The sequence below is a fragment of the Talpa occidentalis genome, unplaced genomic scaffold (assembly GCF_014898055.3).
Source record: "Talpa occidentalis isolate TD23 unplaced genomic scaffold, MPIMG_talOcc4v2.1 talOcc4.16, whole genome shotgun sequence".
NCBI classification, from domain to species: domain Eukaryota; kingdom Metazoa; phylum Chordata; class Mammalia; order Eulipotyphla; family Talpidae; genus Talpa; species Talpa occidentalis.
The window spans coordinates 9184616-9761331 of NW_023601653.1; the positions used below are offsets into that span (position 1 = coordinate 9184616).

The 576716-nt window shown below is 44.8% G+C and overlaps 7 protein-coding genes and 2 long non-coding RNA genes across 43 annotated transcripts in view; 5 read left to right on the forward strand and 4 right to left on the reverse strand.

The window, feature by feature from the left end:
• The first annotated feature begins 2122 nt into the window (after positions 1-2122).
• PRDM4 (PR/SET domain 4) lies at positions 2123-27166 on the forward strand. Of its 3 annotated transcripts, none has more exons than XM_037513681.2 (11): positions 2123-2145; positions 6298-6431; positions 7359-7544; positions 9099-9893; positions 13791-13940; positions 14871-15010; positions 16502-16587; positions 17485-17612; positions 18059-18373; positions 20117-20285; positions 22193-27166. In XM_037513681.2, exons 2-11 carry the CDS (start codon positions 6299-6301, stop codon positions 22497-22499), a joined length of 2409 nt encoding a protein of 802 aa, XP_037369578.1. In that variant the 5' UTR covers positions 2123-2145; position 6298; the 3' UTR covers positions 22500-27166. The 3 variants fall into 3 exon arrangements, with proteins under 3 accessions (XP_037369578.1, XP_037369579.1, XP_037369577.1); XM_037513682.2 differs by lacking the exon at positions 2123-2145 and adding an exon at positions 2479-2744 and having other exon boundaries at positions 14892-15010; XM_037513680.2 differs by lacking the exon at positions 2123-2145 and adding an exon at positions 2601-2744.
• Positions 27167-28638: 1472 nt separating this feature from the next.
• On the reverse strand, positions 28639-47424 carry PWP1 (PWP1 homolog, endonuclein). Its single transcript, XM_037513683.2, has 15 exons — positions 47289-47424; positions 42650-42708; positions 42341-42525; positions 40991-41076; positions 40794-40890; positions 38519-38629; positions 37344-37474; positions 36711-36772; positions 33753-33849; positions 32950-33011; positions 31695-31806; positions 30990-31080; positions 30781-30902; positions 29718-29823; positions 28639-28939 (listed from the first exon to the last, which is right to left on the reverse strand). Exons 1-15 carry the CDS (start codon positions 47358-47360, stop codon positions 28830-28832), a joined length of 1503 nt encoding a protein of 500 aa, XP_037369580.1. The 5' UTR covers positions 47361-47424; the 3' UTR covers positions 28639-28829.
• Positions 47425-64628: 17204 nt separating this feature from the next.
• ABTB3 (ankyrin repeat and BTB domain containing 3) lies at positions 64629-304599 on the reverse strand. Of its 2 annotated transcripts, XM_054696080.1 has the most exons (17): positions 303058-304599; positions 158581-158730; positions 149568-149772; positions 120541-120693; positions 97814-97979; positions 95555-95644; positions 93584-93685; positions 91642-91735; positions 91392-91527; positions 90530-90750; positions 88958-89136; positions 81522-81627; positions 79347-79449; positions 78657-78738; positions 72551-72619; positions 70545-70658; positions 64629-66742 (listed from the first exon to the last, which is right to left on the reverse strand). In XM_054696080.1, the coding sequence occupies exons 1-17, from the start codon at positions 304217-304219 to the stop codon at positions 66533-66535; spliced, it is 3342 nt and encodes a 1113-aa protein (XP_054552055.1). In that variant the 5' UTR covers positions 304220-304599; the 3' UTR covers positions 64629-66532. The 2 variants fall into 2 exon arrangements, with proteins under 2 accessions (XP_054552055.1, XP_037369581.1); XM_037513684.2 differs by lacking the exons at positions 149568-149772; positions 158581-158730; positions 303058-304599 and adding an exon at positions 120819-120968.
• LOC119247330 (uncharacterized) lies at positions 140158-147014 on the forward strand. Of its 2 annotated transcripts, none has more exons than XR_008552140.1 (3): positions 140158-140262; positions 142553-142623; positions 146766-147014. It is a non-coding gene; the product is annotated as an uncharacterized LOC119247330 (long non-coding RNA). The 2 variants fall into 2 exon arrangements; XR_005125712.1 differs by lacking the exon at positions 140158-140262 and adding an exon at positions 142227-142288.
• Positions 304600-446663: 142064 nt separating the features above from the next.
• On the forward strand, positions 446664-490042 carry CRY1 (cryptochrome circadian regulator 1). 7 transcript variants are annotated; one of them, XM_054696083.1, is made up of 13 exons: positions 446664-446883; positions 468642-468750; positions 469876-470018; positions 473229-473413; positions 473813-473901; positions 475098-475238; positions 475320-475631; positions 476949-477100; positions 477325-477527; positions 477643-477738; positions 478753-478824; positions 480275-480368; positions 481220-481858. In XM_054696083.1, exons 1-13 carry the CDS (start codon positions 446726-446728, stop codon positions 481344-481346), a joined length of 1881 nt encoding a protein of 626 aa, XP_054552058.1. In that variant the 5' UTR covers positions 446664-446725; the 3' UTR covers positions 481347-481858. The 7 variants fall into 7 exon arrangements, with proteins under 7 accessions (XP_054552058.1, XP_037369585.1, XP_037369584.1 ...); XM_037513688.2 differs by lacking the exon at positions 481220-481858 and adding an exon at positions 490005-490042 and having other exon boundaries at positions 446668-446883; positions 480271-480368; XM_037513687.2 differs by having other exon boundaries at positions 446668-446883; positions 480271-480368; positions 480469-481262.
• On the reverse strand, positions 486818-510478 carry TMEM263 (transmembrane protein 263). 10 transcript variants are annotated; one of them, XM_037513697.2, is made up of 5 exons: positions 507690-507965; positions 500534-500600; positions 496963-496995; positions 487803-487882; positions 486818-486969 (listed from the first exon to the last, which is right to left on the reverse strand). In XM_037513697.2, exons 1-5 carry the CDS (start codon positions 507870-507872, stop codon positions 486868-486870), a joined length of 465 nt encoding a protein of 154 aa, XP_037369594.1. In that variant the 5' UTR covers positions 507873-507965; the 3' UTR covers positions 486818-486867. The 10 variants fall into 10 exon arrangements, with proteins under 10 accessions (XP_037369594.1, XP_054552064.1, XP_037369595.1 ...); XM_054696089.1 differs by lacking the exons at positions 486818-486969; positions 487803-487882; positions 507690-507965 and adding exons at positions 504449-504581; positions 506769-506818; positions 508630-508670 and having other exon boundaries at positions 493881-496995; XM_037513698.2 differs by lacking the exons at positions 486818-486969; positions 487803-487882; positions 507690-507965 and adding exons at positions 504449-504581; positions 506769-506818; positions 507209-507652 and having other exon boundaries at positions 493881-496995.
• On the forward strand, positions 490046-491368 carry MTERF2 (mitochondrial transcription termination factor 2). The gene has a single exon (XM_037513695.2). It carries the CDS (start codon positions 490065-490067, stop codon positions 491220-491222), a length of 1158 nt encoding a protein of 385 aa, XP_037369592.1. The 5' UTR covers positions 490046-490064; the 3' UTR covers positions 491223-491368.
• Positions 509103-576716, forward strand: part of LOC119247335 (uncharacterized) — a 76085-nt gene continuing 8471 nt past the window's right edge. The window contains exons 1-7 of one of the 8 annotated variants that reach the window (XR_008552144.1): positions 509103-509176; positions 515013-515144; positions 522460-522553; positions 524213-524335; positions 571445-571523; positions 574455-574610; positions 575824-576716. The exon at positions 575824-576716 is cut by the window's right edge and continues 2863 nt beyond it. This is a non-coding gene — a long non-coding RNA (uncharacterized LOC119247335). The other 7 variants (XR_008552146.1, XR_008552149.1, XR_008552143.1 and 4 more) reach the window with 7 other exon arrangements.
• RIC8B (RIC8 guanine nucleotide exchange factor B) overlaps positions 555925-576716 on the reverse strand; it is a 91644-nt gene continuing 70852 nt past the window's right edge. For 2 of the 9 annotated variants that reach the window (XM_037513691.2, XM_037513693.2), the window contains exons 9-10: positions 572592-572711; positions 555925-559346 (exon numbers count right to left, since the gene is read on the reverse strand). In XM_037513691.2, coding sequence (XP_037369588.1) covers positions 559235-559346; positions 572592-572711 — 232 coding nt within the window. In that variant the 3' untranslated portion in view covers positions 555925-559234. Of the gene's footprint in view, positions 559347-564755; positions 564933-565582; positions 565722-567331; positions 569660-572591; positions 572712-576549 lie in introns of those variants that run through there. The other 7 variants (XR_005125714.2, XR_008552141.1, XR_005125716.2 and 4 more) reach the window with 7 other exon arrangements.

Below are 576716 nucleotides of genomic sequence, written 5' to 3' on the forward strand. Positions count from 1 at the left end.
TCAGACACATCATCATTCTGTAGGTCCTAGTACTGAAGTGGTATTTTCCTGGCTTTCACTTAATTGTGATATGATGACTTCTTGGATATAGATTTCTATTTGTTGTCAACAAGAAAACAAAACCAATGTGACCTGACAATCAATATCCAGTGATTAGTGCCCTCATTTTGAATGTGCTTTCTCTTTCTGAGAAATAAAGGAAGGCAAACGTGAATTGATATCATTCCTGGCTCTCCTCCAAAATGTGATTTTGTATCTGTCTTATGCTTGAAATGTAATTCAGTTGTTGACTGAAACAGAGGTCCCAGTGATAATTAGACAGAGTTTACTAGATAATGGAGAGGAGAATTGGGACCCTCTCCATTTTCCTGTGCAAGCTTCTCTAACAAGGTAAGTTTGAATTCAGTTTATATACGTGGTTCCAGAGTAGCACTGGTGTAGAAGAAGAAAAGGAACAATGATTTCTTAATGTTAAAGATGTAATTTTTATAAAAAGATGTATTTATTTATGCATACAAGAACTTAGGTGTGGAGGGGTGTGGGTGTGTGTGGGTGGGGGGGGGGCGTGAAAGGAGTCACCAGAGAGGGAGTGGGGAGAAAAAAAGGCAGACTGACTGAAACACACTGCTGAGGGGAGCAGTCGGCCATACAGGTGAGGTCTCTGCTGCGCCATGTGGGTTAGCTCCCTGGCCAGGGATGAAACTGATGTTGCAGTGGCTTGCAGTGGCTGACTATAGCTTGATAGCTCTGCCTTTAACCCCTGCACCACCAGGGAGGCCCAAGATTTTTCTTTTTTTCTTTTTTAAAGATTTATTTATGCATACAAGAGCTGGGGTACAGGCCAGAAGTGTGGGTGGGTGAGAGAATTCACCAGAGACAGAGTGGGGAGCAGAACAGGTAGACTAACTGAAATACACTGCTGAGGGGAGCAGCAGGTGAGACAGGAGAGGCCTGCTGTGTCATGTGGGTCTGCTGTTCAATCCCTGGCAGGCAGGGGATTGAACTAGTGCCGCAGAGGCTGCGGACAGCTTCATAGTGCTGTGCTTAACCCCTTGCGCCACCAGAGAGGCCCAAGATGTAATTATTCTTGACAGAGGTTTCTGTTTTTCTGTCTGTAAATTTAGATGTTTCTATTTTCTGTTATTTTGACCTAAAGACATGTAGATGCTATCTATTCGCAGAAGAGGGCAAAGGTTGGAGGGGAGGGGGCTTAGTAATTTTCCTGGCTTCTAAAGAATGTACTGTGGAGACCGAAAGCACAAGTACCTGTTGTTAAAACCGTCCTCAGCTGGCTCCTTGGTCATTAGTGGAGACTGAAAGGCTGTGTTACCTCCTGGCAACTCAATCTGCATCGTTTACGTCACAAAACCTGTTCTGACTTTAAGCCTAGGCCGATCCTTTGCTCCCTTGTCTACCAGGCCAAGGAGGGGGTTCCCAGAAAAGTCACTATGTGTTTCACACTCAATGTTTCCTAAATAAAAGAAGGAATTCTTGGGACTCTCGCTGCCCTAGGAAGCTTTCAGCCAGTGTGTTGCAGTGTCTGTTCAGTCTTCGAGCGCTTTGGAGCATTTTCCTTTAAAACTATCACGGTATCTCTAGGGTTTAGCACAGTGCCTGGCTTCAGGAAGGAAAGAAGGGCAAAGAGAGAAGGAGCAGGGAATTTTTTCCAGCTTGAAGCAGGGAAACTGGGCAAACTTCAGGTGCAAATGGGGAAAAAGCGTTCGAGATACACTCCCCAGTCCCGCTGGGTAACCTCATCAACATCTCGGGCTCCGTCCCTTGGTTCGAATCCCGTGGGCTTCCGCGGACCCCCGCTGTCCTCGTCGCAGAACGCCAACAACACGCGAACGCTGCGTCCGGGGCCCTTAAGGGCCTCAGAACTCCTCGCGTGCTCCGCAGCCCTGGTTGCCTAGCAACGGCGGGTCGATTGCGCGGCGCTCGACTCCCTGCGGACGCCGCGGACGCCGCGCGTCGGGCCGAGCGCGTGCCGGGCCCGCGGTGCGCACGCGCGGGAGGGTCGCGGCGGGGGCGGGGCGCGCCGGGGCGCGGGTGCCGCGGGCCGAGCGCGCCGGGGAGGGGCGCACGCACGCGGGGTGGAGCGGCGGCGCCCCGAGAGGCTCCGCAGCCGGAAGCGCGCCTCGGAGGGTGCGGCCCTGAGGGGGCGGCGGGCCGGGCGGGGAACCTGGGGCGAGCGGCCCCGGGGCGCGGGGTCGAGCCGGCGGGGCGGGCCCGAGGCGAGCGCTGCCCGGATGAGGAACAAAGCGGGGGGACGGGCGGGGGCACAGGCTCGCGCTCCCGGCGCCCCGGCAGGTGGGCTGCGCGCGGGCCCGGCCCGGCCGGGGCGGGGCGGGAGCGGCGCGGCCTGCGGGCCCCGGGCGGGCGGCGGGTGCGCGGGCGCCCCGGGGAGGCGGCGGGGCTCGGGGCGCACCCTCGGCGGTGCTGGTGCTGACCGGCCCTGTCCCCCTCCTGCCCCCGCAGCTTGGGCGTCCCCCTCCCGAAGCCCCTGGAGGAGCGGCCCCGGGTGCCCCCCAGCATGCCCCGTCCCGCGGCGGGGTGCTCGGCCGCGGGCCTTCGGGTGAGGCGGTGCGGCCCCGGGAGGCCCCAGCGACGAGCGGCCGCGTCCGTGCCGCGGTTGTGAGCAAGATGCGCGGCGCGTGACCCCGGAACGCCACCCCTGATGCCGGTCCCCCGCCCCCCGGGTGCCCTTTTCTCTGACACTTTGGCCCCAAGCAGATGCATCGCAGGTGAGGAGCTGGGAGGCCGGCGTCTTTGGGAAACAGCTGGCAAAGAGAGTTCGGGGTGCCTTTGTTTTTGTTGCGTTTGGGGAGGCTGCAAGTGTGGTTTGCAGGTTGGTGCCCCAAAGGGAAGGAGGAATCCAGAAACTGCTGCTGGGTTGAGGCTGCTCTTACTCAACCTAATTTACTCCAAATGTGAATAGTTGTTCCAAATAGCTGCACGAGGGTTGTTGGCTGGTGGACACCACTAACTCTGCTTTTGAGTTATTTAAGCGTCTAGTAGTATCTTTATCTGGGTTCCAGAGTGTATTTTTAGCTCCTGAGCGTGTTTCACTGTGAATTTTGCTGGTGACCTTCTGGCTGGCTTGGTGATGTAGAGAAAATTTTGCCGACCTTAGTTCTGCAGGCTTCGTGCTAACGTTTCAGGTTCTTTACGGTGCCATGTCAGGACAGCACAGCCATATGCCAAGTAGTTATGTTTGGCCACCCTTGTAGGGTTCTTTCATCGGCCATATGTTTACAATAAGGAAAGTAAAAAGAATTCTTTGGAACTATTGAACTCCCCCTTGCATTTGAGTTAGTTGCTTCTGTGTCATTCTAAGAGTTGTAACAGCAGCAGCTGCACATGTCCCTACTTAGTTCAGTTAGATCCACTCTGCAGAAGTGTGAAGAAATGATGTACGACCAGGAAGTAGGGGACAGAGCATAGTGGCACTGGTGGGCCTGAACCCAGAACATCACCCCTGCCTTAGAAGCCACTGCAGCCCTCAGGACTACAGTCACGGGTTGCCTAATGCTTAATAAGCTATTTTTTTTTTAAAGATTTAGTTTATGCATATAAGAACTAGGGTGTAAGCCAGAGGTTTGTGGGGGGGGGGTGAATGAGAGGATTCACCAGAGACAGAGTGGGGAGCAAAACAGGCAGATCTGCTGAAATACACTGCTGAGGTGAGCAGCAGGCATGTCAGGAGAGGTCTGCTGTGCCATGTGAGTCAGCTCCCTGCCTGGGAATAGAACTGGTGCTGCAGTGGCTGGCGGTAGCTTGATAGTGCTGTCTTTAACCCCTGTGCCATGAGGGAGGCCCTCATAAGCTATTTCTGTTCCTTCAGAGGTGCTGATAATATTAGTTCCTGAAGAACACCCGAGGGGAAGAAATTCCCCACGCCTGCTTATTCCCATGGCCTTTTCTTTCCCATATAATCTTCCTTCACTTGCCACTGGGGAGGCAACCTTTTCTGAGAACAGACACTGCTGTCCTCCCAAAGTGGTGCCCCTTGCTATAAAAATGCTTTCTTTGGAGAAACAACCTGTGGTTTGGAGTCTGGCTTTCTGAACACCACACAGGTGATATGACCAGTAACAACAGTGCCTTGATTCTGACCTTCCTCTCTCCCAAGACCCTTCCTGGAATCCCACCTGACAGTACTACAGAATTGCACTTTAGAATGAGAAAATCTAATGAGGCTCACAGGGCAAATTCCTTTTATCTGTCTTTGTGGGATACTGGTTACCTTTTTTTGGTTTGTGGCTGCTGAGGTCACCACTTATCAGGGACTGACAACAAAGCAGAAATCTGCTGAGTCTATTGCATTAAACTCTGGTTTGAACTGGTTTGAAAAGGCCTGTGAGTCAACCCAGAAACTGTTTTGATTTTTATCTCTAGATTAGCAAACAGATTGATACTCAGGAGTCTTCAGAATGGGATTTGATGCTGTAGACTTTTCATTGTACTTTGAGAGAAATATTGGAGCCAATTTGTTGTAGGTCATTACTGCAGTCAGTGATTGTAGAGTTTTAGTTATGTTTGTAGATATAGAAAGTTACAGGGCAAGTATGCTTTAAACCAACCCAAACTCAGAAACTTTTTTTTTTTTAAAGATTTAATTTATTTATGCATAAAAGAGCTGGGGTGCAGGACAGAGGTGTGGAGGCGGGTAGTGAGAGGATTCACCAGAGACAGAGTGGGGAACAGAACAGGCAGATATACTGAAAAAACTGCTGAGGGGAGCAGTAGGCGAGACAAGAGAGGTCTGCTGCACCATGTGGGTTGCTCCCTGGCAGGCCTGGGATCAAACTCGTGCTGCAGAGACTGCGGATAGCTTCATAGTGCTGTATTTAACCCCTTGCGCCACCCGGGAGGCTCAAACCCAGAAACTTTCAAAATTAATGTAGGATTCTCTCTTTAGACTCCTAAGAGTTTTTTCATTCTTTTACAGTACAATTAACTACTGTTAATAATATGCTGTGCTTTATAAGGTATATACTGCATTGCCATGTGCGCCTAGTTGTCTTTCTGGTGAGGATGAGTTTGTATTGCCCCACCCAAATCAGATATTTCAGAGAGCCTACTCCATGGGCGATGACGTGCTCAGCTGGCCTCCCACCATTTATGAATACTTGGGAGTTTAGTTTTATGAGATACCTAGCCAGGGAGAATGTTGAAGACTGTTGATATAGAAAAATGCAATATGGGGCTCTGTGAACATACTCCAGGATACACTGGAGCTGTATAAAAGGCACCATGGTTTTTTTGGTTTGTTTTTACATTGTAATCAGCTTTTTCTAATTGTAATTAAAAGCTTGGATTTCTTTTTTTTTTTTTTTAAGATTGATTGATTGATTTATACAAGCACTGGGTACAGTCAGAAGCGCGGGAGGGTGAGAGAATTCGCCAGAGCAGGGAGCAGAGCAGGCAGAAGGACCAAAGTACACTGCTGAGGGGAGCAGCGGGTGCGGCAGGAGAGGTCTGTGCGCTGTGTGGGACCGTCGCCGGCATCGAACCAGCACTGCAGAGGCTGTGGGTAGCTTTGCAGCCTAGCACTCAACCACTGTGCCACCAGGGGAGGCCCTTTGTTCTTCCTTTAAATTGTGTGATTCGGGGCTTATAACATGCCTTTGTTGAGCCTCAGTCTCCTCATCGATCTTATTTTGAGGAATTGGTAAAAATATGAAGTAATTTTTCGTGAAGTATCTAGCAAAGCTTCATGACCTGGATATGTGGAGGATATTGTGATTATTGGTTAGTTATTAAGATATTGGAGCAGAATTTTAATAATACCTTGATCCATGGAGAAGAAAATAAGGTGCTGCTTCAACCCATAATCACTTTAACTCCTGGTAAAAAGAATCTTAAAAATTCTTTGAGTAGGTTAAAACAAGTTGTCTGTGAAAGCTCTGGTTGGAAATTATAGGCCAGTTGGAGAAAATGAATACTGTGAAAGAAAAAACTTGGGCGAGTTTAAAAAACAAAGCCTCATTGCCAGTGCGCTCCAAGGAGTGCAGGCTTCGTCTCAGTGTGCAGGGGGCTCGGAACAAGGAGCACCCGTGTTAAATCCAGCTTCTGCTCTCTGAAGTTGACTGAGCTGGTTACCATCCCTGATTCCAGTTTCCTTATTAGTAGAAAGAAAATGGTACCAGCTGCCTTAGAGCTGTGCATGTGAAAGTGAAGTAAATAGTTGGTCAAGTCCCATTTCCCTGCCACCGCTGCTTCGGGTTCCCCAGTGCCTTCCGTGGGGTCGTGGAATAACTCTCTGCTTGACTAGTTGTGTTTGCTCTTTCTTAGGATGAATGAAATGAACCTGAGCCCAGTGGGGATGGAGCAGCTGACGTCATCCTCCGTGAGCAATGCCTTGCCTGTCTCCGGGAGTCACCTGGGGCTGGCTGCTTCACCCACTCACAGTGCCATCCCTGCCCCCGGTGAGTGGTGAGGGAGGGTGAATGAATTCTAGAACTTACCTACTTTCATTTTTCGAAGGAGCATAGAGGGGGTGAGAACCCCTTTAAGAGTAAAAAGGAGAAAGCAAGCGGGTCTGAATGGTGGTTCCATATGGTATCCTAATAGGAGAAAACGTTGTTTGTGGCGTGCTGGCACGGTAGTGGATAGGAGTGGCAGTTTTTCCTGATTGTTTTCTTGGGTTTGTGGTCTTTGCCTAGTGCCATCACTGACTCATCTAGGATTACCTGTTCAATTCGTCGCCCCCTTTGGCACACTGTCCCCAAGTTAGCAGAAGAGAACCTGCACTACAGCAGATGTTCCCAGAAAGCATGAGGCATTGAGCTTTGTGTTCTACTATGTGGGGAAAGAGTGTATGAAAAAAGATAAGCACAGCTTTACATCTAACTTTAGATTATTTTCCAAGTAGCATGCCATCTATGAATTATTTAAAAGTGAAACATTCTTACCATATAACATTGAAAATATAATGAAGTCTGTAATACCACAACTCATAGGCCGATTGTTTTCTTAAGTCATCTTTAATTAAGTGAGGTTATTAGTTGTTTTAAAATGTTTAGCTACGTATGGACAGTGTAGCCCACTGGAGGATCAACTTGGCATTTTATTATTTTATTATTAAATTGGTTGGTGTTTCCATGTCTGTGTAACTTGGAGGTTACACTTTTACTCTCCACTTGGCCTTTTACAGCTAACTTGAGAACTAGCTCCAGGACCAGGGCTGCTTTAGTTCTGGGTGTCTGCAGAGCAGTGTCTGGGGGCGTGTAAAGGGCTACTAGGTGAGATTTTTGCCCCTATGCAAAACCTTTCTAAGAGTCTCGCCAGTGTATGGAGAGAGTTTTAAGTACTTAATTTCCTTTTATTGAAAAAAATGTGTTTTTTTTCCATAGGCCTGCCAGTGGCAATTCCAAATCTGGGTCCCTCCCTGAGCTCTCTGCCTTCTGCTTTGTCGCTGATGCTCCCGATGGGCATTGGGGATCGAGGGGTGATGTGTGGGCTGCCTGAAAGAAACTACACCCTACCTCCACCACCTTACCCCCACCTGGAGAGCAGTTACTTTAGAACCATTCTACCTGGTAAGTATTGCGGTTATTCGAAGAAAGAATGGAGCTGACACTTGACCTCAATTCTTAAAGACTTGAGTAATGCTTTCTCTCTCTCTTCAGGTAGGAAATAAATCTTTGTATTTATGCACTTTTCCACTTAGAATGTGTAGGTAACATGTTAAATAGCTTGACTGAGCTCCATTTCTTAGTGGTGCATAACAGATTTTCTCCTCCTCCATCTCCTTGGTTCAGTTTTTATAATTCTGCAGTTATTATTCCTGTCAACCATATGTCCTGTTACAATGTCATTATTTGCTATAAATTAATTGAATTTTTATTCAGTTATAAACATATTGTGTATTCATTTCAGAAAACTTAAATAAGGAGGGAGGGGAACCACTTAAAATCCCATCATCCATCTTTTAGGTGTTCTTTTATTTTGATGTATGTTTAGTATGACTATACTTTTATACAATTCTGTATCCTTTTTCACTTAATATTTTTCTCTGTTTTTACACTTATTTTCCCTTGCAGCTGTATGTTTTTTATTCTTTTTTAATGATGCATTATACAAAATGGATATTCCATTGCTTATTACATCAATCATTATTGATTTTGTCTTTCATTGTTTCCTCCAGCTTTCGTTACCATTACAGTTAATGCCCTTATGAATGTCTTTGTGTTTATATTTGCAATATGTACTTAGGAAAGATTATTATATGTGAAATTTCTTATGCAATAGAGTATGAATGTTTTTGAGTGTTTAATATATAGAGAGAGCTTCTAAGCTTCCAAAGAGGTTTTACTAATTTATATTCCCACTGGCAGTGCAGCAAGTACATTTCACCACATCCTTAATAAGCAACAGTGTTCAAATATTTTTTAATAAAGCTGGTGTAGGCCCTCCCTGGTGGTGCAAGGGGTTAAGACTCAACCTATGAGGCTAACTGCAACCTCTGCAGCACGAGTTTGAGCAACCACATGGCACAGCAGACCTCTCCTGTCTCACCTGCTGTTCCCCTCAGCAGTGAATTTCAGTAGATCTGCCTGTTCTGCTCCCCACTCTGTCTCTGGTGAATCCTCTCACCCCCTGCATCTCTGGATTGTACCCCCATTCTTGTATGGATAAATAAATAAATCTTAAAAAATAAAATAAAGCAGGTATAATTATGACTTTTCATAAAAATAGACCCTAATATGTTAACACTAATTTAATAATTTGAAACATTTAATTTTGTTTTTCATATGGATGGTCTGTTTTTAAATCATTTTACTTTTTAGCTCTTACTAGAGTAAATTTCAGCATTTAGGACTTGGGAATTCCAGCCATGTCTATTTCAGTAGCAGTGTGAAATGATTAATTTTCAGTCCACTTCAAAGGAATATAGTTAATTTTTTACAATTTGAGTTTCACATGAATAACTCAATTACAGTTATTTATATAGTGTACATATTCCTTAAACCTAAGAAATAGGTGAGCGATTTAGTTATAAGGAAAATATTTTAAAAATTTCTGGCATTCGGAATTTTTTTCTATTTAACAATGTACTAAAAAGTCCTTGATATCTCTTTTCCTTTCCGCAGGCATTTTATCTTACTTAGCTGACAGGCCACCTCCTCAGTACATCCACCCCAACTCCATAAACGTGGATGGTAATACAGCACTGTCTATCGCCAATAACCCTTCAGCACTAGATCCCTACCAGTCCAGTGGAAATGTTGGCTTAGAACCGGGCATTGTTTCAATAGACTCTCGCTCTGTGAACACACATGGCGCCCAAGCTCTTCACGCGAGTGATGGCCACGAGGTGGCTCTGGACACAACAATCACGATGGAGAATGTCTCTAGGGTCGCCAGCCCAATCTCTACAGATGGAATGACAGAAGAGCTTACGATGGAGGGCGTGGCAGGCGAGCATGCCCAAATCCCAAATGGCTCCAGAAGTCACGAACCTCTGTCTGTGGACTCTGTGAGCAGCAGCCTTGCAGCAGACACAGTGGGACACGGGGGTGTGATACCCATTCATGGGAATGGCCTGGAGCTCCCTGTGGTTATGGAGACGGACCCCATTGCAAGTCGCGTCAGCGGGATGTCTGACAGTGCCCTCAGTGACTCCATCCACACCGTGGCCATGAGCACCAACTCTGTAAGCGTGGCACTCTCTACCTCACACAACCTCGCCTCCCTAGAGTCCGTTTCCCTCCATGAAGTTGGCCTAAGCCTAGAACCTGTGGCTGTCTCCTCCATCACCCAGGAGGTTGCTATGGGGACAGGTCATGTAGATGTGTCTGCAGACAGTCTTTCCTTTGTACCACCTGCACTGCAAATGGAAGACTCCAATTCAAACAAGGAAAATATGGCAACCTTGTTTACAATTTGTGAGTGTGTTTAGCCTTTTTCATTTTGGAAATACTGGTAGAAATGGCCTCATCCCTGACAGGCTTATCACAAAGTCAGGTGTGGATTAAGCGCGTGTAGAAAGTAGCTACACTTTGGAATTGTTCTGTGCCTTTGTGTTGTCCTTTATCTTAACGTGATACATTTAAGTTAACCAAATGCTATATAACATTTCACTGGTTCTTACTGCCTCTTCTGAAGTAAAGAAATGTCATTTCTATATTTTACAGATAAGCTTAGCGCAATACTGTTTAAGGTCTTTCCCAAGTTTTGCAAATAGTTAATGATAGGGGTAAACTTTCCTAAGGTATTCTGTGTGATATGCCTTGTGCTTTTTCAGCCTAAGATAAAATTGATTTGATCATGGATATCGAATGGAGACATGCAGGTGAATGCAAGCGTGATTTTTGTTTTTGTTTTTTTGGCTCAGAATGTACGTAAGTTACCATAGTGGGCATGGTGGAGTTCTTTTTAATGGGGCAGTTTAGCAGTTGGTTATAAATAGTTGATTTGTTGGTGTCCCTATAGGCTCCATTCATGCAGGCGATGTGTTGAGTGCTAACTGTATGCCAGCCTCTGCTAGATGTTGGGGGATAAGTGGCTGCGAGGTCCAGCACAGGCTTTTTAGAAACTTACAGTCTAATGGGAAGCCTAGGTCCTGAACAGGCCATTTCTGCACCCCATGATAAGGGATTAAGTGCAGGGAGCTTAAGGGAATCTGGGGGAGCTGCTAACCAGGCTGTGGAAAGGGAAGGAAAGACACAGTGGAAGCAACATACACGTTAGCACAGACTAGAAGGACATAGGTGTCGGCAGTTGAGAATCGGGAAGAGTGGTGTCTAGGCACACAGTAAGTACTTACAACAAAGAATCGCGTGGTTCAGAATTTTTGAACCAAAATGGGGTGAGCAGAGGGGTATGGATGTGAGAGAAGTAGGAGCCAGAACTTAAAGGTCTTCTAAGACCAGTCAAGGATCTTAAGGAATGAGGGTGGGGGTAGGGGTCATGCTGCATTGCAAGGATAACTGGCTTGTTGCAGTCAAGTAAACCGGCAAGATGGTGCTAAATCTAAGTGAAAGGTGATGATCCTCTCAACAAGAGTAGAGGTGATAAAGATAAAGAAAAGTGGAGGATGTTTACAAATTCAGTGGAACTTGTTGATCAGATGCATTTGGAAGAGGCAGGTTTACGGAGAAAATCCTGGTTTCTGGCACACGGAAACTAGGTAAATAATGGATCCTTAGAATAGTGAGTGGTGGAGGAACAGACTAGTGTTTGAGGTCTGATAGGTTTAGACATGATTTCAGTGTCTAAGGTGCCAGTAGAGCTACTTAATGACAAGCTGAATCCTAAGTCCAGAGCACTATCTGGAAATATTTAGGGATCCTCAGCATTAGGAGTGCATGTTAATCTTGACCATAAAAGTGGGGTGAAATCATCTTCTAGTAAGAGTTTGGAATGACAAGCGGGAATATTAAGATCAGCAGAGGGAAAGCTTCCAAAGCAGGAATATGCAAAAAGTAGGAGGAAGCTTCTGTGTATGCTCAGCAGTGGGGAGACCTTTGCTAGTCTCAGGTCTTAACCTTTAAAGTCTCAGGTCTCCCTGGCGGCGCAAGTGGTTAAGATGCAAACTATGAAATTATCCACAGCCACTGCAGCACAAGTTTGATCCCTGGCCAGGGAGCAACCCACATGGCGCAGCAGACCTCTCCTGACGCTCCCGCTGCTCCCCTCGGCAGTGTATTTCAGTAGATCTGCCTGTTCTGCTCCCCACTCTGTCTCTGGTGACTCCTCTCACCCCCTACACCTCTGGCCTGTACCCAGTTCTTGTATGCATAAATAAATAAATCTTTAAACAAAATAGTCTCTCTATAATTTTTAAATATTTTAATTTAGAAATATAATCAATGTAGGCCATTAATTTAGCAGAAGATAACAGGTGGCCTGAATAAGCTTATTGATCCTTTGCTTAAGTGGGCAAAGTGCAGTCTGTTGCCCCTACCTCCCCCTCTTATTGCTCCCCCGTTCTTAGGCAACAGCTAGTCTACTTTGGAGTGCTATGGATTCACCTATTCTCTTCATTTTAGATAGATAAGTGGAGTCACATGCTATGTCGTTTCTATACCCGGTATCTTTCCTTTAGCTTCATGTCGTCATGTGCATCCATGTTGTGCCAGTGCAGTCAGGGGTCACGGTGGATGCATGTGTGACGGGTGTACCTGCAGGCTCTGCTCTGTCTCTTCATGCCGAGGAGCAGGCTTGGCCTACCACACTCGTTAATCACACCCTGGCATTTGCACAGCTAGAAACTGCTTCACGATGCCTTTCTCAGCACACCCCAGTCACGAAGTGGTGATTGACTATACTTCCCTCCTGTACGGCTGCGTCACAGCGCATTGTGTTGAAGTACTGCGCTCGGATGTGGACGCACCACGTTGTGTTTATCCATTTAGAGTTGATGAGCATTTGGTGGTTTCTCCTTTTTGGCTATCAATAATGTTGCTGTGAACGTTCACTTACATGTTTCTATGTGAACAGTTTTTAATATCCTCGGAAATCTGGGCTTGGAATTGCTCTATGTTTAACTTGTTGAGGAACTGCCAGGCTGTTTTTCTACAATGACCATGCCATTTTACATTCCCAGCATCAGTGTTGGCGGGGTCCAGTCTCCCCACCTCTTTGCCACCACTTCTTATAGCTGCCCTGGTGGATGTGAACTGGCATCTCATTGTGCTTTTGATGAATGACTATCCATGTTGAACATGTTTACATGTACTTATTGGCCATTTGTGTTTCTTTGCAGAAAACTATAAACAGTTTTTATAGTATGTGTGAATCTCCTTTGTCTGGAAGTGATTCTCCTTGTTAAATGCAATGGAGAATAAATTTTAGGGAATCACTAATCTGATATTCCAAAAATTCTCAAGTAACAGTTGGAGAAGTAATATGTTCCTGTTTTACCTAAGTATCAAAATATGCTGATACTTTATGCCATTTAAGTAGAAATTTCTAACATTGATTAGGGAATAAAGACACTTAGATGCATGTGGTTCTAAGGTTTAAGTATTTCAACCACTTTGTGAATAAATTTGGAGAGTTTGAACTCAATTATTGACAATTAGGGCTATGAATATACTTCTAAATAGAAAGGAAAGTAAAAGAATAAAGCTTTATGGGAGGACACTTTGGAGCTTATGAAAGTGATATTTTAGTAAGTACAGAGTATATGAAGTTAGCACCCTTTCTGATGGTGCAAAAAAAAAAAGACCAAAATGAACAGAAAGAAATTAAGAATTTTAAAGCAAATATGTCTGCAATGATAAGGTTCCACCTGCCTCCCAAAAGGCTGCAAGTTTTTATTTGTTGAATCTGTCACCAAAAGCTGGTTGACCAGTGGTTTGTAGTGAAACAGAACAGCAGTGTACCTAGCTCTGACTACATGTCCTCAATGTCCTCTCTGTTCTGGCTTCGCCTGACTAGCAGCATTTTCAACTCAGTTTCCCCTAACTGTTTGGTAGACTTGGAATTGCTGGTGTGTTCCACACCATATCTGAAGGTATTACTTACCTGCTTCATGTAAGGAATCACGTGCTTGATCTTCAAAGTAATGTGTTTTTTGGATCAGTCTTTCTCTTAGGCACTATATAGGAAGCGTGTCCCTTTGGATCAAAAGACAAAAATCAGATCTTGCTAAGGAGAGAGATAGGAGGGGACATATGTCTTAGTGTAAGAAAGTCATTCTTTGACCAGAGTATTTCTGCTAGAACCTTCCTTCCTACTGGTTACATTTTACAATTAGCATTTACATGTAAGAGCAGGAGATAATTTAGCTTGCTTGAACTAAACCCACTTGTGTCTCTCCTATTTCTCATCCATAGGGTGTACACTCTGTGACCGAGCCTATCCCTCAGACTGCCCCGATCATGGACCAGTAACGTTTGTTCCTGACACTCCAGTAGAGAGCAGAGCGAGACTTTCTCTCCCAAAGCAGCTTGTTCTCCGCCAGTCAATTGTGGGAGCAGAAGTTGGTAAGAACCAGCAGCCATGAAACCCCATCCAGTCTCCTCTTTGTGGGGTAGAGTTGTAAAAGTGGATGTGTATAATTTAGTGATTATTTGGCTGACTCAGAGTCACCTTATGGCTTACCATTTGTCTTGTCCAGAGAGAGCAATAAGTGAAGTTGAAAAGTTTATTGATCAGGTTCCCCTTTCTTGAATCAGAATTGAATAGAGGTAAGAATCCTAGTCCAACTTTTTGAAGACTTTTATTCTCAGCTATATCATTCACTAACAATTACCATGACAAAGTACTGCTTTCAACTTCGTTTTTTTCACAAAGGCGTGGAAAATTCACCATTGATAACCTTTTATCACAAAAGTTATTTAGATAGAATGTAAATTGTCCTGTATTCCTTAGAAAAAGGGATAAAAATGTAGACTTACTGAGTATGCTTACGCATATTTGAACTGAACATGCTTTCTGAATTACTGTGGCATTTCTTTGAATACGAAACTGGATTCATTATTCTTTCAGCTGTAGCTTGGACTTCAGTCAGTTGAGAACATTCAACAATTTTGATAACATAGTGCAGTGCTTTCAGCACTAAATAGAGTGCAGTGCTTTTAATGATTTTAGAAATTTACTTTGTTGTAATTGCTTATATTTTTATAGTAATGTGCTCTGTCCTTTTTTTATGTATTAACTCCAAAATCACATTTGGAGGGAGATGGTCTGGTTCCTTGTATATAAAACAAAGTTCAGGAACTTCTGATACTGTTTTTCATTCTGTATTTCTTCTGAGCCCCGTATTATTTGTTTCATTGTCCATATTTATAGGGTAGAACCACTAAGACTAGTCACTGCTTAGGAGTGCTGGAGTATCAGCAGTTCTTGGGTTTTTTGCATGGTGTAAGCTCCTGTCTCTTCTATATCTCTTAGATGTTTAAATCATTGTGTAGTTGGTGTCCTTCCACCGATAGGTGTATGGACTGGAGAAACCATTCCTGTGCGGACTTGCTTTGGGCCTCTCGTTGGCCAGCAGAGTCACTCCATGGAGGTCGCAGAATGGACGGATAAGGCAGTTAACCATATCTGGAAGGTCAGTGTCAAACTTAGAGTGACCTTTGGATGTTTTTATTTTGTGGAGGTAGTTAAAAGTGGTGTAATAGTCAAAATTAGCCAGGACTCATACAGTGCCATTCACCTGTCAGTCCTTTACTTAATATTATATCCTTTTGTTCTTGGTAACCAAGTTATAATACACATCAAACACCCCATCAGCATTAAATAGAGAAGACAAACTTTCTGTGCTTGTTAGATAACCAATGGTTCTGCATTTTAATTACTTGTGGCAGCTGAGGCTAGGGACTTTGTTTATATGGTGAAGGTCTTATTTTGTAATCAACTGAAACGTTCCTCACATAATTAGCTTGGGAAATAATTTTATAATTGGACACTAAGACTACAAACTTTCTGATGAGAGGGGTTGGAAATGCAGGGTGTTAACAAAAACAGCTATTCCTATAACATGTTACATGGGATCCTAGTAGAATGGGGATGATGCCTGCAACGTTGAGGTGACAGAAATGTGGATTTTGTGGCAACTTGTAAACATGCCACTGGCATCAGGGACTTTAATTTTGGTGTTCAAAAGAGAGCATATTGGGCCTCCCTGGTGGCAACCTATGAAGCTAGCCTCAGTCACTGCAGCACAAGTTCGATCCCCAGCCAGCCAGGGAGCAACGCACAGCAGACCTCTCCTGACTTGCCTGCTGCTCCCCTCAGCAATCTATTATTTCAGTAGATCTGCCTGTTCTGCTCCCCACTCTGTCTCTGGTGAATCCTCTCATCCCCCACACCTTTGGCTTATACCCCAGTTCTTGTATGCATAAATAAATAAAATCTTTTTTTTTAAGAGTTATGTTTTTATTTACTTATTTTATTTATTTATACAAGCACTGGGTACAGTGAGAAGCACGGGAGGGTGAGAGAATTCACCAGAGCCAGAGCGAAGAGCAGAGCAGGCAGAAGGACCAAAGTACACTGCTGAGGGGAGCAGTGGGCGGCAGGAGAGGTCTGCGCGCCATGTGGGACCCTCCTCCAGTGGCCGGGAAGCAGCCGGGGATTGAACTGGCGCTGCAGAGGCTGCGGGCAGCTTCGCAATCCAGCGCTCAACCGCTGTGCCACCAGGAAGGCCCTAAATAAAATCTTTAAAACAAAAAAGAGAGCATAGAAGAATGCTGGCTCACTGGAACAATAATGAGAGCAGGTTCTCTGCTTGCTACCCACTCAGTCCCTCACTGCTGCCGTTTGGTCAGTGATGAAGACAAGTCAAGCCCACATGTGACTGTTGAAGAATAACTCCATCCTCTATCCTGAGCACTGATGTGGGTCTCTGAAGGTCTTTATTGTAATGCTGGAAGTAGAGGAACTAGTAAAATGTCAAGCATGTGACAGCCCTGTATTTTCTTCCCAACTGGGAAAGCTGGGCCCTCCTGCTAAGGCTGTGAGCTCACTGCCAGTCTAAATTTAGTAGAACTTTGTGTGGCTTGTCAGTTCATTTGAAGGTGTGTTTGCCCTTTGTTGGCAGATGTACCACAATGGTGTCCTAGAGTTCTGCATCATTACAACTGACGAGAATGAATGCAATTGGATGATGTTTGTGCGCAAAGCCAGGTAAGAGTAGTCTCGGATGAAAGAAATAGTTTTGCTTCAGATCTTTTTCAGTAGGAAGCTTTTCATAAAATAGGGAAGAGCCGGGCCTTCCTGGTGATGCAGGGGTTAAGTCATAGCGCTATCCAGCTATAGCCAGTGACTACAGCATGAGTTCTATCTCCGGCCAGGGAGCTGACCCTCATGGCATAGCAGACCTCTCCTGTCTCGCCTGCTGCTCTCCTCAGCAGTGTGTTTCAGTCAGTCTGCCTGTTCTGTTCCCCACTCTGTCTCGGGTAAATCCTCTTACACACATACCCCTCTTCCCACACCTCTGGCCTGTACCCCAGTTCTTATATGCATAAATAAATAAATCTTTAAAGAAAAAAATAAGGAAAAGCCAGAGAATTCTAGACTTAAAGGCCTAAGGCTTTTCAGTGTCTTTCACTCCAGTAGATACTGACTAGTGGTGGTTATAAATTAAAACACAAGAAATTGTCCTTTTCTTATGAACAATTTACTTATTGCCAACGCAGTAAGGAGTGGTAACAGCCATGAGTGAATTTGCAAGTTGCTGCCTTCTCTTTATATTGGCTGTTAGTCGGCCCCTCAGACTGTTACAGTTAATTCTTGTTCAACTTTCTATCTCTTTTTTTTATGTTATTTAGTTAAGACTATTTTCTTGTTTCCAGTCACAGAACACATCCTAGCATTTTTAATTGTAAAGGGCAACCAGCTTATGTACTGAAGTAAGAATTCTGTTTCTATATTAGTCTCTCCTAGTAGGTAGGATAGGGAATTACAAAAATGACTCAGAGAAAATAGTTGAAGTGTTCATACAGAATTTTGTTAGAGGAGGTAGGACTTATTTCGTATTTATTTCAAAATTAATTCTCTTGATCTGAAAATATAATAACCTAGGAACCGGGAAGAGCAGAACTTGGTGGCTTATCCTCATGATGGGAAAATCTATTTTTGTACCTCACAAGATATCCCTCCCGAAAACGAACTGCTTTTTTATTACAGCCGGGATTATGCTCAGCAGATTGGTAAGTTAATATATGACTTATCTGTTGTGAATCTAGCGTAGTAAAAACACCATGAACCAGAAGTAAAGTTTTGGTAATGATTTACATGTCAATGGAAGCAATTATTTTATTCTTGTGTACATGAAAGCAGAGCAGTTATTTCCCTGGGTTAGAAGTGCCATGGTCTGTGAGTGTCTTTGCAAGATGAATTTATGACCAGGCAGTATTCATGTAAAAAGTGTTTTTTGTTTAGGAAAGATGCCTTACAATCCAATTTACCCAAGGGCTTCCTGTGTGCCTGAAACTATTTTAACATGATGGGAACGGAGCATTGAACAAGACATTTTAGTTTTACAGGTAGAGGGCAAGCTGCAAAATCTTGGTAGAGGGGAGAGTTATAACAACTATTAGCAAGAACAAATTTTTTAATTTAAATAGCAAGATGAGTATTATTTTTTCTTTTTAAGGTGTTCCCGAACACCCAGATGTGCACCTCTGTAACTGTGGCAAGGAGTGCAGTTCCTATACAGAATTCAAAGCCCACCTGACCAGCCACATCCACAACCACCTCCCCAGCCAGAGCCACAGCGGCAGCCACAGGCCGAGCCACAGCAAGGAAAGGAAGTGGAAGTGCTCAGTGTGCCCCCAGGCGTTCATCTCTCCTTCCAAGCTTCACGTCCACTTTATGGGACACATGGGTATGAAGCCCCACAAGTGTGATTTCTGTAGCAAGGCCTTCAGTGATCCTAGCAACCTGCGCACCCACCTGAAAATACATACGGGTAAGTTACTTGGCACCATCAGAGAGCCATTTTGCAGCCGTTAGAATCTGGTGGTAGTGAAGGCTCTTCGCTAGATAATCTGGAAGGTAGCGCTGTGATAAGATGTTAGAGAATGAATCCAGGTGGCTGTCAGCGGGACTTTGCTGGGTAAATCTTCCTGAGAGGGTTTTACTTCCGTCTGTTAAGACCTTCCACCCGCCAGATGCACCCACCACAGTTTGATGGTGGCTGGGAAAATGCATTAATAATCAGGAGGTTGATTCATGTCATGGCTTCCAGCAAAGGGTGTTTTATAACAGCGTAGCCTGAGTTGCCATCGGTGCTCACCCTGGTCTCCAGAGCCCATTTCTCTTCTTTGGACCTTGCTCAATACCAAAATTTGTTTTTTGTTTTTTTTTAATCTTCTTTTTCTTTTTTTTTTTTTAAGATTTATTTATTTATTTATACAAGCACTGGGTACAGTCAGAAGCGCGGGAGGGTGAGAGAATTCACCAGAGCCAGAGCGGGGAGCAGAGCAGGCAGAAGGACCAAAGTACACTGCTGAGGGGAGCAGTGGGCGGCAGGAGAGGTCTGCGCGCCATGTGGGACCCTCCTCTGGTGGCCGGGGAGCAGCCGGGGATCGAACTGGCGCTGCAGAGGCTGTGGGCAGCTTCGCAACCCAGCGCTCAACCGTTGCGCCACCAGGGAGGCCCCCAAAATTTGTTTTTTGAGCTATTCTCTGCAAACCAGTTCCTCTCTTTTCTAGTAGATTTTTACTACCTGCTACAAAATAGCTCATGAAGATTTAGCTTTCTTGCCTGGCTCATTTGTTCTCCAAATCTTTGAAAGTAAAATTCTTGCTCGTCTTGTTGCATTAAGATGGAGAAATCACAGTTGTGTTAAAAGTGTGTGGCCCACAATTGAAATACTGCCTAATCTTTAAGAAAAGGTGTGCCAGCCCAACTCGAGTAATCTTATTTCTGCATTCTTAAAAGAAATTAATGTTATCCCTGGTTTATGAGGTCACATTAAATATTTAAGAAAGAAAACTAAAATGTAGGTTGTGAAAATGTGTTTGCCTATAGACAAGCACTAGAATTCATGGGGCATTGAAACTTGGGTGCTAAAATTACAATTTTTTTTTAAATTATGTGTTAGCTATAAATTTTAAAAATTAAGAATAACAGTCCTGATTATGCTCAGTGATATAAGCCAGAAGGAAAAAGAAAAATATTGGATGGTTTCACTTATAGCAGGAATATAGGGAACCCAATAAGACATCAGTGTAAAAAATATAATAACAGTACAAAACACCACAAAGCAAAAATGGACAATTATAAATCAGAGACATCCTGCAGGGGAGGGGGAGGGAGAGGGATCAGAGGGAGGGAGGGAGGAGCACAGGGGCCTGGGGTGATGGTGCACGGGGGCATTGGGGAAGGAAACTATGGGGACTGCACCTGAGGGGGCGGGGGGAAGCAAATATTGTTTAAAAATGAACAGTGATGTTAAAAAAAAAAAAGTTAAAAAAAAGAATAGCAGTCCTGGAAGGAGGTCGCATTTACTAGCATCACTTGCTCTGGTGGTGGAGGTGACGTTTGCTGGCTCGCAGTGGGCTCTGGGTGGCGCCCCGAGAGTGGAGGTCCAGCAGCCTGGCAGTTGTGTCTCCCTCCTGCCTCTCCACACACCCGTGGGCTTGCTCTCTGGTCTTGACGACACATTGGTGCTTCCGTTCACAGTGTGGTCACTTGGGTTAACTTGCAGGTCAGAAGAACTACAGGTGCACGTTGTGTGACAAGTCTTTCACCCAGAAGGCTCACCTGGAGTCCCACATGTTCATCCACACGGGCGAGAAGAACCTCAAGTGTGATTACTGTGACAAGCTGTTCATGCGGAGGCAGGACCTCAAGCAGCACGTGCTCATCCACACACAGTAAGTCGCCCCGTCCGCCCACAGCAGCAGCCGCCTGCTGACTGCAGGGCTTGCGGGGCTTGCGGGACGGCGCGCTGCTGTCCTGCTGCGGCGCCCAGCCCTGCCGCCTGCGTCTCGTGTGGCCAAGCAGTGGTTGGGGACCTAAGCTTTCAGTTTTACCTTGGAAGATTTCCATCGTTTTTCACTTCTACTTTCTGAATTTATTTTTATATTTTTGAAACAATTTCATTAATTTAACAAATATTATTAAGTGCCTTCTGCATGCCCAGCATAGTGCTAAGTGGTAGAAATAGAGATGAAAGGCGCCGTCCCTGTCTTTAAAGAGTCCAGAGCCCAGTAAGAGAAATGGACCAGTAAATATGTATCACAGTCCGTCGCGGTTTTTAGAGTAAGCGTTGGATTCCCAAAGACCAAGACGGTCGCTTCGCCCGGCACAGGTGCGCGCAGCACTGTGGTCCATGCACAGTGGCCAGAGCGATGCATTTAAAAACAAACCCCACCGTGCCTTTCTCCACTCAGGACCCCCGGGGGCTCCCCGGGATTCCAGGGCTCTCCCGGAGCCCTGCAGGCCCTTCGAGGCGGGTCCTGGCGCTCGGACACCTTTCCCACTTCATCGATTTTTACTTTTCTCCTCATAATCCGCTGGGTCTACACAGGTGCTCTCCTGTTAACAAACACTGCAGCACACTAACACACTTCAGGCTCAGGGATTGTGCGCTGCGCTCCTCGTGCCTAGAAACTTGTACCCCTGGAAACTCCCTGATTCCTCTTTCAGGTTTCTGCTCAAATGTCATCGCCTCAGAGTAGCCTTTCCTAACTGTCTCACTGAAATAGGGCGCCCGTCTCTCGTCACTGGCTTCCTCTGTATTAACTGGTACTTAACCGCCACCTGATCTTTTTCATATGTTCTTGGTATAACTCCTCCTGCAGCTTGAGCGCGCCAGGAAGGCAAGGACTTGGTTTCCACATCCTGTAGCATCACAGGCGGCTGCAGTGCCACCTCCTGCTGGGGACGGTGGTGGAAATGCTCCAGAGTCCCTAACACTCCTTTAAGAATTTTCACCCTTCTCATTGATTTGCATATGAGGCTTTCATTAAGACATCGGGCTCAGCTGCTCGAAACAGATGTAAAGAATTCTGGGCCACATCCTCTGTACAGCTCTTTTCAGGTCTAAACGTCTAGGTAGGCTTACTCAAGGCTTAAGGCTCTTGACATTGTGAACTGAGTGATGTCTGTTTGTAGGGCTGGCAGCTCACCAGAGTGAGGCAGTGGATGGGCACAGGTTTCCAAATTTGAATTGATGAAGTGTGGGACAAGAGGAACTCGCAGATGGTGTTGATGGACGTGCGTGTTGATACAGCCGCACTGGAATACAGTGTTACTCGGTCGGGTTGCAGCTGTGCACATCCTGGGATGCAGTCGTACTGGCGTGGGAGTGGGGCCTAGAGCAGGCTGGGCGTCTGCAGCCGACAGGCCGTAGCGGTTCTGCCTGTGATAACTCAGTGCTGGAAACCACCAGAATATGTTAGCAATAGATAAATGCAGTACCACAGATGAATCAAGACCTATTTGTAAGTTGCACAGAGCAATGGAAGGGAACAACCTAAGTAATAGTCATAGCAGCGTGGATGAATTTCACAACCATTGCTTTGAGTGAAAGAAGCCAAACGTAAGGGATAACGTGCAGCATGATTCCTTTTACGTAGAATGCCAGGACAGGCCCAGTCTGTGCCCTTTAAACTGGCAAATTTTCACGACTCTTCTTTATGCCACACACCACTTAAAAAGGTCCGATTCTAGATGGTAGCACTTCTCTTGACAAAGGCCGAGGTTGTGAAGGGTGTGTGCCTACCTCGGGTGTCATCTGCAATCCCAAACCAAATGCTCTTTCTTGTGTTCCTCTTAGAGAACGCCAGATCAAGTGTCCCAAGTGTGACAAGCTGTTCCTGAGAACAAATCACTTAAAGAAACATCTCAATTCACACGAAGGAAAGCGGGATTATGTCTGTGAGAAATGCACTAAGGCTTATCTCACCAAGTACCATCTCACGCGGCACCTGAAAACCTGCAAGGGGCCCACCTGCGGCTCCTCTGCCCAGGAGGACGACGACGACTCGGAGGAGGAGGAGGAGCTGGCAGAGCCTCTGGGGACAGAGGACTGTCGGATTAACAGCGCTGTGTATTCCGACGAGTCTCTCTCTGCGCATAAATAAAAGTAAAAGCCGTGAACTATTTTGGATGGAAAAGACAGAAGGGGAAACACACATAACCGCTTAGCCACAATGGTTTTTATTTTATTTTATTTATTTTTTTTAAAGATTTATTTATTTATGCATACAAGAGCTGGGGTACAGGCCAGAGGTGCCAGGGTGAGAGGATTCACCAGAGACAGTGGGGAGCAGAACAGGCGGATCCACTGAAATTCACTGCTGAGGGGAGCAGCGGGCAGGTCAGGAGAGGTCTGCGGCGCCATGTGCATAGCTCCCTGGCTGGGGATCGAACTCGTGCTGCAGAGGCTGCGGACAGCTTCATAGGCTGCATCTTAACCCCTTGCGCCACCAGGGAGGCCCTACAGTGGTTTTTATATCACATAGTTTCTGGTTTTCTTCCCGCCAACATTCAAAACAGACTGGGAATGGATAAGCACTTACTGGAGAGTGTGCTAGTGAAACACTTTAGAAACAGATGGGGAAGAGAGAGCATGTGTCCTATTTTTAAGTGATACTACGGGGAGGAAAGTCTCACATTTTGAGGCCTGCTCTGTATTTCCATGACGATTTGGGCCATTGTGTGTATGCTGGAGTCAGAGCTGCCCTCTGCCCGAACAAATCAGGTTTATTTTAAATTCCTCCACTTCCCTCCCAGCCCTTCGGCTTGGTAGCTCTCTAAACTCGGTGCCTGCTCATAGTTGTCCTGGTTGCTGTTTGTGATTCTGGTGTTTTACTTTTTGCAGACTAGTGTGATTTATACCCATCCCAGGACGGATCGGAACACAGCAGTGTAAGCTCGTTACTTTGCAGCTAACACGTTTAAAGCATCACCTGCCTTAATCTCCCCAGGGTACTAGGGAGCTTAGGGTAGATCTTCCTTCCCAAGATTTCAGCAGGTGCCTAGGGGCAGATAAAAAAGGAGCAGCCAGGCAATAGTGATGCAGAAGAGAAAAGGAGACAGGATGCTCAAGAAACTAGCTTGGGTGGAAGCCAGGGTGAGTTACTGAGTTACCTGGTTACTGGTCCTTAGCGACCTCTGTAGGGTTAGACGCGTCTCTCCCGTATCGCCTCCAGCCCTGGACAAAAGGTCCTGGAGGTGCAGCGCACCAGCCAGCGCCTGCAGGCTCCTCTCCTGGCAGATGTGCGTATGGGCTCAGCGGGCCGTGCGGTGCTTCCGCCTACGGAGAGGAGGGAATGGCCCTATCTGGCTTTCCTTTTGAAAGTATCGAGACACCATTAAAATGCTGCCGACTCAATGACAGGTGGCTCCAAACTCAACGGTGCACGTGCAGGGCTCAACATCCGGGCTGTGCTTGATGCAGATGCAGGACTCCTGAGCATGTGAGTGCTAAGGGTCAGAAGGTTCGGAAGCGTGATGGTCACCACGTGGACGTGTGTGCAGTGTCCCAGCTTAGCTGACTCATCCATTCTTCGGTCTTTCGCCTGGTCTCACATGCACAGCCTGCTTTCAGCGAGAGGGTAACATCCTTGTGTCGGCGCCTGATGGAACGTGCTCCCTCCTGCTCCCCCTCTGGGCTGGAGTAGAGGACTCTGCTGGGAAGGTTTTGCTGCTAATGTATTTATGGAATGAATGTATTTCATTCAAATCTGTATTCCTCTAGGAAGGATAAAATAAAACTTTTTTTTAAAATATAGGATTCTTCTTGCCATTTCTTTTTGTGGAGAATGGAGCTGAATGAGTTTTTTGGGGAAAATCAGGTACAACGTCAGCTTTTCTGAAGTTGGAGGTGAAGTGTTTCCTGAGCTCCGTGCTTTGAGGTCGTAGTCTGATGCTGTTTGCGTGGCAGCGCTGCCTGTTTGCAGGTGGCGTCTCCTGCCCTCTTCCTGCGGTCGTGCCTTTACTCTGCTGCCTCTCCGGGGACTGTGGCAGTCTGCCGTGGAAGGGGGAGGCGCTGACACAGGGCCATGGAGCTCCTTCAGGGTTGCTACGAGCTCAGCCTCTTGCTAAAGGCCTGCTGGTTGCAGCCACCCCTGTTCTCAGGAAACTGCTGCTGCTGGAGCTGGAGCTGCCTTTGTGCTTTCAGCTCAGCTCATGCTGAGTCAAATTTCTTCATTTCCTAACTCTGGTTGACAGGCTGTCCAAGGTAGGGAGGACTGACGTCCACAGAAACCCAGGCCAAAGCCACAGGGGACGCCTGGAGCACACTTTAAGTGAGGATGTAGCTCTTACTGCTTATTTACAACTGTCTTTCATTTTTTACCTCTTAGATGTCAATGGAACATTTGAAGTCATTCTCACCAACTGCATGAGTTAGCAGCTGCCTGTGACCGAGCCTGCTGGGTGGTTGCAGGTGGCCTCGTCTGCTGCTGTGTTGTGCTGGGCCAAGGCTCAGGTCAGGACGCGGGTGTTAGGAGTGTAGACTCTGGAGCTGGGCCGAGTGGTTGCTAATCTGAGCTTTGCTGCGTGATGGTTTGTAACCTTAGCCGTTACGTGACCGCTATGCCTGTTTACGTAACGGCGATTGGAGAGGAATAGGCGCTCCCGCTTCATAGTCCTGTGTGGGGTCGCGTCGGCTCACACGGTGGACGGCCACGGTGCTGTGTACAGCAAGCCTCACAGCTGATGTCTTCAGTTGCAGGTCAGCCCACCGCTGGTTTCTGTCCTAAAGAAATGTCTGTAGATAACCCAAGAAGCCCTGGCTTTTAGACAAAACTGGCATGATACAAGTTTTCTAGGCCAAAGCCCAGAAACTATGGCTAGTTTGGTGGTGGTCTGGCAGCCCGGCGTGTCAGCTTGGTGGCTCCTTCCCCACGGGGCTAGGGGCTGGTAACCTTGCTGAGCTGGGCTGTGCCTGCCCCAGCACGTCAGAGGGCAGAGCCCATCGGGACTAGGCTCCTCCCCTCTCCTCAGCAGCCGGCCCAGCTCTCCATCCCTGCAGACACTCCAGCTGTGACTCGAGGAGCAGAACCTGCCACGTGATCACCAGGCTGCATCTTGGAGACCAGCACTCGGAAGCAAGGTATCTTGGGGTGTTAAGGGCTGAATTGTGAACACCTTGGGGTGTTAAGGGCGTGCACCTCTCCCCCGCCAGGTTGAAGTCCTGACGCCCCAGGATTTCAGAATGTGACAGTTTGGAGGCGAGGGTCTCTAAAGAAGTGATTACAAATCAGTCCCGGGGGAGGCGCAGCCTTCCTGAGGACAGTGGGCCTGGTGTGTTCAGGAGACGAGGCCATTCGGACATTCGGGTCTGTGTGGTTCTGCGGTGGCTCCTTCCCTTCGCTACCCCGGCTTTTATGCAGCTACGTACTTGCTGGGGCCCGGGCTGGGGAGGGCTTTGGGGTCACACAAACATCAAGGTCAGTTTATATCCAGAATGCACTTAGAGACAAGGTACTGACTTTGGGAAGGTTCACTTCCGTGATCACCGGTCAACAGACAGCTTCCAGCCGTCGGGGCGGACGCCGCCTGTAACGCCAGCAGCGCGCTGCAGTTGAACCTTTATAGAGGACATTATAAACGTAGGTTTTACCCCCATTTTGTAGACGCGAGAATATTTTCTACATTGCATGTTCAGTGATTGGCTGCCTAGAAGCAGCTTCAAATGGGCATGTTCCTCCGTGGGGCTCCTCCGGGCTGCAGGTGCTGCCGCCGGGCAGCCAGTAGGTGCGCTGGGTGTGGAGTGAGGTCAGAAGCAGAGGACACCTCTGCGGGCCGTTGCTCTTCATTGTTCGGAGATGACGCACTCCACTCGGCTACGACAAATGATTCGCAAGTGTGGGAGAAGACTGTTCTCTTAGGGGCTTTTCCAGGTGCCTCAGGGGAGCTGTAGTGAGAGCAAGCGAACGCTGTTTTTACACCTGAGGTTTCCCAAATGCGAAGTGTTCCGTGCACGAGAAGAGCAGGGTTGTCCGCGCATCCAGCAAATTCCTGTTCTCTTTGGGAGAGGAACATGCCGGACTTTAAAAGGGCCAGGGAAAGGAAACCTACATACGAGGAAAACTAGGCTCGTGGCCGGGAGTCTGATTTCAGGCCCAGCAGCGCACACAAGCCAAGTGTCAGCTGTGAGATCGTCTCCTTGCAGGTGCGGCGGGGATGGCACATCGGTGTGGCAACAGTGACGACGCGCGAACTTCAGTGTCCTCCAGAAAGGAAGTATGGTGGTGCTCCTATCAGTTATTCAGTGCTCCTATCAGTAAGAACACGGCTCGTAGAAACATCTCCGGGGCATCCTGGTAAGTGAAAAAGCATGTCGTCTGCTGACGCTGCTGTCCTCTTACAGACTAGCACCGCCCTACGGGAAGAGGATGGACTCTCAATCCTTTCTAGTGCTGTAGCGTCTGGCGAGCTAAAAACCTTTCTGGACTTTTGAACTAAGCTCTCCAACAAAACCAAAGCGCCTCTAACCAGATGCACTGGTGTGAGGCTGCCTCAGAGCTGAGTTGTGTGGGGAGAGCCATCTGTCGCGCAGGCCCAGCTCTTACAGGTGTGTGTGGGCTTGGAGCAGGTGGCTGTCGTGGACGAAGACTTTCTCACGGGGCAGGTAACTTCCTGACCACGGAAGCCTGTGCTTCCTCTGCAGCCCTTCTGTGGCTCAGGTCTCATTCTGCTATCAGCCTAGACTCCCTTTTCCCAGCCTTTTAAAGAGTCTGAGTTATCTATACTGCTTAGTAAATTCTTGTGCTTGTAACAGCTTGAGGGGATTTGTTGTCTGAAAAGAGGAAATACCTCAGGGAGCAAATTCTTACGGAAATGGCATCTTGGATTAGTTCTCTGACCTGGCTGGGCTTCAAGGCAGCTCGGAGACGGGCTGCTAGCCCCGCACCCGCGCCGGCACGAGGGCGAGGCCACTGCTCGTCTCCCGCGCTGGAGTGTACCCGGGCAGCAAGCGGTGGCGCAGCGATGTTTCCCTTCCCCTCGGGTGCCATCCTCAGGACGGCGACACAGGAAGAGGCCGCTCTTGCATCCTATTAATAGATGAGCCTTTTCCAGTTTGACTTTAGAATTCGCTCAGGAGAATCTGATGGGTTGGCTTAGTCAGAGGCCAGAGGCAGTAGAAATGGTGAGACGAGGAATTATTTCGGCGGGGTCGTCACAGGGTAGCCAAGAAAGTCACGGCTGTTCGCACCCGCTGGGGGAGCTGCTCTGCTGACAAGGGACATCTCCGGGCTCTCAGGTGCTTGGAGTTACTAGAATCCTCTAAAATATCAACTTTCCACTTACGGGTTTGCACTCTTGCCCTCGGTGTTAGGATTTTCATGCAAGAGCCCAGCTGAAGCAGGAACTCAACCTGTGTTGTAAACCAGTAACTGCAGGCTCCGCCTTACAAGAGGGGCGTTATTTTGGGGCGGGCGGGGTCCCGCGCTGGCTCCCTGGCCTTGTTCACGCCCGTCAGCGGCTGCACAGGTGTGTGGGGCTGGCTTCAGTGCCTGGATTTGCTGCTTTTCTTGTGTAAGTGTCAGTGAGCTGTTTTTTTCCTAGGAAATTTTCCATTTTGCTCATTTTTAAATTTAATCAGTAAATACTAGTTATTTCTAGTAAGTCGTATCTTAATGTCTAAGATCTTTAGCATCACCTTTTGCTCAGAATGTTTTATGATCAGTTATTGCTGAGAGTTTATTAGTGTTCTAGAGTCAGTATTTTGCTTTGTGTGTTTCCTACTGTGGTGTTTAATTTGGGGTTTAGTGTTTTCTCAAAATGGCTAATTTGGTTGCCTTTTTTCTAAACATGCATTTAAGACTATGAATCTTAGATCAGCTCTTGCAATGTCCCACAGTATTTTAGGTTATCATTCAGTTAAAATATTTTCTGATTTCTGTTGTGCGCTCTCACCTGACCCTCCCCAAGGCATCCCCTTACTATATTGCTAGTTTTCTCTTGAGCTTGGTCAGTATTTGCTGTAGCTGCTACTTCAGGTGCACAGCTGTTTACAAACGTTATGTCCTCTTCTGGGCACCAGTGACTACCATGCTGGGGGACAGGCACGCCAGCTTTAGTTACCACATTCTACGAGTGGCGCTGAGAATTCTTCTAAGTGCATGCAGGTCTTGGGACACTGGCCTCTCTACGGCCTACTGTGCAATGTTGGCCAAATCACCACCTTTCCCAGCCTGGACTTACCCAACTTTTATGAGGAAAAGTAATTATTTTATAAGCCCGTCTTGTCTGTGACAGATGACATATTTAAAGGAATTGTTTTTTTAAAAATCTTTATTTTTTCCAAGAAGCGCCACAACAGGCGCACTTTCAGGTAGCAAGCAGAAGGCTGCCACCACCACAGCTGTTGAGGAATGTCAGGCAGTAGGAAGTGAATTTTGTTCCAGTCGCTCCACGGCTGTAGCTACACATGAAACATCTCTCAGGTAGGATCTTTGTTAAGACTCCATTGGTGTGTCTGAGCTCCTGGTCCCAAAAGGGCCACTAATAGATGAATTTCTTGCGTTGCCGAGAACAAACCTCTCTCGTCTTCCAAATGCTTCGTTTACTAAAACACAGATAAACAGCTGAATTACCACATGAGAAAATTAAGGGCCTCTCTATTCTGGGGCACAATTTATGAAAGTAACACTTGTATGTGGACACATGAGTAACCAACTTAGAAGATTAAGTTAATGGACTGAATGAGGTTAAATATGTTTTAAATTGGTCAGTTTCTCTTTAAGCTTTAACTTTCTTTAGCTCATCCTCGTTTTATCTAATCTACAGGATGGCTCATCCTTTAGGACAGTGACTCTCTCTTCCCTTTTGTTCTTCTACTGACTTCACCTTTCTCTGTATCATGACCAGCATGTGGATTCTGGAACTTTTATACACACACCCCCCGAGTAACCCAGAGAGAAATCTCAGGATCTGTTTTTCTGCCAGGAAAGGGAAGTTTCAGGAATCAGGCAATGTGGTTACGTCCGCTGCGTTTACAGGATAAACCAGGCTACCTTCAAGGAGCAAACAGGCAGCCAGGCTCCTCTGAAGGGAGGGGAGTGGTCCCTCCAGAAAAGCTGGATTCTGTAGAAGATAACTGGAAAAGGCAATTTGTTCATATTGGCAACTCTCAACAGGAGCCATTCTGAGACGCTGCTCCTTTCTGCTGTCCCTAAGATGACTCACTTTTAAAACTCTAAGTGGGAAGGCAGATCTGTGAAGTTTCACACTGCACGTGGTCTTGTCCACTCCAGGGTGGAGCCTGGGTCTATCCAGCATGGCAGGCTAGCCTGTGTGAGCTCCTAGAGAACTCATGTGGGAAAAGCAGGAGATAAGAGTCTTACCTGAAGAGACTGTGCTTATATCCCAAACCCGAAGCCCTTCTCTCTGCCCGCCAAAGGCATAAATAAATGGCAAATCCGGGCAACATGAAGAACAGAAGAGAACTCCCTGGGGAGAAGAGCACGGACAGTGATTTAAGTATTTCCAGAGAGCACTAATGTCCACGTTCCTACTCCCGTCCACAAGAACCTAGGGCTTGAATGGTCACGTGCAGCCAGCTCATTAGTCTCTCTTGCAAGCCTCTGGCAAAGAGCATTCACAGTGAGGCTAGACAACCCCCCCCCCCCAGAGCCGGACGAGTCCAGCAGGACGTTCTGAGAGGACATGTGACGCTCTGCCACTCAGGGTGCTGATCTCCACTACCCTGTTAGCAGATTATGATTATTAGGAAATCCTCCTGAGTATTTTCATAAATATCTATTGTCCTTTTAAGGAAATAACAGGTTATTTTGAAGTCATTTTAAAAACTTCTGTTTTTAACAGGCTTTCTTATTAACAGGTAACACACAAGCATTATAAAAAATATAACCAAATATAAAAATCACTCAGCAAGTAATCACTGCTCATATTTTGAGGAAGGATCGTCTAGATGTAAATATAAGCATCACACAGACTATAAAAATTGCTGCTGTAAACATCTGTAATTTATGTAACTCAGTGCCTGGCATATGGTAGGTGTTCGAATAGTTTCTGAATGAATTCTGGTTATTTCTAATTTCTCTGCAGACAGAACTAGTTTGATGACAAACTGCAGTAGCTATCGTGTCAAAGTCTCAAGATTTCCTTGGAGGGTCCTGATTTTAGGGTAAAAATAAATGTGGTCACATTCTACTTCTCTAGAAAATCCTTTTAACATCCTTAAATAAGGTCATTTCACTTGTGTTCTGGAAAACCCTCTCCCCAACCTCCTAGCCAATCCACCGTTAATCTTATGAATTGAAAATGGAACCAGAGTAATTATTCTCCCAAACTGTTCTAAGTCCCAACAAACTGATATTCTTTAATGCAGATTCCTAGAGAAAGACAACCAGTACAGGTGAGAAAGAGAAGAAAAAGATGCGTCACCATTTTCATGTCTCTGGAGTGAACGAGACTGGGCCTGTCTCCTAGTATGTCCCAGATCTTCACATATTTGTCTGCCGACGCAGTCACAAGACAGCCCTTGATTTGACTGCTTAGATCAAGGCCTAAAGGAAGGTAAGATTAGACTGTCACTTTGAAAAACAGATTACTTCTTCATAAGTTAATAGAAATGAAACGCTATTCTTGCTCACCAGAGATTTCATCATTGTGCGCATTAAGTGTAAAAACTGGCTTATCAGAACGTGCATCCAAATTATATACAAAGCCATCATCTGTACTGGCCTGGAAAAAGTAAAAGGTAAGATCAGGTGACATGGGTAAGCAGTGCAAACTATAGTGAAAACCAGCTGCTACAGACCTGAATTACCTGAGGAGTTTATTAAAAATGAACACAGACATAAAAGTATTACTTGCAATAATGCTGAGCCTGCTTTCACATGGAGGCAGGTGGGTGTGAGGCTGGAGCTGTGCTTGTGTTTGGACTAGGGTGAGAGACATGGAAGCAGCAAGGTAGCTAGTGACAGCTACGAGACAGCATATGCGCTGGGAGCGCAGAACTGAGAGTGTGAGGACAGAGGTCTAGCCAGCTTGGCTACTTCAGGTACAGGCTGAGGAGCAGCTCACAGAAGGAAGAGGGAATAATGACAAATGTCAGGGCAACCAAGGAAATAGACCTTCTGAAGAAAGGCATGAGGAATGCTGTCAGTGTTCCGGCCGACAGAGTCACCCAGGGATGGACTGCAAGGGAGACTACAGAAAGCGTAACTGTCTTGGCAGCTGGGCCATGAACGGAGACAGACACAGAAGAGGGAGGTCTCACCCTTTAAGACTGGAGGGAGGAACGGAAGAAAAGTCATTAGCGACTTACAGGAAAACAGTACCATGCATACTCTTACCAAAAAATGACAAGGTGAAAAGTGATTCCAAGTCACCCTCTCAATCTGCCCACTGAACCGCCACATCCGATGGCTTTCTTCCGGGCTCCGGCAGTCATACAGAGCCACTGACCTGGGCGCAGACAATGTTAGGGCTGTAAGTTTACTCTTACTTTAAGTTTATAAAGAAATGGCAGTAAAACCACGCTGAGAAGTCGGGAGCTAATCGCTGAAAGCCTGTTTAAAGACGCTACAATACAGGAGAAAGAATAGTTGATTTTCACTTCTGGATGAAGCAAGAAGCCTGTGCCTGTTACTTGATGGCACTGGGGGCTGTGACGGCACAGGATCCGCGACCGTCTCCAGGCCGACACCGCCACTTGCAAGAGGAACCCTCTACTTCCAAGAGAACAATGTGATTTCCAAGTCCCTCTTCCCTGGTGGTGCTCAGAACCAGGTAAACTCACTCACGGTCGAAAAGCAGGTGACTGAGTGGGGAACCAATGTACAAACTTTGGTAATTCTGCATTAATCCCAACTAAAAAATGTAAACAAATCACTTCAAAGGGATAAGGAATCAAGACTACAAGTTGGCTTGTTTCTACCAGCTTGTGCGCGCTCAGCTTCCCACCCGGCCTGTAAGAGGGAGCACACGTGACAGGAAACCCCTCACCTGAGTGGCCCCAATCCTTCACCTCTCCCTACAGCCACTCTCTGCGCCAGCGGCATGGGAGTCTTACCATAAAATCAGAGGTTACTGTTTCGGCCAACAGAGCAACCCAAAAGTATACTAGCTCTGAGCCCGGGTCTCGAGAGGCTCTGGTATCTCTGCTTGTTTCTGATCTTGCCAAGGAAATATTTGCGAGTGAGTCAGCTAATCCCAGAAGGATATGAAACAGGAAGAGAAGAGCCAAGTGCCCGCGGCCCCTAACACGCACGCCAAAGCCAGCAGAGCTGTCAGCTGAACCTGCGTCAGAGTCGCTCAGCCTTGCCTGCGTAAGAAATGCTTCTAGTTTGAAGTTACTGAATTTTGGGATGGCGTGTTCACAGCATGGCTAACTCTGAGGCCCCCTCGTCAAAGTAGCTGTGGCTTAGGAAATACATCATGAGGATTCCCTTACAGAAGGAAATGACCCGAGAGGAAAAGGACCAATGAGTATTACTAAACATTTTGACACAGGCTCGTCCGTAGTATGTGCTAGCTGAGCAGAATGAGACTTTCTGAACTGGCTCAAGGATAGGAACAGTAGCAATCATTCTTGAAATGCTTTCTTACTTATCGTATGATCCAGAAATCAGAGTCTGTGCTTCAAATGGATGAAACTGCAGAGTCTGGACCTAAAAGGAGGAAAACAAATGAGCAGATTTGTGCTGCTTTGGTTTTGATGAAACTATCTAATACTTGAGAATCAGCGTGGTAGTGCTTCCACAAATACTTCCCTTTGAAATTTAGTACTGTGTAACAACACACACATGTACTACATGCTCAGAACAATAAAACATCTCCAAATAAAGGCTGATACTTTTTCTTGTTCATTTCCCTCCAGCTTTTAAAAATTTATCTACTGAGGTAACAATATTGGTTTATAACACTATGCTTTAGGAGTACAAGTTCACACCTCTTCAAGTGTATGTTACCACACCACACCCACCACCAAAATAACCTAACGGTAACCTCCACCACAGTCCTCTGAACCCCTCCACCCTTTGCTTCCACCCTGCCCTCAGTTTTGAGTAGAATCCAAGGGTTTGTTTTTGTCTGTTTCCAATAAAGGCTGACACTTTAAAGACATAATGCATCATCCGCTTTGTCTAATTTGTGTTCACCATCTTCACAAGCCCCTCAAATGTTAACATATATTCACAAGAGAAAGGAGAGTGGCCAGATCTCTCCGGGCAACTCCACGTGCTCTGGAGCCCAGTGTGCGGAAGCACCCCATCTGGTGACTGACGTGACATCCTCTTGTCCCTCTTTAGGGCCCTCTATAAACATGTCACTAAGCTAAGATAGGTAATTGTAACTATCACACAGGGCTCTGTGACACTTTTTAAAAATACTTTTTATGTGTTAAATCGTACCTTGTCTGAATGAACAGCAAGGCTAGCTGCAGGTTTCCCCAAGGCCATATCCCACAGAACTACAGTGTTGTCAGCCGATGCACTTGCTAGCACGTTTCTGAGAAAGGGAGGAAACAAATCAGGTAATCTCTTAAAAATCAAGAGCATTTAACATAAGAGATTTCCATTTATAGCATAAGAAAGAATATTTAGGAATATAACAGAAGAGAGACATATATTGAAGACTACAAGAAATTGTCAAAAGATATTAAAGAGTATGTATGGAAAGCTATCCCATGTTCACTGACGGGAAGACTCACTGTTGAGATGAAAGTCCTGCCTTCTAGAGACACTGGTCTCTGCTCACATCACTTAAAGTTTCCGTGCTGTAGATTTAGCTATAGCTTTAACCACTTCTTTTTAAAACTCTAGGGGATGTGTTTCCTGACAACAAGTAAGTTGATCTATAAAGGTTACGTGGAAATGCAAGAGACTCAAAATAGCCAAATAATCTTGAAAACAGCAAAGCTGGAGAGTTCACAGTTCCTGATTTCAAAACTGACTGAAAAGTTACAATTACCACAACGGTGTGGTACCGGCATTAGGGACAGACATACCCGATTATTAACAGACTTGAATGAAAAGTGCAGCAATAAATCCTTAAGTTTATAGCCATTAGTTTTTGAGAAGGGTGCCAAAATTATTCATGGTTCAATATGAAACAGAACAGTATTTTTCATCAACAGGTTAGGGAGAGTTAGATATCCTCATGTAAGAGAATGCAGTCAGACCTCCACAGCACACTGCACACGGAAGTAATTTACAACAGATCACAGACTACACGTAACAGCTAAAACTACAAAGCTCTAGGAAGACAACATAGGCACGAATCTTTGTATTTGGGTTAGGCAACAGTTTCTCGGATGTGACACCAAATGCATAAACTACAAAAATTAGGCATATCAACATGAAAAACTTTTGCCTTCAAATGACACTATCAAGGAAAGGAAGGACAAGCCACAGAATGGGAGAAAATATTTCCAAATTCTGTATGTAGCACGGGACTTAGATCTAGACTACCTAAAGACCCCTTGACTAAATAATGGAAAGACAACCCAATTAGAAGATGAACAAAGGCTCTGAATAGACACGCCTCCAAAGAAGTCACACAAATGACCACTGAGGTTTATAAATAACATCCACAACAAAATCTTCTAGACACTACACTCCCCACAAAGAATACTGCCAAACAGGCGCTTGAATTAGCAAAGAACACTGAATTTTGCTAAGAGAGTATTTTACTAGTGGTTAGGAATGACACTGATACTGGTACCACAGTTACTAGTAACCACGACCCCAACCTCTATGAACCAGACTTGGGAGTTATTTTAAAGCATTCTATACCCTGTCTGTGAAGGAAGGGGAAGGAGAATCAAGGTCTAAACTAAAAAGGAGAAGGAAAGAGTGAGGGGTCAAAGGTGTGCAGGCGCTGGAGTCAGAGATGGGATGGCGGGGGCAGGGCAGGAGCACTAGCCACAGCGAACTGTGGCTGAGGGTTGGGGTTGATCCACCAGGTGGAATGCTGTTAAGAATGAGCCTGCAGGGCCTCCCTGGTTGCGCAAGGGGTTAAGCACAACAGTATGAAGCTGTCCGCAGCCTCTGCACGAGTTCCATCCCCGGCCAGGGAGCTACCCACATGGCGGAGCAGACCTCTTCTATCTCAACCACTCTCCCCTCAGCAGTGTATTTCAGTCAATCCACCTGTTCTGTTCCCTGCTCTATCTCTGGTAAATCCTCTCACCCCCACCCCCAGCACCTCTGGCCTATACCCCAGTTCTTATATGCATAAATAAATAAATCTTAAAAAAAAAAACAAGCCTGCAGCTATGTGAAAGAACAATTGCTATATAAGAACTCAGCAATCAATTATTGTGATAGATCAGATCCATAAATAAGAGAGAGTGGGCTCCTACACGATAGTATACTCATTACTAAATCTCTTATTCATCTCTCCCTTAGCACCAGGGCCAATTAAAAAATAAAACAAAAAACAAATAATTGCCTGTAGCCTGGCAGCATCGGATTCATCTGGAGCAGCTTAAAAACAAACCAAAAAAACCCCCCAAAATATTCTTGGGCCCCTCATCCAGATCTATAACTCTACCAGGAAATCAGAACCCAAGAACTTCTACCCGAAAGATTCTGGTTTGCAGCTAAGTTTGGGAACTACATCTTAGGGTTTTTTCTCCAAATGACTAACTGACCAGGACTGAGCACCTTTGGTCAGCTAGCATTCTGAATCCTCCTTAGGCTGCTCAGTTACAAAGTATCCAGTGTAACAGAAATGTTACCAAGTGTACCCTGGGTAAACCAGTTTGTTCTCACCCCCAAATAAGTTGTTCTCAACCTAATGCTCACCTTCCCTTGCCTAAGTAGTCCCTCAAATCAGCTATGCTACTAGAAAAATGGGGTTTTGAAGAACTGTTGTTTAAGGACAAGTGTAAAGAATGCGTAGGTGACACGTGCAAAAGAATGAGGCCGAACCCTTACCTTACACCGTTAACAAATACTAACTCAAATGCATAAGATGCTTGGGGGAAACACTTCATGACCATTTCTTGGACCTAACACTCAAAGTACAAAAAGAAAAGTAAAAATGAACTGGACCACATCAAAATTTAAAAGCGTGCATCAACTATCAATAAATAGTGAGGTAACCAGCTGTATGGGGTCGCTGACAAGGGACATTACAATAGCCAGAATGAAGAAGTCCTACACCTCAACAAAATACCCAACAACACATTCAAACAACACCATTCAAAAATGGGCACTGGATCTGAATATATTTCTCTAAATGCTGGAAGGGAAAATAAGACATGGACACAAAGACCTGTAATGTGCGAGAGCCAGGGACACACAGGTATAGAGTAAAATCGATGTTTACAGTCTAACAGTGACTGAAATCTTTTTTTTTTTTACCTTATCAACTTATTCCAGGAAAGGTCGAGAACAGCATCGCTATGCCCTTCTGCTGAAGAACTCTGTAATAATTATTCAATTACTTTTTGTAGTAAAAGCCCCCTCATTTCAGAAAATAGGTTTATTAGAAAGATTCTTTGAATCTTAGATTACTCTTTTCATGTTAAATTTGAAGAGAAAGAAAGAACACCCCGTCTAGATCCACTATAAAAATTCTTTACAGGGAAGAAACTGTAGTAGATCTTAATCTAAGTGCTACATGTCTATAAATTATCAATACCTCCCCCCAATCCTAACAATTTTAAAAGCTACAGGAATACATGGATGTTTAGAATTCAATATACTAAAGGTTAAATAAAATTTTAAACTAGCACATTAATATGAATAGCTACTAAATACAAAGACCTGAGAGTAATTTGTTTTGTGTAAGAACAAATAATGTGCTCAAAGGTTTTATGCAACCAGAAATTAATTTTTCCTTGGATGGGCTTTTTGGCACTACAAACTACAGTAACTTCATGACTGACTGCCCCGTTCCACCAAAGCGGCTGACTAAAACTACGTTCTCATACTCCTCCCCCAAAATAAAACTTAGGTTTGTCATTAGAATTTAAATATCATTAACTTGTTTACCTTCTTTCCTTTCTTTTTCTTCTTTTTTGATAGCTTGCTTCCAAGTGTGAAGACTGGCTCTAAAGAATCCACTATGTCAAGGTCCCACACTTCAATAACGGGGGTCATGTTCCCCACAGCAATGTAATTTCCTATAGGGAATTTATAATAAAGAAAATGACTGCTAATGAACTATATTACATGGTAGATTAATGGCTTAGAGCAGCTTCTCTCAAATTCATGCACGTTGAGTGTCAAGATGGAGATTCTTTGTCCAGAGGTCTTGGGTGGGGCCCCAACTCCCGATTTCCAGTCAGCTCCCAGGTGCTGCTGGTTCTCAGCCCACAGTTTGAGGAGCCCAGACTCAGTCTCTTGGCCCCAGGTTCCTCACATTCAGGTACTGAGAACAAAAGTCCCTTCCACCTTCACTTGCCGTGAGGGTGAGGATCTGATCAAATCATAAATGTGAACAAGCCAAGCAAACAAAATGGCAGGGCTGGGTATTATCAGTATTTTTCCTTATTAAGAAGCAGGGCAGGGCCTCCCTGGTGGCACAGGCGGTTGAGCGCAGCTGTGAAGCAGTCCTCAGCCTCTGCAGTGGGGGTTCAATTCCCAGCCGGCCAGGGAGATTCCCACATGGCGCAGCAGACCTCTCTCTCCCGCTGCTCCCCTCAGCAGTGTATTTCAGTCAGTCTGCCTGTTCTGTTCCCCGCTCTGTCTCTGGTGAATCCTGTCGCCCTCCCGCACATCTGCCCTGGACCCCAGTTCTTGTATACATAAATAAATCTTTAAAAAAAAAAAAAGGGCAGGGCAGGCTGACTAGTAGCATGTAGCTGTGGCTAAAAGGACTAACAATGGAATCTCATTCTCCCTTCATTTTTGTTGTTTTCCAAAAAGGGTCATGACTCTAAACAAACATGTTATGCCATTTCATACTGGGTTTTTATGAGACCTCCCTTCACAGTTCTGTAACCCCAAATGCTTTCCAGCCCTGTCCTGCCTACAGTGGAGCAGCTGCCTGTTTAAGCTCTAAAGTCTGGGGACATCCAGGTCAAAACCAATTAAGTAATTGTGTTTTTAAGACTATGTAACTGCCCCAAACATTAAAATTTTGAGAACATTCACACATAACTTATGTGGTTAGGAAAAACACACAAAACTAGGAATTGTGGAGCAAACTTAAGTTTTCTAATTACCAGTAGAATCATCTGGGCTAGGATCAAAATTCAGCCATTCCACAGTCAGAGGGTATGCAGACAACAGTATGTCATGGTGTACATAAAAGGAATCTTCTTCTTGATTATAAACTGAAAAGATTGAGAAGAGGGTCACTGCAGCAGACTAATCATATCCCGATCAAAAAACCAGACTATTAAACCTATAGTAGCTACATGTTTAAAGTGAGACAAATCTGATGACATTAAAGAGATTCCAAAGTTGTTACTGCCAGACAACAGTTCGGCATGCTTCGTGTGGTGCTACCGCCTGGCGCGCTCAGGGAGAGGAGGCCGGAGAATGGACGTCTGTCTGCATGCAACCAGCAAACAGGGTCCGACCTCCTGGCTCACCACTCATTACAGAAAACCAGTGCTCACAAGGTCTCCCCTAGGAGCACTTCAAGCTAAACATCTGTCTGGTTGCAAAAGTCAAGAACAAAAGAACAGCACTAGAGAGAACAGCTCATATTCAGGAGTCTAAATGCTTGTCAAAAATCACATCTGTAATAGCTGAAAAATTAGCTCTTTATCATGCAGTTATGTTAAGGAGCATAACTATTGTTAAAATCAATGACTAAGAAGTCTTTTAAAAACTATACAGTGAAAAACTGGCAAAACAGAGCCCAGCATGTTATGTATAGGAAAGAAGCAAAGATAAGCTAAAGATTAAAAAAAAAAAAAAAATTCCTGAGACATGTTTCTGGGACAGACCCTGAGATGAGCAGCTTCCTTGTAATGTGCTATCATTGCATTTTACGATGAGAATGCATGTTCAAAATGACTAGCTTGTGGTTTTGCAAGAACCTCAAATATCGTAGATTTACTCAACTTACATTTAAAATGATGCTTTTAATTATATCAGATCAACATTCAGATTAGCTTTAGAATGCAATTCTCAAATTCTTGAGAAGAGATAAGCTGGATAATTTGGAGAGTCACAAATCCAAATGTAATGTAGCTTTAGTAGGCCTAAAGCCTACTTTACCTTTACCTTCTCAACTCCCTTAATACCCTATCTCTAAATTCTAACACCCCTAACTTCTAAGGAATGATTACATTAAGTGCTCACACGAGAATGCATAAACATCGATGATGATACATTACATCACGGGTTCAATTATTTGACATTATAATGTCTTTTGAATTTACACCATTTTTTTCTGAAGTATCAGCTCTTTAAAGTACTTTGGATTTTACAGATAGATGACACTGGGCTGGCATGTGATAAAAATGACCTAATCTATAGGCTTCCTGCAGACAACCTTAAAGACTGTGAAGAGTTACAGGAACCCAAACTAACAAATGGGAAGGAATGACAAAGCAACCTAGAAGATGCCAATAAACATTAAACCTACAGGTCTTAATTTTTTTCAACTGTGCAACTGTGTTTCATCTAAAAGGCAGTTAACATAAATGTGTTAACATTTCAAAATTTTAAGGCAGATAAATACAAGATTGAGCGTGGGTGGACTGGGTGTGGCTATACTTGTCTGAGGATGTGTGCACAAGAGCAAGGGACAAGAAAAACAAAAGGAAAACTCCGCAGGCAGAATTTTCCAGACATCTTGAAGATCTATTTGAATGGAAAGTCATTCAATTAATGTTGAATATCAACATTAAAATATATCTGATTAAAAAACTCAGATCAATTCCTACTTCAGAGTCAAAACATTAACTTCTGGCTGCAAACAATTCCCTGGATGGGAAAAAGGACGAAGAGACTGCTTCCAGGGAGAGACGTGGGCACTCGGGATTGAATTTTTCTGAATAAAATAGAATATCTTGCAAAAGGGGAAATGATTTAGATGCCTCTGAATAAAACAGGGTAAAAAACCTGTCAACTAAGTATAATCTTCACCATTAAAAGAAGTCAGACTGAGTAAAAAGCAACAGTGGGCAGGAAATGAGATTATAATTTTTTTCTTGCATTTTTATGTACCATTACTTCTAGGTTTTTTCCCAGTGGGCCAAAAATGAAAAACTGGTAAAATTATTTAAATAAAAGGTTACCAAATCCCTATTAGAAGTTTCCAGTGAATCTACTGCCATAAATCGGGTAGCAAAGTGACATTTCACACTACACAGGCACAATAACTAGGACAGATGTAGGCTGTGCAGGATTGAACCATGTAACCAACTTAAAGGATGCATAGCAGGACTGCCTACCTATAAGGTCATAATAGTAATTATGATGGTAACTATTTTAATAGCACTTAAATAGAAAGCTTTTTAGTAAGGGCTAAATTTCATTTACCATGCACCTCTAAATTGCAGTGGTCCTGTTCAGCTCGGCCACAAACTATGAGATTGTCAGTGGGCTTAATCAAGAAATCGTCCCGTTCATATTGTTCCTAAGAGGAGAGGGAAAAAGTTATTGACTAGCAGCAGCTATGTGGTAAGATTTTTCAAACACTTAAGGAGCATAATTAGAAAAGCCATGTAAATATTTACTGTATCTTTCAGAGTGACGTAAGGATCTTGATCATTACTTCCATAGACTGTGAGACCCAAGAGGGATTCACCAAGCGTTTCAGTATCTGCAAGAATTCAAACATTGAAATGAATAAGCAAGCACTGTTTCCTAAGGTACCCCTTTTCTTACAATTTAGGTCTAACCATCTACTTCATAACTCTCAGTCACCCATAGTTGAAAAAGGAAAAAATGAGAAAGTTAAAGCCGTATTTGACTTTGGATTGTCTCTCTCATAGTCTTGAGCAACAATCTTCCAATAAGAAGAATTAAATCAAATTGAGAAATTCCCTTTCCGAATTTTGCTCAGACTCTCTAGTGTGCTGCTCATCACCTCTACTCAAAAGTGCTACCGAGAGATGCGCTTGAGGGCCTGGAAATAAAATTACCCCAAACACTGGTATCAACACAGAATAAATAAGGGTTTTCTGGCCCAAAGCTTTTGATAAAATGACGGGTTTCACAAAGTTAAATGGCTTTTTAATTGCAAGATTTCTCAGAACTACGGATATGCTAACTTGCCTTAAGAATCTGAAAAGGGGCGTATTCAATGTTTTTTCACTAAATTTACTCGAGAATGGAGCTTTTTACAGCACATATGCAGTGAAGAGAGAGCACACACTGAGTAACAAAACTCAGGAAAAGGAAGATACTCTTACTAAATGTTAAGGGAAGCTACTTTAAGGAGGTGGGACTAATGGGTTTCAAACATTTCACAGGCAACAGAGATGGGAATTTCCAGTGGATGAGAAAGACCAAGACAGTGACCTGCAGGGTGTGGAGAATACCCAGGAGCCGCCTCTGAGTGCCATCTCTCCAGGGCGGGCACTTCTCTGTATCCCCTGGCACTGTCCTAGTAGCCATGATTAGGGCCCACAATCCAGAATCCAATGGAAAAAACTATTCTCTACATCTAATAAAGTACACTGCAAGGAATGAAGGCTTTAGGGTCAGAGAGCATTCAAGTTTCAACTCCATTATTCACCAGCTACGTGACACTGGCAAAGTTACTTCATCTTTTTAAGCCTGTTTAGAAAGTCTTCCGTAAAATGAAGGTAGTAAGTCCTCTCTCATCATTGCAGATAAAGAAAAGCGAGTTACAGATTATTATACCTGCAATAAAATAATACATCCTTTTAGAGCTTCTATTAGTGGGTGAGAGCTTACTTCCTAAACTAGCACAGGAAGCATGCTGTCTGCCCAAGCCTTCCTTCAGCCAGATCATCTGACTGATGTCAAGGACAATAAAGTCTTGGAGTAAAGCTTTGGAAAATTAGAAGATCTAATGCATTGCGTCCGCGATGAAAAAGCAGAAGTGAATGAATTCTGACCTGGATCACCTTCCTCGTCATATTTATCTAAGTCATACTCTGCCAGCTCATCATCATCTAGGGTCCTGTCGTCCTCTGGGTCTCCATCCTCCAGGGGCTCCCTGGGTCGCGCCTGGGTCCGCGCACTCTGCATTCCATCTTCGGAAGGATCCCCTGTCTCTTCTTCATCACTGCCACCTTCTTCTCTATGCCGACGAGCAAAGAAAAACACCCAATTGGCACCATTCAATGATAAGACCACCGTGTCATCATCACTTAAGATTTATACTTTGTCTGGACTTTACTTCAAATTGACACTCCTAAACTTACTGTAATTTTTCCTTTGCTTCGGTAATGAGACGTTTTACTTCTTCTTTACTAAGTTCTACCTACAAGAGAGCAACATTTCATTACAATATATCACGAGATCATTAGACGTCTTTAAAGAGGTTTGCAAACTAATGTAAAATAAAACTTCAAGAATCATTAAGAATCACACCTCAACCCAGACTCTCTAAATTTAATATAAATTGAGTTTTCACAGGTCCTGACCATTAGGATTGTTTCCCACTTGAAACTATTAAAAAATCATGTTCATCTTCTTTACTCTCTCCAGCTTTTCACTTGATCTTAGTCAAAAGGCCGAGAAGTGATAACCTCTCCAGTCTTTTCAAACAAAAATTTGTGTAAACTGGCTTCTATGCTAGCTGATCTCATTTTCTTCCACGAAACATTTCTTTAACGAAAGGAAGAAGTAGTTGGCATGATTTTATTGAAATGCTGTAGTACAATGTTGGAGAATCTTAATATCCTATCTACTAAATCAATATAAGCACTACAAATGATCTATTCCAGAATCTAGCTGGCATCCCAGTCTAACAGAGGAAAGTTATGCAAATATCGACGAGTTGAGTAATATAAGTTGGCGGCTGAGCCACTTTGGTCTGATCGTATTTTTCTGGGTTTCCTTTTTGATCAGATGAGTTATCCCCATTCAACAGAGTTACACAGGTCCAACAGACTTGGTGGTTTCAATGAAATGTTTCTACAACCAAGCAGCAAGGAACATGATGTTCTGGGATTAAGCTGCTCTCAAGGCTGTCTCCTTCACCTCAGTTGTATGATACCATCAAACAGCTAAAGCTTGTATTTCTACTGCATGGAGCTAAGTCTAGTCTAAACAGTTTGTAAATATGTTCAGAAGTGCTATTCGGAGAATGATGAAGATTTTTGTCTTTTTTTAAACATAAAGATCATTATTTCAAAAGTAGCTCTACATTCTCAGACATTAAGTCCCTTACCTTAAATGATTACCTTCATTTAACTCAACTGATTTTAATCGTGTCAACATGTCCACACTTGTTAATCAGGCAGTTAACACAGGCATAGTTATTCATTTGCCTATCTCTAGCATAGTGATCCCAACATATGTATCACAGATTTACCAACAGTAAAAACTGCACAGCATTTCAACAGGCACTCTACACCTCCCCAACAGTGAGGAGCTTACTCATGTTGCACTTCCTTTCTGAAGGCTTAGCTCTCTCTCTTCTCCCATGCTCCCTGTGGGTAGTCCTAGGCAAATCTCCCCAGCCTAGGTCCTCTGCTCTTTGTCCTGTGACTACTGCTAAGTACACATCAGGCAACATTATTCATTCTTTGTCCAGATTAAAACTCCCATCTCGGGACCTCCCTGATGGCGCAAGGGTTAAAGACAGCGATATCAAGCTGCAGCTAACCACTGCAGTGAGTTCGATTCCCGATTCCCTGCCAGCCAGCGAGGTGACCCACATGGCGAAGCAGACCTCTCCTGTCTCGCCCACTGCTCCCTTCCGCAGTTTATTTCAGTCAGTCTGCCTGTTCTGTTCCCCACTCTGTCTGGTGAATCCTCTCACCCTCCACATCTCTGGCCTGTATTCCAGTTCTTGTATGTATAAGTAAATAAATCTTTTTAAAAAATCCTAAAAACTCCCATCTCTAAACTGGTAACTCCAAACTTCTCCCTCTGTGTCTGTATGAAGGGTTAGACCTTGATAGGGAGATAGGGACTGGGACCCTGGGAGACATGAGACCTAACTGGAGGGAAAATTCAGTAACAAAAGAAAAACACTGTGTTGAAAAGTTGCCAGTTTACCTATACCACGACCTAAGTCCCAAACGATCAATCAAGAAACTGCACCACCAGCAGCAGCAGAAACTGCTGCTCCCCTAAACCCCAAAACATGAGCACCTCTGTAAAACACCCGACACTGCATTCATCCAGCAGTGACCCTTTCTGGGAAGCCTCCCATGGGGGAGCTGTTCTGCCTCTCTGTCTTTGCATAGACCCCCTAGGGATGCTCCCCGCTGGTGGGAGCTGGCCTTTTTCTTGCTGTTGTGTGCAAGCCAGACACCATGTTTCATTCTCCATACACCTGATGGTTCCCAGCTTGACACATCACATCATGTCACACCTACACTCCAGTTCCATTTTTTCAATAGTCTTTAAGACTGGGACATTCTGTTCAAAACTGAAGTCACTTTCTGTTTCAAAATTGGCATTCCATCACCTAGTCTATGCTCCATTACCTTTTAAAACACACTTATGGCTACTAAACTGTACACTCTTGTAGATGGAGACCAATCTGTTTGTGTGCTTGAGTGCATCGCTTAGCACTGATTCCCATGACTGAAGCAGTCACCCAGTGCTGAAAAAGTCTCTAACAACAAGGATATCCTCTTGAGGGATGCCAATCAGTTGTTGGACATCGCCAGAAAGTAAAGGTTCTTAAGTTTAATTTAAAGACTTATTTTCTAGTTTCCTTATTGGTCTCAGTTTTGCTTTCTAGAATTTTAGAATATAGTCAACCACTTCCCATAAACTCTTCAAGCAATAGTTCTCAAACGTGTTTGCACATTAGAATCACCTGGAGTATCTTTAAAGTTTCAGGCTCCATTCCAGGGCAATTAAATCACAATACTTGGGAGTGGGGCACGGGCATCAAAATTTTTTGGAAGATCCCCAGCTGGCTCCAAAATGCAGAAACATTCAGAAACCACTGCCTTCCAACGGCCATATATTTAAAGTATTAGAAATATAATTCAAATATATTCTGGAATTTTACATTTCAAATAGTTGAAAGTCTTAACAACTTCTACCTCCTTCAGTAATTTTAATACAAGATAATTTTCTGTTCCTCTTCCATGAAACGCACTGAGTGCCTACTGTAAGCCAAACACCAGAAAAAAGAGTTAATGAAACAGGGGGGTGGGGGAGGAGAATTTGCATTATCGGGGCTATTCCAACCCCTCATTCCTGAGTTCCTTCAAGAGGAAGCTGAAAGGGAACTGCTAAGAAAAAGAAATCTTTCCCTGTTAGAGTCATAGACCTGGAAATGTAAAGTAAGTAAGATTGCTTCCTTAATAAGCAGATCTAAACAAGGTCTGGCAGCCTGCTGGGCTGATTGCTCTCCCAGGCCATCCTCCAAGATCTGTATCCTTCCCCTTTTCCTGTGTCAAGAATTTGTGTGCTAACTACCCAGCTTTATCAATGTAAAGTGGTTGTGTACAAAAGAAATTCTTTGTCTCTAGATCAGGGCTCAGACCTTATGGGACTACCCAGGTCTGGGACCTCATGCATGAGGAGGAATAAAGCTTTCCTGACCTCACCATTCCTGAAGCACCGCTTGTTCTTCCCCTGCCTGGGTAAAAGGCTAGAATTTATTTCTGTAACAAAGCCACTCACAATCCTATTGTTATAGGACAGGGAGAGGGGCAGCCCAAACCCAGCAAACCTGCCTATTCTAAATGGGTTCTGCCATCCGCCGCATCAACACAAAACATAGGAGACTTTAATGGGAAGGAACTTTAACAAAACTAGAAAACAATACAGGTAAGGCAAAGAGTCTAGTTTCTAAATGAAGCATCCAGAGTTACCTGTCCCCTCGTGGGTAAAACTCCATCCAAATGGGATCGGCCCAGAACAAGGCCCCAAGGCCTTCCACAAGTCTAAAGCATCTTCCAGTGGGGACCCACAGAAAAGGGCCAGAAACAACCAGACAAGCCCGGAAGGAAAAGAGCAAAATCAACATCAAGATAAAAGCTGCCATGGTCACCTCCCCACGGGTCTCACCCACATCTGTGTCACCCAGTCCACGACCAAAAGACAAGCGCAGTTTCTTCACGTGTCTCTAGGCTCCATGCGCCTCCTCCAGGTCTCCTGGCTCCATCCTGCTTCCTTCCTCAGTCTCTTCTTCTGCTTCTCTCCCTGCTCAGCTCCACCCTCCCTTGGGTGGGGCAGGGAACCTCCCCCTTTCCTGGGGACCATCCTGTTACACTATCACATCTCTCTCATCACCGGCACAACTGCATTCAAATACCCACCCCCCCCACGCCCCCCTCCTTCCCTTCTTCCCCAGCATTTCTTTCCACCGACATGTTATCATCCAAACGCAAGTTACCTCCACGCACAAGCTGCACACCGCCTGGCAGGGCCTTGCCCTCCTGGGACTCTGAGCAAAGCCTGGGGTGCAGCGAGCACACTCACCTCTCACCCCACCCCCCTCAGAGGCGACTGCCGAGACCTCCTCATCCAGCTCCAGCCTCACGCCTTGTCGTCCCCACAGCAGCTTCCCACACGTTTTCAACCCGTTCGCTCCTCCAACGCGGCGCGGGAGGCGGGTTCTCCCGCACGTGCTCCCTCCCCCTCGGGCTGCAGCAGCTCCGGGAGGGGAGCAGCCGCGGGTCGTCGCAGGCTTGGGGGGGCTGCGCGCCCCAAGCAACACCCCGCCCCCCGCAGGCCGCGAGGACCCGCGAGGACGCGTCTGGGGTGGGGCTGGGCCTCGGGAAAGGGGCCGTTTGGAGGCGCAGCCCCCGGCTCCCCCGCCCGGGAAGCCCCGGCGCTCCGAGCCCCACGACGCGCAGCCGCGGCCCGCCGGGGTCCCCGCGCCCGGCCCCCCCAGGACGCGGCACGCGCGCCCCCCGGCCTCACCTTGTCCGGCGTCTCTTTGGCCACGCCGCAGCGGACCCAGGCGACGCACGTCACTTGGCGGCTGCGGTTCATGGTCCACGGCGCGAGGACGCCTCAGACCCGGACTCGGCCCCGCGGCGCTGCAGCCCCGACGCCCCGAAGCGCGCACGCTCCGGGCGGCCGACTGGGCAGCGCGCAGGCGCGGACCGGGCTCCGGCGCGCCTCTCCTGACGTCACTCAAAGGCGCCGAAAGGGGAAGGGGCGGGGAAAGGACGCGGAAGTGTCGAAGCGAGCGAGCCCTGTGGGGTCGTGTCGGCTGTGTAGGGGGACCCTCGGTCGGCTTTTGGGGGACAGCCCCGCCTGTGGACCTCGCAGAGGCAATAAATAAATTAAATTGGAACTGCAGGCGTCAGTGAGCCAAATTTCCACCAAATTTTTTTTTTTTTTTTGGCTCCAGTGACATAGATCTTCAAACTGACGCGGTAGACATCTGTGAATTGAAAAAGATAAAGATCTTAAAAAAGACTTTCCAAAATGAACTTGTCATTTTGGGGATACTTCCGCTTTTACATTTCATTGTGTTCTCGGGTGTTGCTTTCTCAGTGTAAAACCGTTAGCATCTAAAGATGGAGCTTCCATAGGATCCAGCAATTCCACTCCTAGGTGTTTACCCAAAGGACACAGAAACATCCATTCCAAAGAGCACCTGCACCCCTATGTTTATAGCAGCACTGTTTACAATAGCTAAGCTTTGGAAACAGCCCAAATGCCCAAAAATAGATGACTGGATCAAGAAGATGTGGTCCATATACACCATGGAATATTACTCAGCATTCAAAAAAGATAAACACATGCAATTTGCAGCAACATGGATGGAGCTGGAAGGGATCATGCTCAGCGAAATAAGCCAGAAAGAAAAAGAAAAATCCCGGATGGTCTCACTCATAGCAGGAATCTAGAAAACCTAAGTAAGGGACCAGGAAAAAGACTAATTGTAATAAAGTAAAAATCAAAATCAACAAGCAACTATAGACCAGAGACACACGGGGGGGGGGGTGGAGAGGGAAGGAGGGATTAGGGTTAAAATAAGGGGGATGGGAATTGTGTGGGGAATATAACCAAGATGAAAATGCATACATTGTGCAAAAGTGGAAAATGATGAAAAATATATAATAAAATAAATAAAACCTTTAGCATCTATTATATGCTAAGTAAACCGTAGTGATGGTAGCAGCAGCAAACACAAAGTGCTTGTTATTTGTGAGGCACTGTTTTAAGTGCCTGATGTCAAGTTGGTTGTTTCTTAATTCTGTGTGTGAGATCTCATTCCCATTTTTACACATGGAGAACTTAGTTATCGTTCCCCAAATCACACAGCTAGTAAATGATGACCCCAGGCAGTGTGACTTCAGATCCTGGGTATAATCTATGTCATGCTTCTTAGCTAAAGTCAGTCACCTATTAGGAAATATCAGCGAGCAAGGAGTTTAAAATAGAAATTCTTGATGTCCCAGAAAGATAATGGCCTTTCATATCTTTCCTCGATTGAATGACCCTGCCCAGGTTGTTTGCCCTCTCAGAGCTTCCAAATATCTCTCCTACTTTTGAGACAGGCAAGCAGAAGATTGGACAGTGACTACTATTGCAACAGGGTGCCCCACCCAAGGGAGGGTGGAGCTGAGCAGGAAGAGAAGAAGCTGCAAGAAGAGACTGAGGAAGGAAGCAGGATGGAGCCAGGAGACCTGGAGGAGGCGCATGGAGCCTAGAGACAAGTAAAGAAACTGCGCTTGTCTTTTGGTCGTGGACTGGGTGACACAGATGTGGGTGAGACCTGTGGGGAGGTGACAATGGCAGCTTTTATCTGGATGTTGATTTTGCTCTTTTCCTTCCGGGCTTGTCTGGTTGTTTGTGACCCTTTTCTGTGGGTCCCCACTGGAAGATGCTTTAGACTTGTAGCAGGCTTTGGGGCCTTGTTCTGGGCCGATCCCATATGGATGGACTTTTACCCACGAGGGGACGGGTAACTTTGGGTGCTTCATTTAGAAACTAGACTCTTTGCCTTACCTGTATTGTTTCCTAGTTTTATTAAAGATCCTTCTCATTACTCTCATGTGTTTTGTGTTGATGCGGCGGATGGCCGAACCCATTTAGAATAGGCAGGTTTGCGGGGTTTGGGCTGCCCCTCTCCCTGTCCTATAACACTATGAGGAAAGTGTGGTAGCAAGGATAAACCTGCAATACATTGTCTTCCTCAGTTGCATTGTCAAAGTGGTCCACTTGTGGGATTGATTTATGAACATTTTTGCAACAAATTTGTCCTCACATAAAATATTTTACTTAGTTCTCACAATAATAATTTTGAAATATGATCAAGGGTTATCTGTATTTTGAAGATAGGAAGCTAGAGGTTCTATTTGAAAAGCCTTACTACTTTGAGCTCACAAACACAGGACTACAGCTAGACACCATCAATTCTCTGTAGTCAGCCTAATGATCTTGGCATTCTACCATTCTGAGGAGCAGTCATAACGTGTTCATTAGGGCCTCTTCCAGTGTTCTGTTTCTCTAAACAGATTCCTCTAGTTTCTTTGCTTTTGGTCAACTTAGAAAGGAGGTATAATAGATTGTATTTTTCAAAGGTGACTGGGACAATATCTCATACATGTTTTCCTACAATGTGATCTTGATACTCTCCTATCAAAACATGGAGTCCAATTTTACCTGCCATCCTTGAATCTGGGTAGGTTTATGACTGCTTTGATGAGTAAAATGTGAAAAAGTGAGACCCCACCGAGGTTAGGTCATAGATGGAATGCAAGCTTTGCCTTCCCCGCCGCCCTCCCACCCCTAATACTCATGTTTGGAGCCCTGAAACACCATGTAAAAAGTTTGACAGCTCTGAAGGCACTGCGCTGTTAAGAAGCCAAGTGAGGAGGCCCCATGTGGGAGCTCCAGGAGATAGTTCTAGTTTCTGAGTCAACCACGACATGTAAATGAAGGAGCCTTCAGATAGTTCTAGGATCTTTCCTGGATTCCCCAACCCTCAGCTTGTGAGTTTTCCCAGGCAAGACCCAGACACCACGGTACAAGTGAACTGTCCCCATTATGTCCTGCCCAACGATCTTAGCCCCCAGAGTCTAGCTTAGTAGAATGGTTCCTTTTAACCATTAAATTTTTCTTTAGTACTTCCATATATGTGTATTCCATAAAATAAACCTAACATAAAGTTTACCCTTTTGACCATTTTTTTCTTTTAAGATTTATTTATTTATGCATACTAGAACTGGGGTACAGGCCAGAGATGTGGGGGATGAGAGGATTCACCAGAGACAGAGTGGGGAACAGAATAGGCAGATTGACTGAAATACACTGCTGAGGGGAGCAGCGGGCGAATTAGGAGAGGTCTGCTGCACCATGTGGGTTGCTCCCTGGCTGGCCAGGAATAGAACTCGTGCTGCAGTGACTGCAGATTGCATCATAGGTTGCGTCTTAACCCTTGTGCCGCCAGGGAGGCCCCCTTTTGAACATTTTAAGTGCACATTTCAGCAGCATTAAAAGCATTGTTTTGAGGTCACATTTTTATGCAGCATATTAACTGGAACAGACAAGAACCTATACTATATTTAGAATAAAACAGGCCTACTGGCAGAGGCCTGTTTATTAACACCTGCCTGGGCTAAGATGTGTGTGCCTGCTGTGGGGAGTGGGCTTGTGTTTGAACAGTTGCCTCTGTGTCTGCCTCTGCTGGGGATTGCCTGTTTATGAGCCAGCTGCTGCTCCATTATGATGCCTGGTGCACAGTGGGCACTTGATAAATGCTTGTTAAATGAATGAATAAATTAAAAATAGAAGGTGTGTTATAGGACAGGGAGAGGGGCAGCCCAAACCCCGCAAACCTGCCTATTCTACATGGGTTCTGCCATCCGCCGCATCAACATAAAACATAGGAGACTTTAATGGGAAGGAACTTTAATAAAACTAGGAAACAATACAGGTAAGGCAAAGAGTCTAGTTTCTAAATGAAGCACCCAAAGTTACCCGTCCCCTCGAGGGTAAAAGTCCATCCATATGGGATCGGCCCAGAACAAGGCCCCAAAGCCTGCTACAAGTCTAAAGCATCTTCCAGTGGGGACCCACAGAAAAGGGTCAGAAACAACCAGACAAGCCCGGAAGGAAAAGAGCAAAATCAACATCCAGATAAAAGCTGCCATTGTCACCTCCCCACGGGTCTCACCCACATCTGTGTCACCCAGTCCACGACCAAAAGACAAGCGCAGTTTCTTCACGTGTCTCTAGGCTCCATGCGCCTCCTCCAGGTCTCCTGGCTCCATCCTGCTTCCTTCCTCAGTCTCTTCTTGCAGCTTCTCCTCTTCCTGCTCAGCTCCACCCTCCCTTGGGTGGGGCAGGGAACCTGGAACCTCCCCCTTTCCTGGGGACCACCCTGTTACAGGTGGACTAGGACTGTGGTTATTTTGGACCTGATAAACTTACTCTCTTTTTTACGGGGTTTTTATCTGAAATTCTGTTACTTGAACCCAAAGTGAGTTCCCTTTAAAAATGAAAACCAGGCCTCCCCGGTGGCACAGCGGTTGAGCGCTGGGTTGCGAAGCTGCCCCGTGGCCTCTGCAGCGCCGGTTCGATCCCCGGCTGCTCCCCGGCCACCGGAGGAGGGTCCCACATGGCGCGCAGACCTCTCCTGCCGCCCGCTGCTCCCCTCAGCAGTGTACTTCGGTCCTTCTGCCTGCTCTGCTCCCCGCTCTGGCTCTGGTGTATTCTCTCACCCTCCTGCGCTTCTGACTGTACCCAGTGCTTGTATAAACAAAACAAACAAACAAATAAAATAAAATAAAATGAAAATGAAAACCCAATTGTGGTTGACATTGTTTGTTCCTTATCACAAGAATTGGAAGAGATTAAGCTTTAGAAGCTCCATTGCTGAGCCAGTGTTTCTTGGGAACACTGAGGATCATATTTAACTCAGAAAAGTCTCTTTGCCAGAGGCCAGAAAATGTACTTGGAGCACGCTGACTATTCTTAGAGCTAAGGGTCCCAGAGGATTGGCCCCAGGCCCATGCCAGGCTCTTATCACATCCTTTTGCTCAATGCCAAGTGTCATTAGACTCCACAGACTTTACTTCCGATTGACCCTGAGTGCTGGGAAGGAAGTGAAGTCTGTGGTACCCTTTTCCCTTATTATTATTAGGTTCTGTTTCTTTGCTCTCCTTTAGCTAACCTTATACTATTTTAGCTGATAAGAGTTGAAGGAATAAGAATAATTATCACCTAGTGCTAGAGAGTTCTGAAACAGATTTTATCTGAGAAAACCAGGTGTACTGAAATGAAACTCTTTCTGGAACTGAACTTCATTTCCATTTTCATGAGAATAGGAACCAGAAGGTTTTGTTATCACAGTGGAGCCAACACCCAGCAAGGCGCCTGACACCATAGATGTCAATAATTATTGGTTGAATGAGTGAACGGTCTCAGAGTTCTAAATGGAAGCCCAGTGATGTTAAGCAGCTTGCCCAGAGTTATGCAGATAGCAAATTGCAAGATGCTGTCATTGCTTCTAGCACAGAATCCTTTCCTCTAGGCCATAAGTTTCCTGGTAGATTCATTGAGTCACTGCTTTTATCTATCAGGGATCTTTGGGATGCAAATGACAACCCAGCTGTAATTATAACCCCCCCTCCCCTGGCCCCGCCCGGCACCTCTGGCCTACACTGCAGTTCTTTTATGCATAAATAAAATACAACTTAAAAAGAAAAAGAAAAAGAACACGACTCAACTCAGTCCTTCCCCATATGGAGTTTATACCGCAGTGGATCAGAGGGGTATGGTCAGGGACACAAAAGATGTGCCAGGAAATGTAGCTGCAGCCCCAACTGGAGACTCACCCAGTGTGTGTGGGTGATGGCTAAGGTTTCTGACGATTTAGTTTCTGCCAGAAACTGTGTGTCCCCAGGCCCCTCCCACTTGGTGCTACCACCATCACCCCTCTTAGAAAACTCCTGGCCCCAGGCCTCAGGTCCAAGGAGATGTTCTGGGTGACACTTCAGCATTTATATGAAAGTGAAACCTCAGTCCCGTTAGCTTTTGATTCAAGTTCAACTTTGGTTTTCGGCTCCAATGTCTCTCCACAGGACTGGTTTGAGGGACTTGGGTAACATCCCAGACACAAGGCAGGAGCAGTGTCAACACTGTTAAGTCACTGATGTGACTTAACTTACGATCTCATGTCATCCCCTCTCCAGGGTGCAGAATGCATGGCGGGGCCAGAGTGAATGTGGGGACAATCAATAGGAGGCAATTGTATGACTGACCTGGGGGTGGAGGTGGCGATAGCTTGGACTAGAGTGTGGCTGACTGAGGTGCCCGGGGAGGTGGGGTAGGGTGCCAGCTCCAGTGGGAGGGTCTGGAAAGAATCTGTGGCCATATTTAATTGAGCACAGATGAGAAAACTGAGGCTCAGAAACAAGAGTGGGCCAATTAAGACCACACATTATTTAAGGGTCAAGGTGGGGTTCAGAGGCATGTCTCCTGGCTCCAGTCTTATGTGGTCTCCTCTCCTGGGAAGGTAGACACGAGTGCCAGGGAAGGGGAAGGCAATCTCCAAAAACACACTGAAGTCAGTTCCACCCCGACACCTTAAGTTCCATCCAGGCGACATTCACAGCCACCAGACAATGGAACCAATTGTTCACAAGAAGTAGAGAAAGGAAGGTTGGGGTACAGGTTTAATCTCCCCCCCTGAAGTTGAGTTCTAGGCCCCTCTGGCCAGTCTCTGACATCGGTCATCCCAGAGGTCAGGCTGAGAGACCCTGGTCCCTTGTTCGTCTTCTCCAGTAACTGTCAGAGCTGGTGGAGGACACACGCCAAATAAACAATGGAGGAAGAAATGCAGGAATGACATCCCCGGATTTGTCACTGCTAGGGGAATGGGGCCAGGCAGCTCTGCCTGGCGATGCCATTCACTACAGATGTCCGAATTCGATCAGTGCCTCCTGTGTGTCCGCCCTGCCGAGCACAGAGTGTGTGCTCAGGAAATAGTTACTGAATGAATGAAAGTGAGTGAGGTGGGCCTGCCCATCCCTGACTTATGAGCCAAATTCATGTTCTTTAGAAAAGATTTGGCAGCCCCAGAATGCAGGAGCGTGGCTCCACCTAGTGGTCACTTCAAGGTTATGCCTGGACCTTGGACTTAATTCTTCCCACTTGTTTTGAATCAAAGCCTCTCAAATTGCTTGTTCCATTTCACCCAGTTTGGTATGATGTGTGTATATATACATATATAGTATACATATATACACATAGTATACATGTATAGTATATATACATATTATATATGTATAGTATATGTGTGTATATAATGTGTGTATATAGTATATAATTTAATATATATGAAATTATAAACTAGATATTTATACATAAATATATATTTTAAAGTATGTGTATAAAATTATGCATATATTTATGTTTATGCATGTATGTATGTGCACATAAATACACACACAGAGTGTTACCCAGCAACCCAGTATTTATGTTTAACTATAAACATGTAGTTGTACACATAACCATATATAAATGTTTATTTTTTAACTATTAATTTCTGTCTTTAAATGTATGCTGCTCCTTCTGACATAGATTCAAAAAGTTGTGCATTTAGGCACTTAATATTTTCAAAGTAAGATGTAAATACAGCTACAGACACACTGAAAGGATGGAGGAAAAATTTCATCTAGCATCTTTCAGTTTGCACCCCATTACAGGACAACCCTACCTGCAGGGCACTACGAATTAAAAAATGAATTTCAGAAATAATTGCAATTACATTCTGAGTGGTCCATGCCCCCGCCATGCATTCTGTTCTTTGTGGTAAAATAATTTCTTATATGTCAATACTAAAATAAATTGAAATTGTGTGACCATCTGTCCCATCTAATGCACAAGCTGTTTTTGGCAAACCTCACACACATGTGCGTGCTTTTACGTGGAGTCCTTAACTCTCTACACCTCCTTTCCCCAGAATGGAATGATTTTCATGTAACGTTTGATAAAGTAGCTAATTTCTAAAGTTGTCAGCAGAAACAGGTGGCTGGAGAGGGTGACTGATGTGCAGTCTTCCAGAGTTACAGCCACGAGTCCCCTGGTGAGACCAGCAGGAAAGCAGCCATGTGGGTAAGGGAATTGAACAGACATTCACAAGGCTTGAAAAGCATCTCACACCCCTGATCAGGGAAAAAGTGATCGTCAGTTCGAGGATGTAGAAGTGACTATGGGAAGATGTCTCAGAGGGGCGGAGATCTTCAAACGACTAGTGACCGCCAAACACACAAAACGTTTTACAGCTCTCCTCTTACATCCCACCCTGGCCTGGTCCCCACACAGTGATAAATGCTCAATAAAAGCTAGGTGTCACCAGAACCTCCGATCAGAGCCCTGTTGGATTTCACTCATTTTCATCTGTACAGACACAGTGGGTGTCTTTTCACAGGCTGTGTGTACAGTGAATCCTCACAGAGGTTCTTGGAAATTATGACTCGAAGCAAAAGACCTGTAAATGAGGGCCTCCCTAGTGGCACAGGTGTTAAGTCTCAGCACCATCTAGATATCTTGCTAGCCACTGCAGCATAAGTTCAATCCCCGGCCAGGGAGCAACCCACATGGCACAGCAGACCTCTCCTGACTCGCCCACTGCTCCCCTCAGCAGTGTATTTCAGTCAATCTGCCTGTTCTGCTCCCCACTCTTTCTCTGGTGACTCCTCCTACCCCCCACACCTCTGGCCTATACCTCAATTCTTATATGCAGAAAAAGAAAATTAAAAAAAATAAAAGAGCTGTGATGAGACCAGATCCTGGAATAGCACCATGCCCTTCACCATTAGCCCAGATGCAAAAAGCAAGATGGTATCGCTCGAGGACCTGGCAGGTAGGCCCCAGCAATTGTGGCTCCTCTTCATCAGGAAATCATTCTGTAAAACCGACCCTATCCTTTCAAGCCAATTCCTGCACTCAAAAAAAACAAAAGCAGAACACAAGCTAGCAAAGAGTGGAAAGCACAGCACTCTTCTGTGCCCTGGGGATGATATTTCAGCCCCACAGACGCATGTCTGATGCAGAACCCAGAAGCCCGATGCTCAGGCCCCATTCCCAGCGCCTCTGGGAAGAAATGTGACAAGTGGTCGACAGCCACAGAGTAAAATTTGCTGCCTAAGAGCTCAGAGCCGTAGCTGAACAAAATGCTGGGATCCCCAGGGGTTTCAGGCAGCGAGGCTGAAAGAGAGTGTCAGGAATCACTCAACTGGAGCCTGATGATGCTCCCCACGCCGGAGCTGGCTGCTTCCTCTCCCTGCATTGCTGCAGGAGTGGGGCGAGCTTCCTATTGTGCTGGTGGGAAGCCCGAGGAGGACGGGAACTCTCTCAGCAGCTCTGTGGCCAACCCGATGCACCTGTGGTTTTTCCCATTGAGGATGTTTTCAAAAATGCAAAACAGATGCCGCATGGCCACATGCAATTCCACATGCCTGGGTTGTGTTCTGCTCTCCAAAGCGGCCCTTCCCTAACCTGACGGCTTTACCGAAACCCTCTCCCCGCTCTGTAAAAAGAAGTCCCATTTTTCAGCAACTGGATTGCTTCTAGCTCCTTTTTCTCTTCCCAGCTGGTGAGGGTTTGTAGTACCATTTCTCTTCCTTCTGTATTAGATAAGTAAGAATAATGAATTGATCTGCTGCCTCGCTAACTTGATGAGGATAAATAGGGTGGCAGGCTTTAATAAAATACAGCATTGGCAAAAAATGAGAGCCTGGAGGTCATTACAAATTCTACATAAGGTATATCAAGATTGATCTGTTTTTTGAGGCCAGAGAAATGATTGATATCAGGAGAGAACAAATAATGACTGTATCCTTGAGATGTAAGGGACCTTTACTTTCTAAACCCTCTCCCCTCTATTGCTTGAATCTCTGTAAAGTAGTTGACCAACACTGTCTTGCATGTGTCCTGTGATGGGGAGGTCATGAACCCCCGAGACAGCTCGTTCTATCTTTGGAAGGCTTTGTTCTAACTTTTAAATGTCCTGGACTATACTTAGGTGAGATCTGAATCCTCCCATAGTCCATCACGGGTATAGCTCTCACCTATGAAAGTCAACCGTGAGGGTCACACAAGGCTCCTGTCTATGGGTCAAACACCCGGGGCCCTTTGTCATTCATTTACCTTCTGATTATTTCCTTCTGATGAGGCTGCAGTATCTCTGTGCTTCTGCCTTTGTAGTATTTAGTGGCAGTGGCAGCAACATGACCTCAACAGGCCTTTTCTCTGTTATGGTTTATAAGTTATTCCAAAAGTTCCACATTTAAAATGGTTTCTCAGGCCTCCCTGGTGGTGCAAGGGGTTAAGCAAAGTACAGTGAAGATATCTGCAGCCTCTGTAGCGTGAGTTCGATCCCCAGCTGGCCAGGGAGCTACCCACATGGTACAGCAGACCTCTCCTGTCTCTCCAGCTGCTCTCTCAGCAGAGTATTTCAGTCAATCTGCCTGTTCTGTTCCCCACTCTGTCTCTGGTGAATCCTTTCACCCTCTACACCTCTGGCATGTATCCCAGCTCTTGTGTGCATAAATAAATCTTAAAAAAATAAAATGGTTTCTCTCTCAACAAATATATGTCATCTACATATTTGAAAAAAATCCCCTTTCTTAAATTAGCCAAGTTACTTGCTGCTAGGAAGCCTGATTCATATAGGCCCTGAACTGAATGCATAGCTCCAGCAGGGAGCTCTCTAGTATAGAGGAGCACTGTCACTTCCTCATTGTAGTGCTCTTGCCTCTATTAATGCAGCCTATAGCCAAATTAACTACAAAGCAACCATATTATATAGCCAACTTACATTAAACTGACTGATCAACTGAAACCCTCACATCTCAGGGCCAGGGATTTATATCCTGGCCTATGGAATTTCTAGGAAAACAGACTTTATGTTCTTCATTATGACTTGTTCAATAGAAAGCAACTAAAAGCTTTCCATCCACCCCAACCACATTTAATGTGTGAAAGCGATCCTTTGAAGTGCTGAAAATGCAGTCATTCCATTTACAAGGAAAGAAAATCGTAAGTAATTATAAAATCCTGCCACTTTTTCGTCTCCCCTACCCACTCATTCCCTGCGGCACACAACTGACGAATCCCCAGGTCACCCAGCAGCCATTTTGAACCAGATGCCTCACTCAGTCCTCGCCACTATCAAACTAGTTTCAAGTGAACATGAAGGGACAGCTGTCTTTGATTCCCCCTTCCATCCTGCTGGGCATCCCTACCACTCCCACAGGGCTTCTGTGAGTACAAAAAGAAGCTTCATAAAAGCCTTAAAATAAACAAGAAATTTCTCCTTTCTTTCTGCCAACCCTGAAGGAAAAGAAGAAAAATAAATGATGAGCGGGGGGTGGGGGTGTTGGATGCTTAATGCCAGAGCCTCTGTGGGTCCCTTATGCGTTTCAGGCCTTCATTAACACCTGTGAAATGAATACATTTGATTCAGGCCAAAGCAGGCCAGGAAAAATAGAATTTCAAATGATTTTCTCTGACGGACTGCTACAATGTCTGCATGGTGTGGATTAAAAAGCAAGGCTCATGAGAACCCCCAGGTGAGGTTCCGGAAAGGCCAGGCCGTGGATCGGTCAGGCAGCAGGAAGAGTTTAAGAGGAGTCTCTGCCTTCCACCCCAGTGCTAATCAGAGTGGTCCCCGAACCAGAGCATCGCCTGGAGGCTTGTTAGAAACCCAGTCCCACCTGGATTTCAGCGACTCCCCAGTGACCTACGGAGGGAGTGAGTGTGAGAAGTGGTAGGGCTGGGAGGAAGGGAAGGTACCAGAACTGGCACGTGGATCTGCACACACGGAGCGCGGGCTGCATATGCACACTGTATGACTGATGATGTTCCCCCCCCTTTTTTTTTTTTAAGATTTATTTATGCATCCAAAAGCCGGGGCGTAGGCCAGAGGTGTGGGGGTTGGCGGTGAGAAGATTCACCAGAGACAGAGTGGGGAGCAGAACAGGCAGGTCTACTGAAATACACTGCTGAGGGGAGAAGCAGGCAAGACAGGAGAGGTCTGCTGTGCCATGTGGGTAGCTCCCTGGCTGGGGATGGAACCTGTGCTGCAGAGGCTGCCAATAGCTTCATAGTACTGAGACTTAATCCCTTGCGCCACCAGGGAGGCCCTGATGATGTTTTCTTTAAAACTCTTTAACTGAGACTCCTGATGATGCTCATATGATTGCTGGACATTGACACCATCAGAAATTACCCAAGCAGGCAAAACATGCCAAGGTCAAAATAATGGGGAAGCTGATAAGAAACTGGGGGCTGAAGGTGATGAAAAGTCAGGAACTTCAAATCTGACAGCCTATTCAGATAAAATGATTCAACTATGAGGAACTGTTCTGATGGGCTGTTTACTTATGACTGTCTTTGTTTAGCAATTATTATTATTTTTTAAATATTTATTTATTTATTCATACAAGCACTGGGTACAGTCAGAAGCGCGGGAGGGTGAGAGAATTCACCAGAGCCAGAGCAGGGAGCAGAACAGGCAGAAGGACCGAAGTACACTGCTGAGGGGAGCAGCGGGCGGCAGGAGAGGTCTGCGTGCCATGTGGGACCATCACCCGGTGGCCGGGGATCGAACCTGGGCTGGAACTGGGGCTGAAGAGGCTGCGGGCAGCTTCGCAACCCAGCGCTCAACCGTTGCACCACCGGGGAGGCCCTTTGTTTAACAATTATTAAGAGCCATCTCGAAAGGAGATGGCAGAACAGTCTCATCAGGCTGCTCTACCCATTGTTCTCTCAGATCAACGGCCAACGATCTAAAAAACAAAAGCATATATAGATTCAATTCCTGTCTCTGCTTATTGGCTTTTTGGTGGTGACAGGTAGCAGAGACCAGGCCTATTCCACTAACACAACCACTTCTTTCCACCAAGAAGTCAATCAGTCACAGAAAGACCTAACGACAGAGCTGAAAGATCATTTAGCCCAGGTGGGAGCAGCGGATCTCAGAGATCCATCGCTGACACCTAATTGTTGGACTAATGTTGTAGGGTGGCCTTATCTCCACGTGGCAAGACCAGCAAGTCATGACCAGCTCTCAGGGGACATACTTGTGTTCTGGAGTCAGCTGTGAGAACCAAGCTGTCTTACTGCTCTACTTCTGACATGTCTGTGTAAAAGGAGTGGGGATGCTGGGGAGTATTACTCAGCCATAAAAAGGGACAGGCTCTTGATACATGCAACATCCTTGGGTGGATCTGAAGGGCATTGTGCTGAGTGCAAAAAGCTACTTACTCTAAGTTTCCATTTCCTTAACATTCTCAAAGCGACAAAACTACAGGGGTGGAAAATAAATTGGTGACGTTCCAGGGTTAAGGATGGTGTGTGGAGGAGTTGGGAGTGACTACAAAGAGGAGATCTTTGTGGAAGTGGGATAGTGACAGTGGGAGTGGTGAAGCCAATCTACACATGTATCCAATGGCACTGAGCTAGAGGCGGGCATGTGCAACGTCTGTGTCCTGGCTTTGATCATGCACTAGAGGCACTTAGGGTGTAACCTTTGGGGGGACCTGAGGGAAGGGGATGCAGGGCCTCTCTGCACTATCTTTGCAGCTTTCTGTAAAGCTATATTTAACAACAAAAATTGAAAAAAATAAGCACGAGGTGGCAATTATGAGGCCCAGTGACATGCAGCCTCCTAATAAAAATAGTGGAGCCTCATCGTAAAGGATTTTTTTTGTTTTCTTGCCTGTTTTACTGAAGACATCATTATCCCCTGATTCCCCTTGGATGTAAGCTGGAATGTTCCATCTTGCTAAATGGAGTTAGCACTAAGTTCTACTGTACTACATGAATGTCCCCGGCTAGGTGCTTGGAGCATCAGCTCACAAAGACTGTCATTTAGAGTTGAGGAAACAGGTCAAAAATGGAGAAGAGGCCAGGCCAAGGTCATCCGAATATAATCGACGGCAGCAACGGGCCCAGGGTGAGATCTGGTGCCTGCCCAGTTCCCTCTATTACACCACCTGCTTCCTTTCTGCAGGCCGTGGTCCCAGAGACTGGAGATGGCATTGACATTCAGAACTCATCAGGAGGTTAGCTCTGCAGAGCAACATCCGACAAACGTATCTGTGGCACCGGGGCGTCTCTTTTAATTGCCTATTCATGCAGACAGATCGTCTTTTCACATTCAGAGCTAAACTTGGAGCTGTGTCCTTTCACGGGGCCCTGCTATCTGACTGCCTCATCAGGAACGGGATCTAAAGTGCAACGTGATTGCTGAGTGCAAGTTCTAATTTTTCCCACCAAGCAGGAAGTTAAAAATCTGCTGGGTTATTTTTAAATGGGGTGAAAAAATAGGCATATACCGGCTTCCGCCATGGCCTGGTCCGAAGGCACGTGCTGCTCACTGGCCAGGAGGCCAGGGACAGAGGGGTTGTGAAGTCATGTCGGGGTGATTCCTGGGGGAGGGGTCAGTGTTCACACTCTCAAGGGGCAGCAAAGGGCAGGGGCTCAGCTGCTGACTTGATGAGGACAGCGGACCTGGGTTTCTCTGGAGTTGCCATTTAGCTGTTTGTTTTAGTTGGAGACTTATCAAGACCCTCCTACTCTCCAAGGAGCCTTTGTCCCCAGCCCAGGACTGAGAGCCGGCCCCAGGGGTCGGGTCCCTGCTCTCTCATTTGTGGGGCCTTAGGCCTCACTCATTTCATTAGAGTCACAGAAGTGAGTCTCGTGTTCCTCATGCAGAGCTTGAGTAGTGAGGAGTTTGGGAGAACTCATGCCTGCAACTCCAGCATTGAGGGACAGGGCTTAGATGAAAGGCAATCTAGTTGAACTAGGCAGATATTGCAGGTTTTCTTGGTCACCGACTGTGTGAGACGCTGTACTAGGAACTATGATTGCAATAGAGCTGCTTTTGGGGAACTGCCCCCATCCCCAAAATAAACGGCAAAGCCCTAGAGAATCATAAACCACACTGCGAATCACTGCAATAGAAAGTTCTAGTAATAAAGGGCAAAACCACTAACCTTCCTTTCTTGGCATGAGTTGTTTTCTCCTTCCCTTCATCCATTCTCCGAGGAAAAGCTCTCTGCTCCTAACTATAGCAGGTGTGCCAATGACCTTCTTCAGCCCCTTGACAAGCCTATTAATTAGTTATATTCCAACCAACTTCTCAAAGAGGGAAATGAAAATCAGGCAGACTACACATCTTGTGCAGTGTCTCAAAGCTCGTCGGGGCTGAGCTGGCTTGAATGGGGGGACTTCAGAGCTTGAAGCCTGGCTGTGGGCACCCAAAACCGTACCTGGTGTGACTCTCCCCGACTGGAATCCTCAAGTCAAGAAGCCAAGTCTGCTGGCGTGGAGGGTGTCGGTGCAGGGGCCAACTGGAAAGGCCCCTGGAAGCAGAGCGATGTGAATGCTTCCACAACCTGTTCAAAATAGAAAAAACTGACCCAAAATGGAGTCCTTGATCCGGGCCCCTCCCAGACTTACATGCACTGCAGTTTCAACCTCTCTTTAAAGGGTCATCCTGAACCTGCCAATCTGGAGTTTCCTCATCAGCACCAGTGAAGTCATCTGCGTGAGAATCTCCCTTTTCCTTTCTCTGAGACAAGGTGGATTTACCTGAAATCATCTTTTATGTTTAATAACCTTGTCCCCGACTCTTTCTCTCTATTAATACCCTCCATCTGAGTCGGCCCTTGCAGGATCTAGATGGGACACTGCCCGATTCACGAATCCTTTCATAAAACCAACTAGCTCTCTAAATTTGTGAACTTTGTTTTCTAACAAACCATGTGTCTGTGACCCAAGTTAGCAAACTCAAGGTGGAGGGAGGTGCTGAGTTTTGAAGAAGGCGGAGAACCGAGGACTGGTGAAATGCCTTCTCAAATAGTTGTCTGGGAGCCTGATCTGCTCCCCAGGGCTGGAGTGCATGCCTGAGGTCTGTGAAACACTAGGATAAAAGAGTCTTGATAAGATGATGTGGGATAAAACAACATCCCGTGGGAGAAGCGCTTTTTTGCCTGGGGCGTCACGGGAAAAACAACATAAGCTACAAAAACAAAATCACAGCCGCACAGAATCTCAGAGGTGCAAAGAATCTTCATGGCCGTCTTCCAACTCTATCCCAGGTGTGACTGCCACGGTCTTCCAGCTCCCACCTGCAGCCTGTGATGGAAGCTAATCCCTGGGGCTCTATGTTGGGTGGGGGATTCCCCTTCTTTTGGGGTGGGGGGAATGATGCCACTCACACAAGGCTTATATTTAAGGCCAGATCCAATGTGGGCTGGGGCCACAGAAGCCAAGTCCAGTCCTTTGGGATTCCCCTGGGGCTTGCATGCTCACACTCCTGGCTGTTTTTTCATTGCAAATGAAGGGGTGGAAGGGAGCTTTGTGGAAGGTAGTTAGGGATACCCCTCCCCCCCAGATGCTAAGGGCCCTTTTATACACTGGACAAAGACAGACTGACAGTCCGTCAGACAGCTAAAAGGCAAATGCTGGAACATATACTTTATTTCTAAAATGAATAATTCAAATGGCTTACTCACCCTGAGGTGACACAGACATGATGCACAGTCAAAAATAAACTGACCTTCTGTTCTCTTGGCCTGACCAGAGTTCTGGGTCCTGGCTCTTGGTTGCTTCTTGAAGAAGCAGCTGACCTGGACTGCTAAGCAGGGCAGGCTGTCACTCTCGGGGGGTGCTGGTGATGTCCGTTTACTGGGGTCATGGCCCAGATCTCCAGGGGCTGCCTGGGCCTCTCTCTGGCTTCTTGTAGGCCTCATGGATGATCCAGGGGGACTAATGTCCACCGAGACCAGGGTTGGGCCCATGGGTTTGGAATGCCGCCGCCATTCACCAGCAGGCTTCCTGCTGACCCCTGGTGGGTGCAGAAACACCTTGCTGGAAAAACTTGCCTTTTTCCTACCCCCCAGCAAAAAAAAAAAAAAAAAAAAAAAAGACTCATTAAGTCACACAAATGAGTCCGGAGGCTGCCCTTGGCAGGTGAGTGAGCTGAGCAGCAAGAGGCACTAAGATGGCGGCCCAGGAGGGCAGCTGGGAGTCCTCTGCCGATGGGAAGGAAATCTAAGGGGCATGAAGGCCCAGCGGACCAAAGCACGGTTGGCTGAGCTCCAGCCAACCAGAGCACCGGTGGTGCCCACGGTCAGCGCCATGAACGCCTGTCTTTTATCTAGTGTCTTCCTTTCCCTAGGCTTTCCCTGCGGGCTCACATTTCCCAATCTCTTAACTGAGGCGAGTTCTCCATCGGTTGGGTAAAGAGCTCACACGGACCACACAGACGCTGCATGACTTGGGAAAATCATTTCTTTTAATGACAGAGAAAGCACACCAAACTATAACAGAAGCCCGCCAGGAGTCGCCACCGTACAGTCAATGCCCAGAGGCCCAGGACTAGCATTCGACCTTCCCAGGAGTTAAGGAAGCCTCCAGGCGGCATCTCCGAGGACACAGGACAGGAGACAGCGCCGACTTACACATGTGCTGCCTTGTCTGTAATGTGGACTCTGCAGCCAGTTTCTTCCCCTTCCTCACTTGATGGCGGGGCCTGGAGAGGGTTGCCAGCGACGAGTGGAAGGGAGGCCTGGCGGATCGGCCTCTGAAGAACCGACAGTGTAGACAGACGTGGCCCCAGCACTCCGTGGTTTCTACCCACAACACAGGACTGGACATCGGGCCTCTGGACAAAAATGGCTCAGGGAGCTGGTGTGATGGAGAAACAGCAGCTCCTTTAGAATCTAGGTCTGCGTACAACTTCCCAAAGGCATGCTAGGAAATAGGTTTACCAACGAAACTTTGCCATCCCAAAGGGTAAAAGTCATTCTCCTAGTTTTTACTGCATGTATTAGGTCTGAAATGAAAGGACAAGAACCGAGGCAGCAACTCAAGAATTATTTGGAATATCGTGGCACTTCACCCATCTCTTTTGTTTATAATATATGGCAGAGCAAACGGAACCCTGTCGATAGAAACTCTCCTTATAGATAATCCTATACTGTACACTCTTAGGATACAGAAAGAATCCATCCTATCATACATGTTTCATCTTTAAAAATAATCTAACATAGTCATGTTCTCTGGCTAGTAACAAACTATTAACATCTGAGAATACCGAGAAAACTCTGGGATTAATAGTAAATTCTCGGACGTGCCCCCACCCCCACCCCCCATCCAGCATCCTCTATGACAAATTTCTGCAAAAGCATCCCAGCATCATTCACAATTAAGAAAAGAAATGGATATGACAGTTTCACCAGATGGACTTTTTGTTTAGCAAGAAGGGATGGAATGTTTTTTACCTTGGCAAAAATGAAGCACAAAAGTAACATTTCACAGGTTTGAGCCCATGCAAATGCATGTGTTTGTTAGGTGGGGGTGTTTTATTCTTACCCCAAAACCACAATTAGCATGCAGGCTGTTTTCAGCTATTGAATTAGAGATAATTATTGGCAGTGCACCTCTTTTGTGTAACCATGATCACTAAGGCAAGATTACTCATCTTGTGTAGAATATCAGCACTATCTTGTCAGATGCATGTCTATACAGAATGGACCTGCGACCTACTGTTTAAAAAAAAAAAAAAAAAAAAACCTCAAAACACAGATCCCTAAACATAATTCAGTTGAAAATGAACCATTAAGCTTTTAGAAATATATTTTAAACTACAAGGCTGTCCTGTTTGTTTTTATGAACATTTTATAAAGTTCCCACCCCTAAAAATTTGCCAAATTATTTCTTCCTTATAGGTAGCAGTTACCATGCCACCGTGGCTGGCTCTGCTGAACTGCAGCTCCGAAGGTCCTTGATGTGTAAGTACTACGCTCTTCAGGGTGAGTACAGTCAAGTTCTCCAAAGGTCAACCTGGAACCTGAATGACCTTCAGTTCTCAATCCATCCACCTGTCAGCAGTTCCCAGCAGTGGGTGTTCAAATGCCCTGGGGGTGCTTTCAGATGGGGTTAGCTTGGCAGCCCCATGTCGACCGGCAGGCTCTGGACCCAGCTGTAAGGACCTTGGAATGTCCTTGGTTTTTCAACAGGAATACACGGGAGCTGAATTTGCTTATTCAGGAGAAGCCGAGGCAATCGAGGCAGCTCCTTGGCCCAGCCAGAAAGAGACGCCAGTGAAGGTTGTACGTATCGGTGTGAAGCCAGCGCAGCAGAACAGGCAAGGTCCCCACGGAGCATTCCCTGCAGCCGACCCCTCATACAACCGAACCTTTGGAAGATGACAAGTGGATTGATTGAATCCTGATGGCCAACGTCCTCTGTAAGTCCTGCAGCACATCCTGGCCCGTCCCTTCGCCGCTTTTGTCATAGAGGAGCTGCTTGAATGCTTCGTTTTCGATGAGGACCATCATGTTTTTGAGAAAGTAGCCTTCGCAGTAGGCTGAGAGCTCTGTGACTCCTAGAAACTGTGGAGTGGAGGGGAAGCAGGAGATGGTTAGGTATCTGATATGCACGTAACTGCTCTCACATGCAAGGGCAGTGACCACCTATTAGGTAGAGGGTCTGCAAGAGAGGCCTGACCCTCCACACTTTGCTGCAGTCACATCCGCGGGATGTGGCTTTACAGCTGCTCCCATCAAAGGGCTGGGGTCCATTTCTCCACTGCTTGGCCTGGTGCTTTCTCAAGCCAATAGAAGGTGACAGAAGTGAGAGTTGCCAGTTGGAGGTTAGTTCAAGTGACCGTGTGTGCTTGCACGCTCTCAGAGCCCTGCCTGTATCACAAGAACAGGCTGGGCCAGCCTGCTGGCAGGGTGGGGGACCACGTGAACTGCCAGCCCAGTAGACAGACAGTGTAGACAGTATAGACAGATGTGGCCCCAGCACTCCGCACAACAGAAATATCCGACAGCCAGAGAGTTCAGGCAGGGTCAGCAAAGCCAACCCCAGCTGACAGGCCAGCTGACCTCAGAAGGAATGGTGTGGAGACCAGAAGAAACTTCCAGCCATCCTGTTGATGACAATTATCACAAAATAAGTGTTTTAACTGCTGGGAATTGTGCTTTTCAGTTACATACTGACCACTAGCATGTTAGTGGAGCTGCAGAGAGAGGTCTAAGTCCTTTAACAAGCATTCACTCATGTTATTCTCCCAACTGGGAGCCGGTGGTGTGTATGCCACTGGCACCTAATGGGTAGAAGCCAGGGATGCTTCTAAAATCTCATGATGCACAAGACAGTCCTGCAGTGAAGATTTATGTAGCACAAGCTGTCAGTAGGATTGAGGTGAGGAGCAGATCTAGAGCTATGGGTGCTGGCAGACTAAACCAACAGAAGGGACCATGTGGCCTGCCTTGCTATATTCTGATGAATGCAGCTCCTGGCAAATTGTGGATTCTCATAAACGCCACGAAGGAATCCCCTGGTGTCCAGATCTGGGTGCTTTCCATCATGATGCACAGCTGAGTTTTCTGTATTTTCTTAGATTTAATCAGATGAACCAGCCTGTTCTTGTTCTCAAGTTGAAAAACCGTGGAAGGCTCATCAGAAGCTCCAGGGCCTCCTTTTTCATGCCTGAATAGTTGGGGATAGCTTTGCTTGGAAAGAAAACAGAGGCTAAACCATGTATTTATGGGGTGGGCTTCTCATCTGTATGAAACTCCACGGCTATCTCAAGTGTGTCGCTGCAGCACAGAGGCTGTGTTGCAAAGACCTTGCTGACATTTGAAATACGGTCATGAGCATCTAACTGCCTGCATTTCCTGGGGTTCCAAGGCAAGTAGTGGTGTCTTTTTTTGGTGGCTCTTTTACTAAACTAGCCTCAATCTGCAGCACAAGCTGTCACTAATAGAATCCACATGGCACGCGGTCATTAGCTGCTGCACAGGGGAAGCGGCGCATAGAGAGGGCAGGGGGTGGCGGGTACTGCTCTGTGCTCTGTGCAAATATCAGGATGGGCAGACATTTGCTTTGGAAGCACTCCAGGAGGTGGCCTGAAAGGCTGGTGTTTGGAAAAGGCAAATTGCTGGCTGCAAAGGTGCACATGGGAGACAGTTCTCAGTCTCGGGAGCTCTGAGCCTGCAGCACAAGCTCGTCCTCGGGAGGGTGAGGGATGGGGGGCTGATACCTGCTTTGTGCTGCGTCATTAAATAATGAGATCCACTAGAGAAGCTGCCACGGAGTCCAGAGTGAATAAAGTGGGTTGTGGAATTCAGGTTTTGGGCCAAGGCGACAGGCAGCCCAGAGTCCACTTATGACGGTGGATTTCCCAGGGCAATTTCAGCATCCATGCTGGGAAGGAGCAGAGGCCTTAAGACTATCAGACTCTCTTCCTGGGTAGAGAGTCCCTTGGGTGCGTTTCTGCACAGTAATCAGCTTAAGATTGAAAACAAAAATTCTTTTTGCTGTGTCTTGAGAAGCCAGATTTTGGTAAAAGTCTCCTAACTCAAAAACTGTGTGTGCGTGGTGGGCGGGGGGGCGGGTGGGGAGGATTTAGTTGACTGTACTTTTTGATTTATTAACCACCAATCACAAAAATTTTGAACCTCAAGGATGATTGCAAATATTTCAAACATTAGGTCAGGCCAATGAGCGCAGGTAAAACACAGGGTTAACACCTTGCTCTTTGGAGTGAGAGAAAGCTAGAGTTTAATGGGGACAGAGTTTCAGTTGGGGAAGATGAACAGTTCTGGAAATGGCTGGTGGTGATGGCTACACAGCGCACTTAGAACCACTGAGCTCTGGACTTAGAAATGGTGAACGTGGTAAATTTCATGTTATGATATTTTACCATATACACTGATCCAAGTAACAGCTGCGTGACCTTAAGCAAGTTACTTTACCTCTCTGTGCCTCAGTTCCTTATTACGACCAGGGACTAATGATAGCATTTACCTAAAAGGGTGGTGGTGAGGATTGCAAGGGGTGATGCAACAAGGTTTTCAGCACAGGTGCTTGTACATTAAAAGGACTCCTGGATATTGGCATACGACATAACATCGCCAGTGCAATCTGATTTCTCATAATGAGCAAAGAGCATTATTCACATCGGTTGTCACTCTACAGAGCTGTGGACGTACAAGGCGTGTGTACTGAATTTTTTTTTTCAATCTTAAGCTGATTACTGTGCAGAAAAGCACCCAAGGGACTCTCTACCCAGGAAGAGAGTCTGATAGTCTTAAGGCCTCTGCCCCTTCAGCCATGGATGCTGAAATTGCCCTGGGAAGTCCACCGTCACAAGTGGACACCAAAGTTTTGTTTGTTGTAAATTAATTCCAGATCTCAGCTCATTTCATCGTTCCTTCTTAGCAAATGTTAATCCCCTGTCCTGAGCACACGAAACAAAATGAAATGGCATCTGGCCAGATGATTTTAATTCTCTGGGTCTTGCTATACCCACTTGTGAAACGAATTGGATAAAATCAGTGGCTCCTGAGAATGCAGTGATGACTGGCCTTTGGGCTGAACTCACCACCTTCACTGGGGAGCAGGTCAAGCAGAGTCCTGGGTCCCCTGCTGTGGTCTTTGGGGGGGAGGTGGCAAAGGAAACATTCAGAAATCTCCCATCTCCTAATCTTTGGATTAGGACTCAGGGTTAGGCCCATATGACTAGTGGACTAATTCCTTCCAGGGCCGACAACCTGCCTCCAACCCTGGCCACATCCCAGAGCCCCTGGCAAGCACTGAGTGAGGCCTTTTAGCAGAGGCTGATTTGCTTTGTCAGTGAGAGGTCCGGGACCTGAGGATTCCGAGTGCTCAGGTGACTCTAATCTGCAGGCAGCACTGGGACCCCAGTTCTAGAATAGTGATTCTCACCCTCGAAACTGGACCAGAATCATCTCACCATAGATGGTTGCCTCCCTCTCCAGTTTCTGACACAGTAGGTCTTCTGAGGTGGGACCCTAGGAACGTACACTTCCAACAAGTTCCCTGAAGACGTGACTGCTGCTGGGCTGGAAACCACACTTGGAGAACCAGACTCTCTTGCTCCTGAGGTGACCGAGGCCAGCGGCAAAGGCCTCACCCAGAGCCTGTTAGGCTGCAGACCCGAGGTCCCCCCTCCACCCTGGGCCTGCTGAGTCGAGTGCAGAGAAGCACGATTTGGGAACGACCCTGGTCTGGCAATGTCTGGGCTCCTGCTTTCGCCGTACTGTGGAGGGAAGGGCTGAAGGGACAGGCATCTTGTCTAGGGCAGGAAGCAGAGAGCGGCAGGCTCTGCCACGACTCGGGTGTGTGGGCAGGAAAGGAGCAGGTGCAGGTGGGGTCGGCTACCTTGGCGTGGTTGTAAATATCCACGCAGTTGTCGGTGTTGATGCTCTTTGCACAGATGATCTCACAGTGTCGCTGCAACGCCTCCAGCTGGAAAAACTTAGCAGCAGACAGAAGCTAAAAAGCAGAAAGACAGCTGTTAGAGGTTGGGAGGTAAAAAGGACTGAGGGTGGTGAGAAAAAGCCTCATCTCTGGCAGTGGCGTCCCCAGCTGAAGGCGCAAAGGTAACAACATTCACGGACCGAGACAGGGATCGAACTGTCCTGTGGGGGAGGATAGTGAGGGGTGAGGTCAAGGTGAACCAGATCCACATCCATCACAGCAGGTCAAGACAAAAAGCCTACAATGGCTGCTTCCAGAAACCAGGACGTAGCCATTGAACGAGATAGATGTGGGTGTGGCCTGCGTCCTCCGCTCGCCCAGAGGTGAGGCCTCTCTCCACACGTCACCTCTCAGAGAAGTCCCCGGACCACCCTACCTCAGGTCGCCTCCCTCCATCTCCACCTGACCCCTTGTCCTGTCTTCTCACACCAGACATGACGTCATGCCTGTCACCCTCACCGGGGTGTGGTGGGGACAGGGTAGGGCTCTCAGTCCACTTGCTTCACTGCTGTGTCCTGGCCCTGAGACTGGTCCCACACCAGCCAGCCACTGGCATCTGTAAAATGAGGATCTTGGCTGGGCTGCCCTCCCCGGTCCCTTCTCTGAGCATGATGCCTGGCTGTGGAGATGCTGAACATACATGCAGGGAGAGCTACAGGCTTTGGGGAGCAGAAGGAAGAGTTCAAGGGGACTGACTGCCTTTGGGGAAAGAGAGAGGGAGTGGGTGGGGCTAGGTAAGCTGCTTTCTATGGTAAGCCTTCTGTATTGTATGATTTAAATGCACATTATTTTGGCTTAAAATAATAAAAAAAAATGTTTATAGAGGAGCCCACATCTTCAGACTGCATCTTGGTCCTGAGGTCAAGGAGGTCAAGGAGCAGAGTCAGAGTAGTGGTCCACAGAGACGAAAGCAATTTGGGGTGGTGGTGGGAGGCACCCAGGAAGGTGTCAGTAAGGAGTAAGGATAAAGGGGCCATGTACTGAATGCATAACCCTTCTGGCACTCCATGCCAGGCACTGTTCTAAGCACCTTAGAAGGCTTGCAAAATCTTCAGAACCCAATGAAGTAGATATTATTATCCCTCTTTTACTGACGAGATGACTAAGGCTCAGAGAGGTCATGTAACTTGTCTAAGATCACACAGCTCGGCATAGGCAGAGTTTGGATGTAAACCAGATCTCGTCCCTGTTACAACTACCATAGAGGGCTGCCTCTTGAATGATGGTGCCATGACATCTCCATCAGCCAGGCACCTGGGCCTCTGCCACCTGAAAGGGCTGCCAGCTCAGGTTATGAGAATGATTTCGGCTTTAGGTCCAAAGCCAAACCCAAGTAAGAAACTAACAAGAGCTCTACTTCTAGGAAGGAGCAGGGGAAAGCTTGGCTTTGCATAGACAGGAGTAGAAACAAGGTCCTGAGACGAGGGGTGGGGTGTTCGGGGGTTGTGGGGGGAGGAGAGGCTGAATCATGGGGGATGGTCACCCCGATGAAGCCAGGAGAGCTCTGTAGAGAAGCTTGCTGCTTCTCCATCAAAGGACACATGGTGGTATAAGGACTGCTTGCAGGACGTAATTCCTTTACAAATGACAGAGATGAAATGGCCAGGAAAGTGCCTCCGTAGCTGTGCCTAGAGCTAATGCTAGTCTCTTCTGTAAATTGACTTTACTCCCCCAAACCAGCAGGAATTGGGTTTTACCAAGTTGTTGGGTTTGGGTTAGCCCACCCAGCACACCAGACTTCCTTCCTTCCTCCACAGGCCTCCTGCTTGGAATGTTTAAGGAGGCAGGCAGGACCCCAAACCTGCATTCAAATAAAAACCCAATCCAGGACCCCCAGGTGCTGCCCATGCGTGTCAGTGACCTGGGCTTCCAGGTGCTTGCTTGCAACGATGCACCAGCTTCCTTACCTCCATGATCTCGTTGTTTTTGATGAGAAGTGACTCGGGGCCACCGTAGTAGAGATACTGCATGACCAGCTGCAAGAAAGGACACAGTGAGCGAGTGTCCACACACCTGGGCACAGTCACCTGCGTACCTCCTGAGCCCCTCACACCCGCTCGTAGTGGTCTTGCTCCTGCATGACCCGGCCATATCCGAGACCGCCCTGCCTCACAAGAGAAGCCCATTGAGAACAGTTTTCTTGGTTGGATATTTTCCTTCTAGTTCTCTGGAATCTGTTTTCCTGTGGTCTCCTGGCTCCCAAGTTCACCCCTAGGTCCAATGTAACAGTCCTAAGCTCTGCTTCCCAGGGTGGTGGCCCGCACTTGAGGATGACAACTATTTCCCCACCTCCACCCCATCCAGAGCTGCCCACGCGGTGCGGCTTAAAGAGTCTACACCAAAGGCCATTTCTCCTGGAAATGTGGCCTAGTGTGAGCCGAAGTTTCTTGCTTCAGTCCTGGGGGCAGCACTGGGTTCCCAGGGAACACCTGCTTCTCCTCACAACATGACAAGGTCCAAGATGAAGCCATTAGACACCCAGGGCTTCAACCTCTCGTGATGGTATGGAAGGTACAAGCCTGGCTGTTCTTTGTTCACATCACTCAGGAGGCCTGAACGATGTGCAGAGACCCAGAGCTTTGCAAACCAGTGTCCATTAAATAGAATGAGGCCTATGGATGCGTTAGAATTAGCAGCCCCACCCCTAAATGAAATATGTAGATGGGCTGGGTGACCTGAATTAGGTTAGGCTCTCTGTGCCTCAGTTTCATCTTCTGTGAGATGGGGACTCCAATAACTACTACTTAATGGAGTTGGGATGAGGATTAAATGGACAGATGTAACAGGCCTCCAGGGGCCAGGCACACAGCCAGACTCAATACACTTCAGCTCTTTAACTTTCACTGAGGTTGGAAAATCTTTTCCAGCAGTGATTCTGCTGAGCTCCTGCTTTCTTACTCGGGTCACTCAAGACACTTAGTGATTGATTGACTTCGTGTGTGTGTGTGTGTGTATTTAATCTTTTTAAAAAATATTGTTTCCAGCTTTGAGATTTCATGTAACAAAATGCATCTGTTTAAAGTGTATGGTTCAGTGGTTCTTAGCATATTCATGAGGTTACCCCAACCTAATTTCCTAATATTTCCCCCAATTCCTCTTACAGCAGTCCCTGACCCTACTGTGGATTGGCCTGTTCTATTTATTTCATATAAATGGAGTCATGTGTGTCTTTTTGTGCCTGGTCTCTTTCACCTAGTGTGATATTGTCGGGCTTTCATCCCTGTTGTCACATTTATCACCACATCATTCTGGACAATATCCCTTTGTATTCCTGAACCAGATTTTGTGTATCAAGTCATCAGCTGATGGACATTTGGGTTGTTTCCACTTTTGGGCTATTTATGATTCCTGTGGCTATAAATGGTTCACTTTAATTTTTCAGCTCTCATCTGCCACTCAGCCCTTCTCTCCTCCTCAACTTGATAATATCTGCCTTTTATACTCTGACCACTCCCAAACACTTGCTGTATCAGAACCCACCACCGTTTTAGTCCCATGCTTTCACCCATGCTGTTCTTTCTGCTTGGCTGCTCTCTCCTTCTCCCCCACTTGTTGAACTTTGCCCCCTCTTATAGGATGTAGCCCAGTGGTCACCACCTCTGTGAAGCCACTGCAGATCTGCTCAATTCTGCCAGTGCCAGGCAGTCCACGATCCAGGGCTGTAGCATTATCCCCATCAGGGCTGGGCCCTTGTGTTCCCGGCACTGAGCACAGCATCTGCATGCAGCAAGGGCATTTTCAACAGAAATATGACCCCTTGGAGGGTAAGGAAAAATGTCAGGCTTTTCTGCTCTCCTGCCATCAGGATAGATGATGGATCCTTGCGGTCCTGAATGCATGCCTGATGGCAGGCACCTGGAGTAGGGTGTGGGCATAGGTAGACGGGATTCACCTGGGCTGAGACTGGGCTTTTAAGGGTGGCATCACAGGGACGCCAGCAGCAGCAGTAGAAGCCGAGAGAAGGCCGGAGAGCCCAGATAGTGAGGTTTTGCTGGGGGTTGGGAGGACTGCCAGCCTCCCAGCCCCCCAGCACCCCTGCCTGCCATATGCCTGGTGAACCCCAATAAAAGACCTGCAAAAACCCACTGAAGACTCTGACTCCTTTACCCGGTCTGCACGGGATCAAAGAAAACCTGCTCAGTGGCCATTCCTCCCTCTACACCCCTCTTCCCCCTCATTCGTGTTTGAGCCTCACACGGAGGGACTGGGCTCTGGTGACCACCTCCCTGTCTCAGAGATGGTGGTGCGTGCATGGTGGGGCGGAGGTGGTGTGAAATGATAAGAGCGCTGTTCACCCTCCCTTCCCTCACCCTGCAGGGCCATCAGTGTCTAAAATATCGCATCAGCGAATGTGGGGATATTAGCCTTATTAAAATCTATTTATTCCCTGGCACCGTTCTTTGATAAAGGCTAAACTGATGATAATAACAATAAGAGTCATAATAACAACTGCCCGAAACCCGGGGCCTCTGCATTTACAAAGCACTTCTCTAACCCGTTATCTCATTTATTCAGGATCGGGTGCTCCACTCTACACACTGCTCTCCTTAATGGATGGAGATCCCGGGGCTAATGGAATTTAAATTGGGCTGTCCCGTGCCACCTTCCGACACTGCCAAAGCATGCCTTTTCTGCAAGAGGGCGAAACAGACCTTTATTAGGCCGCAGGGCCTGTTTATGGAGTTGTTTTCCTTGGCAGCTGCCAGCCTGCATGAAGCAGGGATTTAAATGGCGTCCACAGCCTCGTGGAGGCCCCGCTGCCAGGTGCAGCCTCAGCTGCGTCCGGCTCTCGCCCGCGTGTGATGTTAAACAGTCGTGGGGGGAGGAAACTCGAGGCAGCCTCATTTACGAAAATTCTTCTGTCAGCATGGAAGTGAAGTGAACAGGCCCCTGGGAGCCTCCTTCTGGGTCAAATTCAGCCCTACTTGGCCTATTTCAAGCCGCAAATGAGGCTTTGCTTCGTTTATGGGGAAGGGGCGGGCACAAGGGAAAGTCCCGAGGGCCTGCTAAATCCTCCCTTCCCATTACAGTAACTTGAGGCTAATGTGGCCAGAAACCTTCCCCAGTCAGAAGCAATTACAGGCCTGGGATTCCTGCGAGGCGCCCTTTGCTGTGCTGGGCCCTTGTTCAGCGGGTCCGCCCAGCAAACATTTATTGAGTGCCTTCGATAAGTCGGTTCTTATTACAGGAACCTCCAGGATTCGTCCCAGGCTCAGGCGGTAAGTGCCCCTTCACGAGCCCTCTGAGCTGGGTGGGAATGTGCCTTTTGCAGCTTCTAGCTCAGGCTCCCAGCTGGCCCTTTGGCCTAAGGCTCTTTCATCAGGGCTGGGTGATTCTTAGGGAAGATCTAGTCCCCACAGCAGGGAAGGTGATTAGGTCTGGGGGTCAGTCAGGCCTGGGTCTGCACCTCAGCAGAGGCCTGGACCACTTTTTCACCTGAGTCCCTGCCCTGTTGGTAAGGTGAGAGACAGTTTGTGGGGCGCTGGAAGGATGGCATGAGCTCCCCTGGGTTCTTGCCAGAAATAGAAATTCTCAGGCCCTACCCTAGGCCTGCAGAATGAGGAACTCTGGGATGGGAGCCCTGGAATCGGAATTTAACAAGTTTTCTGTGTCTTAACAAGCACATTTTCATCCTCCCGCCCCTGTCCCAGGGGATTCTGAGGTCCGCTGATGTTTGAGAACCTCTGTAAGGAGTCTCCTCAGCTGCTGGCTGGATAATGGGGCGAGGGAGGTGACCTCACATCCTGCGGCCTCAGCCACACTCCAACTCTGATTTATGTCCTGGACCCTGGGAATCTTCAAATCTCCCAACTTGCAGCTGAGACTGAGACCTATTTCAAGGTTTCAAGCCTTTTACCCAGCTTGCACTCAAGAACTAGGGCTTGTTATTACCATTATTCCCATTTAGAAAGGGTGTTCTCCAAGCCCTGGCTTCTTCAAGGATAAAAGTGTGAAGAACGATCCAGGTAACCACCTGCAAGCCAAGGTCAGTGCCTCATTCACAGCTGCAGCTCCACAAAGGCTCTTCACCCTTCTCCCCACCCCAAGTCTGAAGCGAGACAGCAGTTCTATGGAGACTTCCAAACCCAACAGTGGCTGAGGCCACTTTGCTGAGTAGAAAATGTGCTGAGGGGCTGGAAAGTGGGGGCAAAGGCACTGAGGGTGTGCAACTCTCTAGGCCCACCTTGGGGTCCAGCCTCCTCTCTGCTACCCCCACCCCAGTGGGAGAGCTCACCCAGGCTGGCTTTGTCTTTGAAAACTTTTGTCACCCTTTCCCCAACCCTTAGTCCAAAGGAACTGATTTTACTGGGTCTGTGCTGAGCAGGGAGGTCTTGTGGCGGCGTCTCAGTTACCGCTTAGGAAAACAACAACCCACTTGAAAATGGCCATGAAGCACCAGGTGCCGAGTTGGATGGTTTCTCATGTTCTATTTGTTGATCAGCACGAGAACCCACATAGGTGTTAATGAGTCACTTGTTAAAAAATGGGGATAATGATGCTTAGGGAAGAGTGTCTTGCTCACAGTTGTTCGGGAAAGATTTTTTACTTTGAAGTTTAAATCATAACCAAAGGAACACATCTCTAGTGGTGGAAATTCAGGTGCCATAAATTCAGGGGCCAGTGTGAGCACATCTTGCTCTTCTGGCAACCTCTGACCAGCAAGATCTGGGAGCCCAGGGTTAATGGTGGAACAAACCACTCTTGGCTTGCCTTCCCCCCACATGGCCCATGCTATGAGAGCTGAAGGCATTTTCTTGGTCACCAACATACCCAAGACCCAGCCAGATGGTCCAATAATCACTTTCCCTCAAGCACACCCTGTGATTGTCCATTCTGTGCCTTTGTTTATGCTGGTCCTCCGCCTGGAATGCCCTCTCTCCCTGAGCCACTTGTCCAAGGTCACCTGAGGGACAGTGATGCTGAAGGGGAGGGGGGTGCCGAGGGGTGGGGTGGGGTATATCTGTTTAGATAGGACACAGCTCTGGCCTCAGAGTTCAGATTGGGAGCCTGCCCCCAACCCCGGTCTCTGCCAGCCCGGCCTCCTGCTTTTCTGAACGGTCTCAGCCGCGTGAAGGATGAGTCCCAAGGACAGGACAGAGTCTTCCTCACCTGCGTACCCTTCCCAGGGCTTTCTTCTGGGATTGACACAGGAGAAACAAGATTCCTTTCTGAATCCTCTATCCTCTACCCCCTGGACTCCCACAGCAGCTGACTGACCCTGGCCAACGGGAGGGCAGCACTGCGTGACCCCGGCTCCTTGCAGGCCTGCCCCGTATGGAGACTGGCACACTAGCAGGGGTTGGCTCCAGGTGGGAGCAGAAGAAAAGCCAGCCCAAAGCTGGCGAGGGGTGCGAGCTTCTAGTGACTGTCACTGCGGGGTCTGTGAGCCAGGCATGAAGGAAGAAGGACAGGGGAGAGAGCCACTGTGCCCCGCTGTGCTGTGCCACACCTGTCGTTGACGGGGTCAACTCCCCCCAAATGGAAGGTGTCGTGGCGGCATCATCTGGCCTCGGACAAAGCGAACTTCCTTTCCTAGTTGCATTTGGTTTATTAGGTTCAGGCCAAAGTGAAACTGACACCAGCTCCCTAATGCCCACCTATTCCTGATCACACTCAACTGCAGTTCTGGGACTTCTTCCCTGCTCTTCTCCCCCGGAAAATTTCCAACCCCTTTTTGTTAAGCCCCAACCCTCCCTCTGGCTCACCAACTTCTCAGTCTTCAGTATTTCAGTTCAAAATGCTTCATCCAGGGGGGTCTTCCCCAGTCCCCTCTGTTATGTACACCCCCCCCCATATTAGAATTGATTGTTCAGTGACCCCCACTCTGGACCATGAGTTCCCAGGAGAGGACTGTCCTTTATCCAGGTTCCCCACATCCAGCACTGTCGCAGGCACACAGCAGGTGCTCATTCAATGCTGCAGGATGACTGGGTGGTCAGTGGGAGGGCAAAGTGAGGCGGGGAGAGGTGGGCGCAGGGACTAACCCACAGGGTCCGGCGGCAGCGGGCTCACCTGGAAGATGGGGTACTTCACATAGCCGATCTCGATGCAGGTGCTGTCGTTTGTCGGTTTGCTGGAGAGGAGCGCTTTGAACCTGAGCAAGAACACAGAGACTCACAAATGCATCCGCCGCTGGCAAGAGACTCAGTGCTCTGATGAGGGAAACAGGCTATGCATTGTATCTCGTCCATTCTGAAGGCCGCCAGCGACAGGCCCAGAGGTTCTGCATCTAACCCCCCTCCCCACATGAAATCTTAATCCAACCTGAAGTTAAAACCTGTCTGAACCTTACAATAGCGTCACCTGACACTTCTGAATCAATGAGGTGGCCATTCTAGGCATCTCAGGCAAGGGGCATCCAATGGCATTTGTGCATTTGTCTTTCTGTGACTGGCTTATTTCATGCCACATAATGTATCTAAGCTTCATGTGCCCTGTAGTCTGCCTTGTCTTAAGGGGGATGATCTATGTACAGGCCGCACCGAGTCCATCCATCCCTCCACGGCGGACACCTGGCTGTGCCCACCTTTGTCTTTGTGAATAATGCGGCTCTGAACACGGGTGTACTAATGCCCTGTATTCTCGAATCCCTGATTTTGAGAAGATAATCTGCCAGTCCAGGGAAGACACTGAGATTCAAAGGAGAGTAATAGCCACAGCCGCAACTGTAACTCAGCTGCTCTCAACGCTGACGGTACGTACCTTGGAGAGGCTGTAAATAACAGCACTTTGTGAGCATAAAACGGTCTTCCTTCCACCAGAAAGGTAACATCAGACATTTCTTTATTGTTAAGGAAATGAGGATCTAGAAGAGGGGAGGGAGAAAGGGCCACTTTAATGGAGAGAAGGGGTAAGTCTGGATTTTTCTTTTGAAAAGTGCCAACAGGAGCTGACAGGGAAGCCAGGTAATAAACTCTCTGGTGAGACAGTGACCAAACAAGACAGAATCCGTGCAGGGACTCAAGTCACTGTTACAGCTTCACAGGATTTTATAGGAAATCTTCATCACTGATTTGTGATTAAAAGTGGCATTTCTCGGGCCTCCCGCAGCCTCTGCAGTGCCAGTTCGATCCCCGGCCACCGGCGAGGGTCCCACACACACACAAAAAAAGTGGCATTTCTCATGGACAACTCATCCAGTACCTTAGTTCAGATGACTTGCAGGTGTGAGGTAAATTTGCCTCCCAAGTGCAGCCACTCCGCCCTGGCTCCTCCTGGGGCTCAGGGCCCTGGCCGCTAAAGGCAGTGGTGCAGGCAGGCTGCCCCTGGCTGCTGAGCTCCAGGTGATTCAAAATCCAAGCTCTGCTCTCGTGGGGCCAGTGGCAAATATGCCAGTCTCCTGCCCGCGTCTCCGGTAACCTCAGAGAAGACAAGGCTAGTGCTTAGGGAGGACTGAGGATGTGCCCGGCACTGGGCCAGCTGGCACTGACAGTGTAGACTCACTCAGTCCTGGGAGACAGGGACCACTTCCATAGCACCAGAAGGCAGATTTTATACTGCGCCACTGAAACTCCCTCAGATGTTTGCTCTGACAAGGTGTCTGGTGAAACTCCTGGCTGTCGGGTTACTGCTCAGTCCTGGGACTGTAAAGCCTGCTAACTTGGTTGGTCTTTAGAATACACTGCACCAACGACTTATTAATTAGCACGAGTTTTCTACCAAGTGGAAACACTTGTGGTTTGGGCAGACCCTGGCCTGGCTATGGGAATGGGTGTACAGAAAGATCACCTTGGACTCAATGGCTAAAGTTTTCATTTTAGCAAAAAGTTGCCTTTTAAATGACCAAGCTTTGTGACAGGAACAAAAATACCTTAAAATGGTCACATGAATCAGCCTTTTCAGTAATTTAAACTATTCACCTGTTTCTGAAGGAGTGGTTTTGCTAGAGTATTTTCAGATGCTTCCATTTTTCAAATGTTTCCCAGATTTTATAGGAAAAGGAAACAGGAAACTTTCCCAAACTAAGGAAAATGAATCCTTATCTTTAATATTTTATAACTCCCCAGGAGCGAGGAAGGCCCTGGAGACAGGTCAGGTTTCAATCTTCAAGGCAGTCGAATATTTCTCTGCCTTTTTTCTAGGCCCATCAACCAGACTGCAGCAGCCCCAGGATCCTCCAAAGAGAGCCAATGCCTGAAGGAAAGGCTAGAAAATTCCAGAAGCTGGGACTGCAGAAGGATGGAATAACAGTTTTGGGAAACCCCAGTGCATGTTCCAGCCTAGACACGGCAGGCTGTGCATGGCCTGGGGGTCCTCAGCTATGACAAGGGATGAGTCTTGCTGCCCCCACCCTTTTGGGGGGCCCGAGAGTGACCTGAGCCAGCAAGGTAGGTCAAGGGCTTGGCAGCTCAATTCAAGTATTCAAGAAGAGCAAGAAGTGAGCATTTCTATACTTGTGGGATGGCAGAGTGTCCGATTTCTTCAGCTCAGGTATGTCTTCAGTGCATGCCCGCACGTGTGTGTGTGTGTGTCCACTAACTCGACTCTCCTAGTTCCTTGCAGGGGGACACAGCTGGCCTGTCACTGCCCCCTGCAGTGGGGGGCAATCTGGGCTAGAGCTCTTTCGGGGGGCAATCAGAGCTAGAGCTGCCAAACACAGCTTAGCTTTCTTTCAGGGTCTGCCTGAGGGAGGCACAGTTTAGGTGCTCCGATGCTCCATATCTGTCTGCAGGAGACAGTCCTGGGGTGTAGTCTGCAGATTTTTATCACACATCAGAGAACCCGACTTTCACCTGTCCGACTCCTGTTTCTATCTAGCCTGTTGGTTGCCCTCCAACTCCATCCCTTCTCCCCGCTTCCCAGAGGGCTTTTGGTTCCTCTGGTCCTGGACTCACAAAGCAACAGCCAAGACAGGCCAGAGCCTGCAGCAGCACTCACCCAGGCGAGAGGTCTGTTTCCGCTTGATCTCCGTGAGCTTGGGGATGGGGTAGGGCCCGTAGCAGTGAGTGAAGATGACACATAGCTGCTGGCTGATCACTTCATTCTGCAAGGAAGAAAGCAGCTCACCTTGCAGGGGGCTGTGATGGTCCTGTCTCCCCAGGTCCGAGGAGCACACAGACTCATTCCAGGTCCCAGTGGAAATTCCCCGGATGTCACAGTGCAGTTGGGCCTAGCAGGCCCTGGGCCCGCTTACAATGCTCATCCTCTATTTCTAGCACGTTTGTGGATCCATGCTTAATATGTAATTAAAGTGCTTCTCTCCTGCCCTAATCATTTACTAATGACTGTAGCTCATAGAATGGAAACTAAATTTTTGTCCTACTTATACGTTTATCAATACTCCAAAATTCTGGAAGCAACTAATTATCTTGCAAATAGCAACAGGAAGTCCTTTTGATCCTGTGACCAGGCTCTCCATTACTAAGACACAAGTGCTCCTGATTTAGCTTTCTTAGGAATTTGATTCTGGTGCTGAGGCATTTCCGGATCCAGGAGTGCTCAGCGGAATCACTTTCTCAAAAAAAAAAGAAAAAAAAAGGGAAGGGGGACTGGTTCTGTGATGCAAAACTATAGACTCCCCAGGAATAAAGGAACCCCTTTCTGAGGGACCCCCCCAACCTTCACATTTTTCCTTTCTGGGCCACTGGGGCTAGTCAATCTCCCTTCCACTGCTGCTCTGCAGAAGGGAAACCCACAAAAAAATCGCAGCATTTTGATGCTTTTTATTGGAAGAAGGGGGTTGAAAATGGGGGTTAAAAAGGGGGCCAGATAGAAAGATGTTTATAATATATTTTTTTTTAAAGTAGGTTACAACACAGTTTGTAACCATGTATTTTTGGAAATAAAGCCTATATATATTTGGAATGACATACATATATATAGGAAAAGATCTGGAAGAATACAGTAACTACCTTTAAGTGGAATTTAAAGTTTTCTCATTTCTTTTTATCTATATTTTCTACAATAAACAACTATTGCTTTTGTAATAGACATAATACATTTTTTTTGATTTAAAAAATATAGGGTTAGGCTAAATAATGATGTCAGGTCTTCTGACTATTCTTGAATCTTCTTCACTGTACCCCTGAAGCAGAAGGATACAGACAGCTTAACATATAAAAAGGAAATCTAAGGTGGAGGAGCTCTCTGGGTGCTCAAAGGACAATGCCATCACGTGTCTTATAGAAGATGCTGGGTGTGCACATGGGGTGAACTCAGGTCCTTGAGACTCAGAACTATGTGGCCTCTGAAGACAGAAGAACAACGGGGGGAGGAAGCATAATTCTCAATATCAAGGTTGCCGGAGACTCTCCTGAGATGGACTCCTGTGCATTTTGGGGCTGACACTTTTTTCTCTTCTTCTCTGACCCCTTACTCTTCCCCTAAATTTTATTAATGATTCAATCACATAAAATGCTTTAAAAAGCCAGTAGACATCAGTAAATACAGTGAGGGATCCGAGGTCTAGCGGAGGGAGAGGTTAAGAGTCGAGGGGCTGTAACAAGCCACTGAAACATGTTCTATTCTTGGAGAGGGTTGCTGGGATCAACCTCAAGGTCATGTGCAGGTGGCTCAGGTGGGACTTCTGTAGGGTGGGCAGGTGGCACTGGGTCCCAGTCCTGGCTCCTCACTGAGTAGCTGTGACTTTAAGAAAGTTACTCAGCTTCTCTGGGCCTCTTCCAAAGTGGATTAAAAATACCTCCCTGGTGAGGATTCTATGAGAGCTAAAAAAGATAATGCACAATATACTATTAGGTTGAGTTAAAAGAAATTGCTGATATGTGATGATGTTTTAACTCCCAAACCAGCAATTTCTTGTAGTTCAACCGTAACCTTATATTTTTTAGATTCTAAAGTGTCAGGCAATTAATGGCAGTTTTTACGAAGAGAAAAAACCTCACTGCATTAATCAGACATGTCCATTTAAAAATTGATTTCAAACTGAGAAATGTTAAAAGGGAAAAATATTGCATCTCAGAATCAAGAAGGTGCTGGAGCAGTACTGGAAGGGTTTCTATGCCCGCCCCTGGGATGAGAAACGAGGCCAGTGTAAAGTCTGATCCTGTCATGCACACCCCTGGAGTTGTGACCAAGATTAAACTGAACACACAATGAACTTGAAAATGCTGTAGTCACCCGTGTATTTTGATATGAAGACTTCCATTCTATCTATGGTGGTAATAGAATGTTTCCTTTCTAAATACATTAAGGGAAGGTAAGTTGATTTTAAAAAAGAACATAGTTCTTTCTTTTAAAAAATGATGGGTAAACATAATAAGCTTTCTTATTTCTCTTGAGTTTCTAATTATGTTTGATACAAAAAACTGTAAGGCTGTCTGATGTGGTTCTAAATGTATATACGTAAAATACTGGAAGATACTTATGTTGTAAGTGGGGGCAAGGATAGGGTCGTAAAGTGAGGTAAACTTTCTAACTTCACTTGAGCTGGTAAAATGATGACACTGGCAGACTGAAGTTGGGCATCCACTAAAACAGCTATACACAGAGATATGTTCAAAAATACTAAAGAGGGGACCTCTCTGGTGGTGCAAGGGGTTAAAACGCAACCTATGAAGCTCACTGCAGCCACTGCAGCATGAGTTCAATCCCCAGGGAGCTACCCACATGGTGCAGCAGACCTCTCCTGTCTTGCCCACTGTACCCCTAAGCAGTGTATTTCAGTAGATCTGCCTGTTTTGTTCCCCACTCTGTCTCTGGTGAATCCTCTCACCCTCACACCTCTGGCCTGTACCCCAGTTCTTGTATGTATAAATAAATAAATCTTTTAAAAAAACACTAAAGAGAAAGAAAGATGCAATGAAAAATGTTCAAATAGTCCACAGGAAAAAATAAATAGAACAGGCAGAGAGACCAAACAGGAAACAAAAAATAATACGACAGATGCAAGTCCTCAAGTATCATTAAACAAAATAGAAAAGGTCTAAATATACTAATTAAAAGACAGAATTTGGCAGAATGGATGAAAAGCTGTTTATAAGAAACTCACTTCTCTCTTTCTCTCTCTCTATATAGTGAATAGGTAAATTAAAAGTGAAAGGATGGGGAAATATGCAAATATTAATCAAAGGAAAGCAGTAGTGGCTATATAAATATTTGATAAAGCAGACTTCAAAGGAAAGAAAATTAGCAGAAACAGAGGGGCATTATACAATGATAAAAGGGTTAATTCATTAAGAAGACACTGCACCTAAATGTGTTTCCATCAAACAAAAGAGCTGAAAATATGGGAATCAAAAACTGGCAGAACTGAAAGGAGAAACAGACTAATCCACAATTTTATATGGAGACTTCGACACCCCTCTCTCAGTTGATAGAATAACCAGACAATCTGTAGGATACAGAGCTCAACACCACCATCAACCAACAGGGTTTGTCAACAATTATAAAGCACTCCAACTTTCCAAACACCTTGTCTAAATTAGACCTTGTCTGTGCCTCTTCCCAGAGATAAAATCACTGTCCAGTTTCATTTTTTAAAATAGCCTTTATCACACTTCTCACTTGCTGATTTATTTCCTTGCTTACTGCCTGTCTGCCCCTCCCCTGGACACAGCCAGCTCCAGGAGGGCAGAGAATGCGTCTCCCTGTCACTACTGTAGCACGGTGGGGACACTTGTGCCCAGCGAATGAGTAAATGCCCCGAAAAATGTGTGGGAGAAATGGGTCAGGAGCTCTCTTTTTTTTTTTTTCTTTAAGATTTATTTTGTTTATTTATACAAGCACTGGGTACAGTCAGAAACGCAGGAAGGTGAGAGAATTCACCAGAGCCAGAGGGGAGAGCAGAGCAGGCAGACTGACGAAGTGCACTGCTGAGGGGAGCAGCGGGTGACAGGAGAGGTCTGCGGCCATGTGGGACCCTCACTTGGCGGCCAGGGATTGAACCGGTGCTGCAGAGGCTGTGGGCAGCTTCCCAGCCCAGCGCTCAACCGCTGCGCCACCAGGGGAAGCCCCAGGAGCTCTCTTTAAACAGGTGTATTTAAGAAATGACTACAGGACCTCCCTGGTGGTGCAGGGGTTAAAGAAAGCTATCAAGCTATTGCCAGTCACTACAGCACGACTTGGATCCCCCGTTGGCCAGGGAGCAACCCACATGGCGCAGCAGATCTCTCCTGCCTTGGCCTCTGCTCCCCTCAGCAGTGTATTTCAGTAGATCTGCCTGTTCTACTCCCCACTCTGTCTCTTTAGCTCCTCCTACCCACCTCCCACCTCTGGCCTGTACCCCAGTTCTTGTATGCATACATAAATCTTTAAAAAAATAAAAATAAAAAATGACTACACACACATACACAAGACATTTATACTGCTCTGCTCCTGGGAATTACTAGAGATACTTAATTACTTTGAAGTTAAAACTTAGAAGTGGAAGCAAAAAGGCACACCTGCGGCCCGATTTCAAGTAAGGCATGAAGGAGCAAAGTCAAGGCTGGGAAATCACATACTCCACTTTATAGGACAGTCAAGAGTTAATAGTCAAGTGAATCTGTTTATGGCAATCCTATATTCTCACCCACTACGCTGATAAAACCAGATATTGGTTCATACAGATCAACAGACAGGATTGAACAGGAAATTTTTCCAGGAGGGAGAATGTGTGACGGCTACTCCCCTCCAGGAGGATGCTTTATGAGGGCAGAGCTTTGCATACTTTCTCAACTGTCTTAATTTCTCTGCTATTTTCTCTGTCCTGTCTTAACCACAGAAAGGTCCCACGCTTGGGGAAGGTTTGTCCCCATGGGCAATTCAGTGCCTTTCTCCCTCTGTGCAATACCACACTTCACCAGTAGGGACTGCCACTGAGCTCCTGTGAGAGCAAACCCCACTATGGAATGCGCGATCCTCTCCAGGCTGCCCTTTCTCCAGGAGGAGCTGCCTCTGCCCTGCTCCTACTCCCCTGAGTCCGGCTTTCAGGGAGCAGAATCTAGTCCACATCTTCTGGCAAAAGGTCCCTTTCCTCTTCCCAGCCTCCTGCTGCTGCTGCAGAGCTGTTGGCTGTCCTTTGGGGACAGTGATGGAGGGGGCATAAGATCTGGTGGGTGCTGGTGATGATCAGCTTCTGGGTGCTGATCACACAGGTGGGTTCACCTGTGGAAAATTCACTGGGCTCTAGAGGTGTGACCTGGGCTCTTTTCTGTATGTCATAATAAAATTCACTTTAAAAATGTATAGATTAGGTTAACTTAATACACAGATGCCTCAGTAATATCTGAATTCACACTATAGCTTGAAGAAAGAAGAAAAACCCAAATCAGGAAGCACTTAGACCACCAGATCCTGGGAACAGATTTGGAATTTTTTCATTAAGTGTTTCCTTAAGTAATCCTAGGCAAAAGCCTTTTCTTTCCACTATTGTTCATCTATCCACCCATTATCTCTCTCTCTATCTCTCTCTCTCTCTACACGTTATCTATGTACCTACCTACCTGTCTATCTTCAAGCTGGAGGGAGGAATAGGGGTGAAAGGCAGGAGAGTCTGATTTCCAGACACTCCCAGCAGATTTCCTTCTAAATGGAATCGCTCAAGTTCATTACCTGAGGGCTGGCACACCTGCTCCCATTTGGGGTTTCAGTGGCGTGAACATGAAGCACAAATCCAGCCCACAGGGTCCCTGAGGCTCTCCCTAAGGACGGGGTGCTAATAAGACTACCTAATGGGACTCGCTAGACCCCTGCTCTCCCTTCTCTCTCCATGGGGAACCCCCATTGCCCTTCTGATTCTGGGGCCTATTCTCCCTGAGACGTCACAGGCTCCACTGTCTTAGAGGGGAGAGAGTTCCACAAAGCCTATTTTCGGGTACAGGGGTGGAAGGCTGGTGCTGGAGCCAGTCTGTGTGGGTTCAATCCAACTCTGCCACTTACCAGCTGTGTGACCTTGAGCAAGTTATTCACCCTCTCTGCCTCAACTTCCCCATTGGTTAAGTAGGGATAAGGACAGTACTTCCTTCAAAAGTTGCTTGCGAGGCCTGACTGAGTTAATTCTTGTAATGTGCTTAGAATTGTACCAGGCTTGCGATAAATGTAAAATACATGCTTTAGCTTAAAGAATCTTCATTTGTATCTTCAGGCAGTTCATTATAAAAGGGTTCTGAGGTTAAATGAATTTGGGAAACACTGATTGCCTCTGTGATTAGGGTATTTTATTTAACACTCTGAGTTGACAAATTGGGGTAACCCATGTTACCCCAAGGAGAGGAGCTGACATTCAGCCTGTTACAGGTTTGTTGGTGCCCAGGCTGCAGGGGGATGTTAAGAATTTGCTTTCATCCTGACTGAGGGGTACTTTTACGGGACACCCTTTCGGGTAGGCTTGGGGTGCCACGCCCCTTGGCCGGGTCATCTTTATGCTAGAGATCACCTAGAAGCACGAACTAGTGACAGGGTCAATTTGAAGGGCATTGACTAATTTTATCTTTATTTATTTATTATTTTATTTTATTTAATTCTTACCTCATTTTTCATTTTTGTACAATGTATGCATTTTCATTTTGGTTATATTCCCCGTACAATATAATTTTATCTTTATAACCAGTCCAAGAGATTAATACAATCATTGGCCCCATTTTCAGATTGGGAAACTGAGGCAGGGGAAGTGAGCTAACCTGACTGGGGTCATAGGCTGGTAAGTGGCAGAGCCAGGTTTGAGCCCTCACGTTTGTCTCTCATGTCCATGCTCTCAACCTGTGTCCTACTCTGTCTGGGGGCGCCTGGGGGCCCTTGAGAAGCCCTCGGGTTACGTCCCCTGGTGTCTCTGCCTCCCCAGCCCTGGGCTTTCCACCCCATGGTGACTGGGGGATGGGCACGCCAAGGCTGATCATTCCCAAAACCCAATAAATGCCCCCGAGGAAATTTTGATGACTCGATCTCACAATGGCCCAAAGGCTGGTGTGATGTCTGAAGGGGTGCTGGAAATGAAGGCGTCAGCAGGAATTAGGAGGCCAGTGAGGAGAGGCGAGCACCAGGGGTTTCCTTCCCACTGGACTCCTCTGTCCCCCCAGGCCTGCCCTAGTCTTCCTCGCCATCTCATACCTGTCAGGGTCCGAGCACCTAATTTAACAGCATTTCACACCCTGCTGTGTTGTGGAGGCACACAGGTTGCTGTTATCCTCACCCCCCCACTTTCATGCCAGTTCCCTGGGTTAAAGGGTATCTTTTCATTGTGTCCCATGTGCCTCAGGCCTTGGGACTTAGCAGGTGCCAAGCTAAACTGCTGCCCCACAAATGATGGCATGGTAGCCTTAGCCAGCAGGGATTTTCACCTGTAGGGGCCAGGGGCAGGGGCTGCTCGAGGGATCGCTTGAAAAACATGCTCTGGCCTTGCTCTCAGCGGACACCCCACGGCACTAAGCCCCTCTCACCTTGCTGGCTTTCAGGATCTCGAACATCAGGGGCAGGCCCTGGGTGATGAGCTCCTCCGTGTACTCCTCCTCTTGAATGGTCTTGAATTCCTTTAACAGGCACTGGATGAGGGGCCTGCGGTGCTGCTGGAAGGCGATCCTCAGGGACTCCAGCCACGTGTGCAGGGTCCACGGGACGCCTGGGGAGGAGAGCAGGGAGGGCGGGGAGGGGAGGGGCAGGCAGAAGACAACCAAAGGAGATGCGCATTTTCATCTGGAAGCTGGCCTGTCCCCGGGACAGCACCAAACTACAGGACCGAGGGGCTGAGCATTAATGAGCAAAGCTGGTGTTGGGATACTCCAAGGTCCTCATTCAATTCCTGCACCCTGGGTGACCATTTCTGCACACTTCTGCTATGCCAGGGGGCATCTGACCACACAGGATCATCGTGAAGAGTGCGGGAATACTCTGCGTGCTACTCCTGTAAGTCACATCCGCTGAGCTCTGACTTGATGCGGCTCTCTCTCCTTGGCTCTCCGAGGAGAGCAGCTCCGTGCAGGGAAATCTTGCCCAGGATCTGACAGTCCATCCACACCCAGGCCAGAGGCCTAGAGCTGGACTTGACATCGACTGCTGGGCACCCACACACAGGGACCTGGAATGAGAGGGTGCGGCTGCTGCCCCCCTGTGCAAGCGGTATTTCCACCTGCGTGCACTTCATCAGCTTGTCCTCCTTGAGCGGAACCTCTCCAGTGGCTGATTGCTATGATCTGCTCCCCCGTCTTGTGGGGAGGCACAGACAGGAGCACGCACTTCTCTACTGTTTATAACAAGCCAAGCTCTCAGTCTCCAGCTCATAATCATGCTAACGAGGCTCTCAGGGCGACATCCCACATTCTAAACAGCCACCCCTCAAGACAGACTTCTTTCCAGAACAGTGTGTGTATGTGTGTGTGTGTCTGGGGGGGTGTCTCCACCTGCCCTGCCCTGCCACAGCCTGTGTTCACACCCAGCCCTGCTGTTCCTCTGCCCAGACTACCCCCATCAGACCACTGAAGGTCAGGCTAGCCTGGTCCCCCGGCGCAGGCCCTTCACTAGCTCACTCCAGGAAGACCCATCCTCATTTTTCCTGAGGGGCTTTGTCCCTGAAGCTCAGTGAGTGGATCCCTGGTCAGGGATAAGGGGGGGCCCTTATCCTGACAGTCACCTGGCTGCCTTTATGCTTTCAGGGGTTCTAGGGCAGCGATTCCCCAACCACTGGGAACCACCTGGGATGATTGTTAAATATAAAGATTTCCAGCCTTTATCCATCCAGACCCTCGACAGCAGAGCCTCTGGGTGTAGGGCCTGGCAATCTGTATTCACACAAGCTCCCAGGTGATTGAAATTCCTAACCCAGGGTCCAGAGTGCAGGAACCAGGGAAAGATGATCTGTGGGTGGTCGTCAGGGGCTGCTGCCTAAGGGGACAGTGTGGCCAGCCAATGAGAAGTTCCGGGGCCCCCGTGGTGTGTGCATGTGCGTGTGTGTGCGTGTGTGTGACCTGGAGGCGGGCAGTGCTGCCCTGCTCAGTGGCAAGGCTGCCCACACTGACCTATGCTCCTGATATCAATTGTGACATCCACGTAGCCATGCTCAGCGCTGTGATACATGGCCTCCCTCAGGGCCCTCAGTTTGGCCTTGCTGTTGCGGCTGGTGCACAGGGGGGGCGGGGCTGTCTCTGCCATGTCAGTCCCCTCAGCCAGAATCTCCTCCAGGGACAGGATATCGCTCTTCTCCTTCTCTGGCTGAGCGAGCAGTTTGCGGAACACATTCCTGTCAATCACAAACCCAGAGAGGAAGACACTCAGAGATGGAAGGGCTGGGCGGGCAGGGGGTGGGGTGGGTGCAGCCTGGAGATCCCTCACTTGGGACAAGGGGATGGTGGGCCCCTCGGGGGCAGTGGCTTTAGGGGATGGAGATGCGTATAACACAACTGGCCATGTTGCCTGGGGGCAACTTAGAGCTAAGGGCTTTTCTCAAATAAAGGTTCTAGAATTCTGCTCTTTTCATAGCCTGCACTCCTCTCGAGGTGTGGAGGAATGATGTGTAGCAACAGCTGATGGGTAGATCCTGAAGGAAATGTTGACTGGGAGTAACCCATGTGAGAGGTTTTATATTATTTTTTAAAATGGATTTTTCTCACTTCATGCTGGCCAACGTGAGGGACTGTGACGGAAACCGGCTGAGGGGAGTCTCTGTGAGGTGGATGCTGGTCAGGAAGGGATGACACCAGCCAGTGGGAGTGGATGTGTCTTGTATGGAGCTGGCTGGTGAAGGCCACTGTGGCCAGGCCTGGGGCCTGGACTGCCGGTGGCCCTACATCCAGAGCTGTGATGGTCCGGGGTAGGCCTGGGAATCTGCATGTTTAACAAGCACCACTGGGGACCTGGTGGCTTTGGCCCAGCCTAGCCTACCTGTGTCCGTGGGCTGCAGCCTGGCTGAAAGAGTTCATATCACCCTGGGGGGTTGTAGAAATTCCATTCCTGTACATGGTTCCTATCAGGGGGTCGGCGCCACGCTCCAACAGCAAACTAACCAGCTCAAAATTTCCTGCAAGCCCAGAGAAGGGGGTTTTATAAGAGAGTAAAGCAAACACACAGTCACTGACACATCAGGGGCCGGGAGGTGGAAACCCTGGGCTGGGTGGCAGGCAGCAACGCTTACCGACGGCGGCCGCCAGCTGCAGGGGCGTTTCAGAGTAGTTCTCCTCGCCATGCTCCACAGAGCCCTCCACCTTGGCCCCGGCATCCAGGAGAAGCTGCGGAGGAAAAGTCACCATTGAGATGTGTCAAGGACCTGCACAGTGAGGTCAGCACCAAGCCCATGGCCTGCCCTCCCTCGGCTCAGTGACCACGTGCACGGGGTGAGGGCAGCTGTGCCTCAGGGTGAACTGAGGGCCTCTCGTGACTTCTAGAGCCTCAGCCCACTCCAGACCCTCGGGCAGCAGTGGCTGCATCACCGGGGGCTTTTAGAAATGCTGGTTCTCAGGCCACATCCCAGAACAACTGATGAGAACCTGCATCTTAACAAGCTCTCCAGGTGATTTCTATGCATGTGAATGTTTCTAGAAGCACTGACCAGAGAGCCCAGCGTGCTGGAAGACTCCCTCTTTGGAGCAATTGTACAGAGCCCTGGAAGGACATGAGTAATCTCTCAGAACCACAGAATCTGGAGTTCTGGAAGATTTGGGGATCATGTGGGCTAACCAGGGCAAGAATCCCTTCCAGAAGGGATTCTGAGGACAGTTTAGTAAATCTGAAGTTTCCTGGCCAGCAATTAATCCAGTGGCCTAGGAAGCTTCCAAGAGTTTTGCTTCATCTGATCCCATTCTGTACATCTCCTAAGAGATCTGGGCTTCTCAAAAATGGAGATTCTGCCGTGCTGGGTCCTGCTCACGGTGAATGAGCTGTTAACACTGCTGATGCAAAATGGAAAATCTGCTGCTTTTCCTACCTGCCCAGGGCTACCTGGGGCATGGCCAGGTGGGGTGGCAGACATGGTATTCCATGACTTGTTTCTCCGCAACCCAGAGGCAGCCTGACTTGTGTTTGACTTTGCTCAGCTGCCTGCTGCTCTTGTTCCTGATTTAAAGGCTGGGGATGCCAGTGCGTGCTAAGGGATGGCATCTGTGTCCACAGGCCATCCTTGGACCCCTTCTTTCTCAGACCCTCTATGAGGATGTTCTACAGGCAGAAGCCAGCTCTCCAAGTGGCACATCACACACTCGCCCTCCTGAAATAGGACTTTGAAACTGATTCCCATGACCTAGGAAACAACTCGTGAGCATTCCCTGTAATGCTCCCTATTCCTGCTCTGCCCCATGCCAAGACTCATGGTCACATCAAAGGAGGTGGGTTCCTCATGAACCCGAAGCTCAGAGGTTACCATGGGGCAGGTGTGGTCATGGACCCGGATGCTGGCCAGTCTTTACTGACGAGCTGAAGACCAAGTTTAAGATCTAGAATATGCTGGATGGCGATTCACAGAACACCAACTCTCAACAGCCAGAAAAGATGCAACAATATGCAGCATTAACCTTCCAAAGGGCCTTTGATGAGGACATCTCTCCATACTTGGAGGGCTGTTCCAGGAGATACATGGGAAGGCCTTCTTGACATCTAGGACTTGATCCTCAAGAAGTAGGATCCAAGCAAGTGTCTTGGAAACGCCCCGTGGGTGGCTTGACTACTTCTCTCCACTGGTCAGAGACCATTGGCCTCTACACAGTACCACGGTCACACCTGAAGTAGAGGCTCTAAGGTCTCACACCAGCCAAGTCCTATGTTCAGTTCACAACCAAGAAAACAAGTCCAAAAAATCAGAGCTCAGGCCCCACCCCTGAGCAGCATCGGATGATACGGTATGTTTGCCACACTGTACGTGGGGCTGCTTGTGGGTACGTGATGATTTCATATTGGTTAAAGCCAGGCCATCTAGATCATCACCTATGATATTTTCATTCATATTTAAATGAACGTGCTATGTGTTTAATTGCAATTAACCAATATGAATCTCTCCGGGAATATGCATGCTGGGGAGGTACCGATTTGCATAATGGAAGAGGTGAAAGTAAAGATCAGATGTGGATAGGGAAATACGTTAATACCTGAACTACAGGAATATGTCCATGCAACACAGCAAAAGTCAGAGCCGTCCAATGGCGGGTCTCGGGGTGGACGGATGGATATTTATGAGGAGTACTGACAACCTATAAACAAATTGAAGTTATTTTCAAAACGTGACCTTCACAATACTTAGACTAGCAAATTTGACCTATCCGTGGCTAGAGAGGTACAAAAGGTCATCCAGGAAGGTGGCTTGGGAAATGCTGGCAATATGGGCAGGACTTGATGCCCTCTGTGGGCAAGCAATCCTTTGCTTCTCACCGGAAAGGAGTTCGGTGGATGACTTCTGATCGCCTGATTCTGAGCTGCCTCCCAGAAGTTATAATGGCGGCTATGAGAAGCCAGCAGCTCTGCCCGTCTCTCTCCTCTGCCTGAGGGAGGGGGGTGGTTCTCAAAGCAATTGGGTATCAGATAGCGTGAGACTACATTACTGTTACCCCCACCTTTAGGGGGAAATTATCAGGAGCAGCAACCCCAGGGAAGGGGTGGTCTGCTTTGAGCTGTCAGGCTAGAAGACCAGCTGGAAGACCACCCCATCTGATGGACGAATGTCACTACTGCCTCCAGCTCACCCCACTCTGTCCTCATTCTGCTCTTTTGCTGGCTTCCTGGTCGGTAAGGAGCCTCTAGCTTCTGGAAGCATGGGTACAAGACTTCCCCTGGACCACCACGAATGAGCAATCCGAAATGTCCTCTGATATGGGGTCTTCACAGAATCCTAGCCCCAGAGAGGGGTGGTGGGCTATGAAGGTGAGGTCCCACAAGCTGTCTTTTCTCCCCAGTGTTCCTGGGGTCACATAACCATGATGCCTGTTTCATTCAGAGCCATTGAGTTCACTGAGCACCCAGTGGGGTTGGCCATGAGCTGGGAGTCATGTGATGGGTCCCAGAGAACCCCATCAGGACACCAAGCTGAGGGCCCTTGGGCTTTAGGGGTGTGTGTGTGTGAGAGAGAAATTCCGAAATGCTTGAAACTTGTAATATCTGAAATGGTTCTGGGTCCAAAACTATGTCTATTGCCTGCCTTCCTCAGATGAATATAAAACTCACTAATTAAAATAAAAGGCACAGTATGAAGACTATACACAAGAGCACTGATCTGGAACTAGCAAGGTTTCCGGGTGGTTGAGCTGTAACTGCCATGTGGGGAGTCTGCCATCAACTGCTGCCAGACAGTGGGTCTTAGGCAGCCTAGAACATGGTCAGAAAGTGGGATACACTTAGACAAGGCTTGCTGGGGAGGGACGGGGGGCCTGCCATTAACTGATTCCCAAACTTGCACTGGGTGTTCTATTCCTTCCAACACCTCTCTGAGACAGGTGTGATTAGTATTCTCCCATTTTGCAAATGGGAACACTGAGGTTCAGAAAGGTCAAAGCCACTTGGCCAAGCACAGAAGCAAGTCACTAAGAGTGGTTCAGAAACTGAACTTGAGGGTCAAATCCTAAAACCTTTGTGGGTGTGCTTTCCACTCTCTCAAACCACCTCAAGGAAGTTCTGAGATGAGCTTCAGGACCTGTAGGCTCAAGGCTGCCAACAAAGTGAGCCTGTGCGGAGGCGAGGTCAGGGATGGGGGAGCGGCACCTCAGCTCAGGAGACACAGCTTGTGTTAGGCAGAGGGTAGGGCTGCTGGCTTGGGGGGCTCTCACTTCCCCGACCCCAGAAGGAATGCATTGGTGGAAGACTCTGAGTCAGCCCCATGCTGAGGAAAGGACCGTGTTCTGTGGATTGTTTTAAAACGAGACATAACAAGCCGGCAGCTCCTTGGCTTTTGGTTGGGCCAGGCCTCAGGATGATCTCACAGACACCACAGCAACTAAAAGGCAGAGGGTGCATCTAAATGCTGGACCAAGCGCCCTCAGCCATGGCTCTTGGGACAAAAAGCACCCCTCTCTTTGCTTGCGTCCCCGGGGACTGCCAGGCCAGGGCCCCACAGACCTCTGCACCCTCACCTCCACATTCAGGTCAGCTCCGGCATCCAGCAGCATCTGGACCATCGCCTCGTCCCCACGGACACAGGCATACATCAGAGGGGTCATGCCCTGCGTAGGTAGGAAACCAGAGAATGGAGAAGGTTTACAAGGAGTCCTTGTCGCTCGACAACAAATAGGCAATCTTACGTAAGGGCAGGAGGCTGTGCAAACCCAGCAGCAAAGAAGTCAATGTGCAACCCAGTGGCTCTGGAGGGCGCCATGTTCCATGTCTGGAAGACCAAAACGGAGGCCAGATGGGAACACGGATTGCATTTTTCCCATCTACCTTTGTTGGAGGGTTTTTGTCTGTCTGTGCTAGAGCTCCACAGACCTGACAGTGCTTCTAAAAGGTAGCTGGTCCACTTACAGTTCTCAGGAGCTTTCCAGATTCTGCAGTGTCAGCCCGCAGTGATTTAATTGATGATGAATACTGTTGACATAAGTGATGAATACTGTTGACTTCTCCTCTCTCACAATATAACAAGTGTCATCCTTGCTGAGGAGAAGCTGCTGGCCAGTGTCAAGAGGAATTGGATGCCTCTGACCTCTGAGCCCCATCACTGACATCTGGTTTGAAGTTACCATTTATAAGCAAAAGGTGAGTGAATGAGGAATGGTTCTGAATGGTTCTCAGGAATTTCATATTTGCCCATGATTCCTGCTTATTGCCAACACCATACCACAACCAACACAAGGAAGGGGTGGATTTTTTTTAATAAACAGTGTTGTGAGGATGGCTTTTTGGGAAAATGATCAACCTAGAATCTTATCTCATACTACTGATATATACCAAAATCACTCCTGGTTTGATTAGTGGTATATTGAACAGATTGAAACCGTTAAAATCATCCAAATTGTCTTTGGATCCATTTTTAAACATAAAAGTGATGAAGGAAATCACAAAGAAAAATCATGACAGCATTGAGGACATAAAATAGGAAACATAAACAAAATTAAAAAATAAATAATATATTGAGACTTATTCGTCACATTATAACTAAGGGCTATATACCTAATATGTAAAGAGCGCTTCTAAACAAAGAAGAAAACAGTAATGCTCTGGTGAAAAACAGATAAAAGGTAAGCAAAAAGATTAGTAGGGAAAGAATATAGAATTGGAGGGTGGGTTCAAGGAAACAAAAAGTCTGGGAAAGTTATTTGAGGTTCAGAACAGAACCTTAAGAAAAACTGATGCATCTGAGCCGCTATTTTCACTTAGAAGAATTTCCATGCTGAGTTAACCAGGGATTTGAACAAAGACTCGTGTCAGTATGTTGAGCTCAGCATTATTGATAAAGGTGATTAGAAACAACCCAAAATTCAACAACTGAGGTATTGTTAGCTGGGTAAATACTTTGACCATTTTATGTAGCCATGAAAAGTGATTGAAAAAAATTCATGATATTGCAAAGTACCTTGAAAATAAAATCAAGGAAAAAAGCAAGATACAAGAAACCTCCCCCCTTTTTTTAATAATGAGTGTGTGTGTGTTTGTGTGTGCATGCATGCTCAGTGCATGTGTGTGGATGGATGTGCAGTTGTGGGGAGCATCTCCCTGGAGTTGTTCAAGAAAATGATCTGCTGCTATTGCTTCCCTGGAACTTGAGGCAGAGCTGCTCAGGTGAGCGGCTTCTCCATCCACCCCTGTGACTTCCCACCTGGGGCTCACGCTGAAACTGCTGTTTGTTTTCTCTGTAACATCTTCACTCACACATGGTGTGTCCCTGCTTGAGAGACACACGAGTCTCTCACTGAGCCTCACTTTCAGGGGCCTGGGGGCATGGCTGCCCATCTCTGAGGTGCTTCTTAGTGCTCCCCAGAATGACTTTTGTGCACCTTAAACTCTAGAACTCCTATGGAAATCTGCTGGTCTTGTTCTGTGATGCAGTGACAGACCAGCAGGCGGAGAACTAATTTTATCCATGTTGGGAAAAGAACTTGAAGGACACAGACTAAATATAAATATAAATGATGGTTATCTGGGTGATGACATTATTTCCTTTCTGGAATAGGACTATTTTTTCTCTTTTTTCCATTTCAGCTGCAATGATCACGTGTTATTTCTATAAAGATGAATCAGGGTATTTTTGTAAGATATTTTAAAAGCTACGGGAAAAAAGTCACCCGAAGTCACCAGCAGAGGGAGCCTCTGTCCAGTGCCCACTGTTTGCCTTTTTGCCCTGGGGCCTGGGCGCGTGGTGGATGTGGGGTGCCTGCTCAGACACCCTAACCCTGTACCTGTTCGCTCATGGTGTTGATTCCATCAGGCCCTAGGAGAGACACTGCTTGTTTCACCAGGTCCGTCCTTCCACAGTTCAACATCCGGAAACCCAGGTCCTGCTTAAACTTGGCTTCGATGGCCACCGCGTCCAGCTTCCGAGACGCGCAGAAGCAGTCGTCGGCCCTGAGGAAGGGAGAGATGTGAGTGCAATGGCTTCCGCAGGGACCAGTGCCAGGGACCAGTGCTCCAGGGCGACACACTTAGCAAGCGCCAAGGACTTTGCTCTTGGTGTCTGTGCCTGTTCCTAGACTCCAGTTACAGCAGGGATGGTCTCCATCCTTCTTCCTCTCTCCCCTGTGCCCCCCAGCATGCTGAGCAACCAGCTAGGATGGCTAACATGTGCTGGGTGTTTACTGTAGCAAGGCCCTCTGTTAAACTGTTTGCACAAATTCATTTGTTTAATCCAAGAGGATCCACACAACTCCAAGAGGTAAGTCCTATCCTTACCCCCCTTTCAACATGGAGAATCAGGTTATAGTAAAGGAACTTGCCCAAGGCCACACAGTCGGCCAGCAGTGGGGCCCTGTGGGACCCTGTCTGTGTGCCCTGAACATTCACAGAACATTCTGCAACAGGTCCTCCAGTCACACCGTATGGTTAGCATGTTGATAAGACAAAACTGGGGCCTTCCTGGTAGCGCAGGGGTTAAGTTTCAGCGCTATCAAGCTATTGCCAGTCACTCCGGCCCGAGTTTGATCCCCGACCAGGGAGCTAACCCACATGGCTCAGCATGTCTCACCTGCTGCTCCCCTCAGCAGTGTATTTCAGTCAATCTGCCTGTTCTGCTCCCCGCTCTGTCTCTGGTGAATCCTCTCACCCCCGCACCTCTGGCCTGTACCCCAGCTCTTGTGTGCATAAATAAATAAATCTTTTAAAAAAAGTAATCCTGGCTGACCGACTTGAACAAAAGGACATTACTCGTTACTTATTTCACTTAAAGTCGCAGTTTCCAAGAACTGATGGATGACGTTAAGCGAGGACTTAGTGTGTTTGCCTCTTTCCTTGTCTGATTTCCCGCCTGGCTGGGGACTTCTGAGAGTGGTATTTCTATAGGGCAGGTTCTGGGCAGTGCACAGTGTGGAGAGGTGTTTAAGATATTAGCTGAACAAACACAGACTGCGTGGACAGTCTATATTCAAGGAGCAGCAGGGCAGACAACTCGCAAGATGAAATCAGAGCACCTCTGGCAAGGTGTCTGTGAACTGACCCTAGCCACCCGGGCACTGCGAGAGAGGTTAGGGAAGAGCATGGACAGATTCACGGAGGAGCCATGAACTCTGCTAGTAAACAGGCTACTTCCTTCTCTAGGGAACTGGTTAAGCTGATCAACCAGTGATGAAACCCAACCAGCAAGCATTTACAGGGCACCTGCTCGCAGCAAGCTCTGTCGTGTGCCAGAAACACAAAGCTAAACATGACATTGTCCTTGCCAGGGTGCCCAATGCCTGTGGGAGAGGTGGCACAGGCACTGGTTATTGTAATTATGGCATAGCAGTGGTTGAGGGATCAGAGACATGCACCAAACAGCCCAGGGACTCAGCAGGACTTCCTGGGGGGGCAGGCCTCGGAACTGTGTCTTAAATAAGGAGAAAGGGGAAGAGAGGGTAGGAGAATTTCAAGGGCGGGGGGCAGAATGAGCAAAGTTATAGAGATGTGACAGCCTACCTCTGGTAACTAGGGAGGTTTTAGTATTTCTGGGCCATAAATTTCTAGGCAGGCCGCCCAAAGCTGAGGGTGGCAAGGTAGGCAGGGGCGAGGTTAAAGGATCTTTACTTAATCCTCTGGCTCCAGACTTTATCTTTAAAAATCACTGAAGTTCTTAGGCAGATTGCGGAGGGATATTGTTGGATGGTCAATGCTAGGAGAGTGGAGGCTGGGGAGCACCCCCAAAGGTCCCTCTAAGGGGCTGCCCCTCAAGGTAGGGAGCTATCTTAGTACTAGCTGAATGGAGAGAAGAAGCCACTGCCAAGGTGGCGTGACAAGGGACTGGTGAGGGCAGTGGAGGCTGGGGGCCTGCAGGCTCCTGGGTTCCACCTTCTCGATGTGCAGGTGCTCCTTTCTCAGAGGATGACCCTTGCCCTGAGGCTGGGGAACCGCACGCTTGCATCAACTGCTGCCCCAGCCCCTTCACCTCCCCCTCCCCCTTGCTAGCTCAGAGGGTGGAAACAGAGGAAAGATGCCAGGTGCTCCGAATTCCTGGTTCTAGTCCCACCTCTAGTTAACCCACTCTGTGGCATAAAGGAGGGCTACAACTGTCGGGGAATGACCTTCTGTCTTATCCTTGGAGGAAATGATAGGGGCTATTGTTCCAGAAAGTTAATGGCACGAAGGCTCCCATTCACGTCAAGGGGGAGAGCACAGAGGGGTGAATCACAGAGAATCTCAGGCAACGGGTGGGATGGACGTGTGCTTGACTCTTCATTGGGTTCCTGATTCTTATTTAACATTGTCGGTAGGTTCTTAGAAACTGTGACCAGACAAAACAATGTATTAGGGAAAGCAGGTGCTTGAATAAGGTCATTTCATTTGACATGGGGAAAGATTTCTTTTTCTCATCAATGTTACAATGAAATGACATTGAACGAAATGTTGTGATTCGAGGACCTTCTACATACCATCATTTCTGCTGACAGAGGAGCATTAGGTTGGAGGGGGTCGTGAAACAGGAGCCCATTGGTAGGAGTTGTTAAGGCTCCCCCCATGAGACACCAGGAGTCCCCATGAGACACTGTCCCTGGTCACCAGGGGGCGCTGATGTAGTGGAGCTAGAATCTAGGTGTGGGAGACAAGCTTGGTCTTGGTTGGGCTCTAATCTGCATGCACGCCTCAGGAACTGGGTGTCAGACCAGGCCTCCAAGGGCATATTTATATGAGAGCGGTAGGGGCCTATGAAGAAAGGAATTTAGGGGGTACACAGTGGGTCAGAATCCTGGACTCCAGGATTAAGAATTTTTCAAGACAGTGGGGGGAGTCTAGATCACCCAGCACTGTTGGAAGACTCTCCAGGAAGGTCTGGGAGTCACCTGGGTGGGTGGTGGAGGCCTCTGGGCCTGGCTTTGGACCACGGCTCCAGCATCCAAGATGTGACCTTTCAGGGCAAGCATGGGGCTGTGTCCTAGTGTTTCTTGTTCCATTTCCTGGAAATTTGGACTTGGGACTCTTAACTAAGGTTGCAGGTTTAGCAAGTAAATATACCTCAGCAAATATTAGCTAAAAGGACAAATTTAAACTAAAATGTGACCCACTGTCTGGAATGGAAATGTAACTTTTATCTTGAAAAGGGCAGAGCCACCTGCCATGATTCACAAAGGACATGAGGTGGGCCCGTGGATTCTGCTGAATACAGACAGCACCCCTCTCCAGGGGCAGCGGGGCCACCCCTAGGTGGAGTCGGCGGCGGGGGTGGGCAACAAGTCCATCCTAGAGGCTGAAGTTCCCTAAAAAATGCTTAAGGAAAAAGCTTCAGGTCAAGTGAACAAGACAGAGAAACATGTGACAGCAACAGGTCAGGTCCATGACAACACTGCAGAAAATTCCAGAGCGATGTGTGTGTGTGTGTGCGCGCGCGTGTACGCACACATGTGTGCATGTACACACACACACACACCCCTTGGGGAGGATTCAGCTTTTACTAATTGTAAGGAAAACCTTTCTTCAAACAGACCAGCATCTAATTGTGGAAGAGGCTGCTTTGTGAACTCAAGAGCCTCCTTCTCGGGAGCAATTAAGCTGGGCACCCTCATTGTCACTGAATTAGGCATTTTTCCTTTCCTGTCTGTGTCGAAATCCCTTCTGCTATCCTCAATGCCTGATGGACTCTCTCAGATAAACATTTTTCCCCCGCAGTCAAGCTAAATTCCACATGCCTGGAATTCCACGAGCCCCTACCGTGTATGGGCACCTACTGTGTGTGGGCATCTACCGTGTGGGGGTACTCTGCTAGAAGGTGATGGAGGACCCCACCTCTGTTCACTGAGTTCCTGGGCTGGCAGACCAGCAATTCCCAGAACATCAGGAGAAGTGTTTATCAACTACGGAGATCCTTGATTTTAATTAGAAAGAGACAAATGGCAAGAAAATTACTGTAGCTAAGATGATGACATTAATTGTTATTTTAGGAGGCTAACGTTGATGGCACACTTGCCACTGAAACCTCCTCCCCGTGCACCAACTCACATCGTGACCCAGGACAGAGGTGCTTGCGAGCCCTCTCCAGACAGCGGGACCCTCCTAAGTCAGAGCTGGCAAGCAGAGGCAGTAGTTTGGCCCAGGCGACACCCCATCTGGCCCCTCTCCATGAGACCTTGCCTTTCTCCATCCTACTTGAGCACTTCTCTTGCTCTCAGACCCTCAGATTCAGCTTGTCTATAATAGAACTTTTTAGTAACACGTTCGCTCCCCACCCTCCAAAGTTGTCGGGTAGTGAGTCACCCCATTTCCCCAGATGTCATCGCTGTCCCCACCGGTGCTCAGGGCAGAGCCTTCTGTCACGCCATATCCACCCCATCCACTGCTGCTTCTCCCACCTCCCCCCCAAGTCCATCCATCTCTTTCTACCGCCACTGCCCGTCCCCTGGTCCCAACCCCCCATCTCCTGTCTAGAACACCACAGCAGCTCTTCCTTCCTCCATTCTCCAGTTAAACCAGTCTCTTGCACAAGGGAAGCGTGAGCTTGAAATGTAAATAGGATCAAGTTACCCTCCCTGCTTCAACCTCTGAGGCTCACTCACGCAGTGGGATGAGGATCCGTGCCCCATGCGAGGCCTCCAGGCCTGTGCGGGCTGGCTCAGCCCTGCCCTCCTCAACTCTCCCTTTCTGTCCCTTCCACAGATCAAGGTTTTTCCTGCTTCCAGGATGTCGCCTGCTGTTCCCTCTCCCTGGGGTACCCCTCCCCTGGCTCTTTACAGAGCTGGTGCCTTCTCATCCCTCAAGGATGAGCCAGAAAGTCACGTCCAGAGGCCTGTGCTTCTGAAGGCAGGCACGCCCCTCTCCTGCCTCTGCTCACTGTCTCCAGGCCAGTTTCTCCCGTCTCCTTGCCAGTGCCTTTCACGGCCTCTGACTATTTTATTTGTTTTGTTGACTTCTTATAAAGTGTGTTTTTCTCCATGAGAATGCCAGCCTCCCGGGGGCAGGGCATCCATCTCCCTGTCTCGTGTCCCCGGCAGTGCCTGAAGACACGGTCAAGCCAGGCATGGCTGCCCAAGAGTTCCGGGGAGCAGGTCCAGAGAACTGCTTCTCAGGAACCGTCAGTCACACAAAATAAGTGATTTTACAGTGAAGGCAGACAAGTGAACAAAAGCAAGTGAGAAACATGTTCCCTCAAGGCCCCGGAAGACAGGATACTCTGTTCAACCCATACAGTTCGAAAAGTGAGCTGCCAAGTCTTCATTCCGCAGCATTCCTGGGAACCCCACTCTGGGCTCCATTTGCTCTTTCTGGAAAGTCTCTGCAGCATCTGCCGCTGGAGACCAATAGGCCCCCTGTGGCCTGGACAGACTCGTGTGTCCACCTCCAGGCAGGATGATTTACGCAGAAATCTATTAAACTGGTCACCTGGGGCTTCCCTAGGAGGTGCTCAGCGTTGTGGTTTTCCCTTCAAGTGGTTTTCAACAACACTGTAGAAAATCTGGGCCATTTAAGTAAGAGGTCAGCGACGGAGGTGGTCAATTTCTCTGATTTCTCCAGGGCCCGGCTCCAAGAGATGGGCGCCGTCCCTCCTGCCGCTTGGGAGCTCCAGAGAGATGCTTTCCAAGAAGCGGAGTGCAGCAGGGTTCTGCTCTGTGTCTGCAGACAGGGGCGCTGACAGGGGCGCTTACTGCTTGTATCTGCACCGAGGAGGGAGGGGGCTAACACCTCCCTGTGTGTGATAGCTGCTCTCCACGTGGGGCGCGTATGCGCCCTCGGCTGTTATTTTGTAATTGGAGATCCTCTTTCCAGGGATCTAATCGGGCCAGCTGGAAGTCCGTCTCCCAACACTTAACCATCCTCCAGACACACAGCCCTCCATCGCAGGGCAGAGCTTTCCGCATCCCTACTGCCGGTCCAGCTGTTCCTGAGTCCAGCCCCTCCGAGCCGGCCCTCCCTGCAGCCACGCCTGTAGGCTGGGGCCTGTGACAGCTCTGCCGCTGCTCCCAGGCCTGCTCACTTGCCTCTCCATGGGTTTCTGTTCTTGTTCTCCGGGTCTCACAGCAGCCTGCCAACCGTGGATGGAGTGTCTTCCAAGCCCCCTCTCATGCAGCAGCCAGGGGGCTGGTGGGAGGGGTGCAGGAGGGGAGGAGCTGCTTTGCTCTGCTCCCTGGGAGGGTGCCCACGCCCACCACCGCAGGATGCAAGCTGAGGGGTCTGGCTGGCTGGGGGGACTGAGATGCAGCTGCATTGTGCTTCCGCGAGACCCAAGATTTGGTTTGTAGCATGGATCCCCAAGGCTGGAGGTCAGATTCGGTGTCCCCAACACACTGTAGTTCTATATACTTCAGTTATAATACTATATATTAGTATTGGATCACCTTTTCTCACTATATTTATATAGTGTTATAATAATAATTGGCACTTACAGATAGCTTGGTGTCCTGTCTTTCACATGTGATTGCTGATGTCGTCCTCAACATAACCTGACGGGGCTCTACTCTCTCCATTTTACAGATGGAAAGCCCGAGGCACAGAGGTTATGTTACTATCCCAAGGTCACACAGTACGCAGGGTGGAGCTGGCACTCAGTCTAGGTAGTCTGGCTCCTGAGCCTACGCTCACATCTTGTTTAAACTCTCACAGGAAGCCCCAAAGGCAGAGACTAAGAGGAGTTATGTATCTCGCCCTAAAGTCACCTGGTTCCTTCTACCTCCATCTTCACCCAATCTTGTCCCCAAGTCCCCAAGTCCCCTGAAGTGAGATTTGCATTTGTAAGTTCCCAAACTCTGTTCCAGCTCGAGGCCACAGAATTCAACATCATCCATGACGCCCACCATGTGCCACACACTGGAGACACAGAATGGACAGCAGGATGTGGTTTCTGCCCTGGAGAAGCATGGCAGGTAGGGGATATGTCATGGCTCATTCATCCCCAGCTACCGGCCAGACCCTGGATCAGGTGCTGGGGTCCAGCAGCCAGTGAGCAGCCCTGCCCCCCAGGCTGTCACGGAGAAGGCTATAAGCCAGCTGTTTGGCTACACAGGTGACCACATAATTGAAAATGAACACGACAGGGGAGAAAAATGAGTACAACACTAACTCAAAGTAGTAATTGAGGATCAAGTCTTCAACCTTTCATATTTCTCTGTAGGCACATCAGAGAGATTTATGATATTCAGGCACAGACAATAATGCTGATTTCATTTATCTGGAGACTCAGGAACTCAACGAAGGGGTGGTGGGAAAAACAGATGAGGTACTTGCCAACACGGCTGCGTAACTGTGGGCCAGTCACCCCGTCTCGCTCTAGGCTTCCCATCTATAAAATGGGGAGAGCAGGGGGCCTCCCTGGTGGTGCAGGGGTTAAAACACAGCACTATCAAGCTATCATTTGCCACTGCAGCATGAGTTCAATTCTTGGCCCACCAGGGAGGTGACCCACATGGCGCAGCAGACCTCTCCTGTCTTGCCTGCTGCTCCCCTCAGCAGTGTATTTCAGTAGATCCACCTGTTCTGCTCCCCCCGCTCCCTCTTGCCTACACCACAGTTCTTGTTTGCATAAATAAATAAATCTTAAAAAAATAAAATAAAATGGGGAGAGCAGTACAAATTTGCCAAGGGAAAAGGTGCATAAGAGTGTGTTCTTGCTTTGCTGGGGGACTGTTTGAATGTGGACACGCCCCTCGAGAATGTGGGCTGTGTCACGCTGACGGAGACTATGAATTTCTAGACGATAAGGACCAATGTCAGTCGTCTGAAACACAGGAGAAACCTTTGGCAGTCAACACCCACGGCCTCTTCTGGAAGCTGGCATACTGTAGTGTGGCTCTGAAACACCTAAACCAGGGAGGGATGGCAGGGTTCCTCTTGGGCATCAGCTCTGATTCATCGGTGGCTGATTGGAGCCTGGTTATTGAGGAGGATTCTGGGCTGTGTCCAGATTTGCCAGCAAAGAGGAACACCTAGGACCCTGCAGGACAATCTGAAAGTGGTCAGACGGGTACAGACCAGTGGTTGTCAGTCATGGCTGAACCACCATTAGCTGTGTGCCCTTGGATAGATCACCTTTTTCCTGGCAGCCTCAGTTCCCTTATCTGTGAATGTGGATGGTGGACTTATACTTGGGTGCTTGCAGGCATGAACATTCTCTGAGTTGATTCATTTTTGCTGGTGCTCACAAACCATGCTTTACTCTATGATAGTGTTTCTCCCACACTCCATCCCAACATTTTAACTTTCTTCTTTTGCTCTTACTTCATGCAAACAGTCATGGTTGTAGCCAGGAAAGAAAGGTGTTATCCCAGGAAAGAAAGGTGTGACAATGAGCAATACTACTCCCCAGCATCTTTCTCCACTCCAGCACAACAATAAGACAGCATTGCCTGCCCCCACTGAGTTTTGGTTGTCCAGCTAGACATTACATTTCACGGCCATGTCACTAGGTTCTCACCAACAAAATATGCACAGAAGTGACGCAGGACACTTCTGTATCCCTTGGTGTACATGAGCTGCTTGCACAGGCTTGTGAAAGCCAGTAGTATGCACCCTCTGTAGTCTGTGTTCTCTGGCCTCTCACTGCTGGCTTGAAGTCAACCGCAGTGGAGTATTTACACCACGGACATTGGCAAACACTATAAACCATAGTTCCTGCTGCTCTTCTGGGAGATCTGGTTGGTAAACATTCACCAGCAACACCACTGTCTATGTCAAGTGCACAAAAAGAAGCAGCTAGGCCTGGATACACCCTTTGTCCCCCTCTCGAGCTGATAAGCAACTTGCCAATGTCCAAGCTCTCACCACGCAGGTGAGCCCAATGCTGTAGGGCAGGATCGGCAAACTTTTTCTTAATAAGGGAGACAATCACTATTTTAGGCCAGTAGGTGAGGTTGTGATTATTTTTGAGCTGGAGCTCAAAAATTTCTGGGGTTCCAGATAATGCTACAGTTTGTAGATCCAAGGTAGGCACAGGGTAGTTTCTGGGTCTCCTTTACAGGAATCACTAGACCGTGAAGGAGACAATGTGCCCTGCAGGTGCCTCTGGCTATATCAGCAAGCTTGCCTAGGGAGTAGGGGGGGGCTCTAGGGGCACACTAGGGATGGGGTGTGTCTTGCTGTTCTCTGTCTGGCTTCCCAGTTTACCAGACCCTGGATGAGGTCAGCCTAGGGGAGAATGAGACCAGAACTTGCTGGTTTATATGCTGATTTAAAAGCAGCCCAGTGGTTCTCCAAGGGCCACAGAGAAAGCCACACTCCCTCTTGCTGTGAGGCAGGAGACGTGATGGGAAGAGACTGTAAATAAGGAGAAGCTCTGGGGCCAGCACCACCCCGAGACCTCTGCTATGGGCCAGCACAGGGTCAGAAGACAGTTTGAATTTGAAAACCATTATGTGGGGCAGCCACACGCCCAGCTCTCCCTGTTGCCTTCCATCCAGTGGGGCCACTAGTTAAGTCCCCAGCCTCGTCGTGTGGGCATCAAGGTGTGGACCCCGACCAGGGAAAGGGGAAACATAAATTCCTGCCCCATGGATGGATATTAAGGAAATCATAGTTTAAGAAACCTTCACGAATTCATCCTGATTCTATCTTGCTTTAACCTATAAAATTTCTCTCCGTCTTTCAGAAGAGGAAACTACAGCACAGAGGGGCTAAGAAATGTGCCCTGGCTCACAAAGCCAGCAAGTGGTGGAGCTGAGATTTGAACCGGCGGCTATTGTTGTAGCCCTGCTCTCACCACCTCACTCCATGCCTCTCTGCACTAAGGCCTCAGCTTACACTGCAGTCAAGCGCTGCCTGGGTAACTACTGGATGCCAGTAGTTGGGCTGGGTGCCAAAGAAATATAAATGCCCACCTACAGGTTTCAAGTTCATGGCCCTCATGCAATCACCCTGCCCCTATCTCTCTGCCATTTCGTCTTTACCATCCATCAGCAGGGCCTGCCGCCCAGTTCATACACTTACTGCCCACACTTCTGCCTGCATGTGTGTTGTGTCCCTCACTTCAAATCCTCTCCCCACTTCCTGAATATCCTGCTTTCTCCTTCAAGCCGTCTTCTAGAAATAAGGCCAGAGAACAGCTGCTGACTGCAGAATCCCAGAATGTCAGTGCTAAAAGAGATCACTCTGCTCAACTCCTTACCTGCAGAATATCAGGAAGCTAGAGCCAGAGAAAGGTTAACTAATTCATAGGTTCAAGATGTATTTAGAGCAGAATCTGAGTCGTCTAGAACCATCTAGCATGTTTCACCATGGATACTTGCCAGGATTGTATGGGGGAGGGGTTTCTATCATCCAAGGCATTTGGTAACATCTGGAGACACCTGTGGTCACAGGAGGGAGGCGCTACCTGGCATGGAGGACATACAGTGAGGATGTGGCTAAGCGCCCTATCGTGCCCAGGATGGCTCCTGCCACCAAGAATTATCCACCCCCAAATGCCAATATGCTGAGGTCGAGAAACCCTGGTGCAGGATAATACAATTTTTTTGCATCATCTCTTTCACCTCAAGTAGTTCCCATTACAGGATTCTGTAAGCGTGACGACGAAATGGTGCCTTCAGAGATGGATTGGGAGCCGGCAAAGCAGAGGTCTGATTGGATACCGGCCCCCCACTGCCCTCCTCAACACACTTTCCCAAGAAAACCAAATTCCCTTTCATAGGCTCCAAGCCCCCCAACAGATGCGTTTTTCCTTTTCTTTTGGGTAGCAAAATGATGAACAAATTGAGACTGTTCTTGTGCTGAAGTCAGTCACACCAAGATCTTTGCAAACCTTTCTAAGAAGAAGAAATTATATTGTTGTAGCAAATGGAACATGTAATGCTTACAAAGTTCCTAGGAGAAATCTTTGCCCAAAAATTGTGCCCACTTGCTGTTTAATGCTGTTACTAAAGTACAGAAAAGAGCCAGCTCATTAAGTCTGCCTCGGATAAGGTAAAGCAAGCCCGATTCCACGTCCTCTCCTCAGCCCCATCTTTTCTGCCTTGTGAGAGGCCCCAAGGGCCTGAAACTCTTCTCTTCATAGAAGCAGAGGCACCATTAATGCCCAGATCCACTGTGCTTGCCTCCTCCCAACCCCAAAAAGAAATACTGGGTATGTTGTAACATGTGGGGGAAAAAAATCGAAAGCAAGGGCTGCAAACACCCAGGGGAATGAAACTAGTGTGCTTCTATCTGAATGTGTTGTCATGTTATTTCCAGTAAAAAATAATTAAGCAGCATTACACATGTCTTGCTTTTGAATCATGGCTTATTTTAAAGAGTCAAGTATATAAGGCCTATTCTTGGGGGAAGGAGTCACCCCTGATTTTGGCAAGATTTTAATGTATTCCCTTTGATCAGAAATTGGTTGTTGTCTTGCATTATCTTTTTTTATCATTCTTTTTTTTTAATAAAAAAGATTATTTATTTATGCATACAGGAGCTGGGGTACAGGTCAGAGGCATGGGGGGGGGGTGGTTGGAGGATCCACCAGAGACAGAGTGGGGAACAGAACAGGTGGATCTACTGAAATACACTGCTGAGGGGAGCAGCGGACAAGTCAGGAGAGGTCTGCTGTGCCATGTGGGTATCTCGCTGGCCGGGGATGGAACTCTTGCTGCAGTGGCTGTGGATAGCTTCATAGGTTGCGTCTTAACCCCTTGCACCACCAGGAAGGTCCCTCCTGCAGAATCTTTTATCTCCTGCGTGGATTGAATTTTTTAGCTGGGTACATGGCTGCCCAGATAAAGACTACAATTCCCAGGCTCCTTTGCAGCTAGACATGGTCACATGACTACATGCTGACCAGTGGAAAGTGAGTAGAAGTGATGTACGTGATACCTGGACCTTACCCTAGCCTACTTCCCCTCTTCCTATACCCTTGATAGCTACAGTCCTGGTGGGTATCACCCAGCCATATGGGTATCACCTAAGGGATGGCAGAGCAACAAGAGGGACGGTGCTTGCATCCCTGACCTGGATGGCCATCCCAACCTAGGGCTGCTTATTTCTGACTGTTACATGATGGAGAATTTTAAACTTCTTTTTCATCCAAGCTACATGTCTTTGCATGTCTGTTACAGCTAATGAAACTAGATCCTAATTAATTGATTCCACAAATGGTTTGTAAATTTAAATTAATTCAGTGTAGTGCACGGGAAGTACTAAGTATATATTGACATTGTGGTAGGTGTGGGAGATACATAGATGACAGCACACACACCATCTCCAAGGAATTCTAGAAAGAACTGATGGTCATCTTTATAACAATTTTCACAAATACACCAGTTCCTGAGATGTGAGAGCAAAGGTCTACTACTACAATCCCAAAATGCATTCCCAGTAACACCAGTCCCATCAGATGCTCTGTGATGAGTTCACAATTTTTTTCTGCCAAGGACCCAACAGTAAATATTTTAGACTTTGTGGCCCATACTGTCAAAACTACTCAACTCTGCCACTGTCATGCAAAACACAGCCATAGGTAATATTATCTAAATAGGCAAGGCTCTATTCTCACACAAATTTTTTTTACAAAAGTAGGTGGCAGGCAGTTGTAGTGTGCTGACCCCTGATCTATGCTAAGAGAATCAAATAGGATAACCTTGTCTTCGGGACTTATAAGAAATGTAGGATGTTAAAAGCACCAAGATTTTAAAAAGCCTATTTAATTTTATTTAAGCTAATATTTCCCAAATTTACTGAACCACTTAATACTTTTTATAATGCATCCCAGAACTGATCTACTAAATGTTCTGTTGTAAATATGGGCTAAATAACTTTTATTGTTAATGGATTATTTTAGGTGCACTTAAAATGCAGGGTAATACAAGGATTATCGACATGCTCATCACCCAACCCAGTTGAAAAAACAGAGCATTAGAAGTTCAAAGGCCCTTCCTGATTCCATCATTTCTACCTTTTGAGAGCACCCGCTCTCTTGACATTCATTCTCCATGCATGCTTTCTACTTTCTACCACATTTAAGAATTTCTAATAATATATAGACTAAACTTTATGGAATTATGAGCATATTACACAATTGTGTCTCAATTGCCTTTTTTACACAATCCCATATGTCTGGGATTAGTTATACAGTAATAGATAGATCTAGTTCATTCATTTCACTGTTACTTGGTTTTTCATTTATTTTATTTAATTTATTTTCATTTATTTTATTTATTTCATTTATTCATCCACTCTCCTGTAGACAGATAGCAAGGCTCTTTTTCTTCATTTTGCTATTAAAAACACTTCATCTGTGAACTTCTTTGTATAATCTCTTGCTTTTCATGTGGAAGAACTTCTCTAAGGTATTGACCTAAAAGTAGAATTATGTGTGGTCAAGTTTACTTGAAGGTGGATTTTGCGTCACCTCCAGTGGTGTTTTAAGAGTTCTCACCATCTACATCGATGCTGACTTTGAAAGCATTAGACTTTGATTTTTTAAAAAGATTTATTTATTTATGATACAAGAGCTGGGGTACAGGCTAGAGATGTGGTGGGTGAGAGGATTCACCAGAGACAGAGTGGGGAACAGAACAGGTACTGACCAAAGTATACTGCTGAGGGGAGCAGCGGGCAAGACAGGAGAGGTCTGCTGCGCCATGTGGGTTTCTCCCTAGCCAGCCAGGGATTGAACTTGTGCTGCAGAGACTGCGGATTGCTTCATAGCGTGGTGCTTAACCCCTTGTGCCACCAGGGAGGCCCCTAGACTTTTATTTTTGTTGCCATACTGATGGGTATGAAATGCATACCTGGGCGTGGTTTTGAATTGCACTAGGATCACTAACGAGGTTGAGCACTTTTTACGTATTTCTTGGCAATTTGGTAGACTAGTTCTCTTTTAAGTCTTCACAGGGTTCTTTGGCTTGATCTTCACTGCAAATGCTAAGTTGACAATCAAGAGGATGATATGATCTGAATTCCTAAGGGGAACTAAGTCAGGAGGTTGAGTCTTTTAAGTTACTATTACATTTCTCAATAGCAATTATTTGATCGGAGCTACTTTTTAGGAGAGACAACTTAAGCTTTGGAGTCAATAGACTAGGTTCAAATCCAAGATGGGGCACATTCCACATGAGACTGTGGGCAGAACTCCTAACATTCCAGAGCCCCAATTTTCTTAGGTGTGAGAGGAAAATAAAGCCCCTTTATACAGTCAGGGGAGAGCTGAATGGAGCAGAACATGACAGGCACCCAGGCCAGTGTCTGGCCACGCAGGTTCCCAAAGTACTTTGTACCAAGAACATGGCTTTGTACCGAGAACTGATTGCCAGATTAATTGCTAAGGGGAGAGAATGTTCTTGTACAACCAATATTTTATTTTTATTGTATAACTAATATTTTGAAGTAGAGTTTGGGAGATTTGCAGGCATTTGAGTAAATAAGCCCCTTAGACAGAAATTTAATAGACTCATGAGTGGGAAAAAATCCTTGTCCCCCAAATTTCACAAACTACATACCCTCAAACTGCCAGGCTGAATAGCTCCAATTTGGAAGTAAGCCCTCAATGCTGTCATTTAAGATGATGCTTTCTGTGTTGCTTTACGCACCAAATGTTTCTGTTTTGCTTTTAACACATTGGAAGCTCAGAACAAATTCCAAGTGTTGGCAAACTCACTGTCGCCTGCAATCTGGTTTCCGCCCACACCAGGCTGTTGAATCCACTGCTCTCAAGGGCATCACAGCTCCCTCGCTGCCCAGCCTGGTGGCCTCCTTGCAGTCTGCATCTTCTCCTTCTGCATGGGTACCATGGATTCTGGTGTCCTCTCTACCTTAGTTTCCTGGGTATCTGTGGCCTCACTTTTGGGGGCCTCTTCCCTGATCTGGGATCCCCATCTCCTCTTCCTTAATCTCATGATGACACTGTTTTACCAGTTCTTTCCCAGGAACAATCTCACACACACCCATGACTTCCATGGCCCCCTGTTTGCCAGTGCCTGCCCCAAATGCCTCTTTGCTGAGATGCACACCTGAATTTCACCTGTCTACCAACGTCTCCATGTTGAAGATTTTTTTGCATTTGATTAGGTCCAGGAAATGATATTATGAGCCTGCTCACTCATAGTATCACTAACATATTTATTTAGTAACATTCCCTTGCATCATTCATTCACTCATTCAACAAGTACTTTTTGCACCCCAAATGTGTGCCAGAGACTGTGGTGAATTCCATGATCAAGGTAACTGATTTCTGTCCCAGCCCTAAAGAAAGAAGGAAGTTAACTGTCTGAGTTAGTCTATGCTGTGACCTTTTTTTCTGGAATGTTCTATGCCCCCAAACTTCTCCATAATATCTGCTCCCTTGGGACAAGACCTAGCTAACTAGGGACCAGGGTTCCTGTCTATTTGTGTCTTCCTTCCCTTCTGCTGCCTCTTCCCACTAGTGACCCATTTAATGCAGCTGACGATGGAGACACTCAACTGCGTGGGACAAAGTTCAGGGCCCCAACTGCATGATGCCTTAAAAATCTCATACTTCAGGGCCTCCCCTGGTGGTGCAGCGGTTGAGCGCTGAGTTGCGAAGCTGCCTGCAGCCTCTGAAGCGCTGGTTCGATCCCCGGCCACCGGAGGAGGGTCCCACATGGCGCGCAGACCTCTCCTGCCGCCTGCTGCTCCCCTCAGCAGTGTACTTCGGTCCTTCTGCCTGTTCTGCTCCCCGCTCTGGCTCTGGTGAATTCTCTCACCCTCCTGTGCTTCTGACTGTATCCAGTGCTTGTATGAATAAATAAATAAATCTTAAAAAAAAAAAATTCTCATACTTCAGAGAAAAGATAAAACCTGAGCCACCCAGAGGAGCTCAAGAGTCTCTGGGGTGGAAACAGTGGCCCCTAAGTCAGTCATCCCTGGTGCATTCTCTTCCTGAACGCTGTGGGGACTCACCATGAGTGGCAGAAGGGCTTGGGACACCCAATCTCGCCCAACCTGATGGTATAGTACCCCAGCTCTCCAACATATTTCTACCCTACCCCCAGAGGAAGTTGAATCTATTGTTTTTGGTAACTAGCAGGAGCTGATTTTCTTAGTCCAGAGTTGAGGGTGGTGGGTAGAGAAATAAGGATAACACATTTAATGGGGATAAATGCAGTTAGTATGCATTCACCAGGATGCATGTGTGCTACATGATTTCCATGCTAATTGGTGCTCAGTGCTGCATATATATTGTTTTACTTAATCCTCCCACAACATTGTGAGGTAGGGGTATTGTTCCCATTTTACAGATACAGGAACAGACCCAGAGAAGTGAGCAACTTGTTCAAAGTCACACAGAGTAAGTGTTGGAGCCAGGATTTGGACCTGGCCTGTCAGGCTGCAAGGTCCTGCTCCTAGTCCTGTGCTCTGCTTCCCCGCTGACCATTGGGTCAGCCCTTAATTCCCTGGCAGCCTTGCAGGGGGAGAAGCCTGACATGGACCATCTCAGTCTCAAGGACAACCAAGTGGGACAGCACCTTGCACTCCACATGCTCAAGACCGAGCCGTTATGGCTCCTCCCACCCTGCCTCTGCCCTGTCTGTTAGAAGCACTCCTCAGCTACACGCTCTCCCAAGATGGAAACCTCTGAGGCAATTTTAACATAAAATTTTGATGGGGGGTAGTTGTGACAAGCACATGCCCCCAAATCCAGCCATCAAGGTGGTTTCTTCCTACTTCTGTCCCCCAGCGCGATGGTTTCAACTACGCCCCTGAAAGATATGGTGAGTTCTGAAAAGTTACGGCGAAGACTTAATCACCCCCAGACCTGTGAGTATAGCTTTACTGGGGAGTAAAGTCTGTGCAGACTGAGATCAGGTGGAGATCGTTAGGGTGGGTCCCCTCAATTCAGCATGATAGGCATCCTCATAAGAAGATGGAAGTTTGGCCCGAGACACAGCAAGAAGATGGCGGCGTGAACAGGCAGCAGAGAGTACAGTTAGGTCGCCACGTGTGGAGGAACAGCCAGGGCTACAGTGGACGAGAAAGGAAGGCTCCTCCTTTGGAAGGAGCGTGACCCCAACTATACCTTGATCTCGGACTTCTAGCCCAGCTCAAGGTCTTTGCATCTGGGGTTCCCTCTGTGTGGACTTATTATTCCAATGCCCTTCCCTCCTCGCCTCTCTTCACCTTCTCCACTGGATAGATCTGTTTATGCTTCAGGATTCAGACCACACCATACCCCGTGCATTTCCAGCTCTCCCAGACCCAGGTCTTTACTGCCTTTTATTAGAGCGTTACCCTATTTTTCTGTGATTGCTGTGGATCTCTCTGCCTGCCTTCACTCCCACCGGTCCAACACATAGTAGGCCAGCCACACAGTGTGCAGGCTGAGTGCGGGGCTGCTGGGAGCAGGCGCTGTGGCCTGTCCCTGACACTATGGGGGTAGGAGACCTGAGCCCCAGAACGACTGTCTTGAGACCAGGGAGAGGGCAGCTCTTGTCTTGCAGGAGGCGCTAATGCACTGACACCAGTGCGGGGGAAGCAGTGGTTCCAGTGGGGTCACCATGGAGCCCAAGGTCGCTAGCCCAGCAGACAGGCTGTGGAGGGCTCTGGGAATTGTCCAAAGCCGGGCCAGGACAAGGGCACTCAAAGGCAAAGGAGAGAGCCGCTTCTGACTGTGTGAGAGGTTAAAGTGCCTTCCAGAGCCAAGGGAGCCCTGTGTGAGCCCAGGTGCTCAGCCTTGGCAGGTGCCCTTCTGCAGGAGAATGGGAGGCCCCAGGTCTGAATTGTGGGGTGGTTATGGACATGACCAAGGGAAGTGTTGGGTGTAGATTAGATCCAGATTCCCTCACCCCCCACGCCCACCCCAAAGCTGCCTTGGTAGGCCCCTGGTCAGGGTCCTTGGTACCAAGTATTCCTTGTAGCAGGAGCAAGACACTGTCCCTTCCCCTTCAAGGCCCCAAGATGCTCTCTGAACACCTGCTTTGTTAGTCCCCTCCTCTCCCGTTCCTCTCTCCCCCACACCCTGTGCACTTTTGCTGAGCTCACGCGCTGCGAAATCACCTTGTTCATTTGCTCACTATTGTTTGCCTGTATCACCTCAGTAGCGTGTAAGTCCTGGGGACTCTCCTCTGAGCCTAGAACAAGACCTGGCCCTGTGGATGGGAGAAGGTGCAGGTGGAGAATCCCCCTCCTCAGGGTGCTCCTTTTCCCCATGGGCCAGATGCTTTTGGGAACGAGGGGACTAACTCCAGTGGCACGAGGCCTATGTCCTCGTAGGATGGGCAGCAACTGGGTCTTCCCCAACTTGGTATCCCTGCACCCCACAGCACCTAGAGAGCCCTCAGCACCCCACAGCTGTCATTCCAGGGCTGTGTCAGCGGCACCAGAATTTCAGCCCAAGAGATGTTATGACATGATCTTCATCTTAGAATCCAGTTTCACCCACATAAGACAAATAACAAAACCTGTGAACCTTAAAAGGTACTCAGGAGACCTTGGAAGGGTTAAAAGTAGCAGATCAAACAGTGGTGGAATTCACAATGAGGGGCCAGACCCCATGAAGCAGCTGTCATCACCCTCTTTACAGGGCTGGGGTGTAGCCTTGCGAGACAGGCAAGGTAACTCACCCATGATCACACTAGAAGACAGCAGACCCAGAAGGGAGCATCTAGGGGTGTGCACTTAGCAGGTGCTCAGTAAATATTCTGAAAGAGTGAAGGTTAGGATGTAAAGCCCAGCTCTCCCCAGGTCCATTCTCCTATCTTTGCACCATACCCAATCTATCCAGAACCTGGTTTGCACTTTAGAAACACTTGCAAAAACGGTTAGCCATTTCCTGGAGTGAGCACATGGTTCTAATGACCCTCCCCTCCCCACCCAAGCCTGCTGGTGGCTCTAATTTATTGGCTAAGACAGAACTTGAGAACACCCCTTACTACCTTTATTTTAATACAGACTTACTCCAGAGCAGAAATACTGCCTCTTACAAACATGGGGAAAACAATATGGGAAAAAAGAGTATTTACTCTGTATTTCTGAAGTGTTTCAAAACCAGTAATTAATCAGAAAGCCTAGAAACTCCACGAGAATATATTATTTATTCTTAGTGTCCCCTGCCTCACTGCCCCCATCCCTCTCACCCTCATTTCCCAGAGGCCAAGAAAAAAAGTCAGAATTCCCCAGGTTTAGATTATCTGATGCCTTAATTAAGGAAAAATAAATGGGTCACCCCTGTCAGCTTACATACTGCAGCTGCATCAAATGGTATCCCTTAGAATACACCCAATCACTATAGAGGCTTTACTGTATCTGAATAAAGACAAAAACACGGCTGCAGCTGCATTTGACCAAGGTCACTCTGAAAATCAATGGCAGCACCAGCATCAGACCTGGGAAGCCCTGACTCGGGCGCCTCTGTCCTGCTGGTAGCCAGGCTGCCTCCCCCCAGGAAGCCTCAGCCAGCTGGTAGGTAATTATAAGTGCTAATTATCACTGACACTCTAGCCACCAAGTTTCCAAGTTCCTGCATTTGTTAAAAGGCCAAGCTACCTGGGTTTTTCTAGGATTGTTTATTTGGAGAGCTCTCACTCAGAACGAGGGGCCTACCTGGCAAATTCTAATATGAACAACTGGTTGGGGAGGCGATGGAGAATATTTTTACCTCCACTGGCCAGATTCTCCATTCTAGACCTCACCTGTCTCACTGTAGCTGTGTGACCTTGGACAAGGTCCATCACCTCAATGAGCCTCAGCCTCCTTATCTGTGAAAAGGGGATAATGAAGCCTGCCTTACACAACTGGTGTAGACAGCCCCCCATTAGACGGCTTAGTGCAAGGTGCAGAGAAGTTGTCCAGCTTGCTGGTTGGCTATATGAACGAACACAATGTCTTCACAAATTGGAGACAGTAATTTCTACTTCCCATCACATTAATGATATTGGTAAGTATGTGTATAGATTTGTTTATGTGTTGACTAGACTTAAAAATAGGTACTCTGAATTAAAAACACCTGATTCACACTGTACTGATTCTAATCCAATTACTGCAACTGGATCTGCAGCTACATAATAAGTCCGACATTTACTATTTAGGGAAACTCACCAGCTTTGTCATTTTAGTTTTCTCTTTGAAAGTGATTTCCAAACTTGATGCAAATTTAGCTGGAACAATTAATTTGTATTTTTTCTGCACGCAAATGACAAAAATAGCCTGGCGACTCAAAGGGAACTGACTGTCTCTGCTTCCTGGCTCTCACTGCATGCATCCTGGCCTGCCAGGATATCATCCTTGCATTCCAAATACCAGGGCTGAGGCCTCAAAGTGGAAGGACATTGGAATAGAAATCCTTGGTGTGACCGTCAGAATGACAGACACTTGGTCATCAGACCAGGTAGTACAAGCTCCAGGCTGGAGGCAGGTGCTGAGATGGCCAGTGGCCTTTGAAGCTCAGGTCCAGTCAATGGAATTATAAGGGATAGAACCATCTGCAAGAAGGTTATCAGAGTCTCCCAGAGGACTGATGGGTGTTAAGGAAGAGGACAGAAAAACTGGTTACATCTCTGGATGTCTGGGTTTGATATCTGGCTCCTGGCTCTGCCACTTGATAGCTTATGATGCTGGGAGAGTTACCTAATCTTGCTGGACCTTGATTTCTTCTTCTGTAAAATGGGCCCACTACTTTCCTAGATAATAAGTGTTCTGAAGCTCACTTGAGAAAGTATTCAAAGCCATTCAGAATTAAAATGCGATACCAAGGTATGAGTGTCTGTAATTATTTCAGGCATCATTTGTATAGGTGCTTCATGTTCACAACCCCACTTTCTGCTCACACTGACCTCCAAGGGGGACTGTTCTTATCTCCATGTTACTGGTGGGGAAACTAAGGTTCAGAGAGGTTAACTAGCTTGCCCAAGGCTGTGTAGCTAATTAACCATGACAGTAGGATGTGGACCCAGGCAATAGGACTCTGGGGCCCAGGCTCCTAACCTTTAAGATGTGGGGTCCCCTAAAAGCACGGCAAACAAGGAATATTTTGTCAACATGAGTTAAGAAAACAGTGACTTTTCCCACCCCGCAGGCCCTGGCTCTCTGCAAGGAGGAGCTGGGGTCTCCAGGTCATCCCAGGTTGGAGCTGGGGACTGAGCAGGGATGGTGGTAGTGAGCCTGCAGGGGGGATGCCACCCAGAGAAGCAAGTGGCAGGAGAGTCTGGTGGGCAAACGATGGCCTTTGGAGCAGGAGCTACAAGGTTCTCTGTCCAGGCACTTCCACCTACCAGCTGTCCCACCACTGGCTTCCTGACATGTAAAATGGGACCATTATGCTAATCTGGGAGGCTGCTTCAGATTAAAGGAGTCAAGTAACAAAAGCAAATCTCTTGTTGCCACTGATAACTGGCACCTAGTAGGTGCTCAATAAGTGGTTGCTCCCTAGCCTCTCCCTGAGACCTGCTATTACTGTAGGTGACAAGGCATAAGGCACCGAGGCATGGCCAGAAAGTGCCTAGACTGAATCCCGAGGATAAATACAACGCAATGCTTGTAACTATGGGTCAGGAGCCTGGGAGGCCTGAGTTCATATTCTGGCTCCACCACAACCTAGTCCTATAACCTCAGGCAGGTTATGTCACCTAGCTGTGCCTCAGTTTCCTTATCTATAAAGTGGGTATAGTAACAGACCCCACTTCATACGGTTTGTGGGATAACAGATAAGAATTGATCCTGTAAAGCACTTAGAATGGTTCCCAGCATACAGTGGACATTCAATAACTGCCAGCAATGACAACTCTGATCTGCATGCTCTAGACTGAAGGGCACGCCTGGGACCTCAGGGGTCTGTTTTCTATTGCAAACCCTCCATTTCCTTGCAGACCCACCAGTCAGGTCCCAGGAGGCCAGAAATCTGCAGTGTGGTCATAGGACGGGTTAAACTTTGGCAGAAGGGCAGTACCTCATCAGGTGGTGAGCGGGGATTTGAAGGTGGTGACAGTGACCGCCTGGAAAATAGTGCAGGGAACTGAGACAGTGTGTGCACCTGCCAAGTGCTCACATTCACACGGGCTGGACGCACTAGGCACGCACGCACATTTATGGGTTATGTGCTTTTTGCATTGAAAGTTTAACTTCTGACTCAGCTGAATGAGTTGATCTATTTCTTTTGCTTTGACTATAAATGAGTCCCTATGCATGGGGTGCCTGAGCTGCCCATGAACAATCCCCACCCCATGAGCGCCCTGGCTAGAGGCGTGAGAAATGGACCGAAGTCCTCCATTCCCGGGCGCGCGAAAAAGCAGAGGTGCGCTTCTCCCCAGTTGGAGAGGCGAGTCTGAAAGGCTTTGCACAGATCTATAGGGAAACCATAATTTACTTACTGTAGAGGGAGAGGAGTAGGCAAAGGAGAGAGGGAGACAGAATAGCAAGACTATAAACAATTCTTAAACACCAAGATCTCGTAATCGAAGACTCCTGGGTCTTCTATCCTGCAACTGGGGAACCTGCTTTTTTAAGTCCGCGCCTGCCAGTAACACCAGCGGAGCCCGCACCCCAGCGATCGCGGTGCCCAGGGCTGGGCGCAAGGGTGGGTGCCCTCAGTTCCCAGCCCAGGGCCTGGGAGGGGCTACCCCGAGGGCGCCCCCACACCCCCACCGCGCGCGCCCCGCCCTACCTGAGCTGGCGCGGCTCGCAGTCCACGCCGGGCAGCAGCAGCCGGGCCGCCTGGCGGACGTCGTCACTGTCCATGGAGAAGCTGCGGCGGTGGCCGGCGTGCGCCACGGCCACCCGGATCCACTCCATCAGCGGCGGCAGCACGAGGAAGGGCCTGCAGCGGGAGGGACGCGGGGCCGCGCGTTAGGGTGGGCGGAGGTGGCGGGGCTGCCGGCTCAGCCCCACCCCCTGCTCCGCGCCCACCCCACCCCTCCACCCCGCGGCCCCTGGGGACCCTGCCTCTGCATTCCGGTGAGGTGCGAGAGCCTTGGGAGACAGCCCGCGCGCACCGGGGACCTTGGGGCGGGGTCTCCGGAGTCTTTGGGGCTCAGTTTCCTCATCTGTAAAACAAGGATAAGTGAGGATCAAAGAATGCGCTGGGGAACTCTTCTGCAAGTCCTGTCTCCCGGGGAGATCATGTGAGCGCTAAGGCGATGACTCACTTAAAGCACCAAGCACAGGGTCTGGGGCTTCCCAGAAAGCCCAGGAAACTCCTGGCTTTATTGATATGCACCGTGCCTGGTTTGGGGGCCCCATCCTAAGGTGTCCTCCAACCCTGCCATCCCATGCCTGGCCTGTCCTCCTCATCTTTCTGGAACTCTCCCAGGCCTCAGTGCTGCCCAAACAGCAGGCTGCCAAGGGCTTCAGCGCCTGGGAAAGCAGAGAGCCAAGTCCACAGGCAGGTGCCAGGCCAGGGGGCAGGGCAGTGACCTCGTAAGACACAGCAAAGAGGGGCCCTGAGCAAGGCTGGGCTACACTCAGCAGCTCGGGGAGCCAGTGGGGCCACAGCGGGGTTTCAGCTTGTAATGGTCGGAGAGTATGCTGATGGCTGAGCTATAGCTTCCTCAGTGTGACACATCTGCGCCATTTTCCTATTTCTTCCAGCGGTGATTATAAATTCTGACCTCACATTAGGATTCTTGCGAGTGTGTGTATGGGGGATTTTAAAAAAAAATTCTGATACCTGAGCCCCATTCCGAATATTCTGTTCTAGGCCGGGTCCAGACATTGGTAGTGTCTAAAACCCGTCTCATGGGAATTTACCTGGAGGGCTTGTTAAAACACAGACAGCTGCAAGCCACCCCTCTCCCACCCCCTGCAGATTCAGTCGGATCAGGGGAGGTGGCAAAAAAGCTGCATTTCTAAAGAGTTCCTGAGTAATGTGATTGTGCTGAGTTGGGGGACCACACTCTTGGAAGGGCAGCTGTAAAATGCTGTTACAGGGCCTGGGAATCACTTGTGCATAAATGTAGATTCCCCGGCTTTATTTCCAGACATGCTGATGAATATAACTCTAAAAAGCAGCCCTTATGACCATGATGTAGGCAGACCAGGATCATATTTTGAGAAACACACTCTGTAGATCACAAAGGTTTCCTACCATTCAGCAGGGCTGGGTCTAGGGTGAAGCCAGAGGGACCCTGGGGGGCCCTTTAAAGGAGGCCAGGCCAGGTCATGTTCATAAGTTCTAGGACCTCTCCTGTTTCCCCCCCCGGCCCTGGTGCTGCTGTTTAGGCCAGCGTGGGAGCCAGAAGAGGGTGCGAAAAGGTGGGTTTACAAGGCCGTGGCCCTCTCTCACAGCACACGCATGTCATGGTCCTACCAAGTTTTTGAGGACAGGTTTCAGTTTTCTAAAGTCAGACCTACTTGTCCAGTGTCCACTACAGCGATCAGTGAAGGCTTTATTCATTTCAGTTAATCCCATTTATAACCTCGTCGAAATGCTTACAATCAACCTACAAGCTAGTTATGTCATACCCATTTGTAGATAAGGTTTATTGAGGTTAACGTGTGATACCGGCATTCTCTTATCCAGCTTCCCAGCATGCACTCTGTTACCTAACATGCACCTGTTACCCCCAGGGAGGCTGACTGGACAGACAGTTGATGGCACACCATGCTCACCCCCAACCATGCACCTCAGCCCCCTGTCTGTAAAACCTTCAATTCTGTAAAAATCCACACACACTCCTTACCCGTCAAAGCATAGTTCAAATCCCACCTCTCCCTAAACCTTCCTTCTGATGACTCCGCCCCCCAGGGACACTCCCACCCCACAGCCCACCTCACTGACCTTGCAGGGACCTGGCCCTGCTCTGTCCACTGATGCAGCTGCAGTCTCAAGACTGCCTGGCAGGCTGTAAGCACTTCATAAACATTTGTTCACGAAACAGACTAAGATTTACCAATTTCTTACTGGCCAAAGCAGATAAAATCGAGTTTCTGGACCCATGGAACTCGAGGGCAGGGAATTTCTGCCTGAATCGACCTGCTGCTGAGTCTGTCGCCCTCATTCCCTCATTCTCTCCATCACCTGAACTGAATCAGGCACTCAATAAACACACACTGACTTGAAATTGAATTGGATTCTACTGTCTCAGGTGAGCAGGACTTATTTTGTCACCATGTTTCCATCACTGCTGAAACCAGCCCCGGGTGCTCAGGGCACTTCCCTCCAGGTTGATTTTCAGATATGGCATCCTCCATCCCCAGCCCTGCTTTTCCTTTGCTCAGTGGCCCCAAGCACACCCCAGCACCCCAGTCCCTGGGAGCAGGGAGCTGTGTCTCTATCACAGGCTACCCTTAGGCCACTGCTGCTTTTAATGTTATTTGCGGGCTTGGGGCGTGCATCAGCTCCTGATGAATACCAAAAAAGAGCAGAAAACAACTCTGCTGGCCTCCCAAATAACACCTTCACCAAGATGGCTGGCAAGCACTGGCATAAGAAGCCTTGAAGCCTAGGATTCCAGCTTGCTCTGGAATTTTCTATTAACTGTCCTCTCCTTTCAACATTGCCCTTTTCTATCACTTTGACCTTAATAGTTTATAAGCTCGTGAATTCTCTGCCAACAACTCATTTAAAAATCTCTTATCTTGTGTACTTGGAAGGGGGCGGAGAATAATTTCGTTGGTGATGTTTCTTTTTGGAGGAGTTGGAGATGGGGAAGAATTCTAGGCCTTGAGTTAAGGAGCAGTTGTTGAATGCCGAGGGAAAAATAAGATTGCATTTGTCCTAGATGTATTTTTAAAGGGACAATAAGAGGACAATGTGTTCCACTGGCTGTCTACTTTGTTCCGAAGTTGTTTGTCACGACTAAAATCTAGAAGGAGCTGGAGGAGTTCTTGGCTCCATGAGGTGGTTCCCAGGCTGTGTTCAACACCAGAGTCATGGGGCAAGGTGTGCAGAGGGCCATAACCCTGATCTCACCCCCAGAGTTTTGTTGCAACAGGGGACCCCAGGCATGAGCATTCTATATAAGCTCCCCATGGAATTCTAGAGCAAGCAGGTTTGATAATCCATGGCCGGTGACCTGAGATGAGCAGAGGGGACGTGGTCAACTCACAGAGGGCAGTGGCCACTGATGTCTTAGGTACGGCTTTCAAAGAGCCCTGTGGGCTGGGGCCAGAGGTTTTAGAAGGGAAGAGAAGGGCTAGGTGGGCTCCCTGCACAGTCAAGAGAGCAAGTCAGCTCAGGAAGGCTGTGGGCTCGGATTCAAGTAGGGGGTGGAGACATTCAAGGATGGGTCCTCTCCGAGTTGGGGAGAGAGTAGGTGCTGAGGGCGACTGTCCAGAATAGAAAAGGGGTTTCACTGGGAAGGGGCTGGGTGCTTGAGAGACTGAATGGATGTGGGAGATGCCTGGTTTGGGGTCCAGCAGAAGTGAATTTCAGCTCTGAAGGTGCCAGTGACTCACAGACTCTGGCTCTTGTCTGTAAGCCTGTGGGCTCTCAGTGTCTCCATCTGTCAAGTGGGAGGGTTGGGATCAGATGGTCCATTTCAGAGATCGACAAACCTTTTCTTTTAAGAGACTCAGAAAAGAACTAAACCTGCCGACACCTTGATCTTGGGCTTTCAGCCTCCAGAACTGACTGTAGAAAATAAATTTCTGCTGTTGAAGCCATCCAGTCTGTGTTTTTTTTTTTTGTTTTGTTTTTTTGTTCTGGAAGCCCTGGCAGTACATTTGTGGTTTGACTTTTTGAAGCAAACTTGAACAAAAGGTTCCTGGCCCAAGAAGTCTTTCCCTGAACTTGAGGGTTTAGTCTCTGGCAGAAGTGCTTCAATGAGAAGTTCAAACTCTTTGGAGAGTTGACAGTTTTCAGTTCATGTCCTTCAACTTAGTGACAACAACAGAGGAATTCTGTGCAGGCTGGATGGTGCAGAGGTTAGAAGACAGGCTTTGGAGAGAGACTGATGGAGAGGTGGAGCTGGAATCCACCATCCAGCTGTGTGACCTTGAACAAGGTGTTTCAACTGTCACACCTGTCTTTCTGCGGCAAAACCAGGACCATAGTTCCTACCGCACAGGGTGTGACTGACTGAATAATGACCTGCCCCAAAGATGTCCACATCCTAATCCTCAGAACCCGTGAATGTGACACTAACTGGCCAGATGGGCTTTGCACATGTGGTTAAGGATTTTAGAGATCGCTATCTTGAATTACCTATTGAATTATAAGGACAAGGGTCCTTCTAAGAGGGAGTCAAGATGGTCAAAGGAGGGATTGAGAGAGTGAGGACAAGAAACAAGAAACTGCATGCCAAGGATGGCTTGCAGACTGCAGGAGCCAGAAAAGGTTTGGGAACAGATTCCCCTGACCCCTCCAGCCCCCCCAAAAGCCTGTCCTGTCAACACCCTAACTTCAGCTCAGTGAGACTGATTTTGTATTTCTGACCCTCAGAACTTTCAGATAACCAATTTGTGTTGTTTTAAGCCTTTGTGTTGGTGGTTATTTTTGACAGCAGCCCCTAGAAAATGAATATGGAGAGTTATTGTATGAGTGGAATAGAAAGTAGCAGGGAAGTGCTTGGTAAGTGGCAGTTATTATCATCATCATCACCAAGGGTGTTTTAGCATCACTCAACCGCCTCTCTGCCCGGTGGAGGAAGAGGCCTTGCAAGGCACCTCTCGCCTCTTTTCAAATCGATGCCAAACTCTCCAGTTGCTATGCCTTTCCTTTATAAATTGTGTGGCCCTGACTTTTCACCCCCATCTCTGTTATTTGTTGAGTCTTTCCTAGGCTGGAGAGGAATTTAGATGTTTGTGGTTGAGGAAGGTTGTGACTAGAGCGATATGGGAAGTGAAGGAAAAGCAGCAAAACTGATAGTAGACGGTATTCAGGACCGGTTTCTATAGCAATATTCATTGTAATCTTACTATACCAGTGGTTAGCAAGGCCTGGAAAATGGTAGAGAAAAGAGGGGGCCATGGTTGGTTACCATAGAGACAACCCTACCTTACAAAATGGTCAGATGTCCAGGAGGGTGGTTCATGGCAGATAGCTCGGCGTGGGAGGAGCCAAAGGGCATGTTCTAGGCGAGTGCTTATGGGACTTGAAAGTGCATGTGAATTGTCTGGAATCCTGTTGAAATGCAGAGTTTCCTCCAGTGGGCTGGGGCAGAGCCTGGGATTCTGCATTTCTGACAAGCTTCCAGGCCTGATGCAGGTGCCGGTCCGTGGGCTACATTCTGAGTAACCAGGGTAGTGCCCGCGGCAGAATTGTGACTCAGGCCAGCAAGGAAGGGGAATTCCATGATCGTGTTGAAGGGGGAGAAGGCAGCTAGAGCTGGGCTGCAAGAGGGGTCAGAGGCCCAGGAGACAAGGAAATGGAAGAAGGATCTTCTTGGTATCTGGATCTCCTGTTTAAAGTTGGGCTGGGACATGGGATCAACTGTGCCTAAGTTCACCAGCCTGTGCCCAGAGAAAGGAGGCTGGGAGAGCGAGTGTCTGGTGCTTTCAGCCTTTTTTTTTTTTTTTTTTTTAAAGATTCATTTATCCAGGGCCTTCCTGGTGGCACAACGGGTTAAGCACCCAATATGAAGCAATCTGCAGCCTCTGCAGCATGAGTTCAATCCCCGGCCAGCCAGGGAGCAACCCACATGGTGAAGCAGACCTCTCCTGTCTCGCCCGCTGCTCCCCTCAGCAGTATGTTTCAGTAGATCCTCCTGTCTGCTCCCCACTCTTGTCTCTGGTGAATCCTCTCACCCCCTGCATCTCTGGCCTGTGCCCCAGCTCTCGTATGCATAAATGAATAAATCTTTAAAAAAAAAGATTAATTTATCCATGCATACAAGAGCTGGGGTACAGGCCAGAGATGCAGGGAGTGAGAGTATCCACCAGAGACAGAGCGGGGAACAGAACAGGTAGACTGACTGAAATACACTGCTGAGGGGAGCAGTGCTTTCAGCTTTTATGGTGGTGGTGGGATCCACCTCCCACGAGGATCCTTGCTTCGTGTTTCAACAACCTTAGGATGTAGAATCTTTCTCTTGGGGTTGAGAGATGCTGGTCCTGAACCAAGCACCTATCCCACTGTCTGTATGCATGACCAGGTCTCGCATCCTCCTGGGATGTACATACTTAAGTCAACTTGGCGAAGTCGCAGTACCCGGATACTTGATCAAACACGGGTCTGAGTGCTGCTGTGAAGCTTTAAGAGGTGAGAATCACATTTAAATTGGTGGACTTGGAGTCAAGCAGATTACCCTGGCTAAGGCATTGGAGGTTTTAAGAGAAAAAGGACTGACCTCCTCCCAGTGCAGGGGATGCTGCCTGCTGAGCTGCGGCCTCCACTCTGCCCTTGCTGTCACGACAGCCCTTTGTTTCTGCTTCTCTGACAGCCCTGGCGACCCGCACCTGCGGTGGGTGCAGCGAGACTCCCTGGAGCAGGAAGGCAGCCTCCTCTTGTCTACACTGACCTATTACCTCACCATCACACACAAAGGCCAGGACAGGGGAGAAGGCAGGGGGCTGGCTTGCAAGGAGGACCACCTTCCAACCTCCCGAGTAAGCAGACACAGCACCTGGAACACAAAGGCACCATGGGTAGGTCACTGCTTTCAGCTCTTTTGTACCAAATGGACAAGTCCCTTGAAGTGTGAAAGTCGGTTCCATCAATGGGGTGATTACATCAATCCCCTGACAGGGAGCAGGTGCCACGGGGCCCTGGGTGAAGAGGTGATTTCTGCTAATGGGGCCGCAGGTGCATGCAACTGACCACAGAACATTTTTTGGCTTTCCTGTCAAACATTCTAAACAGGCTGAAGAGCTGCAAATGGAGTGCTAATGTACAGGCTGGTTCAGGCAGAACAAAAATGATACAGGGTTAAAACAATGTCCTCCCTGTTGACAAACAGCTGATAACCCCTGTCCTCCATCTTCCCCTCCATAATGGAGAAGAAGGCTTCCCCTTCACCCATCCCCCATGCGCTCCCCTGAGGACGAGTCTCCATCACTTAGCTCCCATAACTGCAGTCCCATAACTCCACCTCCATATCCCCTCTGCATTTCCCAAGCATCACGCATCTCCCAAGCATGCAGACACAGCACATACACATCCAACATGCCCTGATTCACACCTGGAAGAGGAGAGGCGCAAGAGTCATGGAGTATAAAACTCACCAGTCTCCAGAGTTTCAGTCTAGACATTCCATCTAGTGCCCCACCTTTGGGGAGGGGCTCAAATTACCTGGAGATCTGGTTAGAATGCATGTTCCTTGGTTCCCTCCAGAGGGCAGGGGGAAGAGCCATTGCCTGTCTCTAGCATTCCTTGGCTTGTGGCTCCATCACTCGTCTCTGCCTCTGTGTTTACATCAACTTTTCTCCTTCAATGTATCAAATCTCCCTCTGCTGTCAGCTTGTGTTCGGATTTAGGGCATACCCAGGTAACCCTCCTTCTCCCCCACCAAGACCCTTAACTGAATCACATCTGCAAAAACATTTTCCCTTTATCAATAACACAGGTTTCAGGGATATGGGTATCTTTGGGGGCCATTAGTCAGCTGACTACACCAGGCATCTGCATTCTCTGCAGGCGTCTCTGATGCCCACACTCTGATGCTCCCACCTCCACCCTGGAGAAGGTTAACTCCGCACTGCAGGATGCTTTGCAGGAGATGCTGCCTCACATACCACGCAGCAGTCAGCAACCCGGCTGTACCTCTTTTTTTGAGGCTGTTGGCTACACCACAGCCGGGCCTGACTTAGGGGCGCGGAGACCTCTGTGGTGAGAACCTGATCTCCAATGGGTGGGATGATGATGGGGTGCAGGATATAAATGGCCCTGGGAGGGGAACCGTGGCTTCAGAAGCGGGGAAGCCACAGGTTCTGTTCGAGGCTGCTGCAGAATATTCCCTGAAACCTTGGACACAAAAGATAAACATCTCAGCAGTGGCAGAGGATGCAAGCTTCACATCTTGGGCGAAGCGGCTCCGGAAGCCTAAAAGATCTGGACCTGTGGGCCTCCCTGGTGGTGCAAGGGGTTAAGACACAACCTATGAAGCTGTCCACAGCCTCTGCAGCACAAGTTCAATCCCCAGGCTGTCCAGGGAGCAACCCACATGGCACAGGAGACCTCTCCTGTCTACCCGCTGCTCCCCTCAGCAGTGTATTTCAGTCAGTCTGCCCGTTCTGTTCCCCACTCTGTCTCTGGTGAATCCTCTCATGGCCCCCACAACTCTGGCCGGTGCCCCAGCTCTTGTATGCATAAATAAATAAATCTTTAAAAACAAAAAAAGAGCTGGACCTGGCCTGGTCAAGGCAAAGACCAGGATGGGCCCAGGAGTCATCTGGACCTGCCCCTGCCTCCAAAAGTATTCTCATAAAAAATCTGCACAAGGGAAACCCACTGTGCCTACAAATCTGGTTTTGGAAAGGGCATGAAACCTGAAGACAGAAGGCCCAACACTTCAGCCCACTCTCATCACTTGCTAACTGTGGAGCCCTGGGCAAGTTATATGTCTCTGTGCTTCAGTTTCCACACATGTAACACTTGAGAAACAGTAAGTTCACCCCACGGGGTTGTGAAGACCAAGTGAGAGAATCTCTCTAAAGTGCTTAGCATGTAATAAACGCTCAACAAAGACAGTTACTATTGAGGGCCCATTAAATGCCAGGCATGATTGCATTTTTCTTTCATTGGTTTGTTGGCTAATGACCGGAACTATAAAGTAAGTACTGTTATCATCTTCATTCTGCGGATAATGAAATGCAGGCACAGAAAGGTCATCTAACTTGCCTAGGGGTGCACAGTTCCATGAACAGATCAATTTAAGACACTGTGCACAATTTCTTTTTTCCAGGCAGCAAAAGAGGATATAAAGGAGAGTTTGAACATGGTCTAGAGCTTCCTTATGCCACCCTTGGTGGCTCTGCCACTGAGCTGTGGCTCTGAGAAAAAGGATATTCTACTTTCTTGGTAATAAATCCCTTGAACTCACATTACCCTGCATTTGCTGTAGGCAGGATGGATTAAATTCACACTGCAGCCCTGATCTTTCAGAACCTTCTTATCAAAACATAGATTAAGAGGGCTGATTCCCTGGGCCTCTTGGGCCACCATGGAATGACTCATGCATTGAATCAGAAGTGTACCTTAAAGCAGACTCTGCTACTGACCAACGGTGTACTTGCCTATCCTCCAGGCTCTGCAGGTACCAAGCATACTCACAAGCAGAGCGAAGAGACTAGAGAACTTTCTCTTTAGCTTAAAATAACAAGATACTATTTTGAAATACATAAAATAACAGAAATACTAACCCAAGGAAATTAGGCGTATGTGTGTTCGCGCCTGTGTGTGAGCTTCCAATAAAACTTTCTGCCCTGGAAGAGCTCAAAAGAAACTTCTCTGAAGAGGAAATGCAAATGGCCAACAGGCATATGAAAAAATGTTCAACATCACTTGTAATCAGGGAAATGCAAATCAAAACCACAATGAGATACCATCTTACACCAGTGAGGATGGCACATATTAAAAAAACTAGCAACAACAAACGTTGGGGAGGTTGTGGAGAAAAAGGAACTCTCCTGCACTGTTGGTGGAGTGCAAACTGGTCCAACCACTGTGGAGAGCTGTGTGGAGATTTCTGGACCTACTAAAGATGGAGCTTCCATATGATCCAGCAATTCCACTCCTAGGTATTTACCCAAAGGACACAGAAACATCAACTCCAAAGAGCACCTGCACCCCTATGTTTATAGCAGCACTGTTTACAATAGCTAAGCTTTGGAAACAGCCCAAATGCCCAAAAATAGATGACTGGATCAAGAAGATGTGGTCCATATACACCATGGAATATTACTCAGCATTCAAAAAAGATAAACACATGCAATTTGCAGCAACATGGATGGCGCTGGAAGGGATCATGCTCAGTGAAATAAGCCAGAAAGAAAAAGAAAAATACCGGATGGTCTCACTCACAGCAGGAATCTAGAAAACTTAAATAAGGGACCAGGAAAAAGAATAACTATAAGAAAGAAAATATCAAAATCAACAAACAACTATGAACCAGAGACACTCTATGGGGGGGTGGGGGCGGGGAAAGGAGGGCTTGGGGTCAAAATAAGGGGGTTGTAATTGTAAGGGGAATATAAAAATAAAATTAAATTAAAAAATTAAAACAAACAAAAAAAACCAAAAAAAAAAACCTTTCTGCCCTGATGTTGTGTATCTATGCTGTCCAATATGAGAGATGCATGTCACATATTGCTACTGAGCATTTGAAATGTGGGTGCAAAATTAGCAAGAATTCTAATTTTGCTCAATTTTAATTATTTTAAATAGCCACCTGTGGCTAGTGGCCTCTGTGCTGGGTAGGGTAGTTCTAAGGCATGTATTTTGGGGGGCTGGAAAGAGAGCTGTGATAGATATTAGACAACATGAACTCTTGACCTCGTTTATCCACCATCATGATGTACATCATCTTCATCATCATCTTCTTATCATCATTTTCATCTTCTTAATTATCATCATCATTGTTCTTCGTTATTGTCATCATCCTTATCATAATCATTATCATCATCATCATCAAGATTTTGTAGTTGCCACTATTTCTTGAGAGGTTATAATATTCTAGATTCTAGGCAAGGGCTGAAATGTTTATTATTTCATTTAATCATAAAGGCAGCCTTGGCAGGTAATTGTGAACATCATCTTGACTTTATAGATAAACAAACTGAGGTTCAACAAGATTCAGAAGCACATAGGCTCCCACAGCTATTGGGGTAGAGTTGGGGTTTGATCCCAAGTCTGCCAGAATGCAAATGCTATGTGTTTAGTCATTTTTATATCACTTCTCAAAGACCAGTGTGGCACTGACTGAGCCATTGAACATTGAGAAGTTTCAGTTCCTCAGCAGGAAGCTGGGCCCTGAGAACTCTAAGACTTTCTTTAAATAGGAATGGGCTATGATTTCTAGACTCCTGGGGTGGGGACACTTTTATGTAATGTTATTATTTACAAATGTTAACGTGTGACTTGAAAAGACCCCTAGTTCACTGAGCATAGATCAATGATTTCACTAGACTCCTAGATTTGGTTATAGATTCCTTTAAAAAGCTTCCAACATGTTTAAGATTAGTAGAAATGTCCAAGAGTATCAGTCCTGGGCTAAACCTAATAAATCTTTCTTTGCACAGCTTTTTGGGTCAAGATTATGTAGTGTGGTTGTGTGTGTGTGTGTGTGTGTGATTAAATTAGATGTCGAGTGCTTTATAATGCATGTTTCCCTTTTTGCCTTGAAGACCAGGGAACTCAAAGCTACATTTTACATTCACTTGTAATAAGAAAGCCTTAAGAGAGATTTTTCTGGCACAGTGGTCTTTAGTATTAATGACACTTTTTTTTGGTATTGTTATCCCTGTTTTTTGGTTTTGTTACATCTAACTTATACTATGAGTCTAGATCAAATCCTTTTCAGAGTTAGACTGGACATAAGTGATGACTAGGTAAAGATCATCTATCTCAGGTGGTGCCAAAGCTCCAAGACTAACTGAGAATGTCACATGTAGAATGGGTGGTGGGAGCATCGTTTGAAAGGGTAGGACATGAAAATGGTATAAACCTTCCCAGCGGAAAGAAAAAAAAAAGGAGAGAAAAGAGAAATCCCCAGGGAGACTTAAAAATCAAGGAAGAAGCCAGGGAAGGAAAGAGGCAGTTTGGGTACCCACACAAAACAGCCATTTGGCCATTTATCAGATTTATGGGAACTTCATGTGCCTGAGAAGAAAACATATGTGTAATTTACTTCTTGGACTAAATATCATTGCTTTCATATTCTTCTGAATCTGCAAATAATGGATGTCAGAAACCAGGAAGGAAGCTTGTGATTTTAATCAAAGGAAACCCCAAAAGGCTATTTCTTTTTTTTTTTTTTTTTTTTATAGAGGCATGTTTTTATTTATTTATTTGTTTGTTTGTTCGTTCGTTTTGTTTATACATGCACTGGGTACAGTCAGAAGCGCGGGAGGGTGAGAGAATTCACCAGAGCCAGAGCGGGGAGCAGAGCAGGCAGAAGGACCGAAGTACACTGCTGAGGGGAGCAGCGGGCATGGCAGGAGAGGTCTGCGCGCCATGTGGGACCCTCCTCCTGTGGCCGGGGAGCAGCCGGGGATCGAACCGGCGCCGCAGAGGTCGCCGGCAGCTTTGCAACCCAGCGCTCAACCGCTGCGCCACCGGGGAGGCCCACCAAAAGGCTATTTCTTAAGCTGGGTCTGGTGCCATCTAGGCAAGAGCTCTAAATACAGGTCAGTAATCCAGGGTGCCCTCTGTCCACACGTGCAAAACATTCAGGTCAGATGGTCAGGTGAGATGGGAAGGGGCTGGATGTGTCCCCTCCCACCTACCACGATCTGTGCAATCCTCTCTCAGGAGTGGCCCTTCAGCCTCTCTCTCCAAATTAGCAAGGAAAGGGGTTGACTTCTGGGGCCAGTCTCAGGGGAGACAGAGCAGCTAATTACCAGCCAGAGGGTGTGTGTGAAACCCATGGCTGGCCAAAGCAAGTCTCATCCAGGGATGAGCCTGGGGCCAGGGGACAAGCAGCATTTCTCCTGGACTGCACCGGTGTCAGGATTTGGCAGGCACTGGCTTGCTGGGCTGGTGAAAACACGAAGATGCCACCTAAGCCTTAGATCCCCCTCCCTTGCCTGAAGATAAACGAGGTGATATGCGAAGCAGCACGATGATGTGGAAGAATTACATTCAGACATCTACTGCATATAGTCTAATTTGTTGCCATTTTAAACAACACATTAAGAAAAACACAACGAGGAGAGTAAATCTGCTAACAAAATCCTCATCTTGTTGGGGTCCTGCCCCTTTCAATCCTCCAGCAATCAAAAAAGATAAACACATGCAGTTTGCAGCAACATGGATGGCGCTGGAAGGGATCATGCTCAGCGAAATAAGCCAGAAAGAAAAAGAAAAATACCGGATGGTCTCACTCATAGCAGGAATCTAGAAAACCTAAGAGACCAGGAAAAAGACTAATCAATACAAAGTAAAAATCAAAATCAACAAGCATCTATAAACCAGAGACACACTATGGGGCGGGGGGAGTAGAGGGGACGGAATAGGGTCAAAATAAGGGGGGGGGTGGGAATTGTATGGGGAATATAACCAAAATGAAAATGCATACATTGTGCAAAGATGAAAAAAGATGTAAGAATTACATAAAATAAAATATTAAAAAAAAAAATCCTCCAGCCAAACTGGAGCCACACCAAAAGCTGCCTAAAGGGGGAGCTCCTGCACACATGCTCTGCTCAGGCAGGGCTCCAGATGTCTTTTCTCAAGAGCTCCTTACACCTGTTCAGCTTCCAACCTCTCAGTCTTCCTATATTTCTCTTTGTTCAAGTGGAAGCTTTGCTTACTTAAATCTGATTCTATGCACCGGTCTCACGCCTTCCACCTTTCTGTATCCTCCAGGCTTGGCCTCTGTGGTTCGATTGCTGCACTGGACTTACCCCAGTGCTCCCAGTAGAATTCAGGCCCGTGCAATGGACCAACCACTAATCACCTTCCTCTTGTGAAATAGCCAAGCTGCAAGTCAAAGCAAAGTACACATTCTCACCAAGCTGAGTGTTCACTGCAATGTGCAAATCACCAGAATGCGCAACCATGGAATTTACTAACTATGCTTATTCATCTTAGATGTTCCCTTCTATAATACCCAGGACAGGGAGTAGGTGTTAAATAAATGTTTGCCAAGTGAAATTGGTAGCTGTTTCTAAAAGTGCAGGCTCTGGAGTCAGACAGCTGTGGGTTTTAATCCTGGTGCTGCCAATGAACCGGGTCACTGACCACATCTCAGCGGGTCCCATGGTCCATGAGCCCCAGGTTCCAATTTAGAAATGGGGTAATATGTACACTGCTGGCTTGTCTGGCACACAGAAAGTGCTCAGTAAATGACAGCCGTTTTAAACAGTGAAAACTTGCATCTTAAATAGGAAGTGGGCTGGTTCTGGAAGCCCCAAGGAAGAGAAAGAGGACCACCCTGGCAGCTCCAGGGTGCAGATATCAGCTCCACATAAGTAAGACCTCAGAGGGTCTTGGCTCTCTGAAACTGGGGTAGGGAGGAAGCCTCCAGGCCCGGGGTCTTGGTTGGAGACTCCCTTGGGAAGGGCACTAGTAAGGAAATCCACCAAACACCCAGTGGGTGGTTTGACTAAGTGGCTTCTGGATCCCTCCCCATCCTAGGAATCCAACACTCTAATTTCACTAATTGGTCATTTTATATAGTCTTTTTAGGATTGGACAATTGCATCTTTTTCATAATAATTTCCTGATTTAGTTTTTTTCTCCAATCCATTTACATTGTCACCAGGACGAATGTGCTAACATGTAGTTGTGGTCATCTGAGAAATGCGTAAAGTCTTTGGGCCGATCATTTATTAACTAGTCCTGACCCATGTGGTCACTCATGTGCCCCCTCCAGCCCATCCAGCACACCAATGTGCTCCAGCCATACCCAGTGGCCACTCGTTTCTGGAACACATGAGCTTGCGCTTATCTCACTGCCTGTGCTCCTGCTGCTGTGTCCTCTCTCTATCCATCCTCTGTCTTTCCCCTCTCTCCATCCAGATAATTCCTACTTATCTTTTAAGATACCGATCAAATGTCACCTCCTCTGGGAAGTAGGCCTCAAGATCCCCTCAAACCCACAACATGGTCACTTGTGCCCTCTCCCTCCTTATCATTTGTTTACATAATTCCCGAATACCATAATTACCCTATTATTGTCACAATGCATGTCTGATCATTACCCAAGAACTATGGAGACATGAATTCTCATCTTTGTATCCCCAAACTTGCACATACAGCACTTGCTGCTCCTCAAGATAATGTTTGATTTTAATATTCTGGTTTGTTTTGTCCCCTCCTCTCCAAACACATGTGTTCCTGGGTATGGCTGGAGCACAATGGTGCTGGACAGGCTGGAGTGGACACATGAAAGCATGACCACATGGGTTAGGATCAGTTCATAAATGACTGTTGGCTTCACATAGGCAGGAACTTACCCTGCGCTCTGCTGTAACTCCAGCACTTAGTATGGGGCTTATGGGACTTAGGTCCTCAATCAACACTTTCTGAGTGAATGAAAAAACGTTAAGTGACTCAAGGAAGAGACTGAATCCTGTGAATGTGCCTCGCCTAAATTCTGGTGGGTTTTCTATTTTATTCTGCGAGCCAGTGATGGATCACTGGCCTGGTTTGACAGAGACTAAGTAAGATGACAAAAATAGCTGAATGTGGTTTATTTTTAGTTGTACGAAGGGTAGGAATTCCACATAATTAAGACTCAATGAGAATCAGGCTTGGGTAAAAACTATGTTAAAAGTCACTTCCAGGACTCAGGCCAAGGGCCCAGAATAAATCCCAGTGACCTTCAAAGCCTTCAGATCCTGGGAAAGTCAGAAATGAAAGAGAGACAATGGCCTGCCTTAGGATCCTGTTCCTCTGGAGTTTAGATATTCCTGGTATCCAATATGCCCATGGCAATGAAACCTGTATGTGTGTGTGAGGGACTGGCGAAGTGTCACTGGCAAAAAGGCTTTTCGAACAACCTGCAAATCTGCATCAGTTCCACAACAGCAAACACACACATGTACAGGTTTTAAATTGCTAAATGAGGCTGTTCATAGTGCTTTTCCATTTGCAGTTAATAAAGGCAGACTGGGAGACTGCAAGGTTCAAAAGTTGTATGCAATATCACTAAGTTGAGACCCAATTCAGTTCAGTTTGATAAAACCCTATTTAGGTCAGTTCAATTCAACTCAACTCAAATAATTCAATTTAACAAACACTGACTGGGTTTCTTATCGCATATGGAAGAGGAACCAAACCTCTCTGCACACCTCACAGGCTCTGCAACATCTGACCCTGCTCACTCCAGACATTTCCCATCATTCTCCCTGCGCACTCATCCTGGTCTGGCCTCACTGGTCTCCTTGCTGTTCCACGCATGTGCCAAAAATACTCCTGTTCCAGGACCTTTGCACTTGCTCTTCTACCTGCCTGGCAGGATCTTTTCTCAGGTACAAGCTTACTGCCTGATTTCCTTTAGATCCTCGCACACAGATGCTACCTCCTTAGAGAAACCTTCCCTGAAGACACTTGCTACCACAGCACCTGTGGCCACTTACACCTGGTTTGAGTACCTGTTTTTATTTTTCTTGTCTGCATCTGATATTTTACTATTTATGCATTTGTTACCTATCTGTCTCCTCTAGTGGAATATAAGTTCCATGATGCCAGGTATTTTGCCTGGCATATGGTATTGATAGATGCCTATAAATATTTGTTGAGTGGATGAATGAATAATGCTTATTATGTACCAACTTGTACATTTGGCGATACTGGAAAGGTCCCAGCCTCCGACAGACTTCAGCTCTGATGTGAAATATACAAGAAAGGAAGCGATCTGAAAAGCCGTGTGTTAGAGGAATGCCAAAGTCTAAAAGGAGAATGAATCAAAATCAGCCGGAGTCACAGGGCATGGGAATGTGTTGGGAAATACCACTTTGAACCTGGAAAGGGGAGAGAGGAGGGCTCAGAAAAAGAATCCAGGAGGGAATTCAGATGAGGAAATGCAGAACAATTTGGGGGACTACGTGGACTGGAGCAGCTGGTGGGAGTCAATGCAGAAGATGAGCCAGGGAGAGAGCAGGTGCATGTGTAGGGGATCATTTATAGGACAGGCCAATCCCCTAACTTGTTCCCTGCTCACTGACTCCTTGGAGCTGGGGGTTGGTGCTGAGTTTTGTGGAGGGCACAAGGATTTAAAACCTGGACCCTGATATTCAGTTGAGCCAGGGCATGTAGTGTGGCCATATGCCCCCGATTCTTGTGTGGGCAGCCCCAGTTGCAATAAATCTGTTTGTCCTTAATTATCCTTGGACACTTGTTCAACCCTGACTTGTGACTGTCAGAGTGAGCATTAAGCGGCCATTATGAAGGAAGTACAGATAAGCACCATGCAAGGCTGGCCATGAAAAGTCCCCATGAGATGCTCCTATAAGGTGCTCGGGGGTCTGAGGAGACAGTGCCTCTAGGGAAAGATTTGGAGGCAAGGGAGACTGCAGTGTTATCAACAAGCTGGTTCTTGGTTCTGCCTATTTAACAGGTTTCCTTTTTCATTTGCAGAATATTCTTTCCACACCCTGCTGCTGCTACCATAGGGAGTGGCTGTGTGAGGGCGATTCTGTATAGTAACTAGCAGAGAACAGGAGCCTAAAGGTTGCTAGAGGGGCTTGCAACAGCCTTGGAATTTGAACTATTGAGGGGAAACAGAAGCTTGGGGAAATATCCACCACCTTTACCAGCAATTGAGCCTCAATTCTTGAATAGGCCTACACCGACTATTTGAATCTTGACAGAATTCCTCATATAGATTTGAGAGACCCAAGGAAGCTTCATGGCAATTATATATGCCAAACAACACATTCTGGAATTTGGATGGCACACACAATAGCCAAGCAAGCAAGCAACTCCTGGGATTGTGGCGACTCGATCTACAGACGTGGCCAAGCACAGATCCAATGAACCTCTACACCAGACAGCTCAACACCCATTTCTTGATGGTGCTGGAAGGCTCCTCTCCACGTAGAAGCAGCATAGGAAGGAGGGGGGAGATTTCCAGGGACCTGGAGAGCAGACTTCTGGTTTCAATTTGGCTGCTCATGGCACAATTTTGGACAAAAATCACGCCTTCTCTGGAGTCAGTCTTGTAAACTGTGAAAAGCAACCCTGGCTGGTCTCACCTCCAAAATCTGGGGTGACTGCTTGTGGGGGTGTGGTGGGGGGTGGACCCTGGAAACTAGCAACTGCTCACTAGAGAGATTTTGGTCATGACAGTGGCCAGAGGTCTTGCAGGCCAGCTGGGTGCCAGTCCTGGGGGGACCGGCACAGGTTGGGCAGGGTGGGCTTGCCTGCCTTTTGCTCCCTGCCTTCTGCAATTTCTCCATCACACAGACCATCAGGAGCATCATGAATGAACCCCCAGTTGCTCTCCTCCAAGCAGATAGTCTTTTTGATGTTTTTGTCATGCTTCTCTGGGTAGTTTTATGAGAACAATCACAAGTTGGAAACAACCCAAAAGACCAACAACCTGGGAACTGTTAGGCAAATGATGGTGCATTCATAAGATGGAATATTTTGCAGTCATTAAAAATGATGTTTATGTATGTTCTGTTGCAGGACCGAGAAAATGCTATGGCATACTATTAAGTGAAATTAAAAAAGCTATAAAATTATATATACACAGTACCAGGATTTTTTAAAAATCTCATTCTTTGTAATAAATGAAGGCTAGAAAATACACTAAATAATCCTTTTGGTACTTCTCAAGGGCACAATTGTAGATAATTTTAATTTTCTTATATTTTTCTGCATTTGCCAGAATTTAAAAAAGAGCATGTAGGGTTTTTGAGTAAAAAAAACTATGATAATATAAAAATTTGAATTTATAGCACCTTTTACTGTAGTTGCAAAAACATGCAGTCCAGGAGGAGAGCAGAACGGAAGGAGAATGTGATAAAATCAGTAAAAAGGGAGGGAGCTGTGGTCTGGGCAAGCTGTAGACATGCAGAGGCTTTCTCTAGGAAGTCAGATATTGAAGAATATAAAATAAACTCAGGTGCTGTGTGTCCTGGGCCAGGGCCCAGATCTGCTGCCTGGGATACTTCTCATAACATGTGAAACCCAGCCATGTGCCAGCAGCGGTCAATATCACTATTTCCGAAATGATTAAAAAAAATAAAAGCAGAAACTTGGCACAGGAGACAATGGTTTGAAAGCAGGCTGGGCTCTGACAGTGGTCCCAGGCTGGGCCAGCCCTCAGTTTGCACTGGGTAGCTTCAAGGGCTAATTTTCACTAATGTTCTTTTCAGAAAATGAATGTTCAGAGCATTCATACACAGTGCCCGAGGCCCCAGATACAGGGCATGCAAAGGGCTGCCAGTTTCAGGCGAATGAAAAAGAACCAAAAAATCCAAGCAGCTGAATGTAACTTCCCTATGAAACATCAGGCAAAGGGACCAAGCCAGCTGGTGACATCTGTCTCTGAGGGAAAGAGAGAACGGCACTTGATCAAACCTTGGGCCTGTTCTCTCTCTCTCTGGGGTTCCTGCAGGAACCTTCTCACTGGTCCTTACTCCAACCTCCCTGCTGTCATCCACGCTGCCAGGTCCTGGCTGGCGGCCAGAGAGCGAAAGAAATGATCAAAGCTCAAAGTCTGGCCCCAGAGACAGACAAAGAAGCAAATGACATCATAGCAGCGACTGGGGCCCCACAGGGGGCTGTCAAGAGGATGCAGGCTGTGGAATCACAGCGCTTGGGCCCAGTCATTCACTAGCTTAACTCTGTGGCCCTGAGCAAGTCCTCTAAGTCTCACGCTCCTGTTCTGCAAAACAGGTAGAATGACAGTTTCTCAGAAGGTGATTTTGAGCTTACATGGGGCAATCTGGGGAAGTACCCGTCACAGGGCCTGGGGCATGTTGGCATTCAAGGGTTGTTGTAATTATTCGCAGAGGGCCCCATGGAGAAGGGAGGAGGCCTCTCCTGCTGGGGGCAAGGCTGAGGCAGCAAAGACCTCACAGCAGAGATGAGGATGCAGCTGAGTCTTGAAGGACAATTGGGGATCTGAATTTTGATTATACCTATCCCTATATCTGAAACTTCAATCCTACCCCCACCAACAGCACCTGTTGGACAGCATTTTCTCCCACATTTCCAACTCAGCGATGGTATTGTAAATACTGGTTAGGCCCTGGCATCTTCAAGGCCCATAATCTTGATGTAGACAGTCTCCTGTGGGGTCAGATACCTAGAGCAATTGCTGGAAAGCAGGGACATAGAGTGGAGAGTGGAGGCAGTGGCTCTTTACCAACCTAGAGAGAAGCGTTTCAGCTTTTAAATAACTGCACCTCTGCCAACCAGTTGAAGGTAAGCCTGGCCTCACTCTAGTCCAACTCAGCTGGTGGACAGGGTCTGGCTCCCCATGTATCTTGAGATATCTGCCCTTGGAGATTTCACCAGCAGTTCCTTCCATCTGGAATGCCCCACCTTCTCCATCTTCCAAAGTCTGACACAAAACCCTACCCTGATCCCCTCTGGCAGTTTATCTGCACCCCTATCAGACATTTTGCACTTTCTTTCCTTGATGTCAATGAGCTACACAGCTTGGGAGCTATGGGGTTCCCTGCCCTGCCACCTCACCACCCCAACACAGGACCACTTCTGATACCTGCGACCTTGGGCAGGTTACTTATCCTCACTGCTGCCTCACTGTCCCTATCTATAATATGGGGGTGTCAGGACTATGCCTGCCTCCTGAGATTATCATGAGGGATCCATAAGTGAGTTCATGTGAAATACTGATAACGGTGCCGGGCACAGACAGGAATTCGAGAATCCCTAACTCTTTTGATCATCATGCTTAGAACGGACACTCAGTGCTTGTTCACCAAGTAAATGAATAAAGAATCAACAGCTAACAGAAAGTTCAAAATAAAATAAATAACCAAAACGTTTTAAAAATAAAACAAACAGCTCAAGTAGCACTGAGGTGAAGATTCCAGCAGCAGGGTGTATGTTGTCACCACGGCAATCTGTCCTTGGGGGGTAAATAGGTCTCTTAAAGGTTTTTAACTGTTGTCTAATCAGATGAAGTGACTGGATGATGATGATCCCATTTATATTAGTAATATTTATAGAAGCCCCATTCAAAGGAAATACTAGAAGGAAAAAGAGGTGGAAGGAGAATTTTAAAGCAAGAATGTTCCTGGGTGGAGATTTCCAGGCCTTTAACCTGGAATCCTGTGTCCTCTCCCTCATGCTAGGCATCATCCCTATCCCCAGGACATGGTACAAGGTAGAGAATGGGGGACCTGGACTCCTGCCTTTGCCTTGCTGTGTTACCTGGACAAGCTACACAATCTCTCTGAGCCTGAAGTTGCTCATCAGAAGATAGAAGCAGCAATAGTGGAAGATGGTGCTAATACACCCATAAGATCCCTGTGTGGGGCCTCCTGGGTGGCACAGGGGATGAAGTCTCAGAGCTATCAAGCTATCGCCAGCCACTGCAGCATGAGTTCAATCCCCGGCCAAGGAGCTGACCCGCATGGTGTAGCAGATCTCTCCTGTCTTGCCCGTTGCTCCCCTCAGCAGTGTATTTCAGTAGATCTGCCTGTTCTGCTCTCCACTGTCTCTGGTGAATCCTCTTACTCCTTGCACCTCTGGCCTACCCCCAGTTCTTGTATGCACAAATGGGTAAAATAAATCTTAAAAAAAAAACTTTGCAAGGACGCAACGAGCTGATGCACTTAGAAAAGAGCCTACTATGTCATAACAACAATCTCGGTGCTGGTGAAGATGATTGCTTCAAAGAACTCAGCTGTCAGGTGATCAAAACACAGGAACATGAAATACACTCTGGCAGGTGAGCATTTCCCTGGTCTCTACAGTTACTCTTTACCTTGTCCCCCTGGCAGTGCTACATTTCATGGGCAATTTTGCTAAAAGGGGGATGCCACCTGCATTGAACTCAAAGGAAGTTTCTGTAATGATGCAAGTGTCCTTTATTTGCGTTGTCCCAAACAGGCATCATTAGCCACATGTAGCTATGGAGCCTTTGGAATGACACTAGTGGTGGTGAGGAATGGAAGCTTTAGTTTTATTTAATTTTAATTCTTTTAAATTGAAGCAGCTTCACGTGGCTTGTGGTTACCGCTTCAGACAGTGCAGAGCTATTTCCTTCGTGTTTGCGTCACAAAGGTAAGGTTTTCTTTCCTTTTCCCATAACATCAAAAGCTGGTGTTAAAGCAAGGCAAACTGCTAGAGCAGCCAGTTAACTGAGGCTCAGAAAAGACCTGGGTTTTGAAATGAGCAAGTGCAGTATATGCCTTTGAGCGGTTTTTTATTTTTAAAGACATTTATTTATACAAGATCCAGGGTACAGGCCAGATGCAAGGGAGGGTGAGAGGATTCACCAGAGACAGAGCAGGGAACAGAACAGGAAGACAGACTGAAATACACTGCTGAGGGGAGCAGCGGGTGAGGCAGAAGAGGTCTGCCTCACCATGTGGGTATCTCACCGACTGGCTGGGATTGAACCCGTACCGCAGAGGCTGCAGACAGCTTCACAGTGCTGTGCTCAAGGGAGGCCCCATTTGAGCAGTTTAACTCTGCCTGTTGGGAGAGAGAGCTGCCCTTCAACTTGAACCCCTCAGCTTGTCACCTGTGGTCAAGAGCAATCTCTCCCCCTTGGCTGGGAAAAAACTCCTGGGTGACACCAAGCTATTTGACAAGCCCTGGAGGCTGGAGGTGTTTAACAGCTGGTGAGGTTTCCCATATGCCCTCATGCCTTTCCCCGGCAGACACCTGTCAAATCTGGCCTCACCTTTCTCTGGCACCCTTGTCACTAATTTGCTATCCCTGAGCCATGCTGCAGGAGCTGGCCACCTCGTTAGGCTGCAGATGACCATATATTTGAATGCCCAGCATCTTCCCTTGGCCGCTACTGCTCCAAAGTCTGAGAGTCCTGCCTGATGGCCGCAGCTGACCCCAGAATACATTCCTTTTGCAGAGAGGTTCACCTGTCATGAGGCAAGGGGTGTACAGACCCTGCAAGGCTCAAGGCAACCCCCCAAGCTGAGGGAGCATTTATCGGGCACCTCTTATGTGCTGAGCTTTCCCAGAGAGACAATAATCCTCATGCAGAACTTATTTCTTGCATATATGTGACTTAAAAATGTGAGTTAGAGTAGGTTGGGGAAATAAATTACAAATTAATTTGTAATTTATTTATAAATAAATTACAAACCTACTAATCTACAATATGTAGTTATTCACGGTGTGGTCCCAGGACCTGCAGCATCAGCCTCACCTGGGAGCTTGTTAGAAATGAAGACTCTCAGTTCCCACCCCAGACCTGATGAATAGAATCTACATTTTAGTAAGATCTTCGGTGGTTCCAATGCATGGAGAGGTACAATACATTCAGGTAATAAGCACCATGACAGTGAGAATGATAATGGACGTCGTCTATAAAGAGTCTAATGTGTGCTAGGTCTTAAGTGCTGTGTATGTATAGATTGATATATATATATACACATCTATCAATACTGATATATATATATATATATCATACTACACACACACATTATACACACACACACACACACAAGCATCATAATGGCCTCTGACATGAGTCCATGATTATCTCCCATTTTTATAAATAAGGAATTGGGGGTTCAGTATGGTTAAGTAACCCATTGAAGGCCACACAGCTAATAAATGTTAGAACCAAGATATTAACTCAGGCATTTGGCTCTGGAGTGAAAAATACCTAGAGATATAATTAATGTACTATGACGGTCTTAGCACTACCTTAAAAGCTTCTAAATAGTATTTTCCTACTGAGTAGCAATTAAAGACTTAATTGAATCATCTCATCTGTAGATGAAGGCATTCCTACCTCACACGGTTGATGTTAAGAATTAAACTAAACTCGGTAAGTCTTCACTCAGTACACGGCACACAGTAGGTGTTCATCAAGTGCTCATTATGCTCCTTTAGGAATCCTTGTGCCTCTGTGGAGGGAGAGCTCAGGTGACAGACATGGGGCTGGTCTCTTCACCTGCTTCCTCAGAATCACCAGTGCTGTCTACTGCCCAGATAACACTTAGGTGAAGACACCCTTGGATGGTTGTAGGAACCTGCTGGTTTATGAACCTCAATATCTCTTATAACAACTCCATAGATACAGCTTCCAAGTCCTGTTCCAAGTATAGCTTCCATGTCCTGTTTGGGACATGGTCCATTACAAGAGTCAATGAATATAGGGAAACCCAAAACTCTGGATCTTTATGAAGTATTTATGGTACTACCAGGCCAGAAGGAATCTAGCAATCTAGGGTTATTTATTTTTTTTTTACCATAAACAATGTTGTTTAGTAACACAGTTTATACTGCAATTTTTATCAATTTTCTATGGGGAACAGACTTAAATAATAACTCAGGGCCAAATCCCCATTTGATAACACTCTGCCTCAACTGGGTCTCCCAGAATTTTTCTCTCTACTGTAAGTAGTCCTTAATAGTTTCAAATTTTGCAACTAAGATTACTCCTAGTAGTGCTGACTATATCAAAGATTCCTCCACTCAAATGGGAAGATAAGGAGGAGTAAGAACTAACATGCTGGAAATTTTGCATGTTTGCTAAGTCTGCATTATTAACTCTGTTTCTTCAAGTGTAAATTCTTTCATTCTTAAGATTGTTTTGTTTTTCCCATTAGTTTTCCTCAAACAGTTGGCAATTGATAATTGGACCTTATTGTTTGTGATTTAGATTCCCCTGATAGTCTGTTACATCTATTTGTACAGCTCTGCTTGCACAAAGGACTAGAGATGCCACTACCTACATATAAATTCTGTTTTTCTCAGTAAGACTGGGGGAGAGTAGGCTATCTAATTGTCTAGTCTTCTGGGTGAAGCCAATCACTGCTACTCTCTGACCTTCACATCTACCTCAGGCAACAAAATACTCCTATTTATCCAACTATTTTTTCACTGGATGGTAATAAATTACTGAAATCATCTATGGCCAAACACATCTAGAATCACTGATAGTTCCAGTAATGATATAGGGGAGGAAAATGTTGTTATAGACTTAAGATGATTTCATTTTAAAAGAGCTGCCTCATATAATTCCTTCTATCTACATAAAAGTGTTTACACTTATCATTACCATTTGGAAAATGAACATTGGTAAATAATCATTAATCTTATTCAATTTATCTGAGTTTTTAAAAAATAAAAATCTAAAGGTACATGAAAGATTTCAGAAGCACAAAAAATTCTCCCCAAAGTTCTGGGAAAACTTAAACTATAGAAATTCCACACTGGCACTGAGCTTCTCCCAAATCCCACAATGAAAAATGAAACTGTCCAAAACAAACGTAGCAACTCTAAAGTTGTGCCCACATAAAAGAGTAATATGGTGCATGCAGGCTTGCTTCCAAGCACGTCAGCCAAGAAAGTCTCTTTTGATATGAAACACTCTATATTTCAGTTGACAACTATTTCCCAGGCTTTCTGCTGGGTACAGACTAAAGCAAATAATATTCCACCCCTATCCTTGATGAGCTTAGTCAAGTGGGAAACCATATAAGCACCATGGTCCTACATGACTTTGCCAGAATAGAGCTGAAGATTCAAGGAAGTGTTGTCTGATTTGGAGATGGGGGAAGATAGGAGAAGATAGAGAGAGAGAGAGACATCTCCAATTTAGACTCCTATGTCCCACTAGAAATTTCTTGTTTGGAGGTTTTGGTATGGGGTTGTAAACACTTGACTGAAACAGAGTCCCTCTCTCCTCTGAAGCCTTCCCATGTGTCTTTTCAGATGCTAGACAACCAGTGTCTGTTCCATCAGGGAATAGGGAGAAGTAGCTTTCTATTTAGAAGGAATCACACACAGGTTTCTGTAGGGGTGATGAAAATAGTATTTTAGAGTCACCCTCCAAAGATAAGCTACTTTTGGGGGTAGAGGGTAGAAGCTCCCTTTGTGCCAAGTTGGCACTGGATGTTTTAACTCCAATATTAATTCATTGCTCACACAACCCCCCACAAGTCTGGTCTTGTTTTCATTGTGCAGTCGAGGAGAAGAGGTTCAAAAAGGTGAAATGACTTGCTGAAGGTCTCAGGCATACAGAAATAGAAGTGGGACCCAAATCAAAGGTCAAGCTGACTCCCAAATCCATATTCTTTCCTGAGGACCAAACAGAAGTAAAAAATGACAAGGTCTACTTTGTGTTTAGTGCTGATTCCTGAAAATTCAACCAAGGAGGAGTAGAAAGAAGAAGGCAAATGATGCCAACAAATTTTGGGACATTTTCTTTTTGCTCTTCCTTACAGCTCTTGCCTCTTAAAATCTGGAATGCTAGATGGTTTCCCTAGATGTACAGTCACTCCAATTCCATGTGAATCCTGAAATAGATTCCAGAAGGGAAGATGGAAACCGTACAATAGAAGATGTAACAGAGGGTCAAGCAACTGTGTTGAGCGGGAGCAAGGAATATAACATGTGATGAGACTGATATTTTAGAAGTTTCAATCTGGTGACCATGAGGAGTATGGAGCTTGTCAGAGGATATTAAGTTTCATATCCAGGGAGACCATTTAAAAATTTATTTATTTATTTATGCATGTAAGAACTGAGGTGTAAGCCAGAGGTGTGGGGTGCGGGGGATGAGAGAATTCACCAGAGACAGAGCAGAGAGCAGAACAGGCAGATGTGCTACTGAAATACACTGCTGAGGGGGTGAGACAGGAGAGGTCTGCTGCACTGTGTGGGTCAGCTTCCTAGCCGGGGATCGAACTCATGCCACTCATGACACAGTGACTGGAGATACCTTGATAGCGCTGAGACTTTAACCCCTGCACCACCAGGGAGGCCCAGGGAGACCATTTAGAAATCTACGCAGTAGTGGAAGAAAGTAGTGGTAGCAACTATGTGGAGAGAAATGAATAGAGAAATGAGAGATGTCACAGAAATAGCGTCAATAAGACCATTGACGAGGTGGCTGCTGGAGGGAGCCAGTTTTTTGACTGGGGTGACCAGGTTGATAGTGACACCATTCTTAGAGACTGGGAGGAAAAAGGATGGTTTTAGTTTTGAGGTAGTGTTGACCACCCCAGAGAGAATTGTTCCTTAACTGACTGGCTCAATGGATTTGTTCATTCTTCCACTCTACAAATATTTGTTGACTTCTCACCCTGCTCCAGTTATTGAGATTAGCACTAGGTGTGGCATGAAAACCTAAACAGATGTCTTCTTGGCCATCGTGAAATTTACAGTCTGTAAACACAGAAATGCACCCACAATTATAAATAGCTGCAAGTGTTAGGCAGAAAAGACTAAGGTGCTATGAGCACAAGAGTCAGTCTCAGAAAAGAGTGTGAGACTTGACAGTGGAAACCGGAAGGCTGAATGTGAGAAGAAGGTTCTGGAACTCAGAGAAGGCAACATCTAGCTGGAAATGGGTGGGGTGAGGGGTGGGGCGGTATCCATCTGCATAGAGATGGGAAAGGAAGACCAGGCAAGGAGATGACTCAGAGAAACTGACTTGTTCACATTGTCATGTGGGGGGGGGGGGAGCAGAAGAACCAGACACCCCTCAGCCTGAGGCCAATGGCTTCATTCTCTTAAATCTCCAGAGTCACTCTCAGAGAAAGCTAAGTTTTGATGTATCTGGCTGAGGTTATTTTTTGCCCAGGGACGCATATTTTGCCACGTCTTCATTTTGAGCATGCTTGGCACGCCAAAATGTACCCATTGGTTTGGCCTGGGTAGTAGAGACCTGAGTAATTCCCCGATTACATCAACGCCAGACTTGATCGAAAAAAAATAGAGGCAACTTCCGTCTCTCCCATGCTCCAGTCTCTTCCTTAACCCAAAGTCGAGACATGGTTTTGTAAAGGAGTCCAACAAAGCCCCAGTGCTTCTGGGCAGAAACAGAGCAGTCATAGAACATTTCAAAACCACTTGGAATATTTAACAAGAAGAGAAAACAGCACTGGGCTCCAAAAAGGGTAGTTCGGTCCCATGCAAATACCCAAACAATAATAAAAGCATATTTATCAAGCACGTGTGCTGGGGCTGTTCAATTCATTCAGTCTTCAAACTGTCCTCTGGAGGAATTACTCTTACTTGCCTTATTTTGCAGATGAAGAAACTGAGGCATAAGAGTCAATGCACTTTCCCAAGGCCCCTCATTTTTAATTGGAAGAGACTGGATTTGAACCTGGAAGTCGGGGTCACAGAGCCCTGTGGGTCTTAACTGCTCTTTAGGTAAATCAGGATCACAACAACAGTTGGGTATGAAGGCCTGGGTGGGGGGGCAGAAGGGTAGCGAGGGACCTAATGGGGAGACCCTGTGGAGTGCTGAGCTCTGGGAACCTGGTGCTGGAGGAAGTGGGGGGCAGTGCCCCAGATAGGCTCCTCTCCTGAAGCTTTCTGAGACCCTACCTCCAGGGAAGGAAATTATCCAGAGGGACATCATCCTCAGAGAAGCTGGGGTTTTCTGCTTAGTTCAACTTAGAAGGGAACCGCTTAGTTCAGCAGTAGGTTTACAGCTGGGGAAGCCGAGGCACAGAGTAATGTTATAACTGCAGCAGAAACCAGGTCAGAGGGCGCTTCCTCTCCTAGCAAGCTCTCTCTTCCTTCTCTCCTGCTCCTGTTCCTTCCTTTCTCCTGAGGATTCCGGCCCCACTCCCTTTCCCCCAGGAGCTGGTCTCCTGCCCACACCCACTGCCCACCTCAGAGGCTTACTCCACCTGAGCAGTTGTTTATGGTTCCCGCAGGAGTCCCCAGGGCAGCCAGGAAGAAATGAAGACAAGACACACCCCGCCCAAAAGGTTGGCTTCCCCCACAGCTGCCCTCACAAGGGAGCCACCCAGAGCTGCCGACATCCTCTTTCAGACCCTGCAAACCCACTCTTCTGACCCCAGTTATTTCAAAGACCCCACCAGGTTCTCAGCTACGGCCTCGGGACATGAGGTTCCATCTGGAGGCCTCCAACAAATTTCTAAGGACTGGGGCAGCTCTGACGCCCTGCATCCCCCACCTCCCCCACTCCCATGCCAGCCTGGAGACACCCTGTTCCCACCCATGGAACTAGTCTTAGGCCATCCAAGGCGAAAGCAGGTCTCACTTACCTTTCCACTTGGAGGTTGACTTTGGAAGGCTCCACGTTGGGATTTTCCCACTCCATTTGCGGGCAGTGCATGAAATAGCAAAGGGTGTACAGGGCCTCAGGCTCCCAGTAGAGCGCCCCCTGCTTGTTGTGCAGGGGGGTGCCATTGCCGTGGTGCTTGGCATTGAGGGGCTGCAGGTGATGCATGGCTCGGGACACCAGGTCACCTGTGGACAAGAGTAAGATATTAGATCCTTCAAGTAGCCAGGAATTCAAAGTGGATGAGCTGCAAGAATCCTACAGATTATAGTCCTACAGATTATAGTCCTCATTTAACTGGGGAGGTTCCTGGGGACCTCCAGGTCTCCCCTCAAGCAGACAGGAAAGCTTCTTGTTTATGCACCATGCAACTGTCAAGGGCTTACCAGATCTGTGCTGTTTTGAGCAGAGAGGGCTACTAGTATAATTCCAGTGCTGCTCTTCTGGAACCTATAGCTCCTAACAAGGCACAGGAAACCCTGGTGGTAGTGGGGGGGGGGTCTGCTTTCCACCACCCTCGCTGCAGACACGCCCTCGCTGCAGCCAATACTGTCTCAATTGCAGTCACCAGAACGGAGTATATTTACTGTCTCTTGCCTCTGACCCCGGTGCATATGCAATTATCTTTATCCAGAACTTTCTTTCTCTTCTTTTCTCCAGGCTAATTCCTATTGATCATTCAGATATCAGCTTCTGTATTAATTTTTCCAGAAAACCATACCAGAATTTCCCCCATCACCCCTCGTGCTGTCACGCTGCCCTTTTCTAATCATAGCATTGAGAGCGCTGGGCTAGAATTGCCTGTTATTCATTCTTTAAAAAACACATACATTGAAAAAGGAAATGTTATGTCACTACCATAAATGGAAAATTGGAATCACTTGCCATAAACAGAAGGTCATTGTAAAAGTTAATTTGATGAAAACAAACCGTGTAATTAATTTATGGCTGAATTTGGTCCTACTTTATTTTGACAAGTGTTAGAGAAGTGTTAGGGACTCATATCAAATGGAGCCTTTCTTTTCAAAGCAATTAGAATTTAAAAGAATCACTCCAATGCCAATGTTATTTATTTAAGGCACTGCTCCATCCCCCCTAAAATCATTACCTGTACAGTGGGGTATGTTGCACACTTTGGGGGACACTCACCTAAGTAATCTGCAATGGTTAATTTTTTGTGGAGCTAGACTTTGGTGCTTAGTTCCTGGGTCAAACACTAGATGTTGTTGTGAAGGTTTTTTTTTTTTTTTTTTTTTTAGATGTGACTGACATTTAAATTAGTAGATTTTGAGTAAGGCAGGTTACCTCCTTCCCTAAGGTGGGTGAGCCACATCTAATCAGTTGAAGGCCTTGAGGAAGGAATTGTGCCTTTGGACTCAGGTCAAGGACTCAGCAGCAGGGCAGGAAGAAGGGTTATCTACCCGTGAGATGCCCTCTGGGGATTCTCAAAAATTGTTGGGTGAGCTTTTCAGAGGGTTTGGATTTCCAGTGAGTTTGCACTGAAGGCAGGGTCTGAGAAGCAGTGCTGGTGGGGAGAGAGAGGGGCAACCTCCCTCCCCAGGGAACTGCAGCTGGAAGGACGTGGGCTTCCCATCATTGACCCATGTCTAACCTCGCTGTCCTCCAGGAGGAAAGCTGCATTCAGGCATCAGGACCGAATGGAGGGAGAGGCTTCTGCAGCAAAGCCCTGAGGAGTGACCCTGTTTCTCAACAGGCTGTGCCCCTGGAGGGAGAGGACAGGACACTGCTTTGTGCCTGGCCAAGAACCAGACTCAAACTTCCAGAGCAGGAAATGGCCTCCAGGCTGATCTAGTTTGTCTTCTGGGAGTTCTGGAGCAACCAGCTGTGGGAAACCTGTCACCACCACTAGGAACCTTATGAAAAGCTGCCATTCCTGAGCACCTGCACTGCACCAGGCATGTGGCAAGGCCCCTTGCACTGCTGCTTCTCATCTTCACACAGTTCTACTAGATGTGTGTCATATTATTTCAATTTTACAGCAGTGATCCCCAACCATGGTGACTATGCCTCCTGGAGACACTGGGCAATGTCTGTCTAGAGACATTTGTGTTGCCACATCCAGGGGGCTGCTACTGGCATCTTCAGGGTGGAGGTTAGAGTTGGTGCTAAACATCCTACAATGCACAGGACAGTCCCCACCACGAATTGAGCCTGACATGTCCATGATGCCAGGGTTGTGAGATCCTATTTTACAGATAAGGAAACTGGGGCTCAAAGTGAAAGTTGGTAAGAGGCAGAGACAAGATGCCAGCCTGGGTCTATCTGACTGATACCCCTGTTCTGCACCCTGTGCTGAGCTAAGCCTCCCATTCAGTCTGTCCAGTAAGGCCATGGCCAGTTCCAAATGTGTCTTCAGGCAATCCAGCATTATGTAGCCAAGGTGTTCACAAAGGCTCCTTACCCTTAATTCAGTAATTCCATTTCTGGGAAGCTTCCCAATGTTAGAATCCAAAATGCAGTCAAATATTCGTGCACAAGGATTTTCATCCAAATCTTATTTGCAGGGTCCAAAATTTGACAAAGAAAGAATGTTTACAAGTAAGAGCAAGGATAAATAAACTCTGGTACATCCATGTGCTAAAATAATAAATGAATGCAATCATTAAAAGTGTTTACATGAAAAAATATCCTCTTGTTGAAATGGGAAGTAGGAAAAAAGCTAAATTTAAAATTGCATACAGTGTGATCAGGATTATGTTATTAAAAGACTATGCACTGGGTAAATACCAGAATGAAAAAAAAAATACTAAAATGTTGACCAAGGATTTCTCTGCTAAGTGGAATTGCGGGTGACATTCCCTTCCAACTTTTCTATAGCTCCCAATTTTGAAGTATGGCATCTGCTACTTGGTATTACTGGAATAAGAAGCTTAACAAAGTGGTTTTTACTTTCTTGCACCTTCCATCTAGGGCAGGTTGGGGTATCCACAGATTTCTAGCTTCTTTCTTGAAAGCTCCCATAAAAAAAGCTCAAAACAATAAAAATTAAAAGAGAGTAGAGAAGGTGAGTGGGTTCATTTCTCTGGTCCCTGGATCAGCCCTCCAATTCCCAAGATGCGGGAAAGTCTGTGGCCCTGATTGTCCTAACCGTCTCCTCTGAGCATCACCCTGCTCTCTTGCACTTCCAGTTCCCTGCTTTTGTTTTCCCATATTGGAGTGCCTTTTCCATCTTCTTCCCAAACACTGAATACCTACAAGGCTGTGATCAAATGCCACTTCTTCCATGGAACCTTCCTGAACTGTCTCCCCACCCCTGCTCTATGCCCACCAAGGATGCTGCTCTCTACAGATGCCAGTTAGATGTGCTAAGCTGTCCGTGTATACTTGTAACACCTGCTAATAAAATCTAATAGATTATTTACTTAATTTTGTCAGGTTTCACAGTTATGTTGTCATGTCTACTTTCCCTACTAAGCCTCAAAGGCAGAGACCATGTCTCATTTAAGGCCCTATTCCTGGAAGGCTGGTGTAGTGTGGTGGTTAGGACTCAGACTGCCTGTCACTAACCAGCTGGGTCACCTTAGATGAATTATTTAATCTCTCTGTAAATGGGGGTGACTATGAGTTAATGGAAGAAACTTTTGAGTAGAGGCCTGAATGAAGTAAAGGAAGACCCTTGTAAATATCGGGGGTGAAATTTTAAGACAGAAGGAGCAGCAGGTGCAAAGGCCCTGTGGTAGAAGGAATAGATTATTCTAGAATACCAAGGTGTTCCAGAGGCTGCTTTGCTAACTGAGAGGGTCACAGGTGCACCCTAAGGACTGGGGGTGGCAGGATGCTCTGTCTGCATTTCAAACAAGAAACAAGAGGATTTTTTTCTGGTGACACTGAGAAGAGACAATCCAGAAATCCTTTTTCTGCACAGTTATAAATTAATAGCCCCATTTTGATTATCACATTGAATGAGAATAACATGTTCCCATTTTTAGTGTTAAAAGATAACAGGAAGAGGTATTTCATGATAAAGTCTTTTTTTTTTTTTTTAAACAACAGAAAACAAATGTAACAACTGTCTAATGGGGTTTAATTGAGGGTATGGGAACTAGGCTGGGTCACTGGGTAGAAGAACTGAGACAAAAATCTTAAAGAACACAAATATGGGATTGGCTGGGCCCAAATGCAGAGCTGATTTGGCTCAAGAGTGAGAAAGCCAGGGCCTCCGCCTCCCCCACGGCCTCAGTGGGGGAGACTGGGTGGGCCCACTTTCCCCAGACCTACTCACTGGTTCAGGGAGGGAGATCTGGACTACCTGCCAGAACCTAAGTCAACTATGATGGTTGGTGCATCTCCTTACAAATGTCCTATGGCTCAGAGTTAAAGAATCCCCAGCTTGTGACAATTGGGGAGCCCTTATAGTAGCCTTATCAAATATTTCAGATATATGTAGGCTCAGGTCTAGGTCTCTGAGTTCAAAGTTCAATTCAGTGGAATATTAACTGGTTGAATGAGTTTCATTAAGAATTCCTCTCACCTTCTACCGATAAAGGGTTGGATCAGGAAGATGTGGTCTAGCCACACAATGGAGGACTCTCTTCAGCTCTAGGGAAAATGAAATGTTGCCATTTACAACTAAATAGGAAGCTCAAGGAAATTATATGTAGTGGAGCCAGTCAGAATGACAAGACAATTATTGAACACTTACGGACAAAGACAAACTTTTAAAACAACCCTTGAAAGCTGACCATAGATCTGAGCTCTCTAGAGGGGGAAGAGGAGGGTGGAGAGAGAGAGAGCATGATGGACAGTGGTAGAGGACTATGGGTGCTTTGGTGGTGGGTGCTGTAAGGTGACTATACCTGAAGGTGGAGATCCTATACTTCCAAAATACAAACAACCGGGTAAACCAATGGTACGTCAATAAAAAAACAAAATAAAATATTTTAAAATAAAAAATTGGACATTTGCATTAGAGATGAGTCAACAAAGAAAATATTTCCAAAAACTAGTAGACATTAAGGGCCTCCCCGGTGGTGCAGCGGTAGAGCCCTGGGTTGCGAAGCTGCCCGCAGCCTCTGCGGCGCCGGTTCGATCCCCGGCTGCTCCCCGGCCACCAGAGGAGGGTCCCACATGGCGCGCAGACCTCTCCTGCCACCCACTGCTGCCCTCAGCAGTGTACTTCGGTCCTTCTGTCTGCTCTGCTCCCTGCTCTGGCTCTGGTGAATTCTCTCACCCTCCCGCGCTTCTGACTGTACCCAGTGCTTGTATAAACAAAAAACAAACAAACAAATAATAAATAAATAAAATATACCTCTATAAAATTAAAAAAAAATAAAAAAATTAAAAAAAAAACTAGTAGACATTAATAAATGAGTAAGTTTTCTGAGGTGAGGAGGGAGGTGGTAGGAAGCAAGGATTAAGGTCTATCATGGGTGGTAGTGGGGGAAAAAACTCCAACAGAAGCAAACAAATATGAAAACATAAAACCCATAAAAAAGAAATATGTACAGCAAAATGATAACTAAGAAGGAGGATGGTTTTTACCTATTCCAAGAACCCATGGTTAAAAGAGTTTGAGGAATACCGAAAGAAAAAAAATCTCATCTGTGGAATGGGAACGCCTCGAATGTATTTAAAGTACTTGGCAGGTACTCCAAAAGTACTAAAGTACTTAGTAGGTACTCCAAAAATAGAGGGTGTATTGTTAGCCCAAGTCATAACAGGCTGGACAAAGGCAAGAGCTTTGGACATCCTGGTTGACCAAGGCAGTTCTGGATTTTCACCTGACGTCCCGAGGATGCAGGTAGGGGTTAGAGGGAGAAGTCTCGGCTTGCAAGGCGGAGGTTGCAGGGGTCGGGTCTCCATCTATGTGCCTGATGGAGTCCGCAGTTACTTGGTATCTTTCTCATTTCCGATTTAGTCCTCAGCGCTGGAAGGAACAGAGACCTGGCTGGCATCCTAATCGTACAAGAGGGACTCCCGTTCCATCTGCAAAGTGTAGAAACATCTGCTGGGCCTCTCGCTTCGGAAACATGGTCTAGTGCCGAGGTGCCCAGTGTGGGCTTTGGGGAGCCAGGAGTCAATCACAAGCCCCTCAGCTCACATCTTAGATTAGCTGTTTAACCTCCTCTTCCTCTATTTGTACATCTATGTGGGTGATAATGCTTACACTAGAAATAATGCTTGTAGATGTCTCATAGTTCCCTAGTCCCGGGAACCTCAGCTGCTGCTATTATAATTATTGGTGATGAAGAAGGCCATGGTTAGGGGCTCTGCTTTTGACCCTGGACACACATAGTTCTGATTCAAGAAGAGCAGGGATGGATAGCTGGCATAAATTCTTCCCATCCCACTTCTGCTGGAAAAACAGCGGTGTCTAGAAACCACACTGGCAGAGTAACCTTTGAATATGAAGAACAGCTCTCTACGTACACAGAGAGAGTGAGGCTATATTGATTTAGACCACAGTGCAAGCCAGTCTAAATTACAGACAGATCAGAAAAGAAGGCTATTTCATTAGCTTCAGGGGCCGACAGGACTTACCAAAGTGCTTCCGGGCACTCATTCTATGGGGCGGAATTAATGAATGTCTATGGCCATTTGTGATTAGCAGTACCCACTGGTGTGCTGGCAACTCATTTGCGAAAGTCAATGCTCAACAGCAACAGTAGCATTTAATTTACAGAACAAATTGTCCTTACAAACATTTTACCCCCCTGATAGAGAAATAAAGGTGCTTAGGTGATGTGCAGGTTTGTTCAGCATATCCTTTTTTGGAATTAAGCAGGTACTCAGCCCAATGGCTAGATTCCAGGAGGGGTCCTTATGATACCCCAGGACAAGCCTTTGAGAATGTGGCCCACCTGGTGTGGGGCTTCTTCCCAAATTGTCCGATGCAGACATGACCCAACCCTATGGCCAGATTCTACGTTTCCAAGGTCACAAGCACATCTTGGAAATCTGCAGCGTCCCAAAGGATGTATGGCATTTCTTCTTAGAGTAACATTTCCCAAAGGGGAAATGCTGAATCCCCAGGGATCTGTTAAAATGCAGACAGTTCCTTATCCAGCTCCAAGTGTTGCAAATATCTTAAAATATCGTTCACATGCATGGCTACCCCAGAATAATGGGGTCATCAGAGCTGCTTGCTAGATCTTGTTTTATCATGTGCTCGTAAGAAAAAAAGCATTGAATTATTATACCATAATTTACATTAAAATATTTCAATAAGTTAAACTGAACACAACTGGTTTCCTTTGTAAATGTACGTACTGCATTTTATGCATTTAATGTTATTATTCTGGTTCCCCCCTGATTTAAAAGAAGCACATGAATGACCGGTAGCTAGAAGACCTTTTGCCTGGAGGCATCTGGTGACTTTAGAGGTTTGATGAGAATGGAAATGTAATTTCCAAATTCAGGTGCCAGGAAAGCAGCTCCTGGTGATCATAAGAACCCCTATGATTTGGATTGGCTGCGAATGATTTTTGTTTCCAGAGGACCACACAACTTGCTGAGGGGAGGAGGGGGCCGTCCTGGGTGTTCAGGGAATTCCCCTGGAAAGAGGAACTGGCTGCTCTCTGATTCCGGAATCCTTTTATAGTTCAGGATTTTCTAGAGCTTCCCACCAACTCACACTTTAACATTATGTAGCATTTCTGAGATCAATGTTCCCGTTCCATTAGGAATTTACACACAGCTAAATCACTGGACAATTAGTTCCATCACAAGTAAATACATTTTCATTTTCCTCTGGTTGGCCAGACTCAGCACAGCCCTGAATTAGGGGGTGTGCAAGCAGAGCAAATAATTGTTCAAACTTGGGATGCCCTGATCTTCTTGACAATACCTCTGTTCTCCCAGCTCTTTCCCTCCCTGCTTCCCTCCCTCTCTCCCTGCTTCTCCCCTCTCTTCATTTTCCTGAGCTTCTACTACCATGTACCAGGCAATATTCTTGATGCGAGGGTTACATCAGTGAACAAAATAAATATCGCTACTCTGTGAAAATATATTCTATTGAGAGTAGGAAGAGATAGATAATTTATAAAAAATAAATGAGTAAAAGATTATGACTGGGGAAGGGGGACTATTATTAATGGTTGTTGGGTTTCTTCTTGTGACGAAAGTGTTTTAAAATTGATTGTGGTTATGGCTGGACAACTTGGTGAACAGTCTAAGAACTATGGATGAATTATATCTAATGAAGCTGATATCAAAAAATAAAAATTATATTGAAGATGTCACAAGATAATTGTAGTGGAGAAAGGTGAAACAGTGAAGGGGCATATAGGTCATCAGGGTGGTATAATTTTAAACAGGGAGATCAGGGTAAACCTCGCTGAGAATGTAACATTTGGGTGAGACTTAAAGATAGTGAGAGAGAAAGACATGTGGGTATCTGGAGAAAGTGTCCAGGAAGAAGCAGCAGTATGTGCAAAGGTCCTGTGGTATGCCTGCTATGGTCACAGAACAAGAGGGCCAGGGTGGCCGAAGGTCAGTGGGTCCTGGCAAAGTGGGGAAAAAGATGTCTGAGGGACATAGCTGGAGCATTCTAGAAGTACTTCTGAGGGTTTTGGTTTTTCTTGTGGGTTAGATGGGAGCCAGTGAAAGATTCTAAACTGAGGGGACATGTCCGATATTTGGATACCATTGTGGAAATCAACACAGTAAACAGTGAACAGTAACCATTCACAATGTATTCACCATGCTCCATCCACAGTGGCCAACCCCTTCATGAGCAAGAGCTTGTTGAGTCACCGAAACTACTAGGTACTATTATTTTTCTCTGTTTTATAGGAGAGGAAACTGAGGCTTAGATACGGTTAGGGGTTAGGAACTTGACCCACCAGTGACAGAGGCAGGAAATTCACCAGGTCTGCCCAACCCAGAGTTCGCCTCCCCCATGCCATCATCAGCACTGTGTTGAGCACACAGTAGATGCTCAATAAAAGGTGTCACCTGGCTGGTTACAAAGCAGCTCTCTGGGGAAAGGTGCCACACTGGATGCAGAGAGGGCCAGGGGCCCAGTGTCCACTTACTCAGTTCTGCGATGCTGCCCACGCGGGTGGCCAGCAGGGACTGCTCGATGGTCCTCAACTCAGACTGGCTGAACATGGGCAGTTCTCCCGGCTTGCTTGAGCGCTGTGGGTCTCTGTGAAGATTCAGGCTGTCAGGCAGGCACAGCACTCCTGCAGTCGGGAGGAAGAGAAAATGAAAAGATAAGATTTTTATTTTCCAGCTATCCAAAAGGGGGGCACAAAACTTCACATGACCTCTATCGGTATCACAAAGAGTAGGTATCACAAAGCCGAATTGAGAACCCAGCTCTGGTCTCCTTTTAGAAACGGTATCTGTTAGTTTCCTCAAAGCTGATTGACATTTCCCAAGGACACAAAGAGGAATCCTGGGTTCTGGCAGGGATTCTCTCCACCCAGAGCTGCCTCTTGAGATGCCAACAGGTGGTGGTGGGGGGGGGGGGGCAGTGTCACTGTCTCACTCTTCTCCCAGAGGCCACCACATCCCTGAGCACCCGGGAGGAAGAGCCCCTGCTGACAGTCGCTTCTGAGGGTTTGCTTCATTCGCTCAATAAATTTCGCTCTGGGAGGCTGGGCTGGTATCAGTTAGACAAAGCTCTGGCTTTCTCTATGGGGCTTTGTGTCAGGAGGTAGAAGAGTCTCCATGGATTTTGTAAGTTGTATGCTGAAAACCCACAGGAAATCCCTGGAATGCAATTATTTTTCCTTTTCCTTTCTATTGCATCAACATTTAATAAGAGCCAGAGAACTTTCTCAGGTTGATTCTTCAGCAGAAATAGTCACTACTCCCCTCAAGACCCTAAACTTCACAGATAGAGTTTCCTGGCTCATTGATTTTGGGTTCGGCCACCTGACTTATTTTGGTTAAAGGTATGTCATTGGATACAATGGGACCCTAAGCCTGAAAAGTGCCCATGCACTTGAACTTGCTCTCCTGTCCTTTTGCCACCATCATAGAAAAACATGTCCCACCTACTCTGCTGGTCTGAGGAGGGTGAGAGACACACAGAGCTGGTCCAGCACCAACCCTCTGCTTAGAACTGCCCCACAAAATCAAGTGCTGATTTGGTAGCACATTGAGAGTGTGGGGTTGTTTGTTACTCGGCATTATTATGGTGGTAACTGATATACCTATGAAGTACCAGTTCCCAAAGAGACAATGAATAGGGCAGGTGTAGTGTGGTGTGTGGGGCTGAGGATTCAGTGATGGACAGAGCACACTTACTCTCTGGCCTCACAGTCTAAGCAAAGAGACAGAGAGATACACATACAACTACAAAACCATACAATCCATGTTCTGTGGCAGAAGATGAAGAATGATAGGATGTCTTAGCCAGGACCCGAGGAATGAATAGTTGTGGATAAGTGGTTCCTGCTGTTTTCCCAACTGTGCTAGCCATTTTGGAGATGAAAAAGAAGTAGAAGACAGATACTAGCATAAAGACCAACTGAAGAAACAAGACAGTCAATGACTAAATAACTTAGGAACAAATAGACCAGCATGAGTCTACAGTGAAATATGTAAGTCAACTGGCAGGGTGAGGGGAGACAGAGAATGAAAAGATCAGTAGTTCAAGTCCATCGTTCACTCTGGTTGAACCACAGAAGTTTTGCAAATACAGGTTTCCCCACTTTGAAGATGGGCAGGTTTGAGGTAGCACTGTCACACACCTCTTCTGGTCCATACTGCCTAAGGAGGTGCTCCAGCCATAGTGAGCAGGTCACTCATCCCAGAATGTCTCCCCTTCACAACTAACAGGTGTGAACATAGAGAGTGCTACTCTAGTAGATGCTCTTTGCATGAGTAATGAATAAATGCATGAATAATGCAAATGGCCATTCAATTCTAATGTGCCTGTGATCAAGGAAACTGGTCAAGGAAACTTCTAAGATTATTCTCTAACCCATTGCTTTCAAGCATTTTCAACTGTGACTCAGAATAAAAATGCATTTTAGATCATGGCCCAGAGCACACCCACCCACTGCCACCCCTACCACACACATTTTTCATGTTTTCCTTGAACAAATTTCATGGCAAATAAGACTGACGCTAAGTATGATGCACTCTCAAAATGTGCTGTTAGTCCATTTCTCTTCTACCTTATTAATAAAATCCTGCTGGCAGCCCCCAAAGTGATTTCATGCCACAGTCATGGGCCATGAGGGAAGTTTGAAAAACACTGTGGATAGGTCACCATACAACGTGGCTTCATAGGACAACACAGATTCCCCAGTCACTGGACACTGCTTTGTGCCATTCAAGACTCCCCCCCACCCCCCAGCACACAGCAGTGACTGAGAGGTCATCCCAGCAATCCAGGGGCCCAAGACCATCACCCAAAGCTCCTGCCCCTTCCCAACAACTGAGTGAGTCACCCTACTGCTCATCCTTGCAGGGATATTCTGAGTCATCTTTGATTCCTCCTGTTTGCTCACCTGCCCAGTCATTTTGTCGGAGGCCACATCAAGAAGCTGTTGCCGTGACAATGAATGTAGGGCCAGTCCCTAGTGCGATGGCCCCAATCTCCCTGACTCTTATTCACAGACTCACTGCCCTTGAAGGGCTCACTGAAGATGGCACCAAGTTCAGGTGATGAGGCTGGGGGTGAGGGGGTTGGTTAGGAGTGAAGGAGACCCATGAGTGATCCCTGAATATCAGCGAGGGTGAAATCACCCAATGAATTATACAAATGGCCCTAACATTTACTCATGGGACTGCTGTCTTGGAATTTGCATTATGTGCAGCAAGTTCTTATCCCAGACCTGCATCTGAGGCATTGATTGACACATTGGTTAGAGTCTAGAACAAAGTTTCAGTTCCGGCTCGGCCACACCCCACCTCAGTTTAACCTCGAGCAGGTTCTCAGTGTCCTCTTCTGTGAAACGGGGGTCATGGTCATGGCCATGTCTCCCTCATGGGGTGGCTGGGGCTGGCGGATGTAATGAGGTTGTGTGTGACATGTGTTGTAGCTGTGCTGAGTAAACAGTAGGTGCTCAATATATGTTCACTGAGATGAAAATCAATTAATGTGCATGAAGGCAGCTTTGAACTATTTAATACTTATCATAAGAATAAAAAATTTCCTTTGAAATTATTCCACCTTCTTTTAGAGGGTTATCAAATTCAAATCTGAAAAAGCAATTATTCAAAGACGCTTTAAAAGCTAGATTACTGAGATTTGGGAAATCTATAATTGACCTATTATGCAAAATTATACATTAGAGTTTTCTTTGTAGTTTTTTTTTTTCCCCCCTAGAGGACTTTCTAGGGGCATACACATAAGGTGGAGTTATTTATTCTTTATATAAAAATCGACTAGGTCAATAAGATGGCCCCACCTCATATTCTAGAGTCAGACACAGGCCTAAGTTTTAGACAACACATCAATTTTCATTATTGGAGCCAAGCACAGCCAGTCTGGTGATTTGGACTCAGAGATAAAGACAGGGGCAGAGGCCTCACTGGTGGTGCAAGGGGTTAAATCTCAGCACTGTGAAGCTACCAGAGCCACTACAGCATGAGTTTGATCCCCAGCCAGGGAGTGATCCACAGGTGCAGCAGACCTCTCCTGTTTGCCTGCTGCTCCCCTCAGCAGTGCATTTCAGTAGATCCACCTATTCTGCTCCCCACTCTGTCTCTGATGAATCCTCTCACCGCCCCCAGTCCCCTGCCCTGGCCTATACCCCAGTTCTTTTTTTTTTTTTTAATAGAGGCATGTTTTATTTATTTATTTATTTGTTTGTTTGTTTGTTTGTTTGTTTGTTTGTTTGTTTGTTTTGTTTATACATGCACTGGGTACAGTCAGAAGCGTGGGAGGGTGAGAGAATTCACCAGAGCCAGAGTGGGGAGCAGAGCAGGCAGAAGGACCGAAGTACACTGCTGAGGGGAGCAGCGGGCGGCAGGAGAGGTCTGCGCGCCATGTGGGACCCTCCTCCAGTGGCCGGGGAGCAGCCGGGGATCGAACCGGCGCCGCAGAGGCCGCGGGCAGCTTCGCAACCCAGCGCTCAACCGCTGCACCACCGGGGAGGCCCTACCCCAGTTCTTATATGCATAAATAAATAAAAATAAATCTTAAAAAAAATAAAGACAGGACAACCAAAGTTCAGATGTGAGTTTGACTGGCCCTGAAGGAAACAGTTTCCTTGGGGAGCAGGTTATCAACAAGCCAGAGTCCACCATGAGCTTGAAGGGGTGATGGCCTCCCTGAAATTCTATTATTTTGGGGTGGGTTCTGGTGGGTTGTGTGTACTTATTTAAGGGAGGTTCATTCACATTCTTAAGTGTCCCTAAGACCTAAAAGATGATGAACCAATGCCTTTGAGTATCCACATCCTCAGGTCTCCCTGCTCAGACACTGCCTGCTGGAGGCCGGGCAGAGTGGACTGGGCATGACCATGGGCCTGAGGCAGCTGATCCTGTGAGAGCCGTGTGCAACCTGCACAAAGCACCTTCCAGTCCCCCAGTCAGCTTTCAAGTCTGCAAGAAGGGGTTAAAATATCTACTTCATAGATTTATTGTAGTGATTAAATAAGGTAATATACTTAAAGCCTCTGGCTTAGCATAAGTGCGTGATAAAAAACCCTTTTACCACAAATGTGCAATTTTGTTTATTTAATGCCTGGCTTCAAACAGTCTTGCAGATTATATTTCCAAAATCAAGTGTGACTGGAGATCCACAACTTCCAGCCAAGTCACTTAGAACATCAAATACGAGAACTGCTTGTCTGGGTGGGGGCCTGAGCCAAGCCTACGAGGCCTGTTGTCTCTTGTGGGGGTGAATAGGACCTACTCCCCTGCAGGTCCTCTTTCCTGTACACACAGGATGGCCCCTTGGTAAATTTTTCTGTCTCCATTCTATTAATGGATCTGGGAGACAGGACCCTCCTCCTCATGGAGCTCACCATAGAACTACGTGTTAGAGGTTTTCCCTGTCATCATCATCCCTGTCATCAAAAGCTGGTTAGGATGCAAACCTTGCTGAAGGCTGAAATACCTGCCAAACTTCAAATGAAAAACATTGTTTACCCTCATGTGACAAAGGTCAACAGATACATAGTCTAGATAGGTTTCCTATTGCATTTGCTACTAGGAAGCTCAGAGCCAAACTTACAACCCACCAATAAGAAGTTTCGTTCTGTATTTTTCTTTTGCTTCATTTCTTCATCTATTACACACTGCTGTAATATACATATTTTATAAGATGCCTTCAAATCTTTAGAAAACAAATGAATTATACATGAGCAGAGAGCTTGGGAGGAGAAGGTGGGAAGGGACTTCCAGGAACCAAGGCTGTAGCAACAAAGGGTTTGCCTCCCCCCCTGTATGGGGCTTATGGCGTAGCTCTGGGGAGGAGCTAGAATCAGATGAGTGTGCTGTGCATGCGCGTGCATGCATGTGTGTGTGTGTGTGTGTGTGTGTGTGTGTGTGTGGTGTTGACCACGTATGTCTTGGCACCCTGGACACAAGTGTGGGTTCTGTCTTGCCTGTCTCCGGCTTCAAGAAGGGAACACACTTTCCTAAGTCCTGCCTGCCAAGTTAGGTCTGGTTTTCCACTACATTATCCCCAGAATTTAAAGTGGAGGGTCCTGGCACTGGTCCTAGCTTTAAGAAATGGGGAAGAAGCAGCTGGGGGACAGCAGACCAGACTTTGAAGGCACCAGACAGATCCTGCTGGGTTCAGATTCCCGCCTGCTGCCTCCCAGCTGTATGGCACAGCCTCCCTGACTTGGCTCCTTGGAGCCTGTGTTTCTCCCTTTGTAAAATGTTTGATACTATCTCCCTCCCAGTGTGGCTGGGAGGCTATAATGGGATAATATACATGGACAACCTGACACAGGAAAAGGGGGTGATAGATGTTTGCTAATAATCCAAGTGAAGTTCTTTGAAGCTAAAGATTTAGGAATTCAATAACACAGTGCCAGAAGGCTTTCTTTTACTGTTAAATTTATTAAGAAACAAGATAGGAAATTATCAGATTTCTTTTCTAATGTTTGCACAACCAGCTTGGAAACCCCTTTTTATTTTAAGAGATTTGATGCTGGAAAACAAATGCAGCAATGGTGGAGGTAACCCATTTGTCTGTGAGAGGCCTGTCCAATTAGGATAAACATAGACCATGGTTCCGCTCTTTGTCTTAGAAAGAACTATATTCAAAGTGAAAGTTCTCAGGAAGTCTGAAGCCAAACCATCAAAATAAATAAGAGGTAGAAAACACAAAGGTGGAAAATTTTCAGAAATGTGTTCAAGAACATGCCCAGAATGGAAACTAAAGCACACAGGAGGAATAAGTGTGCTGACTTTGTAAGATCATGAAAGTACTTGTGGATCATTCATTCACTCATCAAAAATAAACAATGAACTCCTAAAGATATAGGACATGATTCTGCCCTCAGAGGCTCTCAACTGCCAAGGGAGACAGACCCACCATCAACTGAAATGTTAAGGAACTTCAGGGAAACTTCTCTGGGAGCTTAAGACTGAGAAAGGGCTCTGAGGCAGGGGTGCCTGACAGCAGAACTGAAAGAGCATGGATATTGGAGAGTGAAAGAATGGTCAAGCTGAATCACAGCTCTGCTGCTTCCCAGCAATGGCACCTTAGGCATGTCAGTTAACCTCCCTGTGCCTCAGTTCTTTTGTAAATAATCAGGGAAAGATCATAGTATAATCCTCATAGGGCCATTGGAAGATTAGGTAAGTTAAAACATGTAAATCATGATTCTTAGAAACAGTTCAATAAGTGTTTCTCCTCCTCTTTCTCCTCCTCCTGCTGTTCCTTCTTCTTTTGAAGGACAGTCTAAGGAAGAACAAAGACCAGAAGCACTTGCTCTGCATACAGAAGGCAAGGGTGAACCGTGGAGTGCATTGAGTCAATTAGGTTTGGATGAAAACTAAATCAGTTTCCAGATACTGTGTTTCTCTCTTTTCCCTAGTCTACCCACTAACTCCATGTATTCTTCTTCTTCACTATCTATACCTTGTGATCTCCATATCTGGACTCCCAACAAGGTCAAATATTTCCTTCAATGCCTAGCTTAAATGTCACTTTTGAGATCCCAAGACTCTAAGAAGTTGAGGGCTGTGTTCTTTGGAAGCTCCCAGTCCAGACAGGGAGATCCGCAAGCAACATTTACCCAATGTACCTGACAGGGTAGACTGTGGCCACAACAAAGGAAGTGCCCTGTGGTGACCTCACACGCTGCCCTCCATAGATGACCAGCTGTAGCCAGTTTTCCTTCACAGTCTGCACTGGGGAAAGGGGAGCAAACAAAAATCTGTGTTAGGGAGTGTCAGCCCACAGCAGCAGTTCTGCTGTCCTTTAGCTACTGTACATGGTACAAGGCACACAAAGAGCCATCCTTAAAGGTTTGGAAGATTCACCAGTGAACGCCTGTGGGCCTGGTGCTTTCAGTTTTGGAAGGCTATTAATTTTTGGTTTAATTTTTAAAATATGGATAAACTTATTAAGATTTACTGTTTCTTCTTGTGAGTTTTGATAGATTGTGTCTTTCAAGGAATTGGTCCATTTCACCTAGGTTTTCAAATTTGTGGATACAGAGTTATCCACTATATTCTTTTGTTATCTTTTTTAATGTCATGGAATCTGTTGTGATAGTCCTGCTTTGATTTCTGATATTAGAAATATGGAGCCTCTCTCATATTTTTTCTAGTTTGCTTGGCTAGAGGCATATCAATTTTATTAATCTTTTTAAAGAACTATCTTTTGGTTTAAAAGAACTAGCTTTTCCCTGTTGATTTTCTGATTTCAATTTCATTGGTTTCTGCTCTCATTTTTATTACATCTGCTTACTTTGGGTTTAACCTGTTCTTTTTACAGTTTCTCAAGGCAGAGCATAGATTAATGATTTTAGATCTTTATTTTTCTAATATATGCATTTGCATTCAATGCTATAGAATTCCTGCTGAGCAATACTTTAACTGCATCCCACAAATTTTGATAAGTTTTATTTTCATTTTTATCTATTTCAAAATACTCTTAAAATTTCTTTTATGATTTCTTCTTTGACCAAATATGTTACTTAGAAGTGTGTTGTTTAATCTCCAAATACTTAGGATTTTCCAGCTCTTTTTTTATTACTGATTTCTAGTTTAATTCTAAAGTGTTATGAGACTAGACATTGTATGATTTGTTCTTTCAAATTTGTTAAGATAGGTTTCATGGCCTAGGATGTTGTGTGTCTTTGTGAATGTGCCATCTGATCTTGAGAACAATGTGTATTCTGCTATTGTTGGATGTCTGTTATATCTAATTTTGATGGTTTTCTTCAGTTCAACTATGTCCTTATTGACTTTATGCCTGTTGGACCTGCCCATTTCTGACAGTGGGGTGTTAAAGTCACCAACTGTAATAGTGGTTCATTCATATCTCCTTGCAGTTTTATCAGTTTGATTTTTTTTCTTAAAAAGGCATTTTGATACTGCTTCTTAAAAGCTGTTTATTTCTCAGACTAATTTTAATTGTGTTAATTAAGGATCTGAATATGGTTCAACTGGTGAAGGTGAAAATTCTAGAAAGGAAAGGAAAAAATAATGGGCAGTGGAAGTTATCATGAGGTACAAATACATTTAACAAAGGTTCTGGCTTCATTATTTGAATAAATTTGGAGAGATTTCATACCAGATGTCAGTGCATTTTATGCCAAGGACAAATATCTACAGATTTGTCATCTCCAGGATGTCTAGCAACCATTTCCAGGTAATAGTGAAGGTAACTTCTACAGTGGAAGCCTGTGTACCTGGCAGATTTCCAACTAGAAATTTCTTTCCAACAGAACTTCTGCAGAGTAAAAGCATAGGATCATTTATATTCATAATGAAGGCCTCAGGGTCTACAAGATTCTGAATCATCCAAGAAAGATTAGATCACTTTCAACCAAACTTTAGTGTTAAGTATATTTAATTGTATTCTAAGTCTTCTAAGACTGATTATCTTTAATTAAGTAGCCTGGTGACTATAGACTTATTACTTATTTGATATGATATAGTGGGGAACCATTTACTAGTATGTTTAATCCCCTATGATTGTGCACACGGCATCACAGAAGTGTGTGCGCACATCTATGTGTGTGTGCGCATGTGTACAGTAATAGAGGAGATAATGCCAACATCTGAGAGCTGGCTAAATCCTGCTGTTAACATAGTGTAGATGTTAATGGCATATAAAAGCATAAACCTGCCATTTGTAGTCATGCATTCATATATTGATATAAATAACTAATAGTGCTTTTGCAATCCATCAAAAATATAAAGATTACTAAATTGGCTTTTAAAAACATTAGAATCCCATTAGGCCAAATTCAGCAGCTGATTACAGAGTAAAATAAACCACAAGAGAATTTTAAATCCTTGTTTGTTGCTGCTGTTAAAAGGTACTGCACTTTCAACAAGGCCGTGGGTCCCTGGGGATATTAGCACTTAGTCTTTGCTGGTAGAGGGGAACTTATCTAGCTATAAATCTGGATAAGAATACTTCTGGGGAGAGGCCTCCTTCTAGTATCTGTTCTGGTACTTCTATCAAGAAATAGATGACGTAGCGCAGACATAATACCATGTTCTTCAACATTAAAAAAATTATGATTATGGCCTCCTCCCTTCCAAGAAGTCTTTTTGGACATTTTCTTCTCAGTTAGGGTTAGCCACCTCCATTATATTCACTATGTCTTTCATTTTCTATATTCTGATGCCTTGACATCTGGGGACCTGGGTTAACCAGGTCGTGGAGATAGTAATCAACTTGCCAGTGATTATGCCATTCAAATACAAACCAACAACCCAGAGCCCACATAGACAACCACCTCCTTAGTTAGTTAATGACATGTGTCCTTACAAAAAGAAAGGCAGAGAGAAGTTTGAGATACAACGATACATACAGAAGACTTGTGGAGATGGAGGCAGAGAGTGAAGAGAGGTGTCTACAAGGATTGGCAACAGCTTTTCTCCACTAGGAGAAAAGCAAGGGGCCAATTCACCATCAGCATCTCCAGGAGGAAACTAACCTGTTTATATCTTGATTTTGATTTCTGGCCTCCAGAATGGTGAGAAAATACATATCTGTTGTTTTAATCCACCCAGTTTGGAGACATTTGTTATGGCAGCCCTAGGACTATCTGATTTATCTGTAATTTTAAATATTTATTAGATTTTTCAATGTCTAGAACAAAGTTCTGAGTCCTCTCCTCACTTCAACAACCTGTAATGGCACCCCATGGCCTAGAGTGTGAGATTGAAACTTCTTGACCACACATTAGAATATCTCCATGACGTTTACTTAATCAAGCTGGTCCAACTGAATTTCAGAACATTCCCGAACTGATCGGGTGGCTCACTTTCCTTGATCTGACTCCCTGCTTCCGTGCCTTTGCTCACATGGCTCCTCCCACTTAGAATGCACTTCCCTCAGCTTAGTACAGGAAGCGATTCCACCCATTCTTGAAGTCACAACTCAAATGCCACTTCCTCCGGCAAGCTTCCCTCAGATTTTCCCAAATGGCTCTCCTTCCCACAGCAGGACAATTTATGGAACTTCCACATTCACTCTTTGTATGGCATGATGTGATGGAGAATAGCAGTTAAGACTATAGGGTATTTGCTATTAGCCAAACAGTATTCCAAACACTTTACAAGTATTAATTATGTTAATCCTTACAATACCCCTCTGCAGTTGGCATTATTATTATTGTTTCTATTTTAGAGATGGCAAAACTGAAGCACATACACAGTGAGAGTTGCCCACCCATCCATTTACTGTATGTATGTGTATTTGTACATGTGCGTGTGTGTATAATAGAGAAACTTCTAGCAGAAAGATTGATGCCACAGAGAAAAATGATACACTTTTGTCCAGGAGGAGTATCTTGACAGATGTGAATACCCATTTTGGAAGTTTGCATTCTGTTATTTAGAAGCAGTGAGTCATGAAATCACAGATCTTGGAAGCCAGGAAACCTCAGACAGTGCCAAATCCTGCTCCCCTGAGTTGACACAATCATTTCCTGAGAGCCTACTATGCACGGGACTCTGGGCATGAGATGGTGAAGCCAGGTCTGTCACTGTGAGAGCTTACAGCTAACCTTTTTATTTTAGAGATGAGAAAACAAAAGTTTAACCAGAGAGGTTTAAGTAATTCTCCTGAGGTCACACTAGCTTGTTCAATGCCATTTCTGGATAATGGAAATCCTTTCCAATTCCAGGTATGGATTACCAATTTTGAAAGGATCAGAATACACTCCTAATACCATGTGGTAGGCAAATAATGGTCCCTGAAGATATTTACATGCTAATCCCTTGAACCGAGAATATGGTATGTTACATGGCAAGTGGACACAGGTTGCAGATAGAATTAAGGTTGCAAATCAACTGAATTTAAGGTAAGCCCATTTTCCTGTTATCTGGGTGGGCCCAGTAAAATCACAAGGGCCTTTTGAGTGGAGAGTCAGAGAGACACAGTGTGAAAAAGACTGGACCCCCCCACCCCGCTAACTACTCTTGAAGATGGGAGGGGACCACAGGTCAGGAATGTGGGCAATTTCTATAAGCTGGAAAAGGCAAGGAAAGGGATTCTCTCCCAGAGCCCCCCAAAAGAACACAGTTCTGATGACACCTTAATTTTAGCTCAGTGAGACTCATTTTGGAGTTGAATCTCCAGAATTCTTAAGAAAATAAATGCACGTGACTTTAGCTTACAGAACTTGTGGTCATTTGTTATAGCAGCCAGAGGAAACTAATACATCCTATAGGCAGACTGAGTTTTACGATGCTCCTCTGGGACCTGGGAGCCTGTGGTGACGTTCTGAAATGGACATCCCTTCTGTTTGTAGAGTTCCAGACATCTCATTTCACTTTTTAAAACTTGGAATGTTTTCATCCAGGACACATCCTTCAGCCTTTGGCTTTTCCCCCCTTCTGGGTAAATTCCAGCATGTGAGGCAGAAGTGGAGATGACCAAAGGATGCCATTTTCATAACGTCCCTCCTTGGCTCCTTCAGACACATTCTCTGCCTCTTAGATCACTGCCTCTGGCATTTTATTTTCAGAAATGCTCTTGGAACTCACTCTTCTTGCCCTCTGAAAAGAGGCCTCATGGGCTGGTGCTGCTATCCTCATGGCCAAGCCTCCTTTAATTTCTCAGTTTCTGTTTGGAGACTGTGTTATGCTTTGGAGATGTGCTCCATGGCATTTTGGGTACGGAGGGAAAGGAGAGGGGGTTGTGGAATGGAGCAGGGCCAGGCTCCATATGCTCATATGAGGATGGGGTCTCACTCATGCCCAGTGGATGACAGAGCTGAGGTGGCAACGAACCACTTCCAGAGAAAGGAAGGATATGCCTGTCATCTGTGGGAAGGGACATGGGCTGCAAATGTCTTTCTAGGGACTCAGAGAATGAGAACATTGATTTTCTGACAATGAAAACTGTGTGTCCCTCCTGGGAATATGATTGTGAGAAATGCCTCATCATCCATCACTCAACAAAATATTCCCTGAAATCCTCTTGAGAGTCAGGTTCTAGACAGATCGGGGCTATAGATGATGATAATGGTGATGCTGATGACGACAGAGATCGTGATGATGATGGTGGTAAAGATGGTGCTGATGATGGGAACTAGCACCCATTATGTACCCAGCATGTTCTATGTACTTGACATATACTCACACATCATAGATCTACAGGCAGTGGGCATAAAACATTTACTGAATTAATAAAGAGGATAACTTGGTCCCTATTACATTTTAAGCTCACAACGAGGGGCAGGAGCTGGGTAGAGCAGAATGAAAGGAGATTGGGAGAGAGAAAATAGAAATAGAAGCAATAATTATAATAAAGTAAGACAGGATAGTGATTAGGCATATGGAGTCAGACAGATCTACTATTACCTATTAAATATCTGGCCAAATTAATGAAACTCTGTGCCTCAGTTTCCTCATTTGTAAAGTGGGGGTCATAGGACTGGCATCTACCCCTGGGCTTGAGGTATATGTGCCCTTGTCTAAGTAGTGTCTGCACAGAGTACCTGCTCGGGAACCTCTTGTGTCTTGTTCAAAGAAGGCGCTAAGCAGCATCCCACTAAGCCAGTCAGAGGCAGATTTGGTTACTTCAGGAGCCTAATTTGTCTTCTCCCCTAGATCAGCTTTCAGCATCCAATTGGGAGTCTTTACTTCTTCCAATCTTACTGCCATCCTGCACATAAAAATGCCCACTTCAGGCTAAACCTATTTCCTATTTTGCATCATTATCTCTCCCCAGCCAAGGAAGACTTCATCAAACAATGACAGAAGAGCTGAATTTTTAGGATCTGCTATTTTTTAAATGGAGGGAGTTAATGGAAAAGGAAGGGGCTGATCTAGCTATGGGGTGAAGTGGGGGCAGGGGCTGCTGTCTTGGTGGAAATGCAGGGCAGCAGGCAGCACCTGGGGATAAGGCAGGAGCCCAGGGGCAGGAGCAGAACAACTGAAGGAAAAACCTCGACCATCACATTCATGTTTTAGAAGTTTATTGAGGAGCCACTAAAGTTTCCAAAACTTATAAACCCATAACCGTCATGAACGTCCTAGCTGTGGGATCAGTACTAGCACAAATGGTAGTTGTAGTAATGATAGCATGACTAGTCACAGCAGTAATAATAGTGGGTGTACTAGTGCCAGCTTTGGGGGACTTCCCCTCCTCCTTAGAGCTGACTTTCATTTAATATTTACTGCAGGCCATTCTAAATATTTTCAGTCTTATTTGACCTCATGGTACGCATATGTGGTAGCAACTATTATTACCCGCCTTTCACAGATCAGCAAACAGACAGGGAAGAGCTATGAGCAAAGCCGGGCAAAGCTGCACTGGAAACCAGAGACCCTGGGCCCATGTGCCTGTGTAAGACTCTCAGGCACAGTGGAAACTGCCCATGGGCATCAGGAACTGACACCTTAGGAGGCACTACCAGCTGGAGATAGGAAGGGCCTCCCCCAATTCAGGGACCACTCAGGGGGGGAAGCCCCTGAGACGTGGTTATGGGGGTTGAGCTTTGGAGGTGGCAACAGGGGGAGGCAGCCAGTTCGCCAGACTGGTGCCCCTCTCGCCCTTGTTGGGGGTGGGGTCCCATGATGGCTACACCCCAGTCTGCTACACCCAAGTCAGGTCCTATGATAAGTGCAGGGGGCAGCCAGGGTCTTCCTCTGCAGGCCTCCCCACCACTGGGACTACTGCCCCCAAGCTTGGGGGTAAGGCATCCCACTGCTGTCTAGCTGCAGAGCACATGAACACAGGAATACTTCTGTGGGTCTGGTTCCCCCCAATCCCTGAGGCTGGACACTGGCCAAGGGGTCCCACAGGAGTCAATGACTAAGGCACTATGTCATTACCCCAACTGCAATTCTGCTCTGCTACCTGCAAAATATGCCACACGCACCTTCCAGGCCCTGAGAGATGGGGTAGTGTTTCTGGGGTCAGCTCGAGGGGAAGATGAGTCTCAGGCTGCAAAATAACCCTGAAGGGGAGCCCCGGGCAGCTGGTGGTCCAGACGGCCCCTCGCCCCCCTGGATCCTGAGAACTGAGAGTCTGTCTCTGCAAGTCCCTGGCTCTTCTGGTAACTGTGTCCCTCACGGCTTCCTAGCAGGAGAAAGAGCTTAAAAGTCCTGCTCTGCAGCTGCAGGCGGACAGCACTGCCATCCTTCCGTGTCTGGATTAAGAATGATCTGGGTCCTACTGCTGGAGGGGGCGAGCTCCCCACAGGAAGGGAGAGGGAGGCCATGGAGCAAAGGGCCTCAGCAGGAAAGGGAGGTGCTGCCTAGGGATAGCTGCTCAAGCCTGAGGGAGGTGGCAAAGGGAAGAGGGAGGCCTGCTGGGTGTCACTTAGCATTGGAGAGCAGTGGGGCAGAGGCCTAGGCTTTGAAAGCTCCCGAAAAAAGGGCATTAAAGAGAGCGAATCTGTAGCCTCACTCAGGTCGCTGCTGGACATTCCAATGGCCTCTTTGCTGCTGGCCCTTGTAAGGCTGAGCTAAGAGTGAGGGCCGCTGGCTTTCTGGCCCTCCCGCAGAAGGGTTGGTAAGGTCCCCACAGGGAGGGAGAGAGAGCCCAGTCTGGGAGGTGCTCCTGGCACCTGGCTGCGGGCTGAGGGCTCCCTCTGATTTCTTACCCCACTTTCTCAGACCCCTCTCAGTGACTCAGCTCGGTACCCTCTGAGCTAGTCCTGACTTCTGTGGGAGCCCCTCTAATTGTGGGATAGCATTGAATGGACCCTGAATCTTCCTGATTTCCTGTGACGTCACGGTGCTTCTCAGATCTCCTTTGCTTCCAACCAAGACCCACAATTCAGTGCTCACATGGATCCCTCCCTGTGTGTGGGCTTAATTTCTACCTGTCCTCTTGTGTACTGTGTGGCTTTGGAGAAGTCACCTGACCTCTTTGAACCTCAATTCCTATGTTGGTAAAACGTGGATAATATACCTCCTTTGAAAAACACCGGATGGTCTCAGTCATAGCAGGAATTTAGAAGACCTAAATAAGGGACCAGGAAAAAGACTAATTACAATAAAGTAAAAATTAGAATCAATAAGCAACTATAAAGCAGAGACACACTATGGGGGGAAGAGAGGAAGGATTAGGGTCAAAGTAAGAGGGGGGGATGGTATGGGGACTATAACCAAGGTGAAAATGCATGCATTGTGCAAAAATGAATAATGATGTAAAAAATATATAAAATAAAATGAGAAAAAAAAATACCTCCTTTGGCAAGGTTGTCGGGAATCTAACTTGGTAAAATTCTATTGTAGTTTCTGGGGGCTGTCATAGCCAAGGGCCACAAACCCAGGGGTTTAAACAACAGATGCTGACTCTCTCACAGTTCTGAGGTGACATCTGAGATCAGAGTTGGTGGCAGGGTTGTTTCCTCGGAGAGCGATGACAGAATCTGTTCTGCGCCTCTCCCCCAGATTCTGGGTTCTCCGTGGCACAGAGAAGGGTCACCCCACCTCTGCTTTCACAATGACGTCGGGTTCTCCCTGTGTGCGTGTCTGTGTCTACGTTTCCTTTTGATAAGGTCACCAGTCACCCTGGATTAGGGGCTCACCCTATTCCATTAGGGTGAGCAAATTACATCTGTCATGACCCTCTTCCCAAGTCAGAGCACATGCTGAAGTACTGGGGGTCAGGACTTTGGGGTGTGTCTGAGCAGTTCTCACTATCATGCTATGTAATGTAGTAAGCATGGGGAGGGTTCTCAGGAAATGCCAGGCCCCTTTCCTTCCCCTCGAAAGAGGCACTGGCCTGTGAGGCCCAGAGGAGTTTCCAGCACCCGGATGCAGGCTCTGCAGGGAAATACCACCGAGAGGGCTGTCAGAGTGGACACACACCCACCTGGCCTTTGTTAGGGAGGCCCCAGCATACCCGCACACCAGCACGCCAACGCTGTCCTCTGCCTGACAGTGAGGGGGCTGGGCTGAGGCTCAGCAGGGCGAGGCTCATTCTTCTCTGTGGGGACTCTAAGCAGGGAGGCCCCAAGAGCTGCCTCAGCCCCCAGGTAACCACTTTTCCCATCTCTCTTCTGTTATGGAAGAGAATTCTTTCCCCCTGGCTTGGCGCTTGGGGAGCTTAGCTCAGCTCTCCGGCCTGGGGACTGGCGTGCTTCCTGTTTGTCTAATATTGCTCAGAGCCTCGCAGCAGCCTGCAAAGACAATGCCCACTGAACGCAGAGCTGGATGGCACTTTGTCAGCACAGAGCTTCTCAGTCCTTCAGCTCACACTCCAGCCACCAGGGTATCTCCTGGAAGATGAGGGGCTGCCTGAGGGCACAAGGCTAATAAACAGGCAGAGGAGTTCCAGATTATTCCCTGTGGCTGTTCCCGAAAGCACTGTCTTCTTGGGTTGCAGGGTGTGGGTGTTTTGGCTTCTAGAGGACTGGGTAGTCCTCCCCTGGGGGAGACAGCAGTGCCCAAGGGGGAGGATGAAGAGGACATCAAGGGAGGCACCTGGGGCACCTGACTGCACGTGGGAGAAGGGGCTGGCGGCTTGGCTAGCGTTAGTCCAGGATTGTGCAAAGGGCACCTGTGCCACTGGTGTTAGGAGAGGTACAGGGTACACTAGAAAAGGGCCAAACCTGGAAGAGCAGAGTGCCACCCGCCTTTTTCTCTGCCTTCCCAGGGGCTCCTGTCTCTCTGACCCTCAGCTTTCCTATCTGCAAGAGGGAGCGAGGACCAGCTTGCCACGCAGAGGCACAGCAAAACCCCCAACCAGTCAGCAGCACCACCTTCCTTTTCAGATGAGAAAATACACACGGTCAATATATAACTACTAGGTTTTGGTCGGTGGAGGTGACAGGAACATAACAGGAAAGGGACAAGGTGGGAGGTATTTCCCTCTACTCTCAAAATCTGCTTTCTCACCCAAGGCATCAGAACCACACATTTATAAATTCTCCTTAGAGAATGGCTCCCAGGGCCAGAGACCCACTGCCGCAGGCAAAGTATTCCCCACTTAGTGCATATAAGTATAATTTTTCTCAAAGTATATTTTAACTGCCTCAGGGTCCCTTCATCTGTAATGGGACCCTGCAGCATGTTTGTGAAATTTTTTTTAAGGTTCTATGCCACGGTTTGTTGAACTACTGCATTAATGGGGGTCACTCGGTTTGCTTCTGCTTAGGGGGCTACTATTAAAACAACAGCCCCAGAGGCTCCTGGATAGCCTCATGTTGCTTCTGCCAAGTCTACATTATTCTGAGGATGGATTCCTGAGACGCTGACACACTGAATCAGAGTAAGGACTGTTTTTAAAGTGGCTTTTCCTATGTACTGCCAAATCAGCTTTGTAAAGCCTGTGTCCCAAGCAGTACACACAAGTGCTGATTTCACCCACCCCCCTTCTCTGCACCCAGTGCCATGAGGGCTGCCAGACTCTCAGCCAAATAACATGCCATGAACAGAAGCTTACACAGGGCACTCAAAGTGCCTCTTTATTTCTTCTTGGAAATCATAGTTATTGTTAATTCTTTCTTATTTTTTCTTTCTTTCTTGTACCCATATGTGAGTCACTTCCAAATCATGTTTTTTGTTTCTTAAGTTCTCATATTTTATTTCCATACATGACCTTACTCTAGGTCCTTTTTTCTTTTTGTGTAGAAGACCTGGGTGTAGGCCAGGAGAGCACGGGGTGAGAGGATTCACCAGAGACAGAGTGGGGAACAGAACAGAAGGATTTACTGAAAATACACTGCTGAGGGGAGCAACAGGTAAGGCAGGAGAGGTCTGCTGTGCCATGTGGGTCAGCTCCCTGGCCAGGGATTGAACTCAGGCCACAGTGGTGATAGTGCTAAGCCTTAACCCCTAAACCACCAGGGAGGCCCTTAAGCATCTCCTGCATTCTCAGCTCAAATTGTCTCTCCAAAGGTCTCCCCTGAGTTTGTCTCTTCTCTAGGTTATTCTGCTCAATTCTGCTCTTTTTTATTTTCCTTAAATTGAGGTAACATTTGTTTACTACACTATGTAGTAAACCAGTCCCAGCAGGCTTTTGCCATCACAGCCTGAAAGTTAGCTCCCTTCTGGGGTGTTGGGGTCACCTCCCAGGTCTGTGCAGAGGGCCCCAACCATTGACCCAAGTCCTAAATTCCCGTTAATAAGGTGGAGAAGCAACCCGGTGTCCAAAGGGAGCCAGGCTGTGTAGGCGCTGGGCAGGGCCTCCGGGTCAGGTCTGGGGCCTGCATGGTTTCCTGTTATCTGAGGGAAAATAGAGATCACAAAACCTGCAGGTACCTGCTCACCACACAGAAGTGTAGCATGCTATAGTAGGCCAATTAGTCTTCAGACCCTCCTGGAAGCTTAGCAGTGGAAATCAGGAAGCAGTGGCCCTGCTCAGCTGCTGCACATATTTGCAGGTAACACTTTTTATTTTTCCTCTCTAAAGCAGCACCACTGCTGTCCATACACAGCTTGGACAATTCTTTGTTGTTAGGGGCTGTTTTCAGATGCTTAGCAGCATCCCTGGTTTCTAACCAATAGCACCATGGCCTCTCGTGACAGCCAAAAACATCTCCAGACATTGTCACCTGTCCCTGAGGGGACGAGGGTGGCAACATTTCCCCCGATGTCAAAATCACTGCTCTGAAGAATGCTGGTAGCCTGAGGACAACACTTGGACCTGAAGCCTGAGGTGTGCATTTTACCTCTACTCTTTCTTCTTCCCACCAAAATCAATCAGTCAATCAATCAACCAATCTCTTCTTTGCTCTTCATCCTCGCTGTTGGATTCTAGGCAATATTCCTGCAGAATTCTGGGTGTGAGCCCTGAATCATCACAGGTTGGGTCACTGGTTTTGTAGTCATGCATTCTTCTAACAAGATCATGCAGGGTACCTGGTCCCAAGTCAGATGCCACCTGTGGGCATTCTTGTAGGACACACACATACACAAGCACATGCACACACACACGCAGACACCATTCTTCCTACCACCAGGGAGTCCTCAGACCCGTTTCCGCTCTAGCCATGACCTTCAGTGTTCATGGGGCTCAGCCCTTTCAGACCTTCTGCTGTCTGCTTAACACAGCAGAGTGAACTCAGAACTCAAGCCAGGAGACCTATTAGAGGTTGAGCTCTACTACAAAGTTGGAAAAATTCACAGTTCTCTGCCTTAGTGGGAAGAATCCAGCTCTTCTCTATGCCTTCTTCCCCCCAGGTATCTCTTCTATTTTCATGCAGAACATTTCACTTCCAATGCTTCTGGTCACCAAAAACATGAAGGATCCTTACCTCACCCCCACCCCAAGAATTCCCCACAACACCAGATGTGTTTACACTTGAACTCCATTCTGTCTCCTGAGGATAGAATCAGATCCAACAAGTTAGGAAATTTGGCCCCAAAGAATGTTCCCTGCACCCCCCCCCCCGACCACATTTCATCTGTCAGTTGCAAGCCCAGTTTATCACCTGTGCTTCTGACCAACCACCTATAAATTGGAGTTTCCATTAATTAATTAATTAATTAATTTTTTGAATTTTTTTATAGAGGCATGTTTTATTTATTTGTTTGTTTGTTTGTTTTGTTTATACATGCACTGGGTACAGTCAGAAGCGTGGGAGGGTGAGAGAATTCACCAGAGCCAGAGCGGGGAGCAGAGCAGGCAGAAGGACCGAAGTACACTGCTGAGGGGAGCAGCGGGCGGCAGGAGAGGTCTGTGCGCCATGTGGGACCCTCCTCCGGTGGCCGGGGAGCAGCCAGGGATCGAACCGGCGCTGCAGAGGCCGCGGGCAGCTTCGCAACCCAGCGCTCAACCACTGCGCCACCGGGGAGGCCCTCCATTAATTTAGGTTCCATTAATGTTCTGCAGCAGCTGACAGAACTCGGAAATATTTATGTTTACCAGTTTATTATAAAATTATCTGCCAAAGGACACAGATGAGCATCCAGAAGGAAGAGATGGAAGAAGGGCAAGGTCTGTGGAAACAGGCGTAGTTTCCATGCCCTCTGTATGTGCCACCTGCCAGCACCTCCATGTGTTCACCAAACTGGAAGTTCTCTCCTTTTGGGTCTTTAAGGAGCTTCATTGCAAAACCACTGTTGATCAACTGGCCATTGGAATTGGTTCAAACTCTAGCCCCTTTCCTGCCCCAGCAGGTGGGGTGTGTGTGGATGCTTGGGGGTGCGGGGGACTGAATGTTCCAACCCTCTAATCACAAGGTTGGTTTCTCTGGCATCTGGACCTCTACTGCCTGAGCATTCCAGAAGTCGCTTCATTAACCTAACAAAAGACACCTTTATATTGATAGAACTCATCACTTAGGAAATTTCCGAGGGTTTTAGGAGCTCAGTGCCAGAAACAGGATGAAGACCAAAGACGTATTTCATTTTATAAATCACAATATCACAACTACTTAATTAGTTGTGTGACTTTGCAGAAGTTTTTGGACCTCATGGAGCTTCAGTTCTGGAAAATTGGGACAATCTCACTGGGCTGCCAGGAAAATTAGGCATCATCAAAACAAAAGATCTCCCAGTCTAGTCTCCTCCTTGCATACCACCTGACATTGCTCTGCCAGGTTTATCTTCCTGAAGCACATATGTGGGCTTGCTCTGCTCTAAGTCATTCTATGACCAAAATCATTCTGTGACTTTCATTTCCTAGCTGATACTTCCTTGTTTTGTCATCTAATGCCTTCCTTAATCAGGTCCTGTTTTAGTTTTCAACAACTTAAACTCTAGCTAATGCTAACCACTTTGGTGCTTGAACACTGTGGGGATTTCCCCTTTATCTATGTTCATGCTTTTCCCTCTCCTTGGAATGCTGTTCTCCACCCCTTCTAGAAATGCTTTAAAAAGCCTGGCTCAAAAGTCACTTGCTATATTCCAAAGGCAGACTCCTCTATAGGTGGACACAGCTCATGCCCAACCCCGCAGGTTCCTGTAGCACTTGATGTTGCATGTTCTGTCTGTATCCTACAGTAGTAACTTCTTTCCCATGAACTCCCTCTGCGTGGTGGTTGAGAATATGGCATCTAAGGTTGGCTGCCCTGGATCAAGTCCTGGGTACTTGCTTTCTTGATTCCTCTCTGAACCTTCATTTCCTCAACTGAAAAATAGAATAGTAGTGCCACCTCCCCAGAATTATCTGCATTAAACTCTGTGTAGGCACTGAGCCAAACTATAGGATCTCCAAGGCTATATAGCATGTCAAGTGCTTATTCCCACGCCTGGTACAGAGGAGGTGCTCAATAAATTTCAGTACTGTCATTGCCATTATTACTAGACCCTGAGGAGAGATTAGGAGAAAAGACTAGGCCACAGGGTGAGGTGAATTGATAACAATGAATTAAAGACACAAACCAATTTCTAATTCCAAGTGGTCTCCAGACAGGGAAGAAATGAGCAGTGATAACAGCAAGTATCTACTTTGTGCTGTGTATGTGCCGGGCACTGTCCTCAGCTTGTTGTATGCGTTAACTCTATAATTATCACAACAGCCTCTTAAAGTAGAGACCATTAACTCTCCTTGAAACATGAAAGTATTGAAACAGTAGGAGGGCAAATAACTCACATAGTTGAACTAGGATTCAGTCCAGGCCATCTGGCTCCCTCTACACTTGTGCCTAAGCCTCTCTCCTGGGACAGACACCTGGGGTGGGTCTTTAAGGGGGTGTCCTTATTTGGGAGATGACAGTGGCAAAAGTCACAGGGGACCGAAAGGTGCCCTGCCGTCGAGCTCTGTCCACATCCACCTGGGACTGGCTGTAGCACTGCAGGACTGGAAAACATCTGGACCCCAGATGCGCCCACCATTCCCTGGGCCAAGTAAATGTAGGCATAATTTTCAAGACTTGTTGGTTCTTAGAGCATTTTAATATACTTTGTAGGAAGAAATGGGAGGAGGAGGAGGTTGAAGTGCAGTAAGAAAGAACATCTCCAGGAAGAATCTCAAACAAATTCCATTTCCCCTGTAGGATTCAAAGTTCTAAACGTTCAAGCCATTCAAAGGCTGCTCCTGTTCAGTACGTATTAGGACAGATGTATAAGCTGGTTGGGCCTGAGGCCATTCTGAGGGGCCAGAAGCTGGAAATGTGGAAATCCAGGCAGCCAAGGCAGAAAAGACTCTTGGATTCCAGTTATGATGAGGCCAGGAGCCTTTCTCCAAGACGAGACAGGAGGGAGTTTAAAGTCCCTTGAATCCCAAATATATTAGTTATAATATATGCAAAAATGGGGAGAGGCTGAGACTGGGTTATAATCTGCGATCCAGGCCTTGAACTGGAGACAGTGTCTTCTTATTCAAATGCTTTAGGTGATGGAAAAGGAAAAAAGGCTCAGTGGCTGCCCATTCTGTCTTTTTTTTTCCCCCATCACCATCCCTGATATTCCTCTGACTCTTTCTCCCTGTCCGCTGCCCCTTAACCTCAGAAACCTCATTCTGGTTATTAGTGCCCGTTAGTTTTTCTGAGCATTTTGCTTTGTTAATTTGTCAGCTATGTAAACATCCAATATTTGTCTTTGTTGTTCTAATTTGCTTTTCTACACACAATTTCCTCTAACTCGTTCCATTTTACTGTAAATGGCAATATGTTGTCTTTTCTTGTGGCTGAAAAGTATTCCATTGGGTGTATCCACCACATTTCTTAGTCCAGTCACCTACTAGTGGGCATTTAGGTTGTTTCCATGTTCTAGCTACTGTAAATAATTTTGTAATTTTGTGTTGTAGAGTATCTATCCACTCTGTCTTAATGCACCTGGATTAAAAAATTATTTTCTTAAAATAGCTATTCATTTGCTTATCAAACTTCTATGTAAGTGATGTCCCAGCCCATTCATTCAACTAATACCTACTATGAACACTATGTGTGAACACCTACTGTGTGCCAGATGTCAGACCAGGTGTGGGAGGCACAGAGGTGTTCTAGACACGTGTGACTCTCGCCATCATGGACCTTACTACGGGCTTCTGGTCCTCTATCCCCTCCCAGCCCCCTCCATCCAACAGTCACAGCTTTTGAAACTCAAACAAGCTTATGTCGCCTTAGAGAAAAAGTAGATCCAATTAAATACCAGTTTAAAAATAACTACATAGAGTTCTGGCTCCAGGACAAGATTCCTTCTTATGAACTAACCCATGTAATTTGCACAACCGGCAGAGTTGGGTAACTGGGCCATAACATAGCACTCTGAATTGTGCTTTCCTGAGCATTACTGCCGTTAATTAATTAATTAGTCACATTTGGTAGATGTTGGGTTCTCTGGGAGGAGTTTCCTGGGGAGGCTGTTCTTTGTTCCCTTGGGCCCTCTGTACTAGGGTCTCAGAGAAAAACCCTTCAGGGCTCAGTGTCAGCCACAGTTTTGCTTGCCTTAATCAGCAGGTTTGTTTAATGGCCACAGTGTAAGCAGCCAGTTTCCCTTTTCATCGTGCCTTCCTGGAAGCTCAGAGTCCTGTTTCCAGCTCACCTGAGCAAGCTTATATATAGAATGGTATCTAATTTATTTTGAAATTCATCTCATTGCTGCTTCCTTTTTGTGTCTTCACCCAACTTCTTTTTTAATCTCAGTCACTGAGTTCATATTTAGTTTATCTGTTACATATTACATAACCTTGAAAGCAAACTTTGATCCTTTTGGAACATGTTGGTGGATAAAATAAAATGACATGGAATGGACTGAAATTAAACAAAGTAGAACATAGTAAAATAATAGTTTTGAGTTTGAATTTTTGAAAAATTCCGGGTCTGCCTATATACCAGGATGACATACCTACAGAATAAGTACTAAAACACAAAGAGGACATTCTAGAATTTTCTTTCCCAACACTGATAGGCTAATGTTTGCACCTCACTTGATGCATCTGGCAGTATGTTTTAGTGCCAGTGTGTCTGCTAACCCATATAACCTTCCCACCCCAGGAAAGAAATAGCTTTCAACGCCTTTTTCCAACTAACAAGCTTTAAGAGGTAGTCAGCTTTCTCTTTCTTTGCTTTACATAGTGATGTCCCTTGACCTCCTCGCTGAACTCTCTATGATGAACATGTGCTAAAGACAACAGCAAGGGAGGCCACAGGCCTCCTTGACTTCCCTTTGGTTAGAAGTGAGAGATGAAAGTGGCCTTTGACAATCTTTCATTGCACGGGCACCAGCACCTCTGTTGTTAAGCACAAAGGCCCAGCATATTTAGACACAGAGCACAGATCTACTGAAATGGCCCTGATGGGCCAGGGCAGAGCACTGGCAGTCCCGTGACATAGATGACGTGGATTTCTTCCAATAACCTGACCCACAGCTAAAAAACAACATTGCTTTTCTATGGTTCAATTTAACAAATAGTTATAGGGCACCCACTTTATGAATGTCATATTAAGCATCAGCCTATAGGCATGAGATGAATAATGAGTACGTATGAGTGTTTGCGCTTGCACAAATGAACAAGTTAGCAAGCAAACTGACATGCACATTTTGTGCATCTCTTGTACTTACATGTCCCCTCCCTTCAAGGAGCTCATAATTCAGTAGGGGATGTGGGGATGGGCACTTGTCTACAATTCAGCTCTCTCTATAGTTCACATTTCTACAGAGACTCTAGACTGTAGCTCAGGCATCACCTCCTCCAGGAAGGCTGTCCTGATTCCCTCCACCCCAAACAAACGGGGTGTCTCAAATCTAGTGACAGTACTGATTATGGGACACACTGGACACTCAAGTTGTGCTTAATAAAATCTGCAGAATAAACAAGTGAGTAAGTAAATCTTTGAATGACTAAATGATGTCACTCCCTTCCCTAGTACAACTGAACCTGAACTATTGTTTTTGAACAGCTACTGTGCGTCAGGTATGGCGTTTCACATATTAGCTTATTTAATTCTTACTGGGAACTATTACTACCACCACTTTGCAGATAGCAAAACTGGGATGCTAGGAGATTATCTGAACAATCCAGATTTTAACCTTAAGATAAAGGAGGGGGATCCAGGACAAAACCCCAGACTCCTGACACTCAAAGGGGATGGTTAGACCATTTCCAAGGTGCTCATCTAACACTCTGACAACTTCATGTCCTCTGATTTTCCAGGAAACTCAAGTCTCTAGACCACAATTTAGAGGAGGGTATACGATGGTGAAGACCCAGCTTGGTAGCTCCCAGCTCACATATGACATCTCGCTGTGCCCCAGGAAGCTGGGCCAAACCGCCCCAATCAGCCCTGAGAAGTCTGCTCTGCATGGACAGCCAGGGAGCCCAGACAGGCAGACAGACCCATCTGGCTTCCCTCTTACCCAGTGGGGCTCCTTCCTTCCCTGTCTCTCTCCTCAGCCTACTGAAGGAAGTGGTGGGTTGACATTGCAGAATAAACAAATCAGGGTCCCCAGCTGCTGGCAAAATATTTGCACTTGTCCCATCCTGCAGAAATGCAATGCATCGTTTTAATCTCCAGGCACCAGGAGCCCAAATCTCAGATGCTAACACAGTGAGCTCCAGGGACTTGGGGAGCTGTAAAGATGTTCTCTGACCAGGCCAGGCAATGCTATCCTGAGGCATTTTGTGGTTGCAAATGTTTGACATGCTGTGCTGTCAAATATCGCTCACTATCGCCATGGCACAGAGGCAAATAAGAAACAGAATAGATCAGTACAAAGGAAAGGGCATAGAGCTTGGTGTCAGAAACCTGAGTTGCATAATCACTAGCCTCTTTGTGCCTTAGTTCTCTTACTGTAAAAAAAGGAGATGATAATATTATCTTCATGGCTTTGCTGTAAAGAGGACTTGCAATAACCCATGCAAAGTTCCTGTACCACAGGTTGTGGTGGGAGGTGCTGTAGGAGTTACCTGAGTTCCCTTATTTTCTGAGAGGTTGCAGTGTAGGAGGGTCTGGTCAGATCTGGGTTCTACGGGGATCATTTTAGGAGCTGTGTGGTGAAGGATTGGGTAGAACAAGGCTGGAAGCAGGCAGGAGGCAGGTGCAATAAACCTTGGGCAGTGGAATGGTTTGCACTCTTTCCTCTATTTGTTCCTGGCTGTTCTGGACACCTAACTGGTCAGCTCAATCATGCTCTGCATCTTCTGTTCATCGCATCCTTATGTAATCAGGACAACTTGATTTAAATCTTGTTATTCCCAGTTTACAGGTAAACAAACTGAAGTTGAGAAAGGTCAAGGTCAAGACTGACTTTCATTCTGAATGCAATCGCACATGGAGACAGTAGCACATAGGCAGTAGCACATGCTTCTCCCACCCAGGGAGATAGTGTCTCTCAAAATGTACCAGAGGAAGATCAGCATGAAGCAATCCAAGGAAGCCATGCTGGGATGGAGATTTACTGCTGGGTTGAGTTAGTGCTGCAGCCTGAGAGGGTGTATGGTAAAAAATATCATCCTGACAACAAAGAGCAAACTAAGTGTTGGGAGATCTGAGAAAGTCAGAATACGGTTGAGGCTATGAATTTGAGTTGGAAAGCTGAGACACTTTTTGATGGGTCCTAGGGTAAGCCAAAGAGACTGGTCCCTCACAACAGTAGTTTCTGACCTGGCTGAGTGTCAAAATCACTATTGGGATTTGAACAAAAATATCACTCCTCTGGCCCTTGGGAGGGGGCCAGCCTGGGAGAACAGAAGTCAGTGGGAGGTGGTGGACCAGATGTCTGTGTTAAATTTACTCCAGTGGGGTTTCTGCTGCCTGGGGATTATGCCAGTGGATGTATGTTTCTCATTGCCATTTGGAGGCAACAGCATCATTCGGAAGGACCCATTACCAATACCCATCTTCCGTGCTGCCCAGGAATGATCACCCTCATTACAGGACAGGAGCTGTCAGCAGTGAAAGCCCAGCTCAGACTCTGGAACTGAGCAGTTCCTCTTGAGTTGCTAGGAACTATTCTGCAGATTGCTAGAATATTCTTTGCAGCTCTATGCCTAGTAGACCCAATCTAGAAATAAACTAATACCCACCAGCCATAACACGGTCAAACAAAAGTGTGGCTTCTTCATCCAGGGCAATAAAATACAGCTACATAAAACAACATGGAAGAATCAAATGAAAATAATACTGAACAAAAGAAATGAGATACTTTTGTATGGGAGGTTCCATTTATGGGAAACACAAACACAGTAAGGGTTGTACAAGACTTGGTGTTATTGCACCAGTGTTCCGTTCAGTAGGTGTTTATCTGATCCTATATGTGGGACTGGGCCCTTCGGGGTCTATCTACTTGCTCTCACTATTCCAGGACGCAAAGTTAAAAACAAAGTCCAAGTGGAAGGTCAAGGAATCTCACTGTCTGGGGAGTCTGTAGTCATATAAATAGCTTTAGGGGAGGGAAACACGGCTTTTGAACTCCAGGCACTGGGGGTAGCAAGGGCATCAGCTCCTATGCCACTGAACCTCACAAGAGCTCTCTGAAGGAGACATTTGTAGTCCCAAGCTATAGATGATGTACTGAGGCACAGAGCTCACCCCAACTTGGGCATCAAAATGGACAAGCTGGGAGCCCCAATGCTTCGTCTTTAAGCCTGACCTAGTGGGTTGAAGAGGGAGAAGCTCTTGCCCTCTCTCCTTCCTGCAGACTCAAGCATTATTTATAATGTGTCCCATCTGTAAAAGCAATATACAGAGGATGAAACTCGTACCTGACTCAAAGTATTAATACTCTAAGGACTAAATAAGATGGAAAGTGTCAACAGCGGGGTATAGAATTGAACACACTGTAAAGGGTTCGGTGTGAACGAGGCATTACTTTTACTACAACTAGTGCCTCTCTTTTCTGCTCCTTTTTATTATTATTGTTGTTATTATTTTTGCTCCTTTCTTTCTCTCCCAATCCTATGATTCCAGGGAAAGGAAAAACAGAGTCCTTTTCTGGAAGAAAATTAGGTTCACCCAGTTAATTCTTTTGGATCTAAATCTTGTGGTCCTTCTCTTATGCCTAATATGTCCTGGTATTATGTGCCTTCGCACTGGTGACGTATGGGCTCCGTGCCTTTGTTTCCTCATCAGGAAAATGGGTTAATAACATTTTTTATAGCGTTCTTATGAGACACTGTAGTATTAATATGTGGAAATGCTTAGAATAACACTTGACTCAAAGCACCATTTAAGGGTTGTTATTATAATACAGGCTGAGACTATGCACTGATTACCGGCTGTGTAGCTAAAGCCCCATCCACCCATGCATCAAGCTATTCAACAATTTATTATTTATTAAATGCCTCTTTCATGCCTGTCATATTCGGTACTTCACATCTGTTCTCTCTGACAGCAACAATTCCCAACGACTGTTCTAAGGCACCGGGGATACCAAAGGGAATAAGATGCCCACGTCTTGCCCTCCCTCCCCTGTCACTCCCCGATTAGACCATGATCTCATTTCACCCAGGTGGCCAGTGAGGCGGAGGGCTAGCTCCAGCTTTCCAGATGGCTCTGCATCTTCTCCCCTGAGTCTCCCTACTAGGTGGGGTTCCTCTTCTCTGGCCACCATCCCAAGCAGCAGGGAAGCCCTTCCTAGCCCAGGCCCAGCCAGCCAGAGCCACGCACTGGGAGAAGTGCCACCAGGCCAGGGTTGGTTAATCGTGCCTTTATTAGCAGACGTGCTAAGTGACAAAACCCAGGGGTGGCCCCACAGATGGCAGCCTGCTCAGCTCCAAGTGATAAATTGGGAGTGTCCAGTTTGGCGCAGGGCTGAGTCCACGCTGGTTCCTGTGACTGTTCTCGCACCTGCTGTTTGGGCACCACAGTGCTGGGGTGGAGTGTGGGTGGCATGGCCAGGTTGGGCCCTCAGAGGGCCCAGGGCCAAGGCTCCTGACAAGCTGCCCGGGGCATAGTGGACTGGAGAGAAGTGGAGGAGGGGGGATCCTCAATTTCCCTGGAATCCCAGACTGCCTTGTCCCAACCAGATTCTTTGAAAAGAAAGAACCAAACATTTATTGTGTCCTTACTGTAAGTATCTTGCTAAGAAATAATAACAGCAACAATAACAACCATAACTAGTACTGGATGGAACCATGTGAAGTTGCCATTCTGTAAGTGGAAAAGAATTTGAATAGTGGCAATTTCATACAGCACACACTGCTGTCATCTAGCAAACTCTTCCTGTACGTATGCCGTTGAATCTCCAACATCAGCGTCTGAGGCCAGCACTGCTGGTCAGAGGGAGGGTTCCTCTCTCAGCCTTCATAGTAGAGACTTGGCCATCCTCCCAAAACCAATGTACAGATTCAATGCTATTCCAATAAAAATCTCAATGACATTCTTCAAAGAAATAGAACAAATACTGATGAAATTCATATGGAACCACAAAAAACCACAAATAGCTAAAGCCCTACTGATGAAAACAAAGGAGAAAGGAGGTATCGCCCTTCCAAACTTCAAGCTATACTACAAAGCCATAATAATTAAAACAGTTTGGTATTGGAACAGTTTGGTATTGGAAATGTCACCTCATTTACTACTTGAAGTCTCTGCCAGTGTTGCTCCCATTTTAGGGATGAGAAAAATGAAGTCCTGGAAAGGTTGAGCAGCTAGTTCCAGGCCACATACCTTGCAGGTGGCAAAGCCAGCGTGTGTACCCAGGCTCCGTAGTGCCACATCCAGGCTCCTAACCACCACATGGCGCTGGTGGGTTGGCTGCAGAGGATGTAGGGAAGAAGCTGAATGTTCACCTATCAGCCCCTCCCTCCTGCCTTTCTCATCTGTGTCTGGGACTCAGCTGCCACAGGAGACACAGTGAGCCTGCGGAGACCCTGCGCGCAAACTTTACAGGGGAGGCTGCTGGCCATCCCAAACTACCCAGCACTGGCCCCACAGAGAAGCCACCTCCTTCAACCCAGCCTCCCCCATGGGAAAGAACACATCGCCATCCTTGTCAGGATCTTTGGGTGACTCCATTCAATCCCAGCTTAGGGGGTATGCGAAGACAGGTATTATTTTTCCCATTCCTAAAATCCCTGCAACTAATCATCCCCATCTTACAGATGAGGAAGCTGAGGCCCAGGCAGGTAACCAGATCTGGATGAAATTCTCTGATGCCAGACACTTTGCTCACCTCTGCTGCACCACGTTTTAGCCATGCCATCGGGCCTAGGGGCTCAAAGCCCAACTACCCTGGGGGGAAACAGGGAAATCAACACTCAGACCACAGGGTGAGGGTTAAATGTTATGAAGCACAGATTTAAGACTAGAAAATTGAGCACTTATCTCCATCAGAGGTTATAGTATTTATGGGTTTATTGACTTACATAATATCCCCCCCACCACATGTAAGCCCTGCCAAGCAGAGATCTTTGCTCATCTCTGTCCTCCCTCTAACACCTAGTAGGTGCTCAATAAGCACTCGATGACGACCTTACATATGAACAAATATATTGCGCCCTTCTCATCACAGAGGAGGAAGAATCGCTCAGTTCACAAGAAGCAGCTCATAGTTATAGATCTCCTTTCCCACCATCTCATCCACAGAGGGTCTTTGAAGTGGCACTGTTTGTTTTCAAGGTCACCCTCAAAGTCTCCCTTCTGGAGCCTGCAGCCTCCAGCAGTGGGCTGCTCACACTCACTTCCCTCAGGGTGTCTGAGGTTTCTGTGGCCCTGGTGGTCTCCTGCCAGAAGCCAGAGTCCCCTTAAACTCGTCCCACTCATGAGGTCACTGTCTGCTTGGCTTCTCTCTCCCATCACCACGGGGGAGGGAGTGCCTTTCTCCTGCCAGGCCCACAAAGTGAAAAATAAACACTTCACACTGGCTGGCTCTGGCCCCACCTGCACTGCTGCCAAATGGGAGCGCTTGGTCTTCCGATTTCCCCTTTTTTTATTTGTCTGATTAATACCGTGCCAATTCTCTGCTGACCAGCTTTGAAGGGACGTGCTGGGCTTTGAATTCAGCTGACCTCAGCTCCAGCAGGAAAGGCTGCATGCAAAAATCTGGGGACAACGGATGGAGATGGCATGTTCTGGCTGTGAACAGCATGGAGGAGTTTTAGCAAAGCCCAAGAAGCTCCCAAGTCAAGGCAAAGACAAGGGGTTCTCTCCAGGCGCCTCTTCCTGCACATGGGGAGGGGCACTGCGGCCCCTTCAGATGGCTCACTGGAGGGGTGGGGTGGTGGCCACATCTGGAGCCCTCTGAAACCAGCCAGGCCTCTGCTCTTGGTTTACTAGCAGACAGCAGACAGGGAGGTGACGGCAGAAAGGGAAGACAAGTGAGAAAGCTGTTCTTCATAAACAAAAGGAGGAGGTAACCTTTGATGTAAAGCAAAGCATTTTTTCCCTGCTCCTTCCCCTAAAATCCCTTTCTCTGACTGGGGAAAGTGATAGAAAATCTAGTGTGCTTCAGAAACTGATTTCTCTGGAGCCCTGAGCAGGTCAGACTATAGGCTGGGTCTTGACGTGTGTTTGAACATTTTGTTCATGTGTGTGTGTGCACATTTGTCTGTGCCTGTGCGTGTGGTGTTTGCGCATGCAGTTGTGTGCCTGTGTGTGTGTGCAGGTGTGCGCAGGTGTGTGCAGGTGTCGGGTGGGGGCAACGCAGCATCCATTCCTAAGGCGGCTTCTGCTTGGAGTATAAGGATGGGGTGTGAGTTGGTGAATGATGACTCTGTGCCCCTGATGGTGCCGATGATGAGAGGGTGACAAGATGACCTGGGCAGGGCACTTGTAGGCTTCTACAGCTCACCAGGCTAGGCCAGACTTGCTGCGGACTTAGGACGCCCAGTGGGAATGCTGGCCAGAGGCAGGTGACTGCTGGTCTGTGGAACAGCACACAGAAATAACAATACAAAGGCCCTCTTTCATGGGGTTCCAACTAGCTGAGGCCAGCTGTGGGTGCAGATGGCTGTCCTACCCCACCTCACTGTTCTCTGCACCCCAGCTCTGCAGGCAGTGGGCTCTGGCCAAGTCTCTGGCACCCGAGGCTTTTAGAGTTTGATAGCTCAGTAGATAAACAACAAGGGCAGTCTTCGCATTCCCAGTATCTACCATGGATTGTCTGGCACTGTGCTAAGCACCTCATTTTTATAAACTGACTTCTTATCTCCTTCAATGACCCAACAAGATACACGCTATAAATATGCCATCTCTTTTCCAATTGGGGCCAAAGGTGTTTCAGAATTAAGAAATTTTTGGATTTCAGAAAACGACAGAGTGGATATATTATAGCACTTGCGGAGGATGGCAGACGATCCCTGCAATCTACCTCTGGCTTCTGCAGCCCCTGGGAGGAACCTCTCACTGGGGGTAAGAAGACTCTAGAGAGCCTCACATTCTTTGGGCCAGGTTGAGCTACCCAATGAATCTGTGCCAAATTTATGGAAAAAAAATACAACCACTGACAACTCTGGTTTCTAGAGCTTTTGGGGTTTGGAAATCCAGATAATGGGGTAGGAAGCCCTGAATGCCAGAGAAGAGTCATATGCAGACTGACTCTGAAACTGGGGACCTGCCCCTCCCCACACACACCAAACGCCTCCCTCTGCACCTATGGGAAGTTCTAAAGAGTGACCTTCACAGATGCAGGAGCCTCTGGTTTTGCCCCTTGCTGACATGACTTATTGCTTTCCACACACTGCTGTTCTTATGCCAGGGCCAAACACTGATTTCACACCATATCAAGATCTTTTGCTCCTTTTGGCTTTTGCAAATACTGTTCCCACTGTTTGGAATGCATGTAACTTCTCTTACTGATTGGCCTGCTCCTATTCATCCTGCAAAAGTCACTCAAATGCCCCTTAGTAAGGCACATGCTTGTCCCTACCGTCCCAGAATGAGTCACTGTAGCTTTCTGGGTTCTGTGGAGAGCAGCCCAGCTCCTTGTAAACTCTCCAGGAATACTTTCTGCTGAGCATTCACCAGATAACTGCTTTTCAGATCTGGACAAGCCAGGGACCAATCCTCAATTCTGTGGGCCTCCAAAGCCCAAAGATTCCCTCCAGTTGTCTGCAGATCCCCCGGGGTGGGGTCACATCAATGTGCCTGCAGCCACCAGGCTCTCTCCCTCTGAGCTGCCTTATTCATATAATGACCGCCCCTCCTTGATGCCCACCGCTCATCCACTCTACAAGGCATACAAGAGAACAGGGTCTTTGATGACATCTTTGGTTGCAGTGGCAGACAGATGGGGTGCTTACCTGGAGGAACCCAAGCCACCTCAAACTGAATGTGGGGTGCTATTGGTAAATGTATCCCATAGGACTACTTGGTCCTCTACCTCCTAGGGTCCCAAGCCTCCCACCACCTCACTGGTCCTCTCCCCTTCTCTCCCCTCTGCTCCACTCTACCAGTTGTAGATCTAACTCCTGTTTCCTCACACAGGAAAAGGACCAGTTTTTCCTTTGCTTAGACCTTTCTTAACATCCACCCACTCCTCCCCCTGGGCCTCAGGCTCCCACAGGCAATGCATCAAGACTTTTCCCTAAAGCAAGCAGCACTGTCCCTGGGGATGCAGAAGACAGCAGCTAAAATTATAAGAATGGTTCAGCTTATTACCCCTGTTTACCTGTCAATCTTCCCTGTGCTAGTCGGTTGTGCTGGGCTCAGTGTTGTTAGCATGATGCTGGGCACACAGTAGGGCTTTTATAAGTGATTGCAGAATGAATGAATGATAAATGAAGAATAGTCCAGTGTGACAGGCAGTACAAAAATGTAGAGAAGATGTATTTTCTACAAGAACACGGAAGACAAAGAGGAGTGTGTGTGTGTGTGTGTGTGTGCGCGTGCGTGTATGGGTGTGTCCATCATTCCTACGGTATAGATAGTAGTGGTGCTGACCTCACTAGGTGGTTGTGAGCTCTAAATAAGTTAATGTATATCAAATGTTCAGAACACAGTATGGTTCATAACATGTTCTATATGAGTTTGATATATCACTGCTAATGAAAATAGTAATTAACATTACACCATGACAAATGCTATGGCAGGCTTTGCCTTGACCTCCAAAGACCCAATGAGCTAAGTCTTTTCTGAATTCAACTGTTAACACTCCCTCCCTCTTGTTCTAGACCAGGATTTCTCAACCTGAGTGTGACTGACATTCGGGATTTGAGTTATCTTCGGCATGCATGATGGGGGAAGAGGGCTGGCTTGTGCACCATAGGCTGTTTAGCAGTGTTCTTGGTTCCTACTCTATTATTAGCACCTAGATGCCAATAATATTGCCAACCCCCTCTTTAGTCATGGCATTCAAAAATATTTCCAAATACTGCCAAATGTCCCCTGGGTGGGTATAATGGCCCCAGGTTGAGAATCATTGCTCTAGATGCATTATTTTTCAAATAAATAAGCCTACTCAGAGCCTGGGGTCTCAGCACCTGCTGTTCCCTCTATGTGGAATGTTCTTCCTCCAGTTAACCAAGTGACTCAAGTCCCTCTGGCTTCCCTGATCACTCAATATGCAACACACACACAGGTTTCATGGCCCTCAAGCTCCTTTTCACTCCCTATTCTGTAGCTAAGCTCCATCTGACCAGGGTTAGAGCTGGTCTGATTAGCTGCAGGCAGGATGCAAGGCAGCCAGGCCACAGCTGCTCCATATGTGGCTCAGTCAGCCTGTGAAATCTGTGCATCCCCCTGCCTGGGCTGACTCAGATGGACCGTGGAGATCATCTGTGTCTCCCCCTTGTTTTTAGAAGAAATGACAAAGGCTGAGAGGTGGGGACATCTTCATGCAGTCCTTCAGAAAATGGCAAAGTAGGAACCAAAATCCTACATTTTCTTATCTCAGTCAGGAATGGCATTTTCTAGAAGTAAAAGTGGAAATAATGGCTGGTGAGCTCGGTCCCTCAACATAGTATAGGGAAAGCTCTCAGTCTACGAAATGAGGGTATGAACCCCTTGCGTGGCTGTCAGGAGATTAAGTGAGAATGTTTATGAAGCACCCAACACAGGCCTGGTACAAAGTAGGAGCTTAACAGATTATGTTTATTATTGCTGTTTCATCATCACTACTGCAAGTGTACAGACTTTCCATGACTTAAGTATAGGCATTAGAATCTGGTTGTCTTAACTTCAAACCCAATCTGTTACTTTCTGATTGTTTGATTCTGTGTTGGTTATTAAATCCCTCTGTGCCTCAGTTATCTCAGGAATAAAAAGGGAGTAATCATAGAACCTACCTCACAGGGAATTTACTAGGATGAAATAGCAATGTGACCAAGTATGGAAACAAAGTTCATTAATGGTTATCATCATCATCATCATCATCAAACTATTATCATCACCACCACCACCATCACCATCACCACTACCACCAAAATTATCATCATCACATTATTTTACCATCACCACCACCACCATCACCAGTATCATCACTATCCTCATCACCACCACCATCATCACCACCAACACCACCATTACCACCACCACTACCACCACCATTATCATTATCACACTATTTTACTATGACCACCACCACCATCATCACACTAGCATCACCATCATCATCATCATCATCATCACCATCACCATCACCATCACCTGCATCGTCACAATCACCTTCACCTTCACCTCATCACCATTATCCTCACCATGACCACCACTGTCATCATCATCATTATCATTACTACCATCACCATTAAGCTCATTGCCATTATCACCATCATCATCACTACCATCATCTTCACCATCATCATCATCATCATCATCATCATCATCATTACCACCACCATTATCACCATCACTACCATCATCATCACCACCATCACTGCCATCATTATCCCTATCACTATTCTCATCACTCCAAACCTCCCATGAAGTCTGGCACAGTAACAAGTCCACAGAAGGGCTCCATAAATCTGCTTGTTGACTGATTTTCAAAATTCCCACCCTTTGGCTCCCGGGGAAGCTTTTGCTTCTTCCAAAATGCTTGCTTAGAGGATTACTCGACTCTCAAAAACTATTCAGAATATAAGAGAAATCACAGGAGGGCTGGAAAATGTACTCAGGGTAGTTTCATTCATTGAATAGTAAACTAATATTAAAATCTCACCTCTTTTTAAGGCATTAATGAAAATTACTTTAATTTTTCTGCAAATAAAAAGTCAGTGTAAAAATTACAAAGATTCCCAGGCTCTTTAAAGTCCTACCCTATTCTCATTAATGAGAGTTTTAAACTGAGGCTGACTTCAGTCTCAAAATTTGCCCCAGGGACCCTAAAGGGAAACAACCTACCAGGATGGGACTGGAGTCTTCTCTCCATTTAGATTATCTTCTCCTGGGACACCCCTCTTTCCTTTCCCCAACCCACAAAATCAGACTTAACTCTCCAGAGAAACCCTGGCTCCAGTTGGCTCTCCTTATTTATTCAATAGCACACTGGAAGTCTAGCTACCTTTGGAACCACGCCAGGACGGGAACACTTGATTATGCCAAAAGCTCCGTGCTCAAGATTCCTGACTCCCAGCCCAATTGATTTTCTTCCTCTGGAGGCATTGGGGCTGCTGTGAATCTCTGAGGTTGGGCTTTCTGACCTCCTTCACTCCCCCCTAACCTCCAAATTCCCCACCCTCAAAACTATCTTCCTTTACCAGGGAGAATCCACAAAGAGTCTCTTGTAGAAAGCTGATTATTGAAAAGGCATAAGAATCAAGGCTTTACAACACAAGGGGTAGGGGAGTATTCATTTTCCAAGGGCTGCCAGAGCAAATTCTCACAAACTGGGTGGCTTAAAACAACAGAAACGTGTTCTCTCCTGCTCTGGAGGCCAGAAGTCTGAAGTCAAGGTGTCAACAGGGTAGATTTCTTCTGGTAACTTCTGAGGGAGAATCTGTCCCAGGTCTCCTAGCTTCTGGTGGCTGCAGACACCTTTAGCATACCTTGGCCTGGAGATGCCTTCACCTGAATCTCTCCCTCTGTCTTCACGTGCACTTCTTCCATTTCTGTCTGGTCTCTGTGTGTCTTCTCTTCTTCTCGTAAGCCTAATCCAGTATGACTTCATCTTAACTAATTCCATCGCAAGCCCCTGCTTCCAAATGGGGACATGTTCTGAGAATCTGGGTGGACACAGGTTTGGGGGGACACTGTTCAATACCATACAGGGGACAAAACTCTAAAGAACTTAAGTATATCCCCCTGCTGGGAACCTCTCTGAGTGCCTCACATATTCCCTCACCCCAATATAGGAGGAAAAGGCAGATGTTGCAGAGTCAGCAAAAGAAGCAACACGGTAGTCCCTCTGAGGGAGAAATTGTAGTTTTCAGGCCATTTTCCAGTCAGTATGTCAGAACCACCTCATAATGACCATAGAGGGAGAGTGTGCTTCCTCATCTTCCAATGAAGAAACAGCTCAGAGAGATGAGGCCACTTTTCTAAGGTCACACAGCTTCTGGGTGGAAAGCTGGGCCGAGAACCCAGGCCTTCTCCCCACATCCAAGGTTCTTTCTGTGTCCCCATGTTCTTACCCAGAAAAGAATGGGGCTGGTGAGTTTGCAATAGAAAACAGGTGCCTTAGAAACCTGTTGGGCAGTTGGGGGAGAAAGTGTCTCTAAAGAAAGTAGGAGTAAGGGAGTAAGGGAGAGCCCCAGAACAGAACACAAAGGGTAGTGGGAGCCAGCTTGCTTTCCCTTAAAATGGAAAAAAATCAAGAGGCGTCAGAGATTGTTAGATGTCTTCCCTATTGTTTCCTCAGAATCCTGCTGCGAGCTCTGTATGCCAGTTCCTTTTTAACCCCCAGCGTAGCTTTAAAATCACCCAAGAGTTGACAGCAAGGAGCTGATTCTGTCTGGAGGGCTGCTGTGTCCAAGCGGGCCCTAGCTTACCACTGAAGAAAGTGCAGGCCAGTCCAGTTTGTTTAATAAATCGTTCGAAGAAGTCTGATGAGTGCCCCACTCCTTGACCTGCTGCTCCCTCCCCCCTCAACCCCTGCTCCAATCCCACAGGCACATGGGCTTCCTCACTTGCTTCAAGTCTCCTCTCAAAATCACTTCAGCTTTGAGGCCAGGTCTGATCAGCCTCCTAACATTGCACCCCAGCATGCCCTGGCACCAATTTTGTACATCTAGCACTTTATGTATTTTAGCTTTTATTTAGAGGCTACCCCCTAGATTGTAAAGAGCATGAGAGGGATTTTGTCTGATGTTTTCCCTGTTGAGTGCCTGCAGATTACCCAGCACTCAGTAGGTATCTGTTAAATAAATCAATACATGAACAAACAGATTTACTGCAGGATTTGGAGCAGCAATGTGACTCAGTTCTCTAGGATTGAATCTAAGTCCTCACTGCCTAGCATGTGACCTCAGCAAGTTCCTTAATGTCCCTGAGCCTCAGTCTCCTCATCTATAAAATGGGGACAATAACAGTACCGACCCCATAGGGTTGCGAGAAGGATCAAGTGAGATAAATCTGAGGTGCCTGATATACTGATATATTGCCAACCCTACACACACACGTGTACACATACTCATATGCCTACCTGTACATATGTATCAGCCATTTTTGGGCTATGCCCCCTCCCTGCTGCTGTCCATGGGGCTGGAGTCTCTGAAGGCCCACGTCCCTGGGCTGGGAGCTAGGATGGCTCTGAGCTCACAGAATCCTTTCTGCTCTAATGAGATTGAACGCTGTAAATCTGTACCCAGAGACCCCATCCATTAGTTGATTAAAAGCCATGGATCAGCCTGTCTGGAAACAGCAAGGCCATTATGAATAAGAAGTGTCAGGAAATCTTTCCATGTAACCAATGTCTTTGAGATTGCCATGGTGACAGTTAATAAAACTTCAGAGTCTATCTTTCAGCAAGCTGGCTCTGTGGCCAAGCAGCACTGTTTGGGATAGCCTCTGAAGCAGTCTCTATTTAAATGAAGTGTGAAGACCATATCTCAAAGTTCACATCCCTGGAGTCCAAACAACCCCTGCCATCAAAAACAAGCTTGCCAAACATCACGGCTGTTCCCATGGAGGGGTGCCCAGGATTACCGAGAGGCAGCGAGACTACCTTAGCAGCCACATACAAGGTTGCTAGCACCCATGGTCCAAGTTCAAATCCAGGCCCTACCATCTCCAAGCTGTGTGACCGTGGGCAAGTCACATAACAACTCTGGGCTTTACTTTCTCCATGCACAAAATGGGGAATAAAACTTGGTAACTATTTTAGGAAGCTGTTGTTAGGATCACATGTGTTAGTATGAACCTCTTTTCCCATTCGGGCTGCTGTAACAAAATTCCATAGGCTGGGCAGCCGATAAAGAACAGAAATTTAATTCTCACAGTTCTGGAAGCTGCAGCTCCACGATCAAGACCCCAACAGTTTCTGTGTCTGGTGGGTGCTGCTTCTTGGTGCATTTCTCTCTCACCCCACTGGTACCTTCCTCTTGTCTGGGGGCTCCAAAGCTCTTAACTAGTCTCTCACTTCCTTTCTTGCCCCATTCCATTCATTCTCTCTCACCAGAGGAATGAAAAGGCACATAAGATCTTCTCACTCCCTTATTTAAAGCCCTCCGATCACTTCCTATTGAACTTAGAATAAAATTTCAGCTCCTGACCTTGACCTTAAGCATCAGGATCTCTCAGCCCCACTCTGTGCTGCTCTCCCCTTGCTCACGATTATCCAGCCAACCTGGCCTCCTGTCAGCGCCCTGCATTCAGTCACTTCATCCCTACCACAGGAACTTTGCACATGCTGTTTCCTAGACCTGATGATTTTCCCCCTGCTGCCCCACAGCCAGCACTTTCTCTTCCTTCAGCTGTCAACAGAAAAGTTTCAGCTTCAGCGAGGGCTTCTCTCAGAGAAACCATTACTCGCCAAAGGTGTCTCAGCCCTGCCCCCTGATTCCACATCACAACTTCTTGTTATTTCACTCATCACAATTGGTGATCATTTTACTCATGCATCTTTCTAAATACTTAAGCATCTCCCTTCCAAGCTCCATCTTGGAGGAACACAGCATGGGTGGAGTGAGCGGGGAGGGTTGTATCTGGGGTCTGATGCCCAAGGCTTTCCTGTCAACCATGCTAGGGGGCTATCACTTGACCGTGAAGGCAGTGGGAAACCTCTGGAGAATTTAAACATATGGTCTGTTTCTGAGTGTGCATGGAGGAGGCTGTGTGGAGGATGCTTTAGAAGGGGCCACGTAGAGACAGTTATTTCGGAACACCAGGGAGCACTTCCATGTATTTCATGCAACCCTCAGGAGGGTTCAGTGCCGCATGCGGTAGCTGGAGGGTGGCGGCGTGGCAGACAATCCTGCCTTCAACATGCTCTCAACAAGCTCACCTCTGGAGCCTCAGCATCCAACAGAAAACAAATGAGGTTTCCACCTCACGTTTTGCAAGGGGGAGGGTGAAAAGAGCTCTCACATTAAGTCGTGAGCAAGAGAAAGAAAATCCATCCTCTATGGCGCCGTATTTTTCTCTTTCTAATATCATTTCTCTCAAACCTATCAAAGCAAGATGGGTTGTACCAGTCGACTGCATAAAATCTCGAGGGCTGCTGTTGGGAATTCATCGGCCCTGCCAAAGGGCACCATTTCCAATGTCGAATTCCTCACATGCTCTTAAAATTTTTTTTAAATTTTACATCTCTTAACACAGAGGGAGGAATTAGAATTTTCTTCTGTCCTAATATGGTAAGAAAAGTGCCAAATAAATAAATGAAGTAGGGGGAGGGAGGCATCAATAAGAATCAGACAGACCAGAGACAAGTGAGATCACGATATCTTCAGATCATTCTGCACATGCCACGTGTTGAGAATTCTAGCAACTGCACATTAACCATTTGGACAGCAAAGATTTACCATTAAGGGAAGGGGATCGACATTTATTGAATACCTACTGCATACCAGGCACTGTACTAAATTCATCACTTCAGTTAAACTTCATATCTTGCCTTTAGAAATGGGCATTTTATTCAAATGCAAAAGCAGAGGCCGCAAAAATGAAGCCATGTGGCTGCTAATGCCTTGGCCCACAGAGTGGTGCTGGGGACTTCCAGAGCTGTGGGAGACCAGGTCCTCTGTCCAGAAGCTCAGCACTGCTTGAGTCACCAAGAGAGATTTAGGCAGTGAAACTGGAAGCGGAGGGGAGGTTCTTTGTAGTCTCCTTATACTCCTAATTTTGGGATGTCCATTTGCCACTCCTCCCACAGGCCCTCTGGAGATGGGATGCTGACTGACCAGTTTAGGTCCCAGAGATCTGCTTCATCAGAGTGTCCCTGGCCTGCCCAGCATGCTCTGTGAAGAGTTGGGGAGGGGCCGGGAGAGGAGGGAGGAACCCCAAAGCAGAGGCTCTCCCTGTGCTGCCGGGCTCCAGGGGGGCCAGGACACTGGGTCTAAAAGCTCAGGAGTCCAACCTGTCCCCACCTGCAGACTTACAAGTGGGACACCTGAGGGCTCAGGCACAGGACTGACTGCCTTGCCCAAGCTCAAGGGCACCTGATTCTAGGCAAGTCTTTTGTGTTTCCTCATGCCTCTTGCTTCTCAGACTGGACTTCTTCATGCTTCTTCAGATACTGTTCATATTCATTCATTCATTCCTTCATTCATGCACCCCTGAGGACCTACTTGGTGCCATCCTGAGCTCCCACAATGAATAAACGCAGACTCTGTCCCAGCTCAGGTGGTTTTCACAGAGCACCTATTGGGGTTGGGGGGTGCTTTGAAGGCCTTGTCTTGGACACAATCTGGGGTTTTGCTTTAAGTTTAAATTAATTTTGTTTCATCTCATGTAATTTGGAATCTGCTGTTCTTTCTTTTCAGGCGCCATTTCTGAGAGCCAGCACTAGGGCGCAAACTCTGAATGGCAACCCCCTCTGGATAGAGTATGGAACTAGTGGTCCAAAATGGAGGAACCACCCAAAGCCCCTGGTGGCATTTGGGTAAATCAGACAATCACACAGCTGCCACTCACAGAGTTCCCCTAATAATTACACCTTCGTTCATTTACTCCTTGTGGCAAGCCCGCACATCAGTCAGTGATCCCCATTTCTGAAGGTGAACAGTCTCAGGCTGAAGGGATCAATATTGGGGCTAAGTCACACAGCTTCTCTGAAGGAGGGAGCCCAGTCTGGGAGCTGAATTTCCAATTCTAATTCCCAGAATTTCTAATTCTCCATCTGGGACTCGTTCAGCTAATGTCTAAAACGGGGATTACAGAATTTACTTTTTCAGCGTTGCCCTGAAGTGCATTAAAGACCATTATGGAGAGGTCCTCTGTCCATAAACACTGTCATAAATATTTGGGAGGAAGGGAAAACATCCAGAACCCGTGTTCAGCAGAGGTTCCCTGGAACCTGCCCTGGCTGACATCACTGGGCTCACCTGGACATGGGTCAGAGGTCAAAATTCAGATCTGTCTTGGCCTCAATAAGCAACCCCCAAATCATGTTTTTAGCTTGTAGGTGATCTTAATGAAGAGGCTGTGCCTGGCCCCTCTGATCCCCCCTCTCTCAGCAGAGACCTGGGAGGCCTTCATAGTCAGGGGGATAAAAGCATTTCATGGCTTGGCCAGCGAGTTCCATTGTGAGCCTTCTCTCTGGTGGTGGTGAAAGTTAATACAGTGCAGGAAGGGCAGTAGCTATTTGAACTTCAAATATGGCCAAGCCACTTGGAACGTGTTGGTGTGTAGGTGAGGGTGCATCTGCTGCTATCTCCCAACTACAAGTTTGGGGGATCTTCATTCTCAGGTAACCACCAACTTTCAGAACCAGGAAGGGCTCAGGGAGGTGGCGAGAAGGCTTTAAAAGTCATCCCATCTTCTCTTCTTAGCCAGCAAGCAGATATATGGGCCCCCGCAATCTGTTTTCCCCAAATGTTCTGGAACAGACTATTTTGGAAAACAGCATGTTCTGGCTGACTGAGTAGATGACCACATTTCAAAGAATTCGAATATGCTTTAAAAGACCCTCCTCTTAAAAATTATAAAGCTCTTTCCAAAGCATTACATTGTCTAATTTTCCCAGAAGCTTCATAGAGTAGAAGTTATTCTCCATACTTTCTAGATGAGGAAGTGAGGCCCAGAGAAGTTAAGTAGTTTGTCCAGGGTCACACAGTTTGTTAGCAAGACAGCTGGGATTTGGGCACAAATCTTTAGAATTTGAGTCGGCCCTTTCCTGCTACCCCATGTGTATTAGACACTCCATCTAAGAAAGGCAGTTCTTTTCCCTGGGGCTAAGGGCTTTGTTGGCATCAGTGCTGACTCTGGGGATAAGCACAAGCACAGAGCCTGCTAGAGCCTGAACTGAAGCCCTGTTCACCCCAAGAAGGACTTAGGAGCTGACTTTCTCAAGGTATCTGGGCTTGCCTTCCTCTGCCCTACAAGTCATCACAAGTAAACACACCGGATAGCATGTTTATTAGGGACCAAGGCTCCTGGCCTAATTTTCTACCCAGTCTCACACAGACCCTCCTCTAGAAGAACTACAAACGGAAAACCACTTCTTGCCCAGGAGGAGGCTCCAAATCCACCATTCATTCACTCATTCATTCACTCATTCAGCACTTAGAACTGTGTTTCTGATGCCTTGGTTGAAGCAGTTTCTCCAGCTGGGAATGCCTTCCCATCTGTGGTAGGCAGAGCAATGGCCCCCGCAGATGGGGTGGAAACCTGTTACTTTACAGATATGATTAAATTAAGGGGTCTTGAAAGGAGAAGATGAAGCTCATTATCTGTGGGCCCTGTGTAATTACAGCGGTCCTTGTACGAGGAGGTGGGAGGACCACAGACCGATTAGATATAGGAAGTGAGAAGGAGAAATCAGAGAATTGAAGATGCTGAACTATTTCCCCCTGATGGGCAGTTTGGGGCATCACCAGCCCTTCGCCCTCCCTGCTGCCTGGTCCTCCCTAGTTTCTCCCTGGCTCTAAGAGAACGGGCTGTATCATTTCATTTTCTCCAACCCCTTCTGACCAAAGGCATCCCACTTCTTTGTGGATTTTTAATAGAAATCTGGCTGCCCTGGAACTTCTCCTGGACCCCAAGATTCCAGGATGGTAACAGCCTAAGTGGCCACCCCCCCTCTGTGCTCTTTACTTAAGAGTCCTCCTGGGCCCACAGGAAGCACAATTATCTCATGGGATTTACATGCTGCAAGCTCTTCATGAGTCCCTTATCACCTACCCTGGAATCATTACTTGCTGGGAGAAAAGAAAGGAAGGAAAAACAGGGGGATGGGGAAAAAAAAACAACAAAACACCTCTAAATCCTCTTTATTTACTATTCTATTTCTACAATTTTAGAACCCAGGAGAGAAAAGCCAGCAGATGTTAGGATATTTGGCAAAATAAATACTATCAAATAAGTCTTTAAAATCAATCCTCCAGCGTTTACAGTACCCTCTTAAACAACAACAATGTTGGGCTTCCAGTGGACAAAAAGGAAAGGAAATCTACAGTCTTCTCTACTTTTCAAACACAAATTAGGTCACAGCCCAAAAAGGAGCAAAGTGATTAGAGCCAATGTTCTATTACATTCCAACAGGACCTGAATTACCTTCGAAATTTCTTGCTTACTTGGGGAAAAAGAGGTCCAAATGAAAACATTTGCACATTCATTCTTTCACACTTTATAGATTTAGCTAATGTTTACAAAGCACGTATACCCTGTTGGACCCTGGGAATGCAAAGAGAATAACCTATCCTCAAGAGTAAGAAAAGCAACGGGTATAGACCAACGGTGTTTCTAAACATGTCTTTCAAGGGCTACTAGCGCTCTCCCAGACCTACTGAAGTCAGACCTGGTGTTGTGAAGAGCTCTGTGTTCTAAATAAACACTGCAGGTGACTCTTAAGTGTGTAAGAACACCAACTTGCACTCTGAGAACCACCGGCCCATCATCCTCTCGGGGGCAGAGGCTGGTCTGTCTCTTCCTCCAGGCCCCAGCTCAGGACCCGGCACAAGCTGGCAGGCATTTGAGCAAGTCCGCTGACTTCAGATTAAACCCTAATCTCACCAGGGCCTACTGGTGTGATTTGGACAAAAGTTACTTCCAAATCAGAACCTCATTCTTATCTGTCAAATGGAGGACACTCTGTTGAGAATTTAGGGGAGAGTAGGTAGGTCAGGCCCTTGGCTCAGGGACAGGTTGTAACATGCACTGCAAGCAGCTGTCGTCTGCCTGTTTGGGAAGGGACCTTGCTAGCAAGCATGGTTAGGATGGCTAGTGTGAGGTACAATGGGCGACAAGGGCTTTGCAATTAGGGCCTTCCAGGCTGAGGGCACAGCATGGGCAATGCCTGGAAAAGCAAGTGTGAGTTACTTGGGGCTTGGGGAACTGAAAAGAGGTACAAGTGTGAACTTGGAGGGAAAAGCTGAGGTCAGAGGAGCCTTATCAGCTGGGTGATTGGCAGAATAGTCAATGTGTCCCCATAGCCGGGAATGGGTGCCCACCAGAGAGCTGAAGCAGGAGGCTCCAAACGTGCCAGGTTAACCCTTTGCTGCTGGGTGATGAGGAGCCCTGGGGATGATGAGTCCCAGATAATGAGCCAGACGAGACTGCTAATAACAGGTTTGGCCTCACCAAGGAATACCAGTTAAATATCAGACCATCCAACAAGCCCCATGAAAGCCGTTAGGTTTCCTTCTAAATAAATGCAAACCACGAAAAGCTACTGATGGGCAAACAGCAGGTGTCAGGCAGGCAGGTGACATTTTAAAAGGCTGCTGTGGTGGCTATGTGCAGATGGATGGCAGGGGCCAGAGCAGGAGGAGAGGCAGGGAGATGCCTCTGTGCTGCCCAGGATGGGTGGAGGCCTGGTCAGGGCAGTAGAGAGGCTGGGACAGCAGGCAGTCTCAGCCCTACCTGTGGGGTGCCCAGTGCACTGAGCTCCCCCATCCATGGGCTCCCAGGTATCCTTAAGGGCTCACCACTGGGAAGTGCAAGGCCGGAGCACCCCAGCCAGCAATGGGATGCCAGTGGAGGTGAGCATTTTTTTGCTGTGCAGATGCCTCCCTGGGAGTCAGAGGCCCCCATCAAGAAACCAGGAACTAATTGGCCTGACCACTTCCTTATACATTCCAGACATTCCAAGAGGTAAAGTTCAGGCCCCCCCCCACCCCACCCCGCTCATGTCAGGCTGAGACAGCCAACCTGATTATTAAGCCAGGCATGTCTGGCTAAGGTTAAATACTGGAAGAAGAAAAATCCAGACACCGAGGCTGCTGTGTTCGAATTATAGCCCATTAAAGACAACCAGTGATGAGCGCCTTGTGTATATGTCTTTGTGTTCAAGCAACAAACAGTTTGTTCCTCAAAAGACAAATGTGAGGGTCTCCCCGGTGGCGCAGAGGTTGAGCGCTGGGTTGCGAAGCTGCCCGCAACCTCTGTGGCGCTGTTTCGATCCCCGGCTGCTCCCCGGCCACCGGAGGAGGGTCCCACATGGCGCACAGACCTCTCCTGCCGCCCGCTGCTCCCCTCAGCAGTGTACTTCGGTGCTTCTGCCTGCTCTGCTCCCTGCTCTGGCTCTGGTGAATTCTCTCACCCTCCCACGCTTCTGACTGTACCCAGTGCTTGTATAAACAAACAAACAAACAAACAAACAAACAAACAAATAAATCTTTAAAAATAAAATAAAAAATGTTTAAAAAAAAAAAGACAAATGCGAGCCACAGTGCCATGGGTGTTAACAACCACAAGCATGAAACAAGGCAGCGGGGACTTCTTTTTGCAAAACACACGGCTATTTGCTAATTGCCTAATACTGGTGCAAGCAAGGGTGCTGCTTTCTTCGGCAAAACAGATATTAGATAAGAATTTTTTGAAAGGTGGTGTGATTGCTTGGCATTCACAGTCATTTCACCTGGAGCAACGGCCCTCCTGGAGCCAAGCAGCTGCAGCCTTCTGAGGCTAGAATTTGCTCTTCCGTCATGAGGCTTGCTGTAAAGGATCTGGTGCTGATGTGTCCTATCTTCAATGAGAACTCTGGGGTCACTAGAGGGAAATACGCCAAGAACTCAAGAGATGTGGGGGGCAATGAGAGCATTTATGGGTAAAAGGGAGAGGGAGAAGTGCTCAGAGAATGGAGCCTTTTATCTGTTGGGAGATGGGTTTCCAGAAAGCACAGATATTTGCGTTTCCTGGGGACAAAGCACTGAGCGTGGAAAGAATGTTCCAATGTCTCCGAAGGCTCGGCGTGCAAGTTTCTGATAGGAGAAGAGAACAGAACAGCAGGACAAGGACAGGCTCCTGCTGTATCCAGAGGCAGCTCCATTTGAGTGGAATGCCACACTCCCACCTGAAAGGCTTCGAGTCCTTGACAGCAGAGAGTTTAAGAGGCAATATGTTTCATGGTCGCTTAATGACCACCCTTCCCAAGTAGAATGGCTTACAGATAGTCCACACTTGCCAATGCAAGAAAAAGGGGTGCAATGTAAGACAGTCCTGAAATTCAACCACCTTTCATGTTTCCAGAACATAACAGCACACAGTGTTCACAGTGACTGACCCAGGGCAGGATCAAGGATAGGGTGGTGATGCAGCACCACAGGGCCTGGTTGTTTCACCTTAGAGCTGAGCAGCTCAGTCTCTGGGTCACATTTGAAAGGTCCCCCATTCCAAGGGTTCTTTCCCTCAAAGGAGACCAACTGGTGCCAAAGGAAAAAGGCAAATTGCAAACTGTTGTTTGTGCAGCTCCGATCAAGGTCAAGGCTATTGGGGTTGAACTGGGACAACAGTAAGAAAAGGAATACAAGCCCCGATACTCACTGAAGTAGGTTGAGAGGTGCTGCCCTCCCCCACAAATATGTCCATCTCCTAATTCCCAGAACCTGTGAATGTGACCTTATTTGAGAAAAGGTTCTTTGCAGAAGTTAATTCAGGATCTTGAAGTGAGGCATCATCCCGGATTATCCCGCTGGGCTGTAAACAATGACAAGTGTTTAGAAAGCCCATGGGAGACCCGAGGCCAATAGCAGAGAAGAGGTAGCAACCAGGCTGCCTGGGACGTACAGGGCCACCAAGTGAAAGAAGGCCGGCTGTGCCAGAGGCTGTGCCAGAGGCAAAGAACAGATTCTCCCCTCGAACCTCAAGTGAGTGCTATCTTGATCTTAGACCATGAGCCTCCAGAACTGCGAGGGACAGGGCACTGAGTCAGGGGCCAGGTGTCATAGCAACAATAAACCAATATGCATCCTCAGAGAGCACTGCCCACCTGCAGCCCAGGCCTGCTCAGGCTGGGTTCACAGGCTGCTAGGAACCCAGGCTGGCTTTCTACCCAGAAATCATACATAAAATTCTGTAGGATTGGACACTCGAGCATTTTTAGTTCTTAAGTGGGAACAGGACAACCCTCCCCTCAAAATATCAAGAGCCACAGATCACCTGAAGACCAGCACTCACTGTTCATTCACTTGTGTATTCTCACAATCATTCCACAAAGATTGGTAAAGCACCTTTTATGTGCCAGGGTATCAGCGGTGCGCTAAATGAGCAAGGCTGGATTTCCCACTACATGTTGGGGAAATAGAGACAGAGAGATGAGCTCAACATCAGGATTTTCTGCCTACCAAGTTCAAATTCCTCCAGGCTGACTGCTTGTTGCATCTGGAAGGGTGTGTTGGGTGGGTGAGGGCCCTGCACGCTTTGAGTCAGCCCTTGGTTTGAATGTTGCCATGGAAAGCCCTCACGCCCTTTGGATGCTCCTGAAATTCCAATATGGCAACCATGTCTGTCAACTGTCTGTCAACTGTCTATCTGTCTCCCCCAGGAGTGGGCCCAAGTCCTTGTTTAGACCAGATGATTACATTAATGGTGTAGAAGACAACCCCAGAGCTAACTGCTAGGCCATATTCAGACCGGGGAGCCTAGCTCATTACCCCGCCCCTCAGTACTTCCTCCATTAGGCCTCTGTTAGCATTTGCTCTGTGATTCCCAAAGGAATATGTCACTCATCAGTTAGTCTAGCACATCTGACACTGGAGAGCATTCAGCAGGTGTTTACTACATGAAGAAATGAACTTATAAAATACACCTCATCCCCACTCCTTCCACCTCCAGCTTAGGAACTGTCATAAAAACATATGGGCAGGTGTGGGGAACAGGGCCCACCTGTATTGGTGTGGGGGCTACAGCAAGTTGCTTGCATTTTTGAGGAGGATACCTGGAAAAACAGAGGAAGAATTGAAACCTCTATACCTGCACTGCCCAGCATGGCACCCACATGTGAGTGGTTAAATCTAAATTAGTTAAACATTGTAAAAAGCTAATAATGCAATTTCTCAGTCACACCAGTCACATTTCAAGTATGTAACAGCCACACATGGTCAACAGCTGTCACGTTGAACAGCATAGCCACAGAACATTCCCATCTGTGCAGAAAGTTCTACTGGGCAGCCCGGGTCTCTGCCCTGAGGTCCTGTAATTCCACTTCAGGAATTACATCCTGGGGAAATAATAAAGGAAGAACAAAGTATCCTGTACAGAGGCTATTATTTCAAACAAGGGAAGTTGGAAACTTCCCAAATGTGGCTCCATAAAGATTGGCTGAGCAATGGCCTCTCACATTTGTGTTTATTCACTCATTCAACAAACGTTTATTGAGCACCTATTGCGTGCCTGTATCATATTCATTAGCCAACTCTCTGCTTCCGAGGCTACCCATCCTCAGCAGAACTAGTTTTCTCTTCCACACCCCCCTCAGCCTTTATTCTTAATGCAGGTACGGTTCTTGGACAGTGAATTTGAGTTAGCGTTCACCTCATGTGTCTGTTTAACTATCGCATGGAAGCATCTGAGACTGAGGAAGCTGGTCTAGCAACACCCTGGCTGCCTTGCCCCACAGGTAGGGTGACTCTGAGATATGTGTCTATGCAGCCTGCTGGATGCCCTAGAGGGAATGGGCTGCCATCACCCACAGCGGCAGGGGGCTAGTGGACACATTATTGATTGTCTTCCCCCCTTGAGTCACACCTCCATCCCTCTACCTTCAGCTCTTGTACAAATCTCTAGTGCTCAAATCCTTGCTTAGGGTCTGTTTCCAGTGGTTTCCAGTGGAAACCCAACCTAAGCAAGAACTTATCCTATTTATTTATTTTCAAAGATTTATTTATTTATGCATACAAGAGCTGGGGTACAGGCCAGAGGTGTGGGGGGGTGAGAGGATTCACCAGAGACAGAGTGGGGAACAGAACAGGCAGATTGACTGAAGTACACTGCTGAGGGAAGCAGTGGGTGAGTCAGGAGAGGTCTGCTGTGCCATGTGGGTAGCTCCCTGGCTGGCCGGGAATCGAACTCATGCTGCAGTGGCTGCGGACACCTTCATAGGTTGTGTCTTAAACCTTGCGCCACCAGGAAGTCCCAGACTTATCCTATTTAAAGCTGTTATAAGGATTCAGGAAAGAGAACAGCTATCACACATGCAGAGTGGCACACAGTAGGCTCTCAGCACCCTGGAGCCCCTTCCAGAGGGCCCTCTTCCTCCCTTTTTTCTATCTGTTCCCAGCACTGTCTTGTCCATCGAGCCCCGCGGAGCCCTCCTGGGCTGCTGTGTCAAGCTCTTCTATTTCCCCAACAGCTGTTAGGGTAATTACAGTTTCTAATTATAATTCATCTTTATGATTTGGATAAATCCATTAGAGCCACCTCAACAAACCTCCAGTGCTCTTCTTGTCTAGAATGTGTTAACCCTGCTTTGCTGTGAAGAAGAGGCAGGGAAATAGGTGTGCTTGTTAACAAGTGGGCTGAACATGAAGCTTTTTATAAAATAATCTCATTAAGAAGGATCACCTAGAGCATGGGTCTCAAAATGAGGAGTCCTCAGGGCAGGGGGGCTTATTATAAATGCTTGTCCCTGGGCCCTTCCTGTAGAGATTCTGATATAGAAAAGGTATAGAACCTAGGAACTTGCATTTTAGCAACTTCCCTGAGAAATTCTGATGCAGGGGACTCTCCCCACTCCTTTCACATTTGGGGAAACATGCCCTTCTATTCTTCTTCTGGTGTTTGCTGGCCCAGTGCCTGAAAGAGAGTAAACTCCTACCCATTCACCCACTCACCATCTCTTATTGGAGATTTCCTTTGTCCTAGCCATAAACCTGGGCACTGGGATTAACAAAGATATTTGCCAAACGAGAACAGGGACCTGCTGTGTCACAATCCAGGTGTGATCTTAAACAGGCCCCTGTATGGGGAGGTCAAGGAGAGACTGAAGAGAGAGGCAGACCGCTCCAGGTTGGCAGGTGGCAGTTCTAATAACCAAGGGAACTGGGCCAGAGGCTTTGTCTTGGATGGTCACGAGACTAGTCATTTTCTCCACATGCCCCTGAACCTTATATAGAGGCTTGAACTAGATTTAATCACATGCACTGTCTAGGAGGGCTTAACAACAAATTTTATCTCAGGGACGTGTCCTTGGGCAGTTTGCAGAAGCAGGCAAGCCAGAGGAACCCACACTCCCAGTGGAAGCGGGTAGGAGGGCCTCTCATCACTTGGGTCCAGCCCCCATGCCAACAGGAGGTCCTGTTCTTTTGACTGCCTGCCCCAATAGGTCCAGGTGTAAACAGCTAGGTCCTCAGTGAAGACTCAAGCCATCCCGGGGCCTTCCTGGGGAAAGAAAGGGGCAAATTCCTGCACAGCACTTGAGGGGCCTGCCTCACTAGGCACTCTATGGTTTCTTTGGTGACTCAGAGAGGTAAAAACGTACCAGAGGATTCCATACATCAGTTCATAACCCTCATTGAACTTGACCCTTCTCTCTGAAGCAAAAATGTCTCTTTTATTCTCTCCCAACCCCTGTCTCCTCAAGTCTCAGAGTGAATTTGACCTCTTGGGTCTTCCCCCTTGGTATGACCTGGTCACACAGGGAGGGAGAAGAGGGTGGAGGGAGGTGACAAATGTAGGATGTGTCTGGCCACAATATGACTTATGTACTTGTTGCCCAGGGAAAAAAGCTGGAGTTTCCAGTTCTTTGAGTTGACTTATTAAAAGTACGAGGAGGGAGAGGGGTATGAGGGAGGGAGGGAGGAGCACAGGGGACTGTGGTGATGGTGCAGGGGTGCCTTGGGGAAGGAAATTCTATGGGGACTCAATCTGAGGGGGTGGGGGGAAGCAAATATTGTCTAAAAAATGTAAAAAATGATAAATATTAAAATAAAAAAATCTAAAAAAAAAAGTTCAGGGGGCCTCCCTGGTGGCACAGGTGTTAAAGTCTCAGTGTTATCAAGATACTGCTAGCCACTATGGCATGAGTTCAATTCCCAGCCAGGGAGCTAACCCACATGGCGAAGCAGACCTCTCCTGTCTCACCCACTGCTCCCCTCAGCTGTTCTGCTCCCCAATCTGTCCCTGGTGAATCCTCTCAACCCCCACACCTCTGGCCTATACCCCAGTTCTTATATGCATAAATAAATAAAAATAAATCATTTTAAAAAATTGAAAAAAAAAAAATAAAAGTACCTACTATGTGCCAGATTTCCTAGGAGTGCAGAAGTGACTCAGCCAAGTCTGCTTATGGAAATGAGTATTTTCCTACATGCATTGCTGCCCACTGGTCAGCATTTAATGAGAACAGAAATTAGATCCAGTGAGTCATTTTTTCTGCACAGAACCCCCCCCAACCCCTCACCAGATCTGACAGACTTCACCTTCCACTCTTCCAGGTCATGTAGACCCTGATTCACTTACTAGAAATAATCTGGAAGGAACATGAGCACTTACGTGTTTGCCTGTTTATAGTATTTCTGAGAATGGAGAGCCAGGGAACTTTTCCACTTATTTTATAAAGCTAACATAACCTTAAAACCATATGCAGTGTCCTTGACTAATAAGTCTTAACTAAGAAGAAGTCATCCTAGTATTAAAATGTAGTTCAATGTTAGAAAAATTGTATAGTTCATTATACTGATTGATCTAAGAAGAAAAACCAACAATTTTTCTGTAGGTGACAAAAGGCATTTCATGATCTGCATTAAGATTTGTGGAAGTAAGAGCACAGGACATTTTATTATTGTAATGGGGAATGTTTCTCTAGCTAATAATCAATGTCATACTTAATGGAGAAACACTTGAGGTATTTCCAATAAATTCAGGCATAAGAAAAAGCAACTTATCACCATTACTTTTTAACATTACTCTGGAAATTATAACCAACATATTGAGGAAAAGATGGATGGATGGAAGGGTGGATATAAGCATGGATGGAAGGGTACAGGATAGAGGACAAATATTAGAAAGATGGGGTTCATGTCTTGATTACCTATAGAGTGGTGACTGTCAAGTTAGAAAGACAAAAGTCTGTGGAAATAGATACTCTTAATAGGTACTGGTCATTAGAGTATAAATTTTTCAGGCTTTTCAAGTACTGACACAACAAACATCAAAAGCAAAAGCCTTTTCCCTATCTTTTAATCCAGTAATTGCAAATCTTGAAATTTGTCTTCAGGAAATATTCTGAGATACATAGGTAAATGCCAGGTTCAAGGATGTTCAACATTATGCCAGTTATAAAAGCAGAAACAGTCTAAATGTCCAGCAAAAGGGGACTGGGTAAATAAATTATGATTTCCCTAGGAGATGGATGGAATATAAAACAATCTTTTAAAATTATATTTTAGGTAAGCAGTACTTTTTGCAAGAAAGAGGTTATGATAGATTCCTAAATGAAAAAGGAATGATACAAATGGTATGCTTAGTGTAATTTGATTTTGTAAATTACAGCTATAAGCATAGAAAACAGACTAGAAAGATTCCCACAAAACTTATTGTCATGGGTTTTGTTTACCTTTTCTTTGTGCATATCAGTAAGTAACTACAAAAAAAAAAATGCCATTTAAAAATTCAGCTGACACAATGTTCACGAGCGGTACTATCTGCCATCCTTGCTAAAGACACACTTTTGGGCCTCCCTGGTGGCGCAAGGGGTTAAGACACAACCTATGAAGCAATCCGCAGGCACTGCAGCATGAGTTCAATCCTCGGCCAGGGAGATAGTCACATGGCACAGCAGACCTCTCCTGTCTCGCCTACTGCTCCCCTCAGCAGTGTATTTCAGTCGATCTGCCTGTTCTGTTCCCCACTCTGTCTCTGGTGAATCCTCTCACCCCCACACCTCTGGCCTATACCCCAGCTCTTGTGTGCATAAATAAATAAATCTTTAAAAAAACCCAAAACATTAAAAAAATAAAGAAAGACACACTTTTATCCTAGGTCACATATACAATAGGTACCCAGTGCCAGGCACAGCAAACCCTGTGAACCAGCGGCAACCTAATAGCTTTTTCTGCATTATGGCCATCTTGGCCTGTATATGTTGATGAAGAAAGTGCAGATCTACACAATCATAACACAGACTGTCTTGTGCACTGAGCCCTGAAGAAACCCTAAATCAATGGCCAAATCTCTCACAAACCCCATTCACCCAGTGGCAGCTCATGGAGTTCCAAGAAATCAGCAATTTCCGTGAAGTTGAGTTTGCAATTCAAACCTGGCATGTATGGACAGACGCCAGAGCTTCTGAGGGCTCAGCATGCAAGGTGAGGAAACTTTTGGCCCAAGTGAGTGAGTGAGACAGCTGTGATTCACTTTATACTTCACTCCCCTATCTCCCCATGAGGAGGGCAGACTGGGCAAGAGATGAAATCTAAACATTAGCGTGGGCTGAGAAGCGTGGTTGACTAGTTGTCTGCACAGCGGTTCTCATCTCGAAACAGAGGAAGTGACACTGGCCTGGGCCCAAGTCTGAGCCTCCAAAGGGAGGGGAAGGGAGGGGTGGGAAGGGTAAGCCCTGGGAGGGGTGTGGCCAAGGGTCAGCTCAGCAGCTGGTCACACCCCATCCATGGGCACATCCTTGGCTGGGGGCAAGCTGACTCAACTCAGAAGCAGAGCAGAGAAGGACAGAGTGGATGCCAGCCAGCTGGTGCTAAAAGACTAGAATTCCTGGGATTTAAACCAGAGACACAATCCCATGCCTCCTTCCACCCTCACCTCTGCCTACATGTCCTCCTACAAGCATCTGTATAGGCGAGTGGCTTGGTGAAGCCATATGGCCGGCCAAGTGACTCCTTTCCTCCCCATCTCCACTTCCTTATCCACAGAACAGGACCCACGACAGCACCATTGCACAGGGCAGCTGTGAGGATCAAACCATGTGTGTGTTGGTGCTCATCACAGTGCCTGGCAACATTACTTCTGCTTGGTAATGTTGGGACTTGTTATTTTAGCTGGATGTTGTCCCTTCATGGTTTGTGGTGTTTAGTTTGTGGTCCTCCTAATGCTGACAGGGATTTGGATGTGAGCCATTGATTTGGGAGGTGCCAAGAAGGAGTTGGGAGAGAAACCCAAGGACGCTTTAATGGAAAGGCTAATCTGTGGGGAGTTGGGGTTCAGCCTTGCTGGGGACCTTCTGAAAAGCAGAGGAACACACCCCATAACTGTCCCAGAAAGGGGGCAAATATGCTGGTGTTTGTCCACAAATTCCCATCCTTCGTTGGTGGAAGGTAGCTCCTGGGGTATTAACTCCTAACACTTCCAGCTTCCTGGGTGCAGGCTGAATACATCCAAGGGGGCCTGAGTGCAGAAGGGGCATGGAGGCAGACATGAGGAGCGCTGGGGGTGGGGCAATGACAGCCTCTGATCCCTGGGTATTGACTGTGTTAAAATCTGTGAGTCATTTCAGAGTTTAGCCAGGTAAGCTGAGCTTCCTTATTCCATTCATTTATTTGTTCCTTTCTTCCATCCTTAGTTTAGCCACTCCCCAAGCATCTATTGATCACCTGACTGCTGTGTGTTGGACATTGTGTGAGACCCTGTGAGAGTCAAAGAGGAAGGAGCTTGAATTTGAAAGTCAGGGAAGTATGGGAAAGGCATGCCACGCCAAGTGGCTAAGCATGGGCAAAGACCAGGAGGTGGGAAGTCCTCGTGGTGCTGGGCCTGGGACACACAAGACAGAAGGGAAGTGGATTCATGAGGTTCCAGAGAATTCTAGCTCTCGTGAGAAGGCATAATGTGCTGGGGACATGTCAGGCACATGGTGAGCACTCTGTCCATTATGGCATCAGAATTAGACTTTGATCTGTAAGTGCCTGGGAGCCATTCTAGATTTCTAAAAAGAAATGCTGAGTGTTTTAAGGAGATGGCTGTGGTGGGTTGAATAATGGTCCCCAAGGATGCCCACCTCTTAATCTATAGTACATGTGGTGAATAATGTCAACTTACAGGACAAAATAGATTTTGCAGATGTGTGTAAAATCAGGATTTTGAGATGGGGCAGTTATCTTGGATTATCTGTGGCTGTCCAATGTAGTCACAAGAACCTGAGATCAGAGAGGAGAAGGCATCATGATGGTGGAAGCAGACAGTGAGGGAGGCAGCCACTAGCCAAGGAATGCCGGCTGCCTCTGAAAGCCAGAAGATACAGGGACAGATTTTCCTGCAGAGAATCTCCAGGACCAACACTGCTGACACCTTGACTTCAGCCCTATGGTCTCATTGAGGACTTGTGCCCTCCATACCTGTGAGAGCACACACGGTGCCGCTTGAACATCAAGCCTGTGGTCATTCATTTACAGCGGCAACAAGGAAACGCAATGGCTGGGGGAAATGGGTGGCTCTGAGTCCAGAGCAGGAGAGTAAGGGGCCTGCTGCCAAGTCACAGGAGATGGTCACTGAAGGATATGGCCGTCGCAGCGGGCGTGGGGAGAGAAATGCATTGGAGAGGGCTTACAAGGTTATAAACCCCAGGGCTTGGCAGAGGGGGCAAAACTCTGCCCAGGAGCCTGTTTCACATGATTGAGAAAAATGTGGAAAAGGGAATAAAGCAAGGTTACGGTCTAGCAGGAGGAGTTCCAGGCCCTCTGGCCCTCTGGGGTCAAGGTCATTCTGATACTACTCTCCACAATGGCAGCTTTTTTTCTTTATCTGAACTGTCAACAAGGCTAGCACATGCCAATGAGCTAATCAAGAAAACCAAGATGTTTAAGAAACCCAAGCAGGGGCTACAGGGGACACACCTATCTGGATGCTGCCCAGTGATGTGGGGAAGGAAGGAGAGAGGTGTCAGGTGGATGGGCAGGAAGAGAGGCTGGCAGTGTCCCTGAGCCCTAGCTTTGCACATCATCCTGTCAAAGAAGGCTGGGAGCCCACGCCGGCTGCCTGCTGGAGCCAGTCCAGGTGTGGAACCCCAGGCTGTGTCCCATCATGGAAGGGGAGTGTGACCCGAGGGGTTCCACACTGACTCACTGCAGGCTGGCAGCCTACCTTGCAGGCCCAGTCAGCCCTCCCCTTTCCGTGTCCCTATCCATCCACCTTCAGCCTGCCAGACACAATGGGGCCAGCGGGCCACTACTTGGCCCCAGTTCTGTCCTTAATCCATCTAAACTGCTCCAAGAAAAGGGACGTGGCACCACTGTGAAGTGCTGATGGTGCAAAATTGGAGAGAATAGTAAATAAGAAGGAAACACCCAGGAGAGGAGCCTGAAAGGCGATGCCAGCATTTATGCAACTAGGCCAGGGCTTTGTGAATCCCCTTCGCTGGGGGAAGGCCAGGAATGCACCCCACACCTGCTGGAAGCCTGAGCTGGAAATGCAAATGCCTTCTGCAGAAGAAGGAAGAGATGCTTGCAAGGCTGATCTCAGCGTGTCTTGATGGATGGCCAGACCCAGGCGGTGGAGGGCTCCTCCCTTCACCAGAACACCAGGACTTTTGTAAGGTGACCACCTCCCAGGCAGACAGCTGATCCTGAGTTTGCAGCATGCCTGGCCCCGTGCTAGCTGCGGGGGATGCAGGCTGGATGGAGCAGATGGGCACCCCCAAGATGCTCCCCTGGGACATGGACATAGAAATAAATGCAGTGGGTCCTGGGGTGGTCTGATAAAAATCTAGACAGCATATGTGGGCATGGGAGCCACCAAAGAAAGAAAGGTCTGTTCCACTTGGGTGAATCAGAAAGTCTTCATGGAACAGGTGATTCTCTTTGTTTGATTGATGTGAAATTCATAGAATATATGATTAACCATTTTAAGTGAGCAATTCATTGTATCTACCGCCTCTATGTAGTTCCAAAACATTTTAATTACCCAAAAAGGAAATTTTAGGCCCATTAAGCAGCCCCCAATCCCTACTCCCCTGGCCCCCCCCACCCCCTCTCCCCAAGCTGTAGCCTCCAATCTGCCCTCTGTCTGTACAGATTTCCCTTTTCTGGACAGTCCATGTAAACACAAGCATACAATACATGGGCTTTTGTCCCTGGATTCTTTTCACTTAGGGTGATGCTTTTATAGCTTATCCATGTTGTAGCAAGGATCAGTTCTTCATTCCTGTTCATGGCTGAATAGAGCCAGAGGAGGTGATTCTTGGCTGAATAACAGAGGAAGTGATTCTTGAGCTGATCTTGGAAAACAGGTGTGTGCTGGCCAGGGAGACAGAGGGGAATGGCATTTCTGGGAAGGCGGGGGTACGGGAAGACATGGGAGCAGAGCCAGCACGGTCTCCCCTGGGGGCTTCTTGGAGGCCAGGATGGCTGGAGGTGGGAAGAACAAAAGATAAGACTTGGAGGCAAGCGGAACCTAGCCGGCTAGAGGGGCTTCATTGCAGGTAACTGGAGTCAGTCGAAGCAAAAGAGGGTGGAACATAACCAGATCTGTATTTTCGATGTTTGGGCTGCAGTGTGGACCACAGAAGCAGGGAAAGCAGTTAGGTGGCTCCTGGGAGGTGATGGAGTTAGGATTAAGGCAAGAGTCAGGGGGATGCAGAGGAGGGACGGGCTGAAGGTGTGTTCAGGAGGTGAAGCTGATAAACCCAGCCCTTCCCCATGGGGGTGAAGGTGATAGGTCTGCAGGAGCCTCAGGTGAGTTCTAAGAGATGACTGGAGGGGTGGATATGGGGGAGACGAGGCAGTACGCTATGGATGAGTTAAGTTTTAGGATTCTGTGGGTCACCCAGGTGGACCCTTGTAGCAGCAGATGGGTCATAAATAAGTCTGGGTTAGGAAAGGAGTCTGGATGAAGAGAGAGGTTTATGTATCATGCTTCATTTATTCCTTGAAGGAGACTGCGTTATGGAATGGACGTGATGCCCATTCTACAGACAGGGAAACAGAGACACACGAAGTGTTAAGTCATACACCCAAAGCCACACAGCTACTGAGTGGCAGAGGGGGGCTCCAATCCACATTTGGCTATTCCAAAGCCATTTGTGCTTTCCATTAAGCACAAAATTCTTTCCCTGCAGCTCCTACCCCTCTCCCCAAACTCTAAACCCACTCAGCACTTCCATGGCAGAAGGAACATGGGCCTGAACCTGCCACAGGTACAGAGCAAAGCAGCAACTCTGCCATCTTGCTGTTCAGCTGCGGTGGGTGGCAGGGGAGGGAGGGCAGAGGAGGAGAGAAAGGGAGGACAAGTAAACACTTAAAATTCCCCAGGACGCAATGGAGATGCTGATGAACCTGAATTAGACCCGGCTTCGGGAGGAAGGACGAAGCAGCCTCAGATAAGGTAACCAGGGAGACGCCCCAGGTGGCAAGATGGAACTGTGTGTGTATTTTTTTCACCACTTAAGTGCGGGCTTGAGTCTCTCAAGGTAATGGCATTAACTGATCCCTCCCAATTCATGTGGCTGAGCGGATGGTGCCATGGTGGGGAGGAAGATGCAAGTTAACAATTTTTGGGCAAATTTGAGGCTTAGGGGAACTTCTTAACTGGAAGAATAAAGCAGCCCCAGAGGCAAACAAAACCCAGACAAGAGCAAAACTACCTGAAGAAAACAACTTGGGGATGTGATCAGGTGTCGTTCAAAGCAAGAGGGAAGATGGAGGAATGTTATTTTAATGAGGCAAGAACAGCATCTTCTTGAAATGTTTCTGTAAAGGAGTCCAGCTGGCATTCTCAGGACCAAATAGGCCAGGCTGCTGAGGGCCAGACTTGGAACCGGATCAGCTTTTTGTTGAACCTGCATCTGAATAATTTAATGTGACTCAGCCACTCTTTTTAACAGAAAACCTAGGGTCCTGGGGTCCTTAGGTATCACTGACTCCACATCTGGACTTCTGTGCCAGGCTTCCCCACTGTTCTCTGAGCCAGCTCCACCCTTGTCCACACCTCACCCCACTCCACCCCATTATCCATCCTCGCTGCACAATAGCTCGACCCAGCATTCCATCCTCTGTGTGCAGGGACTCGTGTGCTTCTGTGTGCTCTCACTGGGCACATCAGGTGGCTAGAAAGCATGTGACTTTCAGCTTTTCAGGTTCAAGTTCCTTTTCTTGGCATGGAAATACGTTCTGCAGCTGGATAATGTGTGGGGGAACACTCTAAAAACTGGTATCAAGCACATTATAGTTCTCACTGCTACAATTACTTTTTGTGTTTTCAGGAAAGGATATTTAGTGACACAAGAAAAATGAGAAGATATAATTGTTATTTATTAAAAAAAATTCTTATTACTCCTGGTTAGGGTAAATGAGTTACTTTTGCTACACAGCATCCATTTTTGTTCCCCTGGTAATGTACATTTTGTGTGTGTGTGTGTGTTGGGGGGTGAGGTTGTATGGGAGTATGCTTCTCATCTGCCATCACCCCTTAATCCAGGCTGGGCACATGAAAAAAGTAGCTAATTAGTGTATTCTATTTCATTTCCTTGGACCAAGTAACTGGGTCATGGATGTGCAGATGACTTAAGGTGGGTGATTCATCAATTTTATTGAAACTATTAAGAAATACCCTTTCCCATGGCAATTACTGTCGGTTATGTTCATGTAAGCCTGGAGCTGCTAAGGGACATCATGGGAGATGTAAAAAGATATGAGACATAAGATATGAAAAGAGAGAATGACTAAATCCTAAAAATAGGATTTGTGTTCCTGGAACCAGCCATGCCTGAAGCCCTTGTATGTCTAGTCTGTTCAGTTATGGGAGTCAGATTGACTTGGTTTCCTGCTCTTACAAACCCGAGTTCTGACTCATATAACCTACTAGAGTGTTTTCACAAAGAAGCTGTAAGAACTTCTCTCTTCATTCAATCTATTAGCAAATCTTGTTGGATCCATCATCAAAATATACATCAAATCTCACCATTATTCATAACCTACACTGCACCATCAAGATTCAAGTCACCACTGCAAAAGTCTCCTACTGGATCACATTGCTTCCCTTCTTATCCCCTATAGTGTATTCTCTACTTAGCAGGCAGGCAGAAAGATCATTTCAAAATCTGACTCATGCTCAGATCACGCCCAGTTTCCTCTTGGACACACCTCCCATCCTCCGCCCCATTACTTATTCAGTCCTCCCCCTATGTTTGCCTCCTACTGGTCCCTCTGTGTGTCATGCACATGCTAACCTCAGGACCTTTGCACCTGTTCCTTTGTATATAAACCTCTTCTCCCAATAGTTGTCCAAATTTCACCTCCCAGGTAAATGAATTTACTCAATATTACCCCCTTGCCTTACTTTCTTCAGTTGCACTTTCCACTACCTGACATTACACTTTCTCTATAGACATGCTGTCTATCTCGCCCACGGGAGTGTAGATTCTCTCCAGACAGTGACTTTGTCTTGTACACTGCTATAGCCCAGAGTCCAGAACAGGGCCTGGCACAGCACAGGTACTCAATAAATATTTGCAAGAGCTTGAGTAAGTACTGAATGTGTAATGAATGACCTTGGGCAATAGCAGCCTCTCTGGGCCATCAATTTCCCCATGCGTGAAGATAGAGATGGGATGAAATCTATGGCTTACCTTTGGGCTCATTTGGGAGAGGGGACACTCTGGGGCTGCTTCCCAGTTTCTGTGGAGCAGCTCAACTTTTATTTCACAGATTGGGGTTCCACAGAAGAAACAAACTCATACCACTGCTAGAGGTGGCTTTGATGGGAGATTTCTGTGCTATATCTGCAAGTCTTTAGGTCCCTTCTCTCCAAGTCATTTCAGCACTTTTTATATTTTCTCTTAGCAGAGGTGCTTTGCAGGCTTTTTCTCTTTGTGTTAAATTCTGAGAAAACCTAAGCGGATTCCCTTTCTCTTCATTAAAGAAGTGCAGGGGTCACTATCTTCTGGCACCGATATATTATCAGGTCAGTACTTGTCAACCCCTCTGCCAGCAAAGTCCCAGCAGAGAAGTCCCAGGACTTCAAGTGCTTAAAGGAAATCCCTACCCTCCTCCTTGGCAACGATTCTCCCCTTTTCTTTTATCACATGCAATTTAGAGAAATTGGCAAATTTCTTTAAGACTAGAGCATTTAAACAGGAAGAAAAAAATCAATCCATGTACAAGGCCAATTAAAAAGCCTCTCAGTAGGTCTGTGCTTCTTGCCTATTCTTGCTCCTTCTCTCAGAGGTGAAATATTCCTCTGTAGTCTCAGCAGATTGTGAGACGTACATGGGAAGGAAACAACAAGGCTCGGAGATAGGCCTTTATGGATTTCCCCCACAAAGGGGCTCTGAGACCTTGTTCCTCTTTTATAACAGCCTAGAAAGATGGTGGGAGAGACAAGAAAAATAGAAAACCAAGGCTTATGTGTCTGAACCATATTGATTTAGGCAGCTTGCTGTTTTGGAGAATTCCTACATTTAGGGGCAGGAGGAGAAAGCGGAGTCAGGAGCTAGAAGAAAAGGGAAGGGCAGGGGGGTGGTCTCTGTACTGAACCTCAGTCCCCAGGCAGATCTTGGAACCCCAGGAACGGAGCTGTTTCTGAAGCCAAGAGGTGGGGTGACATGACTGATGTCCACAACATACAGTGATGGAGATGAAGACCAAGGTCAGGTTCTCTCACCCAAGAGGCCTAGCCACGTGTCAGGGGCCAAGCATGTGGAGGGCTCAGGCAGATGGCGTGGTCAACTATCAAGTGAGGCAGAAAGATCAAGGGTGTCGCCTGGAAACCCACAACCAACTAGGCTCCCTTCCAGAGCAGTGTCAGTGAAGTGATGGGGGACCCTTTTGGGAGGGGCGTTGATTTTCACATAGGGAAATCTTTCTAACACATACATCTGACCACTACTCTCCTGCTAGGAAGCCCCCTTGGTTGCACGTGACCAGCCTCCTAACTTGACCTACAGGGTCCCCCAGCCTCACCCATTTCGGACACCTCACACATTCTTCTTTATCCCACTTATGAGCGCTCACAGAGCTCTCTCTTGCCTTTGCTCATGCTGTTCCCTCTGCCAGAAATGCTCTTCCCCCAAACTCCTCTCCTAACTCTTGTTCTTTCATCAATACTCTAGTTCATGCCCAAAAGCATTAAGGTTAGCAAGTCTGGGCTGAAAATAATGACGAGAGTGATCACGAAAATAATATTTATGAGCACCTCCTCTGGGCTGGACTGTGGTCCTCGCAACCATCCTAAGAGGTAAGTTTCCTTTCTGTCAGAGCTGAGAAGCCAAGGCATATAGAGGGATTGAGTGACTGAGGCCACAGAGGAGAGTGGTGGGTTGGTGATGGGGAGTGGTATGGCCTGAATGTATGTGTACCCCAAAACTCACAAGTCAAAGTCCTAACTCCATTGTGACTACATCCGGAGATGGGACCCCTGGGGAGGTAATTAAGGTTAACTGAGGTCATGGAGGGGGTGGGGCGCTGATCTGATAGTACTAGTGTCCTTATAAACTGAGATGCAAGAGGACTCCACCCTCTGTGAACATACAACAAGAAGGCAGCCATTTGCAAGGCAGCTCCCACCAGAAACCTTGATCTTGAACTTCTAGCCCACAGAACCCTGGGAAAATAAATGTCTTTGTTTAAGCATCCACACTTTGACATTTGGTTCAGGCAGCCTGTGGAGACTAAGACAGGGAGCGGCAGAGTGCTCCAGGCAGTTCTCCCAGAGATGGTAGCATTTCTGCTGAGACCTGAAGGAGGAGCATGAGGTGCTCACGGAAACATCCAGGACAAGAACAATCCAGACAAAGAAACTAGCAAGTGCAAAGGACCTGCAGCAGGAATCAGATACAGAGGTTCAGTGGCAAAGGGAGACTGGTCCTGGGAGGTCTGGAAAGGCAGGCAGAGTCTCCCAGGCCATGAAATAACAATCAGGATTTTATTCTAAGTCCTTCTGGCTTGCAAGAGAGCAAGCAGGCCAGCGAGTAGAGAGCATGGATGGGAGAGGGGAAGGTCATAGCACAAGTGTCTTTGCATGCTCCACCCCCTCCCGCGGCACCTTCCACCTGGACTCTGCCATGGGGTGCCTGAGGCTATGCAGCCACGACCCTGTACATCCAGCCCTTAGATTGTCCCCGGGAGCAAGCATTCTCAATGTGTTTTTTGTTTTTAATTAAATTCCAATGACCTGCTCCCTTTAACTGCATTAAATTACCAGGCCATCTGCTACCTGGGAACAGAGGAGCAGAGGAGCGGCCTGTGTGAGGGAGCAGAGGGCCGGAGAGAAGGTCTTCAGCTTTCCTCCTGTAGGCTTTCTCCTTATGCAAATCCAGCTGCTCCTGCTCATAAACACAAGGATGGAAGGAAAGAAAATTCCAGAGAGTGTGGATCGATTTATCCACAATGTGCAGACGCCCATTGGAAACAGGAAACAGGAATCCGTAGTGCCCTTGCTTCAGCTGTCTCTTGGAAGGGAGTGTCTAAGTCCACTGCACTTCCATAGTGTCAAGGGTATTTTGACAATGAAACCACTTTGGAACGCATCGCCTGGGTGAGACAAGGCTCCAAGTGGTCAGCTCATCAGACGACCCCTGGCCTGCACCGGATGGACCCAGTGCTGTGGCTCAAAAGAGGGGTAAATCTCATTTTCAAGGGAACAGAAAAGCAGAGTGCAGGAGGTGGCACTTGAGATGCCTCTTGAAGGAAAGACCAATGCAACAAATTCCAGAAATAAGACACGGGAGTCCCAAAGATGTGAAAGCCTCAGCATCCTGCCTCCAAGGGCTCACATCTGCCAGTGGAGCAACAGCAGAGCCACACACCATAACAGCAAGTAGTACATGCTGTCACAGAATGATGCCCAAATGCCATGGATTGGAGAAAAAAGAGAAATGTGTATTCTGTTTGGAAAACACAGGGGCATGCCAGAGATAGGAGGGGATATTTAAAATGCCTCTAAAGGGCTAATTCAACAGATGCACACAGGTGACTGGGGCAGGTAGGAGCATGGCCCTCTAAGGAAGTGCATGCCCTGTCCCTGGGACCTGTCCCTGCTACCTTACAGGGCAAAGGGAACGCTGCAGATATGATTAAGCATCTTGAGGTGGGGAGATTATCCTGCAATGTCTGGGAGAGCGCAATGTCATCGCAAGGATTATGAGAAGAGAAGGTCAGAGAAAGGGGTGTGATGAAGGAAGCAGAGGCTGGGGTGAGCCAGTGTGGAAGAGACTAGGGGGAGAAAGAGGCCACAAGTGAAAGAAGGCAGGCAGTCTCTAAAAGCTGGAAAAGCCAAGATGCTGGCTCTCCCCTGGAGTTTCCAGAAGAAACCCAGACTTACCACTGCCCTGATTTTAACCTAGTAAGATCCATCTCACACACCTGAGCTCTAGAGCTGTAAGATAATACATCTGTGCTATTTTAAGCCACTGAGTCTGTGGTGGTTTATCACAATTACAGCAATAGGAAACCAATAGAGCAGGGAAGGGCATTCCAGGCAGGAGGAACAGCACACAGAGAGAGATGCACCCCTTTAGAAAACCAAGAAGGAACTCTGGTCATAGGGAACATGCAGAGACTGGTTGGAGGTGATATTGAAGTGTCGCTGCAGTCAGGAGGTTCTAGGCCTTTCCTGCCATGTGAGAACCTTGGGAATTTGATCTCTAGGCACTAGGGAGTGCTACTGAGGTAGGGGAGTGGGGCAATCAGATGTGTATTTGACTTACCTACTATCTTACAGTGGGCTGTGCAGGGGGACCTGTGAATGTGACCTTTTTTGGCAAAAAAAAAAAAAGTCCCTGCAGAAATGATTGAGATGGTTCTGAATTATCGAGTGGGCACTAAATCCAATGACATGTGTCCTTATAAGAGACAGAAGAGAAGGAGATCATGCAGAAATAGAGGTGGAGATTGGAGTGCTGAGGACACAGCTTGGAGTGGCCAGAAGCTGGAAGAGGCAAGTTAGGATCCCCCCTACTCCCCCACTCCCTCCATATCCCTGGAGTCTTCAGAGATTCAGAGATTGCACAGTCCACCAATGGCACCTTGATTTTGGATGTCTGGCCTCCAGAATAAATTTCTATAATTTCAAGGCAGCAAGCAAGTAGAAATTTGTTACAGCAGCCCCAGGACACGAATGCAGGTCACAAGGCCACAAGGTCACAAGGTGTGGCAGCAGGGGACATGGACCCCAAACTGCTTTTAACCATGAATGAAGGGCTCTTGCAGGCTGAGTGAATGAGGACATCTCATCAGAGCAGAGGATGGATATGGATTTGGTGGCAGGATGGGAAAGTGGGGGATCCAGACAGGATAATCAATTGCTAATTATTTGCCTTTAGGTGCATGGATGCTCTTACTTCTGCTTGTTCATTCATCATCAAGATCCCCCTGTGGCACGGAGAGGAGAGAGAGGAGAGCAGACATGTGTGAAGAGACCCAAGGGTGAAACTAAGATGGAAACAGCTGTCTGGACCAGGCAACCAGTTGTTTTTAGTTCAAATGTGAGTGGGTCACTCCTCGAAGGAAAAAATAGTAATGTAGGGAGGTGGTAAGTTTCTTAAGCATACCTAATTAGTCACCAAGGGAACCATCAATTCTTCAAAAGGTCAAGGGCCTCAGGGATTCCTTTTTCCTGCTGTTTCCTGTCCCTTCCCTCTCTTACCCTTTCCCAGAAGGGCCAGCTCGCTGGACTTCCAAAACCACCAAAAGGTTCCCAACCTGCCCAAGCTCATCAGGCTCAGAACCTTTTGAGGCATCGGTTCTGGATGTCCTGCCCCAAAGCTGCGCAAACGGAAGGGACAGTGGATGGCCCTTCCTTTCCCCAGAACCTTTCTTTCCACCCTGCGCTTCCTCGAGCCACCTGGGCCAAGCATTTCTCTGGACTGTGCTCACCTACTGTGATTCCTGACCACAGACTTCTCCAATTTGCAGCTGGGCCTGCCTGAATTATTTCAGACTCCGGAATTCTTCCAACCTCCCATTACCGGCTGGCTGTGAAACAGAGCGTAAAATGCCAGTCATTTTTTTCTTTCAGATTCCATAGTCATCTGACATCAAAACAGATTTCAGCTCAATCTGTCAGAATCTGGACTCAAATACTTCTTGGCCAGCCTCTGAAGGACAAGAGGCAGCATGATGCAAAGAACCTTGAATTTGGGGTCATGAAAATTGAAGGTCTGATCCTAGTCCCACTACATACAGACTGCATGGCCTAGACAAGTACTCTAACCTGAGTCTCAGTTTGTGTGTTCATTCTACAAATGGTTCCTGAGTTCTCACACTGGCCAACACAACATCCTCTCTGCTGGAGATTGTAGGCCATAAACAAACAAGAAAAATACCTGATAGTGATAAGTGGTGATCAGAGAATAAAAAGGGGCAGTACAGAGAGAGAGAGAGAGAGAGAGAGAGAGAGAGAGAGAGAGAGAGAGAGAGAGCTTCAGATGAAGTAGTCCTGGAAGGCTTCTCAGAGGAGGTGACATTGAAAATAAGACTCAAGTGATAAGAAGCCAACCACACAAAAAAGCAGAAGCATTCAAAGAAGAGGTGTCAGCTAGCTCAGTGCCCCCCAAAGGCTGAGGTATACTTGCAAATTCAGCTAAAAGTGGAGTGGCTGGAGTACAATCTGTGAGGGTGAGATAGTAAAAGATGAAGCAAGAGAAAAGCAGGGGCCAGATCACGTAGGGGCTGGAAACCAGGGTACAGATGATTGTCAACCAAATTGCAGAAAAAACATTAGAATTTCTAGCTATATTTATTTTTGAATCTGAAAATATAAGGAGGAAATTAAAGTCAATTAAGGTCACCATGTTATTACAGATCGTGCCTACATTTAATTTCTAAAGTATGTAGAAAATAAGAGAGCAGGCTTGAAATTTTTGGGTGGGGGTACATAATACAAATGTTTAAATGTTGCTAATGCAGGCTTTATAAGAAAAAAGCGTGAGGAGTGGATGGTGAGCTTTTGAAGAGTTTTCAGTAGGAGAAAGACAGAAGCAGGCTGAGATTTTGAAAGCACTATCACTTCCTGTGGAATGGAGCTGGCGTCTCTTTCCAATTGACCCACATGGTGTGTTTGGAGTCTCCAATAAAATACTGTCTTTATTGCTTACAGAAAGCCTGTCTGGAGAGCCTAAAAAGTATTAGAACTATTACCAATTACCAAATTATCCCCATTACTCAAATCAATCCAACAAAAGCATTCACGCTGAGTTTGAAACTATTACTGGCCGCTAAATTTCACATTGCCTTCCATCATCTCTCAGTAATGCATGCTCTCTCCAGATTTACCATCTTCCTTTCCTCCCCAAGTCTGTTCTCTCATAGGCCCTTGGCCACCAGGTTGAGAGGATGATCTCTTTGTGCCTCCTTTTGGAGATTCATAATGTACATTGTGTAGTAAAGGCCCTGAGAAGTTCTGCAGATTTTTTTTTTTTTAATTAGTTTAACTAGAACCTAGTGACCGCAAACATGCATGCCTTGGAAAGCTTTACAAAGCACCTTTACTGAATTCCAGACCCCTACATGGGGCCTGGACAGAGGCTGTTGCCAGGCTACCCAGTGCAGCCACAGCTGGGAATCAGGCCTCCAAAACAAGTTTCCAAACCTACTTGCCTGGAAGATTTTTCTTTTAGGTAAGGCCTATCCATGTCTCCAGGTACCAGAGCTGGGTTCACAGAACATGCTTTGGGCAAGGCTGGATGAAGGCTGCAGTTTCCAAATTTGCACATTTGAATCAGCTAAGGACTTTCAAGAAGTTCTGGGTCCCAATTGCAAGCCCAGATGTACTGTGTCTGGAACCTAGATTCGTGGTCTGGGAATCTGCAGTTCTCACAGGTCCCCCAGAAGATTCTGATAATCCTGTGAGTCTGGGCACCATCAATCTAGGTAGTTCAGGAATTAGACGGACAGAGTACAGGATGGGGCCCTTTAATTCATGATTTTATGATTGGCATTGCCACTTGGAGGACACTGAGCACCAAGAGCTCCCCTCCACTGCCTCTCAGTCCTGCAGGACTGATGCCTCCTGCCTGGATGACTAACACCCAACAGGAAATGCATGGGCTCAGGCATCTGTGCAGCCGAGAGCTTGTTACTGCAACTGGCCCAAACTCAGCTTCCTCACCTGTGAAATGGGGAGTTGTATTAAGCTCCCCACCTGAGCCGTTGCAGGAATAAAATGACGGTTTGTGTACAGAGGGATAGCAGAATGCCTGCCATCTACCAGAGCTCAATAAACGTCTGCTGTTGACGACTGAATGAAGCCATAAAGCCAAGTAACAGAGGGCCACCCCATAAACATTGTCAACTGTTGTAATGAGGCCCCAATTCCCAGAGACACTGAAGCTGCTCTTGCAATGAGTCAGGGTTTGCTGGGGCCCTGGTATCCCCGAAGCTGGTACACACATTCCAAGAATAAGCCAGTCACTGCTGGACAACTTCCGGGGCCTTAGGTCATGCGGTGACTCACTCTCAGCCCCCAGAATCAGGGGGTCACTGTGAGATGGAGCTCAGAAATTCATAAATCCTGCCATCCACTCATCAGTGCACTAGTCATGGCTGGTCAGCCCTCCCAGGTGCAGGGATATGGAAAGATGTCATCTGACATCATCTGTACGCTCCATAGGGGCCTGGGCTGGTGGGCCACAGAATCAAGCTAGTGGCTCAGAGAGCTCACAGCCCCACAGGTGGGGAAACTGAGGACCAGACAGGTAGCAAGACTCACCAAGGCATTACAGTTTGCCAGTTGAAGGTTATGAAGGAAGAGTAAGAAAAGAATGATGCTGACATTATCGACCGTCCTGCACTCATCCAGGCAATGTTTAAGGACTTACAGGCACTTATATCTGTCATGGCAGATATTCCACATGATATGCTCACAAGGTAGGTATTAACATCTACCAGGAGGAGGAAACGAAAGTTCATGCATACTGACCCGTCCTTCCCCTGTTTCTGCATTCAATCTTAGTGCCAGCTCCTCTTCTTCTAACCAGGCCATGACACGTTGGTTCTCAGATTCCCACGTCTTCCAAGAAAGCAGCTCTGTCCAGTAGAACTGTCTGCAAAGGTGGAACGCTCTCTGTCTATACTGGTCACACTGGGCTGCTGACCACTTGAACAGTGGCCAGTACAGTCAAGGACAGAATTTTTGAGACTTGATTTCAGTCAATGTCAATGTTAGTACCGCAATGGCTGGTGCTGTTGGGTTGGCTAATGCAGCTCTAGGTCCATACATCATTTCATCACTGCTGGCTTCATTTCCCATCTATACCTTGACAGCTCCCCAATTTCCATCTTCATTTTGATATATCCAACCGTTTCACTGCCTCTCTTTTTAGCAAAAGCCTCTTAAGTACAACTAGTCTAGAATGGACATTAGGATATTCTTTCTCAGACCTGATTTGCACTTCATTTTTAGGAAACAGAATCTCCATTCGACCAGCTGCTGGGTTGCCCTCATCCATCCCTCCCTCTCCCTTCATCAACCTCTACCCGCTGCCAGAAAGTCCTTCACCATGTCCTGTTAAACCCATCTTCAAAATCTGTCCAATTCATCTCCATCTGCAGGGTTACCTGCTCCCTGGTCCAGACAGTCGCCTTCACCAGCCTCCTACCTGGACAACACTTTAACCTGGGGCCTCCATCTAGCTCCCTAGAGCAGCTAAAGTGACCCATCTTTACCAGTCATAGATTCACTGGGGCTCTTTTCTTCCCAAACCTTCCAATGTGTGCCCTGCTCTTGGGACCATGATTGGAATCCCAGGATGCTTCTGTCCCTTTCTGACTGCTCTGCTCTTCAACCTACTCCCTTACACCAGGCCCATCTCCAGCTCCTCAGACAAACTGTGCAACCATTCAGCCCAGCCCCTTTGTCCTTATCCTCTGCCCAGAACCTTCCCTCTCCTACTCTGCAACCTCACTTCATTTTGTTTTAAACAACAACCATGAACTTATTTATTTTTAGCACTTGTGAGTCTGGGGACACAAAGGGTTCGGCTGGGGGGAGTTTTCTCATTCAGGGTCTTTGTTCATTGTAGCAGGTGGTGACTTGGCCTGGAGTCATCTCGAAGGGTCCTCACTCACATGCAGGCAGTTGATGCTGGGGCCTCCACTGGGGCTGGGCCAGTGCACAGGACCTGAAGTGCGTGGTCAAGGCCCTGCACTTGGAAGGGCTCTGGCCTTGGGCTCATGCTCTGTTGTTACCATCTTGAGAGTCTTAGTAATTTTTTAACAAGAGGCCCCTTATTCTCACTTTGCACTACAGCTGATAAATTATGTAGCCAGTCCTGCCTGGGGGTGTTGGCCTCAGCAGCTATAAGTGGCCTTTGTGGCCTGCATGTCCCTAAGCATGGCAGCTGGGTTCTAAGTTTGAGATTGTCAAGGGGAGCCACAGCCAGGCTGACTTTTTCTTCTTTAGAGAGTCACTCAGAAATCTCTTGCCTGGGGAAGCCTGCCAGCCTGCCAGGCTCCTTGGCCCCATGCCCTGAGAGCATTATGTTCCTTCCTAGCAGTCCTGTGTCTTTTGGGGGCTACAAAGCTCATGAGAGCAGGAACCTGGATTTTGTTCAACATCATGCCTCTGCTGCCCAGCACAGTGCCTGACACATAGTACTCACTCAATTAACACTCTCTGAATGAATGAAAATTCACAGAGCCCATTCATCGTAACTGGAGAACTGGGATTATGAACCCAGTCCCCCACGCTGACTCTGAGGGAGAAGCAGTGGCTGGACCAAGGTTCTTGAAGCCAGAACACCTGTTTCCAAAGTCAGCCATACCACTTAGGAGCTGTGTGATCTTGGGCAATTAAATAACCTTTCAGTACCTCATTACCCTCATCTGCAAAATGGAAATCACAGGTTTAAAGTAAAATGAGAAAAAATTTATGTGTGAAACGCATAAAAAAAATCCGTAAATATTTGCTGTCCCCAAGTCCTCCTAAACCCAGCCCCTCCTCCTCCCCTGCTCCCTGCAGTGTTCCCAGAGCTGAGCCCCTGTCACTAACAGTCAAAAAACCCCCAAACACAGTGAGTGTTTAAACCATTTCCTGACAATCTTTAAATGTGCAAATTAGAAATGTCAACACTCGCCTTGAATGGGCTAGATAAGGGCAGGACAGCTGTGTCCATGGGACTCTGGGTTTTCATAAAAAAAAATAACCAACAATATCAATTTTTCGAAAAACACCTGATGTACACTTTCCAAATAACTGCTCTTTGCATTTTCTGCTTTATGTGCATTGCAGTTAAATTACCTTTCTTAGAAAATCTCGGCCACACAGAGCAAGCTTGTCTTCTCACAAAGCGGCACACATTTTTAGCATCTGCTTGGGGTTGTATTGTGGAGAGTACAATACACAGCAAGAGACAGTTTATCATATTTGGTCGGCTTGCCACTCATTTTTCCAGCTGACAGTTTTATTTATTTCATTGCAAGGACAGGCTTGATAGAAGGTGGGGGGGAGGCATCCAGGGCTTGGCAGTTCCTCCTTCCTGCAGCCACTGCCCATTTCACATAAGACTCCAGGGAGAAAAATCCCATCCGATATTCCCAGGGAATCTGAGTGCAGAAAGGAGTAGTCTTCCAGAGCTGCCACCCAGTGGGTGCTTCAGGTAGCCCCTGGTTCAGTTGCAAACTCAAAGGCTCTCCCCAAATCACGGCCTTGCCTTAATGCATTTTGCACTGGTCTTCCCCTGGAATTTTTTGGGAAGCTAGACAAATGGCGACTTTGCAGTTTGCTGCACTAAGGGACTGGAGTCTGTTACTCTACCCCTTGACTCGGGTTTGGCCACGTGGTTGCTTGCAACAACTAGGTGGGGTGGAAGGAATGGTAGTGTCCCAGTCTCAGACTTGAGGTCTGCCCATGAGTAGCCACTGCTTCCTCAGCCTGGCCTGAGATGGGGCCCACGTGGATCATACCTGAGCCCCCACCTCAAGGATGAGCCATATCCTGCTGGACCTGCAGCTCTGAGCACAGCAGCCCAGTCAAGCCTAGAATCCTCCAGCTGCCTCACTGACCCACAGGTATGGAAGCAATGATAAGCAGTTGTTTAAGTCACTGAGTTTCAGGGTGATTTGCTACACAGCACTAATTAATCAAAACAGGAGAGGAGAAAGAGCATGCACTCTGTGCAAAGCCCAATTTTTATCATGCATTATCACATTTAAGCCTTCTGTGCCCTCTGTGAGCGAGGTGTTTTTTATGCCCATTTTGCAGATGGGCAGAGGGAAGCAAAGAGGGACTTGCCCGAGGTCACATTGGGGTGAGACTATCCTAAATGCTTTCCCTGTATTAATGCCTTTAATCCTCAGAGGCAGGCCATGTTCTTTTAAAGATGAGCAAACAGGAAGGGAAAGGTGAAATGACTTGCCCAAGGTCAAGCATCAGAGAAGAGGCAGAACAAGGAGTCAAAGACCAGTGGTCTGACTCCAGAGTCCAAGCTCAGGGAAATCATGGAGAGAGGGAGGGTGCTCAGAACTCCCGGGGGAATACAATAGGACATCCACAAGCCTCAACCAGGAAGGCAGTGATGGAGTCAGCAAATCACCTGGCTTTTCCCAACGCAACACCTGGAGATTCTTGCATACATATTCTCCTTGCTTATTTGTTTAGTGTCTGTCTCAGCACTGCCCCGCCCCCCTGCCCCCAGCACACCCCACTGCAAGCTCCATATGGACAGGGATTTCTGCCTGTTTCCATCACAAACATCTCCAGTGCCTAGAACAGTGCCTGAATGAGCACATCAGGAAGGTTTGGGGAATGGTGACCGTGGATTGGTTGAGGTGACCTGGCACGCTGAGCTGACTAGAGGCTGGTGAGGCCCCTGGACTCCAAGGCATGGACTGGTGGGGCTGCTTCTCTGAGTAGGAAATTGGGGGCATCTTTAAGGAGTAGGCAGTGGATAACCAGCTCCACCTGAGCAGCGTGCTAGTGTGGGGCACTGTGGGAAGCATGCCCTGTGCATGAATCCACCATGCTGGCAACAACCCACTAGGACAGGTACCATCCCAACCCCATGGCCAAACTACTTTACAGATGAGAAGACTGATACCCAGAGAGGTTAAGTAACTTGCCTCCAGCTAGAAGGAGCAAAGCCAGAATTAGAACCCACGAGCATGCCTGACACACTCTGCTCACCACTACCTGTGCTGCAGCAGGGGAAAGCGGATTTCCGAGGTCACAGGTCCATATCCTCAATAACAGAGGGGAACGTGAAGGCAGAGAGTAGAAGCACCGTGCCCAAGTCAGGGACTGCTCACAGCAGCCAGGGACGCTCACTTTCATCTCCAGTGGCCCAGCCCTGTGCTGGGCATGAGGACAAAGGGCCTTTGAGGGCAGAGAAAGAGGGGGAGCCAATTCCACCAAGCCCAGGTGGGGAGGGCTTCCTTGGCTGGCCCCATGCCCATGCCAGTGTATCTTTACAGCAAACCCCCCACTCCCGGGCACTGGCTTCCCTTCCCAGCTTGAGCTGGCACATCCTCTGCCGCCATGGCTCCGTCCCAGACTTGAGGATTTCCAAGTGTCTGCCTTTTCGCAGCTTTTTTATAGTCACTCGCAGGCCAACCCCAGGCAGCTGGGCAGTGCCGCCTCGCCTGCCCCCGCTGCTCAGATGGTGGCTGCCTTCAAGGAAAGGGTGAGACTAGATGAAGGCGATATGCATTGCTTTAAGGAAAAATACAAGTCAATGAAAACAGCAACCCTTGTGACCAGTTGTTGACAACACACTGGGTCTTTACAACAGCCCCGAGAGGTTGCTGCTCTCATTACCCCCATTGAACAGATGTCTTGGAGGCTGAGATGCAGAGCCAAGGTCACACTTGGCTTAAGTAATAATCAAGGAGTGGGATGGAGTCCTACACTTCGTTGAGCATGGCCCTTGTGCTCTCTGAGAATCTCACGGAGCTTCATGACGATTAATAGATCTGCCAGGCCCGTGCAGATCGCTGTACAGGAATCAACTCATAGAACCACTGCACTTGGAGAAGGACAATGCTATTGTTCCCTGTTTTAAAGTCACAGAAGGGGGCCTCCCTGGTGGCACAGGCATTAAAGACAGTGCTAACAAGCTATCCACAGCCACTGCAGCACGAGTTTGATCCCTGGCTGGCCAGGGAGCTAACCCACATGGTGCAGTAGACCTCTCCTGTCTCACCCACTGCTCCCCTCAGCAGTGCATTTCAGTAGATCTGCATGTTCTGCTCCCCACTCTCTCTGGTGAATCCTCTCAACTCCCCCCACCACCTCTGGCTTACACCCCAGTTCTTGTATGCATGAATAAATAAATCTTTTTAAAAAAAAAGGCATGGGGGCCTCCCCGGTGGCGCAGCGGTTGAGCGCTGGGTTGCGAAGCTGCCTGCGGACTTTGCGGCGCCGGTTCGATCCCCGGCTGCTCCCCGGCCACTGGAGGAGGGTCCCACATGGCGCGCAGACCTCTCCTGCCGCCCGCTGCTCCCCTCAGCAGTGTACTTCGGTCCTTCTGCCTGCTCTGCTCCCCGCTCTGGCTCTGGTGAATTCTCTCACCCTCCCGCGCTTCTGACTGTACCCAATGCATGTACAAAAAAAAAAAACAAACAAATGAATACATAAATAAATAAATAAAAATACATGCCTCTCTTAAAAAAAAAAAATAAAAAAATAAAAAAATAAAAAAAAAAAAAAAAAAAAAAAGGCATGGAAGAGTTAATGAACTTGCCCCAAAGTGGCAGAGCCAGCTGCTCAGCACAAGATGCTGAACCCTCCCACTGGGCAAAGAGCTAAAACCAACTAGAACCCCAGGTCTCCATCTTGGTTGTGCAGCTTATGTACTGCACACATCCTGCAAGTGCCATTCACAAAATAATACTGTGCTTTGTACCCTGTAAAGTTGTTCAGTGCCAGTGCCACTGTACACCAAGGCCCAGAGTGCCTCCTAAGGCTGGTGAATCAAACCAGCACTTTGCTCCCCAAAGCAGAATGCTGCAAAAGCAGAGTGCTAGGTTCGCACCCTGGGTCTGTCACCTTAGACTGATGTGAGATTTTTTTTCTTTAAAGCTTTTTTTTTTAAATTTATTTACTTATGCATACAAGAGCTGGGGTACAGGCCAGAGATGCCGGGGGTGGGGGTGGGGGGGAAGAGGATTCACCAGAGACAGAGTGGGGAACAGAAAAGGCAGATTGACTGAAGTACACTGCTGAGGGGAGCAGCAGGTGAGTCAGGAGAGGTCTGCTGCACCATGTGGGTAGCTCCCTGGCCAGCCGGAGATCAAACTTGTGCTGCGGAGGCTGCGGATTGCTTCATAGTGCAGTGCTTAACCCCTTGCACCACCAGGGAGGCCCCTGATGTGAGATCTTGCACCTCAATGGACCTTGCTAATCTCCACTCCAAAACAGACATAACAAAAGTCCCTTCCTCTGGATGGCTATGAGTTCAGACACACAAACAGTGGCTCAAACCTAGCTGCCATTTAGAAAAGAGTAGCTACTGTGATGAGTAAGTCCTGGAGTGGGGAGAGGGAGCCCCGAACTACGCTGCCCGGGCAGGAAAGAGGCTGTGCCATCCATCAGGACTGGCTGTGGCAGTGAAAAAGTGCCTGCCTCCACCAGGAGTCACAGCACCATTAATCAGTGTTCCCCTAACCGGCAGAAAAACTGGGTCTGCATTATTCCTAGAAGCAGAGGAAGCCCCAGGAGAGTCACATCCAGCAAGTTGTTCACAAAATACTCCATGTTTGGGGGTGCTACATGAGCCACTAGGGTTGCTTTCAAAGGCAGCCTTGAGCAGATCTGTCTCTATTATGCATTTTAAAGAGCCAAGATGCAGTGACAGGAGGAGCTGGTGAGAGGCAGCAGGGAGATGGCACAGCTGCTGTACTGTTTGTCTTGGGCAGAGACGGTGTGTTCACAAGGCCAATTCCCCCAACGGTGATTCCGCTGGCCCCTCTCTCCCCTGCTCGAGAGAATATGGAAAGATTTCCCTGTGAAAACGCGTTCTTCCCAGCAGATGGGACATGGATCATTAGCATCAAATCTGGTTGCCATTGACTTTGTTTTCTACAAACTCCGAAGACTTCCAGGCGTTAGATGGGGCCCCCTCTGTCTGTGTGCTTTGAAATTTGGAGAGGGGTCTGGGTAAGGAAGGTCTCCCTCAGGCATTCTTCCAGTTCCTAGTAAACATGCAGCCCTTTCAAAAGGTGCATTCCCTGTCTCTGCGATCTCTGAAGGCAAAGGGAACCCCCACCCTCCAATCTGTGTCACTGACATTCTTTAAACAAGAATGGCAGCATATTGAGGAAGGGAAGGGGGTTGTCAAGGACAAGGGAAGAACATTTATGAAGTGTCTACTGTTGGTGCTCATTTTGCAGACATGAGCTCATCTTATTCTCCCCGCAGCCCTCGGAGGTATTATTAGGTATCTGGAGGTCCACTTGGGGGAAGGGAAGCCAAAATTCATGGGAGAGGTGAAGGCACACCCCAAGCAGAGGTAGCTACTATTAGTAATGGCACCCACCTCCCAAAGTTGGGGAAATGCTATATAGTTTGTCAAGGGATTGCATGTCGTAAGGATGCAGCTAATAGTGACTGTATAGCATTACTTTTTTACTCCACCTCCATCAAGACTGGCTAACAACTGAAGACAGGGCAGGGCCAACAGGGAAGACAGGGAAGCTTCCAAGGACCTGCTAGGGGGAGGGAAGGCAGAATTAGCAGCAAGGAATTTCTGAGTGGTTGTTACCTCTTGGGCTAAGAACAGAGGTCAAGGCTAGAGATGCTATGCTCTTGGGATTAAAAAAGCGAGTCCTTTTATACCTTACTGTTTCATTTAGTTTATTATGCTATTGCTTTGTTTGGAGATTGATGATTCTCAGATTTCATAGATCAGGAATTTCTCCCCAACACTAAGACCAATCAGAGACCAACTTTATATTATATCCAAAGGACAGAGGCAGCCACTAATTATTACCGTCATCATTTTGGATGTTGTAAAGGACACTGGAACATCAGCTGAAGATCAAGCAGCAGCCTTTAAAGCAGTATACATCCTGCATCATGGGAAAACTCACTACTCAGCCCGTATTTCTGTCTCATTTTGCTACAGACTGTTGAGACCTTGGGCCGAGACCACTGGGCTGGCCAGCGATCAGGTGTTGCTGGTATATTGAATATCCCCCATTCCACAGCTTGGGAATGTTGGTGACTGAAAGGTGTCTATTTCCTATAATTACTAAGTGTTAATGTAAGCACCGAAGCGGGGAGCCAGCTGGAAAGGATGAAGTCTGACATCCCAAAAAGACAGACAGCTAAATAAGTCATAGGCTTGCAGACAGCCTGGCTGCCGGGGTTATGTAACCACCTCCCCTTGGCTTCCTTTCTGTTGGTCTATTTCTCTGTTTGGCCTTTTTGTGCTTTTCCTTTTGCTTTCTGAGCTTCTACAATAGGCAGAGAAAATATTGGACATGAAAGAGAACCCATTTGGGAACATGGTACAGGCAGCCACCTCATTTGTCTCCAGGCTCAGAACCAAACCCCAGGTTTCTATGGAGCCAGGATGTGGCCACAACAGAAGTCCTGGTGCTGCATGGTCCCCCTGCCCTGCCCCCTATGTGAATGTGGCATGGCTCGTGGCCTGGCACAGGCAGGCAGGAGGCAGGGGACGGCCCTTCCCAGACGGCTGGTGGCTCCTTGACAAACTCAGTTATTGCATTTTAATTTGACCAGGGCCTTTTGAAACAGGGCTGCTTAGGGAGGCAGGAAGCAATCAATTCTCTGCCAATCCATTTTCCTCCAGGCACCAGATCTACATGTAAGAACCAGCAAAAGCAGATTAGCTTGAGCACATCCCAGCAGTAAACCAGGTAAAGGCTAGTCCGTCAGGTAACATGAGTGCAGGGGTGTGGGTCTCTCTCATGCTCTGTGTCCCCAAATAAGAGGAATAATGACGACAGTGGAAACTGGTCACTTGCCAGGGGCTAGACATCTTGCTTCATCTAACTGAATTCTTACACACCCCAGGATGTAGATCCTATTACCATTCCCATTTCATGGAAGAGGAAACTTGGGCTTAGAAAGGTTCAGTTCAGGGGAACGGCTACCTGCTTGCAAACTGACACACAGACCACCAGCCCAGCTCAGCGAACAACCAAGGACAGAAATAATAATCTACATCTCCAAAGCTGGCCTTGTAGATCAGTTTACCTGGAGTCCTGATTCAAAACACACCTTCCTGGGCCCTGCCCCAGATCTACTCAACTAGAAATTGCAGTGAGAGGCTTGGGAACCTGTAGGGTTCATGAGAACCCAGATGATCTTCTCATGGGGCATGGAGTGTTTATTACATACCTATCACCAAGTAAGTCAATATATATAAAGCACATCAGACAGAAACAGACACAGTGTAAGCTGCTAAATGACGAGTGGTATGATTATTATTATCATTTGGGGGGCAGGTAATTTGACCCACTGTTCCAGTCAATGAGCTCAGTACAGGGAAGATGGGCCTCTTGAATCTACTCCCTTTTCTGGGGTTCCCAGCCACCTGAATGGGCTCCTCTCCCAGCCCCAGGTATGAGTCCAGTGTTCAAAGACAGAAGCAGAACTAAATTCTAACACTAGGGCTAAGGGGCTCGGGCGTGGAGCTGTGCCCCTTCTGGAGAAGCTGCTGGGGTCTTGTCTCCACATTGCTCCTTGCTTCATGCCACCTAAATATGGTCAAAAAGGAGCCTCTCCTAGCACTGGTGGGAAGGTTTTGAGAATGAGAGCCTCTACACTACAATACTTTATAGGCAACGGAAGGTATTTTTTCAGGTTAACACTGGCTGTCTCTTAATGCATTGATGTTAGACTTAATATCCACCTCCATGCCCCCGCCCCCAGCCCTGCCCCATGCAAGCTGGGACTCCACTGTAGCTTGAATCACAGATCATACAGAATTCAACCCTGGTCTAGTCTCCAGAGTCCAGCCTCTTAATGTTCTACTGATTGTACTGATTCTTAGAAGGTACTAGGAAGCCAAACTGTGCTTTGTCAATTGCACAGACGTCCATGGAACTCCTCTTTAAATAAGCCCTGTGTGGAGTTGAGCACCTCTGTGTTAAATGTAAAATATGTCCTAACCCCGCCCCCTTAGCCCCCTTCCAGCCTCAATTTAGTGGTCTCTGAAACTGCTCGCACTGGATATCAAAGGAAGACTGAGAAGCTTGAGAACTGAGTGCCCCAGGCATCCCTGCAACCTGAGAATCAGAGGCAGGAAATGAAGCCCCAGAGTGAAGCACTTGCAAATACTGCACCAGGGGTGTGGCAACTTGAAATGCAGCTTCTAGGAGTGGCCCCTGCAGCCAGCAGCCTGCTTTTCAACTGATGGGTTCTGCTCCCGGCCCACAGAAGACCTGGAGGACACGTCCTAGGAACTGACCTCTAGCCTCCTCTTTCAGTTGGGAGATGCCTGCTTGTCATGACAACGAGCTTAGGGACTTTAAATTTTTCCTTGGGAGCCAACTTGTATTGTGGTATGTCTGCCTTATCTAATCTCCGTGGGGACAGGCCCTCAGCCATCGTTAAATTGTTCTGAAAAATGAGTCTATTGCAGTTAGGACAGGCGTGCGTAAACACGGGCTCCTGCAAACAAACTTGGACCTTGTCTATGCAAGGCCACCCAGAGAGTGTGGCATCTGTCACTGCTCAGTGAGTCAGGCTTTCTTCTCCCAGCGGGTGCCTTCCCTGGCCCCAACCCAATGCCAGGCCAGACAGTGCACACAAGTGGCCAGGCTATGGGATGAAAAGATCTTGAATCCATTTAAATGCTAAGGAAGCTGCAGAACAGAGCAAAGGAATGACAAGCCCGCCAAATCCCCCCACTGGATGTATCTATAGTATCCTGGTATTTTCTCTGTTAGTATTTGCCACAATTACAATTAAGTAATTTTATCTAGAGAGAGAGAACAAAGCAGTGAGTCTAGAAAGAGACCCAGACACATGTCAGATCAATATAGAACAGAAGTGGCATTTCAAAACAGTGTGGACACAATGGCCTGTTTAAACTAAGGTACTGGGACAATATTTCCCCTAGGGGGGAAATATTAAATTAGATCCCTACCTCACATCACATATTCCTTCCTCACATCACATACCCCCACCTCACATTACACACAAAGACACATTCTCAATGGGTTGAAAACTCAAACATGAAACTGAAATTCAAACTTCAAAATTATATTTAGGAACTATAGGAGAATGTATATGATCTTAAAGAATTGTTGCTATCTTTGGTCTTAATCAAGACAAGAAAATTGTAATCATAAAGAAAAGCTTGATCAATTTGACCAAAACAGAACTAAAAATGGCAAAAAGTCTAATGAACAAAGCTCATGGATAACTAATATGCTGGAAAAAGCATTTGCAATATACCTAACAGAACCCATAAAGAATCAGCCCCTGAGCGATATCAAGAACTGACCCCCCCACACATACACAAAAACAAGGCAAGAAACCAAATAGAAGAAGAAATGGATAAAGAATTTAAACAAGTATTTTATCAAAAGGAGACCTAAATATTCAGAAAACTTGGTATATGTGCTGCCGAAGCGAGCACTTAGTATTCAGAAAACTTGGAATGATGTTCAACTCACTAGCAATCAGGGATATACATATAAAAACAAGTATGAGATGCCATTCCACACCCAATCAGATTGGCACAAATTTTGATAATACCAAGCATTGATGAGAATGTCGAGAAACAAGAACTCACATATGTTGCTGGAGTAAATTCCTGCAAACACTTTGGAAAACAAGTTGGCACTCGCTAGCCAAGCTGCAAAGGGGGGAAAACAATACCTCTAGGAATATCGTCCACAGGTGCCCAAGAGAGGCACACCTGAGAGATGAAGGCAGCTTTGGGAGAGTAAAGTTTGGAAATGGACAAAACAGCATGTTACAATCAAAATGAATAAGCAAACTCAATATTTCAACATGGAGATATTTAGAAAATATTACTTGATAAAAAAATTGAGTTGTAGCATACCACCCACAGTTAATGTTATATATGCAAATGTGACACATATGCATAAGATTGTCTATGATTTATGAATACACAGAGCACAATATAGACAGATTGGAAGCTTTGCCCCAAATTCAAGATAATGGCTGCCCCTGGGAAGGAGGGAGGGCATGAGGGCTAATAAGAGGGATTTCATCTTTAGTGGAAAATATTTTCCTTCTCTTATATGTGAAAACCAGGCAAATATGTGAAGTTATTAATCACTGTTAATTCTAGTGGGTGGTTGTATATTCTCTGCATTTTTAATTATTGAAAAGAACACTAATCCCAAAGCAAATAAAATTTAAATTTATCCTGTGGAAGAAAATCATCCAGATTACTCTTTATTCCAGGTCCTACTCCCACCCCATCCCTCTCTCTCCTAAGGCAGAACTTGGGACCTTGTCTTTGGTTACAAATCCAGAAGGGAGCACAGTACCTGGTTCAAGTCTATCAGTCAGGAATGAATGGACCTTTTTAGTGCATTACCTCATTCATCTTCAAAACGTTCTTAGAAGGGTCCCCATTATCGTGATAAGAAAACTGCAGTTTGGACAGGGTGTAAGACTTGCCCAAGCTTGCAAGGCTAGCAGATTTTGAGCATGGGTCTACAGACATGGGTGGGGAAGACCAGGGCATACAGGAGAAGCAGGAGGCTGGGGAGAAGGTGGGGCAGAGCCAGTGAACTACAGGCATTGTTTGATGTTCTTCACATGCATTAACTTATTACAAGAACGCCACAACCCTCTGAGGCAAGTATTATTGTTAATAAGCTGAGGACAATGAGGAGAGTCAGGGAGAGGTGGGGTTGGGTTGTAAAGGGTCTGAAATACCAGGGCGAGGCTCCCTTGAGCCCCGGACCTCCCAGTGTTAGGGGGAAAAGGATGTCCTAAAGCTAATTCCATACAGGCTTTGTGGACTCCACCCCCACCCCAGGCCAAAGCCAAAGACACTGGGAGAGACAAATCCCATCACCACCGAAGGGAAGGTTGCTGGGACCTGAGGGTGGGTTTAAGCAGCCAGGTTTGGTATAAAACCAGACACGTGGGTTTTGGGGGGTTCCCCTTTTTTGTTCTCCGCCAGCTCACAGCGTCCAGCCAGCTCTCGGAGTGCCATTGGGTTTCCAGGTCGGCAGATCGGGTAGGACGCATTGAAGACTTTATTTCCCTATTTTCTCCCTGAGTTGTACATTTCCTCATTTCCCTTTTCCTTGTAAATAAACCTTTTATTAACCTTTTGTGTGTGCCTGCAGTGAAGTATAAATAAGTCCCTTTTAAGCGTGCAGGTGAGGACCCACAGCCAGGCAACCCATTTTTTATATCGGGGCTACTCCGTAACACCAGGTCCAGGCAGGGCGGTGACAGGTGCTGGACCTGCTGGATTCACGAGTGAACAGAGACATGGGCTGGCCTGGCCAGGTGTGCACCTTGGAGGCTACCTCCTCACTGTGGGAGAGCAGCCAGGCCTGGTTCTTATCACCTCCTGCCCCCTGGTATACATCACATCACATGCTCTGAGTGTCTCTGGTCACCAGCCCTTTGTCCCACACATGGTTTCTGGGTTGCTTCTGTGAATTACTTACCCTCCCTGGGCCTTGGCTACCTCTTGTGCAAAAAAAACCAACTAAACAAACAAAAAAACCAAAGGGAACATAATGGAGTCCAGTGGATGGGAGAGGAGAGGCAGCTGGGAATGGCAGGCTTCCACTGTGGGGGTGAGTGGCACCCCACAGCACTGGGGAGCCAACTTGGGAGACTGCAGACCCACACATAAAGAGCCTTTGAATGGGTAGGTAGCAGCACCCGCCCGACTGGAGGGGTGGGGGCTTACAATTGAAAAAATGCTTGGATGCCATTGGCAAGACTGTGGACCTCCAATAACAGAGTAGGTGCTTAATAAACACACACAGTAAAAGTCGTCTGAACTACTGCCTACGGTGCTCGCAGCACAGGTGAGTGCCCGTGGGAGTGTGTGTCCTGGACAGAAGGGACGTCAAGGCCACTGGCAACAGTCTAGACCTCTAGGCAGTGTGAGCAGAAGACTTAAATGCTAAACCAGGACACTGACACAGAGTGTCCCTTTGACTGTAAAGCCCACACTCCTAACAGCTCACATGTGGACAGCACTTTAGTGTTTGCAAAATCACAGCTGTGTTCATCTCATCTGAGCCTCAGGTGGCCTCAGCGCATCCAGGACGCTGTATCCACTATCAGTGGGGATTAGAAAGGTTAGAGGTTTGGCTGCCAGGAAGGAGTGTGGTCATGCATAACACATGACATTCTGGTCAGTGATGGTGGTCCCCATATTGAGCCGTGTGTGTGTGGGGGGGGGGTTTCATATCCATGAGGCTTAAGAACACTCTGTGATGTTCTATGGAGTCACCTAATAATGTGTTTCTCAGGATCTCTATTCCTTCCTTAGGTGTTACATGATAGTACCAAGGTAACAGGATGCAAACGTTTCTTATGAAATGTCTTTACAATTCTTAGTTTGACCCTGGAACTTAGTTTTCCCCTCTGAAAAATGGGCCAATATGGGTCACATCCAACATGTATTGGAAGAATTACCTGAGATGACATGTACCAACTGCCTAGAGAAACTCCAGTTTAGGGAACTACTTGGGGGTTTCAAGAAGTGTCAGTATGGAAGTTCTTTACAAAAAGGGCTGCACAGAGCAAAGGTTAAGAACCTGGGAATTTGGACTCTGAACTGTACCACCTTGAGGAAGTGAATTCACCTCGTTGCACTTTTTAATACTCATTTAACAAACCTTTACCGAGAGACCACCTATGATCCAGACATGAAGACAGGCATGATTCTGTACAGCAGGGTGGGAGGGACTGTAGTGAAGATTAAATGACATCCTCTCATGGAGAGCATCATACTGTGCCTGGTCATAGCGCCCCGGGGGCAGCTACCTTAAGACCACTGCTCTGGGTCCCTGTGTGACCTAGAGTTCTTTGTCTCAAGCACAAGAGTTGAAGGCAGGTTCTGGACACTTCTGGATTTCTACTTCCCTTGCTCTCCCTGGCAACCCTGCACCCCAAAATTTCTCTGCCCAAGATGTGAAAGGAAATTCAGATATTGGTTTCTTTGTCCTGTTCTCCCTACCTGTAAGCATACAGTGTCCTTTCCATGACCTCATTAGAAAACCACAAGATTTATTTTTAAGACAAGAGGTGATTATTGCATTTTGTAGAGTAGGAGCTCTTGTCCTGCCAGCTCACTGCTAGGGCCCCTCAAGGTAGCATTTCCTAAGTCACCAATGTGCAAACTACCAGCTTCCTCAAGGACTGCCACAGAGGCCCCCACAGAGGCATGCCCTGCATCTGCACACCTTCCCCTGCTTCCCTTCCCCACTAGTCCTGCTCCGAAGGCTACCCTGAGGGATCCTCACAAGTACCCATCTGCAGTCTTCCTCTGGCCATTTAGGAGTCTGTCCTTTGAGTGGTTTATAATGAGGTCTCTATAGGGATGTAGAACTTTTCCTGAGCCAGAGAAATGCTTTCGGATGTCAAAAAAGGATTCACCACTTTTCTCTTAACATCAACTACACTTTTCCTTCCAGTGCATTCTAGCCGACATGTATTAAGTGCCTACTATGTGCTGATGCTGGGCTTTGGTTCATCCAAGGATGTAATTCCAGTCCAAGCGCAGTCTGCAGAGGAGACAGACATTCACTGGGAATTACTGGGCATGATTTAAGTGCTAATTGTTACTATGCCCATTCCTCCCCCATAAGTACTCCATGTTCTGGCCGAACAGGTTTACCCACCATCCCCTCAAGGAGCCCCTCTAAATTGGACTCCCTTAGAATGCTCCTGATTAGAATGCCACTTTGGGCTCCCGACTGCCTGAGTGTCAATCCAACTCCATGACTTTCTGAGCTGTGTGGACTTGCAATCCACTTCCCTCACCTGAAAGTGGTAATAATGATGGCATCGAGCTCTTACAGTTGTTCTTTTTTTTTTTTTTTAAAGAATTATTTATTTATACAAGCACTGGGTACAGTCAGAAGCGCGGGAGGGTGAGAGAATCCACCAGAGCCAGAGCGGGGAGCAGAACAGGCAGACAGACTGAAATACACCGCTGAGGGGAGCAGCGGGCGCAACAGGAGAGGTCTGCGTGCCATGTGGGACCCTTGCCTGCGGCCGGGGATCGTACCGGTACTGCAGAGGCTACGGGCAGCTTCGCAACCCAGCGCTCAACTGCTGTGCCACCGGGGAGGCCTGAGCTCTTATAGTTGTTTGAGGGTTAAATGAATTAATTCATTTGTAGTGATAAGTGTCCTTTGTAGCACATGGTATTACCTAAGTTCAACCATTCTCACCCCGTTGCTCAGACTTTTTCCAAATTCCCATCAGTTTTTAAGGTCCATCATAAGCCCCACTTCCTCCAACAAGCACCATCCAAGGTTGTCAGTCCATGGACCCTCTCCGTCCTCAGAGGCATGTGGTGATGACTGAACGGACCGCCCCCCGCCCATGCTCTTCTTCAGTCTCCTCCCATGTGAGAACTAGACAGGACCTCGACTAATAATAAGACTTAGCAGCTTTTGTTTTGGAGTTTCTGAAAGCCTCAGGCCACCAGGAGAGAAGGTTAGCTATGACGCCAGAAAGAAACACGGACAGACATAACAGAAGGGTCATGTGAAGAGGAGGTCACCCTCTACCACGGGACGGGACAGACAGTCCCAGAGTCCCACCTGACTCAGACTTGCAACCATCTCCCACCAGACCCCAGGACATGTGAGTGAACTGTCCTAGCTGTGCCAGTCCAGTCAAGCCCCAGCTGGTTGCAAACCCCTGACATCACTGCAGCAAAAGAGCCACCCCAGCTAAGCTCAGGCAGTTTGTCGAGATATAAGATGATGGATGTTCTGAGTCATGCTTCAGGTGGTTTTTTACATAGCTCTTGAAAACCAAAATGTCCACCCTGGACAAGTGTAAGAGGAGGCCCTCCCAGGAGTTTGAGTCACTGTGGTGGTTTTAGATTCTGCAAGCGAAACAGGTTTTTGTTGAGGGGAGGGGGTCAGAATGTCGCTGTGAGGAACTGTATAGGCTTTGGTGTGAGGCTGGTTGTGAATTCGGGCTCTCATCCATAAATTGTGTGGCCTTTGGGGAGTAGGTCTGTGTAGAGTTCCATTTTCTTATCTGTGAAAAGGGGTAGTAGCACTGTTAGGAGCTTCGGTGAGGTGAAAGACGCAAATGTCTGCTATCTAAGAATCAAACATTTTCAGTTCTTATGGGGCAGAGTTGGGAGGAGGTGGGAGGTTACAGCATGACTGACACAACTTCTCTAAAGAGGTTTTGTTCCATTTTTCTTTTCTCTAAATCCTGTTGCATATTGCGGGGGGTGTCTCCACCTGCCAGCCATGAGCACGCCAGCAGAACGGGCTTGTTCTCTCCAAGGTACAGAGTCCCAATTACTCACCTGCTGTTCACATCCATTTTTTTCTGAAGTAGGAAATCAAACAAGCTGAACTCCGGTGTTTTGTGTTGAGTCATTCCAGTGTGGAAAAACAGAAACTCTAAGTGCTTTTCCTCTAAGGAAAACAAAGTCTGGGCCAACCCATTTGATCTTTCTTAAATGAACATACTCATGGAAGAACCGCAAAGGAAAACCTAGCTTCCTGACCTTGGTCTCACTGTTGCCAACGATCACCACCTGTTTTTGAGCCCCAGCTATGCATCACGCCCTGTGCAAGGCACTTGCATTGATTAACAAGGCCCCAGAGCAATCCAGGATGAAGAGATCAAGGATATAAGGAACAGCCAGCAAAGGAGCTCCTTTGGGGTCACACAGATGATTCTTGTCCAGTTCCCAGCTTTCAAGGGCTCAAGGACAGCTGGTGGGCCAGTCCTCCAGGAGGAGGAGAGAAGAAAGAGAAAGAGGAGAGGAGAGAGTAGGAAGAAGAGGAATATGAGAGGAGAAGGGAGGAAGAATCCTCAAACTATTTGCTGGAATAGGACCAAAATTACAAAAATGGTGCCGGTCAAAACTCCTGAAGAAGTTGCTGGAAAGCAGGAGAGGGTCTTTTTTTATCTTCATCTCCTTAGACTCAGCCAGGGCCTGATATGGTGGCTGGTGTGTGTGTGCACGTGTGTGTGCATGCGTGCATGTGTGTGCATGTGTGCCTGTGTGTGCATGTGTGCCTGTGTGTTTATATTTGTGCTAAATTGAAATTAATTGGGATAAGTAAAAAAATCCCAGATGGGAGGATCATAGGCTGTTCAGGAGGGAAAAAAGAATCATTCATTACTCTGGTCCAGCAGTCTAGGAAGGCACCAGGAAGGAAAAGTACTTATTAATCTAGTACACTGCCTGACATAGTGTGGATGCTTCAAGACACCACTGAACCAATGAATGTATGGACCTCTAAATAATGAGATACCCTGTCCCCCTTTGCAGCCTCTGGAGCACTTGTTAGCATATCATTATTACAGATGATGATTCAGCGAACACCATCTTTCCTCTGAACCATCACCTGCAAGTTGGCAAGGATCCCACCTGTACTGTCACCACTGAGTCCTCAGCACCTAGTCTGACACCTGGCACACAGGAGTTGTTCACCAAAAGTCCCTGACTTAGGGGTAAATGGATAGAGGGACAGAGGCTGCCTAATATCAAGAGGGGCAGGAGAGATCTGTTTGCAGGAGCAGGCTGATGGGTGCAGTGTTTAAGGTGGATTTGGAGCACAGCTACTCTCTCATCCACACCCTTGTATGTGGCACATATGCATGTAAGTGTGCATATATTCACAATCGTGCACACACACACACACACATTTTCCATTTCCTTTGACCCCTCAACCTACCATGCAGGATGCCCAGGTCACCGTGACAGGATGTCACTGTGATGTGACACAGTTAGAAAGCTGTGTGTCGGCTGCAGTAAAACAATGTAGCAGGGAGAGGCTGAACAAGATCAATTTGCCAGGACTCAGGAACACCTCTCCTGTCTGGTCTACAACAAAGGCCAAGTGAGTGATCAGTCAGCATTGTTGGCTCACTAGACAAAGGCTGACTCAGGTCGGAGGTGGGCAAAAGCTTTATCAGGCTCCAGAAAAGTCATGCAAATCCCCAAAGACGCCGAGATGCTTCCCCTCGTCAATGACATTACTTCATTGATGGCAATGCACTTCCCTTTTGGTTAGGAATTTACATTTATTGAGGTCTTTTGATACATTAGCGATTTGAATGGTCATCCAGCAATCAGAATTTATTGAGCATCTACTGTATGCCAAGTATTCCATCTCACATGAGGGATGTAGCCACAAACAAGACAAGGTGGCACATAAGGACATCACTGGTCTCAGAATCCCAGACACTAATGTCAACTGACAGCGGATCAGTGGCAAGGGAAGGATGCAGTTCTATGAGAGTGCCCAACTGAACTGGTTAGGCAAGTTTGATGATTGACTGAGACTGAAGGAGGAAAGGAGTCCATTAGGTAAAAGAGAAAGGAGTAAGGAGCAGTATTCTAGCAGAGGAGAGAACCTGTGAAAAGACTCTGAGGCAGGGGAGAATCACCCTTAGAGGTAGGCAAGGAATTAAAACCCAGAGACCCACACAGAAAAACCAGGATCAAAACTCAGATTCCTGCCTCAAGTCCTAGTTTTGTGACACTGCAGAATTTTCAAAGCACCCGGGATCCCTCTCCCAGCTTTGCCATGGTTCTGGTTCCAGCCGGCCTGACCATGTTGGTGGGATGGTAGGAGCGAGGGGGCAGAGCTGTTCCTGCCAGCCAGGGCCAGGAAGTGGCAGAGAACACCCTTTCTCACAAGACTGCCCAATGTGACCCAGAGAGGGCAGAGGGCGGGAGCAGGCAGCCATCAGGCCCTGCCAGCCACCATCACGGTGGAGCTGTTCCAAATAGAACCTTCCGGGGACCTGGGAAAGCACCAAGGTGGGAGGTTTCCAAGGAACACCTCAGCTCTGCCAGGCAGAGGACTTCTGAGTCAGCAGGCACCACACCTCCGGAGAAGCTTTGTGGAGCTACACCCCAGCCCGTGGGAAGGAAAGGCAGGCTCCCAGACCCCAAAGATGCCCATGAAGCCAGCCTGTCACTCAGTTATGCTCAAATAACTAATACTCTTCATGTATCAGGTGACAGGATTGAGCACTGTGCCTAGCAGGGGGTGCAAAGGTGTATCAGTCACAGGCTGAATTTTGCCCCCAGGAGGTCTTCTGGTAGGCCTTCCAAAACCTCTCTGTATTTCACCACTTCTGAAAATTGTCCCATGTGTTAACTTGTCTATTGTCTCTTCCCAGCAGAAGGCAGAACCACAGGGACAGAGCTCACCCTGGAGCCTTCACCACCCCACAGTCAATAGCTCATTCAATTGCTCCGTCAATAGCTGCGAATGAGTGAGGGCTGACTGCAAGAACAAAGGCCTTCAAGGGAGAAAGATAAGCGTGCGGAGCTTCTAAGTGTGCCAGCCCAGGACTGAGAGCTGTGCGAGTCATCCCACTAACCACATCACCTCCCCAAAGGCTGGGCTCACTGCATCACTCAGGATTAAGACCTGGGGACTAAATGCAGTGTGGGGAGAAGCACTGGAAATAGTCTGTATGGCCATGGGGAGAATTGGAGGTCACCATGGGGGTGCATGAGGAAAAGCTCATGTGATGACTGCAAGGCAGGAGTGAGAAAGAGACCAAATTCAAGCTATGACCTTGGTCTGTGGTTATGGCTCTTGAGTCCGTAGAGGCTTCATTGTGATTTTTTTTTAAAGGTTTATTTATTTATGCATACAAGAACTGGGGTACAGGCCAGAGGTGCGGCAGTGGGGGTGAGAGGATTCACCAGAGACAGAGTGGGGAGCAGAACAGACAGACTGACCAAAATACACTGCTGAGGGGAGCAGCACATGAGTCAGGAGAGGTCTGCTGTGCCATGTGTGTAGCTCCCTGGCCGGGGATCGAACTTGTGATGCAGGGGCTACAGACAGCTTCAGAGTTTTGTATCTCAAGCCCTTGCACCAGCAGGGAGACCCAGCTTCATAGTGATTTAAACAAGACAAAATCAGTCAGTCATTCATGTAGGGGAGGCTGAGGGGGCTCCTCCCAAGGTCGCCCTTTCAGATTCAAGGCACTCTGCCCTCAGCTCCTCAGTCCCTTCCCAGGAACTGCTTGGCCTAAGGGAGGGCCTCACACGAAGTCACTTCCTTTCCAGGCACAGCAGAGTCTAACATCATGTGGCGGCATCAAGCCCTGGCTCCCAGCCTCAACTGGGGACAGCTCCAGAAAGACAGGCCATCTTCTGTGGCACTGACTGAGGCCTCTGTGGTAGTTCCGCCTGTCCCCCTGTCCATATCTGCTTCCCTGCTGACCCCAGGTCGCACTCCAGTAACTCCTGCAGGCGAGTCTTAGGGACGCTTTCCCAGGAATCCCCCCTAAGACTCCTGCCAAGATGCACTGGAAAGCAAGGTAACTTAACCAGGCCCAGGACCTCAGTTTTGGGTCAGTGCCAGCAGCTCCCAGGCTACTGTTTCTCCACCCACTGAGACTTGCAAGACTTGTGGTTCCTGGCTAGAAATGGTCAGGGGCTGCTCTGAGATGTTGTTGGCTCTGGAGCTGGGCTGCCTGACGTCAGGTCCTAGCTTTGCCCTGCCTAAACACCTCACCCCAGTCAGTCTGTCCTGACTCCTCCTTGGAAAGGGGAATTCTAGCTCACAGAATGTGGAGATCACATACACCAGGAGGCCACTCTCAGCTGCTGGTTTCACTTAGTGTACACTGGTCTCCTCTCTTCTGCAGGGACGGCAGGTGTGCAGGTGTGCAGCCCAGCGAGCCCAGCCTGGGCCTGATGCTAAAGGCAGGTGTTTTGTGTGCCTGCCCAGACACTCGGGGCGAAGCTGGAATGGGTGCTCCTTTGCCAGTCCACCTTTCAGAACGAAAGACCCGGAGCAGATAGAAGAGACCATTATTAACTGAACTGTCTGAAATTTGCCTATCACTAATTCAGATCATTTAGGGACAGGCCATTTCCATAAATCAACCAGCCACACAATCGGCCTTCCTGGCAAAGCATAAAGATGACAATAATCATCATGTGTATTTATGCAGTGCCTTTGTTCTGCAAAGCTCCAAACAGTTGGCAACCATTATCTTATTAATCCTAGAGCCATCTCTGAAAGGTTAGCAGGGAACAGGCGCCACTCCCCTTGAATAGGCAGGAAAGGAAGACTGGCAGTAACAGTGAATACTTAGTGACCATTTACTCTGTGCTGGACCCTATTTCAAGGGCTGCTCCCCGACGGCGCAGCGGGTTGAGCACAGCACTGTGAAGCTGTCTGCAGCCTCTGCAGCGTGGGTTCGATTCCCAGTCGGCCAGGGAGATTTCGGCATGGCATGGCAGACCTCTCCTGTTGAGGCCCACTGCTCCCTTCAGCAGTGTATTTTGGTCTGTCTGCCTGTTCTGCTCCCAGCTATGTCTCTAGAGAATCCTCTCACCCCCACGCCTCTGGCCTGTACCCCAGATCTTGTATAAATAAAAAATAAATCTTTAAAAATAAATAAATATTAACTCACGTATAACTCCACTAGGTCATTACTGCTGTAATCCTCATTTTACAGAGGCAGAAACTATAGAGGGTAAGGAATATAGAAACTATATTAATAACTATATTTATAATATAGAAATTATATTAATATATAATATAGAAACTATACTATATAGAAACTATATAGTATAGTTTCTATATTATAAACTATATATAGGAATATAGAAATATATAGGAATATATTTAGAATATAGGAATAGAATATAGAATATAGGAATATATAGAAATATAGAAACTGTAGAGAGGGTAATCTATAGAGAGGGTAAAGAATGTGTCCAAGGTCACCTGGCCACAGGTGTAGAAGCCGGATTCCATCACAGGCAGCTGACCCTTAGGATGCTCTCTTCATCGCGAGAGCACGCGGGCTCCCCAAACCCAGGGTCAAGACGTTGCCAAGAGAAGATGCAAAAGTCAGTGCTGTGGATGGAAGGCAACTTCCCCCAAACCAGGGATGCAGCTAATAAGCTGACGCAGTCGTTTCAACCTTAACCTGAATGAGCTTCAGAGCGTGACCCAGGCAGGGAGTCAATGCAAAGATGCTGGTAGCAACGGCAGGTAGCAACGGCAGGCACCCTAGACGGGGCGAAGGGACTCAGCACAGGGACAAGCTATCTCTTTCTCCATCTCATATTTTCCTCCCTATCCACAGAGTCAGGGGGTGCCATAGGATCCTGCTAAAAGGAGTTAAGTCCTCCACTATCTTTCTACTCTAATCCCTTATGTTGACAGAGGATCTTGACTTACCTCCCCAAAAGCTTCCCTCCCTCTCACCACTGCACCCCAAACAGACTGATTTTGGGCTCTTCCACATACCTCGTGTCACTGCATGTAAGTCACCTCCAGGAATTCCTTCTCAGTGTCTAATCTGAACAAACGCCTACTATCTATCTAGTGCTACTCGAATTGCCTTAGTCCTATCCCTGGCTAATCTATTCTAATCAATTTATTTATTCGTTCATTTATTATTTCTCTCTCCTAATTAGAACTCCACGCCAGGGTGGTTTCTGTATGATTCAGGTACAACTGCATTCCCGCGTGAAGGGCAACAGGATGCTCAGTTAACATTTATTGCATGAATTATAAGTAACATGACTGAGCAGTTATTCCATGCCAGGAACAATCTCTGTGATTTACATAAATTTGCTCATTCACTGCTCACATCACTTGCTGAAGCTGCTCCTCGCATCATGCCCATTTTACAGATAAAAGAGTTGAGGCAGAAGAGAGGGGCCAAATGGCTCGCCTTGGGGACAGCCAAGATGGGAATCAGGGAAGTCTGGCTCTCCGGTCATTGCCCCATGCCCCACTAAGGTCCAAAGGTCCTCCTTGCCCACAGCAAGGAAGGAAGTCTTTGGTGATCAGAGGTAATCTCCTCTCCAGCTTCATTGCTTGCCATTCTCTGGCACATGCACTTAGTTCCAGTCCAGCAGGAAACTTCTGGAAGACCCCACCCCCTCTCTCTTCCATTTGCCTTTGCTGTTCTCCATTTGCAGCTCTCAGCTTTCTTGATCAATTCCTCCCTTACCTTTATGTCCCAGCTCAGACAGCATGAGCTTAGGAAGCTTCTGCTGAGGCTCAGACCTGGTTCCCTCTGCATCCCTTAGACTCTGCACTTCCTAACCCAGCATGTAGCCCACTCTGCTGGGCATTTGTATCCCCTGCCTGCAGTAGCTCCAACCCATTCATTTGTAGCAAATATTTACTGCATGCCTACTACATGCCCAACTTCACAGGTGCTGGGGAGTCAGCAGTAGGCAACCAAAGTCTCCATCAAGGGCCTCCCCAGTGACCTAGGTGCTAAGTCTTGGTGCTATCACTGCTATTGCCTAAGTTTGATCCTCAACCAGGGAGCTGACCCAGAGGGCGCAGTGTGTTTCAGTAAATCTGCCTGCTTTGCTCCCCACTCTGTCTCTGATGAATCCTCTCACCACTTGCCCCCAACTCTACTACATGCAAAAAATATAGTCTCCAACCACACTGACATGTGACATTCTAGGGAGAAGACAAGAAACAAATGAAAATACAATATAAGGTCAGGGAGAATCCTGAAGACAAAAGCAGAGGAGAGAAAGATATCAATGGTCAGGATGGCTGAGCATCACTAAACCAGTGGCCCCCAAATTTTTTTGATCTTACACCCTTATAATTCTGAGGACACTTCCCCAGTACATGAATATGTATATAACCATAGAATCTAACAGATCACTACAACTAATATATAAACAATCAGTACTGCTGTGCAAATTCTTCATTGTAAAATACATACAAAATGTAGAAATACCAAAAGGATGAGAAAAACTGCTAGGCAGAGGTGTTCTGGAATGTTCTTCTTGCCCCGTTGGTGCATCATCCGGCACACTCATGTATGAACCCTGATTTAGAGAGAATTGTGCCAGAAAGTCAGCTCAGCTTGGTGTTAAAAAGGAAAAATGCAAACAAAGAAACAAGGCCACTCCCTTGCGCCTAGCTAATTAACACAGCAGGCGCCCCAAAATAATTTGTCAAATCACTCAGGGGATGGGATTCTGTAGATGCTAGGGAAGTCAGCCTCAGACAGGTCATTTCCTAGTTCTTGGTCTCAGTTTCCCCATCTGTAAATATAGGGGGTGGTCTAAATCCCCAAGTGCTTTGGACAGTCTCCCCTGGCAGGGAGATCCAGGTTCAGTTCACTCAGCCAGAGCCACAACACTGTTCTCAGCTAGGGAGGAGCCCACTCAGTTGCAGCCAAGCTCCGGTGTGGGCAGGGCTTCCATTTGCTGGTATTTTATTGCTTCTTACTAGTTTACACAGAAGGAAAAAAATGCAAACAAAGAAACAAATGCGCTCCATCTCTAACCCCAGCGTATTATGCAAAGATTCAAGAGAGTAATGAAAATCATAAAGCATTCACGGAAATAAGCTCCCAATCTTCCATAATCTTTGGAGATAAAATGCAAAACAGCAGGCCAGTGACACCAATTCATAAATCCCAGGTTCAATTCCCAGCGCTTAGCCCAGAACACATTTGCCGGCACCGAGAACCCGTTGTGCTGTGCTGTGCGCCAGGAGGGAAGGGCAGGTCCTCCAAGGGTCACTCATGAATCTCAGCCTCCTGCGATGTCCAGGGGCCTGTGGATTCTATTTTCTGGAAGGCACACAGGTGGTGGCAGGCTATTTCCACACTGGACTGTGGCCAGACGTACTGGGAGGCGTCAGGGTGGATGCGAGTAAGCCCGATCTTTAGTTAAGGAAACTGAGGCTCAGAGAAATCAACCTGTCTTTGTTACACAGGCACGGGTGCGGTCAGCATTCCCAGCCAAGGCTTCCAGCAGCCTGATCCTCTGATCCCCATTATTCTGGAAGCCTCTGTATTCTCCTCAAGGCAGGTTTAGCCTTTGTCATCTCTCCATCCCCCACTGCCTCGGCACACGCTTTGCCATTAGTAGATGGGCACTGATGTTAAGGAAGGAAGAGAGGGAAGGAGAGAGGAAGGTTGGAGGGAGAGGAAAGGCAGCAGTTCAATGTGTGTCTGGCTCATCTGCCAATATGGGGATGATGCTAAAGCAACGCCCTTCACAGTGTCCTTACTCGACAGCAGGTAGCGCAACAAAGCTTTAAATGCGATGTTTCATCTACCCTTCCATGCAGAAGAGGAAATGGAGGTTCAGAGAGGTTCAGTAATTTGCCCAAGGTCACTCAGCAGGCGGGTGATATATTGAGAGTGTCAACTTTGATTGTTCCAGTGTTTAGCCACGCCCCCTCCCCCCACAATGTCTGCCCTTGGGAGCAGCAATCAGACTTCTGCAATTCTTTCTGGCACCTTCTGCTACACTGCACTATAGTTTCCACATCAGGTGGAGGTGGCATGGCAGCAACTCCTGGGTCAAAACCTCTGGGTGTTCAAAGAGGGAAGGTGTGCTGGGTAGAAAGGTGGGCCTCTCCAGGTGAAGAAGACTGGATCCACCACTTCCTTCCATGAAAACTTGGGTAAGTTACTTATCTTCCCAAAAATCTCACCTCCTCGTCTATTAAATGGAGATAACAACGACACCTACCAGAGTTATTATAGGATTAAAAGTGTTCAGTTGACTCTTGCACAACACAGGTTTGAATGGAGGGCATCCACTCATACACACATTTTTTTTCAATAAATATCATCAGTGCATGAATCCTTCTACCTGTCAATAAATGTTTCTTTTTCACATTCACTTTTCATCTTTCAAGTTGAGTGTTGGTAATATGCATAACACCTACAGTGTTTTGTACCATAAAAGACAATGTTGATGTAGGTACTGACAGGCTACTTGATTCATCTTGTAAACAGATGAAGTAAATTTGCAGTATCAATAAAGACAGCACGATAGTGTACATATATCTTCTTTTCCTTATGATTTTCTTAATACCATGTTCTTTTCTCTAGCTTTCTTTATTGTAAGAATACAGTATATAATACATATATAAAATTTGCCTTAATTGACTATGTTGTCAGTAAGAAAAAATTATAGGCAGATTTTTGACTGTATAGAGGGGCACCCCTAAACCTTTTGTTGTTCAAGGGTCAACTGCGTTGCTTTTAAGCACAGCACGTGGCATGGGCAGTGCTCAGTAAGGACTAGAGGCTGATGGTGATAGTGTTGCCACACCACTGATGTGTAAAGTGAGAGGAGGCAGCAACGTGAGCAGGTAAGATGTGAAAAGACGCAATCACGTCACCCCCCAATGTTTATGTGACGTGAGTTAACAGACCATGTCTGAATACAGCCAAGCCAAAGAAAGTGGTTAAGTGATATGTCCAAGGCTGAGTCACAAGCATTCTTGGAGTAGGGACTGTGGCTAAATCATCTGATATCCCAGGCCCTGGCATCAGCTTGGCACTGAGTGGGCACCCCATTTATGTTTGAGAAATTTACAAGTAGCTAGGATGCCAAAGGCTATAATGACATTATGCCAGCCCCCTTCTCTCTTTGCTTGGCTCACTTTTACTTTCTAGACTTCTTGAGCATCTATTGTGTGTTATGGTCCTTCTGAAAACTGGGAAGGAATTAAAAGAAGTCCAGGGCAGGGCTGTCACTGAGGCAACCAGACATAAATATTGAACAGCTGGAACAGGAATTATGTTATTACACTGGGTCATATCCCACTGCCTACCCAAACAAGGTCTTTCCCTTGCCTTGCAGGTTCCATGAAAAACCTTGACAGGGCAGTGCCATGTCTGCCTTTCTCATTTCTCAACCATGCAGTCTGCAGTAGGCATTTGCCTAAGAAGGCCAATATGCGGGCTCAGAGCAGCTTAGCAAAGAGTTATTCTCCTCACCAAGGAACATCAGAGCTCAGAGCCACAATGAGAAACCTCATTTATCTGACTCTTGCTGGTCCTCTCCATCTGTCCATCACTGCCTAGGAACAGCTCCAAGACTTCCACCAGGACACCTGGCTCTGAGGCCCAAGATGCTTCCAAGGGGATGCAGTGGGAGTTCACATGGCCAGTTGGATCCCCTGAGAAGTGGGAGAGTAATGGACATGGGACATAGATAGACGTTTCTCCTAAACATGTACTCAAGGAGCACTCTTGGACTTGACCTCAGTGTGAAGGACGAGAGAGAAGCTGGACTGGGCAGAGGGAGGAGGTGGGCCATGACCCACGTGGCTGGAGGACAAGAGAAGAGGGTGCCAGACCCCAGAGTGGTAGGGAGTCTCCAGAGAGCAACTGCCCAGCCTCGCGCCCAAATATGAGCCGCTAAAGGACCCTTGTTGTAGAAGAGGAGTCTGAACCCAGAGCCTTCAGGAGATCTGCTGACCCTGGCAGTGGGCAGGAGCCAGAAGCTCCCCAAAAGCTCTCCCTGGCCCTCACTGAGAACAGGACTTTGGATCCTGTCGTTACTACTATTTTTAAGGGAAACTCAGACACTCACATAGGTTGAACAGAAACACAACTTGGAGGTTCCCTGGCCATGGCCTCTGAGGTCTGTTATTACACGTCTCTGTGTGTCCTCTGCCCGGCCTCTGTTCCAAACACCACAGGAGGCCCAAAAGACTAAGCTTTGCCCCGGGGCCAGCCCCTCCTCCATCCTGAAGCATCCACTAGGGGCCCAGGGAGAAAACATCCGCTCCCAGGTGAGTATGGATGCCAGAGAAGATGGAATGTCAGATCCCCATGGAGGGAAGCTTCTCCTATATGCCTTCACTGGCGGTGCCTCTGACAAAGCAGGAGGAGAGAGAGTCAGGGCCCAGAGGCTGAAAGCCACCAGCTAGAGTCCACGTTACTCCCCAGAAAGCGAGTGATCCCATAGGGCTCACTGTGTGCACATCAAGCACCACGGTCAGGAGGGCAGCCGGGGTCTCCTGTCCTAGAAAGGCTGGGTGGAGTGCTGGCTGCTGGGGACAAAGGACCAGCACCTCCGGAAGAGGACAATAGTGACAGAGCAAGGCTCCCAGGAAAAGCCAAGGGCAGAGATAAGAAACCCTGGTCCAGGCCTGCTGTGGGAATTCCAGGTCTTGGCCCAGGAGGCTGCAAAGGAAAGCGGGGATGTGAGGAAGGTCTCAGAGCCCACCTCTCCGTAGGGCAGAGAGGAAACCTTTGTAGCCCCTGGAGGGGCCTGAGGAGAGTGAGCAGCAGGGGATGGAAATGTAGGTTAGCCATCTAGGCCAGTTCTGAAGCCCCGGCTGTGTCCACCAGGAAGTCAGGCAGGGGCTGTAGGACAGAGCAAGAGAAAAGCACCAAGCAGGCCTCAAAGCCTCCAGTTTGGAAAAGGAGCAGAGGGGAGAATAAAGAAGTGCTCTGATAGAGCAGAAGGAGGGATGTGGGGAGGCAGCCCCGCCCCTGCTGACTCCCACAGTGCCAGGGGGCTCAGGGATGGGGGTGGGGGAGCTGAGCGACTCAGGAGTGAGCATCCTGTATCCCCTTCAGTCCCTGTCTGGGGGACCTGCTGCCTCGCCTGGCTCTGCCCAGGAACCTGTAATTCCACTCAAGTTCCTCTGGCCAGAATGAGTGTCTCCCTGCGAGCTTCCTGAGCTCTCCGCATGGACGCCAGCATTTATCCTGTCTGGCTTTTATTTGTTAGGTTGTACACTCCACGCTTCCACGAATATTTATGGAGCATGAAAAAGGGGCTTGGCTGGGACTGCGGCGATGCTGAGTTATAAGGCCGTCCTTCTCTTGAAGCTCCAGGGAGAAGGTGTGGGGATGGACAGCCTGCACACTGGGGACCCAGAGTTGGGGCCCTGACCTGGTGGTATTGAGAAAACTCTTCCAATCATCTGGGCTTCAGTTATTGCTCTGTAAAGTGGAGGGGTGGGGGATGAGGGTGTGGGGTGATAAACTTGCAAAGGCAAATTAGGGGCAGGTCAGGGCTGCTGCATAACATCACAGTAGCCACTTATTGAGTTCCTATTTCTACAGATCTGAAACTGCTTTAAATGCTTTGTGGACATTATTCCTAAACCTTTCAATGACCCCGCAAGGTGGGAATGGCTCTGTGTGCACACAGATGTGACCGTGAATGGGAGAGAACCCTGTATGGTAGGAGTGTGAGTAAATGCTGACTTACTCGCTCTCTGAACACATACTTGTGTTTTCTATGTTCCACAGGTTTCTAGTGGTGGTGCGCCCATCCTCCAGAGGACATTTAGTGGTGTCTGGACATATTCTTAATTGGCCCAGCCCGGAGAGGAGCATTTCTGCTCCTCTAGTGGGCAGAGGCCAGGCATGCTGCTCACCATCTTAAAATGCACAACACAGCCCCACAACCCAGAACCATCTGGTGTAAAATGGCACTAGTGTAAGACTGAGAAACCCAGCTCTGGCACTGGGGATCCACAGGGTGTCAAACAGACAAAGTCCCTGGAGCTCATACCCCAGGACAGTGGCCAGACAACGAACAAATAACAAGTAAATGTGTAGAGGTTGACTCGTGCTAAATGCTAAGGGGAAAAATTAAAGAGGGGAAAGAGGAAAGAAAGTGATAGGGTCACCGGGGACAGAAGGGGACATTTGAGAAAAGACCAGTGGGGAGTGACAGATGAACCTGAGGGCAAAGGGCCTGGGCAGGGCACACACACACACCCCCATGGGTGCAGAAGGAGGTCCCTGCATCTGGAGCACAGTGAGCACAGAGTAAGATGTTGGAGACAAGGTCAGAAAGCCCCTTGGGCAGCTTAGTTGTGTGGGTATCTTAGGATCCCCAGGGGTGCTACATTGCTTAAAGGCACAGGCCATGCCACCATACGCAACCTCTCAGGGACACATACTTGCTGGAATTAAAGTGAGGAAGGTGCCAAGCTGAACTGTATTTGGGTTCTGGACAGTTTCCTGTTATAAAATTTACATGAGACAAATTGTCCCTGCTTTGTTCTGGTTTGAGGCAGGAAATGGGTTTAAAAATGTGCAGTCAGCTTTCATTTTGTAAATGTGGGTTGCCTGTCATTCATTTGAAGAGGGAGCGAGGAGACAATAATACGAATCTCCAAGAAAGGGGTTGTGAGACCTAGAATCCATGCTGCATAGAATTTCAATGCTATCCTCTTAGTTTTAATGAGAGGGCATAGTCTTGGAGGAGGTATTGAAGATAACCATAGGGTAGGGCTGGGACAAGGCAAAGATGAATCAATTACAGATTCTTCTCTCAAGCAGCTTTTGGGGTAGTAGAAAAGTTAAGACATCTCTAGCTAATGATACAAGGTACAAAGCACCAACTGAAGAGCATTAAATATTAAGAACTATTAATAACAGTTATTTGTCAGGCAGGATAGAAAGCATGTAGGTTCATCTCACATGCCCACTCTCATCTAGAGTGGTTGCCTGGAACAGTGTTGAGAAGGATTCTGAAGTTCAACGAGAAAAAGTGCTATGCTCAACTACTTGAATCTTTCATATTTTTACATCATTTTTCATTTTTGCATAATGTATGCATTTTCATCTTGGTTATATTCCCCATACAATTCCCACCCCCCTTATTTTGACCCTAATCCCTCCCCTCTACTCCCTCCCCGCCCCCATACTGTGTCTCTGGTTTATAGTTGCTTGTTGATGTTGATTTTTACTTTATTATAATTAGTCTTTTTCCTGGTCCCTTATTTAGGTTTTCTAAATTCCTGCTGAGTGAGCCCAGAATGCCCATTTATTTATCACCTCAACTCTAGGCGTATTTAAGAAAGCAAAGAGCGGGAATTCTCTGCTACTAAGTGAATAACTGCAAAAGATTCAGCCAAAGCAGCTGGCTTGGGAGCAGGGCTGAGCTCTGAGCTAAGGATCTGTCCCTAGTTCACCCTAACTAACACCTTATCTCCTCAGACCTCCACAGGAGGCCATCAGGGCAATAGCAACATCCATCCTAGAACTGGATTTGCCAGTCAAATCCTCCCTTCCCAGGTACTGGATGGACATTAAGATGTCCTTCTGCCACTGTCCAGTCCTTCAGGAGACACCCCAGCAACAGGTTTTGATCAGACGTCCTAAATCTCCTTTCTCAGGGAACTTTTCCATGTCCTTCTTGGGCTATTTGAAGAGCCCTGTCAGCAGGGCAGAAGCAACCCAAAGATGGGATTTAGTGTCATTTTGTTATAGGACAGCTCCGATATTGAATGGGTTGCCTGGCTGTGGGTCCTCACCCACGCGCTTAAAAGGGACTTATTAATACTCCACTGCAGACACACACAAAAGGTTCATAAAAGGTTTATTTACAAGGGAAAAGGAAATAAGGAAAATGTACAACTCAGGGAGAAAATAGGGAAATAAAGTCTTTAATGCATCCTACCCGATCCGCCGACCTGGAAACCCAAAGGCACTCTCAGAGCTGGCCGGACGCTGCGAGCTGGCAGAGAGCCAAAATGGGGGACCCCTCCAAAGCCCACGTGTCTGCCTTATATCAACCTGGCTGCTTAACCCCACCGTCAGGTCCCAGCCACCTTCCCTTTGGTGGGGATGGGATTTAGAGTTCCCAGTGTCTTTGGCTTTGGCCTGGGGTGGGGGTGGAGTCCACAAAGCCTGTATGGAATTAGCTTTAGGACATCCTTTCCCCCCTAACAATTTTGCTACAACAAAGCTCCAGATGATCTTCCTGCTTGCTAGTGAAGCTGGGGCTGAGCCAAAGGCGCAACCCCCTCTGCAGTGATACGTATCATTGTACATGCTCTCCCCCTCCGGTGAATGAAAGGCGAGCCAAAATACAAAATACAGCTTGGCACCTTCCTCACTTTGGTTCCACAGAGAAATGGATCACAAGACAAAGGAGAAAAAAAGTGTCTGGATTTGCTGTGTTAGCAGTGCTTCAAACACAAACTGGGGAGGGAGGTAGCTCAGGAGGATTCTCCTCACAGAATGGCCCTCTGGGGGCCACCATATTGGGAGGAGGTGGGGGCAGCCATATTGGGAGGAGGTGGGGGCAGCCATACTGGGAGGAGGTAGGGGCAGCCATATTGGGAGAGAGGAGGCAGTGGCTGGCCTTGGCCAGTATGTTCAGTCAAGAGGAACTGTTGCAATCTCCTGACTAGGCTGACTACCCTCCAAAGTTCAGGAAAAAAGGTGACAGAACAGAGACACACCAAGGGATCAAAAGCGTAAATCACAAAAGTAAAAATAAAGTCCTTTTTCCAAAGGTAATCAAAATAGTGTCTTACAGAGCTTGCTTTGTGTGGCCTTGAAACTAAACCATTTCCAGTAGCATAGGCAGAGTAGCTCCACCAGGCTGCCCAGCTCAGAGCCTGACTGTGAAGATTTTGGTGCTTCTGTGTGGCCCAGAGACTTGCTTTACTTTATTTTTATTTTTACTGTCATTTTGGGAGGAAAAGCTGCAAGGGGAACGCCAAACACAATTACTACATACTCCTGAAGTCCATGTGCTGAAATGGCCAGGCAGACCCATGCTGATGACTCACTCAACATCCCCAGCTAGCATCTACCATGTGCCAAGTCTCATCTCAAAGTTTTGTGGGGCTGAACAAAGCAGGTGCTCTCTAGAAACCTCAGCGGTGCCTAAGGGGTGCTGGTATGCAGGTCCATGGGGAACTTTCATGAGTCCACATAAGATCTCACCTGGACATCCAGAAATAAGTGAGTGGAAGTTGTGGGTTAGCAAAAGGGGACAAGAGGCAATGCCATTTGGGGGATAGTAGTGCTCCCCTCTTATACCCACACCTTGGTAAGACCTGGGGAACTGGCTTAGGGCTCCAGGGAAGTCATTTTCTTATAATCAACATTCATTTGAGTGCTTTGTATTCACATATCTTATAGCATATAATTCTTTGTATACTGCTAAGAGGTACATGTTATTAACCATGTTCTAGAGATGAAGAAACTGAGGCTAGAGGGGTGAGAGAAGTAGCTCAAGTTCACATAGGAGAGGCAGGCCTGAGTGAAAGTACATCTGGCCTCAAGCTTCCTGTTCCTTTTATTCTGTCTGACCACCTCTGAGCACTGTGGGAAATCACCAGTGCTCCCCTGCTCAGAATGCAGAATATTTGCACACAAATTCTGGGAAGCAAAGCCCTCCTTCATTCTAATTCAGGTCCAGAGGCCTTCTGACCAGAATGAAAAGCTCACAAGCAAGCCCACGTTCAGAAGAACTTCATTTATGATTAAGGCTGTACCCACATCAACAGAGAAAGGAATGCTGCTTTAGTAATGTTGAAAAACTGGTTCACTGAATGAATTTGCATCCCTCCCATATACCATATGAAGGTAGCCTCCAAACAAATGAAAAACTACGTGTGAAAAGAAAACTGTAAATATAACAGAAGAAAGTGCCAAAGCCTACTTCGTGAACTCAGATATGGAAGAGCCTCTTAAATATGATCCCCAAAGTACAAACCATCAGCAAGACAAAGCTGATGGACCTGACCACATCACAGTCAAGATACTATGGACAAAGTTAACAGGGTAGTAGCAGAGCAGAGAAGAATATTTGCAGTGTCCACATCCAACAAAGGATTAACATCTGGTGCCACAAGAAACAGAGAAATAAATCCACAGGAAAAGCTGGGACATGCAGTAGAAAAAAGGCCAGTGAATATGATTGGGTCATTCACACAAGTAGAAATTGGTGCAAGCATGGTGGGCAGATGTGTGAAAAGATGCTCGAATTCACCAGGAGTAAGAGAAATGAAAATGCAAGCAAGCACGGCATTCCCCATTATGCTCCACAGGCTGCCAAAATGAAAAAGTTGATTAATACTAATTCTTGGAGAGGACACAGGGAAATAAAGACCCTCATGCAACGCTGCAGTAGACACCAGCCTGATGATCCATATTGAAACCAAGAACGTGTGAACACTGTGATGCAACAAACCCACACTTGGGGATAGAGCCCAGAGAGAGATGCTTGTGCAGGTCCACAGTGGACACCTGAAAGGATATTCACCAAGCCGTGTGTGGGGGAACTGGAAGTAACTCATTGCCTGTCACTGAAGAACAGCCAAAAGCAAGATATGGTGGGTACTGACAATGTGGTCGTCCTAACACCATTCACCAATTATTTCTAGTTCTCCTCCTTCTAGGTTCATGTGAGCATAGAGTTCTCAACCCTTCTGAAGGTGTGAATGGCCACTCTGGGCTGGTGTGCTATTTGTCACCTGCTGGACAGAAGCCAGTCAGTGATTTGCCACTTTCTCCTCCTACTCCCAGAGTGACAGTGGTGAAGGCTCCATCGGTCTCAAATCCTGAGTGAGTTGTTAAGTGAAGCCCTACAGACCTGTTGGACATGTGATATGGCCAAGCAGAAAGCCATTTCTGCTGCTAAGATTTGGGTGTTGCTACTGCAGCATAACTTAGCCTACTTTGATGGATATAACTATGCAGCTGTTACAAGCAATAAACTAGATGTACGGTCCACCACATGGATAGATCTTAAAACCACAGTGAGAACATGAGTGAAAATAATAAGGACAGAACAAGCTCCTCGGTGCAATAGCATTTCTCTAAATTAGTAATACACACACACACACAGAGAGAGAGAGAGAGAGAGAGAGAGAGAGAGAGAGAGAGAGAGACCTATAGGGGAGTGGAGATCACAGATGAAAAGAAAAAAAAGATGATGAAATGTTCATGAACTTATGAGCACAAACAACTCAACCCTTGGTTATTGCCCGAGACCCACGTAGAAAAGGAAAGGCGGGGGTTGGGGGTGGGGAAGTGACTCCTCTTAGTTGACCTTGCTGTGCATTTCAAACCCTCCTACCAGCAGCTTCCTTATCACACCAAGTTTCAGTTGACCCAGACAGGTTTTCTCCTCCTTGGAGGAGAGCAAGGAATCTCGCTCCTTGGTCTGAGGCACAGCTGACAGCCACAGCAGATCCCGCTACTCTCCCAGTTCGCTGAGCTGAAGGGAAGGGCCTTCGTTGGGGGAACAGAGTGGCAAGCAGCCAAACTGGAGAGCCGAGATCGGAATAACACCAACTGAGGCAGGCACCAAGCAACAAGATTTGATGGGCTGTGTCCCCCCAGGTGGAGAGGAGCTGAGGAATGCACCCTGACTGTTGATAGGATCACAGTCAAGAACAAGTAGCCAGCCAAGAGGACATGTGGGTGCGCCTGCAAGTCCAGCTCAGGCCTGAACCTGCAGGAAGTGATGCAATGCTCTCAGGCCAGTACTCCTGGCAGCCTGTGTGTATTGCTTTCCAGGGGGCATGGGGTTCAGAAAAAAGCTGGCTTGGAAACCCACCACCCGGCTACATCACAGCCATGACTGAGCAAGGCACACCTGCACAGACACAGGTCTGCCCAAAGACCTCACAGGACAACCCCGCCTGCCTTCCCCACTATCAGTTTCTTTCCTTGGTGTAGTACAAAGGGACTGGGGTGGAGTCAGGCAGATCTGAGTCTGAATGCAAGCGGTGTCCCTAGGGAGAAGCTGTAAGCCTCCTTGCCAGATTGTCAGGGGATTATTTAACTTAGTATTTCCAGCACTTCATCCAATGTCTGTTAAGTGAATAAAATAATGAAGGCATGAATTGATTAAGAAATTAACTTTTCTTCCAAAGATCCCAATTTTACACATCTTCTCTCCCTCAGTGCCTAATTTATAGGCACTGAATTAATTCAGGGCATTCAGCTATTTATCTCCATGTCCAGTACTGTGTTGGGCACACAGCAGTTTATACATATGTGTTGAACTGAACTGCAAATGTGCTGCTTCTTATTCATTTTCTTTTAGAAACCACCAACTTAATAATGCACTCATTTTATTTGAGGCACACCTCCCCCTAGGATGTAAATAATAGTAATGCCTTGCAATTATCACACATGTGATACAAAGTTCTTTCAAATTCATTATCAAGATTAATCCTTATATCAACACTCTCTTATTATGTTCTTTATATGAATAAGTAGGATGAAGGCAAGAGGGCAAGTCATCAACCACAGCTTTCTGGAATGCAAACTAATCAATGTGGAAGGAACAATGAAAGTAGAAAATCACCACTTAGCCATCCTAGGTGTCAACGCTCATCAACGGATGAACGGATGCTAAGACATCTGGAAGGAAAATTGTTGGAAAACAGGATGTTCATGTGCTCTCAAAGTATCACTCACAGATTTCTTAATAGTGACAAATGTGCCTTGATGATGGCAAGGTTGCGCAGCCACTACCTCTAACCAAAGGATCGAATTTAGTGTCTCCAACTGTGAGATAGAAATGTGCTCCTGATGGCGGGTGAGGAGTAAACACTAACACCTGCGGGTGTTTCTGCCAAACACATTTCATCTTGCTATCAGCACGAGGAAACCATTAAACCATTAGACAAATCCAGACAACAAGATGTCAAGACAGTTTATCCTGAAAATATAGGGGACTGAAGAGGTGCTGGTTCCCAGCTTTAATGGGAGCTATAAAAAGTCATTCTGGAGACATTTGGAGAAATAAGATAAGGACCAATGGTATTATTGAATTAATAGTCACGTTATTACTGAGTTGAAGTTAAGTCTCCGGGTGGTACTAGTGGTCTCCTGGTTATGTAAGAGAATGCTGTAAAGGGCAGGAATGGCCACTGAGCAGGTTTTCTAATATCCAGCAGACCGGGTAAAGGAGGAGTCAGGGTCCTCAGTGGCGTTTGCAGGTCTTTTATTGGGATTTACCCAGTACACAGCAGGCAAGGGTGCTGGGGGGCCGGGAGGCTGGCAGGCCTCCCAGCCCCCAGCAAATCCTCACTCTATCTGGGCTCTCTGGTGATCTCTGCTTCTGCTTCTTTGCTTCTCTCTCAGCTTCTCTTCAGCTTCTGCTGCTGCTGGCGTCCCTGTGATGCCACCCTTAAAAGCCTAGTCTTAGCCCAGGTGAATCCCATCTACCTATGCCCACACCCTACTCCAGGTGCCCGCCATCAGGCATGCATTCAGGACCTCAAGGATCCATCATCTATCCTGATGGCGGGAGGGCAGAAAAGCCTGACATTTTTCCTTACCCTACAAATGCCCAGGTTCCTAGGAAATGCAACTGATGTATTTGGGCTGAAGATGAGGATTTTTACTTTTAAAGATTCAATGAAACAGGTCTGTGTGACATGAGCAAGGGAAAGGATGCATGCAAATGTGGCAATAACCTTGGGTGAATGAAGGTAAGGGTAAAGGCCAAATAGGTGATCATCCTACTATCCCTTCAACTTTCCTGTAGGCTTGAAATTTTCAATTAAAAACAATTGGGAGGAAAACACAGGTGTTCTGACTTTTAGGCTAAAGCTTACCCAAGGCACTGACCTGACCCTCTCCCTCAGGAGGCTTTTGGTATAACAGAGTCCCTCCCTCCAGCAGGAATGCTGTCAGGTTCCTTTCTAGTCATAAAGAATTATCAGCCATTTAGATATAGAGGGGTCCTTTCTTTCTCAGTCATTAAAAAGAGGTTTTCTGTTGATAAGGTACAAATATATACTCAATATGGATAATAAAATGAAGCCCATTTTCCACCCCATTTTCATTTTAATAGTAAAACACATTTGCTAAATATCCCAATTAAAGGGTGGAGAAAAGGCCATACTTCACTGTGTAAACTGCATTTTCACTAATTTGGTTGCTAGTTAAGGGTTGAAGAGAGATGGCAGCTGTCAGGCATAAGTGCCGCCTTCCTCTCAGCCCTCTCCCCAGCAGGCATGACTAATCAATCACTGTGTACTTTTCCCCTAAGCATGAACTACTTCTGCAGCCTCAAATAGTACTCTGTAGACTTTCCTGGTGTTAGAATTTTCCTTTCTTACTTTCTTTTTACATTTTTTTAAGATAAAAGGAAGAAAATAGTCACTCTTCTCTTCCCAGGAGACTCATTATAGTCAAAAAACTTATGTAAAATGTTTTCTCTGGAAAACAGTTGTTTTCAAGGTCTCTGATTTCCTCCTTAAATTATTTATTCAACTATCATCCATGAGCTACCTACTATGTGCTAGTGTCTGGCTGTGAGGGAGATCCAGTTCTCCTCCTGAAGGCTCCCTGATAGGTATGTTGGCAAGGTTCCACTGGAGGCATAAAGCAAGGAGTAGTCAACTGGCTGGGGAGGAAAGGTCTTCCATGAGGAGGCGGCACATTCTCAGAAGCTTTCAAGAAGTAGAGTGTGACCTGAACACTGCTGGTGGCAGCAGTGTCAAGAATATGGTGTGTTCTCAGGATGCATTATCCCTGCTCTAGCTTATCGGCTCCCATGGGCACCCCTGGGTACCTGTGCTGTTTCATATCCTGGTGTGAGGTGGTTGCTGGCTGCTGGCATTCCTTTGCAGGTGGTCAAATGCCATGAACACTACTTAGGTGTGAGTGAAGTCTAACTCTTCACTTTGTGGTGGTCAGCTCACTGCTGCAGGTAGATTGGGCAGGCAATGTCTGTTGAGACTTGGGCAGTGCCAAGCTGGACCTACCCAAGGTCATGAAACATCTTGCCCCTCAATGTCTAAAATTCCACCCCATGAGGTGAGGAGAGGTGAGACAAGATGGGGGTGACAGAAACCAACTCTTGCTGATCAGCAACCATGACCCACATAGATGTTTATATCAGCTCCTTTAATACTCAACAATCTTGGAGGCAGGGAAGAGTTGAAGAAGAAATTCCAACTGGCTCTTCTACAGCTGGATCAGGATCAAAATCTAACATAATTGCAAAGCAGGTGGAGAAAAGAGGGGGTCTTTTCTTTGGTTCTACTTTGCATTGTGTCCATATACGTGATGTAAAAAGTTCTAAAAGGAAAGTATTATCATCATCACCATTTTGCAGATGAGCAAATTGAGGGTTCAGGAAAGTTTATTCATCATCCTCATCATCACAGAATAAACAACATTCATGTAAGATTATTTTGTATCAGACTTTGCAAACTTTCTTTATCTATTATTTTATTTAATTAATCAATGTAGGGGCCTCCCTGGTGGTGTAGGGGTTAAGGTCTCAACACTATCAAGCTATCCCCAGCCATGACCCACATGGGGCAGCAGACCTCTCCTGTCCCACCAGCTGCTCCTCTCAGCAGTGTGTTTCAGTCTACCACCTACTAAGTGCCGGAGCATTGAAGCACCCACTGTGGCACACCCCCACCTCCCAGGGGAATCTATCTGGGCCTCTTTGTATGTATAAAGTTATTCATTAGACCAGATCTAAAAAGGAAAGGAAATCAGCCTCAATAAAAATTAAAATTATGTTTTGGTAGTGCCAGCCTTCAGCAACATTAACTTACACGTATTTCATGTATACTATGTGTCACGCATATTCTAACAAGCACTGTTGTAAAAATTTCTACGTATACAAAGGGAGACATACCACTGCTTACCCATATTTCTGGTTTCCCTTTGCTTCTGGGCCTTTTCTGCCACCTTGAATGTATGTGTGGTCATGCTGTTTGCTTTGATCAATGAAATGCAAGAAGTCCTCTAAGCTAGTCTATTATTTTCCATAATCTGCCTTCTCCACTATAACAAGCATGGCAACAAATTGAGACGAAGGGGCTGCAAAACTGAAGCAACTTGGTATAGGTTGAGCCAACACATGGAGGGCAGCTACGTGGAAGTCACCCAGATCTTCAGAGGACTATGGATGAGTGACAAATCAACTTTGGTTGCATCAAACTTCTGAGCATTGGGATGTGTCTGTTACTGCAGCATAACCTAGCCTATCTTGACTAAAAGCAATGGAATCCTTGTAACAACTCTATGATGGGGGTGCTATTGTTATTCACATTTTATAAATGAGAAATTAAACCACAGAGAGGCTAGGTAATTTGCCAAAGATTACACAGCTAGCAAAAGGTTGAGCCAACTCAACCAACTGTGGCAGTGAGCTACACCCCCACCTCCCAGGGGAATCTATCTGGGCCTCAAGAATTGAGACTCCAGAATCCAAGCTCTTAATCACAGAAAATATACTACCCTATATTTCCTCACTAATGTTTTTACAAACAGAATACCGTAATGCATAAACATCACAGTCATAAATGTCTTGGTATATTTTGCCAATGTTTAAAGAATAAAAGAATCATAAGAACATATAATTAAATACCTAAATGGCTTGGGTTTTTTGTTTTTGATTTGTTTTGTTTTGTTTTGTTTTGAAAGCCTAGCTTCTGTTTGTAAGGCAATTAAAACTGAAAATGGCCAACAATGGAGGTGACTGGGGTACAATTGCTGAGAACAGTGGAAAAACACAGAGAAACTCAGTTTCTCTCTCTCCCCAATTCCTTAGCATTTACCCTAAAAGGCAATAGACACAAGAGTGTAATTAGTGTTTTTACTCCCATCCTAAATTCCATGTTTTCTTTCTAATTGAAAAAAATAAATTTCTTTAACCGATTCATTATTTTCCTCCCTAAACCAAAGCAAATCCTTAATGAGTTGCTGAAATCCTTAAGATGAAAAGGATTCATCAGAAACCTCACATCATGAGCTTAAGTGAGTCCCTTTCAGTCTTCTTTGAAGCAAGGACACTTGTCAAGGTCCTCTCTGCTGTGTGCGGCCCATCGCAGCCTCTACTCCTTATAATTTAGGACACATGCTTAAGTGTTTCTTTCAAAAGCAATTAATGAGCTTCATGAGAACAGGGCTGGTCAGAGGTCTGCCCCAACGCCAGGAGAGGCATACTATTCTGCTCTGGGACGCCGACCAGCAGGCAGGTCTGGAGCTCAGCTGGCTCTTCTCTAAGTGTAAGGCTTGTCAACCATCAGATGATGCTGATGGGGCGAGGCAGGCTGCCCGCCTTCAATCCCAGCTCCTCCCCCTACTGATCACAAGATTGGGGATGCCGAATTCTTCAAGCCTCAGGTCCCTCGTCTGCAAGCTAGGACAGACCAGAACCTGGATTTCTTTGTTGGAGGGATCAAAGAAGGAAATGCATACAAAAAGCCTAGCAGAGTGCTCCATACAAATTAGCTGTTACTTTTATCATTATTACAGGGGAAACTCTGCTCCTGTCTCCCCCGCGGAGGGATATCCTTTTGTATAACATTCTTGGTTGGCATTGCTCTCCTTACTACTTACTCCTTCCCTGGGGAGGTGAGGTGACTCATCTGGATTAGTGAGATTGGGAGGAGTAGCTGGGCAGGCATGGTTCAACCCCTAGTCCTCCCTGGGAGTCACTGGCCTCCAAGAATCCAGTGTTCTGCCTAACTCCTGCCTGGCTATGGATTCCCAGGGCGGGGTCTATGGTTTAATAGCACAGTCCATGTGTAGGTACTAGCCCGATTAGTTGCAGCACCCAGTGCTAAGATATAGGTTGTCACTACACAGCTCAGCCAAGTCCTCCACACAAGTCCTTGTTAGCAAGACAAGCATTATTTTCATTTCCAGCTGCTTGACATCACTTCTGTCTACCCCAGCTACATGAGAACTAGTGTCGAGAAAGGAGGTGCTCTTTATTGAATTGCCACCATCCTCCAGGACTGTCATTGTTGCTGTCTTTCTGGCAAGCATTCGAGAACGCTGAGCTGGCCGGTTAAACTGAGCAATCCCAGGTTTAGGAATCTATCCCGAGGAGACGATTAACCATGTATGAAAAGTCACATTAGAAAAGTCACAGTTCACTATACAGCTATTTAGAAAGTCAAAAAGGGGAAACCACCGAAATGTCCCCTATGAGGGAAATAAGCACAAGACAAGACTATAGGCAACCATTTTAAAGGATGCTGGCAGAGGAAGTCATGGCATGTCAAGATGTCGTAACCTGAAAAGTGAGCAGAGCAAGTACAGGGCAATATGTGCAACATGATTCCATTTGTAAGGGGAAATGAAATGCATAAATGCATTCGGAAAGGACACACCCCAAGCCCTCAGCTCTGCTTATCTCTAGATGGTGAGATGGTGGGTCATTTAAATTGTTTTCTTTCATGCCTTATATAAATGTTCTGATTGTCCTTGGATGTACATGTATTTCCTTCAAAATGAGAAAAGAAGGAAATTTTTCAAAAAGCCAGGTGCACGGTGGCTGATGGGGAGAAAGCCTCTGGGGAGTTTGCCTGGAATGGGCCTGGCTCCCTTTAGAGACAGCTGTTATGTAATTCTGACTGAACTCAAATGGCCTGGTCTTTCCTGACGCATCTTCTGATGGTCTGGCTGTTCAGACCCTGTTCTGGAAAGATCAAGGGGTCCCAGTGAGCAGGTCCATGAGGTGGGGTAGGATTGGGGGTATCCAAAGACGGTGCTTAGAATAGCCTGGAAATAACATTTAAGAAATAGGCACCCATGACATTGGTGTCTTCACAGTCCCGACTGCTTATGTGTCCAAGGCCTTGGTGATCTGACCTCACACTCACTCACCAGGCTCAGTTCCAGACAAACAAAACTCTTGCCACTCCTCAGATGGTGCCTACCCTGGTCTCTCCAAGTCCCTGCTGAGATGTTTCCTCTCCCCACCTCCACCTCTTTCTCATGGACTCCTATTCAACTTAGCAAAGGCCATCTCAGCCCTCACCTCCTCTCTCATTCCCCTTCATTTCCGCTGCACTTTTTCCAGACCTAGATGTTGGTAGTGACTGCACAGTAGGATAGCTGTCAAGTTACGGGACTGTGTCCAGTCTGGGGGGTATCAGACCATCTCTTATTAATACCTGGATCCTCAGAATAAGCCTGCCATGGCTTATAAAGGTTGTTGTTTTTTTTAAAAAAGATTTATTTTTTCTTTATACAATAGCTGGGGTACAGGTCAGAGGTGCAGGAGGGTGAGAGGATTCACCAGAGACAGAGCAGGGAGCAGAACAGGCAGACTGACTGAAATACACTGCTGAGGGGAGCAGCAGTCACGACAGGAGAGGTCTGCCGCGCCATGTGGGAATCTTCCTGGCTGACCAGGAATCGAACTGGTGCTGCAGAGGCTGCAGACAGCTTCACAACGCTGCACTCAACCCGCTGCGCCACCAGGGAGGGAAGAGATGAAATTGGCAATGACCCTGGTGCCCACACCAAGGGCTGCTGGATGATTACACAAGTGGCAGAGGGGAGTGGAAAGATCTGTAAGTTGGGGGTTCACCCTGAGTAGGATCAGAACAGCATGGAGCAAGTTACTTAAACTTCCAGAGTCTTTCCCCTGCCACTCTATCTAAAAGTCACAATATCCTGACGCTTATTATCCCCATTCCTGTAGCATTTTCTCTGTAGCATTTATCCCCAACCTAACATTCCATATATTTTATCCTATTGTCTCACCCCAATACTAAATACCCCTTTGTGGTCTTGACTGCCCCTGAGGTACGGTGGCCTCTTCTTTAGAGGAGGCAGCAACAAGTGCCTGGATTATTGTCAGACTTTATGAAGAGCTGCAGGAGGAAGGAAGCAGCGAGGGTTGTGCAGGGTGGGAGTTCTTGTGGCCGGAGAAGCAATCAGATGCAGGTTGGTTTCTCCATGTTCAGGGATCAAAGTGGCTGGAAGGACTGTAATAAGTGTCCATAGTCGTGCCCACCGACGCCCTCCCTGAGAGAATGTCTGTCTCCATCATAGCTTCTAAGCACTCTTGTCTCCCTGGCGCAAGGGCCTCAGCTCCTGCCAGTCTCTCCAGCTCATTAACAGTTGGGAAAAGAGGCTTTCTTTCAACCCTCTCCCTAAGGAAGAGGGAGAGGCCACTGATGCTTCACCTTCCCCTTTATTACTCCATTCATGCTGTCATTCATTCATTAATGAGGTTATAGCGCCTGGTGCTGAGAGCACCAAGGTGAATAAGTCACAAGCTGCTTACCTGTAATTTCTCAAGGAGGGAGAAATACCTGCCACCCACTCCCTGTGTGCCACGCCACTTTTCTGCCCCCAGGTGTGTCCACGTATGGTTTTAATATGGATGGACATTTTTAAGATATATGTTTAATGTCTGTTGCAAAAAATACAACAAGCACATCAAGCTCTATGTCACATGCTTTATTTTTTTTGCACTGGATGTGTTTTTGGAGAACAAAAAAATGTTTGTGTGAAATTGATTATGATAAAAACATCAGATGCATAAAACAGAGATGGGAGAAGGAACTATGGATGTGGTATGCAAATGAGTGAGGTGGGAGCCACTGGCTGTTGGTTCAAAGCCTGGCCCTGCTGCTTAACAGTGGGGTGACTCTGAACAAGTTATTTAACCACTTGGGAACTTGATTTCTTCCTTTGTGAAGTGATTATGTCTCGTGGGTTCTGTAGTAGATAATGAATCCAGTAGGTGTAAATTCACTATGATTTTATTAACATGGCAACACACTCTCCCCGTGCCTATAATAGTTAGAAAGGGCTGAACTGGGCAGGGGGTGGGGGTGGCAAGTGGTCAAAGCTCCCCAAGTTGCAAGGCAGTCATGCAAACAAATAAGGGAAAAGGAAATGACACTGTGCACCCCAAGGGTTATGGGGGTTCCTTGATGAGAGAGGAGACATGGAGATAGGAGTGACTGGCCTAATGGTATAGACCCCACTGTCCCCCCAGGCTGCAGCCCCCACACAGAGGCCTCTTTTCAAGAATGATATGTCAGAGTCACCACATAGAAATCCTACCCGTAGGTGGGTCTGTGGAGACCCAGTCCCCAATCCTAGGTGCTCCAGCTTGCAGAGGCAGTTCTGCAGTGCAGAGGGATTTGCCAGTGAGCAGGCCTGGTCTCCTGCTGTGTTGGCAGTCCCTGGTAAAGGTCTCAGAAAAAGTCTCCCAAGTGATAAAAGCCCCAGCAAAGGGAGTGGTCTAGACCTTGATTAATTTGGGTAAGGGGCCCCCTAAACACTACTGCACATAAAATCAGGGGATCATAGGGTGGTGCCTGCACCATTCAAGGGAGCACAGCTCACCAACAAAAAGGAATATAGCAGCACAGATGGATCTCAAGTGCACTCTGCCCAGAGGAAGAAAGCAAAGCCAAAGGCTACACAATGTGAGGTTACAGCTATCCCATTCTGGAAAAGGTCAAACAATAGCGCCAGAGAATAAATCAGAGGTAGCCAGGGGCTAAGGCTGTGTGCGGGGAGTGATACATCGAGATACCACTTCATACCCACTAGGATGTCTATTCTCAACCATACAGATAATTGTAAGTGTTGGCAAGGATGATGAGTGATTGCAGCCCTTAAACCCTTCTCCTGGGATTGGAAAATGGTGCAGTCAATTTGAAAACAGTCTGGCAAGTCTTTAAAAGCTTCCATGTAGTGTTGCCATATGACCCAGCAATTCCACATGAACTCATATGGCCACACAAACCCATATACTAGCGTTCACAGCAGCATTAGTCACAATGGTCAAAAAGTGGAAACAACCCAAATGTCCATCCATTGGCAGCTGGATAAGCTAAATGCAGTCAATCCATGCCATGGAATATTATTTGGCAATAAAAGGAATGAAGTACTATGCAACAGCATGGCTGAATCTTGAAAATATTATGCTAAGTTAAAGAAGACAGTCACAAAAGACAAGATTAGTACCTGATTCTATTTCTAGGAAATGTCCAGAATAGACATAGAGACAGGAAGTAGATCAGCTGTTGCCAGAGACTTGGGTAGGGGTGGAAGGGACAGGTAGAGGGAGCAGGCAGTGACTGCTAAGGGCTAAAGGGCTTCCTTTGGGGACAGTGAAAGTGTCCTAAAACTGACTGTGGTGATGGGTGTACAAGTCTGTGAAGAAACTAAAATTCACTGAATTGTACACTTTAAGTGGGTGGTGTGGTATGTGAACCTTATCTCAAGAAAGCTGTTACCAAAAAAATTTTAAAGCTGTTACTAAAGTGAAGAGATAATAAATATTAACAGAAGGTGGATAAAACAGGATGGGTAGGGGTTCATTGCAAAGGGACAAGACAAGGGGATTAGGGAGAGGAAGAGGCAGTGGAACTATTTATCCTCTGTCCTATTTGTGGTGTTGGTTATGTGGCTGTACCTTTATCAAAACTCACGGAAATGTTAGCACTAAAGATTAAAAAAAGCTGGCCAATTTTGATCAATATTAAAAATATCTACCTTCTAGTAGACACTGCGCCAAGCATTTCATATGCCTTGAATTATTCAATTCTTTTTTTTTTTAAAGATTTATTTATTTATTCATACAAGAGCTGGGGTACTGGCCAGAGATGCGGTACAGAGTGTGTGTTGGGGGCGGGGGAGTGAGAGGATCCACCAAAGACAGAGTGGGGAACAGAACAGGCAATTGACTGAAGTACACTGCTGAAGGGAGCAGCGGGCGAGACAGGAGCGGTCTGCTGCGCCATGTGGGTAGCTCCCTGACCAGCTGGTGATCGAACTCATGCTATAGAGGCTTCGGATTGCTTCATAGTGCAGTGCCTAACCCCTTGCACCACCAGGGAGGCCCGAATTATTTAATTCTTAAAGCAAAGCACGCAGTATTACTATCCCATTGCATAGGTGAGAACACTGAGGCTAAGAGAAGTTAGGTGATTTGCCTGAAGTCACAGTAGGAAATTTTCTCAGTTAGAATTTGAACCCTGTTCTGTCTGATCTCAGATCCCATCAATATCCAGTTTTCTGCTCCCATCACGGTGCTATTGTAGAACGTTCCTTGAGTACCTCTCAGGTCATCTACAATGGTTAACTGCCCATTGGCTGAGTTTCCTGAGTGCAGGTACAGGGCCAGACACTTAGCAGGAACTCCATAAATGTTTCAGGATCAGAGGGTGATGAAAGAGAGGCAGGTGAATGCTACTTAGAAACGCAAAAGAGCAGCTTAAGATGAGCTGAAGGCCCTGTCTCCTGACCCTGACCTTGAGTCAGGCCAGCAGGCATCAGGACCAGCATGGAAGGGGCCTCCCAGAGTTGGCTCAAATGAATGAATGAGCCCAGGTGAGCAGGGGATCAGCCCTCATGCCATTCTCTCAGCAGCCTGGGGGCAAACCACTCATCTTTCCCCAGCTGCATTTCTCCATGACTTAGTACTTCAGCTCCTGGAAGAATTTTCTCGCCTTGCTAACCCCCAGGAGGCAAGGAGAACCAGGTGGTTCATTCAAGCCAACGACTTCCTCAATATCATCAATCCACTCACCTCTCTCCAAACTAACTTCCTCCCCTGCTGCCCCATCTCTTCTCTGCCTACGCTCCTGTAGTAAGGCAACCAGGCACAGGGCAGGCAGGGGGGCCGGGAGCCAGGAGGCTGGTAGACCTCCCAGCCCCTGGCAGGATCTTTATGCTTTTCCTCTTTGGGCCCTCCCTGGCGTCTTCTGGTGGTCCTGACTCTCTGTAGTCATTTGTCCTCTTGTAACCACTCCCACTGCCCTTACAACCTCTGCCTCAGGTGTGCCCAGTTACGCATGCCCACGCCATATTCCAGGTGCCCACCATCAGGCATGCGTGCCCTGAGCCCATGCTCCCTAGTGCCTCCTGCATTGAGGCCGCAGGTGATAGCCACAGAGGCTAGCGGTGTAAAAGCCTGACCATTTCACTTACCCTACAACTCACCAACTCTGGCCAGATCCTTCATCCAACAAACCCAACAAGTTGCAAGAGAAGGCTTGAAATCAGGAATCTAATTACATCATTCATCTGCTAGCAAGGAAAGCACTTCCCCCTTAAGATTCCTTGATAAGAATTAGAAAATGGAGCCCCACTCCAGGCACTGCACTGGGACCCATGGCTCTGCCAGTGGAGGCCCCCCTTAGGTGGCACTCTTTTGCAGGGCACAACTTGGGAAACCACCCACAGCAGCCCCGTCCTCCAATGTCTGCCGACTGCTCTGAGAACAAACACCGAACTCCTCCCAGGGCCTCTGAGGTCCTGTCCTGCTATTTGGCCTGCCTATTTCTGCATGCTCTTCTCCTTCCAGACTGTTCCCTCCCCTCTGCACCCCATCGTGGTCTAGACAGTCAGCACAGCTCTCAGTTCTCAGCACAGCCCCACGTGCTCCTTGTGCCCTCCCTTGCACAAACTGTTCCATCTAAGCCGGGCCAACTCCTGCACATCCTTCAGCTCTTACCTCAGATGTCCCTCTCTGTAAGAGCTTCACTTGACCCCACCAAGCCCTAGATGGGTCTCCCTAGACACCCTCACACAGCTCCTTCACCCTGCACCATAACCACATGTTTACTCTGTTGCCTCTCCCCTAGACCCCAAGCTCTGCAAAGGCAGGAACTGTCTCCTTATTCACTGTTGTATCTGGGACATATCCTTGGCATGAGGGAAATAGTTGCTGAATGAATTAATCAACTAATGAGAAGGTGAGTGAGTGAAACAAGATGGCTTGCCATCAGTAAGACACACAGGGTTTCAGATCAGAAAAGACTCCTGTTAGCTCAAGCTGTCCCATCATTTCACAGAGGAGGCTGCTATCTTGGGGAGGTCCGTAAACTTTCCTAGGGTCATGCAGGTGCTGCTGATGTGAGCATTAGCAGTCAGGTCAATACTTGCCCCAGCAGAGCAGAGAGAGCAGAAATACCTGCAGCAAATGGGCCATGCCTTCAAGAGAAAGTCTGATGACAAGATGAAGCAGAACAGTGTTTGAGCTCCAGGGCTTTGCAATCAGAAGGCCCAGGGCCACCAGTTAGCTGTGAGGCCTTGGGCAGGAATTCAAACACTTTGGGTCTCCTATTTATAAACTCAGGACCCAGGCACCTCCCTCCTTGGGTGAAGATCAAAGCGATACCATCTGCAAAAGCACTTAGCACAGTGCCTGGCACTTCAATTCAAATTTACTAATCAATTCAAATTGGCTGTGGACCCCATAATTGAACAATGTTTTCACAATCCCACAACGCACCTGTCTCTCTTCCCTGGCCCCGTTATTCCCTCTTTGCCAACCCCCCAGCTCAAATTCTACCTTACACTTGTTCCCATTCCTCAACGTCATGTAATGGAAAACTCAAGGGAAATAGTGTCTAGAGGTAGCTGAAAGCAACCCAGAGGACTCCAAAACAGTCTTCAGACTTCCCAGATTTTTAAACAACCACTCCGATCTAAAATATCCCTTGCCACATCTGGGAAAGGAGTCATGCTGATTAGACCAGGGTCAACGCCAGACCATGCATTTGCAAGGAAAACTGAGAGTCTGTTTGGCAAATTTCACTTTTCAAAACACATTCCCAACCTGTTCTCCCAGTATTTTGCAGCTTTACCCAAAGAGAGGCTTTGGGTAAATTTCAGACTGGAGCCAAAGATTCTAATTGTGTTTCTGCTATTAGATCCCTGGGTGGCACCTGGCAAATTTACCTCTACATCTCCAGGGAAGTGGAATAATGAATTATTAGCATTTTATCAGAGAGAGGCACATTCCATAAAGTCATGAGCAATGGCATTTTTCTCCTAAATTAGTTTCATTTTACTTTTAAATGACCCATAGAAAATGAATAGAAGGCATGGATTGTCTGTTTCCTGATCAGCAAAGATCATCTCTTGCTTTGAGAGGGAAGAAAACAGAGTTCATCTTCCCAAATCACTCAATGGAAAAGTAAACTTGAACTATCCCTCTTGCTTCGAGCCGTTGTATTTACAATTTACAATCCCATAGTCACTTTGATAAGCCTGCCAGCAAACCACAGGGGTGAGTCTGGATTTCTTTTCTTAAAAGCCTGAAGAGGGGGGCTGGGGTCTGTGTGTCTAGAGCACTCTGTCTATACCTCTGGCACAGGTCACATTTGCCCCACACAGCACTTAGCCTGCCCTACAGCCAGCATTTCTCGTCTTCATCTTTATCTGCCCATAGGTTGCCAGTTAAAATACAGGCTGCATAGCTAAACCTGCATGTCAGAGAAGCTTGCAATGTAGGAACACACTGAAACTAAAAAATGCTCCTTGTTTATCTGACATTCAAATTTAATTGGCTTCCTGTCCTTTCTTGCTAAATCTGGCAGTCCTATGATGGAGAACTGTTCATCTAATTCTGACGAACTCTGAAAAATAGGTATCAAATCCATTTTATATTTGAAGACACAAAGGCTCTGGGAGGTTCAATGAGCTTGCTGCGATGACAGCTAGAAAGAAGGTGGTCAGTGAGTCTGCGCCTCTTGCCTTTCCATCCTGGGCCCCATGCAGGTGAGGGGCCACATGCCCGCCAGCCTGCAGCCAACCAGGAGGCAAGGAACCGGTTGTGCACCTCACTCTGAGTCATCCCTGCCCCTTGGAGCCCCAGCTGCACTTCCTTATTAGTGAGATTTCTCCCGGAGATGAAGATGACGCCACCCCACTTGGCTCCTCTTGGGGAAGGGCCAGCTTCCTGGGAACAACACAGAGGCTGTGGGTGAGCCAGGGTCTCCCTAAGTGAAAACAAATTTCCTAGTGCCAGGAGCAGCAGGGGAGAAGGTGTCCCGACAGAACAGGCTTCTCATCACCCAGAAGCCATCACCTTGGAGCACAAGGCTGCTCAGAAAGGGTCAAGAGCACTGGACAGGGCATCCCAGGCTCATGGTGGCTACATGACCTCAGAAAGCCAACAGGACAACAAGGTGGGTTTCTGGTGAGAACCACAGGGCAAAGTGGAAGAGAAAGGCCAAAGCAGTTCACTCAGGCCTGGCTTTCCCTGTGCTTGCAGCTCTGTGCCCAACATCACACCCCTTCTGCTAAAGCGTCACCTCCCGAAAGAGGCCTCCCCAGCTGGCCTGTCTAAACCAGCATCCACTGCAGCCTCTACCTCACTGACCAGCACTGCCCGAAATGACATCACATATTGAAATGTGGACTTGTTTATGGCCGGTCTCCATCATATAAACTCCATGAATGGGCCCTTTTTTATGAACCTGCTTTGTTTTCATCACCACCACATTCTCAACCCCCAGAACACTGCCTGCCATGCAGTTAGTGCTCAGGACATATTTATTGAGTGAGAGACTGAAGGGAGGTTTCTGTCATCCCTCACCCCTAAAACACACAAGCACATACATATGGATATGGGTATAAACATGTGGAGATGTGGGTCTATATATTGACATAATCACATGTAGACACATACACATGTGTGTTTACCACAGGCAAACGTATGACACATATACAACATAAACCCGATTAGAATCATAAACAAGGGTTGAAGGGTGGGGGCAGTTTCTGGGTCAGCCCTTCATGAGGACCCCACCACCACACCTTCACACAGACTTGTTTCCTTTCCTCGACTGTACAAACTGGTGTTTTCCAAAACCCAGCCCAGCCGCCTCTTCTCCCAGAAGATTCCTCTGACCCCCTCCCCACCCCCACCAGCCTTAGAGAGCCTATTACTCCTTCTCTGGGCTCCTCTTTCAACGTGCTGGTGTTTTCACTGTTGTGGTTATTACCCTACATTATAATTTTCTAAATTGCAATCTCGACGCCCTTTGTGGGAGGCGGTTTTTTCCAAAGATGGCTGCTCGGCCTCCCTGTGGCGCACGCTCTTCTGCCGTGTGATTGAGCCGCTCCTGCATCGCTAGCTGGAATTCTTCCTACACCCTTGAAACTGAGTCCTGCTTGCTGGTATGGGCCGCTCTAGACAATAGCAAAAGGGATGCTGTGCCAGATTTGGAAGTTACCAATCACTGGCTACCTGTCAGAAGAAAGCTTCTCCTTTCTGCTTCTTGAAAGCCAGTCACTGTGGAAGAAGGACAATTACCCCGAGACCTCCAAGCATGGGGAGCCCAAGTCACAAGGAGAGGCCCTGGGAGATAGATGCTTGCAGAGAAATGATTGGAAGGGCTCCAAGAAGCCAAACGTGCAGTAAGGAAGCCATGTTGTATGAGCACCTTCTGATCCGGCCCAGTGCCCCCAGCCAATCCCACAAGCATGAGAGATGAACTGCCCGGCTGAGTCCTTTCCGGGTCCCAGATGTGAAAAATAAAAATGTAGTTTTAAGCCACTCGCACTTTGGGAAGGTTTGTTATGCAGCAATAGTTCATAAAAACATCCTTCAAGGCAGGAATTTATCTTATTTCACTTTAGCTCGCCTAGCCTAACACAGTGTGAGGCTCACAGCAAGCTCAATAAAATTGGGCTGAATGAACTGGCTCTGATTGAATTAAATTTTCTCCAAGTTAAGAGGGCTACTTCGGTAAATAAAGTCAAAGTGTCCTCAGCGATCAGCTGAAACTACCATGTGAAAAAGGAATGGGTAGAGCTTGTATGGAGATTTATGAAGTACATGCTGTTCTAAACAAAAGACTTTTATAGGGATGGAATGAAACTATGGTTAGTCTCAGTAAGCTTAAGGAATATTGCCATTTTGTGACAATCACTAAAAAAACAACATTGCATAAGAATACCACAGTTTTGTACCTGGTACTAAGAAGCCTTGAGAAATATTTTCACTCCCTGTAGGTCCAGAATGGAGATGTGAACTCCGGCCGTAGCTATTTACTCCCAAGAACTCACACACAGAGTTTGGCAAGCCAGGTCTGTCCCTAGTAAAAACTGCATTTGAGTTTTATTGCCTAAAATTTAGGAGTAGCCTCTACTTGCAGGGCTTCTCATACTTTGACTCCTGCAGCAGATGAGCAGCCTGGTTAAAGGGTACTTTCACTGACCCATTCTCTGACTGAGATGCCCCTCCCCACAACCCCTCCTATATTTAGCCCCTACCAAGTCCAGACCTTCCATCTTCCCTGAAATCATAAGCTCAGAACTGAAAGACACCTTGGGCACAGGCCTTTTCAACGGGGTTCTTCCCTGAGCAGGGCAGCTGGGAGGGAGGGAGCACAAACTCCAAATCTCAACAGCTCCAGGTGAGAGTCCCCCCTCTTCTGTTATGGGCAATGAGGCCTCCAACAAGTCACATGACCTCACTGGGACCTAGGACAGCTCAGATCTCATGTGATTTCTGTGAAGACACAGGAGATGTGTCTTGTGAAACACTTAAAATGTAGTAAACGCTGAATGAATGGTTATTGCAGTTGAACAGATGGCAGAGATGAGGGTGGGCAACCTGCTCACCCTCCACTTTCTTCTACCCACTGTTGCCACTTAGTTCCCTCTGTGCTTGGGCTCATGCCCCAACACCTGCCCGAAGTCAGCTCAAATTCAGGAGACGAATGCATGCGTCTTCTTTGGCGTCCCTCTTCCAATCCTGTTGGTCAAACATAGAACTTCCTTCATTCCCCACCACACCTCCCAACCTCCCTCTCCACTCTCGTCTTTCCCAAATTCAAGTGTCTTATCACACCTGGCCAGCCCTGTCTGTCTCCCTTACTCAGCTGCAAGTTCTCCAGGTCAGGGAAAGCATGTTTCATCTGCACAGTCGCAGAGACCAGCCCCGTGTCTAGCACCAGCAGGGGTTCAGTGGGTGTGAATGGAGAGTGGATAGATGAACAACAGAATGAACGAACATCACTGTTGAGGACAGAGCCATGGCACTAATCCATCAACATTAGCCTGAAACGACATCTTTTTTTTTTCCTGTAGCCTTATTAAACCTCATCCCTCTGCCATTCTGAATCTCAACCCCATTTCCCGGAGTTTCTGAGTGTTGCACTGTTTAGTCTCTGGCTGTCTGGACCCATCCTCTTTAGAAGGAAGCCCCATTTTAGCCTGGACAACCCCCTGCCACCATGACAGTGACAGGGAGTTTCCCTACCAAGGTTCAGGCAGAACCAGTGAGCACCAGGAGCTATTGATGGGGATGTCTGGGACAGGGAAGATTTTCTATGCTGCTGATAAAATATGAAGTCAGGTCTGATGTAGTGACAGCCATCTGGCTAACACATGAGAAGCCGGGCTGAAGGTAAATCCACACAGGGAGGAATGAGCAGCTGAAATGTGCAAAGGGCAGCTGTGGCCTGAGGACATGGTGGAGTCCTTAAATCAAGAAGCCCCTGAAGCCAGCCTTGTCACTTCTCATTTAAACATGCCAGTATATCTCCTTTATGCTTAAGTGGCTTTGGGTTGGCTATTTTATCACTTGCAGCTGAAAAAAATCCAAAGATACCAAGGTCTTTTTATCTAAGGACAAAATCAAATCTCCCTCCAATTCTCTCTACCTAGCAAATCCCACAAACTACCAGAGAAGGGAGCATTGAGCTGCTTTTCCCAGAGACACATTTTTGGGTCACCTGCACACTAGAGTTTGCCTGTCTTTTCAACCCTGAGACATAATCCACACGCAAGACACTTCACTCTCATCTCTAATCACTAAACAGCCTACAAACAGAAAATAGAGGTAGGTAGAAGGGACTCTCATTCCAGGCAGAGAGCTCTTGAACAATGGTAAAGCAAGGTTGGCCCCCAGCTAAAGGCTAAGCCAGCGAGGATGAATGGCAGGTGGAAAGGTCCTTGTCTTCCATTGGAAATAAACAAGGTGGGACCATAAAACAATGAGGTTGAATGCTTTTTAGTCAGCAGCTAATTTCTTTTAGAGTCCCTTTACCCATCCAGGTGATTTTAAAAGCAAATCAATCATTTTTAAAAGTCAATTTACTCTTACTGATCAGGTTGCTAAATTAAAACCCAGAGAAATATTAAATTCAATCTGTGTTGAAGCTCAGCATTGCATGGAATCCAGACTGTGCTCATTATCAAGGACAGGGGACAATGAATTTAATGCAGAGGGCCTGGCCTGGCTCCACCTTTGCTTTAGCAAATATTGAAAGTGATCCAGAATGCTAGGATCGTTCTTCATTGCTGAAGGATGAGCTGGTCATAGGTGTGTCAGTCATCACATATTTATGAAGCCAATTATAATCAGTGACTTTGGAGAGTTGGAGGAATCACTTGTCTGAAGATGAGGTCGTAGAGAAACTGGACCTCTGAAGTGCTGGGATTCAACTTCAAATCATGGATTGGAAATATCTATTTCCTTCTTTGATAGGTACATAGTCAGCCTGAAACACAATCAGTGCCATTAGCCCATGACCAGGCTGGCTGCTAACCCAGTCCCTATCCCTTCCTGCCTTATTGAAAGAACTCCAAATGGGCAGTGGTGGTGGAAACAATATGTCCAGCTAAAGAACTAAATTTCTTAACCTCCAGAAAAGAAATGATGGCTGGGCGCTAAGTGTTGGTCAAAGAGATTCAAGCAAGATTACTGGGAAGGACATCAGTGACACTCCTTAGAAAAAGGGCTGATGGATGGAGCTGGAAGGGATCATGCTCAGTGAAATAAGCCAGAAAGAAAAAGAAAAATACCGGATGGTCTCACTCAAAACAGGAAGTTAGAAAACCTAAATAAGGGACCAGGAAAAAGACTAATTATAATAAAGTAAAAATCAAAATCAACAAGCAACTATAAACCAGAGACACACTATGTGGGGGGGAGAAGGGAGTAGGATCAAAACAAGGGTGGTGGGAATTGCATGGGGGCTATACCTAAGATGAAAATGCATACATTGTACAAAAATGAAAAATGATGTAAAAATATATATAAAATTTTAAAAAAAGAAAAAAAAAAGGGCTGACTCTACCAGCTGGCATCCGTTCCTTCCTTCTTTGTCATTTTTCATTCTGCTTAAAATGCAGAAGCAATGGCTGGAGCTCTAGCAGCCATCCTAGGACCATGAGGGCACCTTGAGAATGTAAACCATGTGCTAAGATGGCAGAGCAGAAAGATCAATGAACTGTAGATGTTGTAGAACCACCTTCCCAACCTTGGACTGCCCACCTGCCTTGGAGTAAGATAACCAACTCCTTGCCTTGCCTTGTTTGAGCCACTGTTAGTTTGAACTCTGACACTACTTGCCAAATACTATGGGGCATCTGATTGGCCAATTAAAATCAAGTGTTCTTATTGGTCAAGGATGACTCCTTCACCTCTGACCACCTTTAGCCATCAGAACATTCTAATTGAATCCATGGGTTTGTGGTCCAATTCAGGGAGAACTGGTCAAGTGACAGCTTCCTGAGTACAGGAAGAGGGACAAAGGAACTGAAAGATCCAGATTCTGCCTTCAAAGAGCTTATGGTATAAGGGGAGAGGCAGGGCACAGTCCCAGAAAAAGGCTTCCGGCAACCTAAGGACCTATATTATCCACTCTCAAGTTGACTACAGACAGCCAGTCAGTGATGTGGGGTTGCAAAGAGGGGAACATCTTGTTGCAGGGCAGTCCTGGAGGGGTGTAGGACTTGACTTGGAATAATGCAACTGAAAGAAAGGGAGAAGGGAAGGTCATCCAGCTAGGTGAGTAGAAGCTTGGAATTAGGAATCAAAGTATTCAAGGGAGCCTGGGAGTAACCTGGGGGGCTACAGAGTTTCCACTGTGGCATGATTGGCAGGGGGGGCGGGGTTTACCAGGATAAGGATCTGAAGTCAAGTAATAATAGCAAAGTGAAGCTGATCTGGGCTGTCAGGAGGGATGAACTGGGACCAAGAGAAGGTGGAAAAACAAGACTAAGAGGAGGATCCAGTAAGAAGTTGACTATGTCTGTCTATAGGTGGCTGGGACATGCTGAATGGGATGGGGTGCAGTGTCTCTGGATTGCAAAGCTGATGGGCAAATAACTAGGATAGCAACAACCACCACGGTCCTTCCAGCTGAGGGCCACTCTGGACAGCCAGAAGGACAGCACAAGCCAACTACACATCTTCCCTCCTCTCCTCTTCTGCAGGCAGCCTCCTTGAATGGAGCTTCAGCCTTCATGTTCCTTTTATGCCATGACCAACCCCAGTCCCTAAAGTAAAAGAAAGTGTGTAGATGGCATCCATAGTAAAGAAAGACACCAGCCCAGATCCAAAGAAATGTGGCTTGGAATGGAAGGCACCCAACTTGTCATCAAGAAGTCACGGAATTCTAGAAAAGCATGGGTTCCTGGAAGCCTCCTCAGGGATAAGCTTACCCACTGGTATTCAGACTGGGTTCCCTATGGCCATAGGTTCCACTACTCATAAAGAGGGTGCTGAGTGGACCAAAACCACTTTGCTTTTTCATGTTTCATTTATCGAGGTTCCTAGAAAGACTCATTCAGAACCAAAAGGTCACTGTGAAGTCTAAAAACCATTGACAACATACTCATCTTACAGAGGAAGAGACTGAGGTCCACAATACCCTGCACACTCTTGCTTGTAATTTTCGGTGGAGGTTTACATCTCCTGGGTAGCCACACAAAGTTGGGGCCTCGCTGTTCCTATTCACAGCCGGGTCCCCAGCTCCAGGCACAAGGCAGAGGTTTCACAAGCACCTACTAAATGGAATTATGCACGAACGGGGACAAAGCAGCTCAATACCACTGTGACTCAACCCTGGGTCATGCCTGTGGCTTGGCGTGGCCCAGTTATTACAGGGGACCGAGTTCAGGAGTGTGGTCAAGGCCATCCTTGGCACCCCTGCTCTCACAGTTCCAGCGACCTACCTGTGGCAGGTTCAGGTCTGTGCCCCAGACCTGTCCACGGTCAGCTGTCTCCAGCCTCCACCCAGCTCACATCAGCCTGTGTCTGAGTAATGGTGTGAGCTCTTTATGGGCACCCCTCCATCCTAAGCTGTGTTGTCTCTCCAGCACCTGCCTGGATGATGACCGGCCCCAGCATTGCCCTCCTGCCTCTCATCACCAAATTCCTGAATTTTTTTTAAACATCTGACAAATCTTTGAAAACACACTTGGGAGAGTGCAGATTGGAAAGCAACTAAGCTGAAAAGGGCTCCAAGGCTCTGCTGAAGCTCCCAGGAGGGGCTTTTTTGCCTGGGGTTTTTGTTTCCTTCTCTCCATCCTGGGAAGGTTAGTCACTCGGTGACCCCAGGGCTGAATCAACGTGAGGGAGCTGCAGGAAAAGGGACAGGGAGCTGTTTTGAACAAAGAGACCCTGCAGGCACCGACCATGGCTTTGTTTCACATCTTTGAGCCTGAATGCCCAAAGAAGCGAACTTGCTACCCAGATTCCTGGACAGATTGGGGAGGGGCAGGAAAAGGCTCACCCCTGGCTTTGCACAGTCTTATTACTGCAACGACCGTGCACGCACGGTGGGTGTGGGCATGGGTGGGGTGCCTTTGCTGGGCAGTAAAAATTCAGAGTGACCTTCTGAGGCCAATCTCAGCGTCATTTCTGGATATTCCAAGCACAGAACCATTTTTGTTTCCATCAGGCAACTCAGTTCTAGGGCCTCTTCTTGGGTTTTCTTGAGCCTATAAAAATAACCGAAGCCTTACAAGTGAAAATTATCAGCTCTAAAACATGAAAAGAATACTGTAAGGCCATAATTAATAACTATGTAATTAAGTGGCTCTAAAACCCAGAACATGAAGTCAGCATCATGAATTAACTTCAACATTCCTCACAATTTCATTACATTTGAGGGGAGAGTGGCTACATAGGTTTTCCTCATTTTGTATGAATTTCTGAGGATACGTGATGATGACAGAGAAATCAGAGTCTACTGCACAATAACCTAAAAGCAAATTTTTTTCTAGCCATAATATAAATTTAATGGTAGTTGTTGAGTATTAGGTGGGATGGCACCTCCCAAGATGGGGAGTAATGTTAGAGTTTAGGAAATGTCACAGCTACCTATGACAATCTACAAAACTTCAGCTACCAGAACTCAATCTAGACTCAGCAGCTTTGGTAAATGTCTGAATTCTGACAATTTTGTTAAGCTGAGGTAAATGCACATGCATGTGAGCAGGCATACATGCATATATGCATGCACACACATACCCACACACACACAAAAATCATGCACACACACAACCACATGCACATGTACACATGGGTGCATGTGTGCGTGCACATTCACATGTGTGTTTGCACCTACATGCAAACACACAATGTGCATGTGTGTATGCACACACATGCGGCCACAAGCACATACATGTGGGTACACTCACATGTGCACACACATGGGCAATGTGCATGCACACAGACCAGCTGCCTGTTCCCCACTACTGCTGCAGTAACAAACACTTGCCCTCACTTCATCTAAATGAAAACAAACCGAAGCCCTCCTTGATATATGATGAACAATCAATAACCTCCTACTTCTCCTTTCATAGAAAACTCATTTTATTTTAAGGAAAACATGAAGAGTGATTAACATCCATAACAGAGACCCAGGGAATGGAATACATAAGGATTTCTGGTTCTGGCAGGCCTTGCGACAGAAATCTTTGGCAGAGTAAAAACAACAAAGGTAGGAGACCTCCCTATAAACAGGTCTCTGATGGGCTCGCCCATCTTCTTGAGCCCCCGGTGCAACACAAGGCAACCTCTTATGTGGAAGCAGAATGAAAATTACATCTGAGTTATGGGACACTGGGCTATGTGCCTTATTTTGCTCTGTTCTCCTGCAGAAAGAGCTTGCTTACACTGGGTCACTGATACCTCCAGAAAGTTCTGCAGGGGGTAGGGTTTGGGGGTGAGGCTTGGGTAGCCTGTGCTGGAGGCCTTTTCTTTCTGGACCAATGGGAAGTTGGCTCAGGGGCCACCAGTATTCTGCAGAGCCCAGCAGAAGTTACCTGCTCCACTGTCCCCTCTCTCCAAGAAGCACATGGACTTTCTGACCTGCCCGTAGCAGTATCTGAAGCTCCAATCAAAATGTTCTGTGCTCCCAGTGAGGGTGGGTAACATGAATAGCCCCTTCCCTCCCATGGCTGAAGATGGAAGGTATGGGGGCCAAGGTCAGGCTCAAGGTTCCACTAGGACCTGAGAGTCTGTAGGAGAACAACTCCCCATGTCCAGAGGTTGAGGAGTCTAAAGGGCTGGGGTCATAATCTCATCCTGATTAGTCTCCAGTAGGGAAACCTGTGTCCTCTCCCTCCCGCCCCACCTTTGGGATATTCCAGGTTCTCAGAACCCTTGGGCACCATCAATGCAGAGTGCCTTTTGGGAAGCTCAGGAGGTGCTGGAGTGGACCAGGAGTCAAATGCTGGGTGCTGCTATTGAAGAGGGGACCTTGGCCAGAGGATGTCACTTCTCCCAGCCTCAGCTACTTCTCATGCAAAATTAGGATAGTGATGCCTACCCATATTACCACACAGGGCTGCTATGAATAGGAAGAGAAATACTGGATGGGATTTTGTAAACAGTGCAAGCCTAAGAATTTATAATAACAAGGCATGGGGGGTTCAAAATGACCATCAGTGCAGCTGGAAGAGCAGTAAGCAGCTCCTGTCTGCAGTGGGCCCTTGCTTCAGTTTTACTCAATTGGCAGTTTATTCAATTTGTTCCCCGGCCAGGGGGGAAGAAGAGGCAGACCTGAGCTAGTCAATAGGAAGAGTAGGTTAGGCCAGCTCAGATAAAGTATTTGTATCAATTAGTGTGCCACTGTTCTAGGGGGCAAATGGTTGTGATCTTTCCAATCACAAAACGGGACTTGGCAGTGATGTCTGTTGTTCCTGTTACGCAGGCGCCTGGCACTTAGGGGCAGGCGCTGAGCTGCTTCCCAAATGAAAAGCTAAGAGAGATAAGAGAAAGAGATGGATAAAGCAATAGAACACAAATAACAAGTGGCAGGAGGGGGAGCTTAGACAAGCCGAGCACCTTTACAAGTCCACTTCATCAATCTGATGAAAGCCATTGACAGTGCACAGAATGGCTGGGTTTGTTTTTGTTTTTGTTTTTTACCCCTATGAATTGACCACAGCCTGCCTCAGCAGGATCTAGACACAATCTTGGTGTCATCAGAACATTTAAGGAATGTTCATTTAAGGAGTTGTCACATGCAACAGATGGCCAACGTGGTGAACAGGAGAGTCTACAGATGAAGGGCCATGGTGGCTGGGGGTGGGGGAGGAGTCCCAGCTCCAACTCCCCACCACCCCCTGCTGTGTGGCCTTGAGTGAACTCCTTTACTTCTCTGAGTCAGATTCCTGGGCTATGGATGGGCGTGGAGGATTCAATGAGAGTCTTTGGGAGAGAGCTCAACACATGGCAGACCTCGGTCAAGAAGACCTGCTGTCCATCCTCCTTCCTGGAGCAGTCTGCATGGCAGAGAGATGCCAGCCTGGGGTTTAGGGAGCTGAGGTCCAGGACTAACCATGAAGTGAGGTCACTTAGCTGCTAGCTCACTTAGCTGCTAGCAGTGGGGCGACGCCATGCAAGTCTCTGTGTCCCCCTACTTCTCAGGTGTCTGGCTTGCAAAACCTACCTGATGCCCAGACTAAAGGCAGCGGGGCTGCACTGGAAAAATTACCAAGGCTTCTTGCAGCCTAAGATCCAAGAGTCTATGCAGACACAGCTTTCAACTTTGAATTAGAGCGAGGTGCCTTCTCACAGGAAGAAACTGGGAATAAAGGAATAATGCGCCACCATTTCTTTTCTGTTCTTCAAAGGGATGCAAGCTTTGAAAAGGAGAGAGTTTCAGAGCTGAAAACTTGGAAATACAGAGGAAGACTCCCAACCCATTGTTAACGGCTAGTGCCTGGTTCTTGAGTTGCCTGTTAGTGAAGTGGTATCGATCATTCTGTACAGGCACTGTTCTAAGTGTTGGGGTGACAGTGGTGAACATGACAGACATCCTGCTCGCATGGAGGTTCTGTTCTATGGCTTCATTCATTCATTGAACAATGAACCAATCTAAATCATTCATTCATTGAATAAGTGCTAGTCATGTGCCAGGCATAGTAGTAAAGATGAGAAGATGAATAAGAACGAGGTAAACAGGTGAGCGGACTATTCAGTATCACCTGGTGAGTGTTGTCCCAAAGAATGCAGAAGACTAGGGAGGGAGAAACCCAGGAGTAACAGCCGACATGCACAAGACACTCACAGCCCCAAACTAAGTGCTTGGAAAGGTGCCTGCCTTTTGTTTTATCCCCACATCTCTCCTAGGAGGTGGGCACTCTCATAGGGGAGGAAACTGAGGCCAAAAGGGAACTTGTCCAAAGTGGGACTGCCAGTAAGGGATGGTGCTGGGGTGGGAACCGGGCTGTTGGGCTGCAGACATGTGTTTTATCTATCTATCTATATATCTCTCTCTATCTCTATATCTCTCTATACCTAGATAAAATCAAAGGGTAAATTGTGGGGAAGAAGAATTGTGAATCTTAACCCGCACTACCACCCCTCAATGTCTGGTATCCCTTTGCTGGCCACAGCCATCTCTGGGTGGACAACTCACATTTTACAGATGGGAAAAGTGAACCTTTACAGATAGGGCAGCTGGACCTCCCTGGACCTCACCCCCCAGTGTGAAGAGGCTTTGTCCTACAGCCCAGGAACCTCTTCTCCTGAAATTGCTACCATGAAGGGTGAGGTTGTTCAACTGGGTGACTTTGTGAATAAACTTCACCTGTCTCAGGCCTGTGAGCTCACTGAGGGTAGGAAACACTTCCAGTTTTGCCAGCAAGCATGAGCCCAGGCCTCAATGCTCAAAGTCAGCAAAGAAAAGTCCACAGGGGTAAGGAAGGAAAGCAGTGCCTGTCCCAGTATAGTAAATTTTCTGAGGCATCCAGAAAGAGGAGCAGTGGTGATTTGTATCTGCCCTTTCTTATGCGCATCTCCAGCCCCCTCGCCAAACACCACCCCCCCCCCCCGCCCCCACCACATCCCAGCAATACTGTGAGCTAGAATTAGGAAGAAACAGTGACACACATGTAGGGTAAAGAAAATATCAGGCTTTTCTGCCCTTCCGCCATCAGGATAGATGATGGATCCTTGTCCTGAATGCATGCCTGATGGTGGGCACCTGGAATAGGGTGTGGGCATAGGTAGATGGGATTCAGCTGAGCTAAGACTGTGTTTTTAAGGGCGGCGTCACGGGGGGACGCCAGCAGCCCCAGCCAGCAGCAGCAGAACCTGAAGGAGAAGCCGAAGCAGAAGCAGAGAACGCCAGAAAGCCAGATAGAGTGAAGACTTGCTGGGGCTGGGAGGCCTGCCAGCCTCCCAGCCCCCAGCCAGCACCCCTGCCTGCCATATGCCTGGTGAACCCCAAATAAAAAACCTGCAAAACTACTGAGGACTCTGACTCCTCCTTTACCCGATCTGCATGGGATCAGAAAACCTGCACCTGTGCCCATGTCCTGCCCTTACAACACACCACCCAACAGGCCCCTTTAATCCCAGCAAGGGCCACCTCCAAGGCAGGTCTGTTTTGTAGGGTTTCAAGCTGCCTCTCTGATTTGCTTTCAGATGGTAATGCAGGGGAGCCCTGCATTTGATTCTGCGCTGAGCATGCCTGACTGAAGTAATCACTTTCCTCGGCTCAGCCCCAGTGGATTGGGGACCTCCGTGCCTCGGATTAACGTTTCTTTTTCTGTGAGATGTCTAGCAAAGCCAGAGATGTTCCGGTGGGTCCTAAATTGATGTCCAAAACAGCAGTAAACAGTGCAGCCCCTCACCCCAGGCTGCCTCCCAGGAGTGGTCTGGTTTGGAGGATACCATGCGTCTCGGTGGATGGGAGAGAGGCTGAGAATCTAGAACCTGGAGAGACCGGTGCCCACTCTGCCATGTGCCCTGTGAGCTGGGGAAGGCAGTGTCTCCTTCTGGGCCTCACTTTCCCCATCGGTAAAACGTGAGAGTTGAACCAAGTGTTCCCTCCGGGAAAGACACAGCATGGCGGAAGGGTGGTGGCATTAACCTCCCACAGACTTGCGTTCAAATCCTCTCTCTGCCATTTATTTTCTTAGGGACTGAGGACAAGTAACTAAATGTCACAGTCATAGATTCTTCTTGGTAAGATGACAGTGATATTCTCTAACTGGCCTTCACACCCCCACCCTTTCCTACTATCTGCTGTCTATACTGTCTAACTTTTTAGAACACAAATCTGGTCATAGAATCCCCTTCTTTAAAATCTTTCAAAGGGTCCATTGTCCTCAAGGAAAGTCAGACTCCTTAATCTGGTGCTTGGTCCAACCTCTATCTGCTTCCATCATTTCATTCATCTATTCCAGCACACCAGCCACTCTCATCATGCTCCCTTCTGCCACAGGCCCTTTGCACATTGTGTTTACATCCATGGAGTGCTTTCTTATCTTTTCTACCAAGTGGGCCATGCTTCAGCCTCACGCCAGGCTCATTTGCTCACTTAGCACAGCCTCCTCTTACTCCCAACTACATCAAGAGCCTCATCAAAGAGGCATCTCTCCTTTGTAGCAATGCTCATGGATGTGAAATTACATTATTGTGATTGTTTGACAAATAAACCAAGTCTACCACAGGCCTGCAAGCTCCATGGGGCCAGGGACCATGTAGTTTAACCTCTAACACAGTGCTATGGAAGAAGACATACTGAATATAATAATACCCAACAATGCCAATCTTTATTAAACAACTTCTACATGTTGAGCACCTCCTAAAATTAGATTTAGCTTTTACTAAAGCTAAAGATTTAGTAAACCTTAAGATTTAGCTTTTACTATTATTTTCATTAAAGAAACCTGAGACACAGAGAGGCTAGGTAACTTGCCTCTTATCACATAGCTAGTAAGGGAATGAAGCAGGGTTCAGGGAGCAGATCTTTAAGCAAGGAGGCAGGCACTTCTTAAGCACTTGATGATGATGATAATGATGATGATGATGATAATGATGATGATTGCTAACAGACATTGAGAATTTATGATGCATCCAATATTATTCCAAGGACTTTTACATGAATTAACTCACTTTAATCTCCCAGGAGCCCCAAGAGGGAGAATTAGCATTGTCCTCATTTAACAGAGGAGGAAATTGAGGTTTAGAAATAGTCACTGGCCTGCCCATGGACACCTGGCTTAGAGGTGGTGGAGTCAGAATTTGAACCTTGGTCCATATAAATCCATAGTCTGAAAAAAATCCAAGTTTTACAATTCTCAGGGAGGATCAGGACAAATTCTCTACAACACCACAGATGCCTGCATTCAATTCTAGTGAGAAGGCTGTGTTTCCTACCCAGTTACACAGGGTGTGGACCGAACCATCCCCTGGAGAATACGAAGCCACCCACTGCTCAAGGTCTCAGCTGAGAAGGCTATAAGGTGATCTTGACACCCAGGGCAACCAGGAGGGGAAGCGGGTGGGAGCTAAAAACTCTGTGACCACATATTATATACAAAGATGATCATCGACTATGATGACCACCAGTGCCAAGGTAAGCCCCAAATGCCACCCCACACACCCCTCGGCTACAATGGAATTCTTCTGGGATCGACTTAGAGGCTCATTTAAACCAGATTTCAATGCTGTGCTGTAGCCATTCAGGACACAGGCTCTGGGGCACCAATCCCAACATTACCCCTTAGTAGGGGGCATCGGGAGCCAGTCACTGAACTGAGACTCAGTTTCCTCCCCAGTAAAGTGGGGATAAGAAACACACACTTCACAAGAATGGTGTGAAGATTCAATGAAGTGTGTGTGTGTGTGTGTGTGTGTGTGTGTGTGTGTGTGAAAGAGCAAACAGGTCAACTGACACAGCAACTGCCAGTACCCCTTGTGGGTACCCCTTGTGGGTACCGGGGGTGCTGGTGGAAGAAGACAGGCACATAATACCAGCTACCTGGAGTGCCCACTCTTTGGGATTCATGGTTTGCCCATCCTGAGCGCTTCCCACTGATTCCCTGTTAATCCCTAGAGTGCTCCACTTCCAGTATAGAATGATGATAACAGTAATAATAAAGATAAAGGATAACAGTTGTTAATACGTATTTGACAGGAGACTAAGGAGAAAAACACTTTGCATTCATTACATATTTATGGTTTTTATATTGTCTCCATCTTCACAAACATCCCATGAGGCAGTCCAGAGCCAGATTGCCTGGGTTTAAATCTGACCCAACCTCAAGCTACCTATGTCACCTTAGGCAAATTCTTTAAACTTTCTGTTCCTAAACTTTGTAATATGTAAAATGGAAATAATAATAAAAGGAAGGAAGGAGGAGGTGATGAAGAAGGAGAAAATAGTTAAAATATGGTGGCAGAGGTGTCTCTGTCACAATTTATGGCCCTCTAATAGTGTAAAACTGTGGCTGGAAGTAGCTGTCTTTTCCAGAGACCATAATTCCCAGTTCGCTTGTATCCAGTTGAGGCCACATGAATGAGTTCTGGTCATTGTAATATGCAAGGAACTAATATGCCCACATGCAGGACTGTCCTATAGAAAGAGACACACCCCCCCCAACTCTCCACATTCTTGTCATCTCCAATCAGAGAAGTTCCTGGGAGTCACAAGTTCCAGAGGGCAGCACCTCCATCAGCTTCTATGGAACAGAGAGCCTCCCTCCAGTGCTGTGAATTGCCCTCAACATGAATAAGAAACCAATTTCTGTGTTTAGCCACCAAGGTGTTAGGGTTTATCTGCTGCCACAGCATCAGATAAGTAATAAAGAAATTGATACCAGAAGTGGGGTATGCTTAAATCTGTGACATTGGCTTAGAGGTCAGATGGTGGGTTATGATAATAGAGACTGGGAAATTGGAGACTATGTTATACAGCAATAAAATGGTTGAACAGTCAGCTGTGATCAGTTGGAAGGCAGAATGGATGCCTAGTTAGTCTATCAACTTTAGAAGAAAGATGTTTGAAAAAAGAATGGTAATAGAGTTTGCTGATTATTCCTGGCTGAGTTTAGCAAGGTATTAGGAAAAGAGAGGAGTCCAGGCATGAAGTAGCTAGTTTGCAAGCAAACTTGGAAAGCAATAGTGGAGAAAAGGGGAAAAGCAACTATTGCTTGACCCCAAACAACAGAATAAAAATTGAGAAGACTTTTAAGTGAAATATCAGGTGACGGGTACAATTTTTGTACCTAAGTCTGATGGCCTCAAGGGGGCTGCCATTAAATTGAGAGAGAAATAGAGGTACGGAGTTAAGAAAGTGAAGGAATCACCCAAGCCTAAGAATTAGGTATAGGAAATAACTTTGGGTGTGGATACTGGATACTGGCATACCAGATATCATAGAAGAAAATCCTACTGAGCTGTGGAGGAAATTGCATTGGCAAATCTGCAAGCCTGGATTTTCAAAGTCCTCACAACATTAAAAGAATCCTTGGGCCCCTAAAAGTTCCTATAGAAGGTCCAGAAAGTCATACTTCTCAAGATCCACTTCAGCTGAGACAAAGAAGAATAAGGAAGAAAGAAAATCCTTCCAGCAGCAGAGCTAGGAGTATGGAGAACAATGAACCAGGACATTCCTCCCAGAGAACAGAATCAGTGTTTAAGCAAAGAACCTTATCCATTTCTAGGGCATGACCACATCGTGGCTGCTTGGGGGGTATGTCATAGCTGCTAAAAGTCAATGACTTCTATGTCTCTTCCACTGTTGCCTTTTCCAAATGAGTTACCTTCCAACAGGGGACATGGGCATAGAGTGGCAGATACCATGCCTCTTTTCGCTCATGGATTCATAAGCCATACGGGCCATGCTTGCTCCAACTGATAGGACAGAGTTTCACAACAAAATTCTGAACTTCAGGTTGGAAGCAGTGATTGTACAGAACAAGGACACCTCTGGTCAATGATATGTGGGCACAAGTGACATTGGTCCCTTCCAGGCTTAGCCCATAATAGCTTTCTCAAGACTCTCCACACATTTTTTTCTTCCTCTTGGCTGGATGAATGTCCAAGGAAGACTCTGAAGGTCATGTGTTGACAATAAAGAAAACAAAAGTACCATCAGTCTGGATACTCACACCATTCCTCTCCCAATCAGACCTTATATTATGTTAAGCTCCTGAGATTTGGGGGCTGTCTTTGATAGTAGCTAACATAACTGTCATGATGAAAACAGTTCCTGACACGTAATAAACACTATGCCAGTGACGCTACTATTATTACAATATCTATTTACAGAGGGGGAAACTGCAAGTTACGTGTATGTCTAAGTCCAAAATCAACCAGTGTCACCTCTGGGGTTTTAACAAAGCTCTCAACTGAGTCTACTTAGGAGGAAACAATCAGAAAAATCCATAAAATGGGGCATCATACATGACAACTTTCTCAGGTACTTTAAAACTGACAGTTCCCTGGGGAGAAAGGTCAGAGGGGCTGCCCAACATTGGAAGAGATTAAAAAGAGCCAAAATCAAATACAATGGATCGTGGTGTCAATAAAAGATACTTTTGAAGCAAAAAAAAAAAATAAATAAAAGAGGCCTGCTCCTTTCAGGCTGTAAAAAAAAACCCAAAAAACAAAAACAAAATCAACCAGTATTTTATATTTGCCTCTCAGTAGATGATAGTCAGGCCCATTTTATAGATTTGGGTGTCTAGTTCAAGGTCACAGATAACAGCAGGCCCAGAACTAGAGGCCTACCTCCTATTCAAAGACCCTCAGCCTCCCACCCTTCACCAGTCCCCCCAGGTCTTCAGGCTGGCCCCCCATTGATTTACTGTACTGCTATTTTAAATTTATGTTCCAGGAAACCCCCTACCTGCACCTGCCCCAACACTAAACTGACACATCTGCACAGAAAACCAAATAACCTGCCACTGACCCAAATTCCAAGTTTTAATTTACACTGAGCCAGTTAATTAAAACCGTGCTCTGTGAGCACACAACACTGTTGTGGCTGGCTCTTGAGATAACTTTTGCTGTTCTTCATAAGCAGCTAGGCTTCCTTTATGACATCTTTGCCCAGCCACACTGCACCATGGAATAGCCAACCAACTTGGGGTTTGACTGCTGAGTAAGCACTTTGTGCAGAAGCAGAATGTATGGGGCAACAGACCTAAAAACCAACACTACCCACCAAGCCAGTGTTGGTGAGGCAAGGGCTCATGTTAATTAATGTTTATAAAGTGACTGGGGATCCCCAAAATGAAAAAGACTATTTAAAATCCCCAAAGTATTATTATTATCACCAGTAGGAATAATCTTTTTTATAAGAAGCCATTATTATCTAGTGCCTACTATGTGGCAGGTATTTTCACATACTTGATCTGATTTAATTCTTTAAATCACCCTATGTGGTAAGTTTGAGTTTTTTATGTTTTTTGAGGGGGGGTTAGGTGGAGGATAATCCTCACTGTACAGGTTAAGAAAACCAAATTCAGCAAAATTAATTCACTTGCTACACAGAAGCAGAACCATGATTCCAAATTAGATCTTGCCTCTTTCAGTTTTCCTTAAAATTCTTTCTATATTTATTTTTTAAATATCTATACCTCCTTAATACCTGGGAGACATCCAGTAAGACTGAGTAACTCACGCAGAGCAGATGGCTTCAGATGTCACCTTTTTTTTTTTAAGATTTATTTATTTTTATGCAAGAACCGGGGTACAGGCCAGATGCACGGGAGGGTGAGAGGATTCACCAGAGACAGAGCGGGGAACAGAACAGGCAGACTGACGAAATACACTGCTGAGGGAAGCAGTGGGCGAGACAGACAGGAGAGGTCTGCCATGCCATGTGGGATTCTCGCTGGCCGGGATGGAACCCGCACTGCAGAGGCTGTGGACAGCTTCACAGTGAGGTGCTCAACCGCCTGTGCCACCAGGGAGGCCCTCTTTCTATATTTAAAACAAGATTTCACTCAAAGATGTTTATGGCTTTTGGGGGGAGGGTATTTCTTTTTTTATGAAAGTATATTTTACAATCCAGGAAACACACAGATCTTAAAGATATGATACAATATGAACGGACCTCTAAAGCTACACCCTATCAATAAAGGGACATTTCCATTACCCCAGAAAGTTCTCTAGTGCCCCTTCACTATAGATGCCTTTAAAAAATAATACAACAAATGAAATGAGCTACCTTCTTTTGACCAAGACAATATTTTTACTACTTTGGCAGTGGAGTTACGCCCCTGGGGTCAATCCCTGATGGAGTTACAATGAATTATTTGATGGGGAAGAGGAACTGAGTTAAAATTCTATACTATCATCTCAGATCTTCAAATGAGCTGAAAATAAGCATAAGAAAACAGCCCTAAAGGACAAAATGGTTACCACAAAGTCCATGCCCTAAGCCCATACATGTGATTTTCCTGAACCCTAAGCCCCCTCACTTACAGCCAGTGACCTTTTGCTTTCTGTGTGGAGTCCATGTAGTTTGTGTCATGATTCCTCAGTTTAAAAGCAGCAAATGAAAAGCGTGAGCAAGTGCAGAGATGGCAGTAAGAAGGGGCAACCAAGGTAGAATGACTTGACATTTGAGACGATTCAAGAAAAGACATCAGCTTCTTTAAAGATATCATTGCATACCATGGTATAATAGCTCGCTCAATTCAACAGGTATCTCAGGCACTCCAGCTGTGTGGCAGGCCCTCTCTAAGGCTTGGCAGAAGATAAATAAACATGAAATCTGGTATCACCCTATTCAACTAGGCAGGAAGAAAAGGTATATAAATTGGGCCAGGAGGAATGTCAGCTATGAAGGGTCTCTGTGCAATGGTGTAGGGCATGAAGGGCAGGTAGCATGGCCTGAGTGCAGGGAAGTGTCACTAAAGAGCAAGACATTTAAGTGCCCTATGCCTCAGTTTCCTCCTCTGCACAATGGGGTAACAGTCGTACCTTTTCAAGGGAATGTTGAAGATCACCTGAGTCAACATACAGAATAGTAACGGATTCTACTACTATTAGCAGCATCTAGCATCAGTTGGATACTAATGCTGGCTGTTACTGCCTTTGTAACTCAGTACTTGCTCAGTTCCTAGATTTAGTAGCTGTTCAATACATATTGATGAACAAATGCATTCACAAATGAATGAATAACTGATGTGATTGGCTTAAAGAGGGAAAAATCAATTATGTAAGGCATGAGCTCCTTAATAAGGCTGGCAGATCAGAAAGACTGCCATGCAAATAGTCTTTAAGAAATAGGTTTGATGTTTAATGTATGTTTCAGATCTCTAAGAAATGAATCATTCATTCTTTAGGTCTTCTGTATAGTGACCTGCCATTTTAAACAAATTTAAGGAGAAGAAATGAAGAGATAACAAAGAAATTATAGTATATCTCATACCAAGAAACGGCTAAAGGGCCCTGAAGCTCCGAAGTTAAGCTCTGTGGTGTGGGAAAGGCTGTGATGGCAGTGAGCCCCAACCACTACACACTCACCCTGCCCAAAACCAACTCAGCGGGCTTCTTCCTTAAATTATACTTACTCTAAAGAGGATAAACAAAAAACTGCCTTTAAAAGACATTAAGGGGGCCTCCCTGGCGGCTCAAGGGGTTAAGCACAGCACTGTGAAGCTATCTGCAGCCACTGCAGCACGAGTTCGATCCCCAGTCTGCCAGGGAGCTACCCACATGGTGCAGCAGACCTCTCCTGTCTCACCCGCTGCTCCCCTCAGCAGTGGATTTCAGCCAGTCTGCCTGTTCTGCTCCCCACTCTGTCTCCAGGGAATCCTCTCACCTGCACCTCTGGCCTGTACCCCAGTTCTTGTATGCACAAACAAACCTTTAAAAAAAATAAAATAAAAGACATTAGGGATCATAAAAGTAAAACGAATTTGAAAAACTGCAAGCAGCTACTAACACAAACAGCCGCAAGGAGACCTGGGGCATGTGTTAGCTATCTAGGCCATTTTACAGAAGAGGAGACCGAGGCTCAGAAAAGGGAGTGCGCACCCAAAGTCCTAACTTCAAGAGAGGGCAAAGAGCGAGGTGAGCAGGCTGCCCAGATCCCCACACTGCAGGCCCCTCCTCTCAGAGGAGACAGATCCCACTAAGGGGGTGGGGAGAAGGCGGCATCAAGCAGAGCAAGGGTTTGAGGGCCGGTATGAGTAAAGGATGATTGTAATTAGGGAAAGTGAGAACAGGTGCAGCGGGTGCACATGGTGGAAAGAGCAGGCCCTCTGCGGTTTTTTTGGTGGGGTGGGCTCCAAACAAAGAACAATCCAGTCCAGTGCTCCTGGGGTGCAGGTGAACCCTCCCCCTCTGAGATCACTGCCTCCTCCCAGATGTTTCCTAGTCGACAGGATTTCCCATTGGAACGCAGGGCAGGGAGTGCAGAGCCGCTCAGATTCCCTCTCTTTAGGGGTTGCGCCCCCGACCCGCAGCAGAGGGGGAAGGGCTCCTGCAGAGCTCCCGCGGAAGTCGCGATGGGGCCCCCACCGCACATGCACGCGCGCGCGCACACACACACACACACACACACACACACACACACACACAAGCTGGGCTCCTTCCTTCCCCTCCCCCAACTATGATCTAAGCCAGGTGAAGGCACCCAGGGCTAGAGGGTCGGTTCCCAAAGGGCTTCTGCTGGAGCCAGCGGCCCGCGCGCCTGCTTGCTCCTGCCCGCTCCGGCTCACACTCACCGGCAGGCGCTCACAAACACGCACACAGTCAGACACACACTTGGCACCCCCAGTGGCCGGGCCGCGCCCACCGCATCTCGCGTTCAGCCCCCGGGAAGCCGGCAGGCAGCGACATGAATGAAATCTGCCCAGTGAGGCTGCATTTCAGCTCCAACCACGCAATCTCTGGCCAAACCGCCGAGTATGAACAAAGTTTTATTTCGTTTTTAGAGTCTCCAGTTACCCTTCTACCATTTCCTGTGGAAAATTGAAGCTTTGAAGTGTCTAGCGTCGGCTTTCGCAGACTGGCAGGACCGCCAGCTCCATCTCTCGAAAACAAGAGGGCCCCGCACCCCGCCCCCCTCGGCTCCAGAACTGCACGTTCACACCCCCTGGAGCTCCGGCCTCCAAACAGGGGTGCGCGCGAGGGAAAGACAAGCTGCTGACAGCTACCTCCTAAATTGACAACCCTCGCCAGCCCCCCCACCCCCCATCCAGCCAGAGTCCCTCGTGGCGCTACTCAGACCAAGTGGTGTCAGCTGCAACTCCCAGCCGCCGGGAATCCCGAGCAGCGAGCGCAGGGCGGCCAGAATCGCGGGCGAGGGCTGTCCCCTGCTCCGCAGCCACCAGCAGTGCGCTCCGGCCCCCCAAAACTGCCCCGGAAAAACTTGGGACCTGTAACAGCCTCCTCGTTCCACCCTCTCGCCACACACACCTCTCCCCACTTGCTCTAGGCCAAGCCAACTCTCAACCGCGCAACCCTTCCGGCCTCTCCTTCACGGGCGCACCCACAGTGCCCCCCGAGGGCGCAGGGAAGTGCTGGAAAGGGGCGGTGGGAAGAGGCATGCGCCTCCTCCCTAGTTGCAGCGTGCCAAACTTGTGCGCCCGGGAATTTGGCATCTTCAAGGTCAAAACAAACAGGCTCCGACAAAAATATGTACTGGGCGTGAAAGACTGCAAGCCTGCCCCCCCCCCCAAAAGGGTGGTGTTTTTCTTCCCACCGCCTGCGGTAGGCAGCCGCCACCCCGCCGCGCGCGCGAGCCCCGACCGCGCGCTCCCGGACGTGGGAACCGGCACGCGTCGCGCGCAGCGCGCGGCTCCCCAGGGCGGGCGGGAAGTGACAGGTTCCCCCCGCCCCCGGCGCGGTGTTCTCAGAGCGCTGGGACAGCAGCGTGTGGCCGGAAAGGCGCGGGAGGGGGCGCCGAGCAAAGTTGGGGCGAGAGTTGGCTGCGCCGGGCGCGCGGGGGCGGCACCCGCGCTGCCACTTACCGCTGGCGTTCTTCCCGCAGATGAGGTGCTGGTAGGGCTGCAGGAGCCCCCAGATCTCGGAGTCGTTGTTGACCGTGTGCTCCAGCGTCTCCACGGTGAACTTGGGCGCCTCGTGGAGCGCGTGGTGGTGGTGAAGGTGGTGGTTGGCGGCCGCGGCCGCAGCCGCAGCAGCAGCCGCAGCAGCAGCGGCCGGCGGGGCTGCCGGGGCCGTAGCGGCGGCCGGCGGGGCGCAACAGCTGCTGCCCCCGCTGGCGCTGCTGGCTGCGCTGCAGGCGCCACCGCTCGCCGCTCCCCCTCCGGGCACCTCCCGCTCCTTATCCGCTGCAGGGGCCGCGCCGGGGCCGGAGCCCGGGCCTGCGCCGGAGCTGGAGCCGGGGCCGGAGCCGCTGCAGCTCCGGGGCAGCCCGGAGGCCACCACCCGCGAGTAGATGTCCCGGAAGAGGCTCTCCATGCAGGCAGTCAGGTAGATGGCGGCGTGCTCGTGGATGCGCAGCGCCACGCGGCTGTCCACCATCCAGCGGTACACGCGGCCCACGGAGAAGGTGAGGCCGCAGCGCGCCGACTTGCCACGGCCCAGGCGGTCGCCGCCGGCGCTGCTCATGTTGTAGAGGGACAGCGCGGCCAGCGCGGCCGCCGTGCAGTGAGCCGCCAGGCCCCAGGACAGCACGATCTCCATGGCGCTCTGGATCTCGTACTTGGTGCACTTAGCGAAGCGCAGGCTCAGGCGCTGCGCCTCTTTGGCGATGCGCACCAGCGCCCGACTCACCAGCATGGACAGCTTGGCCAGCGCGTCTTTGGGCAGGCCGCCGGGGGCCGCCGGGCCTGCCCGGGGGTCCCGCGAGCGCAGCAGCAGCACCTCCAGCTCCTGGAGGGTCCAGGGGACCTCGTCGAGGTCCGGCAGCAGCCGCGAGCAGTGCTGGCCGGCGCAGTCCAGCCCCTCGGAGTCCTCCACCAGGGCAGTGTTGACGGTGTCAAAGCTGTTGTGCCGGCTGTGCATGGAGTCAGCTAGAGGCGGCCAGCAGCTCCCGCCATACGGGTGCGAGTCGGAACAACACAGGGACAAGTTGGAGGAGCGCACCGAGTCCGCCGCGCCACCATAACCCGAGTCCAGCGTCAGATCCTCCAGCGTCCTCACCACCGGCTTCTTACCTCTCCTGGCCATCGCTGCGCCACTTCATGCTGCGGCCGCCGGGGAGCCGAGGGGAAGGCAGAGCAAGAGGCAGCCGGCGCCCGGGCGCAAGGAGAGCCGAGCTCGCGCCGCCTCGGCTCACTTTTCCAGCAGTGGCTCCCAGCAAGTGTCACTACTTTGGGCCGCCGCTCGGAACCGACGCCGCCGGAGCACGCAGGGCAGACCCAGGACTCATCTCCCGGAGGCCGGGCAGAAGCCGAGGCGCACGGAGGAGCGAGCCAGGCTGCGCGGAAAGCTCAAGATGGGACTCGCCCCTTTCTGGCAGGATGGAATTAAAGTGTCTGGCCGGAGCCTCCCCGGCCCGGCTGAACGCAGAAGCCGTCCGGCGCCGGCCGCCGTGCTCGCGGGAGGGAAGCACCCCGGGGCCACCGCCGCAGCAGCTCCGCGGCCAGGCGCGCCGGCTCCGGCTCCGGCTCCCGGCCCAGGCCCGCTCCGCGCCCGCGCGCCCCGCACCGAAGCGCAGCAGCCGGCGCGTCCGCGGCAAACCCTGCCCGAGCCCGCAAACCCCGGGCGGCCGGCGGGGCGGGCGTATGTAAAGCAGAGCCGGCGGACAGCCAATGGGGTGTGAGGATGCTAATTACTTTTTTTATTCCTCGGCTCCATGCAGCCCCGCCCCTCACACACGCCCCCGGCCTTGACCGAGGCTGCAGGAAGTGGGGAGCAGAGGCCTGGGACCAGGGGGCGGAAGGGGTGCTGTGGCGGCGTCGAGGCGAGGGTCCTGCCCCCTTGACTGCTATCCCGGCCCCTCGGCTTTAGTGCCACACCGGGGGGCAGGGGTGGCAGGTTGGGCAGGTGACCCTCTCAACCACCCAGCGAGGTGTGCTCCCCCCAGTGGTTTACGAGGGGTCTGGCCTGGGGTCGCTTTCTGATCCTGCATTTCACGTTCCTTTCTCTGCCTTTAATACATGAAGGTGTTTTTTCCTTCCGCTCCAAGCTCCTCCACTTTTGGGGCCCCAAACCAATTAATGTGACCACTTGGCAGTCCCAGTCTGCTATCGTGGAGGGAAATAAGAAATCAGGAGAGCAGAGGGCTTAGGAGGGTAGCAGTCCTGGGAGGGTGAATCGCAAGATATAAGCCACCTGCAACCTGAGCACATTAGTTGTGCCACCTGGCACAACTTGGTGTTGCCCGGAGGGCTTTGGGACCATCTTTCAAAGGGAAGGTGCCGGTCCCACTTTGTCATGCTGGTAGGTATGTCATCCTGGTTCCAGACAACTCTGCCTTTCAATGGGTAAACTTGCAGGGAGTTTTCTTTTTTGACTAAAGAAAGATACGACATAGGTATGACTTAGCTGCATTTGTGTCAAATGGCATTGTCTTCTATTTGTCCCCGTCTACCAGGGCAGGAACCATAATCTTACTTCTCTGGGGAGCTCCAGCTTCCACTATCTGTGCCTGGGCACTTTGGTGGGGAGTATCTTCCAGCTTCTTCTGAATTCTCAGTTCAGAAAAGCCCTCCTACAGGAAAGTAACCCAGATCTCTCAATTCCTGCTTGGATGCTTTCGTGGGGCTCTGCCCTTCTGAGGCTATTGATTTGGGGGCTCCTGTAGCAAATGCTAGGCTCCTATGTCTAATTGATGTCTAGATTGCACACTGAGCCAGCAGTTCCCCAGGCATGGGTCTGGCACAGAGTAGGTGCTCAGTAATTATTTGTTGAAAATGGGCGAAAGAAAGGACATGCTTTTGAACTAATGGTTTGAAAATTCAACTATGGGCTTTGCCAAATAACCCAATATATGGTGTATGTTCCCCATATCTGTCAGCCCAAATCCACCATCACTCTTTCCTTCACTACAATAAACCAACTACACAGAGTGGAAATTGAAAACCACCTATCCCTTCACCCCAATAAACTCCTACCACCTGTAGCTACCATCCGATACATATGCTCATCACCTCTCACTTTTTAAAATGGTTTCCCCTTTCCTGCTTTTCTCTTCTCCAAACCACGCAATCCAAGAATCTTCCATTCCTCTCTTGAAAAAATTCAAAGTCTCCCTCCCAATCACCTTCCAGATAAGTAAAAGTTTATACTGACTAGGTGGCCTTCAGGGATTTCTTCACTCATTTCCAGATTCTCTTTCCATACTGTTCTAAACCTTTTATAAGAGATTGTGATGATTAGTTTAATGTGTCAAATTGAGTGACCCACAGCTGGCCAGATTAAAACATAGTGTCTGGGGGTACCTGAGGGGTATTGCCAATGAAATTAGCATTTAAATTCATGGACTCAGTATATTGCAGTCAGAGCATCAGCCAATCTGTTGAGGGCCCAACAGAAGCAGCCATGAAGGAATAAAGGAAAAAAAAGTCTTCACTATTTCCTGCCTCACGGATTGAGCTGGAACATCTCCATCTACTCTCCTCCAGCCCTGGGATAGGGATTTACATTAGCACTTCTCCTGGTTCTCAGGTCCTCAAACTTGAACTGGATTATTCCACCAGTTTTTCTGGTTCTCCAGCTTATAGACACCAAATTGTGGGGCTTCTTGGTCTCAGTATTCACATGACCCAGTTCCTCACATAAATCTTTATTTTTTCTGTTTTTCTGGAAAGCCAACTAATACAGGGATACATGGCCTTTAATGCCCGGACCCCTGCCTTTCTATTGTCTATGTTATCACTCTAGCCTCCTGGACATAATTACACTCACATAGACAGCTATACACAGATACACTCACACATATTTACAGAGGTACACACAGATACATGCACACACATGAACATGTATGCTCTAACCATCCTGAAATCACTTGCTGGTTCATCTGACACACCTTTGTAGACATTATTCCCTCAGCTCAACACAATGGCATCCTCTCCTCCACATGGCCAATGCATCCCCTAAGATTCAGCTCCAAGATTACCATCACTGTGAAGTTTTCTTCAATGCCTACTGATGATGCTTAGTTACGACCACTCAGTAGAGTGTCCAAAACAAGAGAACCCACGAAAGCCTCTTGTATAGGGGGGAAAAAGAGACTTAAAGTAATGGATTTAATTAACAGTGACTTGTTTTCTTCTATGGTACCTGTCAATTTGCCAATTTTCTGCCAATTTTCTAATCATGTACCCCAAGTTCATTCATTCAATCCCTTTGAATTTCCTTTACCCTGTCCTTGAAATGAACAAAATAATCACATCTGCCTTTATAAGGTTTTGGGGAGCTTTGTGAGATTTCTCTATGTACAGGAATTTAATGGTGTCCCACACATAATGACCCTATAAATTTCTGTTATTATCGTCTATGTTTTCTTATTTTCTGCAATAAACATTTCTTATAGAGTCAGGAAAAAAAAATCGCAAGTGCTACATATAAAATCCAGCTCATCTTTCAAGGTTGGGCTGAAATGCCCCCTCCTCTAGGAGAATTTGCCAAATCTCATCAGATGTGTTCTTCCCTTTTATGCTCTTCCCTTTTATGCTCCTCTCACCTTCCAGAGGACTCCTAACTGAAATCTGGACTTTTGTCCCCTAACACAGCCCCACTGATCACAAGTGTGTCCCTTAGTATTATGAATGAACCAAAGCTTGCATCCCTCTCATTTACCAAAGTAAATCATTAACAATAATGTTAAGTGTCTGAAGGTGGGTGACACCAGACTCTGAGAATCATAAATGTAAAATATTGATCCCATACTTTTAGAAAATCCCATGACTGCAAAAAAAAAAAAAAAAAAGATGGAGAAGAAAATTTAAATAATCCAAAATCCCATCTCACAAAGGTCATCAATATTAACTACTTCTTATTTTTCCTTCTCATTTTTCTCTTTTTCTTCTCAACATATATATTTTAACAGAGTTGGAATTAGTCTATAAATTATTTTGCATTTTGATTTATGTCCTCAAGAAATTTCCTCAAACTTTATATTATAATCATTTTCCCATGCTGTTAAATATTCACCCCAAAAACTTTTAGGCCACCAAATATTTCAATATGCTTATACCTTAATTGGTCTGTTGATTCCCCATTTGGTTGTTTCTGTTTTCTTTTTTAAAGATTTATTTATGCATACAAGAGCTGGGGTACAGGCCAGAGGTGCGGGGGTGGGGGTGAGAGGATTCACCAAAGAGAGAGCAGGAAGCAGAACAGGTGGATCCACTGAAATACACTGCTGAGGGGAGCAGCAGGCAAGACAGGAGAGGTCTTCTGCACCATGTGTGTAGCTCTCTGGCTGGGGATTGAACTCTTGCTGTGGAGGCTGCAGATAACTTCCCAGTGCTGTGCTTAACCCCTTGTGCCGCCAGGGAGGCCTCTGCTTCTGTTTCCTAACTGGTAAAGCTGGGATAAACCTCTTTGTACATAAATAACACTCTCCCTTATCGCTGGGAGTCTTCTATCTCTTATCCTCTAAGAAATTAAAATGAGCAATAAACAGAGAATGAGATTTAAAAATAAGGGGGAAAGCTAAGAATTAAATTCTTGTGATTGTTTTCCCTATCAGATTAGCCAAGATTTATAAAGGCGGTCATGATGAATGGGAGTCACAATAGGACATAAATTGGGTCAATCTTCTGGGAGGGCAGTTTGCCAAAATGTATCAAAATGTCAACATGCATTGCTTGTGCCTTCCCAGAAATTGTATGTTCTAATGTTACCCAAGGTGGTCCTTGTGAATTTTTTAAAATTATGCAGAATAGTCTTGGGAATGTTGTTTTCACATAGGACTTTGGAAATAACCAAAGCATCTTTCAATAAAGGCAGATGAAATGGATTATAATAATTCCTACAAGGAAATATTAGGCAATTACAAAGACTGGTGATGGTGATCTTTATTTCCATGACATATTGGGGAATGAATAAATTATTGAAAATAGGTTTTGCAATTGCACTTATAATGTGATCCCATTTATGCAAAGTGCTTTACATAGAGCTAAATATGTATATAAGTATGTAAACTTGCCTGAAAAAATGGAAATGATAGCTATAAGTAGTTTTTTAAAATCTAATCCTACCCCTTCTTCTTATTTTGTTCTGTGGTGATTTTAATTTTCCTCTTTGTACTGTTTACAACAAACAGGTATAATTTTTATCAGAGCCAAAAAAGCTGTTTTCAAAAGAAAATGAAATTATTTTCTGTCCATTATTCTGAAGTCTGTCTGAAGTTGATCAAAGCACTAATGTAATCCTTTGTCCTTCAGCCTTCTAGAAACCAGACAGCAAGCATGGCAACTAAACCAGCAATGAAAACGGGAGTCAACCCCCTTCATTTGGACTTACCTGTGTTGGGTACTTCGTCACCTGCTCCCTAAGCATCTTTGGAAAGTGAGCAGCAAGGTCACTGGGTTTGAAGTCTGGCACCAGTACTTCTCAGCTATGTAATCCTGAGCAAGTTCCATAACCTCTCTAAGACTCACCGAGCCTTGGTTCCTGATCTTTTATTGGGAATGATAACACCACATGCCTCTATAGGCTGGCTCTGAGGAGTAAGTGAAATCATTTGAACAGTGTCTGGCCACCATTGGAAATGGTTACTCATGTAGTTAGCTTTTATTACAGGCCAGGCCAGTGCTGGGGGTTGTGGGAGAGGGGGCGCTCTGAGCGCTCAGCTCCCTTCTGGGCTCTCCCCTTGTTGAACTTTTAGTCAAAAGATAGATGTTAATAAGAGCTGCAAGTGTGTTGGGTTTCAGGAAAGAGGAAGTTTGAGGGTTGCAGTTATGAATTAATGGATTGTGTGTGTTTCACTGCACCATTTCTGAGCAAACCCCTTGCAGGTATCAGCTATTTCCTAAAATGCAGAGTCAGTGTGTAAAGATCAGCAACAATCCCTTTGCTATGCAGGCAGCACTGTGAGTGGAAGACTCTGTTACTAGGTAGAAGACTATTAATGAGTCCTGCCCAAATTTCAGTCAGCCACACATCAGAAGGGGGTGTATGTGCTCTCTTCTTTGGAACTTTCTCCTGAAGGAAAGAATCACAGTATCAACCCAAAGCTTGTTCAAGTGCACAGTGGATAGTTCACACAACTCAAAGAGTGTCAGAAAGATGGCTTTTAGGCAAGGAGTGTAGCTGCAGCTGTCCATATAAGGGGGCTCTCAGAGCAGTCCCCAATGATGGTAAGGCTCTCTCAGCAGTGATTCTTCTCATCTTTGGGGTCACATCTCCTTGGACAAACTGGTAAAACTACCAACTCATTCCCCAGAAAAGCAAACCTATGTGCATAAATGTTATTTGTTTACAATTAGTACACACTCTCTAGGGTTCACTGACCCCCAGATTCCACTCATGGATTTTCTAATGGCCCCATTAATATAATGGTCATTATACTCTCTAACAGCTATTGAGAATGTGCTTTAGAACTAGGTTCTGGTTAAAGCACTTTCCATGTAACTACTCATAACATCCTCAGAATTGAGCCCAGACTTACCAACTCCAAACCCCACTCCCTGAACCAGCACCATGCTCTGATAGGGACATCCAGAGTGTCATGGAATTCGAAGCTGGGATTCCTCACCCCAAGTGGGTGAGTCAGAGGTGGCTTTAGGAAGAAATGTCAGGGATGCTCAAACTTTGAGGACGAGTAGGAATTTACTCAGCATGAAAAATATTCCTCCCAAAGCAGAGATCACACGGGCAATAAGCCTGGAGGAGAGAGAACACAGTCATTTGCAGGAACTGGCAGAAGGTGGGTGTTGCTCGGAGGCAGAGGAAGGGATTTGTAAGAGAAGAGGCTCTCCAGGAAGGCCAGACCCCTGGGGTTATTTTCAGGAGTTTGGGCTTAATCCTGAAAACAATAGAAGACCAATGTTGGCACACCTGCCATACCACCCTGAGATCCAAACAATAGCAGACCTGCGGGATTGACTAAGAGAGGGGGACAGGACCACAGTCATTCGGAACCAACTCACCCCCTGCCCATCAGAACCCAGAGAATTTATGTAAATTGTCAAGGGCATCATCCAAGAAAAGTTCTCTCCTCTTCCTGGTTCCATAAAGCTCCATAAACCTCTCTTCTTTCTCGCAGGAGTCGGGACTCAGCCTGTGGACTCAGTGGCAAAGCATCACAGTAGAGTTCATCTTTCCTGTGTTCAAAACCCAGTTACAACCCTGTCTGTGGTTGCTCTTGACTCCTGTCTGTCAAATTGGGAAATAATGCTCATCTCAAATTATTGTTGGGAGAGTCCACAACAAAAGGTGTGTGATATACCTGGCATGTCCAGTTAAAAGCGACTGGTCGCAGCACTCTGTCTGCCCACCTGTGACTATGCAGGTGCCTCTTTTCACCAACTGTCTCCCTCTGCAGGGCAGCAGCCTTCCTGCCTACCTGTGAACTGTCAAGGCCACCCGCCTGCAAACATGCAGGCCTCTCTTAGCAAATCTGTCCCTTCTGGGGCAGCTCTTCCTGCCTGCTTGTGTCTATGCAAGTGTCTTTAACTGTTTTATCCTTCCCCTAATAAACCTGCCCTTTAAATATTAAAAAAATAATAAAATAAAAAATAAAAGTGACTGGTCATTCATCACTGAGAAGAGGGGGGAATGCATGATGAGACCTGCATCAGTCAGGATAGGCTAGGTTATGCCTCAGTGACAAACAATCCCCAGATCTTAGTGGCCTAAAACAACTAAGGTGTGTTTTTTTGGTTAGTCTACAATGTGCAATGAGGGTCAGTAAGGTTACACTACTTACAGTATTCACTTAGGGATCCTGGCTGCTGGAAATACCATCTCAACACATAATTCCAAAACTGAAGGAGAAGGAATAGGTGGGGAACATAAGAATACCATTGACTTTTCAAGTGTTCACTGGGAATTGCATTAATACATCACTTCTGCTCATATTCTTTTGACTAAAGCCAGTCATGGGGCCACATCTAACATCAGAGGAGCTTGTACAATCTCACCTGCACTCAGAGAGTGAACTGGAATATTTGTGAACAATCATGAAGGTTACTACAAATGTAGACGTCTGCTCCACCAGGAGCATTCATCCATAGGAGGACAGTTTATTTAATTGAGAGACTCTGGAGGAGGTGCAGATCCTTCCAAGTTCATTATCAGCAAGAAATCTGGTCTGTTAAAATCTCAGAGTGCTGGTGACAAGCACTCAGAGGGCAATAAGAAAACAAGAGGTGCATTTCTTGAATCTCTGGACCCTCTGGTGTGAGGGTTAAATCCAACGGCAAATGAAAACTGCTCCAGAACTCTGCCACACAATCCACCTGACCTCTCTGGGCTTAACACTTAACTTACTTGCAGAGATCTTAGGTGACCAGCAGGCACCCGGTTTAGGTTAAGTTCCCCTATTTTCAGTTCCCATAGCACAGTCACTGTACCTTCAGAGCATGTACCCCAGATTTTAAGTACATTTTCATCTTATTATTTCCTTAATAGCTATCACTCCAACTTAACTATGTAATCAGCATGCAGACCTGTTTGTCTTTCTCACTACTGTAAACCCCATTACATAGCACATAGTAGGGACTCAAGAAATTCTTGTTAGATTGGATGGATAGGTGTCTTCACACAGAATCTGTCCTCTCAATAACACCGCTACTGTTATTTTACACCTGAAAGTCCCCTCTGTTAAGCAAATTCTGATGGTGAATTTCCAGGCAGTGACACTGGAAAAATGGGCCAGTCTTGAATCCATGGTTATTGGTGCACCAAAGTCCTCCACTGCAATGTAAGCTTCACAGGAGAAGATCACTGCACATACTTGGTACTCACTGCACATACTTGGTACTCAATCGTTGTCTGTTAATTGAATGAATTAATAAATGGATAGGTGGAAACTACACTATAACCCAAGCAAAGCAGCCAAAGGAAGGCATTAGCATACCTTCCCCTTCCACGTCTCCTCCTTTCAGACCTCACACAAGTGAAGCAATGAAGATTACCATTGGAATCCGAAGCCAGGAATGAATCGAATATCTCTTGAGTAATTGCTGTGTTTCTCCTTGTGGGATTTGAAAATTGGAGAAATGCAGTGCCTTCCAGCCAGGAAATATACCCACTCTAGGTGTTTCAACCTGAAGGAATCTAATGCCAGAATCAGTTACAGAGGATGGAAGCAGAGGAACTAAATGGGACAGGGAGGAGACAGTCTAGAAAGTAGCATCGGCTAGAAGCTTCTGCCATGCCCAGGGCTAGAAGGTCAGAGAAGAATCTGAGGTTACCAGAGCCCAGAAGCCAAGCCAGCTGATAGGACCTAGAACCACATTGGAGGCTGAGAAGGAGGGGTAGATCCATGTCAGGAGGGACTGCCAGGCAGAGTTTGGGCTCTTGGATGAAATACATGTGCTGCCAGGATAGTAACCTGAACCAGAGAGGAACAGAAAAACCCCAGGCTCTATCCTCATCTTCTGCCCCCATCTTCTGCCAGTGCCTCCCATTGGCCATGCCTACCAAGAAGCAGAGGGTGAAGGAGTCTGGGAAAGTTAGTTGGTATGACTAGAAAGTAAACAAAGCAGAACAGGAGAAGGGAGAGGACCAGTTTGGGTGGGTAAGAAGACATTTCAAGACATGATTCAACTAGAGTGTCCCAAGTAAGGCTGCAAACTTTCGGAGGAAGATGCTTCAATTCTGTCCTCTTTGCTGTCCTTACCTTGGTAAAAATGTATTCATCAGCTCCTGTTGGGACTGTTCCCCAGGATGATCTCATTTTCCATCTAGACTCACTTCTTCTCTGCTGCCTGGATCATTTTTCTAAGATAGCTCGTGTTGCCATCAGAAGGGAACAGCATTGGTCTATGTCCAATCTCATTACTTGCCATCTGCCCTGGCTCCTACCCCCACAGTCCCCACGATCCCCACACACTAATTATAGTTCCTCAAATAGACTGTGTGTCTTTACTCATGCTCTTCATGAGTAAAAGTGCCTTTTGTGGAGGTTTGTTTTGTTTTGCTTACTGTACTCCTGTGCATCCTACAAAGCCCATTGCAAATGTTATCAGTTTGGTAAGAACTATACACAGGTCTCCTGTTCTGTCCTGTAGAACTAGTATTCATCTTTGTTCTACCTTAAAATATTCACCAATATCCTACCTTACATCCCTTATCAATAGTTATTTGCTATTACTAATATCATTTTCAGCAGCTATAGAAGTCTTCTGCTCCTTTCTCAGTGCAATATGGTATAGTGAAGAGTGTGGACTTGAGGTTATAAAGAGCTGCTTTTAAGTATAGGTCACTAACTGGACTTTTTAGGTTAGTTCTTAAACTCTGAATTTCTGTCTATTGAGTTTTATAATATTTTTACAATCATGCCTCACAACCTCATGAGGTTTGCCCACATGAGATTACACAAGTGCCTGGCACATAGAAACTTTACAGTAAATCTCAGCTACTCTTATCTAATGCTAATGTTTCAACAAAAGAAATCAAGCCGCGTCGTATATACTAATTAATTCATTAAAATGAATCACTTTTTTGCCTGTCCTTTAATGTTTCCTTACTTTTTTCAATGTTTTATTTTGAAACATTTCAGACAGAAAAGCTGATTTATAAAATAAACGTGCCACCCACTTTTCACCCACTCTCACTATTGACCAATGCTAACAGCTGCTCTCTCTCTTTTCTCAGAGAGGTGTGTGAGTCTGTGTGTGTGTGTATGTGATATACGTTCTTTTCCCCCCTGAACTATTTAAATGTAAGCTACAGGCATCATTCACTTTGCACCGTATAGCACCTCCTACCAGGAACTATCTGGCCATTATCACACCCAAGAAAGAGCATTGACATAATAACATCATCTAATATATATTTTATAATTCAATTGCTCCCAAAATGCCCTTTAGAGTGGTTTTTCCTTATTTCGACTGATGAATACACAGAATTTTGCTGAATAGATGTTCAGTCATTTGTTTAATAAAACTATTGTTGTTGAATATTTAGTTTCTGTGCAGTATGACATAATCTTTCCAGTGTACACAACTGTGAAAAACATCTTTTAAAAGATTTATTTATATATTTGACTGCCTATTTCCTTGGGGAAAATTCCTACAGTGGAATTTGGTCCAGGGCTATGCAGTCTTCTGCGAGTTTAATGCACAATGCTAAATTGCCTTCCAAGAAAGTTGTACCAATTTATACCCTACCCGCCATGTACAAGAATGCCTGTCTCCTGTCCTTTGACAACCCGGGCTATTATCATACTTATCAGTTTAATAGAGAATAGTAACAACTAACATTCATCGCCATTCTCAATGTCAAGGTGCTATTCCAAGTGCGTGATATGTATCGACTTGCTAAACCTTACCACAAGCCTCTCCCCTTACTCTGACAGATGAGGAAACCGAGACAGAATTTCAGCAGCTTGCCCAAGACCACACAGTAAGAAGCAACAACTCAGGCAGGCTAAATCTAGAAACTATCTCATTATCTACTTTATATCATCTCTTAACATAATGTTTCAAATTTATTTGGTTGCCCCTGAAAGATTGGATTTTTCCCCACATTTTTTTTTATATCTTTGCAGGAAAGTATTACACTTACAACCTTTCCTTTTGTGGATGGGAGTCTTATAGCGTGCTTGTCTTATTCTTAATGGTTTTTAAGAGCTGCTTATGGAATTAAAATACTTTCTCTGTCATATACAGTGAAGGTGATTCTCCATAGCTTGCCATTTTCCCCTTTAAATTTATTTATCTATGTAGCATAAGATTTTCACTGCCTCATAGTTACTGTGGCTGATTCTGCCCTTTAAGGTGGCCAAGTCAGAAAGACCTGCTCTACTCCCAAGAAGATACATATTAGCTTGTATTTTATAATTTCACTTTTTACTTTAACCTTGAGTCCATCCCATTTCATGCCTCTTTGTCAACAACCACACAGCCATTTCCATTTCCAAACCAGACCCCAAATGAGACAGAAGTGGGACATCATTTGTTGAGAGGTCGTGGCATACTTACCACTTCATTACATGGGGAAATGTGAGGAGCAGAGCGCCCAAGACAAAGGAGGATTGCCTTTTCATAAATGAGGTACCCCTCTCACCTCCTGCTCTCCATCCAAAATATGAGACGCTCATACATGCTAGACAATTAAGACAAAACCCAGCTTCCGCGCGTGTTTCACTGCAGCAGGCTAGGGGGGAGGTGGTGCGGGAAAGCAGTGGTCTTTGAGAGAAAAGCATGCCAAGAATTCATTTCAATTTGAAAGACCTTTTCAGGGCTTTATTTGTTCCAAGAGTTCTTTAAACATTTTAAATACAGTCCGATGAAGTATTTCAGGCACTGTTTCAATACCAATTATGTCTCCTCTCCTTGAGGACAATGCTTGGCTTCAATACACATTACCGTTTTCAGCAAAGCTTTGATTTTAATATTAGCCAATCCTATTCTTTCTCTCCTTTGCTCTTTGCCCAAATATTGTGGCTGAAACCATTTCTCACAAAATGAAACAATTAGGGAATTTCCAAATATACTTCAGGAGAAATGCAGCTGCCCTATCACCAAAGCAACAATTTGGTGTTTGCAGTGCCTTCTAACATAGATGATGATCAGTCAATGTTTGCTAAGTACATTAGTGAAAGTGTGCATAGGGTCCAGAAAAAGAAGAATAGCTATTAAGCTTGTAATGAACAAAGGAGGCAGACTCTAAAATTTTTGCAGGGATGCTTAAGCCTTTAAAATTACAACTTTAATTCATTTACTCATTTAGCTAATAGAGAATTTTCCAATATGTGTTCCATAAAACATTAGCCCTATGAAATGCAGAGGGTAAAAAAATTTAAGTGAGAGACCTATTCTCCCTCTCTTAGAGATTCATGACAAGCATTTGCATCTTAAGGGCTCTGTTTATTCCTGCAGCCTGGAAATATGTTTAAATTCATTTAAACACTATAAGGGCAGAAGTCAGATCTGTTGTGCTCACCAATGTATCCCAAGAGCCTCATCTAGAGCTAGTAGGTATTTATTGAATGAAGGAAGGAATGTGCTACTTATCTATTGCTGATAAAGGATTGCCCCTAATATAATGGTTTTAAACAATATTTATGAACTCACAGTTTTCTGTTGGCTAGGAATTCAGGCACAGCTAAGATGTATCTTCAGCTAAGGGTCTCATGGCTGTGATTTAGGTGTTGGCCAGGCTGGAATCATCTCAAGCCTTCTTGTGAGAATGACCCACACTCAAGATCACTCAGGTCCTCCCTGACTACTGGCTGGGAGCTTCAGTTCCTTGTCACGTGGGTCACTCACATGACAGCTGGCTTCCCTCGCGGCAAATGGTCAAGAGAAGGTATCCAAGATGGAGGCCACAATCCTTTTATAACTTAGAAATTCACCTTACTGGCCCTAATAAGTCACCACCATTGGGTCTTTTGACTTCTGCAGAATTCTGGGTCTTTAGTGCTGTATTTAGTTATTTGATGATGATTTATTGAGCATCTACTATGTGCAAGTCATTATCCTAGGTACTGGGGATATATCAAAGAGCAAAAACTTCCAAGATACCTTCGAGGTGCTTACTTTCAAGATTAAGAGGTATAAGCAAAATAAGTAAGCAAAATAAGTAAGCAAAATAGGAAATATGTCAGTGAAAAATTTGGAGGAGACAAATAAAGGAGGAGGTTAGAGGCAGGAGTGACCAGAGAACTGTCTGGTGAATAGGTAAGTAACAAATCAAGACTGATAGAAGTAAGGGGGCAAGTCATAAGGACCCCCAAGGGAAGAATATTCCCACAGAGAGTCCAGCCAATGTGAAGGTCAAGATGAAAAATGTGAGTTACTAGAATAGCAAAGTGCCTCATGTAGATCGAGCAAAGTAAGCAAGGACTTAGCGCGGGGAGATGGGATCTAAGAGTTGACCGTGGGGATAAGATGGGGTTTGCAGGGTGGGGGTGGCAGGCTTTTCTTATAAAGATCTGGTAGATTTTAGCCTTTGCAGGCCATGTGGCCTCTGCTACAATCTGTCAACTCTGCCAGAAAGCAGCCACGGAAGCTTTGTCGAGGAATGGATGCAGCTGTATTCCAAGACTTTATTTACAAAAGCAGGCAGCGGGCAGCAGGATTTGGCAGGAGGCCATACTGTGCAGATCTCTAATGTAGGGTTATTACAAGATCTGTGTAAGGACTGACTTTTACTAGAAATAATTGGTGAGTTATTGAAAGGCTCTGAGCATAGGCATGACATGATCTGAATTTCATCTTAACAGGATGGCTCTGGGTGTTGGGTAGAAAATAGAAAAGGAAAGGGCAGGAGCGGAATCAGAAGGACTAGTGAGGAGACGAAAGCAAAATGCAGCCTCCTGCTGCAGATAATATTTCCTGTTTCCAAGACAAGGGTATGACAACGTCACTTTAGCGATTTATTCAACATGTCACACCCTTTTGGGTAATAATGATCCTCCCCTCCCCAAAAGGGAGGGGCCCAAGTGCTGTGCAAACTGATTTGCCAAGCAGAACACGAAGAATTCTGTCTAATTGAAACAGTGGGGAGAGATTTTAAATAGGCAACATGCCATTAGCCAAATTAGAATAGACACAGAACATCAAGGCTCACTCCCCCACAGAAATTAAAAAAACAACACCCCCCTCCCCACCAGCCCTGAGCTCAGGTGAGCTACACAGAAGACACAGGACCAGGGCATTTGGTTGGTTTCATGACAGTAGAGGCTCATTACAAAAATGGAGATTGGGCAGCAAGAATGAAGTAGCTAGCTGATTTCCTCCTTCGACCTCACAAGGCAGACTGGTCTTAGGGGCCCTGTTTTTCTCTTCTTCAAGACCTTCACCATTTCCCCCCAAGTTTTTATATAAAGGACCAAAGAGTAAATGATTTCAGTTTTGTACCTCCTAGAGTCTCCTTGCAACTATTCCTCTTAGCCTCTACAGCACGAAACTAGCCATAGACAACACGGACCTGTATGAGCGGAGTTGTGTTCCAATGAAACTTTATTTGCAAAGTCAGGTAGTGGGCCTGACTTGACCTGTGGGCCCTAGTTTGCTGACCCCACCCTCTATCATCTCTCACTTGCTCCTCCTGTTGCTTCTCCCACCACTGCCACCACCATGTCCATACCTAGTGGCATAGAATCCAGATGACTCCAGTTCAGTGGTGACAGCACAGATGCATTATCATGAAGTCACTGAAGCTTCAGCTACAAAGGGCCCCCCCTTTTTTTAAAGATTTATTTATTCATACATACAAGAACTGGGGTACAGACCAGAGGTGCAGGGGGTAAGAGGACTCACCAGAGACAGAGTGGGGAACACAACAGGCAGATTGACTGAAATACGCTGGGGAGGGGAGCAGCAGGCAAGACCGGAGAGGTCTGCTGTGCCATGTGGGTAGCTCCCTGGCTGGTCTGATCAAACTTGTGCTGCAGAGGCTGCCTATAGCTTCATAGTGCTGAGACTTAACCCCTTGTACCATCAGGGAGGCCCTACAAAGGGGCTCTTGTACAGGCTCTTCCCAGACTTCCAGATGAACCCTAGCAATGGGATGGTGGAGTGAAATGTTTATGTTGCATAAGGAAGTTAGTTTAACAATCCTTGCTTCCCCGCCTACTTTCCCTCACATCCAGTATTTGTGAAGTGGTCATAGGCACTTGAGGGGTAGCCTCAAGGAACCTTGTCATTTAGGTCCAGTGAATGTTATGTAATCCAGTCAGCTATGTTGATGTTTAGGCTGTTTTTTGCTGCTCCAGGGTGGGAGTGAGCATGCCCACGACCCATGACCCACAGGGGTGCTCCCATTCTCGTGTTCCAGAGGCAAAGGCTGGAGCTGGCCCAGTGTTATGAAAGTGTCCTATGGACCTCAGCTCTGGGAGAGGTTGGGTGGGGGTTGGGAAGAGAAAAACAAGGCTGGAGATGTGGGAAGGCAGAACCTCATCTGTGGAAAATTCCTTTAAGCATCAGACATGTAAATTTCTAAGTGGAGGATTGGGTTCTCATCCATGCCTAATCAAAACAGAATTTCTCTCTTTTCAGGAAAATACTTATAATGCGGCATATGCAATTTGAATGCACTGCACAATTTTTAATGAGTATAGCACAAAATAGTAAGGTGCTTAATGAACGCTGGCTGTTTTATTTCATTTTGTCTTCATTGTCCTATAAAAATGAGTGGAAAATAGAAATTGACAATGTTGAATTAGTACTAAGAAACATCGCGCTCAGAAATGTGATACTCTTGAGTCCCAAGAGAGAACATGAAGCAGACAAATCAGTGAATTTTTAGCTTCAGCTTGACACCACTGATGTAAACTGGCCGTCCAGACTCGTCTGTGAAGGAAAAGGACAAAATGAAAGACCATTGACCCAGCAGAAATGATGCAGAAATAAGAATCCACAGTGCTTTTGTAACTGGGAAGAAACCACCTCTCCTTCGTCCTTTATACCATCGAGATATGTGCAATCTTATATTTGTGTAAAAGTCGAGCACTAACTAAAAACACTTGCCGTCCCTGAGCTTCAGTTTCTTGATCGATAAAATGGGGATAGTCATAGTGAGCCTCCTGTTAGGAAGTGTTAAGGAAAGCAGCTAGCAGGGGCTGGACCCAGAGGGTGCACAGTGCATTTAATTCTCTTCCCCATGCCAGATCATGGGGCGTGAAGAGACGAAACAGGCAGCTTTGAAGGCCTTGTTGGCCTGTGGTTGCCAGGCCTGTGACATGTCCCGCCCTGAGGCTGCTGCTGTGTAACTCCCTATGCTTGTTCAGAAACAACTCCTGCAGCAGGAGGAGCAGACCCCTGGTCTGAAATGTGAGTATCTGGTAACCGGGTGCAATGAGGAATAGACCCAGAGTGAGGCGAAACCCAGAGGAGGTGTGACAAGGAAGAGATACTCTTGGAAAGTGGTTGGGAAGGAGGAAATATGAGGAGCACTGCCGCTGTTGAGGCCCTGCACTGAGCCTCCAAGAGAGGAGTACAGGCCAGTAGACTTTCAGGGTGCCTGGTGCTAGATTCGGATTCCAGTTCTGGTTATTATTACCTTCAGTGTTGCACAAGATATTTCATTTTTCTGAGCCTCTGTTTCCTTATCTGTAGGGTGGGTTTAATGATTTTTTTTAAAGATTTATTTATTTATACAAGAACCAGGGTACAGGCCAGATGCGCAGGAGGGTGAGAGGATTCACCAGAGACAGAGTGGGGAGCAAAACAGGCAGACAGATGAAATACACTGCTGAGGGGAGCAGTGGGCGAGACAGGAGAGGTCTGCCAGGCCATGTGGGATTCTTCACGGCCAGCAGGGATCAAACTCACACTGCAGAGGCTGCGGACAGCTTTATAGCGCAGCGCTCAACAGCCTGCGCCACCAGGGAGGCCCGCAGTTTAATGATTATCCCCATCCCAAGGGCTGTCAGAAAAGTCAAGTGAGAAAACACTGTGTAGAAGTTAAATGCCCTCAACAACTTTGAGCTGTACCATCAGCATCTTCCCATTTGGAACAGCACAAAGAATAAAGCGAAAAGGAGACATTAGCAGCTGTGGGGAGCATGTCAAGGGAAAGAGAAATCAGAACTTGCATAGAGCCCTGTGTTGAGAGTCTGCTCTAGTTAGGGAGATGACCTGTCACAGGAAGAACTGGGGGACAGCAGTCTCACCTGGCCAAGCTGTGTTTGGCTTGTAAGTCACTTTCAGGGGGTGGATTGAGAAGGATAACCGGAAGCTAAGAAACCACCAGGGCAGATTTATCATTGCTCATCAGGCGAAGCAGAGAAGAGCTTTCTGGGATCCGGACCTCTCTGCTTATGTGTATTCTGGAAAAATGCTTTGCTTTTTTCTGACTGCATCTATTTCTGAGGCTCTTATCATTTCCCCTCACTGAGGCATCTCCTGCAATCACTCTGCAGGCCTCTCTGGGCAGGTATCAGAGTACTCCAAGGCCAGGTCTCTCTTAAATTTCACCTAGACTCAGTGACTCAGCAGGGCCAAGATTCAAGGAGCTCAGAGCCAGAAAGGAAACCGCCACACTCCCCAGGTGCTCCCAGATCATCTGCTTAGCACAATTGTTATAGAACTTATTAACGGTCGTGATGGTAACAATGACGATGCATTCAGCACCTAAGCCAGGCATTTTGCAAACTGGAATTCTTACCACCCTGCATAGTTGACCATCCAGTGAATCAGAATAAGTTAAAGCCTAAAACAAGACAACCCTAGAATTCCCTGAGTGGACACAATGAATGTTTCTTTCTTGCTCTCCTCATAATACAATTGATTTGAGTCAGGAGGTGGAACTCTGCTCTCTGCAGTCATTCAGGGGCCCGGGATCCTTCTCCCTTGTGATTGGACCTTCCTCCAGGATCTCAGCGTTCTCTCTAGTTAGGGAGTTGACCTGTCACAGGAAGAACTGGGGGACAGCAGTCTCACCTGGCCAAGCTGTGTTTGGGTTATAAGTCACTTTCAGGGGGTGGATTGAGAAGGATAGAGAAAGAGCACAGGAGTCACACATGAGAGATTTTTAACAACCAGATATTGGGGAGCTCCAGCAACTTTTGCCAAGTGGCCATCACCATTTCCCAGGTGAGGAAAATGAGATCCAGAGAAGGTATGTCACCTCCCTAAGATCGCTAAGTGGTAGAACTGGGGCTCAAAGCCAGGCTGATCTGGCACTGACACACACCTTTTCTTCATTGCCTTCGTGGTCCTTTTTGCATCTCCCATTCTTTCTTGTTCTTGCAGTCAGAAGGAACCAGGTATACCTACTCCCATAAGAACACTTGCATTTGGAGAAAGCTTTATTGGCATATCCCCATGAGGCTTTTGCCCGAGAAGCCCACAACTCCTAAATCTTCGGGCTGTCCTAAAAAGGCACAGACTGCTTTCTTCAGGAAAGAAAAAGGCAAGGAGCAGGCCACAGCACTGTGCACCCCACTCGGCATCAGGTTTCCCTGGGGCCTTCTTAGACTAATGTGCGCCATTGTGGATTGCTGGGTAGCTGGTGCACTGCTTCCCTGGCCCTGTAGCTGGAGAGTACATTGGATCTCAGACTTCCTGAATGTTCCAGGGCCTCACCATAGACTCATTATAAATATTTTGGTGATATATTTTCATGCATTTTGGATGCTTTATTTCTTAGCAGGAAGGTGACTTACAAGGTCTACACAAATGTGGCAATATTAACTCTCTGAAGGAATGTGAAAATATAACTAGTTAGCTACAGATAGGAAGCCTCAGTGTTACTCTTTCCAGAACTATATTCCCACTGGAAAAAAAAAAAAAAGAAAGAAAGAAGAGAAACGTGGCTAGTTGCTCTTGTTATATGCCCTCCTTTGCTTTCCTCATGACACTTATAACAATATTTTTAAAGATTTATTTATTTATGCATACAAGAACTGGGATGTAAGCCAGAGGTGTGGGGGGCAGGGTGAGAGGATTCACCAGAGAGAGTGGGGAGCAGAACAGGCAGATCTGCTGAAATACGCTGCTGAGGGGAGCAGCGGTCAAGTCAGGAGAGGTCTGCTGCACCATGTGGGTCAGCTCCCTGGTTGGCCAGGGATCGAACTTGTGCTGCAGTGGCTGGGGAAGGCTTGATAGTGCTGTCTTTAACCCCTGTACCACCAGGGAGGCCCTATCACAATTTTTGAAATTGCTTGCATAACAATTGTTTTGCTATCTGCCTCCCTCTCTAGACTGTAAACCCCATGAGGGCAGGCATCACATCTTTTGTGTTCATCAACTTGTGTCTGTCAGCTAATGCCTGATAAGCAATCCCCAAACTCAGAAACTTACCACAATTATCTATTCCCTCTTAGACATCCATAAGTAAGCTGGGGTTTGACTGCTTGAGGCTGGTCTCTACTGAACTGATATTCCAAGCTGACAGTACTTCTTATTTTCAGAACCTTTGACAGATTTTTCTCAGTGTAATGACAGAAATGCAAGAGGCCATGAAAGCAAACCAAGTCTCTTAAGGCCTAGTCTTGGAATTGGCATACAGTCCTCTGTTCATGCTCTACTGGCTCAAGTGAGCCACATGGTCAAGCCCTACTTCAATGGGGTGTGGAAATACATTCCACCCCTGAAAGGAGCAAAGTCACACAGCATAAGGTGCAGGTACAAGGAAGGGAGAACAATTGGGGGCAATAATGCCATGAACCACATGGCTGAACCTGCAGTAGCCAACACACTGTATTTTATATCAGAGATGCTAAGTAAACACTGCTTGAATAAATGCACAGGAGATTCTTGGTAAATTAATCATGTGGGGGTGGAAAAAAGCCACTCGTTGAAGAGGATTAACTAACATGGCAGGATAATAGATTAAGAGATTAATCTGTGTTTGTTCTTTCTAAATCTTCCCCTCCCTGCATTATAAGATGGGCTGTTGCCTGCTTACAGGGTGAAGCAACCTGAAGTCAAGAGTTTTTCCAATCTTTTGTTCATGTTTCGGAAATTTAAAGAGAAAATGTTGGTTCCCCCAAAAGATTTTTGCAAGGGGAAGACTTGCTTTGCCAGGGAAGGGAGCACTGGTCATGGATTCTTCCTAAAGCACAGACCTCACCCCCACCCTCACTTCACCCCCCAGTACATGGTCTGGCCTATTGTTGGATATTGTGGAGACAGGGAGACCCTGGGCCTTTCTGGAAAGATCCCCTCACCCTGTGAATGGCCTAGAAGCAAGACTTCTGTATAGTAAGTGTCTGCCCAGGTTTGGACTGTGAGACCCAACACTTGAGTTTCCCAGATCCTGCTAACACCCTGGAACATGAGGGAGTCCCCAGGAAGTCCTGAGATTAAAATTTCCTACATCGCAGTATTATAATTGAGGTGATTTAAGGGAAATAAAGAAAATGCTATTTTCTATACACCTGAGTTAAAGCACAGTTATTCACTCTCATTAAACTATGGAAATTGTAGCTGGGAATTGGCAAACCAATGCTCTTTGAAAGCTCAATGTCATAATAGTATTTGAATATTTTGAGGACATTTGTTACAATTTTCATCTGCAACCTTATAAATCCATACAAGGCCTGTACAGAGCACCAGGGGAGAAATGCCAGTAATATAATAAAGGACCTCTCCCCCCACCTTCCAGGCTTTGCAGGCTCTTTTGTAAAACCCACACAACCCCAGATTGTGAAGTTAAATTAGCAATAATGTTTAAATTATGCAGGCTCCCAGCTGTGCTGTGATGTTTGCACACTTTCTAGGAAGTGACTAATTATAATTAGTGCTTAAATACAAAAGACATACCGTCATTAAAAAGAAAAGGAGAAAAATAAATCTTACATGCTTAGACCTTGGTCTCTCAGCATTGGCTGTTTTCATTTGCTTCTGCTGGGGTTGCTAGCTGAAGGACGGGAGGGAAATGAATGTGGGTTTCTGTTCTACATGATTTAGATGTTCGTGGGTCAGGTAAGGACGCCAGACACAGAACAAGTCCCAAGACTAAGAATCTGATATCCACTGGTCATTTCAGCAGGAGGACAGGGAGGGGGAGAAATAAGGAGGCAGCCAGCAGCAGAGCTAGGGTCCCGCCCAGGCTCTGTCCCTCACTGTTTGTGGAAGGTCACAGCTCTGAGTCTCAGTTTTCTGATCTGCAAACTGAAACCCACAACGCCTGGCCTAAATCTTCGATCAGTTGTTGGGGTGTGCATTTCCCTCACACGACAGCCACTATACTTTTTGAGTGCTTGCAAGGTACCAGACCTTGGGAACACAGATTTCCCCTCCTGTATCTCCAGCTTCCCTAGTTATCTTTTTCAGGCTGATTCTCCCATCCATCTCTTTCACTAGCCCTGCAACCACTAGGGCCAGCATCAGGTTTTTATTTACATGCCCAGCATCTACCAAAGCAAAAGCTACAATGATTGGGTTTCCTGGAAGGAAATTTTAGCGAGGGGAATGAAGAACCTAACTACTTACCTGACTCCCTGCACCAAGCCTAGAATTGCCTTCAGACCCTCTTACATGAAACTCACAAACCTCCATGCAATGAATTTTACAAGGTGTGTTCTGTTCATTGCAGCCAAAGCATCCTAAGTGTTCTAAGCAACATAAAAGAAAAGCGAAGGAGAGTAAGAGGGGTTGTACAAAAGGGGATTTCATTCTTGTATGGAGATGAGTGGAGGTAATCAAGAGAAGGTAGTACGAATTCATGATGCTTTAGCTAGCCCCTGAAAAATGATGGGGAGAAGTCTTCACAAAGGAAACAGCAAATGAGAAGACCCTGTGGCATCAAAGGAAGGTTCATGTGGCTGAAGTGGACTCAGCGAGAGGGAGATTCATGAGATGTGATGTCAGGGATATGACATCAAAGAGGGAGGCAGGCACTAAATCTTGGTTTTATGGACAGGATGTGGCAGGTTGTGCTCCCAGGAAGCAGGAACCAGAGTTTTGCAATTAAAGATGTTTATTAAGGACTGCCCCTTGCACCAACAATTACGAGAAGAAGGGAGGCAAAGGAGCAGGATTGGGCAAAGGGTCAAGTTGAACTGCTCTGTAGGTCTGTCAGTGGCCTCAGCTGACACCATGGGGAGTTCTGGATACAGAATAACCCTTCATGGCTGTACCAAGATAGGTCAAGATAACCAGAACTTTATGTCCTCCCCATAGATCTGTGATTGGTGTGGGTTGGCTGGGGAAGGTGGCACTGCAACTGGGATTAATCCTGAAGGAGTTGACAACTGAGTGCTATCTAATGACAGCCCCCTAATATCAGAAATTTCAGTGGTTTTGCTAAAAGGGACATGGCAAAACCACAATCTCCAAAGACAGCACATAAACCAAAATGGAGATACTTATAAAAATATTTCAAAACCCTTAATCAGTCACTAAATTTAAGCTGGTCTTCTTAGCAATATTTAAATACTAAAAAGATTCTGGGCCTCCCTGGTGGCACAAGGGATTAAGACACAACCTATGAAGCTATCCGCAACCACTACAGCATGAGTTCGATCCCTGGCTGGCCAAGGAGCAACCCACATGGTGCAGCAGACCTCTCCTGTCTTGCCCGCTGCTCCCCTCAGCAGTGTATTTCAGTAGATCCACCTGCTCTGCTTCCCACTCTGGTGAATCCTCTCACTGTGCCTTTCCCCGCCCCCCCCACCCCCGCACCTCTGGCCTGTACCCCAGTTCATATGCATAAATAAACAAATCTTTAAAAAAAAAAAAAAAGAAAGAGGAGCCTCCCTGGTGGCGCAAGGGGTTAAGCGCCACACTATGAAGAAATCCACAGCCTCTGCAGCATGAGTTCGATCCCTGGCCAGGGAGCTACCCACATGCCACAGCAGACCTCTCCTGACTTGCCTGCTGCTCCCCTCAGCAGTGTATTTCAGTCAGTCTGCCTGTTCTGCTCCCCACTCTGTCTCTGGTGAATCCTCTCACCCACCCACGCTTCTGGCCTATACCCCAGCTCTTGTGTGCATAAATAAACAAATCTTTTTAAAAAAAAAAGAAAGAAAGAACTTTCTCAACATCAGAACAGTTTGTTGAAGGAATGGATTACTGTGGTTCCACATCAACCCAGGGTTGGGAGATTGCAGGGGTTTGCCTTTCTCACAACATCCTAAAATAATGTCTGACTATCCCAAAGGGGGAAAAAATGTAAGAATTTGGAAATGCCATCGACTTGTCCCAAGTGCATAAAAACCAAAACTAAAAACATAAAGCAGGGTTCTGTTTGTTCCAGGGTAATATAAAATTGCAACATTTCAGCAAAATAGAGACTAAAACAAAGAGTCTGAGCATCATCATCACAGAGAAGCCCACCCCATGGAATTAGCACCAGGCATTTCCTCAGCTAGATCTGTGTGGTGGGAGACAGTTTCCTGTAAATGACATCTCCAAGCAGAGGGTGAATGACCATTTGTCAGGGAGAAGATGCTCTAAATATTTTTAAGCATTATTTGAGAGCCAGAGGCATTGAGTTTTAGGGTTTCTTTCAATCCTGACCTTCTAAGCAGGCAGTTCCCAAGTTCTTTTCCCCGCTCTACTAGAGAATTGTCTCAACCTAATTCTGATTCTTTCCAGATCCAGCTTGTGAAGCCAGTGTGTTCTGCTCAGCAGTATGCAGTAGGTGCTCAGTTAGTGAAGGACACACATTAGGTAGGAACCTCCTTTCCCTCTTGCTTCATGTTTCCAAGCAGAGGACCGCCATTAGTGTGACACTTCTGCGCTCTCTGCCCCAGGTGTGCCTTATCTGATTGGTGAATTTAAGACAAGTACATGAGCATGCTCAGTTCTGTGTCTCTCGCTGAGGGCCAGATGCTCACGAAAAGTTCTCATCAGCTCTAAGCAGATCTGTCCCTGCAGGAGAGGCCTGTGTTTAGGGAATTAAGTTCAGTGCTGAGAAGTGTTAGCAAGCAATTTGGCCAGATCTAAGCCATGCTTATTGTTTTATCAGCAGTAAAGTTGACATTTTTATCTCCATCTGGCTGACTCCTTTGGGCTTTTCTCAATTAATTAGGAACTCGGGCAGGGAACAGGGGTGTCAGTTATTAGCTCCCTCAGTCCCAACAGTAGAATCCTCTTAACTTGCTGATAAGGCCCTCCCTATTTGGTTTGTCCACCTTCCCAACCTCTTCCCACACTACCCGCTGCCCTCCCTCTTCTCCTGCAAGAATGTCAGCATCTTATCATTTCTCTCATGCCCCTTTCTAGCTCATGCCTTTATGTTTCTTCTTATGCTCTTGCCTCTGCTGCATATCCACTCACCCCCTCCCACTGCCTCATCAACTAAGGCTTATCCACTTATCTTCTTTAACGCCTCCTCTCTGGGAACACCTCATGCCAACATCTTCCTAACTGGCCACCGTCCAGGGTCAATTTGGGGCTCCCATTTGAATAAAGCTCTGAAATGAACACACCTGTCATGTTGCTTTACAACATCTATCTCTTCTAGCTTGTGGGCAGAGGTGAGGACTAGGATTTCTTCATAGCTGCATCTTTTCACATTCAGAACCTATCACAGAGGACATGCAGAGTAAATGTGTGTTCAGTCAACACCCAAATTAGCCATCAGTGAGCAATACCCACTCCTGGGCAAGGCTTAACTGGGCATGGTATTTATACCAGCCAAAGGTCAGGAGCAGTCACAGTGCAGCCAAGGAAACAGGGCCAAGGCAAGGCAAAAAATAACCAAGAGAGCAGAGGTAAAAACAGACAGGTAGGGCCTCCCTGGTGGCGCAAGGGGTTAAGACACAACCTATGAAGATCTCTGCAGCCACTGCAGCCTGAGTTCGAACCCCGGCCAGGGAGATACCCACACGGCACAGCAGACCTTTCCTGTCTCACCTGCTGCTCTCCTCAGCAGTGTATTTCAATAGATCTGCCTATTCTGCTCCCCACTCCGTCTCTGGTGAATCCTCTCACCCCCTCCGACACCTCTGGCCTGTACCCCAGTTCTTGTATGCATAAGTAAATAAATCTTTAAAAAAAAAAAAAACAGACAGGTGAAGAGAGGAACACAGTGCAAGGAATAGGTCAGAGTGATTAACAAAAGTAAGGGCAAATGAACCTGGGGCTTGACTATCATCTGCTGCCAGGTACAAGAATGATGATAGGAATCCCTAAGATAACAGGCAAGGATTTGGGGACAGTGGCATAAAGGAGACAACCATAGAGAAATGAGCAGAAAGAGCTGTAGAGCCTGGTCCCAGCTTTGCCACCAAACACCCGTATGAGCTTGGGTAGAGTGGAAAAGTACTTCCTTCACCTAGCAAGGAGTTTCCTCGTCTATGATCCTGAAGAGTACATCCCATACCACTTCTAAGTATCCTTCCAGGTTGAATGTATTGTGTTTCTCCAAATACTATTCCACAATAGGATTGGAGATGAATCTTCTGGTACATAAATAATATTTAGTCTCCATGTTTGCCTTATATTCAATTAACCAAAATACTTTCTCTGTTTTGATCTCAGTTCTTCTTAAATCAAGGTGATTAGACTAAATAACTTTTCAGGTTCCTTCCAGCTATAAACTGTTTATTGCCCTTTACTTTTCTCTATTCACTGAGTACTTACTCTTCATTCCTCTCTGTACTTGGCACTGTGGCATTTTCCATTCTGAAGCCATTTACAGTCTAGTTGAAATAACAAAGTGATTGAGGGAAAAATCCAAGTTATTGAATAATTTTATGCTAAATTGTGTGTTTCTTTCTATAAGGAATTGACAGAATGAGGGGGATCAAGAAGGGTTGAAGGTGTCAGGGGTGATTTCCTGAGGAAGTGGTCCTGCCTGTATGAATGGGAAGAGATAGGCAGAAAGGAAGATAGATATATACAGAGAGATGAATGGATGTTGGATAGATGGATGGATGGGTGGGTGGATGGGTGGCTGGGTGGAGAATGGAGGGATGGATGGGTGGATGGATGGGTGGATGGAAGGATGGGCAGATGGACAGTGGGGTGGATGGATGAATGGATGGATGGATGTAGCAGGATATTCTTAATAAGAGATGTAATAGCCCAAGCAAAAACAAACATTTAGATAGTCATGAATTTGTGTGGGGCTCATTATGGAAACCTGCCTTGCTAGAGTAAGGAAGGGGGAAAGGGATAGAAGCTGATGCTTGTTGTGATTGATGTGTGTTAATGACATATTTTGGTGTCTGTACTCCTACAGGCCGTCTCTCTAGGAATCATCCCCACACAGAGCTGAAAGGGTGGATTTACCAAGGGCCATTTTTATACTATATGACCAGTCTTACATCCCAGACCTAAACTCAGTCAATCCAGTTCTCCTCCCAGAAATATGGCATTGGATGCAGAAAACCTGAACAGGACCTACTGTGGAAAGGCTAGGGTGTGGAAAGGCTAGGGTGTCGAAAGGTCTGGGGAGTGGAGAAATAGTGAGAGGTGGCAGTGCACCGAGGGGAGCTAAAGAGAACAGTCTGCAGAGAGTGAAGTGGGGAGAATATGCATGGAGGAAAAGATGGTGACACCACAGACAGATTCTGCGGCTCTTGAGATGTGAGACATGTACCTGGATTCCCACAACCCACGTCCTGTTTCCTCCCTCAAAAACTATTTTATTTCCTCTTCCTTGATTTCAGTTGATCTAGTTTAACTGACTTCCTGTTCCCTTCAATTAAAAAAAAAGCCAAGACTTGGCCAGGATGTTCTGTTCACAAACATTCTCCCAGATTAATCCTCATAAGGATTCAACAAGATTGGTATTATTTCCACATTATTAATGTGGATACCAAGGCTTAGGAAGAAAATGTGACCTGCATAAGCTCCCAACTAGTACGTGACTGAACTGGGATTCAAACCCAGGCCTGTCTGACTCCACAGACCTTCAGCAACAACACCCCCCCCCACCTCACTTGGTCAGTGTCGGAACCCGCCACTGAGCCCAGGGACACATTCTCTGTAACCTATACATGACATCACCACTCTTAGGGGTGTGCTGTGTTTATTTGTGGGTCGATTTGATAACTTTTAGTAATGCTGAGATTCTCCTGTGGCGGTTCAGGTCTGGAAAGCTTATTTAAAATCCACTTGTTCAGAATTTATGAAAAGTCAGACACTTTTGACGGAGTTAAATTCAAAGCAATCTTCTCCTCAGAGAATACCCAGAGTCTAGTGAATAACGAAAAGCTGTGGAATATTTCCAAACCAAGAAGATTAAGAATTTCCTTAATTTCCTTAATTTCCATAGGATAAAAATGGCCCTTGGTAAATCCACCCTTTAGCTCTGTATGGGGATGATTCCTAGAGAGACGGCCTGTAGGAGAACAGACACCAAAATATGTCATATAAGGAGGGTCATATAAGGAGTTCATTCTAAGCAATATTCATTGAGTAGCTGCCATGCCTAGTTCTTACATTTTAATGACCTGTTATAAATACACCTTCTCACAATCTACATTCTAGTCAGACTCAACTCTTACAGTCCTCTCAGATACCTTATGACTCAAACCTCTTTGTCATAATCTGTGTGAAAATTCATTTCCCTGTCCCTGTCCATCTGGAAAACTTCCATACTTCCTTCAGGATTCAGCTTAAGAGTCACCTTCACAAAGCTGTCCTTGACCAGTAACTGTGCCCACCAGGCCCATGGAGGAAACCTCAGGCCACCTCATGCCCTCCGGAAACCCGGACCTTAACCTTCATTGCTCTGTATTATAATTGTCTGTTTGCTGTTGAAGTGAGAGTTTCCTACTCCTCCCATGCCAGGCCACCCCCTTGCCTTCCTGATTCCCATCTCTCCCCTCCCCACCTAATGGAAAGGTATTGTTGATCTGATGAACTTGAGGTATTGATTAGACCACATTTCATAGTGGCCTGCATCTAAGACCATCTATCCCTCCCCTAGACTCAGGACTTTCCTGGTCTTCCCCTGCCACCACCAGAAGGCCCGGGAGGGAGGTGACTTGGGTAGTCTTTCTCTTCTACTTCTCTTCTGTGCATCTGATTAAGTAAGGCCCTGTGTGAAGGAAGACCAGGCAGCCCTGCCCTGCAGACCTAGCCATCCTTCCCTCTCTGTGACAGCGTCTTTACCTGTGTGCATGTAGGTGAGCCTGCAGGTTATGCTATCTTTTCAAGGAGAAATAAATAGGAAAGTCTTCTTGGGTTTCCCAGCCAATCCAGCTCCAGGGGGTGGAAGTCCAGTGTCTTCTCTGTCTAAGGGAGCCGTAATTTGCATGGGTGGTGCCGGGATAATCGGGCACCTGCTCATCCATAAATAGAGTCAAATTGTTTTATCACTTAGGTCTTTTCTTTGTTATGTAATCTCTAGCTTCTACCATCTGACTTATAAGACTGGGTGTCTCCTGGTCTAATCACACATGGAGCAGGGGTTGACACTAAATCCCGCCCCACGTGCCCCACCATGCCCTTCTTCATGGAATATTCCAACCCAGAGATTCTCAGCCCCAGCTGCATGTTGGAACCACCTTTCCCACCAGAAATCTGTATGATTTTAATTCTGTCTAAGAATCTTTGCAAATTCCCCAAACACACTCCTTCCCAAAAGCAGGGGTTCTGCTGTGAGGCAATAAAAAGGAGCTTCAGGAAACAGATTAAAGGAGAACCATGAGTAACCTTGAATTGCTTCACTTCCCCAGGTGACACATCTATCATCTGTAAAATAAGTACATAGATAAAAGAGTGGATGGATGGATGGATGGGCGGATGGATGGATAGATGGGTGGATGGATGAATAAATTAACACTCTCACTGAGACTTCTGCTTTGGAAATCTGCCCTGAAGGAGGATTTGTATCAGGATATACACACTTGGAGTGGAATTCCCCACTCTACATATCTGTCTCTCTGACTTTATCACTGTCTTTCTCTCTCCCTCTGTGTCTCTAATGGCTGAACAAGCATGCCAAGTTGGTGTTTTACAGGAAAATGCAGTATTTCCCTTAAGACTGGACGAGGACTCTGCTCTTGGCACACACTGTGTGGATTCGGTTCTGCCCCTCCTCTGCCCAGGCCCCTCCACATGGAGTGAGCAGTTCATGAGGCTCAGAACATGTATACACTAAAGCTGCATGCACTCATCTCTGGGTATCTGTAGTCCCTGCTGCAATGTTCCTGAGTCTGTTCCCAGGATCTTGCAGGCCTCCTCAGATCGGTTCTCCCCAAGCTGTTGGCTGGGGGTGAGAAAGGAGCTTGCGTGTGCAGGCAGCCTGTCCACAGAAAAGCACATGACACCCACTACTGAGAGAACCAGAGATGGGGACAGAGGCTGGGTCACCACCGGCTGGGGTGCTCCTCTCCTGGCATTTACCTCACAGCTCTGAACTCAGATAGAAGCAAAAATTCTAAATTCAAACCTAGTCTTCTCATAAAGTCACACTTCTCTAAGAAGGAAGCTAGTACATATGTTATTTCACAGTCTCTTAGCCTGATTTGTAACTTCTAAATATTTTTATAAGTGGCATTTGGGCCTCTGTGTGTATCCTTTCTCTGAGAACCTCAAATGTGAGGGGAGGGCCCAAGGAAACACATGCCTGGTGTGAATTCACCCAAGCTGCTGTGGTCTGGCAGTTTTCCTTCATAGTGCTTTATAACAATGATGATGATAATAGCCAATCATTTAAACATAAAATCCTTATTGAAGCATAACTTATATGCATAAAACTCATTGAAATATTAAAACAATACATAAAAGTAAACCATCATAGAGTAAACACACTCATGTAGCAGCTAATTGCATCGAGACAGACATTAATTACCAACAACTACCCTTCCCCATGACTAGTCTCTCCGCCCTTCCCAGAGGAAACAACATTCCAGCTTACTTTTGCCTACTTTTGAACTTAGAATAAAAGGAGTCATATCATATGGGTGTGTATATATTTATATCTTGCTTTTTCCCCTTACTTATCTTTATGATATTCATCCATGTCCTTGCACATGGAACTATTTCCGTTCATTGCTGTTAGCATCCCACTGAATGAATATATCACTTTTCGCTCTTTTACTGATGGACATTTGGATCATTTCCACTTGGAGCTATTAACAACAATTCTACAATGGCCATTCTTGTAGACTTGTCTTTTAGTGTCCACATAACTCATTGATGTTGAATATGCACTTCTAGAGGTGGAGTTTCAGGGTCTTAGGGTTATGGATACATTCAGCTTTACTAGCTGATAATGATAATCCTAGATGATAATCCATGAGCATTCCACTGGTTCCTCTCTTTTGGTAGGACCTAAACTCCATTTTTTTGTCTCCTCGTGCCCCATAAGCTACCAGAAGTGATGCTCCTCACCAGTCTTTTCCATTCAGCCTCTCAGCAGGTTAGTTAATGCTGTTAGATAATGCTAGTCAACTAACAAATGCCCCTTGGGGTGGGGGGTGGAGGGAAGAAGCACTGGAAGCCAGGCTCACTGATCTTTGTTTCCCTTCTCTTTAAGATTAAAAAAAAAGACCTTATGGTCCAAAGTCCCCGGTCTTGGTTGTTTTCCAATAGCTCTGGAATGATCTAAAAATGTTTCATCCAACCTATATCCTTAAACCATGTTATAAACCAATGTGACCTCAATAAACAAATAATTTTTTTAACTGAAAAAAAATCTTCAGGGCCTCCCTGGCGGCACAAGGGGTTAAGTCTCAGCACTATGAAGGTATCAGCAGCCACTGAAGCGTGAGTTTGATCCCCAGGCCAGGAAGCTGACCCACATGGGGCAGCAGACCTCTCCTGTCTCGCCCCCTGCTTCCCTCAGCAGTGTATTTCAGTAGATCTGCCTGTCCTGCTCCCCACTCTGTCTCTGGTGAATCCTCTCACGGCCACCCCCAAACCCTCACCTCTGGCCTATACCCCAGTTCTTGTAGGCATAAATAAATCTTAAAAAAAATTTTTTCATCCAACTTTTCTAGTTATCCTTGGTGGAAGTTGGTCTGCAAACTAGATAGATATTATGGAAATCCTTAATAGTCAGCATTTATTAATATGCTTATGTACGCCAGGGACTGCTCTAAATATCTCACATATCTACTCATTTAAGCCTCATCACAATTCTAAAATGTACTGATAAGTATTCCTATTTCCCTCCCTTCCACAGAAGAGAACTTATACAGAGAGAAACCACTAGCATCTCCACGGTGTTAGTGGTAGATCCAGAATTTAAAGTCAGGTAGCCTGTATTAGAATCCTAACCTTAGACTTGGAACTATAAACCTCTCAATTCTCAATTTTTTTTTTTTTTTGGAATCCAAATGCAAGCCATATTTCCCTTGAGCTCATCTGAATTGGTTTCTGTTACTTGCAATCAAATGATTTCTGACCAAGCCCTTTTGGACAAGCTGGATCTCCCACCAAAATGCTCCTTGAGAATAAAATGCACCCCTAATAGAAAAGGTTTTTCTTTCAGAATGTTTCATTTGTTAACATCCTCATGATTCTTTTTACTACTCTTGCTTTTAAAAAGATATTTTAATAGTTTTTCCCTCATGCTCATGGTTCCAGCAGACCTATCTACATGAAGCAAAGGACACAGTCAAGCTAAAAGTAGGCAGCCTCAGTGAAAGAACAAAGTCCTCCAGCAAGGTCAGAATTCCACCAGGCTTATGTTCCAAGGCCTGAAGCACAGCTTGAACAGGAGAGGTAACTGAGCCAGCTGCTGAGAGGCAGCAGTCACATCCCCCCAACTCATTAATCTGCCTCCCTCAGCTCTGAAAGGGACCCAGGGCCTCCATTTTAGCAGCGTGAGGAAGCACACCATTTTCACGCATCATTCCATAGAAAACCCCTCCTGGAGTCCTTATCTAAAAAAATTTTAAATACTCAAGAGAGCAGTCTCTGCAGCTTCACAAAGCTCTTTATTTAGCAAATCTTACCCATAAAGTTCACTCAGCTGTTTATTCTTCACATTCTTGGCCAAACATGGTACTCAGTGGTGGGGTTTTTGTCCATTTGCACCTAAACAGAGGTCTAGAATTAGGGAGAAACCCAAAGAAAGGTGTTTGCCTAAAAGGACAATGAGAAAAGAAGGTAAGTCTTTTTAAGGAGAAGAACCCTTCAGTCAGGGTGGAAACAATTTCTCTTTGTCAAAACAGGATGGGGGAGAGGGTGACACATACTTCATCTTGTCCAATGGATCTGCTGTTCCCTGGCCTTCAGAGAGAATCCTTGAGTTTTTGGCGAGAAAGGAAATGAGAGATCACTAAGAACTTAGCAAGGGCACCAGAAAGATGGAGGCTGCTTGTATTAAGAGGATTCCAACAAAAACCTCTTTCCCACATTTTATACCAGTGCGATGATAATGATGATGATGATTCATTTGATAGGCTATTATGTGTTAGATGATTTGTATGCTTTATCCCTAAGCAACCTGAAAGGCAGTATTTTTTTAAAGATTTATTTATTTATACATACAAGAGCTGGGGTACAGGACAGAGGTGTGGGGGGTGGTGAGAGGATTCACCAGAGACAGTGGGGAACGGAACAGGCAGACTGACTGAAATACACTGCTGAGGGGAGCAGCGGGCAAGACAGGAGAGTCTGCTGCGCCATGTGGGTTGCTTCCTGGCTGGCCAGGGATTGAACTCATGCTGCAGAGGCTGCGGATTGCTTCATAGTGCGGTGCTTTAACCCTTTGGGCCACAAGGGAGGCCCCTGAAAGGCAGTATTTTCATCTTAAATTTATGGATGAGAAAAATTCCAGTTAGAGTAGTTGAATGCTTTGCTCACAGTTACTCTGTAACTGTTAAAGCCCATACTCTTTTCAAAACACCACTTTATCTTCTTATTTCTCTTCATTGTCAGATCAAAATGTAATAAATATTTTAAAATGAGATTGAGTCTACATTTTAGCAGAATAACTGTTTTCTCAGAAAGACACAAGAATAAATACTGTCAAACTATTAAAGATCATTTAAAAAGATATTAAATGGAAAGCTTCCTGGCTTCTGGAATTGACAACTAAGGCCTAGCAAAGGTTTCACATAGATAACTTTCTAAGATTAGGACATATGCCTGCCCAGGATGTCATAAGATGTGCAGGTTCTATATCATGGGAGGGATTGTGGCAGGCCTGGATGGTTTGTCACAAGTGAATTAGATCCCATGGTATTTGGGGTCAGAGACTCTTCTATAGTGGGTGGAAGTTATGCTTCCCCACTTCCTATGATATAATTTTCAGTTTTTTTGGTCTCAAGATCCTTTATCACTTAAAAGTTATTGATAACCCCAAAAAGCTTTAGTTTGTACAAATTCTATGAGTACTTACAGTATTAGAAATTAAAACATGAAAATTATAAATTATTTACTTATTAATTCATTAAAAACAATAAACCCATTCATGTGAACAGAAACAACATTTTTAAGAAAAAAAATAACTCAATTTTCCAAAAATAAAAAATCAACAAGAACAGTAGCATTGTGTCACATTTTTGAAACTCTCTTAATGTCTAATTTAATAGAAGCCAGCTGGATTCTCATGTCTGTTTCTGCATTCAATCTGTTGCATCATGTGGCTTTGATTGAAGAATATGAAGAAAATCTGGCCTCACACAGATATGCAGTTGTAAAAAAGGAAGACTTTAATAACTTTTATATAACTGTGGCTATTCTTTGGTATTATACCAGAATTCAACAAGTGTTAATTTCTTAAGGATCTTTTGCAATGTAGAATCTGAAACCATGTCAATCTTTTTTCTGTTGTTACATTAAATGCCATCGTGCAAAATGGGTAAAGGTGATATGAATTTCCAATTTTAAGACAAACATGTCTGGGGGTGTCAGGTACAGCATGGTAACTACAGGTAACAACACTGTATTGTATATTTAAAAGTTGCTAAGTGGGCCTCCCTGGTAGTGCAAGGGATTAAGTCTCAGCACTATGAAGCTATCAGCAGCCACTGCAGAATGAGTTCGATCCCTGGCCAGGAGGCTAACCCAGAGGTCTGGCCCTGCAGACCTCTCCTGTCTCACCCACTGTTCTCCTCAGCAGTGTATTTCAGTCAGTCTGCCTGGTCTGCTCCCCACTCTGTCTCTGGTGAATCCTCTCACCCCCATCACTGGCCTATACCCCAATTCTTGGATGCAAAAATAAAGTAAATCTTTTTTTAAAAAAGTTTCTAAGAGAAGGAGATCTTAAAACTTTTCATTACAAGAGAACACTATTTGTAACTCTATATGGTGATGTATATAATTAACTTAGATGTATTGCAGAGATCATTTTGCAACATATACATACATTGAATCATTATGTTATACCCCTGAAACTATTAAAATGTCTGTGTCAACTATGTCTTAATAAAGAGATCTAATCCATTGGTCTACTATAATCAAAACAGACCTACTTTTTTGGTAACATCATTTATTGATCATTATTAGGAAATATTAATTAACTGATCTATGCAGATCTTCCCAATGAACACATTTCATTCAAAAATCACTTTGTTATCATCACCCCAATGCTACCAGAAAAATCTTTAAGTATGGATGGGATGCTATCAAGCTCACAGTCTCAGATAACAAGTTTGGAAAAATTCCCATTTTTGCCTGAAAACTCAAATTTTATTACTGGCAACAAATACTGTCAGTTCTTTTTTCTGGAAATGACAGGCTCTTTTTGCACATTTTCAAGAAAATCGCTGCCAAATACCCAAGTCAGAATACCAATAGTTTATTTGTCAGTCATTCTTTCAAATGAAAATGATGTTTCTTAGAAGAAGTGGTTAGTTCAGCTTACAAGGGGGTTGCAAAGTGTTTTTTCTTAAGACAACTGTGATCCTTCAGCACGCAGCAAAAGTGCTTCACATGTCCCTCCAATCATGTCACACTGAATATTACTATTCTGTAAAGACAAAATCAAGGGGTGAGATTCGCTAAATTTAAACATTTTTATTTCTGCATCAAGGTAATCTTAAGTGAAACTGGGTTTTTTTTTCCCTACAGGTGAGTGCATGATGGCGAGGAATCCAGTGACCACTAGTGCATTCAATGCCACCGTCTTAATTCATGCTTAGGTGTCTTTTTGCCCCACCAATTATTTTTGAACTGGTAATGCAAATATCAGCACAGTGAAAAAGACCAATATTTTGTTATGAAAATAACTTTGATCTTGTAGATTCTCTGAAAGGAACTTGAAGACCCTTGGAATCCACAGACCACACTATAACAACTGCCATCCTAGTAAACTGAGGGAAGATGAACTCCATGAAAAGCACGACCTTGAAGCAGGGGTGATTGCACGAAGCAGAGACTGGCTTCTTCTCTGGCTGCTTTCAGAACTGCAGTCAGTACGCAAACTCTGGGCTGCCATAGTGGTGAGGGGATTCTTGGAAGAACTTGGATGGTGTCACTTGAAATTTGGGAGGACCAAGGTGTGGGATGGTGCATTCTTGCCCTGAACTAGGATGCCTGAGTGAAGGGATGAACAGGGATTGAGGAACAATGTGAAAGGGGAACTTTTTGGTAAGTTGTTGATTCAGAAGGGGTGCTCTTCTGCAGTGTCTACAAATCACAACGTGTACTTGGTGGCAACTGTGGTCTGGGAGCACGTGAGCTCCCAGGGGCTTCTTGAATGGAGGTTCCTGAAGCCAGGAGGCTTGCTGGGGTAGCCTGTGACAGTTGGCAAAGAAACAACTGTGGCTGATATGCTAGGAAGAAAATGGGCCATCTTAGCATGTCCAAGAAGATGTCAGAGATTTCAGACGATCAGGCAGCATGGGTTAGAGAGGGAGCAGGACACATGGCCAAGGTTGCCACAAGAAGGGATGTCCCACAGGGTGAAGGGCCAATCAGAGCCCCTCCAAGAAATTGATGTGTGGTTGCTAGGAGAGAGAGTCGCTGTCTGTTTTCTCTAGAATCATGGCGCTCCATGGATGAACTATGTCTGTTGCTGATAGAGACCACGTTTAATAGAAGATGAAGAACTGAGAAAAAACAGAGCTGCAGGGCAGAGAGGGAGAGCTAGGCTGCTGATACCCCCTAGGTCTGGTTGTGCCTGGACTGCAGCCCACCCTCTGTTCGACTTCCAAGTATTGAACCAATTGCTCTTTTTGATGAAGCAAGGCCTACTAGGGTTTTGTTGCCCCTTATGATCAGACACAGTCTGGATCCTAGACTCAGTTGTTTCACCTGATTTATGAACCTGGGCAAGTTATGCAATTATCTATTCACTTCTTTATTCACTCACTTATTCAACACACATTTGTTGAACATATGCAAAATGCTAGATGCTCAACTTGGCACTCAGGATGAAAGATGAAAGCATTTGAGCCTTGTATTTAAGGAACTCAGAGTCTTTTTGAGAGACCAAAATGAAAAAAAAAAAATCACAAAAGCAATAGAAAATTTAAAATTCAAAGGGTGTAGGAGAAAGCACATAAGTCTGTCTGGAAATATCAGACAGACTTTAGCTTGAGACTTGCTGCCAGAGAGACGAAGGTGTTCCAAACAGAAAACGGCATCTGCAAAGGCAGGCAGGCAGGAGAGGGTCAGAGCACGGGTTCCACAGCAAGAGGTGGTCACCATAAGCCGGGAGAGGTGGACAGGCCAGGTCATGAACCATGCCATGCAAAGGAGTTTGGTCTTTATTCTAAAGGTCATGGTGGTCAATGAAGAATATCCTATAGAGGAAAGACACAACAGGACTTGAAAGTTTTAAAAAAAGTAATTAATAAAAAAATGTATTTAAAGTAATTAATAAAAAAGTTTAAGTTAAAAACCAATAGCAAGCAAACAAAAATAATTCCAAATGGCTGAAAGAGGTCAAGATGGGAGCCAAAGGGAGGAAGTGGGGCTTGGCTGATATGACTGTTGACCTTGTCCAGTTGTGGGGTGAAGAGCATTGGGCTAAGGTAGTAGATCTGGTGGTTGTATAGACAGAACATGGTGGCTTTTAGGATGTGGGGAAGCAGAGTGAGGCCCATATATTACTTTGTGGGTTTCTTTCCTTTTTTTAAAAAAAAAAAAAGATTTATTTATTTATTTATGCAAGAACTGGGGTACAGGCCAGATGTGCGGGAGGGAGGGTGAGAGGATTCACCAGAGACAGAGTGGGGAACAGAACAGGCAGACTGACGAAATACACTGCTGAGGGGAGCAGCGGGCGAGACAGGAGAGGTCTACCACGCCATGTGGGATTCTTACCCGCTGGCCGGGAACGAACCCACACTGCAGAAGCTGTGGACAGTTTCACAGCACTGCACTCAACTGCCTTTGCCACCAGGGAGTCCCTACCTTGTGGGTTTCTGATGAGAATAGTTCTTGTATTTTCAAGATGCTTTGGGGAATCATGTCTCTATGAGAATTATATGAAATATATACACACTCATCCCAGAAATATTAACATGCATAAAAATGATTGTTGACATTTGCTAGACATGGCCTATGTTCCATTCACTGGTGTAGAAACTTAATTTATTTTAATCATCACAGTAAACCTATAATTTGGAACCAATTCAGAGAGGTTAAGTAACTTTCCTAAAGTCACACAATAAGCAACAAGGCCAGAATTTGAAGCCAGGTCATTTGACTTGAACTCAGTAATTTAACAATTTTACATCACTGGTCCTCATTGAGGGGTGCTCACTGCTCCTACATTGTGCCTACACATCAGGAGGGTTACAGATTCCCCCCACCCAGAGCTGATCCACGCTCACTTAAAACCCACAGCTCTGGAACTGAGAACACCTGACTATATGAAAGCTTTTAGTAAACTTTAGGGAGTAAGATAAATACAAGGGGTTCTTATCATTGATTTGGGGGTTTCCTTAAACCCACCTCACCTCACTGTAGTCAGAAGAGGCCAGCTTTATGCCCTGACCCAGTGATTTTATGGTTTTTCTTAAAGGAGAATTTCAAAACATTTTTTCCCCAATAGGTTCCCTATAAAATGTTATTAGCACAGGTATACCACTCACCTGCTTCTGTACTTTGTATACATCTGTGCTTTATATATAAAAAACAAGTGAGATTTTCTTGGTCCTCGCCCCCACCAAGAATCAGCTTTCACCTGGCTGGCGGTAGCTTGTCCCTGTTGAGAATGCACACCCACCCCCACACTCATCAGTTAGAGCTGCTCCTTGTATCAGTGCCCTTGTGTGCCTGGATCCATGCCCTCCCTTGTGTAGAGGCTGACTTATTTTTTCCCCATCAAGAAAAAAATTGTGGTCAAATATATTTAGCATAAAGTGGACCATTTAGCCATTTTAAGTGTGCAGGTCAGCGGCATTAAGTCCATTCACACTGCTGTGCAGCCATCACCACAATCATCTCCAGAACTTTTTCATCTTCCCAATGAAAACTCAGTGCCTAGGAATCACTGACTCCCTACTCCTCCCTCTGCTGAACCCCTGGCACCCACTGTTGTGCATTCTTCCTGTCCCTAGGAATTCAACTATTCCAGGTACATCATATAAAGAGAATCATACAATATTTGCCCTTTGGGACTGCTTATTTCACTTAACATAACCTCTTCTGTGTTCATCTGTGTTGTAAGATCATCAGAATGTCATTCCTTTTTAAGGCTGAATAATACTCCACTGTATGTATTGACCACAATTCATTTGTCCATTCATCCACCAATGGATTCTTGGCTGTTTTCATAACAATGCTGTGAACCTAGGTGCATAAATATGTGTTTGAGTTGCTGCTTTCAATCTTTTGTGTACACACCCCGATGTGAAATTGCTGGATCATAGGGTAATTCTATTTTTACATATTATGAGGAATTGCTATTTTAATTTCCAACAGTGCACAATTTCTTCTAGCTGACTTACTGACATGCTTCTAAAGAGCAGAACAAGGCAGAAGTGATGGAATAGCACCTCCAATTTAAGTTACAACTTAGGTTATGAAAAGGTTTGCTGACTCGGAGGGAAGCAAACTGCCATATTGTGAACAATCCTACGTGCTAAGGGGTGTACGTGTCCTGGCAACAGCCAGCAAGCTCGAGGCCGGCAGCCATGGGTGTGCACTTAGAAGCTCCCATCTCCCCATGGAGACTTGAATGGCTGCAGCCTGGTGGACACCCGGGGCAGCCTATGAGAGACCCGGGGCCTGGACACCCCCCTCAGCCAGGTAAGATGGATGCACAGCTTCCTGACCCACAAGGGCCAAGAGAGAAGCTTTGCTGTCATAAGCTGCCAAGTTTGGGTGTAATTTGCCACATAGCAATAAAGAACTAACACAGTGGGACTAGATAAAGCTTGAGTAAGAAGAATGAAAGAAAGCAGGATCCTGGTTCGTGCGAATCATCTTGTAGAGGGAAACTTTCATGCGAGAAAGGAGGGAAATGCTGAGCATTGGCCTTTGGTCGAGAGGCTGAGATCTGGATCGAGGTGGGAGACTGATGGAGAGAGAGGCAGAAGTGCATCTACACAGTGAGAGAGGATTCACTGGAGCACCATCCCAGGCTGTGCTGGTGAATTTAAAGCGAAAGCAGCCGGCAGGTGGTACGATTTTTCTCTAGTCACGTTGAGCTGTACGGGTTTGGATGGATACGGAATAGGCTATGCTGGATTTAACAGGGGCTTCATTTTGCCCAGAAAGGATGGCGATGTGAGGGGGTATATACTGCATGCTATGAGGACTATGTACACATAACCTGTGCAGGTAACATACAGCGTCCACAGGTATGCATGGAACCGTGTGGTGAATAACACACCTGTGCTGGAACCTACTGTGATGTGGTGGGTTGGATAAACTAGAAGTCCCGGTGGGGACTAAGGACTGTTGGAGTTGAAATGCTATAGAGAAAGACCATAGCAGATAAAGGGTGCACGCGAGAAACCAAGGTGAGGATGGAACATGTTATAGGATGTGGTTATAGGGGGTAGTCACCCCCTATTTGTAGGGTGGAGGACAAGGTCATGGAAGGAAGGAGTTCAAGGAACTGAACCCCACTGTGTCAGGTGACCAGGAGGGTGGCCCATTTCTCTTGGAATTGCAACGCCACAGGGTAGTGGGAATAAATTAATAAATTATAAATCAAGAGGCCATTAACAAACATTTGTGTTGTTATGAGAAGTCATTTCAAAGAAATCTGTAATAAATAGCATTATAATAAATCTTAGTAATGGCAAACACTCCGCTTGCCTCCATTTTAAGTGCTCTAGGTACAGTCACTCATCACAAGCCTGCGAGGTAAGTATTGATCTTCATCCAATTTTACAGAGGAGGAAAGGGAGGCAGTAAGTGGTCCCCAAATTATTGGCATCTGAACTGTCACAGCCTTCCTTCCTAGAGTCCTGCCTTTTCATCACAAACTACGCTGCCTTCTTCTCATCCCTTCATCAGTACCCTGTTCTCTAGAGAGTTCCTAAGTCTCTAGGGTCAGTTTGTATTTTGTCTTGGATTAATCACCATCATGCTTGCTTGTGTGTTAGTCTTTCCTCCACAGCTCAGAACTAAGATACACCTGTGATTCTGTCTTCCCCTCTCACTCCACACACACGTGTCCACACGTTTCCTTGCCACACACACAGCTGGATCCCTCCTAGAGAGCCTTCCCGGTGAAGGTGGGACAGGGCAGCCATTGCGAGTGAGTTCTGGAGCCATCTGCTGGGCCCAGATCCTGGCTCTGCTGCTCAGTATTGGCTGTGTGACCTTGGGCAGGTTCCTTGGCTTTGCTGAACTTTCATTTCCCAGTTGTGAAGGTGAAGAGGAGCATGGCTTCAAAGACTGAAGGCAACAAAGGCTGTGATCTTAACCACTGTGCACTTCAGGTGAAAAACAAACAACAAAAACAACTTTTCCTGTCTTTCCTTGTCAGAACTTTCTCTCACACTGAAACAGCTGCTGGATCTGGCACTCAGAGAGGCTGCCTTCAGATCCACCAGGGAATATCTGGAAAAGACCCAAGTCCATTCCTTGGAAAGGAGCCCTCGCTGGGTGGGTGTGGGGGGTGGGCAGGTGCTGGGCCTGCTGGCATCTCCACATGTCAGTGATGGTTCTGAGGAGAAGCTACCAGGTGTGGGAGTTGCTGAGCCAAGGGAATCCACGGGCTTCACATCCTCCTAGCCTCCCGTTGCAGGCCCCCTACCTTCCAACTGTACTGAGATACTTGGTATTTCCAGAAGAAGCCATGCTGCTTCTCTACTCCTTGCTGAGGCAAGGAGTTCTGCTCCCCTGCCAGCATGCCCTTCCCACCTCCTTGTCCTCAGACAAACTCCTGCTCATCCTTCAAGACCCAGCTCAAGATTCACCTCTTCCATGAAGCTTTCTCTGATCTCTCTAAACAGATTAGGCCGCCCCATCTCTGCCTGTCCTGTCTCTATAAAACAAAGGAAATGAGCAGGTAGGCTTGGAACAAGGCAAGTGAGAGCCCCAGGTTCTCTCCTCAGCCAGTAAGCTGTGTGTCACCTGAGAGAGTTAACATCCCCAAGCCACCCCAAGCCACCATCTCCCCATCTATAAAACAGGGATAATGATAGTCCCTACTTCATAGTGCTGGTATGAAGCTTCAATGAGAAAACCCAGTCAGGTGCCTGGCTCATGCTGGTATATACCAGGCAGCCAATAATACTAGCATAATCATGGTTACCTCTGTCTGTCTTCGAGAACTCACCAGTTGGTATTGAAACCTGTGGGGGTCTGTTTGTCTCCCTCTCTAGACTGCCCATGTAGGACACTGCTTTGCACTGTACCTGCAACATACTACAATACATGCTCCATAAAGTTTTTGGCCTGAACCCACAGCTTAAGGAGCAGACATAGAGGGAGAGGAAGAATGTGCTGCCTTTAGGCTTGAAAAGTAATATAGTCTCTCTCTCTCTCTCTACCTCTCTCTCTCCCCACCCCCAGACCCCCCCCCTGCACCCCAGAGTTGTCAGGTTGGGATAAAATAGGAAGTGGGGATGAGGCACCCACCAAGCCCTGTGGTCTCTGTGCTCACTCTCAGCCTGCAGGCTCAATTTCCCTCCTCTCCTGAGTCACCGCATTTATAAGCCAGCGCTGACAGGCTTTTTGCATAGCTTTTTGGAAGTTGATAGCTGCAGGCATCTTAAAAAAAAACCCAAAGCCCAGAGAACATTTGCGCCCCTCTTCACCAGGGTCATGTGCCCGGATTATTTCCCGAGGATTTCCTGAGCCGAATGTAATCAGATCCTTTATTGCCCTGTGCTAGGACAGGAACAGCATTCACCTACAGGCTGATGTGGGGATCAGGTTTCTTCCCCACTTCCTGCAGGTTTGGTGGTCATGGCTTCACCGGTAATGAGTGATTCCATGACCCAAAGTGCCACATTACCATGGGGTTCTCCCCGGATCTTAGAAGAGGGACCCCATTCCATATCCCTCCAAGGCTGCAATGGGGTACCTTCCCACTGCCACTTGTTTCCTCTCCCCAACCCCCCCTCAACCGCTGCGCCACCGGGGAGGCCCTCCTTGTGTTTGCTTTTACTTGAAAAGAGAACTACTCACTTTGAGCCAAAGTGCTTTCAAGAGAGCATCCCATAATAAATATCCTACATTAACATAGTGCATTAGTGCCTTTCTTCTTTTTTAAAAAATAATCTCCTCATTACAAAACTAATAAATCCTCATTTTAGAAAATGTGGAAAATTCAGGGGCATTTAAAAAACAATATTTCAATTACTCATAATTTCAGAGCCCTGAAAATATCACAACTAGCATTTTTGCACATTTTTCCTAGACCATTCTATATGCTTATATATACATTTGTACATAATTAATGCTAGGCTGCATATTCAATGCATTCACTTTGCATATATTTAGATCTTATGACTTTACAGGATGTATTCCCATTATTTCTTTTTTTTCCATGGCCACTATTATAAACAGGAGAGCAGATGTTAGTGTCCTGGGATTCTGCATACAAAAAAATAAGACCCAAGGAAGTAAAGTCACTTTCTCAAGGTCATGCAGATTTCTGGCACATTTGGGATTGGAGAGCAAGTCTCTTGGGTCATGGCCAAGTCTTCTTTCCACAAGACTGAAAAAAAAAATATCTACCCCAGGATCACCAAGAAGAGTCTTAAGATTTGATGCCAAATTTGTAAAATGTAGATTCAGAATTCTTAAGTTGTTTACATTTTTACCCAAAGTCCAAAAATAGGAAATGCTGAGATGCTTTTCTGGAGCAACTTGAAACTATACTGTGGTCACTGAAGGAGGTGACCCTCTGTGGCCCGGACATGAGCCAAGTTCTTCCTTTTAGGGCAAGGTTTGAATTGTGAATCAAAATGTACTTACGCCTATTTTACACAGAAAATTGATTTATTCACAAAATCTCAAGAAAGGTATGTAACATAGCCAGCAACAACCAGATTTAGGGGTGATGGTCAAATATCTGAGAAACATATGACATAGACACCAACTAATCAGAACAGCAAAAGGTGGTGAATAGACTCTATGGCTGTTGAGAACACACTCAGTGAGTACCAGCCCACCTTGAGTCATACCTGGAAAGCATTTCAACAGGAACACTGTGTAGTCCAGTTTTTCTGTAATTATTCTCCAACCTCAACAAGACATATTTTATTTTATCTTCATGTATCAGTTGGGTTTGGCTCATCTTTCCTGAGGTCAGATGACTTAGTTAGGGTTTGGGTCCAGACTTTGGATCAGGTGGGTTTCAGATGTCTTCATTCTAGGACCTAGGTTCCAGGGATAATGGCTATGTAGAGCCTGATCCTTTCATGGTGAGGGAGAAGGCTCCAGTGGACTAATGGGACCTCTCCTTGCTCTTTAAACCACTGCTTAGAGAAAACTTAGAGACTATCCCTTCCACCTACTCTCCGTATCTCAAAATAAGTCATGCATTCAAGTTCAAGGTCAATGAGTCTAGCATGTAGACTCTGTCTACTGTCACAGGAGGCACTGAAGTCACATGACCAAAGAGATGGCTTCTACTATACGGAGAGAGTGAAAAGTGGAGATAGTTTTGGTTTACAGTGCCCACTGCTGCCACCCCCTGGGCACAACCCCTTCAGATTACCCCAGTTCACTCTACTGGATATTAGATGCTCCTGTTGCAGGTTTACCAGCATCCCCATTAGAATGGCTCCTACCCAGTATTTGCTCTTCGGGCTTTACTCACTTGTAGGTCAGTATCTAGAGCAGGCGCACCCTGGATACCAACAAGATTAGAAAGAAGTTACCGGCCTCTACCTAGGGCATGGATGGGAAAGTTGATTTATTAAGTGGAGAGTTTATCAAATATAGGAGGAATGTTCAAGGTATCAGGAAGCCAGAAGAAATAGTGAGTATCTACTGTACCCACCTTCACAGCAGACCTCAGGATACTTAGGGAGATATGAAAATCCAGCACAGCCTTGACTAAGCCATTCACATGTGACTTCTCATACTTTTACCATGTCTTCACTCTGACTCTCCAGGTCTCTGAATTAATATTCTCCCACGCTAATGACTGCTCTGCCTGACTTACTCTGATGCCTATCTCTTCTCTTCTGAGTTGGATGATCACAGATTAGAAAAATACTCTGCCCCATACTAACAGTTCATATGGTGTCATACCTGTGAAATGAGCAAATGGGCTGATAATTTCTTTTTGTTCTTCACTAATTATTCCTCTGCCATTGTCACGGTAGACCATAGCTCTGTCAAGGTACTGGCTACAGCCTGCCCTCTCAATACATGCTGATTCCCTTTTCTATATTTTTTCTCTGGAATAGTGGTAGAGATGGACCCTGATTCCTAGGAGTGTTTTGCTCTGTGCCTGCTCTAAGCTGTGAGGGCTGCAGTTTGCATTATTGATAAGGAGGCAGAGAACCTGAGAGGTCAGCACAGTGAGCTTGCCTCCAGAGTATATCATTCAAGCATGAACTTGCATGCCACACCTGGCCCGGTGATTCTCATCTGGTGAGCTAGGGATTTAATGAGATTCATCTTGGACTTGAACTGGTTTTGCCTTAGTTCTTTGGAATTCCCACAGAAAAGGATTTAACCAACTTATCAGGTGAGTGGTCCCTGGATAAAATGAAATTAATTGGCTGGAGTAACTTGCACTCATGAATATTGGGGTAGGGGGAGAATTCTATGGATGCAAAAGGGCAGAACAATTTCTCTATACTTGCTCCCTAGGTATGGGCTTCAGTATATTGTGGGCAGAGGATGCTTTGATTTATGAAACAGGAAAAGGACAGGACTCACTAGTTTCCTGGGGCAGGGGCAGGAGTGTGTGATGTGGGAGATGTGGTGTCTTCCTCCTGACATTCTCCAGCATTCCAATGAAATTGGATCCTGTTTCAAAAGTCCGCATTAAAGAATTTCATGTCAGTATTGTTTACAGTAGAAACACCAAACTGGGGAGGATGTAACCAATCTTCAAATCATTCAAGATATTGGACAGAAAAAAACTTTCGCTGCTGGAGCAAAGAAGTGGGAGTGGGAAGTAAGCAGGAAGGCAGAATCCACAAAACCAGTAACTTACATAACTGGTTCAACCAGACTCACCAAGGTGACACGGGCTCTCAAAAAGTCCTGGTCACTTTGCCCCTAAAGTAGTCCCCCCAAGTGGCAAAACCCAAGAGGGGACCCATGATTAAAAAGGCTAAGTATCTTTGCTAATAACAACGGAGTCTGTTGTAAGGCAAAATCCCCCAAGCCATCTTTCATTGATGTTCATGTTTGATGCTTTTCTGGAATGATAGGGATTTTTAATACTTTTTATTCTGTGTGTGAGATTAATCTGATGTTCCATTTCTCACACTGGGCTCTAGAGAGCAATAGTAATTTTCCACTTTGTAAAGCTTTCTCTCACTTTTCATCCCACTCAAGGGCAGCTGTTCTAAATATTGTCTTTTGTGTAACATGGGCATTTTAGACTATTATGGATAGAATTTTTAAAAAAGGTATTGTCTGTGGACTCCGACTACACCAGAGAAATAGTCTTATCATGTCGGGCTACCTTCTTTTCAAGCGCTGATCCTTAGTGCTTTTTAGACATGACCACAAACCCCACACTTAATCAGCTGTCCATTAGATGCCTAAATTATCAATAAATCACTAAGACAGTAAGTCCTCACTTAACGGTCATCAATAGTTTCTTGGAAGTCATGACTTTAAGTGAAACAATGTGTAGTGAAACCAGGTCCTCAACTAGCTGATTTCCTTCAACCTCAGCCAGGACTTTTTTTTTTCTGATCAACATTATAACAAAATGACATTGAACAAAATGAGACATTTGAGGACCTGTTGTATATTTTATTCATTCATGAGTTCTCAAGGAGAAGAACATCATGAGGAAATGGCCCACAAAATCTCCCAGAGGGGAGATAACCCCAGGATAGCCAGGGGATACCTCCTTAGCTTAGGTACTCCTTATAAAGTGTAAGTAAAGTCTTAAATCACAGGGCGTGTGTATATGGTCATCTTACCTAATCATGCACATCAAGAACCAGACTGAAGACAGACACATCCAGGTATGTATCCTGGCTGGCCAATTCCCAAGTATGTGACCAGTGTCAAGTTACTTAAACTCTGTCTGTTTCCTCCTCTATAAAAGCAGGATAATAATAACTGCCTAATGGAGTTACTATACAGTTAGGAGAGATACGAATATTAATATCAGCAACTAAGTCTTCAAGCTAGAAAACTTGTCACTCTAGGTCTTTCATTCAAAAGAATTTATTTACTTTTTAAAAAGATTTATTTATTTATGCATACAAGAGCTGGGGTACAGGCCAGAGATGCGGGGGTGAAAGGATTCATCAGAGACAGAGTGGGGAGCAGAACAGGCTGACTGACTGAAATACACTGCTGAGGGGAGCAGCGGGTGAGACAGGAGAGGTCTGCTGCGCCATGTGGGTTGCTCCCTGGCTGGCTGGGTATGGAACTCATGTTGCAGAGGCTGTGGATTGCTTCATAGTGCAGTGCTTAACCCCTTGCAGCACCAGGGAGGCCCTCAAAAGGAATTTAATAGAGGAAATAGGTGATACCGGAGACAATAGGAGCCTGCAAGGCAGCTCAGAGATTACAAGTAGTGAGACAGGCTAGGGCCAGAGAAACAATAGTGACTGTCCTGCAGGCACTAAAGCCACAGTGGATCTCACCGGGGGCCATGGAGGACACGCTAGAGGAAGCAAAGACAGAAAAATGATCTTTCCTCCAATCTTGTCTTCCAGTTTTCTACCAGAGCCTCCCATGGCTCAACCTCCTGATCAGGGAGTCCAGGAAATATAGTCCCTTGAAATGCAGTGCAGAGCCGGGGAAGGAGAGGGGCAAACTGTAGTGCACACAGCTGTTAACCAGCATGTGCTGACACTTACTGGGCTCTTACCATGAGCCAGGCACCAGACTGAGTACTTACTATGGATTAATTCATCTTAAGCTGCTAGTAACTAGCAAACGCAGGGTTTGAAGTCCCCAGTAAATGCTAGACCTATTATTAAAGTAATTGGATTTTACTGAAGCAATCTAAAGAAAAGAATGGTATTTTGGTGCATCCATTAGATTGAAAATGAATTGAGAAGGGGAAGAAAGTCTTACTCATCTTCACTCCTAGCTCACTGCATGCAACGTTGACCTGTGACCATTCAATTCCTATTTTTTAAGCCACATGAAACTGGCAGCAACAAAAGGGCTGTAAGGAAGGGCCAGTCTCCTACTCTTGCTTGCTGTGTGCATTTTGCAGTTGCTGTATAATTCCATCACCTCCCATCAATATTTTGGCATCTTTCTTTTAAAATGTTTATGAATGTTGCATAATCAACCCAATAGTATCGAACAGCCCTCACCTCTATCTTGGGACTCATTGTCATTTCCCATGAAAAGGAACAAGGCTCTCTGGAGAAAAGGCTGACTCTTTGTCTGAAGTAAGAAATATATAGATGAGCCTGAAACATTTTGTTCTATTAGAAAATAAGACACCAATGCCACTTGTAAAGGACTCAGGAGACAACTGTAATAAGTCCCCCACAAGTCAAAGATGAGATAATGTAAGCCCCCAGAACAGCTATTATGGATTAAAATATATTAAATATCTTAAAATTCCTGAGTTCATAATGATAGTAAGGTGAAAGGGACCCACATTAGTAATCTTTGGAAAATGCTAGGGACCTAACTGCTGTGGACTGAATGATAGTCCCCTAAAATTCACATGTTGAATTTTAAGGCCCGGTATCTTAGGATGTGGTTGTATTTGGAGATAGGCCTTTGAAGAGGTAATTAAAGCTAAATGAAGTCGTTGGGATAGATCCTAATCCAAGATGACTCATGTCCTTATAAGAGGAACAGATGAGGACACAGACTCACACACAGGGGAGTGAAGGCGAAGAAGGTCCTCTACCAGCCAAGCAGAGACGCCTCAGAAAAAGTCAAGCCTGCCGACACCTTGATCTCAGAGATCTGGCCTCCAAAACTGTGAGACAATTAACTTCTTAAGTCACCCAGTCTGTGGGACTTGTTGTGGCAGCCCCAGGAACCCCCAGGTTGGCTGTGACCCTATGAACGACCCCAGTCATAACTCCCTGCTGAGCTGCCCCAATCCCTGACCCACAGGTAATAAATGATTATTGCCATTTGAGAACACCAAGTTTTGGTTTAATTTCTTACTCAGCAATAGATAACAAATATATAAGCATTTAAAATATATAACTCTATAAAATATCAGCAAAAAATGCAATAAAAAAGAAAACAGTATCTCCAAGTATTAACAGTGATCATTTCTGATAGGATTTTCTGTGTGTGGTTTCTTCCTTATCTCTTCTGAAGTTTTCAAGTGCTCATATATTTCCTTGAAAAACTGAAAAAATAACTTATGTTGAAAAACATTTAACTGGGACGTTTTTGGCATTCAGTTTCCATCAATCAAGTTCAAGCATTTACACCAGCATTTCCCGAGGATAAAGTGCAGGTGCGCGAAACCAAACACAGTCGAAGCCTTGAGGGGTACTGAAGACCATCTGGTCCAGCCCCCCAGCTGCTCTAAATCCCCTGTATGCTTGCCTGTGAGAAGGTTGTTGTCCAGATTTTCTGTGAATTAAATGTCTCCATGACAGGAATTTATCCCATTCAAAGCCAGTTCTTTCCTTCTTCAGCTTCCATGACAGAAAATCTTTCCTTCTAGTGTACTAAAGAATATCTCCCTGGACTTTCTACTTGCTGGTTTTATTCATGAATTATTCATGAAGTCTTCACCAAATGCCTACCAAAGACCCCGCGTTGTTGAGGCCCTGGGATACAGCGGAGAACAAGAGAGATCAAGTCCTTATTCCCACAGACCATGGTTTCTTGCAGAGGAGATATACAACCACCACAAAAAAAAAACAATATAAAGACAAACTCTAAGTAAATCCAGGGCAGGGTATTGAGAGTGAGGAGAAGATCACTTCATAAGGGCAGTGAGAGAAGACCTCCGGGGGAAGGTGACTTTGAGGCTGCCAACACTGAGAGAGAGCCCTGAGGGAGGGACATTCCAGGTGGAGGGACATCAGGGTGAAGTTCTGAAGTAGAGCCTGCTTGGCCTGAGTAACAACACAAGGATCCCCCAGCTGGAGAATGGCAGATGAGGGAGAGAAAAGCAGAAAATTACACCAGGGAAGAATGTAAAGGCACATCCTACAGTCCTTGAGGGCCATGCTAAGGACTTTGGCTTTCATTCTAAGTGTAATGGGAAACCACTGGAAGCTTTTAAGCAGAGGAGGGACTTGCAGATAGAGGCTTTGGAAGCATCGCTTGGGGGATGGGAGATCAGTGGGGAGGTTGTTGCTGTTGTCCAGGTAGCAAAAGGTGAAGTGGTTGGATTCTGGAGGTATTTTATTTCACTTAATTTAATTTAATTTTACTTTATTTTATTTTATTGAGTGAGGTAACATGGCTTACAACACTGTATATGATTTAGGGCACTAGGTCCCCACCTCCTCTGATGCATGTTTCAATACCACACCCACCATCAAAGCCCCCCTAGACCAGTGGATGTATTTTAAAGGTGGAACCAATAGGATATGTTGGGTTAGAAGCTGGTGTGAAAGTGACAGATGAGTCAAAGATAATTCCAAGTTTCTTTAAATAAGCAACCTTACATCAATAAAGATTTGTGTGAGAAGGTGGGATACACCTATGAATAAAACATGGCTGGTTCGTGTACTCCAAAGAGCAGACACATTCCCAGATCATTTAAATATATCAGGGGATTGAGCTAGATGAAATTAAGTCAGAAAGAGAAAGAGAAATACTGGATGATTTCATTCATATGTGGAATATAAAAACAAGCCCTTGAAATCTGACTACAGAACTTCGGCTACCAGAAGGTCCAGAGGGGGCTGAGGCAAAGGGAAGGGGGTCCAGTGGACATGTGGAGGGTCATGGGGGCCTTGCTTTTGGGCGTGGTGTGACAACATACACGTGTAGAGGTGTGACTCTGCACCCTTGAAACAGTGTTGAAAACCAACATTACCTCAATAAATATAATTTTAAAAATAAAAATAAATATATCAGAGTTAATAAATTAAAGACACTGTGGTTAGGCTAAATGTTAAAATAAACATACTTGGGAACCCAGAAAAGGAACAGGAAGGGCTTCCTAGACAAGAAATGCTTCCATGAGTGAGGGTTGGAGGGTGAAGGTCTCCCTAGCGGGTGGACACAGCTGGGCTGAGGCCTGAAAGCAAGAAACTTAGGGAAGGGAATGTTGAAGAAAAACACTGAACACTGGGTACTGAGGTTGTCATGCAAGATGGAACATGGAAGGAAGTGAGGATTATTAGAGGCCAGCCCCAAAAGGGTCTTGGACCTTGTGAGGAACTTGGGTTTTATTTTATTTTTTTTTTGAAGATTTATTTATTTTTCCATACAAGAACTGGAGTACAGGCCAGAGACGTGGTGGGTGAGAGGATTCACCAGAGACAGAGTGGGGAACCGTACAGGCAGATCTACTGAAATACACTGCTGAGGGGAGCAGCAGGAGAGTCAGGAGAGGTCTGCTGCACCATGTGGGTAGCTCCCTGGCCGGCTGGGGATTGAACTCTTGCTGCAGAGGCTGTGGATTGTTTCATAGTGCAGTGCTTAACCACTTGGTGCCACCAGGAAGGCCCGGAACTTGGGTTTTATCCTGAACAGAGTGAGATCCCTGTGTTGCTGAGACCATGAAGCCAAGGCCATCCACAGTGAGATGAAGGCCCCAGATAGATCATTCTGGAAGTTAAAATGTGGAGAAAGGGGTTTTGATCAGATTGAAGGTGGGAACTGTAATCATAGTCCAAGGAAAAGTGCTAAAAGACTAAAAACAGAGCAGCAGCCAAGAAACACAAGATAAAATAGGCAGTTCTGGATGATGAACTGATGAAGGTGACTGAGGTAGGAAATTAGGGGGAAGACCACAGATATATTTGGACAAGTCTCTGTCATTGCCTTGGGATATGCCTAAGTGGCTGGTCCTGGAGGCAGGGAGATATGGAAGCTCAAAACTCAGGGGCCAGGTCAGGGCTGAAAATAGAGACATTAATTGTGACCCTCTGCCCCTTGGGGCTCTTTAAGTCAAGTCAGATTTGCTTTTCACTGGGAGATCCTTTAAATGCTTGAGGACAGTCAGGACATTCTGTGTCACCCCTCTGAGCTGCCTGGAGACTAAAATTTCTTGGTTCCTCCCATCCTTGCTCACTTCCAGCGGACAAGTGCAGTGGTTGAAAGGCTTGCAGCTCATGGTTGAAAGCCTTGCTACGCAAAGTGTGGTCTGCGGACCAGCAGCAATGGCTGGGAACAGTGAGAAATGCAAAATCTTACTCACCCCAGAGCTACTGTAGTGTCTGCATTTTAGCTGGAATTCCCAGTGATTCATGCTGAGTTAAAGTGCACACTGGCTTTACACAGCCAGGGCTTACACACTGGTCCTGTTCTTATTAGCAGTGCAGGGGCAGATTATTTAACCTCTCTGTGCCTCAGTTTCTTTTTCTATCAATTGGGGATCATTTCAGGACTTACTCCATAGGGGTGTTATAACGACTTAAATAAAACAGCCCAGGTAAAAACACTTAATACAATCGAGTACTAAGTATGAGTTTATTCTTGATGACAAGGCTCCATCCCCCTAACTGCACTAACCAGCCTCCTCTGAATTGCCTCCAATTTGTCTACACCCCATTTAAAGATCACCCAGAGCTGAAAGCCACCACTGACTGTGAGCGGACCAGCCCGGTAATTGGACTAGCTCATTCCAGATGCCACTTTTATAGCTGTTGCCTTCAGATTCCAGAAAATAATAGCATGCAATGGTTATGAATCGAGCAAGGAAGCCAGACTGCCTGCATTTGAATCCTGTCCCTGCGATGCAGCAGTTGGGCCTTTGTCCAGGTCAATTAACCTGTGTTTCCTCTTTCCTCAACTAAAAAATGAGCTAATAGCAGTCCCTGCTTCATTGGGTTACTTTGAAATCTATATAACATAAAGCACTAGAATAGGGCTTGGAGCATATAAAATATTTATTCAGTGCAATCACCAGTAAACTCTCCACAAAGATTCCTCACAAAATCACCACATCTTAGAGGTCCAGAAAGGCAGAGAGACATTCCCAAGTCACACCAGCTAGAGGTGTAGGCCTGCACCTGTTCAGAAACCTCGTCCCTAACTCATAGGTATGACCCTGCCTCACATGGCTGTATATGGAAGACCTGCCTTTTCCGTGTTCAGAGTATCAGAATGTAGCTGACTTCCATGTCAGGCATGGAGGTGTCACAGGGTAAATTGAGGTGCATCCTGGGCCCCCAAACCTGCATGCTCTACATGGGTTCTACCATCCACCACATAAAGACAAAACATACTCTAGTGTGTTACACCTTCGATAGGAAAGAGCTTTAGTACAAGTAGTGTGCCATAAACAGAAGAAAAAGAATATAGTTAAAATAGTTTCCAAAGGAAGCACCCGATGTTACCCATCCCTTCCTGGGTAAATGCTCAGCCAAACAGGATTGGCTCAAAGCAGAGTAGCTGAGGCCCAAAAGCCTGCCACCAGTCTAAAGCACCTCCTGGTGGGGATCCTTAGGAAAAGGTCAGAAGGGGCCAGGCAAGTTTGGAAGGAAAAGAGCAAAATAAAAATCCAAGTCAAGATAAAGGCTGCCGTTGTCAGCCTCCCCACGTGTCTCTCACCCATATCTCTTTCAAGTGCCTCTTTCCATGTCCCCCAACTCCCTGGTCCAAGATGGAGAAACATTACATCTTTCTGCTCCTCCAGTCTTCTTCTTTCCCCACCTCTCTCCTTTTCTTTCTCCCCTTCTTCAGTTTCACATCCCAGCTCAGCAACTTGGGTGGGACAGGGAACCTGGACTCTCCCCTATCCCTGGGGACCACCCAGTTACCCAGGGAGAAGAGGGTCTATTGTCCGTATTCAGACTCTCTCTTAATGTCTTTGGATTTTGCTTCAGGTCACTAGTGGATTCTGTAATTATAATTTAAATGTGAAGTTGATTTCAGTGAGTATCTCCCCCCTCCCTTATTGCCTTAAAGTCTTAAAAATGTTGATGGTAGGAATTTTGTCTAGGAAGCTGATGCTAAATGCATTCATTTCTTCACCTTTTTCTGTTGCTGACCTAGATGCAAAGAGGTAAAGTTATCACTTTTTGAGATGGCGGTGGAGAGGGTGGGGGGGTGGGGGTTTGTCTACTTCTGATTTGCTGAGTCACTACCAGGAACAGGTACTATAAAGGGGCAGCCTCACCCATTGTGAAGATTAAATGAGATAAAGCATATAAAACACTTGCAAGATTTAAAAAAAAAAAAAAGAAACACTAAGTAATAAGCCTCCACTGCTTATGAGAAGTGCTAAATAAATGAAAAATTTCAATATAGTATGTATTCTAGAAGGCAGAGAAGAGAAAGTGATTGTGGCCTACAATAATTAGAAGAGATCTGGTTTCATATTAAACTCAAATTTACTGAGACTTTCATTTTTTTCTATCTAAAGGAAAAAGAAATTTAATTCTTAATGTGTCTTGTCATATAACCTAGACCTTGAGTTCTTGCAAAGAATCTTGAATTGAATATTTAAGCAATTATAACAACCAGGGCCTCCCAGAGTGTTACCTGCTTTTATTAAATCTCAGTTTCCAAGACAGATGTCTTCCCTTTTGGCTTTTCATTAAAGAAAGCAAAGAAGAAAGTGCAGTGGATAGCAATGGGATAAATTGTGTTCTGTCCTTCCTTACTAATAGCATTTGTCCCATTGCCTTCTCCCTGGTTTGAAGCAGTCTGCTGTCCATGTTGCTAAGATCCACGGGGGCTTAAGCATGATCGGTGAAGGTTGCAATAGAGGAGGCTGTACTGGGGACCACAGCTCCAGCAACAGATACTGCTTCAGGGCATCAGAATGCTTAGGCCATGGGTCCTGCAGACCTAATGTACTTACACTAACCAACACAAGGAAAGTTACTTTGGGCTGGTCAACTACGGGTGTAGGGTGGTCAACCACACTGGGCGCCAAACTGTTAACAGGGCAACCCCAGTGTGAAATGGGTTGCCTGACTGTGGGTCCTCACCCACATGCTTAAAAGGGACTTATAATAAGACTCAAATGCAGGTAAACACAAAAAAGGGTAATAAAGGGTTTATTTACAAAAAGGAGAAATGAAGAAATGAGTAACTCAGGGAGAAAGAGAGAGATAAATTGGTGAATGCCTCCTACCAGTTATGCTGAGCTGGAACCCTAATAGCACACTGAAAGCCGGCAAGAAACCAAGTGCCCCAAGGCCCACATGTCTGGCTATATCAAACCTGGCTATTTAGCTCCACCCTCAGTTCCCAGCTACCCTCCCTTCAGTAGTGATGACATCATGGGATTTGCAGTCCTTGGTGCCTTGGATCTCCTTGTTCTGGGGTGGGGGTGGGGTCCTTCAAACCTATTTGTGGACTTTGTTCAGGACATTCTTTCCCCCCAACCATACCAGCACAAGGCACCCAAAGACCAGGTGGGAGCAGCAAGAGCCCAGAGCCTCAGGGCAGAGAGATTGTGAGCAAGAGCCAGGTGGATGAGCAACACCGAAATGAGAGGACGCCCAGCGTGGACAGAGCCTCTCCTCTCCCTCCACCAAGTCACGAAGGAAGCAGGTGGGAGGGGGAGGAAACGCACCCTCCATCGGGGTTTGAACTGTGCATTTCTACCCATGGGGTAAACTGAAAGAGAATTGCCATGAAGAATGAAGACTCCAGAGCAAGGCAAGCTCCGTTTTAGAAAACTAAAGCACTACTTTTTCACATCTGGAAAAAGTTTATCTCCCTCACGTATTTACTTACAAGCACATACAATGACATTGTGATGATTGACATTGTGCCCACCTTGGCACAAGTGTGGGAAACAATTAGCCCACCGGTAATGTGGCCCCTTTCTTGCAAGACACTAAAACAGCATTACTAATTCAGTTGTTCTGGAATTGAAAGAGTGCATCCGAATCCTCTGGAAGCCTTGTTAGAATATGGGTTACTGGGAGTGTTACAGGGCAGCCCCGATATAAAACAGGTTGCCTCACTGTGGGTCCTCACCCGCGTGCTTAAAAGGACTTAGCAATACTCTACTGCAGGCACACGCGAAAGGTTAATAAAAAGTATATTTACAAGGGAAGGGGGAATGAGGAAATGTACAACTCAGGGAGAAAAGAGGAAAACAAAGTCTTAAATGTGTCCTACCCTTTCTCCTGCCCTGGAATCCCAATGGCACTCTGAGAGCTGGCCGCGAGCCACATGCCGTGAAGCCAAGAGGGGAGAGAGACCCCAAGGCCCACATGTCTGGTTTTTACACCAAACCTGGCTGCTTAATTCCACCCTCAGGTCCCAGCCACCTTCCCTTTGGTGGCGATGGGATTTGTCTTTCCCAATGTCCTGATGGCTTTGGTCTGGAGTGGGGGTAGAGTCCACAAAGCCTGTATGGAATTAGCTCAGGGCATCCTTTTGCCTTAACAGGAGTAGCTCTGGGGTAGGGGTTAAGAACCTGCATTTCTACCAAGCTCTCGGGTGAGACTGTGGCTGATGTTGCTGGTTCCCACACTTTGAGAACCGCTGGGCTAGTTCACTTGAGTCTAATTTGAAACTAGGTTGTCCTTTCTATGGTTTCTCCAACTGTTGTTAAGTACTGGCAGATGAGACACTATATAATGCAGCCGCAGCTACTGAGTTATCATCGTCATCTTATCTTCATCTCAGCATTACCATCACTGACATTGACTAAGGGTTTGCTGCAAACCCCGCACTGCACTCGGTGATTTATACAGCTAATCTCATTTAATCCTCACAAATACCATTCCTTTCATTTCCAAGTGAAAGACTGAAGCTTCAAGAAGTCAAGAAATTTCCTGAGGAGAGTGGGGTGGGGGTAGGGTGGCATGCAAAGGGAGGCAAAAGCCAAAGGTGGAGGATTATGGGTGCTTGGGTGGGGGTGAGGCATAACCTACATCTTCAGGGGCTGAACGTATACCCCTAAATCATACAGACTGTCGTAAGCCAATGGTACCTCAATTTTAAAAAGGGGAGGGGGGGACAAAATAAGTAGAAATTTTAAAAACCCTAGGTATGGAGTCCCCAGGTGGCTCTCAAACTGGGCAGTCTGACCCTGGGACCAATTTCTAAACCACTGGTGCTTCACACTGTCACTGAGTCATTGAAGAGGCTACAGATCTTAGAACTGATTTAAAAAAAAAAAAAAAAAGAACGAATATAAAAATGAAACTCTTTAGCTGTCCTCAAGCTGTCACCGTGTTTTCAGGTTTTCAGCTCTAGTTCCCCAGCCAGGAATTGATCCTCGGCTGCAGCAGCACCAGAGGTTGGTGTCTCAAGAAGCCACAGCAGGAACTTCGCTGACGTTCAGGCAAGGCAAGTGAAAAGAGGCAAATTTTGTTTAGAGAAATGGATATAAGGAAAAGTTTATTAAGGATAAAAGAGAAACAAAATGGGACTCCCAGGCCCAGGGAACCAGTCCAGGGAGGGGCAGGAGGCCCTGCGGAGGTGTGCCCCAGGAAAGGTAGACCTGATTATAAGCCCCTTCCCTAATTAGAAGCCCCATCACTCTGTCTTAAAGTCTCTGTGCCCAGAATTCAGTCCTGTGTCCAGGCCCTTATCCTGGAGTCCTTTCATTACAGGGCAGCCCCGATACAAAACGGGGTGCCTGAATCTGGTCCTCACCCGCGCGCTTAAAAGGACTTATCAATACTCCACTGCAGGCACACACGAAAGGTTAATAAAAGGTTTGTTTACAAGGGAAGGGCAAATGAGGAAATGTACAGCTCAGGGAGAAAAGTGGGAGACAAAGTCTTAAATGCATCCTACCCTATCCACCGATCTGGAATCCCAAATGGCACTCTGAGAGCTGGCAGCGAGCCAGGAGCCGTAAAGCCAGGAGGCGAGCGAGCCCCCCAAGGCCCACGTGTTTGTTTTTATACCCAACCTGGCTGCTTAACTCCACCCTTAGGTCCCAGCCACCTTCCCTTTGGTGGTGATGGGATTTGTCTTTCCCAATGTCCTGATGGCTTTGGTCTGGAGTGGTGGTGGCGTCCCCAAAGCCTGCATGGGATTAGCTCAGGACATCATTTCCCCCTAACAATTTTTCTTTATTGTCCAGCAATGACCCCTTAGTTCTTGAAATTTGCTGTCCTTATCTCTGGAGCCCCCTTTATTCCTCCAGGATTTTTCTTATGCTTCTGACCCTTAGAAGCTATCGCTTGCCCTAGAACTCAAAGCCTTGCCAGGCCTGTTTCTGCAGTTTCTACTCCTCCACCTTTTCACCTACTGTTAAAACTCCTCCCTGCTCCAAGCCCCAGCATTTTCTTCCTTTCCTACCAGGGTTCAGTTCTCTCTGCTTTCTCCCCACTTTTTCTACCATCCCTGGTAGGAGGAGGGAGGGAGGGGGTCGGGGAGGGCTAGGCTGGCTTGAGCACCTAATTAAATTGAATTTTGCTAATCAAAAAACCATCTCCTCTCGAGAGAAATTATATCACTTTTTGTGAGCATAAGCAGCTGTCAGCAATCGTGTTTTAAATTAGAAGGGTTCATTTGTCTGTGTGATGTGCATCATTTATAAACAAAATTCACTCAGTGGAGAAGCACGTCCATGAGGGGCTTGAATAGTCCATGAAACCCTGGTTAGGCCCCCTTCTGGGAGGTGTTAGCCCCCTGCCCCTACACACAGGTCTCCCTGTCTCCCTTTATTCCAGCCCCAGGCTGGCAGGGTTTTGAGCTACTCCTGGCCCTGGAGCAGGTGGCTCCAGCGGTTTCAAAATCAGTTCATCAGGATCGTGAATCATGACCGTCAGTGGCCAAGAAAGTCCCTTGGCACTTTCCACAAGAATCCAACCTGGGTGTCCCACGGGGCAGGCAAAGTTGGCTTCCAAGTTCATGGAGCCAGAAAACATGTGGGTTCTTGTTCAGCCCACCTTCCTGAACCTGACTCAGCTCTGCTTCCTGGGAATGGGTGACGCTGACTGGGGCTCCTGGCTAATTCTGCTCCTCCCCTGGGGTCAAGGGCACGTTCCAGCCCAGCCCAACTCTGGCAGGGTAGGGAGACCCCAAGGATCTTCTGCACCATTTTACACAGCCACACATCAGGGGGTAAGGGTGGGAGGCAGGGTGCCAGAGAGGGGGCAGGCAGCATCAGAGGAAGATAAAAGCCACATCAGCAGAGTCACTGGCAGGCTGAGGCTGGTCTGCCCTGGGTTCTGGCCCCTTAAGCAGAGTCCTGCATCCTCCAAGACAAGATAATAAGTATGACCTCCCTCTTCTCTCAGAACATCCTCTCATACATACATTCTCTTTTCTGCTTTCCTGACTATAAAAGAAATACATGCCCGCCACAAAAAAAAAAAAAAAGGAAATCAGCATCCCCCCACCCCAAAATAATCATGGGTAACAATTTCTGCATATCCCTCCAGATATTTTTTATGCATCTAAATATATAGTTTTTTAAATAGAATCACATCCTACTGTATGTTCTGTTTTACCACCTGCTTTCACTTTCCACTTCATAATAAATTGTTGATCTCCTTCCATGTCAATCAATACAAGTCACCGCCATTATTCTTGATGGTACATTATAGGGCAGACTATTATAATTTAGTTAACTGTTCCCTCTGGTTGAACTCAGTGCTGGGCTGGAGCCTTCTTGCATGCCCATCCCCACCCCCTAGCAGACTCACTTGAGCAATTTTCTCCCCACAGTTGTTACTAGTTGTTGCATCCTCCTCCTTGTCCTGGGCGCTTGGATTTTTTTTTTCTAAGATTCATTTATTTATGCATACAGGAGCTGGGGTGCAGGGTGTGAGAGGATTCACCAGAGACAGAGTGGGGAAAATAACAGGTGGATTGACTGAAATATACTGCTGAGGGGAGCAGCAGGGAGACAGGCGAGGTCTGCTGCTCCATGTGGGTTAGCTTCCTGGCCAGGAATCGAACTCATGCTACAGTGGCTGCAGATTGCTTCATAGTGCTGACGCTTAACACCTTGTGCCACCAGGGAGGCCCAGCACTTGGATCTTTCTCCTAAGTCTCCCCAACTAGTTGACATCTGACATTTCTGCAGCCAATCAACACTGCCAGCCTCTGTCTACTTGTGGATGGACATACAGATAAAGGAGGGTTTGCTCTTCAACAAGCCTCTGCATCAGGAATTCTCCCATCTGTGTTTATTCACCTTCCTCCCTCATCTCCTGCTTTGCTTTCTCTCCCCTGTGTTCTCCTTAAGCTTACTTTTGCTGACATGCATTCTAGAATTCTCCCCTATTCTTTGCCCTTTCTTTTTTCTTTTCTGCCTTTCTCCCTCTCCTTCCACACAAGAAACAGAGCCACATCACACCCACACCCTCATCCTCAGGTCCTCTCACACGCTCCCCTGCAGTGCTGCTAATGGCGAATTTATCCAGACTCTGGAGCACATGGAAGCCCCCAGCTCCTCAAACAGCTTTGAATTGGAGCTGAGAAAAAGAGAAGATAAGGGCATGTTATCCCCGGTGCACCTGGTGCTCAGTGGAGAGGGGTCTGATGCAGCGAGTGCCCCTTTTGTGTCCTTCAGCAGAGAGACACGAGACGAGAAGCCTGGTTAGGAGCAGTACCTTCAGGGATGTCAGGGGGGTTTACGGGAAGCCTGGAAATGATTAGGAGTCTGTAGGGTAAGGTAAGTAAATGATATCAGGCTTTTCTGCCTTCCCACCATCAGGATAGATGATGGATCCTTGAGGTCCTGAATGCATGCCTGATGGCGGGCACCTGGAGTAGGGTGTGGGCATAGGTAGATGGGATTCACCTGGGCTGAGACTTTTAAGGGCGGTGTCGTGGGGACACCAGAAGAGCAGAGAATGAACAGAAGAGCAGAGAAGCAGAGAGCAGAAGCACAAGAGCAGCAGAAAACAAGACCACCAGAGAAGGTCGGAGAGCCCAGATAGAGTAAAGACTTGCTGGGGGCTGGGAGGCCTGCCAGCCTCCCAGCTCCCCAGCACCCCTGCCTGCTGTGTACCCAGTAAAACCCCTATAAAGCCTGAAAAGCCACTGAGGGCTCCAGGACTCCTCCTTCACCCATCTGCTCGAGTCATAGAGATCCTGCTCAGTGTCCTGCCTTACAGAGTCATTCTGGAAAGATTCTACTGGTTTCCAAACATGAGTTACTGAACCTTTTCTAGGTGGAAGGAATCGTTTCAACTCACCTCATCTTTAATGATTTTCTAAGGGAAACTTCAGAACTTCTGGGTCTTTCCAAATCTGTTGATTTTTTTTTTAAAGATTTATATTATTTATACAAGAGCCGGGGTACAGGCCAGATACGTGGGAGGGTGAGAGGATTCACCAGAGACAGAGCGGCGAACAGAACAGGAAGACTGACGAAGTACACTGCTGAGGGGAGCAGCGGGCGAGACAGGAGAGGTCTGCTCGCCATGTGGGTTGCTCCGAGGCCAGCAGTGATCGAACCAGCACTGCAGAGGCTGCGGACAGCTTCACAGAGCAGCACTCAACTGCCTGCACCACCAGGGAGGCCCTGTTGTTGATTTTCTTGATTTTCGCCAGGAGAGTGGCAAAGGCAGGGGCTAATTTCTAAATGGGGGGTGGATGTGGGGGAGGGGCAACTGAGACAGCCTAGGTAAAGGAAATTCCAGCTGGTAGGATGAGTTGTCCCATGTGGTTTTGATGGAGGATAAGGATAGAAACTGGAAGGAAGCACCACAAGATCAGAAACATGGCTCACACAATACCAAGAGCTGGAGGTAGGTATAGGAGGGATTAACAGACATTAACCTATCTATAGGAACTAAGATCCTCAGGTGCCAAAGCCTAGATCACAAAGCACAAGACCCAAGCAGGTATCAGACTGCTGTAGAGGGTGTCAGGAATGCAGACCTGTAGAATTTTGGCCCCTTTTAATTCTACATAGCTTATTCAAAGTCAACAACAAACAAACTGTTACAGGTCCCACTGACTGTGGGTCCTCACCCTCGTGCTTAAAAGGACTTACCAATACTCCACTGCAGACACACACAAAAGGTTAATAAAAGATTTATTCACAAGGGAAGGGGAAATGAGGAAATGTACAACTCAGGGAGAAAAGTGGGAGATAAAGTCTTAAATGTGTCCTACCCAATCTGCCGATCTGGAATCCCAAATGGCACTCTGAGAGCTGGCCACGAGCCAGGAACCGCGAAGCCAGGAGGCAAGCGAGAGACCCAAAGGCCGACGTGTCTGGTTTTTATACCAAACCTGACTGCTTAACTCCACCCTCAGGTCCCAGCCACCTTCCCTTTGGTGGTGACGGGATTTGTTTTTCCCAATGTCCTGATGCCTTTGGTCTGGAGTGGAGGTAGAGTCCACAAAGCCTGTATGGAATTAGCTGAGGACATCCTTTTCCCCTAACAAAACCACTCCAAGAAGGAGTGAGCCCGTCCCAAAGAGAAGACTCAGTGCAATCTCTACACTGACAGGAAGCTCTTCTGCCCTCCTGAGCCTATGCAGGTGTTTCTTCTTACCAATTCTCTATCCCTCGGCAGGGCAGCAGCCTTACTGACTGCCTTGACCTGTACCATGCCAGGACTTTACTGACCTCCCTCAGCAGAGGCAGCTCTCCTCAAGGCTGCCCTCCTGCAACCATGCAGGCCTCTCTCTTAGCAAACCTGTCCCTTTTGGGGCAGCCCTTTCTGCCTGTTTGTGTCTATGTGAATGTCCTTTATTCTTCTCTCCCTTTTATAATACACCTGCTCCTTTGGATATAACTAACATTATATCCAAACATTATAGAAACTCGCGTGGTGTGGGTCTGCTACTCCTAAGTGGCCTGTTCGGCCACCATTTTGTTACCTATAGTTCTAAATCCTAAGCAAGGTCAAAATGGCCTGGTCAATTAGGCACAGGAGCCCAAGCCTGCAAGGTGCCCTTTAAATCAAACAAGAGCACAAAGCTGGATCACGCTGGGAAGGCTGTGCATCATGAGGTATGACCAGGAATACCCGGGGGCCTAGGACCAATAGATAACAAAGGACCCCAGAAGCTGATCAGTGGAACACCTTGTTGATAAGATTAGACCCATGGCTGGGGATTAGGGTGTGATCTCAATGATAATACTGAGTCATCAAGCAAATAAGAAGTGTCTGGAGGACAGACTCACAATCCCTGATCCTCTACATTCTCCCCTTTCTTTAATCCCGTTCCCCTTTCCTTTTGCTCCCCCCCCCTTACAACAGATGCTGTGTATCAATAAAAAGGCCAGGATCTTGCTCTTTGGCAGCATCCTGCATTATGTAGCCTGCTCCATGACTCCCATTTCTTTGTCAGTGTGGTGTTGCTTGATGCAATAGCTTGGGTTGGCGAAAGGGGAGCTCTGGTAAAACCTTCCCCAGAGTGAACCCAAAGACCCCACTCTCCAAACCAAACAACTCCAAATCCGACATCAGTTTGAGCAGATGGACTAAATCACAGACTGACTTGTCTTGTCCAAACAGCTTGGTCCGTTACACTGACCACGAGGCACCATAATGGGTAAAAAGTGTTAAATCCTGACTAGTAATTATCCCACAATTTGTTGAAGGGAGAAAGCTGAGAGCCCAAGGGGCAGTTGGGATGTAATCCTCCTGTGCATGCCCAGGCATAGCCCAACCCAGAGCAGGCTGTGATGCTGCCCTCCTCCTCCCTGCTTCATGGACTTACCCCTTAAATATCACCTCCTAATTCCCTTTGGGGAGCCAGGTTATATTCTCTTTTGCCAGACTGGCTCCCTCATCTGTGGGTCTCTAACATAAACCTTGCCAGGTTCAACTACACCTAAAGCTGTCTGGTGAGTTCTTTTCCAAAGGACCCGCTCTTTGAGGCTATTTTGCAACCATCCCTGACCGGGTAGGTTCATTGTCAGTTCTCACAGACAAAAAGATAATTTTGGAGTCGTTGGTAGATTTTTACAGGCGTTGAATGATGAATCAGGGGACAGACCAGCTTTCTCAGCATTTCTCTGGCTGTCTCCTCCCCCCATCACACTGTGACTCCACCCTTTACCCCCTGGTCCCTCAGCACAGGTGTCCCTTTTGAATCCTTGGGCAAGTTAAGGATAATTAGGCAGCCGTAAGGACAGTGCAGGGACTTCAGGAGACTTAAGGAAGGCTCCAGAGATAAGGGCAACAAATTTCAAAGGGGACTAATCAAACACCCAGGACTTAGGACATTAGGGACTTACTTTATGACCTTAGGGTCAACAAGACATAACAAATAGAGGGCAATGAAGAAAGAAAGATAAGGGCTGGGACACAGAGACTTAGTTCTGGGCACAGAGACATTTAGGCAGTGAGTGAGACCAAAGAGAACTAACCAATCACAAAGAGACTGGTGGAGCTTTAGAATAATTAGGGAAAAAAGGTCTATATTCCCTAAGACATGACTCCACTTTGGCTCCCTTACCCCTCTCTGGTCTGGTTCCACTGGCCTGGGAGTCCCACTTTATTTCTGTTCCTTTTCTCCTCAGTAAACTTTTTCTCTCTAAACAAATCTGCCTCTTCTCATTTGCTTGCCTGAGTGTCTGCAAAGTTCCTGCTGCGGCTTTGTGAGACACCAGCCCGTGGTGGTCTAGTGGGTGGGACTCAGTGCTGCCCCCGCAGCCTGGGGTCCGGTCCTGGCTGGGAGACTAGGCCTGAAAACCTATAATTCCAGTATCACTTACAATCCCAATTTCTCCACCCAGTCAATCAGAACGTCTAAGCTCCACATCTCTGTGATGCACATAATGATTTTGTTTTAGGGAGCAGAGAGAAGAAATAATAAGGAAGAGAATTTGCAAAAAGCAAGCAAAAACATCTATTTTTCAGCCAGGTCTAAAAAAAGATGGCAAAAAGGCAGTCTTACCATTGGTGGGTGAACTCACTACCATAAAGTAGAAAAGTATCCCTAGAGAGGTTCTGTAAGGAGAATGTAATTACTCCCCAAAGACTGTTTCCCCCTTTTTTTCTGTTAAGTAGTAGAACCTCACCCCCACCAATCAAACACATAAAATGTTAGCTGGGCATTTGACAATCCAGGGGAGCCAACATTTCCCAGAATCCCTTGTAGCCATTGCAGAAGCTGCCACCAAGGGTCCATTCAGCCCAGTGGTGGATGTGTAACAGGGTGGTGCCCAGAAAAAGGGGAGGTTCCAGTTTCCCTGCCCCACCCAAAGAAGGGTGAAGCTGAGCAGGGAGGAGAAGAAGCTAGAGAGGAGACTCAGGTAGAAAGGAAGTAGGATGGAGAGCAAGGAGACCTGGAGGAGGCATGTGGAGCAGAGAGACATGTGAAGAAACTGCCCTTGCTTCTTGGTCTTGGACTGGTTGAAACAAATGTGGATGAGAAACCCATGGGGAGGTTAGTAATCGCAGCTTTTATCTTGATTTTGATTTTGCTCTATTCCTCCCAGACTTTTCTGGCTGTTTTTGACCCTTTTTTGACCACTTTGCTCCCGCTGGAAGGTGCTTTAGACTTGGGGCAGGATTTTGGGCCTTGCTTTGGGTCAACCCTGTTTGGCAGGATATTTACTTGCTGAAAGGATCCTCAGGTAAAGATAAGGAGAGCCAGGCCAACTTTCTCACAGGCAGGAAACTTTATTGTGCCCCCAAGTGAGGTTCACGGACCACAGGTGGGGGGTTAGTGAAGTCATGCCCATTGCCGGGGGAGGCAGGCTTTTATAGGATGAGGAGAGGTCAGGTGGGAAACTGGGTTTGCAGGGCGGGAAACTGGGTTTGTAGGGCAGGAAAAGGTTTATTGTTTGTTTTTTTTCTAGGTGGGCTTCCACATTCCTGCCCCCTGCATTGACCTTTCCCTCACAAGGGAATGGGTAACTTCGGGTACTTGATTTGCAAACTATATTCTTTGTCTTTTTCATATTGCACACTAATTGCACACTATTAAAGTTCCTTTCCATTAAAGGTCTTACATGTTTTGTCTTGATGCAGTGAATGGCAGAACCTATTTAGAGCAGGCAGGTTTGGGGGTTCTGGGGTGCCCCTCTCCCTGCCCTGTAACAGATGGACAGAGTCATGGTGACATGTCTGCATTTTTTACATTTGAGAGTAAAGTTCACTCAACTCTGGACTCTACATGAGAGAGAAAAACACTTCTACATGGTTTAAGAAGCTGCACTTTGGGGCCTGTTATAGCAGGTTAACCTTTAGCCTAACCAACACAGAGGGCTCAGATAAAGCTCTAGGAAGTTAGAAAGTAATTTAAAATATCGGGAAAAAAGAAACAGCAATGGGATTGTATTAAAAGAAGACCAAGGTAGGAGACAGACAGGCCTGGATTTGAATCTTGACTCAGCTGCTCATCAGCACTGTGACCTTGAAAAATCATTTTCCCTGAGCCTATTGCCCCATCTGTAACAGGGAGGTGCTATTGTCTTTAGGATTATTCTGAAGACTTAGTTCAAGATGGTAAAGTACCTGGGTGCTTAGTAAATAATAGGTGCAGTTATTATTCAAAAGTCATATTGTAAGGATAACCCTCCCTTCTAAGCACGGGTGTGCATGCTTGCACATGCACACACACCTATGCTCAGGTGTCCATAGTCAAGCACGAGTGGTGTGGCCCCATGCCCACGCACCCTTTATGTTAACAAAATCAAGGTCGCAGGTAATAGCCAAACTCCTTCTTTTGCTATTGTTAATCGGGTTTGTTTTTTCCCTCTCTCTCTTTTCTTCTAAAGTTTGTTCTCTTGTGGTGTTTTATGAATTCCTAGAACACTCTTAAAGTTTTTCTTAGAACAAGAATGAATGACTGAATGGATAAATGAGTGATGAATGAGTATGATCTTAGTTTAGAAGAGGATCTTAGAAACCATGTAAGTCAGTGCAGGTGTTTCTTCTTCAACACCCTTAATATATGGTCAGCTCAACTGCCTGATCTTGATTTTGTGGTGATTAGAAACTATCTGATCAATCCATCACAGCTTTACTATTAGAATATTTTGGTTTATAGACAGTTAATATTTGATTCTTATAGGAAGTAATATTAATATTCATAACAAGAGGTAGTATTTTAATAATAAAAAAGGCAACAGAAGGAAAGCAAGGACATAAAAGCAAAATAGGATGTTAGTTTTTATTCTCAGTAAATGCATATTAGCAATGGATGATCTCATTAGTTTTCTAAATTTTTACAAACTGTGTTTGTTTCTGCCAGTGCTTAGTTGAAGACTTACCTAGTCTGTTTTATAAATTAAAAATGAGGTTTACATCAAGAAAGTGAAAAACAACCCATTGAATGGGGTAGAATACTTGCCATTTGAAATTTCTATGACATCTAAATCCATCATTTTGTTAATATTTCACACAGCATCTATCTAGGATGGATCAGAAATTTTAAACTCATCCATCACCACAGGTGGTTTGAGAAGTACTGTTGTAGCCCTCTCTCAAGGTGCTTTGTTCTATACCTCTTCTCTCATAAATGGACATTGACATTGTTTTTCAAGATATTAAAAGTTCCATTTTCTACTTGTGTGTGGATTCATCACCTACCTCCTGCTCTTGAAAAACCAAGTCTGATGTCGTTGTTCTGACTTTCCTTAGCAGCTTCTGCTCTCAAAGAGAAGACTAAAATGAGTGCTAGGCTTTAAAAAAAAAAAAAAAAAAAAAAAAAAAAACAAGGAAAAAACCTCACGTGCAGCCTCCCTGGTGGCGCAAAGGGTTAAGATGCAACCTATGAAGCTGTCCACAGCCTCTGCAGCACGAATTCGATCCCCCCCAGGGAGCAACCCACGTGGTGAGGCAGACCTCTCCTGTCTCAACCTCTCCTGTCTCTCCTCTCAATACCCTCAGCAGAGTATTTCAGTCAATCTGCCTGTTCTGTTCCCCACTCTGTCTCAGGTGAATCCTCTCCCCCCTCCCCACACCTCTGGCCTGTACCCCAGCTCTTATATGCATAAATAAATAAATCTTAAAAAAACTGACATGCATTACAAAATAATCTCTTCTTCTCTTTTCCTACATGTATAACCAAGAATATATGCCAACTTATAACAATGGTTATCTATGGGTAAGAGTAGCAGTTGTGTTCTCTTGCATAACTGAATTTTCTGTATTTTGTACAATAAATATGTATTATATTATAAAGAGAAAAAGAAGGCCATGCCTTTACCCCTGAATTGCATTGACTTCCCATGGATTATCCTTATTCCATATTCCCTTTAAAGAAAATGCTGAAGTTCACATATCATTCCTGGAAAGTCATAGGACACAGCCATACAATTGTTGTCTTGACACTTTTAGAAATTAAATTCTTATCAGAACTGGTTTGCAAGCACCAATCTGCTAGTTAGAGTTGTGGTTTGTCCCCCGCTCTTGCAATTTCTTGCCATACCCTGCACTTCCTTCATTTACTGAGAAATTATTCTAACCTTGGTTTCCTGGAAAGTCATCACTAAAATTCCCCCAAAGGGGAATGATATATGCATTAAACACTGAGCTTTCCATATAGAAAGCAGGGAGTTTTCTGGAATTATCCTAAGCATAATGACCATAAGAACTTGTGGGAACTATTTTGGTATGTCGTCAAACTTTTAAGAGTTGCAAGATAGTAATAAATGCTTTCTTTGCATTGCTATAGAAAAATTTTCTGACCAGCGTATTTTAACACACACAATACAATCTCACCCTATTCTCAAGTAAGATCCTTGAAGTAACAGTAACCAGATAAAGTTAAATTAAACCCATGGTGCGATAAGAATGTTACTTATAAATTATAATGGGTTTATTTAATGCTATTATCCAATGCTGAAAAAATTATGGGGAAACTGGCACTTTCACATGCTACTGACAGGAGCATAAATTGGTATAACCTTTCTGGAGAGCAATTTATCTTTTTGTATCAAAAGTGTTAAAAATACATGTGCAGGCAGAACTTCTGGCTAGGACAAAGAGAAGGGTAGGCACATTGTCACACACACACAAAATGACAATAAAACTGGACAAAGATGTTCAACATTATTAATCCTTATGAAAATGCAAATTAAAATTAGTGTCCTACAGATGCATATCTGTTAGGCTATTACCCAAAAGGTGGGCAATATCGAGCGTTGGCAGGATGTGAAGAAACTGGCACTCTTGTGCATTGCTGATGCGAATGTAAAATGGCATAGCCACTTTGGAAAACAGTTTTCAGTTTCCTACAAAGTTAAAAATAAACATACCATACAACCCAGTAATTCCACAGCTAGGTATTTAGCCAAGAGAAGTGAAAGGTATGTCTATGGCACACAAAGACTTCTATGTGAATGTCCATGCAGCATTATTCACAACAGCCAAAAAGTAGAAAGAATTCCAATGCCCATCAGCTAGTATGGTCTACCCATACACCAGAATACCATTTGGTAATCATAAGGGACAAAGTACTGACACATGCTACAAGATGAATGAACCTCAAAAGTAGTGTTCTATGCGAAAGCAGCCAGACTCAAAAGACTGTGTATTGTTTGATTCCACTTATATAAAATTCCCACAAACGCCAGTGGTTGCCTGAAGTTGGGGCGGGGGAGGGGGCGTGCAGGGTGTGGTAGAAATTCACTGAAAATTGGTTTGAAAGAACTTAAGGGGTGATAGAAACATTCTAACAGAATTGTAGTGATGGTCACACCATTTTATTATTTATTTATTTATTTATTTATTTATTTTTAAGATTTACTTATTTATGCATACAAGAACTGGGGTATGGGCCACAGGTGTGGGGGGATGAGAGGATTCACCAGAGACAGAACTGGGAACAGAACAGGCAGATGGACCGTAGTACACTGCTGAGGAGAGCAGTGGGCGAGTCAGGAGAGGTCTGCTGCACCATGTGGATTGCTCCCTTGTCGGCCGGGGATAGAGCTCATGCTGCAGAGGCTGCGCATAGCTTCGTAGGCTACGTCTTAACCCCTTGTGTCACCAGGGAGGCCCTGGTCACACCATTCTATAAATTTACTAAAACCCATTTAATTGCACCCTTTTGGTAAATTCTGTAGTATGTCAATATCTCAATAGAACTGTTTGAAAGGTATATATATATTTTTGAATCAATGATTCCACTTAAATTCATTTTCACAAATATAAACATTCATGTGGTCAGAGCTTTAGCTCTCTAGATGTTTAGTACAGTCCTATTTATAAACAGCAAACAATTTGAAATAAACAGTTCAATATTATGCAATGATTAAATAAAATGTAGCATAGCTCTAGAGTGGAACATCAAATATATACAATACTAGACATTTAAAATGATATGGTGGGCCTCCCCTGTGGCGCAGCAGTTGAGCGCTGGGTTGCGGAGCTGCCCACAGCCTCTGTGGCGCCGGTTCGATCCCCGGCTGCTCCCCGGCCACCGGAGGAGGGTCCCACATGGCATGCAGACCTCTCCTGCCGCCCGCTGCTCCCCTCAGCAGTGTCCTTCGGTCCTTCTGCCTGCTCTGCTCCTCACTCTGGCTCTGGTGAATTCTCTCCCCCTCCTGCGCTTCTGACTGTACCCAGTGCTTGTATAAATAAATAAATAAATCTTTTAATAAATTAATAAATAAATAAAATGATATGGAAATGTATTAACAACATAGTGTTCAAGGCATTCTCTTAAGAAAAAAATGAGATTATTAAACAATACATGGAAAGATCTTGTTAGAAAATACAGAGCACACAGATAGGTATGTGTAGAAATAAGTCAGGGATAAACGCCAAAATTGTGTCTGGATGATGGGATTATGAAAATTTTTTCCACTTCTTTTCTTATTTTTGCCTACCTGAACCTTATAATTTTACATAATGTAAACATTCATGAAATAAGAAAAAATGATATTTAAAGGAAAGTTCTGAGACAGGTATGTCAATTCAGCAAGCAAGAATAGTAAGGTGCCTACCTGAATCTCCTGATTTATCACCTCCACAAGTGAACTGATGCATAAAAATCCCTCCATTATGTCATACTGATGAATAATGGCATTTCATACTTGTATAATACTCTGTAGGTCACAACATACTTTCATGACATGTTACGCTCCATAATTCCTCTGCTCCTTACAATAAGCCCATGAGCAAAAAAGAAGAGTTTACATACACACACACACAAATAAAATAATTATTATATACGTTGGTATTTACCAAGGCACATATATATAGGAGTAACTAATATATATTTATGCTATGTATAGTACATATTGTATATATTGTACGTATATTGTACATATTGTGATACTGGCTTACATATGCATATATTACATATATTGATCATTTAGTCTTCACCACAGACTCTGAAATGGGTAGTTATTATCACTATTATTCAGTTAGAAAGAAAACTTACAGCTTAAGGGACTGGCAAAATTATATTATTATCCTCATTTGAATATGTTCCCCATTTTAGAGACTGGAAAACAAGCAGTGAGCTTCAGAAAGTTGAGGTCTGGAGATAAAAATCACAAGCCAGAAATTAAAATTTTTGGTCATCATGATTAAGAGGACCTCTCCAGAATCTTCGGTAATGTTTGAACACTGACCTTCTTTGAAAGTGGAGAAATAATAGATGTTGGCACAGATGGATCTATTTCAGTGTCAGCAGCAAGTAACAAAAGTTAAAAGAATGGTAGCTCCCTTCCAATAGATTGTCCAGTAGGTGTTTGACCTACTTTCTCTCATGAAGTTTGGTTCTTTAAAAAGGGGATTTTCTTTCTTCAGATTCAGACCTTAATTTGGATTTGGGTAAGGACAAGCCAACCACTCTGCTCCTGTAAAAGGCTTACCACAAATGGGTCAAGTCCATCTGGGGCTGATTTAAGGCAAAAACTGCAACATTAAAGTTAACCAATGTAAAAGCACCTTCCTTTTAGAATCCAAATGCCACACACATTGAAACATGTTTCAGTGGAGTCAACATTTTAGAAAATGCCTTTTAGGAACAAAGCACTAGAAATGAATGTGTATGTGTATTGAGAACAGCCAATGGGAGTTACATCAGGTAAGAGTGGTTCATGAATCCAGGGTTGTTTTTATCACTGCCAAATCCAGAACACTTAGCAAAAATATGTCCTTTTATATCATTGGGTTTAGAGGTTTGTAAGTAGGATTTCAAAAAACCTAGGAGGAAAGTTTTTTATTTCCTTTTTACAGATGAGGAAACTGAGGTTTAGCACTAGTGATTTTCTCCAGCTCACATGGCTAGCAGTTGGCACCGAAGGAATTCAGTCAGTTGCTTGGACCACAGTTGGCACAGAAGGTTGGACTGTGCCCAAACATAGATTCTGTTAGAGTCCACACTCGCCCTTGGAAAATGGGAGCCATAGGTATCCCTGCCTTTTTGAAAGATTTACTATAGCAACTGAGTGTGCTCTCAGAATGCTCCTGAAAACCTCTGAAGTATTAAGAAATACTGCCTTTGTAGATCATTGATCATACCAATTTCAACTGTAGTTTCCAAGCATAAAGGAGATAACTGCTTGTTGAAGTTGGACATTTTAACTTGACTGTGAAAGATCAGAACAGAGATAGTAAAGTCCACTAAATATTCAATCAACTTAGATTTCCCAATAGCTATGGATGGAGGTGACAGGCTTTTACTTAGCCCTGAGAATCTGGATTTGACTGGACGTGGTCCTGATCTCCAGGGGGCTCATGGTTTAACGGCAGGCACAGGTGCATAGGAAACTAACCAGCATTAGATGTGCTGCAGAGACAGCAGGGTGCTGTACACTTTTAACATCTCATATGGTGTGGGCACTGACAAAGTAAATGGACCCTTGCTGTAAACTACAGGTTCGTGAATTCCCAAATGTCAATTCTGAAAAATAATATCTGGGATAGAAACAAAGGTTTGAGCAAGGTAGTGTTTGATGATCCAAACTGGAAAATGCATTGTATTTTATGAGATCAAGGAAAGTCACAAGAGCAATTGAGGAAGGAGCAGAAGGCAGGGAGGCCAGAAGGTGCCTGGCAAGTGGACAAGGGAGCCTGGGATGGGGAGCCTGACAGGGACAGCAGCAGGAGGTTAAGTGGGAACGGTGCCCAGAGCAACATCCTGAAGGGCCTTGAATTTAACAGGGAATATCTCCACCTTCCTTTATATTGCAGGTCATTTGGAACTCAGGTTGCATTTTTTAAAGATTTATTTATTTATGCGTACAAGAAATGGGGTACAGGCCAGAGGTGTAGGGGGTGAGAGGATTCACCAGAGACAGAGTGGGGAGCAGAACAGGCAGATTGACTGAAATACACTGCTGAGGGGAGCAGCAGGTGAGTCAGGAGAGGTCTGCTGCACCATGTGGGTAGCTCCCTGCCCAGGGATCAAACTCATGCTGCAGTGGCTGTGGATAGCTTCAAAAGTTGCATCTTAACTCCTTGCGCCACCAGGGAGGCCCAGGTTGCATTTTTGAGGAAGAAAATAACATAGGTACAAACTGGCAAGAATTATTAGGTTCTTAATCCACCCTCTTGCAAATGTATGTCTCTCTCTGAGGATTGAGAAGACAGTCATTCCTTGTACACATTCCAGAACAAGCAGCTCATTATTCTTAAAATTGTCTAATTCTTTGCTTGGAGAAATACTTTCGCGAATGCCTTTTTATGATAGACATATTTTTTTATGGTTCTTTCTGAATGAATGAATGAATGAATGAGCAAATGAATGAATTTCCATGTGCTAGCCTTCAGAATAAAATAGACAATAAGCCTCTGTTTTACATGCTCAACTTTCAAATGTTTGAAATAAGCTAAATTCACTCAATAATGCCGTGTGACCTGATTCACACCACCCTCCACCATCTTCATTTCTCCAATCCTGAATGGAGGACTTTAACTCATTCATATTCCTTTGATGCCCAAAGATAAACAGTAGGCATCCCATACAATCTGCCTAGTGTTTCCTGTTCTTCTGGACACTCTCCACTTTTTGTTCTTTTTTTTTTTTTTTAGTTTTCTAAGATTTGTTATAAAATTAATGAATAAGATGTTCACTATAAAATGTCAAATAATACAACATGTAGAAAGTAAAAGGTATACTTCTCCTGGTCGTAACTCTGCTGCCCAAAGATAACTACCAGGAAAATTTTTATGCATCCTACTAGACTTTTTCCATATACTAACACACTGTGATTGTGCCACTATTAGAATTTAGTTAGGTTTTTAAACATCTGGCTAGCCAGCATCTCTGCAGACTCATACAGGGTTTGCAATCAGTTGCACCTCCTTCCCCTGTCCTACATCTGCATGATATTAGAGAGACATGCTGAGCAGTAGTGAGAGTGGTGCTTTATGACTACTGTTGGCTGAATTTCATCATGTTGGTTTAGGCCCATTGTCCTAACCTAGAGCAGATCACTCTGATTCTCTCCTTTGTATCACCCATCAGTTTAACACATGAGTTTAACATGCCCTGCGGGCCCATTTTAAAATCTTCTCTTGTCTTTTCACGACTCCACTGGGCTTCCATTTCCTCTTGTTAAAGAATATGGATTGACGATCTTCGAGATCCCGCGTTGATTTAAGTCTTGGAAACAACCCAAGTTGTGTATGACATGCCCTACTAAGCCTCTTTTAGCTGCAGCTAATGTTTTACAACCTGATGGAGTCCGTGTTTTCAAGACACCTGGCAGAAGGTGGAGACAGTTGTCCTGGGAAGCCGATGAAGGGCAAAACAAAGAGCTTTGATGAATGAGTCAGGCTTTGGTTTTAAAAGATGAGATGCAGTAAGGCATCTCATGGGAAAACATTTGCAGTAATTCTCAAGAAAGGGACCCAGTTCAACACTGTCTCCAACTTTCAAGTACTGGAGACATTTCTTCCTGGAGGGGAATTTGATCTTAAAAAAAAAAAAAAAAAAAAAAAAACCCAAACCAGTGAGTTACAACTGTAGCTCCCTCTTCTACAAAGGTCAGTTGGAAGTTACTAACTTCTGACGGTGACTTAATTGCTTGGCTGGGCATTTCTTTTGGATGGGAAATCTTCATCTAACTAGACTTGTGAGACTCTTTTGAAACGAAATTCAGTGCTAACTCAAAAAGAGTTGTCCTCACTTAACCCCAGGAAAAAGGAGAGCCCCACAAAGCAGGGCAAGGAGAGTCCTGAAGTGTAATTAATATATGAGTGCCCTTTAATTATTTGGTTGGAATACATTATGGGGGAAATTTTCATTTTTAGAAGATTTTTTTCCCCATCCAGTGTAAAGGCACTCACCGTTCCTATCTTTTTTCTCAAGAGCCTATTTTCAAGGTTCTTGTTGTGACCAAAAACCATTGTTCTTCCCCTTCGCATCATATGTCAGAATGGGGACTATTGCCACCGTGAGCCTGATAGAGGATCAAGAAGGCCAGTGTTATGGTTCTCCAAAAGCCAGCTGCTGGAAGGCTGGTAATTTTGTTCTAAGCAAGCCTTGGACTGACTAGATGAGCCCACACATATTATGGAGGGAAACGTGTTTTACTCAAAGTCCACCAACTTAATGCTAATCTCACCCAAAAACATCTTTACAGAAACACCCAGAATCATGCTTGACCAATTTACAAGGTTCTATGGCCCAGCTAAGCGAACATAAAACTAATCATAACAGGTATTATCATGAAAATAAATATTGGCTAAGCTGTGGAGGGAGTGGAATCCCTGTGTCTTGCTAGTGGGGAAAGGAAATGGTACAGCCTCTGCTATGGCAGGAAACAGTCTGTCATGTCCTCAAAAGCGAAACATGGAATCATCATTTGATTAGCAATTCCACTTCTGAGTAAACACACAGAAGAACTGAAAGCAGGGAATTGAATAGATATTTGTACACTCATATTTATAACCACATTGTTCACAATAGCCAAAAGATAAGACTGCCCCCCCCATTTCAAAAAATAATCTATAGGGTCTCTTGGTGAAGCCGGGGTTAAAGACAGCACTATCAAGCTACTACCAGCCACTATAGCATGAGTTCCATCCCTGGTCGGCCAGGGAGCTATAATCCACATGGCACAGCAGACCTTTCCTGTCTTGCCCGCTGCTCCCCTTAGCAGTGTATTTCAGTAGATCCACCTGTTCTATTCCCCACTCTGTCGCTGGTGAATTCTTCACCTCTCCCCCACCCCCCTGCACCTCTGGTTTATACCCCAGTTCTTGTATGCATAAATACATAAATCTTTAAAAAATAATCTATAACCCTAATATCTACTCCATTAGGAGCAGGGTGGCTGCCAGTCTGCGACCCTCACTCTGGCAAAAACCACAGATTTGCGAGCTCTGATAATAAAATAATAGTTAATATTTATGTATAATCTGGCCCAAAACTTAAACTTTCTGTACTTACTTATCTTAATATTCCTAACAGTTCTATGAATTAGATTTTTATTATTATTGCCCCGTTTTGCAGATATACCAAGAAAATGGCAGAAAGCAAAACGCAGAACGTGTGACTCTAAATTCCATACTTCTGACCACTGTACATTATACCCTGAAGGGATTTAAACAAGTGATCCCAGCCTGTGTCTCCAGCATGGCTGTGGAATTATTGCAAAGCACCCATGAATCCATCTGGCAGACAAGCATAATCTGTCTGTCTATAATGCCTGAAATATTTATGTACAAAAATTCCTCAAGTGTACATAGATGCTATTGTAAAGAATAAAAGTATCAATCAATTTTAAAATATTGAATATATTGTAGCTTTTACTCATTAAATTGTTTCTCGATACGGAGGAGAAATCAAATCCCATGGTGCTAGAGCTTATTATGGTTTTCTTTTGTCTTATTTTGAGACACTGATAGATTTGCTCCTCCTTCATAATTCAGAGAAACATAAATCAAAAAAATAAATAGATGCAAATTCCAAATAAAGGTGACTTGAAATGTTTTTTATTGAAGTATAACATCCATAAAGAAAAGTGCACAGATCAAACAGGCACAGCTGGATGAGTGTGTGTGTGTGTGTGTGTGTGTGCAGAAGAACTGGGGTGCAGGCCAGAAGTGCGGGGGGGGGTAAGAGGATTCACCAGAGACAGAGTGGGGAGCAGCACAGGCATATCTGATATACACTGCTGAGGGGAAACAGCAGGCAAGAAAGGAGAGGTCTGCTGAGCCATGTGGGTAACTCCCTGGCTGAGGATCAAACTCAGACTTTAGCAGTGATAGTGCTGAGACTTAACCCCTAGGCCACCAGGGAGGCCCTCAGCTGGACGCATTTTTGTAAACTGAAACCACCCAAATCATGAGTCAGAACATCGTCAGTATCCAGAAGATTCCTTGAACTTCTTGCAATCACTATCTGATTCCCCCTCAAGCTGGCCATTTGTAGTGAGAAGAATCATGTCTCCCAAAAGGTACCTCCAAGTCCTGTCTGTGACACCCATCAGTGGGACTCTATTTGTTCAGCGGGTCTTTATAGATGTGATCAAGTTAAAACGAGGTTATCTGGATTAGGATGTGCCCTCATCCTTAGTCTTCCAAGTTTTCTTCCTGGGCATGTCTGATAACTCAGTTATGAGTTAAAGTTCTGTACTTTTCCTTTGCTGGTTCAATGGATTAAATATAAATGTAATAACAAGCAAATAATGAAATAAGATGTCCTTGTACTTGAAAAGATAAGGAGCCATCAGAGAAAGAGATTGTGTGAGTTTGCTAGGGTTGCCATAACGAAACATCACCAACTGGGCGGCTTAAGTAACAGCAGTGTATTTACTCAGATTTCCAGAGACTGAAGTCCATGGTCAAGATGCCAACAGGGTTGGTGTCTTCTGAAGTTCCTGTCCTTAGCTTGCAATGGCCATCTTCTCACAGCCCCACCCTCTGTGCCTGAACACCCCTGTGCACCTCTAGGTGTCCTAGACTCTTCTCGAGTCAACACTGGTCAGAGGGAATCAGGGGTCACCCTAACATAAAGGTTCTAACAGAAACCCCACTTTAAGTCTCCTCTCTTGAAGTACAGTCAGATCCTAAGATATTGGGGCTTAGCGCTTCAGCCAATGAGTGGTGAGGGGACTTACACAACAGAATCCAGGCTGTTTTCATTTTTGACATCTATGATCAATCCTACCTCACTGCAGGGGACTTTTGCACAAATAGATTTTAGATTTTGAGCCAATAAGATGGCTGGTGGGTGGCCCCAACACAGAAGGTCTCCCAGGTCACAGGTGTGTGGTCTTTTTTTTAATGTAAAGAAGTTCCAATATTAGAGTACAGAAGAATGCCAAGTGACGTTTTAAGTTTTAACTCATCTTCCACAATGAGGTGTGACACCAGTGTTTTCATGCACAAGAGTTGCACCGCCTCTGACAGTAATTACCTTAGAAGGAAAATGTTTCCACTCTCAGAAAGGTAAGCATTTTTCAGGTTTGCTTTTTACTCTTTTCCCTGAAAGTGCTCCCTTGCCAAGAATATGCCTGAAGACCTCCCATATTTTGCTGTTTTCTTTTATTTAGCGTGTTTTGCTTTGTAAGGCTTATTGAGACTTTCGTAAACAGGGGCTTTCATTATCAGTTGTATATGCAAGCAGTTTAATAAATGGCCATCAGGCAAGGAGCTTTGCTGAGTACTCACAACGTGCCAGGGAGTGTGCTGGGCACTGGAACCACAGAGAAGCACCTCAGGGGGCTTAGGGTCAAGTGGAGGAAACAAAACAGTAGAGCAAGTTACGTTCAGAAGTGTGACAGGTGTGACGATACACACATCACACCTTCACCCTGCAGTCCTTTCCCTGGGAGCGGCCCCTTCTGATCCACAGGCATAGGACCTGGTGACAGTGTGGGACATGATCCTACCAGCCGGCTATAAAGACCCCCGGGGTGAGGGGGTAACTCTCCCACGCTGGGAGAGTTAATGGAGGATTTCCATTTGGAATAGTAGGATTTCCTTTGGAATAGTAGTTCAGAGAAACTCATCAGTCTTTGTTAATTGTTTGAACAAAGGACTCGTGAATTTGGGATGTGTGGATGGTCATCTGCTGCTGCTGCTTAAAAAATTCACTTGTAAACAGGGGGGACCAAAGCTCACTCTCAGAGAGAGGAAAAGACAGGCTGCTGCATGAAGAAATAAAGAGAGATGGAGGGTGGACACTGCTGTGAGATAGATTGGCACTGTTGGCTTTCGGAGCTAGCTCACTCTTTGCTCTTGGGTACTGTCTGTGCCCTCTTGGGTGTTTAGCAGCATCCCTGACCTCTACCTGCCAGATGCCAGTGACACTCTTCAGTTGTAATAACTGGAAATGTCTCCAGACAATGCCAAATATCTGGGGTGGAGAGCAAAGTTGCAGCTCTTCCAGTGCTAGAGTCAATGAAGTCCTGTTTTTGTAAGCCAAAGAGCCCTGGCTGAGATCCTGCCTGCAGGACAATGGGCTTTTCCTGGACATTGCCAGGTACATAGACAGCAGAAATGTTCCAGAGGAACTAGGCTGGGTACTAGACCCTCAGAAGACACAAAATGGAGAGAAGCATGGCCTCTGTCCATTAGACGGTACTAGAAAGAAAATAATAAAATTTTAGTGTGGACAGATCCATTAACATTTAAGGTGTAGGGGCCTCCCTGGTAGTGCAAGGGGTTAAGACGCAACCTATGAAGCCATCCGCAGCCACTGCAGCACAAATTTGACCCCTGGCCAGGGAACTACCCACATGGTGCAGCAGACCTCTCCTGTCTCGCCTGCTGCTCCCCTTAGCAGTGTATTTCAGTCGATCTGCCTTTTCTGCTCCCCACTCTGTCTCTGGTGAATCTTCTCACCCCTCACACCGCTGGCCTGTACCCCAGTTCTTATGTGCATAAATAAATAAATCTTTAAAAAAAATTTAAGGTGTAAACATGGTGATATGCCTTTTATTTTTCTAAATTAAATTTAAACTACTGGCACAGTCATTCCCCACATTGACAGGATCACTTACTCTTTGGGTTTCCTTTTCTACCAAGACCCCGATTATCTGAAACAAACTGGGAGCTTAGGCAGCCTAAAAGGGAATCAATTCTACTTTTAATCCCAAGGAAAAGAGAAGACAGGTTCTAATGCCAGCATCTTTAAATGCTACTGATCATGAATGCCTGTTTGTAAAGCCTTTTTGAGATTATTTCCCTAGCATATGCAAGTAAGTATAACTTTTTTATCTATAAACCACAGGCTCTTTTATATTAGTTGATTGAATAATATACTAGTAAACTGTTTTGTGTTGTAAAACACAGAAAACATCGATACTCTAAAATAATTGAGAATATATGTAGTCTATCAATGAATGAATGAATAAACAAAATGTGGTATATCCATTCAATGGAATCTTATTCTGCCATACAAAGGAATGAAGTGTTGATGCATGTTATGACATGCACCAAGGTTGAATCTCAAAAACATTATGCTAGGGGCCTCCCTGGTGGCATAAGGGGTTAAGTTTCAGCATTATGAAGCTATCTGCAGCTACTACAGCATGAGCTTGCTCCCCAGCCAGGTTGCTAGCTCTCATGGCATAGCAGATCTCTCCTGTCTTGCCCACTGCTCCCCTCGGCAGTGTATTTCAGTAGATCTGCCTGTTCTGTTCCCTACTCTGTCTCGGGTAAATCCTCTCACACACACCCCAGCACCTCTGGCCTGTACCCCAGTTCTTGTATGCATAAGTAAATAAATCTTTTTTAAAGAAACCATTATGCTAAGTGAAAGAAGCCAGTCATAAAAAGCCACAAAGTATATGATTCTATTCAAATGTAACACACAAAGTAGATAAATGGTTGCTAGATGGTGACAGGTGAATGATACCGGGCAGAGAGTTTTGGGTGGGGGGAGGTTTAGATGAAATATCCTAAAATTGACTATGTAATGATTGCATATACTTGTACACATTATATGTAATTTGAATTGTATACACTAATCTGTAAATTGTATGGTATGTGAGTTATATTTCAATGAAGCTGCTGAAAAGATTTGCAAACAGAAGTTGTCTCTTCTCCTCTCGCTCCTGTTTTGTGCTCTCTTTGGAGACCTTAAGGGGAATAGATCCTTCCCGTTCTAACTATTGCCTTTCTCTGCAAGGCTATTAAAAACGGGGCACCCTATCACACACCCAATAGAGTGACAAAATTAAGAACTCTTTCACCACCACACGTTGGTAACAATGTAGAGAAACTGGTATGGTGAAACATTCATACCTTCTTGGTGGGAGGGCAAATTGGCACCACTGTTTTACTATTGGCACTAAATATATGCATTCCCTAAATCCCAGTAACTTAATTTCTTGGTATTTACCCAAAGGAAATGCAAAGCTATGGGAATCAAAAGGTCCACACTGGAATGCTTACCCTTAGTAGCCTTGTTCACCATAGCCCCTGGCCAGAAACACACTTCTTGTCCACCAACAGTAGAAAGGGCCTATCCACAATGACAAATTCATACAAAATAATGCTCCTCAGCAATGAGAATGAGTAAGATCATCTTACATACAATAAAGGAATGAATCTCATGAAAATAACTTGAGCCAAAGTAGTCAGATTCAAAAGCATAGGTTGTGTGATTCCATTTAGATGAAGAATGGTAGCACTCATCTGTCTTGTCCGAGGTCAGGCTAGTGATTACTTCTCAGGCTGGGGGCGGAGATCAATGACAGGGTGGGAGGGGGAAGGGTTCTGGGCCGCTGATGATGTTCTGTTTCTTGACCTTGGTGGAAGCTACATGTGTGGATTGGTTCACTTTATAAGAATTCACTGGACTGTTACACCTTGATTTTTGCGTTTTTCTGCGTGAGGGTTATACATGAGTAATATGTTTCTTAAATAAATGTTGTGGAAAAAATGTAAATAAAAAAAGTTGGGGGGAGGTCTGCTAAACTCCTGATAGGAACAACTGGTTCATTCCAAAGTACTGCCTCTAAGGCCAGCTCTGCTCCCATGATCCTGACTGCCACGGTCCTTCTGCCAGGCCAGGATCATTTGAGAGAGGCCAGCTCTACTCCCTAGAGTAGAGCAGAACCAAAGGTTGCCTCAGCACCCCCAGGTCCTCAGCTCCATCAGACCCATGCCCCATGCACTGCCTTCTTCACCCCATACCCCTACCTCCACATTCCAGCTGTCTCAGGAGGGTTTATCAGAAGCATTTACACATCACCCTCTTTCATATCTGAAAACACTTGCCCTTTCCTGGGAAATACAGAGAGGTCAGACCAGTTCCTTTTCAATCTTAAACAAAGAATGTGTTTCTCAACCCTGTGTGGGCAGTTAGTTACACTGTCTGCTCCACCCTCCTGTGAGAAACTCCCTGACGACTCATGGGAATTGTGTGTCTACCTTTCTGAGGAAGGCTCTCCTTGGTGGCCATGGCAGTGACTCCTGTTTAGGATGGGTTTATTTTAATTTGGGGTTTACATTTTTACTCCTCCATGAAATATCAACTCATTTAATTCACAATGATCTTTTGAGCTAGATACTATCATTATCCTCACTCTCCAGATGAGGAAGCAGGAGAAACTGAATTATTTGCCAGAGCAATTTGTTCCTGTGACAGAACTTCACCAGGGATCCCATCTTTCCAGGGTTCCTAGGTGGCTACCTGCAACAACTCTTGGAAGAGTGAAAGAAAAAAAATTGTTTTTGCTAAGTGTGTCCCCTCAGTTATAAACATGTAAATAATAATTATATGAGGGATGTATTTTAAATGTCAAAGAGTAGTATAAAGAAAGGAAGGGAGATACGAAGGGGAAGGACAGAAGAGAGATGAGAGATTAGCATACTGAAGGGAGCAGGACATGCTGTTTGAAGGAGGTGGCTTTGGTGGGCCTCAGTGAATGGGCAGGAGTTGGACAGACAGAGTTGGAGACAGGGACTCCTCTAGACCAGGACAGGGAGCTATGAAGTGCTGGGAATGGTTAGAAAGCAATCAGGGGTCCAGTTTGACTGGTGTGTAGTGTGTGGAAGAGTGACTGAGAGATGGAACTAGAGGAAGAAGTTGGGTGCACCTCAATGGCAGTGTGATGGTTAATTTATGTATCAACTTGACTGGGCCCCAGGTGTCCAGATATTTGATCAAACCTTATTCTAGAGGTTTCTGTGAGGGTGTTTTGGAATGAGTTTAATATTTAAATCGATAGGTTGAATAAAGCTGATTGTCCTCCCTAATATGGGTGGGCCGCATCTAATCAGATGTTCCTCAATAGAACAAAGACCTGCCCGATTATGAAGGCTGACAATATCTACATGGTATTTCAGCAAGCAGGAGGCCCAGGAGAGCAGGTGGTGACAGACAGCAGGCTGGGGACCCAGGAAGAACCAGTGTTTCAGTTCAAGTCCAAAGGCAAGAAAAGCTGATGTCTATGTTCAAAGACAGTTGGGTGGAAGGAATACTCTTACTTGGAGGACATTTACCTTCCTCTTGCTCTCCATCATTGCGTTTCCCACATTCTACCACCTGTTCTTCACACAGTCACCAGAATGATTCAAAAAAATAATAAATTAAAATCATCCTTCTGCTCAAGACTCTCCCTGGTTCCCCATCACACTGAGAACAGCATCTAAAGTCCTGACATTGGACTTCAAGTTCCCACACGTGATGTGACCTCTGGCTTCCTCTCCAGTTCCCCTCTCCCCTGGCTCACACTCCTCCAGTCACACTGGCCTCTTTGTCCTTCCACAAACACACCCAGCTCCTTCACACCTCAGGGCCTTCACATTGGTGATCCCCTCCCGCTATGAGGTCTGCCTGGGCTTTTCTGTCCACCACCCAGGTCTCTTCTCAGTGAGGCTTTCCCCAAGCACCCCATCTACATTAGCCTCCTCTCCAATCACTCTTAATCCATGACCCCCCTTTCTATAATTTTTATAGCATTCTCCCTTTCTCCAAAGCTCCAAGAACAGTAGCTGGTATGTAGTGGATGGATGGTTCAATAAATATTTGTTGAAGGAAAGAAGCTTGTTTTTTAAAAAAGATTTATTTATTTATGCCTACAAGAACTGGGGCACAGGCCAGAGGTGCAGGGGAATGAGAGGATTCACCAGCAACAAAGTGGGGAGCAGAACAGGCAGACCAACTGACATACACTGCTGAGGGGAGCAGCAGGCAACAGGAGAGGTCTGCTGGGCCATGTGGGTAGCTCCCTGGCCAACCGGGGATTGAACTCATGCTGCAGTGGCTGCGAACAGCTTCACAGTGCTGTGCTTAACCACTTGAGCCACCAGGGAGGCCCCTGAAGGAAGTTTAACACTTGCATTCTCCCTTATTAAGAGAAGTAGCCACTCTCCTTGGTGCATCACTGTGTCTTGAGCATCTCAGCCAAGTGCCTCGGTGTGAGAGTTGTTCAGGAAACATGCATTGTATGTGCAATTTGTTTCTCTTCCACTTCAAGTTACAAACTCTCTGAGGGCAAGGAGCACATCTCAATGCCCCACCTCACCTATCACAGACCTCTTTGCCTTGTGGACCATCAGTGTTAAGTCAATTGAATGATGTCTCTAATGGATGGTAACTGCCCTGCATCGGCAAGGCCCTCCATCAATATGTTTAAATTGCTACTGAGCATTTCCTTTTCAACCTGCCATTACTAGGTTCATTACAAAGAGGAAACACACACATTAAACAAGAGAGTGACCACTTGGGGAAGATTTGACCGTCGTTTTGATTCATTGGATGATTTTATGTCTACAGCATTAGCAACCTGCTATTCGCCTATGCCACAATTATTTTGTTGAATGCAGGATCAGATTCAGTGATGAGGTGATTGGGTCCTCTTGAAGTGACACTTTTTCTCTTTGTAAAGGATGCATCTTTGAACTATCATTACAGGACATCTTGTTTCTGAAAGTGGCATCTTCAGTGATATACAATAGCCTTGATGAGAAGCACTTTTTGGAATAAACTAGTGAAGGCGAGAAGAGACTTTTCTTTCTGATCAGAGAAGGTCACAAGAGAATGAAGTTGTCAAATACTTGTGTCCCCGTGAGAGAGCTAAAGTGCTAAGCTTAAGCTGTGTCATTACAGGGGGAAGTGAAGAGTGGAAAGGAGAAGAGAAGAAATGTTAGTGTTATTTAGTTAATTTTCTATGGAGAACTCCAAGCTTGCCACACCAACGAGGGCCGACACAGCATCCACCAGGAATGTGGCTTCTTTCAGTTACATCAGGGGCCGAGTTGAGCATCGTAGGGGTGACCTGGGTCCTTGTTTCATCCCCACATTCACTAGTTTTACGCAAAGCTCTTATTCTAGGGAAATCAAATTTAGACACAGGACAGAGAGTGAATTTTCTAGAATCTAATGACTTCCATTATAAGCCAAAGGCAAAATGTTAGCTCAGGGTGGTATAATAATGAAGTTGGTCATTAGCAGCTAGGAAATACCGTTCCTGCAGATCCTGCTCTGGTGATCCACATGAAATTGGCTGGAAGATTACCGATTGCCAATTTATCCTGCTCTCACTGGTCTGTCGCAGAGCTAGAGCTAGGGGTTGTCACCGGCAGCCTGTTTGTGTGAAAACAAAAGCAGAATAAAGAAGAAACTGTACAGATTCTGGAAACAATATGGAAGGGTGATCTTTTTTTAAAATCTGATCAGAGTCTAGGAATGGAGCAACAATTCTCTCTCATGTATGAAGAATGTACACAATTCATTTTATTTATCTATTTATTTTTTTAAAAAGATTTATTTATTTATGCACACAAGAGCTGGGGTACAGGCCAGAGATGCGGAGGGTAAGAGGATTCACCTAAGACAGAGTGGGGAACAGATCAGACAGACTGACTGAAACACATTGCTGAGGGGAGCAGCGGGAGAGACAGGAGAGGTCTGCCTTGCCATGTGGGTTGCTCCCTGGCCTGCCAGGGATCGAACTCGTGCTGCAGAGGCTGCGGACTGCTTCATAGTGCATTGCTTAACCCCTTGCACCACCAGGGAGGCCCTGTACACATTCATTTTAAAGGAAAAATTATCTCCCTCCCTCCAAAGCATACATTTCCCATAAACAAAGGAAGTTATTTTGCTAAATGGCTGTGAATCTCATGCGCAAAGAGAAGTTTTATCTTTATCTTCATAACTAATATTTTTTTTAAAGATGACCATGGAAAGTGCATATATACTATGTCTTTTAATTCTGGTAGAATGTGCAGACTGGGTTTGAGACATACTGTCTTGAAGAAGATCTGGCTTCTGTCAACTTGAGCTTCTGTCATATGGTCACTGGCTTATAACTGACATTTCTGGAATAAGCCTAAAAGTATGTTAACTATTACTTAGAGGTAAAAGAGGAAAAGCATACAAATATAGTGCATTTCTTCAATATGACTTGACTTCTATTTCTGTGAAGCATGGGACATCAGGTTTTATAGGCAAGTCTTTCCCTCAACCCCCCAACTGAATGGTTTGCTGGTTAATATTACAGGGTTGACCCCTCAATTAACCAGAACATGGAAGGATGCATGTCATTGTGGAAATTTGGCTACTGGATGCCAAAGCCTAAGAGAAAAGTTTGTACAACTCAAAGGCATAGCTGCAGGGATGTGTTGAATGACTAACACTGGGGCTAGACAGCTAATTGTCAAAAATTCAGGAATTTTGTGAGGTGGTTCTTAGAGTTGATGACAGCCTGCAATCTACAGTGGTAGGAATATTTATACCATAGAAATTGGCATGCACTATGTACGCTATTTTTGTTTTGAGAACCATTTTACCAGCATACTGTAATACACAGTGGAGTTTTTGGAGGCAAGCAAACATCCCTTCAGGAGCTGGCAACGTAAACCCAAGAATCCAGATTAACTGAGAGGTGTGGAGTGGGTAAGACCACTGGCTTGAAATCAGGTAGATGAAGTTTCTGACCCCAGATTGCCATAAAGTGGTCATAAGCCTAAGTCATCTGCTTGGGCCTGTTTCTCATCTGTAAGGTGGGATAAAGATAACCATCTCATATGTTTATGAGGATTAAAACAATGTGGGTATAATCACAACCTCACCTGAAGACTGTACCTGGCACACAAGTAACCACCCAGTAAGCATATATGGTTGAATGCTGGTAAGCAAATCTATAGAGACAAAAAGTAAATTAGTAGTTGCCTGGGGTTGGGGGCTATGGGGGAAATGAGAAGCGACTGCTTTTGGGTGTGGGGTGATGGCAATGTTGTAAAATTCATCGGCAATGACTGGACCAGGCTTGTCTTGAAGGAGACAGAAAACCTCTCTCCCCTCCTAGGGAGACAGAGAGAACCTGGAGAGCCCCTCCCCCAGGAGTCGCTCTCCCACACACTGACCTCCTTTTATGTCCTTGATGTAGCTGAGGCATTCAAGGTTCACAGGAGTATTTCTGGGAGTTTACTTCATAAATTCTGCACTTGTGTTATAGCCCCTTAGTGCAGCGGAGGCACTGAGCTGTCCGCCACAATCAGCCTGGGGCCTGACTTGTCACCATCTGGTTCCAGGCCATCTCTGCCCTAAGGGGATGGGCCCATTCAATAGCTGCTCTTCTCACCAAGGTCACAGAACTAGGAGACTGTGACCCTGAAGAGTCAATACAGGTTCTGGGCTTTTCACAACACAGCAGGCTTTTCACAAGGAGAAATAGAAGGAATGCTAGTAGGTAAATCAATTTACAACTTTGCCCAACTGTTAACGATTAAGGACAGATGTTTAGCAGGCCAGGTATGTAGTCCAACACTCGAGGGTGCCATATAAGTCATGGTACTTCAATCTTAAAACCAAATATAATCTGGTCCAAGCTCCTCGACCCTCTCCTGGATGGCTGGAGACATATTGGGAAATCAGTAGTCAACACGAGGTATGGCAATCACTTTCCTTGTCCATTGAATAATTCAAGAATTGTGGGGTTAGAAAGGTCAGAAAATAGGGTGAGGAGACAACCTATTATTCCTGATGGTCACCAGCTTTTACTGCTGTCCCTCATGCTGTGTTTGCTGAGCACTGGTCTCTACCATCCAGCACTAGGTGCTACTGTGCAGACACCCTTCCAGGAGTGGTCCCCAAGGCACAAGAACATGGCCCCCCAGCGGCCACATCTTCACACTTCTCTCCATTCTTAACCATCCCCACCTTCCCTGATCCAAATCTGCACCACAGTTTTTCCCAGTGGGTCTTTAGAAATCTAGTGCTGGCTTTGTTTCCTGTGGAAGATGGTGGGTATAGATAAAGATGCTTACTTGGTTGTGTGTGTGTGTGTGTGTGTGTGTGTGTGTGTGTGTGTGTGTGATAACTTACCCTGTTACAGAATCACAGCAAACCATAAGGTTCAGCACACAGATTCAAGACCTGTTCATTCTGAATGTGTGGACTCCTGGGTGGCTGGAATGGCCACTATGGGCCATCAACACCACAGATAACAGAGCAAGGTGATCAACTGAATCTCATCATAGAGGACTCAGCTTCCAGTGCTCTCCCACCAAATCCTCTGTCTCCCTAGAGGGCCTAAGCAGTTGGACAGCTGGCATTGGCGCTCACGAAGATCTTTCCTGTCCCCCTGCCGCAGCCTGGTCCAGGCTGTGTCCATAAGTCACACACAAGGAGCAGACCTCTCTGTGCCCAAGCCTCCCCGACACAGTCCCCAATGCAAAGTCAGCTTTGCACTAAAATAAATCTCAGATTTAGAATTTTCTGCAGAAAGAAAACAACAACTATTGATTTGTAGTTTCTGAGGAAGAAACTAGACAAGCCTTTGCCCTACTTATATTTTATTAAAAACCTGCTGCTCTGTCAAAGCAATCTGTGTACTGACCTCTGAACGTCCATTACATCCCTGCCTGGAAGTCTCTTCACCTCCCATCCTGCCACCCAGATGTAAAATAAACAAGGTCCAGCTCTCCTCCCACCACCTCTGGGCTGTGTCAGTGTGACGCCTCTGAATCCTATTACCTCTCTCTACCCTTCCCTGCTGCTCAATTCACACTGACTTTTTTTGTTTTCATGGTCAAGCTCTGTTCAAGGTCAGAAGCTGTGGCCTCTGTTTTTACCATCCCTCTCTTCTCCAGCACATGATTTTGATAATGATTGCTATTTTGGTCATTATTTTTTTGTTGTTTTTCTCTTTTTTGGGTATATTGTCATTCTGATAAAGGTGGTTTTTGCTTTTATTCTTATCATTAGCACTGTCAAGGACATACCACATGTCAAATACTGAACTAAGTGTTGCCTGCATCGCTTTATTAACCTCACAGCAATCCTAGAAAGCAGGGACAATTATTCCTCGCTTCCTGTAGAGGAGGAAATAGGGGCTGCCACAGGCTGAGTCTCCAGCATGAAGCGGACTCTTAACTGGGTTCCATCTGACCCCAATCCTACATTTTCACCGATCAAGGGTCTTTATAGGTCAGATTGCAGAGTAGCAAAAGGAAGGTGAGGATTACTTCAGAAATATTTCTTTGATCGAGTAACAATAATCCCAGGCAAGGCTCAGAAAGGGGACTAGACCCCCCTCAAGTGTGATCCTTGCTAGGGCAGAGAGAGAGGTGTATATGCAGAATTCCTGGCCCCCAAGCCAGTCCTCCTTCTTCCACACCCCAGTGTTCTGCTATATGACAAAAATACTCTTTTTTGGAAACTTAGTCTTTTTGTCCTTCTCTGCTGTAGAACAAACAAACTATCCTTTAGCAAAACCAAAATAGTAATTTTCTGTGGAGTGGATAATCATTCACTCCAGTAAACTAAAACAACATACTGTGGTTAGAGCAGGATACATGTGAAAAATCTTTTGCTTTGTTTGTGTCTGTATATAAAAAGCATACACACATGTCTGTGTCTACACTGCATGTAGACTTTCCAGTTCACCTAACCTACACCTCAGAGCCACCCTGGGCTGGTCACCCACCCATAACAGCTCTGAACGTCTTTCACACGCTAGAACTGAGGCAAATAGAATTGTTTCTATAACTAGTATTTATAATTTTGGTTTTAAAAATCCACATCTTGGAATACTTTGAAACAGTGTGGCCTTGACAAGGTACGAGGGAGGTTGACTGAGAGAAAGGGGAAGGGAAGAAATAACTGAAGATATATTCTGCCTAGAACCCCCCATCCAGCATTGTTGGCATTTTAATAGGGGTTAAATCGGACAAGCATTTATTGAATGTCAGATTATGCTAGATGATGGAGATGCAAAACAAATAAGACTTCTTCAGCTTTAAAGATTCAAAGTGATGGGGTAAACAGAATAAATACTTTTACATGGGGTGGGGATGAGAGGTGGAGTAGATTAAAAAAAAAAAACAAAAAACAACTTCCAGCACCAAAGGGGTCATCTTAAGGGAGAAATTTCTAGGAGTAAAGAGTATATGTAGCAGTTAGATCGTCAGACAGCTGGGTTCATCTTCTAGCACCATCACTGAGCTCCTCTATTTGCACAATGGGATAATATCCATAGTTTCAGGATTAGAGAAAATAAATGCACATCAAACTTATTGCAGTACTTGATATGTAGTAAGTGCTCAATCAATTATACTAAAATAAAATGTTGGTCAAAAAATTAAATAGGTAAGTTCCCTGTAACTGGGTGCGTAAAGCAGAAAACCACTTAGAGATGGAGAGGGATGTATGACTCAGATTAGGGCTTGGCTACTTGTTGAGTTCTAAGGATCCTTCCCCTCTGCAGAGCTCTGCATTCAGGAATACTTCTTCAGAGTAAGTGTGTGTGTGTGTGTGTGTGTGTGTGTGTGTGTGTATGTGTGTCCACGGATGAGGAGGGGGTATGAGTTGAAAAGAGGGGGATGAGATATTAGAAGGAGGATAAAAGTTTATAAGTATAATAAAAAGTCCCTGTTCACAAGTGCAAGCTAATCTGCCATCCATTTCATTAACGGTGATTTATTTGTGGGGGAGATCAAAACCAGAGACAGAGGAAGGCAACAGATCTCACTCCACCTCCTTAGTTTAATGGAAACTTAGTTTATACACAAAGCTTGTGTTGGTCTTATCTAGTTGTCCCAGGAGGGTGGGAGACCCATACTGGTTGCTATGACACAATGAGCTACATGACCCTGGGAAACTGTATAGCCTTCTGGCTTTAATATAAAACCAGACCTGGGTCTCAGTCCTGGCTCCTTTATTTCCTGGCTATAAGGGATTTGGACTCACTGCTTCACCTTTGTAGTGTCACATTTTCCTCATCTGTAAAATGGGGATAATGTGATATTGTGTGCTATTAGAACACATTGCAAAGATCTATGGAATTGATTTCCATTGTCTACTCAAAAGATTCAAGAGCTGTTGTGTTATCTTCCTTTCATGTCCAAATCTGCTGCAGACAGCCTCAAAATTTGATAGCCTTCCCATCCACTGCATAGATTACTGGTTATCATTGCTTGCCTTTTCATTGTTCACTAACATTTAGTCTCCAGTAGTTACTTTTGAGTTGTTTTACACGTAGCCAATAGCCCTGAACCACTAACTCAGTAAAGTTATAGCATCAGAAGAGAAATAAAACTTAAAGCACCTCATGGTACATTAAGTTTTCAAAGGCTAACCATTTGCATTTTCCTCATCTTTTATGAGAATATGATTTTTATTTACCTAAGTATTCTAAGGATTTTAGAAATGACTTAATGCTTTTAGATACTAGAACATGTAAAAATTGTCATAAAACCAAACATTTCATATTAATATGTGTCATATACCTAGACATGTATATGTATAAAGTCAAGACGAGTAGGCATATAATTTCAGTGCATGGTTGTTAGGGACTTGCTGTTAATACTAAGCCCTGGACAGAGCTCTAAGACACCACAAGAGTAAACTGCATGTGGAAAACAAAGAAGAAATTTTCCCATTTTCTAACATAGAAAACTCAAAAGGACCAATGTCATGTGTCCATATGGAGTGGTGATGGATACCAGGAGCCATGAGTCTCACTTGACAAAGTTGTGATTAAATCAAGGGAACATAAAGCCACTACACTGCTGACATTTGGGGGTACTTAATCATGTCAGGCACTGTTCTCAGAATTTTTAATATGCAAGTTCAATCCTCTCAACTTTGTGAAACAGATAGTATCATGATTGTCATTTTGCACTTGCAATGTGGGATGGAGTGAATTCTACAAGATAACATGGCGGTGCATGGCTGAGCAGCAATTTGAATGCAGGCAGTGTGCTTCCAAAGCCCAGGCTCTCACCCACTGCCCTCTGGTGTCTCTCAACAGCAACACAGTGATTTAAATAACATCATTATATATATATATATATATATATATATATATATATATATATATATGTGTGTGTGTGTGTGTGTGTGTGTGTGTGTGTGTGTGTATACACACGTACATATATATATATAAACTGTCTTTATCTTTTTATTTTATTGAGGCTTAAATGCTGCATGTGATTTTGGGATATAGGTTCATAATTCTTTAGCTGTATATAGTGCTCCACACCCACCACCAAAGCACCCATAGTCCTCTACCATAGTCCACTGGGCCTCCTCCTACCTTTGCTCTCCACCCTGGCTCTAGCCCTCCAACTGCCTCCATTCTATGGTTTGTTTTGGCTTCGTTTTGTCTGTTCCTTTGCTTTGGAATAACATCATTTTGAAGTTCTTGGTATGGGTTAGAGCTTCGCGTGAGACCACTTTATCTTTTATTTCATCTTTCCAGTCACGTGATAACATTAAGTTTGCTCTCACTGTTTTGCAGGTGAACAGTTGAGAACTTAAAAAGTTTTAGATTTATCTGGTAACTTCTTTTTGCTTTCTTTCATCGCTCCCTTGAATTGTTTGTGCTAGGAGGCAGAAATAGGATGAATGCTCGAAAGCATAGACCCTCAAGATGAGAAAGGAATTAAATAATGACTAGGCCCAACTGCTTATATGAGTTGAAACTTCTCCACTATCTCTGAAGGGACTTGGACTCTTGGATCTTTCAACAACAACATAATAATTTAAATAACATCATTTTATATATATATATATATATATATATATATACACACACACATACATGATTTCTCATCTATGAATGGTGATGGGAAGAGATATATGGAAACTACCAGTATCTATCCAGCAGCCTTTTCACTCTTCTTCTGGGAAAACAGAACTTCCATTTTTTACAGGGATCAATGTAACCACCCTCAGGGAATTGTGATTGGTTTAAACCAATGATGGGAAATCTTTTTTCTCAACAATCATTAATCTAAAGGTAAGCTAATGAAGGGGTTGTGCCAGTGAGATTAAAGTGATATTTGCTAGAGAACTCTCAGGAAAGTTTGTCTCCCTGATAAAAGAGGAAGGTGCATAAGAAGGAGGGCTTTTGGTCCTATCCACTTCCTTCCTCTGGGTCTGCTTAAATAAGAGGCTATGATTGGGCCTCCCTGGTGGCGCAGCGGTTGAGCACTGGGCTGCAAAGCTGCCCACAGCCTCTGCAGCACCAGTTCGATCCCCGGCCACCAGTGAGGGTCCCACATGGTGCGCAGACCTCTCCTGCCGCCCGCTGCTCCCCTCAGCAGTGTATTTCGTCAGTCTGCCTGTTCTGCTCCCCGCTCTGGCTCTGGTGAATTCTCTCACCCTCCCGTGCTTCTGACTGTACCCAGTGCTTGTATAAACAAACAAACAAACAAACAAATCTTTTTTAAAAAATAAAAAGAGGCTATGATCACTGCAGCTGATGCAACTTGCCTCAGGACCTTGAATGGCATTACTACAAAAACACTGAAGATCCAGCACAGAAAGGTTGGAAGAATCAGGGTCGTAGGTGACAATGTGAAGCTTTTGAAACAACCCTGGAACAACTATTTCTATTTCTAGTCCTAGCGTAACATGAAAAATGTGCACCCCTGTCATTAGAACCACTTTATTTACTTAGCCCATTACTTGCAGCCAAGCACATTCTTAACTGATTAAGTTGATATCTTTTTGAAATCTTTCCAGGTCTAAATTTGGAGTATTAAAGGATATTTCAAAAGGGAAAAAAAAGACACTGTCCCAGAATATATGAGGGGATCAGAAAAGTTAAAAGAGGGAAGAAAAAATTGAAGGTGGCTAAACTTGGATATATCAACCAGGTGACAAGCATGGCATAAAGAACTGAAATGTAAATTGGAAGACTATAGAAACAGAAAATTGGGCCAGGTCCCCATGGAAGAGGGAAAAGAGTTGATGCAAGTCTGTAGGATTAGAATTAGAGAGTAAACATGAAAAAATGCTAAACAAATGCACAGCTTTCTCAGGACACATCACCATTAAAAAAATCTTTTGAGAATATATGCATTCAAAGTAAGTGATGTATTTTGATAAGTAAAAAGTTACTGAAAACAGGTGACTTCATATGATACCCTCCCATCTAGATGCTCTGTGTCTATGATTGATTTTTATATGTGCCATCTTTCCTAAAAAGATCACTTTATGGTCTTATCCCTAGAAAAAGTTGAAAGTCAAACCAGAATAAGAAAAAAAGAGCTAAAGATTGTCTACAGGTTTCATACAAGACAAAGCTATTCACTGGCTGTGTCTGATCCTATAATGGCATTAACCTTTTGAATAGAACATCTATAAGCATATTATCTGATATTTACCATGCATATTGGTTCAAGTGAATATTACTTTTTTTTTTAACTGTTTTTGTATAACATATTTTAAGTGACTCTTCTCTATTTAGAGCACTAACCAGAACTAATAGATGGGCATCAATTAGCAATGAATAAACAAAATCATTCCCAGGCTTTCTGGAAGAGGCATATAGACCTCAGGTCTCATTTTGAATAATAGATCAAATGTAGAACTTTGTGTTGGGTGATAAACATAAAGTCATAATAAAAATGAACAATGTTTACTAAGTCTTAACTCTGTGCCACCATTGATCATTCCTTTCTCATTTAATGCTCATAAACTAGAAACCTTTATTATTTCTATTTACAGATGAAGAAACTGAGAATTGGGTTGGGTAAGTAGCCTCACCAAGATCACTCAGTTTAGAAAATGAGAGGACCAAGACTGAGGCTCATTCTAGTTGACCCAAAAATTCTGTTGTTTACCAGTCTACCTCACTGCTTTTCCACCAGGAAAAGAAAAAAAGGAGGAAAATGAAACAGTGGAATAAAACTGCAATCGAATAAAAGCTTCCTTGGAGATTTGATAGAACTTGGGGAAGGAGATGACTCAGCTTGGAGCTGGGATAAAAACAGGTAGAACTTAAAAAATAAAACACAGATTTTTAAACTAACAATGAAGAAAAAGAATGGAACAAGGAAGAGAACAGTTGAATTCAGGTGTACAATATTTCTGACTTTCTCTTGTAACAGGAAATCTCAGAACAAGTTTTTACCTCCTGTACTGGATTCTTGTTAATTCAGCCTTTTCTGATATCTGATAGAACTCTAGATCTGTAAAAAGCAAAGCATTTGATGATTCTTCCCCTTGCCTTGTTAGCAATTTCTTCTTTTAGAAGATCCAGGGAGCAATGATGAGGGACATGTGACAGGGCAAAGAGTGTGCTGATGAGCTCAAATTTTCAAAGGGCGTGTGTGGGAAGAGGAAATGAAGGACACACGATTAGGACTGAAGGCACCAAGACCAGCAAAGCTCTGTAAGAATAATGTCAAGGAGGCTAAAGTACCAAATTCCTAAACCTTATTTTAAAAAATGCTAAGAAAGATAAGAAAGGAGTCTTATGGATTATGCCTAGAGTAGACCTGCTGGTTAGCAACATATGGAAATAAATGGTGGAATCAAATTAGAGAAATTTATTTACAAGGGAGCTAAGATCCAAAATGTGAGTGGCATCTAGTGGGACCACAGGACTGGGGTAGAAATCCTGGGCTAGCAACAGGAACCTACAGAGAGAGGCCACCAAAACTTGGAAGGAGGCAGAAATACCTTTTGAGATGACAAATAAGCTTCTTGTGTTAAAAGTGATTGATTCTGTTTGGGTAGTAATCATTACATCATCCTCACAATGTCAAGTAATAATACTGCACACCTAAAGCCTATGTAATGTTTTAAACCAATGGTACTTTTAAATAATTTTTTATTGAACAGTGGTTGATTCTGTGTTATAACAGTTATCTCATCCCAACTAATTTAAGACCCTTTATGTAATTACCTCCTGCAAATTCCACTTTCAAATTCTCCACCCTTGCCTTCAGATTATAGTAACCAGAATAAAAGACTAGAGTAGAAAGTTGACTCACCAAGATTTCATTGCTTAACCGTTTTGTGTAGGAACCATTTGCACTGATGCTTTTTGTCATTAGGGATATCTGGGTTCTTTTTGTGAAAGTTCAATTTGATATAGTTCCAACATGATAAAGAAAGTGATATTTGTAGCATCACTTACTTATGCCGCCTGACCTTGGGCAGATCCCATCAGCTCTCTTCTCTGTCAAACAAGGATATTAATAAAGCCTGCCTGTCAGGTTGTTGTGAGGATCAAATAGATAAGAGATATGGAAACATTTTGTTCACAATAAAGCTTGAGACAAAATTAGTTCTCATCTCCAGGAACAAGGAGTCAAGTTGCATTTGCCTTTTAAGCTCATCTCTCTGACCATGGTGTTGTCAAGTTAATTCCCTCCTTTCCTCTCACATGGTCAAATTCACTTCCTTCCACCCTCTCTCACCTCTATTAACTGGAAAGTAGTACTTTTTATTCTTTGGAGTTTTTGCAATTTGAGTTTTGCCAAAAGGAATGATTTTTAAAAAATGAGTCCAAAAACAAATTAATAGAAATGACTCTGTACATTTTAGGGCCATGGTTTACAATAAAGCTCACTCTTTGCCCTGGGCTGAAGCTACTGAGTTGTTGAATTTCTCATCTGCACCAAAAAAATGTATTTATATTTATCTGACTGCCCTGTTTATTATTCCAAATAGAATGTGCCTTTTTGTTGTTTTAAATTTCATCTGTATTTATAAGTCAGACTTTTTTAAAAAAAATCATTGTGTTTTCTTTTTTAACTCAAGACATAAATAGTGGTTCTAGTTCAATCCTCTTGTTTTATAAATGAAGCACAGAAGCCCAGAGATATTTCATGACCTAGTTTAAGTGTCATCTCCTCCAATAAATTCTCCCAGTTTTTTCTTCTCCCTCACAGGCAGGGTACCCTCCCTCTGTCATGGAACTTGTCAGTGATTAACAGAACCAGATTCTGAATTCCTTACAGGAAGAAACCAGATCTTGCCTACATCCTAGGAACCTCTGACTTCCATGTAACACCCTAGCCATCTTGTGCTTCTATTGCATTGGCCAAAGCTATGTCACATGATCACTTCTAGCAGTGAGGAAAGCTGGGAAAAGGAGTTTTGGACGGAGCACATTACCTCAGAATCAGATTCACAGAATACCTCAGAATCTCATTAATGTCAGCTCTAGGTACTCAAGATAGAATGAGTAAATGAATAAACCAAGTTCATCCTAGTGGTAGAACAGGAGCTAGGACTTATGTGTGCTGAGTTCCAGCCCACAGCTCTTTCTTCTACCAAGTACTACATATTACTCTGGTCTACTTGATTATGAATTGAAGTAGTCATATGACTACTTGATTATTAGTTCTTTTCAAGAATCACCCTTGCCTCTCTGTAGTATCTGAATTTTTTAAAGGACATGTAACCAATCCTATTATTGGGGTATTTTTGTTCAACTCCTCTGTAGTATTTACCCAAATGCCTTTGTAACAGGTATGTGACATTGATGGGAATCTAATAAATGTAAGATCTTGATGGGTTTTGTGGGGATTCCCAGTTTTTGACTTCACTTACTTTTAGATTCAAATTTATTATGACAAGTAACTCTATCTCACCCAACACTACAGAGTTATTAATAACTTGCCCTGCTGAATAAATCAGAGACCCTGAAAAAATGTAGAGTAAGCATTTGTTATGCACATATGGGATTTACTAAGTTTCTGCATTTGAAGGTCTAATATTAGGATTCACATGTTGTGCAATGCTTTGCAAAGGAAAAGACATTTCACATTTTCTTGACTTTGAAAATAGGGTACACTTTGCATGCAAACAAGTTTGTGTGAGTATAGTGATTTTGAATAAATCACCAAGAAACAAGCATTCAGTAAACTGTAAGAAACACATTCTCAGGTTCATTTTAAAAGCAGAAATTACAGATCAAGGATTTGTATAAACTAATGGATCAGCAGTTGGCAGGCTGCACTTTAGTTTGGGCTGTGCTTGTAATTATTGGTGTGAACTTAGGCAACCCCTTTAACCTTTAGGTGTTTCAGCTCTGTCATCTGAGAGTTTTGTACCAGATGATCTTCAAGAAACTGTGATGTCTAAAGTCTATGATTTCCCTTCTTAGGCACAGAGATCAGACCTAATTTGTGGAGCTACAAGATGGCCAAATCCTGAAAAGGGCATGCTAACCTTTTAACCAGTATTACTCTTGGATTTTAAACTAATAAATTTTTAAAATGCATTTACCACAAAATTATTATTATTTTGGCAATTACCATTTGCTGGCAATGTACAAACCTATAATCATTAGAAACATACTTTTTTGAATTCTGCTCTTTTCATCTAATATTTCACATAAATATTTGTCCTATGTCCACAGAGACTTCATAGCTCTGATTATAGTGATGCCATCTTCCTTGGGCTGCTACCCCATGAATTCAGAGTCATTCCTTCCTTCCTTTCACACCGCACATCCAGTTACTTGGCAAATCCTGTCAGCTCTACCTTCCGATTAGATTCAGAATTTGACTTGTCTACTTCTCACCATCTTCATTGTAACCATGCTGTCTAAGCCACTACAATCTATTTCCTGCATAATTTTTATAGTCTTCCCTCTGGCATCTCTGCTTCCATGCTTGCCTGCTCCTGTGTGTACTTTACACACTGTATTAGAGAGGAACTTTCAAAACATTAAGTTATGTATTATCCCTCATCTTCTCAAAACTCCCCCAATGACGTACCATCTTGTTTTGTTTTTTTTTAAGATTTATTTATTTATGCATGCAAGAGCTGGGGTGTGGGCCAGAGGTGTGGGGGAGAGGTGAGAGGATTCACTAGAGACTGAGTGAGGAGCAGAACAGGCAGATTGAGTGAAATACACTGCTGAGGGGCGCAGCAGGCAACAGGAGAGGTCTGCTGCGCCATATGGGTAGCTCCTTGGTTGGGGATCAAACTCATGCCACAGTGGCTGCTGATAGCTTCGTAGTGCTAAGACTTAACCCCTCACACTACTAGAGTGACCCCTGACTTATCTTACTCAAAGTCACCCAAATCCTTCCTATGACCCTGATATATATATACATATATATATATATATATATATATATATATAATCCATCATAAGATCCTATATGATCTGGTTTCCTTCAATTTCTCTGAGCCCTTCTCCACACACACACACTGCTCCCCTTGTTTGTGCTCCTCCAGCCATCCAGGTGTCCTTGCCATTCTCATCAGGCATGCTCCTGTCCCAAAGCGTTGACAATCACTGCAACCTCAACTCAGAAAACCACTTCCCCGCATATCTTCGAGACACTCCCTCTCATCACTTTTGGGTCTCTGTTCAAAAGTCACTTCTCTAAAGAGCTTCTTGGTGAACACCTTACCTAAAATAGTAACCTCCTCTGGCATTCTCTAGGATTTGAGACACTTAACACTATCAAACCCTTTGTTTATTGTCTTTCACCAACACTAACACCCCCACGAGAATGGAAGTCCCCAAGGGCAGGGGCTTTGTTTTGTTTACGGTTGTGTTCCCCATTCCCAGAACAGTAGATGGTCAACAAACATTTGTTTCATGAAAGAATTCATCAGCTGATGAATATAGAATTCAGGTTATAGGTTTGGTGGTGGAGTCCTCAGGAGAGAATGTTAGATGAAGCAAAACAAGCAAAAGAGATTATATCATGGAGAACCCTGTATGTTGTGCCAAAGTTTTAAATTTCATCTTTGTCTAATCAGGAGCCATAGAAAGTCTTTAATCATGGAAACGACAAAATCATATTTGCATTTAAGATGCAAAGCTCTGGCTCCTGCTCCTTGCCATTCGACAGATAGCTGCCTCTTCTCAGGAGTACCAGCCTCATGAGACATGATGGTGAAGACTGGAGTATCAGAGCCTTAGCCTTAATAGTGATTTGTTCAATGATAATAGTGACAGCCAACTGATAGCAAGCATTAGCCATATGCCACCCATTTTACTTGCATTAATTTTACACCCTTGTGAGGTAGATACGACTCATGTCCCTGTTGTAGACGAGGAAACGGAGGGAAAGAGAGGAAAAGGAATTTGTCCACAGTCTAAGTAGCTAGAAAGTGGGAGACCTGAAATTTGAACTCATTTGTCTCACTCCAAAGCGCATAAATATTGAGGACAGACATCCAGTTTTTCTAAATGTTTTCAAGGCCCCTCAATGTTTAACTTACTTAAAAGCCAGAAAATAAACGACATCACACAATATATCTTCGTTATCCCTGAGATTTGCTGTTAGAAGAAGACACTATATAAATCCACTCATGCAGGCGTTAATGACACCCTAGAGAGCCATACCCATTTTTCTTCTCATTTTACAAATAGGGAAGCACAAAGATCATTTGACTTAGCCAAATACAAAATAATTTCTGGTGGGGTGCCACAGGATGCACCCCGTCCTGTTGCTGTAGCACTGAGGCAAAGGTGGGAGATCCGCATAATTCTGAGAGACAGCATAATTCCCAGAGACAGCAGGCATGAAGAGGAAATTTTAAAGATTAAACTTTATTCCCACTCCTACACCTCCTCCTCTGGCCTGCTTTTGGAATAAAGGCTCATTGTTCACTCCTGAGGAATTCAGTCACTGCAGGACAGTTTGGGAGCAACGTTCTTGTGTTAGGGACATCAGTGCTGGAATGGCATGGACCTCTTGGGTCATAGTGACATCCAAACAAGCACCTTGGAAAAGGGAGAAGGAACTGAGCTGGGACAATGGGTGAAGTTGTTAGCCTCAGAGACAGTTTTCCTCAGCCTCCCACAGGTTCTCTCAGCTGAAGGAAAAGTCACTGAGGTGAATGGAAGACATGAAAGAAATCCTCAGCTGAGGCTGGCCTTTCCTTTCTCATGCTTTTTGGGCATCTCCTTGGTCTCTGCGTTGTTGAGCCCCTGAGGCGGGTGGATTGAGTTGCCCTAAATATGTTCCCCAACAATTCAAACTGGAGAGTTCTAAAAAGGAGACCAGTCTCTGAGGCTATTTAGAAGCATTCGCTGCAGTGCTGCTGAGAGGAAAGAGCTTTCGAGACTCGGCACCTCCTAGTCCCACTATGTTAATTAAGCTCCCCAGTGAGTGCACAGCTACAGCTGATGTTGGTAAATGATAATTTTTGCTCCAATTCTAGCTCCACTAGTAATATTTTTTTTTAGTAAAATCAAAACAATGAGAAACTATTTTCTACTTTTCAAAGGCTCAATTTATTTTTTATAGCAGTCAACATTCAGATGGAAGAATTTATCCTAAGGAATAATTAGAAAAGCAAGTAATGATTGGCATTCAAGGATGTTGTAATGAACACCTTTTTTGAAATTTGTCCAGTATCATACACACTCATCTTTGTGGAAACTCTTCCTCCCCATGTTTGAAATACCATCTTCTCATCCACCCCAGCCTCCTGGCCTCCCTGGAGTCAAGGAAGCAGGACTGTAAAATGCCTCCCATTTAAAAAGATCTCCTTTAACCCAACATGTCCTCCTCCATCTCACATCTCATCTCTCTGCTACTTTTTTTTTCTGCAAAACTTCCAGAAAGACACCTAAACTCACTTTCATTAGTCTCCTCTACCATTCTTTCTAGAATACCCTCACATCAGGTTCTGCTTCACAAAAATTGCTGTTTTCAAAAGTCACCAATTACTTTTATGTTGCCAAGTTCATTGACCTATTCTCAGTCCGTGACTTCCTAGAGCTTATCAGTAGCATTTGACATAGTTGATGGTTTATATCTTCTTGAAATTCTTATCTTTCGTGTTTTCTGAAACTCATCTCTTTCTGGTCTTCTTTCCCTTTCTCCTAACTCCCCCCACTTCCAGACTTTGTAATGCCCCAGAACTCAGTCCCCAGGCATCTGGCTTTTTCTTTGTAAGCTCTCTTGCTGACTGCATCCTGCCCCTGGCTGTAAATTCTACCCATGTATCCATGATTTTGATGATCTGGCTCCAATGTGGGTTTCTCTCCTAAACTCCAAACTCCAATATAAAACTGGTTACTCTACATCTGCACTTGGATATCAGGAAGGCAGCTAAGTTGTCCAAAACTAAATTCTTAATGTCCCCTATACTTTGATATTCATTTATAAAACTTTTCTGGTCTTCCAATCCAAGTAAAGAGGCACTTTCATTTGCCTTGTTACCCAAGTCTGTATAATAATAGGGGCTATCCCTGGATAGCAGAATTATAGGTGATTTTTCTGCTTTTCTTTACATTGTTAAGTGAGCAACACTGATCAGAGGAAGCATCAATCATGTTAGAGAAGGAAAGGATTCTGGAAGGAAGAGTAGAGATAGCTTCTGGATTTAAGACAATGGTATAAGATGCAAAGATCTGGTAGAAAACCAGGTAAAATAAGGAAGTAGAAACTAGAGTTTTTTGCATCCGTATGACCAAGTAGACAAAATAGCCAAGAGCAGCTGGAGTTTGACCAAATGGGACAGCAGGTACAGGAGACCAACAATGCGCGAGTAAGCATTACCACGTGTGCTTGATCAGAACATAAAGTTTGTTCTGGGTTCTAGACTAGGTAATAATGACACATGAGATTCAGTTCAAAATTCCTTCCTTTTGGGATTACTCTTGAAGTAGGACAACAGTGCAAGAGAGTGGATGTGACCCCCATTCTCTCTTCTCTCAGAGAGGTACACCTAAATTTAGCCCGGGTTGAGTGAAACGTCTGCCAGATAAGAAGCACACAGAATCACAGGCTCAATACTTTCTATACCCCCAGCCATGGCAACTAATATTTGGTCATAGAAGGCAGCCACTCTGCTTCTCTGTCAGTCAGGTCATCTAAGCTTAAGGTCTCCATTCCAAGCCTTGACATTCTGCACCAGGTTAATCTTCCTTTATCAGAACCTACACTTCCTGGCCAGGAGGTTTCTGTTACCGTCCGCCTATGGGGCTTTTTGTGTGTAAGACTAGCCATGGAAATCTGCATTAGTCAGGGCTCTCCAGAGAAACTGACCAACAGGATGTGCTGAGAGATGGAGGTTGTTGTTAAAAGGGAGATTTGTGTTGTGGCTCACACAATTAGTCCACAATCTGATGCGGTAGACCAGCAGGCTGGACAATCAGTAGAGACTTTGAGCTTGAGGCTGAAAACTATCTGCTATCAGGTTTCCTCTTGCTTCAAGTGGTCCCTCTTTGTTATATTGAGGCCTCAACTGATTGGACAAAGCCTCACATGCAAGTGATGGAGAGTAATCTGGTTTACTCAAAGTCCACTGATTTAAATGTTAATCTTAACCAAAAACACCTTCAGAGAACCCTCTATGACTTTGAACCAATATCTGGGTACTGCGGTCCAGCCAAATGAAAGCATAAACTCAACCATCACACCATCCTCACTTCAGTTAAGGGTTCTCTGCTTCAAGAGGAGGCAACAAAAGTCAAAAGTCACATGTGGTCTAACGGGCCCCACCTTGGTTTGGACAGGAGGAGGCAGTTGGGGAAAAGTTTATGTGGAAGGAATGCAGAGCTTATACATGTGGCTTAAATTCTGGGTTCCAAACGATGTTCCCATTTCTCCTACTGATTTTAGATAGAGTCCAGGAAGATCATAAAGCATGTGGTGCATATTAGGGACATGTCATCTGCTCCATCCATCCTGGAAGGGGGCTTCCTGGAAGGAATCTTGCAGTGGAGAGTGTCAGAGCTCATTCCCTTCTTGACTTGGGACCAGAACAAATGGAACTTCCTGTTGATCAGAGAGGTATAGTCTGGCAAAGCCAGATCATGACTGGGTATGATTCTGGGAGAAAAACAAAGATACGTACTTCCTTATTTTATAAATTTCCTACAAAATATATAAAAACATTTTTATATAAAAATATACTTGTTGGGGATAAAAAAGGAAACAAGGGAGCAGGAGTCAGAAGATGAGAGCTGGCAGAGCAGGTCTAGAAAAGATACAAAAACACATTTCCCTTCTTAGAAGTTGTCACCCCTGGGCCTCTCCCAAGTCACTGGACTTTGTCCCTTTCTTTTGGAGTCCTGCCATTAATCTAATCTTGAATCCTGATGTCACCTGTCATTTGATTCTTATAGTCTATTTTTCTGAATTTGACCTATGAGGTTGAATCTGATTAATTTTATAAGAAATGTTTATGGGAAAAATCTGAGCTTTCTTCTAACATTTCATTAAGATTGCCTTTGTAATATTGATTTTTTTAAATGTTATTTTGTTATTTCTTATTTATGGAATCATAAATTGTAAGCCTGGATGACATCTTAAGGTTCATTGAGTTCAACTCTCCAGAGGTTAGGAAACTGAGGCCCAAAGAGTGTCAAAGACCAATGTCCTGATGAGATGAGCCCAGGCTCAGGGAGAAGAAGCCAGCTGTGGTAGAGGGAAGACAGAATCTCTTCCTGCCAACAGTGGCACATGTCTCTTTTGACACATTGCACATTACTCTGGGAATGAATAGCTCAATCTGGTGTTAAACAAAATGACTCACGTGACTGATCTGGCCCAAGTGAGGGATCAGCAAAATGGAGACCTTAGCTTCTCTGGATGATAATCAGCTGCTGTCCCTGAAGGAGTAAGAAACACATTAAGCCTTTCTGCAAAGCCAATTTTGGGCAATGGTCTGATTGCTGGATAAATCATACCACGAGATTGAAATGAGTGGTGAGGATGGCACTGTCAGGGTCCATGATGGGAGAGCAAACAGCTCTCCATACCTTAGAGAAATCACTCTATCACAAGTGGAGAGGAACTGTGCAGGATGTCCAGGGAAATAAGGAGAGATGAGGAAGGAGAAAAGAGCATATATGAGATACATAAATCAAAAGGATAAATTTGTGTGAGAAGTAGCATGGAATTAAAAGGAAGTAAGAAGCTGATCACTAAAGACAGGGCTGAAAGGGGACAGAAAAATTGCAAGGGAAACAAAACCCCCAAAGCACACTTACCACTCAACAGTTCATGGACTTGATGATTTATTCATGGTATATTTTTTAATGCCAAGTTAGACCAACATGACCATGAAGTACAAAAGCCTTTCCTCTCTCTTTGCCAGTCTAGGCAGAGAATGCAAACTAAGGTGCTGCTATGAAAAACAATACCAGGAGATTAAATTTATTGTTGTCTAAGATTGCAATCATTTATTGACTTATTCAATTATTCAAACATATTTATCGAACATCTAACATGCACCATGCATTGTACTAAGGTACAATACTACACACAATTGCTGTGCTTCCTGTCCTCACTGAGTCCACTCTCGAGAGGGCAGAAATAGTCATGGACTTCAAAGTCACATAAAAGTGTTATAGAGTATTAGCAACCTCATGGATTGGATATCAGGACTCTGTCTTTGGCCACCTTGTATGTGTCCAATCTTGTCTGGATATCAGGGTGGTATTCTATTGTTTATAGCACTGAACATAGAAGATAACCTGGATAACAATCTTAGAGGTTTGTTTTCACACATTTAAAAATGTGAATAAATACAGATTTATTTTTCATACATAAAAACAAATATAGGCAGCCCAGAGAAGATGCAACTGCTGAAATACCACAGCAGAATCCAGACTGATTCTGTTTATCTAGACAGGGAGTGTGGCTCAGTGGTTATGTACTGGGATGTAAGCATGGACTGTCATATTATTAGCTCTTATTAAAATCTTGGTTCTGCTATGTATTAGCTGCCTGGTATTGGAAAGTTACTTAAGCTCTCTTCAGTTTTCTTGTCTGTGTAGTGGTGGTGAAAACAATAAATGCACACACACACACACACACACACACACACACACACATAATATAGTCAACTGATCTTTGATAAAAGAGCAAAGCCAATATACAATGGAGCAAAATATCTTTTTCAACAAGTGGAGCTGGAACATCATTCACATGCAAAAAAATGAATCTAGACACAGATCTTACACTCTTCACAAAAATTAACTCAGAATGGATCAGACTAAAATATGAAATGCAAAACCACAAAACTCCTAGAAGATGACATAAGAGAAAACCTAGATGACATTGGCTATGGTAATGCCTTCTTCAATATGACACCAAAGGCACGATCCATGGTAGAAATAATTGATAAGCTGGACTTCATTAAAATTAAAGACTTCTGCCCTGCAAAAAGCAATGTCAATGGGATGAGAAGACAAATTAGAGACTGAAAGAAAACATTTGCAAAAGAGACATCTGAAAAACTGCCATTATCCAAAATACACAAAGGACTCTTAAAATTCAACAATAGGCACACACACATCCCAATCAGCCAAAGATCTTAACAGATGCTCATCAACATGACAAACAAGGATATAAAAGTGCTCTACATCCTATGCCCATGGGGAAATGCAAATTAAAACATTTATGAGATACCATTACACACCTTTCAGAAGAGACAAAGTCCAAGAACACTGACAACTACAAATGTTGGCAAGGGTGGAGCAACTGGAACTCTCATTCATTGCTGATGGGAACTCAAAAGGATAAAGCCATTTTGGAAGATAATTTGACAGCCATTTTTTTTTTACAAAAGGAAGTGTATGCTTACCATACAATCCAACAAACATCTCATGGTATCTCCCCAGAGGAGATGAAGATTTATGTCCACACAAAAACTAACACACTGATGTTTACCACACCTTTATTCATAATGACCAACACTTGGGAATAACCAAGATGTCTGTCAATAGGTGACTGGATGAATAACCTGCAATATTCCCAGACCCTGGAATATTGTTTAATGCTTAAGAAATCAGCTATCAAATCATAAAAAGGGTTGTCTTGAATGCCTGTTACTAAGTGAAAGAAATTTATCTGAAGGGACTACTTGCTATATGATTCCAACTTGTATGACATTCTTGAAAAGGCAAAACTATAGAGATTATAAAAAAGATAGAACACAGAGGATTTTTAAGGCATTGAAGTGACTCTGTCTGTACAAACTCTATCTTGTACAAACTCATACATGCACACCACCAAGAGTGAGCATTGAGGCAAATTATGTAGTTGGGGTAACAAGGTAAATTCATCAATGATAACAAATGTGCCACTTTAGTGGCTGAGGGTGATATTAGAGGAAGCTGTGTGTCTGGCAAGGTGGTGCATGGGAAGGTTCCTGTCCCTCCCCCTCAATTTTTCAATAAACCTAAAACTGCTCTAAAAATTGTCTTTTAATAATAATAATAATGGCCCCAAGCCCCTAGATCTAGTGAAAGGATTAATAGTTTAATACATGCAAACTGCTGGAATAGGCAGTAGGCAGTGTGTGTTATTGCTGTTGTTAATATTAACCTCTGCCAGCCTTAACAAGAATTTTGTCCTATGCTTGGTCCCTGTGGTCTCAAAAAGTTTGCTGCATCCTCAGGCATCATACAGTGTTCTTCACAAGAAAAAGGGGAGAGAAATGAAAATGGCATGCCAACTAAATCTGACCCTTTGAAAATCAAGAGCATGAGCACTTCTTTGAAAGTTCTGCTCGGCAGGCTTGCATCTCATTGGACAAAACTGTAGCATGCAGCCACACCTGGCTGGAAGGTAGTGAGGTTGTGGGGAGGTTAAGAAGATCATCCAAGAATGGAGACTGGAATACAGGCCGGCACAGGATCAGTCAACCAACAGTCTGTTGTGGCTTCTGTTCAGAGACAGTCACTGTCAACATTTGATGTAGATCTATTTCTATGTATGATTTCCCCCTTTTATTACATGGGTCAAGGTGGTGGAACTAATGAGTCATCAATTCACAAGATAAGTCCTCAATATACAAGATAAAACCCTGCCTTTTTGCCACACAAGATAAGGCACCCCAAACTATTCCCTTCCAAGCATTCCAACCAACTCAACTATTTACGGCTTTCCTGGTCTGTATGCAGACCTAGGCCCAGTGTCATAAGAAGATCTGGAAATTCCAAAATAAAACCTGGCCTAATAGTCAAGAATACATGGAAAGAAATCTGGCCTACATATCAAGAGTAAGAAAAGTTCATAGCTTTCAACTAGAAATTCCATTCTAAGAATATCCTAAATAAATGATTGGAAAGTCAAAAAAAGAATTAAATGCAAAATGGTGTTGATTTTGTGCTGTTTTCAATAGCCCTAAAGGTCATACAAATGGCTATGAAACAGTCATGAAAATATATTTATAAGGAGTTTTAAGAAACATTGTTTTTTAATCTTTTTATGTTTCTGTTTTTATGGTATGGGAAACATATTATGAGAAAGCACTCACCATATATTAAGTGGGGGGCTAGGGTGGGTCTTAAACCTTCTGCACTTGACACTGACCTAGACCATCAGTTCTCCTGGTTCACAGGCCGTGGAACTTGAATTGGAACTATACTATCAACCCTCCTGGGTCTCCAGCTTGCCAATTGCAGATCTGCGGACTTGTGAGCCTCTATAACTGCATGAACCAATTTCTCATGAGTGCCACGCATGCGCATGCACACACACACACATACATACACTATTGTTTATGAATCTCTGGAGATCTCTGACTAATACAAAAGCCTGGCTATTTCTAGAATCTCATGGCTTCCTCACTTATAGCTACATCATTTCTATCTCAGCTTCCACCTTCACTCTGCTTTCTCCTCCTCTGCCAGCCTTCTGTCCTTCTGTCTTTTATAAGGACACCTGTCATTGTATTTTTGACCCATGTTGGCCCTTGCATCCCTCCCTGACCTCAACTCCTGCTTCCCCAAGCTCTGGCCACACTGGCCTTCTTCAGGTCCTGGGACTCTCCACACTTATCTCTCCTGTAGGACATTTGCATTTGCTATGCTGTTTGCTGGGAACTTTACCCCATGTTGTTCCAGCTCCATCTCATCCTTTAATTCTCAGTTCAGACATCACCTCCTCAGTAAGGCCTCCCCTGAGCAGCCATTATATACTAATGCCCTCTGTCCAGACTGCCCACCTTGGCTCTAGTTCCTGCATATTATTTAGAAAAATCTGAAATCTGACTTAGTATTTGCTTAGTTGTTTACTGTCCCTCTGCCAAGATTCGAAGTTTGTCTGTCTTGCTCACCACTGTGTTTCCCAGTGATTCGACAACTACTTGGTCACAATAGAAGCTTGAAAAACATGCATAGAATAAATCATCACCATTGTGGCTACCACTACCACCACCACCATCACCACTACCACCATCATCACCACCATCACCATCATCATCATCATCACATCCAAGCAGTGCCAAGACTAAAGACATGCATTGTATAATGCTGTGTTGTTTACCAAGCACCTTCAAGTATGGAGGTACATGTGAAGAAGGATCATTTTTCAATTTTCCTGAAGTTGAAACTAAGGCCCAAGACTGAGGGGGGGAGGTGCTAGATACTTCCATATTCTAAACTCCATTGCTTCCAAGTTGCCACCAGTCACTGAGACCAGCTACCTCCCTAGAGATTCCAGACTGGTACAAACAAAAACACCTCCATCCACCACCACTCACTTCCCACATAGGACTCGATGGTCTGAAAAGAACTGGGGAGAGACCAGAGTGTATAACCTCTTTAAGTCAGGAAACCTTCTTGTGAAGTTAGCAGTGCTTGCAAGAGGAAGACCCTTCTCTTTCCCACTCCCTAACTGGTTGTTTGCTAGTCTCTGCTATCTGCTGATCCACTATCAAACTGTTCCCAAGTGTACTGTGTCAAGAAAGTTTTTGGAGAATATTCCAGAAGCCGAAGAATGGCCCATCAATCTTTAATCCTTCTCTCCACCATGGGATAGGAAAATGGGTGCTTGCTGTGTGTAGCCTTAGATTTGGGGACCTTTGGAAACATACTGGTATTCACAGGATTATTTCTGAAGATAAGGGTTTTGGTGGAATGGGTCATGCCTGTTGGAACCGGGAGGGCCCATGGTGCAGTGTATTGTGTCTGCAAAGCAAACTTCACATCATCCCCATTTTCTGTGGCCCTCAAAGGTACAGAAGAGGACCCTGAAGTCTTCTATGCTCCTCTGGGTGAAATCACCCCAAGGTGAATAGGAGAGCAGGACTTTGAGCAGCCCTGTGCCCAATGGACTAGGTGGATGGACTGACAACAGGTGACACGGTCATCAGTGGCACAGGATAAGATGGAGCACCCCAAAAACACAACACACACACACACACACACACACACCATTCACAAGGAGACCATCACTCCTGCAGAGATTAAGACCCTTGCAAGAAAGGACTACATACACGCTTATCAATTTGAGTCTCAAATCACTCATGAGGTTAGTTATTATGATCTCATTTTATAGATGGGAAAAGAGAGTTGCAGAAGCCTGTTAAATGACTTGCCCAAGGTCACCAAACTAATACATAGCAGAACCAAAAATTGGCCTATGAAGCATGATGAGCTTCCTTTCTAAAAAAAAAAAAAAAAGGCACTATTATCTGTTAACTGGTTCCAGTGAAGCCAGACTCAAATTAAGGACTTCAGTGACAATCTCTCATGGAAACTTCTTTGGAGGCACTTACATTTTGCAGATGAGGAAAAAGCCTCTCTCACTGTGGGGTCTGTACCAGTGGCCTGCGGGTTGCTGTGTATGAGGGTGGCAAAGACACACTCCTGCTTTCTGTGGCTCAGAATAGCACAGTGGCAACACACAGCCAAGCCAGAGATAAGAAACAAATTAAAATCGAGGTGATTGAGTAACAAATGAAAGACATGGTCTATAAATCATAGGACTCGAAATAGGGAGTCATCACGTGGGGTTGGGATTATCGCCCAAGGCTTCAAGAAAGAAATAGCTTTTTCACCAGATCTTAAAGGATTGTCCAGGTTTGTTATGCTAAGGCTGGAAGCAGTGAGATGGGACCCCAAGAGGTGGAATAGGGAAATGATGAGCAAGACCACAAAAGTGGGGTGAACAATGTGTGTCCCAAAGAGAGTAAGTTGTGTAGTTTGGTCCAAGATGAGTCTTTAGGAACACAGACATTTACTGCACATGGGAACTTTCCTCTTATCCCCTTTTCTCCACCCCTCCCACTGCTTGCTTCTGGCTTACTCCTATTTATCTGTTGAGTTTCCACTTAGAGATCATTTCTGCCAGGATGCACTGTGTACTGACCATTTTCGTACTTATCACCTTGTAATTCACTGCTGGTTTACTTGCCAAAGGGCCCGGCCAGTCAATCAGTTGTCTGAGCAAGACAGTCAGTCTCGCTTACCACTCAGCAGCTAGCAGTGATCCCCAAAATATGTGTTAAATGAATGACTATGAATACAGCTCTTTCCATACTAAGGTAAGGGATTCTGACTTCATCCCCAAATCATTAGGGTGTTATTGAAAATTCTAAAGCAGATGAATGATATTGAAAATAGAATTTTTTAAAAAAATAAGCTTATTTTGGAATAATTTTAAATCTGTAGACATATTGCAAAGCTAAAACATAGGCTCCCATATCCCCCTCACTCAGTTTTCCCTGTTATTAACAGCTTGCATTTATCACAATCAACAAAGCAACCTTGCTGCACTATTAGCTACACTCTATTGAGAGTTATTGGGATATTGGGATTTCAGCAGTGTTTTCATTAATGTCCCATACCCTTTCCAGGGTCTAATCCAGAGTGCCATGTTGCATTTAGCTGTTGTGTCTCAAATGCAGTGTTTTATTAACGATCTGGCCACCTGGGAAGGAGACTCAGAGTGAAGATACTGGTTAGGTGAGAATTGTAAGAACCCAGATTTAGGCATCTAGCCTCAGGAGATGACAACAGGAATGGGTGCGGGGTGGAAAGACATGTTGATGGGTGGGAGGGGGAGGAATCTGACCTTGATAACAGTTTAGAATAACCTGTTGATGTTCCTAAAATTTCAAGCCTGCTCCCAACTTGTGGCCTTCACACTTGCTGTTCCCTCTGCCTGGAATTCTTTTCCTCTTCCTTGCTTTACAGCTAGTAACCATCCTTCCTTTAGACTTAGCTCCAAAGTGACTTTCTCAGTGAGGCATTCCTTGACCCAATTTCCATTCCCTCCCTGACACTATACTTCTCATCATGGTAGATGAACCCTGTCTGCACCCCATCACTCACCATGCAGGACGCGGTATCCCTGGGCTCCCCTTGCACCTTTTCACTCTCCACCACACCCCTTTGTGTCCCCAGAATGCTGGGAAGCAATGAACTTTGAGCAAACCCACTAGTGGGGCTTTTGTCCAGGCCGTGCTAAGGACTAGCTAGGTGAAGCTGGCTAGTTGGGCCTTTATTTCATGTGGCAACTTCTTCATCAAAAAAAATGAGAGGCTGAAAATGATTTCTAAGGACCTTCCAAGCTTTTGCTGATCCTCTAGTTCCAGGGCCCAAGGGCTGCACACTAAGCCCTAAGAAGCTGCATATCCTGAGTCTCTGAAAGATATAATCTGGACACCCTTATGCTCAAAGATCCGATACTGGGCTGGGTAGCTTGCAAAGAGGGGCCCTACAGGGGGGCAAGGCAAAGCTGTTTGCCTCAGGAAAACGCCCTGAAAAAGCTGGACTTTTGCTTTCTAGCCTGAATTAACCGGCTCCCTAGTATAGTAATCTCATTCTCAGAGCGCCACCTGCTGGTCGAGGATTTTTCTGCCGTAGCTAAAATGTGCTCTCAAAAGATTTTATCTTTTCCAAATCTTGTGCTTTAGTAAGAATGTCAGGTAATACTTGAAAACAAAAACCCTCCCACAGTAGGACTTCTATAACAGCTTTAACCAAATATAGAATAAAACAATATATAGAGCAATATATAGAACAAAAAACAATATAACAATATATAGAATATATATAACAATATATAGAACAAAAAAAGGAAATACAGATTTGCTGGCCGTCTTCCGTATTTATAAGAAAGAACTAGACCTTTCATTTGCTCTTCTCCTGGACAGGGGTCCATTACTTAATAAAACGAGCATTATCCAGAAGGGTCATGAGTGCTGACCAAATTTGAATAGAGAAATTTACATTTTAATTGCAGAAAGGGAGATCACTGCTTTTTTTAAAGATTTTTATTTATTTATTTAAATTTTTCTTTTGATTTTTTTTTAAAGATTTATTTTTATTTATACAAGAACTGGGGTATGGGCCAGAGGCACCGGAGGGTGAGAGGATTCACCAGAGACAGAGTGGGGAGCAGAATAGGCAGACGGACCAAAAGCACTGCTGAGGGGAACAGCGGGTGAGAAAGGAGATGTCTGCCATGCCATGTGGGTATCTCCCTCGCTGGCCAGGAATCGAACCCGCATTGCAGAGGCTGCCGACAGCCCCACAGTGCTGCGCTCAACCCGCTGCACCACCGGGGAGGCCCTGATTTATATATTTTTATACAAGAACTGTGGTACAGGCCAGAGGCACAGGAGGGTGAGAGGATTCACCAGAGACGGTGGTGAGCTGAACAGGCTGACGGACCGAAGCACACTGCTGAGGGGAGCAGCGGGCGAGACAGGAGAGGTCTGCCCCACCATGTGGGTATCTCCCAAAGGTAATCCTACCCTAAAGCAAAATAATCCCTCCATCGTGTTTGCTTTGCTGAGCTCAGTCTCTCATTTTGTTCTCAATCTGGACCCACCTGTTCTTGTGACGTGGGCGCTGAGCAATTTTAAATGACAGCCTTTAGCTCACACTCTCTTTAAAAACAAGCCAAATACACTCAAAACCCATTCTGAGCTGGCAGGGAGGCATGTGTAAGCGGTGATTTATGATGTGCTACGCCTGCCTGCCTCCGCTGGGCGGCCAGATGGGCGCACACTCGTGTCTCTCCCGACCAGGGGCTCTGCCCAGCCATCTCTGCCTGTGAAATGTTGCTTTTAGCAACGCTGCTCTCGGTGCTGCAATGGTGTCCACTGTGGATTTACGATGAATGCAACCTCCAAAGAGCAGAATTTGGGGTAAGGTAGACGTAAAGGAGTTAGTTACTATATGTCAGAATAGCTTATTTAAAAAAAGAATTCTGTTCAGACTTGTGGGCTGGAAGATGGAGAGAGCCTTATCCTGAGAGCCTTCGGCCTGGCAATATTCTTATCAGGTGGCATCATTTAAGCCATCCAGGCCAAGAGACCTTTAAAAGATAGTTTTAGATCTCTTGCCAAGAAAAGAAGGTTCTGAGAAAATCCAGCCGTGGTACTAGCTAGTTAAAAGTTTAGATTCTGAGATCAGAAAGAGCTGGGTTTATTTTATTTTTTAATTGATTTTAGTTTGTTTTTATTTTCTTTTATCTTTGTTAATTTAGGGCTACTATTTGATCTCTCTCAAGTGTAGTTCCCGTGCGTGGCTCTCCCACCACCATAGCACCCATGAGCGGTCTCCCCCAACCCTGTGCTCTTCCCTCCCCTGGTTTGACCCCTCTCTTTTGTCCTCCCCTGCAATATGCCTCCGATATATGGTCAGCTTGCTAGTTTTGTCTGGTTTCTCTAGATTGCGCATATAAATGAGACCATCTAGCACTTCTCTCTCTCTTTCTGGCTCCCTTCGCTTAGAATAATCCTACAAAGAGCTGGGTGTAAATCTCAGTCCTGACTTTTACTCCCTGCCATTTAAACGCTGGGTGAATTGTTTATCCTGTGACTCAATTTTCTCAACTATAAAATGGGATAGTAAGAGGACCTACATCATCAAGTTGTTGTCAGTATTGGGATCCACAGCTTCAGGCACCTAATTAGGGCTCAATAAATGGTGACAATCATTATTAATAATTCCCATGTGGACTGCAGCAGGCCCTTAGCCTACACTGATTAGGGAATTAGAAGGGCAACATGAGGCAATAGAAAGGGCATTGAGATGGAAACTGGAAGAACTAAGGTATTTATCTCAGTTTCAGTAGGAATCACCTGTTTTGGCGCTAGTCTTATACTCCATCTTAGGGCCTCCATTTTCCCATTTACTAGATAAAATTGCCAGTGTAGCAGGTCCTTTTCAGCCCTGAAATTAAAATCAATGCAATCTATTGCTTTTAAATTGGTTTTAAAATCTGACTTTGGAAATAGTGTTATTATAAAGTGACTGTTCTGAGATTAAGAAAAAAATGTTCAATCAAATCTTAAATTGAGTACACTCCCCCCCAACCCCCCACTGCCCTCCATTAGAGTATCAGAAATATGAGAATATTTTGGAGCACAAAGACTTGCTTGTAGATTGTTATTAAAGGTTTGAGCTGAAATGAGTTTGTGGGATGGGGCAACTTGGGCAGCAATGACATGGCTGAGCACAACTCAGGGCAGACTTTGCCGGGCACCTTGAGAAGGGGCTGGGCAACTCTGAGGTTCCCTGAGGAACAACTGCCCATTGGATTGAATTATGTTAAATTGAGGCGCCACTTGTAAAATGAGCAAATATTCCCCAAGGATCAGATTTTAAGCAACACATTGTACCTTTCAAACTGCCGAGTACAACATGTGGGAAAATGACCTTGTCATCAAATCAGACTGCCACTGTGAGGTCAGCCCCAAATGGAAGTGATTTGTGGGGGTAGAAATCAGATTTACAACTTCTCTTGCACTCCCCACTATTATTGATGCTTTGGCTGGGTTGGGCATAGGTAGAGTTAATGTAGCCAGTCTGAAGGCAGCTAGCCCCCTGAACAGTGGAATTCTCTTTTCCAGAAAATTTAACTCCATCTCAACAATGAATCAATCCAAGAGTAAAACCCTTAAGAGCCATACAAAGGCGAGTTATAGATATTGTATATTAACCCTTGACAAGTAAAGCATTCTGGCACTAGAAAATTTTCTAATATCCAATATTTACCTTCCCAGCTAACTTTTATGATCGACTTATTTTGTTTTCAAATAAGTGAATCACATGCAAATGGACTGACTGGGAACTATTTTCTAGGCTTACTTAGAAAACCAATAACACAGATTTTTATCATGTAACTAAAATTATTATGTAAGAAAAAATAAGGGAAAACAAAGGCTTCCCTGGATCCCAGAATCTAAAGAGAACAATAATGTATCATAGTAATTTTTCCATATATCTGTGTGTAGATGTGAATCATATTGGGATAGAATCCATGAATTTATTTTTTATATTTACTTACTTTAACGAAGGACCATTGTTTTACATTCTTGTAACTATTTGGATGGTGTAGGATTTCTCCCCTCAGGTGTAGCCACTGTAACTCTCCCACACCAAAGCACCTATAGTCCTCCACCGCAGTCAGTTGTGCTCTCTTCCCAACCTGTTCTCAACCCTCCCCGCCCCTCCTGGACATGACCTTATTCTTTAAATGACTATAAAGTTCTCACATATGTTGAAAATTAAAGAGATTGCTAAGAAGTAGATAATGAGCCAGTTAGTCAACTAAAACTTAAACTATTCAAAACTCAGGTGGGCATGTAATATTCTCAAGTAGAGAATAATTTGAGAAAATGAAAAAAAATATAGTTTAAAAGTTGTGCCTTTCTTTTCAGGTTTATTTTTTTCCTGTCAGCTCTCCTGGTATGTTTTTGCAGGTTTTTGCTTCTCATCTCTACACCTGCAACCATTTAATTATGCCCTGTACATCTTTTTTAGTTCTCCCTTTATTGAAAAGAGACTTCAAAGCACTCCCCAAAATCTAACCACAAAGATCTTCATTAAGCAGTCAAAGAAGTTTATGTGATTTAGGATGCTGTACAGTCCTGAGACTGAAGGGATTATTGTCAAGTGAGAGGAAATGTGCAATTAAAACTGATTGAATGTAATAAGACACTACAAAGATTTGTGTATCAATAACTTTGAAATGAGTCTGTGATTTGCTATCTTAAGATTCAAGGACTCTTTCTATCAATGTGACCATGTTATCTGTGGAATCTCTTATGGGAAAAGACACTACATTACATGACTCATAACTATATTATGTAGCTCCGAGCTGTGCCTTTCACATTGTCTTGTGAAACATAGCCAGATTCTTATGTGCCATCTACGCAAGACACATATGTAGCAATCAAAGCCAAGAAGTAGCTGTGCTTCAGAAACAAAACATAGCAGTTTGGAGTCTATTGTATTAGCACAGTCTGATCCACAGAGAATTTTTAACTCTGAGAAATAATAGCAGCACAATGGATATTGTTGAATAACAATATCCTATAAAAAACAATAAGGACCAATGTTCATTGAGTGTTAATGCGGACATTTAGATGAATTAACTCATTACATTCTCACAATAACCCCATGAAGTGAGAATTGTTATTCTCCCGATTGGACAAATAAGAAAACTGGAATATAGCTCCAAAATGGTAGCAGAGGAATACACCCCAGGAAGCATAGCCCAGAGCCTGTGTGTTTAACAAAATACTCTCTCTTTTCTCTCTTGTCATTAAAAGAATGAAGATTCACTAAAGGTAAAACAAGGTTCTCCTCCTGGTTCTAGGTTATTTAACTCAATCATCTTTTAGAACTCACTAGAAATCATGCTTCGTTGAAGGAATTTCCCTGGTTTCTTAAACTCCTTTAGTTCCATTTTCTTTCACTTGTTCTTCTAGTTCATCAACCAACCAGCATCACCAAATGATAATTTTTGGAAGTTACTCATTGAACAAACTGTCCTCCCCAGTAAATTCTGTCTATGAGCAGGCAGGGACCATGTCTGATTTTCTCACCACTGTGGTCTTTGTACAAAGCCTAGAGTAGGCACGTGATAGATGTTTATAGCGTCAATAAATCAATAAGCACATCATTGATGTCCTTGATCATGGGAGATGATAGCAAAAGTATGCCTTGAGCAGTTGGAAGTGGACCACATGTAGAAAAACACGGTGTGATGAAACCAGTGACCAAAAGTAGTTGGCAGGATGGCCACAGAGATCAGACATGACATCTGCTGTGGTTCTGGGGATAGAAGTGAGGGTGGCAGGCCTCCCTGGTGGCACAGGCGTAGCTCTGTGAAGCTGTCTGCAGCCTCTGCAGTGCTGGTTCGATCCCCGCCCCTGGCCTTGGAGCAACCCACATGGCGAGCAGACCTCTCCTCTCTCGCCCACTGCTCCCCTCAGCAGTGTATTTCATCAGTCTGCCTGTTCTGTTCCCCACTCTGTCTCTGGTGAATCCTCTTGCCCTCCCGTGCCTCTGGCCTGTACCCCAGCTCTTGTATAAATAAAAAATAATAAAATAAATAAATAAACTCTTAAAAAAAAAAAAGAAGTGAGGGTGGCTCTCAGAAAACCACCCTTGTCCACTTCCTGAAGCCAACACTCGTTCATTCAACCAGGCTGTCCACCTTATGGGGTTCTCACATGGTGCTGTACACAGAAGGATGTAACATAAATTAGAAATAATCACGACTAACCAGCCTGATAAGTCCTAGCTGTGAACCCTTGATGGAAAAAAGGCAGAAGTCCAGTTTACTCCCACCAGCCCACTGCTAAACTTAGAATTATCATCATCCATCTCTCCAGGCTTTTGTGTTGTTCACTGAGTTTTACAAAAAAAAAAAAAATAATTCCCAAAACTTTGTTGATTTAGTATAAATTTTATCTATTTTATCATGGACTTCTAATGAGTATAACTTACCTTTACCAACTTGACCCTGTTCATTAGATGTGGGACCTTATGATTGTCTTCTAATTCCAGTTTAGTTTGTTGATTCACTTCACACATTTTATCAAAGGTTGATTATATGCAAAATACTTTGCTAGTCACTGTGACACCATAGTGGACATAACAGATGTAACCTGATCTAACAGTATGGTCTAGTGGAGAAGACAGAAGTGTCATTAGGTGGTTGCAAAAATAACAGGCTCATGCCTGAAATTCAGGGAATTTTTAAAATCCCTTAAATGGTCAGCAAATCTGGTTGCATGTGTTTGAGTGCATTTTTCATTGTTTTCAACAAGTTCTTAATCATCATCAATCTATTGGTTGAGGTGAGACAAACACATGCAAAAGGCATGAAAGCTTATATAACCAAAGCATAAACAAATCACCCAGCTCAGATATTTTGAACTGTGTGTACCATATAATTGGGGCCAGGCAGGGGCAGCTCTGAATTAATTACCAAAAGATATCATCTAGAAATTCTATGTCTAGACTATTCAAAGAGAACAAAAAGGCAGGTGTTTTTTATTGCATTATTGTTCCCCATCGTCCATCCTCTCCTCCCTGTGATGTGACTATACTTGCTTACCCCCTGATATAAGGCATGGCCGCAAGCATTGTCTTGCCTAATGAAATGTGCATGGAAGCCTTCTATGCCTCATCCTAGCAGAAGCTTGAAGAGCTTTCCTGTAGTTGTGCATAGCTCTTTCCCCTCTGATCCAAAAGCAACCCATCACAGAAATGGGCTCCTAGTTCCAAGAATGCAGAGGACATGGAGCAGAGCTGAGTAGTGAATAACATGTAAGATAAATAAAAAGTAAACCTTTGTGGTTTTTAGCCACTGAGATTATGGCATTGGCATTGCATATAATCTAGCAAAAATAGACTGGACCACCAAGTTTCAGAGTCACCCAGTGGGATTTAAACAGAGGCTTGAGAAGAGGTGCAGTACACAGAGTAGGCACAACTTTCTACAGTAAGAGAAGAAACCTAAACATATGCAGAAGTGTATAGTCAAGTGAACAAAGAATCAGTGGAAATAAAGATGACTTGAGTAACCATGAACAAGCTTGGTATACTCTCTCACTATGGGTTCTGTCTATTGAACCCAGAACAGGAGAATATGCACTCTTTAGAAGTCCCCTGGAACAATAAAAATGACTCATGCTAACCATGGAATATCTCAACAAATTCCAAATAATTAGTATCCACAATATCTGACTCTAATGCAATTAATTTAGAAATCAAATTTTAAACCAAAAAAGTCACACATTTGGAAATTGGAAAAGGTGCTTCTAAATAGTTCAAGGAACAAAGAAATCATGATAAAAATTAGAAAATATTAACTATGCTGTATTACTAGTCAAAATTAGTGAAACATAGATAAGGGAATACTTGGAAGGACATTTATAATACCCTGAACACATATGGTACAAAATAAAAAAGGCTAAAAGGCTGAAAGTTAATTAACTAAGCATCCAAAATTAGAGGTTAGGGCCTCCCCGGTGGCACAGCGGTTGAGCGCTGGGTTGTGAAGCTGCCCGCAGCCTCTGCAGCGCCGGTTCGATCCCCAGCCACCGGGCAAGAGTCCCACATGGCGCGTGGACCTCTCCTGCCGCCTGCTGCACCCCTCAGCAGTGTATTTTGTCAGTCTGCCTGCTCTGCTCCCCACTCTTGCTCTGGTGAATTCTCTCACCCTCCCGCGCTTCTGACTGTACCCAGTGTTTGTATAAATGAATAAATAAATCTTAAAAAAAAAGAAAAGAAAACAAGCAAGCAGACTTAAAAAAAAATTAGAGGTTAAATAGATGCAAGTAGAAAAAGAAAAATAAATACAAGAGAAGAAATTCATAATGAAAAAATATGGAGCAGAGACTTGACAAAACTAAGTGTTTTTTTTTTTAAGGGCTAATGAGATTAACAAGTCTCTGGAAAGAATAATTAAGGGGAAAACAGAAAATGCAAATAAATACTATCAGTATTGTAAAAGGGAGATAATTAACTGTTAAAGAGTTAAGAGAATATTATAAACAACTTTAAAATGACAAATAGCTAGACAAATATCTTACCAAAAATGACTCCAAAAAAAATTTAAAAAGTTAACAGTCACAAAACCTTTAAGGAAGTTTAATAATTGATCAAAAAATTTTCCACAAGAAATGCTTGTATTATATATTTTTATTTGTAATAATATAAAAATATAAATGTATCCAATATTCTAGTCATAGTCTATTGCTAATAGAATATGTTGTAGCTTATTCTTTAAATGGAATACTATGTAGTAATGAAAATGAGTGAATCTGACTGCATCTCAAAAGCATAAAATGAGCAACAAAAAATGTCACCGAAGACTAGACTCAGAATGACTCAACTTACCAAAAGTTCTAAAATACAGAAACTAAGCAATGTATTCATTAGAGATTGATATGTAATGAAATCATGAAGAAAGACAAGAGAATGTTACAAATAAAATCACGTGGTTACCTCTGGGAAGAAGGGAAAGTTCAAGTAAACATACAGAATGGACAACTCCAATGGTACAGCCTCATGTATTGTACAATACTAAGTATAGTTAGATGACTTTGTGAATGCTTATATACATCTGTTTTTCCATATGAAATTTCTCTTATAAATTCTATCTATGTGGTCCACTCATATCTAACATTCACATACTTTTATCCTGCAAATAAACTTACACTATTTTAAATGAATTAACAAGTAATATATTTAGTAATTATGTTCAATTGACTTGAACATAGTTGTGTCATTGAAAATATACAAAGTTGATAAAACCTTTGTCTAAGTGAAGTTAAATTTCATAAGTCTTGAGCACATATACCAATTCCCTTTATTTGGGATTCCTACCCATCATCCTTGTCCAGGTTATTCTAAACTATGTCCACCTACCTGACTCTCACAAAACTCTAGGTATCTATTTTTAGTATTAATTCATTTCTAAAAGAGTGACAGCCCATACTTCCTGGGTTCTAAGCCGGTTCTTTCATTTACTAGGAAATCATGGGAAAATTACTTAGACTGTACCTCAGTTTCCTCACCTCTACAATGGAGGAATAATAACACTCTTCTATAAGGTTTTTGTTAGGATAGGATAGTACACATAAGCTGATTCCTGTGGACTACTTATTGATACTCCCGATGCTCTGCCCAAAGAAACCTGTGCATCAGAATCACATGGTGGGAAGGGACAGCTGTGAAACGTGCAGCTTACTGCGTTCCACTCAGCTCTGCTAACCAGAACCTCAGAAAAGTGGAGAGATGGCTGGGAATCTGTTCATTTGATTCTCATTGTTCTGAAAAGCATGTGCAGGAGTCTCAGTTCTAAGACTGACCCCCATGGCCTTCCCTCTTGCATAATCCTCTCCCCTTGAGTATGGGTGGAAGTTGTAATCATGGTGAAATAGCATGCCCCAAAAAGGAGGTTTTCTGGGTGATCCTCATATCATCATATGAGCCCTTTAAAAACAGAGAGTGTCCCCAAGCTGGTAGCAGAAGAGAAAACTCATGAAAGCCAAAGGAAAGAACGGAATGGACACACCTGGACTTCTCATCTAAAGAACTATTTGACAAAAGGACAATAAGCTCGTGGTAATTTTTTATGCAGCTATAGAAGACCAGAACAACGTCCAAACCTGGGAATGGCTGGAAATAAGACCCTATTCTGGCCCCCTAACTTCTACACACACTAGCTTTGATTTATCTCTGTCTACATTTGCAGGTGGTTTGTTGTTTTGTTTTGTTTTGTTTTGTTTTGTTTTGTTTTGTTTTGTTTTGTTTTGTTTTGTTTTTCAACTGAAAGAAGTTGGGGGGGGGGAATGTTTCCGTGGGAAGAAGGGCTGAGTAATGGGAGAAAAAAAACCCAGAAAGATAAAGGAGATGTAAAAGCTCTTTGTGTTCTGAAAAAATCATTAAAAAATCATTAAAAGCTAACATCTAGTTTTCGTTCTCCAAGGAGAGGGGAGTTTAGAGGCAGAGGAGGCTCTTCAAGAGGGATTTGAGGGGCAGTGGACAAAAGGAAAACTGTTTGAAGGAACCAAGTCTCATCACCTACTAGACCACACAGCCCAAACTTTTGGCAAACACAGTTCACACACCCCAGGGATTGGTAACTAGCATGTCCAGAGGCAGCATCCTTGTCAGGGACTTGGACATTCCGTGCTGGGTGGTGGCGGTGATGGGTCTCCTCCCAACAGCCCTGGAAACTGTGTCCTGAGCCAACAATACCAGCTGACAGAAGCAAGATGTGAGTCACACCTGGGGGTGTTTTCTGGAAATAACTAGGGTCACTGGTGAGACTGATAACTAACAGGACCTACATGCCTTAGCTGCATGTGGAAAATACTTTGCGTTGGGGCCTCCCTGGTGGTGCAAGGGGTTAAGAACAGTACTGTGAAGCTATCACCAGCTTCTAAAGCACAAATTCGATCCCTGGTGGGCCAGGGAGCTACCCACATGGTGCGACAGACCTCTTCTGTCTTACCTGCTGCTCCCCTCAGCAGTGGATTTCAGTAGATCTGCCTGTTCTGCTCCCCGCTGTCTCTGGTGAATCCTCTCACCACCCCCTGCCCCTGACACCTCTGGCCTACACCCCAGTTCTTGAATGCATAAATAAATAAATCTTTAAAAAAAAAATACTTTGCATTGGTATACTCTGCAGGTTTTTCATGAAGTATAGGTTTCATCTGGGCTTCCCCTTTATGTACAAGATTGTGGCTTTAATCTCCAGATCCTGTTCCTGGGCACACTCTATTCCCTGTGAATTTGAGCAATAACTCATTTCAGCATGTTGTAGCGGTGGTTTGCTGTGGTTGTCACCCTTTGCTTCCTGCCTCAGTGCCCTTCCCTTCTTTCAATCCTTGTTTCCTGGGAGCAAGGGTTGGTTATATCAAAGCTTAGCTTCAGTGACATTTGGCCAAATTTGGTTCTGGGTTTGGCTTCGACCTTTGGAAGGTCAAAAGCCTTCTCTGAGAGGCAGGTTGTCATTCTGTCCTCCCTGAATTTGCAAATGATCACTTTGAAAAGGGCTGCATGGTTCCAAATAAATTTAACCAGCATAACTATGTCAATAATAGAACAAAACATATCATCCAGAGTCATTGTTAATGTCAGAATATGTACTTTCACATATGTATAAGAATTTTAGATGGAACTCAGAGCAAAAAAAAAAAAAATGTGTGCTTTGAATTTTGAAATCCTATCATTCAGTTATGGTCTAATTGCCTATTTTTAGTTGGTAAGCGTAAATGTTAAAATAATTAAAGAGGATTGTACAAGCTCTTTGTGTTCTGAAAAAATCATTAAGGCATTTCTGACAGAAAGACGGCATTAGCCAGCGAGTCTAAGGTAGAATATTACATCGTTTTGGAGATTGTTTTTTTTCTCCATCAAAAAGCTTTATAAAAATTCAAATAAACAGAATAGTAGAGATTAGACTATATCATAATTCTGGAACTATTGGGTGTTTTAGGATTCCTCAAATTATATACAATAACCTCTAAAACCGTATTTGGCTTTTAGTTATTTAATTGCATTTAGGCCTTGAATCTTCAGTTGTGTTTCCTGAAAGTAATTAGCATGCAGCCTAATGAAGCAGAATTACTGACTGTAAACAGCAAGATAACAGGCCACTTTCATCATTTCTCAAGCAGACAAACCACAAAGCAGACAAGAGATTTTGGAATTGCCTTGACATAGACTTATACAAGATGTTCAAACAAGATGAAATAGCAGCTATTACATTCTTAAAAGGCTGCTTGAACAAAAGAAGTCTTTAATGCAGTACTTTACAGATTAAAATACCAATATAGCAGGGCTTACTAACCACCAAAGATTGCCTGCAGAGAAAGTGGTTCAGCGGCCAGAACCTGCTAAAGAGGTAACCAAAGCAATATTCCTTAAGAGGGCCAGTATTTCCTTTCTGTCAAGATGCTCCCATCATTGTTTGCCAGGGAAGATGCTAAAATTGGGGTGCATGCCACAAAGCCCAGCTGCAGATGGAAATGCAGGGAATTATGTTACCTTAAAGCCAATTAAATTGGTCCATTACCACTTTTCCAGACCCAACATTTAACCATTTTTTTTTCAAATGATGGTGGTGCGAGGCAGCAAATTGATGTAGAAACTGTATGTGTTTCTACAACTGTATATCCATCTGTAAAAATGGATGTGGTGAGAACAATCTCATGTCTGCTTCAGAAGATAGGATATCTTCTTCAGAGAGTGCACAAAACTTTCATGTATTCAGAATCTCCCCCAAACTATAATATCCTCACCACTAAACAATTCTGTGGTAGTAATATCTGGGTTTTGCCTGATGATAACACACAGCCCTCAATGATTTGACCAAAATGTATTTCTGTTGCAACTCCTCCAATAGGAACAAATGTTTTGCATCTTTCAAGAAGCTGCACTTTATTGGCTTATGTCTTTGCTGTAAGTTTCTTAAGCCACAAAACTCAGATGTTTAAAAAAACATACAGATATGAAGCATATCTCTCAATAGCTAAACTGTGTCCAGCTGAGCTTCAATCTGCCTGAGGGATGAGAGGGAAGTATTCAGATTTTCCCTATCAAGCCAGGGTTTCCTCAGCCACCTTAGATTTAAACTCATTGATTTTGAAATTTCTCCTCTCCTGTCTTCATTTCTTTTCCCCCAGCATTGATTTAAATTCCAGGCAGCTTGTAAGTGAGGAGGGAAATGTGTGATTTGCAGCTGTCCTAGTCCTCCCCTGGCATTGGTTAAAAGGGTTATCTGGGCTGAACTTCGAGCTTGGGCACTCTTCCATGCAGGCTTCTGTTGAGGCAAGCAAGTCCCTGGGGGGGGGGGGGCCGGCGGCGTCTACACTGCATTCTGCAGTCACCCCTCACTGAAACTGAGAACTGTTCTGTAAACATCTCTCTCTCTCTCTCTCTCTCTCTCTCTCTCTCTCTCTCTCTCTCTCTCTCTCTCTCTTCCTCCCCCATTCTCTCTCTCCCTCTCTTTTCATTTCTAAGCCTTTTGTGGGAACTTTGGAAATTGTGTTTTTCTCCCTTGCTACTGACCTAAGCTATATTATCTGTCATATAATTGTCAGGTTATTCCTAAATGCCCATCCACAGATGACTAAGTGAAGAAATTGTGGCATCTATTCTCTATGGAATACTACTCAGCTATTTAAAATGATGAAATAGTACCTCTTGGGACAACAGAGATGGATTTTGAGGTTATGGTGTTAAGTGAAGTCAGTCAGAGTGAAAGGTAATTACTGGTGTCTGTCAGTCACTTGTGGAATATAAACAGCCTAAGAAAACCAGCACGCAAAACACAACAAAAATAATGCTTAGACTTTCTGAAAATTATACTGGTTACCAAAGGGCTTGGGTGCGGGGAGGGGAGAGCTTTGTAGCACTGACAGAGGGTGAGTGAAGCCTGTGCACATGTGGAGGTGTGAAGTTGTATGCCCAGAATTATATAGTTATATAAACAGCTGGCACATAATCAAATTTAAGGAGAAATATAATTGTCTGTTACTTTGGGAAGGACCAGGGTGTCCCACCATGAAAGACTCACATGCCTTTCCATACAACCTCAATAGCAGATGGTCTCACACAATGCAAACCACATGACAAATACCACATGATTTCACGTAGCTGTGGACTCTAAAAAACACAACCAACAAGTAACCTGCACTAAAATCACAGAGACAAAAGCCAGATCAGTGGTTATCAGAAGGGTAGAGGGATGGAAGTGTCAGAGGGGATCAAGAGCTACAAACGTCCAGTCACAAAATAAATAAGAAGATATAATAATATGCAGCCTGAGGACTATCATCAATAACATTGCACTGCACATTCAGAGTTGCTAAGATGATAAATAGATGTACTGTGCTAATCATTTCACAATGTACACAAATGTCAAATCTTTATGCTGTACCTCTGACACTAAAATAATGTTGTATGTCAAATGTCCTTCAATTAAATAGTACAAATACTTATTAACAAGCAAGCACCCGAACTCTTACTACCAGTCATAAAGGGACATGAAGTGACATGACTGGTTGTATGATTTCCACCTGATAGGGTTTGACAAGCATCTGGCATGAAAGGTTCATACAAAGGCAAAATGCAATGATATTCTGAAATCTTCTAAGGCAGAGCTCTCCAACAACATACAAGTCGAGTCACATATGCAATTTAAAATTTTCTACTAACCACATTTTTTAAAAAGATAAAGAACAGCTAGTGTGAGTTATTGGCTTATTTGGTTTTAACTTATATTGCAAGGAAAAGAAGAAGTAGTTACTGAAAACTTCACAGAACAAACAGATAGCTTAATGAGCTATTGTAAGATCATCTGTTTAACTGGCCAGGTAATGAAGGACCTTGCTGGCTACCTAAAAGTCTTTTCCTGTCTTGGCTCAATTTCAACTCAATCTGCTTTCTATTTGTAAAAAATTGAAAAATAGAAAAAAAACCTGTATGGATATTATTTTTAAAACTGTTTTAGATTTATGGAAAAATAATTAACAGGAGATATAAAGAATTAGGTTTGCCTCCAGAGATATAATAGGGGACTCAGTTTCCCCAATTACTAATATCTTACATTGGTAAGGGTATTTTTGTTACAAATAATGACCAATATTGATACATTATTATCAGCTAAAGTCAACACTTTTTCCAGATTTCTTTATTTACCTAATGTCCTATTTTTCTGTCCCAGAATCTAACCCACGGTATATAATATTCCAGTCAGTAGTCATGTTGGCTGTGACAGTTTCTCAGACTGTGTTGCTTTTTATTACCTTGAAAGTTTTAGAGTATTTATCAGGTATATTGGAGAATGTTCCTCTCCTGGGATTTGATGTTTTTCTCAGGATTAGATTGGACTTGTGGGTAATACTAAGGCAGATTAAAGCAGTAAAGTACTTTTTTCATCACATAATAGGAAGGATATATACTAGCAACACAATTTATATGATTTATGACTTAATAATGACCTTGATGCCCTGACTGAAGGTGAACTTATTTCTAGTAATATGTTTTATTTCATCCAATATATCCAAAGTATTATTCCAATATGCAGTCCATATGGAAGTTATTAGGGAGCAACTTTGCATTCTTTTTTGTGCTAAAATGTCTAGTGTGTTTTGCACTTTCACACACCTCAGTTTGGATTGGGCACTTTTCTATTTTTAGCTAGTGGTTACCACCTGAGAGAGCACAGTTCTAAGAGGCTGCTTCTTCCTAAGTTTCCAGGCAGGGAAGGGAGCACCAGTTCCTGCTCCTTGAATTCCCCAAATGTAGCTGGGTTCAATCATAACCTCCCTCCATATGGTTTATGCTGTCTCAGAGATCCTGAGTTCAGTGTGGTTTCTCATCCAGCTCTATCCACATCTGCACCCCCTTCCTGGGATCTTTGCATAATTGGAAGAGGGGCAGTGTCACAAGTGGCTCAGCAGAAATTTTCCGCATCTTCCTCCTGAAGTCCTGTTTGGATTTTTGGTTTATTTGTTGTCTCCTTGTTTATTTTGTTCTCACCTAAAACCTGTAAGTTCATGTGTCTCATCTGTCCTGTCGCACTTCCTTCCCTTTGGGGTAACTAAGTGGTCTTGTCTGTTGGAGAAAACAAACATCCTGGTAAATGAGAGTTTGAGAAGGGAGAGCACTTTAGTTAATACATCACAATATCACATTGTCACACTCATTGATAATCCTTAAAAGTATGTAGTTCTAGTCCTTTAAAATTTATGCTGAGAACAACGATGTTAACATAGACTCACTCCCATATACTCTAAAGAGGGTGTATACAAAAGTGTGCACCATTATGTTTGGGAAAAGTCATTGGCAGCTAATTCACAAAGTTCCCCAATAGTCTTACACTTTTCTCTCTTCTTTGTGAAAGTCAACACTTGGCTTCAAAGCTACGAATGTTTCCTGTTTTAATGGTTCTAAAATGTTGCAGAATTCCCTTTCACAATTTTATTAACCCTTAATTTTTTTTAAAGATTTATTTATTTATACATACAAGAACTAGGGTATAGGCCAGAGTTTTGGGGGGTGAGAGGATTCACCAGAAACAGAGTGGGGAACAGAACAGGCAGATCAACTGAAATACGCTGCTGAGGGGAGCAGCGGGCGAGTCAGGAGAGGTCTGCTGCACTATGTGGGTCACCTCCCTGGCCAGGGATCGAACTTGCGTTGTAGTGGCGGTGGTGAGCTTCATAGGTTGCATCTTAACCCCTTGCACCACCGGGAGTCCCCTCAACCCTTAATTTTTAAACCAGTCAAACCTATTTAATTTGTTTTGTAGCGAAAATAACTTACATTGAACTGAAAACTGTAGGAAACAATACCATTACATTATTTAAGGAAGCACAGCAGCACAAATAGCCATAGCAAATGTGTGTTTCTTATATATAAAGGGCACTGTAGGAAAAACAGATGCAGCTAAATTGGTCTCATGGTCTCAGAAGCTCTCTTTTCCCTTTTCAATGTTCTCAATTCTTGCAATTTCACCAAAGCCAGGAGCCCACCGCAATCCCTCTGGTCCCCTTCCTGTCACTGTTACTAATAGTCAAAGCTCTTAGAATCTTTTAGCTTGGTGTCCATGAGCAGGAGAGGTAAAAGGTTGGCCTTATGGTGATATAGGAATACAAAAAAGATTGTTTTAAAACTTATATACATTTTTTTTTAATTGGTAACACTTAAAGCCTAGTTTCCCTTTAGCCTTTAAGTTCAAAATATAGGTATCATTTTTCCACTAATAAGGTTAGTACATTTTTAATAAGGGGGTTTTGATTAATATTCTCTAGTCGAACAAACTAAATTTTTGTCAACTAGTTATGTCTGTAAGCTTAATTTAATTAAATTTCCTTAAACATTTTAAATGCATCAATAAATTTAACATTTTCTGTTTTTTTAAGCACATTAATCATCTACCCGACAAGCAAAACATTCCCAAGTACTTGCAGACTAAATTAAAATGATAAATATAACGGATCTCTTAAACATTCCAATACTATGCTGCTTACAGGCCATAAAATCCTCTTATACCTTTTTGCAATAAATTACAAATCTGAAGTTAATTACTCCATTTCACATTTCAAGTTGGACTCAAAAGGCTAATCTCTTAGATTGCCTCATAGACCCAATTATTTTCAATACTGTAAACATTGTAAATACCAAATGTACACAGATTTTTGTTCCTAAATTTAAGAAATGTTAATAACTGTGAATTTTGATCTCTTGATGTTTCTGTATTTAATTCTAAGTCATCCCAAGGCTAAACCACATGAACACTCTAGGACTGAGGGAAAAGTTATAGCATTTCAAAATGAGTTGATGTTCTCATCCCAATCAAATTACATTGATTTCTTGCCAGAGATTTTTGGCCCAAGGCAGGATCTGAATTCCAGGGTTATTTTTTCAGTACCAAAAATAGATGTATTTGCCTTTTAAAAAATTAGTCATTTATTCCAAATGGGGACTTTAAGTCCAAGCCTTTCCAAATGGAAATGGTTTTGCTGAACCTGCCTTCTGGGTGTAAATTACACCATTCTCTAATTCTTCGCTCCTATTTGAGCTTGCATCCTCATGCTGAGGCACCATTTTAATTGGACTTAACTAATATTTTCACTGCTGGCTTGAATTTGATATTGTTTTCAACATTTTTGTCTTTGTCTGCTATCTGTACAATCTTGAAATCTTGCTGATGCATGAGTTTGCTTCAAGGAAGGAATGATTCTCAGAAACAGTATGAGACTGCATTCTGCATAAGGCAGGAATGGGGAAGCAAGAGAGCTGGCTAGGATGGGAAGACAGTGACCATCTGTGTGGGGGGAAAGAACTGGCTGGACATCAGGAAGTGTGTGCTTGGGAGGAGAGACATAATGGCACCGGTATCCCATGCCATAGTGCCGTCCCATAGCTCCTCACCTCTGCACTCCTAGACGCTATCCTATTTGCTATAACTTCTGTCCCCCAAAACTCCCCCATGATTGTCTCATTTTACTACTACATGGAAAGATGTACTTCTGAGACCCTCCAAGGGGAATCGCATGACTTTTCTCTTAAATAGGACACATGGGGGTTGTGATGCCTCTTCGGTGTTGTCATCCCCACTGGCCCCCTAGGGGTGAGGACGTGGCTTGTGTTTTTATTCCCAGCACCCAGCGCATGTCTGGCACGTAGTTATTCCATGCATACATGTACAGAAAATGCAGACTTGAATTGAAATGGAACTCTAAGGTTAAATAATGTGTAAATAAATCATGTAGAACAAATAATGCATTCTTGAAAGTTAGCATGTGAGGAAAATTGGTTTAGTGAGGAGTTAACTGAAGATTTCCAAATTGACATTAGAGAAAGAAGTTTTGATGGAAGCACGACCTACAGAAAAGTGCACAAATCTGGATACAGCTTGACGATGTTGACAAAGTGAGCACTCTGGGGAACCAGCCCCAGATCACAATGCAGAACGTTGCTAGGACCCCAGAAGTTGCTCTTTGATCCCCTAATGGTGACTTCCACATTTATTCAACTTCAAAGAAAATTCTGATGGAACGTCTCTGCTGGTTGATATTAATAGCATTGAGTGGGAACGTGTGATGCTGGGCAGCCGAATCTGTCTGTGCTTCCCTCGTCTGCAGAATGTTGATGATGGGAGTAGCTTGCCAGCAGGGTTGTTCCTGGAATATAACCAATGTTAGCAATTGAACCCATCGGGTCCAACCAGGAAACAGGAACCACATTAAGTCTTCAAAACAAAGGGAACCTCACAAAGGGAGCCTGGTGTGGGAAGAACGAAGGAGTCACATGGTCTAGTAATACAACCTGGACGATCAGCAGCGAGTGGCTACCATACCTCGGCCTGAGAAATGGTGTTGTCAAAGTCAGAAGACAGGCTGCGAAAGGGAGCAAGAGCCATCGTGGGGGTACCAGAGAGAAACCCCCAGAGAGGGGGCTGGAGTAAAACCATAGACGAATTCTCCACAGCCAGAAAGGATGTCATGGCCTCCTCTGGTGGCGCAGGTGGTTAAGCGCAGAGCTGTGAAGCTGTCCGCAGCCTCTGCAGCTCTGGTTGGATCCCAGCCACCGGCAAGGGTCCCACATGGTGCTCAGACCTCTCCTGTCTCACCCGCTGCTCCCCTCAGCAGTGTATTTCTTCAGTCTGCCTGTTCTGTTCCCCGCTCTGTCCCTGGTGAATCCTCTCACCTTCCCGCGCATCTGGCCTGTACCCGGGTACTTGTACAAATAAATAAATAAATAAATAAATAAATAAATAAATAAATAAATAAATAGAAAGGATGTCACAAAAATACTGATGACTTGGGGGTGAGAGGACAGTGGAGATAAACCCTGACTTTTCCTCTCCTGTCTTCCTGTCTCGAGCCATTGGCTCCCACTGGCCAACCATCTGTGGGGGCTGGAGGGCAAGAGGCCTGGGAAAGGTGGTTCCGCAGAATTCATAGCAGATAAGAACCTAAGTAGATCTTCCAGGAAATAGGCAGTTGACTGGTACAGCAATTATTATTGTTGCTATTTTCTAATTTCAAAATGTATGCATTTCCTTATCCCCAATAAAATTGCTTCACAAGCATTTATCTTATAGATAATAGAATTTATTTTGGGTTTACAAGTGGTATTCTAGTTACCATTGCTGTATAAAAAGTCACTCCAAACCTTAGTGGTTTAAACCAACAATAATCATTAATATGCTTGCAAGTTTGCAATTTGATCAGGGCCTGGCAGTGACAGCTTTCTCTATTCCCCCTGGCAGTTGGATTGGGGGTAGAGGGCCCATTTGCTCACCCTTGTATCCTCAACGTTTAGAAGTACCGGGGACATCGGGATACATTTCAATCCATTGGTGGAGAGGGGAGAGGATGGACCGAGTCAATTCCAAGCTAAAACCAGGCCCTACATCTACGTTTTCAGTCACTTGAGTCAATCTATTATCTGGTAAGCCAGCTAACTGTATTTTCTATTGTTTAACACTAAAAGATTCTTAAAAATAAACTAAAACAAAAGACTCTTAACAGATAAGAGGGATATTAGAATGTGAAGACAGAGGGAGAATATCTGAGAGGAGCAAGCTGTTCAAATGGCCAGAGACTAAGACAAATCTAGCAATGGGGGAGTAGTTGGGGTCCCCATGCCTCTTGGTGGCAGTGCTCCAAGGAGATGACAAGGCACCTGAGGGGCACAGCGGCAACTTAGGGAGGGGGCATCCTGGTTAAGGTAGAAGGAGATCCCAGCAGCAAACATTAAGCCATTATTCTGTAAGTGTAGCACAAAATCAGCAAAGAACAGCCAGATCTGAAAGGACCACACCAGAGAGAAAATAGCCATCTCTGCAGATCCTCCAAAATGTGGACACTGCCTGAGGCCATATACCTTGACATGACTCCCAAGAATCCTGCAGTAAATTTCCTGCCAACTTGGCAAGGGAATGACTAGAGAAATAAAGTTGATTTGTAGAAAATCTTTTTTTCTCTACACCTGGCTATGTGGACTAAGATTCATATTAGCTAAATAAGAGTGATAAAGAACTTGCCTAGGGTGGAATTTAGTTGGAGAAACTAGAGGAAATGTGAGCATGGGGGTGGGGTAGGAAGGATGGGGCTTCAGGGATGGATAATGCTTAGTGGATCAGGATTCCCCTGAGTGTTGGCAAAGGGAAAGTAACTGACAAGCTCTTGGACCACAGGTGTTTCTGACATGCAAATTAGCCTACATGTAACTGGTTAATAGAGAAATGATGTGATCAAAAGGCCAGAGAGTTGTTTTGATTCAAAGGAAATTTCATCTTATAGGTTAATGTTATGGTTCATTAAATTTGTTCCACTAAATAGCAACAGTTGAATGGCAAAATACATGCACACAGCTGAAGAGAGCAAGTCACAGACAGCACCCCAATACCAGGCTGTTTAGATCCCCATGATTCATCCCAGGTTTCCTCCTATCTTGATTTAGCCTTGTCCCCTGTCTTATAAGAAGAATTCTACCTAGCTTTTGTTTATTGAATTCTTGTCTCCAGAAAGCTACGGCCTCAATTTTTTCTTATACCCTTTGCATTAAACTAACTATACTTTCTTAAAAGTAAATCATTACTTACTTTTTATTAGGGATTAAACTTATCTTTTTAATTATGTTGCCATTTTATTAGAATCATTAGGGTTTTTTTTTTCCCCTTGCCATGGTTATTAAGTTGCATACACTTCAAGCAGTCTATTGCAAACAAATGTTTTCCATAAGCCTTGTTGTTTTAACTGTAACTTTTTGTGGAATGTAGATTTCTCTGAACATATATGTATATGGACTCCACACATGTATATATGAGAGAGAAAAACTTTATATATTTTTATCTGCAGAGTATAATGTGTGTGTGTGTGTGTGTGTGTGTGTGTGTGTGTGTGTGTGTGACAGAGACAGAGACTCTTGTGGAATAGAATTGGGTATACTAGCCTGGCCACCAGGTAGAATTATTACCAACCCCAAGCAACACATTTCCTTTCCAGGTATTCTGATTCTAAGATATTGGGTATCCATGAAAGAAACAGGTTAGGTGGAACCAATATATATACCTTGCCTCCCATAACTTGTTCTTAACTCTTCTTACTTAAAATCTATATTTGAGGACAGAATAGTTGTTCTTTCTTCTTTTGCCTTGAATTCATGACACTTGACATTTATGTGGGTTTTCTTTAGAGAGCTCCACCAGTTCTTTTTAGCCTTGGTTAACTTATGAAGGAACTTCTAAATCCACTTCTCTAAACTGACCCCTTTCCAATTGCTACTACCTTTGACACAAGAGCTCCAAGAGTGGCTGGTGTGGTCCTCACTAAAGCTCAAGTGCCATGGAGACGAGCCCTTTAGAAGCACTTGGGAAGCTCTGAGTAACATGCAGCATGATTCAGTTCTATTCTCTGCCCTTTCTTTCCATTACTGCCCTCGTTCTTATTAATAGGCTGTTTGATGTTGTGGTTATAGAAAACACCCTTCCAAGGCTCTGAACTAGGCTTTTAATTCATACTTGATGTTTTGTTTTGTATATACTTACTTCACTCCATGAACATTTTAAATAAACATATTGCACCTTAGCTTGCACTATCCTCCACTCCTTTGGAATCTTTTCTTTCATTCTCCTAAATTCAATAAAAAAACTTTCTCTCAGGGAAAAGCTATTTTCTACAAAAAGTCCACCCTGATTCATCTTAACAAGGATTACTCAGCCTCCCCCAGGCTCTGATAGCCCTTATATTGCCCTATATAAAAGCACCTAAATGCCAGTGGGTTGATGACTGGGGGTGCACTGGGCAACCACTGCCTTTGTATTGGGGTGTGAGCCTGGGTTTGTTTCCTGCCTTTTCTAATTTTGAGGGCAAGTTATACTTTACTATGGGTCCCAGTTTTCAGATCTATAGAAAGAGAAAAATAATATCGATCTCATATGATTGTTATGAAAATTAAATGCATCATGTATCTAAGATACGTAGCTTAGTGCCATTAGTAGTTTGTTTCTAGCACATATTAAGAACTCAAGTTGTTCTTGAGTGGATCTTGGATATTGTTAATAATATTTAGGGTATTTATCCATTCATTCACTCAATAAATATTGTGGGATGTCTTAGTCCATTTGGGCTGTTAAAACAAAATACCACAACAGACTAGGTAACTTATAAACAACAAGAATTTATTCCTCACAGTTCTAGAGGCTGAAAGCAGGAGATCAGGATTCTGTTGAAAGAGCAGATTCTGTTGGAAACCCTCTTCTGGTTGCAGACCACCGATTTCTCACTGTGCTTTTTGTGGTAGGAGGGGCCGAGATCTCTCTGGAGCCTCATTTATAAGGCATTAATCATATCCATGAAGTTCACTGAAGTAACTCCCAAAGGCCCCTCCTACTAATTCCATCATTTTTAGGTGTTAGCATTCGAACATATGAATTTGGTGAGGGGTGGGTCAGAGGACATAAACATTCAAAACATAGTATAGAGCTAACTTGTCTTAGGAGAGACATGTCACTATGGTATCCCTTCAAACTCCATAAGTTAAAGCCCTAAACCCCAATACAGACTGCAGACTCTATTTGAAGATAGGTCTTTATGGAATAATTAAGCTTAAATGAGGTCATAAAGGGTGGGGCCTTGATCCAATACGCTTAGTGTTCTTATAAGAAGAGACAGCAGTAAGAGGGTTCTCTTTCTATCTTGGTAAGGATACAAGAAGGCAGTTTGCAAGTCAAGAAAGGGGCCCTCTCCTGAATCACACCAGTTGGCAAACTGATCTAGGACTTACAGCCTCCAGAATGGTAAGAAAACAAGTTTTCTCCAGTTTTGTGATATTTTGTTATGGCAGCCTGACCCATGTACAACCACATAGATAAATACATAATTCATGTCCTGATGAGTGCTATGAAGGAAAATAAAGCTGGGTCAGGGGGGTTACAGAATGATGAGGCATATAGATACTTTTGACTGGAGAGGCCTCCCCAACAAGGTGAAGCTGAGGGAAATGGAAAAGAGCCTTGAGAACATTTTGGTAAAGAACATTGCAAGCAGAGGGAGCAGCATGTACAAAGTCCTTGAAAGGGGAATATGCTTGGCCTGCTTGAAGAACAGCAGAGGAGAAGAAGAAGGTGGTTGGGAAAAGTGGGGATGCAGAGCGGACCCCAGAGCCAGCTAACTTGTGTATGGCCTTTGGAACATCTATAATATTTGCCTGGATTTTGTGGCAAATACAGCATGTTTTAAATCTGCAAACCCAAGACCCAAAGTACCTGTCTTCATTTTTCTTTAGCTGAATTTAATTCTGTCTTAACATCTCAGACTGTTCACTGGATGAAATCTGGTCCAGTCAATTCCAGGTTTTCTTGGTCATTTCAGGATTTTCCTGTCATCTGAAGTTTAAACTCAAATCTGAAAAAATTATCTATTTTCTTCCATTTCTTTGGTATCCCTGATGTTCCCAGATATTGCAGGAATGGCAGACAGGCGGGAAGGAGTTTGGTCTGGCTGCCTTTCTTCACTTGCTTTCACAGACAGCCACTGATTGTATGATCCATCCAATCCTCAGCAGTCATGTCCTCTCCAGCATGGCATCTGTTGAGGTGCCTGGGACCTCATCCAGCCCTTTGTCACAGCCTGTTAATGACATTTTGTGCCCTGTTCTTCCCTTTAGCGAAACCCCTTGGTTAGCTGGCTTTCTTTTTCAGCTAATGTTAGCAGCCCTCTATGCAGGAAGAGGGACATCTAGTAAAATCCAGCTATTCTCTCAGGTGGCAGGAGGCTTAGTAGGGCTTCCCAGACTCTGTCTATACAGTGACATCCCTCATTGGTTTTCATGCTGGGTCATAGTAATGGGTACGGAGATTGTCACGAGGGTCAGCCTCCAGATTTTAGATAGGAAGATGGCACAGTCTCTTCTACTCTCAGACAACCGTAAACATATATAGGAAACTGGAGCTAATCTTAAATAGGAATGGGTGAGATACTATCTTCTTATTTTGGGAAAGGCAGCTATCTATCTTATTTTCTTTGCACTCATATCCCACCCCAACTTAGAGAATTTTTATATAGTGTTGGGAGACAGGGTGATGAGTAACAAATCTTTCCTGATGTAACTTGGATCAAGGTTTTTGAATTCAGAACAAGAACTTTGGGCTGCCTTTGTCCTCTAGTTCTGCTCCTCTGAAGCAACAAAGGACTCACCTTCAATGACCCGGATGGGGATGGCCACAGGACAAAAATAAAAGATCTCCAGGGGAAAAACATTGGCTAATATTTCACAATCGCATGTTGCTACATTTGTAACTATTTACACTTTCTAAATGTTCTTAGTCAAGAAAAAGCATAAGAACAAGCATGAAAGCTGCTTACAAGTACATCTTTGTGGACTTGATCAGGTAATGGATTGTATTCATCAGGATCCAATGAGGAGACTGAGACCACATGGTAAATATAAAGAGGGAAGGTTCATAAAAAGAATGATTAATTATAATGGGATTGACTTTAAAGGGGGGAGGAAACTGAAAAATACCACAGGACTGAGAGAGAGTACCCAAGAATGGACAAACTTGGAAGGGAGAGATCTTCTCCAAGCTTGGTTCATTCTTCACTGGAGAAGGTGTGGTTGGGTTGAAGGCACTGAATGGAGAAAAGGTTGATTCTTTGTCCTGGACGAGAGCTGATCTGCACTCAGGAGGCCAAGGCTGCTGGGGAGAAAACCATGGCTGGGAGTGAGCCCAGGAAATGCCTGGCCAGTATGCAGGAGGCACTGAGGCAGGATAGCTGTCTGCAGGGATGCCTGCAAGAGTCACTATTTATCCACCAGCCGGCATGCCACAGAAACTTGATAGATGTGAGCTCTAGCCCTCATATTATGGGAAAGTGAAAACAAGCATACCAGACCTGGCATTCCTCCTTCAGCACCCTTTACTAACAATGTTTAACATGGTGCCGGTGGCGATAGAAAAATGCTCACAGGATCTTATTTCCATAAACATAGTGGCATGAAAGTTGAATGTGGAGCTAAAGGGCAATACACTGATAACTGACATATAGATGAAGAACAGTGTTGATGTGATCAACTGAGTGTCCCATGGTGCCTTGAAGAACATTGGGAGTCTGTTGAGGACCAAGCATTGTGGCAGGTGCAGATGAAATAACCAAGAATACAATAAACCACTATCTCTGTCCTCCCAGAGCTTGCAGATGGAGTAGAGACAGGCATAGATTGCCTGATAGTAAATAATTAAATAACCTAAAATATAAATCATAATTAGTGCTATGATGACATAAATAGGGAACTATGATAGAGACTAAGGGGACCTCTTTAGCACGAGCAGAGAATACCTCTCTAAAGAGGTGACAAAAATTACAAATGGCTTTGAAATGAGAAAAAAAGATGACTGGGTCTCGTCTGTCATTATCTTTGAACTATTTTACAACTCTGTAAACTGGATAATTGATAGCAAATGTAAATGAGTATTATCCATGGACATGCAAATGAATTTTTTCCAGAGAAAGTGCAATTGACTTCCCTTCTCACACTTTTCTGTAGAAGAGGCAGTTCTGCATATATTTTTGCATATAGTAAACAAATTCATTTTTAAAATTCCTGATGGCCCTTTGGAATTTCTTTTTATTCCACTGCAACATCTTCCTGTTTCCCTCCTTCATTAGCAAGTTAAATAAAATCTTTTGACTTGTGTTCATTTTATATTGATGTGAGAGTCACAGTTTACCTTATGAAACAATGATCCTTTAATACATTTAAATTCAGTCTCCCGAAGACTCTATTGTGGGTGGGGACTCAGCCAAAAGTTACAAGTCTAACATTTACATCATATCAAAACTGAACAAACTGATCATACTGTTTGTCCCTTCATTATTTGTGTGCTGATAACACATGCCAAAAACTACCTCTTCAGGGCCTCCAGAGGTTGAGCGCTACACTGTGAAGCTGTCCGCAGTCTCTGCAGTGCAGGTTAGATCCCAGCTGGCCGGCGAGAATCCCACATGGCGCAGCAGACCTCTCCTGCCTTGTCCGCTGCTCCCCTCAGCAGTGTATTTCTGTTGCCCACTCTGTCTCTGGTGAATCCTCTCACCCTCCCGCACATCTGGCCTGTACCCCGGTTCTTGTATAAATAAATAAATCTTTAAAAAAAAAAAAAACTACCTCTCCAAGATGGGGTCAGGTGAAAACACAGACTTTCACTTTACAGGCAAACACACTTTTATCAAGGAGACTCATGAAATCAAAGGGTTATTTTTCAAACATTGTTGGCAGTTAAAAGAATATTTAACAGGTCTTTTCTTAGATTTTTTTAAGATTTATTTATTTATTTATACAAGCACTGGGTATAGTCAGAAGCGCGGGAGGGTGAGAGAATTCACCAGAGCCAGAGCAGGGAGCAGAGCAGGCAGAAGGACCGAAGTACACTGCTGAGGGGAGCAGCAGGAGGCAGGAGAGGTCTGTGCGCCATGCGGAACCCTCTTCTGGTGGCCGGGAGCAGCCAGGGATCGAACTGGCGCTGCAGAGGCTGTGGGCAGCTTCGCAACCCAGCGCTCAACCGCTGCGCCACCGGGGAGGCCCTTCTTAGCTGTTTTTGAGCTCGTGTCAGGATTGACATGAATCCTAGAATTTAAAATAATATAGAAAACTTAGAAATCATCTAGTTTAATTCTCTCATTTTATAGATGAATTAATCAGGCCAGAAAGCATAGATGCCTGTTTATTATCACCGATCCATCACAAGATTATTATGAGGGTTAATAATAATCTATATAAAGTACATACCATATAGTGGGTGCTCAGTAAGTCATAGCTATTATTAAATGGTTACACTTCCCCCCAAACAAAAATACATTCAAGTAACAATATAGATGCCTAATTATAAAACCTTCAGTCTTCGAGGCAAGCGAAATCAGTACTGATGCTCCTAAAATAAATTAGTACTTTTTATGTGTAAATGAAAGTTACACTATACACCCACATACAGCTGTCTGTTAAAAAATAATGCAACTTTATTGAATGAACAATGGGCAAACATAAGTCAACTCTGCACAGATCTGCCATGTCTTGCTCACCCTCTCCCTCCCACGGTTTCCTTTGGTGCTTGAAAACAATTCTTCTGTCTTTAGACACAATGTGCTTACTTTCAAACTACCGGAAATGAAACATGAAACACAGTATTTGTATAAATACAACAGGCCCTGGAGTATGACAAGATCCAAGTAAGGGCTTGGTTGTGCCCCATCCTCTGCCTGGGTGAGGGGACCTTCCGAGTGGGACTTACCCAGGGCTCATCTCCATTGATTTAGGGGGAAAAAAAAAGGAATATTTGTTTAATACTTTATAAAGACACCAAAGGGTTTTCTTATATATCATTTTAAATATTTTTAAGGAATCAAAGAACGGCTGCTATACCCTCCCTCTGGTACCTAAAGTCAGGGTAGGGAAGTCTATCTGATGGGGTCTAAGGAGGGGGAGGAGATCAGGTAAGACACTATGCATGGTAGGAAACCTGCACACACAATTGGTCATGGCCTGTCTGCTCTGAGTTAATTTTCCAGCCCAAGGACACCTCTGGAGGAATGCAGGGAGTCATGCGATCTGAAGACTAGCCTCAGCTCGCTAGTACATGCTGGAGGCCAGTGCCCAGGAGGGCGATAAGGAACTCCAAGGGCTGGACATCCCGAGTTCCTGGCAGGGGTGAAGTCCTGTTTACTGCTGAACTGTCTCTGTTTAACTCACTATAAAAAGCCAGCTGGAAATGAAATGTTAAGGCTGCTTCTTTAGGATTTCCAGGCCCATCTTCCAGATTTCCAGTTGTCTGATTAAAGTGCATCTTAAAGTTTCAATCCCTATCTCTATTTTATGGCATTTGATGGGGATAGGTGGCCCGAACTCAGTCTTCCAGTAGCATATCCAGATATGTTGGATTATTAGATGATTGATTTTACACTACCCCTGAATTCTTTTTTTCTAGATGCTGTGACAAAGTATCACTAAATGGGGGTGGTGGGTTGGCACAACAGGAATTTACTGTCTAACAGTTCTAGGAGCCAGAAAGCTGAAATCCAACTGTTGGCAGGGCCATGTTCCTTCCAAGGCACTATGGAAGGATCTGTTCCGCCACTCTCCTGGCTTAAGAGTAGTTCCTTGGTCTAGGGCTTGTGGCTCGCATCTTCACAGAGGCCTTCACCCAGTGTGTGTGTCTCCGAATTCCCCCTTTTCATAAGGACTCCAGTCATATTGGATTAGGGCCCATCCTAATGACCTCATGTTAACCTGATCATCTGCCAAGATGGTAATTCCAAAAAAGGGCAGCATTCACAGGTACTTGGATACTTGGGTTATATGAATTTTAGAGGGACACAATACAACCTGTAACAAAAGCCAAATTTTCCTCCTTTATAAACGTTGCTAAACTCACTGGTGTCAAACGACGTTCACTAACCCATTCATTGGAGAAAACCGTGAATGCACACGGGTCTGGCACCATTCTGGGTATTAATGAGGCAAAAACCCCAACGGGACAGAGACCCTGTTTTTGAGAAATTCAGAAACGTCTAGCACCAGTCCTGTCAATCATCTCCCTCCCCCGTCCCCCACCCCAGCAAATTCCAGGGTCCCATCTCCAGGGCCTGATTATGTAGGGGCGCCAAGTCAGCACACCCCAAAGCAGGGTCCCCCTGGGCAAAGGTAGACTGAAGCACATGGACTGGGCGCCACGTCTCTGTGGAGCCCGCGTCCCTTCTACTTCCATCCCTGCGGTCCCCACACCCCGCCAGGCCAACGCTTAAGGTCGCAGGACGCTCTCAGTCTGCGGACCGAAGCCCAACTCCCCGCGCGGCCTCCCCGAGCGCGCTCCCGCCCGCGGGCCCCGCCCCCCTCCCCTGTGGACGCGGCGAGCGCGCACGCGCCATCCCGGGCCGGGCGCGCGCTCGCGAGCTTCCCGCAGCCCCGTGCTCATCCGGGTCTCAGCCAGCGTCAGCCAATAGCGACCACGCACGGCCCCCAGGGGCGGGGCCGAGCCTTCCCTCACGTGGGGCCTGCGGCCGTCGTGGGCGCTCGCGGGCCCCCGGGACGGGGGAGGGGCGGGCGCGGGGAGCTCGCGGGCCGGGCGCGGGCCGCTGGTGTCGCGAGCGCGCGGCTGCCGCCCCCGGAAGCGGCCGAGGCGCCGGTAGGTGCCCGCGTCAGGGCCGCTGTAGTAAACACACTTCAGAAACGTGAGGTGCCGGTGGTCACGTGGGGGGCGCGCGCCCCAATGAGGCGCCGGGGGCGGGGCCGGGGCCGCTGACGCGGCGCGGGCGGCGGAGTCACCCGGGCGGCCTCGGGACCGGTCCGCGGCCGGCGACGGTCCAGCGGCCTCCCCGCAGCCCGCGCCCCGCGCCCGCGCGCCGGTGCCCGGCCGGGAGGCAGCGTGAGCGCCCGGGCCGAGGCCGCCTCAGCCCTCGGGGCGGCCGGGCGGCTCTCTCTGCCGGGGCCGCCTCGCCGGGGCGAGGTTTCCGCGACGAGCCTCCGGGGGCCACCGGGGCGGTCGGGCGCCCGGAGCCTGCGCGCCCAGCGGGGGCCCGGGGGCCCCCAAGTTATGCGCCTCGTCCCGGCCGCGGCGGCGGGCGTCGGCGCCTGAAGGGCGTCACCCCCGCCCCCCGCGGACTGGGCACCCTCCATTCATCTTCCCGCCGCGCCTCCCGCGCGCGCCCCAAGGGCCCCCCCCCGCGGGCCCCTGTGTTCCGGGGCCCCCGCGGCCGCCCTGCCCTCGCCCCCGGCGGGCGGCGATTCTCCTGGAGGCGGAGGTGTCGGTGATGAGCCGGACCCGGCTTCCTTAGGCGGCCCGGTGCAGGGGCTCGGGGGGCCCGCCGCGCCCCCGGCATGGGGGTGAACGCCGTGCACTGGTTCCGAAAGGGGCTCCGGCTCCACGACAACCCGGCCCTGCGCGAGTGCATCCAGGGCGCCGACACCATCCGCTGCGTCTACATCCTCGACCCCTGGTTCGCGGGCTCCTCCAACGTGGGCATCAACAGGTGGCGGTGAGTCCACAGCCCGTGGAAAGAGGGGTCGGGGGTGGAGAAATCGGGGCTCGGCATGCACTCGAGCTCACTCCTGGGGTCGCCTTGCTTGTTATGATGCGGGCTCAGAATGGTGGGTGCGTGGAGGTGGTAAGTGGAGTGGACCCGGGAGCTCGCTGCCCGAGTGCAGGCAGCCTGAGCCGAGCTGACGTGCTGCACATTGTGCAAGTTACGCGCCGCGGCTGATCGGAGCCCGGGCCCTGGGTTCCTGGAGGATTCTTAGGGGGAGAGTTAAAGAAACACCCAGACCCGGTGGCCTGTCAACTGGTGTCTTCTGGGCTCCTTCTGACTTTTGAAAGGATTGTGGTTTTGGATGTTCCCGTTGGTGTGTGCCTAGGTAACTCATGGATGGAGAAAATCATTCATTTGGCCACGAAATCCAGTTTTCTTCCACCTTGAGGTTGCGTTAGGAAAAGCAAGGAAAACAAGATAATCGGATTTCTCTTTGCCCAGCTCTTCCTCGCAACTCCGCCTTGTGGTTGACTAGACAAAGCACAGTTTTTCTTTCTAGGCAAAGTGTAATCCTTCTGGGGATCAGAGCAGTGGGTGAAATCTTAGAGAAGCACTAGGATCTCTTTCCTGAAATACCTGGCTAGCTGATTGTCAGGACTCCTGGTGGAAGTGAAAGAAGTCTTTCAACAAATAGGTGATTGACTGCCTGTTGTAGCTAAACACTAGGGTATAGCAATGAATGAAACACACAAAAGTTCTTGTCTTTGGGGGGCATATGTTCCCGAAAGTAAAATATAGTATTGGGTGGCGAAAAATGCATGGAGAAAAATGGAGCAGAGAAAGGGGATAAAAAATACAAGGGGCTAGGGGTAGAGTTGTAATTTAAAATCTGTTGACCCAGAAAAACTCAGAGAAGGTAGCACCTGATAAGGGGATGAAGCAGGTGATGGATGGCATTCCAGGCAGAGGGAACTGTAAGGGGAAAGGCCCTGAGGTAGAAATGTGCTTACTAGTTGGAAGAAACGAATGTGACTGGAGCAGGATAAATAAGGAAAAATAGGCGATGAGGTCAGAGATGTAATAATAAGGCCAGACTGAATAGAGGTTTATAGGCAGTTGTCAAGATTTGGACTTTTACTCAGTAGAAATAATTGCAGGATTATGAGCAGAGAAGTGATGTGATCTGACTTAACTTTGGAAAAATTTCTCTGGTTGTGGTTTTGAATCAGACTGAATTGGGGGATGGAGATAGTTAAGAAGCAGGAGCACCAAGCAGAAGATTATTCTCCTGCTGAGAAATAATGGTTTGGGCACCAGTGATAGTAGTGGACTTGGAGAAAGGTAGTCAGATGCTGAGTATATTTTGAAGGCAGAATGCACAGTATTTGTTGGCTGATTGAACATGTGATGTGAGAGAAAGAGAATGATTTCAGAATTCTTGACTAGAGAAACAAGAAGGATGGAGCTGCCCTTTGCTACAAAAGTGGAAGCCAGCCAGAGAAGCCTTGGGGGAGGGGGGTGGAGATTGGTGTTCTCATTTGAACTTGGTTAAGTTTCATATGTTTATTACTCGTTCAGGTGGAGATAGCAGATAGATGACTGGATATATCTGGAGTTCAGGACAGAGATCTGAGCAAGAGATATAAATTGGAGAGTCCTCAGTTTACAGATAATATTGAAAGCCATTTATTCATCCATCCATCCATTGAACAAATATTTGCCATGCACCTGCTACATGCCACATACTATTTTAAGTGGTAGGGTCAGCATCAGCAAAATAGCCAAAAAAAACCCTCCCTTCTCTGTTGAAGCTGCATATTAGTGGTGCCATGAATAGGAGATTATTAGTGAAGTGATTGTAGATAGAAAAGAGAGGAGGCCAAGGACTGAGCCTTGGGTGAGCTAATGTTTGCAAGTTGTGGAGCTGTAGAAGAACCAGCATAGGAGACTGAGGAGCAGCAGTAGTAAGATATGAAGAAAACAAAAGTATTTCAAGGAGGGGAGTGTTTTACTGGTGTCAGGTGCTACCGATAGTTGAGATGAGATGAGAACTGAAAGTTAACAATTGTATTTAGCAATTTGAGGTCATTTCTTAATCTTGACTAGAGTGGGTTCAGTAGTATTTGAGGCAAGAGCATCGCAGAATGGCCGGAGAGAGGCTGAGAGGCAAGAAGTTGGGAGGCAATTCATAGAGACTCGTAAGTTTTGCTGTAAAGGGATCAGAAAAATGTGGTTCCGCAAGTGGAATGTGAACTTGAGAGGATTTTTTTTTAACGGAAGAAGTTACGGTATGTTTGTATACCAATGGGAATGATACAGTAATATATAAACAGTAATATATAAAAATATAAATACAGTAATATATAAAAACTTTCATTAGCAGAATTAGTGTAATTAAACATTAATGCTTGCAAAGGTAAGTGTAATATCTTAATATATTAATAATATCTTATAGAACTCTAGTAATTTTTCATAAGATTATTAGGTGGATTAAATTAGTTAACAAATATAAAGTGCTTAAAACAGTGAATGGTAGTAGTCAGTAGTTATTTGCTATTAAATTGAAAACCCTACATAAATAATATTTAACTAAATATCTATAGTAAATTTTTTTTCTAGAGCTGTTTAAGTTTATAACTTATAAGTTACCCTTTAGTTCTTAAAGGGTAGGTATGTGTACTGCTTGCCTTTGTACACGTGGCCACTCACATTGACACATAATCAGGTAAAGTGGTAAGCACAATAGGAATAGTCATGTTTTCCTTTTTAGAAAGCATTTTTTTAACCACAAATATTGCTCTTTCTGAAGGATGAGAAATGCAAACAATGACTAGAGATGGATTGTTTTCTTCCATTGAAGACTAAGTTATGAGAAGGCAGAGACAGAGTTTTATTTTGTCTCTTTGCACAGCACCAAATTCCTGTTTTTCCTATAGTAGTAGTTCAGTTAGTTTATTGACTGAAGTGACATCCAGAAGTCAATAACTTTAATAATTTAGTTTAATTATTAAATAATTTAATAATTTAATCACTTTTCTTAATTTCCTTGTTAAAGAAAGAAAATGTGCACCCTCCTTGTCTTTGGCTGTCAGGCTATCTTGTGAGGGTCTCTCTTTCATTTGTGTCATTTTCTCCAAGGAACAATGTTTCCTAGATTTTTGGATTTAATAGAGAAATAAATTTTAAAACAATATTCTACCTAATCAGTAAATTATCAAAACTGCCTTTTGATATTGCCATCATTTCATTTTAAAAGGATGTTTAACATAAAAAAGAAACTTGAAGAACATTGTTGAAAAATAAAGGATAGTCCTTTGACATGAATATATTAACCGCAATAAAAATTTGCTTTGGTTTATAGTTGCTTGTTGATTTTGATTTTTACTTTATTGTAATTAGTCTTTTTCCTGGTCCTTATTTAGGTTTTCTAAATTCCTGCTATGAGTGAGACCATCTGGTATTTTTGTTTTTCTTTCTGGCTTATTTCGCTGAGCATGATCCCTTCCAGCTCCATCCATGTTGCTGCAAATTGCATGGGTTTATCTTTTTTGATTGCTGAGTAATAAACCAGAGACACACTATGGGGGGCAGGGAGTAGGATCAAAACGGAGGGTGGTGGGGTGGGAATTGTTTGGGACTATAACCAAGATGAAAATGCATACATTGTGGGGCCTCCCTGGTGGCTCAAGGGGTTAAGATGCTATCAAGCTATCAGCAGCCTCTGCAGCACGAGTTCTATCCCCAGCCAGCCAGGGAGCAACCCACATGGCGCAGCAGACCTTTGCTGACTCTCCCGCTGCTCCCCTTAGCAGTGTACCTCGGTCAGTCTGCCTGCTCTGTTCCCCACTCTGTCTCTGGTGAATCCTCTCACCCCCTGCACCTCTGGCCTGTACCCCAGCTCTTGTATGCATGAATGGATAAATCTTTAAAAAAAAAAAAAAGCATCAAAAGAAGATGCATACGTTGTGAAAAATGATGTAAAAAATATATAAATTTAAGTAATAATAATAATTTGCTTTGTTTCATTTGACTCAGACCAGTGAAAATTTTATCTTGAATTTGTAATCTTTGAGTTGAATGATCCAAAATATTTCTATTCCTTCCTTCACTTATTCCATTAAAATTTTAGCACATAAAAACTTATATATGAATGGTCATAGAATTTTTATTATTATAATATCCAAAAGGTGGAAATAATCCAAGTATCCATGAACTGAGGATTGGCTAAACAAAATGTGGTATATCCATGAGGTGGAATATTATTCTGTCATGAAAAAGAATTAAGTACTGATTCATATGACAGCATAGATGAACCTTTAAAACATTTTTCCAAGTAAAAATGCAAGCCAGTTATAGAACCCCATGTATTATATGATTCTATTTATATGAAATGTCCAGAATGGGCAAATATATAGAGACATATTAGTGGCTTCTTAGGACTGAGAGGATTGGGGGGAGTTTGAAGTGGTAGTTAAGGGATACAGCATTTTTTTTTGAGCTGATGAAATATTCTAGAAGATCATGGTTACACAACTCTATGACTATACTAAAAATCATTGAATTATGCATATAAAATCTGCTCACGCATTCAAGACACAGTTCAGATGCCATCTTTTCTACACCTTTCTTTATGACCTTGTCTTGATTGATTAACAGTCTTATGAACTCTTATACCACTTTTTGATAAGGCCTCTTATATCATACTTAGTATTTAATGTTTTCACTTGTAAATATTGATATGGCCCTTAAATATTCATTTTCCTCCTTTTAACAATACTACACTTGTTCTTTCTGAAATGAAGGAATACCATTTCATACAATCAAAATTTATTTTGCATTCCTTTTTGTGGCAGGCACTGTTCTTGATACGTATGGATACAGCAATGACTAAAACAGAACAAGTATCTACTCTTGAGGCACTTCTGATCTAGTGGGGAAACAGACAACAAAAATAAATGTTATATGTCTAGTAGTGGTAAGTTTAATGGGGAGAAATAAAATAGAATGTGAGAACAGAGTCCTAAAGGAAGGGAGGAAACAGGCTCTGCAAATATTTGGAGTAAGAGCTTCGTTGTATTCCACACGGTATCGATAATAGTGTCTTGTACAGAGTAGGCATTTGATAAATTCCTTTTAATTTTCTAAGTTTGAGGTTTAAGAGTGGAGCAATTCATTTAACTTAGATGCTGATGTATATTTTAAACTCTTAATTTAGAAAAATAATTTTCAAGGAACAGATTATTTCGTAATATTTAAACTTACACCGTTGATGCCATGCTGTATAGTCGCTTAACTTTTAGCAACCAAATTTATAAATGTACCTACGTCCCTACTTACTGTATGGTTTCAGTGGAAGAGATAGTGCTTCCCCTATTCTACACTAACCTCTTAATCTGTTCTCCATTTAAAAAAACTTACTATTTTTTCAATTTTGAGGTATAATTGACAAAAAAATTATATATATTTAAGGTTTACATAAACATATTGATACATGTATGTATTGAGAAACTCAATTTTGATTGTTCTGTCTCACCATTTCTTCAACCTCACCATTTTTTCAACCTCACCATTTCTTTAACCTCTTCAGGTTGTTTTCATTAACATTTAAGCATACTTAAAACCAAACTTTTCTAAAAACAGACAAGGAACAAGACCGGGGCCTCCCCGGTGGCACAGCGGTTGAGCGCTGGGTTGTGAAGCTGCCAGCAGCTTCTGCAGAGCGGGTTCAATCCCCAGCTGCTCCCTGGCCACTGGAGGAGGGTCCCACATGGCGCGCAGACCTCTCCTGCCACCCGCTGCTCCCCTCAGCAGTGTCCTTCGGTCCTTCTGCCTGCTCTGCTCCCCGCTCTGGCTCTGGTGAATTCTCTCACCCTCCGGCGCTTCTAACTGTACCCAGTGCTTGTATAAATAAATAAATAAATCTTTGGGGGGAAAAAAAAAAAAAAGGAACAAGACCGACCCTACCTAGACTATGTTCCTCTCTTGCAACTATGTTTCTCAGTTCCTTATAGCCAAATTTCACGAACAAGATGTCTCATACTGGCTTTTTATCGCCTTCTTCCAAAGGAATCTTTAAACTTATTATTCCTTGACTTTTTACAGTGCTTAACACATTTGACTACATTCTCCCTCTGTTTGTTTTTCTTCTTGAACTATTTTTCTGTTTTTCTGCTTGAACTATTCATCTTCATACCAGATTTCTTTTTTTCTCTTCAGTCCTTAAATGTGCCCTAGGTTTGTGCTCTTTACCCTCTTTTCATTTTATGCCATTCCTAGGCAGTCTCTTAACACATACCTGAAGAGGTGTGACTTAAACCTCTAAATCATGTAGTGTTGTGAACCAACAATACCTCAATAAGAAGTAATACAATAAAAAAAAGTTACCATCTATATGCCCAGAATTCACAAATCAGCATCTTCAGCCCAGATCTGTCTCCTAGTACCCAGATGTATATCCACTAGATATAGATCCCCTACTATCCATCTGCTTATTTGAACATATTATATGACCATAAACTCAACTTTTTCAAAACAGCATTCATCTTCTCCTATACCTCTCTCTCAAAAACAAAAAAGCCAAACTGATTTTTTTTAGATTTATTTATTTTTATACAAGAACTGGGGTACAGGCCAGAGGCGCAGGAGGGTACAGAGACAGAGCGGGGAGCAGAACAGGCAGACAGACTGAAATACACTGCTGAGGGGAGCAGCAGGTGAGACAGGAGAGGTCTGCGCACCATGTGGGTTGCTCCCTGGCTGGCCAGGAATCAAACCTGCACTGCAGAGGCTGCGGACAGCTTCACAGCGCTGCGCCACATTCTCTGCTCCACTGGGGAGGCCCCCAAACTGATTTTTTGTATCTTTATAAATAATATCATTTGCCCAGTTGCTCAAACAACTTACAGATTGGATTGTTAATGATATATGCAAATATCATCAACTATTTGTATCCCACTGTGTACCTGTCATTGCGGATTTCTGTGGGTAAAATGGTAGCCAACAGATAATTTCTCTCTCCTCAGGGAATTTACAGTATAGAGATGGATTTTTCAAAAACAAAATAATTATAGAAATATATTATTCTGTCTCCACTTCTCCATTGCCACTTTAGCCTAGAGTACTATTCTTTTTGCCTAGATTACTTGAGTGGTTTACAAATATTTGTCTTCCTTGCCATTCATAGCAACCAGAGTGATCTTTTGAGATTGAGAATCTGATCCTGTCATTTACTCTTTAAAATCCTTCAGTGGACATTTCCTTACTTGTAGGTTAAAGTTCAAAATGCGACAAGCATGGTTTTTAAAATTCCGGTGTAATCTGACTCTGTTTCTTTCTCCAGTCGTGGGGACTTGCTTTGTTGAGGCATTTGAGCTCAACCGTGAATTATGAAATGGATCTTACAGAGAATGGTGGGAAAAGTAATTCCAAGTAAAGGGAAAAAATCCTAGAGAGGAAGTAACATGAGGAAGAGCACAGTATTCTGGTATTGGTGTGGAGGCTGACTCTCATGGTGCAGAGAAAAACAGGAGGTGTTTAATATGCTCTTTTGCTCTAGTTGGTTGCCTGACTCAGATAGGCTCAAGCAAAAAGAGAGTTTATTGCTGCTGTAACTGAACAATCCAAGGAAAGCTGATTTCAAACATGGGTTGATGCTAGGGCTTAGGATGTCCCCAGGACCAAATTTCTCTCTTGAAAATCTCCAAATTTCACTTATTCTGTGTTGGCTTCTCAGACAGGCTGTCCTCTGGTGGCAAAATACGGCAATAACAACAGCAGTTACAGCGGTAAAAAGCAAATGCCTCTGCCCCAGAAGTCTCAGCAAAAGACTCACTTAAGTGAGTCTGTTGGGGCCAGTTTTTAAACTAGTCATTGGCGAGCCTCTGATGATCTGAGCTGGAATTGCTTACCTGTGGGTGCACTAAACTCAACTGAAGTGGAATGAGTAGGAGATGGGTGGTTGCCCTAGATCAACAGATACCTATTTTTTTTTTATAAGTACTCAGAAAACAGGACTAAGTTAGAAAAATTTTGATCCCCGAGTGGGGAAATACAGCTTTGGAAGAAGAATGAATGATAGCAGTTGGGAAGCTTTATCACAAATTCAGCCAAAAGATAATATAGGCTTGACCTCGGGAAAAGACAGCGAGGAAGGGCAGGATCTAAGAGTGGTTGGAGAGGTGCAAAGGACACTTTAGGTGACTAGAAAGTCAGCTTCATAAAGGAGGGGGAGGAAGAGAATGGAATGTAAGATTGTCATGCTTTGTGCTGCCTCTGTGACAACTACACATTGGCTAGAAGAGTGAACACAGAAATAGACCATATTTAGATGAAGAACAGAGTTCCGGTTGTCATTGATAAATTTGAGGTTCTGCTATGTTGTCAACATGAGCAATAGAGAAAACAGAAGTTTAAGTGCAGGGATTATAGAGATTGGAGCTGTGGATGTGGGAGTGTTTTCTTTATAATAGGTAAAGCATGATTGGATAATATTGGACAGAATAAGATCCATCAGATGGTAGCTGATGCTATGTCTAAAATGGGTAGGAGCTGGTAAAAGAGGCTAAGGAGAATCAGAGAGGTAGGAGAGAAACCTGGAAAGCGCTGCATTATGGAAACCCAAAAGTGAAAGAATTGTTATGCCTTGTGCAAGAGAGGGCAGAGTAAAATGAGTTTTGACAGTTTCGCAGCAAACTCCCAAAGATGAGGTCATGGGTAAATCACTGGTGTCTGCAAGTTGCTCCTTTTTCTTGCTGATCTTCTTCCTTATTCTGTTATCCCGTTAATGTCGTTATTTGCAGGAGTCATGATGAATAAACGTTAAAAATAGGAACAGTGACAATCAAACATGATAGACTACTCAGCATCCTCCGTCATCAGGGAACCCCCAGGCAGAACTGCACTATAATATACTTCACACCCACTGGGATACTTACAATAAAAAATTCTTTTAAAGGAAAAATAAGTAGTGAGGATGGAGAGAAATCTGAACCTTCTTCATACATTATTGGTGGGACTGTAAAGTGGCAGAGCCACTGTGGAAAACAATTTGCTAGTTCCCCAAAATCTTAAATGTAGAATTACCAAGATTCCCTCCTGACTGTGTATGCCAGTGTTGTTTGGAGAATAATATACTTTTCAAAATTTTACTATTGTTTTAGCTATTCTTTTAGTTTTTACCCTAGAAATTACTGCACACACACTGATCAGTGCCTCAAGTTAATCACTTTCTCCCTTTTTTGGATAATACAAGGCCCCTTAAAACACTTCTTAAACTTCAGTTAGTCTCCTTCTGCTTTATGCATTCTAATTTAGTCCCAGTTTTTGTTGTTTATTTTGTTTTTAAAAAACAAAACATATTTTATAAAATATTTTATAAAATAAGGTCATTGTTTATTTACAATATTTATTTGTTTTTTCTTTTACTTCCTGTGTTCTTTATTCTCCCTAGTGTTCTTCTGCCAGGGATCACTTTTTTTTTTAAGATTTATTTACTTATGCATACAAGAACTGGGGTACAGGCCAGAGGTGTAGGGCGTGAGAGGATTCACCAGAGACAGACTGGGGAACAGAACAGGCAGATTGACTGAAATATACTGTTGAGGGGAGCAGCAGGCGAGTCAGGAGAGGTCTGTTGTACCATGTGGGTAGCTCCCTGGCTGGGGATCGAACTTATGCTGCAGTGGCTGCAGATAGCTTCATAGTGCTGCGTCTTAACCCCTTGTGCCATCAGGGAGCCCCCCTCACTTTTCTTTTATATAACATATCTTTTAGAATTCTCTCTAGTGAAGGACTGTAGTGGCAAGTTTTGTTTGTCTGAAAATACTGTCTTCTTGTCCTTACTTACATTGGATATAGAATTTTAGGTTGACAGTGATTTTTCTCTCAGCATATTGGAGATATAGCTGCCGTTTTCACTTTTTTTTTTTTTTGAGGATAGTATATTATTTCTTTTTGTCTAGTTTCAAATCTTTTCTCTGGCATATTTTTCAGTTTCTCAACAATGACTCTAGGTGTGTTTCTTTACATTTATTCTTCTTGGCTTTGTAAGACTCCTCAAGCCAGAGTTGGCATCTTTTATCAGTTCTGAAATGTTTTTAGCTGTCAGCATTTCAAATGTTGCCCGGAACTCATTTTTTCTTCTTCCTTTGAAACTCTATTGTCCAAGTAGTGAATCGTTTTCACTACATTCTTCGTATGTCTTCTCCATTTTGTCTATCTCTTTATCACTCTTAAATAAAATTTCTTTATATCAAGTTTCTACTCTCAGTATACCTATAGCACTGTGTTTTATGTCATTTATTTTTTACATAAAGATATTTTCTTTGGTTATTTTTCAAATCTGTCATTTCTTACTCCCTAAACTCTGTTTTGTTTTTTTTTTTTGCTTATTACTTGCTTTTAAAAAATATTTTTTAATGTAAACATATCAGTTAAACTGTATTTGCTCAGCTTTCAAAATACATACAGGCTAGACTATTTCTTATACCTCCATATTAACTATTTTGGTTCAAGTCACTACCTAATATATTGCTATGATTTCATTTCAGATTTCTCTAAAATGAGAAATCTGCCTTTCACTCTCTGGGTTGTAGCCATCCTCAACTCTTGAGTATTGTTTTAAAATGTTATGTATGTACTTCTGGACTTTGCATTTGCTGTTCTGTCTGTATGAATATTTTTCTACCAGTATAGTTTGTTCCCCTACTTTCCTTAAGTCTCTGCCCAAATTTTCCTTTATCATTAGGAATTTTCTTAATACTCTTACATAAAATAGCCCTCTCTCTTCCTTTATTTTATATGGAGATTCCTAGCTCCATATTCTCTGTTTAGACTTGTCTTACATTTTACCATTTGACTGATTACCTTTTTAATATAGTTTTCTTTTGCCATCTCTCCCTTACTAGAATGCTGATTACACAACTATGCCCCTTTCATGTGACACAGTCCCTAGTACATAAATAGGGTCTCAATAAATATTATCAAATACATTATATTAGAATACTGTGGTTCATCTTCTGTGCCTTTCTTGGCTTCCCTCTTTTTCCCCCTTTGAAATTCTTATTTGATTATATTTGGAAAAACCTCTGGCACATTTATGATAACTGTGTTAACTATCACAGAGCAGAAGGTTTAGGTGATAGAGCAGAAAAATCAGAATAATTTTCAGCCTTTTGGGGTAATTCTTTTCAGAAAAGCAGTATTTTTGCTATCTGACTATAGAAAACCATTATGGATAGCTCTCTAAGACAGTTAGCTTCTACAGATATTTAACAGATTTTTTTTAAATTCCGTATTGACTCTCTAAAGCCCCCAGATAAATCTCCTATCTGATTTTGCCTGTCCTTTGAGGTCACAAAGCAGTACTCTCTAAAAATAGAAAAAGATTACTAGGAGACCAGGATTACAAATACTTATATGAGATTTTTGAAATAAGGGTGGTATAAGTTACATACACTTGTATTAGCTTAATTCAATTCCAGAAGATAATTGATATTTCTATTAAAGATCATCTTAAATTGCTATCACAGAGCAAATTGCTGTGATGGTAAATGACCTGTCCTCAGACACCATCTTTATGATACTTTATGGCCTTCCTTTGACAAAGTTGACTATTTCCTTAATGCCATTAACTTTAATAACAGCTTAATAGGTGAAATGATAGTTTATTTTTATATCTTTTGTCATTAAATTTGGAAAACCTTATTTTTGTAATTCAAGAAAATGCCCAAATGTTGATTTACAGAATGAATTAATGAATGAAAGTGTTTCAGATACACTTTCCTAAATTTTACTAGTCATTTACTATAAAAAAGCACAAAAGTGGTAGGACCATTGAGATAGTAGAAATAAATACAGGCCTAAATGTTATTGTTTTGTCTTATAAGCAGAATTTTTTCATGTAATTATATGATATTTGTATGTCAGGGGATAGCTCTTATTTCCAGATGTGTAGGCACTTGGAGTTGGAATTTGTGGTCCACTACAAACCAGTACAGACTGGTGCTGATGTCTCCTCCCTCCCCTCCCCTCTCTCAATCAAGCCTATGTCTTATCAGTCATTCTTTTCATTGGATTTTCTTCATTCTTGCATTGTTCTCTTTTTCTCTAGAACCCACACTCATGTTGACCTTTTGGCTCTCTTAAGTGTCTGTCTTTCCCTTCCATGCTACTCTTCCTGTCATTTACCCTCCATCCCTCTTTCCTAATTGATATCCTAATAGAATCCCATGTCTTCTGTAAGATTGATTACTTTATTCTTCCAAAAAACTAGTCTGTCCATATCAGACAGAGCTGTCCAAAGCTCTGTCTTGCAAAGGCCTATCCTTTCTGCCAACCTGTCTTCCTTATTCTGTCTCTCTCTTCCCTTTTTTGTGCCATCTGCTTTCTAACTTCCTTCTTGCCAGCTTCCCTTCCTTTTCTTTCTTTCTGCCCAGACATCCTACTTTTTCCAGCTTCTCTTTTCATTCTTCCTATTTTTTTTGATCAGATATGTCTTCTTGCTTTTGCTCCTCCTGCGTGTCTCCCTCTCTCTGTCTCAAGTCCACTCCTTTTTCCTTATCTCCTCACTGCTTTGAGTGTTTCTCTTCTATAGCTGTTTTTTTCTTCCATCCATCTGTCCTTTCATCCATACATTTAGCTTTATGGTATTGATACTATTTATATAAGTAGTTACAAATTTCTGTCTTAACTATTAAGATACTTTTCCTGAATTCTTGAATTACATACATCATTTGATACTTAGCATGTCTCACTTAGGTACCTAATAGACACCTGAATTAAATGCATGTGAAATTGAATCCTGAGCATGTCTGCTTCTGGAAATGACTGTTTAGTTTGTCTTAGAGCAACTTAACTGCTAAAAACCCCTAGAAAAGCTGAAAAAGTATTTAAAATTTTTTTTAAGTTATTAGTTACAAAGACAGTAAGACTTGATGGGAATAAGATTTAGAAAAAGAAAACTAAGAGAATTGAACCTGGAATTTAATACTGCTTTTTCCTTAATATCAGAAGTCAATTCTAAAAATTAAAATGGTGACTAAGAAGTTGTGTTGAAATTACAAAGCCACAGATAGAAGCCCCTGGAATGGAAAAGCCACTTAGAGAATAGCTTCCTGGAGTAACAGTAAATGCAGTATGAGCAAGATAAAAGCTTTTGTTTTGTCAAGTCCCTGATTGGGGCTGTTTGTTACCCAGTATAAGCCTATCCTATTCTGATCCAACAGGTGACACTTTGACCTGAGTAACTTGAAGCTTGCAATCAGCATTAACAGATTGGAGATTGTAGGAGGAGAAGGTTTGAAGGGCCTTTCAGCAGAAGATGTTGAATAGGCAGTAGGAGGTCAAATAATTCTTTGATGACCACTCTTTGGAAAACTATACCCCCCTCCACTCTCCCTGTCTGCTCTTTTGGTTTTCTCCTTAATAATTATCACCTCTAAAATACAATGTAATGGTTCAAGAGCTTACAATCTGAAGCCAGGCTGAATGAGTTTAAAATCCTGACTTTGCCCCTTTACTTTTTGTGTATCCTTCAGAAAATTATATAATCTCTAGTCCTCAGTCTCTTCGATTGGAAGTGAGAGTAGTACAAAGGGTTGTGTGTGGAGGCACAGACTGAACTCAGAACAGTGTCTGATACAGACTTTTTCAGTGTTTGCAACCATCATGGTGTTACAGTCTAACATGCAAACTTCTTTCTTGACATGAAGCACTTAAGCTTGTTCTCTCCTTTCACCCCAGAGACAGTAACAATGTCAGGAGCATTTCCATAAATTGTTGACCGATTGTATTATATAACTGTCACTTTTTGCAGTAATGTCAATATGGGAAAGATCTTGACCAACAGATCTGAAATATTCATGTGCTGACTCATAGATCAAAAATAATAGTTGTTTTTAGCATTGTCTTTTTTCACAGATGAAAATTAAAGCTTTGTTATATCTTTTTTCACATTTGTTGAAACATAATTGACATCTTTAATTGACATGGTATACAGTCTTTTTCTGAAGGAGAAATTTCAAGTGGGAGGTTAGACTACAGAAAACATTTGCAAATAAATTTGGGACAGCATGCTTTTGAACACATGTTGTACAGATTTTATTTAGTTGTATGTAAATCCTTTAAAGCCTAAAAGTACATCCTGTCTTTGATTTTGGCCTAAACTGATAGCGTCACAATACAGTGGTTTCTATAATTAGATAAGGAATAATAAGAGTTCTAGATTATAAATAGCTTTGTGTGATTTTTTTATTTCAGAGAGGCATCAATTACTAAGATTATATTGATGTAAATTGATTCCAGAAGTTAAGTGATTTAACCCTTCTAAAATCTGTTATTCTATGGCCCTCCCCGGGTGGCGCAGCGGTTGAGCGCTGGGTTGCGAAGCTGCCCGCAGCCTCTGCAGCGCCGGTTTGATCCCCGGCCACCGGCGAGGGTCCCACATGGCACGCAGACTTCTGCCGTGCCCACTGCTCCCCTCAGCAGTGTACTTTGGTCCTTCTACCTGTTCTGCTCCCCGCTCTGTCTCTGGTGAATTCTCTCACCCTCCCATGCTTCTGACTGTACCCAGTACTTGTATAAATAAATCTTAAAAAAAAAAAAAATCTGTTATTCTAACTATAAGAAAGTGAAAATCAAAATCAACAAAAAACTATGAACCAGAGACACTTTTTGGGGGGTGGGGGCTGGGAGGGGAGGGATTGGGGTCAGAATGGGGGGTTTGCAATTGTATGGGGGAATATAAAAATAAAATTTATTATTTAAAAAAAATCTGTTATTCTAATAATCATTCTGTGCATTTATTTTTTAAAAATATTGATAGTATGGTACTCATATATTCTGTGAGTAATCATGCTTTTATTTCTTCTTTCCTATGCCTACACCTTTTATCTCTTGTCTTCTGTTACTACATTATTACTAGTAGTAGGTTAGATCTACCAGTACCAGGTTGAATAGAAGTGGTAGACATTTTTCTCTTCCCAGTTCTAAAGAAATGCTTTCAACATTTTTTTTTAAGATTTATTTATTTATTTATACAAGCACTGGGTACAGTCAGAAGTGCGGGAGGGTGAGAGAATTCACCAGAGCCAGAGTGGGAAGCAGAGCAGGCAGAAGGACCCAAGCACACTGCTGAGGAGAGCAGCGGGCCGTAGGTCTGTGCGCCATGTGGAACCCTCCTCCGGTGGCCGGGGAGCAGCAGGGGATTGAACCAGCGCTCAACCGCTGCGCCACCGGGGAGGCCCTGCTTTCAACATCTTAACCATTAAATGTGATATTTCCTGTAAGTATTTTTGTGGATGCCCTTTTTCATGTCAGGAAAGTTACCTTTCTGTACAGGATGGTTGAGGCTGAAATGGATATTGAATTTCAGTGGCTGTTCTTTCTGTATCTGTTCAATTGGTAATATGGTTTCTCTTCTTTGTTCTATGAATGAGGTTGATTACATTAATCACTTCTTTTTATATTAAAATCTGGAGGCAAGGTCTGCTTCAGTTTCTTGGCCTTCTCTCTGTGATGACCAAAGTGTAAAGGTGTCTGATGCATCAAACTATAAACTTCCCATTATCCTTGTTTTTCTTGATCTTGACAAATTTGGCATCCTTTCACCTGGCTGTGAGCAGAATGTCTACGATTTTCTCAGTTTTGCAAGGTCACTTATGAGGCTTGTGGGACAGTCATAACTGGCACAACAAGTGGTCACAGTAATTCTTAAATAGCAGACTAATCATTTCTCTGAGGATAAGCCCAATTTTATCACGACACATAGTATTATGTGTGTGTTTATATATATATATATATATATATATATATATGTTTTTTTGTTTTTTGTTTTTTGGTGGGACCCTTGCCGGCGGCCAGGGAACGAACTGGCGTTGCAGAGGCTGCGGGCAGCCTCGCAGCCCAGCACTCAACCGCTGCGCCACCAGGGGAGGCCCTATATATTTAATATTTTTATTATTAAATAATATGCTGAATTTTCCTGGAATATATTTACCACCTATGTAAATCAGGAAAGATTATATTTTGTTTTTTCCAGAACTTTATTAAGTCTTTCTCAGCATTTCAGATAATCATGTCACCTGAAATGATACCATTCTTGGTATTTGAGTTACCAATAATAAACTTTATCCATCTCTTTGTAGCTGCTAAACTTAAAATGGTTCAGTTTGTAGAAATAGGCACTAAACTAATTCTTACCTTCTTGTATCATGCCCCAAAATATATAAATGTGTAACACTTATGATATGTAACACTTATATTTAAAATATACTTCTTTTTAAAATATAAAATGATCTTTATTTTCTCCTATATGTTGGAGCATTGTATTCTTTAAAATTGTACATTTGTTTGTATATGCATACACACATGTATATGTGGATAGGTTATATTATTTGTGAATTTCATTACAGAATTTAAAAGAGGGCATTGTAAAATATCTGTTATAAAAGGTGACTCTGTGTCATAGTATAGGTCTTCTGATTTACTTATGGTTATTAGAACCTGGTAAAATACAAAGTTTACTTTTAAAACATGTATTTAATCTTTATTGAACATTAGACTCTTCAGGGAAAATGTATATCACAACAATTGAATAATGTTCAGTAATGAATTGTTTTGGTTAAGATAGTCTAAGTGTGGTTTTCATCATGGTAAGATATTTTATAAACTAAAGAGCAGAACCATATGGCTTTATTTTGTGCTTTTTGGATACATGTTAATTGATGATGTCTTATTTTCAGGAGCAATAGGATTATGTTGTAGCTTACCAGTGCCTTTTTTTAGATTATTTTATAGACAACTACAAATTTTTGTTATCTCCAAGCTGTTCTCCATGGTCTGGAAAGTAGGTCATTGTGACTGGGAGTACACACAAATGCCTGCTGGTTGCTATAGCAATGACCTACTTAAAGAAACTATTTCTGTTGATTCACGTTGAAATCATCTTTTTGAAACTCACTACATACCATTTTTTTTCTAATAGCGATAAGGTAGTGATCCCTGGAGGGGAAAAAAATTCTTAAAATGTTTTAAGTGACGAAATATATTTCCTCATCAACATCTCTTTAATTTTGAAGTGATACAATTAGTATTGTAAATAAATAACATGAGAACTGTGCTTTGTAAGCAATACAATTGTACAAAGGGATGTGGTGAGTTTTACTATCATTTGGCCTGTTTCAAAGCCAACCTGTTCCTTGTAGTTAATAACACTAAATATTTAAATGAGCCTTCAGATGAGTACAGTTACAGGAAAACTATATAAATACCAAATTGGAGACAATCTGAAAATATGTTCCTGTTCACAGTATACCCTATGAAATTTCAGTGTGTTAAAACATTCCATTCCATATTTAATGCCTGTTCTAAGCCATGTGCATGTGTAATATAAAAAGGCTGAAATTGGTGTGTACTCTCAGGAACACATCATCTGAACTCTGACAAATCTCTTTTCGGTTAAGGGAAAAGGATGAATGGTTAAGCTTTATATAGCAGACTTTCAAGTAACATTATCCCTTAAACACTAAAAAGAAATTTTAACTGTTACTGAGTCAGTACTTTGAACCTGGGATATTGAAAGTTTTATGGTATTATCAAGGAAAGATTATATATCTAGAGTATAGTTGATTCAGGGTCTTAATTGTACTGTAGCTTTTGCACAAGTTTGCTTACATTCTCTTTCTCCCTCCCGTCCTACTTTTCCCGCTACACACACGCACGCACGCACACACACACACTCTTATTCACATTTGCTTTGTCACTAGAAATATTTTCTTCATTAGTTCAAAGTCACTTTCAAGGAAGTGATGAGTTTAAGCTGATTTTTACATAGGTGTAGGCATCTATTGTATTCCATTGTCTTTTTGTTTTCATGCCCCAGGTATTGACATATAGAAATACATGTTGCTATTTTCAAAAATATGCATTATTCTCAAAGGAGAGTAATTGTAATTTCTGTTTAATATTTGTGACTGTCTGTTTAATACCTATGAATATCTACCAAGTGCTAATATTTCTACTAGGTAATTTCCCAGTCCTTTCAACAGTTGTGTAAGACAGCCCTCCTAAGCTACTTTATCCTATTTCTAATATTTTCAACAAAATCATATAAGATACATGATGTGATTCGTTGGCAAATGTAGAAGCCAGGAAAATTGTGGTTAGGAAAGAGACAGGGATACTTAACATGAAATCTATCAAGAGGTGGGGATGATATCTGTATCCCTAGCTATGTGTCTGCCTGATACCTATGATATGGGGACAGTCTGACAGCTTCTGTAGGATAAGGTACATTATGTCCTTTGACAGTTCAGAGGATAGAGAAATTACTTTCAGATGAAGACAAAGTTAGCAGGTTATGAACATGAAGGGATAAGAATTAGGAAAGGTATTCTAGGCCAAGGAAAGAGCACAGAGCAAATAGTAGGAGACTGAATGTATGGGGAAAAGAGAAGTATTTTGATTTGGTGGAAGGAAAGAGAAAGGGTAAGAAATGTATCCGGAACCATAAAATGTGGGCATAAGTAATTTGTTCTTTATTCTGCAGGGACTGAATCTTTGAAGACCTTTCTGCAGAAAAGTATGCCTCAGGAAGATTTGGCATTGGGTTTAAAATGGACTAGAAAGGAGAGAGATTGTTGGCAGGCAGATCTGTTTTAAGGCACTGCAGTAAATAATAGCAGCAAAGGATAACTAGGACTGGAATTGTAGCAGGAATAGAAGTGTGTAGGGAGTAAAGGACTGGAAAATAATAGATAACCCTTACATAATGTGCTTACCCTGAGTGAGGCACTGTTCTAAGAATTTCACATATATTTATTTAATTCTCACATCAATTCTGTGAGGTAGGTCCTATTACTATTCCAGTTGTACTGATGAAGAAATTAGAACTTTTCAAAATTGATTGAAAGATAGTATTTGTTGCTAAATTTTCTAAATTATAGAACATCCATGCAATAGAATATGAAACCACAAAAATTGATGCTATAATGTTAGTTGCTTCAACAAGATGTTTACTATGTATTAAACTAGGTTTACAGTAGATACAGTACTTACCAGTTTTGTTCTACTTTGAAAGAATGTATCTAATTATCAATTTTATATTTTTTATGAAGTAAACAAAAAGTATCCTTCTCTTTTCCTTAACCTAACCCCACCACAGACTCCCATTTCCCAAGGGTAGCTATTATTAACAGCTCAGCAAGTCTCCTCCCAGTTATCTTCCTATGCATAGATAAGAAGATATATGCAAATTAATTTTCTTTTATCAAAATAATACATACATATAGTTTTAAAAGTCATAGTGCAAAGAGCCTTGTAACAGAGGAGATTACTGTGTTTTTCTCCATCCTGCTCTTTTTCTTCGCAAATGTTTCTACTTAAAATATTTGAGCACAAAGAAGTATATAAGTATTAAAGAACCTTCATATAAGCCCACGGTACCTCTGTCATTTTCAAGTGAAATTATAGCCATGTAAATGATTACATCTATGAAACAAAAGCATCATACTGTGGAAGAAAAACATCAATAAAACTATGGAAGAAAAACACCATACTTAAATACAGTTTATTTTCCTTTGTTTTATGAAGTACCAAAATAGAATTAATTCTTAGGTTGCGAAACCTGTGCCATTGCTCCATTCCATGATTCTGTACAATGTTTGTTTATTCACAAGGTGGGTGTTGGAAGCATTAAGGATGTCTATTCATTCTGTGAATAGGAAAGGGAAAAAATAAATACAAGGCAGTTATTAATCCAGATTTTTTTTTATTTTATGAATTAATCAGGTCCTTTGTTTTCTTTTTCCATTTTATAGTTTATTATTGTCCTGCTTGTATCACATAGAAACATTTCCACCAAAAAGTTGAATGTGGAGAACTCTTGGTAGTCAACTCTGATAGAGAAGTTACTAAAACAAATGGTACAGAAGAGACATGAGGTTTATCTCTGCTATAGATTATCTTTCAGGACACTTTAATTTTGTAGTGTTTAGATTTAAGAAAACTAAAAATTGCTAGTTCATTCAGCTTCATTTTCGAACTGGCTACTACAGTGTCTAAAAACTCTGCTCCAAGCAAATACATAAAACTAGATGTTCCCCTGTTGGTATTTATTGCCACACATTATAAGTTGTTCATAGTTAAAGATAATTTTACAAACACATGTGCTTTTATATTACTATACCAAAAACAACAGTTTTGTCTTCCATTGTATTTGCACATCAGTCAAGGTGGGTTGGGGTGAGGATGGGATGTTATGGAGGTGGCAAATTAAGACATAGAGGGGATATGGTGAAATACAAATATGAGGATAGAAAAGTTTGTTTCCTGTTTGTTTAATGACATCTGTGAGACTTCCTAAGGTGAAATGATGGGGTGTCTTTAATAGCTCATGAGCGTAGTGCTGTAGTTTCCCAAGCTGTAGGGATAATGACTCCAAAAAGGAAAAGCGTATGAAGCCTGACCAGTATATTGCTGTCACTAATAATTTTTTACAATTGCAAAAAATTAACAAGACTTTCTTGATAAAGTAATGGGATCAGAATGACCAAAGATAACAAAGTATTCTAGACCAAAAACATGCTTAGAAAAATGCAGTTCAATAGAACTTTCTGAAATGAAAAAAATGTCTTTCACCTTTGCTGTCATATGGCTGTTGACAGACCTGAAATATGGCAAGTGTGACTGCGGAGCTGAATTTTAAATTTTGGTAATTTAAAATGACTGCATGTGTTTTGTGGTCATCGTATTGGACAGTGCAATCCTAAAAGATGTCTTTCCATTTGTCTCAACCACTCCTTCTTGCAAATAGGACACAATTACTACTCTTAGGAGCATATGGTCTGTGGAAAAAGCAAACAAAGTTAAAATATTTAACTTTATCAGAAACATAAAAGAAGCAAAACAGGAAGAAATAAGATATGCTCAGTTAAGTGAAACAAAATCTAGATGAAATGATAGAGAAAAGAATGAGGTTGAACTTTCTAGAAGTGACTGTCTTTCCAAATTACTCTTGGGGAGCATTCCATTTCTTCACTATAGAGATGCAGGGTAAATCATCTTTTGCAATGCCCCAGAAATTTCCTCATATATCACTCATGTGTAAGCTTTGTTGGTATTTATTTTATTGAAAAAATCTGTCACCCCACCTGCCTCATGAAGTCCTTTTTAAAAACTTAGTCTGGTATTCTTTCTACTGAGAGTTAATGCCACATAATTTACAATCTATTTTACCCTCAGTTTCTTTTACTGTAATTAGAATAGAAATTTGAAATGGGTGTTAGGTTTTCTCTTTCTTCGATAACTACAATATCCCCTAATAAAGTACCCAAATTCTTAAATTATTCACTTGCTCAAAGAAGATGCCTCCATTTGTTTCCCAGTAGAAAATGTTCCAGATTTTTCAAGGTAGCTTTTCTATATGAACTTGGCTTTATTTCACCAAGTGTAAACAATAAAGTCAATTCACTTAATTACTTTGACACTTCTTTACATAATTTTTATGTTCACAAGTTCAATCTTAGTAATAGTCACCTTTATTTATTGAAGGTTATTGATTTAATTTAGAAACTTAATTTAGAAAATACTGAAAATTTGTGCTGTAGTTTTAAATATTTTAAGTATTATTTCTGGAAACAGTAATTTGCATGTCAGAGGTAATAAGATCATTATGGCTTAGCATTTCAACCTTTAGAATAATATTGATTTTGCAATACACTGTATCTTCTAAATACAGATATTAAGACTCTTAATAATGTTTTCCTCTCTAGATTTTTGCTTCAATGTCTTGAAGACCTCGATGCCAATCTACGAAAATTAAACTCTCGTCTGTTTGTGATTCGTGGACAACCAGCAGATGTGTTCCCCAGACTTTTCAAGGTAAGATATTTGCATAAAATAACCTCTTGTTAGAGGAGACACATATTTGGTAAATAAGGCATCTGTATAATTTAAAGTATGGGGAAATGACATTTTAAATTAAAAAGTGTGTTAATGTTTTTTCTTTTATAAAAAAGTTATGTGGTAAAAACCAGAGAGTGAAAAAAAAAAAAAAAGGTTTACAAATAGTTAAATCTTTCTTCTACTTTAAACTGTTAGTTCTTCTCCTGGAAGCTATAAACTATTATCAGTTTCTTATCAACAAATTGTTTTTCAAGGAATTATTTCTGGGACAGATGCCCAAAATGCCTTAGATGAATGTATGAATATAAAGATGTACACTGCAATATTAATAGCAATGTTTTTTTTTTAAACTTACCACAGGGAATAGCCCTTGTCTAATTTGTGAGGGTTTGGAGAATTATAGTGTTTTCTATACAGCCAGTTAAATCATGTTAAAATTACAGGTGATTTTTTTTACCCTTGTAAGATGTATCAGAATAAATTTTAGAATTTAAACATCTTTACTACTACCCTTGGAAATTATTTAATTGCCATAATTCATTCTCTACTTTTAAAATCACTATAAGGAGAGGAACAGAGCTTATTAATATAATCCTGACACTCAGTAAGTAGCTGCTATTATTATTATTATCTTCATATTTTCCACAGTTAACAGTCTTTGGTTATCAGAAATGAAGCATTATAAAACAGAATGTCTCAGCAAAGCGGACTGTCTGTGAACATGGGCAAGTCACTAAATTTTTTAAATAACCTGATCTGCAAGATGGAGATAGCAACCAGAGTGCCAAGCTCTAAGGATTGTTTTGAGAACCAAATGAGATTCAAGTGTGAATTATTTGAAAAATTAAAGCGCTATATAAACATTTAATGTAGGAAGCTGGTTTTAAGCATAATGCTGAGTTGTATGATAAAACCTAGCACAATGCTTGAATCTAGTGAGTATACATTTCTTATTTACATATTTGGAACTTAAAAATTACATACTTTCTTCATAATCAAAGTTCAGTTATTGTTTAACCTTTTGATATGGAGATTTTGAATTACTCTTTTCCAACCTATGTTGTTACAATAGGAAAGTAATTATGTGTGTACATATTTTAGGAATGGAACATTACTAAACTTTCAATTGAGTATGATTCTGAGCCCTTTGGAAAGGAACGAGATGCAGCCATTAAGAAACTGGCTACTGAAGCTGGAGTAGAAGTCATTGTACGAATTTCACATACTTTATATGACCTAGACAAGTATGTTTTTTCCCTTTTTTTATTATGTAAAATACAACAGTATTTGTCATCTCAACCATTTTTGAGTGTACATTCAATGTATTAAGTACATAGACATGTTAGTTTTAACCTTTGGGACTTAAGTTTATAAAATAAAAATAACATACTCAGAGTTGTGGGAGAATTAAATTAATATATGTCGAATTCATAGCCTTTTATTTAACTACTATGATTTTTATTTACCCAGGGGCAGGTGCCAAAATTATAGATACTGTGCATAAGATAAAAACATTCAGAATTTCACTTTCAAAAGTATTAAGAGTAACACAAAATTTTCCTTGACTGTAACTCAGCTTATTGTGGTCTTGCTCTGCTGGGCTCTTAGCAATACTAATTTTACACTTTATCTGATACATAGTCATAAACTACTTGACATGTTTTGTTTGATTGTCTTATTTCACATGTGTATATCTTGTCGATCTGGGTGTTAAGTTCACATGCAAATTATATTTAATATTACTTTACATAGCTGTAGCCCTCTGAACTTGGCTTAATATATTATTTCTCAAAATGTTATTCTTGAAATAGTGTTTCCTGATGACTCTTTGTCCAAAAAGAGATTATATAACTATTATATGCTGAAGATTCATAAGATGCATTAACTTACTAGTTTTTGGCATATGATTGTCCTTACAAGTGCTAAATCTCCTGATTTATGTCCCTTTCAAAATTATTTTTTAGTTATTTATACTTAAAATCTATTTTAATTTTTTAATATATGCCTTTGTGACTGGTTTGTTTCATTCAGCACACCTACATTCATTTTTTTTCCTTAAATCCATTTTCTTTATTTTTCAATTTCTCCCCATCACCTGCCCTTTTGACCTGTGTCCCACTCCTCTGCTTCTTACTCATAGAAACCTCACTTTGTCAATGTCAGTGTCTACTAGTTTATAAGTCCTTATTTATTATTCCTTATTTTACTCATATATGTGAAATTGCCCAGTACTTATTTTAAGTACACATAATTCCCTTCAGCTTCTCCATTTTGCTGTATATGTGGTAACAGTTTATCTTTTGTTATAGCTGAATAGTATTTCTTTATGTGCATATCCCATATCTTCCTTATCCAGTTTTCTCTCAACGGGTTGTTTCCATATCCTAGGTACTGTAAATAATGCTGCAATATATATATATGGTATTTCCATTTTTAGTGTTTTCCAGACCATTTTCAAAATGGGCAGTTTTACGTTCCCACCAATGATGTATTTTAGGCTCCCTCTTTCTACACATCTTCTCCAGCACTTGCAGGAGGTTTTTTTAATGTATGCCTTTCTCAGGGTGTGAGATGATGTTATTACGGTTTTGACTTTAATCTCCTCTATTAAATGATGATGGGCATTTTTTTCATTTATCTGTTGGCCTTCTATATATCTTCTTTGGCAAATTGTCTTTTCAGGTCTGCTGCTCATTTTTAAATTGGTAGTGAAGTTATATGAGTTATTTGTATATTAACCCTTTGTTAGTTATATGACGTGTGAGTATCTCTTCCTGTTCAGTAGGATGTCTTTTTAATCTGCTAATATTTTTTTATGCTGCGTGAAACACTTTAAATTTGAGGTAGTTCCAATTATTTATTTTCACTTCTATTTCCCTTCCTGTAGGCATGTAGTCTCCAAACACATCTCTAGTGTTAATATCATAAAACATATTGCCATATAGTTGTGGGTTATATCTAAGTTTAATCACATTTGAATTTATTTTTATGTGTGGAATTAGAGATGATCCAGCTTCTTCTTTTACACGTGTCAATCCAGTTTTCTCAGGATCATTTGTTAAAGAGACTCTTCTTTCTCCATTGTATCGGTTGTGACTTCTTTGTCATAGGTTAGGTATTGATATCTGGATGGATTTATTTCTGAGCTTTTGATTCTGTTCCATTTATCCATTTATCTATTTCTATTACTATTGTTTTATGATACAGCTTAAAATCATGTAATATGATGTCCATTTTTTCTTCTTTTTCTCTGGATTGCTTGAGCTATTTAGGGATTTTTTTATGCTTCCATATAAATTTTATATTTTTTGTTCCGTTTCCTTGAAGTATCTTTGAAATTTTAATGGGGAATGCATTGACTCTATATATTGCTCTTGGTAAAATAGTTATTTAGATGGTGACATCATTTGATGATGACTGTTAATTCTCCCCATCCATGAACATGGTATGTCTTTTGTCTTTAGTCTTGTTCTATGTTTAATAATGTCTTTAAAAGTTGTATAAATCCTGGGCCTCCCCTGGTGGCGCAAGCTATTTAGCGCTGCACTGTGGAGCTATCCACAGCCTCTGCAGCACAGGTTTGATCCCGGCTGGCCGGCGAGGGTCCCACATGGTGCCGCAGATCTCTCCTGTCGCACCCACTGCTCCCCTCAGCAGTGTATTTCGTCAGTCTGCCTGTTCTGTTCCCTGCTCTGTCTCTGGTGAATCCTTTCACCCTCCCGCGCATCTGGCCTGTACCCCAGTTCTTGTATAGATAAATAAATAAATCTTTAAAAATAAAATATTTAAAAGTTGTATAAATCCTTTGGATCCTTAGTTGGCTTAGTTCCTAGGTATTTAATTCCTTTTGATGCCATTATAAATGGAATAGTTTCTTAATTTTTTTCCTTGTTCATTGTTTGTATATAAGAATGCAACACAGTTTTTGTATGTTCATTTTTAACCTGCCACTTTATTGTCATCATTTATTGTTCTTAATAACTTTTAGGCAGAGTCTTTGGTTTCTTTTATATATTGATACATAATATTGTCAGCATAAGTGGGTAGTTTTACTTCTTTTCTAATTTGGATTATTTTTTTTTCAATACTAACTGCATTTTGGGCCTCCCCGGTGGCGCAGCGGTTGAGTGCTGGGTTGCGAAGCTGCCCGCAGCCTCTGCGGCGCTGGTTCTATCCCCGGCTGCTCCCCGGCCACCGGAGGAGGGTCCCACATGGCGCGCAGACCTCTCCTGCCGCCCGCTGCTCCCCTCAGCAGTGTCCTTCGGTCCTTCTGCCTGCTCTGCTCCCCGCTCTGGCTCTGGTGAATTCTTTCACCCTCCCGTGCTTCTGACTGTACCCAGTGCATGTATAAACAAAACAAACAAACAAACAAATAAATAAACATGCCTCTATTAAAAAAATAAATAAATAAATAAATAAAATACTAACTGCATTTTTACTAACATTTGTAATAGGATCATAGAACTCAATGGTGGACAACCACCTCTTACTTATAAAAGATTCCAGACCCTCATCAGCAAAATGGAACCTCTAGAAATACCAGTAGAGACAATTACATCAGAAGTGATAGAAAAATGTACAACTCCTGTGTTTGATGACCATGATGAGAAATATGGAGTCCCTTCACTGGAAGAACTAGGTGGGTGTAAATGGTAGTAAGTATGGAATTTATGTGTTAATCAATCAGTAAATGGCACTTCTAATTTTGACATGTATTTGTGTTAAGTAAAGGAGAAGAAAAAGAAAGACTTCAAATAAATCTATGCATTATTCATGTATTCTATAATTATGTACATCCTAAAGAATAAAGACCCTTTTGCTAGTGAGTACCAGGAAGGAGAAAAAGACCTTGTTATAGTCTCTATGTGTAAGAATCTGTATAAGAATCTGTATAAGAATCATTTTTATGCTGCTGTCACAATTTTTCTGCAAAGTAATGTAGTATACCAATTATTATGGTTAAATAAAAATGATTTGCATTCCAGAAGAATAATATTTTTTATTTCTTTTCTTTTTTTCTTTGTTCTTTTTTTAATAGGTTTTGATACAGATGGCTTATCGTCTGCAGTGTGGCCAGGAGGAGAAACTGAAGCACTTACACGTTTGGAAAGGCATTTGGAAAGAAAAGTATGATAATGTAGATCATGCACTTTCATATTTCCAAAATGGCACTTTAAACATAATTTCTGTCTTCTTTAGAAACGAGAAATAAATTGTTGAAAAGGAAGTATTGAGAGAAATAATTAAAATAACAAACTTAATCGTCTGAAAATTAACAGCTATTGTCTCATTTAAATTTCTTCCTCTCTGGGGCCTCCCCTGTGGCGCAGCGGTTGAGCGCTGGGTTGCGAAGCTGCCCGCGGCCTCTGCAGTGCCGGTTCGATCCCCGGCTGCTCCCCGGCCACCAGAGGAGGGTCCCACATGGCGCGCAGACCTCTCCTGCCACCCGCTGCTCCCCTCAGCAGTGTACTTCGGTCCTTCTGCCTGCTCTGCTCCCCGCTCTGGCTCTGGTGAATTCTCTCACCCTCCCGCGCTTCTGACTGTACCCAGTGCATGTATAAACAAAACAAACAAACAAATAAATAAATAAAGCATGCCTCTATAAAAAAAAAAAAAAATTTATAAAAAAATAAAAAATAAATTTCTTCCTCTCTGAATATTTCCCTTTTAGCAACTGCTAATACTGCCTTTCTAGTCCAATGACAATAACTTTGAAATTAGGATAGAGTTCTTCTAACTTTACCTCAGTGTCAAAGAGACAGGTTGAAGGTCCTCTCAGCCTTATGTTAGAAATTTGAAGATAGGGCCTCCCTGGTAGTGCAGTGGTTGAGCACTGAGTTGCGAAACTGCCCGCATTCCTCTGCAGCGCCTGTTCGATTCCCGGCCCCCAGTGAGGGTCCCACATGGCATGTAGACCTCTCCTGCCACCCGCTGCTCCCCTCGTCAGTCTGCCTTTTCTGTTCTCCGCTCTGGCTCTGGTGAATTCTCTCACCCTCCTGCGCTTCTGACTGTACCCAGTGCTTGTATGAATGAATGAATGAATGAATAAATAAATAAATAAATAAATCTTTAAAAAAAAAGAAAGAAATTTGAAGATAATTTACATCACACGAGTAGGTGTTCCATGAAAATGACTGAAACAAAAGGATGTTCATTTTTATCCTTTTTTGTTTTTATTTAAAACCATTGCTGGGATAGTAAGATTTTATTTCTGATTTTATTCCCCAAGTGAACTGTGTCACTCATTGAGAATTTCAACTTTAAGTGCTCTTTTAAAATGGAAATGGAAATTAATTGGTATAATTTTCTCTGTGTGCTTTCAGGCTTGGGTGGCAAATTTTGAAAGACCGCGAATGAATGCAAATTCTCTGCTTGCTAGCCCTACTGGGCTTAGCCCCTATCTTCGATTTGGTTGTTTGTCATGTCGACTGTTTTACTTCAAATTAACAGATCTCTACAAAAAGGTATTATCTAAAACTGGAGCTTATTTTTTAAAATACTTTCTAAATAAGTGTTGATAATACTTCTTTGCTTTTTAATCTTAGGTAAAGAAGAATAGCTCCCCTCCACTTTCCCTTTATGGGCAATTATTATGGCGTGAATTTTTCTATACAGCAGCAACAAATAATCCACGCTTTGATAAAATGGAAGGAAACCCTATCTGTGTTCAGATTCCCTGGGATAAGAATCCTGAAGCTTTGGCAAAATGGGCAGAAGGCCGTACAGGCTTTCCATGGATTGATGCCATCATGACACAGCTTCGGCAGGAGGGTTGGATTCACCATTTAGCCAGACATGCGGTTGCTTGCTTCCTGACACGAGGTGACTTGTGGATTAGTTGGGAAGAAGGAATGAAAGTAAGAGTTCTTCTAATTAATGTATCATGGTCATGTTTTGTTTTGTTTTAATATTTTATTTTATGTAATTCTTACATCATTTTTCATCTTTGCACAATGTATGCATTTTCATTATGGTTATATTCTCCATATAATTGCACTCCCCCCTTGTTTTGACTCTAGTCCTTCCTCTCCCTCCCCCCTCCATAGTGTGTCTCTGGTTTATAGTTGCTTGTTGATTTTGATTTTTTACTTTGTATTGATTAGTCTTTTTCCTGATCTCTTATTTAAGTTTTCTAAATTTCTAGCATGGTCATGTTTTGAAGGCCTATAAGTATAGGTATTGAAACAATTCCTAAAGGTTGTCTACTAGGTAGATATATTAACAGTCTAATTTTTCAGCTGGCAAAGAATTTAATTCCCATAAAACAGTCACTTTTGGAGAGCAGAATAGTATAAGAGACAAGAGAAATGGTAAAAACTGGTTAACTCAATTAATCTAAAGTCATTTCAGTGACTAAACTAGCCTTGCCATCAAAGGAACTACTCTCTGGACTTACTGGATTGCTTTCTGTATAGGTGATTGTTTCTTTCACAAAAAGGATGCAACTAAGAGTTTTTAGAAATAGTGAATTTTTGTTATAAATTTTAAAATATAAATCATTTCACCCAACTTCAACATCACAGCTTTTACTACAACTTCTATTATGTAAAGTGAAGCATACTGCATTTTATGACATGTTTTACCATTTCTGATCCTGCTTTTTTTGCATCTCTTGTTTCCTAATACAAAGTTGTACTTGAGGTAGATATATAGCACACAGTAAGTGAATTCATAAAAAATAATTTACATTAATTCTGTATCCCTTTTGAATCAAGGAATTCAAATTTAAACTATAGTGCTAGTAATTTTTAAAGTCATTTGTATTTAAGTACTCCTTTTATATAGACCAGTGTACTAAGTTTCTAAGTTTTTGTTGGTCATTTCTCTGGTAGAGTTTTGCTTTCTTGAAAGCCCTACTCTTTTTTTTTTTTTTAACTCTATAAACTCCTCATATCCCTTGTCATCCTTTTATATTAGTGAAGAGTAACTTTTTTACTCTCTCTCTCCCCGTAACACTGGTAAATTCCATTTAAAAATCTTCTTATATTGCTTGTTTCTTTCCCAAAATAATTCATTATAGAACATAACATAGACAAGGAAACTAATTTGGAAATGTTCAATTTTACAGTCTAGGTAAGATTTTCTTTGCCTGACTTTTGATCTGTAGTGACCTGGAAGAATGCCTGCTTTCAGAATTGTGAATGCAAACTAATTGGTTACTATTACTTTCAAAGGTATTTGAAGAATTATTGCTTGATGCAGATTGGAGCATAAATGCTGGAAGTTGGATGTGGCTTTCTTGTAGTTCCTTTTTCCAACAGTTTTTTCACTGCTATTGCCCTGTTGGTTTTGGTAGGAGAACAGACCCCAATGGAGACTACATCAGGTAAATCAAGGGTGATTTTTATTCAATTTGAATGCTGAATCCAGGAGAAGTTTTTCATGTTTCAGCAAAACTTAAAGTATTCCCCACTCATGATGGGCAGCAGAGATGAAGAGAAAGACAATCATTTAAATGGTATTGATTTGATTTTGGTCACTCATTGTGAATAGTTTGTTATAATTTATTATAGTTCAATTTATTAATAACTTTCTTCCTTCTCCCAAAAGGCGTTATTTGCCTGTTCTAAGAGGCTTCCCTGCAAAATATATCTATGATCCCTGGAATGCACCAGAAGGAATTCAGAAGGTAGCCAAATGTTTGATAGGAGTTAATTATCCTAAACCAATGGTGAACCATGCTGAAGCAAGCCGTTTGAATATTGAAAGGATGAAACAGATCTATCAGCAACTTTCACGATATAGAGGACTAGGTATGTTGGTAACTGACTTTGATTTGTTTCTTTGACAGCTGTTTATGTAACTATCCTTGATTTTTACCTCAATCATCATTTAATTTTTTTAATCAAGGAATTTTTTTCCCTTCAGGTCTTCTTGCATCAGTGCCTTCTAATCCTAATGGAAATGGAGGCCTCATGGGTTATTCTCCTGGAGAAAATATCCCAGGTTGTAGCAGCAGTGGAAGTAAGTAAAAAGGAAATTTCTGCATTTGGTAACAGAGAGGTTAATAATAAAATATATTGTTCGTTGAACTTCACAACAGTTTTATTTTTAAAGATCTATCTTTAAAATGTGATAGTTTTTCATACCCCTGCATATATGTTATATACACACATACACAAACACACATCCTTACCATGAGTGAGATTTCGGACATGGAAAACATCTTAACATGTTTTAAGCATTTGAGTCAAGGTAAAAAAGATCTTCTTTACCTTGAATAAGGAAAGCAATTTTCAGGGTTAAATAAGAGTTGCATATCACATTCTTTGAATGCTCATATGAATTAAAATATCAACATGGCACACATATTTATTAATTTATGGTGGGGATATCCCTTTCCAGTGATAGAAGCCTTCTCCCTAATCAAGACATTCCACTTTTCCATTTTCAAATACCTGAAAAACTGAATTCTTTATCCAGAGGAAATTGATGAGCATGAAAACCAATAAAAATAAGTACATTATAGGGCCTCCCCGGTGGCGCAGCGGTTGAGCGCTGGGTTGCGAAGCTGCCCATGGCCTCCGCGGCGCCGGTTCAATCCCCGGCTGCTCCCCGGCCACCGAAGGAGGGTCCCACATGGCGCGCAGACCTCTCCTGCCGCCCGCTGCTCCCCTCAGCAGTGTACTTCGGTCCTTCTGCCTGCTCTGCTCCCCGCTCTGGCTCTGGTGAATTCTCTCACCCTCCCGCGCTCCTGACTGTACCCAGTGCATGACATGCCTCTATTAAAAAAAAAATCTACATATTGTTCAGTCCATAAGGTAGCCTCTCAGGTGGACAGAATGCTCATATTTTTCCATAATCTGAACATACTGACAAAAATGTTTCTGAACCCTACTTCTCGTTGCCAACCCATTCTCCTATAATATTGTTTCTTTTCAAAAAAATTTTTTAATTGCTCTGGCTGGGTAACTGCCACATTGTCTGTGTGTTACATGATTTGCATAGTATAATTCATTATGTTTTAAATACTAACAGGTTGTCCTCAAGGGAGTGGTATTTTACATTATGCTCATGGAGATAGTCAGCAGACTCATTTATTAAAGCAAGGTAAGAATGAAGCAGTTGAGCATATAGATTTTTTTTTCACCTTTCCCATCTTAAAAATACATTATTAATTTTCATACATGATTTTAAATTTTTTTATTGTGTTAGCATTGGTTTATAACATTATATAGGTTTCAGGTATACAGCATTATAAATCAGCATTTGTATATACTACATTTTGTTTGCCAATAAAAATCTAGTTTCCATTTTTCTACATACAGTTGGCCTCTTTAACATGATATATTCTCCTCTCTTCCCCTCTGCCTTTTCTTAACTATTGTTTTGCTCTGGTCTGAGTTTTTGTTTTTGTTTCATTTGCTCATTAGTTATGTTTCTTTTTCTTCCACATGAGTGAAATCATTCAGTTCTTTGTCCTTCTCCACCTACCTTTTTTTGTTTAGCATTAAACATCCACTAAGTTCATGCATGTTGTTGCAAATGGCAGGATTTCATCCTTTTTTTTGTAGCTAAGTATTCCATTGTCCACATATACCACATCTCCTTTATTCAGTCATCTCCTAGTGGCACTTAGGTTGTTTTCAACACTTGGCTATTGTGAATGATGGCTGTGGTTTTGTATCCTTGAGACAGATACCCAGAAGTGGGATGGATAGATGGGTTGTATAAAATACCTATTTTTTAAAAATTTTTTTTTAGAAAACTCCCATGTTGTTTTCCCTATGACTGCACCAATTTGCATTTGTGCTAACAGTGTATGAGGGTTCCCTTCTCTCCAAATCCTCACCAACACTTGTTGTTTCTTGTCCTTTTGATAAAAGTTACTCTTGCAGGTGTGAAGTGTTACCTTGTTATTGATATTTTGATTTGTACTTTCCAAAACATAAGAGATGATGAACATCTTTTCATGTGCCTGTTATTTAGCTCTGTGTCTTCTTTGGAGAAGTGTTTATTCAGAGCCTCTGCCCATTTTCTTTATTAAGTTCCTTTTTTGTGGTTGAGTTATATGAGTTATCAATGTATCTTGGTTATCAACCCCTTGTCAGAGATCTGATCTGCAAACAGCATCTTCCATTCAGTAGGTTGCCTTTCATTTTGACCATGGTTTCTTTTCTTGTCCAGAACTTTTCAGTTTTATATAGTTCCTTTATTTTTTTTAACTTTTGCTTCTCTTGCCTTTAGAACCAGATCCCCAGATACCTCTAAGGCCCATCTTAAGGAGCTTGTGTCCTGTATTTTCTTCTATGTGTTTTATGATTTCAGGTCTTAACATCCAAGTCTTTACATCTGTTTTGAATTAATTTTTGTGGATGGTGTGAGATAATGGTCTAGTCTCATTCTCCTGTATGTATTGTCCCATTTTCCTAGCATAATTTATTGAAGAGACTTTCCTTGTTTCATGCTATATATTCTTGGTAACTTTGTGGGTTTATTTCTGTGGTTTTATTTATGGGCTCTCATTTCTTAAACATGTGTTTTTAAAATGTCTAGGAAGAAGCTCTCTGGGCACTGGTCTCAGCAGTGGGAAGCGTCCTAGTCAGGAAGAGGACATGCAAAGTCCTAAAGTCCAGAGACAGAGCACTAATTAGGTAAATACTTGGGAGCTTTATTTCTTGCTTTAGTAGAGTGTGTAGTGAACCTAAGTTAACATAATTTATGTAATAAAGCTGATCTCTGTTTTTAAACCAGATAATATGAGGCCTAAATTTTTCAGTGACTGAAACAAAATCAGTTAATTCCAGGACAAGAGAAATACATCTCTACTGGACAAAACGTTGCACTCAGCTTTATGGTCATCTGCATCAATGAACTTTGAATTTTTTTCTTGACTTCTTTTTTTTTCACTTTTTTATTGAAGTCAGAGTTCATAATCACATTACATAAACATTACATAAATGTGCATCATTAAAAATCAACAATGATTTTAAATTTGAAAAGCTTATGATACTATGCTAGTTTTTCACAGAAAAAGACATCTTTTTTCTTTGCTATGTGACCAAAAATCTTAGAACAATTACAGTGGCCTTATACATTTTAGTAGTATTAATATAATCCCAAATGAACCTCCCCCAAAATCTTTGCCTCTTAAGTGTTTATAAATTTCTTTTATCTAAACTTCTAATATCTAAATTCTTTTCAATGTGAGACTGGTCTTGGGAAGTATAGAAAAGTCATAGGTGTACTCATTTTAGAGACATGAGATACTGTTTTGTGATTTAAAGTTATCCAAAGGGTATTTTTCAGTTCATCTGTCAGTTTGTAAAGACTTGTTTCTTCAGTTATATTAAATTGTTTACATGTAAAAAATTATAAGTTTTCAATGGCAACCTATTTAGACTACAAATTTCTTGAAAATTAGATCAATAAACATTCATCAGACTTTTATCTTTTAATTCCTTGCAATCAGGGTTTACCCAGTTTTTTTTTCCTTCAATCACAGAAAACATTCAGGAGGAATACTGTTGCAGCTGAAATTGGTGGGGAGTTCAGTACTTTTTCAGTTAAATTATTTTAAAGTGTTCTTCATTGATGGAAAGCAGTTACATTTTGAAATGCATTGTTTCTAATGACATTTCTGTGTTTTTTAACTTTTTAATGAATTTCCCATAGGACAGATGGTAATTTGTATATAAAGAACTTGGTAAGAGAATTTGCTTAATGTAAATATAAATAGTCACAATTAGAATAGACCCATCAGTATATTTTTGATAATTTTTGATGTATGGTAAAAGTTAAAGTGGCCAACTGATATTCTGATAACAGTCCAAGTTTTGAGTGTCAGTGTGGGAAACAGGAGGTTTTTAGACTTTCTTAAAAGACTTTGTTAAAATTTTAGGACAAAATTTTCTGACCATCATTGTTTGATCTAACTTTGTGATCTTTAATAATATTTTAGAAAATGTATGTGATCAATTGTAGTTACCACCTCTGTTAACATAGACAATAATGTGTTTTGAAGCTTTATTATATATGTGGTTTTGATCCAAACTTGTGAAAGTATCATGTGTTAAGTTCTCCTTGTCTCCTTTTCTTTGTTCATTTCACCTAAATTGACCTTGTTATTAAAGTATATGCAAATGGAATCTTGTGTACTTGGTGGGGTTGTCTTTTTGTTTTGTTTTAAAGCTCTTGTTTGCTTCAGGTAAGGGGAGATGTGTGAGGTGATTTCAAATTGGAAACAGATTCTCTAAATCACATCACCGTTCTGAAAGAACAGCAATAATATATATAGTAAAATAGTATTTTTCAAGATAATAATCTTGTCCAAACACTTTATACTCTAAAAATTAAATTTTGTGCAAGAAAGTTTTAAGCTCAGGGATATTTTCAAGTAATGGGGTAATAGGGCTTGTATCTGAATTATAAGGATGACAGTTAAGTCAAATGCCCACCTCTGTTGCTACTTATTAGCTTTGATATTTTGGGTAAATTATTAATTGTGCCTTCTCTTTTCTCATATAAAAAATGTGCCTGGTATATGGTAGAACACTCGATAAATGTTGACAACAGGGCTATGTTGTGTAGCCATGGATGGAGCATTGCACTACCTGTGTAGCTGTATGCTGCGGCTCTGGTTAGTTGTCCTAGTTGTAATTACTGTTAGTATCTCTTTGCTATTTTCCAGTTGGCTAGTTCTTCCCCTGCAGAATTATAACAAGTGACTTTTGTTTTCCCATCTTTAATAATGACAGATATTCAGTCTGATAATTATTTTTAAAGTTAAAACTCAAGGTAAATTCGAGTAAAAAAATCCAGAAACAGTAACATTTTTTTTTTTAAAGATTTTATTTATTTATGCATACAAGAGCTGGGGAATGAGGCCAGAGGTGTGGGGGGTGAGAGGATTCACCAGAGACAGAGTGGGGAGCAGGACAGGCAGATGTAACAATAACATATTTTTATATGATATGCATTTTTAAAAGTATCCTTGGTTAGTAAAGAGAAATATTTTAATAGTTTTTCATAATAGCTGTATTTTACACCTTACCTTCTGGTCTTGGTTGTTTGTATTGTATAGAGTTGAGAAATCCATTGATCTGGATAATCTCACCAATGAGGGGAATATCAGTTTTAATGTAAATAAGTATTTTAGTAAAAGAACATTATGTTATCATAGGGACTGTTATTTTACTTTTAAATGGAGGGAGATTTTGTTTTTCATTTTAGGAGTGGCTATTTGTGGTTTTGAAAATTTTTTCAGTTCAATCTAAACTGTAACTGAAAGGGCATGTTATCAGTCAGGGTGCACCTCTGGAGTAGACCACTCTATTTGGATACAATATTCTCATCTATCTAGAAGGACTGGTCTTCCAAAAAACCCTGCCTATTATTGAGGGACTTAAGACCTTTTACTCATATACTAAATACTTCTTGAATTCTCAAGTTTCTGACAACTTGAAAAAGTTGTGTTGAGTGGAAACCAAGTTTTTGAATGAATCTATGCAAAGTCATGTTTTTCGCTTTCACTTGAATTAGTAAATTTGGGATATAAAGGACTGATAACAGTATTATTTTAATGTATCTCTATATATTTTAGAGTCATCCTATAATTTTAAATGTGTGTAACTTTTTTGTACATCATATGCATAATACTAAGTTCCCCCCATTTCTCCAAGTTCTTTTTCTTTATTCTAGAAAAGTACTTTTTAAATATTTGGAGTGGTAAACACTTTGGGTAGCATTTAATACAGTTGTCATAGTTGAATTGGCCATTTTCAGGTTTTTATTACAATGATGCGCATTCCTTATGTCCATCATTCCCCGCTCAATCATAGGGCACTCTGGTCCAAGCTGCCAGCACCCGGGTGCAGTTCTCCCTCCCTCCCGGATCCCTCCCGACCTGTGATTGCTACATGCAGGTCTAAGGCCTGAGTTTTACATTCTTTGACTTCTCTTTCCTGTATCCTATTTTAATTCCCTTCTAAATGCAGGTGACACACTCTGGTTAGTCTGGACCCTAAATCCTTGTATTTCAGGAAAAAGTGTGCAACAAAGCTATGAATGATAAGGGTTTTATAAAAGGGTAACTTAGAGATGAAACTGTTACAGACAAGCCATCTCCTACCTCATATATGTTAGCTAGTCAGTTAATTCTAGAATACCCTGGAGATCAAAAGTTGATCTTGAGACAAGGAGCCAGGTTTCTGGCTGCTACTCTGTGGAATTAAAGTACAAGTGTCAGTTCCTTTCAAAAAGCCTGCTTTGAGTCTAGCTGAAAGATTTGGTTAGCCTTTTCTGAGTTCCTACCCTATGCCAAGCTTTCATTGTAGGAAAATACATTCCATCGGTATCCCCAAGGAGTTTACTCCAAAGGTGAAAGGGCAGGCTGGAGGAGTTGCGAGTGCTGGTAAGTCTCTTGGAGCTGTGCGCAGTGAGCTGTGAAACACGGGGAAGGAGAGCTGGGAAGGTCACGGCGTTCCTGATTCCAGCTCTCCACAGGGATCAACTTCATAGAGCAACTAGGCCATCCTAGGCACCCTAGAAAATACTTGTTTCTAGTTAATGCCTTTGTCCTCTAGAATGTAAACTCCATCAGGGCAGGCAGTGTAACTTTCCCCTCCTCTCGTCCAACTGTCTCAGTGCTGTTTCACCTACTTGGCACTTGGTCGGTGAGACGTAAGTATGTGTTGCGTGGATAGATAAATGTGAGCATAAATAAGGCAAACGTGAAGCTTGGATTTAAGGAGAAAAAATTTTTTTACGAAGCTGGCTTCACAGGTAATCATTAGAATGTAAACCGCTTAGTTGATCAGAAAAGGCAAATATTTAGGTAACTACGGTGGCAGGAAGGGGGGCTTGTAAAGACGAATCCGCCGTGGTCGCTGCCCACCGCGGGGTGGAGAGCCAAGAGCTAAGTGTGTTCGGAAGGTGCAAGGACGTTTGTGAGGTTTTAAACGTTTCTGTAAACTGCTTCTTTACCTATCACTCTACAGTATGGTCATTCTGCATGGCTTAAAGATAAAGAAGTTGCTGGGTTGCTTCCGTGTTTTTTTACGGGCTAAAGACAATCCCCGAAAGATAAGATGACTGACACCCCCAGGTTGTCTAAGATGTCAGCAAGGAAAGGGCGTGAGAACCGGGCGCTCGGCGCGGCCCGCGGATTCCCACGTGGTGCCGGCTCCGAGGGGCGGGGCGAGGAGCCGGCGTCTCGCGCCCTCATTGGATGCGTGGGTGCTGCGGGGCGTGTCTGCGATCTCCTGCCTCCGCGTCCTGATTGGCTACGGCGCGGGGGGCGTGGCCGGGCCGGCTCAGCTGAGGAATTCGCCTTGTGCTGCGGACCCGCCTGCGGACCCCGCGGGGCTTCCACCTGCGGGACGACGGTCGCCGGGGAGATCTGCGGACCCGGGAAAGGAGGAGGGACTGGGGGGGGGGGGCGGAAGGACGGAGTGAGGGCCCGGAGCGGACGCCCACAGGTGAGTCGGCCTGCCTCGGGCCTCGGGGCCCGCCGCACCCCTGGGCCTGGGCTGCGCGCCGGCCGGGAGGCGAGGCGGGGGGCGGGGGGGGGGGGGGCGAGGCTGGGGGTGGGGAGGGGGTGCCCGAAACCCGATTCCCGGCGCGCGGCTCCGCTCTGCCCGCGAGGCCGGGGTGGCGCCGCCAGGAGCCCCGGGTCAGGTGGGAGGTTTCTCTGGAAGGCGCAGGCCTCGCTGGGTGGCAGCCTTTGCTCCCTGCCGCCCTGGGCCCTGGGCGCTGGTTAATGTGAAACGCAACAGACTGTGCCTGTTATAAACGTAGAACTTGATTGAAATTACTGGTGTTGTCGAGGAACTGTGTTAATATGAAAACTGCGTATTACAGATGTGAATTTCACTTCTCAAAAATGCTTTAAAAACATGACAGCAGCAGGGAATAGCCCACATTTTGTGTGATTTCACAGGTAGTTACCAGAGCATGGCCATGTGTAGGAGACAAGCATGGGAACTGGACTCGAGCCCAGTTGTTGGGTTTGGGGCTGTCACTTTAACGTGCAGGTTATTTTACCTGTGTCTGTTTTCTCGTCTTTCAAATAGGTTGTTGTGATGATTTAATAAGTTAGCATATGTGAAGTTTTCTGAATACTCTGTAAGTCATGTTACCAACTCATTTGATCTTCACAATCACTCAAGATGTTTTTTCATCATTTACCTGATGTTCCGTCAGGCACAGAGAGGTGAAGTGACTTCTTCAAATCACAACACAACTAATGACCAGGAATTAAGCTCAGGCAGCCCACAACTTCACCCTCTGTATTAAGTTGCCTCATGAGCTTGGTTCATTCAGTTTCACTTGAGAAATTATGGGGGAGCAAGTTGTTTGTTGGGTATAGGCAATAAAACAGAATAGCACCCAGACCCTTCTCTCCCAGTGTTTACAATCTAGTGCAGGTTAGTCATAGTTGGGCTGTTAGTACCTGCAGATCCTGCTAAAGTCTTCTGCAAAATGGTCTGAGTATGGGTTTTTTTTTTTTTGTTTTTGGTTTTTTTTTTTGGTGGGGAGAGAATTTGTGGCTTTCATCAGGTTCTCCGATGGTATGAAAGATGTTATAGAAGAAGTAATGTCTGCCTCACAGAGTGAGCTAAAACAAAATGAAACACTGCTGGTTGGATGAAAGAAGGATTTATAGGAGTACACGAACTGTGGTTGGGTCAGAAGTAGGGTGCAAGGAAGAAAACACTCAGAGTCCAGAAATGCCTCCTAAAGTCAGTAATGGCAGCCGGGGAATGTAAGGAAGAGACTCAGTGGAACATGATGATGAATAGTCTCTGCCCTCCTGAACGTGGATGGAAACAAGTAGAGCTGCCTCTGTGAAAAGGGGAGCTATCCACTGTGCATGAAGGCCTGTGATGGAGACAGGGGGGTTTCATCAATATGTGAAGATGAGGCAAATTTCCTGAGAATGTGAGACTTAGACTAGACCTAGGTGTTAGGGGCATTTTGGTTCTCAAGAGACCCAGTGGTAGGAACAGAGCACCTGGGACTGAAGGGAAGCAGGTGTGACTGGTGTGGGGAGAAAGGTACTAGGGATTTGGGTAGCAACAGAGCCCAGACAAAGAGACCTTGTAGAAAGCCATTTTTATTTTACGTTGTTGTCCTGAAGTGCCACTGAATAGTTTATTGCAGGGAGGTAACAAGATCACATTTGTGAAGAAACAGGAGCGAAGCCCAGGTGGATTCACTGAATTCCTGGACAAGGACAGGATCTTTGGGGAGAACCTGTAAGGTAAGAAAAGGAGGGGATCGCCAACCAAGGTTTGAAGATGGGCACACAGAGGAAACCAGATAAAGGGATGTCACAAGTGCATGATGAGCAGAGAGCGTGGGAAGTCCTGGGAGTCAAGTGAGAGTGTACTTGCAGAGAGAGTGCCAAATTGCTGAAAGCTGCAGCGGTCAACAGACAGAAAAGAAAACTCTTTGGCTCTCACCACATGGGAGGTGTTTTTATTGGAAACTTTAGGAGGAGAGGGTATGGCAAAAAGGTTTTGCAGGAGTTAGCTGAGGGGAGTTTTTGCTGAAGCTATGGTAGAAGAAGAGCCCATAAGTGAAGGGTAGGAGTCTGAGAGGAGTCAGCTGAAGATGTAAATATGTGTGAGAGAAGAGCCCTAGAGAGCTCAGCCAAAGGGGTTAGGAGCAGCGCAGAGCAGGGCTTACTGGGTAATGAAAGGTGTGTCTGGAGGGAAGGGGAGATTGCAATGATACATTGCTTTCCTTTCTTTGTAGATGTTAGAGGCCGGAGCATTGGGTGAGAGTGAAGGGAAGGGACAGGAAGATGGGATGCTGGAGGTCTGAGTTGAGAAGGCTTGACACAGTTGATGGGAGACAGGGAAGAGTGAGCTAACTAGAGATTGTTCAGCAGTCTGGCAGAGGGAGCCAAGAATGCATGCAACAAAGGACAGACATAGCCTCCTGGCTCATTCAAGGAATTGCAAATGGATGGTCTTTAGAAACAGAAACTACGTGTATTACATGATAAAGGAGGCATCACAAATAATGGGATAGGAAATTATAAAAATAAAGGGGGATAAGAAACCAAAAAAGTGGATACATACCAAAATATGAGTAGTTGTGTATAGGTGGTCCAATTGTGGACTTTTCCACTTCCTCACGTTTTTTTCAGAAATCACGTTCTCTGTAAGGAATATATACCACTTTCATAAGTAGTTACTTTGGATAACAATCTAAAATATAGTATCTACAATTTTTAGTTACTCCTTGTAAATAATGTACTTCTATCTAAAATATAACTTGAGGGGCCTCTCTGGTGGCGCAAAGGGTTAAGCACTGCACTATGAAATAATCCGCAGCCTCTGCAGCACGAGTTTGATCCCCGGCCAGCCAGGGAGCAATCCACATGGTGAAGCAGACTTCTCCTGTCTCACCCGCTGCCCCCCTCAGCAGTATATTTCGGTCAGTCTGCCTGTTCTGTACCCCACTCAGTGTCCGGTGGGTCCTCTCACCCCCCACACTCTGGCCTGTACCCCAGCTCTTGTATACATAAATAAATAAATCTTTAAAAAAAATAAATAAAATGTAATTTGAAGTTTTATCACTACAAGACTTTTAGCTCCAGGCAGTTCCTAGTAATGGCCACTATTTATTGACTAAAGTATTTGCCATGCGCTCTGCAAAGTACTTGACATGTATCTTAACCATCCCTTAACCAACCCAGTGTCCCTGTAAGGTTAAATTGTGGTTCTGTCCACTTTACAGATGGTGCTCTTGTTACTATAAATACTTATGAACACTTATTATGAGACACTGTTCTAATCACAACTTGTTTCATCGGAGGCGGAGTAGCTTTCCTAAGATGATATGTTAAGTTACAGTCAAGACCAGACGTGGGCAGTTTGGTTGCAAAGCCCACCCTTCCCATCATATGGCAACAGGTGTGAGGTCTGAGCTTGTGGTGGTCCCAGAAACAATGGGGTGTGGACTCCAGTCTACATTTTCCTGTGCTCTTCCTCATTATGCTGTACCGCCTCTCTTTAAAAATCCTGGTCTTCTTCAAGATGTTGTAAATACTTTTACTATTATGTGTTAGCTATTAGAAATTATCTGAAGGAAACTCTGGTTTAGCCACTTAAAGCAGAAGCTAAGTCTGCAATTGTTTGGGCCAGTATAGGCACTGTGAGCTGTTATTACAAATGGCAAACCAAAATGAGAACATTGTCATTTGTTATTTTTCCTTAGAGAATAATCATCTATTTGGATGAGTAAGGACATGCTTGAAAGTGACAAAAGTCCTAGGCATTATTAAGGGCAGTGACTGGAAATGGCTTTTTGGAGCTTTCCTTCAGACCCCCACACACAAAAAAAGGGAATGTAGTTCGCTAGCTAAATAGCTCAGTACTAGACACTTTTGTGTTAGGCTGAGACTCTAACTAGCAGAGAAACAGGAAAACAGTGCCAAAAGCTACAGTGCTCCCAGCACAGGACAGTGGCTCGAGGTGCCTAGAGGTGTCAATTGGAGACAGCTCCTTAGACCGTTTTAAAAGTACATTATTCCAAGGCTAGCCTGATTTGTTGTGGATCTACTTGGGGCCATACGGGATTTCTCATTTTACCTAGCTAAGACTTAACTTTAACTCTGGCTTTAAAAAGTAATTTTCACATAATTTGATAAAACAAGCACTTACTTATAAGTCATTTTAAATAAACTGACTCGTCTTGGGTGATAGTTAATTCAGCAAAAATATTTAAAATATAAAATGTCATGATCTCCTTCTCCTTTCTTAATAAGTATTTGCTTCAGCTAATCAACTTGAAAATATAAAACATTTCACAAAAATCTTGTAAGCAAGTGTGTAAGTAGTGCCTTATATCTCCTTAGAGGGACCACATGGGAGGTGCAGGAAAGGGAGATTGTGTCAAAATATTTGAGCTTTATGCATCTTTACATGCTGGTCTAGCTACTGATCTGCAGAGTAGAAACAAGGTTGTTTCACAAAGTTGTTACAAAGTTCAAACATTGTATTTATAAAATATAAGATGTCTGAATTGTGAAGAAAGTCACAATTTTTCAGTTTAAATAATTTTAATTTTTAGAATGTCTTTTAATAAGATTAATTGAAATATTTAAATAATTCAGAAATGATTTAAAAGGATATATTTCATATTCCCCATGAGTAGTTTTCCTGTCTAGTTTAAACCCATTTTATTTCCAGAAGCTTACTCCTTATAATTCAAATTTGTGTTTGCGTTCCAAAAGTTAAGACCCTTTATATAAAAACCTGCACTTTCTTCTCTTTCAGGTTTGATGTGTACATTCTTTGAGTCCCAGGACGGTGGGAATTAGCCAGTGGATTGCAGGCATGTTGTGGAAGTTAGTATTGAGGTCTCAGCCCTGCAGGCTGTATTCTTTCCGAAAAACGCTATCAACTCCAAAACACAGGCCTCTCTCAGCAGCCTTTACCTATACAACCAATAAACAATCAGACCAAGAAAATAAAAAGACTGTGGAAAAGCTCTACAAATTATCCGTTGACATTAGGAAAATTCGCAGATTGAAAGAATGGGTACTTTTGGAGGATGAAACCTATGTTGAAGAAATTGCAAATATTTTACAACAACTAGGTGCCAATGAGGCTACTGTGGCCAGTATTTTGGAACGCTGTCCAGAAGCAGTCGTCTGTAGTCCAACTGCTGTTAACACTCAGAGAGAACTCTGGCAGTTGGTCTGCAAAAACAATGAAGAGTTAGTCAAGTTAATAGAACAGTTTCCAGAATCTTTTTTCACTGTGAAAGACCATGAAAACCAGAAGATGAATGTACAGTTCTTTCAAGAGCTGGGACTCAAAAATGTGGTTATTAGCAGATTTTTGACAACTGCACCTAGTATTTTCCAGAGTCCTATTGAGAAGAATAAACAGGTTATAAAGATTCTCCAAGAGAGTTACCTACATTTAGGTGGCTCAGAGGCCAACATGAAAGTTTGGCTACTTAAGTTATTAAGCCAGAACCCATTTATTTTGTTAAATTCTTCTACAGCTGTAAAGGAGACATTAGCGTTTCTCCAGGAACAAGACTTCACAAACACTGAAATTCTACAACTCCTGTCCAAACTCAAAGGATTTCTTTTTCAGCTTTGCCCCAGAAGTATACAGAACAGTCTTTCCTTTTCTAAAAGTGCTTTTAAATGCACAGATCATGACCTGAAGCAATTAGTTTTGAAATGTCCTGCCCTTTTATATTATTCTGTTCCAGTTTTGGAAGAGAGAATTCAGGGATTATTGAAAGAAGGAATTTCCATAGCTCAAATAAGAGAGGCACCAATGATTCTTGAACTCACACCACAGATAGTACAGTACAGGATAAGGAAACTGAATTACTTAGGTTATAAAGTAAAGGATGGAAACCTGGAAAATCTCAATGGAACAAAAAGAGAGTTTGAGGATAACTTTGGTAAAATTCAGGCTAAAAAAGGAAGGCCGTTATTTAACCCTGTGGCACCATTAAATGTTGAAGAGTGATTGCTGACTTGTGCTTTCCAGCGAGCAGAGTGAAACTGGGTAGCACAGACTGAGTGATTGAGGCACTCATATGCTCCAATAATTTTAAAAACTGACTTGGCTTCTGAGTTGTGTTTAAGTTACCTGTACAACTAGTTCACTGTATTTTGAAATATAAATTGTATTTATTTTAAATAAAGTTGAGCTATATCCAAAAATCTCTGTACTATTAAATGACACATCAGTGTGCTGTTTTGTAAGAAACTCTTAATTCAAAGTATGGGTACATTCCTATTCACATAGCATATCTGAGATGCCTCTCAAATATCCCTCTACTGTGGCCTGAATTCTATCACTTTGTGTTAAGCGAAACATTAGTAAACTTCTAATGTATTTGCAAACCAAGTATTACTCATCCTTAAAGAATAATTAAGGCTTACTTCTGTGGTCATTTTGTTTAAAATTGATCATTTTATCTCTCATAAAATGCCTTTGTGTGCATTCATTACTTTCCCCACTTTACAGATGAGGAAACTGAAGCTTAGAAAGGCCACTCAGCTGCCAAGTAACAGAGCACAGACTTACTAAGATCTGACTTCTGTTCAAGCGTGTGGATACAAAAAGGATTGCTTATGAGTTGGCCTTATAAGAAGTCTCCCCACCAGGCATGCCAAAAGAGTGAGTAACACCAACAAACTTACAGGTTTTCATGAGGACTTCCTTGTAACATTCCTTATGTTTTAAATGATCTAATTAATATACATTTGAAGTAAATACAGCTTTTAGAAAACTTAAGGAAAATCCATGCCTATAAGAAAAGTGTGATGGTTGGTACTGATTTTAGTAAAGCTTTTCAAATTTCAATTTCTGTATCTTTTTCACATATTCCCTAAAGGCTGGCTCACTTTCACCTTGTGAGTTTTAACTTTGTAACAAATACACAACCAAGCATATGATTCTGACACTCAAATATCTGTGTGCTCTGTGTGCGTGGTCTTCAGCAATGAAAAAAATTCATGAACACTGCAAGACATGTCTTCATTTTTTATTCATGTGTCAGCAAATGCAAGTAACCTTCATATCTACTCAGTTCCTTAGTGAAATCTCTGCAGCACCTACTAAGTGCCTGGTATATTGTGCTTTCCATCTCTTAACAATTGAGCACCATTGTTTACTGTTCTACTGTTCTCAGGCACAAAAAGGGTAGGTCGCTTATCCGGTGTCATACAGGAATGTTTGAGAAAAAGAATGGCCGTCAGGACAGTTGGCATAGGATTGTGTGGCACACAATAACCATGACGGGTCCTGTCCAAGGAGCAGGATCTCATTTTAAGGTGATTGGAAGCCCTTGAAGAGATTTTAGTTTATACTTGTTCTAACATAATTGTCATTGGTGCTTTCTCTTTCACTCTCCAATGTTTCAGTTGGTACATCAAACATTATAGTCTACTTGGTAGTTCTCTTAGAGGTAATCTACTAAGTATCTGAGCAGGTCAAACAGGCAAATGGCGAAGTTGTGGAGCAGTCAGGACTCAAGATGAAGTTTGGGGTCATCTGCATAATGAGAGTATGAAAGCTGTGGCTCCAGACAAAACTGCCCAGAAACAATATAGAGTTGGTGTGATGACTTGCCGAGGCTAGAAAGGTTTGACCATAAAGAAGTCTGCTGTCAAAAGAGGGTATAGCAGTAATACTGAATGCCAGAGATGTCAGTTAAGATAGAGAAGTGCCAGTGAGTTCGGCAAAAGGAAATCACTGGCTAGCCCTGTTTGATTCAGATGGAACGAAAGAGTAAGGAGGCAACTTGAGTAGGCTGAATGAATAGGAGATGAGGAAGAAGCAGGCACTATACAGTTTTTCAGAAAATTGTGTCTGCAAAGGGAAGGAGAAAAATGGAGCTTGTGAAATGGAGTCATTTTTCTTTAAAGGGTGCAAACACTGGGGCGGGTTTTTATGCCAATGGCTATGACCCAGGAGAGAGCGGAGAGATGCAAAACCGTGAAACCGTGGGGTTAATATCCTTGAAGACATGAAAGAGAGCTGACTTTGGAAAAGAGCAGATAAATCAGTCCTGGTCCACAGCATGGGAATGGGCATAGGCAGATTGGTGGATGAACAGTGCGAGGGGCAGGACAGCTGCTGTCTGAGTCCTGAGCAGAGGGCCTGAAGGAGACAGTAGGAAATAGTCCTTTTCAGGAGTGGAAAAGCAGATAATCAAGAGACTACAGAAGGGTCCTCATACTGATGAATTCAGATGTTTGGATAGTGCCTGGTGGATAAGTGGATGTGCCCCAGTAAGATACTAATTTTCTGCCCTCCCACCAGTTTCATCCCTTTGAGTCAGTCACTTGCTTAGTGAGAGGTTCCACAGCCACTTAGGTCAGAAGGATGTGCTCTGTACAACTCTTCCATCGGTTCTCAAATTTCAGAGTGTAAGAATGCAGAGATAGTTAAAATGCAGTACTGGGCCCTACCCTGAAGAGATTCAGCATCTTGAGGTAAAACCTAGAAATCTGCATCTTTATTAGAGTTGTTAAAATACACACTTGATTGTTGTGCTGGCATCAAAATAAGTATTTGGAGATGCTTTGTCATGTTTTGTGCAGTGGTATCCAAAATATTTAAATACTGGCTACAGTATTTTTTTTTAAATTTTTTTTTTTTTAAAGATTTATTTATTTATACATATAAGAGCTGGGGTACAGGCCAGAGGGTGAGAGGATTCACCAGAGACAAAGTAGGGAACAGAACAGGCAGGCTGACTGAAATACACTGCTGAGGGGAGCAGTGGGCGAGACAGGAGAGGTCTGCTTCGCCATGTGGGTTTCTCCCTGGCCAGCTGGGGATAGAACTCGTGCTGCAGAGGCTGCAGATTGCTTCATAGTGCGGTGCTTAACTCCTTGCGCCACCAGGGAGGCCCAAGGCTACAGTATTTTCTTAACTTCTATGTAACTAGAAATTTAAAACTACCCTGCTTAAAAATTCCTTTATTTCCTTATAGCTTTATGAAATATTTCATCTTTTGCAGATCATAGTGCTTTATTAACAGATGCATGTTCTTTTCCATTCCTTTAATACAAAAAAATTTATTCAATCAGTTATTTTCATCTGACATTTCACTAAGTACAGAATTCATAATGTCAACATTTATTAGATCAGTCAAGTGGGTTGTACAAGTTTATCCTTTCTGTGCCAAATACCCACAAATAACAGATGCCTCTAGGAGTACAGCAACCTCAGTTTCTTGACGTGAACTAGTACTGTTTAACAGGTCAAACTGCTAGTCTACGAAAATAAACTGGAAAAGACTCAAATGTACAGCTGTGTATCATCAAATGGCAAGTTCATTTCAACAAGAACCTCTAAAATTATTTGTACAGTACTCTGCTATCACAGCCAGCCTCTCCTGGACAAAGTTATAGAATTTGAAACAGACTTGTTAAAATGTACCACGTGACTTTTTTGTAGCAGAAATTCACTGCAACCATTTTCCTCAAGTGATTTTAAAGACAAGCAAAGTTGAAAATAAATATGCAAGTATACAGTAAAGTCTATATTTAGAAATTCAGATACAAAGCACAGCAGAGCCTATGACTAGAAGATAAATTAGAAATATAAACTAGCAATGAAACAACATTTTCTTTCAGATAGCAGGAAACAAGTTCTCCAATACAATTATTTAGATGTCACTTAGTGTTCATCCATTAATTCTGGAGTTTTTTTTTAAATCCCTTCTGCTAATGGCATTTGAGCATATATTTCAACAAATACACTTTAAATCATACTGCATGAAATAACCATTTAATATCTGATGAATTGAATGTCCTAACTTTACAGTATGGTATACAGTAGAAAGATTCAAGAACCTCTGTAGATTTAAAATCCCTGCTGACATTTATGAAAGCTTTTAAAAGTTAAGCTATAATCTTATCCATTTGTTGATCCACATTATTAATGTAAAACTTTTAGTGTTTCACAAACACACCATTTCAGCCTTGGTGTTGGAGTTGTCTGTTCTAAGTTCTCAGGGATGTTATTTGATTTATTTGCTCACCCCTTCCCCTTCCCTCTTCCTAGCCAAAAAATTATCTGCAGAATGGAGGCAAATTTCCAGACTTAAGTATAAAGAAAACTAAAATTCTTCAGGCTTGGATTGTAACTCTTAATTGAGAGGAATGCCAGACATATGTGCTACATGTTAAACTTTTATGAAATGAAACATGAAACAAAAAAATGAATTCCAGCTAAGCCTCATTTTTTGAGAATGAATGAGACATGTTAAGACATGACACATTTATCATCCATAATCAAAAACTTCAAATCCCAATTCCCTGTCCAAAGTTGACCTGGGAAAGGGTACAAGGTCTAGGACTTATAAAGTAACAGTTTAAATGTCTATATAAACCATTGAGAGTACTTATGTATCTGTAACATTCAAAATTGATCTACGGGGCCGTTTCACTCAATTTAAGTCAGACCTCACATTTGTGGTGGTTTTACTGTGTGTTTAAAAAAGGGAATTGCTAATAATTTAAGCCATCCTAGAGATAAAACATCTATGAAGGATTCTTTCAATATCTTGGATGCTTTAGATAATTCTTAAGAACTTTATTTGCTCCTCCTTAATCTGAAAAATCATCCAACATAGCTTCTGACTAGCAAAGAAATGTTCTTTAGGCACTGAGAGGTGTATTAACAATGGAGCATGAACCCAGGTTGAAGTATATGATTTCATAATAACCACTGACCGTTAACAAGCACTATCTTATCTGCTGAGAGCAAGGATTGCTTTTACCACACTTCACCTGAGATTCTTAAAAGGAAAAACTAAAGTTTTTAAAGCATCCATCTCTAAGTTGAAGAACTGCACATATTTAGGGTATTTGAAAAGATGTTTTCTTTTGTAAGGCATCAATGATTAAATTAATATAATGCATATCTAACAAAAGATGGTTAACAATCAGTATCATAACCATTTATCTTTTCTTTTAAACTTCCCTAATTCCTGCTACTTTTACCAGCTTAAATAGGAAAAGAATGCCTCTTGGCCTAATTAACTATGGTTATAAAAAAATCTAAGACATCTGAAACTATTAGGCACATCAAAGGTACAGTTGATGTAGTTCAAGGTTCCCTTCTGAAGGGGCAGATGAGTTACCTGGCACATTATACATAAGGAACTGTAAGGATCATCCACTAAATTCAACTTTCACATTTTTAAACTGAAAGACTTATAGTAAATATTCAAATATACCATATCTTCAGTTACAGCTAAGTAAGTGTAACATTTAACCAGATAAAAAGCTGGAATTTAAGTATGAGAAACCTTCATACACTGTGCTAGTATTGGTCTCTTCTTTTTAGACAAAAGCCAGTCATCAATACTTTCAACACAGCAGGTTAGAAGATAAAGGTCCAAAACAGATGACTTGGTTTATAGTCCATAACTTAGCAATTCAATGCCACTGGCATCATAATGCTGTGGAGAATGGGTGTATCTCCATATGTTAGTCAGACTTGTCTTTCTTCTTTCCTGTTAAGGGCACTTTGTTCACAACAGCAGACCCGACAGCTGTAACACCTCCAGCCACAGCAGACACACCCCCTTTCACCAGCCCTAATCCCATGGAAGGCACAGTTGTAACAGCTGTTTTGGTCACCTCCAGACTCTTTCCACCAATCCAAGCTACACCACCAATGGTGGCACCAACAGCTCCCTTTGTAACACTGAAGATACCCCCAGTCACACGGGATAACATGCCTGGTTGTTGCTGTGGATGATCTTTCATTGAACCTGAGGAAACAAAGTGTGAGACAATCAAATACAAGTCTCTACTAAAAGCAAAGCAAACTGCAAACTTTCTAACTATCTCGAAATTGTTTTGACAGTCAGGCCAACCACATAAATACAAATCTGACACAGACACGAGCTCTTCCCTCAAGGCTACAGACTGGTTCACTGCTAAGTCTGAGTATCTCAGAAATACTTTAGAGGCTTATCAATTCTCATAAAATAGAAACCTAATTTAAATAACTATTTTGAATGTTTCTTGACTTACAATTTTGTTGTTTGTCAATCTATTTTATATCCTAAAGGAGTATGAAAAAATATATTTAGCCTTCATTTTGTTGGTACAGAATTCAGTCACTCATTGAAACACTCTTCTTCATTTTTAAAAGAGTGGTTCTCAAGTTATGGTCTAAAACTCCTGGATATCACCAAGACCATTACAAGGAATTTGAAGGTAAAACCCATCTTTGTAAAAATGTTAACACGTCATTTGTTTATTTACTTTCATTTTGCAAAATTTTCCACAGAAAATTCAACATAATTTTCCAGAAACTAAATGATGTACAGACTACACACAGAAGCAGCTGTGATAATATGGCTGTCTTCTGTTACAGCAGTCCCCCCTTATCTGCAGCTTCCCTTCCCTTCATGTGGGTTCAGTTACTCACAGTTCAAAAATATGTACAGTAGGATATTCTGAGAAAGACCATAGTCACATATTACTATAATTATTCTATTATTGTTAATCTCTGACTGTGCCTAATTTATAAATTAAACTTTATCATGGGTATCTATACATAGAAAAAAAACAGTATACATATGGGTTTTGGTATATCCACAGTATCAAGCGCCCACTAGGAGTCTTGGAACATATCCCCCTCAGATAAAGGGAGATTAGTGGAATCCAAACATTAAATCTGTAAAAATTTAAAAACAATGTCACCCTGCTCACAGTTACTCTTGTTTTGCAGAAGTCACTTTTCAAAAATGATGTTTATGATGTTAACATGTAATGGGACTATTGGGTTCTTTTAAGGAATAAAGTATTTCATTTTTCAGTTTTTATCACAAATGCAGTAAATATTGACAAAGACACAAGCTCTTTGAGGCCCTTAGTTTTTGAAAGTGGCAAAGTACCCTGAGACCACAAAGTTTGAGAACCGCTAACTTAAACATATAGTAAGCTCTTATTTAATGACATGGATTGGTTCTTTGAAAATACAACTTTCAGCAAAATGACATAGAATAAAAGCAAGTCCTTGAATAATTTCATTTTGTTCAATGTCAGTTGGTATTTTCTTCTTCTCAGCATTATAAGGAAATTACGTACTCTGGGTTTCTGCTGTATTTGGGTTTCTGCTCTATGTGTTCCTTAGTACAATTAAAGAGCTAGTGCTATGTTAAAATAAAATTATTCATCACTTAAAATCATATTCATCACTATCTAAAATCATTTTGTAGTGTTAAGAAACTACAGCTATCGTTAATACTTACTTCACTGACTCAATTCCTATAGTTTTTAAAAACTCCTCATATACTCCCAGAAAAGGTTACTTCAATATGAAAAATTTTGTATGAAAAATTCTGATTTATTCAAACCATAAGTTTGTTCTCTTTGCTTTGTCTGGGATTTTTTTTTTTTTTTAAAATAGAGCCACTCAAATTGGCAAGTAACTTCAAACTCAAGGCATAAAATGACTAGATTTCATAAAAATGTGTGTGCCTGATCTAATGATTTAGGCAGTAGTAACATAAGCAATGGTGTTTTTATTTTTCTAAACTGTATGGGTAAAATACTTGGGAACTATACAATTCAGGCACTAACCACTGGAAAAATACAATCTCACTCAGAGAAAAGTAAACTGAGCTCCATCTAAGATCACCAAAACTACTAAATTCAAGCAGAATGTGGTTATCAAAGAAGGTAACATTAGGAAACTGACATCTGACAAAGGAAAAAAAAATGAAAATTGAGTTTTTCTAATATACAAGGCATAAATTTATCTTGAAATAGATTTTCTTTTCTTTTTTGGAAGTTTTATATCCTATCACAAGTAGGAAAATCTGAGTCAAAACACAGAAAAAGATGTAGCAATGGCTAAATTTGCAAAAATAAATTTTTTACTGACTTTGAATAATCAGTTAATATAATTTTTAAGTAACTGAAATAAAAGACTTAAGATATAAACATCTGAATATATTATAAAATTATGGAAAGGATTACATAATTGGTGTTTCTTTCGTAATCAAGGTGAGCACCACTAGGAAAAGGGGAAATCCTGATTTGAGGACTCATGCCGAATACCTTAATAATAATAACCCGCTGTGCCAAATTTGATGCACATGTTTAACGAAGACAGTTTTTCTCAGCCAAATCAGATAAATATTAATGCTATTGATCTCTTTAATTACAGTGTGGTATTAATTAACACCATATAAATGATCTGTTTTGCAGACTACTCTTGTTTAGCAGGTAATAATTTAAAGACATTCCCGAGGCTCATTCTCCTCGACAATTACACTCCTAGATGGTCTTTATTTTCTCTTTTCTGACTTCTTTCTTACAAAGTCCTTGTTAACTTTCTCACTGAGCCCTAACTTTTCTTTTCAAAACTCTACAGTTACAGTCCTAACTATAACTTCCAAGCTGTTCCTCTATCAAGCCACTAAACTCAAATTAGCTAGTTACATCCATCTTCTTTTAGGCTTAAATAAGCGCTTTTCTCTACCAATGTAAAGTATTATATGAAGACAATTTTGGACAATGGATAATAGGATTGGAAAGCAAATACAATACCTGGAGTCACTGTTTCCAGCCCTTGCCTCTTCCCAGAGACACCCTACTCTGCCTACCTGCCACTCTGGTCTGGTCTTTAGGCTACTTCGTCCCTTATTCTCCTATTTGATTCTCTTTCTTGCAGATGATGGTTGTTCTGTACAAACATGCAGTCATCCAATGAGATCATTCTTTGGAATGCTTAAAAATCTATACCAAAACCATAAATTAAAAATGCCTGCAGTCATTTCTGTATATAGTCAAGACATTGAAGTGTGTTGTTTAATGTTTCTAAGGATTTCAGAAGTAAAGGTAACAATAAAATTATCCCGGTCAGTTTTTTAACTAATAGAAAATTTTAGCAAAACCTAAGACCATGTACTAATAAAGGAAGAACTGCCAATTATAATGTAAGGAATAATAGTTTACCAGCAAATCTCAAGTGCCTCTTGAGTTGACTTTTTATATATATGATATCAAAACTTCCTCTGCACCCTACCTTCACTCTGTACAAATACTTTTACTTGTGAAATGGCCTTAAAAGAATGAGTAACAGAAAAAAAGATCATGCATAATAGTTACAGTGTACCCATTCACCAGTATCTGTGATTTCTTATTAGACCTAAAAATATTTATCTTTAATTGTTTTGGGGACAACTTACTGACAAAACAAATATATTGCTTTATTTAAATTTAATAAAACAATAAGACCATCAACTCACTGGGGTATTTGTTTCCATTCTTAGTGTTCAGATGCATACCTACCTTCTGGTGGTTCATCACTAAGATATGACGGGATTTCTTGATTTTTATCCGCCTGATTCATGATCTCCTAAAAAAGCACATACACATTTCATTTTAATCTCAACATGAGATTTATCACATGCTAAATTCAGACTTAATTAGATTTGCTCAGACAACATTTTAAAACACACATTACAACAAGACATCTCATCTTGTTTCTCTCCTACTTTGTGGTGTTTAAGAAAATACTTTTAATTACCTACTGGACAACACTAAAGAGTGGCAAACAGTGCAAGAGCGTTCTGATGTTGTTACTGTTACTTCATTAAACTGAAAATTACTAAGTGAATGAGCTGGAAAGTAGAGGTAAGATGACAAAAATTTTAAGTGCTTTTTCCTACAGAACATTGGTTAACTGATTTATTTCACAACAGACTTAAAGAAAACCAATGACTCAAAATCATTATCTACAATTTTTTTAAAAACATGACATTCTTCTCTTCTAAAAGTGACACCTCCAAAATCAGCAATGGATTTTGATTACTTTTATTGCTGTTGTTAGAGCTCTTATAAACAGAGGTACATGTACAACGGATTTAAAATAATATTGTGAAATTCTGTCATTTGAAACGTGGATGAACTTTGAGGACATTATGCTACATGAAATAAAATCAGAAAAAGATAAATATTATATGACCTCCATCATATGTGAAATCTAAAAATGCTAAACTCAAACACAGCAAACTTCTTTGCCAGGGGTGGGGAGAAATTAGGTGTTAGTCAAAGGGCACAAACATCAAGTTCTACAAGGAGTAAGTTCTGGAAATGTCATGTACAGCATGGTGACTATAGTTAACAACACCTGTATTATGTATTTGAATGCTGTTAAGAAAATAGATCTTAAGTGCTCCCTCCACATACACACACAAATATTAACTCTGTGGTATGATGGAAGTGTTATTAGCCTTATTGTGGTAAACGTTTTACAAATATACATGTATTAAATCATCATACTGTACACCTTATACAATGCTGTATCTCAATTATACATCAAAGCTTGGGGAAAAGGGATATTGTGAAAATTAACAATGTATTTCTTTGATTTATCATCAAGGTAAGATCATAACAAATAATATGGAATAATGGTTTAAGATTCTGAGATCACGGAACTTGAATTTGAATACCAACTTGACCATAAACTGTGTCTGAGGACAAATAACTTCTTCAGATCCTTGCTATTCAGTACATGTAACATAGAAATTAAAGATATTTATAACCTTAACTCTAAGAATACTGTCTAACAAATTTAAAAAAAAAAAAAAAAAAGCCTGAGAAATTCCTGGCAGGATATAGCTGTACCTTCTTGAAAAATAGTAACTACTGTAAAGTCATACTGTTCCCCACTGACTGTTAATTTTGAGGAGAGATATTTATAGTCATTGCTGTAATCCCAGTATCTGTACACCCTACACATACAAATCTAGGCGATCACCTGGCCGATCATCTAATCAATAGATGCTACCTGCTATAACCTGTACAAAGATAAGTGGAATTCACATACACCTACATTTTACATATCTTAAGCTGAAATTTAAAAATAGGTGTATACATTTCAAAACTGCCTTTCTGTATATATTCCACGAACCCTACTAAAAGTCCTATCTTTTCCTCCTAAGAATCCCTTTAAAAAATTCTCAACTTTTCTACATGTATCATCTGTTTTTTTTAATGACCATTTAAAAAGATTAGAGCTGCTTTTCACTACAACAACATAAAAGACATATGCGTTTATGTAATTAATATGAGCCAACTATCCTGTCATGGGTAGGCATTGAGAAGCCACGAGCAGAGCAATATTCTCAGATCTGTGCTTTCAAAAAGCTAACTGAAGCAAGAACAGATGTAAGGACAGACAGATTAAATACAGTAAGCGAGAGAAACAATTTCAACTCTGCCAGTTTTTCCTATCTAAATATTTGGGCCAAGAATCTACTGGGAGTTACCCTTATTTCCACTTTTATTACAGTCTCATCCAGTTATCAGTAAGTTCTCCTGCCAAAGTAACCCAAGAAGACAAGCTCTTCTCCATCGCCTCTCCAGCTGTTATAGGACAGGGAGAGGGGCAGCCCAAACCCCGCAAACCTGCCTATTCTAACTGGGTTCTGCCATCCGCCGCATCAACACAAAACATGTGAGACTTTAATGGGAAGAAACTTTAATAAAACTAAAAAACAATACAGGTAAGGCAAAGAATCTAGTTTCTAAATGAAGCACCCAAAGTTACCCGTCCCCTCGTGGGTAAAAGTCCATCCAAATGGGATTGGCCCAGAGCAAGGCCCCAAAGCCTGCCACAAGTCTAAAGCATCTTCCAGTGGGGACCCACAGAAAAGGGCCAGAAACAACCAGACAAGCCCGGAAGGAAAAGAGCAAAATCAACATCAAGATAAAAGCTGCCATTGTCACCTCCCCATGGGTCTCACCCACATCTGTGTCACCCAGTCCACGACCAAAAGACAAGCGCAGTTTCTTCACGTGTCTCTAGGCTCCACGCGCCTCCTCCAGGTCTCCTGGCTCCATCCTGCTTCCTTCCTTAGTCCCTTCTCCAGCTTCTCCTCTTCCTGCTCAGCTCCACCCTCCCTTGGGTGGGGCAGGGAACCTGGAACTTCCCCCTTTCCTGGGGACCACCCTGTTACACAGCTACCACTTTTGACTAAGTCGTCATAATCTCTGAGTCCTGTTTACAAGGCAGTATAACAACATCCAGCAAAAACAAAATACAACTGAAAATGAAGTCAAATAAGAATATTCTTTATGGGCCTCCCCGGTGGCGCAGCGGTTGAGCGCTGGGTTGCGAAGCTGCCCGCAGCCTCTGCAGCGCCGGTTCGATCCCCGGCTGCTCCCCGACCACTGGAGGAGGGTCCCACATGGCGCGCAGACCTCTCCTGCCGCCCGCTGCTCCCCTCAGCAGTGTACTTCGGTCCTTCTGCCTGCTCTGCTCCCCGCTCTGGTGAATTCTCTCACCCTCCCGCGCTTCTGACTGTACCCAGTGCATGTATAAACAAAACAAACAAACAAATAAATAAATAAATAACATGCCTCTATAAAAAAAAAAAAAAAAAAAAAAGAATATTCTTTATGGAGGACAGTAAGTTTCCAGAAGACACAAACAATGCAGACATTAAAATAATTTATGAAGAGCAAATACTATGGGAAAAAGCTGTTAAGTTAAAGAATAAAAAGCAAGTACTATATGATCCCAATTTTTTAAATGCATATTAAAAGATTGAAGCATAGCAAAGTATTCACAAAGATTGCTACTAGGGAGTAGCACGCTATACAGATATGAAGTGAGTGAGAGAAATATCGCATTTCTCTGTAGAGAACTATATTAGTTAAAATCTGTATTTTAATTTTCTACCATTAAATATGTATTGCTTTTATAATTAAAGAAAAATACGTATTTTTAAGTCTCAGAAATCAGTGAGATTCATAGAAGATATTTTAAAATATGCACATCTAGTCCTCATTCTAGGTTTTTAATCCTCAGATCAATTTGACAATCTAAATATATATTTGAGGCCTCCCCGGTGGCGCAGTGGTTGAGCGCTGGGTTGCGAAGCTGCCCGCGGCCTCTGCAGCGCCGGTTCGATCCCCGGCTGCTCCCCGGCCACCAGAGGAGGGTCCCACATGGCGCGCAGACCTCTCCTGCCGCCCGCTGCTCCCCTCAGCAGTGTACTTCGGTCCTTCTGCCTGCTCTGTTCCCCGCTCTGGCTTTGGTGAATTCTCTCACCCTCCCGCGCTTCTGACTGTACCCAGTGCATGTATAAACAAAACAAACAAACAAATAAATAAATAAAGCATGCCTCTATTAAAAAAAAAAAATTAAAAAAAAAAAAATATATATTTGAATTGCTTGAAGAAAACAACATCACTGACTTTATGTCCTTGGTCGGGGCACGCTGACAACAGGCTCGTGCAAGCTATTACTTCATCAACAGTACCACGCTGTTCAGGACAGTACTTGATACATCACTCCATAGCTTGATATGGTGCACGACATAAGAAATTTCTATAGAAATAATTATTCAGAAAATCTTTTACTCCCAAGTAGGTATGTTTTCTTCCCTTTGAGATCCATATACTTTTCTATTTAAAAGATACAAAGATATCCAGTATTCAGCACCCAAAACAAAAAACAAACAAAAAAAAAAAACCCAACCCCACAGAGATGTGATATCTTCCTATTCCCTTTGGCTTCAGGAAGCTAAAATCCCAGCTCACCTAGGTAGGGTCCTCGGGCACACCCCAATAATACTTCCTCAAGACCTTCACTCTTAACAGCTATTTACCCCTGGTTTGCAATTCTAATATCTTAACCTGTATTTTTCCATTTTATAAGTACATGTTTTTGTTGTAAGCTGTAGAATATTTGTGGAATAAGTAGGATAAAAATATCTGTACACATCAATTTTAAGCATCACAAGAAAAGATTGGTACGACAGGATACGTTCTGAGAATTGTACTTACTGTTGGTGATCTTATCCTAGTGCCACCCTCAGAGTGTACTATACAAAATTAGATGGCATAGACTGCGCAGCATAGACAGTTCAGACCATTGTCACACATGCTGCCCATCAATGACCAAAATGTTAAATGGCACGTTACTGTAGGTTGTCCAAATTTTTGGTTAAAAAGTAAACTTTAAGCTTTTCAAATACCCTTTTTCAGTAAAGGAGTCTGAAGTGGAATGAAGTAAAATGAAAGGAGTTTCATTCTTGCCTGAGGCTTCTGCGGGGGGGCACTCAGCTCTACCTGCTTTCTTCCCAGCCCAGTCACACTACCGCCTCTACCACAAGGTTACTCTGCCCTTAAGTTAGGAGTATCTTGGGTAGAAGAGTCTAAAATGCAGGAAGCTAGACACTATTATATGGAAATATTCTCAGTTACAATTAATAATATTAGAAACAGGATTATCATTTAATAATAAAATAGAACATCTGAAGTTTTGCCAGGACTGAAATCTGGCTACCCAGACCAGAGAAACTGGCTATGATGAATGCTTGAGTTTCTTGCACATTACTGGTATTAAAACAAGTATTCACCATTAAGATTTCTCTATGTATTTTGTTGAACTCCTAATCTGATTATAAGACACTAAGCTACCTTATAAATATATCTTTGTTTAAATTCTTAATTATCTGTAGTGCCATCTGTACTTTTTACTCGCAAAAACCATTCCCACTTTCTACATACCTATATGTACTAAACTTTTAATGGTATTACCTCATTTTGGATATTATCACTACCACTAAGAAGAAATACTTTTTAAATTATCATCTATTCATTATCATCATTATAGAGGATTTAAACTGGGAATTTTAAAAACAAACACATCCCTAATTTCCTAAAACTGGGTAAATAATCTACTAGCAAAATTTAAAAGTATACATATGAGAGACAAGTAACAACTGACAGCAAGGTGGTCAAGAAGACCATTTTTAAACAAAAGTATTAAATTCTGTCTCGAAATCTTTTAAGTCCTTAGTTCAACATATATTTGGGTCCCTCTCTAAATCAGAGTTTACAATTCAGTGGGGATATAATTTCCTAGCATTAATTTATTTAGTTCCATTAAAAAAAAACCCAAAATCTCTCTCATAACTCATAAAGCACACAAATTCCTATTAATGTATTTTCCTAAGGAAGGCTATAAAGACAGAAAACAGTCTTTAGATCAGCACAAATAATGTAACATATTCTATAGATACAAAGCAGTTTTACCATTTGGTCCTGACGTGAGAACAAATGATTACAATACCAATGGAAACTGGTGTGTGTGGGTTTTTTAATGTGTGAAATGTTAGACTTCAGTGCTATAGACTGCAATTCATTAGCCGTTACTTTAAATATTTAGGCCAGGGTGAAATAATACTTGTTCAGTACCACAGTATCAAAGATAATTCAGCTGGCAAATATACTGAGCAAGGATTAGTAACAGCACTATTCCCTAGAGGGTAATTTCTTCCATTAATAGAAATAAGTAAACAAATGCCTCTTAGGAATTTTTTTAAAAAAGGAAAACAGATGAATCTCTGTTATCTGTGGATTTCTGTAACATTTTATATATAAAATTGTTGTTAATAATGAAGCACAAATTTACCTATGGCTAAGACCCCCCTCTATACCAAAGGAAATTAAATAGCACTAACCCATTGTATAAAGCCTAACTACAAAATACAGTAACAACACAGTTTACCTGCAAAGCTGCTTCAGAAACCTGTCATTAAACAGTAAATGCCAATTTCCCTATAAGAAAAAGACCAAATGAATTAGGTAAAGTCTTCAACCTAGACTACAAAGGAACTTCGCTACTTCCTCACTCCCATGTTTCAGCTTTCTTTACCAGACTACAAGGAATTTCAAATATATATTTATATAAAACTTTGATATACATAGACCAACAAGCAGTGTTATGTTAAAACATCAACTTAAGAGTTTTTATATTTCTCTAGTTAACTCTCCTGAACAGGCTGCTTTTAAAGATGACCCTGTCCATTAAATCAACAGCAAATAGATGACAATGCACAGAGCTTGTCAGCTACGGAAAGGGAACCTGCAAGAGAAATTTCTAAGTGACTCCTTAATGCCAAGTAACCACCGACAGTATCGAAGTGACAATTTTAAAGTACTACTGACACACTGAGCAGAATTAGAATACACGATCAAACCAGATAGCCAGTATACTGGTCCCCTTCACTAAGTTACACCTCATTAGTTCCAACAGATAATGTGAGTCACTATTATGTGTCAGACGCTGTGTTGGGCAGTGACGTTTCAGCCTCAACAAGCAAAGCGTTTGTAACAACCTAATCTCAAGGTGTGCACGTACAACCCACCGAGAGCGCTTCAGGAAGTGGCAAACACTCAATGACTGAAACAAATAAAAGATTTTCTTAGAGTTGAAAAAAGAATCAAACACACAGCACACAAGAACTACTGAGCCTTCTCTGTTATTTTCAGCATAAGGACAAGTTTTTACTCAAAGTCCATCTGTTGTTCTTTAAAAAAAAACAAAAAAAGCCTAAAAGGGGAAAAAATCAAAACAGGATGCACATGGGTTTATTAAAGGTTACTTCCCTCTTTAAGAAACCCAGCAAGGACACGCACACACACATACCTGTTGAGGTGCTAGCTTAGGATTTTCGCGTGGAGTCCGCACGGCGTTCGCACGGGCACACCCCAGCGAGAACTCTCGGGGTGCTGAGCCTCCCCCACCGCTCCCCGTACCGATCCCTCCAGGCACCAGCAAGTCATTTCTCTTCTCCCTCAGCAAAGGGGGTGACGTGGCAGGAGGCAGCATGACCCTAGAGCAGCCGTGGCGAGGGCTGCGCCGGGCACCTCCTCCTCCACGTTGTACACCCGCACACACCCAGAGGGCTCCGGGATTCGTCTCCTACAAACGAGAGGCGACGAGCTTCGGAGCGCGGCTCTGCCTGCGAGTGGGCGCGGGGGGCGCCCCAAGAGGCGTGTGCACAGGGGCACGATGTGGATTTGGACTCGCCAGGCAGCGGGGGCCCCCACGGGGGCTCCCGCGGGCCCCAGCCCCCCAGCGCCCCTCTCCCCCCATCCCTTCACGTCAGGCCAGGCGCCTGGGTCGGGCTTTCCCACCCGGGCGGCGCACTCGGGGTGCCCCTGGGCGCCCAGGCTTGTGCGCCTGAACCCCAGAGAGTGGCTCATCAACAGGTCAGGAGTTGCGGGCGGGGAGCCACGCGAGTCCTCGGCCGCATCCCCGCGCTGCCCCGGCTGCTGACGTCGCCCACCCCAGCCCCCGCCCGCACCCCCAGGCGCGAAGAAGCCAGGCGGACGCTCACCCGGAGCCCCTGATTTCAGCCCCCGGCGGCGGAGTCGGGCGCACGGAGGAGTCGCCCCCACAGCAAACATCTACCGCCCCCCGCTTCGCCCCGCCCCTCCCCCTTCCCCGCTCAGTGCCCCCCCCACGGCCCCTCTCGGGGCGGCCAGGCCCGGGGAGAGCGCGGTGGGGTGCAGGGGCGCCAACGGAAGCCGGCGGCGGAAAGGAGGGGGAGCCCGGCGCGCCCCCGCCCCCCGGCGCGACTCACCGCCGGGTCGGAGGCCGGCGGCCGGGGCCGGGCCGGGCGGAGGGAGCGGGCGGCGCGAGGGCTGAGGCGGTCGAGCGACGGACGCGGCCCGGCACCAGCGGGCTCGGGAGGCGCCGCCTCGGGCTGTGGAGCCGGAGACCCGGTCGGCTGCGGCGGAGGCGGCCTCTGGCTGCGGACGTGGCGCCCGACGCGACCCGCCCCCTCCGCCGCCCGCTCGGCCCCCGCCCCCTCCCGCGGCGCCGACTCCGCCGCGCACGCGCACTCCGGGCCCGCCCGCGTCCACCCGGCACACGCCCACCCGTTTCTCCAGGCGCCCGGCCCGCCCAGCCGGCCGCGCCACGAGTGCGCACGCGCGGCGCTCCCTCGCCCCCCGCCCCAGCCTCCGCGGGAACCCCCGGCCGCCTGCGCGCGCCTCCTCAGGGTCTCCCCGCCCCGCTTCTCCGCGGCCCAATCAGCGCCGGCCGGGGCGCCGAGCCCGCGCACGTCCCGCAGCCTGCGCCTCGCCGCGAGTAACGGTCGCTCGGGGTTCGGAACCGTCGCCCGGAAGGTGGGGCGGGCGCCGGGGTCGCCGCTGTCCTCGCCCGGCCTCAGCCGCTTCCCCTCCGGGGCGCGCCGGCCGGCGCCGGGAGGCCGGGCTCACCCCTCCTGCCCGCGGCCGCGGTGCTCACCTCAGTCCTCACACCCCGGCCGGCGCCCCCCCCAACCCCCGAGAGCGAGACCCCGGTTCGCCGCGGCCGCCGGCGTCTGGAGCCGGCAGGGCTGCCCGGTCCCTCGGGGGTGCTGGGGAGGGGTGTGATGGGAGGCGAAGGGCACGGCCCGGGGTCCCTGCCCCCGACGGACGGGCGCGCCCACCCCCACCGCAAGCTCCGTCCACCCCTCACCCCGCCACCCCTCACGCCCCCACTCCTCACGCCTCACCGCCACGCCTCACCCCCCCACCCCTCTCCCACCACCCCTCACGCCTCACCTCCCACCCCTCACCCCCACTCCCCACACCTCACCCCCCTACCCCCCATCCTCACCCCTGACTCCCCCATCCCTCACCCCTCAGCCCTCATCCTCCTCACCCCCTCACCCCTCATCCCCCACCCCCCCCCGCCCATCCCCATCCCCATCCCCATCCTATCCCCTGCCCCCCACCCTTCACCCTCCTCCCACCCTTCCCCCTCCCACCCCGCCGCCCGCTCCCCGGCCCCGGAGGGCGCGGGCTTAGAGGCGGGGCCGCCCGGCGGTGGGAGCGGGCGTCGCCCTGGGCGCTCCGGGCAGGTGGCAGGCGACCGGCCGCGGGGCGGGGGCGGTGTTGCCCTCGGGCTGCCGGGCGAGCCCGCCGCGCCTGTGGCTGTCCGCCTTCGGGGTGGATGAGAGATGACGCCAAGTCCACCCGCGGCTTTTGAGGCAATGAGGACGCGGCTGGGTGCGCCTCGCACAGAAGGGAGACCTCGCCGCTTCCCAGTGCCGTGCGCGAGCGAGACCAGAAAAGCCTGAGGCTCTTCTTTGGCCGGGCCCGGCCTCGGGGAAGGGCGTCCCGTGCGGACGCCGCCGGCGGGAGGCCGAGGCCGAGCTGGGTCCCGAGCGCCGCGCGGCCTGGGGCTGCGGCCTCGCCGCGGAGCTCCTGGTGGACGCGCGCGGCGGGGACGGTCGGGAGGTTTTCGTTTTCCAGCTCTCGAAGGGGAAATGAATCTTGTCACTTTGAAGTGAGCTGAATGGGCGGTGGCGCGACGGGCTGTGTTCACCCCGCGTGTGGAGAGACCTGCCCCGTCTTCTCGTTCTCAGAGAAGCCTCTGTCCTCAAGAGGTGACCTTTTCCAGGGCGAACCGTAGGCAGAATGATGACGTTCAGTCATCCGGGGTCGTCTTCCACTTACTTCTCTCTAGGGAAGAGAGTTATTAAATAATAGTTATTAAAGCCATAACCCACAGCAGTCGGTGAAACTAGCACAGAAATCAAGATGGGGCGAAGCTTTGGTGGGAGGTTGAGTCTGCCAGAACCTCTGAAACCGCAAGTGTAGATAATCACGTATTTCTTGTAAGTTGGACTCCGGTCATTTCTTACTGCCTTAGTTTTCTCACGTGTAAAACTAAATGGGTCCGCTCAGTGCCCACCCACCCCCTAGATCTGAAGTGAAAACAAATGTCATGGTCTTGATGGAATAGCTTCTGCAGAAGGGTTCTGTTTATTTGGGACACTTTGATGCTGCAAAAGGAGACTCGGTGACATCATCTAGTTCTTGATTCTCATTGTGTAAATTCCCGTTCTTAGAGTGTTGACGTGAAACTTTGTCTCGGGATGTTGCTTTTGAAAGATTGTACAATGGCTTAAAATAATGGATCCTTAGTACCTTCAGGCAATTACTTTTAATGGAACAAATACTGGATACAGTCTGTATTATCCAGTCTCTTAAAGTGACTGATTTTCCTCTCATGGGTTACGTACAGAGAACCTTTTGCCTTACTGGAAAACTGGAGAAGTTAGCCGTGACATTATTAACAAGGCAGGGTAGTTCAAAAAGTAAAGACCTAGAAACTGGACACCAGTAACGTGAAAGCAAGAAATCAGTTATTGTAGTATGGTGACATTGCAAGGGATGCCAAGACCGCATTCTCTCCCAGGCCGGAAGCTCCCTGCCATGTATGTACAACAATGGTTCTCATTCTTGGAGTGCCACACTCTTCCCAGTGTTTCCATGTGGATTCACTTACTACTATTACCATTTTCTTCATTATTTCGATTACTTCAATGACAAGTCAGTGGATGTAACATTTTCCTTTGTTTTGCCATATTTTTATAAATGTAATGCATGACCCTGGCGCTTTAAATGGCATTTTGATACCGGACAGTCAACAACTTTACGTAGATTACCACCCGATGTAAACTGTTTTGCTTTCCTGTGCTTACTTTCTTACTGTTCTTTGCCTGTCCTGGCATAATTCCTCCCCTGCCCCAAAATCCTTTTTAATCTTTTCTGTGATATGATGATAATGATTTATTTGATCCATGCTTTTAATATATATAATTTCACTTAACCCAGCAATTCACCGTAGCAAGTACTGTTATCCCCGTATGCATTTGAGGAAACAGAGATGCACGGAAGTTTGATATTTTACACGAGGGCCAATTGCCGAGCAGACTCGGGCATCACAATTTTGTCTGACTCTGGGGCCCAAGTTCTTAACCACTACATTATGAGAAAGAGAAAGGCGGTCTCTGACATCAAATCGCTGGCCTGGTGCTATCAGCTTGCTCTGGGTGTTGCTAGGAGCTGTTCTGGCACAGCTAGACCTTAACGTCTCCTGTTGAAAACAGTTTCAGGGAATATCAACATCAGAAAGGTCACTCCATTACCCTGGTGGATCAGAACAAAACCAAGACCACTGTATAATCATATTTGCCACAGACAAAAACATGAACCATATCCAAGCCACCCAACGGGATACACAAATTTAAAATACGAAACTCATTTGAGTGGCTGTTGCTTTAGCCTCAGTATAACCTTCCCTCTCTTAAGATGAGATTTACTAAGAAACCCAGTCACAGAATTGCCCCCACTTTCTGACAGCATCAATTTAGAGCAAAGTTCTCCAAATCACCAAAAACAAGCCCAAATCTTAATTTCCTAACACCCTCTTACTGAGGTGCCTCCCAGTGCCCCATACTGTCTGTTCTGCCTTCTGCAGTGACTGATAAATTCAACTTATTTAACCACAGGTGTGTTCCTGCTGCTCTTTGACTCAGAGTTGATGGTTTTTCTGGCCTGCCCTATACCCTGCATGTCTGTGGAATGGAAAACGTATGACTTAGTCATTCCTTGCCAATCTGAAAAAGGGAACTGCCCTCCCATCTCCAGCGATGGGACTCATCTTCACTCTACAATGAAAGCGTGTGAAAAGAGCAAAAAGTTTATATTCATAGGAACCATTTAGTTCTTTCAGCAAAGCTACATGGTCACCACCCTCTTTTGTTAAGATTATTTATGCATACAGGGACTGGGGTGTAGGGCAAAGGTGTGGGGCGTGAGAGGACTCATTAGAGACAGAGTGGGAAGCACAACACGCAGATCTACTGAAATACACTGCTGAGGGGAGCAGCAGGTGAGACAGGAGAGGTCTGCTGAGCCATGTGGGTTATCTCCCTGGCTGGGGCTCGAACTCATGTTGCAGTGGCTGGTAATAGTGTGATAGCCCTGTCTTTGGCCCCCTGTGCCATCAGGGAGGCCCTCACCACCCTTTTTATAGATTCTGCATGGTCCTACATAGATTCTACATGCTGCTAAATAGAGCCTTGTCAAAAGAGAAAAAACTGATGCTAGAAGAGTTGGCCACTACTTGGTTAAAATAAAAATGCCAAATGTCATTGAGAACATGGAACAACTAGAACTTGCAGATATTGTTGGTGGGGGTGCAGAATGGTAGACACCTGGGGGAGCATTTTGGGAATTTCTTACAAAGTTAAACATAGGGGCCTCCCTGGTGGCGCAAGGGGCTAAGCACAGCACTATGAAGCAATCCGCAGCCTCTGCTGCACAAGTTCGATCCCCAGCCGGCCAGGGAGCTACCCACATGGCGAAGCAGACCGCTCCTGCCTCGCCCGCTGCTCACCCTAGCAGTGTTATTTCAACCAGTCTGTCCTGTTCTGTTCCCCACTCTGTCTCTGGTGAATCCTCTCACCCCCCGCATCTCTGGCCTGTACCCCAGCTCTTGTATGAGTAAATAAATAAATTTTTAAAAAAAAACAAAGTTAAACATATACTTACTGTGTGACCTAGCAACCCCATTCCCAGATATGTAGCCAAGAGAAATGAAAACACGTTCACACAAAAACATGGACACATTTTGTAATAGCCCAAACTAGAAGTAATCTCAGTGCCCTTTAATTGGTGAATGGATAAGCAAATGGTGGCATATACATACAGTGGAATTTGTTCAGCAATAGAAGAAACAAACTATTGATCAACAAACAATCTCAAGTGTGTTTTTCTCAGGGGAAAGATGCAAGACTCAAAAGTCTTCTGATGCCATATAACATTCTGGAAAAGGCAAAGCTAGAAGGAAAGAAAACATCAGTAATCACCTGTGGCTTGGAGGAGTTGACATAAAAGGTCTTGAGAAATTTGAGGGAATAATGGAACTGTTCTGTAACTTGATTGTGACAATGTATTGTCTCAAAACGCATGGGAGGATACACTTAAGGCAATTTAACTATATAAATTAAAGGCTAACTTTAAAAATATATTGAGGGGCCTCCCTGGTGGAGCAGTGGTTGAGCGCTGGGTTGCGAAGCTGCCCGCGGCCTCTGTGGCGCCGGTTCGATCCCCGGCTGCTCCCCGGCCACCAGAGGAGGGTCCCACATGGCGCGCAGACCTCTCCTGCCGCCCGCTGCTCCCCTCAGCAGTGTATTTCGGTCCTTCTGCCTGTTCTGCTCCCCGCTCTGGCTCTGGTGAATTCTCTCACCCTCCCGAACTTCTGACTGTACCCAGTGCATGTATAAACAAAACAGACAAACAAATAAATAAATAAATAAATAAAGCATGCCTCTAAAAAAAAAAAATATTGAAATGGAAGAGATTCAGATGAGATCAATCCACCTGGCACAATGAATATGAAGATAACAGTAACTCACGTACTATTAAATGTTAACTCTAAAAAAGAAAAATATGAGCAGATAATTCACATTATAAAAGATATTGTCCTTTCCTTCTTGTGTAGCAACAGAATTCATAGTGCATAGATAGGTTTATTTACCAATGAGGAGCTACTTAGTTTATAGTGGAGTAACTTAAAACTGAGGTTGAAAGTCACTACCTACTGATGATTAATCACCAATGGAGATAAAACACCTCTAAAGGGTCATAATTGGGGAAATATAATTGAGTTTCAAAAATGAATTTTTGTATGGAACATGTTAGTTGTACAAATGAGGTTCATGAAGATACCCTGTAGCAGTAAGGGCATTTGAGAACAGAAAGTAGCCAACTGTGGTCAGATGTGGTGAGCAATTAGACAGAAACCTGAGAGCAAATTGAACATCTTGAAGCTCAGGTTGTATTACTGAAATTACCATAAAGTGCTGCCTCTTAGAAGCAAGTGACTGTTCTCCTTTAGAACTAGGGGAAGGGAATGAAGATGAGAGGGAATAAACTAGAATGATTTAAAATGTGCACATACATTTGTAACCTCATCAAGTGATTTATAGATCTGACAGATACAGGTGCATTCGTTGGAGAGAAGAGATCATGCTACTAGTTTCGCTATTCGAAGTCACCAATAATCTGCCACAGTAGACAAAGTTCTCTGTGGATCGTGGAAGCAAACGTCCACCCTTGCTCTCACCCATCAGTGCTCAGAAGACCTGGTTTTGATGGACTTTCTAATTTTCTGTTTCTCTAGTGGCAGTGATGCTCAAAGTCTTCATTTTGCTTAAGTGCCCCAGGTTTCTCCCATGAGGCCCTTGGAGAAGACTGCATAATACCTGGAAAACTTCCCGTTTCACCAGCGGAATTCAGTGTCACCGTTGCCTGGGTGAGTATGAAACTTCATCTGCCTGCCATCGAGCAGTTTCTCTGCTGATAAGGCCTTAGTAAGCCAGGTTGGTTTATATACCAACTTTCCCAGCATCAGCAGCTACTGTTGTCTTTGTTTCCTTGAAGTTGCTTGACTTAGGGACTCTGCCAAGGTAACATTTCCGAAAATAGTGAAATTTTATTGAATCATTGTGAGGAAAGATGTTACCATTTACAGCAAGATGGAAGGAAATTTGTGGGGGTGATTCTAAGGGAAGCAAGCCAGAATATAAAGACAAATATTGGATGATTTCATCTATATGAGGAATATAAAGAAACAAAATAGACCAACTGACAAAGCAAAGTAATTATAATCTAGGGGAGAGAGATGGAGAAGAGGCCAAGGGAGTATAAAATATACTTAGATTTTTACGTAGTATATTTATTTTTGGACAGTTGTACATATGTTATAAAAGAGAATTAAATATGGGCTTAAGAAAGAATTCTTGGTAGCTTGCCTGCCTGTGGCTATGCAGGTGCCTCTCTTTTTCTTTCTCCTTTTCCTAATAAACCTGACCTTTTAAAAGTAAAAAAAAGAAAAAAGAAACAAAAAGACTTCTTAAAAAAATTCAGTGTCTGAAAAAAAAGAAAACTGTGACAGGCATTTCCTATCTGGTATGTCTTTGGGGGTCAACCAGTTACACTTTCAGATTTTTCATAAAGTCATTTTCAATTTGCTTGTTCCTATCAGGGGTTCCATTATGACTAGTCTTTCCACGTAGCTCTTCCTCCTCAGCCACACTGAATTGTTAAAAAGAAATTTCATGTAACTTAACCCCCATTTTTAAGTTCTGAGTTCAAGTTCTTCTTTGGCATTAGTCAGTTCTGTTTCCAGCTCTACAAGTCACCCCAACTCTCCTATGCTGGATCTGGGTCAGCCTATAATCGTTGATTCTCTCGTCTTCCTTCTGTTGTGCTTAGTTTGGTCATCTTTCAGCCACTGAAGGTCTGCCTCATTTGTCTCCATGACTTAGAATTTTCTCAAGCTTAGTATAGCCTACATTTTTCTGCATTCCCTCTGTAACCCTTCCATGGACAGAAGAGATAGTGCAGGCTATACAGTGTGTACACTGAAAGTGACATTCTCTCCCAAGAATTCCAAAAAGGAGGGACTCCAGTTATGAAAAGTAAATAATTGATTTTAATAAAATTCATGATTGGATTGGAATAGTACAGGTGTTTTGATAGAATACTGCTCTATTTTTAATAGAATATAGGTTTATTAGAGACCCCAAATGGTGAATGGTAAAGAATTGAATAGGGATTGGTGAAGCTGGGCAAGTTGGAACTTTTGAGAAGGACAGAGTAGAGCATCCCAAAGCTGACCATAAGGACTTTGTCATTTTGCGATAGTCAATTTGAGAGAACACGTATGTTTACCATGAGTTGGGAGACTTACTGAGTAAACGTTTTCCATATGCTCACAGAACACAATATTGTCTCTCTGTGGTTTGTGTCAGCTGTGGTAAGAAAGCCTCTAAGTTTGACCTGTGTTTGGAAACAATTGCTGGCCTGTGATTTAGACAAAGCTTGTATGTATTCCAAAGGGTATGCTCTCTCTTTTATAGGTACAGAAAAAACTTGAGGAACCTACCATCTTAAATCTTAAATCAAGTTTTTGAAACCAGGGTAGATGGATTTCTCCCAACATGAAACACTGATAATAAACACGAGGCAAAGGCAGATGAATTTGAGGAGGGGAACCCTGGTTTAGGGCACCTCTTGAAATCTGCCCGCTAGACTCACATTGAACATGAGGGAAATAGTTTCCAACCCTTCACCAAAGTGCAATTGTCAATGTTAATCTCTCCTTGAGCTAAAGTTCCAAGCTAAAAATTGTTATTAGTGACCGCTTGACCTATTTTCCTTCCTTGCCTTAAGCTCACATCCTTACATGGGGTCTAATTATTTATTTGCCAAGAGATTAATTAGCTTTTCAGAGCCTCTGTACTAGTTAATAGTCCCAAAATAGGCCAGTAATCCCACTGCCTGTAGCGTCCTAGGAGGATGGAGATCAGGAGTGACAAAATTTGAGCAAGACACAGCCGTCCGTGCCGTTATGCTTATGAAAAATTCGGCCTCTAACCCGCTAGCTCAGCTGGCCTCTGGCCTTAATTATGCCCCTCTCCCTCTCTCAGGGTTCCTGGAGTCTTGAGTAAATTAAGTCTAAGTGTCAGGATGCTGTGACGAGGCAGGCAGTCTACTATGGCACATCAAAGTCCAGGTGCCGTAACTGCCAGGGTTTAACTGCCACTTTGGTCGGTTTCTTAACTTTTTGGGGTTTCTTTTTCCAGATCTGTATAATGTGGACTATTACTGAGCAAAAAGATACCAAAATGCATGCAGATAATTCACAAGTGACTCAAAAGCTATAGTGGATTTTTAGCTGTTTACCTGGAACTAAAGCTATAGGTTTTTATTTTTTACATTTATTTTATTTAAATGTTTGTTTATTTATACATACAAGAACTGGGGTACAGGCCAGAGGCACTGACGGTGAGAGGATCACCAGAGACAGAGTGAGGAACAGAACAGGCAGACCGACTGAAACACACTGCTGAGGGGAGCAGCAGGTGAGACAGGAGAGGTCTGCTGTACCATGTGGGTATCTCCCTGGCCGGGGAGCGAACCCATGCTTTAGTGGCTGTGTTTCAACCCCCTGTACCACCAGGGAGGCCCTTTTTTTTTTTTTTTTTTTTACATTTTAAAAGGACAGGTTTATTAGGAAAAGGAGAAAAGAAAAGAGAGACACCTGCAAAGATACAGGCAGGCAGAGAGCTTCTGTTGCTTCTTTTCAGAGGGAAAAGGTTTGTGAGAAACACCTGCATAGTCACAGGCGGGCGTCAGAGCTGCTAGAGCTACAGTTGTTATCCATCATTCTACTTTCAGTGAACAGAGCAGTTTTTCAATTGGTTAGTAGTTACATTGAGCTTATTCTGACATGGTCTTTTCCATAACTCTCTATCAGACTTACTCTGATGTCCTGATTTTCATTAATTAGGCTTAGGTTGATGTTCTGTTCTTCATAATCTCTAGCTATTCCTCCTAAATAGCTGGCCTCTGCCAGTTCATGTCATACATAAGATCAGTAACATGCGCCAACATTCCTCAGTACCATTCCCACCTGTGAAGCCACATGCAAGCGACTGTATAATGTGTGGTTTCATTTATGTGAAATTTCCAGAAGGGGCAATTTTTTTTTTTAAATTGTGATATAACATTGGATTAGCTTCAGCACCATGGGAGCCACCATCCTGTGCTGAAATCCCCTTCACCCCACTGGGGCTGAGTTCCTCTACTGCTTCCACTCCAAGTAAACAGCTCCCCCATGCTGCCCCTTCTCTCTGCTGTGGAAGCCTCTTTTCCAGCTCCTCCTAGTGTCCTTGGACTGATTCTCATAAAGGGGAACAAAAGGAAAAGAATAGGGGAGTGGGGAAGGGGAAGAAGGGACACCTATGCAACGTTTTTAGGCTATAAAAACACATTTTAAAACATTTTTAAATATAATACTACAAAGCAAACAAGTTTGTCTTGGAAAACATTGTTTCACATCCATAATCTTTTCTCAATTAAAAATTGCATCCTAGGGCCTCCCCGGTGGCGCAGCGGTTGAGCGTTGGGTTGAGAAGCTGCCCGTGGCCTCTGCGGCGCCGGTTCGATCCCCAGCTGCTCCCCGGCCACCAGAGGAGGGTCCCACATGGTGCGCAGACCTCTCCTGCTGCCCGCTGCTCCCCTCATCAGTGTACTTCGGTCCTTCTGCCTGTTCTGCTCCCCGCTCTGGCTCTGGTGAATTCTCTCACCCTCCCGCGCTTCTGACTGTACCCAGTGCATGTATAAACAAAACAAACAAACAAACAAACAAATAAATAAATAAAACATGCCTCTATAAAAAAAAAAATTGCATCCTAAAGCGACATTTGTCTCTGTTTACAAATACAACAGCGGGTGATAAGACCCAGCATCTCAAACAGATTGCCTACTATCCATAATACAAACAAATGAAAATGTCTCAAATCACATTTTAGACAGTTTAGCTTAAAATGCTTTGACAATTACATATTTTACATTTGTCATTAAAAAGTTCATTAAAAATCACAATTTCAAGAGAAAATTTTACAGACACAGTAGTACTTATTGATCACTGATAGTATTCAAGTGTATCAAGTAATATGAACTTTTCCTCTCCCTAGATGAAGGCACTATCTCTACCTGTTATGAAAGTGAAGATCCGATTTATTGTCATTAAATAAGCTTGATAGTTGAGCCTCTCACTGCTTCTAAATGCCGAGGTGACTTATCCCACTGTGGGACAACCATAATTTACACATGTATTGGCCAGGGTTTTTAATAAAACATCAGTTTCCATAAATAGTAGATTTTAAAGCTGTGTGACCCATTTGGGTAAAAGTAAAATAAATCAGGTAGAACTCAGAAAGCATTTACTAACTCAAAAAAAGCTCGCTAATCAAAGTTCAATAGTAAAAATGAACACAGCTGCCTTATGAACTCAACACCTGACAGTAGTTACAATTTTTTAGTGTAAACTCAAAAATGGCACCTCAAGAGTACCATGTTTGTCTTCCTATACATAGAGCAATAATTTGTTTAAATTATGGCAAATAGTGGTTCTCATCGAAAAATACTTCAAATAATTTCCCAAGGAAGTTAAAGATTCTAACAATAATCCACATTACCTTAGATTTTAAATCTGTAGTTTCATAAATTAGACATTTTCCATCAAAGAGCAATTCAGTGTAATCAGGATAACTGCTTTAAGTTTCATGAAAACCAAATAAATATCACATTTGAATGATGCACATGTATTGTTTTGGAATCTGTCCAGCCTAAGGAGGTTGACCAGGTTTTCTATGACTCACAACAGAACTTGAACAGTGGAGTTATCAGGCAGAGCATTTGCCATCAAAACTTCACCAGACATTTTCCTAGCACCCAGCTTGCACCAAATCCTGGAAGCAGTAATGGGGTTGAAAGAACTGAGTGCTGAAGAACTAAGTGCAGCCTGGCTGAGGGGAGCGATTCCAGCCACACATGGCTCCTCCAATAATAGCTTTATTGAGATATCATCTATGTATTTAAAGTATACAATTCAGTGGGATGTTTAAAGTATATACACAGAGTTGTGTAACCATCACCACTATACCATTTGAGCGTTTTCATCACACCAAAAAGAAGCCCCCCAGGTATCGCCAGTAGGCATCCAGCCCTAAGCCTAAGCCTAGTCTGTTTTCTGTCAATACGGATTGGCTTATTTTGGTCTACCTCTTCTGGAAATTTCATGTAAGTGGAACAATAGGATATATGGCCGTTTGTATCTGACTTCGTCACTTAGCATAATGTTTGCAAGGTTCATTCCTGTTGTAGCTTGTGTTCTTCAATGACTTTTTAAAAATATTTACATAAAACAAAATATTCTATGCTATCCATAAAAGTTGCCCTTTAAACCAAGCCATTCAGAAAGGTATGAACTAAAAATATGGGGGAAAAAAGAAAGCAAATATATACTAGACAAAGGCAAACAAAAGATGCTTTTTAATCATCTTATCAGACATAGAATTCCAGTAGAAGAAAAATACCAGTACAATTCATAGAAAAATTTATTCTGAACACTTAATGCATATGCATCTTTATACAGTAAATAACAACTTACATTAAACAAAAATTATAAAAGATACAAGATGAATAAATAGAAACAGATTACTTTAATTCAACAATTACATAAAATGACTAGAAAAACAATGCAGTACTTTGGACTCTGATAAAGAATACACCTGCTTTTCAAGATCACATGAAACTTAACAAGAAATAGCTATCTTTTAGACCACAAGAAATTTCTCAATAAATTCCAAAAAGCAGAATTAATACAAGCAACATCATCTGATCACATTATAATAAAACTGAAATTGTTTTTAGGAAAATTACTAAACAAAAAGACCCTTCTGCCTGGCAAGGTTAAAACTCTTTAGCAGTGTAGATCAAAAAGGGAACTGCAAACAGACATTGAAGTATTTTTGGAAAGTACCAATAATGAAAACATTACATATCAGAGCCCATAAGATATAGCAAAAGCAGATGGAATGTTGAATACTTACATAAGAAATGATTAAGGAACAAAATAAGTATCTGGAATAGAAATTAAGGATGAACAAAAAAATATATTAGAGCAGAAGTAAGGAATTTAAAAGCAGGAAAGGAGTTAGAAAACAAAAATAGTATAATCAACTCTTTCTAAAATTCTCTTTAGGAAAAAGGTCAATAAATCAGGTAAACCACTTTCTAAACCTGTATTTATCTTGTCCCATTGCTGAATGGACTCGTAAGACTCAGTCTACACTCACTGTACCTCTTGATTACAGAGGATGCAACTGGGCAACATCAAAAAGATTGCATGGAAGAGTGCCCACATTTTAGGTGTAGGCTTCTTTGTTGCCCTACTCTTGGGTCTGGTAACCCAGGAATTGTGTCTAGATCAAAAACCACCACAGGGTACATGAGAATCACCTTGGCAGGAAGCCCAAGTCTCCTGGACAGGTTCTTAGAGTGTGCTGATCTCGTAGGCACATTTTAACTGTTGAAACTCCCTTTTACCTCATGCACCACGGAAACCAGGTGTAGATTATAAAAAAGGATTATTACTACAATGCTGACAGACTGACATGGCCTGCTGTGAAAAACTCATTGGTGACAGAACGTTTATCTTTAGTGAATAAATTCCAGTGGTTGATAAGGGTCAGTAGCTCTAGAGGTAAGCGTATGGTCAACCCAGATCAGCCGAGAGTAACTCTGTGCAATAGACGAAAAATCAAGGAAAAAGCACAAATACATAATAAAAATACAATTATGTATATTTATTTTATGTAAAATACAAGTTATGAAAAAATACTAAGGAGCTAGAAAAAATTAAAAAAGAAGATAGATTGCAGAACTCTAAAAATAATTTGAAGAACTAGATGAAATAATTTTGAAGTATCAGTAATAAAAAGTGTGGATAAATAGACACAGACCTATGAACTAAAATGGAAAGTCCAGAAGAGTCACATAAATTGTTAGCTTTCTGTATGATAAAGATGGCATCTTCAGTTGGTGGAGTAAGATGCTTTTTTAGGATAACGGTGTTGTGGGAAGTGGGTCGTCCTTTGAGGGGGTAGTGGGTCCTTTCTTCACAAAAGTACTAGAGGAAAGTGAAGTTTTGGGGAGTAGGGAAGGTATTTCTAACTATGATTCAAAATTTAGATGCCTTTTCGATTGCTGTGTAGTGTTCCATTTGTGGCAACAGGGATGGAGCTGGAAGGATTACACTGAGCAAAATAAAGCCAGAAGGAGAAAGAAAAATACCAGGTGGTGTCTCCTGTAAGTGGAATATAGAGAAACTAAACAAAGGAGCAGATAAAGCCAAACTTAAGAAATAACCCTAGAAAATTGATTATAGAACTGAGGTAGCCAGAGGGGGAAGAGGAGAGGTGAGAGCAAGGGGTGGGGGGAGCGCATCGACTGATCAGTCTTGTCATGTTGAGAGATGAGTTACCTGCTTTCAAGTAGAGCCATGACAGTGGGTGCCGGTGGACCAGGGAACTCCCACATTGCCCTAGACTGCTGAGTTTGAGAAACACCACAGACTCAAAACTAAATCTTTCCTGCTCATTCAACATTAAGTCATAAGTTCTCTTTTCCAGTTCTCAAAGATGATTTGGATTCTTTGCTTGTAGGTTACTTGATTGATGCATATAAACATCTCTCTTTCCGGGGTTCTGGTCTTTGAAGTATGATAATCTCTGGATGTTAGTTTTATGGCCATGAGGTGAGGTTTGAAGGCCTCCTGTCAGGACAGCTGCTAAAGTATGGACTGTTGATTTTTACATGTGATCTTTTCTTGCTCTTGTTAGTACCCTTTTCCTTTCTCTTGCACGGTGTTTCTCAAACTCAACAGTATAGGGAAATGTGGGAGTTCCCCGGTGCATACGTCCCCACCGCCATCGCTCTATTTGAGCAGGTAACTCAACTCTTACCATGACAGGATTGATAAATGGACCCTGCCAAGGCTCTAGGGCATGTGCACAGCCTTTCCCAGTTGAGGTCTTGTTGCCCCAGAGGCTCCAATTTGAGGGGGTTACACTTGTGTTTGCATAATGAAGTTCTGGAGTGATACACAAGAAACTCATTTCTAAGCGATGGGGTGGAAAAGGGGCAGATAGGAGTAAAGGTGGAGCAAGAGGACCTCAAGGTGTACTATTTGATATAACCGTCATTTCTGAATCATGTCATTAAATTATCCACTAAAAAACATTTCAAAAATTAAAATGTAGCATATTTGCATACTTCAATCTAGACAGCAATTAAAAGAATGAACTAAATCGCTATTTATGAACAAGTTGAGCTTCTAAAAGCATTGTGGGGTGAGAAACACAACTTGCAGAAATATACAAATAGTAGGATATCATTGATGTTAAAAATAAAAAACACCATAGCCAGAACATCCTATCTGTTGCTACAGATGCATATCCATGCTGGAAGTGTATAATGTTACACACACAAAGATCACCCGAAAGTCTTGGTGTGCCTACCCCTGGGAAGGGGGGAGAGAGGGTGAAATTGGCTAAGAAAACAAAGGGAAAGTTTCCGTAAATGTTCATTATTTTATGAAATACTACTGAAGCAATTATGTAGGGATACGCTGAATATTTTTGAAGATAATAGCATTATTTAAACTGTCTTTGGACAGACTGATTTTTTTTTAGCTCACTTTAAGAGAGATGGAGTGAGAGAAGGGAGCTCAAACTATGAGGCTAATATCAATAATTTAGATGAGAAATAATGGCAAACATCACTAGGATGAAAGCCATGAAGTTGGGAGAAAGAGGTGACTCTGGCAGGCAGAATGATGGCCTCCAAAGATGTCCACATCCTTAGCTCCAGAAACTGAGTATGTTGTTATAAGACAGGGGAGCGTTAAGGGTGCAGGTGGAATCGGAGCACTAATCAGCCCTTTAAAATGGGACTTGGATTACACAGGTGGAGCCAATATAATCACAACGCTCGATAAATAGGAAGGAGGAGACAGGGGAGACTTAGTGCTGCTGCCAGGTGGAGAGGAGCCGAGCCGAGGAATGCCGGACGCACCAGGATCCAGAAAAGGTAAGAAAGAAAAATTTCTCTTGGAGCTTCCATAAGAAACGCGGTCCTGGCATCTTGATTTTAACCTAGTAAGACTGATGTTTAGACTTTAGGCGTTTTAGTCCTCTAGAGCTGTAAGCTTATAAATTTGTGTGGTTTTAGGCAATTAAGTGTGTGGTGATTTGTTACATCCATGTTGGGAGACTAATACAGGACGGAGACATTTTATAGTCTGAAGTGATGGTTCTGAAGGTCTTATTGGATGTCCAGGTATCGATTTACAGGAGGAGAATAAAATGTGAGTCTCGGTGTGGGAAGGAGACCGGCAATGGAGATAGCTGAAGCTTCAGAACTTTGCGTGATGCCAGAGAAACAAATGTAAAAGCAAAGAAAGTGAAGGAAGCCGCAGAGATCACTTACCTCTGGGGGCAAGAGGAGAGGCATGCCACCAACTTACAAAGAAATGGAGTTGTCAGAGTTGTCAGGCCATCAGAAAGAATTTGAAGAGTAAGGGAGAAAGAAGTACATAAACAGTTTAAATGCATTAGAAACACCTGGAATGGCGTGGTTGTCTGCTTGCTTGGTGAGGCAGACATTTAAAATTCCTGAGACTCAGGCATTGCCCCGACCACTTAAATCAGGGTCTCTGGGGTGAGGAGCAAAGCTCAGGCGATGTTTCTGTGCAGTTAGGATTGAGAATTGGTGGTGCAATTGCTGATCCCAGGAATGGACACCAGGATCTCAGCTGAAAACTGTAGACTCAGGCTGTTCCCCAGGAGGCGCAGCAACCACGGGTGCTGGATACCTGACTCCGTCAGTAGTGCAAGTGCAGTGTTTGTGGGGAGACGCTTTTCCTGAGGTCGAGAGAGGAGGTCCCAAAGGAACGACCTGTGGATATGGGGGTGCTGCAATATGAAAACAGACTCGGTCCCACTTTCATGGTCTTAGGGAAGGATGTACGGGCCTGGCCTCGGGCCTACCTGAGCAGAGGCAGGAGAGTGGAGCGGGCAGGCCTTCCTGGTGGCGAAGCCAATAATTGCTTGTCAAGTTGATGAGGATTGTGTGGGGAGAAAAGGTGCGGGAACTCGCCTTAGCTTTCCAAGCATCACCTCAAGGACCTGCTCTCTGTCCCTGGGGCAGATGAGCGTCCTTTGTCACCTCTTCTGGAATTGTTCTCCTTTGTATCTCAGGAATGCTTTTATGGTTCTTCTAGACTGTTAGCATCACGAGGGTGGTGATCATGTTGTGTTTTGAAATCATTGTGTCTCTACCTGGCACAAAGTACGCATTTGCTGAATTAATAGGATAAAGGAATGAATTAAAAAAAAGGAGATCTTTGGTTTTGACAAATAGATGTACAAGTATAAGCATTAACAATACTGGATAAGTATGTACAAAATGTTTAATGATTTTATTTTGCTTGTAAAATTTCAAGTTATTTTTGTTCTTTGTACTTTTTACCAAAATGTTAAGTACTTTCCTAATCGGAAGCAAGGAAATCAACACTGTAGAATATACCTGCTGTAGAATATGCTTGGGGTCAGAAAGGACTGGCTCGTGTTCTACCTCAGCTGCCTTCCCTCTGTGTGACTTGGGGCAAGTTCTCACCTCATTGAAATACTGGCGCCCTCAGCTGTGAGGTGGAGATAATCAAAGAACGCTGAGTAAGGCGTGAGGATTTACTTGGCACTGAAAGACTGCATAAATGACAGCTGTTGTTATTTTGAGGGGGAAATAATCTGTTTACCTTGGCACTGTAATAAATTTCCACTGTAAGTATGTGTAAGTTCATTAGGTTGTAGTTAATACTTAAATACTAAAATACTAAACTTTTAGTCTTGAAACATTTGCGATAATTCAGTGCATCACCATCAGGTGGCACCATTCCACGGTTTTGTTCCAGCTTTAGGTTCACCGTGGTGACCTTGCTGCAGAGCATTCCTAGTTACAGTCCTTTCAATTTGTTAGTTTTTTAACATTAAGGTAATATGGGTTTACAATCAACACGATTCAGAATATAGGCTTCCCCTTGAGGTGCACTTGGCCATACCACACCCACCACTTCCGCACCACAGTCAGCTGTGCCCCGTCCCCTTTTTCTCTCCAACATCCCCTTCCCCCTGTTAGCCTCAGTTTTAGAATCAGATTCCTACAGTTGGTTTTTGGTTTGGTGTTGTCTGACTTTTTTCTCTGTATACAAATATGGGCAAAACCATCTATTTGTTTCTTTCTGACTTATTCATCTTGGCGTAATCCCCTCCAGATATATCCATGTTGTCGCAGATGGCAAGAATTCATATATTTTATAGCTGAGTAATATTCCATTGTGACGATATATGATATTTTTCTAATGACATTTCTCCTGTCTTTGGGCACTTAGGTTGCTTCCAGAGCTTGGCTATTGTAAATAGCACTGCAATGAACACAGGAATGCCTGTGTCCCTTTGAATAAGGAAGAGACTTTAGTTTATTTAATTCAACTCTTTCAATTTACATATATGGAAATATGGAGATGAAGTAAAAACAGCACACCTATTCACTTGCAGGAAGGGGCAGGATTGGGAAAGGTGGAGAGAACACTGTGTGTGCTTCACATTGTGTTTTAATTTGGGTCATTTCTACAATATCTTTTTAATTAGTCAAGTAAACAGACTATATGGCAGGAAATAATTTCTAGTTCTTAAATGGAAATATCAATTTGGGAAGTGAAGAATCTCTTTCTTATTCATGAAAAGAAATGGTTGATGAGTCTCAAACTGTAGAGATTCCCTTAACCCTACCTCCTTTTCCAGTATTTCCCACTTGACAAAAGCATTACCCCTTGTAGATGTGGGCCCTCACAGTCGGGGGCAAGGGCTTTCATATCCATTTTGCAGCCAGGGAAATAGAGACTGAGGGATCAAAATGCCCTTGTAACCAAGGGACTTCCTTCCTTCTTTCATTCACTGAAAACAAGCATTGATGAAGTTGCTGGTCTGCACAGAACTATGCCAGTTGTTGGAGATGCAAAGGCTAATTGGGAATGTATCTCCCAGAGGTCTTTTTCTTTATTTCTACGGTTAGTGTCTGAACTGAGTGACTCCAAATTCCTGCCTCTTTATCTCCCCCCTCTCTCTCTCTCTCTCTCTCTCTCTCTCTCTCTCTCTCTCTCTCTCTCTCTCTCTCCCCCCCCCCACACACACACCCATACCCACACACCCCTCCCTGCCCAGTAGAAACACAAATGTCCTGCAAACAGTAGAAACACAAATGTCTGTCCTCTTGAGAAGCCCAGGCATGTCCCCTAAGGCCCTTGAAGCCACTGAATTGCAAGGAGAGTTTTACTGTAAGTCAAATTTCACAGGCCCAGAACATTTTTTTTCAATATCTAAAAATTTATTTATACTCACTCCTGCTCCAGGAAGCACATACAGGCTGCAGGATGCCGTATCAGTGACATCTCTGTATTTGAATGAGTCCCTGAACCACTTTCAAGATAAATGCCCAAGAAAAGCTGAACCCACATAGCCCCAGGGGGACTGCTAGGTGGCAGTAGCGGCACACCCTGCTTTTAGACTCTGTTTACAGGCAGGAAGGGACCTTAAGAAGGAGTCTGTTGGCTCCCTCCCATGTTACTGATAGGAAGACTGAGACCTCTCAAGCAAAAGACACTGACCACGGTTTGGTAACTAGGTAGCCACACAGTCTAAGTTGTTTACAGATGGCTGACTTTTGTGATTTAATATTTGCAAGAAAAATTACCTAATGGGTTCATTGAAAAACTCTTAAATATTTGCTGTAAAAATGTTTTGTGGGAAGTAGGAGAACAGAAGTAAAGGAATGAGGTTAAAAGTAAGTTTGTTTCCCATCATGACACCCTTATTTCTCTGCAGAAGCTCCAGTGCTATCAAGCTCTGGAAGGACTATCCAGAGAAACAGTTAAACACACACATTAAAAACGCACCACAGCCAAGTGGCCATGTGTGCTAGTGCATGTGCGTGTGTTTGTAATTGAGAGCGGATAGATCTATTGTGTACATGGAGGATAAAATGACATGAACAAAAGTGGGAAACCTGTGGACCCCAGGAAAATGTCTCCCTCACCCTCCCAACCTATCCTAAAAAAAGAAAAGGAAAACGCCTCTGAAGTGGTTTCCAGACTCTGGAGTGGCTTTATTTTTACCATTTCTCTGTTGATTTAACAGATTAAAACTGCCAGCGGCACCTATAGTATCGATCTTGGTCAATCCTGCCTTCTGAAGCGCTCCCGCTGTAATTAAATTACTGTAAATACAATTGGAAGGCCCCTCTAGGTGGTCTGTGTGACACAGCCCCCAAAGGAATTGTCTCGAAATATTTGAACCAAAAGTAAAGAGCAAAGTGGCGGAATCCCCTTAATCTTTGGGGCCAGTCCTTTGAGGATTTGTGGCTGTGAAATAACAGGCAGTAGATTTTAGTCCACACCAGCGGCACTTTAAGGAGGGCCTCTTCTCAACCATCACTGGCCTTTGGGGTCAGTGCGGGGGCTCTGGCCTCTGTTGCCAGCTTGCTAACCCCTGTCCCAGCCCTCCCCTAGTCTCCACCAGCGACTAGCAAATTCCGTTCCTCAGGAAGAGGAGAGTTGGGGCAGCTAGTACTTTGCATCCAGCACCTTTTGCATGGCGTTGGGAGCTGTTGCTATGTGGTCCACGTGTGTTGCTCAACAAGCTTAAACTTTGCATAGCCCGTGCTAAACTAATTTGCGTCAATTTGTCTACATCATGCCAACAATCGTTCAGAGAGTCTTGAATAGAACATACAAGGCTGCTGATAAAGGCCCTCGGAGCAGATGCCGCGGGCCATTCTGAGGAGCCTCGCTGGGTCTAGTTCTTCACCATGGTTTCTTCATATCCTAGTGACAATGTTAGTTTTTCCACCCTGGGGTTAAAACTTTTTTTTTTTTTTTAAACAATGGACAGGCCTATACAACTGGCACTCCAAGTTTTTTTAAGAGAGAGCGACTTGGCTGTGGCTGAATTCTAGCCCCCAGTGTTTCCTAACCACTTTTTTTTTTTTTTTGCAAGTTGCAGAGAAAGCCAATAGAGATGCTTTTAGAAAAGGTTTGGCCACAGTGACAAGATACTTTTCTAATGATCAATGTGTTGGACTAAAATTTTAAGTCTGAAAAATGATTGCTTTTTAATGGAAAAATAAATAGCATATAACATGGAACTAAAGAGTAGAAGCAAGATAAGACAACTACAGCAATTTGTGCTGTGTGAACTCTAGGAAATAATCTCACATTTGGAAGAAATTGGCTTTTTTTTCAAAGTCAGTTGGTCTTGTCAAGTTTGGTCTGGTCAGTTTGGACAGGACACCAGAGAACCTGGGGAACTAATTGAATCTCTACAGGAAACACATTCAGGCCAGTTGTGGGTTTTGTCACATACTGAAGTGCCTCTTCCTTCATTAGCCTGTTCATATGATTAAAAAATTACCCGAAAAAACTGATACATGTCTGAAGGTTTGCAATGGAAGATTATTGAGTGAGGACTCTGGCAGGCACCCTTCCCGGCACTTGGGATATAGCTGGAAATAAGACAGATGTAGTCCTGGCTGCTGTGGCCCCTAGGAAATTGACTAAACAAACAGGTAAACACAGAAACTAAAGGGTCGTGGGGTGGGGGAGCAGGTGCTAAAATGAAAAGTGATGGCAGAAAGAAGGCGAGGAGCTACTTTAGATACAAAGTACAAGGACAATGTCACTGATGTGTTGACATTTGACCAGAAACTCAAGGGAGGAAGGGAAGAACCCTTGAGAATGTCAGTGGTCCAGGCACAGGGAGCAGTGGGAGGTCGCAGGGCCTTGCGTGTTCTTGGCTGGTACAGCTGGGTAACAGGGAAGAACAGGGAATGGGGGGAGGGGAGTCAAGAAGGTGGGAGGTGAAGTCCCACAGAGACGAGACTCAGCAGGAGTGGCACATGCTGTAGCATCCCGGTGTGCCCGCAGCTCGGAGTCAGAGACCGATAGAGACCAGCGGCCTGGTTCCTGTCCTCCAAAGCTCTCCTTGCAGAGAGCCCTAGAGAAAGGTGGGCTGCCCCGTAGGTCAGTGGGGCTGATTTGGCGCTGATTGAAACTAACAGGCATGTGATGAGTTAATCAAAATCATTAGTACCTGTTGGGTACTAAACGTTGTATCCCTCCCTCTGTTCATAGTTGAAATCTGAACTCCCAGTGTGATGATGCTGGAGGTAGGACCTGGGGGCCGGGGTGTGCCTGTAGTTAGAGCCCTCGTGAATGGGATTAGCGCCCTTGTCTAAGGGACCCCAGGGGGCTCTCTCATTCTCTCCACCTCCTGAGAACACAACGAGGGCTTCAACCCCAAAGAGGGCTTCTCGCCAGAACCCACCATGCTGGCCCCTTGATCTCAGGCTTCCCTTCTCCAGAACTGTGAGGAGTGTTTCTGTTTCTACGTCACCCAGTCTTACAGCAATCTGTGATAACAGCCCAGACAAAGATAGTGTTTTTTCTTTAAAAAAAAGTTTCAAATTAGAGCAACAATGAGAAGTTTTCTGACAAAAGTGAGAAAGGCCTGGGGGACCCATGCCGGCAACACTCTTTTTCCATAAAGATGGACCTAAGGGAGAGGCTTGCGCAGCCCTGAGGTGAACTTGGGGTACTCTGAGGTCCAGAGTAGCCAGGTGAGTGTATGTCCTTGACCTGTGATGTGAAGGACACAGAAGAGCAAAGGCCTCTAGAGCTAGGACCCCGGTGCAGGGGGGGTACTTCCACAGGGGTGCGGGGGGACCAGGCCTCGTCAGGGGCTTGGGTGCAATGATAAGAAATGTAGATGTTATTTCTTGAGCAGTAGGAAAACATGTGGACTTAAAGCTGAGTTTTAGAAAAACAGAACTAGATATGACAGATGTGGCACCATTTTGAGACCATTGAAAAACAAATGGCCTGAAATACGACAGTATATCCCTTGAGAGCTGTGGAGCCACGGGTGAGGCAACTCCACCTCTCTGGGTCTCTTTCCTGCCTGTCAGACAGTTGGACGGGACAAGATTCATTCTCAAAAAGTCTTTTCTGGCAAGACCTCAGCGTTCCTAGTGTGTAAAACAAGTGGGTTGAAAGAGATCACCCCAGACCACAAATCCGGATTTCATTTTAAAATTCCCCCAAGTGACTCTAAATGCAGCCAGGGTTGAGACTCTCTGGACCTGTGCACCTCTCCTGCCTCCACCTGAATTTCTCCATCCATGAAAAGAGCACTTTGGGCAATAACATCAGTCTCGGCCTCTCATCTCTGGCCTCAAACTTCCCCGAGCGTTGGTGATTCAAGCAAGCAGGGCTTTGTCAGAGAGGAAGTACAGATCCAAGGGAGATCCTGGTCATGGGGTCACCTGCATTTGTGTGAAGTGGAGGGTAGGGGCTTGGATTTGAGGCGTGAGCAGACGGGTACTGCTCATGAGAACCAGGCCTGAGGAGGGAGCTGCCAAGGGCAGAACTTGGCCCAGAGGAGGCCACTTCTCGACCACCATGAATGGCCCAGCACTTCCTGGCACATCTCTGCCTCCCAAGCACCTGCAGGCCTTTGGCAGGTGAGGGGGGAGCGAGGAGAATAGGGCTTTTCTGAGCAGTTCCCCAGAACAACCTCTCTTGACATCTGGGGAAATGAGGGGCGGAAAAGACAAGCCACTGCATGTTCCTCCCCGCCTGTGAAAGCTTTGCGATGGGAGGAGGAGAGGAGGCAGGAAAGGGAGTTTGTGCTGAAGTGCCACTTTCCAGCCCTACGTCCGGAGCCTAGCATGTTCCGGGCACCGTGAATGAGACCGGCTGATGCTTTGTATCAAATGTAAAGTGGCCTCTTTCACACGCTGGCACTGGAGGCCGATGACCACTCGGGTAGGATCCAGAGCTCTCCGGGAGCTGGCACAGTTGAGCGTGGGGCCTGAATTGGGCTCTGTGGGGTGGTAGGGGCCAAATCCCAGGCTCCGAGGAGTCCCTGCTGATCAACAGGAGTCTCAAGGCTGGAAGGGGTGAAGTCCCTCTTTTAGGGATGAGCCAGCTGCCTCTGCCACCTGCACCCCTCCCGGAGCTCAGGTCTCTTGTGCAAGGACCACAGGGCTCTGGGACCTTGGGTCTCCATGGCAGAGGCCGAATGTCTAGGATAATCACCCCATTTATATGAGTAAAGAATTGGTCCTGAAAATCTGAGGTTCAAATTAAAGTCACATTTCTTTTGGTGACATAAACAAATTTTATTACCAAGCTCGTCAATGATAATTACAAACAAAAGACCCTTTTAAAAGTATCCCAAATTAAAGGTGCATCATTAGCGTAAACACTTGAGACATTCAGAATTCTTTTAGGTTACAATATAGTCACATTTCTTTTTTTTTTTTTTTTTAAACAATTTACCGTGTCCTGTAGGTAACACAGTCGAAATGTTTTTAAGATATAAAATGAAGCAGTATATTTTCAAATACAACCCAGCTATAAAGTAGAGGAATTTAGGATCAAATTTGCTTAACATACTAGATGTGGCAATCTAATATAAACACAGCATTGAACTTTCCAGATGAGTTTGCTGAGAAACAGCTCCCACATCTAGTCTTATTCAGAAAAAGAACTGCTGTTGCTGGTTCCCAGGGCCAGTGGCACGGCTGGGCTGAGCCTTGAGGCTCAACCTCCTATTTACACCTTTTCTGAGCTGGTTCATCTTCTAAGGTCATTAAAAAACAACCTACGATGGTGCTCTGGGCTCAGTTGTGTCCCCACACGAATTTATATGTTCAGGCCCAACCGCTACTACCTCACGGTACCAAGACAGGGATGTCCAAGGGATAATGAGAGTTAAAATGACAGTATAGTGGGCCCTAACCACCGTGACCGTGTCCTTGTGAGGTGACAGGGGGACACAGTGAGAGGAGGCACCTGCGAGCTGAGGAGAGAGGCCTCAGAAGAGACCCCACCCCCCTCGCTATCATCTTGATTTTAACTTCGAGCTTCCAGAACTGTCAATTATTTTCCAGAAAAGAAAATAATCTTTTCTGTTTTAAGTTGTCCAGTCTGTGGAATTTGTTACAGCAGCCCTGACTCACTGTTATAAAGGGCAGTGTCATGCCCCCCATTTTACTGTTGAGGGAACTCGTGTGCGGCTGCCCCTCACGTCTGCGGAGCCAGAATTTGAACTCTGCTCTGGTGCCAGGTCCAAGCTTTTCCCATGTGCCTGTGCAGCTGGGAGCAAGTGTGGTGTGTTCTCTGTAGGGTGTTACCAAGCAGAAGGCACAGTTGGAAGCGTTATCTGTGTGGCTGCAGCGTTGTCGCTGGTGCTGAGACCTCACGGATCTCGTTGGGGCTTCCAGGACGGATTTAGAAAAGTGGGAGGGAAAAGAACAGCCTTGATGTGTTTCTGCCTTCATTGGGGTTCATGTGATTATCTACTCTGCCAGCAGGGAAAAAAGAAAGGTCAATGTCAGGAGGGTTTGGGGGGCGTCTCAAGGCCTCCAAGGGCAGGAAATTCCATCCAGCCTCAGCAAGGACCAGAACTGGAAACTGCTCTAGGCTTTCCCCTTCCCTGCTTTTGATAGACTTTTATGGGTAGAGTCTTTATCTTCAGTGTTGACTGGGGTTTGTGAAGTTTCCCATCTGGCAGCGTGGGCTCCAGATGCGGCCTACACCCGCTGCCGTGGGGCCCTCAGCTCTGGGGCCGCGACTGACCTGTGTTTGCAGCAGACTGCAGCTGGCTAGCTAAGTGATCTGGGGTAGCTTTGTTGTTTTAAGACTCAGTTTCCCCCAGTGGAAAATTATAACAATAAAGCCTGTTTCATTATAATTTTTATTGAAGTAACTTTGCATTATAATATTACAAACATTTAACATGTACATCAGTACAAATGCTGCATTAAGGTTATCATTAAAAGTTCAGTTGTATCCACCCTTCACCATATAATTGACCCTGTTTAGTCAATCTGCCCAGCCCCTTCCGCTCTTCCACTTTTTTTTTAAATAGTCGTTCTATGGCTGTATAATTCTGCGCTTGTATTTTCAGTCCTCCGTATGTGTATATACTTCACTCACCCCTTCCCCTTCAACCACTAACTTGGTCTTATTTTTTAAAAGACTTACTTTATTCATTTATGCATACGAGAACTGGGGTGTAGGCCAGAAGTGAGGGGATGTGGGGGGGTGAGAAGATTCCCAGAGACAGAGTAGGGAGCAGAGCAGGCAGATCTACTGAGATACACTGCTGAGGGGAACAGCCGGCAAGAACTCAGGCTGCAGTGGCTGGTGATAGCTTCATAGCGCTGAGACTAACCCCTGCGCCACCAGGGAGGCCCACCACTAATTTGATGTTATATGCTAAGGGTTTGCTTTTGTTTTATTTTATTCGTATTTCATTTAGTTCATTTGTTTGGATCCTCTCTATACCGCATATGAGAGAAAGCATATGGTGCTTGTCTTTCTCCTTCTGACTTCGTTAAGCATGAAACCCTTCAGGTCCATCCATGTTGTTGTGTTGGCAGGATTTCGTCTTTTTTTAATAGCCGAGTAGAATCACTGTGTGTATATATCACGTCTCCTTTATCCAATCATCTGTCCACTGGTTGTTTCCAGCTCTTGGCCATAGTAAATAACACTGCAATAAAAATATGCATTTATCTCTTTGATTTAGTGTTTTTGTATTTGGCACCAAATACAAGAGTGGGGTAAATGGATCAGATGGAATTTTAATTTTTTGAGGAATCACAACACTGCTTTCCAGAGTTGCTGCACCAATTTATATCCCTACCAACAGTGAATAAATGTTCCCTGTTCTCCGCATCCTCTGTGACAGTTATTTCTTGTCTTTTGGATAATAGCTATTCTCATGTCAGGTGATATCTCATTATTGTTTTGATTTGATTTGCATTTCCTAAGAAGAGGTGAAGATCTTTTCAGTTGACTGCTGGCCATCTGTCTGTCTTTAGAGAAGTATCTATTTAGATACTCTGCCCATTTGTTCAGTTTTGTTGTTTGTTGTTTTATTGGTTCTTACATAAGTATTTTGGATATTAATCCCTTGTCAGACATATGTTGTGCAGGTATCTTCTCCCGGTCACCAGGATGTCTTCATTTTTTGATGATAGTTTCTTTTGCTATGCAGAAGCTTTTTAGTTTGCTGTAGTTCCAATTGTTTAATTTTGAAGCCAGGTCTCCAAACACACCTCTAAAGCTCAAGGACTGTACCACCTCTGTTTTCCGTGTATTTTATGGTTTCAGGGTTTCATCCAAGTCTTTCATCATCCAAGTTGAATGAGTTTTTGTATATGGTAATTGGGGCTTTGTTCATTCTTTTACATGTGGTTGTCAAATTTCCAAATACCATTTGTTGAAGGGGGTTTTCCTTTCTCCATAGTATGTTGTTGGTTCCTTTGTCATGAATTTGTTCATATATATGTGGATTTATTTCTGTACTCTTGAGTTCTGGTCCATTGATTTACATGTCTGTTTTATTTTACTACTATGGTGTTTTGATTACTATCACTTTATAGTATAATTTGAAGTTGGGGAGCATGAAACTCCACTTTTTGCTTTTTTTCCTCTGGATTGTTTTGCTATTCGGTGTCTTTTGTAGTTCAAACAGATTTCATGAATGTTCTAGCCCAGTGAAGAATGCTGTTGGGATTTTGATGAGGATTGCATTGAACTTGTATATGAACCTGTATATTGCGTTGAACCTAAAGCCTGGTTCAAATGTGTCAAACGTAGTGTCTGGCACTTCCTAAGTGTCAAAATGTACTTGCCCTCCTGCACCCCATCATGGTGGCATCTTCTGGAGAACCCCTGTGGGTTATCCATTCCCAGGATGTCCAGAATGTCTGAACATGTGACACTGTTACTCACAGGCTGGAACTAGGGGGTTCCAATCATCACTTGAGAGTGGTGATTTGAACTACTTTGGGTATTTTTTTAAAGATTTATTTTATTTATTTATGCATACAAGAATGGGGTGTAGGCCAGAGGTGCGGGGATTCACCAGAGACAGTGGGGAGCAGAACAGGCAGATCTTCTGAAGTACACTGCTGAGGAGTGCAGTGGGCTAGACAGGTGAGGTCTGCTGCCCCATGTGAATCATCTCTGACTGGGGATAGCTTGATAGTGCTGAGACTTAACCCCTGTGCCACCAGGGAGGCCCCCTCTTTGGGTATTAACACTTCTCCAGAGTAGACATCTACACTGTCTTCTTTTTATAAAAATGACTTTCTTCCCCTGCTTGAAGTCCTGGAGGCTCTGGCTAGGCTTTGGGGAGAAGTCAGAAGTAAAGCATCCATCACAGAAAGGTTGTAGATAGGAGGGGAAAAAAGAAGAGGTGGCTTGGAATATTACTCTAATTAGTAAAATGAGGAAGTAATACAAACCACAACGTGACATGCATTTTAGGATTCTTTTCTGATAACTTTCTTATCATTTTGTGATGCCCAGAAGTAACCCCATCTAGGAGTTATGGGGGTTCTTAATACCGCTCTCAAGTGAGACAGGGAGGCTAATTGGTGTTCCCAAGGACAGAGCTAACTGTTGGTCAAGCAGAGAGAGGATGCAGATGCCCCCAATCCTAGTCTAGTTCCTGGGGTCCGATTCTACCTTCCCTTGCCCGTCCTCCCTCTGGGCGTCAGCTGGACCCTCTGGGCAGCTCCCTTTTACCCTCAGTGCTCAGGAAGGGCTGGACTCTAGTCAGAGCGACAGAGCTGGCCCTGCCTTGGGACTGCAGGAGCCACCAGAAACATGAGGGTTTGACCAAAGAGCTGCCCCAAGGACTGTGCTTTCTGCTTCACCCATGAGAGTATGTGCATGCCTCAGTGACCAAAACTGGAAGCCTGTGGAAAATAGGTGAGGGAGAGAGAAAGGGTGGAAACAAGAAGAGCTTACACGCCGCCCCGAAAAGTGAAAATTGCTACATGCACTTTGGAAAATATTTGCCGTTTTTTCTTCTGTTGGAAATAGCCTTATTCAAGGTTTTAGCGTTTGTGTTCACATGGGTATATCCTTAAAAAGTGAGTCCCCAGGCCTCCCCTGGTCGCGCTGTAAAGCTCCGCAGTCTCTGCAGCGCAGATTTGATCCCGGCTGGCCAGTGAGAATCCCCCATGGCGCAGCAGACCTCTCCTGTCGTGCCTGCTGCTCCCCTCAGCAGTGTATTTCGTCAGTCTGCCTGTTCCCCGCTCTGTCTCTGGTGAATCCTCTCACCCTCCTGCGCATCTGGCCCGTACCCGGGTTCTTGTCTAAATAAATAAATAAATAAATCCTTAAAAAATAAAAGTGAGCCCCCAACATCAGGAGACGTGTGTGGGAATGTTCATCAGAGCATGTAAATGCTCCAGTCTGGGAACAACCGAAGCGTCCGTCTGCTGTGGATGGACAGGCAGGCTGTGGCGGTCACAGGCTGGAATACTACCCAGCAATGGAAATGAACCGCCTCCGATATGTGCCACAAGGACACATCTCACAAACCCAAAGTTAAGGGGAAGAAGCCAGACCTTAAAAAATTCTTACTGTCAGCTTCCATTGCTAGAAGCTACTCAAGTGACTGAAAGAAAATAAAAAGATGGCTGACCTCCTTGTGGCCTCCGTGGCTGTGGCCAAGGCACCATCTGCACCCACAAGACTGCCTGTGGGTGCGAGGGGGGGGGGAGGGGGGGGGAGTGATGCTAGCAGGGAAGCCAGTGGAGTGTGGGCTACGGCTGGGAGTGGGAAAAACCCTAAATGACAAAAGGATTTGGGGAGCTTGTCTTCCCTGTGTTCCTTGGGAGCTGGGGTTTTCCCATTTGATTCCCAGGCCTCTTTCTCAGTGCATTCCTGTTTTGTAAAGATTCAAAGAGTGCCCGGAAGCCCAGAGTGACCGTTAGCTCCCACCAGCAAACTCTCAGGCCCCTTCCCCTATGCTGCCCCCTCCCTCCAGGGCTCATTTGCATGAGGCTTCCTGCAGCTCCTTCCCTTTGCCCCACCTCTGCTTGGGGCTGGAGGGCCGGTTTCCCACCACCCAGAGCCCACATCTCCTCCACACTTCCGCCCACCTCTTTTCAACATAAAAATGGACTTCTGGTGTGCTCACACTCTTCTGTGACCCTCATAGCAGGAGGTCCTGAAAAGGGCCTCAGAAATGGGGTCCTCACATGCTCATTTCTCAGCGAGATGGAGACTGGCAGAGCCGCACTGGCAGTGGGGCTGGTTCTTGAGGATCAGGATGTGGGTGCCTCTTGAATAGCCTTTTAATAATCTTAAAGGATGCCGGGCTCCTTTAAGGAAGAAAAGGATCACTTTTTTCTCAGAGGACTGGTCTTTGAGGCTTATTCTAGTTCTGATTCTGATGTTTTTGAAGCTTTTCTGGGATTTGGCCAGTGTGATTTGAACGTCTTGTTATATTCCCTGAGAAGCAGCCCGAGGCTTTATAAGTTCACATAACTGCGGGAAACAGGATTTAGTTGGGCCTCAGGGACGCTTCTTAGAGCCAGGGATCAGTGCTTGTCCCCCCACTCTGCCTGCCTGCCTTGTTCTTGGTTTCATTTTCTCCCGTTAGTTTTCATTCCTCTGCAGGACTGGAAGCATTGCTGTTTGCTGTCTGCATGTCTCATGTCTTTAATGTCAGAGAAATACTTAGTCTCTCCCCACTTCCTCTCAAGAAATTTTTGGGGTGCATCAGTCAGGGTAGACTAGAATATGCTGCAGAAACACATCCTCCACAACCTGTGTCTTCAAACAATGGGCTTTATTTCACGACTGCTGTCCTGTGTCTTTCATGGCACTGCGCGTCCAGTGGCAGAGGTGGGCCGGAGAGCTCTCCCAGCCTGGCCTGGGTAGGGCTCCTCAGATGGCGATGAGCACAAGACGGCCCCTGCCTCAGCCTTGGCCCCACGACAGAGAGTGACAAGGATGCTTTGCTAGAGGAACTGACATCTGAATTGAGCTTAAGAATGCAGCAGAAATAGGCAAGGTGGCAGTGGGGAGAAAAGGCTCTGGTGATGGCTGCCTGTGAGACAGACATGACAGCCTAGGGGAGTAAACAGTTCACGGAGTCGTCCCCGGCCCTCTGCGTATGAGATGTGTGATCTCGAACAAGCTCTGATTCCCTCATCTGTGAGTTAGGGACTCACACATCCCACCTAAGATTGTTAGGAGGGTGCAGTGACGATGCCCTATGTCTGTAGCACTGTTAGTTGTAAGCGCTCGCTAGTGTTACAGATTTGATCGAAGTTGAAAGTTAAGTGTATGGTAAAGAGCTTGGGACCTGTATTACCCAGGTTCAAATCCAGGCTCTGCCATTAATCCCTTAGTGTAGGATTAAATGCAGCACCTGGCCCAAGAGGCTTGTGTGAAGATTAAGTGAGGTAACACAGGCAGTAGTGGTGCCTGGGTCACTGTTGCGTCTGTGGGGGTGGGGGTGGATGGAAGAGGTGCTGGGGCCACGCATGCCCTTCAGTTACAGAGAGAGAAACAGACCCAAGTTTGTAAGAAACTGAGGCTTAGAAAGTGCTTGTTCGAAGTAAAGAATGCAAAATTATGGATACAAGCTAGGCATGAAAGAATATTTGGTCAGGAGGGAAGAAATCCCATCAAGCACAATCTTGTTTTTCCCAAATTATATTTTTGAGGTAAGGTAGATGCACATCCCCGTGCCTGCTCCAGGGGTTGCACAACCTGCCCGACCCGTCCTACACCGAGGGGTGTAGTGCTGCACACATCACAAATTTAGGAAAGTATACAGCGATATTTTCACTCAACATGCGGTTGTGTTGTAGCTATTTTCCTACATTGTTTGGTTTCCTCCTCTTTAATGACAAGGACAGTTATATTTTGTGTGGAGAATAGAAAAAATAACGTAGCCTCTCTTCTCGTGTGGTTGATCGGAATTTTTTCTATGGAAAGCCCAATATGTGTTTATCATCTTGCGTGTAACATTCTGATTTTATTCTGAAGGTGGAAAAAGCCATTTACAACATTTAGGATGTTCATTTTCAAAAGTTCAGTGTCCTTATGGTGCCGATGGGCAGATTAGGGGGATGCCCCTCGGGAGCCCCGGGCTGCCTGCGGGAGGAGACCCCGGCCTGCTTCCCTCTCCCTGGGCCCCGCCCTCTGGCCCAGGCCCTGCCCCGTCACTTGGACCAGCTGCTTCTCACTGGCCCCTGGACTCCCAAGTTTGGTGCATTTGTAGAAGGTTCTCAGACCCCAACAGTTTAAAAAAAAAAAAAAAAAAGCCCAAAAGGTCCCCTTTCCTCTTGCTCTCATCTGCAATTGTCTTCATGGTCAGTCCACATGCAGGAGGCTGCCCCCTGCTGCCTCACCCGCTGGGTTTTTGTGCGTGAGTCATTTTGGGTGGTGGTAGCCTTCGTTTTCAGAATGGGCTTGCTCTCTCCAGCCTGCAGGGGTTGAAGCCCCCAAGGAACCACCTGCATCAGATGTTTCTGTTTCCTGGAGGTAGCAGTGATTCCTGTCGACCCTGGACCTCCAGGCCTCCACCGAGGCCCTTTAGGCAGGTGGTAGAGAAGGTCCAGCCTGGGGTGCCTGGCTCAGGTGGCCAGGCATCCTGTGTCCCCGGGCAGCTGGCCCCCGCACTCTGATCCCTGGCAGGCTGGGTGGGGGTGGGGGGGACTGATAGGAGCTGTGTGGTCTTGTGGGTGGCGTGGCCTGGATAAAGGCCGTGGGCCCCAGGATCTGATAGCAAGCGCCGCTGAGCCTTCCCTCACTGGGCGCTGAGAACATAGTGGTGCGCAAAGTGCTGAGAGCCGCTGGGGGTGATGGACAGTAGGGTAATCACATAATCCCAGCTCGGGAGAAGTGCTGGGAAGGGAAAGTGCTGGAGACAGTGCGTGTCCTGGGGTCAGGGCAGACTGCCCCTGCCTGCGCCTATTCCGATCTAGACGGAGCCTCACCCTCTCGCTCTCCAGCCAGGTGGCCTGACCCAGAGGGGTGGGCTCAGAGAGCCTTGAGTCTGTGCAGCCACTTCTCCAGGACTTCAGAGTGGTGAGCCGGGCGGGGCAGCGTCCTGGAAGATGTATTTACGTGCGCTGATGTGGCCCGTTCTGCACCCCTCTCTGTTACGGCCTGCCTGTTGGTGCTCCCTCCAAATTTATATGTTGAAACCCTAATATCCAAGATGATGGCACAGGAGGTGGAGCCTTAGATGGGTGGTGGGCCACGGGGGCAGAGACTGAGTGAGAATAATGCCTTTGTAAAGTGGATGCGAGAGTGCCTCGCCCCTGCACCTCAGGGGACTGCCTGGAGTCCTCCTCCACCAGGGGAGGCCCCACCCGGGCTCCGCAAAGGCCTTGGGTCACAGCGGTCAGGTGCAGCTAAGACGGCTTCTCCCGGGGAGACTTTTCTCACTTTGCCCAGAACCTAAACTGGATTGAGATGTTGTTCAGCCGACTCCTCGGCACCCTGTGCTTGACAAGAGAGAACTTGTTGCACTGTCTTGTCATTTCTTTTTTTAAAATCATCTTTTAAATTTATTTTTTAATTTTATATATTTTTTACATCATTTTTCATTTCTGCACAATGTATGCATCTTCATCTTGGCTAGACAAGGGAGGGTGGGAATTGTCTTATAATTTCTTGTGAGTCTTTTCTGCAGCTCCAGGCTCCTTGGGCGGTGGGTTGCTTGAGCTGCAGTGTCTTTCTCCCTCCCCCTTTGCCTCTCCTTCCCTCCCTCCCTCCCCCCCTCCCTCTCTGTGCCAGCCCCTGCAGCAGTGTTATCATCAGGAATATCTCAGCTCACACCCAGGCAGGTGATCTTCAGGGGTTGTGGGGAGAAAATGCTGGAATTTACAATTTAATTTATTTTGCTCTTTAAACATCTGTTTTGTTATAAGGTTTAAGAGCGCATTTTAACTGTTTGTGATGATGCGGATGTCCTGTCATCACTTGCTGTGTAGTTGGCACAACCGAGGAGCTGAGTTTCTAAATACTAAAAAATGTGTTTTGGTGGCAGCGTGGTTAGTGACTGCTGTCCTGGGAAACAACAGAGGCTGAGACCGTCCGCTTATCCTGGGGGTTTGTGTGTGTACATGAGTGAGTGAAAAATGCACCTAGCTCATGTGCCCCTGATGATACCCTCAAAAGAGTCTTCAGACCACTGGTCCAGATGGAACAAGAGTACTGAGGAATTGGAGATGGAGTGTCCATGGGGCAGGGGTGGGGGCTAGTAAGACATGTCTTAGAATTTAAAAGCCTCAAAGTAGGAACAGATCTTACAGGTCCTTAGTTTTCCTGAAGAAAGTAAGCCTTGGGCCAGGATGGGTGGGCCTGAAACGCTAAACTTAAATCCTTTTAAAAACTTACATTGTCGAGGGAACTTTGACGTCTAACCCTGTGTTTTGGGGGCACGGCTTCATGCCTCTGCAAGTGTTTGTCACCACACCGCACTAACTAGCAAAGTACCAATAATTTTCCACTCTAGTCCACTGAGCGCCTCCCACTTTTGCTCATGTCCACCCACCATTCCCTTCTGGTAGCCTGAGCTCTGCATTCAGGCTTCAAGGACGGCCTCCCTGTGTCTGTTCCTGCACTTTCCCATGTTCCACCTACGAGTGGAGCATCCAGTATTTGTCTTTCTTCTTCTAGCTTCCTTGGCTTAGCATTATCCCTCCAGCTCCATCCCTGTCATCCACCTTATATGGCAATATTTCCCCTCTTTTTCATAGCCGAGTAGTACTCCACTAAGTGTAAACACCACCTCTCCTTTTTCCACTCATCTGCATTTAGGTGGTTTCCATGCGTGACTGTTGTAAATAGTGCCACACTGAACATAGGAGTGCACGCATCCCTTTGAATTAGTGCCTTTATATTCTTTGGGTAGATACCCAGATAGATGCCCAGGAGTGGGATTGCTGGATCATGTGCTAGATCTATTTTTTAATGTTTTGAAAGAGTCTGGATCAATCTACATTCCTATCAACAGTGTATGGGACTTTCTTTTTCTCCACAACCTCACCAACACTTGTTTCTGGGCTTAATCAATATGGGTCATTCTTCCAGGTGTGAAGTGGTCCCTCTTTGTGGTTTTGGTTTGCATTTCCCTAATGATAGTGGTTGTGAGCTTTTTTCCCATATATCTATTAGCTGTCTGTATGTCTTTGTCGGGAGAAGTGTTGATTTAGCTCTTCTGCCCATTTTTTGGTTGGGTTATTTGTTTTCTTTTTGTTGCGTTATATGAGTTATTTGTAGGTTTGGGATATTAGCCCATTGGTGAATGTGTGATGACTGTGCAAATATTTTCTCCATTCTGTCTCCTTATTTTAATGATAGTTTCTTTGCTGTGCAGAACTTTTTAGTTAAATGTACTCCCATTTATTTTTTTTTCCCCTCAGTTGGAGCTGTGTCCCCAAAGACATCCCTAAGCCAAGGTTGTGGAGTGTTTTGCCTGTGTTTTTGTCTCTGTATTTTATGGCTACATGTCTTACATACAAGTCTTTAATCCATTTTGAGTCAAGTTTTGTGTATGGTGCGATAGTGGTCTGGTTTCATTTTTTTCCATGTGGCTGTCCAATTTCCCCAACACCATTTGTTGAAGAGACTGCTTTTTTCCATTGTATGTTCTTGGTTCCCTGGTCATAAATTAACTGTCCATGTAAGTATGGGTTTATTTCTGGGCTCTCATTTTATTCCTTTGATCTGTGTGTCTATTTTTAGTCCAATATCATATTGTTTTGATTGCTGTTGCTTTATAGTATAATTTGAAGTCTGGGCACATGCTTCCTTTCTCTTTTTCTCAGAATTGCTTTGGCTGTTTAGGGTCTTTTTGTGGTATCATACAAACTTCAGTAATGCTCCATTTCCTTGAAAACAGCTAGTGGAATTTTCATAGGGATTGTATTAAATCTGCGTGTTGGTTTGGGTAAGATGGTCATTTTAACAATATCCTTCCAATCCATGAGCCTGGAATGTGTTTCCAGTTCCTTGTACCTTTTATTTTAACAATGTCTTAAAGTTTTCATGTATAGGTCTTTCACCTCCTTTATTACATTAATTCCTAGATATATTATTTTTGATGCAATTGTAAATGGGATTTTCTTGATTTTTTTTTTTTTTTTTTTTAAAGATTTATTATTTATTTATTTGTTTGTTTATACATACAAGCACTGGGTACAGTCAGAAGTGCGGGAAGGTGAGAGAATTCACCAGAGCGGGGAGCAGAGCAGGCAGAAGGACCGAAGTACACTGCTGAGGGGAGCAGTGGGCGGCAGGAGAGGTCTGCGCGCCTTTTTTTTTTTTTTTTTTACTCTTCTAGTTTTTTGTTCCTATAAATGCAGGAGACTTTTGTATATTGTGTAGTGTACCACTTCACCGTACCGATTTATTGTTTCTAATAGTTTTTTTTTTTTTTAAGCAGAGTCTTAAGGGTTTTCTCATATTACCATTTCATCTGCTGACAACTTAAATATTCTGCAGACAGCCTTTCCATGTGCCTCTCCTAATGCTTTACCCAAATTTATTTTTCTCTCTAGCACTTTTCCAATTTGGTATTACATTGTTTTACTTATTGTCTATCTCCCTTCAACAACTGGAGTATAAACTCCATGAGGACAACACCATGTCTGGGGCCCGACACACAGCAGTGGTTCAGAATGTATTTGTTCAACAACCAGTAATGGGAGGAGGTGCACCATGGGGGAAAACGAGAGATCAGCCTAAACAGATATTGGGAGATGGGGAGAGAGAGAAGGGCTTTGAGGGCCTCTGTGAGGAGCTGGTGCCCCATGGCTGCTCAGTCCAGCAGCCCACAGATGTGGTCAATAATAGTTGGTTAATGGTGGCAGCCATGAACTTTGGAGTCAGAGAGACCTGGGTTTGAATTGCAGTTCTACTGCTTGCTGTGCAATGCCCTGAGATAATTTACTCAACTTTTCTAAATACTTAGTTTCCTCGACTGTAAATGAGGAAGTAACACTATCTTACTTCTTAGAATTGTTAGTTGGATTAAAGACTGTAATGTATATGTATCTGTGAAGCATGACTACAGAGACTAGATGTATATGGACTATAACCACATGGTGCCCATGCTGTGCAGAGAACTTTTACTCCATATTAACTGAATAAATGAATGACATGAATGATATACTGTGTAGGACTGGGGTTGGAAAACACTGGGTTACTTAGTAGATAGCAGTTTATTTCAATGTAACAAAAGCCTTAAGAATGTTTACTCCTTGTTATCCAGTAATTGTACTACTAGGAACCTGCACTAAACAAATAATAAGAGATATGAAGATTTACAGTAAGTCCTCACTTAACAAGCGGTTTGATGGTTTTTGTCAAGGTTGGCTGGGCTTTTTGCTTATAAGCATTCTAATGAAATGATAGTGAGGATCTTCTGTGCTTAAAAATCTATTCACTGAAGCTGTTATAGCAAGACCCAAATAAAAAACTTAAATAGTAGGCAGTCTCGTCACCCAGCAGCAGCCACGTGGAGAGCTATGATACAAGTTACTAAAAACCTGACCTTACAGAATATAATCCAGCTGGGGGAAGTGTCCAGGCAGTACTCGTGAGACAAGTATATGAAGTTATATGCCATATGATCACAATTACAACATAGTTTTAAACAAAAAACTAGAAAGATGCACTAAACTAGTAGCTGTGGTTTTCTTTGGTGGGTAGATCCGGGGCACCTAAGTCTGCCTGCTGCTCTTCCCATCACTGATCTTAGTTCCTTGGTGAAGGTCGCCCACCATTTCCTAGGCTGTTCTCCTCAATGAGCTCCATTAGAACTTGAGTGGTCACACTTGGATGCACTCTTGCATTTGGGGGGGGGTTTCTGCCCAATCTGTGTGACCCTTCCTCCCAGGGTGTAGATTGGAGAAGAAAGCTCTCTCCAGGACATCATGGGGAAAGCTTAGGACTTAAGAGTTACCGGGCCTCCTCATGACATAGGAGTTAAATCTTAGCACTATCATGCTATCACCTCTGGGGCCTGAGTTCCATCCCCGGCCAGGGAGCTACCCACATGGCGCGGCAGACCTCTCCTGTCTCGCCCGCTGCTCCCCTCTGGAGTGTATTTCAGCAGATCTGCCTATTCTTCCCACTCTGTCTCTGGTGAATCCTCTCACCCCTGCATCTCTGGACTGTACCCCAGTTCTATGCATAAATACATCAATTTTAAAAAAGACTTTTTTAAAGAGGAGCGGCTAACTGGCTTGATGAAACCACTCACACTGGGCAGCAAAGTGAGAGCACAGCCCCTCTGGGTCAGTTACCAGTGTCCAGTCCAAGCCTGTGAAAGAAAAGCTGGACATGGAGAGGCGGCGGATGAGGCGGGCTGGAGCCCAGCGGCCACCCCTGTGTCCATCTACTGCCCATGTGACCACAAGACCCTCCGGGAGTAACATCTCCCACTTCCACCTCCAGAAATCTTGCCAAAGTTCTTTCTGTCCAGCTCTCATAGAGAGCTGCTTTCATTGGCGTCTGGACACAGAGTTCTCAGTTTACCCAAGTAACAGCTCAGTTCAACACCATGCGTGTCGTCAGCATTTCCCTTTGGCCCGGAGCCGCCACCCTTCTCTAATCAGAGAGGTGCCTTTCTGGGCCTGTTGCAAAACAGCTCTGGGACTGCCTGCTCCTTGGAATCCATTTCTTGGATGCTAAGTGTTCCTTAACACTGCCCGGATTCCACGGCCCTGATGCATAACCTGGTCACAGCTTGCTTTGACACCGGTGCCCACCAACAAGTGTGCAAAGCTCTGGTGCCCAGAACACTCAGCTGCTGCTTCCTGGAGCCTTTCCCTGGGGTCTCCCAAGAAGGAGCGCTGCTCTGTTCACCTCCGAAGGCCAAGCGGATAAAAACTTGAGCTTCAGAGGAAGACAGCCCTTGAGATGAATCTTGACTAATCTTGACTCTTGGCAAGACCTTCACCAACTTGAACCCTAGTTTTCTTTAGATTGGTGGTAAAGGTTTCCAGCTTCCCTCACAGGGTGTGAGGTTCAAGTGAAATAACAGAAGACATGCCAGGGCTGTCACTGCTCTCGAAGCTTGTGCCCGGACCTGACCCAGGTCCCCTGACTGCCTCCCACCCCAAAGACAGGTCCACACCCCTCCCCCCACAATGTTTCTTCTCTCGTAATGGGAGGGACTCAGCCGTTCCCCTGAGGGCACCTCCTATGTGTCTTTGCATTTTCCCCAAATGCGTGGCCTAAGCGTCCCAGCAGCCTCACAGTCAGCGTTTGCCCGTAGTACCCCCTCTCAACCAGCCTGTACCACCCCCACCTTGCCAGACCTGGCGCGGCGATGAGTTGGCTATGATGGGTCTTTGTTGTCTCTCCGGCCTGCACACCCCTCGCCCATGGCTGCTCTTGCTCGTTTCTCTCGGGAGCTGCCGAGCTGCAGAGAAAGGCCTTTGGAACCTTCTCTTTTCAACCGGGCTTTATTGAATTTCACCTCCATTTTTCTTTCCCAAATAGGAACATCATTTATCTTGGACTTTAAGTTACAGCGCTCTTTAAGAGCTTTCTTTTCCCAGCTGCATTTGTTGACACACAGTCAATCTGTTTCTTGCCTCCACCCCCCACCCACCCCACCGGCAGGCCATAAAGTGTCCACAGCTGCGCCCTTTATTACCTTCGCTTTCTGCGCCCGCGAGGGGGATGAGCTGAAATATAGCACAGTCATTACCGCGGACAAAAAGGGACAATTTAAAGACATTTTTTGCTTTTCATCGGGGAATCCAATGGCACAAAAGAAAGTGCATCATTTTATTGTAAATGCTTTTTAAATATGGGTCACTTGGCCATCATCCGTCCCAAAGGATGGAAAAGTTCAAAGCGCAAAGGCAGTCACACAGTTCCTCGGTTTGCCCCCCACTCCCCCCTCCCGGCCTTTTAAATCCTGCTAATTGATACCAGGAAAATAAGGCGGCAGAAGCTCCACCAGTCTACGCACTCCGTCTTCCAGTGAAAAGCACGTCAAACAATTTTACCATACCAGGAATGACCGCCTCCAGCCTCTAAAGGTCTTATTATTTTTGCTTTTGCTTCAGGAAGAATTAGACTAGGAGGCTGGTGGTCTGGTCTTTCAGAACAGGGTGATTTTCTCAGCCCTGGTGGAGGGGACATGTGCTATCTGCCAAGGCTTCAGAGGAGGCCTGCTCGGGGGCTGGCTGTACTGCTGGCGGCCCGGACAGGTGAAGGGTGAGTGCAGAGCGCAGGTGGAAGGGGCTAGGCAAGGGGAGTAGCTGCTCTTCTGAGAATGGCGTCCCCTCGGCAGCAGCGCGGGCATGATGCTGATGTGCGTTGGCATGGTGATGAGAAGACAGGCAGCAGGCGGCGAGTGAAATGCCACTTTCAGAGAAGATGGTCAAATGGGGCCTCCTGGCCACTCCCTCTTTCTGGCAGGTTCCCTCCATCTACAACCTGAACCTGGCTTTCCCTCTAGAAAGAGAGCAGGGCTGGAGGAGCAGATTGGCCCATAGAAAGTAGGACCAAGTTTCTAATGCTCCTGGAATGAGGGTGGACTGTCCCCTCCTGAGAGCCGGCTGTCTGGGGTGCCACACCCGAGCTCAAGTGCTGCTCTGCCAGCTCTCGCTCTCAACAAACACCCCTGTAAACTGGAAGTGGTGCTGGGAACCCTCCCACCACGCGGTGCTGCTGGGGAGAGTGAGTGAGCTCGTGTGCAGGAGGTGGCTGTTGCGTACTAGATGATCTGGCCTTGGAAATGTTTGATGCAACTAATTCTGAAGCAGGAAGTAGAGCCCCAGGATTTGTGTTCTGGGCTATGTGGATGGATTGACATGGATGCTGACCTCAAACAAAAAGCTGTCAGTTATTCAATCAACAAAATGGATTTATTTGGAACCAATAAATGGGCTGGTTGGCGTGTGCAGTCTCGCGGTGGAACTCACATGCACGTCCCCTGATCCAAGGCCAGTACCACCTTGTATATTCTTTGGAGGAGCTTCCGGGTACAGTCCCTCTCGCCTTCCTCTGGGGCAGGGATGTAACCTCACTTCCTATAGAAGGTACAAGGTATATTTGGCTCCTGTAATTTGCTGATTGCGCGTGCTTGGAAACTTCTGGCCTCCTGACCTAAGTCGGGTTTCTGTGTATCAGCTTTCACAACAGCTTTCCAAGACATTCAGGTGGGAAACAAAATGAAACGGTGTCAAGAGATGCGCAGACAGCCTCCCTGGATGAGGTGCACAGGAGGAGACCTTGGCTCTGGCCCTGAGCTGAGGACCCCTCCCCGCGGTGGGCAGAGGTGTCCTTTAGGATCTGCTGATGCGCACTGGAGCGCATCTCCACTGCTGACTGGTAACCGACCTAACCTCCTAAGCTGCTGAGCCGCCATGTCCCCCCGCTAAGTCAGGACAATAGTGGTCATGCCCATCAGTTATTCTTCTTTTTTTTTTTTTTTTTTTTTGGTGGGACCCTCGCCGGTGGCCAGGCATCGAACCGGTGCTGCAGAGGCTGTGGCAGCTTCGCAACCCATCACTCAACTGCTGCGCCACCAGGGGAGGCCCCCCTCAGTTATTCTTATCACTCCTGAGAACTTAGAGAAATGGAGACGGTGGATGAAGGCTTTCCTTCCTCTCTGCCCTTCCAGCCTACCTGCCTACCTTTCTGCTGGATGGAAGGAAAATAATTGTTTCCTCACAGGTTTAAGAATCAACTGTAATTCCGCGTGAGACAGTGGGGTAGAGAAACGCAGAACATAATTTTGGGTCATATAACTCAGCAGGGAACCCCCACTCGGCCAGTTCCGGCTTTGTGACTCGGAACTTCATCCTTCTGAGCCTCAGCCTTCTCCTCAGCTAGAAGGTACAAGACTCCTTCCTGGTAGAGGGTTAGGTGCGATGACACAGATGACATCGAGGTCGTCTTTCTCTTCGTGGCTGCCTGTCGTGTGTTTCGCACCAGAGCGAGCAGCAGCGTCCAATAGAGCAGGCGGGAGGGCGATGAGAGGGAAGGTGGAGTCTTTCAGGAAAGGCAGAGCGTCTTTAAGCTGTAACTCCGGAAGACTTCAGCAGACACTCCCCCCCTGGAAAGTGCTTATAATTCTGCTGAGTCTCCCCTTCACCGTAGCTCTCACAATTCAGTTCCTGCTCTTCTCATCTGGTGGTGATGACGACGACGATGTCAGCCAGCTGTGACACCGTGATTTGCAACCAGACACACACATCTGGCCCCTGTGCTGGCACAGGGCTCCTGACACCTGTGGGATTTCCTGAGTCGTGAGAATGGCCGGGGGTCTTTGTTTCCGTGTTGAAGCGCCTTTTGCCACCTAAGCACGGGGGCTGGTTGCCAGGGGGCGGGGAGCCCATCAGAGGGTTGGAGATCCTCTGCTCATCTGGGGGAGGAGAGGGGCGAGAGGGCGAAGCGATCAGCAGTGGCCAGTGAGCTCACCCATTTGGCCTGTCTTGGGGCCTCCACAGCAACCCTAGGGGAGGGGCGTGGAGCCGGGAGGGGTGGTGGTTGGAGAGGGCATGAAAGCTCTGCGTCCTTTCGCCACCTGGCCCCGGGCCTGTCCTGAGCTAGATCCCCTTATAATAAGGCGGTAGCCCGGCTCTGTGCTCCACTCTAGCAAACTCACCTGACCCCAGGCGGGGGTCACTGGGACCGAGCACGGGTGACCGCCGGGTTTGCGGTGGGCCTCTGAGGGGGCGCCGCTCTGTAGGCCGTGCCTGTCACCCGCGGGCTGGGTGCTGTCCTCAGGGAGACGGCGTGAGGATCAGGGAATTTCGGGCCTATGTCTGGTCCCGGAGAATTGCGCGTTGTGGGGGGGAGCCCCCCTGGATCTGGTGTCGACTGCGAGTGTGACAGTAGCGCGAGAGGAAGGGGAAACACGGGTCTTTCCCACCCACAAACATTTTGGCGCAAACTTAGGGGAAAAAACCTCTGCCTTGACTTCCCTGAAAACCGCCTAGACGAGCAAGGACTTGATCAGAAAATCCCTTCCACTCTGTGGCGACGCAGGAGGTGCAAGAAGCCGGCGATGCCGTGACTTTGCTTTCCTGAGCCTCCGGGAGCTGGCTGGGCCCCAGCTCCATTTCCTGTAATCTTGGTAATATCTAGACTCTGGATCCAGCAGCAGCAGCGCCGTCAGTTTCTGAGCGAGTCAAGTACAGTAAGTGCTTCAAGAGCCGCATCGATAAGTTCTTGGACATCCCCACGGGAAGCAGCGTAACACCGAGTCGGGACCTTGAAGAGAGTCGTTTTGTTCGACTTGGGCCAGGATTATTTGGTAACAAAATGACCTTGGACCAGAGGACACCCTTTGAGCACCTACTGCACACGGCAGAACAGAGCGGCCCCTCCTGCGCGTCGCTCCCTTCTCATTTCCTTCGCGCGTTGCTCAGCCGCAGACGTGCTCGGCGCTGGTTGTGGTTATTGCTTCCCGGGCCCGCCCCGCCGTGAGGAGCCCGAGGGCTGAGCCTGCCCGGTTGGACAGCCAGGGCGGGGCAGCAGGGCACAGAACGGGGCCAGCAGCAGGCAGGGTCTCTAGGGAGTCTGCCTCGGTGGCCAAACGAGACCCCCGGGGTCTCCGCTTCTCTCCCGGTCTCCGTTGGGTCCTCCGAGGCGCCCGGGCGCGCCCGAGCTGGTTCCCCGCGCGGCCGGCAGACAGTCCGCAGCCCGCGGGGCCACGCGCCCCTCCGCGCCCGGGGCCGGCACCGCCTGCTCGGGCCGCCAAGCCCCAGGCTCGCTCTGAGAAGCCGCCTGACATCCCAGGCTCCGTCCCCGGCTGCTTCGCTTCGCCTGAATCCCGCTTCCCCCGTCAGGCGAGACTCAGGTTAGCGCCCCAGCGGCGCGGGGCCCGGGGAGAGAATCCGGCCGCTGCCGCGCGTCCCGCCGGGGGTCTCGCCACGACCCCGGGCTGCTCCTGCCTGCGGGGTCCCCAGAGCCTGAAGGTGCAAGGACCGCTACCGTGGCTCGGAGCCGTCTCCCACCTTAACTTGCAGCTCGCAGGGCATCCCGCCGGCCGCGGCTGGTGAAGCGCCGTCAGCCCGGGGAGGGGAGTTCGGGCCGGTTCCTCGCCGTCCCCGAGCGCGGAGCGGCCGGGCTAAGCGCCCCTGGTCAGCGGGCTCCGGCGCGTGGTCGCGGGGGCTCCGGAAAATGCCGGTTCCCTCGTGTTCCGCCGACGCGCGGCTGTCCGTGCCCGCGGGGCTCCCGCCTCGTCGCGGTGGCGCGCCTGTGCCCAGAGACTGGCCTTCCTCGGCCGTCCAGCCAGCCCGGGGTTGGTTTCCATGACCTGTCAGGCCAGTCCCGTTTTCCGAACACTCCGCGAACAGAATCCTCCGCCTCTCCTTTCTTCTGGGTCTTCCTTCCTGGCAAAATCGCCTGCTTGGTGTCGGAGCGTGTGTGCCTGCAGGCGTGCACGCAGGAGGGGGTGTGTGTGCACACGTCGTCCTCTCATCTGTATGTGTTTCCCTTGTTCCTTTCCCCGCCGCCAGGGTTTATATGCTCGCGTGCCTTTCTCCCCGCCCTTGACTGCAGCGCCCTGGCTGCCTTCACGTGCGCGAGTTGTTTCCTTTGTCAGTCTGTTCTTAGGTGTCCAGTATTTGGCTTTGTCATTCTGACTCATTCACTACTTGTGATTTCCCTGAACGCTCTCCCTTTGCTGACTTTCACCTTTCTTTAGGGCTGCATAGTATTCCATCCCGCGGGTGTAAGACATCTTGATCCAACCTTCTGTGGGTGGGCATTTAGGCTGCTTCCGTGCTGCATTAGACATTGTAGACCATGTGATTTTTTTTTTTTTTTAATAGAGGCATGTTTTATTTATTTATTTATTTGTTTGTTCATTTGTTTTGTTTATACATGCACTGGGTACAGTCAGAAGCGCAGGAGGGTGAGAGAATTCACCAGAGCCAGAGCGGGGAGCAGAGCAGGCAGAAGGACCCAGAGCGGGGAGCAGAGCAGGCAGAAGGACCGAAGTACACTGCTGAGGGGAGCAGCGGGTGGCAGGAGAGGTCTGCGCACCATGTGGGACCCTCCTCCGGTGGCCGGGGAGCAGCCGGGAATCGAACCGGCGCCGCAGAGGCTGCGGGCAGCTTCGCAACCCAGTGCTCTACCGCTGCGCCACCGGGGAGGCCCCATGTGATTTTTTTAATTGATGGTTTCATATTCTTTATATAGATGCCATCCTTGCCTTGGTCCTGATCTTAAGGGAAAGCTTTCCGTTTTTCCACCTTTAAGTACATATTGAGTACAGCTTTGTAATATACCGTTAAGTATTACATGGATTGTATTGTAACATCACCTTTACGATATTGATAGTTTTCACCTTTTCCCATCTTGTTCAGTTTTTTTAAGATTTATTTTTATTTATTTATACAAGCACTGGGGTACAGGCCAGAGGCGCGGGAGGGTGAGCGGATCCACCAGAGACAGAGTGGGGAGCAGAACAGGCAGAGGGACCCAAATACACTGCTGAGGGGAGCAGCAGGCGAGACAGGAGAGGTCTGCTGCGCCATGTGGAAATCTCCCTGGCCGGCCGGGGATTGAACTGGCGCTGCAGAGGCTGTGGACAGCTTCACAGCGCTGTGCTCAACCCATTGCTCCACCAGAGGAGGCCCCTGCTTTCTCTACATCTATTTAAATTATGAGTTTTATCTTTACTTTGTTGATATAATCGGTTACGCTGATTGTTTTTACACATCTTACATCATCATCGCATCCCTGGGATAAATCCCACTTGATCGCGTTGTGTAACCCTGTGATGTATTGTTGATTTGACTTGCTAGTATTTTGTTGAAGATTTTTACATTAATGTTCCTCAGGGATATTGGTCTGAATTTAATTTTCTTGTGCCATCTTTATCTGGTTTTGGTATTGTGGTAATATTGGCATCATCAAATGTATTAGGCAGTGTTCTCTCTTCAATTGTTAGGAAAACACTTGAGCAAAGTGGGCACCTGTCCTCCTCTCTACCCCTCTCTTGCCCAGGCCTGCTACAGGCCTCACACGTGGCCAGCAGCAGCCTTCCAGGTGCTCTCCCTCTCGGTCCCCTCGCCAGTCCGTTCTCTGCAGGCAACCCTGGTGATCTTTCCAGTGTGTCCCCAGCTGGCCTGAACTCCTTGTTCTAGTCAGGTTCCTCTGCTCGTGTTCTGCAAACACGTAATGGGCGCTTTGCCTGGGTACTGAGCCAGTTCTTCATGGTAGGAAACAGCTTTCTGTTCATGGGAAGCTCACCCTCGGCTCAGACGTCACCTATGAAGCTGCTGTGCAGCCCCCACGAGCCTCCTGTCATCCCAGAGCACCCCGCGTCGGCTCGGTGTGTTGATTTCTCACGCGGCAGGAGCCGCGGGCATAGACTGTCGTGCTGCATCCCCGAGCGCCCAGGTAGAAACCTGGTAAATGGTTGCTGAACAAATTGCTATGAATGGGTGCGCTTGTGAGTATGGGGCGCTCAGAATAGCTCCCGAATGGGGGCGGGGTCTGTCATGTGTATTGTGGAGATGAGGAAATGGAGTGAGAAAAATGTTCACATTATTTTCCCAATTGTGTCTTTTCCACTCAGTCTCCTCTGAAATCTTTTTCTTCCCACCATATAAGGCTTTGTTGCGTTTTTCTCAGATTGCAAAAACAACACAGTGTCGTCTTTCCACAAACACCAGACAGGCTTTAGTTCAAATTGTGTGACTTGCTGGCTCTGCTTTACGGCACGTGACATCTTTATGCCTCAGTCTCCTCTGCTGTAAGGAGGGAGCTACTCCCGAGGCTGTCGTGGAGACAAAATGAGAAGCGCTTGAGAAGTGCGGGGCAGTGCCCGGCGCACTGAAAGCTCAACGAATGTGCACAGCTGATTGTCACGCTCAACACGGAACACGCGGAGGTCTGTGAGACCCAGAACCACCTGGAGCCCATGGCCCAGGCACTTCGCTGGGTTGCAGCGAAAGGAACTAGGAGATTGCAGACGTTTCGGAGAGTCATTTTGATTCCTCCTCGGGACAGTTTTCCTCAACCGGGTTCATCTGAAACCCACGACTCAAATGACCGCGGCCCTGGAGGCACGTGGGCCCGTCCTGTCCTCAGACACCTGAGCCCCGTCGTGCCTCCATCTCTCTCCTTTAGGAAAGGCTGCTTTGATGCTTCTTGAAAACTTGATGTGGGGGCCCACATGGTGCGTAGGAGTTGTACCCTCCCTTGCCCTCTCTAGAATGCTCTTCTCGAATCTTCTTAGGCGGTTAAAAACCTCTCCCTCCCCCATCTACAGGACGTGCCCATCTTGTGCTCACCACACACCCGGCAGCTCTGACAGGGGCGCCTTGCCCGCTTAAAAGAACAGCTTCCTTGCCATCCTCATGCCCCCTCTCCGGCTCTGGAACCGGAGAGCTCTGAGAAAGCCAGTGCCAGTCACTGGACGGCACAGCAGTAAACATCTCGGCCCCCCCTTTTTGTTCTCACACACACTTTCACGCGTCATCTGGACTCTTTCAAACCCCTCTCCTTGGAAGGCGCTCCGGCCCTTCGCCGGCCCTTCGCGCGCCGGGACTTGTGTTGCGAGGCGCCTGCGAGATGAGATGGGGGGCGGGGGGTGCGGCGGCTGCCCCTCGGGCTGAGGCTCAGGCCCTCTCCGGAGGCAGCAGGGGCGGCGAAGCCTCCGCCCTCAGCCGTGGTGTCGCCTCGGTGAGGAACGCCAGGACGGCTCTGGCAGCCTTTACCCAAACCCAGGTAACAGAGCATCCTCGAGCCGCTCATTTTTGAAGAATATTTATTGGCATGGGAAGATGCTCACAACATGGTAAAGAAAGCAGGATACAACTCTGTAACACAGCATGATCCCAACCTTGTAGCAAAATAAATTATATATGCATAGAAAAACACAAGACGGAAATACACGAAAACGTTACAGTGAGTATCTTAGGGAGGTGGGGCTTGGGGCACGTTATTAACTTTATTATTTTCTGCATTTTTCCGAACTTTCCACGACAAGTATTATTTTTATACTGCGGGGGAGGGGAGAGGGGACACAGGTGACGTCGGGATGGGCGGCCGCAAGACTGACGGGAAGTACCGGGAGAGCTGGGATTCGAACCTCGGCCCGCGGCGCCCGCTGGAGGAGGGACAACCTCCCCTCCCGCCCACCTCCCGGGAGCACTGGGTGTGCGAAAGGGCCCCAAGGCCTGTTGATTGTTCCTGTAAAAGCAGCAGCTCAAGTGGCTTACTTTAGGACACACGCCTCAGATCCTGTTTCAAAGGTCAGAAGGACGCGGACACCAGGGCCTCTGCGCGGCCGGTGCTCTTCCCCTCCCCGCCGCCGGCCGCCAGCGCCAGGCCCAGGTCTGGGGGAAGCCCGCCGCCCCGGCTTCCGACCTGAGGAGCCCCGGGCCCTGCCTGCAATCTAGTCCTAACTGAGCAAGTCTCCCATTCACAGTCAACTCCAGGTTCCCCCCTGCCCGAGGAGCTCTTTAAACCTGTTCTGGTGAAGTAATTATTGCTTAAAATGGCCTGAGAACTACAATTCTCCCAGCCTTCCAGAGTCCACTGAGGCAGACCGGGGGCCTAGGTGGGCCATGTAGTGAGGGGGCAGGGGAGCTGGGAGGCAGGTCCACTCGAGTCCCACTCTGACGCGTCCTGTCAGGCCCCGCGCGCTTTCCAGAGATGATCTCACATGAGATGGGATGGGGCTGAGAGAACACACACAAAGCCTAGCCTGTAGCTCGCACTCAACAGATGTCCGTTCTCTTCCCGCGTGCAGGACGAGGTCGCGCTCCTCTTCTGCTCTGCCAAGTATCCCTTCAAGAGCAGAACTTCACGTGCAGTGCAGGGAAACGCAGGATGAGACGGAACTCGCTGAAAATGGAAGAGCACAGCTAGTTCGCTAGGACGGTTCAAACGCTCACTGGGCAGCAAGCGGGCAAGATGGTGTGGCCGTAGACTTGTCTCCAGGGAGGGAAGCAGACAGTCATGCCAAAGCTACTCGACTGTAGAAATTATAAAAATACTTTAAAAATGCATTTGTAGAATGAAGTAACAAAAATACTTTTCTAAACTTTTTTCACTTAATCTAAAATTATGAATTGCCAAAATTTCATTCTATGTACTGTTGTTAAAACATGGGTCACCCAAAACGTCTCCAGGTATTTTGAGTGAAACTCCTAAAAAGCGTTAGCTTTCTGTTCATAGACTCTGGATTTAATTTCTTTTTAAAAAGAAACGCAGGAACATCACTCTGAGAAGTCAGTCTACGGGCCATTTCTCTGTACAGCTTTCAGGGTCAGTATCTTTTTGGAAACAGAGGGTCCCAGATGTGCCTCAGGTTGCCTTTATTTCCCCCTCTTCCTGTTCAGTTTTCAGTTAGCTTTTTGCTGCTTTGCTTCTACCTCCTAATCCTCCTCCTTTGTCGTTCGTTTTTTCCTGTTGTGGGCTTGAAACTAGGTATCTAAGTATGTTAGAAATGTATGCAAATTTTAGTAAAAAGGCAAAAGTGATATTCTTGAGGAGCTCTCCTGCAAGTAGGTTACAAAAATTGTGTGGCCTCTCTTTTGGCAGCTAAAGGCCTTTGAAAGCTCAATTCCTGTTTTGTTGTTTTGCCAGAGGCGCGGCTTCTGGGTATATGATCTTCTCACTAATACCCCGTGTACCTTCCCTCTCCCCAAAAAGGCTATTGTAAGAAGAGAGAATGGAGGGAAAAGCACTGTAAAACAGCATACACTGAGAGAGTTTGGTTTAACCCATGTATCTATAAAGAAACACACACAAATGGCTAAATTGAATCAACCCCAATGTTTTATTTAATTTAAAGTTTTAAAAGGCAGTGGTTAAGCACATTGTCTTATGTGTGTATATGTGCGTGTAACTGTACACACTTACATGTGTATATACACACACATACACACACATAAAAGGAAACCAACCCCTTTTCAACTTTAGCCACTGATTAACTAGGCCCACTGTCTAGTGTATGGTTCATTTTCTACTTGGGATGTCCAATTCTAAAAATAAAAAACAACCTTAATCAGTTTAATAGTAACTATTTGTGTTTCTTTTTTTTAATAAATAAAGTTACCATTAAACTGATCACATGTGGTAGAAAGGTAGAACACACATACAAGCACACACACCATCCCCAATTGATGATGCAGGAATGACCTATATGTACAAATGGGTGCTGCTGACTCCCCCACCTTAGCAGAGACCACAGAAGAGCTCCCAATACTCAGGGAGCCCCCTGCTCTCTCTGCTGTGTTGGAGGACCCTGTGCTCCCTGGCACCCGAGCCAGACCTCAGAATGCATGCTCCCTGGGCAACGATACAGAGGGGGTTCAGTTCTATGGTACTAGTGTTCAGGTATTCAGGGAATAAATAGGCATTTATAGCTGCCTCAGAACTAAACCTTCATGTATAACTCTTTAGGGAGAAATGTATTCTGAAGTTCTAGATAAGCGACATACAAACTCTCAGAGCGTCATGAGTCTGCAGGTCTGGGGCTGTGTGTGTTTGTGTGTGCATTCCCGTGTACTTTTACAAAATTGAAGAACGGGACTAGGTTTATGGAGCAGCTGCTTGGCTTCCATTTAGTCAGTCCTGATTTAAAAATGCTGATCGAACTTGCCTCGGCCCTTGCTTAACAATTCATGTTGCTTCTCCTGTGCCTCCCTGTCTGCTGAAGAGATTCAGAAAGGGCAGCTCACAAAAGTGAGAGGAAGGACACCGCTAAATCTTCTGCTAAGAATCTTGGCAAACAGAACTGCCAGATTCAACCAGGGCTGCTTTACAGAATGAGGTCCTTCAGTTCCACCCCGACGAAATGGAATTATTCTTTTCTGCGTCTAGCCCCCGCGGCTCTGTCTAACTGCAGCTCTGAATGAATGCCTCGATATCGCAAAAACACAGGATCACCTCTTAAATATGCTGGATTCTCAATGAGTAAACCAGTTAATGTGTTTCTAGCCAAAGCAAGGGCATAAATGTTTTAGAGAAAAAGATTCCCCTGGAGCTACAGAGAAAAGATGCTGATAAAAGCAATATTGAGAGTTGAGCAGGTGATGCTTTCAGTCCGTGTCGGAGCTGGTCTCTTCGATGACAGAGTACTGACTGAGTGCTTCCTCCAAAGGCGTTATTGTCCCATCAGGTTTTAGTCCCATTGGTTTAAGCAACTCCTCTCTGGAAAAAGAGATAAAAGAGAGAGAAAAAAAAAAAGTATTCACCAGCATCACACACACACCCCCTCCCTCCACCCCACTCCACATCCTTTTAAAAAGAAAGTCTTTAAAAACCCAAGTATTTTTCCTCCAGCTCTCTGTGTGTTCGTAACAGGAGAGATGAAAGGGGCATGGAAAGAAAAAGAGGGAGATAAAAGACTTGACTCACACAGGCCGAACCTCCTAAGCCAATTAAAAGTAGGAGAAGTCAAGGTCTAAGTGGGCTCAGGACGAGGAGCAGGCCTCTTCTGTTTTTAGTAATTCACTTTCCCCTCTGCTGTGGGTGACTTTTGTTTTGGTGAAGGTGAAGCTGCCAAAATTTCCCCTGGCCCAGTGGGCCAGGCCCAGGAGTGTGAGGATACATGTGCGTTTCATCCACCAGGAGAAACCTCGCCTCGCCACTCTCTAGTGATCCGCCGGTGCTTACTGATACATTTCAAATTGGTTGGCCTTTCCTTTTTCTCTTCTAAACACTATAGCTTTTGTTTGTGGCAGTTTAATTATGGGATCGACAGCCATTTTAATCTCTTCAAAGCTCCCCAACTGCCTCTTTTCAGCTAATCCAATTATATCTACTCCACAAGTTACAGCCTCATCTAAAGATGATTAATTATTGATTAAGCCAATCAAAAAGCATTAGGGAAGATTTACTTAATCTTTTCATGGGCTCTTATTTATTACATGGAGATTATGGCGACTGTACCTGTTGAGCTGCTAGCTCCAGGCCTTCTCCCACCCCAAGTCAGCAGCGTACTTTAACAGTGGCCCTAATGCAGCAGATGAGCTGCTTAAAATTCCTCTCACAGAAATGGGCAGCACCCTTTGAAAACATGTGGGTAGCCACGAGTCCACATGATAGCAGCCACAATGTTTTTGGGATCTGGGACAAAGGGAAATAATAAAACCCCCTTCCTCTCTGCCTCCTTGCTGCTGGCCCGTAGGCCAGCACAAAGGACTCCTTCCGGGGACGGGCCAGCCACCCAGCAGTATGATGGTGTTAGGGGCACAGTGAAACATCCTGGGGAGGAGCCAGAACAGTTCAGTGGTCACTGGGTAAGCCAACAGGAGCCAATTAGGCTCCTCGCTGGCCCTAGAAGATTTTGATAGTCTGAAACAGCTATTTGAGTAATGTGAATGGCTGACAGCAAAAGTGGACCCTCCGGAATGTCATAAAGTGGGAAACGTGTTTATTGATCCAAGAAATGGTGTCAGAATCATACAACTTAAAAGTGAAACGGACTTAGAGATCATTTAGTCCAACCCCCTCATTTAATGAAGGAGACTGAGTGACTTACCCAAGGTCACATATCTTGTGGCAGAGTTAGGCTGCCCGTGAGGATCAGGTAAAACAAACATTCAATATAATGGAATAATAAGTTGTGCTATAATAGCATCATGAGCAAAGAACAGGTAGCTCCTCAGATGAGCACAGACCAAACTGTGGCCCAGAGAACTTCAAAAAGAGACTGAGTAAAGGGCGCAGTATGGTCCCATGCACTGGTGTGATTTTGTAACCTGTCCTTGGACTGTGTCAGTTTTCTGTCTCTGTGCAATCATTAAGCTGTGATGGGGCTCACTAAGCACTGGGCCTAGTGCTTGGGGAAGAGGTGAGGGTCGATGAAGGAGTGGCAGGAAGTAATGCTACAAGGGTAGTTTGGGATCTCTAGTCAAGTATCTTAAATGCCAGGTTGGGCGCTTGGGTGTACCCTAGAAAGAATGTGCGATCAGGTCTGTGTTACAGGGAGTAACCTTTGGCAGCTGTGTGGGAGACACACTGCATGGGAGGAAACTTAACAGTGTATGTACAGGAGATGAGGCAAAGCTGGATTATGGCTGTGGGAAGAAAAGACAACGTGGCTGAGGTAGATCTGTGGTCTACTGAAAGGGCGGGGGAGCTCTGGGGGATGAGTCAGGAGCAGAGTGGCCCGTGGCTTCTGCCCAAGACCAGTGGATGGTGATACCATTGGCTGGAGGAAGAACCCAGAGAGGGAGCAGTCTGATGGGGAGAGGCTGCTCTCTTTCAGGACATGAAGAGCTTGTCCTTGCATGACAACCAGATAGAAATGGTTAGTAAAGAGCTAGAAACAGTCTGTTTCCATTAAAATATCTTTCTGGCATGGCTATGCACCTCCCATCTTTATAAGAATTTCCTGGTTCTAACTGGCTGTACGGAAGGGTTTTGTGGTACTGGACACTTAGCGAATAACTGATACAAAAGGAGAAGGAGACCGCCTATCGGGAATGAAACATTAAGAGTTCCAAGGTCTACAGAGGTCGGTGGGCTGATGGCCGAATAAAGTGGGGTAGAGGAGAAGGGCAGGGACGGCCAGGCAGAGTAGGGGTGGCAGATGGGACAGGGGAGTTCTCCCAAGACGGTGATGAACTGCTCGGTGGACAAGACACCGCCCTAGCACCACCGCGTCTCTTCGATAACAGACACTGGGGTAGCCACCGGTGTGGACTAAGTAGCTAGCGCTTTCTCATCCAAACCCGTGAGGAACAGTTTCGAATCAAGTCCAATAGTTTCATCCCTCCTCCTCCTTAGTGTACTTTTATAATAGAAATACCGAAAGGCATTACGTAAGTTTTATGGCCAAATGACGGGATTTTAGCTACAGAATAAACTTCCTAAGATATGTTAATTTCTACTTACCAAGCATGTATTTGTAACACCCTTCTATTAACATGGAAGCTCTTCTGTGGGCACAAATTATTTTCCTTTCCACAGGGCTCTAGGGACTGCCAGAACTTACTGACAGTGATAAGTAGCCACGTACTCATCCAACTGTGCAAATGAGTTAAGGCAGCAGTGTGATACGGCAGTAAGGATAAAAAAATCTGTTTGAAGTCTTAGTTCTTCCACTGTGAATTATGTGAGCTTGGGTAAGTCCTGGGAGTCTCATCGTCCCCGGCTGTGAAGTGGGGATTATGATACTAGCTCTGCCTACTTCCCAGTGATCCAGTAAGGAGTAACAACAAAGTAGATGGGAGAGCTCTGTGGCCTGCAAGGGAGTCCTAAATATCAGTTATTGTTACTGTGGCACAGTGAAAAGACATTTAGATCCTGGATCCCCACCACTCACTAGCAGTGACACCTATAGCTCTCTGAACTTCAATTTTTTGTTTTATAGAATTGTGTGGTCATGAGGTCAAAGTTCATTGTGCCCAGTGCAGTGGCTGGAATGTAACTGGAACCCCCAAAATGCATTTCCTATTCATATGTACTTAGGGGCGGTTTCCCCATGCTTCTAAGGGCACTCTTTGGGAATAAGTCAGAAAAATATGCAGAAGCAAATAAAAGACATGGTCCCTGTCCTCAGGAAGCTTTTAGTCAGTTCAGAAGATAAAACACACACACATTAAACAATATTAAAAGAATTACAGAACAGCAGATTAACAAGCTTAAGATGATTAACAGGCAGAGCCCTGCTTTCCTGAGCTTGACAGTTTGGCACACCCTTACTCTATTTGCAATTTCTTTCAAGTGGAGAATTCTTGTCCTGTTTGGGAGTGGAAGAGAGAGGCTCACTTACGGAGATGTGACTGTTTGCTCTTATGGACCCCAGGCTTCCCAAATCCTCACCTGAGTATTTCTGATCTTTTCCCTCGCTATCATATGTAACTAATAGCCCACAAATGCCAAAATGAAATCTTTGACATAGTCTCATTCCTAAAAGGTCTGGTTACACTGGACTGTTTGATTTAATAAGATCTGTTGTAACTAGATCAGCAAGATGTAGACACAGAATGAGAAGCTTTAATGAAAACCACAGAAATGTTATTCCACCAGTCATATGGGCTATGCACATGTGGGAGGGACACGCTGGTCACAGGCTCCTGCAGGAGATGGACTCAGGGCCAGACTGTAACGGTGGTGACGGACATGGATTCACGGGGAGAGAGAGAACCCAGAAGCAGAAGAATTAGTCAAGCAAAGGCACAGAAGCAAGAGTTAGTTGTATGCAGGGACTGGCAAGCAGGCTGGCTTGGCTGAGGTAAAGGAAAAGGAAAGCTCAAAACAGATATGGGGTACAAAAGAGGATTTGAATGGAGATTTCGAAATTCTAGGTTGACAAGTCTGGATTTGAGTACAGAGGTATTGTCGTCTAGTTCAAGGGCCCCACATCTTTAAGAATAATTACTGAAAATCTCATTACAAAGTTTAAAAATTATGAAACAATATTGCTGACATACTAAAATGCATGTTATATGCTTTAGTCAATTTTCATATCCCTATATGTCTAGCACAGTGCCTTGCGGATAGCAGATCCTCAATAAGTGTTACTGAACTAAAGTTCATTGCAGTTGAGAATATCTTGCACTTTCATAAAAGGAATGTTTTATAAATCCTATCTTTTATAGGATTCTTAATAAACCACAATCAAGAGAAAAGCTAGATCTTTGGGTAAAGATTCACTTGCATCAAGATTTAGTTAGGAAAGATAACAGCATTCTAATTCTGCATCATGCTTTTGGGGATTTCTTGTTCTCTACAAGACTGTGAGCAACTTGAGGGCAGAGTCCATGTCTTACCTGGCTGTAATCTGAAGTATCTAGTATAGAACAGGGCACACAGCAGGTGCTCACTACATGTTTACTGAAGAGTACAGTACAGAGATCATACATAAATGGAAAATGGTAGAGAACCATTCTCATATAATTTTAACTAATTATTTCCCTGACAAATGTTATCAGGCATTCTGACAGATCAGCATATGTCAGGCCCCTCTTGTACCATGCAGCCTGGAATTCCCAACCAATGATTGGTATAGAATTAGTTACTTATATTCAGGGCATCAGGATGTCTATATTCTAGTCTTCTACTAACTTGCTAGGTATCTGGGGGCAAGTCATTGCTTTCTCTGGGCTTCAGTCTTCCCATCTATAAAATGAAGGGGTTGGACAAGATGATCCCCAAGATTCTATTTTAAGCGTCTAAATGTTAGACTACCAAATAATTTTGATCTATTTTAAAAGTTGCTAGGTTTTTAAGACACTCAGCACTACTCAGTCTTTGTTTCTAATCAAGATATTCTAAACCTTGGAGTCAAACACATCATCCCACCTAATTGTCACTGACAGACAGCAAGACCACAAATCCTTTCTGCAAAACTACCAGTAGATCATTAGAATGATTACAAAAGTAAATCAAAGCAATGGCAAAAGTTACAAGGAAGGATCTAAATCCAATCATGGCCCTCAATAAACAGGCCATTTCATGAAGAGTTTACTGGTTCTAAATTATGAAGGTCCCAGCTAAAAAGGATGGCTAGGTGTCAGCTATATGTACATCGTGGTAAAATGGATACTATATATTGAAATGTGCATTAGGATTAAGATATTCACATAGCAACAACTCCTTCATACTTACCTTCAATGCTATACACAGGCCTTAACATAAGTTAAGACTGCCCTCGTTATCATCAAAAAGTACAGTGATGTCTACTGGATAAAGAGCCCATTCTAGGCACTGTGACAGTATCATGGCGGGCTTCTCATCTGATCAGGCATCTGGCCAGGGAAGAGATAAGCCTCCAAGAATGTTCAACTGGAACGAAACATCATTTAGAAATTTGATCTTACTAAACGATAAGGAATCATAATCTATAAGGGCTTGGCCAGGCACGAGGACACAGATAAAGCACGTCCAAGAAAAGAAACCCTATTTTGCCCCGGTCTAACCAATGGGACTGCTAATGGAAACCAAAAAATACTTTAGGGGTGGGAGATTATGGGACTTATACCATATTCAAAATTTTCTGGTCTGGTGTTTGGTTTTTTTTTTTTTTTCCCCCAGATAAAATAATTTAATATTTTCCTGAGCCACCATTTCCCTGTAAGTATGACACCCTAGAATGCCTGGGCTTATATAACTTCTCGGGACCTTAGAGAAGGTTCCTTTCTTTTTTGGGCTTCTGTTTCCTATGTAACTCTTTACCCCAGAAATGACAGTGCAATATTGGGGCTCAGTCACTAACCCAATCGCACATTATAGGCCAGATTTGTATATGTGTATAAAACACCTTACTTGACCTGGAAGCAAGAGAATACTCTTGCCCGCAGCACATGTTTTTGTGCAATACAAACAAAGCATTCAATTCAAGTGTACTTGTTGAAAAACAGGACATAATTAAGCAGTTGGTAAAATGCATTCTTGTTTCCCACTTGCAGATCTCCCAAGAGTCCCTTCGAATTTACCTATACGAGTTTCAGCTTCCCGCTTGCCACTTAGCTTGATAACGACTCAAAAATCATTCCCTTGTTTTCAAGGGCTCTTCTTTCTTGTCTGCTCTGTGTACTACAGGGCAGTATTGACACATGGAATTAATGACAGGGTCTGTAATGAAACAACAGTCATGCAAACACCAGTCTGCTCTTTTGATAAAACAGCATGTTAGAGACCTATTCACCTCCCTCTAATTGAGTACTGCATAATAGTTCTGATCCTTTTATGTAACATATTTTGTTCTATGATTAGAAAAGAAGAAAGGGGAGGGGGCTATGAGGCATTGCTTCCTTCAATCACCCCGTGATTAATTCTCTGTTTTTAATGAGGGTGGCTGCTATTTAGGCAGGTTCTGTTACATACTTGTTTTGTTGACTTCTGCACAATGTATAAGAAAACCCAAGATGGGATAATTGGGGACCATTTCTTTGGCACAGGGATTCGTGCTCTATTAATGTAAGGTTGGCTTGGAAAAAGGAACCCTCACATTTTTAAGTTTGCCATTTCATATTTAATTCCTTTTCACATTTGAAAGAGAGGATGATAAACTAGTATATAAAGAAAGCATTTTAATTAACAGCTTTTCCAAGATGCCTGCTAGAATGGAGTCTGTGATAGCCCCAAGAAAAAAGCTCTGTACTCTCTGCTGTAATCAAGTGTGAGAGTACATCTTAATTCAAGATACAGTCCATAATCCACTGAACAACAATGGATTTCTTGTGATATTCTTGCGTCTAACCTTTTTTTTCTCACAAAAATAATATAACCTTTGGCCCTGGCTAACATGTTCAGTTACATACTGTGAACAGTGTCCCTTGGGCATTGGCCCTAAACCTTCATCTTTCATCAGGTGGCTTCCTAGTGTTGATCAGTCCAGTGACCTTTCACTTAGCCATCAGCCCAGTAGAAAGGATATGGCAGTTTTTCCATAGCAAAATCTAGATCTTCAGGTTGCATCTTTCAGAAGTACTGTGAGATCCTTCCCTCATGCCTTACCATCATGTTTTGGGGTGGGTACAACTGGGAAGGTAAAATATGTAGCATAAAAATATCACTCCCAAGTCAAAGGGATATGACGTATCATCCATACCACATCCTTACACTTTGAGATGGTAGCTGCAAGTTGCCTACAATCCCATAGGGAAGCCATGTCAAAATTAGGTTTGCTTAATGAGATAACATTAAAATATAATTTGTTAGACTACCTATAATCATTTTTTCAAAAGAAAAACTTATTTCTATAGCAATTTTACTGTTTTTTTTCATACAAAGTTTTGGGTTTTTTGGGGGGGATTGTAGTATAGGTTATTTATTTAGCATCTGACATAATACTTGAGTTTATTTATGGAATGAAAAAGCAAGAATACATGTCTTCAAAACCTATATCCTCTTCTCAGGTAAATATGCTTACGACTTGTCTTTATTTAAAGCTTAGAATGTCACATTAAAAATCATATTGACACATTTTTGAGAGCTGATGGCAATTTTTCAAAAAATAACAAGTTTTGGAGTCTGAGAACTGAGTCCAGGATGTCATTAACCAGGTGTCTAATCTTGTGTTGATCTTTGGTCCCAATAAAATACCTATTGCTCTAATTCCTAGGGCTGTTTTAATGATCAATGGAGATTTTTAAACTTTAAAGCGCTATATAAATATTAGTCTTTTATTCTCATTTCCATTAGAAGATATTATGCAAAGTTTCTAAAAATTTGCTACCCACCTCACATTAAATAGCATGGTTAAGAAAATATAAAGAGGTAGTGCCAGAAGAACAAATTTTAGTTTTATCCTTAAATAAAGGTGTTCGTTATTATTTCTTGGTAATTTCTCTATACAACTTTTCTATCCTGTTTCCAAATTTGCACAAGAGCCAACGGACACCGCTGAATAAAGTAAAAGAATAACAAGTTATTACATGCTCTTCCCAACTAAAAAAAACTTAAAAGTTAGAGGAGGGTAACTAAGAGTAAATATCCAGTGATATTATTCTTATTTGATATTTCTCTGAGACAGAAGCCACTGCATCTAGTGCTTAACGCAAGAGGTCCATGTAGTCATTCTTCAAGTGACAATGACTACCAACAGGCACTACACAAAGGTAGTATGACATCCTACTTACAGGTGTCTAACCAGTGGCAGGACTTCTATAACCTAAAGATATAAAATACCAAGTTTTCAAATTATTCCTCTCCTGCCACTTTAAGGATGTGTTAATTGGATCCTTGATTCTTTAATTGAACTTCTAAGCAACCTGATCGTATATTTTAATGATATAGAATAGCACTGTCTAACAGAAATACAATGTAAGCCACAAATGCAAGCCCTTTATGTAATCTTAAATGTTCCAATAGTCATATAGAAAAGGTAAGGCAAGACAGGTAAAAGTGTATTTTGTTTAACCTATCAAAAATATTTTAACATTAAAGCCATATGAAACAGTTACTGAATTATTTTACATTCTTTTTTGATGGTCTTTGAAAGTTGATGAATACTTAATATTTATATTAAGCTTAACCATATTTCAGTGCTTAGGAGTCATATAGGCTAGTGGTAACCAGACTAGACACATGATTTCTTTATACTTTACAATAGATCTCATAATGCTTTAAAATTGGATCACATTCCTGAAATGTACTTGAAAAGCAATTCCTTGACTAGTTCATCATAAAGGTGGTACAATTAGTTTAATTAGTTATTTTTGTAAGCAGAGTAATTTGCTTCTAAGAAAAATTTACAACTTTTCAGTCATGAATCACTTGTCCCAACTTTAGGATGTTTGAAACTATTCCCATATAATACTGCCTGTATTCATTCAGAAAGTCTTGTCCCAAATCGTACACAATGGCTGGAAAAAATATTTAGATAAGGAGAAAAGGAAGAGATGGGAAAAATTTATATAAACAAACTTCAGAAGATTTTGATAGAATATATTAGCAAAAAGGCAATGTACTTTGTTAAACAGTGATGGGGTAGAGAAGATTAATGCGTCCTACTTCCAATTAAGGAACTAAAGAAGATTAGAAAAGTCAAAACAAAACTGGAAATATTTCCCTTAGCTTAAGCCAACCAACGCTTAGCTCCTCTTTTCTGGAGCAGGCTGCGTTATTACATATGAGTTGTGTGCTGTAGCTGGGGTGAATGCAATTGTATTAGCCACACCGGACTTGCTTAACCATACATGAGTCCCATTCTAATTTCCCACTTAAGTTGCAGGGACTTATTTTTTTTCCAATTCAGAGAAGGAAAGAAGAGGTGGAGAGGCAAGCAAATTTCTTCCCCCTTTCCACCTCTCCTCTCACATCAATGTCAAATGAAGCTTTCTATAATATCATGCTTCGGGAGTTAATGCTTATGTTTGATAAATATTACAATAATCATTCCATGGGAATAATATATCCTTGTAATTAAATCAGTCAGTTATAGGCCGAAGTACTTTATGGAATTCCTTTCTAGCCCTGAATTTTATGACATCTTGCCAAGACATGATACTGACAAAAGTATACTTTAAAGTCGTAAACCATGTAGGTTATTTTGTAGAGCAGAAAACTGACCTTCAGATTTGGAGATCAGCTGTGTTCATCATTTCATCATCACATACTGGGGAAACCACAGGGTACAAGGCACTGTACTAGCTAGATGTGATGAGATTTATAGGGTTCAGGTTAGTCACAAACTCTGAAGGCTTCATTTATATCTGTCATAAATGCAATCCTTAGACTAAAAAAGTTGTTTGGAATATTACTAAGTCAGCTGGAATTCACGGGGAGGATAATGAATTCTAATCTCTCCAATATCCATGAAGATCAAGCTGCTAAGGTAGTTTCTTGAGGCAGTAGCTATGTCCAGCAAGGAGGCAAAAATGGAAATTTAATTTTAATTTTTACATTGGTGGTTTTTATAGTTTTGGTAGTGAATAACACCTACATCCTACACCAGGCTCAGAACAGTACTTGGCATGACCAACCTTAGTCATCACATTGGTAAGTGCTTTGGCACGGGCCACTGTTGCTAACCACCATCCTGGTGCAGGTCCTTCACATCTGCTCTCCTATGGATGGAAAAAAGGAAGTGTCTAGTGTCCATTCTTTGGCCACATCACCTCCAATCCTGTCCTTTACTCACATGCCTTTAAATTCAGGCTCAGGAGAAAATGATTTCATTTTTGAGAAGGAAAGTTATTCAGACAAAGCTGCAGTACACTTTGAGCACAATAGTGTTGGTGGGATGCAGAACCTCCTTAGAGTGACATTTGAGGGAACTAACCAGTAGCACAATGCTGAAGAGGATGATTAGGAAGTGTTCTGGCAAACACTGACTCTGACAGACACAGGAGCACAGTGGACAGAGCAAAGGTCTTGCATTCTGGAAAATGAAGTTCCTAATCTTACTTTATTATGAAACTAGAAAGACAATGTATGTGAAAGTGTTTTGTAAATTCTATAAAAGGAAATGGATTATCATCATTCATTAACTTGGAAATGATCTCGGCAATTCTTTGGGCCTTGCTTTCCCCTATGGTAAGTCTGACAACCTGTTAATCAAATAATGATAAAACAAAACAAGCTCTTGGGAAGAAAGATGCATGTGTGAACACCAAAGACTTATCAATAAATTTCCCTTCACTTGGAATGGTCATTTCTCTGTATTAAACACCTTATCTTAAACTTCATGAATCAGCCCAAATGTTACCTTCCCTGTGAAACAGTCCCAGATTTATCTAGACAGAATGAACTGCTCTTTTTCCTGGGTGCTTTCAGTTCAACATTGACCTTATTTTGTTATTTCCTTCCACTTTGAATTCTAGACTAGATTGCAGCCATTTCCTCCACCAAAAACACGAGTTTCCCAAAGGTAGAAACTGTCAAGTTAACCTCTGAATCTCCCTCAGCTCCTAGCACAGTGCCTTGCACAGAGTAGCTGCTTAATAAATGACTCCTGATTTGTATTGACTTTAGACTACTTTGGTTTTATGGAATCTTCTTTACTTAAACAAAAAAACCCCATAAAACCAAAACATAACAGTGAAAAGAGAGAAGAAATTTAAGACAAACATATAAGACACATAAAGAATGGTTTCATTCTTTGCATTCCTGCTTTTGGAATGCCCACTGCTGATCTCCATACAGTTCTGTCATAGTTTGTTATTAGTGAGAGCAAATGTTAGAAAGCACAAAAAGGCAGACAATGTAAAAAACCCATTACATTTCATGCAAAAAAGTCTGTGTTTAGGACTATGCTCAAGGTTGCCTTATGCTTCAACTTTAATGGCAACCACTGAAGTCAACACAATATATATTTGTTCTGCTATAATCGCTAACACCTTTGGACTGAGCTGGGCATCTGCTGGGTGTTTCTGGGTGAGTTCGCATTTCTTTGAAGCATAGTTTAAATCAATGGCAGTTTGGGTATTTCAGACGCTGTTTATTTATTGGCAGTTTCTTGAATATGTGGATTCTCACAGATTAAAAGAAGGACCTAGTACCTTTGTTTTCTGTTCTTGTTACAGGGATTCCTTAAGAAATGGTATCCCTTTCAGAAATTCAAGTACCTAAATTAAATCTTTCACTTTCTTGGCTTGGAATTTACTCATTCAGAGTATAAGAGCTAGTTGAAGTGTATTATTGGTAAGAATGAAATTTATGCAACTTAACTGGCTTATTGCTCTAACTTACTAATATGGGTCTCTCAGGTCCTTGTTTATACTTCCCTCTCCAGCTTCCACCACATGGACTCACTTGACAGTTTTCATGCTAAGGATAGTACTTATACAACTGTTTCAGTAGCTACAGCACAAATCTTATTCATTCAGAATGTGTTATCCTCTCTCCTGTAGGTTTACCCTATGAGTATCTTCTTTTTGGCTAAATCCTTTCATGGAATATCATGGAAGAACATGTCTGTTCTATACCAAGGTATGAACAATGTCATTTGCAAAGAGCTATCTTTTTGGGAAAGGATGAAATTTAAAAGAACTAGCCATAAAGTCACTAAGTTATAGTCATACTAATATTTATAAATGACGAAGCTACTTATTTCTAAATAACATCTGCCATTTTATCAGCATCCTTTGACGAAAGTTCAGATTGTGCCCGTTTTTTTGTTTCCCTTTAACCAGTTGGCTAAAAAGCCAAAAGGCTGCCCCATTCCAGTTGTTACTTCTTGACTAAGGGTTACTAGTCTTCACATAGTAGTAGTGAGAAAAAGGAGATGACCAGAAGAAATGCACTAAGTGGCAGCTGCCACCAGCACACTGAAACACTCAAGATGGCTTAAAGGAGACAGTGACTCAATGTCTGACTGGAAAATAGAGCAACTCATGCAAGTGTAAAAGCAAGTAATATTTCTATCAACTCCTCCAAAATAACTAGATACTAATTAGTATATATTAAATTATTTTCAAAACTGGCTATTTTGGGAGGGAAAGGAGGTATGAAGCAAGAAGGGGAGACTGTTTTCATAACCCCTCATTAGTAGAAGTGCCTATTTCCAGAAATCCATCATTTGAGCTATTCCTTTTCACTTTTTCCTGTTGGGTGCATAACATTTTAGAATTCTTGGTTTCAGCAGCAACCCCAAAAGATATAGAATTGCAGACTTGCACATCAAAAATGAAAAAAAGAAAAAGCATCATGATTTGGAACAAAACCCAAAACAGACTACAACAAAAAGTACAAGAAGCAGCAAAATCATTGAACCTATCTCATAAGCATCTTTTTGAAGACAGGGAGGTTAGTTGGTTAAATGTCACAGTGATCTAGTCGTTACTATCCTAGCTTTCAGTTTAAATGTTTAAGAATGCACATCCAGAAGCGGCACATGTAGAAAAACCATGGTAGCCAAAAGAAAACTGCTGCCTGGGCCACCCTGTTCCAATCAACATGGATTTCCAGAGTTGCTGTTCTATGGTAACTCTCAGTGAGAGAGACAAAGAAATAGAACACTTTTAGAAACCAAGCAAAATATGGATGGGAATACAATACCTGGAAAGTTTATCAAGCATGTTGACAAGTTTCATGGCTTCATATTCTTTTTGTTCTTCTGTCATTTCATCTATGGGGTTTGGCATTGGTTCCTCTAAATGACCAGTGATAAGATTAATGCTACAAAAAGAAAAAAAAGTTATGCTGTATGTTTTAAAATTATGCTCTTTCTATACTTTTCTGGTCCAAGTTGTAAGTTATAATAAGAAAGAGTATAATAGCCAAAAAAAAAAAAAATGGCAATAGCAATTTTATGGTATAGAACTGCTATTGAAATTTAAAAATTAACTTTCCCTACTAATTTGCTTTGGGAATTGGGCAACAGCTGTAATTTTTTTTTTTTTTTTTTTTTAGTAAAACTAACTTGCTAACTTATTTTTTTAAAAGACATGGTTGATTTTCAAAAATACGAAATTTGGTGCCGTTAGAATAAATATCCTTGGATGCACAGTTTATTTATTAATTATAAGTGAGTAAATGATTTCAGAAGGACAAATCCATTTTGTGATACAGCATAAAACAGTGTCAAAAAAATAGGGAAAATGATGGCAGAGAGGCTGGAATCTGAAAATGAAATCATGCCAATTTATAATCTCAGGAAATTAGTCCATTAGTGAGACCACAGAAGCAATGAGTGTTTAAATAATAAAAGAGAAAGCAGAAGAACAATTTAATTAGATTTGATCTGACCTAGATAAAAAAAAAAAAGTAATGAAGCCTATCAAGAGACAGGTATACCATCTGGTTTTCTGTAAATAGATTTACTATAGTACTTAAAATGAACAGCTTTCATAACTTTGCACATAGTTCTAATACCAAACAAGCTATCCTCATAGATAAGAGCTATACTATTTTTCTCTTGAGGTGAAATAAAAGATAGTAATTCTTTTAATGGTTTTTAAATACCTTAACATCTTTCTGAAGAAACAGACAAGAAGTTATAGTATTTTGTACTAGTCAAGTACAGATGGTTTGTTTTAAAAGATAGTGAAATATCCCTGCAAACAGCAAATTGCTAGTATATTGCTTTATCAGGTCTACAAACTAATGCAGGCCTTTAGGACAAGCAAATGAGTAAACTGGTCAATATAACAAGTGGAAATTATTGGGGGTAAACTGGAAAACAGAGCTAAACTAAATGGAAAAAAATGTAAGCCCAAGTGAAGATACTGAGACTGGGGCCTCGGGCAGCCTTCTGCTTAGCAAAGTAACCTACTTTATTGATCAGGGTTCTTTTCACTTGGAGTAAAAGGCCAGGACACTAGGTTATTATCTAATACCAAAATATTTCCTTTTCTTTTCCTACATTCCTCAGAGGCTACATGACAGAGATTCTTGTAGAAGAACTCAGGGTTCACCATGCTCAAGAACTGAATCTGAAACATCTGTTTAATCATTTTGCATAAGACCTATGTCTAGAGCTATAATCTTTTCCCCTTCAAAGGAGTGCAACCGCCCTCCCCCATTTTATTTTTGACAGATGAAATCCACACAGAAAGCTAATATATAAAGTAGACAAAATACATACTGCTCAGGCAGAAGAGGGGACAGGGGTGGTCAAGGAGAGTGGGTTTTCAGAGTCCCTTCCATGTGTCTGCACTCATTTCCTTGCAAGGGAGCTCCTAATGCACTTTCAGGAAGTTTGGCGCTCTGGGGAAACAGTCTGGAAACCCACAGGCTTGTGAGTCTTAGGTTTGGCACACATTAAAATCACGTGGGAAACTTAAAAGGATTGTACCTCACCTAAGACCAACTGAATCTGTTCTTTTTCAAGTTTTTCAAGTGATTTTGATACACAATTAGGTTAAGAACCACTGAGCCAGACACTCATTGTGTGCTATTAATGCCTCTCCTTTTTTACAGGTGCTCATAAAAGAAGAGAGAAAGGCCTCTAGTTAGCGGTCATTAACAAAAACGCTGAATGGGGTCATCATATTTCTCAAGTCAAGAACAAAGACCCAGACAAGACTTCTGAGAACTATGAAGTTTTAAGATGTATTCGGATGCCACACTGAAAATGTAATTCCACTCCCCATCGGTTATCTGCTTAGACATGTAACAATGGGGCATGTTTTCACTGGTTTCCCTCCTGCTGAATTAGAAAAACTAGTCTTTATAAATAAGTAAAGGTACTTATTATTAGAGGCATATACCACCCCCTAAGCAGAGGAAGGAAATTAGGCCTTAGAAGAAGAAAGTGGAAGGTAGATGTATTAACCATGTAGATCATTTTAAGTACTACAGAGCCTTCTTGAGAGAACTTCCCTCAAGTTCAATGGAGGGATGATTTTAAACAGTCAGATCCATAGACTATTGCACAACATATTAGCACATTCAGATTGTACCACAGGGAAAAATGGCAATTTTTCAGGAGGACACACTGGCAAATCTTGTGGGACTGTGTATACCACGACATACAAAGTCAGGATATGAATTCCTGGATCAGGGCACATTTGATTTTTTACTTGGTCTTTTAAGGGCTTAGTAGAAATGATGTGTTTTCCATAAGCTGACCTCAAGTCCTCTGACATGAGCTCCTAAGTCTCAAAACCTATACCCACTGAGCCAAAAATTCATTCTTGTACAATAAGACTTTTACCATACTTTCCCCATAGGATAAAACATTCCAACCCTGAAAGCCGTTACAAAATTCAGGTTTCATTTTTTGCCTTTAAAAAGTCCCTTCCCATCCTCCTAACACTCTTACTCAGAAGAATGTGAACAATGTCACAGAAAACACAAGTTGGTGCACTGAACTATGCCACTCTTAGGTCAGAAATGTCCATGGGCTGGGGACAGGAGGCAGACTTGGACACTACCTTCCTGCTCCCCACTTCCAACCAGTCACATGTAGTTTCCCTACCAAGAGACAAAAAGAAAATCACCACAACAAGGATGTGAGTGAGTTCTCATAAAATAGGTTATTTTTGGCTGAACAAACACTTGCAACCTTTACAGCCTTCACTAGCATAGTCTGAGACTCAACTTTTCGGGTTTCAAGATCTTAACACTAGACTTCTGGGGTTCGTTTTATTTCAAGATCGAGTCTTAGTAGGCTTTAATTATAGTGGATATTTTACTGGGAAATTTTTATCATGATTTTCTCCTACCTTGTCTGCTCCTGCCACCCATCTTCCCAGCACTTCTATGACTACATATGTTTAATTAGATGACAAGAAGTATCTAAACTGTTATATGTGGAATTTAATTTAGAATTTTGTATTACTCACAGGGCCTGGTATATGAACTGACAGTGGCTATAGGCTTGATGTCAAAAGGATTACGATACCAAAAAGGACAAATGAACATATCCCTCAGAGCTGAAATATATTTTAAGGTCTTCGCTCTTTTTTTCAAATTGCTGACACATTTAGCCAATATCAACAGTATTAGATCACTTAACAAAAATCCATTAATAATTCCCTCCACTATATGAAAATTAACTTCAATCTCCAAAAAGTGTGGATTAAATTTTACTCAAAGAAGGGGCTATGTTATCAGGAGCAAGGCAGATAAGAGGAACAAAAAGTATCTACTGTTAAACCGAAGGAGCTTTTATGCCTGTATGATAGGGACCACAGCCACTCAACTCCATTAGCAGGTTACCATGTGAGAATGCAAATCTAACATTAGAGCTGCTCCTTTTTTGAAGTCTAACAATCCATACTGTCATCTAAAATATCTGAATTCTAAACGCTGGCGAGTAGCTGTTTTAAGAAGCACTACGTAAAATGAAACAAACCACAAAACCAAACAACCAGTACAACATGCGTCAAGCCAAACAAAACCTACTTGCAGGCTGACAATCTGCCACCTCTAGGAAAAGGGTCAGGGATTTTAGGAAAATGCATCTGTGAAACCAGACCAGGGAAGGGGGCTGGAAAGGAAATGTATGTAAAAGAAGCTAGAAATGTCTTTCCAGGAAAAACTCCCCTGAAAATTTGTCCTCCCACCCCCCCACACAAAAAAGGCAGGTAGAAATTTTCCATATCTTGATTATTTAAAATTCCATTCCCTGGGTCTCCCACTTCCCAATTAGAAATGCAGCTTGCTGAGGATAGGTAACTCAATCATCTTGATATCCTAAGGCTGAGGAGGAGCTAAACAACTCAAATTTAACTCAGA

What these genes read in the sequence shown, in the direction of transcription:
- PRDM4 (XM_037513680.2), top strand. An exon ending in CAGTTAACCATATCTGGAAG is followed by an intron (nt 15,011 to 16,501) that starts GTCAGTGTCAAA and finishes CTTTGTTGGCAG; the next exon opens with ATGTACCACAATGGTGTCCT. An exon ending in GGATTATGCTCAGCAGATTG is followed by an intron (nt 17,613 to 18,058) that starts GTAAGTTAATAT and finishes TTTCTTTTTAAG; the next exon opens with GTGTTCCCGAACACCCAGAT.
- PWP1 (XM_037513683.2), bottom strand. Translation starts at nt 47,360, where the DNA reads ATGAACCGCAGCCGCCAAGTGACGTGCGTCGCCTGGGTCCGCTGCGGC. An exon ending in CCAAAGAGACGCCGGACAAG is followed by an intron (nt 42,709 to 47,288) that starts GTGAGGCCGGGG and finishes GCTCTCTTGTAG; the next exon opens with GTAGAACTTAGTAAAGAAGA. An exon ending in ATTTCTGGATCATACGATAA is followed by an intron (nt 31,807 to 32,949) that starts GTAAGAAAGCAT and finishes GTCTGCGCCCAG; the next exon opens with GTCAGTGGCTCTGTATGACT.
- ABTB3 (XM_054696080.1), bottom strand. Translation starts at nt 304,219, where the DNA reads ATGGCCAGGAGAGGTAAGAAGCCGGTGGTGAGGACGCTGGAGGATCTG. An exon ending in GACATATTCCTGTAGTTCAG is followed by an intron (nt 91,736 to 93,583) that starts GTATTAACGTAT and finishes TTTCCTCCGCAG; the next exon opens with CTTCTCCTGGATGCCGGGGC. An exon ending in AATTGATATCAGGAGCATAG is followed by an intron (nt 89,137 to 90,529) that starts GTCAGTGTGGGC and finishes TCTCCTCCCCAG; the next exon opens with GCGTCCCGTGGACCCTGCAC.
- CRY1 (XM_054696083.1), top strand. Translation starts at nt 446,726, where the DNA reads ATGGGGGTGAACGCCGTGCACTGGTTCCGAAAGGGGCTCCGGCTCCAC. An exon ending in TGTTCCCCAGACTTTTCAAG is followed by an intron (nt 468,751 to 469,875) that starts GTAAGATATTTG and finishes TACATATTTTAG; the next exon opens with GAATGGAACATTACTAAACT. An exon ending in TAACAGATCTCTACAAAAAG is followed by an intron (nt 475,239 to 475,319) that starts GTATTATCTAAA and finishes TTTTAATCTTAG; the next exon opens with GTAAAGAAGAATAGCTCCCC.
- MTERF2 (XM_037513695.2), top strand. Translation starts at nt 490,065, where the DNA reads ATGTTGTGGAAGTTAGTATTGAGGTCTCAGCCCTGCAGGCTGTATTCT.
- TMEM263 (XM_037513696.2), bottom strand. Translation starts at nt 507,872, where the DNA reads ATGCTGCCTCCTGCCACGTCACCCCCTTTGCTGAGGGAGAAGAGAAAT. An exon ending in CTAAGCTAGCACCTCAACAG is followed by an intron (nt 500,601 to 507,689) that starts GTATGTGTGTGT and finishes GTGCTTTTTTAG; the next exon opens with GAGATCATGAATCAGGCGGA. An exon ending in TAGTGATGAACCACCAGAAG is followed by an intron (nt 496,996 to 500,533) that starts GTAGGTATGCAT and finishes TTGTTTCCTCAG; the next exon opens with GTTCAATGAAAGATCATCCA.